Here is a 474,078-nt window from a genome sequence, read left to right as displayed (position 1 = left end):
TAATCATCCTGCTCTTCCCGTGACACCTCATACTTCTTTGCCGTCTGCTCCGCGCAGATCCCCATATGAATTTGGTTGTACACGTCCCACAGCCCGTCCTTGATTAGGCCATCTTCAAGCTTAATTTCCCCAAAAGGAGGCAGCTGACTAGACCGTGCCATGTAGTACGGCACACGCGACATGTTCTCCATACCACCGGCAACTTGTGCCTCCGCTAGTCCGAGCTGGATGTTCTGAGCCGCCAGAGCGACGGCCTTCAGGCCTGATGCGCATACTTTGTTCACGGTCAGGGCTTCAACGGTGGGGGCGAGGCCAGCGAAGATGGAGGCTTGGCGCGCGGGTGCTTGACCCACAGAGCCTTGAAGAACATTGCCCATGTATACGTCTGTGATCTTCTCGACAGGGAGGTTGGATTTGCTGACTGCGGATTTGATGGCCACGGCACCGAGTTGGGGAGCCGGGACAGAGACGAAGGAGCCGTTGAACTGTATTCCGATTAGTATGGCTGTAAACGTTGGGTGCAGAATATCATGCCTTGGCGGTTGGAGTGCGCGCCGCACTGAGAATGTAGGCATCTTGGATCTCCTTCAGAGCCGGTCGGGCGGCGCTGAAGTGTCGACGCCATTGGCGTGCGGGGATGGTTCGCGGGGTTAGACGGGAGGCAAGCATTGTGGGTATCAGTAGTAGGAGAGAAAGTGGGAAATAACTAGGCTTGAATAAGGTAGCGATGACAATGAGATAGTGGGAAGAAGCAAGCAGCAGGTAGATTTGAAGTAGTACAGGAGAGTGATGAGAGATGGGATGAGATGCACATGCATGCTTGTTGCTTCTCCTCTTCTCCGCCCGCCGGCCCGCCGCTAACCGCTGCCGAGGTCCCCTTAAGGTCACGTGGTGATAGTCATGTGGGGAACTGTCCCCAGCCTACATTTTACTTGCTCCTTGCTTCATCTCTCAGTTAAACGACATATAGCATTTTCTATCCTTATAGTGTTCTCAAACAATAAATAACGTTCTTCTTTTCTTATCAAGACAATAAACATGGTCAACATAAGGAATAGCCCGAAAAGTGTCCACTACTAACAACATCTTACAAACTTCCACCATGACCCTAATTCTTACAGCCACCTCCAGACACGCCCCGAACCGCCCACTTTCCTAACCACCCGTTCATCGCCCGAATCGAACCCCCCATACCGCTCAGTCTGGCGCATTCTGGGTCTCCATCGCCCTCTCGGCGGTGATAGTGATACGATCCTCGGCCTTACGCCTGTTCCCAGCACCTCCCTCCCCATCCCACGTCTGGGCCGACGTTCCACCCGCCAACCGCTCCCCTCTAAACCCACCCTAGCAGCCCGTCCAGACCATGAACTGCTTCCCCCGGGTTCAACTTCGTGAATGTCAACGGCTTCCCGGCTCACTGGTGGGGTGATTCCTTCTGGTCGATACCTGCGCGGAGTCACAATCAGCACCTCAACGCCCGGGGGATATGAACGACTCGCAGCAGGAGACGCATACACATATCGGGTTCTTTGGGAGCCTGTATCACCTCGTCCTTCTCTTACTCTGGGAGTAGGCCCAGGAGTTGGGGACCTACGACGACTTGCGTTGGCAAATTGTCTATAGAAGCGCGGAGGGCCGGTAGGAGACGAGGGAGCATTGCTCTCTCCGGATATAGAGAGATGATCCACTATGTCAGAAAACTGCACATGGCGGGGTCCACTCCCTGGGGATGTGGTGTTTGACGTTGTAACTGGTTTGGGGCCGCTGTCTGGAGCTGGGGGGTTGTGCACCTCCACCGGAACGGTTGGGGTGGAACGTGTTTTGCGAATTGGGACACGCTCGACAGATGGGGATCGCTCCCTGGGGCGTCGCTCTTTCTTTTTAGGAGGGGTGACAGGTGCTGCTGGAGCATTAGTACTTGGTGCACCTTCTGGAGATGGTTGCGGCTGTGGCTCCTGAGGTTTTGCTGGTCCTGGGGATACTGATGGACTTGGTCGTGGCTCCTTGCGACGCCAGTTGGAGGGTCCTGGAGATGGGGATCTACTGTGCCATGGATTCCTGAATCGATATCCAGATGAGCCTGAAGAAGGGACTGGGCTTGGTCGTGGCTTTGGCTCCTGATGAATGATGACTGGGCGACGGAAGGTACCTGGATCCCGGGGTGAAAGAGAAGGCGAAGCAGGTGACCTTCCGGGCCGTGGTCGCAGTGGTTCCTCCTTGTATAGAGGCTCTGGTGGTGGGGTGACCACCCTGACTTTTGAGCTTAGAGGCCGTCTTCTTGGAACGCTCCAGGGTTCACGTTTGATGGGCGGTACATCCCGTGCCATACTGACCGGCCGAGGCGACCGTCCCCGACCTCGCGGCCGATATTCGTCGTCCTTCCACACATCATCGCTGTCAGATGCTCGTCGAAGGAACGGAAAGAAAACTCGGAAAGGATCACTTCGTCGCGCGGGCATCCGTCGTGGATAGTTTGGGGACTGTCTCCGCCGTGTCGGCTCCCGTGGATCGACGATCAGATCGCGCAGTGACTGCATGGCCGGTCGATAAGTTGTACTTCTGGGTTTCCTGTACTGAAACTGATTGGCCGGGCGCTCAGGGATGCGCTCGCCAGGGCTGACCACCTGGGTGCGATAACAGTACCCTAACGATCTCCCCAGGAGGCACCGCTGAAGGACCCGCCTTCGTCGGACGTCAGGGTACGAGGCGGTATATTCTTCGACAATACACATGCCCTATCTTGCGCTGCGATGCTGGATCAGGCACGGAATCTGCGGTAGTAGGTGGTATGAGGCGTAGACGTAGACGTATGGCAACAGCCGCTTCCGCGCGGTAGGGTCCGTAGAGCTCACTACTATAGATGGACAGGGCACATTGTGGCAGCGCGCAAAAGCAGACGAAGGTACTGTTTTCATTTGAGAGATTTGTAGTAAACAGCGCGTTGCGACGATGTCATGGATCCAAGACATGTGGGTGAAGTCATGGGTTCACTGCGCCTGATAAGTGAAGGAGGGGGGAAGGATGGGAAAGGGAAGGGGAAGGTGAATACGAGTGAAGTGCGCGTGTGTCCACAGGTAAAGAGGACAGACGGAAAGGAGGAAATCACAAAACAAAGGAAGGGAAGGGCAGAATTAAAATAGCAAACGATCCCATCAAGAAGATGATCGTTCCTGATGATGAAGATTCAGGTCGGGTGGGAGCTGCGACTCGGTGGAACTCTTATAAAGTTAAATGATATTGCAAATCGCAGCAACAATGACCGCACGTCAGGATCAGCCGGGGCATAGCTGCTTTTCGCTACTCTCATCGAACCAACTGTGTGGCTCAGCTGCGAGGGGGGTGTCTGTTGCGGTTGGCGTGAGCAAGGTGTCACGGCTGGAGCTTTCTCCAGCCTTACCAACAGCCCAGGATGTTGTGTGCGTGGTGAATGTAGAGGCAGATGCAGAGGCAGTGTGGCGATGGAGTGTGGCTGCTCGGGTCGGTCACAGGGCAAGCAAAGAAATCAGTCAGCCGGGCACCAGGGACGAGGTCAAGAGGATTCCCCTGGGGGACAGATGACATCAGTTTGTCTACTACATGACCACCAACTCTACAGATTCAATAATGAGTAGTGAAAAAAAAAAAATAAAATAAAATAAATAAATAAATAAATAAATAGATGTTGAACGAGTGGACCACAGCAGAGCAGAGCCTCTATGGATCTTCAACGCAGGGAGGCTGTGGGATGCAGCAAGCAACGTGGGACGCGGTTGACATGCATGTCTGCCTAATGGGTCTGCAGTATTCACTGGTCTGGATGCGATCGCGCAGAGCCTAGACAACAACCCGGGAGTAACTTGAATGGCCAATGGTCCTCGACGAAACTAGCGGTCGGCGACAGGCAGAGATCCCTGGTCCGTTCTGCCTAGCGCCAGCCTGTTTTCCTTCCTAACTGGTGACGGGTTATCCATGTCCCGTTAGGGCTTGGGTTGCAAATCTTTGGATTTTTGGAGATCATATAGTGGCGCAAACATGACGGACCGACCCGACGCATATCATTCCATGATTCCATTCTCACTTAGCTCCGCTACAGCCTCATTGCGCGATAAACAATGGCATTCATTCACATGCACCAACATATAGTCGAAAGGGTATTCCCATTCCATTGGACTAATCGAACCTCTACTACCGCCTCACTCTATCCCACTCAATACATTCACAAATTGCCTCAACGGGGAATTAAGCCGCACTTGCTCATCGACCTCATACTCCTCCACCTTCAACTTTTCACTCCACACCTTTCAGCCTCATCATAACTCCACCTCTCTAGATCCGGAACACTCATCCTCCCCCCCTCCACTTCCAACCTCCCAAACTATAGAAAACCCACTCCTACCCATTTCTTTCCCAGCCTTGAGATCAAATTCTCGCCTGCCCGGCCTCGGAATTTCACGGCGACGGCGCACAGTCACTCACCACGAACGGAGTAAATGTAGTCCCTGAACGGGACGGTGGATCTAGATGCATATGGCGGTAGATAGTAATATGCTTGTGGCTTTGAAGGTACTCTTTGAAAGGCGATATGCCTTACATATTGTACCGGGTAAGCGGTGCTGAAGGCCCGGAAAAGTGCTTTCCCGCTTGATGTGTTTTGCCGGTGCAGCTCCCCGCAATCCAACTCTCATGCCTATACATAATCGAAACCGCGATATAAGGTGCTAGTTATGCTAGCTTGTCAGTTGGATATATAGACTAATATCATCCTGTTCTACGTAAGCCGTTACGCGAATTCCTCTAGAGGGTGCCTTGGTTAAATTAATACTTGGCGGCATAGCTGCGTATCCTGCTTTCCACTACTTCGCCCTATGAAACATGGAACTTATTGCAAACAGTTGAAATAAGCTAGATTCTCTATCTATGAGCATTCCAGTCCGGCCCTGTGTTATACTACCCACGTGTATCGTCACGCTGCTTCCCCCTAAGGAAGAACACCATCTTATCCTACACTCTCTTCCCCTTCTCCTGTTATTCTACATTTTTGTATCTAACATCCGAAAAGAATCAACTGCTACAACACAACACCGAGGTCGCTTGCTTTCATCTTGTATTTTGTGTCCTATTCATCTCCTTTCTATGCCGCGGATAGAGGTGGCGGCTACACCACTTGCCTTGGGAGTCTGCAACCTCATTTTCTTTCCACCTCTACGTGTGCAGTAGTCCTATGGATTATAAGACCAGAAGTTGCACCTTACAGAATTCTACACCTGCTATAGATGCCTATCCGGAAGGAGGACTGAGACCCTGCTACCCGGATTACAGACTGGCTGTCAGTAAACAGGTGGGCTCTGGTCATGGCTGCATCTTGGCAGAATGTCTCCTCCTGCAGGGGAACTGTAAGACCTCGGCCTCCCATGGTTTATTATGTGGTTACCACATGGACATAGGGAAAGAAATTGGAGCAGTAGAAGAAACTAATAATGCAAGTTGAAGGGAAGGGAAAGAGCTTACCGGGCATTTAATTGAACACCAAGATATGTAAGATAATCTGAATTCTCTGTTGTAGATCGTTCCTTTCTTCTGCAGATCTGGAAAGTTCTTTGCTAGATATAGAACCACGACTTTCTAGAATCCGATAATGACATCATTTTGCTTCACCCAATCCATACTATTCACTAACAGTCCGTCCCATAAATCCATCACTCATAGGAATAAGCGTATATCCACCAATCAGCAAGCACGCAAAAGCTGAATGCTGAATCAGCCACAGGGACAATGCGGGGAAACTTGCACTAGTCTTAAACGGGAAATTGCTGGCCCCAGGCCCCGCGGGGGAGACACACTCCGCATTGGCAACAAATCAATAGCCGACAAGCTGCCATTTCACCTCGCAGCCATACCCGTCCTCCTCTCCTCTGTCGTGTTCTCATCCCATCCCTCCCCCCATCAGGCCACACTCGCCGTCAATCTCGTCCTCCTGTCCAGTAGGCTGGATGAATCTTTTTAGCCCGCCGATGTCCCTGTCCGTTTGTTGTCCTTTCCCCGCAGCGCTGAACGCTAAGGGCCTCCTGCCCCACAGCCTGCCATGAGAATCGGACGAGGATGTGAACGTTGTCGGGTTCGTCATATTCGATGCACCACTCGCGCGGGCGCCTCGGCTTGTAATGCCTGTACTCGTTTGGGACGGGTCTGTCGCTTGGATCCGCCGTTTCGTTTCAAAGCCGTCCGACATGTATACCAGAAAAGTAATGGCATAGCCTCTAAATTTGAGTTAGCCTGGGATCCGTGTCAGACATGGGTTAATCTCCCTCAGTCATGTATGCTGGGATCAACCCTGTTGGTTGTTTGTGAATCTCTTGGCATGCTGATTGGTTGTATAGTAAAGTTTGTGCAGGAATCGTCCGATGAGTCGGACGAGGGCAACACCACCGATGCTCAACCTGATGCCCAGGATAACGGCGATCATCAGGATGCTTCTGATGAGTCTCAGAGAGATATATCCGACCAAATATCCGTTTTTAATCATTTGCCCTTTCCTGAAGTCCTTTATTCTCAGGATGAGAATATCCGCCATCCACATGTGGACTCAAGTCCCCCTGTGGGGTCTCCTGTCTTCAACGATGCCCCGATCGTTGCGTCCTCTGCAGGCTTATCTCCTTCTCTTTTGAATATTGCCTCGCCTTTGGCGTCTGCGAGTACATGGACGAGCTCGGCGTCACCGCTAAGCTCGGTGAGTCCCCGTCCGAGCGGCTCACCGCCGTTGAGCTCCCGTGAAGCCCATCTACTACGACTGTTCATTCAAAAGATTGCACCATGGGTAAGTCTCTTCAAAGAAGACATATCTATCAGTCTAATACTGTTTTTAGGCCGACATATGCGATCTTCGCTCCCATTTCAGTACTGAAGTCCCTCGTCGAGCCTTGCAAGTCCCGATGGTGTTGAAAGCTGTGCTGTGCCTCGCAGCCCGACATGATGCGATCATGTCCAACGCCAGCGACTGGGAGGCCTCTGAATATCACGGACAGTGTCTAGAGCTTCTCATTTCTGCTCTAGCGTTGCCAGAAGAGACATATGATGATAACCTGCTTATCACTGTGGTCACCCTGCGGATATATGAAGAGCTCGAGCGTGCAACAGATGAAAAGTGTCACTGGGTTGGGTCAAACAGGCTCTTAAATACTATGTCCAAGTCCGCTTCTTCTGGCGGTCTCGCCGAAGCAGTCAGTTGGCAATTCCTTCGCCAGGCAATCTATGCTTCCCTGGTGCAACATCAACCGATGCAACTGGATCTAGCCAACTACGAGCTCTCGTCCGTGTTCCAGTGCCGCGATGACGCTTCATATGCCAACGTTATTATCTTTTTGTGTGCGAAGATCATCCAGTCCTGCTGGGGATCACACTGCAGCTTTGTCGATGAGGGCGAGTGGCAGCACCTATCTGAAAGCGTGGAACAGTGGCATCGTGGGCGGCCAATCAGCTGGCAGCCGTTGCAATACAAGGATTCAGATCCAGCGGAAAATCGACCGTTCCCTGAGTTATGGATGATGTCACCACCAGCAGGTATGTATTAGCACCTGACGTGTAGCCGTCGCTGACCATATAGTCGTCGGTCTACAATACTACCATGCATCGTGTATCCTTCTTACCTCGTCCCACCGGCACTGGAATATATCAAGCGATTACGAGCTGGCGCGGCTGCGACGAACAGAAGAGGTATGATCAGTCAGAGGTGACAATATGTCCATTCTAACTGGCTACAGAGGACCATAGCATCCCATCTGGTTCAGACGATAGGACTTTCCATGTCAAACGAGACTGTGGAGAATGCAAACTTTATGGCGTGTCACTTGTTACATCGATGTGAGTTTACAGATGCCAGTCACACATGACGTGTGCTAATAAGAGTTAGATGGATACTGCCTCCGCCACCCCTCTGAGAAACAAGGGTCCTTGCAGTTTCTCCGCCGGGTAGAAAAGGCGGTTGGGTGGCGAACGAACTGGATGATCCGGGAGCTTGAGGCTCAATGGGGAGAATTAGCCGAGATGGATCGATGGGATTGATGTCCACATATATCATACATGGTATGGAGTGGAGTGTGGAGTATGGAGTATTAAGGTTGTCTAGGCAGGGGCCCAAACTGAAATCGCATGTCTGGTTAAGAATAAATATATCTTACAAATCATGGAGTCATGAAGTCAATATTCAGCCTTAATATCTCAGTTATCCACCGAATTCGTGTTTATAAGTGATTGGTCGGAGAACAGCCGCCGTCGGCAGGAGAGATGATCAACCGGCAAGTCACTAACTGAGTAGCCTGCAGGGCCTTCCAATGAGTTCTGCTTTAAATGTTACTACTGGCCCATTGTTTTTGCTTGGTGGCAAAGACTTTTGGGAAGCTGATATATAAACGGATGCTTCTTGAAGGTCTACAGTCAATTTTAGAGCAAAGGACAGGAATCATGCATACTGCGAGGCCATTTATCTATCTAATCATGCAACGCTCCCTTAATATGACCCGCAATCAAATCTATAAACTGCCGTGCCTGCCATAGATCTACCTCTCATCAGCACACACACACACACCCTGAACAGAAACAGGGGGGCGAGGAAGGGGAAGATAAACAAAACTCACCTTTATCCATATGCATAAACGGATGAGGAACGCCCTCAAACCGTCTCACGGTAACCTCACACCCACCCTCGACCAACTTCCTTGCATAGGCCTCACCCTCATCACGCAGCGGATCACACCCCGCCGTGTAGATAACCGTGCGCGCCAAGCCAGTAAAATCCGGCGCCTCCAGCGCATTAGCATACCACTTCACCTCAGCCAATTGCTTCTGACGTGTATCTTCATCCTCGCTGCTGAGACTGCGCCACTTCAGCTGATCAAACCACTTTAAGCGCGCCCAGTTCAGGGTCGGCGCGTGCTCCATCTCCTGCATTGAGGGGAAGGGCGAGTCGTGCGCTGTGGTATACCGGGAGATGTCGTCAATCACGGGTGTCCCTACCGCTACTAGACGGAGCGGGATTTGGTGGTCGCGGGCTAGGTGTGCGAGGATGAGGGCGATGTTGCCTCCTGCGGAGACGCCACCGAGGGATATCCGCGTGGTATCGAGGCTTGGGAATTGTGTGCGGCCGGCCGGAGAGGATAGGTGTTGGAGTGCTGCAAATGAATCTTGGATGCCGATGGGGAAGGCGTGCTCGGGTACTAGACGGTAGGCGATGTCGACTACGGCGACTTTGGCCTTCACGGCGATGTGCTGGCAGATGTGCGATTCGGTGTCTAGGTCGCCGAGGCCCCAGCCTACATCGCAGTTCTTGATTAGCTTTAGTTTACGAAAGATGTGGACGGGGAGGAGGGGGGGACGGACCACCACCGTGAAAGTCAATGTGGACGGGCCACGGTCCTGGGCTGTCGGGTTCGTAGACTCGGCAGGGGATTAAATCCCCATTGTGGCCTGGGATAGTGGCATCGTATACACGAGCGGGCTCCGGTGCTGGACCAGTGCCGTAGGAGTAAAGAACGGAATATTTGGATCGAAGGACGGCGAGATCAATTGGCCCGCTGGGGGTGTTGGCTACATGCTTATTATAGAGTTCGATGAAGGTAGGGTCGAGATGCGGCAGCACGGACGGGTGAATAGGGTTAAGGGCTTCGTGCGACATGGTGGTATATGATAATTGGTGTCCTTGTGCTCTTGTCGGTAGTTGGTTGGATTGGTTTTCGCGAGGCTTATCTTATTTATATACTAATAGATAGGCGACGCCCCGTCGCATGTCGCCTCCTCGGCTATTGATATGCATCTGCAGCCATCCCCGCAGTTGCAGCTTATCTATGCGACGGTCCGACGACGCTAGCATCAGCCACTGGTACGTACTATCCGATCAACCGACGGATAAGCCACTTGACCAGCAGGATATATTACAAGCCAGATAGACTAAATTATGCGAAAATTATTTTCAAGCGAGGAAATGCCGGTCAGATAGATCCTCAATTATATCCCAGAATCATCGCCGCCATGGAACCCGTTCTCATTGTAGGTGCCGGCATTGTCGGACTGACTCTCGGTCAAGCTCTTCAGAAGGTAATGAATATGATCCGTATAAGCTGTTCGCAATGTCAGCAGTAATATATGAATGCTAAATAGACACATCTAGGCCAACATCCCCTTCCGCATTTACGAGCGTGATGCGTCGCCGGATGCTCGCGGCCAAGGCTGGGCCATTACTTTGCATTGGGCCCTAGAGTATATTCAACAGATGTTGCCCGAGGACACATTACAAGCTATCCAGGAGGTACAGGTGGACCCCCAAGTGGCCAAGAACGACAATGGGAATTTCCTTTTCATTGACCTTGCGACTGGCGAGCCCAAGTTCAAGATCCCCCCTAGTACCCGCTGGCGGGTCAATCGGGAGAAGATGCGCCAAGCCTTGCTTCGGGGAATCGAAGACCATGTTACTTGGAATTCTCAAGTGGTTGACGTGGACGTGAAAAGTGACTCTACTGCTGCTCCATGTTTGGTCCTGGCAGATGGCACCCGCGTGTCAGGAAGATTCGTTATCGGCGTCGAAGGAAGTCGATCGTTGGTGAGACGAGTCCTGCGACCCGATGCATACAGCAACTCTGTACTCCCAATCAGATTCACCGGGGTAGCAGTAGATTTGTCCCCTCAGGAAATCAAGCCGCTGCGATCAATGGATCCCTTGCTATTCCAAGGTTGTCATCCCAGCACGGGCGTGTTCTTCTGGTTCTCGATGCTGGAGACTCCAGACAGAAATGGCACTCGGGGAACCCCCGACGAGCATTATCGGGCCCAGATATGTATGTCTTGGCCAGTGAAAAGTGAGGAAGATGAAGTGGCTGCCACCGATGCTGAGCGGTTGGATAATATGAAGCGACGCTCAGTGGGATTCGTCCCGTTTCTGCGATCGGTTGTGGAAGGCATCCCGAAAGGAACCCCGGTAGTGGAGATTAAACTCGCAGATTGGGAGTGTTTGGATTGGGACAACTGCGATGGTCGAGTCACCCTGGCTGGGGATGCAGCCCACGCTATGACAATGTGTAAGTTTTCTGTTGCGACTTTCGGGTGTATGTTGTTCTGACTCGAGCAGATCGGGGAGAAGCTGCGAATCATGGACTGTTAGACGCCTTTAATCTCTTTCAGGCGTTGAAGAAGGTGTACTCGGGCGAGGAAGGGGCCAAGGATGCGTTGGATGAGTATGAGGCAGAAATGCGGTCGCGCACTAGACGCGCTGTCCGGCTGAGTCGACAAGCTTGCCACGACGCCCACGCTTGGGAACAGCTGAATGAACACTCGGCCATCTTGACTAAAAGGGCTGTCACGGGCGAGGCTGAGCGTTTATAGTGCATTGAATGAGATGCTGTTTATCATGACTAGATGCAAGTGACAAAATTGGGTAAATGACACTTTATTATTCTCATAGTTCTCGTTACGTCGAACATATCAGCTAAGATTGGAAAAAGGCCTTCGTCCATGCCTTCGGATATATCTTCCCTACAGCTACACGCTGTGATATATCCCAAATAGTTCCATTAGTATTGTGCCATACGACTATAATACCATGAACCGTCAAGAACCCATCTACTGGATTAACATCCCCCAGTGGCACTTGACCCAACACACACCTCCCCAGTGCAATTCCACCCAACGGCACCATCCACATTTCCACACAAATACTCATCTGCAAGAGTCGTATTTCCCGCGATACGCAAACTCACGTTCTCAATAGCGATATCTTCGCATGGCGCAACAGCACTACACTGGAAACTTGCAACCTCCGCTGAATCGACCGTACCTGAAATATCGGTGAAGACAAGGTCGCGGATCTGAAACTTGGAATTGGTGCAGTTCCCTGAGGCGCCAGAGAAGGTTGTACACTGGGAGATTGTGAACGGAGCGCCTTTGAGGTTGTTGGTTTTCAAGTTGGTTGCGACGATGTCGGAGGCATCTGTTGTCATGTTAGGGTTTAGATCATCACAGGCGTTGAATATCGATAGGTGAGACGTACATCCTAACCCCCCGCCCCCTCCATTAGGCGGATATCCGACCTGGTCTCCTGTCCAAGTCTTGAAGTATACGGCATGAGTTGTCTTGTCGTATGTGATGTTCGAGATTCTGAGACCATTGACAGTCTCAAAGGCACCGTTGTATTGACCAATGCTTCCTATGGCAATGCCGAGACCGCTGGTGAATGTCGAATTGGCGATCGTGATGTCGGTGGAGTTGGCTTTCGTGCTGATACTGTCATCGCCGTTGACAACTTCCCAGTTGGTGAATGTGATGTTGTTGCTATAGATGGTGTTTGCGCCATCCGTGTTTTCTATTCAGATTAGGTTAGAGGTTTGGATTGTGTCCCGGTTCATTATAAGGTATGGTACTAACGCGCTGAATCACCGTCATCGTACAAATTGTTCACGTAGATGGAGTCGAACACTGAGTCCGAGGTATAGATGATAGACATTGTCCTGGCATCCTGTTTCAGCTTAAAGACTGGTAAAATGTCGGTTCACAATATCATCGATCAGTACGTACCACATCTGACTCTGCACGAATCGCAACCCCTTGAACACTGCTCCCGTTGCTCCCGAAACCGTCAACTGGTTGGGTCTCCTAGGGTAATTCGATGTCGATCCAACATACTTATACCAGGTGGGTCCACTTCCGTTGAAGGTTCCATATCCATGTCCTTCGAAGACGATGTCTTTCCCGCCCAGGATCCAGGCAGTGGATTGGTTTTGGTAACCGACAGGGAGGGAGTGGTTCAGCCAGTAGGATATGTTAGTGCTCCACTGTCCAGTGTCAGCAGGATGGAAGAGGCCGGGGTTACATAATTGATTCACTTACCAAGAGTGTACCTTGCAGGTCAATCTCAACATCATCTAGCCATGTTGTGTTCATGACAGAATTGATATAGTAGGTGTGATTGGTGAATGTCACCCGGCCACCGGAACCACACGTTGTCAGTGCATCGAGGATAGCAGGCACGTCATCTATTTCTGAGGAACCACCTGGTTTGACTTCACATTGGGTTCTTGCATTTCCATTCTTCGCTTGGTCCGATAGCGCGATGGACGGGATGATGAGAGAGGCGAGAAAGAGAACTTTCAATACTATAAGCGCCATGACGGGATTGCTCAGTGTAGAAGCTGTCTTCAAGAATTGACCTTGCATAAACCACAAATGTAACTGAATGACAAGCAGGTAAATATACAAGGCTGCAGGACTGGACCCTGACATGCAACCCCTCAATTCCCGGGGTAGGTTTACCCCGACGTGCACGAAGCCCAGATGTGATAGGTGCGAATCAAGGAGTAATTTTCCATGATCTACAGTTACCAGGGGTATGAGCCTATCATTATACTCGAATATATAATGCGCTTGCATCATGCAGGGCTTTTAATTGTCTTCGTTAGCTGTCATCCATACCAACAAGGTTCTTCAATGAAGCGACCGCGCGTACTAGTACTTATAATATCTCCACCTCGTGTCGAGGCTTGGAAAGGCACCCTTGGCTCTGTATACCACCCATCATTTCACCTGTACACTCTAGATATCATTATATTTCTTCATATACTCTCTACGAACAACGATATTGATGATGCAATATTCACCTATCAATCGCCATCGTCCACCATCCAGCTAGCGGCTAAATCATTAAGACCACTCCACTTCTCGCCCCGGTCGAGCCAATCTCGTTGCTTTGCTCGACGCTAACGTGCGTTTCCATGATACTGGCAGATTAAGGCCAACGACAATATAAAATCGACCCTCAGCCCCGCCTTTTATGCTAGGTTCTGTATCCCCTCGTTTTGCTTGGCCTTTCTGAGTGGATATGCGCGACGTCGGAAACATCAAAGCACCAGCGATGTCCACCATGTCGGAAGAGAAACTCCCCACATACTATATCGGCCACGGTGGGAGGCTCTCGTTGTAATAGCATAAAAGCAGTTTGCTGACTACCACCAGGCGGAGTTAGCATCCTCTTCAAACCCGGCTATGGGCCCGTTCAACAAAATCTCCGCGAGATCGGCAAGGAAATCAAGGCACTGAAACCGGAAGCAATCGTCGTCACTTGCGGCCATTTTCAAGGCGAAAGTGATGCTATTGAAGGTAAATGGGTTTGAAAGCAGGATTCACCACTTGAGCAAAAAAACCTAAAACCATTGTGCTGCAGTGAATCTCAAAGAGCCTACCAAGGTGTGGCATGACTTGGGTCCTTCCTGGCACACGACATTCCCACACGTTTTCGAGTATCAATACGAGCATAAGTCGTCTCGAGCCCTAGGAGAGAAGGTATTGCAGCATCTCCTCGATCAAGGGATTAAAGCGGCGGGAGTGGAACGCGATCTTGACCATGGAATGTGAGTTCCTTCACTGCTTGCCAGGACATTCTCTGGATCTACCTAGACAAGTGCCCTAATCATAATAACCAGATGGGTGCCCTTCAAACTCATGTTCCCTGAAGGAGAGGACGACCTGGATATCCCCGTCCTGCAGATTTCTACCTACGCAGGAAACGACCTGAATGCACACGTCCGGCTAGGCGAAGCACTTTCGTCATTGTATGTTTTCCACAGTCGTGCATCGACAATGGTTGGACTGGAAAGCCAGTAAATGGACACAAAGCTAATTCACTTACCAGACCCGGTCGCATTCTCCTCATTGGGTCAGGCATGATCGTTCACAACCTTCGAGCAACCCGCGAAGGAACAACCGACACAACAGTGGCTAGATCAATAGAACAAGCGGCTCTGAAAGCCTTGTCTGCCCCGACTCCCAGAGAGAGAAACGCGCAATTTCTAGCATTTCAAAAGCGTGAGGATTGGTTGGACGCTCACCCTACTGAGGAACATGTTTTACCGTTATATATGACTCTGGGCGTCGGGCGCGATTGGTCGGAATATAAGGTGTGGAATCAGGACCAGTATATTATAGGGCAGTCGTACCTGTCGTTTCGTCTTGGAAAGCTACCTTCAACGAGTGAGGGTTTGAGTGGGCGTCTGTGATGGCCAATAGTGTAAGAGATAGACATCGATTCACTAGCAAGTTGGCATAGCATATCCTGGCTTTATGAGACAATAACACATTACATATCATGCATGAGACAAAAGAATTGAATGCTCGGATTAGAGCTACATTATCTTCTACAACACCTGTAGGATCTCCACCATCAATCACAGCTTCAACAAACGCAATAAAGCCTTCAGCTTTTCATTCGGACCGAGGTTAGCCTCAACTCGCTCCAGCGTTTCCATCATTGCATCAAACAGCTGCATTGCACTATCTCGAGCATATGCGAGACTACCAGCCTTTCTCATCTCAGCGACAATATAGCTCTTCATTTCTGACGATAGCTCTTTGCCATTCTCTCGATGAAACAATAACCCTCGTATCATGTCCGCCACAGAGCTGTTTTGCAAGGCATGAATCAGCGGGAAGGAAAGCTTGCCCTCCGAGAGGTCTTCACAGTAGCCTTTGGTTTCGGTATACTACTCCATGTCAATATCCTCTTCAATCAATATCCGTTCCTAGGCACATACCTCATCTGACGTCAGATTCATGTAGTCATCTCGGATTTGGTAGTATCTCCCCATCAGTGTTATGAGATGCATAAGATCAGGGCACGGCTCCGTCTTCGACTCAATCTCCATAACGCGTAATGCCATTCTGAAGAGCCCGCCGGTTTTATTATCGACCATATTAAGGTAGTGGCTGGTTGTTGGGCATTTCTTCTGAAACTTCCAATGAAGATCGAGAGCTTGTCCGAGGGCTAGCGTCTCCAGTTCGTCTGTAGAGGTTAGAAACGGGTTGGAAGAGTGGCTGGGTGGTTACGGACCGAGAAAGGCTGTTTTGCACGCATCTTGTTGCAGCTGGTCCAGATCCCGGCTCGCTCTCGCGTATAGGTAGGTTGCGCTGTTGATAGTCTGGGACTTGCCAAATACGAGATGCGCAGCTGGTTTCCCGCGGCGGAGCATTGAGTCATCCTCGATGTCGTCGATCCTAGTTGGTCTGAGTGTATGCTATGGACGGTTATTGAGGGGAGTACAAACATGAGAGTGGATTGGAAGATCATATCTGTGACGTGTTCTATGATAGTGGCTGAAGTGTCTGGCAATTCGAACCAAGTCCGCAGACATTCGATGAACTTTGACATCATCTTCTTTCCGGGCGTTGCTCTCGTGTATTCGTACGGAGCCATGCAGAGCTACTGCTGTCAGTAGTTTGTCAGAGGCAGGCACAAAGACGTTCTTACCTGCTCTGCCGGTGCTTTCTTGAAGGGTGCTAGGATGTCCCTTTGATCACCCGCTAAGAGAATCGTAACATTCTTTCTGGGTGTATCGGAAGATTTCTGACTTGAAGCTGGTGGAGGATAGCCATGAAGTTTGTAGTGTATCTTATTGCGACCTGTAAGCTGTGCTCTGTCTTCTGCGGTTGTTTTCAGCTTCAGTCCATGATATCTTGGTGAGATGGCCTGTGCATAACACGCCCCTCCAACACTTGTGACCCAGAGAGCCATGTAGGCTCGCAGGTCAGTTGCCTTTGAGCCCGGAGAGGCTTTCCAATCATCGTAATCAATAAGAAACTGTCGCTCAAGAAATAGTATCACACTCTTTAGGATGTCGCTCGCTTCTTCTTCCGTGTAACCATAGTTGGCCATCAGGACAGCCATGGCATTGGATATAACCTCAAGGCTGTCACTTGTAGCATGCTTGTCAAAGTCTACATGAAAACTTTCATAATCACTAGCTAGCCCGGTAATCAAGCTACCAAGCTTAATGAGTGATGCCACTGAGGCCTGTTCATCCTCACTGATATGTAAGCGGTGAAAGATAGGAATAACCAAACTAGCGAACCTTTACCACGTCAGCGCTATGCTAATTTCCCACGCAGTATCGAGCACTTACTTTCCAGCACTATTTTGACTTCTCTGCTCTTTGTACGCATCAAATGACATTCGGTCTAGAGAGGGTTTCATCGGAGTCTCCAGCATTGCTGACAATTCTTTCAAAAAATCCCTCTGCTCGTGTTCAAGACGCCCACGCTGCGAAAGTATCCCTGTAAGTGCGTCATAATACAGATCGTTGATTTCGTACCCGCTTCCATTTCCAATTCCAGACGGGGTTCCTCCATAGGATCTAGTCAGAATTTGGTGGGCAAGATGAACAATTTTTTGGTGCTGACGCAGGTCAATAAACACATCGGTATAGACCCGGATTGTCGTAGACTAGAGAGTGGAGACAGACATAACACACCTCTGCAGCGTCAAATTTGTCTATTTCGTCTGTATTCTCCCCATCACGTTAACTCACTCACTTCTCAGATACCAGGCCACGTGAAGTGTGCTTACTGTTCCACAACGCGGCAATGGTAGCGAATTCAAACAGAGGACCCCGTTCGATTGGCGCACATTCCGGGTATACATGTAAGAAACTAGAGAGGGTTTTATTGTCCAGAATGGGAACAGTCGACTCCTTGCCTAAAGCTCGGCTCCAGTCATCCTTTATCCGGTCGATGACGCCGCTGTCAACAGGTGAAGATGATACGCGACTAGGGATGATATGGAAATAACCTTCCGGCAGCTCACTAGCCTCGATGGGCCGCGAGTGGTGGAAGGAATAATCATTAAAGACCGACATGATGATTTGTGGCTGGAGACGTTGCAGATTATGAAAACGAAGTGTCTGGAAGTTGGGGGTAGCCTTAATGCAGGTAAATAAGCGGTGACGCGTCCGAGCGTTTCCCCTCCCCATTGAAAAAGTGTGAAAGTGATGAGATCCCTGCATGCTGCATGCTTGATTCGATTCAGCCAATGGACACTCCAACTCCCACATACACAGTATATGACCAGCATGCATCTCAGGTCACGTATCTCATCGATAATTGCTCGCCTGTCTTTTTCTGCAGAGAAACTAAGATCATTTAGGCCAGCTTATCTGCAGACTCACTCCACGACAAACGGTATGCATTTGTAATTCAAGTAGGACTCTACTCTACGATTTCTCATCAGGATGTATTTGCTACGCTGTCTAGCTCTCCAAAGACAACTCTTATGGCGAATGTGCCCTGGGGGCCTTAAAATTGGGAGAACCCTAACTCCTGGGTGGGCTACACCAACTAAATATCAACGTAGTTATATATCGCTGCAACCATGTTAATCAAGATACAACAGGAAAGATCTGCAATTCGACCTAGATGATACTAACAGGTCATTCCATCCAATGCTTGTTATGTCTTGTGAGGCTCGCCTTTGTGGAACTGTACTTGCGATCGCCGCGACACCACGCCACTCCAGATCTAAAAACTATAGAATGGCTACACTTAAGGGCGCTCAGGTACTCCACATTGTCCCTATTGGCTACTATGCATTCTTCTCATGGGCGGACACAGAAAAGATGCGGACATCCTCGTCTCACTTGGGCCCGATGGGACCCGAAAACGCTAATCCCGAATTGTTCAGCCGGCAATGTAACTCGCCCGTGTTGGCAATTGAACAAGTCCCTTCCCTCATCTACGCCGAGCTGCTTATGCTTCTGCATCACTAGCCGCTATTATCCACGGAGATTTTAGGCACAGTACATACCATTGGCTCATATTATTCAATCACCGTCTCTGACTATAAATGATCCTTGGCTTGCAGAATTACGAAGAACTAGTTTGACTAGAGCGAGAAACTAATGCAGAAATCGTGTCCGCATTATGTTGCCCGTATGTTAGGGATACGTCTGCTGTATTAAAGAGTAGTGCTCACCCCTGCCAGATGAACAGTAAAGTCCATATTATTAGAAATCCTGCTACTCCGTAAACATGGTGCTAACCGCTATTACCCAGTCGTTCCAATCTTATGCTCTTCGCATGGTACAAGACACCCTGCGGCGAATTTCAGCCCCAGTGAAATTGACCGACCATGTTGGTGAAGAGGAGGAAGTTCTGTATGATGACCCGACGATCGCGGATTCTGACAAAGCAATTGTCCGCGTTAAAGATGTGAACTTTTGGAAGAGGGCATTTTTAGATTTCGATCTGGTAAGCATTTGGCGAATTTTCACCGAAATTGGTTATAAGCAACTAATACCTCGAAAGGGATTTGCAGAGTCCTACATGTTCCAAGAGATAGAATGTGATAACTTGTCCAAGATTTTCGACGTAAGCCGTCTCTTACTGACAGAAACAACACCGCAGAACATGTCATACTAAAACATCAGTCAACCAGCTATACATCAAAAACCGCGCCACGCTCGACTCGGGAGGCTCACCGTTTCACCTCATCATCCGCCTGGCCCAATGGTGGCGACCGAAAAACAACATCGAGAATGCGCGCAGCAACATCGTCTCCCACTACGACACCTCGAACGGACTATTCACGAACTTTCTATCTCCAGACTTGAACTACTCCTGCGCACATTTCACTAGCAATGCAGCAGAAACCCTTCAAACAGCCCAGCGGAGAAAAGTCCACTACATGATCAAAAAGGCGCGGCTTCAATCAACTCACCACTTACTGGACATTGGCTGCGGCTGGGGAGATCTGATCATCGAAGCAGCACGACTCACTGGCTGCAAAGCGACGGGAATAACTCTTTCTGAGGAACAGAAGAGTCTTGCCGATGAGCGCATCCGCGAGGCAGGCCTGCAGGACCGAATTCGCGTTTTACTGTGCGACTATCGCAATGCGCCCCGACCTGAGAGTAGATACTATGACCGTGTTATCTCGATCGGGATGTTCGAGCATGTAGGTGCTGAGTATATGGATCAGTATTTTGAAGTAATCTCGCAGTTGTTGCCGCCTGAGGATGGTGTGTTGGTTATTGATGGGATAACGAAGATACAACCAGTATGCTATTACCCCGTCTTGACTGCGTCACTCAGATTGAAATAAATATCTTATATCTGGCAGTTCCACGAAACCAACCCCCGAATGGGCGAATACATCGACCGCTACGTCTTCCCAGGCGGATACCTCCCCACCCCGAATATTCTTTTCGATTCTCTACACCGCGGTAGCAAAGGATCATTGGAAGTCACTTCGGTGCTCAGTTCGGGCCCTCATTATGGGAAGACTTTACAAGGATGGAGGGACAACTTCCTGGCAAACTGGGAAGATATCCGATCAGACTTTTGCAGTCGGCATCCTGAGGCTTCGGCAAAGGATGTTGAGGCTTATCGACGACGCTGGCTGGTGAGTTTCTCCGAATAATAGTTCGAAAATATCACGGGTTGCTGATGACTTAGTATTACTTCGAGTACTGCGAAGCCGGGTTTCGTAATCGCATCTTGGGAAATTATACCATCTGCGCAGTTCGAGCCCCTGAGCCGGTTGTCGGGTATGAGGATCTGAATATTGCAGATGCTTAGGGGTGTTCATACTATTTCGAGTCTAAGTTTGTGGCTGTGATTCCATGGTTCTATATTCCGTTGGATGTTGGTCGGATAAGTAGGCTTTATAGTGTGGTCGGGATCGGGAAACTTCGGCTAAGCTTTTGGCCCCTGCCATGGTAGCACCAGCAAATTACCCGACGTTATATACTTCCAGAATCTGCTAACTTGCGAAGCGTGTACCATTCCTCACTTCCTGACTCGACAGCCTGTAGTATACGGTTCCCAACGTCAATATCAAACCCCGAATCCCTACTTGTTCTTCTCTATGAAGGCTTCGAAGGTCTCTGCTGTTGACTACCGCCCTCGAGGTTGGTGCAGATGACTACAAACTTAGCGGGTTCTCGAATTTTATCCTTGAAGTTGCAGACACGGATCTGTCCGAGTATACTTTTTAGATATCTTTGTCATATGATATGTTCTAGGGGATCCGCTGTCGCATTGCCGGAGGGCTGAGGCGAGCTGGGGGCTGATGTGAGGAGAGTATCAGTTGCAACGAGGGAAGAAGGGAGCTGCATTTTTAATGACAAATAGGGAGAATACAATTAGATGAGGTTCGAGTTCGAATGAGTGCTTATTCTCGTTGTTGCTGCTGTTGGTAATAATTCCGGTCACGGGGACGATACGCCCTTTAAATCCCATTCATGAGGTAAGCTGATTATCGGATCATATCTTCAGGACGCCCCGTCTGAACAAAGTCTCGAAATCTTGTATACAATACAGATGAAGAAGCATGATCAAAGAGTATTACACCCCCAAAGCAATTGACCGGGGCAAAAACTGGGGGATTATGTCCGTTCCTGATTATCAGAGCACTTTCCGGGCGGTCGAACCTTCAATTAGAAACAAGATATAAAAGAAAAGACCACCTGCACAAAGCGTGGCAAAATCAAGCACGGTCTGTCATCGTTCAGACACCATACGTACAAAGTAGCAGTACAGAATAACGATCAAGATAGGAACTCCACATGGTTGCGCTAATCACAGCTAGCCCTTAGATTGTTATCTCTGTGGTCTAGACTTCTAAATCCTGTGACGACGAGATCGTCGATCATTTAATGCACACCAATGATGCGACCGGGAATGAGGGAACGCACGACAAAAGTAATTCAATAGGAAGTAGATCACCAAGTATCCAAAAATAGGGCGCAGTTCAAGAGGCAATCTTGACTGTCAGGTGGTCGTGGCAAGTCGCTTACCGATAAAACACCGAATCATATCATCGGGCTTATCTGATTATCGATCCTGAACCGTAGTCGCTACGATTCAAAAAGCCATTTCTGTAGTCGGTCGGAGACCACTGCATCGGAATGGACCCACGGAACAGAAATTCCTGGCTAGGAGACAATCAGGGGTGGAAGAGCTAGGTAGCTGTATGAACCTACCAAATAGAATTTCGGGCGGTGGTAAGCCCCGCAAAGAGCAGCTCAGACTACAAAGGTTCGAGTGGAGTTCTAGAATGTTTCTCCTTTGGGCAAGTACTGTGCGATCGATAGACTAGCTCTGATGGTGGCGGTATTCTCCGTGCATCCCGTCCCAATTTTGATAGCTCGCGGTGACGCAAGAGGCAACACCCGCAGCATGTAGTATAGGCGGATAGGCGGATGGTTTTTCAGTGGAATGTACCTTTTACGGGACTGCCCGACAAAGGAAATAGTGAGGAACCGGGTTAAACCAACAAGATGTCACAGACAGACGAAAGTGGACGATCATTGGTCTGGCAGTTCCTTCCGCAATGTTGTGGGCCTTGTGGGCCTGCGGGGGATTGGCTGGAAGTCGTTCCCAACTACTAGCGTCCCCGCCAGTGTGACCACTTGACCGTCAGAGGATTGAAGTATCAAGGCAGGCACACTCCCTTCTGCCGTCCTTTTATAAGCTTGAATGACTGTCCACCTTATTCTATCCATTATGTTTCACTTATCTTTTTTTTTTTTTCGAAAGTTGGGAGCTCCTAGGACGTCCATGATTACCCGGTAAATAAGGGCAGTAAAACATACAATCTATGACCTCGGAGAGAAAACAACGGATCTTGGCCCCTGCAGCCCCAGTTAAGGAACCCGTGCCACGAGCTTCGGCGAGAAAGGTTTCTACAGCTTGTTCAAATTGCCGCCTGAAAAAGGCGAGGGTTTGTTCTCACATTTTCTCATACTTTGCCTGTACTTGGACCGTTTACGAAGTTAACCCTGCATCTCTTCCAGTGCAGCGGAACAGCACCATGCGACTCCTGTGTCAAGCACGATCTCGAATGCAACATCGACGAGGCCACAGACTCCCGCCGCAAAATTAACCTTAAGCGGAAGATTGACAGCTTAGAAGGCGACCGCGATCTGTTCGTGCAGGTACTGGAGATATTACGAAATGGTGGCGTCACACGGGTGCATTCCCTATTGCAGTTGATTCGCAGCAATCCTTCGTTGGAAGAACTTCAACTCTATGTCGAGGACAAGATAAAAGATATCAGTGCCCTCGATTCGACAATAGATGAAAACTGCTTGTCAGATGAACCTGTCGTCAAAATCCCTCGGAGAGTGCTCAACATAAAGCGACTCGCCGATCAACCTGTCTTTCGTGTACCCGCAATACCCTGGACTAGAATAACCGATGATGATCACTTTGTCTCGCACCTTATATCCTTATATTTTACGTGGAGCTACCCTTGCTTTCCCTGCCTCGACCAAGACATATTCATACGCGACATGAAAAGAGCCAAGCTCAGTTCCCAGTTCTGCTCACCCTTCCTGGTTAACGCCATCCTGGCTGATGCCTGTGTAAGCTGCCGACCACTTCTCTCAGACGACTTCTTTTGATAGGTAATTCATTGACGTAATTATTCATTCAGGCATACTCAGACTTTGCAGAGGCGTACGAAGTCCCCAGCGATCCGTCTACGCGAGGATTACACTTTTACAACGAGGCGAAGAGATGTTTCGAACAAGAAGATGGGCATTCAACTTTAGCCACGGTACAAGGACTGGCAGTATTATCAACTTGGTACGACTTATTAATTCTTTCGTCTTCTATACGACTTCACAAAATGCTAATTATGAGGGTTAGTGCATGCTTGATGGGCAAAGACAGACGGGGATGGATATACCAGGGCCAGCTTGCTTTTGCTGCGAAGGAGCTTCAACGCACGCTTCGCACCGTATCCTCCAGTTCTTCTAAGGAGGCATCTGATATACGACGGGTTACCGATCTTACTCTTTGGGGTTTGTACAACTTGACAATGTATGTCAGACCAGTGATTCTGTGTAACCTAAAACTGACATTTACCAGCGCAACCGCCTTCACTTACCAAAAGCCGCCGTTGATCGAAAAGCCTAGCCGTCCATGTCCGTCTAGTTCTCATGACAATGACGGTCCGCTATGGCACCCTTATCCGCACGACGGCGATAGTCTCCCTGGGCATTACATGTGCTATTTCATTGGCTTATCTGAACTAACAGCAATCGTTGACGATTGGTGCACGTTCCTCTTCGACGGCTTTACGAATCCGACGCCTGATGAGGTTCAAGATATGGAATACAAAATCCGTAAACGTCTGGGGGTGTGGGAAAAGACCCTCAAGCCATGTCTCAGGATCGAAACTAGGCGTGTAACCCTCCCCCACGTATTATGTCTACAGTATGTCAAATCCATCTTTGACAGGATTATCGATTCCATTTAACGCTGAATCGCAGTATGTATTATCACGAAATCTGTATCACAATTACGGAGCTCGCCAAAACAGCAGCGCATGGCACACAAGATCAGCATTTGGGGCCGGAAGAAATGTCTCTTTCAGCTGCTCGCCAAATCGCCGGGTTGATGGAGATACACCGGTCTACCTGGGGCATAGATATATTTCCAGCAAGTCACATTCATTGGATTGCAGTGGCCATGTTCACTCTCTTGGGACAACTTGACATGCCAGCGAACCAAGAGGCGTTTATCAATCTTTGCGTGGCGGCAAAAGTAGCTTCTCGACGCTGGTCTCTTGCACGGGGCACATTACGGACTGTTCAAGTCACGGCGAAAAAGCTTGGGGTAAGGCTCCCGCCTGAGACAGATCCACTGTTCATAGATTTCGAAAAGCATATTTGGGGACCTAGGGGTCGCAATGGACTCAGCAGCCTGTATCCCAATTTTGCTGTTTTGACAGGAACATTACGAAACGAAGCCGTTGAAATGGACACGTTTTTAGAGAAAGAGGACGACTTGGAGACTTTCGGCCTTGCGGAAGATGATGAAATGGTATTGTAGGAGAGTAGCGAGACTTGATCAGGGCGAGCAGCATACCATCAGGGTTATGTATTATTTGCGAGATAAGAAAGTATTTAATATTAAAAAGACACCTTGAACAGAATGCTCTAAATGCAAAAATATCGATGGGCTTTCAAAATGCGTTAGCTGGGAGTCGAACCCAGGGCCCAACCTTTCGATCTTCGCTATCGCAGGAGATCATGGAAGGGTTGAATGTTACCGTTACACCACTAACGCATGGGGTGAACAATAAATAGCTCTCTTTGCTTCATAGACAACATGATGCCTTCCCGTCATATAGCACCTGTAGCCCATGTATGGTGAGGTGCAGCCGAGTAGGAGGAGGAGGGAGGTGAGGGAGAATGGTCAACGGTGGGTGGTTAGGGTTACGGAGTGGTTGGTGGGTTGAGGGGGATGATAGAAGAGGTTTAGATGGGAAGGGTGATGTGTTGATGATGTTGGGGTGGGATGGCCTGTGTTATAAGTTATTAGTAGTAATAGTAGTAGAAGTAGTAGTATTGTTCCCGGGGTGCTAAGTTAGTCGAATACTCCAATGTATACTAGTATCTTGAACGCTGGATGTCTTCTTGGGTGTCAATTACTGGCACATTCGGTCGCCATGCATTGATTTATTGACGTATCTTGATAGTGTTGGGCTCGTATGTCGCTGAGACTGAGTGGAAAGGTTGTTGTTTGTTTCTGGGGCGGAGCAAGCTGAACGACATGCTTGTAGTATAGCGTTTATCTATGAGAGAGTAAGATTTATTTACTAAGAGGTGGAGATAGGAGCAGAGGCGGGCAAAAGGACCAGAAGGGGGGGGGGGGGAATAATGACTTCCTGCAGTGAGGAAACAAAAACTATTACTGAAAAGTTATTTGGTAACAGGTATAAAAGTAGGTGGAAGAAAAAAGAAATGACAAGAGTGGGATTCGAACCCACGCCATCTTACGATGATCAGGAAGCTGTGAAGCTGGGTATTAAGGTGGACCTTAACCTGACGCCTTGGACCAACTCGGCCATCTTGCCGTGATTATATAAATCAGACTGTAAATTATGCATGATAAAGGAACTTTAGTTTTTAGCCGTCATGCAGATTAAATGTACACATAACTATCATCATGGCTTTCAGCTAGGAAAGATACTCGGATTAACTTACAATCTTTTGATATGTATATTCAGCAGCACAATTATGATGTTGTCTAGTAGTTGACTCAATCACAGCACTATGATCATGCCTGGTCTATTTGAAAATAACTGCTGGTTATAGTAGATATATATAACCGGTGTCAACTCTAGTTCGGTTTCATTATTATTCACACTCATCAAGCGTTCAAATTGAACACCATCAGATAGTAGCAATAGCATACAAAACAACAGGCGTATTACATATGAAAGTCAATAAATCCCCGACCACGGGTGAGGAATGTCAGTACTACAGCGTGGACTTCTTTGCTTCCCGGGATTCTAAACAACTACTAGCTGCAGAATTAGTAGAATAGTGTTTTGCAAAGCACATCCTCTATGATGCACCTGAGTAGCCTTGTCAAGGACACTTGTTGGTCTAGCGAACCCACTATATTTGTCTTGGACTCGGAAGTCTCCCTTATTGGGGGCTTTCCTCATGACATGGGCCACAGATGTGGACACACGAAGACGAATGAGAACTCTCCCTTCGAAACTACAGGCTCCAATCTGTGGATGAAGAACGATATTTGAAGGCGCCAAAAAGCGCACAGCTCTAGGAAGGTAGAATCATCCGCGGAAAGCGCTGACATGTTTGTGATCCGCCGGGTTAGCGTGGGAGATGCAGACATCGGTGGTTTCAGTACTACAGACTCCGAGCGAAGGAAGTCATGCACCAAGGCGATCAATGTAGTCACACTGTACTTCCAAGGGCTCACAACTTTAGGCTGGAAATACTGAAACCTTCTTGCCCCACATCCAGCAGGTACCGTTTGTCCGCACTCTACCGGGCAAGGTTGATATTGATGATGATACGAGCATTCTGTATGAATCATTGGAGTTGGCACCCAGAAAGGCTCCTGGCGAACAGATGATCAGGAAACAGAGGATGCACGCCGTCGGCGGGGATTATCCACTCGCTTGATCGAGCCATCTTGGACTGCGTGTTCCAGATGCCCAACTGCTACTAAAGATAGGTTTTGTCGACATACGATGCCGGAAAACCATCACTGAGTGTGAATGCGGTTATAAATAGGTGCTTGTGGCAAGTGAAATGGGAGGCCCTTACCAGAACAGTTGACTACAAGCTTCCGCAAAGGACGAAAGATCTACTTCTTCTTTTCATCTTCGACGAGATACGCCTACCATCGGCCAGGTTTTTTTTTAGCTTTCCGAGGTAAAGAAGTCACCTCAACGGTGGCGCTACGTACCGACATATAAGGTATGTCTTGTGCTTTTCTCCACGCATCTTCATCGAGGACTAGCTATCGATGCAGACAGCCATAATGATCGGATCACTGCCTTCTTTGCACCACAACTGGTTTATCACTACTGACCTTTGCAGTATTGTCAGTCAAAAGATCCGCAAGACCCAGTTGCAAGGCCATTGGCTTGAGCCGATCTGTTCCTCCATCCATACCCGACCTAGACCTACAATCCCCTTAGCCGAATTCTGAGTACCAATGACCCCATCCGCACCAGAGAGCTCCTCATGGCCGACTTTTCCTATGCCGTGCTGTCAACCTTGGCCGTTGGGAGTGGCGACGACCCCCTTTGCGGCAACTTGGGCTGCAGTCGTCGCGTTTCCCGGCATGCAGCAAGTAGCGCCACCTGCGAGACTGGTTGGTCTCTCGATGTCTGTCTCTGTAACGAGTCTTGCAAAGACGCAGGCCAAGCTCGTCACGACTTTGGAAGCGCTGGCTGAAGAATTACAGGCCCGCTCTTACCCAGGAAATTGGTGATCACGATTACCACATGCTCTGGATGGTCGTCCTGCTCCTTGCAGACCGGTACCTCGTACTTCAAGACAGCACGCTAGCCAACGTTCACCAGCAGTTCACATACCAATATAGCTTCGTTAGCGGCTGGGTTAGCATCCAGCTCCTCTGAAGCAACCGTGACTCACGGCCCCCATCCCAGCTTCAACACTGGTCAACTCTGGATGAAACGTATCTGCTACAAGCCTTCACCCTCCTGGTAACCCTCGATCATAATACCCTCTTCGACCTGATCTGCGCCCATGAAACAAGAGTTTCGAAAGAAAAAAAAAAAAAAGAAAAAAAAAAAAAAAAACAAAAAAGGGAAAAGAAAAAAGGAGAATTGTCTATAGTATGATGAGAAGGGCAGGTGGTTATCAATCATTCATTTACTGGGACTATATCTTCGCCTCGGCCCGCGTAGATCATCCCACACCAATCTCCGGGCGTCCAGCGCGGCAAGCAATACGGCCCAGCTGTGTTCTTGCGCATCACGTTTGCCAATCACTCTTGCGCGCCCAATGTAAGCACACATCCCACATCCCGCCCAACCTCGTGTCCCCGAATTGACCTGTCGCTCACTAATCCATCCTACCACGTAGGTGACGCACCAAGTCGACGACCGTGGCCGAATGGTGGTGACTGCGCTGGGGGATTTTGATACAGACAAAGAGTGCTGTACTCCTACTTTGACATGTCTGATTACGTTGATCCAAAGGCACGTCGAAATAAAACTCAGGCGTTGTTCATTTTCACGTGTACGTGCCCGAGGTGTTTGCAGGAGGGAAAGGTCCAGAATTGGTATGCGACCGATGCCATTGGGTAGAGAAATGCGCTCATGCAGGTGGGATGCGTTTTGTGAGACGTCGTTTTTGCGGGCTTAAATATGCCTTGCCTCTGATTTGTCCAGTGGCGGTACTCCGTGGAGGGGAATGTATGGCCCGTGCTTGTGCGGGATTTGAGACATCATGCTTCAGCTTAGCAGATTGCTCATTGTATCTTGTTGCCTCCAAGAGTATTGAACTAGTCGCAGCGAGAGATAAATCACGGAGAAGAGTTGTCAGCCAGTCCCTTGCGCAGTAATGTAAACTCGTGGGTGACACATGTTGTCAGGTGGAGTTCTGGAGGACATAAAATGGCTCGCTCCATCCCTCTTTCTGAGGTGTAGCCAGCTCATATCTAGTTTCTTGTGGTATACCTACCGCTGCAATGTCGTTCCCCCGCTGTGCCTTATCCTTCCTGGGGCAAACCACAGTTCGTAGATTCCTCAGCCAACAACAGCCCCTTTGTCAGCCAGTCCACCAAATACGACAGTATTCGCCCTCCATAGACTACCAGGTCTCCTCAACAAGATCGACCATTGCTCAAATCCTCAACCACATCGACTCCCAGCGAACTGCAGCACAGTACCTCTCCCACTTCACCACACCTCAGTCCCCTACACAGCAACCCTTCGCGGTCATCAAGGTCGGCGGCGCGATACTAGACACCCACCTTCATACCCTCGCATCAAGCCTCGCCTTCTTCAGTCGCATGGGCCTTTATCCCGTTATCGTGCATGGGGCCGGACCCCAACTCAACAAGATCCTCGAGGATGCAGGCGTGGAGCCACACTTCGAAGAGGGAATCCGCGTGACAGATGGCAAAACCCTAGCTCTTGCTCGGAGACTCTTCCTCGACGAGAACCTTAGATTGGTTCAAGCGCTCGAGGAAATCGGGGTTGAGGCGCGGCCGATCACAGCAGGTGTGTTCCAGGCTGAGCACCTCGATCAGAAGAGATATGGTCTTGTCGGACGGATAACGAAGGTGGAGATGGCGCCGATTGTTTCGGCGATGAAGGCGTCTTGCCTACCCATTCTTACGTCTATGGCCGAGACGAGGGATGGACAGGTGCTTAATGTGAATGCAGACCTTGCGGCTAGTGAGCTGGCAAGGACATTGAAGCCGAAGAAGGTGGTTTATCTTGCTGAGAAGGGGGGCTTAGTGCATGGGGTGACGGGGAAGAGGATTGAGAGGATTAATCTCAGCGAGGAGTTTGAGGACCTCATGGCACAGGAGTGGGTGAAGTATGGGACGAGGTTGAAGATTCGTGCTGTAGAGGAACTTTTGCGGGGGTTACCGGGTACGTCTAGTGTGTCGATTGTCCATCCCGTGGATTTGCAGCGGGAGGTTTTTGCGGCCTCTGGTGCAGGGACTTTGATTGAGCGCGGAACGAAGATTTATAGTACTACTTCTGCGGAGTATAGGGATGAGGAGAGGCTGGTACATGCTTTGGCACGGCAGGGAGCTGGGGCCGACGAGGTGAGGTTTTGTGTGAATGAGATGCGGAGGAATCGTCCGCTCAAGATGTATTTCAACGATCCGTCATCTCTGAGTCCGTTGGCCGTCGTCGCATTTGGCTCTGGTGGCGCACCGCATTTGATTACGTTCCCGAATGAGACTATGGGTGCGGGTGCTGTTGCTGATGATATGTTTGTTCGGATCACCAAAGACTTTCCCCAGCTGGTCTGGAATGTTCGTGATGATGATGACAGGCTTGAGTGGTTTTCGGCTCGCGCAACGGGGAGGTTTCAGCATGGAGGCTGGGTTATGCTTTGGTACGGGTTGAATCAACAGGAGGCCAGGCAGTTGATATTGGGGTTCCAGGATGGTTATGAGAGGGATGGGGTGGGGTTGGGAACGGCTGAAGTCCAGGGACTCGCTGCTCAGGCATGATGGTGTTCTCCATGACTGAGCATAGAACATAGGCTGATTTGCAGATACTTACTGCGGGTCATGTTAGTTGCTTCCTGCACTTGATAACAGCTTTGGAGGGGGTTTGATACCAAACTGGAAGATACCTGCATAGAAAGGTCCTCATAGTAGTCTGGGGCTACCATAAAATCTCTCAATACGAGCTAGCTAAACCAGCATCTTAACAGCCTTGACAATTCCTCCCTCAAGACCCAAAGCTGTGTGTGTGTAGGCGACAGCAAGATACCAAGCCAAGTGGAAGGCACGGAGCTGGTAAATTTCAAAATTTTGAAGAATGAAGGCTGGATTTCACCATCCATCGCTTGGGCGCCATGACCGGTTTTAAATCATATTGTTCTAAACATCTTTCGGTGTCCATCAGCCTTGCGTAGCCTTCAAATACAGACGATTTCCGGATGTTCCGTGTATCCATGATAGGCAAGGCTAGCTTCTTCTGTTCTCAATCTGACACGAAATGGTGGTTCCGAGTTAATAGTTGCTATCTATAGTGGTAAAAAGTCTCGGTAGCTATTATCCAGTCGATATTTGAAGATACCCGCTACGAAGTTCCCTCTATCATATGATTGAAAGGGAAGAAATTCTACGAGAAGCTTGATTCTGGTAAAGGCATTGCTGACGAAGGTACTTCTGAAGCGAAAATTTCTGCATAAGGGGATGCTAATGTACAAAAGTGTTGGCCAATATGTTGATACGCCTCCCCAGACATAAACACACCACACGCCTGCAAACAATCACTCTAAAGTGTCTGCCCCCGAGGCATACATCATCGTCCAATCCCTCGCAGCCATCTCGAACATTGCCCGATTATCCAAATACGTGCTCCCCGCGTCCTCATTCGCAAATCCATACACAACATTACCACCTTCTACCCCTATCCCGGGATCCCCCAACATAGCAGAAAGCGACAGCAGAACGGTCCGCACAGAAAGTGCCTGACTCCACTCATCTTGCAAAATATTCAAACAGACTTCTCCATATGGACCAATGTTCGGATGCCAGATCTTCGTCATGAACATGCATACCGGCGGTAGATCGGGATACAGTGGTGGGATGCGGATGTGGATATGGAAAATGCCTCCTTCGTAAAGGCTGCCGACTGGGCCGGCTATTGTGCCGATGATATCGAAGAGGTGGTCGGGGCTGACTGGGCGGAATGAGATGAAATCGCATTGTGGGGATGTTGGGCCGTCTTTGATTGCGGCGAGATATTCGGCCCGGATACGGCGGAGGGAGTAGCATGGGATGGGTGTAGTGAGGTAGCATAGGGCGGTGGTTATAGAAAGGTGGTTTTGGTGATGGATGATGTCCATTTTGGGGTGTTTTGTGGGCTTTCTGTTTGGTTGTATGGTTGGTTGATAGTTTGAGGTTTGATAGTCTGTGTGTCTTGAAGCTGCAGTTACTTTGGTTTATTGGGGTGATATTACTTAGGAGATATTTGATCATTTTGTGGTGATAATTGCCCACTTTTATAAAGATAGACTGAGGATGTAGCAGGGTATGCATGGCTGGTGTGAGTAATTTACTTCCACGTGGTAGGGAATTGTATTGCCACGGGCTTGCAGTGAATCATCTGTCGAGATCGAAGATTTCTTTGTTCTTTTATCCATTCACCTGCAGCATTCTCCCTTATTTATTCACTTCCAGTCTGTGAATTTAACTCACAGATACTGTAATCTCATGTTATTATATTATCTATATGAACACGCACCCATCAGTTATGCCAATTGCCTGTTTGATAATCTATCCCATCTGTGAAGGAAAGAGTTCCTTTCAAATATCAACATTGGAAAAGATTGAAGTCCCTTGAGAACTAGCCGCTCGACAATTCTCTTTAGGATGGGTAATTGCGCGTTGTGCTGATTACCATTCCTTGTGGCTACGGCGTAGGCCACCTGAAGAGGCAGGATTGTAGAAGCAGGACCGAAAAGTTTCATTTCCTCCTGGAGAAGATACTCCATGCTTTCGCAGATCTGCCTCATGAGTGTCTCTGAACTTATTTGGACACTTTCAATGTGTTGTTCCTTCAAGACCCTCAGGTATTCAAAGCTCGGCTGTGGGAGAGACGACGCAAGACGCTCCATCTCGCAGAGACAAATGATACGAAACGCCCAGATATAGGTGATTGCGTTGGCCATAGTGATACTAGGAAACCAGATACACGGGATTTTTTCTGGATCCTGATCCCGGTACCAGTAAAGGGGAGACGTCGCATTCTTAGATTCAGATGCCTCCCATTCGTTTAATCTGTCCAACAAGTCATCAAAGCAGTTCAATATGCGTGTACACTCGCATTGGTTTTGATTTGAAGCATCTGGACCAGACAAGTTATCCAATGTATGTAAAATCGTTGGAAGCGCAGCGGCCTGGCTGAGAAGGCTTTGCATTGGGGAGGGGCTAAGTATTGCAAACGGTGTCGTCTTCCAGTTATTCGACCCCAGAAAAGATGGAGTTCGGCATTGGATTGCGTTTATCATCTGAAGGACATTAGAAACACCCCGGACATTGGGATCTACTACTCACCAATAACGGGCGGAAGCCGATAAATAACCTGTGGGAAACTCCGGTTTGATAACGCTGGGGTCCATTTGCCTGAAGGATTTGTGCCACGGCATCTATATGCATTTTTAAACCTTCACTTGGCCCAGGAAACATAACCTAACTTTTCATAAGCAAAGCGCCCCCTAAAAGTAGATATCATGAAGCAGAACCGACCTCTGCCAAGCTGAGGCACATGATTGATGCCAGTAGCTCTCGATCTGATGACATGTTCGCCGTGCTGAGCTCTTTTCGCATCAATTTCAGTGCGTTCAGGTAGCTGTGCGTGCTGTCAACACCTGAGACACTGTCTGGGAAACCCCGGGACAAAATTGAGGTGGATAAAGCTTTTGAGGCAGCCAGAATGATATTAGAATCAGTGTTTTCGCTCAGACTGGGAAGAACTTCGACCCATGATCCACATATGCGAGGCCGTGGCTCATTAGAGATGATGCCAGGGAGATCTAACTCTTCGCTAGGCACATAGCTCCTTATGATGAAGTCAACCTGCTCGGCACGATGCAAGTTGTAGCCTGAACCTGAAGTTGGAAGCAAATGAGTTTCTTCCAATGGTCGACAAGCAATGTTCGATAAGGATGCTTCATGTTCTGCAGTGTCTCGGGGGCTGTGATCCTGATTCGATATGTTTGACGGTGATCTTCTACTCTGGGCAGGATTTGATTGGCTCTGTACGAAGGACCAGTTCACTGGGTACCCCGGACATTGGCGGCCTGTTAGTAGACACTGACTACACTCAGGTGACTTTCCGTCGCACTATGCATTGAATGAGCCTCTTTCTCCGGAGTAGAATGATGACCCACGTACACCAAGTTTCCTCGACCTGCAGTTTTGGCAAACGGACCTTTGCTTGACCCTCATGGCAATCTACGTCAGCAATAAACATTGATCCTAACTAAGCCATCCAAATCAATAGGGTGCAACTAGTCGGCTCAGCTTCCTCGTGAATGCAGGCTAGGCCGAAACTAATAGTGGGGACAGTATGCAGGTCGATGATGCTTGATGGAGGCGAATGCAACGCCTGAACACTCCATCCAACAATTGGGTGTCAAGGATGTGTCAGCTATTACATAAGTTGTGTTCAACATTCGGCACAAACGTTATGAAGGACAGTGGCTGGTAGATAGTATACAACGCATTTTCAATTGATCAAAAAATGGTAACTGAAATTTTGGCAAAATTTCTTATCGTTATGTGTGTATTTCTGATTATTATATAGACAAACAGGATCATAGGCTATTAAGTAGCCATGCAAACGTTTCTCAGATCTATCAACGGAATACTACGAGAGATTATTGCAGCAAGTAGCACTATTTAAGAGAATCCCGAGCTTTGAAAATTCAACAAGGTGGATCAGCAGGCTCTCAAAATTGATCTCATCCCATGATTTCCATCCATTTTTCTTACCGACAGCATCGACAGAAAACATCGAGGATGCATCTGCAGGAGCAATTTTACAAAACAAAATCCGCCGACCCTGTGCATTTGGTCTAACCTAAAACGGAAGCATATTCCGCCAAGGAACAGAGACGAAGAATAGCATGAGCTTATTCGCCACTGTCGGCTCGTGGGCTATTTGAGTCGGTCATGGCTCCAAAGGAGACATCATTCTTTTCAGAGAACCCCGCCTCTTGAAGTGCGGAATACTGAGTAATATAATAGGCGTCTTTGTCTATAAGTAGGTTTGCGTTGTCTGTTCAGATCCTCTTTCCGTCTCACACATCGGACACAATATCCTACTCATCACAAGACTAGCATTACTCGCCAGCCAATACTTTCTATCCACCACCCTGGTTACTATTTATCACAATGTCTTCATCCGCCCAAGCAAAATCTCTCCGCCAACTTCTTGGTGCTCCCCCTTCAACCGCTTCAACCCGAGACTCAACCCTGATCATCATTGATGCCCAGAATGAATATGCTTGTGGCCACCTCCAGATCGAGGGCGTCTCCGAAAGCCGCAAAGTAATTTCGGACCTTCTGACTAAGTATCGCACCAACGGTACTCACAAAGGCAGCAACATCGTCCATATTGTTCACCAGACCCCACCAGGCGCTCCCGTCTTCACTCCGGGCACGCACCTAGAAACTGGGTTCTACGAACTCACTCCTGTCTCTGGGGAGAAGGTTATCAGCAAGAACTTCCCTAGTTCTTTCGCCCAGACGGAATTGCACGAGTACTTGAGCAGTCTCGGAATTGTTGGGAAGAAGATCGTGCTGGTCGGCTATATGGCGCACGTATGTGTCTCTACGACTGCCAGGGCTGGCAATGAACTTGGTTATGAGGTTGTAGTTGTGCGTGATGCGGTGGGCGATCGGAATATTCCTGGAGTGGAGGCTGCAACTTTGAAGGATGTGGCGTTGAGTGAGCTGGAGGATGCTTTCGCGACGGTTGTCTCTGCTCGTGATATTACTGCCTAGAGCATTATGCTAGTTGCGTAAACTACATTCGACTATGTGCTCTGTCTCGTCCTGAAACTTCTCTTTTCTACATACATATCATGATTGTAATGTAGATACTGCTTGAATACGAAGGAAGACGTGGACGCAGAGATTGTTATTAATACATGTGAAGTAGAGAGGGGTATTGAACTGATAATATTCGGAGTGGTAAATGGATGAACAATAATATGGAGACCAGACTGAAGCAAATGAAAGCCAACAAACAGTCATGCATTTTACTTAGATCCCATTTCTTATGAATGACTGCCAATGTTGTTATTTGGGTGTAATATGCGCAAAGCATGCAGTGAGGCTCAAGCAGAATTCAAACCAGGGACAGCTTGGCGGAAGTAGTTGGCTTTATATGATGAAAACGTTTTATTATCTCAGATGTGTGTGATTGAAGATCGAGGAGCAGGTGTTGATTGAGTAAAAGTACGACTGGGTGTAAGGAATTTAATCTACTACAGATGTCTTCCCACCTTAGTATTGGTCGATCTCTGCTGGTCTTATGATTCATTGTCATAGCGTTTTGCCAAGTACTTACTTGTCATCGCATCTGTCGATTTGATTCTCACCAGTGCTCACGCGGGAGAGACAAATGCGTAAGCACTAGCACGCTACTATCGACGCTGACAATAAGCACTAAACATGTACACAAGGCTGTCATCCCATAACTAACAGGATAAATAGGCCAGTCTCTTCCCTCACATTTGTCTCGCTGCGACCACCGAGAAGTATCACCCCACAGCTTCGTCCGCATCTCCCTGTAGCCGTGAATATATTATATGTATCCCACCATCCCCAACGGATCCCAACGAAAAGCCAACATATATATATATATATCACAAAGTCACATCCACTCCAGCAATGCCCACCAATCGCTATTTCGCCCAAGCCCCCCCCTTCCCCGCTGACACGCCGACCATCGATCTTCCCGTTCTCTCATTTTCGGACCTACGATCCGGCAACCCAACCGAAGGAGAGAAGTTATTTGCCGCCAGCCGCGAATGGGGATTTTTCCTAATCGACTTACACGACTCCGCAGAAGGCAGGACCCTCCTCCATGATGCAGAAGCCATGTTCGATCTTGACATCGAGCTCTTTTCCCTCGACCAGACAACACTCGACCAATACGCTTACAACGCGCCCAAAGACCTTACAGGCTATAAGCGCATGGGAGCGCTCAAAACCGACGACGGCAAGCTCGACCACATGCACCTCTACAACATTAACCAGGACGATATCCTGGGTAATCGTCCTCCCCGCACCAACGCACCCCCGATCGAGGCACAGCGCCCCCAGATCCAGAATTTCATCCGCCACGCTTCATCAGCTTTAGACGTTATTCTTAAAACGCTGGATGACCATCTCGGTCTGGAACGCGGTACACTGAGCAAACTCAGTCCACTAGATCAGGAGTCCGAGACCTCTGTCCGCTTACTATGCAGTCCTCCCCACGCATCCGGTGAAGCGAATCGAGATCGCATCTCGTTAGGCGGACACACAGATATTGGGACAACGACGCTGCTATTCCACATTATTGGAGGCCTGCAGATCCTCCCTGCGGGGCTCGAGAATAAGATGGAGAATTGGCGTTTTGTCCGACCCGTGCCGGGCTGTGCGCTGGTCAATATTGGTGATGCTCTGGTAGAGTGGACCGGTCAGCTGCTACGGAGTTCCTTGCATAGGGTTCTAGCTGCACCCGGAGAACAGGCATTCGTGCCGAGACGGAGTGTGGCGTATTTGGTCAGGCCGGCGAAGTCAGCATCCATGCGGAGAATCCGTGGTGGGAAGATACCGGTGCTGACTGAGGGAGAAGAGGAGGAGACGAGGTCGGTGGACGAGTGGGCAGCTTGGAGGTCGAAACAGGTTATGTTGGGGCTGTTGAAGCCGCAGACGAGGGGAGGGGTAGTTCCTGTGTAGGGGTCCGTATACAGGTTTCGCCGGGTAGACAGCACAGCACAGCATACCCCCTCTCCCCAGAACCCTTCGAATGCACAAGTGAGACCTGGTGGCCACCAACCCGAATACTGACCTCCCAGCGTGTGGCTTGTGTGCGGTCAATAGGCGGGTGGGTGCCTCTAAACCGGCGACCCTAGCGCTGCAATTGTTTGGTATGAGTTATTTCATATCTCTTATGCGCCATTTTGCTGGACCAGATGGAATCTCTGCCGGGGACCGTTTATGCTGTTAGCACAAAGTTAGTACAATAGTTACAATCAATGTCACGTTCAACAGGATGACCCTGAAGGGGCTTTAATGCGGTGACCCTGATGGTTGTCAGTCATCCTAACCCACAGAGCTACTCTGAGGATATCAAAACCGAATGCACTCCATCCTCCCCTACAAGTTCCGAAATCGTACGGCTCGGTGGACACATGTCTTGGGTTGCCGTAGAAGACATCAGCAGTAACTGTGGTCTGAAGTTAATTATTGTGTATTGAACTCCCGCACGGAAAATAAGCATTCAACACTCACTATGCTTCGAAACCTCTTCGGAAATGAGCGGGGGTGTCGGGTCTCCCAGAGTAGCGTTGCTACCACCGCCGGCCATGGCATCACCGACAATCATGGCACCCTGCGAGTACGAAAGTAGCACGACTTGACTACCAGGGCAGGCTTCCGCATAGGCTGTGACCTGACGGCCAACAGCCGCCCGTCCAAGAAAGTAGCCGTCCGAGGTATCTTCGCTGACCGCGGGGTAGATAATGCTTTCGTAGTTGCTGCTCAGGTTAATCTTCTCGGCCACAACCTCAGCCAGGGTATACGGTGTCCCAGGGTACAACTCAGTCGTTCCGCGTGCAAACATGAAATGCACATCCACGCAAGCCGTGCTATTTAGCAAGGTAGCATTGGCCGCGGAGAGAAAAACACCAAGTGCGGCAACATCGCTGCTCGAGATATGCAATTTGAATTAACGTGGACAGGGAAAGAAAGAAAAGAAAGTGCACAAAAGGGAAGAGCATATAAGTCAACCGAGATATTGATTTTAGGCAGATGGCTAATCTTCCGCTTTTGACTTCTCATGTGACCATAGAGAACTGACAAAGTACCGGCTCAGTAATTCTATTTCATCAATCATCTCCTGTTCAACGCTGTTGTTGCACCATTACACAATGTTGCACAATTAGCAAGGGCTCGATACAATCAATACCTGATAATATTCATCTCTTCAACACCTCGCAGAGACAACTCTTTACTCTGAAGAACCGTCATATTAGCTTGAATACTCAAACTCAAAGATCGCGCCAAAGAAGACCGGTCTTAACTAGTGCTTACTCAACCCATATTGTATCTTTGAGCGAGCCTCGCTATATCGACAATCCTAAGAGCTCGGGTGATCTAAATGCTAGTATTCAGGAGTTCATTATTTAACAATTTTCAGATGTGATTCCTGTGCTAACTCACACAGGTTTCTCCATTCTTAAATTGTCTCAGATCTGACAATTGTAACTAAAAAGCAGGAGTATAAAATATACAGATTAATTATTTACAGACAGTCTGGGTATTTCTCGCACCTTTTTAAAGGCGAGTGGAGTATAAGTAAAAATATATTAGACTAAAGATAGTCAACACTGACTTATGGTATCAATAGAAGACAAGACAGTCTATAATGAAACTCATCAAAGATAATCCCACAGCTATCAAGACAATGATCTACTTCATGTATAGTTTCAACTATAACAATAATAACAGCGAGCGTAATCAAGCATCTCCAATACTTTCCAACATCAAGATCTATCAGATCAGAAACAAATACAATATATTAAAGCTGAAGAAACAAGCCAAAAAGAAATTCATAAAAATCATCAAAAAAAGGTGGGAAATAGATAACTTTGTTATTACTATCACAAACATATATATGACTACAGTATCAACAAATCAAGGTCTACGCGACCCTCATTCAGTCTTAAGTTACATTGATAATTTACTGAGGAATAAAGATATCAAGCAAGTCTTACAAGAGGTTATCTATCTTACTGCTAATCTTAGTCAGGGTCAAAAGAACCAGACAGAACTTAAGACCTACCATTACCCCTCTTGTTCTAAAGGATAGACTATAGAAAGAATTTAAAGCATTTAAAAAATAAAATCTAGTTCAATCTCAATCCTTAAGCAGATTCATGTCTCACAGTAATACGCACATGGGCGCACATTGGGGCAGTATTCTGCTAATTATACATATCATTCCTCCTCCACCCGCTATCTCTTCTTCTCGGCCAAAATTCTCTGTTCTTCCGCCTCCAGGTATGGCGCTTTGTAGTCCGGTGAGCTATTATTAGCCGTTCAAATCATGAGAGCTTTCATGAGTTGTCTAATAGCACGATCGGATAGCTGTTGGCTGACGTCGCCAGGGAGACAATCTAATGAAATCCACTGACAGTTGGAGCCGGAGGAAGAGATTTTCCGTCAGAGAGTCCTTCTAGGTCCCGACCCCGTCAATCCCAGCTATGCCCAAAGGCTCGGTGTCCGCATTCACATCCAGCAACGATGAGTATATTTTCATGAAGACACGAAGCTGAATGCCATAACGCACATACGTCCGAGCTTTGTTAATATCTCCAAAAGAACTATCAATGGCGAATTCCAGTTTTGAAGGTGTGGATTTCACTTTATTATCTAGAACGTTTACAATTACTATCAAGCGTACATTAGCACACAAATTTTTATATGAAAGCTCGACGGAAATTTCAAGGTCTCTGATTTCATATAGTACCGTAGCAATATATACCTAAAGTTTTGAAACAAATACCTGAGCGATACCAGTAACCACAGGAGAGATTTCTCTTTTGGTCTACTTGGTAAATGTCTCGACATAAAGCAGTCAGACTCGTGGGTGTGCAGAGCTTTCTTATATTACTCACCGCGTTGAGATGATATCGATACATCAAGCTGACTGATATGCCGGAGATTAACGCACAATAAACAGTCAGTTATACCTTTGAGCCAACATGTGCATTACGTGGTCTTCTGATTGAGAGCCACTTTGCTTCAAGCCAGCTCTCGATCTGCGAATCATTGATTAGCATCTACGTTCGGCTCTTCAGTTGTTCAACCTCTTACAGGCACAAACTTGAAAAGAGCCCACATAATGACAGTAAAAAGTAGCGATGCCCCTCCCAGTACCAGATACCATCGCCAGTCTGGGTTATCGTCTAATAAATTCACATTCATACCGAAAAGACTCTGAGTCAAAGGGTAAGCTAATGTGATTCGTGCGGTTGGGTTAAAATTCCATTTATCGGCAGAGTAGAAGAACTTACTGAGACAAACATCAATGGCAGAAAAATAAACTGTGGGAGGAATAGTCAGAACAGTACGTGAGGGACTCTTGAATACTGACTGTGATCCAGCTAAGTCGTTTGATACTCGCTGCATCGCTGATTGAGATCCAGGCAAATTCCTTTGGAAAAGTTAGAGGCAGTCAAACAGGTTGAAAATATGCGCACAATCTGTAAAAGCTCTCGAACCGCTCGTTCAATCTCAAGCACCTTGGCATTGACCGACTTGTCAAAATTATTGACCTGTGCCTGTAATTGTTTTTTTTGTTCAGAAAAAATAGTGGTGTCTTCGTCGATTGCTTGACGGAGACCCTCAACATGTTGGCGCAAAGCTCTTTGCAGCTCGGCACGTTTCACTCCATTCTGAGCAAGTATCTGCATTATCTTTTGACCTCGGCCCTGTCTCAAAAGTTGGTCACGCCGCTGGCAAAATCAGTAATAGAGTACAAAGGTGAGACAAAAAGATAAAATAGAAATGATTGTACTTACAGTCGTCTCGATATTTTCCATCGCACCAGTGCATACACCATTCCATTCCTGACCTAGGTGGTCTATTAAAGTGCTACAGAGATCCGCTGGTGTTTGAGGGATCCGACTGTCCGACAATGTACTCCTAAAAGTACAAATGTCCCCTTTCGCACTCGACTCCTTATTCCACTCAATACCTGAAAAAGTTGCATGGTGCGAGTCTGATTCGATGTCGGTTTTGTCGGCAGGAAAGCAGACCGAGATGTGAGATTCTGAAGGCTCAACTGACAAAGACTTTGGATTTGAATGACCTCGACAGAAGTAATCGTACCTGACCATTTGGGAAGCAAGCCTAGGCCCTTTTCGCGACCATGTAGGGTCCCCTCTCCGGAATAGACTTGAAACGTCAGTGAGAACATCAAGCAGTGGGAGCTTCTTACCAAAGATTGGTTTTGATTTTTTGCAATCGATCGACGCCATTCGCTCCCACATTCGGGTGCAGACACAAAGATATGGAACCACTATCTTGCCGTGTGAATTCGATCCATCGTATGGCCTCGTTACTGAGATAAAACCAAGCTTCGGCAGAGATATTGCTTGTATCGGCTCCTTTCTTGAGCAACATCCGAACAAATGCTTCATTCTTTTCTCTTAAAGCGTAATAGAGAGGTGTTTTTCCGGCATTGTCTTGTAAATTCAAAGAAAATCCCACATCCTTCGCATCCAATAGGGCTTTAGCAAATCTTGTATCCTGCACATTGCTCAGCAAATGAAGTGTACATCTGCCTTCTGAATCGAGCTTGTTAACCTCATATGCTCTTTCAAGAAGTTCACAAACCAGCTTCAAAGCTTCTTGATCACCTAGAAGCTCTCTTTCTTTGATGAGCAGGTGTAACGAAGAAGAGTCCTTTTCTTTCAGCATGTTCACCACAGCAAGATGACCATTAATCAATGCCCATATTAGTGGTGTTTTAGAAAAGATTGAGCCAGCGTCTATTTGTTTTGCTTCAGTAGAGTGTATTTGGGCATTTATTGGTGGTCCATCCCGAATATCAGGATTGGCACCGTGTTTGAGAAGCGCCTGAACCATCGCATAGTCACCATACTCCGCTGACCATGACAACAAGGTCCTATTGTTCTCTTGAAGGTCTAGATCTGAGTGGTAGGGAATGATTTCGAGCATCTGGAAAGGATTGAGTCGTCGACTAGGCATAAAACTTTCTGGTTTGTTCTCCATCTCGAATCTGGCCTTGACAAGCCACCAGAAACATGTATGACCATTGACTATTCGCATTGCATTCGCACCCGCTTTCATTAAAATATGCATCAAAACGCTGTTATTAGACTTTGCGGCAAGAAAGAGCGGTGAGTCATCATTCACGTCCTGATGTTCAAGATCAATTGTCTCGTTGCGAAGTAGTTCGACCACTGTGCTGTCCTCTGATTGCCTGATTGCCCACGCCAGCGGGGTCTGCCCTTCCCGATCTTTGGAGTTGATATCGGCTTGCTGTTGTATCAGATATTGCACGATCTGGTGCCGGCCAAACTCCGCTGCTAATGATAGAGGTGTTCGTTCGCTTATATCCTTGGTGTCTATATTTACGTATCTCTTGGCCAACAAACTTTTCACTATTGCATCAGACCCCTGCCTGGCTGCCCATGCTAGAGGTGTATAACCATGCACGTCTGCACAATTGACTTCAGCGTTTCGTTGGAGTAGCTCATCAACCACGGCGATCTGTTCATGTTTCGTAGCAAGTAGCAGTGCCGTGCAGCAGTCGTGTTTTTGATACTTGTATTCCAAGTCAGCGCCAAAGGAAATTAGTAAGCCCACTATTGCTTTTTGGCCTGTGATAACTGCCCATCCTAGAGGAGTATAGCCGTCCTCATCCTCGGCATTTACGTCAGCCTCGGATCTCAAAAGCAGCTCTGTGATCTGAGTGAGTCTGAGCTTCACTGCCAGCGTCAATGGTGAAACGCCACTCCGAATTCGATGATTTATACCCGCTTTAGGCACGGCCAAAATATTTCGAACTGTGTTAGTTTGCTGTGTGCGAATCGCTCGTGTCAAAGTGACCTCCATATAATTATCCCCAATACTTGGATTGGCTCCAACACGGAGAAGAAGATCCACGATTTGTTGATATTGAAATCCTGCGGCTAAGGAAAGTGGCGTACGACCTTGCGTATCTTGGTGGTCAACATTTCCTGGGTTGGAAGATAATAAGTCTGCAACGATAACGTCGGATCCCTTGGAGACTGCCCACATCAGTGGGATCCATCCTTGAAGGTCCTCTTTATTGGCATCTGCTCCATGCTTTAGGAGCAGTTTCAATATCTTAGAGAAATTGTTGTTTGTGGCGGTCGGCGTTGCCGCCCACGATAACGGAGTGCGACCCTCTTGATCCTGCAGATTTGGATGCGCTTTGTTGAGCAGCAAGACTTCGACATATCTGACCTCATGCAGCTCGCAGGCGTAAGAAAGAGCAGTCCGTCCTTTGTTATCACGTATGTCCATGTCGAGCCCTTCAATCTCGATCAGCATTTTCAGAATGTCGATATGCGAGGGATGTCGTGCTACAAGTGTCAAGGGTGTATCTTCGGATTTGAGAAAGTTCAGGTTAATGTTTCCATTTCCTAGAAAGGTCCAAGATATGCGTTTTTTTTTCGAGTGTTTTCGTCTTAGTCTCTTTTTGAGGACTTCTAGAAGTCTGTCTTGATCTTGAGAAGTGTGGTTTGATGTATCGTGCGTTCGGTCTCCTTCTGCCATGATTAGAATTCTGAAGCTTTGAAACCGATGACGGTTGAAAAGAGAAGCATTCTAAGGGGAGACACGTCATTTAAGATAATTAGTGGGGCTAGAAAGGATTAAATTATACAAGGCTGAGAGGGGCTATGTGCATAGCGGCTGTGATTAGAGTAAAAAATTCTAATGTACACTTCATGCAGCACGATTTTTTGCAATTCACCTGATATAGGATATGAATCAAATGTTCAAGTTTCAGAGTGATACTTGTGATATCTGGATTGAATTCTGGAACCGACATATTGCCGATCTCGATTTTGTCAAATGTTGCGTAAACAGCTGGTCAGGATGTAGAAAGATAGGAAGAGGGGACATCTTTTCTGACTCAGCAAGGCTAAAACCACTATTTGTATGAAGGATTGATACTATTCTCCTGATAAGCAAACATCCAAATATTATTGAATTCATTGTGTCCTCAAAACATATACTTAAATCATGTCTGGGTAAATGGCTTGGCTCCAATCTCTGATTCAAAACGTTTGGCCATCGATACATTATCTTGTTGAATCCAAATCTCTATAAAGGATCGAGGTAGGGCCATTTTTGCGTTTAAAAAAGTTATGGGGCTTCTGTTCTTTATTGCCGGGACGGGGAAATAGGATTGATTACATGGCAGCTAGACCTAAAGTAGATAATCTCGAGTCAGTTTCGTGGCTTAGCAATTCCAGCACACTATCACAAACCAACCATCATTGCTACACAGAAATGAAGTGGATAACAAAGTTTCAACGGGTGAGATTGCTGAACGTTGCGCGACTGGGGTGATTGCTCACCCATCCTTAAAAGATACTCACCCTAAGTCACCCCCGGTCTCGTGACCGTAAAGCGGCCTCACCCGCTAGCTCACCCGAGCGGCACCCACCCGCCTTCTGGCCGCGTTCAAGCCACACGCCGGGAGGTTAGTAGTTGGGTGGGTGACCATCAGCGAATCCCTTCTGTTGTATGTTTTTAGTCCTTTCTTTCTTTTTACATGGGCATGACCATTTTTTTGCGTGGTAGGGCTACTTGGGGCGAACGTGGTGAATATAATGCAAATAGTTCGCATCGGATGGCTACACTTGATGATGTCTGGCTATCTTAACTCTACCCGTCTGCCTCGTGTATTCCGTCGGCCAGCGATTTTAAGGACCTACCGTAGAGAACAAGACGGGACAACATTGGTGTAGTAGGGTCCATGGACGTCCGTCGAAGGATTACGGGAATGTAGCTAGAGGGATTGGTGCCTATGTTGACATAGAGTTTCAAAACAAAGACCCTTCCTAAGAGCGCCCGAAGTAGGACGTGGAAAGGGACTCGCAAGTTGAACAAGCCTGAAGTTTCTTTAACGTTGGACACATTATTCGTAGAGGTGCTGCTAATGCTGCCAAAGTTGGTGGTGAATTATATGTGGAGATTGATGCTTGATAGTAGCACTGCTAATAATAACACTCCATATACGTCTCTACGAAGTCAGGGCATCCTTACAGCCTTCGTCATTTTACCTTTTTTTCTATCCATAAGAGTACGGACACGTACCAAGGATGAAGCCAATAATAGCACACACACATTGTCGACAAAGGTCTGAGAAGTACAGTCATTGATTCAACGTAATGCAATGCCCGTGGGACATGAATAGCACCATCAATGCGTCTAAGAAGATATCATTACCGCTATATCTTCTATAGGGCTATTGTTATTGATCTGGGGGAGCATGAATCTTGACTGTTTTTCCTCTCTACTGTGGTGGACTATTACTGTAGCGGAGCGGATGTATCCCTTCCTCCAAGCCCAACTACTTAAGGGAATATAGTCAACGAGTGGAAACTAAACCTCGTCATATAGGCAGACCTGAAAGCTCTCTCTTCTTATATATTGGTAATGTAAACTTCTCCACGAATGGACAGCTAGGTACCAGACGTTGAGCTGGCTGGATAAAGGCACTATTTAGAAATGACATTCAATCTATCAGACTAGGGGCTATTGCCGTACATACTACGTAACCTATCATTTTCTCAATGCTCATCCCAGAAGGCTATGCTCAATGACATCTACTAACCCATGCGTATTCATATGCAGCCTCTGAATAGTCCTCCCATTTCTCACCACTTGGACATGGATCATCAGACACCTTCCGTGCAGTAAAAGTAATCCCAGAGCCAACACAAGGAAACACAGCCTCTGCAGTGAAGGCGGCGATTTTTCATCCCTAAACTTGATAGTGCCGTACTCTGGTTTGAAAAAGATCTGACCTTCGCCAGTTTCACGGCATCTGAGCTTTAACCGGTACGTGTAGGGTTCGCTCGTCTTCTCTGCCTTCGCTTTCTTCGGCGGCCTGCTATGTTTATGGGCAATTGTCTTTCTCTTAGTTCCTTTTCCAATGTTTTCATGATCGTCGCCAATCTCCTCTTCGTCGGTCTCAGTCATATGCTCCTCAGATATGACCATAACGCCTATCACTACACGAAAATTGAATCTAGCATGAATCTTCCCCTTTCGTTGTGTGTTCATCATTTCAAGTACTATGTCCTCCGCTAGACTTGACCATCCATCCCCGATCTCCTTACAGTCAACGATATAGCTTCCGACCGGCGATTTCCTTGCCGCAGCGCCCTTCATCCGTCCGAGAGCCGCAAGGTAGTCGGCATGCATTTTCGTGCGTTTGCTTTCTCTCCTCTGTTCCCGAGCCTCAATCTCAGTCCTTTCCTTATTCGCATGTTCCTTTGCTGCTTCCCCAACAGCAGACTTATCCCATCCCAAGAATACTGTCTGCGTCTCCGGAACCACACCAGTGTCGTGATGTAAGCTCGCCACCTGATCAGCAGCCTCTCGCATGCGCCCTGGACGACACACGCTATATCGAGGAAAGGAAACCCCGACGACAGTGCTTGTCCTCGTCTGGTATGGATCTGGTTCCCTAGCTCTTATGAAGAACTTCTTTATCACCCACTCGGGTTTGGAAGACAGCACCTCTATATTACTTGCAGCAATCCATTCCTGATATAGCTGCTCCTCCAGGGCCAGGATGTGTACAGGCACTTTGTCGCACTTTCCTTCTTGGAGGACTTTTTTCATCAGCTGCGTTCCGTTGCGTGATAGCTGACTCTCCTCGAAAGGCACTCCATAGTGTTGTAGTTGGCTGCGGACAAAATCAGTGCGGTCTCGTAGAATCTTTTGGCCTTCGCGGCTGAGCTTGGGTAGAAATATCCTTCGCAGAGAGGAACCATCTACTCGTTCATTGTCCCCGCGTGTAGTGCGGAACCGGGCGAATGAAGAGGTGAAACCATCGCGGGTGATGGCGTTATCATAGGACATGGCGGGCTGTGTGAGCTAATTTAGCGGGGGTTTGCGGGTCTGGAGGTGTTTTAAATTGAATTATCAGATATGGACTGCCTGAAAGGTGTGGAATTTCAACAAAAGAGAGAGAAAGCGGACGGAGGTTGCTTCCGCGACATACAGCGTAGCCCACGGGAATGATGCGTTCTGAAGTAATGCGATCATCAGCTAACATTTCTGTCGGTTCAATTATGTCACGTAGAGAATATCAGCGCAGGCAGGTCTCCAGTCGCGAATCAATGGCTCGACGCAAGTAGCACGTACAGACATCAAGTTCAGTTAAGCTACGTACTCATCCCTGCACCCCGGATACTGCCTTGATGAGGACGAATGACTGGGACAATGATATAACCGTCAGGCTTTATTACGCTAGTATTTGAATATATATAACTATTCACTGGAATCAAATCAATATATTGAGAGGTTGTATACAGTCCGGATTTATCAGCTGGTATCGAGTGCTATCTGGCCAAAGGTGGATGTCGAGGTCACATTCTTTCCGGTCGGTAGGTGAAAATTTGGGCCAGCTGACGAGATGCTCGATGTGATATGTCTTCAGAGTGCTGGGGCACCGTCAAGCATTCGAAATAGAATCCGCGCCGTAAGTCAATGAGGCACGCCTCAGCTACACACTGACAACTTTGGTTCTGTTTGTCTATCCGATGATCGAACCCCTTCTGGCCCTTGCGTTTTAACAATATCGCAATGTGTCGCATGACTCAGGATAACCCTGCTTTGTTCATTCTATGACAAGTTTCATTGTCGTTTCAAAGGATTGGAAAAAAGAGGCAGAGTCATTCCTAGAGGGGTAATTGCTACTTAGCGACTGCTAGAATTCTATTCTAGGTCTCGCGGCTTGTGTGAAATGAACAGGTGATGAACGCTAATAACAAACATACCAAATTAATCAAAAAAAAAAAACCGCCAGATCTCTGGACTTGCAGCAGGGGCCAATCCCAAAGGTCATCATTGCAACGAAAGTCGCCTCCCGCGACGGAGCAAGGCTATAGGCACTCTATAACGTGTGAAGTGACAGCCAGACCTTACGGGGCCTCGGCAACCGGGGTACCCATGCGTCCCTCCTCAGCCAGTTTCTCCTTGTTCATGGTGTCAGGGCGGGCATCGTTGGGCTCAGAGGAGCGTTTCTCTACAATGGTGGTCTCGTCCGAATTCCTCGTGTGAGCAGCCTCATCTAAAAGGTGTCAGCATGTATTCGTCACGAGAGTGACACATCACGTTGAAAAAACACGACTTACCGGGTTGAGGCTCCTTGGGCGGGGGGCAGTAAAAGCCGACAGCGAGGCAGATAATCATAAGGAAAATTTCTTCGAGGACGCCCATGCATAGATTGACCGTGGGGTTGGGCTCGAACAGGTTGAACTTCTCGATATTCGTGTAATCACCCAAGCAGCCGTAGATAGTGCGCACAATAAGCAGGGGCGCACAGGCGTATACTGAGTACAGGATGATCCTCTCGTTGCGCGGCATCTCGTTGCGGTAGATGGTCAGGTACCCCAGAATAGCCAGTAGGAGACCCAAGCAACCGACGAACATGCCCAGTGCGGCTTGGAGCATAGCGGGAATGGTGTAGGTGTCGAGGGCCTTGATAGCACCGGCAATACCAAGGGCCAGTCCGACCAAGCTGACGATGCTGACAAACATGAAGATCCATTTGGAGAGCTTGTTGATCGAGGTGTTGCTGAGAAAGATATGCCTACGTCAGTCTCAAGTCACGCATAAGTGGATATCAGGTTGCGACTTACACTCTTTGCAGCAAACCCACAGCAGCCAGGGTTAGCGGAGCGATTCCCAACAAGTCGCATGTGATTTTTGTGGTGATCACATCGATCGAATCGTCAGTGATGCTGATGAGCTGGCATACAGCGCCGGCGATTCGTAAACAGGCGAGGATAATGAGGAATCGCCAACATGATGCCACGGCCTTCATTCCTTGCTGATAACACAAAAGAAGGGCGAGGAAGAGGCAGGGCACGAAGGCGATGAGCTGCAACACTGCGATACCATCTTCATAGCGAAACGTCATCTTCGATGGAGAGTGGTCGGAGAGGCGATTACGGCGGGCAGGTAGCTATGTGGCTGATGGGGCAATCGCAATCTGGATTATAAGGTTGGGGCAGATATTGAAGGCCCTGGAAAACTGGTATGATCTGATGAAACGAGTCGGAAGGATAGGATATAACGATGCGAAGATAGTAAATAAATGAATCCAACGTCCCGGGGTAAAATAAGAGAGCGGTCTCCCGTGGTGGCGCAGGTGTATGATGAAATGATTGCAATGTGTTCGGGCTGTGCACTCGAATATAGATGATGGGTGAGGCATTCTATGACAATTTGAGGGTTTCGGGCATCTCCATGTGGAACAACTTAACATCGAGCATACCGTATTAGGAATAGGTTCAAGATTCCAGGCGGCCGTGGATAGCTGCCGGCTAGTCTATTTCCTATCGGGTTTAGTCCCCTGAGATCTCCTTTGGTGGGTCATCTTGTGCCGCTAACCCTTTTCCGTCACGCTTTCCTTCCTTTTACCGGAACTTCGAGCTGTCCATTCTGGGTAACATTTCCCCATCCCCCCCATAACTCTTGTCCGTTAATCCTCCATTTTCATACGTCCAAAGCACTCTCTTACCTCGCACTCGATGCTAAATTGAGTATACGGACTGCGTCGCTCGCAAAGCCACACGATCTACGTAGCTAGCCCACCCTTAAGGCTTGTTCGTCATGGCTGAACCATTGTCCCTAAAAAGTTGCGGTCACCTGATCTCACGAGCTGCCCACTAGCCCTCATTATTGAGATTAAGCCCACTAGAAACACGTGCAATTACCGTCTCCTTCCTTTGAACAAACAAGCCTAATATCTTACTGGGGGCCACTTCTAGAAACCTACGTTATCCACCCTACTTTGTCGTTTTCCAGCGGGACTAGCACTCTTCATGATCGTTACTACATCCAGACAATGTCAATCCGGAGGATCATGAACTAGAATTGGGTATCTTCGTGTAGCGATCCTCCAGGAACACTGCTGACACAATGATGGCATTTCCTCTATATATAAAGGACAACAAGGCAGGACGCCTGCTTTTTGGGGATGAACATGTTTTGAATATCCATCATCTCGGCGTTTCCTCACTTTGGCCTTCTCATTCTTTACACGTCTAGCCGGCTTTTTGTCTTATTTCACTCCTTTCTTCACCCAAAAAACATAAGAGATCAATTCATCATAATGACCGAGACAGAGCAGCGTCAGCTTGCATATTGGAAGGAGCAGCTTGAGGGAAGCCAGCCCGCGGAGCTCCTCTGCGACAAGCCCCGGTCGGCCATCTCCTCTGCCAAGGCGCAGGTCCACCACTTCACCCTCAATGACCAGCTTTACCGGGAGCTCCAGACCTTTTGCCAGACACACCAGTTCACCCCCTTTGCGGTGCTCCTCGCCGCTTTCAGGGCGACACACTACCGCCTCACCGGAGTCGACGATGCCACCATTGGCACCCCCATCCTCAGCAACACTAACATCCTATGCATTCGCACTACCGTTGAGCCAGAGGACTCCTTTTATGCGCTCGTCCAACAGGCCCAGCAGACCACCAGCATGGCATTCAGCCACCAGGATGTTGCCTTCCAGAAGATCGTCTCGGAGCTGCGTCCTGGCGCCGCCGACCGGTCTCGTAACCCGCTCGTTCAGACGATATTTGCAGTTCACTCGTCAGAAGATGCCAACAGCCCACAGCTCGACAGTATGAAGGCAGCCACGTCCAAGTATGACATTGAACTCCATCTCGTCCAAAAGGCTCAGCGTATGAGCGGTCACATCATCTTCTCGGATGATCTGTTTGAAGCTTCGTCCATCCGCCTCGTCGAGTCCGTCTTCACTGAGGTCCTCGGCCGTGGCGCCAAGACACCCGAGGCCCTCGTCTCAACAATGCCTCTTACCCAGGGCCTCTCCGCACTAGCCGATATGGGCCTCACAGATGTTGCGCGCACCAATTACCCGCGCGACTCCAGCGTCGTCGAACTCTTCCGAAGACAGGTCTCTCTCAGCTCTAACGCCGTTGCCGTCAAGAATGCATACTCATCTTCTCAGCTCACGTACGCGGAACTGGACCGACAATCAGACCGGCTCGCCCACTGGCTGGTCCAGCGTGGGCTCGCCCCAGAGACTATGGTCGCAGTGCTGGCACCGCGGTCGTGCGAGACAATTGTGGCTTTGTTGGCCATTCTTAAGGCTAATCTGGCCTACTTGCCTCTCGATGTCAACGTTCCCGTTGGCCGCCTCGAGAGCATCCTATCTGCGGTCGAAGGAGACAAGCTCGTCCTTCTCGGTGCCGGCGTCGCGCCTCCCGCTCTGCAGCTCAAGGACGTGAGCTTCCGCCACATTGCCCAGGCCCTAGACGAGCAAGGCCAGCACTTTGCTGGCGCTCTGCCGACTCCCACGGCTTCTAGCCTCGCATACGTCATGTTCACGTCCGGGTCAACGGGCAAGCCCAAGGGTGTCCAAGTGGAGCACCGCGGCATCGTGCGCCTGGTGCGCGAGACCAATGTGGCCTCCAAGACGCAGTCAAGTGGCAACATTGCGCACGTTGCCAACCTGGCCTTTGACGCCGCGACGTGGGAGATCTACGCCGCGCTGCTCAATGGCGGTACGATTGTCTGCATCGACTACATGACGGTCATCGACCCGGTGACCCTGGGACAGGTGCTGCAGCGGGAGGCAGTGCGGTCCTGCATGCTCACGCCTGCCCTCCTCAAGCAGTGCCTCGCCAATGCCCCATATGCTCTTTCCGGTCTGGAACTACTCTTCGCTGCCGGAGACCGTCTCGATCCTCGCGATGCTGCCCAAGCCAAGAGCATTATCAAGGGTGACCTCGTCAACGCTTACGGTCCCACCGAGAACACCACCTTCAGCACCATCTACAAAGTCCCGGCCAACGAGAAGTGTGTCAATGGCATGCCCATCGGCGTGGCCATCAGCAACTCGGGCGCTTTCATCATGGATCCCGAGCAGCGCCTCGTTCCTCCTGGGGTCATGGGTGAGCTCATCGTCACTGGTGACGGTCTTGCCCGTGGATACACCGATTCGAGGCTCAACAAGAACCGCTTCGTGCACGTGGTTATCAATGGTGAGACTGTCCGCGCCTACCGCACCGGTGACCGAGTGCGCCACCGTCCTTCGGACGGCATGATCGAATTTTTTGGCCGTATGGACTTCCAGGTCAAAATCCGTGGTCACCGCGTTGAGCTGCCCGAGATCGAGCATGCTCTCCTGCGTAACGAGTCTGTAAGCGATGCTGTGACTCTGGTACACCAACCCGAGGGCGAGCCGGCGGATCTTGTTAGCTTTGTCACTGTCCAAGGTAATATCTCGGATGCCGCCGCTCAGGAGGACTCCCAGAACCAGAAGGACGCCGGCGACAACAGCCGACTTGAGAACCAGGTCGAGACTTGGAGAGATCTCTTCGAGACTGGCACCTATGCGGACATCAACAGAATTGACACCACCAAGGTCGGCAGAGACTTCATGGGTTGGACGTCCATGTACGACGGCAAGCTCATCGACACCGCCGAGATGAACGAGTGGCTGGATGACACCATACACCACATGTACCGTAATGGCGGACACCCACGCAATGTCTTAGAGATCGGAACCGGAACGGGTATGATCTTGTTTAATCTCATCGATAACCTGAGCAGCTATGTCGGGCTTGACCCGTCTGCGTCTGCCGCTGCTTTCGTCAACAAGATAGCCCAAGCAAGGCCGTCCCTGGCTGGCAAGGTCGACGTGCGCGTCGGCACAGCCATCGACGTCGACTCCCTGGGCGAGCTTAACCATCCAGACATGGTGGTGATTAACTCGGTGGCCCAGTACTTCCCCACGCAAGAGTACATCTCCTCCGTAGTGGAAAAGTTGCTGGCTATTGATGGCGTGGAGCGCATCTACTTTGGCGATATGCGCTCCTGGGCCATCTACCGCGACTTCTGCACGACCAGGGCTCTGCATCAATTAGGCTCCTCTGCCACCAAGGAAGCAGTGCGACACGAGCTGACGAAGGCGGAGGCAGAGGAGGAAGAGCTCCTCGCCGACCCGGCCTTTTTCACCAACTTAATGAGCAGCCTCCCGGAGATTGTCGAGCACGTCGAGATCCTCCCCAAGCGCATGAAGGCCACCAACGAGCTAAGCTGCTACCGTTTCGCGGCCGTCATCCACAAGCGCCAGGACGGTAAGCCCAAGGCTATCCAGGAGATCAGCGAGGGCGCCTGGGTCGATTTCAAGGCCAAGCAGCTGGATCGTGCTGGCTTGTTGGCCCTCCTGCAGGAGTCCTCGACCGCCTCTACGGTTGCCGTGAGCAACGTTCCCTACAGCAAGACCATTCTCGAACGCCACATCGTCGACTCGCTTGACGACTCGACTGCGGGGGGAGCCGACTGGCTCACCTCACAGCGTGAGGCTGCCAACCGTTGTCCAGCCCTGTCAGCTTTGGACCTGGCTGAGCTGGCTGAACAGGCTGGCTTCAAAGTCGAGCTGAGCTGGGCGCGCCAGCGCTCTCTTCGCGGCGGCCTGGACGCCGTCTTCCATCGCGTCGAGGGTCTGCGCCCCTTGTTCCGCTTCCCGACTGAGCACGAGGGCCGGTCCAAAGAGTCTCTGACCAACAGCCCCCTGCGCCGTCAAGAGGCTGAGGTGGTTGAGGCTCTGCTCAAGAAGGCGCTACAGGCCTCACTGCCCAAGTACATGATTCCTGCACGCATCGCCGTGCTGGACAAAATGCCCATCAACGCCAACGGCAAGGTGGACCGCAAGGAGCTGGCTAGACTGGCGAGCGTGTTTGGCAAGGCGACCAAGAACTCTCGCCAGATCGTTGAGCCACGCACAGATCTGGAGCGTGCCGTGTGCGAAGAGCTTTCCAATGTACTGAACGTCGATGCCGTCGGCATTACCGACAATTTCTTCGACCTTGGCGGCCACTCGCTCATGGCCCCGCGTATAGCCGCACGCATCAACCAGCGCCTGAATGCAACTATCCTCCTTCGTGACGTCTTTGCCTATCCCGTGGTTGCTGACCTAGCCAAGAGAATTGGCGAGTTGGTGGGCGATTCGTCCCAGGATAAGCTGGACCAGGACTCCGGCGAAGACGAGGACATTGAGATCGAAGACGAAGAGGAGCTACTGACCATGTCGCTGGCCACCAAACTTCGACACTTCAACTCTATTGCCCGTCCGCAGTGCGTCAAGTCGCTAGGTATCGCCAGCGAGGACATCGAGGAGGTTCTGCCCGCCACCGGTGTCCAGACCCGCATGCTCGTCTTCGTCGAGGAGGCCGAGGAGATGAACATCACCAAGCCCTGCATCGAGCACTTTGTTTACCATGTGCCCGACGAGCTCGACCCCGCCCGCCTTGAGCAGGCCATCGTCGATGTCACCAAGCGCCATGACGCCTTCCGCACCGTCTGGGTCCAGGTCGACCACCCCCTGAGCCCCTACGCCCAGTGCATCCTCAACCCTGCGCACCCCCGTGCCCAGCTGCCCATGGTCCAAAGCGTCGTGCACGAGTACGACACCAGCCCGGACAGCCTCTGGGAGCAGACCATCGGCAACGCCCAGCGCAGCGCCGAGGAGTACATCCGTCTAGACCGCCCCGGTGCCGTTGTCCACGTCGTGCGCTCGGCGGACAACAAGCACCATGTCCTCATTTTCTCCCTTTTCCATCTTATCTACGACGGTATGTCTTTCGACTTCCTGCGCCGCTCGTTCGCCCAGGCGTACGAGGGCGTTCCTCCCAGCAACCTGCCTGCGGTCGGCATGCGCCTCCCCGTCGAGAAGCACTACAGCACCGACTGGCTCGCTACCAGCATGTACTGGATGCAGCGTCTCGCCGGTGTGGCCCCCTTCAAGGCTGGCCAGACAGTGCTCAAGGGTGTCGTTCCTGGACCATTCACCTCCCTCCGCACCACCCAGGACACCGCCTGTGAGATCCTCGAGTCCTCCATCAGCCTGAACGAGCTCTTCTCCCTTTGCAAGATTGCCAAGTTTCCCTCGCCCATGGCCATTGTTCAGGGTGCCTGGGCCATGACCCTCGCGCAGAGTCTCGTCAAGGCCAATAGCGCCGACCAGGAGCCGTCCGCCGCCAACCTCGACGTACAATTCGGCAGCGTCTTCCACGGCCGCCACAGCCCTGAGGCCCTCCGCTGCGTGGCCCTGATGCTAGACGTTCTCCCCACCCGCATCGTCTTCTCAGACGCATACAAGAGCGAGGCAAACGGCGGACCCAAGAAGCGCACGCACCGTCAGATCTGCCAGGAGCTGTTCACCCAATACGTCGACTCCCTGGAGTACTCGGAGATGCCCTGCCCCACCATCGACTTCGCCAAGTTGACGCGTCGCTTCGATAACACCATCATCCTGCAGGCCTACCCCAAGGAGGAAGTCGATGTCGATGCCAGCGGCCTCCCCAAGACCAACATGGCGACTTTGCCCGGCTTCACTCGCGAGGAGAACCTGCAGGCTCCCTGGAAGGAGACCAACCACGGCTACCCAATCTTGATGGAGCTCTGGCCCGGACGTGACAACGAGGACGAGAAGTTCCGCCTGCGCTGCACGTACAACAACCGCTGGCCGGGATACGAGTTCATGACCCAGGAGTGGGCGCAGGGCTTGCTGGTGACTCTGAACCACTCGCTTGATCAGATCTTGCATAATCCGGATGGTGTGTTTGACCCTGTGAGACTTGTAGAGGAGAGACAGCAGTAGATGTTTATAATGAGTGGTGTATTGGGATGATGCTATCCTTGAGATAGATTGTATATAATTTGGAGATTTGGTTTAGCAGCTTCGCTTTGTTTTGGGTCGGACTGTTTCATTGTCTTTTTTTTCGTTGGTCACGCTTCCTCCTCTTCTTCTTCTTCGCGTTTCTTCTTTGTCTTGTCGATCTGTCTTGATCTCGACTATTGTCTTACTTTACTTTCTAGTCCAATTAGATAGTCGCTGTTTAATTTTATATCTGAGAAGTTCAAACTGCTGTTGTGGTCCTTACAACCCTTTTGCTGCAATGATTGTGATCTGATCTTGATTCAAATTGACCACAGCATTTAACTAAGGGATATTTAGTACTTTCTGGCTTCAACATTCAACGTTTCAAAGATAGTACTAACCAACATGATTTATATATATATTTTTCTTATATATTGATTGGTCTCCTTAAATCCTAGACGTTTCAGAATCTAAAAAGTAAGTAGATAACAGTGCATTCTATAGATGTTAATACCGAGATTGTACTCATGATATCCCTATACTTTTTTTTAGGGCGACTACGGCTTATAAGACTTGACCATTTACAAACACTTGAAGAATCCCTCCAGATAGGGTGATTTCGTTGACTTTCCATTAGTGAATATATATATATATAACAATATATATATATACTTGCATAACCCCATATGTCCAGAATATGCTCTATATGCAGTGTATCACTGTATTAAATATTTACATTAGAATGATATGCTTCCCAGCACTCCTCAACTCAACGGTGGCCGTAGGTTGCTTGATTGAACAAAATTGGCGAAATCATCTGCCTGCGCAAGACCTGCTTCGCAGCTGATTCGGCGCAACTGGGTGGCCGTCCACGCACGGGTCTCGTGGCCGAGGTTGTGCATGCAGCCTACGGTGAGGAGAACCCAGCAGGCAAAGTAGCCGCCGACGGCCAATCCGGGAATGTTTTTGGAGCGTTCGTGCGGTTGTTGCTGCTTCTGCTGCTGATGGAGCTGCAGCTCCTGTGATGGGGAGGTGGCGTAGCCCATGAGCTGGGGCACGGAGGCGAGCACCTCGTCGCGCATGCGGACGATGGTCTGGGTGGCCTGGTGTAGGCGCTCGGCGTAGTTGTTGGTGAAGAACCAGTTGCTGTCGGTGTTGGCGCCTTTAAGTAGAAGGTGGCTGATAGCGTGGTTGGCGAGGATGCGGCAGATGCGCATGCTGTTCCAGACGTCGGCGATGCAGACATCGTGGTAGATGTGGGTGACGCCGCGCTGGATGCGATTCGGATCGTCGTTGTTGCTGGAGTTGGGTTGGATGGTGAACTGCCAGTCGGAAGGGCACTTGGAGAAGGTGCTCTCAAGGCGGTAGTCGATTTCGAGCGCCTGGGAGAGGTAGCGCTCAAGGTGCTCAATGGAGATGTTGGCACCTTTGAGAGGACCGGAGGACATGGAGGAGGTAGAGGCGGGGGAAGAACCGGAGGTAGTAGAGGGGGAGTTGGAGGAATCGGGAGGGACGGAGGAGGCGCCCGAAGCGGCGGCAAAGTATGAGTAGCCGCCCGGGGAAATCTGCTGGTAGAGGTCCAGAAGCTCGACCATGCCGCTGCAGGCAACCCAGTAGGGGTCCGAGACGCTAAGAGCGTTGGTGGCTTCAATGCGCAGCATACGTAGGCTTGAGGGCATGGGGGAGCCGGAGCGCAGGCAGTTGGTGAGGAGCTGGGAGAAGACATCCTTGAAGATCTGCAGACCGGTCGGGGTAGAGAACTGCGAGCGGCCGCGCAGGTTGAGGAGCGACGTGGCACCCTCAATGTGGTGCTTCCAGCCCTCAATAGAAGCCCTGCTAAATTCGTAGAGAGCGAGGACGAGAACCGAGACGATGGTGCTGTCGCGACGGGCGGCCTGGGGGTCGGCGAGGGCGAGATTCACGCGCTCCATGGTGCGGGTGTACATCATCATGGACCGAGTCAACAGGTCGGCCTGGCTCGTGGTGCGAGCGAGCCCACTGAGGCCGAGAGCCAGGATGGCACCCTCGAGCATGTCGCCGCCGCCGTCGTCTTGTGCCAGCATGGCCGGGGCGTAGTCGAAGAAGCCGGAGGAAGGACCGGACTGCCGGACAACGTAGTGAGAGAGGAAGAAATCGAGACCAATAACGACGAGAGGTAAGGAGAAGGGACGCGGTATGGCCTCGGATTGATTGCTGGTGAAGTTATTGTTGTTGTGTTCTAGCCGTTGGCGGTCGCCGTGGTTGGTGCCGTCATCGGCGAGTAACTGATCCAGAGCCAGATCGTCGCCGCCTACGCTAGAAGCGCCGACATGCGAACGTGGCCCAGATATGGAGACAGGAATAGACATAGCGGAGCCAGGACGGTCGCACGATAATACCGGCATGGAGCTGGGTGAGGCATCCTGGTTGAGGGAGAAGAGCGCATTCTCGTCCGGGTTGAAAGGGTCGGGGAAGCTCATCAATTCGGGCATGAAGCTGCCGCCGACGAACATGCCGACTCCGACATCGACGTCGCTCATGTCCAGCATGGCCTCGTCGACAACATCGGAGGGGCGGTTCGCCTGAATAGTGTAGCTTGGTGCGGAGGTGTTTTGTTGTTGTTGTAGTGGTTGCAGTTGTGGTGGTGTTTGTTGTTGTTGTTGTTGATTTTGTTGCTGTTGCTTCTGTGCTTGTGGTGGGGTTGGTGTGCGCTCAACTGAAAGACGGCTGGTTGGGGTGGCCGTTGAAGTCCTCTTGGAGACTTTTGAGCGGGCGCGGTTGATGACTTGTGTGCTCTCATCGCGAAAAATGAGACTGGAGGGATCTCTGTATCCAGGGCATTTCTGACCTGTACGCCAACATTGGCCACATTCTGGGACTGCTTTGTCACACTTTTCGGGGGAAGGGTAAATAAATGTGAGCCAAAATGTGGTTGGAATGGGACACAAACAGGAATGGCTTACTCTTCTCTTCTTGGCACGACAATTATTGCAACTTGTTGAAGGGCGACCGCAGTAGACCATGATGGGCGAGTCTACCAGGTAGTGGTAGTGGTGGGAATGGTGGTGATGATGAAGAAGAAGATTGTCGATGAATAGGCGGGGGAAATTGTGTCAAACATCAGATCCAACGCACTGACTTAGTAACGATGGATAAGAGAGAGAGAAAAGAGAGAGAGAAGGGGGAGGGGACAGTGTCCCGTTCCGCGTGGAGACACAAGCCAAGTCAGCCAAGGCTGGAAGAGGTGGAGGTCACGGTCGGGCAACGCTACGCTTAAATAAGCTTGGAAAAGAGAAAAGCAACAAGGAGAAGACGATCACACATATTTTGAAATGGGCGAAGAATGTTGTGCCTAAATACACGCAAACACCCCCCCTTCCCAATTGCTTAGCCCCCGGCGGCTAAGCCGGATGGGGCTGCAGCGATCGCTGATCTGCCATCCCATCCATGTCATAATACTGTAAACTGTTGATATAGTAATTAGTAACCATGGATATAGGGATGCTTCGACTTAGAAGGTATTGGATCACCCGTCTGAATGGATTTCATATACTCCATCCCTTCACACTTTAATACTGGAATGTTGCTAGGGTTTTAGTCCCGTTCTGAATGAGATTACATTATTTAGGAGAAGGTGGGTTGACATAGCTAATCATATAACAAAGCAACTAGTTGAACTATTGAAGAGCGTAAGTACAGCCGCGGTATAGTATAAGTCATAGTAAAATACACTAACATTTGTGACTTGGCCAACTGCTCAGTTTAGGCCGTTCTTTCCATATTTATCTAAATATAGGAAATTTGAGAATTACTGTATCCATTATACCAGTGGTTTACTATATCTACATGACTCTCTGTCTCCTTCATTGACCACGTGTGCCAGGATCCGCTTCTGGGGCGCTTCAAGAGTGAATCCCCCAGAATTCCGTACCGTTAGGCGATCCAGTCCACGACTAGATTCAGAATGCGCAATCCTTATAAGCTAATTGATGAATACGAGGCCGGATCTTCACAGTAGGTGGATATGCCCAGCTACTAGCCTGGTGCTTATAAACTAGCCCCCAACTTGGATTCGCGGGCTGATTGCATGTTTCACCACAGAAATTAGATTAAATCTCGATATTCTCAGCCACACATTCGATCCAGGAATCACCCGCGGGCCAGGTAGGCTCAGAATTTCGTCAAGGATTTAGCCTTGTGTGTTTCACGCAGTGGATCCTCCGGAAACACTGACCGGTTGGCTAACGGATGAAAGGCAAGGATTCAAGCCAACAGCTCAAATTGCGCCTCCTTTAAAGGCTTCCGGGCTAAAATACGAGGTTACATCCCCACAAATAAGGCCGTCTTGAAGAACGCTGACTGAAGAAGACAGCGTTGGCCACGAGTGCATATTGGGGATTTTTCCTGGAAGAGAAGCTATCCAAAGTCATTCCAGAGAGGGTCTCCTGTTATTGGGCAATGATTGTTTCCGGCGTGAAATCACTTCAAGTGTTAGCAACACGCTTCGACAGGGATTGCTATCAGTGATAACTGGTATCACATCACAAAGGGCATATCCACAGCAGGATAAGCACTAAGTGAACCACGTGACTCACCATGAATCAAGCGGGTGATGAGAGTTACGGTCACACTCGGTCGAGCGGCCCATCCGATAACGCCATACAAAGAGGCGCCCACCCGCTAGTCTGCTATATGGCCTCCACATAGTTACTCAAGACTCCGTATTGTCAAACAAACTCCACGGCTAAGCCTGAAAGCGGCGGTTCAGGCCGCCCTTGATAGGCGTTATCCAGAAATGCCAGTACATGCGAACTCCGAAAAATGAGGTTTTTGGCCCCCTTACCCAGCGCCCCTGGCCCCCATGCTCGCTACCGTCAACCCTATGGGAGGATCTGCCCACCTCGTATTCAGAAGCTTCTAAGGGAGACGCTTTCTGGGCGGTTGGCTTAGCATTCCTGTCTATTTACCCGCTAGCCGAACGGTCAGTAACTGGAGGATTCACGGCCTGAAACACACCAGGGCTGGACCCTGACACTACACCTCTGAGGATCCGGTCGATCTTAACATTCTCCTAAGCTTCTAGTCTCAGGGATGCGGCATTCTGAGCCAACAGCTCAGAATACTTGTCGTTTACCCGCTAGCCGAGCGGCCAATGTCGGAAGCGGGATCCTCACAACACTTTTCCCAACACCTACACTATTTGACTCGAAATGTATAACTTTAGTTTGACAATGTAGATTATAACTGTAATGATTCTACTTCAATAATTCATCCGGAATTTTTCACTATTTAGAATAATTGTTAATACAATACCCGTATTTTACTTGTGGCTTTAGCATAATATAAATTTTCCTATTTATTTCGATAAAGTCGGCTTCAAATTAGTAATATCTTTATACATTTCTAGCTTGATTATGAACGCGGATTATTGGATACGGTAACGCTAAGAAAGTACACCTTATATTGCATTACATGCCAAGATCGGCCGCTCGACCGTATGCGCCACGCGATCGTGATTTATATTGAAAGTGGAGTCACAGTCCTCCTGCATTTTCTGAATCAGGCATGATTCTATTCTCTTACTTACTACGATTGACCCCGGTAATTATGTTAGTACAGTGGGAAGGTGCAGGGATCTGAATCCTTTGTTTTCTGCTGTTCATATGATTATTAATACTTCATATAGCCATTCAGCGTTGCTATTCAAGGCTTCACCATGGCGATTTAAGAAGGCGGTGCCGTATGGGAGACTTACCGCTTCAAGGATTCAAATCCCTGCAACTCTCCACCGTACTAACAAAATCACCGGGGTCAACCAGAGTACTATTAGCTTTCATATCAAAAGCACACATGCCGAAGAATACGAAGAAAACCCGGTGACATCTTGCCCAGACCTGAGAATACGAATACTGATGACTATGTCAGATCCACGTGGCTTGTTGTATTCATAGGGCTTTCATAAAAGACTTCTTTGATGTTTCTTATCTGTCTCTTATTAACTTCTTGCGTGAGGCCGGGGACTTGAAATTCAATTCCGTTAATCTTGTATAAAGTTCCGCGAGTTACTGCATTTTATAAATTAGGCTTTTCTCAACTGTTTTCTCTGAGCACAGATAATTGCAACGTTTCTTTATATTTGGCCATTTAGGCCTAGATGGTCGAATGGGTTTATGACCCCCATGGAGGAATATTGATTATAGCCAATCCACGCGCGCAATGTCGTACCGACCACCCACAGTGTTCCATTCGTAGCCAGTCTGCCAGTCTTACAATCCGCCATTTATCTCCGACTAAGCGCCAAGCGCCCGATTGTATTCAGCCTGGATGGTGAAGGGGTCCGAGGCATCATACGACTGGGACCTCTACGAGCATTAGAGAAGCGCCTGAGGATCCGCATTGCGCAGAAAACCGATCTCTGCACAGGAGCCAGTGTTGGCACGTGGTATCGCTTTTAGTGATCGGACCGCTTATGCTACCTGGCTTGCTAACCTTTTTGATCACGGACACTTTCAGCGATGTATATGATTCGCTTACAATGGATCGCGTCCGCGGTCAAATTCTTGGCCTGTAGCTAGTATAACACCAGCATTCTGGAATATGTTCTGAGAAAAAGGGAATTCTTCTCGGTTGCTCTACATCTCCACCACAAAGCAGCGCGGCCTGTCGGCTTTTACAATCACTATTTGAATGCTGAATGTTGGATGGCAAGGCATGTGTGGGCAAACTATAGAGGCGCCGGCCACAGAAATGAAACTTCGCCATACGAGTTCTTGCTGTCGAGTTAGGAATTATTAAAATTGGATATATGGAAGCAGGAGTGTTTCAACCCATCTTTCCCTACAATCCGCAGAATATCCTTTACAGAACTAAGTGTAGCGTTGTAGCACAATTCCAAGTATCGAAATCAACACTAGCGCTCCAATTACAGTGAACAGCGGACAGAGCTGTTTAGACTCTAGAGATACAAACAAAATAATACATGTGCCCTGAGCGCCAGTGGCGCAGCTCAAAGCTTCGTAGAACCAAAGTCACTGCGTATTGAAGAACTGCTTTGATTCTTTGCACGATAGCGCAATGGCGAGATTCTGTGCAGCCCTGTGGACTCAGGGAGACTCGACTTTTTCTGGTTAATTCGGTTGTCAATAGTGCAGAGAGTGAGGTGGAACAGTCGAAGAATCCTTATGCTGGGCAATCAGATGATACCGGCAGCGATGGGATAGTGGGAGTGTTCCAGAGGGAGTTAGTAGTGAGGGTTGGATGGCCGCGGCACGATTGTATCGCTCGGCTTGTCACCTTCTGAAAGGACTGGACATATTCCAGCTTGCTCAGTCATGTTGCCAATGGGGGTCAATTGCTCGTTGTTGTTTAGTAGTTACGTGTAGGCTGGTAGGAGACAGGAGGTGATAACATTTGATGTTAGAAGTTATATATTTCCATGTCGAACAGCATATGAAGCACCTCCAAAAATGTGACAGAAATAATGATTAGTTATGTAGTACCAATGTTATGCAAATGACTAATCCAGATCATCCACGGTTTATGCATCTCGGAATATCCGCCAGAGCCCTTGGGCAGTGAAGAACTGGAAAACCTAACCCAAAGCGGCGGTTGGCGAAAGTCTCGAATGGATGATCAATTTAGGGTCAAAAGCACAAGGCGGAAAATGCACGTGTTTAGAAAGTCGTATAAGTAGCATCGTACGACGCGGTCAACCGTATCGGTGGCATGATTGATGTCAGGATGATGAAGGTATTTTCCAACTACTACAATGAGACTCATCAGGAACAAAACATGAAGAACGGGCAGGGCAGCCCTGTTTGTGTCGGGCTGTGCAAAGGGGCCAAATACGTGCGGGATCCCAGCGTCAGCTAGCAACGCTTTCCCGATTGGGTAGCATTTGCCGGAATCTACCCACTCACTCCGATCTGCCACGCCTCCGGAAGGATCTACCACAACTCCATAGATCCATCGAGTATAGCAATGCTGACAATAGAGTATCTACCGAGTGGAATACTGACTCCTGCGGGATTCACTAAGAATGGCCAGACTAACGGACCATGGAACACGAAAAGGAAAATGAAGATATATCTATGTACGGGCGCTGCTATCGAAAGGAACATGTCGCTGACATTGCATGCCACATAGGCATACGTTCATTCAGACCATAACCCCTAGCCTTCAATTCTCAAATATTTAGACCACCATGGGACTTAAGACCCTCTTCCTGGTCCTCGCCGGCCTTACTTTCATCGCGCGCATCGTGAGCGAGAAATGGAGGCACCATCAGAATGCCAAGCGCCTGGGCTGCCGGCCAGCGCCCATGGCTCCAGCCAAGGACCCCCTCGCTATCGGCGATATTCTAGAGCTCATCCAGGCGGACAAGAACAAGGTGGTGCCTGAGCTCCTCGAGAGCCGCACTAACATCATGCGCGACAATGCCGGACGCTACGTTTCGACCTTCCGTCTCAAGAGAGGTCTGGGCGAGAACATGCTCACCTTTGACCCCGAGAACCTCCAGGCCATGTTGGCCAAGCAGTTCAAAGACTTTTCCGTTGGTGGTGAGAGACTGGGATGCATGGGCCCGTTGTTGGGCAAAGGAATCGTATGTTCTCATTATTCCTCGTGCTGTTCCGTTGCATGTAGATCCGGCCCAAACTGACGATCAGTGTGCATGCAGTTCATTAACGACGGCGCCGAGTGGTCGCACTCGCGTACAATGCTCCGGCCCCAGTTCACCCGGGATCAAATCAGCGACCTGCGTCTCGAAGAGCGCCACGTCCAGAACGCCATGCGGGCCATACCCGCCGCCGGAAGCAACGGCTGGACCGAGGTCGACATGCAAAGCATCTACTTCCGCCTGACCCTCGACTCCGCAACCGAGCTGCTCTTCGGCGAGAGCTGCTACTCCCAGCTGGCTGCCATGGGTGACGCCGAGGACAACATGGCCAGTGGCGTCAAGGTGACCGACTTTGGCAAGAACTTTGACCGCGCCCAGTGGTACATGGCACAGCGCCTACGTCTACCTCGCATGAAGTTCCTGTACGACAGTAAAGAGTTTCGAACCTGCTGCCAGGAAGTCCACCGTTTTGTTGACGAATGCATCGCCAAGGCCCTGCACGACCACAAGAAGAAGCAGCAGCCCGAGGAGGGCGAGTCCGAGCATTACATCTTTGTCTACGCCATGGCCGCAACCACCAAGGACCCGATCGAGCTGCGCTCCCAGCTGCTCAACGTCCTGCTTGCCGGCCGTGATACCACCGCCGCGCTGCTGAGCTGGACCACCCTGCTGCTCTCCCGCCACCCAGAAGTCTTCCGCAAGCTGCGAGAGGCCATCATCGCCGACTTCGGCACCTACGAGAACCCCCAAAACATCACCTTTGCCACCCTCAAGGCCTGCACGTACCTGCAGCAGGTTATGAGCGAGACGCTCCGCCTGTTCCCGCCCTTGCCTACCAACGCCCGCTACGCCACCAAGGACACCAGCCTGCCCCGCGGCGGCGGCCCCGACGGCCAGAGCCCTGTGTACATCAAGAAGGGCCAGGCCGTCCTGTACAACGTGCACATGTTGCACCGCCGCGAGGATGTCTGGGGCAAGGACTCGGGCGAGTTCAAGCCCGAGCGCTGGGAGGCCCGCCGCTCGGGCTGGGAGTATCTTCCCTTCAACGGTGGGCCGCGCATCTGCATTGGCCAGCAGTTCGCTCTCACCGAGGCTGGCTACGTCCTTGTTCGTATGCTCCAACGCTTCGACGAAATTGAGGATGTCAACGCCGGCCAGAGAATTAGGTGGGGCTTGACCCTGGTCAGCGCTCCTGGCGACACAGTCACGGTGCGCCTCCACGAGGCTAGCCGGTAAGAAAAGAGCAGGACTCTCCTTCGACACTCCTTCGACTCTTCTTCGACAAGTATACGACATTTCATTTTCAGCTTGTACAAATTGGCATACTTTCTATTGATGTTATATATCTCTTCTTGGATCTGCTGTCATTTTTGTAATAGTTATTCAGTACAGTGTAGGGCGGGTACTCTGGAACGGATAGGTTATCTGAGCGTTTTGACCATCACCCTAAACACTGTTGTCTATCTTAATACTGTATTCTATGCTTTCTTCGCTTGTATATACTGGGGTGGAAAAAATGAAAACTTCGGGTGATAACAGAACCTCATAGTACAGATCCAGCATGGGCAATTAGCCTTGTCTTATATCATCAAGAGAAGATAGATTACTCCAGTAGAGAGCATGAGTTGGCATTAAAACTCCATTTTTGTCTGATTTGGGGTATTCAGTCTATAGCACAAAAATCATTCAACTTTGCTATCAATGCATAAAAATCATGAAATCCTCCGCATAAAAACCCGCTACTTTACTTAAAATGCCCGAAAAAAACACGTGAATGCATAATAAACAAAAAACAAAAACATTAATACGGTGGTGGTGGCATCGTCTCCGTAGTGACACTGTGACCATATTCTTGGTCCAGCTTCGACGAAGCAGCAGCAAGAGTAGCGTCCGAAGGAAGGTTGACAATCATCAGGTATAAAATGTTCTGGAAAAAAGCCATGGTCAGTCAGAAAAACGATCGTCACCAAGTCAGAGAGAAGGTTAAACTTACGCTCTTGATGGATCGTTTGCCACCTTCCAGCTCCCTTCTCTTCTTGCGGAACACCTCCAGACGAGGCTCATAGTCCTTGTCCAACCGCCTCAACTCGCGATCTGTCTCGGATTGACTACGTCGGTCGTTCAAGATGCGCTCCTTCCGGTCGTTGTATTCGTCAAGGACTCTCCTCTCCTCTTGATCAATCCTGGCGGCCTTCTTCTGCGCACGCTGCTCTGGGGTAGGACTCAACACGCCGCCGGAAAGCACGCCAATCAGACCTCCGTTGACGGCCGGATGATTGGGGTCCAGGTACCGATTGCTGAAGCCACGACCTGCCGGCCCGCTTAGCGCGTCGTTGCCGTTCTCGGCCATGTACTTTGCGCGAGCGCGACGGTCGAGGTAGTCGTTGAAGTTGTCAAAGGCCTTCTTGGCCTTTTCTTTTGTTGAAACCTTGCCTCCGGCGGGGGGAACGACATCCCTCTCGGGGGCCGGTGAATCCGACGAAGGAGAATCAGACAGGTAGTTCTTGTGTTGGCGGCGGTTGTCCATGTAGACAAGCGGTGCGACGGCCGTAGGAAGACCACCAGGGCCCTGCGTCGAACCGGAAATGTGGTTACGCATATATGCGCTGCCGCCACCATTGCTCGAGCCGTTGACAGCCATTGAGGCGAGTTGCTTCAGACGGCTGGAATTCTTGGGCTCCTTGAGTTCCGGATCATGTTTCATAATCATGCAGAACAGACCGTTAGGAGCGAAAAGCTCGCGGTTGTACTTGTCCATGACATTGTTGGTCCTAAGTTGGGGGCTGATTAGCATTCATGGCTTGAGGGGAGAGGAGTCGTGTTGTGCACTTACTTTCCTCTGACGTAGCCCTTGTTGGCTACCCAGGCGCCTGCTTGCACTGCCGCGGCCACGCCCATGACGATGACCTCGGGGGTGAAGCCCACACCAAGAGACACGACTTGTACACCGGCGAGGTACTTGTTGCCCTCCAAGGCCGTGTTGGTCTCGTCGATAAAGCGCAGGAACGACCTTTGGTCGATGCCGCACGACTCTAGAGATGGCGCATAGGCGGCCATGAAGCCTCGCTCCTGAGACCCGGGGCGCTGCTGTGGGATCACGACGGGAAGAGGTAGTGGCCCTCCCATGGTGGCCATCCCGGCTTGTGAGTCGTATCGGGGGTCTGGGGTGGGTTGCCCTCCAAACATGGGGTTGGGACCCGGCTGAAGCTGTCCGTAAGGTGTTTGTCCATACTGTGGCTGGCCATACTGAGGTTGGCCATATTGGGGCTGGGTATATTGTTGCTGTCCGTAACGTGGTTGACCATATTGGGGTTGACCATATTGAGGTTGACCATATTGAGGTTGACCGTATTGCGATTGACCGTAATGAGGTTGTCCTGTTGGGGGAGGTCCATACTGAGGCTGTCCGTACTGAGCTTGATCGTATTGAGGAGGCGGGTGGTTAGGTGGGTCGTATCGTGTTTGTGGATGCATGCGATCCTGCTTATGCATGGGCAACTTCTCGGACTGCGCGTACATAATGTTGGAAATGATCCCCCTTGCTGGAGAATCGCGAGACACCAGTCAGTACTCGGTTGATCCTTGTGTCACGTCTGTGAGTCTGTGCTTGGCTTGCAGTGGCCCCCAAATCCTAGTGGATACAGCTGTTGATAGCGATACGAGGTAGGGGAAGAAATAGGTTTAGTCTCGCGAGGGAGTTGCGACCGGGGGGAATTGTAGGAGTGCAAAGAAGAAATTGAGATAAAGAGAGAGAATTGTCGATGATGGCCAAGAGATGGAGAATAAAAAGATGTAAGAAAGCTGAGAAAAAGCAATGATCCCTTCGGATCTGGTTCCTACATGGACAAGACGCCGGATCGACCATTGGCAGTGCATCTGACAGTGCCTAACATCCTGCATACCCGTTTGGGATAGGATTGCGGGATGATCTCCCGCTGTGTCCTATTTAGGTTAGCAAGGTGCAAGTGGCTTTCCGTTTGAAAATGTGGCTCCGGAGCTTGTTGTGTCTTTCTTTGTCGCTTTACTAGCGCCAGTGTGACAGCCCCGGGCATTGCCCCTTATTGAGGCAACTCTTGGCGCTGCGGCTTTGACTCTTGTCACCAACACAAGCATTTCACATTCCCGCATACTCGGCAGCCGTGCCGCCCTCCCCGTCCACTTTTGATCCCTGTCGACCGCAACGAACATGTGGCCCCCAAAAGAGCCGGCTTTCTATGCCCGACGCGGCAAACTGGTAATTCACCACGCCGGTGATGTTTGGTATGCTACTCCATCTGCGGCTGAATATGACACTCTAAGTGGGCTGTGCTGTACCAGGCCCCGACCGAACAAGGCGTGTCATCTATATTCATCGAAGTATATATATGAGCGCCGTGTTGGAAGCTTCAGACTCATCAATCAAGCAATCAATCAATCAACAAACCAATTCACACTCACCAGCCCACAAAGCCTCAATTCTACTTTCACTACATTTCCATCATCCTATACCCCCAAAGCCACTCACACATCAACACAATGGCCGCTCCCGCTTCCAAGACCATCTACGACCTTAACGGTTCCTGGACTGCTGTAAGAAACACCCAATAAACTCACCGACATCTATGCCACAAAGTCCTGTCCATATACTAAACATACCTACAGAACAACACCCTCTCCGAGTCCTCAGCCGACATCCTCAAAGTCCAGGGCGTGAACTGGCTGACCCGCAAGGTCATTGCCATGGCCCACGTGACTCTGATCATCAGCCAGAGCACGGACGAGACCGGCAACATCCACCTCGACATCGAGAACAAGCCCAGCGGCGGCCTCCCCGCCACCCAGGAGAAGCGTGTCCTGAACTGGGAGCCCGTGGAGCTCACCCACGGCCTCTTCGGCAACATCCGCGGTCGCTCCCGCATCTGCAAGCTCGCCGATCTCGACGACGACTACCTCCGCCAGGGTTGGGAGGACGGAACCGAGGAGGTCATGCACTTCAAGACTGAGCACCTCGACTCCAAGGGCGTCATCACCCAGCAGGTCGCTGGCTTCATTGTCATTGGCGGCACTCGCTACCACGCTCGGCGGGTCCTCGTCACCAAGGATGATGGTGAGAGGCTCGAGGCTAAGCTTGTTTATGACTACCAGGGTTAGATCGAGATTTAGATAACCCGGTGTGTATATGTATTGATGATTGTTCGACTGTGGGGGAGGGCTACATCAAAGGAGGTATAGTATACCAGCCTTGGAGCGATGTATATAGATCTGGTTTTTGTTCGTTTTCTCATTTGTACCTGACGATACCGTTATTACTTTGAAGCGAGGAAGAAATCTTTTGCCTAAATGAAGTCCCTTGCCAAATTCAATTTGAATTGCATTGTTTCTGCGTAATATTTGTCTGTCAAAAGTAGCTTGTATGTTTCAGTGATCACAAGTTGCTACACTAGGACAACTAAGTCTATGATACCAGTCAAGCGTTTGTACATGCCCTGAAAGATGAATGAATAAATCATGGCTGGCACAAATTGACACATTTTCGATCACCAGAAACGTCATACAAATCCTGTGCAATGCAAACATCGCGAACTGTAGTAGCCAAAAAATCGTAACTTGACTTTGCCTGGAAAAAAACGAGATATATTTGCATCCACTCTTATCTAAACCAACTTTTTTCTATTCAATTATGATGATTATCATTATCTGGAATCATTCAAGGATCTACCGTATATGTTGTAGTTTTATAGCTTACTGAATTACTTGAGCAATAAAGTGTTATTCTTGCGGAAAACGCAGAATTGAGATGATGAATTATGCTCAGTGTGGCTAAGACGTTGTTGTAGTGAAACTCGGAGATACTTTCTTGGAAGAAATGTTCAAGTCTTTATCGTTACGTAACCAAAAGAATTGGACAAATGTGAAAATATAAATGATATGATGCGATATCTCTAGCTTCAAAAATATTATACAAATTGTACTTCAAAGCATCGTAGAACCCGAGAGAAAAGGAAAACCATACGAGATATTACACTATAAGGAACTAAGGCAGCACTACAGAAGGGAGAGAAAATATTGTACCAAGTCTTTATTAAGGAGAAAGTAAAAGCTAATATAAAACACGACAATTTTAGACAGAGAGAAACAGAGAGAGTGATGAATGAGGACACAAAGCGAGGAAATAGGGAGAGTGATGAGTCAAGCTATACAAAGAGAGGAAAACACAGAGAGTGATGAGTAAAGGTATATACAAGAACAAACAAGTCAGGTAGAATGGTCAACCCTCTACCGCGACAGCGTAGCGAGACCCTTGCCCTCGGCATCTTGCAGGATCATGTTCATGGTGCTGAATTGGTAGCGGAAGCCGGCAATCTTAGCCTTACCGACCCAGACGTGGGCCGGGATCTTGGGCCGGCCGCTCTGGGCGTACTCGGGCAGCGAGTCCAGCCTCTCTACAACCTTTGCAATGTCCATGCGGACGGAGCTCAGATGCGAGTACTGCTTGACGTTGTCGCTGGAGATCTGGTTGTCGGTTGAGGTCAGGGCAGTGAAGGCATGGCCGACAATGTCGCGAGACAGACGGTCAGCGGGGATCAGGTCGTAGTGACCGCCCCAGGTGGTCGAGTCGGGCAACTCGGTCATGTTGGCGGCGACGTCGACGAACTCCTGGAGGATCTGGTCGAGCTCCTCACCTTGGGCCTCACGGCCCTCGGGAACGGGCAATTGGCGGTGGATGTGGACGGGCAGGCGCAGCTGGTCAGCGTACTTCTCGAGGAAGCGCTCGCTGGCCCACTTGGAGGCGACGTAGCCCTGGGAGCCGTCCGAAGCAGGCTCGATGGTAGCAGCCTCGCTACCAGAGAGGAAGTGGAAGGGTACAATGCGACGGTGGTCACGCAGGGAGGCGGCAGACATGAGAGCGAGCTCCTTGGTGGACTGGACGTTGATGGCCTGGACTTGGTCGTAGGTGCTGAAGAAGGAACGGTTGGCACCGCTGTGAATGATCATGTCGGCCTGCTGGGCGAGATCGGCGAAGTCGGTTTCGGACAGACCGAGGCGAGGAGCACTCAGATCACCCCCGTGTACGGAGATCTTGGAAGAGGAGGCGACAACGGCATTGAACTTCTGGCGGTGAGGCAGCTCGTCAGACAGGGGACGGTGAGCAATGCAGTGGACGCGGCCAATCTTGGGGTCCTGGATAAGGCGTTCCAAGATGTGACGACCAATGAACCCAGAGGCACCGGTGAGGATGACAGTCAGCGGCTGAGCGTTCTTGCGGGTGGTGGAGGAGGTGTCAGCGGGAGAGATGTGGAGCATCTCATCGGTGAGGGCAGTCTCGAGGTCCCAGTTGATGCGAGAGTTGGCCAAGAACTCATCGAGAAGGGCGCCCAGAGCCGATAGCTTGCTGGACTCGATCACCTTGTGGAGAGGAACGACGATGCCAAAAGCCTCGCGAATCCGAGACTGGAGACGGACAGTAAGCAAGGAGTTACCTCCAAGCTGGAAGAAGTCTTGGTTCAAGTTAATGGCCACACCATCCATAACGGACTGGGGCAGGATCTCCTGCCACAGCTCCCAGATCGCCTTCTCGGTGTCGGTGACCTCAGTAGAGATCTCGGCAGCATCGACCTGGGGGTGGACTGGAATAGTGGCAATAGCCAGTCTGTTGACCTTTCCGTGGGAGTTCAGGGGAATGCGGTCAAGCGGGATGAGCATGTTGGGCTTCATGTACTGGGGCAGGGGCACCTTGTTGAGTAGCTGAGCGAGGTAAGTCTTCTGCTGGTCGGTCGGGTAGCCGTCAGCAAACTCGACGAAGCCGACCAGGTAGCTCTCGTGACCCTCGCCGCGCACGTTGGCAACGACGCGAGACAGGACGCCATTGGAGGCGCGGACAATGGTGGCTTCGATGTCCTCGAGCTCGATACGGAAACCGCGAAGCTTGATCTGGGTGTCACCAGTGATGCGGCCAAGGACAACGAGGGTGCCGTCATCCATGAGATAACCCTTGTCACCGGTGCGGTAGGCGCGGTTCCAGCCCTTGGAAATGTGAACAGAGGAGGCATTCTTGTCCTCGATGAACTTCTCGTTGGTCAGGTCGGTGCGCTTGTAGTAGCCAACGGCGGTACCGGCACCGCCAATGAGGATCTCGCCCTGGACGCCGGTGGGGACAACATCAAGCTGCTTGTCCACGATGTAGAAAGAGTAGTTGGGAAGAGCAGGACCGGCTGGGATGAGAGTAGACTCGGAAGGATAGTCAATGGGCTGACGAGTGCACCAGACGCTGTTCTCGGCCGGACCGTAGCAGTTCTGGATCTTGAGGTTGGGCAGGTTGAGCGTGGCAAAGGAGTCACGCAGGGTAGCGTTCCAGCCCTCACCACCAACGTTGGCACGGCGCCAGCTCGTGGCCTTCGACAGGGTGGGAGCGGCATAGTTGATCCAGTTGGAATACTCGGACGGGGTAGCCATGGTGTAGGTGATCTGGTTGTTGGCGATGAGCTCAGCCATGGCTTGGGGGTCGGAGCGCTGGGCCTGGGAAGCGACGTAGAGGTTGCCACCGTTCACGAGAGAGGTAAAGATCTGGTCAAGAGAGATGTCGAAACTGTAGGCACTCTGCTGAACGCAGTTGGGGCGGCCGAGGTTCCAGATCTGGCTGTCACCCTCGAAGAGGTTGAGCAAGCTCTGGTGGCGAACCTCGATACCCTTGGGGACTCCGGTAGAACCACTGCTAGAGACGATGATGGCAGACGAATCGCCCTTGGACAAGTTTGGACGGCGAGCGGGAGAGTCGTTGGCCTTGCGGACTTGGTCAACGTTGATGGTGCTGGCGCCAGCAGGGAGAGCGAGCCGGGCGACATCAAAGACAGTGGAGCTGTCACACAGCACGGAGCTGGGCTCGACAACACTGCAAGTGGCCGCCAGACGGGGCAGGCCATTGCGGGGGTCAAGAGGCACGTAGACGGCACCGCTGCGCCAGATGGCGAGCAAGGAGCAGATCCACATGGCCGAGGGCTGTTGGAACACACCGACCTTGTCACCGGGCTGAATGTTAGTCTGGACGAGCTCCTCGGAGACCTGGTCGATGATGCGGTCCATGGCTTTGTAGGTCATGGAGTCGCCGAGGCCGTCGCGCAGGGCAATATCGTTGGAAAACTGGGCAGAGACTTGGTCGACCTTGAGGGACAGGGTCTCGGGCCACTCGCTGTCAAACTGGGGGCCTACACAAAGAGTTAGACAAAACAGTTAATCGGGGCTCGGTAGCAGTAGTAGTAGGAATAGGGGTTGTTTCATCTGATACTTACCACGTCCAGCCTCAATGGCAGCCGTGACATGCTCCTCCCGGTAGAGGGGAGCGGAGGCGATGGGGCCGGCGGGACCATTGGCACAGTGGTGCAGCAGATGCATGTAGCTGTCCATCATGGCCTGAGTGTGGCGGCCATTGTACAGCGACTTCTGCGTCTGCCACTTGATGGTGATGTCGGAGGCGGCGTCGTCAGTGACGTCCAGAACGACGTCGTAGGCGGTGGCACCGAAGTTGCTCTCACCCTCGGTCTGGGACTCGAGCATGGGAGGCGTCTTCAGAGAGAGCTGACGGTAGTCGAGGAAGGCCTGGAACATAGGGCTGTGGGAGGAGGAGCGAGGCACCTCGAGCTCCTGCAGCAGCAGGTCAAAGGGCAGAGCGGAGTGGTTGAGAGCAGAGTATGAGGTCTGCTTGGCGGTGTTGAGGAGGGAGGAGAAGGTCTCCTTGCCTGTGAGGCCGCCGAAGCGGAGAGGGATCAGGTTTAGCAAGAAACCTACGGTAGCCAGGGTCTTAATGTCCTTGCGGTTGGCGTCGGCGATACCAATGCACAGGTCGTCAATCTCGAGCCAGCGGGTGAGGAAGAGTCGGAAGGTGGCGAGGAAGAAGTGGAAAGTGGTGCAGCGGTTTTGACGGCAGAGGGAGCGGATCTTCTGCGCAATCGCCGAGTCGAGCACCATCTCGACCTCCTCGTGCTCGTACTTGGTCTGTGGGAGACGAGCACCGACGCCAGGGAAGGGGAAGAGAGGGAGAGGGTCGGGCAGCGTGGTGTAGATCTTCTTCCAGAAGACAATGTCGTCCTGCAGGCGACCACTCTCAATGTCCTTGCGCTGCTGGATGGCCAGGTCGGTGAACTGCGAGGCAATCTGGGGCACGGGCTTGCCCTGGTAGAACATGTCCATGTCGCGGATCATGAGGTTAAAGGAGAAGCCATCAATGGCAATGTGATGAACGGCGAAGATGAGGTGATGCTCGCGGGGACCGACTGTCAGCAGCTGCATGCGAATGACCTCACCGTTCTCGATGTCGAAGTTGTACTTAGACACCTCCTTGTGGGCCTTCTCAGCCTCGCTCACGTCGGCAATCTTGCTGATCTCGAGCCGGAGCTTGGAGTCGGGCATGACGCCCATCATGGGCTCGCCCTCCTCATCAACGTAGTAGGCGGTACGCAGGGCCTCATGACGGGCACCTACCTTGCGGACGGCCTCTTGGACACGGGCCACGTCAACCTGACCGGTTAGGCGCGTGCGGACAATGATGTTGAAGCAGCTGGCATCCTCTAGATACTGGCGGAGGAACCAGAAGCGAGAGCAGCCGTGAGTCATCTTCTCGACGCGGACAAAGTCGGGGCGAACGACAGTCGGCGCAACAGGTGCAGCGGCAGCCTCGACCTTCTCGGCAGCGGTAGACTTGCCAGTGACAGAGCCCTCATCAATGTCTGTGGTGGCAGGGGTGTCGAGCTCAGAAAAGGAAGGCTCATCTTCAGAGGGGGTTGCCGTGCCAGGCTCAGTGGGTGACTCGACCTCGAGCTTGGGCACCTCTTCGGCAGCGGGGGTGCCGCCCAGGTTGGGGGCAATGGACGGTGACAGGTTGGCAACAGTGTCCTCGACCAGGTCAGCAAGAGTGGCACCACCCAAAATCTTGATAATGGGGATGTCGTGATCAAACTCGCTGCTGAACCAGGAGCGCATATCGACAGCGACGAGAGAGTCAACACCCATCTCGACAATGGCGACATCGGACAGGACGCTCTCTGAGGGTAGCAGTCCAAGCTTCTTGTGAAGCATGGCCTGTAGGGCCGTCAGGATGATGTTGAAGGCGTCCTTGTCAGTGGCAGCCTCCTGCAGCTGGGCCTTTGTGGACAGGGCACCCTCAGCGCCCTTGTCACCACCCTCGCGAGCGCTCTTGTCAATGACGTAGTGGCTGAACTTAGGGTCCTCCCACCACTTGGGCGGGTTCTTGTCGGTCTTGGGGTTGACGAACTTGAGACCAGCAGAGACCTCGGGGTCGCGGCCGGAGTCGGGAGGACCGGCCATGACCGCCTCGGCAAAGAAGTACTTGTAGTCGAGCTCGGACATGATACCGTAGCCCATGATGTCGAGACGGTTGAGGATGTTGTGGTCAGTACGAGTAATGTAGCCGATACCGTTGATACCACCCAGGTTCATGACACTGGCGCACTGGCCGCGCTGGCGACGCTGGTGGGCCAAGCTGACCATGAAACCATTACCGGCAGCGTAGGAAGTCTGGCCGATGTTGCCAGTGATGTACACCAAGGAAGAGAAGAGGATGAAGAAGTCGAGGTCGACGTTGGAAAACAGTTCGTCCAGGTAGATGGTACCGTCGATCTTAGGACCCAGAGCCTCGTTCATGGTGGCCGCATTAGACTCCATGAAGAGACCATCGCGCATGATGAGGGCGGCGTTGGCCACACCCGCAATCGGGGGCTGGGTGGCACAGATCTCCTCGTACACTCCTTGCAGGCTCTCCCGACTTGTGACATTAAGCGGGTACGCTTTGACCGAGGCGCCAAAGTTGGTCTCGACCTTGTTGAGCCAGCGCTGGTCGATGTTGGGGCGACGGGAGGACAGGGCAAAGTGCCTGGCGCCGCGCTCCATCATGAACTCGCAGGTGGACAAGCCCAAGCTGCCAGTCATACCGACAAGGAAGTAGGTCCGGTCAGAGCGGAAGCGCACCTCGTCCATGGCGAGGGTCAAGCTGGCGGGGAAAGGAGTAGGATCAGTCCAGTCCAAGGTGGTCAGGGGCTCACCGAGAGACTGGTCAGCGGCAAGCTGCTGCACAAAGGTATTGGCAACCTGGCCAAAGGCAACCGACGAGGCCTCGGATACAGCCTGGTCATGGGCGTCCTTGAGGGCCTTGGCGAGTTGAACCTCGGTCGAGTCCGAGTAGAGGACGGACTGCGAAGGGAGGTAGTCTGAGAGAGTGCGGTAGCGAGCGCGGAACGGCAGCTGGGCCTTAAGACGGTTGACAACTTCGCTACCCTCGCTAGCGGGAGAGAAGTTAACAAACAGGCTCGTGTTGGCCTGCACCAGCCTGCTCAGCTCGCGGCCGGGGCTGTAAGCGTGGACGTGTTGCCAGTAACCAGTGGCCTCCTTATCGGCAGTAGTGAAGACGAGCTGGGCGCCAGTCTTGCGGGCTTTCTCTCTGAGAAGCTCAGCCAAGACAGTGGGAGCCTCATGGAAGACGAGTCTGTCGCTGGCAGTGGACTTCTCGAGGAGAGCGGAGGCAAGGAGCGTGGCAGCGACAGAAACAAGCAGGGTGCGGTGCTCCCTGGCGGCGACATTGACGGCCAGGAGCCGGGACTCAGGAACGGTGAGAAGAGACTGGTGCTGATCAGTCAGCGCGAGAACAGTCTCGCGAGTCTCCTTATTGGTACCGATGCTCAGGTAGAAGTAGCCGAGGTCGCCAACCTTGATGGCGGTGGACAGGGACTTCTCGACGTTGACGAAGACCTTGGCCTTCTCGGTACCAATGGGGGCCTGGGGGTTGAGGCGGAACTGCTGAAGCCTCTTATCGGCGGTGAGGGCAACCACCCGGTCAGCAGTGGAGACATCAGCCACGACACGACGGCGCAAGACATTGTAGTGGTCATTGAGCTCGGCCTCGGAGTCGTAGCGGGTGATATGGAGCTTGTCGTCGGAAAGCATCAGCTCGCGCTCCGAGGTCCACAAAGGGCTGTACGCGGGGATCTTGTCCTTCCAACCGTCGGCAATGTGTAGACGGAGCAGCTGCTCGGCCAGAACGGTGGCGTGCTGGTCGATCTTAACCTTGCCCTCGATGTTGAACATCTGGCAATGAAGGTGAGGAATCTCGATCAGCAAGCAGCGGACGACACCCTTCATGACGTTGGCATAAGGGTTTTCACCGTTGGCACCATGAGTGGCCCAGACAACGTAACGCGAGCGGAAGAATAGAGTCTGCAGGGCCTTGTACTTCTGGTCGGTCAGGTCCTGGAAGAAGGGCTCGTCGAGCTCAGTAAGCGAAAGCACCAGAGGCCTAGACGCCAGCATGGACGACTTGAACTCGCGCATGCTCTGGATCGACGTGATGTTGTCACAGAACTGGGCGAGGGTGTTCTTGATGTTTGCAATGAGGCGAGATGTCTGGAAGCGGCGACCACCGATGAGGAGAATCTGGTCAATGGTGGTCTTGCTACCGGCACTCAGAGGAGCTCGGATGGCGTTGATTTGACCGTCGACGGCCTGAGACACGAAGACGCTGAAGGGACTGGCAGAGTCCGGAGTGACAGAGTCAATGCCGGAGAAGCCAGCTTCCTGAAGCAGAGCATCGTATTCAGACAGCTCCGGAACCTCAGTCTGCGATGTCAAACTAGCCACGGTCAGACCGACGTGGGCAGCACTGACATTGGTGATCTGCTGGACGAAGAGGAAACCACCAGGCCTGGTAAGCCAGCGCAGCTTCTGCATGGCTTGGGCACGGTCCTGCACATTATGGAGGCCGGTAGGGGCAATGATGAGATCGAAGCTCGCGGCAGAGAAGCCCTGCTCCTCGAGGTCCTGGTCCAAGTCAAAGGTCTGGGTGAAGAGGTCGTCACCGTGTTCCTCCTTTAGGGCCGCGAAGTGCTCGTCAGTTGAGTCAGTGACGGTGTAGGCGGAGCACAAGGTACCGAGAGTCTCTAGGAGAGGCTTGGTAGCAGCACCGTTGCCGGCGCCGAGCTCCATGATGCGCATGTGGGGGTAGCGGCGGGAGATCTGGTGAACCAGCGAGATCAGAGCGCTCCGAGCCTCAGCAGCACCAAATGCCAAGGCGTAGAACTTATTCAGCAAGCCGGACTGACCAGAGCCAAGGGCCTTAAGGACAGCAAGGTTGGCAGCGAAAGCCTCGTCCACAGTGACGCTAGAGCTGTCAATCTGCTCAGTGGCGCTGTCGGTGCCAACAACCTTGAGGACACCCTGAGCCCAGGTGCGCAGATGAGCATGCGCGGAGTTACCAGAGTCAACAATCTTCCGGAGCTCCTGGAGCGCAAGACGGTCAAGAAGCTGGTGCTCCTGTTCCTGCTCGGTGGTGATTGAGACAGGCTTAGCCACGGCCTCAGCGTCCGGTGTGCTGAGCCAGCGGCTGGTGTGGCCAAACATGTGGCGGTCGTCCTTAGCCGTAGGGGGAGACACGGGGCTGACCTCCAATCCCTCCACCTGGCACAGCGAGTGGTCGCTGTGGACAGGGAAGATGTCAACGCTGCCGGAGAAGGTACCGTCATCAGCGCGGTTGGAGGTAGCCGAGAAGCGAACCTTCTCGTCAAGACCGCCGTTCATCGGACAGATGACAGGGTTAATGACGACGCGGCGGATAGTGGTGGGGATGTGCAGAGCCCACAGCGCACCATCTCCGGGGTAGCTGATTGCGGCAAAGATGGCCTGGAAGGCAACGTCAAGAGTGGACGGGTGAAGCAGGAACTCTTCCATAGAGCCGCTCTGGCTGGCAGTAGAGGTGATGATCTCACCCTGAGCCAAGTCGCAGCATCGGCTCATGGAGGTGATACCCCTGAAGAGATCAGCGTAGTTGTAACCGATGGAGGCGAGGTAGGCGTAGAACTCGTCACAGTCGACATCCAGCATCCCGAGGCCAGCCTCCTTAGGGTACTCGACCAGGGCCGTGGAAGAAGGAGTGCCGAGGCTCATGACGAGCTTACCGCTGGCGATGGAGGTGAAGACATCGGAACCCTTCTGAAGGCAGGCATCGCAAGCGAAGCTGGCAGTGATAGTAGAGGACTCTGAGCCCGTTTGGACAGAAGTGACATTAGACAGGGTAAAGAGGGTCTCGATACCCTTGTCCTCGTTGACAGCCAGGGCACGGTGGATCTGGGAGTCCTGCAGCTCGATGGCGTGGATGGCCTGATCACGACCGACGATGCGAGCAGCCTCGACAGCCATCACGAGGAAACCAGCAGCAGGGAACAAGGTTTGACCCTGGATGCTGTGGCCGGAGAGCCAGGGGATTTCCTTGGAGCTGATGTAGTTACGCCAGCGGTACTCGCGCTCGTTGATGGAGTCGGTGCGTGTACCAAGCAGAACGTGAGCGGGGTCCTGACGCAGGCGGTTGACACGCGACTTGCGAGCCTCGTACCAGAACAGACGGTCGTGGTTCCAAGGGTAGCTGGGCAGTTCGTGGAGAATGGTAGGAATGGTCGAGGAGAAGGCCTGCGAGTAACCCTTCCAGTCGGCGGAGCTGCGGCCAAACTGGGCCCAGAGGTAACCGAGGGTAGAAGCCACAGCATTGACGTCGTTCTGGCCACGAGCCAGGGTTCCGGTGTAAGGCAGCGCAGCCTTGACCACGTCCTCAATAACGTTGGAGGCAGGACCCTTGAGGGCGGGGTGGGGACCAACTTCGATGACCTGGGTGGGCTGAGGTACGGCCTTGTTGAGGGCAGACTTGAGGGCCGTGGCAAACAGGACGATGTTAACCATGTTGTCGATCCAGTAAGTGTGCTTGAGCTCCTCGCAAGGCTCCATGAGCTTGCCGTCGTACACAGACGAGTACCACTTGGTCTCACCAGAGGGCTTGAGGATCTGGACGTTGCAGTTGTTAAGAGCCTCATAGTATTTGGCGGAGCAGGGGATCATGTGGTGCGAGTGGTACGCGGTGTCAACCTTGAGCTGACGATTGAAAACACGCTCGTCGTCCAAGACTTCCTTGACCTCCTCAATGGCGTCCAGGTCACCGGAGAGGGTAACGCTGGCGTCGGAGTTGTATGCGGCGACGGAAACGCGACCCTCAAAGGCGGGGAGCTCGACAAGCTCGAGAGCATCCTCAAGAGTGGTACCAGCAGCCAACATACCACCCTTCTGGCCCTCACGGCCCTTTGCCATGAAGGCGTAGCGACCACGATAGAAGGCAATGCGGATGGCATCAGTGGCGTTGAAGAATCCGGCGGCGTACGCAGCACCAATTTCACCACTGGAGTGGCCGACGACGACATCGAAAGTGATGCCGGCCAGCTTTAGCACCTCGACCAGGACGATTTGAACGGCAGTACACAGCGGCTGGGACAGCTCGCCCTCAGCAATGCGAGACTGGGCCGGATCAGCCATCAGCTGTTCCATGAGAGACCAAGACGGGCGGTCAGAGGCAGGGAGCTCGGCGAGGGACTGCTCAAGCTTGCCAATGATGTCCTGGGCCAACTTGGAGGCACGGATCAGCTCACGACCCATAGTCGCCCACTGAGCGCCCTGACCGGTGAAGACACCGAGCAGGTGCTTCTTGGCAGAAGTACCGCGGACGATGCTGGCCGAGTTGCCAGACTGCTGCTCTTCAACAGCCTTCTGTAGCTTGGGCAATATTTCATTGACTGACTGGCCCGCAATGTGACTGCGATACGCAAAGGTGGAACGGCGGTCGTGCAGGGTGAAGGCCAGATTGGTGAGGTCGGCATCGGGGTTCTCAGTCAGGTACTCTAGATACTTGGCCATGAGGTTGGTGAGAGACGTCTCCGTGGTGGCGGAAAAGGTAAGGGGCAAGGCGACAGCAGCCTTGGCCGCAGCCTCAGCCTGCACGGGAGAGGCCTCGGGCTCGTACGCCTCAATAATGGCGTGAGCGTTGGTACCACCGAAACCGAAGGAGTTGATGGAGGCACGGCGAACGGCACCGGCGGGCAGCGCAGGCCAGTCCTGCGCAGTCTTGGCGATTTGCAGCTTGCCGTAGTACGGGATAATCTCCGGGTTGAGAGTCTTGAGGTGCAAGTTGGGCGGGATGGTCTTGTTCTGGATGGCAAGGGAGGCCTTCATGACACCGGCGATACCGGCGGTACCCTCGGTGTGACCGACGATGGTTTTGATGGAGCCAACCCACAGACTCTCGTCAGTGGTCTGACCCTCGGGAAAGAAGGCGTGGTAGATGGCCTTGGACTCGACGCCGTCACCAGCCTTGGTACCCGTGCCGTGAGCCTCAAAGTACTGAGGGCGGTCCTCGGGCTTGCTCAGGTCCAAGCCGGCACGACGGTAGGTGTCGTGAATCAGCTTGGTCTGAGCCTCCTGGCTCGGCATGGTGATACCGGGAGTGTGACCATCCTGGTTGCAGCCCGTCTCGCGGATGACGCACTCAATGTGGTCACCGTCGCGGATCGCGTCGGACAGACGCTTCATGATGACAGCGGCGATACCCTCTCCACGGGCGTAACCGTTGGCGTTGGCGTCCCACATCTGGGACTTGCCCGTGGGGGAAAGCATGTTAAGGTTCGACTCGGCGATGAACATGTCTTTTGGTGAGGATTAGCGAGCTTTCGAGAGCATTTTCTGATGGGAGGGGATCTTTGGGAGGTACATACTCGGGCTGAAAATCAAGTTGGCACCGGCGGCCACGGCGATGTTAGAATTGCCGCTGCGCAGAACCTGAACAGACTGGTGAATAGCAACCAGGGACGACGAGCAGGCCGTATCAATGGTCATGGACGGACCCCGCCAGTCGAAGGTGAAAGAGACACGGTTGGACAGAATGCTACGGGCCGTGCCGGTGGCGGCATAGGTAGGGACCGCCTCCTGGTCGACGTAGCAAATGTTGCCGTAATCGTCACACATGACACCGACGTAGACAGCCGTGTCTGAGCCGCGCATGTCCTCGAGCACCAGGCCAGAGGATTCAACGGCTTCATACACAGTCTCGAGGACGGTGCGCTGCTGGGGGTCGATGGAGTCGGCCTCACCAGGGGGGATGTTGAAGAACTGGGCATCGAAGTAGCGGGGGTCGTCGGAAAGGAGGTACGCGTCGCGGACGTTGCTGGCACCGTGGTAGTGACCATTCTGGTGGTAGAAGCTTGAGGCCGCAAAACGATCGATAGGCCGGGCGACCTCACGGGGCTCCTTGAGCAGCTCCCATAGCTTGGAAGGAGATGTGGCATCTCCAGGGAAGCGACAGGCGCTGCCAACAATGGCAATGGGCTCGTTCTTGGAAGCAGACATTTTCACGGGGGTGATGGGACAATAATGGTACAGGTGGGGTGTGTATTTTGCTTGACTTGCCTGGTAATTGAGTCGAATAGAATCAAAGGTATTGGAATGTAGCTAGACTCGGATTAAAAGTATAAAAGTGACTTGGTAAGACTTGGTGTTCAAACAACTAGAAAGACCTGGTAAAGAACGGGTAGGACTTGGTAGATCTGGTGAGACTTGGTACAGATATCAGACCAGATGATGTTGAATGAAAGGGAAAGGACTGAAGCCCGTGAGGAGTGACAATCAAGATCGACGATCGAGCTGAGATGCCATGTGGGAAGGGTTTTATCTTTAAACCTGACAGCTTCCGATCAGGTCCTTATCCAGCAAACCATGCCATGCTCTCGACATGATGTGAAGAACTCTTGACACTCCGTCAGGATTCCTTTGATGGTGGAAGTGGTATCCCGATGAGGAAAGAACTGGCCCAGGAAGTATCATTGGACAGGATGTAGATGATACCTGTATCCACAAGATCTGTTATTCCCGTATCCGTGTCTCCACATCCCCACAGATCGTTGCTGAGCCACGGATACTCGTATCAGCAGATAGTTCTAGTACATGATGAATTTGCTTCCTTAACTCCGACCTCTTTCAGAGCTTCCCAATCCGGCTTAGTGATGTTGAGAGACCCACAGTAGTTACCATGTGCAGCTGACACATGGTCTCGGATTGGCTTGTGGAGTCCCTGCGGTTCGGCGATGGAGGCAGAGGAATCCACGAGGCAATCTTGCGTTAGGCTTGTCAGCTTCTTCAGTCACACCATTACCTCGCAGGACGCAGGGCACCGGGTCCACCCGAATTTCTCGTCTTGACTCAGCCCTCTCGCCTTAGTTGAGACATCTCGCGTTGGCCCTGACTTTTTGGCCCCATGGGACCGGCGAAAGTGGGGTCAGATAGTGAACACGAGGAAGAGCCAGCGAATAGGGTTGTCTGCAGAATACGACCTTCATAGATAAACGACCAGTAGGATTTTCGCTTGTTTTGCTTGGTGGCGGCGGTGGACAAGGCCCTATAGAATATTAATTAATATCGGAAGTTCTAGTCGCACGATAGAAGGTGTAATTGGGGGCCAATTATGATCCCTCACAATCATACACCTGCTAGTCTTACGAAGACACTACTACAGCGGCAGATGGGCGAGCGACGGTTGCTGTTGGAGTTTCAGATACACTGCATTTACTCTCAAGTTTCAAGGTGGGGAGCCTTATGCCGTAGCATCGTCCTGTAGCAGCACGGTCCTGAGAGATGAGATGTAATGTAGTCTCGGCGAGGAATTCCGGTCTGGCTGTATGTACGATTAAGCATCAAGGGTAGATCCGAACCGTGCCTCTGCCACGCCGCGAAATCGTTCACTGGCTGGCAGATGCTCGGCACACCACGCCAAGTGTCGAAAGAAACGCCACAAGAACACCAGCAATTCTGGAGATTGTGAGGATACACATACATACGGACGTAACGAATTTACGGGATTGGTGAGGCCAAATCCTACGGGATTTTTTGGGGCCAAATCCTACGGGATGGAGGTGGTCGCAAGCGCTGATTATAAAAGTAGACGGCGGAAATTAAGCCTTCACGCTAGCGGTCAATCCCTCACCCAACACCCCTTCGCCGCTCTTTAATGCTTGCCTCCCCGGATACCCGATATGGGTGATTTTCCCGCCCTAACCTCTGGTTTCTTCTTTGAGACAACCGCTTCATCCTTACCCTTGCCAATACGAGCGGCCATCTCTTTCCTTGCCGTAATGGGAAATGTGGACTTGTTTGCCCAGAGCAAAGTGCCCCGAATGCGACAGTTGAACGAGACGGTGATGGTGACCTCGCAAGCCAATTCCCAGAAGAGCGAAGATGTTGCTCTCTCATCCCCATCTCAGCCACCCTCGAGGCAGACTTGTGCGAGATCGCGCTCGTGTATATAGATCTTGATGTCGACAACCACCGCGTGAGAAAAAAAATATGTCGATATTGTTGTTATGAAGACATTGGGTACGAGTTTAATACTGTCGCGGGTTTACGACGACTACAAGCCATTCCTATACTTCTTTTCTCTCTTTCTTCCCATATTCTTGTCATTTCCGATCATCCTTATATTTCTCTCCCGGGTGTATCAACAACAACAACAACAAAAGCGAACAGCAGCAACGTCACCACTACCATCACCAAGATCGCCACCTGCCTTACCATCCTTCACAATGCACGCCCCCATCCCCAAGACGCAAACCGCCATCATCGCTGCTGATGAGGAGGGCACCCTTCGCATCTCGCACGATGTGCCCGTGATCGACCTGGAGCCGGATTCCGTGCTTGTCAAAACGGCCGCGCTGGCCCTCAACCCCGTCGATTCCAAGATGGCCAAGGGCTTCGCTGTGCCAGACGCCATTCTCGGCTTCGATTTTGCCGGTGTCGTCGTGGCCATTGGCACCGGTGTTACCAGGAAAGATCTCAAGGTGGGAGACCGGGTACTGGGCACCGCAGACAGCATGGATCGTAAGAGGCCCAGCGGTGGCGGCTTCTGCCAGTACGCCTCGACCGTGGCCACCCAGGCTCTGCGTCTTCCGGATGACATGTCCTTCACCGATGCCGCTTGCATAGGCACGTCTCTGTCGTCCGCAGGCATTGCCCTGTTTCGCTCCATGAAGCTGCCCGGGTCATTGACCGCGCCCAACACGGCCGCCAATCCGCCCTACGTGCTCGTGAACGGTGGTAGCACCTCGACAGGCACCATGGCCCTGCAGCTGCTCAAGCTGGCCGGCTTCCGGCCCATCGCGACCTGCTCGCCGTCGCACGAGGAGCTGGTCCTCTCCTACGGCGCCGAGAAGACTTTTGACTACCGGTCCGCCGACTGCGCCAAGGACATCAAGTCTTACACCAAGAACGCTCTGGCCTACGCCATTGACTGCATCACCGTCACTTCGTCCATGAAGCTGTGCTACGAGGCCATTGGCCGCGCAGGCGGTCGCTATACGGCGCTGGACCCCTACCCCGAGGCGCAGGCCACTCGCAGGGTTGTCAAGCCCGACTGGATCCTGGGCTCCACCGTCAAGGGTCGCGGCAGTACCTGGATGGCCCCTTACGGGCGGGACGCTGACCCCGATGCGCGTATCTTTGCTGACGAGCTCTACGCCGGCGCCCAGAAGCACCTGCTCGAGGGCAAGCTCAAGAACCACCCTGCCAAGGTCATGTCGGGCGGGTTTCCCGGCATTCTAGAAGGATTGGAGATGATTCGACGAAAGGAGGTCAGCGGTTTTAAGCTTGTATACGAGGTGGAGCAGTAGTATTGAGCTTCCGGGTATAAGGCGTTGATCATCCTTCTTTTTTCCTTCTCTTTTCTTTTTTTCCTTTCTTTTCTTTTCTTTTGTTTATTCCTCATTTGTTTTACGAGGCTTTTCTGTCAAGGACCTGGACCAAAAGCGGGCCATTTTGGGTGCTGAATAGCGATGATCTTGAGGCTATGTGCTGCAGCAAATTCATGGGATGAGTTGGCCGTTGGGCATAGGAGGCATCCCTGTTCGCTTGGACTTTTTCCCTTCTTTATCTGATTAATTAGCATTTCCTTTGGCTGTCTATTTCCTGTTCATGTTTAACTATTATTATGGTATATAGAAGCGGCCAAGAAAGTCGTGTGAAATAAGTGCTTGTATTTTATCCCTCTTAAATCTGTGTCTGTATCGTGACTAGATAAGTTAAAGTACTAGAAGCTAGCTCATATAATATTTGGTTTTCTATGCTGTCTGCCCTATTGCAGCTCCTGAAGACAGCGGTAGAATCTCTTGGACTGAATGAAATGTTGTCAAGCTTTAATTGATGCGGCTAAATTCTTTGAGAGCAGGGCGCAAACCTGGAGAGCTCCTTGGCGATGCGTGAAAAGTTGAACCCGTGCGATAAAGGTTGAACCCGACCGGGTGGGTTGGCCTTGGCAACGACAGAGCTTAATCTTGATGGTCTACCTGAGCCCCTGGCCTTGTCGCTTCTTTATCTGTAGTGTGCTACTGTCGCGCATGAGTCATTGGCACGTTATGCTCCATTGGAATTACTACTATCCACCTGGCTGGAGTTAGGAACTGGAACAACACACTAGCCCAACAATATATATATTTGATGTAGGGAGGAGTAGTAAGACCCACATTTGGATTGCACTCGATTGTCACCCTGTGTTTACGATGTCTTGCAGCCAAGTCAAATGAGATATATGCTGGTATCATAAAGAATTTCTAGAATTATCTCTCGAAGCCAGGAAGGTAGTATGGCCTGAAGATACAGCGTAGAAGCTATGCATTATTCTATGCACTTTATGTGCTTAATTATATAAGCGATACAAGAGCATAAGCTATTGCGGGTCAATCAAGCGAACCAATCATATAGTATGTAGTCATGCACTATTGCACTCGTACTCGTATTTGATTAACTCTAATGAGCCGAAGTAACTCCCTAGAGCAAAGCGACAAAGTACGCGCCCGTCGCAGTAGCCACGTCGTTGATTTCCAGTCAGGCCACAACATACCATGAAACAACCACACAGAATGACAACGAAAAGATAAAGGTACCATGACGCAGGATCGACAAGGGTTGCGCAAGACTATCAGGCTACATCAAAACATGGTCATCGACATATCCTGATGGGCATTCATTCTTACGGCGTGCGAGTCAGCTCCACTTTCAGCCCTACGCAGCATCAAGCGGTGACGTCACAACTCCTCGTTCCTTATGGTCTTTTTAAATCCCCTGATCGTCCACCATTTGTTTGTTCTTCATCGTCCAGATTCTGAAATTTTGGTCACTCTACTATCCTCGAGACAAGCTCAATTGCCATCTCCCCAAGAAACCTCTACCAACACACTACACAAACCGCCATCATGCCCGGAAAAGTGTATGCACTCCCTTGTTACACACTGTCTATGAGAATGATACTAATCAAATCTCACAACAGCGGCTGCTGCGAAATCATCATCGCCTTCTTCCTCCCCTTCGTGGGTGTCTTCATGCGCACCGGATGCAGCTGTGATCTCCTCATCAACATCTGTCTGTGTATCCTGGGTTGGGTACCAGGTGTCATCCACGCCTAGTATGTGTTGCTGCCCTTTCCTCCCGCCTTACATTCAACCGAAAACAACAAAAGCTGACGTGTGTCATAGCTACATCCTGGCCAACAAATAAGCACCTCAATTGACACCGACATCTGTCTCCTGATGTGTTGTTGGTCGGCTCGGTAAAATTCGCAACCCGGGCTATCTCCATTACGGGCGCTCTCGGCGTATCGACGGGGCCATTCATGAATTGCGACTATTGATTAATATTTACTTTTTCTTTTTTTTTGTTTGTGTATATGTAGATATCCCATGGCAACAATTATTATGACTGTTTGACTTTTTGTGTGAAATCTTAGCTGCCAGGTTGGTCTATGCGCCGGCCGAGACTTTTCGCTACGTAGGCAGCAATTTTTCCCGTATATTAAAAGGCGGTGACTGGGCGGTGAGCGGAGTTTGGCCTGTGTTGCTGTGGCTACGTCATACTTTGTGGCTGGGATCTGCGCATCATAGTTTGGGCGAGAACAAGATGGTTAATTGTATAGGACTATTTTTGGGGGTTGTTAAAGTTTGAAGTGAGTTTCTGGAAATCATGTGAAAAGCATCATGAACATACACAGTGGGTTAGGATTTTCGGGCCAAGTTCAATGGCCGGTGACCAGGACCGGTATCGGCGGCACAGTCCAAGCTATACCAGTTAGTTATGCACGCATACATGAGTCAGGTAGCTTGAAACTGTGGCATCTTTTCTTCATGTAGTCCAAAAGTACCTGCTTCTCGCTAACAATTTTTATGTATCAAGCTGGTGGGATCCCCATGTCGTATTCAGCTGCTAATTAGCCCTCCAGATGACCTACCCCTCCATGGGCAATTCCCACATACCATTCTCGGTCTTTCAGTCTTCCACATTCCAGATATCCCCCTCCACATCATCCGAATCACCGCTAATGATTCCTTTGTATTCGTCAATCGTCTTCGCATACCGCTTATCAACAAAATCTTCTAGGTACAGACAATATGACCCATCAGGCTCAGTGAGTATCTTCTTCACCAGTTCGGCAAGCTCCCGACTCTTCACCCGAAGAGCTTCTAGCGTCTTTATCATCTCGTCTTTGTATTTCGCCGCGGTTAGCTCCTCGCGCTGTTGATGATGATCATTAGCACTGGAATTCATACTATCTTCTCAACAAGAGCGTCAAGGAAAGAACCGTAACACCTTATCGTGAATAGATTTAATCATGTTTCCATAAACCACCTTCAGGGGTATACACAGCGCAGCAATGGCATGACTACTTGCAGGATCGAAGTGACCGATAGATTTTCCAGTCGCTATGGCTTCATCGAGGCTTTGGAGTGCTTCTGAGGAACGAGTCTTGACGTCGTCTAGACGTTCAGGTGTAAAGTAGCGCACGGTTTTGTCTAGCCTGAAGATTCTCATCCCGTTGTTGAAAATTGAGCTGAGGAATGTGAGGGTGCTTTGGCCGCGGGGCTGGAGATGTTCTGTGCTGAGAGCTGGGTGGGCGAGAGTTATGGAGGGGAGAGTTAGGAAAGCAGAGAGGAGTGCGAGAGTGAGGATTGGGAAGCGCATTGTGGATGTAGTGTTTCAACTCAATTGGCATAAGGACATAGGAGACTGCAGTGATGATATGGCTCTCATACGGACTATATAACCTGTCATGCCTGTGTTGATTTCACGGAGATGTGGTTCATGATGGTAGTGAAATGGAACACAGAATATGAAATTCGTGCAACACAAGTAACCATAAACCAACATACCCCATACTGCAGTGGAACTTGGGTGCAGGTCCTGCGTATACAATGACATACGTGCTACTACAATGTTGCTAATCAAACCCAGGTCCTGAACACCAATTACTGGACCATGCAGACTTCTCTGTACTATTTACCCCGGATTTACTAGGGTTAGGCTCACGTTTATCCTGACTAGTCTGCACATAGATAGGAATCCCCTTTTTTGAGTAACACACCACCGCCCGGGCTTTCGCAACGGTCCGTTCGGACTTTTTGTGCAGGACATGGGTAACACTAAGACGTGTCAATCATAAGTATGGCCCTTGTTTCCTGGTCCGGTGTGAGATTTGGTACTATTCACCTGCAATGCATTGGTTCATGAGAGCTTTCTCCCCACGATCAATCAATCATGACTGCCGCCTAAAGATGCCTCAGGCTACTCCATATAAGCAGTGCCAAGCTGACTTGGAGGATGGTCGGCGATGTGGAGTCCGTCAGATCCTTCTTCGCAAGTGCAGGGGAGAAACCCCACGCATAATGGGGGCCGTCTGCCATGTGTTATATGGTGGCAGGTATAAGCGAGCCCCCAATGTGACCTGCCCGGGAGAGCGAATACCTTGCCACTGCAGTGGACCCGGGTGTGAATATCCTCGGTTTTACAGTGAAGTTATTTGCTCGTAAATCTCCGACTTGATCTCCAAATCACTCCAACTACCAAGTTGTAAAACTTGTGAAACATGGTTTACCAGCACACGGGAGCAATTGGGATACAATGTGTGTGTGTGTGTGTTGTCCACCAACAAAAGACGCAGCTAAGAAAAGAACCATGTAAATCCGAGATTATGCGTTACCCCTCATTTTTCAAATTTTCATTAAAGTGCGCTGACTCCGGATAATCTCTCTCCGGGCAGGAATGGAACCAACTCCTGGTATTCAGATGGGATTGAATTCGGGAAACCGTATTAATAACCACCCGTCGCTGATGGGAACAAAGAAAGGGTCTTGAGACTTGGCACCAGCCCTACAGCCCTACAGCCCTATACAAGAGCTTGGCAAGCTTGGCAGTATGGAGAAAGTGGTTCGATGTCTTTGTTTTGAATATATGAGCTGTTCATAGACTGGAACTCTCGTTCAATTGATACAGGCGAAGCATAGATATTATATGTGCAGTGGAGGGATGAGACAATGTTGTCTGAGAAGGCAAGCCTGCAGGACGCAGTACGGTACCAGTACCGGAAGACCCGGAGAAAGATAAGAGATTAATCGGGGTACGCCGTAGGAAAACGCGGTTAAGGGGGAAAGCAGCATGGGGAAGGCATTAAGAAGATCAAAGCGTACTATGCATAGTGTTCGCCATGTTTCTGTGTCACTTGGAAGCAATCAGACATAATGGTTATAATGATTGGTCACTCACTACCATGATCAGCGTGGGATCTGTAAAAGGCCGATCCCTCACAGCCTCGTAAGCCCGAGATGATGGATAAACCCTCAAACACGGAACCATGCCACCGATACTAAATCGAGCGATGATAGCCGATGCAGGCTGCAAGTCTTACTGGACTAGCCCGTTCATTATCTCACCGGTCGGGGAGGGTCGGGGGAGAAAAGCCCTCCGCCATCCCGCCCACGTTGCAAACCTTGCGACATATAAAGCCAAGCCATCCGTTCGCCACCATTATCTGATGATCTGATTACACCATATCTGATTATCTCGGCCTTTGATTATCTGATTGATTGATTGATAGATGTTTCTGGAAGGGTAATCATTTCAACGTTAGATTGCCTCCAAATGGCATCTCAGAAACAATGGAGCCGGATGCTCATTTTCACGACCGTGCTGCTGGCAGTTTCGGCGTTTAATTATGGGTTTAGCGATCAGGCGTTCTCTTCGTGTCAGGCTATGGATTCGTTTGCTCGTCAGTTTGGGGTTTATCATCCCAGTACCGGGAAATATAAGGTGAAGCCGTTGTTTACTTCGCTTTATAATAGTTTAAAGGCGGGGACGCAGATTGTCGGTGAGAGTCGTACTTTCCAGGGCTATGGAGTGTTTTGCTAATTTGTTTGCGATAGGCGTGTTCCTAGGAGGCTATATTAGCAATACCTATGGTCGGAAATGGTGCATCTTCAGCATGAACCTCTACGCACTAGGCAGTGCAGCAGTCGTGGTAAGCTCCAAAACAGACGTACAAATATTAACCGGTCGCGCATTACACTGTCAGTATTTCCTTACATCTCCCAGAATACAAACCACCATCTAACCTCTACAGACATCTACCTAGGAATGCAACTAGCCGTAATCCCAACCACCCTCGCCGAACTCGCTCCCCGAAACGTCCGCGGCGCCATGGGCGTCCTATACTGGCTCAGCATCAAAATCGGAGGCCTAGTAGTAACCGGCATCGCACGAGGCACATCGGGCATTTCAACAAACGCCGCATGGCAAATCCCCTTCGGCTTGATTCTGGTTATCCCATTCATTTGTATCTGGCTCGTCTGGATAATACCAGAGTCTCCACGATGGCTGCTCCTCCGCGACCGACAGGAAGAGGCACTTCAAGCGTTGAAACGATACCGATCGAAAAACACCCCCGAGCATGAGATACAAGAGGACTTTGACGAAATGGCGCAGAAAGTCACGGCCCAGCTGCAGAAGAAAAGCTTCAAGGATCTCTTCATTAAGGGAAATCGAGAACGAACGTTCGTTGTCGCCGCTGCGAACTTCTTTCAGCAGGCTTCGGGGCAGGCGTTTGCGAGTCAGTATGGGACGCTTTTCGTGAAGCAGTTGAAATCGGTCAATGCGTTTAGTGTCACGCTTGGTACTAACGCGACTGATATTGGAGCGTTGATCATCTCGACGGCGTTGAGTGATCTGGTTGGACGAAGGTGAGAGCATATTTCATTCTCTTGGTATAGCATTCACTAACACCAAACTCCAACCGCAGAATGCTCTTCCACGTAAGCGGCCTTCTTGAAACCGCCTCCTTAATGACGATGGGCGGTCTCGGCACCGCAGACCCCAGTAACAAGGCTGCCAAAGAAGGCATCGTCGCCATGCTGCTTCTTTACAGCTTTGGTTGGTCTCTTGCCTGGGCGCCATTGGTGTATGTACTCGGTGCGGAGTTACCTTCGGCTGGGTTGAGAGAAATGACTTTGCGGATCGCGTATACTGTTAAGCTGGTTACTGAGTACGTTCCCATCCTTTTTCAATATACTATTGCACATATTCGTTCAAGATCATGAAAGCTGACAGACTGTGATTGTCAGGTTCGCCGTGACTTTCTCTTACCCCTATCTCGAAACCGCAGACGATCCCGGCCATGTGGATATTGGTGGTAAGCTGGGATTCATTTATGGGTCACTGTCTGCTGTTTCTGTCATCTTTGGGTACTTCTTCATTCCGGAAACGAGGAAATTAGAGTTGGAGGATATAAATAAAAAGTATGAGTCGTCGACGGAGAGTGAATTGGAGCAGAAGGTCGAGTATCAGGTTGGGTTGAGGGAGGTTGAACGCAGTGGTGGACAGAACTGATCAAAATTTCTTCCAAGAAAAGTATCCAGTGGTTAGAAACTCATATTCATCTGTTTTTTTGCCCAAGTTCGGATTTTGCCCAATTTCCTTCCTCGTTGATGGTTGAGAAACGCCCACGCGTTCGCATCAGTCCTTTTTGCCCTGTGTAATTGCTTTACATTAAGCACTTTAATAACCTAACATCACAACAAATGGGTAGCGCGTACGACTCCGTAAGGTTGTCCGATCGAGCCGGGCTGGGCTCATTATCTTTTTTCTCGTGTTTTTTTTTTTCTCGTCCCGCTGTATGAGCTTCAGGAAAACCATGTTTTTATCGAAGCACATCATGCAAAACAGGGAAGGGAGAATAATATTCATAAAAGTTAAAAGGGAAATAGTAGAATTAGAGGAAGGACTCAGAAAAGACAAGAACGAGAAAATCGAAAATCAAGTTGGACAAACTCTGAACTTTGAATGTACCTTCCATTCATGTATATATTCAGAGGTGGGTAGTTGTTACGGGTACAAGTTCTAAAGACACAGAAAAATACTATGTACGTTGTTGAGATCGATGTGACCAAGAAAAGTTGAATTTTTCTTTTTTCTCTTCTTTTACTTTTTTTTCTCTTATGGTAAAAGGGGATCTACCGACAAAATCATTGACGTAAGGTGTAGTCTTCTGCATCTAAGCAAACAGTAGTGTATATATCATACTAGCATATCATCCTAACCAGATAGAGACACTGCCGCCGTCGACATCAAGCTGTCTTCAATTACTTACGCACACAAATAACCATGATAATAACCTCAAAGAAGACCCTCAGCTGCCAGCGCTTCGGTCCTGGACTTGCTGTTCGGGTCAAGGTAAGGCCTCTCTCCAATACCGACCGCACGGTGCCCGAATCTCTCACCAAGGCCTTCATAATCAAAAGTAGCTGTGTGGAAAGCACTCCGGTTGTCCCAGATAGCTATCGAGCGTTAGACACAAAATAAACAACACAGCAAGTGCATAGAACATACCAATATCATGCTCATTCTTCCACTTGAACCTGACCTGCAGATCGTGACTCTCAATAATAATCGACTTGAACTTCTTCAACAACTCTTCCGACTCATTCTGGTTCAGCTCATTGATATACTTCGGGAACGGTCCCAACGCAAAGATACTCTTCCACCCCGTCACCGGATTCGTCCGCACGACCGGATGGACAGCCACCAGCTCCTCACCAACATTGAGCGGACTTCCCCGAGGCTGAGTGTAGACCTTGTACTCCTTGGGATTTCTCTCTGCTGCCTTGAGGAAGCCGTCGCCCACGAACGTCGCTGTCAAGCCTTCGAAGAACTTTTGGTATGTTTTCGAAAACCGGTCGTAGAGCTCGTACCCAGATGCCCAGAGCGTGTCCCCACCGGTTTTGGGAAGCTGGGTTAGTCGGAGAGAGGTGTAATCAGCTGGTGCGGGCTCGAATTGAATATCGGAGTGCCATTGGGCCGAATCATAGCGACGACGGTCGGGTTGGCGATCGTGGACGAACATCTTCTTGCGGGCGAGAGAGCTGATTGTGCTGATTTCGGCGTCTGCGGTGCCGAACTCGTTGGTGTTGTTCAGCAAAGGGTGGATGTGCAGGGTGGAGGTGGAGGGTTTGCCGGTTAGTTGGCCGAGTCGGTGGATGAGGACTTTCTGGAGGTCGTCGGTGAGGTTGGTTTGGGCGCGGAAGAAGACGACGCCGCGTTGGGAGACTGTCGGTCATGGTTAGTGATGGGGGGGAGATACAGTTGGGGTAGATTGGGAGAGGTACTCGTGATGGCAAGGTCGCGCACCAGCTCATCGGAGTTGGGAGCGTTCAGGAGATCATCGACGATGTTGACGGTGGGGTATTCACGGCCAATGACTGGGGTTGTCTCTTCGAATGCGAACTCATCCAAAGCACCACTGGGCTTCAGTGGAGCGGGATACCGTGGTTGGTCAGTCGGGCCATCCCCACTGGATGCGGGGTGCGAGTGAATGGGGAGATCTGCAGATAGTCCAGGAGCCATGATATTTACAGTGTAATAAGCCCGATACCAGTTGAATGGGAATGAATGCTTTGTGATTCTAATCTAGTTTGCAACTGGGGACATTGGCTGAGATATATGGAAACCGGGATGGGGCTGATAAGCATAACTCCCGGCCATCACGCAATTGCCGTCCCGACTTATGCAACAATTCTCCAACAGCAACCACTCTCGTATCAGCATCGATGGCGAGATGGGAACCCCGCATCTGTCAAATGTCTTGCGCAATCCTGGCCATGAATGATGGTTTCGTAATCGTCTCGACTATGGTGTTAGTGGCTAGAGACACGCGTAGCCACGGTCCGTGCGGAGAAGATCGGGTGGCTATAGTGCCGTCCGAGGTCTCGCATATTCGGCTTTATCGGGAGATCCCAGACCTGCGCCTGGCATTGAAAATCTGTTTATAAAATAATTGATTGAACTATAAGTAATATATCTGAGTAGATTGGCTTATCTTAATACAAACTACCTGTACCTCTTGGACTAAAAGAGCGCAAGAACCTTGGGATATGATGCCTGAGCTCTAGCGTTTTCTACACTGAGCTGTTACTAAAATATATATTGGTCAAATCAGTTAGCCTTCCAGCCAACTCTTTTAGTTGCGTTCACGGAGAAATTTAACCTAAGCCATTCTTATCCCATTCAGTTCTAGATAGGTAGGTGGAAGCCTAAAACATACTGTTGCTCTACTCCTCCGCTCTTCATTGTAACTAGCAGGAGCTGGCATTTTCTTTCTTTCTTTCTTTCTTTTTCTTCTTTTTTCTTTCTCGCTCTTGGTATTAGCATATCATACACAGTAAGCATATCTAAATATGTAGGTCAATCCAGGGGCTGCTTGTTGGCGCATTGAATAGTGAGATGGCTGCATGTTTGAGGCAGATTCCTCAAATACAGAAATTTATTGCTGTTCTTGTCGACCGTCGATAAAAGCTGAACATGGCTTCTAGGGACGCAATGTTCAGCTTTATTCTCTGGGTCAATCATAGGTCCATAATCGATGAACTAAGGCCATTGATAGACTTTGTCATTCCTTGGATAACAGTATGGAGGGAAGAAGACTGACAACCATGAGGGGAGGAGTCGGCTTTAAGTCTGTAATAAGAATCACGGGTGGCAGAGTACCATTCTGGTGATTTAAAAGTCTGTATCTTCCAAAAAATCCCAGCGTAACTTAGTCCTGAGAAAGGAGCCTCGGATTCTAGTGGAAGTAAAGCATTAGAATGCATATGCTTCGTTAGAGCCCCGAGCGTCATCGATCTGCACTCAAAGTCGCAACCTCGACTGCCGTCGAGAAGATCTTCACGCATCTTATGCAGACGGAGTAAGATCTGATTAATGGCTCCACTCCTATGTTCATTCATTACGTCTGTAATAATATTAGAAATAAAAGCCATTTAGCGTTTGTGTATCCTTACTGATGATGTTCTCAGAGATTGGAAGCCCACGGTTAGTAATTAAATGATCACAGTGTGTCATAACGTTCGATGTCGATGTTTGAAATTGTGAAGAAAGCTTGAAGAACGCAGAGATCCACAGCCACAGCATTAGATCCCGGGAATATGTTGCGGGAATCTTGTCTTCCAGACCATTGATCCACAGTTCCGTCAAAATAGACACGGCATCCTTGCAGTCATAGTAGTTGATCAGAACCGCAATTTTGGCAAGCATCTCCAGAGAGAGTTTTCGAGGTATTTGGCTCTGTTGGCTGTGAATCGCGCGAAGAAATATCAAGAAGGCTTCAACATCCCAGCTCTCGGCAGTAATCTCAACGGAGCCTTTTTGAAGATAACTGACACTTTCCTTCCAATTACCAGTGAGTATGTTTCTGAAAACTGGGGACGCAAGTATCAAGTGCTTCGCGGAGACTTGAATGCGGAAACATTCCTCATTTGGTGTCTCGCTGAGGTGTCCATCTTCGGTTGGCGTCTCGGAGGGCTGTTCTTCGACAAGTCGGGGTCGCTTTTCGCGGTGTTGGTCCTCCTCCTCATCAGAGGGTTTTGAGTCGCTGTCAGAGTTCTTTTTTGCAGTTGGGTCTTCATAATCATCTGGTGCGAAGGGAGAGTTGGCATTGCTTAGGACTATGATGACATCTCCTTCGGGGTCGATGGTATGAGTTGGTTGATCCATGTTGTGTGCCGGGTGCTGAAGGAGCCAGGAATCACTCGGTAAAACAAATGGGTAAAAGAACGGGAGAAAGATTGGGAGGGTAAGGTGTAAGTTTAAAGATAATCTCAAGGTAGATCGTCCAGAGTAGTGCGCATTGATTAATTGAGGGTATTTAGTAACGTGAAGCGCGGTAGTAGTCGTTGATTGAAAACTCTGTTGGCCGAGACTCATGCAGACATTCTTGGTTCAGGGACTTTCCCTTTAATATATCCACTTCAATCCATTAGAAGCGGTAGGTTGGCTTCGACAGATCAATAGGACTGACTGCCCTGTAGCTAAATACCATGCCTCCTAGGCTAGTGCCCCGGGACAGGAAGCAAGGAAACTGGCGATGTTTTGAGGCCCGCGGCTCAGATCATGACAACAGTGGACAATTTATCCAATCAAACCAGCGGATCATTGTGGGGCATTGTTGATTTACTCCACTACCAAAACAATAAACGGTACTTGCCTCTACTCTATACTATTGTCACCATCAGGCTACTGAGTAATTGTCAATAATAGCTAGAAACCTGTTTTGGAACGTTCCGGTCTTTATGAAGCGCTGTTTTGGTACAAGTTCAATTACTATACAATTCCTTGCAAAAATACAATAGACTCTATTACATGACGTGCGTATGTCGGAAAATATAATATATGAAGAATATTATCCACAGTCATCGCTTTGGGCTTCCCATCTATAGCATGCTTTTACCAGATCCTGCGGCGTGACATCTTATCACGAATCGACATCAAAGCCTTGAGGACACTCGCATCATCCCTCGACTCAACACTCCGCTGGAAGCTCTTCGGCCACACGTCCTGGTAGGTCAAGTTCGTGAAGAGAGGCACGTCCACCTGGCAGATGGTTCCATCAGCGGGCAACGTGCCATTGGTGAAGTAAGCCCGGACGGCCTTGGCAGTGCAAAGAGATGGCATGGACAGGGTAGTATGCTGTCATCAGTAGGTTAGCTCTTGCTCACATTAGACGGTATGAAATGGGAAAGTAAGAACATACACCGTATCCATTCTGCTCGAGCAAAACACTTCCCTGGAAAGTTTCTGTCAAGTTCTTCGCTGCGGGAAGAGGAGTTGCGGGATCATAGGTGTTGCTCAGAATCAACACCGGGTTAGCTGTCTTGACTTCAAAGTCACCGGAGTAGCGTTCCTTGGCGAACATCTTCGGGTTCCACTGCGCGCATCTCATGTCGCCGTCCGAGCCGTCACTCGCGATCTTGCTCAGGGCCTGTCTGGCCTTAATGTACGGGAGGACCTCTTTCATGGTGGCTGATCGATGCTTGTCGGAGCATGTAATGGCCGTGCCGACCTCATCGGAAGCCGAAGTCAAGGAAGCCGATTGGCCGTAAGATTTGATGGTCTCGTATACCTCAGAGTTTCCAAGGATTGTTGTGTTCCGGGTTTGCACGTAGTAAAGAAGCTCAGAGGTCAAGGGCCAGGAGCTGGGGAGGTACATGGCTTCAAAGATGGTAGATTTGACGTCGCTCCAAGTCACAATGCCACCAATTTCGGGAATGGCAATCGGGTTGTACTTGAGGTTTTCGAGCATCAGGTAGATGGCAGCTTCCAAGTTCGCGGCGCTGGTGTACTCCTTGGCGATCGGGCACAGGTCCGGTGCGGCCATGCAGCCCGCACAGAAGCCTTCGAAAACTTTGTCGACGTCCACAACAGCTTGTGCGTTGCTATTCGGAAGGAGTTAGCTGTCTGGAGAAATACCAGATTAGGAAAGTTGAAAGGACCACTCACTATCCATAGAGAGCCTCTCTGGGGTTATCCACTCCATCAAGCGCGACATAACCCATTCGTTCCGGGAACATAGCTGCCAGAACAGAGCCGATTGTAGTGCCGTATGAGAATCCTGACTATAGTGTCAGCAAAAGCGTAGTCTCAGCCCAGCCGTGATACTCACCCCAGAAATTCACCAAACTATCTTTTCCACTGAGGGCATCAGCGACCTGCACGATGTCCCTGGCAGCAAAGCTAGTTCCGATAAGGCTACCGGTCTGATTGTTCGTAGCATAGCATGCCTGTGCGATGTTTGCGTTCTGCGCCCAGATTTCTCCCAAAGCTGTACTGGATGCTCTGCCGTCGTTAGGGGCTTGGAGGGCGATGAGTTCACGGGTGGCGTCATCGCTATAGCACGAAAATGGGATGGTGTCTCCAACGCCACTAGATAAGGTAATAAGTTATTCTTTGTTCGCGAATTGAAAAATGACTGTCACAAACCGATTGTTAAACGCGATCAAATCGTTGTGGCCGCCGAGGATACTAGAGGACGGATGTCAGTCAGCATAAGATGCGATGAGGCTAGACAGCAACTTACGCCTGAAATTCCTCTCCATAAAGTCCGAGGCCCTCAAACGAATTCACACCAGGTCCTCCAAAGTTGAAAATGATAGGCTCCGAAACGGGTTTCTTGGTTGCTGGCCACTTGGCAATGTCGAGAGTCAGAGTCTTGCTGGAATTCGATTCGGTGTAGTCCAATGGGACGTCTAGTGTTCCGCAGACCAATGTCGGATAACTGGTTAAGTTGCAAGATCCTCTCCAATGGATCTTGCCCAACTCTGCTTGTGAGAGAGCTGCTAGCGAGGCTAGCGAAAGTAGCGTGGGAACGAGAGAAGACTGCCTCGTCATGATGTCTGATGAGAGGATTTCAAGGAATAAAGAAGATGATTGAGAGAAGCTTGCAGGTCCAGGACTTGTTGAGAGCAGGTACCCCAAAGTTCTTTATAAGTCCATCTCACGCAGACCGCAATCTCCCAATGCCAAATTAAAACAATCGGAGTTGATTTTTCATGTTGAGGCTGAGTTCGGCCCCCAAATAGTCAGCCTTGTTGAAGTTCCCGCAGTCGCAAATTTATTTCCCGTTCAGGCTTGAGGTGTTGTCATGAATCTCGACGCGTTCCACAGAGACTGGGGCTGAGGCATCCACCTTAGGCGACTGAACCTCTAACGGCTTAGTGCTGAGATGATCATCCCTGCAACAGGGATAGCCTCCCCGCATTTTCTGTTCCCGAACATCTCAATTGCCTGTTCGGGTTTAGTCTATCGCGAAGAGTCGAAGAACACAGCCTAATCAATATGGCAATTCAGATGAGACCTATACACGTGTTTCCAGTCTTGTCAGAATTACCTTTTCACTCCTTCTCCCCTTTATATTAGCAATTTAAATTGGTTTTGGAGTTGACCGGAGTGAGTGGGAATTGTTGAAAAAAAAGGTAGACTCCAACGGAAGAAATTTGAGTGACATACTCATAAAGGAGATTCAACTCTTTCAGTTCGAGCCTCTAGGTAAGCATTTCGGACATCGCATATTTTGTAGATTAGGGAATGTTGTGACCAAGGTTCTTTCATCCGATGCACAAGATATTCAAGGTGACGAAACAGGATTGTCTAATTGCTTAGCTTGCTAAGCCACAGATGGAAATTGAGCCATGCTGTGTTGAAGAGCATTGTAGATCTTCCTTGGTAGAGTATTCGGAACTCAAATTTCCACCCTATTATGTGTTGCTAAGAAGGGGCAGTAGGGATATTGTCATATAACGTCTCTGGCCTTGTACAACTCAAGCCGACTTTTTATACCTTCCTAATCGGCTAACATCTACACGACCTTTGCCATTATGTAATGGCACCGGTCAACGAACCCCATACACAACCTCTAGAAATGATGTAGTCACTATACCCAGCCTCTATATCCAAGTGCACCGACTTCCACCCCATAATCAATGATTTTGTGAGTAATGCATTAAACGGTCTGCCACACCACATCGGGGAAGTCATGGAAGACTTGACACTTGATCTCCTGGTGGAGCTCAGTAGATTTGGCATGATGCAGCCTTGTCATAAGATGGGCCCTGCATCCCTGCCATACATGGCTAGTAGGCACTTGTGTTCCCTCCCCTTGCTTCATCCGGAACGAAGTCTCATGCGCTATGCCCAGTGTGGCATTGGCTGTTAGCGTGGATTCTGCATGTGCTTCATGTGACGTTTATAGACCTTATTTCCATGTAGCCAAGCTTTCGCTAGCTCTGATAACAGAAAAAGACCAATAGAACTTAGCGTTTTATGAGGGTATAAAATATCTGGTTTCTCTCTATGTTGATGGTACAATATGATCACCGTTTCTTAATACCGTAGGAGACAGAGAATTTCCATACCTACGGGAATATCATGCTGCCATCACTGGAGATAAGCTTGGCTGATGCCTTCAAGCATACCGCATCTACCACCTGACTATATAGATTTGGAATCATCCTGCCATAGAAAAGGCTGGTTTCACTCATGTCACCTTATACAACATGAGGAATTATGCCGAATCTCGATCCTAATTCGCTTCGTATATCACACAACACCGATAGACCTTTCAGATTCAGCTTTTTTTTCCACTGAAACCAGTAAATGTGAAAGAGAACAATTCCTATGGAAGCGGCGTGTTACTCAGGAATGGAGGGCTGTTCTTACAGGGTGTACAGCCAAGTAGATCTGGTGATAGATTGAGATGATGTGGTCTAGTTGTTAGCAGGCAATCAATTCCTCTCTCAAGCTTTTCTTCCTTTAAACTTCTATTTCTCTCTCTTTACTTCTTCTTTTCTTCTTTATTTTGTCTTTTATTCCGTTTTCTTTTTCCTTCTGGTTTTTGATTTTTGATTTTTCTATGATTTTCCCCTCCACATTCTACTTTCCTTTTTCTTCTCTAAAGACGGTTCAACTAAAGCCCTAAGAAAAGAAAAGGTAAAAACAAATCACCATAGAAATCAATGTAAGAATTTTCTAGTACCACTTCCCATCACACCGATCTAAGTAGCGGAACATAGCCACCTGCTGATAATTCCAAATCCGCCTTCACCGATGATCCTCCCCACTAATTCCAGTATTGTACCCACACAGGAAGTGGAGCTCATAGCGACAGATGGCCGCTTTCATTCGCCCGCTCGCCTAACCTCGAGGCTTATTTTTCTACGTGATGGTGGGTATTGATGAATAACAACACCCACGTACTAGTTAGTACTTATTTTATTAGTTAACTGGTTAGCCTCTGAGGCTATGCTAAATCACGGGTAATTGAGACCTGGGCTGTGCGGGTCTTTGACTGTTTCTAAATTCACCCCTTCAGATAATTCATATTTGCGCGGATAAGTATAAAAGTAAGGGGGATGGAAATGACGATTAACCGATACGATAATGATTATTCGGTGGGTACTATCGCTTGTGAGAATCGGGAAGTAAGTGGTCTAGTAGTTTGAGTGGGTCAAGGATGCTTATTGAAGAACAGAGTGGGAAAGTCTAGTAGCCTGGTGCTGCCACTATCCTCTATTCTTGCCATCAGTTTCTTATTTCAAGTACATTGCTATCTAGTAGAGTTATTTTGCTTCCATTTGAGGAAGTTGTCTAAAATATACAAAAGATTCAGCAATGAGAGATCCAGCATAAAACGCTTGCAAGACATCGAGATGAAACGCCTGTGCCTATGATCCAGGGAAATACCAGCGTCAAAAATCGCAAGAATTCAACATGTTGAAGCGCCGCGCCCGTAGCTGGGATCCAGGTATACCAGCATTGAAAATTGCAAGACATCAAAATCAACGCCTGTGGCTGGGAACTAGGAATCCCAGCACTGAATCCAGATAATCACCTGCCCGCTTCACTCCAGGAAGATGCAATGGAAGAAACATAAACTGGGAATGACAACGCCGGCCGGATATCCGCTACCCGATGCCACCTATGCACTCGGCAAAAAATGCGACACAGTAAATAAGTGAATGGAGAATTTTCTGCACTCTGTGTTTTTATTTTAGCGAGGGGAAAAACACACTGATCTTTCAATGATTCATATTCCCCTTCAACTTACCCATCATATCACAACCTTGCTTATCATCCTCACTCTTCATCGTTCTTTCCCAGAAAGTCATTCCCGGGGACCTCAAAGCAGCCCTTTAGGGTGTGCATGAGGTCCCCTTCGCGAAGATCAACATAGATCGTGCTGATGAGCGTACCAATCGTCTGTTTCTCGCTAGGAATAGCATGAGGAGGTGAGAAAGTTGGATGATCGACGACTCCCTTGTGCATTGGGACCTCGAGAGTCTTGCGTACATAATTGTACAGTTTGATGGACGAGGTGCAGAGATAGTCGGCCGTCGATGGGTCGAGGAAGTATTTTTCACGCGTCATCTCATATTTTTCGCACAGCTTAGACTTGACATCTTCCTGCCAAAGCAGCATCTTGCCTGGAATATCTGCAGTCTTGCTTTCGTCACACTCAACCGTGATCAGATCCAGGACGGTGCCGAGTGTCAGGGTTGTCGAGGTTGCTGCGCGACTGGCGAGTCCGAGATTGGAATTCTTTCCCCAGTGTTGCATTAGGACCTTCCAGATCTCGTCTCTGATGTGCGGGATGCGCTCTTCAGGGACCATGTCTTTGCACATGGCTGTTGTTGTTTCGTCCACGGAAGGCTTTGCGGATTTTTCAAACTCGAGCTGGAGTGTGCGTAGGTCGAGAGCCTGGCACAGCACATAGATGTGTGTTGCCATCATGAGCGAGAGAATCTCGACGGTGTCACCTGCGTAGCGGGCCGTGAGGAGAGCCAGTGAGTTGAGAGATTGGTTGTGCATTTCTGCGGATTGGACGAAGTTGCTGACGGGGTGAGCCAGGTATCCCAGTTCGCTCATGTACGATGCCATGTTGATATCGATACCCTTGAACGCAAAAGACAAGTTGGGATCGTCGGAACAGAGGTTGGGAGGCAGGCCCTTGCTGAACATTGGGTTAAGCACTTCGGAGCATTGAGCGAAGATCATCTTCCCGAGCATTTGCATACAGGTCATGACTTTCTCCATTGCAGACGTGATTGAAACTGCCTGATAGTTGCCTCCGTGATGCACCTCGCCATTAGCAGTATCTATCAAAGGATTGTCTGTGGTCGAGTTCAATTCGCATTCCACTTGGCGTGCTGCGAGGATCAAGGATTCGATCTGTGGACCTATCCATTGCGGAATGGTGCGGATTGCGTAGCGATCCTGGGCAAGACCAACTTCTTCGGGGTTCGAATCAGTGGCTAGTTTGGAGTCCTTGAGGAGGCCGTACAGATTGCGTGCCACTTCTTTCTGTCCAGGGTGTGGGCGAGTGTTGCTGATGAACGGATGGAAGTTACGACGGCTCCCGATCAACGCCTCTGTGCACATGGCGGTTGCGACTTGAGCGAATAAGGCCAGTTGGTTGGCTTCGGAGAGAACAAGACTAGCAGCTCCAGCGCTGAAAGCAGTTCCATTGAGCAGTCCGAGACCTTCTTTAGGAAAGAAAGAAATCGGCTTCAGGCTAAGCTTTGCGAGGGCTTCGTCTGAAGGGAGGATCACATTTTTGTGCTTCGGTCCAAGGTCCACAAAGATGTCGGGATTTCCTTCAATTGCCCCAGCGATGTACGCGAGAGGGGTTAGGTCACCGGAAGCTGAAATGGAACCGCGCAACGGAACAACAGGCGTGAAGTCAGCAGCGACCAACTTGAGAATGTGACGAACGGCCACTGGTCGAACTGCCGAATGCCCATTGATTAGACTGTTGCATCGGACCAGCATGGCTGCCTTGACATATGGAGCGGGCATCGAGTGTTTCTTCATGCAATCTTGGATGGGGGTGCTTTCGAGCCCCTGCTCAGCAGGGAGAAGCACACCGGCATTGTGGTGCTGAACCAGTGCCTTTTGCAGAGCACGATAGTTGTCGGAACGCGTATCGGCACTTCCTCCGAAGCCAGTGTTGACGCCATAGACGGTATTACCCTCCTTGAGATGCTTCTGGAGGAATTCCACACTGGACTGCATCTTGGGGCGAACGGTGCCATTATCGCAAACGACAGGCGTCACCCCATGTCTGAGGTACGATAACAAGTTAGCTGAGTGCATCCCGGGAATTCCATCAAAGCTAACAACGTACTTAGCAACGGCCACCACTTCGGCCATATCCAGCCGGTGACCGTTGACACTGACGATCTTGTCGGCCATGATAATGTATCCCAGCTTTGAGGTTGCACCCAATACATATCTCGTGAAATCTTGATGTTTATTTTTACCTGCGCCAGCTTCATCGACTGCTTGCTCGACCTTCAGCAGTGCGGACAGCATGTCCTCAGCATGGGCTATGAGACTGCTGTTGTCAGGTGATAGGTTCGTTGGAGTGTCTGCCATCTTGACTAGATGAGTCTCTTGTAGCACCTGAAGCGTTGTTACTAGCACTGTTGATACGGAAGCGCAATTCGATGAACAGATGGTCGAACTCAGCGTATCCTTGTAAATGAAATACTCTGAGAGAGAAGCTTGTAGAAGAAGTGTTGATGATGGTGATGGAAAGGAGATGATGGCAACAGACGCGAGTTGGTTCGAATACTTAGCGAGCCAGTGGACATGCTAAGCGAGATACATGGGGGTTGATATAGTGAATGCGCGCTCCCCTACGCGTTCTCTACACGCGCTCTGGCAATACAGTATCATGGCCCAGTGTGAACCACTGGTGTTTGTGGCTCTGATGTCTGACGATGGCCAGAGTAACCTCTTAGTCTGCGTTAGTGGCATCTTTCCGTTTTCATGTTCACACTTTTTCTCTGTCTGCTCTTGTTGCCTTGTGAGTCCAATACCTCAAAATGACACCGTGAAATATTGCCTGTGATAATTGCCCGTTGTCTATATTAAGCAGCAGACTACAGCACGAGTGCTTCCGATAAGCTCTTCAGGGGCTGGTGGGATTTCCCGGAACCCTTTCTGGGGTAATCTAGACTGCTTAGAGGGTAACATCACGTTTTCACACTGATGATGCACTGATACCGTGAACCCCATGTATCCAGACTCACACCGAGTGAGTGGCTAGGGGATGGTGAAAAGAAATTAATAAACTTCCCTTGAAGCTCTCGGCTATCAGTGTGAGACTTTTGAAGACCTGGCAGCGAAAAGCAACCCGACTTAGAAAGAGAGTGGTGGGAAACTGAGCCCGCCAATGGTGTGACTGCCTGCCATAGTGACTTCCCGCTTCAACAGCCACACCATCTCTGATGTCATCCCTACACTCACCACTGCCATCTTATATCCTGGTTATTGCTGGTTCGAGGAATGGATGCTGCTAATAACAAGGAAGAATGGCCTTCTCCGCAATCTAGACCTGGGTGTTGGTCTGTTGTTCCACGTCTAGACTCTATTCTTCGCATCGGGGTCCTCCCTCATTTCAAAGGAATCGTTTTCCATCAATCAAATACCACATCTGGATCTCCCCGATAGAAACGTACGTGTTGACCCTGAGAGTGGTGGAGTCGAGATTGATACCGGTCGACAAGCTGGGGCTTGGGTCTACCGTCACAGTAAGACCCATGATTCAGGTAGCCTTTCCGAGCCGCTGATGTGTTTACCAAACACACAGAAAGTTTCCGTTGTCGGCAGTTCAATTTTCGTGTTCAACATAACTGCCAGTCGGTATTGTAACTGGAAGTGGGAGCGCAAAATATCTCCGTGGTCTCTTGCAATCTCACTCATGTGTGGCATGCTATTATGGACCTCAGAGCAGATCTAATTCGATTTTCAAGGGTACGCATATGGGACATCAGAACTTATCTGGAGATTACAACATATCAGATCAGCCTGCTGCAGGAAATAGATAATTTCATGCCAGTCGTTGTGATGGTGGGTTGGAGCCAGTTGGTTGCTCACTTACCATCGAATGCCTCCCCTATAGTCTGTGCTCTCCAGCATAAGCCATGATCAAAGATTAATCCTCGTTGCAGTCCAGTGTCGGGCTCCCAGGAAGATAGCATGCCTCAAGCTCATGCAACGGATCTGTATGGTGCTACAATCTGACTCTGTAGAGGAAATGGGAGCTGTGTCAAGTACGAAGTAGTCCTAGAGAAAATGATGCGGCTCCAAGGCAAGGCGAAGAAAGAGAAGGAAGAGACAAATTCTCTTGACTTCATCACAATTGAATATCACCCTAGCAATTGCCCATGCAGTAACGCGAGTCGAAAGGACCAGGAGATAGACGACTTCGTGCTGTTTGGTACGCTTTCAGGTACGAACACACAGAATGCAGGAACGGAAGGGCAAAAATTGCAAAACTACAAGCAATTAGACTTACGCGTCTGCAATGGACCTGGCTCCTTCCAGGGACATATTGCTTTCGGTTGGCGCACAATCTGGACCCTCTTGCCAAGCGACCCTCGTAGAATGGACGACGGAAAGCAATTCCCGGCCCTGATGATGAAATTCCCGTAGCGGTAGAAGTGGCCTATGAGGACCGAATCCCGGCACACCTGCATGTTGCGATACATATGCAGGGCTTATCACATACATGAATTGTTCCAGTCCTCTGTTCTCCTTTGCCTGCTTGGCGAAACAGGAGAAACGTACCCTCTTGTATATTATGTCAGTGACATACGCACGCTGAGCCTATACAGAGCGACTCCTAGATGTTTTTGATGGGTAATAAAAATATCCGTCGGTGTGTGTCATGGTCAAGTTGGGCTGCATACGGGATTTAGCCCCAGGGGCGGGCACTATGGTGGCCGCGTCATCTGGCAGACCAAGCCGTAATAGAGTCTGGTATGATTGATTGTTGCTGCTAAGGGACACCATTCCCCAGCCTTTTGGTGATGATGGCGCTTCCTATTGACAGATGCACGGACCAATTGACAGGAAAAGGAGAAGCCCGGAGAAGTCGGAACCGATACCAAACAGTTGAAGGGTGGAAAAGGGCCCGCACCTAGGGTCTCGAGGGTGACAGAAATAGAGACACTATGGGCGTTGATTGGTTTCTAAACCTAATGAATATAATATGAATTCCTGGGTTATACCCTTTGCGATCGTATCGCATCCTTCTCATTTTGGCCCCTTTGACTCGCAATCATGGGAAGTCCACGAGGCCGCTGCGGGACGCCGACTCGCTCCCAATCCTTTGCCCCGGAGGTCAAATGAGCAGCAGTCCACTGCAACAGTGGGAGCCATACTGGTAAGGCCCAATATTGAGAGTCAAGAGTCAGTTATCTGATTTCGTCAAGCCTGCCGATCGCGCGCAAACCGGTAGCGACGTAGGAGTAGGTGGACCGCCAGTGAGGAGGCGACTGCGAGGGTTGCGAAGATAAAGTGAAACATCCCGATCGGATAAATGGGCCGTGCAGGCAGGTGGCCAATCAGCTTACGCAGCCCATGGGATCTGCATAGGGCCACGCCAGCTGCTCCAACGCGCTATCAAATCCAAGCCTTGAAACGAACAGATACCACAACCAGACAGCCGTCCGTTTCATTCATAGTGGCTCGCTAGGGAGGGTGACGACTGGTCCAGACCCCATTTGTCGTCATTTTGGCCATTTTCATCACTTCCAACCCTGCCATGCAGGGAACCAGGGATAGCCTAACAGACTTCCGGTATGTACAGATGCCAGAGAAGACTTCCACCCTTCTCTAGAGACTCTAGGGTCCCTCAGGGTCCCATCGCTGTTACTTTCCCTAATCCATGGGTCCACATCGTGGGCTCCCTCAACTTCGAAGGGGAAAGCTCTGTTCTGAGTTCAAATACAAAGTTCCCAGAGAGGGGTATTATGTAAGAGCTCATAACAACGACTTTTTTTCTTGATGGATAGGAAGTGAGGGTATAGGTATGACTATCCCCCACAGTGATTATCACATCGTTGTGACCATAGTTAACTAACTAGCTTCCACGATGATATGTAAGCGGAAGATGATTTTGCTGCACATAGAGACACTGACCACAACTGATGTTCTTCGAGATGGACCCACCCAAATAATGTACTGTGTAGAGTCAAGGACCCGCAATCGTTGGGCCCCCAAGAACACACCAGAGCGGACTAGCTTTCCGCTTAGTTGGCACTACGACCTGTCGACTGTCAGTGTCGAGAGCCGAGACTGGACTGACCCACTAACTTGGAACAGCCACAGCGGCAGGGGACATCTTGATCGAGGACGTCAGCTCCGTTGCATGTTGGTTGTTATTGGACTGAGACTAACAACCAGTCGCATTCATCCACCGACGATCTGAGGCACTTTTTGAGGCTTTCCGTATGTGTGTACTGTGTATGGTGGTGTATGATGCGGAGAAAGGCAACCAAATAAAGCATTACCATGGAAATCAAAGGAACCGCAAATAGATCAATCGCCGCAGCCAGGATTAAGCCACCTCCAAGCGGCAGAGGGGCCAAGGAGGCGAGAGGAAGGACGATTCAACCATTCTGAATAGGCGATGAAGAGATGAAACGCTGGAGGGTCGGCTGGCCCGTGACGGCCTTCAGGGCGAGCCGCGCACGTGGGGCCGCCGCCACAGCGACAGCCAGCCAGAGTGACTTCCCTCTTGCCCTTTCTTCCTCTCCATCAATAGTATCGTCTACTACATCCTCACCTCTCGCGGATCCAACTACCGGCTTCATGCTTAACCGACCCACAGTAACCCAGCAGGTATGTCCAAACCCTATTTGACATCAGCCCTGCCCCTGAGCCACTCTCCCACCCCCACAAGCGCCAGGTCTGGCGATCTATGCGGTTCTTGCATCTCCAGCATAACCTGATCTATTGCTGACAGTCGACGTCTCAGATTCAACTGGGGCGAGCTCGGTAACAACAGTGCATGACGAATGCTTGGTTCCTCTCACGCATCGCAGCAGTTGGATGTAGGTGATCATCGCAAGGTCTTGGCCGACTCAGCGCTTCGAGACTGCCGTATAAAAGCGACCCTTTTCCCAGCCAGAATCATCCTTCATTCAGCTCAAATTCTCTTTCCTTTGATCTCAACTACCATTCCTTAAGAAGCTGTGCTTCGTACTTTCATTTCGCCTTCTTTTTTTTTTCTCACTTACTACTACAAGTCCATCACTCTCTATCCTTTCAAGATGAAGTTCACCGGAATCGCTTTTGCTGGTCTTATCGGTTACGCTGCCGCCCTGCCGGCCATGGGTGCCCAGCAAGACTCTGCTCCCAATGGTGTTCAGGCCAGCGGAGCTCCCTCCTTCCAGGGTGCCGCTCCCTCCGGTTCTCCCCTTCCCCTTCCCTCGGGTGCTCCTCAGGGCCAGGGCCAGGGCTTCGGTGGACAGGGCCAGGGTTTTGGAGGACAGGGCCAGGGTTTCGGAGGACAGGGCCAGGCTCCCACCGTGAGCTTGGGCGATGCTCCTCAACCTCCTCCCACTGGCTCCGCTGCCCCCGCTCCTTCCGGAGCTCCTCGCGGCCACAAGAGACGCCAGCTCGAAATCCCCGCTTCCGCCTCTACCGTCCCTGTCCCGACCGGCTCCGCTGCTGCTGGAGGTGACTTCGGTGGTGTCGCTCCCTCTGGTATTGCTGGCGGCAACGGCCCCTCTCCTTCCGGCTCTTTCGGTGGTGCCGCTCCCTCCGGTGTTGCTGGAGGCAACGGTCCTTCTCCTTCTGGCTCCTTCGGTGGCCAGCAGGGTCAGCAGGGTCAGCAGGGTCAGCAGGGCCAGCAGGGCCAGCAGGGCCAGAGCGGCTTCGGCGGCCAGGAATCCCAGTCCCAGGGCCAGTCCCAGGACTCTCAGTCTCAGGGCTCCCAGTCTGAGCGCACCCAGTCTCAGGGATCTGACTCCCAGGGATTCGACTCCGAGGGATCTCAGGGCTCTTCCGAGCAGGGCTCCCCCTCTGAGCAGGGCTCTGGCTCTAGCTCTTTCGGCGGCAACGGTGCTGCTCCCTCCGGCGTTGCTGGCGGTAACGGCCCCTCTCCTTCCGGCTCTTTCGGCGGTGCTGCTCCTTCTGGCGTCGCTGGTGGCAACGGTCCCTCCCCTTCCGGCTCTTTCGGTGGTAACGGTGCTGCTCCCTCTGGAATTGCTGGCGGCAACGGCCCCTCTCCTTCCGGTGCTGCTCCCTCCGGCGTCGCTGGTGATAACGGCCCCTCTCCTTCTGGCGCTGCTGGTGGTGCTCCCGCTGCCTCGGGTGCTCCCGCCGCCGCTCCTTCGGGTGCTTCCTACTAAGTCCATGCGTAAGCCTTGGGCTTTGATCGACAATCGACATCTTCGAATCATCTGACGCCGATGCAACAGTTCCACCGAGGACTTGGACAATGCCATTGTGATGGCGTGGATCGGACAATAACTATGGATTAAGGTGTGATGGATTGGACGTTTGTGTACATTAATCACTCGATAACCAGTCATTCGTTTGACCAGATCTGGTAGAAAGAACAGAATATGGCTGAAATATTATGTGATCCTGTAGTTCGTAATAATGTAGCGCTATAAATCCCGCTTTTTTTATATTATTTGCATTTAGTCGAATTCTCTTCCTAGACACAATATGAATACGTCCTTGCTTATAAGCCCTAGTTAGATATGTAGTTCTCAATCCTGGCGACACGGGCAATGAGGACACACTCATGTTACTACCAGATAGTACATAGCCAGGCATCGACACTACAAAATAAACTGTGTAGAGATGAAATACATCCTAACCATCAACAATAACTAGTGAAAAAAGGCTGTATATACTCGTCAATAAAAATCCAATTCAATTTTCTTTTTAACGTTCAGTAGTAGAAGAAGTAGTGCTGCAGTGTGTTGACTGCACCTCGCAACACACTAGAACACGTACCCTGCCTCTATCCCGAACTATATATAGTACTCCTTAGTAGTAGTAGTACTACTAGCAGTAACCCCAACTTCAAAATGTAAGTAACTGAAGTGAAATACTACTAAACCTTCCGCACCAGGCCCCCATCTACCCCTTCCACACGCCCATCATCACGACTAGTATCATCCCCGTCAGACCCAAGATCACTCTCAATTCTCCCACCACCATCCACCCCCTCAGCCTGGACAATTTTCGGCCTACAGAAACATCTCATTAGCAAACCATCCAACCACACACCACTATATAAAAGAACATGAAGATAAACGTACCTCTTCCCCTCCCAAACCTGCAACCTCCACGTCACCACCGTCGAAATAATCAAGATAACAGACATAATCGTCACCGTAATAAACCCCTTCCGGTACTGTGGGGCATCCACCTGCTGCCACACCACCAGCGGTAACCATGCTTGGAAAACGTATGCCATTTCGTTCATGCTGCCGACTACGAGCGCGCGCTCTTCGTTGTCATCGGTGCAGATTTCGTGGGCCCATCTTTATATTACATATCGTCGGGTTAGTGGGGGTTTATGTGGGCGATAGGGATGGATGTAGCGTACGCCATGCATAGTCCGCTCAGGCCGTAGCCTGCGCCGGAGAGAATGTAGCAGGTCCATCTCCAGCCTGTGGGGATGTTCCAGACTGCTAGGGAGACGTAGCAGATTATGTTTATGCACTGGGTTTTTTGGTGTTAGTGGTGAATGGGATGTGTGATAGGGGAGGTGGTGGGGGAGGGGGCGTACAGCTCCGATGATTATGCAGGGCCAGCGTCGGCCTTGGAGAATTGTGTCGGATGTCCCTGGTGATATTATTATTAGCGGTTTCTTGGGTGGGTTATCTGTGGAGGGTGCGTACATGCGTAGATGAGGGTCGTGATGACCTGCACAGCGTTTGTGGTGGTTGGGTAGGCGTTGATTTGGCTGACGGAGTATACGGGGTTGGTGGAGTCTTTGAGATATCTGCGAAGATAGCTTTAGTCATAGCCCAGGGAACTCAGGGGAGTGACGCACTGTTGAAAGACGGGCTGACTGCCTGCTGCTCCGTTGTTAAACGTTCTAGGCTACCATTAGCTTGTCAATCTCATCGAGACGAGGAATTGCCAACACACATGTATACGATTGTGAGCAAGTAGATATGCCACGATGAAAAGATCTTTTTCAGTTTGGATTTCGTGTACGGTTCTCTGTCCTTTCGTCCTTCGAGTTGCATCCGTTTCTGCGCTAGCTTGACTTCCTGCTCGCTCAGATAAAACGGACTTGAAATTTCGGGGACGTCCGGCAAGATGAAGAAGCCGCTGATGGCTACTGGAATTGAGATGATTCCGTCGATCAAGAAGAGCCTGTCTTGTTAATTGATTGAGACTAGTCGGAGCGAATTGAACATACCATTGCCAGCCCTTCATCCCTCCCCGTCCGCCGAGATGGAACACGGCGTCCATTAGGTACCCAGAGAACATACTCGCAATTCCACTGCTGGTGTGGAAGATACATGATCGCTTTGCGAGCTCGTCTTTGCGATACCACGATCCGATGATGTACTGCATTCCAGGGTAGAAACTGCTCTCGGCAAGGCCTGATTGCGTTAGTCAGAGATAAAAACAAAGAAGATGAAACTGTACCGATGAAGAAGCGCAAAACATAAAAATGCGTCGCATTGGTACTCCGCGACAGAACAAATGTAAGTACGGTCCATAGCAACTAGACATTGTCAGCATATTTCCCTTATGTCAATGGACAACCATACCTCCATCGCCGGAATCCAATATCTAGGCCGTATGCGTGTCAAAAGCATGTTACTTGGAATTTCACCAATTACATAGCCCACTGTCCAACATGCTTGCATGTAGTTGAGCTGGTTGCCGTATAGACCAAGGTCTTCCTTCCTGTAATTTTGTCAGTGGGGGTTGACCATGACCATTTGGTTGAGTTGTGTGATACGAACATTCCGGAAACGAAGGCATTGTTGATGTTGACTTGGTCGAGATACTTGATAAAGTAACCTTTTCCACAGTATTAGCGCATTTCTTACATATTGCAGACGTCAAGAGACTGCCACCTACCAAGCGACGCAAAAGTCAAGATAGCTGAATCCAGCTTAAAGAGCAGTCTACGCTCCTCAGGAGACTTGTCGAAAGTATCCCAGATGTAGCTAACCCATCTTCGTTTAGGCTTTGCTTGGACAATGCCACTGGATGTGTCAACAGCCCTTTCTTCAACCGTAGCTGGCGATGGAGCCATGATAATTACGGTCTTGATCTGGGTTCACGAAGACCGGCAGAGGAGACGGGGGGACACAGAGAGTACAGGGAATTTTTGACAGTCCGCTGCACGACATATTGTTTCACATGATAGTCGCACATATTTATCCCTGTTTTAAGCTTGATAGCAAGGCTTGATGAGATGGTCTGGATGCCATATCTGATGGGCGCAGGACGGCACAGACCAATGCATCATCATCCACCACATTCACGCAATATCTGCGGGGGTTTATCCTGTCAGATGTAATGATGAGAAAGAAAGATAACGAGCGTGTCTGCCGATGTGCGGGGATAGTAAAGCATGTCGAGTCCGCGAAGGATGAGTGGTTGCTCATCCATCCTCCGGAGCTCGTCATCCAGATCTCGGATGATGTGCCCTGTGCATAGGCGTGCGATGCCGGCCGGTTAAAATGACTACAGCCTTCATGGGAATGCCGATCTCGCCTGATAAGCTTGTATTTGGTGCTCTAAAGTAGTAGCAATGTCTGCGTCTAATTGTGTCATCTACACTAAAATGCGAACTCTGTTCTATAGCTTGTCTAGCTGCATACCTCCAACACCGGAAGCTCCCCGATGCCACTGTCTCGTCTCCGGCCAAGCCCCAGCAGCTTATTGGTTCTCTCCCTCTGCGCGGCTTTTGCCAGATGCCAATTGTCAGAATGGGCTTCGATCGCAGTGAGTCCATACTTGGCTCTGTATCCGTTAATCCACTCCAGCAGGTCAATCACGTAGAATTCTTCAATGTCCTTCAACGAGTGGAAGCGCTTGCCACTGCCCTTCTCCTTAATTCTACGGGCGTATTCGTCTTTCATTTCGCTCTCCGCTGGTAGCTCTGCAATTCCGGCGAAAGCATTCGCTACAGCTATCGCTTGGAATTCGAACAGCGTAAACGTCGCTGTGTAGTAAGGGACTCCCACAAATGCCAGGGTTGGATCTGGGATGTAGAAGATGTCTTTGTGCAGGTTATGCACCTGCGTCCCGTCAGTCACTAAGACCGTATCACTCGCTTGCTCCGCTGGTGTCGCATCGTCGTGATATTCCGACAGAAAAGGCAACGTGATATGATATCCGGTACAGATGATGATCGCATCGATTCCACAGAGCGTCTGTCCTGATTTCAGGTGTACCTTGATCGGCAAAGCCTCGTCATCTGCAGCAGTCTTTGCCTCGATTTCGAATCGTTCTATCTCGCTGATTCTTGTGCCATTTTCTGGAAGCACACTGGATGAGATATCGAATTCACCGTTCCGTGTGCTTTGGTAGACTTTTTTGGCCAATGGACCGATTTCTCGAGCAAGATCCGTAGAGGACACCCCGCCTCCAATAAGCAAGACATTCTTAACATAGTGATTAGTTGTTTATTGCCGAACACGGGGACGAAAGAAGTTGCGCACCTTGTCCGCGTAAGGTTTTGGGTTTCTGTACCCCTTCGAGTGATTTATACGCGACGGCCACTGTGCTTTCGCCTTGGACAACCCAGGGGTATCTGGAACGCGAGGCGCATGATAGTGGCCGGAAGCGACTATTACAGCATCGAATTTCTATTGAGGAGGATATTAGTAGTTTCTTCCTCCTGGAATGGTATAACTTACAGCAGTCTCCTCCTGTTCCTCTAACATTCCTGATTGCGTGGTTTCCTTCAATGTCGACCACGTAACGTCCCACTTGCGATCCACCTTGCGCAGCCTGGTCACTCGAGCGCCGTATAACGTAACGCTTTCAGCACCAGCCTTCTTCGATGTGTCCTGGATGTACTCCTTCATCACCGTATGGCTGACAAACTCTGGCGTTCCTTCTGGCCAGGCATTGAGTTTAACCCGCATCAGCGATGTGGCCACATTGTTCTTGAGTCCATCATAGCATGGCCTGATAGTGTAAGCGATCGTACGGGAAGCAGATCAAGATACGCACCCTGGTGGAGCGTGCTCTAATGACAATGCATCAGCATGTCTGCGGTCCTCGTCTCGATGCCTCTCTGAGATAGATGGCTTCATGGCGGGGTAATTCGGTTCCAGTGGTTTTCTTTCATCGTGAAGCCTGATGGAGTCGTTAGTTCCCGGATGCTCGACACACCACTGAACGAGGAGGGATTACCAAACGCCACCTGCTGCATGATTCCGTTCAAAGACAGTGACGTCGATCCCGTGCGCAAGAAGGTGGGCCGCGGAGACAACACCGCTAATGCCAGCACCGATCACGGCCACTTGCTGGATTTCACGAGTCATGGTGGTTGTTGGTTATACTGTCCCACTCACAACACAATGGTATGCCATAAGAGACATCTAGTGAGATCGAGCCGTCTGATATGTTCCTAATGAATTGCGAAGGAATATGGAGCCAGACGATATCGTTATGTTAGTCAAGTGTGGTGTAATAGCAACGCTACCAGTTGAGGACTAGCCACAGCCTGTCATATCTGAGACAGCTCGAACCGAGCTCCTAGCGATAACCTAGTTCCAAGCCAGGAGGAACCTGCAGCAGCGTGTGGTACGTCAGTTGCTTATCAATAATTATGAAGAGGGGATGAGGCCATCGAATCCCTGGATGATGCTCTCCGGGGGGACCCCGTTAATGGATGGCCACGCTTGTCCACTGGGATAAGCGGAGATAAGAAATCATCGACAAGAGCATACTCAGCAGAAAAGAGGGGTACAGGCGAGAGATGCCGCGACAGCCGTTCAATCTGCCAATATCTTTGTGGTGGGATGCAGAAGGCGCAATGATGGGTGGTGATGATGTGATCGGATCCCGTACCACGACAATGATGGTGAGGGGAAATAATCTTGGTATGCAATAAGCTCTGCATAGAAATACCACCATAGAGCGCTGTAGAACCGGATAAGACAAGACATTATAATCAGAGTTCATAGTTCAATTGGATCATCATGGCTCCTGCTCCTATTGACCCCAGAATAGTCGATGTTGCGGAACCTCTGAAGCAAACGCTTCCGCTTCCACCAGCATCACGAAAGCGCCTCGAGAAGGCGGGAATAAACCTCTCTGAGGGATATCCCTACAGGCCGTCTCGTCCCTTGTACCTAGACGACGTCTACAAGATCCGCGATCATGACCGGGCCCATGTGGACCCAGGCACCCGCGCGGACCCAGAAAAGAAGGCACTCTTGTCTGCAGCAAAAGAGGTCATTCATTTGACCCGACACATTGGCACGGAGATCGTTGGACTGCAGTTGAAAGACCTGACGGACCAGCAGAAGGATGAGCTGGGCTTGTTGATCGCTGAACGCAGCGTGGTCTTCTTCAGGGATCAGGATATCTCTCCCCAGCAGCAGAAAGAGCTTGGCGAATGGTTTGGCGAGATCGAGGTCCATGTAAGCCCACTATGTTTCTGCATGTCAGTATCCAGCGGACTGACAGAGTTTCGACCTTATCCAGCCACAAGTCCCCCAAGTACCTGGCGTCGCCGGAGTGACAGTCATCTGGCCAGCTCTGCAGGCAACGGAGATTCCTGCTAACTTCCGTCGCCCTGGAGGAGCCTCACGTTGGCACACTGATCTCGTACATGAACGTCAGCCTGCAGGTGTAACACATTTGCATAATGACACCATTCCCAGCATCGGCGGAGACACACTCTGGGCGAGTGGTTACGCGGCCTATGAGAAGCTGTCGCCTGCGTTTCGTAAGATGATCGATGGTAAAACAGCTATCTACCGATCCAGCCACCCGTATCTTGATCGCGCCCACCCAGAAGAAGGCCCGAAATACGTCGAGCGTGAGCATCCCCTTGTCCGCGTTCACCCTGCCACGGGTTGGAAAGCGCTATGGGTGAACCGAGCCATGACCGACCGCATTGTTGGTCTCGACAAGGCGGAAAGTGATGTTATCTTGGGGTATTTGTGCGATGTATATGAGAAGAACATTGACATCCAGGTTCGCTTCAAATGGAGCCCTGGGACAAGCGCACTATGGGACAACCGGTCAGTAACTTGCATCTTATGAGCTCTCGAGAGGTTCTGACATATAATAGTATTACCATCCACAATGCCAGCTGGGACTATGAAGGTTCCGAGCCTAGACACGGTACCAGAGTCACGGCGCTTGCGGAGAAGCCATTCTTTGATCCCAAGGCTCCGACTAGAAGGGAAGCTCTGGGACTGCTTGATCCTGCTGAGAAGGAAGAGTTGGCTCGAGCAAATTGAGATTTGGAACAGCAACTTTCGACGATGATCAAATGTATGGCTTTGGGCAATTGAACGCAAAATTGTTTGCTACGTTTGTCCCGGCTCACATGATAGCATTTACCAGTCGCAATAGTCTTTACCAAGTCAAAATCACCCTGCCACATCCCTTGTTTATAAAGCCTCGTTGTATTCTTCAAATCTACTTAGGCTCAAGCCATACTATTTTCTAGGAGTCCATAAGTTAGGCGCAATACATACTATAGGTTGCCGTCATCATGGGTTGCTCGAGAACTATGCAAAGTGCTACTATTAATTGGGCAACTGTTGCCCAAAAAAGCCCCGAGTTTCGGCTTTTACGGAATCTTGTCTACTACGAATCGCCTAAAGGTGACATAAAGGATCTCAGCGGTGAACGCCTGACTTACTGTGAATACCAGGACCCCTTCGCGTCCAGTATCATCCGGGCACGCACTGGCGTTATCGATGGCTCCGTGTGGTAGGTAACTGATTCCATTGTCGGTGGCTATTGTGCCACTATCCAGTAATCCGGGCTATTTATAGTCGCAAATCATATGGTGTGGGGAGGATCTCACTTCCGTTGGAGGATATACATCCAGTGGAAAACCTCAGGCGCGTAAGCAAATGATGAAGTCTCTCCTTGGGGTGCTTTGAAAGGCGTCCGGGAAACGACAGTCCAGTATTGGGCCATATGAGACAAATTATCGAAGCGCATGGTAGAGTAGGATAGAGTGACCCAGAGGGCCCCTTTCTGCACGAGGGGTGCGAGGTGTAGACCCAATAGCTCCACAGGAGACAACTCTAACGCTCCATGTTTATCCACAATCTCTTGTACCGTCGGGCATGTACTCAATGCGTCGGAGGGTAAAGGGAAGGTAACGGGCGTAGATGTTGCAATCGCATCGCTGGTGCTTTTGTCGAGAATGACGTCGAAGGGCGAGGAAAGAGCTAACCTAGAGACATCAGCCCAGGACCGCAAGTTAGCTTGCACCCAGCCCATCGCATGTGATGGATCCCTTTTGCTCTCGGTCTCTTGCCCAAGGCGAACGGCTTCGGCGGAAAAGTCCACGTTCTATCGCAAAGATGAGTAAGTCATGTTCCAATGGCTCAATGCGCCATCACGTCAAGCACGCACCACGATGCCATTTCCGGCCCAATTGCGCTTAATGAATTCATCGCAAAGTTTAACTCCCAGCTTCGAGATGCCTGGCCCCAGATGGAGCACTCTTGGGTTCGTTGCCGAGCGGCTCTCCAGGTGAGATACTACCGCATCGATGAGCATTTCTCCCGAATTCAGCCACTCCCCGACATCCCGACCAGTGGCAAACTTCGTATCCCAGAAGGTCGGATCATCATAGTCGGGGGTGCCTGTTATTTTGGTGTAAGTTCTCACATTTGGCGGGGCAGCCATGGTGTGCGAGAAGTGAGGACTGACGGTCGGCCAAACTTTGTTTGAAACAGATTGCGGTCACGTGAAGGCTATCTTATCGCGGCATTGGTGTATGATGGATTTGACATTCGGACATCAAGCATTGAAGTTGCCTGATAGGCGTTGGCTTGTCCTTTTCACAGAGAAAGCTGTACTCAATGCAGGAATTATCATGACATACCGAGAAAGCCTTTATTTTCAACCGAGAAGCGATGGCAGAGGTTGGAAAGATCACTGCATCTGGAACCAATCCAGGGTTCTGAGTCCTATCACTGGTATTCGAGCGCAAAGCTTTACTAACTATCAGTATGAGACTGTTCAGACTCTCCTTCAAGACCTGTCTCGTCGTTGCCAGTCATGCAGGTTTGCTCACTGTATCTCTTAGCAAAGTGTGGTTCAGTCTCCCTTTACGCTATGGATACTTCCATACGCTTCTGTCGCATACATCATGTGTATTACAGATGAGCAATATCTCATGAAAATGTGTGAGAGGAAAAGACTATGAGGATACACATGTGACAAATTAAAGTTGCCTACTAAGATTGCTAGAAACACACACTCCTGTCGAGTCGCAAGTTTCAAGGGCTCCCTAAATTTGCAGTACTTAGACATATCGACACATGGATAAGCCTTTTCTGTGGGAGCAAATTTCAGCCGTTCTCCCAATGAATCCAAGGAGACCTAGCTGAGAGCTCTCTACTAAGCATCATGCAGTCGAGTGGCGGCATTAATTACACCTGAGACTTTCATCCCACCCTTGCATAAGTGAAGACGTCAGCGTGCAATGGCTTTGCAGTTGCGGGGAAGGAGCTGGAATGAAGTAAATTCACCACTCGCATGCTGTCAATTTCGCCGGAGCAGTTTCGATACATGGCCCCATCCCAAGTGATCGTCGTGTGCTTGGTACATCTACATACGAGGAAGGAATCTACACTGGGAGCTTCTCGCATCAGGCCATTTGCACGCGCGGTGCTCGTCAATATGTCTGCATTTATCGCGGGGAAACACACCCTACCGTAGGCAAGATGCAAGCATTGCTGCCATGGCATGGTCAAACTTACGGCCTGACTCTGTTCATGGTACTCAACGCCTCTCATGAAACCGGCAAGTCTATCTACCGGTGTCTACGGATTCCATGTGGGTGTCATATATTGAACTCAATCAGACGATTATAGTTTCCTTTCTCAGTACAAGTCAGCAATCATCTAAGTCCCTACTTGGAATAGACGGATCTGTAGAGCTACAACACAGTTCTTCACGGTACTTCTGCTTGGGCTGCAGCGAGACCCTAATTACTGACAACGCCACTCTCATCCCAGCCCATGTGAAGAACATCCTATCACAACGAAAAGCGCCCAGTCAGCGGCAGATGTACCTGTGATGTACTCGATCGCTTGGTCGGTATTGCATACCGTACTTGGTGATAGCTCACGCCCGTTCCAGGGGCGAGAGAGCGCCAACACCGGATAGGCCCAACGATGACCTCCAATCACCACCCTCCAGAATGTAACCTACGAGACGCGGATCAACAAAGACAGGGATGACGAGAGGTCGAGCCAGCTGTTACTGTATTGCAGCTTCTCTCATCTGGTGACTACCCCGCATCCGGGTTACGAGGAAGAGCATATAAACCTTGTGTCACCCAGCCCGACAATAGAGGGCAATACCCTTCCAACTCGCCTGTTGTTCTCATCAATATCAGGATCAAGAAATCTCGTTCTCTCATCGTCTCTGCTGTAACTACTCTTCCATTATCAAGAAACTACTACAAGAATAGCGACTATTCACGATGTCGACCCCTGCTATCCAAGGTCTCTCGTCTATGGGCTCTACTGTCGGTGCATACTCTAGACAGCAACTGGCCACTTTGAGAAACAGATTCTTGACTACAGGCAGGTTTTCCCTCATAGCACCAACGTTATGGTAAGAAGGAAGGCATCCTAATAGCCCGTTTAGAGAAGCGCAGGAGGAGGGCACAGCTCATCTCGACCTCGTTTAGCGTCCACAAGCCGGTCTGGATTGCTGCAGGGGGCGCAGCCTACACAACGATGGGCGCGGTTTATCTGACGCTACGCTACATGCGTCGTTTGAAATAAATCCACCTCCTCCGCGAGCGAGTGAGCGAGCGTGTCTGGTTACCGCTATTGGTGCTTTGAAAGCCACGAAACTGGAATAGAGGAGGGGACTTTGTCCGAGACAGCGATCTACATCCTCATTATTACCGACCATTCATTTCACATCATTTTCCATTTTTTTATTCTTTTCTATCTTGTTTGGGTTACCCTCTAGGGTCAGGTACTTTGGACGGCACGGGATGGAATATGCAACAAGGAGGGAATGGAATCATGACATGACGGAGTTTTACGCGTTTTGGGTTGCATTTGGACCAATATTCATCATGTATTTAACCAAGACACTATTACAAACACACCAAGGAATGACCATAAATACAAGAAACAAATACAATAACTTGATGCATCATTAGTGAGGGGCAGACATTTTTTAAATCCCCGTTGTGTCTTTTCCTTAGTTTATTACCTGTTGACTAGGGTTGTCACTCGTGTGATCATCCCCTCTCTCCTTCTGTGGTGTGTCTCTGGCTGCCTGTCTGCCGTGTATTAATACCAGCTGCACAATAATGCAGCACACGCGACAGGGATAGTTAGGTAGTAGCACAGCACAGTAAAGTAAGAGTAATCTACATCAAACCCATTGGATCACACCACGCTGCGTCAGCGGCTGTCCTCATACCACAGTACTACCTCTGAAGTACATTCTGTGTGCGGTGGTGGTCTGATCACATTCATCTAACCATCCCCTACTTTGTGAAGTTGAGTCTCTTCATCGAAAAAAAAATTCATACTTAACTATCCCTTTATCAACCATAACATCTAGTATATCCCACAGACTTACTCCCCCCACAAGAGCTTAAGCACCCACTCTTCACCTCCATGGGTACCTAGTACGTAGTACCCGTCACCCGTCATGGCAAAAGTGGGCCACAACAAGTTACCCCAGATTCCCACCAATTTATTAAAGTTTCCCTTTCGTCGCCATCCTCCGACCCCATCCGGTTAACAAGTGACTAACTAGTAAACTTCAAAACTAGGGATGACATCCGTGAGGACAGAACAACAACCGTGCAGTCATGGAGGGAGGGGTTGGGTCACCCGATCATTGGATGGGAAAAGCAGCGGTGGCTTTGTTCTGGCTATGCAGTAGTACTAGACTTCGTCTTACCCCGCCCGACTTTGACCAGTCAGAAGTGGTGGGAATGAATGGGCTGTGAAAGGTTAGTTGTTGTTGTTGCATGATCATCCCCCGGATCCTTGGCACCCCCGCAACCCAACCGCCCATGGAATGCTGAAGTTGAGCTGAGCTGGACTGTTGCCTTGACTGGTCTGGTCTGATCTGGTCTGGTCTGGTCTGGTCCAAGTGGCTATGTCGGTACTGCAGAGGTACTTCGTGGGTACTTCAGGTGGAGTTCGGCTAGGGGGGGAGGGGCCGGTATCTACCTAATTTTGTTGCAGGTTGGCTGCCACTCTTTGGATATTGGGTGGTGGTGAATATGGGGGGGTGTTGCGGGTTGGCTTCACGGGGTATATATTGCTTGAGGTTGATCACTTGTGCTGAGGACTACCGTGATGGGATGAGTTTCTGGGGTAGTGATTGCTCACAAATGATAAAGGTAGCCTATGTCAAGCCGAGAAGAGGCAGTAGCAGACAAATAATCCGATAGTTGCAGTTCCGACCGATGAATCTTGTTGTGTTTCACAAGGATCATGAACACAAACATAACGCAGTCGCAGGATCACAAAGGGGTATATAATTAATTTGTACGGAGAAATACAACAACAAGGCCTGCTGGCCCAATGGTAAGGCGCTTGACTACGGATCAAGAGATTGCAGGTTCGAATCCTGCGTAGGTCATTCTTTTTTGTTTTTGCTTTTTTGTATCCTCGGTCTTCCCGCTTCCGGGTCCCCCAGTTGCTGAATACCAGCAGCCATAGCAGCGGTCGCACTTTTGTTTCATCCAGATTATTGCATCGCTCCGCTGGTTACTTGCTTCTTCATTCCCTAATACCTATCTGCTTCATGATCACAATGCCGATGAACGAGTAATGTGCTGTCCTCGAGAATGCTCGTCTAATCATAACCTCGCCCTAGTAATATAGCCCTGCCGCCCATGGAATTTGTACTTGACTCTGATACCTATTGTCATTGAAACTTCTGTCTACAGTCTGTGTGAATTGACTGATTACTGCGATGATACACCCCTACGGGTATCTCGGTCGAGCTGCTTGACTGATACACATGAGCCCCATGCTAACCTTCTCTATCTCACACAGTGGGAACCACGACATCAGTCTACCATGTAGCTGAAGAGGGAATCCTGCCAGCTGATACGAGCAATTATCATCGGTATCTACATTGCAAGTATGAAATGGCCACTGATGGCCCTTTGCAGAGACCAGAGGACCTTGTCGAGTTGGTTCTCTTCGACCATCGCTGTCTTGAATCATCGGCAGAACTAGCTACATTTGGCGGAACAAGAAGGTATTGAACGTCTTGCATGTCAATTGAGTTCCTTAGCATCAGAAGCATGGTGTTCCGTTCACTTCAGGAAGGTCTCAGTGGTAAGTAACAGAACCGGACAACCCACAGAGTCTCATCCAAAGGCGTCATTATCGCAATGATCCCAATAAACTGCGACCAACCCAGAGGTTGGGAGTTGTTGGTTACCAGAACAGGGTTCATGACTCTTCATTGCAATATATGTCCCATTAGTCGGCGAAGCTCGAGTTCACCCCTGAGAAGAAGAACGCCCTCTAATGGCCCTGGCTGTTATAAAGCTAGCAGCCTAGTATGTGATACTGCATTATCTTCATATGCCATCTTTTTCTTCCAAGCTAACTCAGAAAAAGCTCCTGCATCTAAAAGCTGTCCCACCAAATAGCAGACGGGCAAGCCCCATCACACTGCATTTAACTACACGGCGAGAACTGTGAGCAGAGTGCTATCGAGCAGCATAATATGCAGCCACAATCCAATTCATATGGCATCAGTAGTATCAATGTGTTAGTAATAAGGAGACCTGGGATATTGACAACCTTTTATACGAAAGTATAGGGAGAGTAGAAGAAAGAGCATAAAACCTATCCCAGCTAGCTGGGACAGACTTAAACCTGCCCATATAAAACCAGATGTACACAACTTAAGCCCGAGCACTGGACCTCCACTCTCCACTAAAAGAAACAAGAAACAAGTCGGGGTAAACACCCTCCTCAACGCTGATTGATCATCATCTAGGAAACAAGTCCGAGTCGAATCGGAGAATTATCCGCAGGACTATATCTTCACAACTACTATACATAATGTTGCAATTCCAAATCTCATCTTTTCAGTTCCTCTACCAATACATCATATCTCCACCATCATACACAACCACCACGAAATACAACATGCCCAAGCCAATAATTCTCCACCTCGGCGATCCCATCGCCTACAACCACGACCTCTACAACGGGCCCCTCTCCACCCGCTTCACCATCATCCGCGACACCTCCCCGACTCGAGAAGCTTTTATCGAGGCCTTGAAAACCAACAAGTATATAACCCCCCTCCCTTCTTCCCCCCGCCTACCAAAGACATACATTAATAAACAATCCAGATACGGCCCCATCACCGCCCTCCTCCGCCCGCATTTCTCCTCCGGCAAAACCATGTCCCCATGGGACACCGAACTAATCTCTCTCCTCCCACCGAGCGTAAAGATCTTCGCCTCCGCCGGCGCAGGCTACAACGACGTTCACATCCCATCCCTCACGGCGCGCGGAATCTACTATACGAACGGGGCCGGCGCGTCCGACGAAGCCGTCGCCGACACAACGCTGTACATGATCCTGAGCGTATTCCGGAACTTTACTGCGTCGCAGATTGCCGCGAGGTCCGGGGATGTGGAGAAGTTCATGGATTGTCATAAGAACTTGGCGGACATGTCGATGAACCCCAGGGGGAAGGTATTGGGACTTATTGGGCTGGGGAGGATAGGGAGTGAGGTGGTGAGGAAGGTGAGGGGGGCGTTGGGGATGGAGGTGGTTTATTATGATGCGGTGAGGGTGGACGAGAGGAGGGAGAGGGAGTTAGGGGTGAGATGGGGGGGTGGGGTGAGGGGGGTGTTGGAGGAGGCGGATTGTGTGTCGGTGCATTGTCCGTTGAATGAGGAGACGAGGGGGTTGATTGATAGGGAGAAGATTGGGTGGATGAAGCATGGGGTAAGGATTATTAATGTGGCGAGGGGGGGTGTGGTGGTTGAGGAGGATTTGGTGGAGGGGTTGAGGTCTGGGAAGGTGGCTGCTGCGGCGTTAGATGTTCATGAGTTTGAGCCCGTTGTTGATGCTAGGCTGAGGGGGATGCAGAATGTTACCCTTACGACGCATGTTGGGGGCGGGGCAGTGGAGACTAGGATTGGGTTTGAGAGGTTGGCCATGGAGAATATTTTGAAGGTGATTGGGGATGATGGGGAGGTCGTAGGGGAGCCGCTTACGGCTGTTAATGGGAGGGAGGTTAGGGAGGTGTGGGAGAGGACGGGGAGTGAGTGAGTAGTCTTGGATTTGTGTAAGTATGATATTTATGGTATGAGGTGTAGCTGCTAGTTCAGATAGCTTCCTCCGGTTTCCTCGTGGATCAAATCGAACATGGGCTTCGCGCTGAAATACCCTGCCTTTGGCGTGCCGACGGACTTGTATGTGAATGCTGCATCGGCTTCGTCTACCTTGACGGTCTGTCCGCCCCGGCCTGCAGCTGCGGCGTCGGCCATGAGCTGCACGTAGCAGCACTTCTCCAGACTGACGAACCAGAATACGGTTTCTTCGATGGACTGTCCTACTGTTAGAAGGCCGTGGTTCTGCAGCAGTGCGGCTTTCTTGGTGCCTAGGGCTTGAGCAATGCTCTTGCCCTCTTCTTCGGCCAGCACGATGCCGTTGAACTGATTGTACAAGACGATATCCTGCTCTAGTTAGTTGAAGGTTTCTGTAACTAGAGGGTACCACTGACATTGTAAAATGCACACGCATCCTGCGTGATGATATCCAGCGGCCGTCCGAGAGTACAAAAAGCCCGTCCATGAATGCTGTGGCTGTGCGCAGCGCAGAGCACGTCCGGACGAGCAGCATGAATGGCCGAGTGAATCATAAAAGCAGCAGCATTGAGCAGCCGAACGGGTCCGCCGCCAATGATTTCCCCAGCGTGGCTCACATGAATCAAGTCGGATGCCTTGATCTGTGAAAATGCTAGGCCAAAGGGGTTCACCCAGAAGGTGGTTGGGTCGACGGGATCACGGAGTGTAATGTGTCCTGCCACGCCTGGAATAAAAGTTAGTATGAACTGCCAATCCCCTCGAGCCGAGGTTATTCGGATGTAAGTAGTAGGGATGAGTGATGATGGCATACCTTCATCGTAGCCATTCTTGCCGAAAATGCGGAATGCTGCTGCCAGTCGACCTTTGAGGTACTCGCGCTCCTTATACTTGTCTTCGAAGACTGGGGGCTGTGGGAATTTCTGGGGGGTGTTCTTCACTTTGGCGGCTTTGGCAGCCGATTCTTGGGTGGAATGGGTTTGAGTGGGATTGGGAGAGAAGATGGTGGTTTCGGTGGCGGTGGGAGGGGCCATATTGATTTAGTAATGCGATTGAATTGAATTAACTTGATGGTGGGTGGATGGTAAGTAATGCAGGGTTCTGATGATGAAGAGGGAGGAAGGGATGAGGGGAAGAGAGGAGAGAAGAGAAGATATGCTTATCTGACCAGCGCGGGGTTGAACCAGAGCAAGTAATCAAGGTTACCCGACGGATCTCAACCGAGGTTGCACCGCATCGCTATGGATACTCGACCGAGTTTGGTTCATGACTATACCGGAAGTGCCTGGAGTTGGAAACACCTAGAACTATCATCGAATGTGATCGGTCATACAGCCCGTCGAAATATCTATTCACTTTCCTGCTACAGGATGTTCTACTGCTATATACACTCGAAACCTGTGTTGGATAGACTGAGTCATGAGTCATGCGAGAGAAGCAGAAACATTGAGAAAACACATTGACCCAGGCATCCCAAATCTACAGCGGTAGCCGTGGTATTGCCATTCTTCGCGTTTCGTCCAATAGTGCTTCATATAGCTGCCGGTCCTTTACCCTCATCCCCTTCTGTGTCGAGGGCGACGCTCCCAGTATGGGCTTCACGTCTGCTTTGCATATTACACCAGGAGGCGGAAGCTCGCCTGTCTGAAAATACTGACGGATCTTCTTGTGAACACATACGGACGGCGCCGCCAACGTTGAGTGCTAGAAGAGTCAGATCGTCCATCACCTTTGATATGTGAGGACACTTACGCCTTCGGAATCCTGCTGTAGAAGCACCGAGCCAGGAAAGCTCTCGGACATCTTGCGCGCACTGCAAACGATTAGCCTCGACGCCAAGTCTCCCAGAAAACCGGGAAATTACCTTCGCAAAGGAGTCACTGGGTCGAGCGTGTTGCTCACAAACAGCAGTGGATGGGAGGTGTTGGCTGCGAATGGCCCTATAAAGCTCAGCAATGAACGGTCCAAATTACAACGACACTACTACCTGTAAGCTTCCACTTCGGCTTTACCTTCCACCCTACGCAGCTCATCAAAAGACTGGCCCAGTAATCCCCAAGCATGGCACTATCTTCTTGCAACGACGTCCAGGAGCGCCGGAACTCTTCTTCATCAGCATCCTGCAAATACTCTGCATCGGCACAGAGGATGGCTGTGCTTGAATACGCTTCATTGTGCCCCGACACTTGACACTCAGCAGACCATGGTCCAGCTTGAAGGCATTGATCGGAAGGGCAAGAAGGGGAGCGGCCCCCTACTTTAAAGTCGGCAAGGGCGGCGCCACTTTGCTGCGATAGCTCGGTCGCTACCTCTGCCAGTTGAGGAAATCCATAAAGTGGCTGATACAGAGCAATTCGCAGGATGACCTTGAGATCACTCCACGTCACGACTTCCGGACCTCGTGTAGCTGATGCGGGAACTGGTAATGAGCGGTTGTAGAGAGCGTCTTCTAGTGCCATATATGTTTCCTTGATGGCGGCCGGTCCGCCTTGAGCATAGAAAGGACAGGCATCTGCTCCAGCCGCATTGCAATATCGCGTAAATTGATCGAAAATGGCGTCAGCGTCTTCGACAGCGTTGGGCCCCTCACCGAAATAGTACTTGTCGGCATCTACCACTGCATCAAGCACAGCTCGATGAATACGATCGGGAAACATAGTTGCAAACGTGGAGCCTAGAATGGTTCCGTACGACCGACCCCAGTAAAGGAGCTTCTCCTGTCCCCGCTGCCATCGCGTTCGCGCTACTATACTCTGTCCTGGATCATAGCCATAAAAATGGTCCTGTTGGCGCTGCTCCAGCAGGCCTTGTTCTGCACGCCATTCGCCGTGTCGCTCGACGATCTCAAGCATATCTCTAGCCACAGGGGGCGTGTTGAGGTGTTCGCCCAACGCTTCCTCTCCATCCTTCGGAGGAGTGGACAGGTTGGCAGAGCATCCAGTGTTGAGGGCAGTCGTGCGAGCCCAGCTATGCCAGAATGCATCCTGTGCGCTACCCAATGTGCCTTCGGCTGCCACTTGGAGTTCCCAATTTCGCTGCGCGAACAGATGAGGAAAGCAGCTGAACCCTGGAGTCGTGTTGTTGACCCCGCGAGGATCGAATCCAATGATGTCAAAATACTTGTCCCGCGAAGCGCTTTCTGAATCGACGATACTTGGGTCGTTCTCCGAGTCTACGGTCTTTTGCAGGGATTTGCCGCTAACAAGCACCTGGGCGACCCCTGAGCCACCTGGGCCACCTGAAACGGAATTAGTCAGGATCATGGCATAGACTCGCCCAACATACCTGGGTTTGTCAACACCGCGCCGCCATATCGGGAATCTGTCACCGGAACCTTGGCTGGAAGACGAGTGATGGCGATCGCGAAGCGCCGTCCTTGACCATCAGATCGGTTGTAGTCCATGGGCGCTTCGAGACGGGCGCATTGGAACCCATCGAAGCAGTCATGGTACATAAGTGATTGCGAAGGAGTTATCTTTACCGGTCAGACCCTTCCGGAGACAAATGTAAAGTCTCTCACCTGTTCCCAGCTAAATTGCGAATGGACGATAATTTCAGTGTGTGCTCCAGTAGAGAAACGCGTTGTCCACCACGCAAGACCCGCAAGAGTTACTACAGCGATTCCTATGCCATGGAGTACCTTTCGCCAGGCTCCATATTTTGCAGGATGTACATGGGCCCGAAACGGCCCGTATTCAGAGGCTTTTAAGCGATCCATGTGTTCTCAGACTAGACAATGCACGACATCCACTTTACCAGTGTACGCATCGAGGGATAGTAAAGGGCGCCCCACGAGTTAAATGTAGATTAAGCCATGGTTGACCCAAGATACCGGGCGGGCTGACAGGTCATTCAGCTGGAGCTGAATATGAAGGCCTGCAGTATCTGCATAGACACGACGACGAATTAAGAGTAAGAGATTTGCAATGAACCCGAAGTGGGGGTTGGATAGCCACGGGGTTCAACTCACCAGGAGAAGCCGCGCATGCCGAGATTGAGAGGGAAGATCGCGGTCGGAAAAACCAAACAGACGCCAGATGGCGGATCAGCGCTGGTGGCCTGTGATCCCTTGCATTTTTTTAGGCTGCGTTCGGCCTTCCTCTAATTGCCTAGTAGCAAACTCTTCGGAGACTAGCATGGATCAGCCCAGAGGTTATTGGCTGATGCCCTTATCACACTCCCCGTACCCAATGCAAGGTCAGCATCCATGATAGATGTGGCTATAAGCGTCTGGGAACAGTGGGTCTGTCATCTCAGCAAGAGATCACCCCTTTATAGAGCGATCAAATGTCCCCGGACAGTCGATGAATTTGATGTTGGTCTCTCTGCCTCTGACGCTAAACCGCACTCCCGCAGGTATCCTGAAACTTGGCTTTGCCCGAGTTGCCTGATTGACACAGCAACTATGGGTGGTGTAATTTGTACTACCGTTCGCATATATGGGATACCGTTCATTTAAGCTCTGGGGACACGTTTGTCCTTGTTGAAAATTGGTTGTTTCATCCCCATCTGGGCTCTTCGACGGAGGAAATATACAGATGCCGTGGTGTTCGTTATGTGAAGAACGGACTTGCAGAGTCGAACAACTCGTCGACGCCATACGTGTATCAAGAGCCAATAGTGGGCAGAAAGGCCATATTTACCCTGTCCTCTCGTCCATCTGCGAGGGACTATGATGGGTGCCATCTTCCGCTACAAGCTCCCAGCCAAGGGAGCCAGTGCAAGGGGTGCCATATCCCAAGATATGTATCCACTGTAGTTCTTCCTGTTCACTCATTCGATCGCTGGCAACTGGCGAATCATGTGGCCTGGTCATGACAAATGCCAAAGTGGGTTTGGGATGCCTGCTTCCTTCGGGATGAACAGCAGAGAGTACACTGAAGCTAAATTTTCAAGCTCGAACGTGAAGCTCACCAGCAGTGGAGCCAGTTTTCTTTCTAGCGTTTCCTCTTTTGCATCAGATACTCTCTGGTCCTAGCGATGGCGTTAATCATTTCAGAAGAGACAAGGTTATGCGATCATGTCCTGCTTGCCAAACAGGGCACAAACTCGAATAAGCTAGAGCCAAAGCTTCTAGGCTGATCTCTGCCTGATCTGCCCGGCGTATACTATGGTGTTGTCAAGGGACGAAGCAGAAGACGAGTACGGAGTAAATAATGCGGCTGCAGCAACATCCCCCATACTCCTTGGAGCCAAATGTTGAGACGCGTCCCGCATGCATCACGTGCGGGGAACAGTTTCCCCAACTCCAACTCAGTGTCCGAAAAGGGAAAGGTTCCAGCCTCGGTTCTCCGCAAGCCCTTCCTCACCTTCTCAACATTCAGGCCCCTCCCCATCTGCCTTGCCACCAAATGGAGAGACTTATTCACACTGACTCACAATTAAATACTCCGATAATCGCGAGTAAGTCAGTACTGGCCTGACAGCTGCCTCTTCGCCGATCGACCAAAATGGACGTGCGTGGCAGCCGGGCTTGTCCAGTTTGGGAGGATCATTGCCATCCCCCGCAGGATCCATTGTGACTAATGCAGCTTCTTATCAATAAGTGCCCACTGATGGTCACATTCCTCACCCACTGCCGTTGTCGGTGCTGAATCCGACTAAATGTTTGCCCGTTTTCGCGACCAGGTTTGGGGCATTTTAGGCCTATAGTCGTCGATCTTCACCCGGATCGGCACACTCGGGGGCGCAAAGGAGCCCTTGCTGGCCAAGGCAGGCAAATCGCACCCGCCGGGGTCATGGATTGGGATTGGCATTCCTCCTTCCCCCCACCAAGCCCATAGTCACGTTAGCTGATGTCTTCGTCACGGCGATCTCTTCGGCTGTCCACCAGGCCTGCCTCCCTCCATTTATCCATCCGCCCTCCCAGTATCGGCCACAGCCAGTCAAAGGTGTATCAATGCTTGTGCGTGGTCTTAGTGACGCCATTTTGATCGCAATCCCACCCTTTCTGCTGACCGCCTGCATTTGCGAACGCCAGGGATGGAGATAAGTGAGTCCGGTCTGTCGCACTAAATGAGCTTGATCACTCGACACTCTATTTGATTCCGCCATCTCGGTCTGTCGCCTGCGTCTCGGAAAAGCATACATACCTGATGTGGCCCGCCCAACTGAATTCTGTTCTTGAATACTCACATCCACACAATGGCTGGCTGGAGCGGAATTTTCCGTCCGTCTAGGAGAGCGGAAAACGTCCCCAGTTCCTTCACCACTGGGAATGAAAAGCACGATACAATCGATGTCACTGTTCACGAATCGAGTGCCGCATTTCCAGATGCCACTGGGGCATCAAAGATCCAAGCTGCCGAAGCCGTCAGCGGGCGCAAAGGCCGGTATTTGTTGTATGCGGGGTATGTATGTCATATCTCTATTCTAGCATAAGTGCTGATCACTTCCAGACTGGCGATGATGATGGTCATTTAGTAAGTTATCATCTCTCTACAGCGACAGCACCTTCTGATCGCTGGTTGGTATCAGTGAATTAGACAACTCGACTGTGGGGACCTATCGTAACTTTGCTACATCTGATTTTGACGCTCTCGCTGAGCTGGCCACCTTGAACACTGCTGCGAGCATTATCTCCGCCATCTCCAAGCCCCCAATCGCCAAGATTTCCGACGTCCTCGGACGCGGTGAAGCCTATGTGTTCGCCGTCACATGCTACGTGGTTTCCTACATTCTCTGCGCCTCTTCCAAGACCTTCAGCACTTACGCAGGCGGCTACGTCCTCTATTCGATCGGGCAGGCTGGCACATCCTTTTTGAATGCTACGATCGTTTCGGATCTGTCATCTATGCGATGGAGAGGTTTCGCCTATAATATTCTCTACCTCCCATTCCTCGTCATTCCTTGGGTGTCCGCGTTCATTGTGCAGAGCGTCGTTGATGGCATTGGCTGGCGTTGGGGGATTGGCATGTTCGCCATCTTGATGCCTTTCGGTGCCAGCTTCATCATAACCACCCTCCTTGTCTTCCAGCAGCGGGCCAAGCGGTCAGGTCTCGTACTCAATGAACAGCTTAATCTGTATGGTTTTTTCTCTCGCATCGACCTAGGTGGCCTGTTTATTCTCAGTGCCGGCTTCGCTTTAGTTCTGATTCCTATTACACTGGCTGCTACCTCTGCTGGCCGTTGGAAGACCCCCTGGGTCGATGCATTGATTGCCGTGGGAGTCGTGATTCTGGCTTGCCTTTACCCTTATGAGAAATACATTGCCCGGCATCCTGTGGTGCCTGTGCGCTACTTCCGCAACCTTTCAGTTCTGCTCCCAGTGATACTGGTCTGTATCGACAATATCAGTTTTGGCGCCACCCATACATATTTGTATGTTTGGTCCGAGGTGTCGCATAACTTTTCGCCACGCAATGCGCAATTCCTCTACTACACAAACGGGGTTATGCAAGCCCTCGTGGGCATGGGAACGGGCTTACTGATGTACCGCCTACGATCCTACAAATGGATTGGCGTCATCGGAGCGGTCGTTCGCATGGTTGGATATGGGGCCATGGTTCGCCTTCGCACCAATGAAAGCTCTGTGGCCGAGTTGTTTATTGTGCAACTGGTCCAAGGCATTGGTAGTGGAATCATCGAGACCGTCGGAATTGTTGCAGCACAGATCACGGTGTCGCACGCGGAACTCGCGCAGGTCACATCGTTGGTCCTACTGGCCGCATATTTGGGCAACGGGATAGGCTCTGCAATTGCAGGGGGAATATACTCAGGACAGCTGCGTCAGCAATTGCGGTTACACCTGGGGTCTGGTGTGAGTGAATCTACGGTTGATCGGCTGTACAACTCTATTACAGGTACTCTCCCAGCATGGGGGTCAACCGAGCGAACAGCGATTGACAGAGCTGTAAGTAATCTGCCTCGCATTGCCTGTCCCACACTAACTTGCCGTTCAGTATTCAGATGTGATGGGGTACGTGTGCTACACAATTCGAAGCCGATGTTAAACTGACATAACCAGGTCGATCACTATCGCGGCTCTGGCATTTTCCGCCCCTATAGTAATTCTGTCGCTATTTTTGCCCAACAAAAAGCTTGGGTATGGTGGCCCAGAACCTCTAGCTTCTCTTTCATCACTGACAAGCTGTTAGGGACGGACATAATCTCGTCCAAGGCCAGCAGCCTCCCGAGCGTTCTGAGTCCACACTGGTGGACGCGAGAAGAGCGCATGGAACGAATTTGGATATCTACGAGGCAAAAGCGTGAACACATATGGCGGTAATATTATTATACATTATGACACTAATGTCTGGTAACTTGGGTATCCAAATATAAATGCTTATATACAACGTCCAACAGATACCACCCTTCACCTGCCGGGAGATCCCAGCGAGCAGACAAACTCGCGCTTCGGAGTAGAGTCCAACGCGTGCCTTACCAAATTCCACACATTTAGATCGTAGGCCTCGCCGATATGGCCGACCGGGTCAAGAGGGCAAGTGTCTTGCACCCATTCATTGGTCACCCCATCTTCATGCACAAAGGAAGTGGAAGTTGGCGTGACCAGTTCGTCGGACCGCGACGCAATGACCGTTAAATTATTCCCCGGCTGCACGATAGGCTCGCCGTCGTTCAGGCGATCAATCGCAGCCCCGTCCGGGCCGAGGTCGTCACAGGCGGCGCAGCCCACGGTATCCAGGATGTCGCCGATCAGATCGCGCGATAAACCTCCCAAAACATAAGCAATGTCATAGATCCCCGCCAGGTTGGTGCCTCTTGTAGGAGGTGCAATGGCCACCAGCTTATCCAGCATCTCCGAGATGCCATCCTCGAATTTAGGGACGTAGAGGGTTTGGAAAGCGCCTTCGGAGTGACCGACAAGGTCGATCTTGTCGGCGCCCGTCTTTTCTTTCACCTCGCGTATGTACGCGGCGATTTCGGTGGCCGATTCGGCGATGGCCTTGAGGCCGCCGACCAAGGGGAACCCTTCATATGCACCGTAGGTTTTGGCGTAGGTGCAGTAGCCTTGCGCTTGTAGCCAACCCTGCAGGTAATTCAAGTCTTCGTAGTAGGTCGCGCCTAGCCCGTGTAGGAGCACAACAGGATTCGGGTGTTCGGTGCTATTGCAGGAGAAGTCGTTGATGCTGTAGCCCAAGGCTGGTAGGATGGCAGTGGATGCCAGGAGGAGCGATGATAGATGCATTTTGGCGGAAAATTGTTGATTTAGGGTTCGGAGAATTAACCAACAGCAGGGGTAGACTGACGGAGAATGCCATTTGGGTTGGCAGTCACCAGAAATTTATCGTGAATCCAGAGGTGGGCCTTCATTGTGCCCAGGGAGATAGGAATCGGATCTGTACCTGATCGAGAATGTGAATTCGTGAACCGCTGATCACTTTAATTAAAAGTGGACGGGATGCTTAGTCGCCATTGGCACCAATTTGTGACTATTGGCAGCGGCTGAGACCGAGTGGATCGCTGAGTCGGCGCTGACTCGTTTAGTGTTGCTTGGAATCTTCCCTGACCCGCTTGAGCTTCATTTCATCCCTTCCCGAACATTTGGTTCACTGCAATCAACGCAGTCACAGAGAGCAAGAGCAGGCACGGACGGCTAGATCAGTCACGGATGGCCCGTCACTGCTACACGTCACTGCATCTCTACAACTTCACGTGGATGCAAGATTTGGAGTGAAGATGCCTGGATTCAGTGACGGATGGGCTGCCCAGCAAAGGTATAAATATTTCTGTTCTCACCTGCCTCTCTGCTCTTTCTTCCTCATCCCAAACATCCCATCTCATCCTCATCTCGGGCCAAATCCATCGATACTATCTTCTATGCCTCAACTTAGCATCGATATAGGGCTATAGGCGCTATTCAGTGGTCATTATCACGACCCACCCCATTCATTCTCTTCCTATATACTTATAAGACGACTACAACTCACTGATACCTCATTTATACACTATATGTCAGCTCAGCGAACACCAACAGGCTCTATTAGCCCCCTACGCAAGTCTAGCTCTCCATGCTTTTAAGTATCCCTTAGAGTTCTCACCGGCTCATCAGGATTAAGCCTGTGTCTTATAGACATCGAGTTCCATAAAGCCATCGTAAGCATCCCCACCTCGCAGATCGAAGAAGAGAAGCCGCTTTTGATCACTCTACAAACTAACGCACGTCTTGGCGATTACCAGCGAACCCTACAAATTCCACGTGAACTCGAATGTCGAGTTGCGTGCCTGCATGTCTTCAAGCAGCAGTGGAGACTGCTTAAACTTGACAGTCCCCAGACAACTCGGGTGCCTCTAGGAAAAGATGAAATCGACGTCATCTTCGGTATAGCGTCAACCAGAATGACCTTTTGCAGTACTAGTTGCCATTACCAGAACAAACAACATTCGCAGCTTACTCAAGAGTACACTGTTTTCGAGAAAGCAATGAATATACGAAATACAAATCATGGTGACGTTTTTCGTCCTCACAATTACATTCAATATCTTCTTATTCAAGATTTCTCGAGCGGCGAATCACGTCATATATCAACTCAACCGACCTTGCTTGTATATCAGTACCCATGAACGGGTTGGGCGCAGCAAACGAAAGCCATACGAGTTTGTTGCAAAAGCCCACTGCGAACACCAATATTCGCAGACTGCTGCCATAACTATATCAAACCTGCCAGGTCAAGCATTGCCCTCGGCACACCTTGGGGATTTCAAGCACACTTCATTCGCATCGGCCATGCAATATATCCCCTTGGTTTCAGGACGATAAACCAAAAGTGAATGTCTTGTACAGCGAGGCATAATGGCAACAGATGTGGCCATCAATCATGCCAATCTCTATCAGGCATATTAACCTATATACAAGCAGCTAAGGCCTGGAGCCAGGGATTCATGAGCACGCTGACTTGATGAGGAAAACAGCCTCCTGAAAGTGAGACTATAGAAGTGACACTTATCGACTTTCTTTCCCGCATCAGTGCTGGGACACACTTATAAGGAGCTCCATCTCGCCGTCCTAGAACACGACACTGCGCAAGCCTTCACCCAAGACTAACCGGCGACTTATGGGAGATCCCAATAATCTATATACCTTCCAGCGACTCTTCACTGTGATTGAAAAGGATTTTGAGACCCAGTTATCGCAATACAAATGGGAACGCGACGTGCTGGAGTTTGCCCTATGAGGAATAATACTGGAACCGACCAATGGGTCAGCATTTTCACCGACGGAACCATGGGTTTCGTTCATTAATGATGGCAAAGCGATCCTTTCTCATGACCGTCCAGGTTGCGGAAAGCATGTATCCTTCCCTGAAAGACTTGACATGTCCTTGCCTATGGCACCCAGTTGCAAGCGAAAAACGCACGGGGTAGCCTTTAATCAAGCGTCAGTATCAGGAACCTATCGTTACTTCTGCATTCTCAGTCCAGATTTATACTCAAATCATATATTTACAACCTGGCCTATGGGCCGCTCATGGAGAAAATCGAGGCAGCACATGGATCACATCGTGGACTATGCTGCTGTGTTATGAAAAGCTGGGCAGCAAACTGCTGGGAAGAAAGATCTGGTCAGGTCTTGCTTCTCTTGTCCTAAGGGAAGAAATCGCAAAAGTCCTTATTTACGGCACTGATCAACAAACTTCCAAAATCAGGAAGAAAGCTTAAATTGCCCAAATGGCGGCGTGGATTCGCCCTGGTGGGCAATACTTCTATATTGCTCTCAGATACATCGTCGCTGCGGGCTTTCTTCTCAGGGCTGCTGCCGTCTTTGGCTTCGCACAAGCTTCTCCGTTTCAGCTATAACCACCTAGTCTCGGAGGAAAGCATTCAGGCATACCGCCGCTCAGACACGGCACTCTATGTCTGGTTCTAGCTCCAGAAATCGATGTGCTCTTCTCGACGCTCGATGGAAGGGACTTCGACGGGCAGCAAAGAGTCTCGATCTGCCAAAGTGACTGCATCACCCAGATTCGACTCCCCTTATGCTTGCAGAACTAAGCGGAAGTTCGAAGTCGCTGGGACGAATGAGAACACCATCCCTTACAAAAATGGTCTGTCGACACGTTTTGGACATGCCTCTCTACAAGCAGCCCTGGTTACTACATGCAGAGATATTCTAACGGAGATGGTCACTTGCAATCACATAAGTCAAGAAAAGTCGAATAATGGCACGCTATGTCTGTCCTGGACTTAGGCCTTCTCATATTACGAGAAGCTGCAGAGCCATGACGCGTGTGGAGCGGGCAACGTCAACTCTCTTTGCCTATGGCAGTAGTCATTTGCAGAGTTGTCTAAGAATAATGGGCACATTCTCTGACATCACCTACGTCTAGAATACCTTGCGGTACCTTTTCCCAGTAGGTGCCCAGGGGGTGCTTTTGCTTCTTGGCGAAGGATTTGAACGTGTTGTCTCAAGACAATCTTGTAATTATATCACTCCCAAACTGAACTTCAGGGAGGGACTATGATATACAGGAGACGCGAACGAACATATGAATTTCCACGAAACTATTAGTGGTGCGGTAGCACTGTCTCCGACCACACAAACGCTCTCCATCAGCCGGTTAACGTCAAATGAGACTCGTCACCTTTGTGCAGCTTGTCTCAGGGGTAAAAGTGAGCATATACGTCAACGAGAACTGCTTCGATGTCCCTGTATATTGTTTCAATGTCTCACACGACTATTCATGCTATTCAGCCGACTCTCGTTGATCCATAATACTTCGTTCTGCTCCTCTTGGCCTTACCCTACCGGCTAGGCTCCGGACGAAGATGACGGTCGCAACGGCTGGAATGACTACATGGTGGTCGTGCGCTATGAACTACCTGAAAGTCATTCGTGTATATTTGACATTGGAAACGATGACTCAGGATAAGACGCAAGTGGAGGCTCCATCATGGAAGACCGGCTCAGCGATGGCCCACTTTGCAGCGGTACCGACTAAGAAGTTGAAGAAAGCTTTAACAATCCGTTTGCTATAATATGGTGCACCCATTGAGCGAAGCCGGAAGGTACAGGCCACCATCTGATACTACAAACACAATTCTAACAGAATCATATACTCAGAGTTGGTTTTTGCCATTCGAGGCTTTTCGATGGGTCCATGCTGGGATGCCGCCCCTCCACAAGCAAGGCGCTCTTGAACTACCAACATTGCATGAAGTCTCTTGCCGAGCGCCTTTAGGTTTCTCATGCAGATTTCGATTACGCTCGTACGAGTTGGATATTTGATCACCGCGTACCTACACTACCTACACTCGAAGCTTCAGGCCACATTGCCCGCAAGCTCCGGAGTTACGTTGGCAGCTTCCACTCCCTGCCTACTGCCCGAGAAATGAACGACGCCGCCACGATTCCGAGTTCACTGAAGCTACCAGGGCTATGAATCTGTGAGCATCCGTCGAATTCGGAGCAGCTGATGCAGTAGCCGCTACTCTGTCATCAATAAGGGAAGGCTCAAAACCAACATCAAACGCGAAAGCTTCAAGCCCGCAGTATCTAGTCCCAGTTTACAAACACTATGACTGTTGTCAAATTACAACCATTCCCGTTTTACAAGGCTTTTGGGTGTCTTCAGATCTGGAATATACCTCTTACAGGATGCAATCTTTTCATAGGTAAAATGAAGGGTTTGGGAACCGAGCTCCCTTCCGGCCATGCTTCTAAGTTGAACCAAGGACTATGTCACAAACCCGGTACTGCCGCTGGTCAACCTACTCATGCAGATTGAGGAAACTCGAGCTCACTTCATGTTGCACAGCCTCGGGGCTCATAGGTTTATCTCATCAACCCGGCACTGCCGTTGATCGACCCCCAGACGAAGGTGACTTGAGCTCAATCGACAACACACAACCTTGGCTACCTATGGGCTATAACCTCGATACAGAGGTGTGCATTAAGTGCCGTCGCCATTCCGTCGCATGATGAGCGCGTGATGAAGATGCCCGTAACAAAACACTATATTTCCTCCAGCTGAGCTTGGTACGAACGATTATGCAAGCCCAGCATATATAAGGGGAATGCACGTACGTCGCTTCAGTCACTCCCTTATGGTGGTTGTTGCGGATATAAAAATCAGCTCATATATGAACCGTCATCGAAGGAGAGTCGCGGAGCTGGAGGCCTGCGAGGAACAGTCGACGTATTCCCACAGCTCATTTGCATCTTGCTTCTCCACAGAGCACGGTTCTAGATGGCCCAAATAGAAAGTGGTGTCGTTTTAATCTCGCAACGTCATATCTATAGCGCTATGCGCGGCGACAAATGGCCAGCTACAGGTTGTGCTCGAACAGCATCTTCTACCACCAGGGCACGTATTGTGGGTGTCTGATACCGCCTAAGAAAAGCTTTTGCTGTGTCTAAGAGACAGAACTACTCGGTCGAAGATAACGACTTACTGTCCTCTATATTGTATACTTTATCACCAGGGAATGTACTACAAATGGCTTTGATAGCCGCAGAGCCTGTGCGCTGTCCCGCGACACAGTCAAGGAATCTCTGTGCGGCTGCATATTTTACCACCAGGGAACATGGAGCTTAGCATGACCTTGCAACTGAAGACGATCTTGTGGTATCTCTCTGACGCACGATGAAGACATACCGCGGGAGTTTCCAATTTCCTATCTTCATGGATACCTACATATAACAGGACCGAACATGTTCTGTTCCATCAGCAGTTGACTAGTCCTGCATTCATACAAGAGTCTACATATATAGCTGGGTACAACTTATTACCCATGCGTTCAGCAACGCCATTGTGGGATCTCTCACTGCCAGCTACAGGTTACGGCTGTGTGCGAATTGTATATTTTATCATCAAGGCACATCCTCAGCAGCCCCATGGGCGGAGTCTCTCTCAACTCCTTTGATAGTCGCCTCTTCTTTCATCCATTCTATGGAGATGTTTGTCCGCTGCATGGGTGGTCAACTGCAGCACTGTCGAAACAATACAACCTCTATTTATCATTTCAATGGCTTGTCTTCGTTAGTGGTGCTTAACGAGAATGATATGGACATGCCGGTTGACCATCGTCCGCTCGAAGAAGATGCGGTGACAACGCCCATGGCTCGTCGCTGCAAGTTCAGATTTGAACACCAGCACTGGCCGAAGGGTTGCCAGATTCAGTAACTCATGGCTCATGACGAGGATGACGCACTACATCTAACATTCCCCAGGATGGCCATCCCAATCATAGACTATGGAAGCCGAGAGTGCGATCACTTAGAGTCTACCAACGGCAACGACAGGGCTAGCCCAGAGATTCAGGGCGCTTCCGGTATATATACCATCAAATGTCAGTCGAACAAAGTAGCCAGTCTTAAGTAACAGACTGAATGGCGGTACAGCATATCTGCAAACAGAGTTTACAGTCCGACAGAGCAAGGCATTGATCATAGGCAGAGTGGAATGGAGTTGTGGTTTATGAAACAACCGCAGCAATCTCGCTCACAATTCTTCCTCATTTCAGAAGTGTTGTACCTAATGCGATAGCTGGATGATCGTGATAACAAAACCACAATGACTCCAGTCCACTTTGGCCTGGTGTCCCTTGGGCTCGAAATATGAGTGCCCAATTCCTCTCAAAGAGAACATCGGGGCGGGATATTTATCTATCGTGGCATGGCTAGCTGCCATACATACCCGGTGAGCAAGACACGAATCATCATCCTTGGTTGGTGGGGAAGACTCATTACCCTTCTCCTTCACGTCTTCGTCACAAGCAAGATGAGATATCGAATGAGAGAAGCCACATACGAAGACTCCGAAATCTTTCCTCGGTCTTTACTGGAGGATGGTATTAAGGACTTTGCCGACCGGGAATTCGTTATTCAGTGGGGCATCTTATCGGTCGCCGAGTCAATCAGAATACTTGCGAGAGGTTGTTCGCTTTCAAAACCCTTGAGAAAAGGTTTATGAGGTTGCCGCTGCCGTTGTTCTACCCGGTACCGTTGCGGCGCTTGGATAGCTTTCACGTTGATCGGTTGTCCATGCTGGAAAAGGGTACAAGCCGATGCGAAGTCTCTCTCGCTATTCGGAGAAGACATTCGAGACTCTGCATTCAAGGCTATGTCTTTATTCAAGGATATATCGTTCAACGCCCGTTGGCTTTGAAAGACTTGTGCTCTGGAATCAGTACATCTCAGACACAGCATCGTTCTCATACTAAACGACCTTCCTAAGGTATGTGTCGTCGGTGACTACAAAGGTACATGGACAGGAAGACATAAGCCTCCGGGACTCAAAGCTGAGGCAGTGTATCGCTCAACGCCTCATCATCTTGAAAGCCTTGTTTGCAGCTGCATATTCAAAGGCAGGCAGTATACATCGGACACAGATTGTTCCCATCATCGACCACATTGCCAAATGGTATGAGTCGTCAACGACTATGATTATGCGTGAATCAGAAGGACATAATCCTCCGTTCACTTCATTACTACATATACGAAAAAATTCCAGTCACTCTACCAGAGCAACTGCATGATGCTATCATACCAGAAAAACGTCTCTGCCGTCAAATCGTGAGGTTCACGGGGTCCTCCAATCACAATCGATTTGGAGGAATGGCGTATGACCCAGTCAACAGACTTGGCCGTTTGCTGGATGTTTTACATCGACGAGATACTCATTGCATTTATCTACTATCTCCTCTGCTTCTGAACAGACAGTATTGCCCCCCACGATTGAATCTTTTCAGAGGCAGTCTGTTCACCGAGTACCGAGTTCCTCTGCATCATTTTCATCCACATTCGGGCGATAAGTACCCTGCTCACTACAAAGTATCACAAGAAAAGTCGCGGGCATCTCACGTACAACAATCAAATATGCCGGAGAAGTTAGTATCTTCTACTTCCCACAATTCTCTTACCATCGAGCAAGCCGAGAAGAAATATAAACTCAATAGGATTGGAACCCCTCTCCCTACGGTCTCCTTATCATCCTACCCAGAAATGCAAACAGACATATCTAAACCTCTTCCTTCAGTACACACCTTCTTACATACATCAAAGAAAATCCCTGCTCAAGCCGAGCCTCTGTACAACCCTGACATATACATATTCATGTGTGGATGATTTGACGAAGAAACGCTACGATCACTTACTTTCAATAGACAAGAGTACTTACGCTTGAGTGGGGCGGCCCAGACCCTCTCCAAGAGTTGAGGAATGCGCCGTGTGATTTGCGAGACACGTGAAACAAATTCATCGTATGCCTGCCTGCCTGCCTGCCTGCCTGCCTGCATGCATGCATGCATGGAGAATCGAGCGGCCTGGGGTTTTGCCATTCCTGTTGGCAGTGAACGTGACGTGACATGACTTGCTGGGTGTGAATAGTGGTAGATCATACTGACCAGTCTGACATTGGGGGGGTCTTGGAAGATTACATCCACCGAACGTTATATCGAGATGCAGCAGTGGTACGGTTATTGATGGACGAGGTGGACTGGTCCCATTGTCCGTCTCAAGATTTATTTATATTAATGGGTACTGCTGGCTGGCTGGATACATTACATTAAGGGTTTCTAAACAAATCTACCATATTTACTTACCACCATAGCACAAGCACAACCAAAGTCCAAATTGATACAGACCACTGGCCATTTTCTCAGCTTAGAGGGACTGAACTGTGTGATAACCTCATAGTCCATGCTAACTGGGCTTCAGTGTTTTAAGCGCTAGGAAGATGCCAGAGTTCATTTTATTGAAGTCGGTCTGGAGACACCTCGCACTATACTATAGGTTTACGACCATGTTTGTCTTTAGAAAGAATTCGGACACCATGTCATTATATCCTGAAGCTATTTTATCTATCCAGCAAACCAAGGTATCCAAGGCTAGACATTGCCCTGCAATGACCCGAAATAAGAGAAAAGTAGAGATAGAAAGTAGTAAATAAATAAATAAATGAATGAATCAATCAATCAATCAATCAATCATATCTATGCAAAGCCGGCTCAAATGCAACACAAGATCCCGAAATACATGATCTAACGCATCGTAACACAATATAAATCCAAATCCGCTCGGTGTGTATATGTAATTATCAAATGTCAAATTTTAGAAACTGAACAGACCACTGCGACGCTTGCCGAAGGGATAGACGATCAAGGCAGACACGAACAATCCCACCGTAATGCCAATGGCGACCTGGATCATACCGAAACCCAGACTGGCAATCGACGAGTCCGAGGTGCTGTCGGTCGCTGTCGTGTTTCCCGATTTCAGGTTGTCGCGCACCTCGTTGGCATACTCGATACCGGCCAGCAAGGAACCACTGGACGCCAAGCCGGACGGCACCAGCACGAAAATACCCGGGAGAATGGCTGTGGCGGCATGTCCGTGCCACAACCGACTGTACAAATTACCCAATAGGCCGATGGTGAATGCTCCGACCGTGTTGGCCACCTCGGAGTTAGAGCCCAGCTTGAGGGTGCTGAAGTAGTTGGTCACGTAGCCGCAGACGGCAATGACGATCATCACGGGCACCTGCTTCCACTTGCCCTGATTGATGATGGCTAAGAAGATCACGTAGATCGGAACGAAGATGAAATGCTGAATATACTTGCTCCCCCAGACGTCCTCGTTTTTACAGGTTGTAGACGAGGCCGCGTTGCCGTCGATCAGCCCATAGATGGTGGTGCCGACCGTGATGCCATAACCGAGGAACATGGAGTAGATAATGGAATAGACCATGCGGATTGAACCGGCAATCATCTGATGCGACTGCAGTTCCAGACTGCTGCACAGGACCATGAAACCCGGTAGGATCAAAGCGATCGAGGACTGAGCCAAGGCGGAGAAGCAGAACAGACGCTCGTGCGTCCCATCGATGGTGGCATAGATGGAACCAAAGGCTCGCGCAAGGAACGATGTCAAGATGGCTGCCGTGACTTCAAACACGTTGGAGTACAGCACCGACCGGGGCGCCAGCACGTGTTGCATGAAGCCGACCAAGCATCCGAGGAAAAAGATAATAGGCATATCGATGGGGCGAGCGTCAAAGGCAAAAGGGCCGACGGCAACACTCGCCAATCCGTAGGTGACCACCAGGATCCACTTATTGAACCGTGGGGGCCGCTTCATGATCAGATCAAGCTCCTGGATGGCCTCCTCCACCCCGATCATGTCGTGAACGACGTTCTTGTAGACATTGTGCGTTTCCGCCAAGCGACCCAGATCGACTCCCTGCACCACACGGACCAGCTTGACCTCGGCCGTACGTGTGGCCGGATCGTCAAAGGACATGATCATGCATCCGGGTAGGTACAAGAACTGCCCTTCGACCTCCAGAACACGAGCCGTCATCTGCATGTACTCCTCGAGACGGTGAGTGGGCGCACCATAGCGCATGAGCGCTCGGCAGAGCTGCATGATGTATCGTTGGCGGGCCAGAATCTCAGCAATGTGCACCGTCACGCGGATCTCGTCCTCGAGGCGGGTCTTGCGCTTCTTCTTGCCCTTCTTCTTGTTGGGAAGGTTCACCAGAGTGTCTGCCGAGGCAGGCAAACTCGCCCGGCTGAGGTTCATCGACGCCTCCACCAGGGAAGCGGTGGACTGATGACTCGACTTCTTGTACCACTTGACCTTCTCTTTCTTGGGGGTAGCCGTTCCGGAGGAGAAAGTGCCCGCGGAAAAGTCTCTCCGGGGCGTTGCGGTGCCGGAGGATGCCACGGACTCGTTGTCGGAGGAGTCGGTCATGGACATATTGTCCCGGTTGGCCTGCTGCTGGGCGTGTAATTTGAGCAGCTGCGAGAGGATACCACCACCGCCGCGACCACCGGGAGTGCCAGCTCCGTACCACGAGTCCGGACGACCCAGGCCATCGGGCGTCTCCTGTCCTGACTTGGCATAGGCCGATTTGGGCTTCCGGCGTTGATGCATGTTATGTTGGGTCATGCTGCGAACCAGGCGATGGGCTTCGGCACTCGGCGGGGGAGGCGGCTCGTCATTAGTACGGCCATGGGGATCAAGAGGTTCCTTCTCATCGGCCCTGCGGCGGGGAGGATAGCCGCCCTCCAGATCATCGGGCAACATGGCGGCTCCCAAGTCACCTACATCATCCAGCGGTCGACCGAGACGTTCACCCAAGAGCACGGTCTTCTGGCGAAGCAATTTGCTGGCGTTCCTCCAACGGTCCTTGGCGGAGACGGGTTGTTGCGGCTCATCTTTGTCGAGCGAGGTGTCTCGAGATTCATTGGCGGTGGGCGAGGAGCGTTTGTCTGCTTCGTTGCCTTCTCCCTCTTCCGGATCATGTTCCTGCGCGTAGTCGCGTTCGAAATAGTCGGCCAGATCGGTCGATTGAGCGGTCGTGGGGACGAAGGAATGCACTGAGCGCAGGGAGTATTCGGAATCCCCGCGCGGCATGGGCGGGCGTTCCGGCACAGTCTCATTGTTGTTACTAACGGAGCGAAATCGAACGCGCGCGGGTCTGGTGGTTTCATTGGGGCCAACCTCCTCAGTTGCAGCAGCCGGAGGTTCGCCTTCGGGATGGGAGGGGGCGGATGGCTGCTCGCCCGAATTGCGCGGGACGAGGGTTTCGTCGTTGCCGTCCCAGCTGTTCTGGCGGCCTAGGAGTTCATAGGAGGCATCGTCATGGCGAGGTGACTCCGACATTGGGAACAGTCCAAGCAGCCAGCTGCGCGGACAATCAGGATTATGTCAAACCAAGAAAGGTGTGGAGTGAAGTAAGTAAGGGGGCAGATGGTAAGTGAGGAGGAATGCGCGACAGATACTGATAGCTGGGGGAGCGGAAACAAAGAAAGAAAAAAAAAAGAAAAAGGGCAATAAATTCGGAGAGTGTCGGCAATATAAAGCACTTCAACGAATGAGAGAGGAAGACGGGAGAAAGCGATGAATAATAGTGCAAGTGTCAAAAAGGCGGGTAACCGTGATGGGGATTGGGAATGATAGATATGGAGAATTGTGAATTACGCTTCCTAGGAGGAGGAAACTGGAGAATTACTCGGAATGGCAGGAGGAAAAACCGCGACGGGAAGGAATAAAAAAAAAAAAAAAAAAAAAAAAGAAGAGAGAAAGAAAGAAAGAAAGAAAATAAAAAGGTGGATAATAGTCAAGCGTGGGAGTGGGTGGAGAGCAGCGTGGGAATTCCCAACGGCGTGTACAGGCAAGTCAAGTCCACCGGGGAGAAGGGGGGGGGGGGGGGGCGCTGCCGAACCAAAAATAAGTCTCAGTCTAGACCACCAACAGCACCAGCTGCAGAAATAGTTAGGGAAGAGAGAAAATGGATGTGCAGTCGGAGATAAACCAAATTAAGTCCACGGCAGACATCCACAGTCGGGATTGAAAGAAAGGAACAATACTGTTGTTGTGAGAGGAAAAGAAGGGGGACCCGTCGGGATGGTGGTTTTAAGCTAGAAAACCGGGACAAGGACGTGATGGATGTGGACGACTCGGCAGCATGACTTCATGGCACATGGGCGTGATTGGCGATCAGAGACGAGACAAGCCGGGGCTGGATGCCGGAGAAATTGAATGCAGGATCAGCGCTGCACGATGAAACCCAACTGACAGCTCACCGGCCAATGTTGCAGAACTATTCCTTATCCTTATCCCCCTTCTTCCAGACTTGATACAAGGATCCCTGATGGTCATCGTCATCTGTCTTTCTCTCCTTACAGAGAAGTCAAAGGCAAGTTGAATCAGTCACATTCACCTCACCTGTTCTTCTATGTGACAGCCATTGACCAACTGAGGGATTGTTTCAATTCAATGGGTCCAGACTGGATCCTACTTACTCAACTCACACGTTGTGGTGGTACCTGAGAGGAGAAAGAAAAAAACCTTGGCTGGCCACCCAATGCCCTTCTACAGAGTAGTCCCGCCGGGCCGACTAAAAGGAAAGTTTTCACCATTTGCAAACCATTTCACTTTTTCACTTTATCCGGTCCGCCATTGGTTTGGGCCCCATCCACTGCCAACCACTCAGCGTCTGTGGGGTGGAGCCATGGCGTGGTGGTGGTGGCAACTCGCCAATCATGGCGGCCCAAGGCGTGAAATGGTCGAGGTTTCCAGACTCTCGGTGGAGTCGGGTCAGGGGGAAGGAATAATCGGACGAAATGGATGTGTTGGATGGTCCCGATTGCAACATCATGGCTGCTCCAGACTGTTTTATCTCCCGGGTCACTGCTGCTACTATACTTGGATCCCGTGCTTCGTCCATCGCGCCCTGGTGTACGTACACCAGATGGCGCATGGCTCGCTTCTCGGCCTTGATTTCCTAACTGGTGGTCCATCTATCTCGATCATAGATACAAGATAGATAGATATAGATCGGACCCATTTGTACGACTATCTGCTGTGTATCCACCGGGATCGTTTGCACGGCCACTTCCAATGCACCGTCCGTGAGATCGGTGCATTGTCCACGACCGCATCGCTTATAGAAGGAATCCGAGCAGTGTCTAGGCCTCGGATCCGGTGACACCAAGAGAAACGGTCACTGCAGAGAATCTCCCGGACCAGGCTTGACCATTACCAATGCTTCAGATCGCCATGTTTGATAAAGTTTCAACAACCACGGCCGAGTCGAACTGCCTCGCCTCGATTGCAGCCTGCAGTCTCCTTGCCCCAGTCGTCTCAGACTCATGTTTCTGAAACTGCTCTGTCTCCATGGCTGAGGCACCAATGTCAAGGTGAGAGCTCTTCGTTCTGCAGGTGTCATTGGCGGCATTGACTGACAACCCTGCCGGTAGATCCTACAAGGCTCAATTGGCTATGTGGTATTGTTCCGGTTGCTCCCATTTCTAGCTGACTCCCAAGCTGGTCCGATAGCGCGACAACTTCGTAGAAGGCGACGTGGACTCTGCTCCTGGTCCTGGAATAGCGGGCTACTATGACGGCCCATATTATAACTTTTATCGCTCTCATCTTCTCTTTTCTGCACCAGAGTCTGGGAATCCGTCATTGCTGGACGCATATGACTGGTTGTACGATGTCATCAGCGAGGACGGCTCCTCCGATGGCATCCTACCCCAGGGGAGATCCAGGAAGATCCAGTGATTGATCGGAACCTGGAAGGGTATATCAACATCCCGACCATGAAGACTTAGGAAAGTGCAGGACTCCTTGCTCAAGTACTCCATCGCGATGTACCAATCATGCATAACCCCTCCCCCAGTCAGCGTCCGTAGTACATAGTAAGAGCCACAATGTCCCGGAGGACAAGAGAAACCTTGCCTCCATAGCAGCAGCAGCAGCAGCAATCAGAAACCTACCACCTTCCTAACATCCGCGATCGCATGATCCTTGTAGAATAAGCTCCCCGCAATGACGCAGTGCCTCCTTTGAGTTCATGCAAGCCACTCAACCATCCCATCCCCTGTACCGGCTCGGATGATTCTTACGTAGTAGTAGTACCCAAGCATGCAATCCAAGACGGCTCTATCGGCTCTTATTGCAACACCCGCGGATGTAATTTTTTTCTGCGCTGCGCAATGTTGATGCTGGTTCTGCTGCATAAAGTGCCGTTGACTTTCCTTTCCTTTCCTTTCCTTTCCTTCCACTCGGCCCCGCCCATGACTATGACTGCTGTCCCCGCCGCTGATGTGATGGATTCCTCCCCGACCGCCCGGAATCAAGTATCTGCCTCTGCCATTCATTATCCGCCGTCAACTATATACTAGTTACTTGCTTACTCTTCAGTTAGTACTAGTTGAATATATCAGAGTTGAAATGCTATATGCTCCTATATGCTCACCAGCGGCAGTTAGATTGGATGTAATAATACTTTTAAACACTGACTCGTTTTCAGACTTTTTAATGAAATAAAATTCCATGATCTAGCCTAGCTAACAGCCATTTCATCTATTATTAAACAATAACCATTCATCCACATGTAGCGTTACACATCGACACGTATTCGTCTATCGAGCAAAATCAAAGTCGAGATCAAGATCAAAGTCAATATTTTAGTGAAAAGAATAGAATCAGATCTCCTCCACAATGCGTGCAAGACAAATATGAGCGAGTCTGATTTTCAGAACGAAATGAAGTAGAAAGGAAAGGGTGCAAATGTGTAAATTCTTCACACAGACGCTGCCTAAAGTAACAGACAATAAGAACGATCTGTAGAAAGAAAAATAAAAATAAGTGGAGAAAAGAATAGAACAAACGGTGTATCGGTCTATATGCAAGACAGTTGGGCGGGGGGTTGTAAGTAAGCAAAGGGGTATGTATGCATATGTACGTCTATAATAGTCGGCCAGCCATCCTTTGACTGGCCGAATGCCAATAGGGAAAAGCGAGGTGAGAAAGAAACTCTCTACTCAGCCTGCTTCGACGCCTTGGTCCTCAACTTCATCAGGACATACACCAAGGCATATGAACTAATCGCGAACAAAGCGACGATCGCAGCATCTCTCCACCCGTAGTAATAATCCTTCAGGTTGAGGGTATACAGGTAATCGCTTCCGCGCGTGTACTCGCAGACGTGGCAGTCAGCCGTGGCATCCGGGTTGATGAGGTTCATGCGCGCGCCGGCGCCCATCATGTAATCCTGGAGGTACTGGGCGCAGGTCGAGCCGTTGGGAGGATCGAAGATGGCGAATTCGGATTCCTTGCAGCGGACAGGTGTGTCAAAGGTGGTAAAGACCAGGAGACTGCCCATGAGGTAGTTGAAGGGGTCGAGGTAGTAGATCCAGTAGCGCCAGAATTCTTGGATCTGGGTGTAGGGGACTAGGACACCGCAGAAGGAGGCGAGGGTTCCGATGATGACCGGGTTGATGAGCGAGGCGAAGATGGCGTTGGGGGCGTACGCGGAGACGAATTGACCGATACCCGTGTAGACGAACTCGTACATCAGCATGACGAAGAAGACAGCACCGGATTTGTTGCTATCCGAAGGGAAGCCGACGGTGTAGTACCAGCAGGCGAAGTAGAGGACAGCGCAGATGCAGAGGTAGGGGAGTTCGGAAACAATAAGGCCAGACACGAAGGCGACCCAGGAGTACATTTTCGATTTCTTTTCACGGGCGTCATAAATATCGCGGCGTTCCAGGAAAAGGGGCTGCAGTTGGTTGATAACACCAGGGGCGACGAAGATAAAGTTGAAGATGGTAAAGAGACGGAGTTGGAGAGCACCGACGTGGTTGCCAATCATCCAGAAGGAGAAGCCATTGAAGAGGGCCGAGCCGACGTGGAGGGCCAGCTTGTTGTTCACGTAGTCGGTGTTACGGTAAACGGCGACACAGGAGCGCTTGGTCACGATGAGGGTTTGCTGCCAGAGGGGCATGGCGAATTCGTTGCCGTCGTCGACGGTGCCAGGGGGCTTAGAGGCGGCGTCGTCAACGATGGAGTCGAGTTCCTTGAGGGAGTTGGTGTGCTCGGGGGAATCCTTCCAAACTTGATGCCAGTCGCGACCCTGGGAGAGCGCGCCAGAGACCACGTCAATCATGTGCTCGGCCGGGTTGGTTTCTGCGGGACAGGGGGCGCCGTAGCGAGCAAAGTAGTCCTTGACAGTTTGGCCGTTGTCACCAATGTCACCGAAGTAGACCATCTTTCCACCCTTGGCGAGGAGGAGTAGGGTGTCGAATTCAGCAAAGAGTTGCGCAGAGGGCTGGTGGATGGTGACGAGCACAGCTTGGCCCACGTCGGCGAGCTTGCGCAGGAAACGGACAGTGTTGTAAGCAGACTGGCCATCAAGACCGGAGGTGGGTTCGTCCAGGAAGATGAGAATACTGGGCTTCGAGACCAACTCGACACCGATGGTGACACGCTTGCGTTGTTCAACGCTCAGTCCGTTTCCGACGCGACCAATAAGGGTATCGGCGATATCATGCAATTCAAGAAGTTCAATGATGGTATCAACGTACTTGAGCTTCTCCTCAGCAGGCACATGGCGAGGCTGGCGGAGCAGGGCGGAGAATTCCAAGGCCTCACGGACAGTGGCAAAAGGCTCGTGGACATCAAGTTGTTCACAGTAACCGGCAGAGCGCTGGAAGGAAACGGGCAGAGGACGACCGTCAACGAGGACGGAGCCATGAATGGTACCCTCAGTCTTGCGCTGAGCCAACACATCCAGGAGAGTGGTTTTACCAGCACCGGAGGAACCCATCAGGGCACCCAGCATGCCAGGCTTCACCCATCCGTATACCTTGTCGAGGAGCACGCGGTCGCCACTAGGGGTCTTAACCGTGTAGGTGAGATCCTTCCAGGTGAAAACAGAGGTGTTTTTGACAAGCTGCTTGTCAAGGTCGCTTTCACTCTGGCAATTGTCACCATGGGGCTTCTTGGCTTTCTCGTCGACCTGGGATTCCTCGTCGGGGCGGGCAACCTGGCGATGGGCATCGACCCTTTCGCGTGGGATGAGAAGGGAGGAACCGCTCTCACCGGGAGACTTCCAGCGGGACGTCGCGATGATGGTGGCCGCAGCAAAGAGAGCCCACCAAGCCCAGAGGATACCAAAGTTGCGCCAGACATGGGTATGGCTGTAGGACAGGGAAGCCAGGTACTGATCACCAGTGACATAGGTGTTTCCGGGGATGGCACCACCAACACCAGCGCATGATTGATGTCCGTCTCCACTGTAGCCCTCTCCACTGGGAATGAGGTTGGTTCCCACACAAGGAATGATCTTTCCATGGAATTCGTTGGAGAGCAGCGCGTCGAAACCGTAGGCCATGGGGTTGATCCAGTAGATCCAGCCGAACCAAGGGTGCATCTGGGGCTTCTTAATCATATAACCGGTGTACATAATCAGAGCCGAGATGAGGAAACCCGAGACCTTGGAGGCGCCATCGAACGTGCTGAAAAGCGCGCCAACCGCGCGGAACAGCGCTGTCATGGCCTATGCGAGACGTCAGTACAAATCCGGGCAACAAGCGGATGTTCACGTTTACTCACCATAGTGGCAGTGAAGACAAGGATCCAGTAGGTAAAAAAAGCGCTGGCGGACATGGTGAGGCCAACCATGAAGTAAACCACGATAGAGAATATGCTGATTTGGAACAAGAGGACCGGGATATCGGCAGTAATCTGAGCGATACAAAAGGCGGCAGGGTGGAAGTATGCGAAGCCTTTGTGTTTGATCAGAACCGGGCGACCGCTGAAAGAGTCGGTGACTTCGGACATGGCCAGAAGACTGTTGTAGAGCAGGGAGAAGAACAGAGCACCGGACTTGACAAACAAACCACCCGAGTTATTAGGGGCATTGTAGAACAGTGAACCAGCAATCAACGCCTGAACCAGGGTAGAGATCTGCTTGATGAAGAAGGTGGCCTTGTCACCCCAGATGATTTGGTACTGGCGGATAATGCAGGTCTTGACCTGGTCAATGAAGTCAACTGTCAAGGGACTTGTCTTGGGAAGTTTCTTATTCTTCTCTTGGGCGACGGATTCCTTGAATTCGGCAGTGCGCTGGCGTGCCAGATCGGTGTCGGGATAATCGTATTCAGAGGTCATTTGCGTATAGATAGGCGACTTCTGGTATTCAGCGAGAATCATGTCCGCGTTACGAGGGAAGCGGTTTTCGTAGCCTGGTCTGATAATGCGTTCAGTGGGGACCGTGACACCGGTAAGGTAATCCGCGACGTTGGAACCCTCGCGACAAACAAAGCCCAGATCCTCCATGAAGGGACGCGCCTGAGTCATGGGGCCGTAGTAGATTTCCTTGCCTTCATCCAACACGAGCACCTTGTCGAACAGGTCGTAGATACCGTTTCCGGCCTGGTAAAGGGTGACAATAGAAGACAGACCCAACACATCTGTCATGGCACGAACAGCCTTGGCCCATTCGAGGGCCGTGCTGGCATCCAAACCACGCGTGCTGTTATCCCAGCAGAAAACGGAACCACGAGTCGCAAGACACTCGATAATGGAGACACGCTTACGCTCACCACCCGAGACACCACGCACATATTCATTGCCCACCTTGGTATCGTTCGTATGCGAGATGCCCATGGATTCGAGAAGGAAGTTCTTGGCTTCCTGGCGGTAGGCTTCGGAGGACTCGACACCGTTAGGCAGGTTGAAGGGAACCTTAAGACGAGTCGCAAAATCCATAGTCTGGCCCACGGTCAAGGTGGGGAAGAAAATCTCCTCCTCGGTGTTCATGACAATTTGGCCGCGGTACTGGGCTGCCTCGTCAGATGTCAAGGATCCATAGTGAACATCACCTTCAATCGACTTGTAACCGAGGCGTCGATTGGACAGCATCTTCAAGAGGGTGGTGCAACCGGAGCCGGGCCGACCCAAAACCAAAAGCATCTCTCCGGGCTTAACACAGCCATGGCTGTTGGAGAGAATGGAACGCAACGGCGGCTTGTTCTTGGACTCCTTGATGTGCTGAGGGATGTTGAACTGCGACAGGAAATTCTCGTTGACGGCGGCCTCGGCGCTGACGACTTCGACGGAGAGGTTCTTCCAGGTGACACCGAGTTCCTTGCGTTTGAAGCCGGATTGCATGTCCCGCTCATTTTGCTGCTTGACCTGGGACATCATAGCCCAGCCATCGGCACGACTGGCACCGGGGTTGCGAGGAGTGACGGTGGGATCGTCATCGAGGACGGTAGCGGTGCTGTCGGTATCGTCCTTGCCTTCGGGAACCCCGAGGGTGTAGGGGACTTTCTCCTGATCCTCAGCCATGGTGAGGTTCAAAAAAGGATGACTTGACGATACTGTGAAAGTCAAGGGTCACCCTGTCGATCGGGAGTAGGGATGGTCATGTCGACCGGGGGCATTCTGGGGGAGCGAGAAGCTCATATACTCCCACAGCCCCTACCATGCAGCTGGGGAGTCAGTGGGGGCCCTCCAAAAAACTTCCCTCAGGGAATCGGGATCCAGGCCATTTCCGAGATCCACCGGACAATTCGGGTGTGTGAAAAGCTCCGCTGAGTCAGGAGGATTCCGAGACATCAGGCCGTCCAGGTACAGAGGCACGTAAGAAAAGGCGATTATTTTGGACTAGTGGAATGTGAGAGATAGTTTGCAGCCTGCCACTATGGGGCCGGGGATGGATCGGTTCCGTGGCTTCTGCAAGCAGAATCTGTTTACTTTTTTTATTTTTCCCAATCTATCGTGGCGCGGGCCACTTCCGCTGATTTTTCCTCTTTCGTCAATCCTAGTGGGTCTTTTGGAATAATTCAGGGCCGTGAGTGGCTCTCTGTCAATCTCTGTGACCAATCAGGCTTGACAGTTGTCAGGACGGCGCTATCAAACAGCCGAATCTCCCCTCGACGGAATTCTGTCTCTCTTTTTCCTCTGAGTCAGCGGATTGAATGTTGGAAGAAGTGTGCCTATTGGTGCGATGCCTACAGTCACGCTTGCCCTTGGATCTCTCTGCTGACTCAGCGGAATTGTGCGGCTCTCCTAACCACGACCCCCTGCCGTTTCGGCCTTTGGAGCTCTCTCGTCTCACGGATCCTAGTGGCGCCTGCAATCCATTGTCGTGTTCCAGAACATTGGGCATGGAACGTGTCTCATCGTCTTGCAACTTGCAAGCTTGGAGCTTGGACCTTCAGGGTCGACGATGTGCTGTGGGACTAAAGATGACAATAGACAGCAAGTACATGCATTTTCAATATCCCCAAAACATTCATCCTTGAATCACCTCTTGAACAAGATTTACAATTCTACGTGTTGTCTTCTAACACAAACCCGGGTGATAGTTTTCGGAACATCGATCCCGGTCTGCCTGAAGTGCAGAGTGCGTGGGAGTGAGTGAGCTGTAAATCACCTCGCTCTAAAATCTCACCGGCCGTATTCACATGCAGCCTCCCAGCAGCCATACATGCTGTGTACTTCACCCTACCTAGCAATCACCAGATACCTTGTCTCGGCAATCAATTGATTACCATATCAGTAATCCCATCAGATAAACATACCGAATCCTTGCAATGACACAATCGCCCCATCCTCAAGATAGTATACCGAGCGGTCAATCATGGATCATCAAGTTGACACGAGGAACGCCACCAAAGGCAGCCACTAACTCATTGTTCGAGATTTGTGCATTTATAATATTAGTCCGAGCCTCGCTCATACAAGTTGCCGAAATGCCGATCTTCCTCGGGATTTTGCTTCAGTTTCTTATCTCCGGCCACAGTTTCTCTACCTCAGGGGTGGATCTATACCCGTTTGGGTGGTGGTTGCGCCCTGCAGCCTGCAGCAGAGAGGGTGGGTGTGATGTCCCTGTCCTGGCCTGTCCCTGCTGTCCCTCTCCTGTCCAGCCTACCGACCGGGCCGCTTCCGAGCCCGATCAGCCTTATGTGACTGTTTACTACGGTCGCAAACTGAACCTTAGACAGCTAGTCACTCGACAATCAGTAGTCATTCGTGCGCGGCGCAGGATAAAACCTATGAAAGGTATGATGAACATGGGTAAGCGGTGTTATCTCAATCGCGAAACAATGTTCTACTTGGTTGGTTGCCTTAGCTGCCTCAGCTTACTGGGATGAACGGTACGGAGTTTCTATAGTATCTTATTCCGAACGCACTAAAGTCCACACTTTGTAAGCGGGCAGATGGAAGTTGGCCTGAATCTGGTATCTTTGCTATATGTAGATCTTGTGAAGATACCTATGATTGTCACATGTTGGAGTTGTGCTTGGTACTCTGTACCTGCCATTCAATGAGTGGACCCCGACCGTGCTCATCAGTTCCCCTAGTAGTAAGTGAAATTTGTACGACGCCGACCGGCTTCAGATTTAAGGTGTAATAATTTCATTCAATATAGAAGGCTTATTCTGATTCATACAAACTACGTACTACTTACTCACTTAGATTGCTTTTTGTGTGTAGCTTTTGAATAAGGGATAATAATGACATGTCTCATTCACACCATAACCTTGGTCCGTTGACCACTAACCACATACTACCAGTAGTAATATTTATATACATGCAAATCCAGTTCCGTCTAGTTCAATCTCCTCCATATCGCAATCCCCCTACTGTCATTATCATAAGATCCTGCTTGACAATCCGGCAGGGGTTTTCGTATGGGGTGGTTCGATAGCAGTTGACTTCACTAGGAGACCAACTTATCGTGACCGTTGGGTGTTTGCGAAAGTAGGGAACGGGAACCATCAAGGTTCCATCAAAAGCGAAAATAAAAAAAAAAAAGGACGAAAGGCCGATGAAACAGTTTTCAAGTCATCTAGTAATAACTCGTGGGGCCTTGCTTTCTACCGAGAATTTGGCTGCAACAGAACCAGTCAGTGAAAAGCTCATTTGTGTTCCGACCAGCAGTATAACTCACAGATATTGGTCCAACTCGTCTAGATGACGACGGTGCTCAAGCATCTTCTGCCGCACCATCTGGTATGTCTCGGTTTGTTCAGGTTGCGTCTGCGTTGGCTGCTGGGTCTTGACAAAGTATCGCTCGCTGGTGGCTTCCCGGCGGGTGATTGGCTCTTTGCTGCACGTGAATGTGACGGTTAGCTTCGGGTGTTACTGGTGGTCGCAGTGATGTTTGAAGAGGGAGAAGTGGATCACAGTGCTCCGAAACAGTCCATGACGTCATTGCAACAGGGCCCGGCAGTGGTTGCCCCCCGGCGGCAGTCTCCGAAAGGGGAACACAACCAATACAGGAGGTACTTGGATAGCAGTCAGGTTCACACTTACTCGGCCAGATATCCACGAGGCTTGGGATTGATCACTTGTCCTTCGCGTCGAGCTGGGATGGCAATTGAGAATGATCGCACGTTGCTGGAACTGCGGACAAGTGGACGCGACATTTGGCTGAGAGGCGACATGATGACGGTATAGTATAGATTGATGGGTATCTCTTCGAACTGATGCAAAGCAGGGGTGTCGTTGAAATGAGTGACCGTTGCGGTAGAATCGAAATGCGAGATATAAGATGTCTATTTGAGCAGTATTGTTATACGATGAGATGAACGAGCCATGAACGATTGGGCGACTGGCTGGTTATATACAACGACTGGATTGTCCCGTGAATGTCATGTGACTCGGCTGCCCTCTCAATCCGGCGATGCTGAAACCAAAGTTCTCATCAATGCAGCAACTCAGCTTCCCATTTTCAGGCGAACCAAATTGTTTGCCCTGAGACCAATCTTCCATATTCCATACAACAACGGACCAGTGTCGTCCGCCACCGCCACGATCGACGAATCCCCGGATCGGCATCCTTCTCATCCCCCGGCCTTGACGGCCCCGCGCCAGACAAGTGATGGTCATTGCTTTGCATCATTGGACAGGAAGAGAAAGGCCCGGGCGACGCAAGGGATGGATGGACACTTCCTTCCTTTCCCATTTCCCTCCCACAGTTTATTACCGCCACGGGCGGGATTGGTGGTGCTCTGTTTACCAACCATGTGTTATGATATCATCTGCGGGGATGGACATGCCAATCTTTGCGAAGACGGACCTATGGTTGAGCTGTGTCACTCCTGCTCTGCTGCAACTCTGCCAGGACACCTCTGCTCCGGCCAATGACAGTCCACATTGCCACGACAAATGATTGCCGGTCGCTGGCAGGCATTTCCCGCTGCACCAGAACAGCCAGCTTGGGCCAATGTTCTGGCTGCTGGCACGGAACGTATACGAAGGTAGTATGCGAGTCTGCAACATCCCAGCTATCTGTCCTACCCTGCCAAAAAGGCCTCGGTGGTAATACTGCATACCACCAACGCAATGGTACTAAATACCTCACCCAGCTTCAGATTCCTAGTTACACGTCCAAAAACACCCGAAGAGCGCTCCTCCAGCTTCTTCTCATATCTCAAGCTTGGTTGATGGGAATGTGACAATCGACGTCATTTTGCTTTCGCGTCCGTCCACCAGACAGCCACATGGTTTTGGAAGAGCGGGTTCTAAACTCCTGCCCGCCAGTCCATGAGCAAGAAAAGTTCCAGAATTGCGATACCAAGGGAAGGTCATCCGAAGAGTGCTCGTGTTTTGCTTTCTCTGCTACAGCGTATCAGGAGAATACCCAAGTTACCTAGATTGGTTGCTGGCAAACTCAACTGCTAATCCACCATTGTATCGCTGGATACGTACATTGACAGCGTCACATTTTGCCTTCAACATTGCCTTGAAGGCGAGCTTTGAATTAAGATGACGGCGGGCGGCTACTACCGGGGGATCCTCGGGCGGGCCACTGCCGAGACTAGGCCGTACTGTAGCAGGCATAGTAGAGGGGTTTCCTCAGTTCTAAAATATACTACGTACGACTGCTTAGTACCTAGTAAAATGTAATATCAAGTACTATTATGCTGGGAAATTGTTTATTCTTGTCTTGAAACTACGATCATCATTACTACTATAGTCGTGCCCTCACACTGCCTTAGGTACTACTACAGTTTTGTACTAGTAACCTCGTAAATATATACCACTGCATTAACACCGGCAGTCACTGCGATCATCAATTTTTGAGTATTGACCACACTCCAGCAGACTAAGTAGTAGTACACTTGAACGATTGAGATTAGTAGCAGTAGTAGTAGTAGCCAGTATTTGTAGAAGAAAACAACTAATATTATATTATAGATCACATCCCTAGTACTAGTATAGTAAGCGTTGCTATAAATTATCGTCTACCATTAGCCAACAGCAGTATACTCTTCCAGTTTGGCAGCAGTTAAACCATTTGATTGTCCCAGGTCTGTTATTATGCGAAAATATAGTATCTTATAGACTTCATTATAGCTTGCCTATTTGCAATGAAGCAGCTTCAAATACATGCTGTCTGACTGGGGACACTGTATAATTCGTTATGAATGGTTGTGCGTATATATGTGTATGATTAGTCATGAGCCGCTCATAGTGCACAAATGACTAATATAGTATTATGCCTTGCATAAGTATGAATTAAGTAGGCAGTCCGTTCTGAGGACAGTAAGTAGCCTGCTATTTTCTGTAGAGAACTGCACTTGACTTTAGTGTCAGTAAATCGCTGGGAGCAGTTTATTCATATGATCATCCATCAACAGCTGGAATAAAACATGCTGTACATCGATCAACAAGTCCACTATGTACTGTAGTACACCCTGTCAGGCCGCCTGCCTAGCAAGGGATGAATAAAACTACCCATAAATATCCCTTATCTACCCTCACCTATATCCTCCCTCAAACAAAAACACAACTTCTCAACCAGCAACTTGACCATCCACAGAATCTCCTTGTTTCTTTCTGCCGTCGACTGATTCACAGACATCACCTCTCTGATTACCTGCTTACGATGACTCTCAGCCGCAAGCACTTCTTCTCCGTCACCTCCATCAACACGGAGCAGAGATACAATACGTGCCCATTCACGATGTAGATCGATGTCTCTGCTGTCTTCCTTCAGGATGTCCACAAGAATCTTGATCTCCTCGGTGAGGTGGAGTCTGTGTTCCGCAGAACTGAAGTAGTTATCTGGGCGTTGCCTCTCAAGTGGGAGACTCAGTGTGTCAAAAGCTGGGCAGTACTGTCTTTCTATATCGACAGCACCGGACACACTCACATCCATCCCTCCCCCAGCAGAAGCAGGCAAATTCAGCCTCCTCCCATCCAAAAACGCACCAATACGCCCTGCACAGAATCCCCACGACCACCCCCTCCCAACCCTTCTCACAAAATAAATCACCGTACGAAAACCCACCTGACCCACGATTCCAACCAACGTCGTCATAACTGGCACCGCCAGCAGGGCCCAAAACACAAAGAACGACTTTCCCAGATTACTCATTGGATAGAAATCCCCGTATCCGATAGTCGTCAGCGACACGAACGTGAAATATAAAGACTCGAAATACGTCCATCCCTGGCCTCGCTCGGAGGACTTGAAAATGCGGGCACTGACGAGCCAAAGGAGGAGCCATGCGCAGGAGGAGAAGATGAATACGATCCAGCGGTGGCGGCTCTGCCAGTGGGCCTTGATTTGCCTAAGTTTGACGATGTCGCAATCTGGTGATCTGTGGAGATGGATACCTTCTGCCTCGAGCTCGAACTTCAGTCGTAGCTCGCCCACCTTCCTTGAAAAGGAGGCGATTGAACTGACAAATAATCCTAGACAGGTGATGCCCCCCGTCGTGTAGGGGATTAGGAGACTTCGGCCGAGATGGGTCTTCGGGACGATGTTGCCGATCCCGATTGTGAGGATGGTGTATGTGGACCAGTAGAGTGCATCTGTCAGGGACCATCCTTCAATGGGGATGTAGATGGCTGCGCCGCCGAGGAGGAATGCGGCGAGGGTGAAGGCGCGCAGCACGATGCTTGTGTTTTCGATGATGCGGCGGTCTTGCATGCCTAGGTGGATGGTACGGACGCTGCATGCGTAGATTGCTAGGAGCGCTGCGATGAAGAGGTTGAGTGTGGCGGCGAAGATGCCGTAGTAGAAGTTCTGCGTATAATGCAGTGTTTGAGAAGCGATGGTATAGGGTGGTTGATGCACAGCCACACCAATGAGACTGAATAAGAGCATAGAGGATACGAAGTAGAGTAAAGCCGTCGCGAGGTATCCTCTCACTGCATCCCATTTGAGCATCATGATCAGAAGGAGGGCAAGGTCAGCTGTGGCGGAGAGTGCGAGCGATATAGCCGTGATCGGGACGGCCCTACTAAATCATTTAGATGCGATGATCGGCAAACCCCAAAGGCTGAAGTATATCGGAAATGGAGACTCACCAAGCACTCTGCACTACTACCACACTTCCTACATCAGAAGAAGAATCAATTTCCAGCCATCCATGGCTAACTGCACAAATACCGAATATAGTCGCCATGGCGCTAACAGTTCCCTGGACATGCTTAGCAACCATCATATCTGATCCATCTCATGGAAGAGAGAGAAATATACCGCCAGAACAGGGAAGCTGGTACACGCGAGCCACCAGCGAGACATTCCGACCGGTAGTTCTAGCCCTACCTGGGTAGAAAGTGTAGAACAATCTGTAGTCCGAAAATTAAGAAAAAAATGCAGTGGTCTGGTTCGTTCTGCATATGAAGTCGGAATACGAGGTTGACATCACGGAAACCAGCAGGTTCCCGGTCAACTCATATCTTGGCTTAGCTTCACCGGAGGGACTTGATCGAGGAGGTGAATGTTATTAGCACCGTATCCCCGTAATTGTACTTGTGACGATAAGTTCTGTACACTACTACTGCTATTTGTGATTGGTTGTGAAGCTCTGGCGTGACCCGAGTGGGCGTTAACATGTATTGTGAACGAATCAAGAAAAGAACTAAATAATAGCTTGCAGATCCTCAAGTTACATATCGGAACCCCTTCTGGAGCCGGCGGGCGGCAGCGATGTCGATGCCCTCTACATCTGCCGTCTTCTGTAATCGACGAAGTTCTTTCTCAGTCAAAATCGCATCTTCATCCTCCAAGCGTGCTAATCGCTTGTTTTGCGATCGTAGATGGAAGTACAAAAACGTCGCCATGATAGCGCCTAGAACCTGCATTCCGATGCACACCCCTAAGGCCGTGTAGTAATACGGAGCCTCCTTTTCCAGATAGGTATACGGAGTCCAGATACTGGCTGAGTTTCCCAGAGAGTTGATAAATGCATATGCGGCAGCTCGTTTGGCGGGGGGTCGGGGAATCGCATTCGCGATCCATGAGTATATCGTGCCGTTCTGGGCAAAGACGAAGACCATGAGGAAGAATGAGAAATACCGAGGCCCGAAGGAATGGGTGGTCATGAAGATAATAAACCCCACGATGGTGATGGGGATGGGGCCGACAAAGAACCAGTATCGATGGGCGAAACGATCCGAGAGATAGGAGTGGAAGAGACTGTATACCACCATGAAAATGTATGGTGGTGCTACCAAGAGCAGAGAGATGATATGGTTATACCCCAAAGTCTCTGTCAAAGTCGGAAAAAAGTTTTGGAAGCCACTTGCGGCCGTGAGAGACATGTACGCAATGGCCAGGGCATAAGTCTTGACGTCTGTAAAGGCTAGCTTCAGACCTTTGATTTGGGTCATCTTGTCGCCGTCGTCGACGTCCGCTTCGGCTGCCTCAATGGCCAAGCGACGATTGGCGACATGCTTCATCTCCGGCGACAACAATTTCCAGGTATCGGGAAAGTCAGGTAGCACAGCGCAGATGGCCAGACCGATTGCGACAGTGATGGTACCCTCGATAATGTATAACCATTGCCAGGCTGACATGCCTCTCTTTCCGGCAAGACCGTTAAGGATGCCCGCAGCGATCAGGTTTCCAAAGGCACCGCTTAGCAATGAACCAGAGTAGAAGATACTCATGCGAAGGGCCAACTCTTTCTTAGTGTACCATTTCGAGAGATAAAATAGAACACCTGCAAAAAATGGTGCCTCCACCAGGCCGAGAATGAATCGACATGCCACGATGCCACCGTAGCTTGAAACCTGGCTGGTCAAGGCTGAGACGAGGCCCCACGCTGTCGTGAAAAAGCCAAGGTAGAGTGAAGGACGGCCCATGTAGTTGAGGAGCAGGTTCGATGGGACCTGCATCAGGATATAGCCCACAAATAAAATGGACAGCCCTGTCTCGTATTTGGCTTGATCGAGGGATAGGTCCTGTTCTAGTCCTTGAAGCTTCGCAGCGGCGTAGTTATTCCTATCAAAGACGGAAAGACGTTAGCGCATCGATCGCAATTCATAGTCATCTAATGGCGAGAAAACCTGAGACATACCGGTCGATGTAATTCATCAGATAAACAAGAATTACCAACGGCATTATGAGGGTGTCGATCCGCCGACGCAATTGCCTCTCCAAAACCTTCTCCTCCGGCGTCAACTGTGCTAAATGAGCAACCTCCTCATGAGAGATCTCGGCTTTTTCGCCCATGGCGTCATGGTCGGTGATGACTCTGTCCGACATGATGAAACTTTTGGGAGGTGAGTCAAGACGCAGGGAGAAGCAGGGTGCAGGGACGATCCTGTTACGACTCCATAAACAGAGGGAAAGCTTCAGCTATATATGCCCCAACAGAAGGAAAGAAGTTTGTTGCTTCGTACGGTGTGATCAATTTCCTAGGAAACACATGAGAAGAGTGATGCCACCTGCAAATCCGGGGGAGGGGCTGGCGTGGGGGGGGAATTCCCATCCACCTTGGGCCATGCAGGGTCCTGGTTGGACGCACGCAGATGCCGGAGAGCATCACAAATGCGGGGAAGACAGTTAGAATTCGAACCAGAAGCTGTTCGGCTGATTCCCACCCCCACGCCGCTAGCTACCGCCCATGCTATTCTTCTTCATCCATCGTGCGACAGGAGCTTTGGTGTCGGACATCGTCCGGGGAAGTGGAGCTGATCAACTTATTGGTGTGTCTCGGGCCTCCCCTGACGCTTCGTATCTTTGATCCTATAACACGGGTATGATATGGGTCTGGGAAAGTTTGTTTAAAATCCCCGCCGCCAGCAACGAATCGACGTTTACTTGGCGGTTCCCCAAGTCCCTGGGATCCACTGTCCGTGGCTCCATCCTCGGGGGAGAATAGTCGTCTGTGTCGCAACCTGCAGTCTCGCTGTACACAAGTCCGCTCGGGGAGATATGCATTTTTGGTCATGCTGGCAAAAAGGTTAAGCTCCCGTGTTTGTTCCCCTCCAAGGACGGCGAAGATTGGCTCGCACGATTTCCGTGCAGCTCCACGTTCTGGGGTAATGGTTGGTGATGTCGTCACACCCTGCATGTCGGCATTTCTTTCCAGTCGGCGATTTGCCGGTTTCATGCAGTAAATCATGTGAGTCTCAGTCAGGTGATCCCTTATCACTTACACGCTCTCAGGCTGAAGCAGGTACTATGACCACGCCTGCTGCACTTTAGTTGCCATTCATGAACGCTGGTAATATCCTCTTCTTATCGGTTTACCAGGCCAAAGTCATATACAGACCTAACAGATAGTGACTCATTGCCATTTGAAAACATCGGTGTCTATTGCTGAATGGGGTTCATAATCATTCCCAGCGAGCAAAGTCGTGGCATTGCAGACCGAATCCAAGAGTGGTACAAAGTAAGTGAGTCTCACCGGATATCAGCGTACCTCGCAGCAGTATCTCATACCATGTCACTTTGGAGGCCTCAGGAGCAGGTGGTGTAATGGTCGAGTGATACCACTGGTAGCACTCACCTCAGGACATAGCTATAGAGGGTGTTATAACCAGTCATTTTAGAGTCAACTCCCGCTATCTCTATATCTATAGGTCAGAGATACCTCAATCCAGATCTCACGACAACAAATGAAGACAGGAGCGAAGCGCATGCAACAACTTATGAAGTTTTATCTACTCGGAATCTGGCCCTGCAATTTTCCAGATTATCTCTCAAATTTTGAACAAGAATGATCATTATGTTTGACATGCGCCTATCCCATGTAACAGCCTCAGAAAACGAGGATAGATAAGTTCCTGTACTTAATACTCGACAAAAACATGGCAAAGATGCCCAGTCCTACTCCCCTTCGCCACACGTTGATCAATACCACTATCAGTACTACTACAACTGAAGGTCACCCCACGAGATTGTCCGCGGTCACAAAACTAGGAGTTGCCACTGCTTGACCAGTGTCGAGCGATAACCAACTATTGATGATGACGAGACAAAGAAACACATTCATGGCCGTAAGGGGGGTGTCGAGATCCTAATTTTGCAAAGGAGATACCGGCGCGACCAGTCTACAATCCAGCTGAAAGCCGCATGAACATGAGATTACTGCCCAAATGCGGTAATGTGGCGCTCCGCGGTGAATTAGGATGATGGAGCTTCTTGTGTAACTTCCGCTTTGTTTTGAGAGGCACGGAGAACTACCTTGCCTCCTGAGTATGGACGCGTCTGGGGCCATGACTCGTGCACATCTGATAACTTTCTCTGATTTCTGGAGATGCAACCAGTAGAGAAACGCATAGATGGCATTGTCAGTTGGCGTTGGTCAACTCTGTGTACTACCAGATAAGCATAGTCGGCTTAGGGCCAAGCAATTTCCAAGGTTAAGATGTCGCCAAAATGTCTTTCCTTCTTGGGGGTTCTAAGAAGCTAACTGTAGCATCAAATCTTCTTGCACCAACTGTCTTCATGCATGCAGGGGAATGCAGCCCAGCCTGGAAGAGATAGGGAAAACTGCATCCAACCCAGCACTGTGTATATACTGTACTTAATCACTACTCAGGCTTACAGGTACTTCGGATAGCGTAAGGAGCGACCTTCGGAATTAAACTCCCCGTGAATCAATGTGGAAAGAATCTATTCTAGGATAACTAAAGTATCTGGCAGTCTGATATAAGCAACGATAACTGATCGCATCAATACCCTCCGCCCAGCGTTCTGCAGTCTCAGTTGTAGATACTTGACAAGCAAGCGAAAGGATGGTTTGCAAGGTTTCTGGCGCAGAAAGAATATCATGGTCTTGTACATCGAGGCCAAGTGTGCGAGAGTACTGAATCAGACTGAAGAATGCATTGAATCAATCTCTCTCGGCGTAGGGTTTCGCCACTCAACATTTGTAAGGTCTGGTACGTAGATGACCCATCAACGCGGGCCTTTTGATAGACAAATGTCTCCCGCTCCAAGCCCACCACAGACTCCTTATAGAACCAAAGAACAAAACATTGATCTCATCGGGGATGTTTAGCAATTCGGGCGCTGCCTGCAACAGGCGCTTGAGTCGTGACATACTGCTGATTTCGTGGGGTAGGAGAAAGTAGACATATGCCTCTGAACTGCCATTCATGTTCCGAAAATACTTGGGAAAGGTCGGTGAGGCGACTGACGAGAATATTGCCGACTCGTCATACTCCAGCTCGAGGCTGGACAGCGAATTTACCACGCTTGCAAACAGCTTGTGGGCACACGCAGTTGGGAACTCCCGGTCGAATTCCTCAAAAAGGCTGCTCAACAAAGATAACACAGTGGATGGCTCTTCAGACGCCCCTGCAACCGTGCTGCTGGCGGTACTGGGCGATAGAATCCACCATCGTGTGTCCCAGATCGTCCAGCACAAGGTATGCAGCCGTGTAATTCAAGGAATCATCAACTAAAAGTCAAGGCGCGGACCATGCCTATCACCATGAAGGTCAACATCTGCATGGTATCTTTGGCGCTGTGCACAATATCCATATAAATCAAAGATATATATAAACTACTACTTGACTCTACCAATACTCGTTCCTTTCCAAAAACAATCCTTTTTCATGATATCATGGCACCATTTTCACCTACAAAAATAATAGTTGAATCTTTAATTACCGGATCAATCATCAATATGTGTGCTGTCACTACTCTACTATTCAGGTGATCATGCTTCACTGGATGAGGGTAACCAGAACCCGCCGATCGGCCTGATTGGTGACTCAGGCCGGATACTGTTTCCCGTTGGCGACCATCCACTGGATCTCTCCTTTCCCCAACATCTATTAATTGGTTACCAATGAAAGCGATTGTGCTTGGTTCCATTCTTCTTCTTCCGCCCTTTAATGTTCCGTGGCAATTCTGGAAGCTGTCCATTCGCGCTATGCCCGATTCACCGAGGCACCCAACGGTGGTCCCAGGAAGAGCGCTCGAAAGCTGAAGGCGACACTAACGAGTCCTCCACCGAACCCACTTCTGCGGCCGCCGTCGCCTCAAGCGCAACTCGTTATTGGTCTCCTCAAGCCACAGCCAGTAACGGTTGTCGCGGGGCTCGACGTAAGCGAGGGTGGGAATTTCGGAGGAATTCGGTCATGTCTGCCTCAGATCTTGCTGGTCGTGATCTCGCCGTTCTGTTGGCCCCGTATCCGCTCAAGCTTGACGTTGACCTTCCCCTATCGTGACATCGTGGCCTGGTACGACTGGAGCTCATTGTCTAGGCTTGCCGCACATGGCCACCCACGATTCGCAACCAATCTTGGTCTCCGATCACCTCCGGAGTAAGCCCGCCCTTACGTCGGGTCAATTGACCCGTCAATTGCGATCTTGCAAGGCCTGCCGGTTCCGGAAAGTCAAGGTGCGTCCCGACCCGATATTAAGGTGTGGGCATGGGTCTCCGTTATGGGGGAAATAGAACAAGACAGTTGTGCAGACGAATAGGATGATGGAGGAAACAAGAATATGGAGCGAACTGCGCTGCTAGTTGGGTGGGAGGAGGCCCGTGCAACCCACTTTGCTGGCTTGCCTGCATATGTGTAATCCGACCTAATTGACGATCGTGAGAGACAGTGTGATCGAGTCAAGCCCTGTCATGCATGCTGTGCGCATGGTCACCCGTCCAAATGCCACTACGATACCAGTCCGGAAGATTTCCTGCAACCCATCAGTCAAGCCGATGAGATCCGTAACCTCCGGGAGGAAATCCGTGAGCTAACAGCCAGCCTTCATAACTCTGGTGCGTGCCCCAATCTGGATCTCGGATAGTCTCGGTGGGTTTGGAAGTGCTTCTGCAGCGTAAACAACTGACATTGGCGTTCTAGAACAACGGATCAAGTCTTCACGGCGACGAGCCCAGCTACAAGGCCTCGTCAACGCCATCCGCTTAGACCCGCCAAATGCCGTCAATCGGCTCGTCGCCCAAATCCGAAAGCATCGCGGGGAAACAAATGAAGTGGCAATCCCGGTGGGACCGTTGAATGGAACGGAAGGTGGGTGTCCGTCGCATCCTGGTGGGGTACAGGCTATTGTTTTGAGGGCTAAGTTGTCATGATCCGCAGCAGAACATGGCCCTGTCGTTCTTCGTCGGTCTCATTCATACGATAGCGACGACGATTCACTGGATTCGGAAGACGAGGTGTTCTCGCTCTCTGGCAGTCGGTCTTCATCAGAAGAGAGCGAGGACTCAAGCTATGGTTCGATAAGTCACATTGGATCCTGGAAGCCGATGCTGGATGTGTTTATTGAACGCTTCGTGGATGCTTTCAGTCCGGTAGTCCAATCTAAGACAGGACAGGCTGGTGCACTACGACGGGCTGCCGAGATACGCATGTTTTCGCCGATTCTCGTAGATGCGTTCGAATCCGTCTCCATAGCATACTTTGGACGGTCTATCCAGGATAAGAATCTTGAAGCAGCTGGCTTCCGCCTATACCCCCGTGTGCTGCGGAGTTTGCAGCAGGCGTTGCAAGATCCCCAGCGCAGCAAGGCTGAGTCGACACTAGTGACGGTGACCCTTTTGATGGCCTTTGAGGTATGATTTTCTTTTCTTTCCTTTTTTTTTTTTTTTTTTTTTTTTTTTCTAGGGACTGTCCTGACTGCTTGTAGAGCGTGGAACGAACTACACAAGTGTCGCTAATTGCGCACGTTCACGGTGCACTGCGCCTGATTGAGCATCGAGGACCGGAAAATCACATACATGGGGTGGAGCATTTGCTGTATACCGAGCTGCGTCCTTATTGGGTACGTATTCCTTTTAGTCTCTCTAGAATCTATTCGCTCAGATAAAAACAGGTCGCTGCGGCTATTGTCAGTCGAACTCCTTCCGCCCTCGCAAGCCCGGACTGGATCGATTTGCCTTGGTCAGCCAACCCTGACCGAAGAGACATCCTGCATTACTTGCTAGACTTGGCGGTTGAGATCCCTGGCCTGCTTTGGCAATTTGACGATATTGAGGCTGCTCTCAAATCGGGCATGTGCAGCCCACATGAGATTGGCGTGAAGCAAGCCTCACTATGGAACGGTGTCGCTGACCTGACCGACCGCTTCCGCCAGTGGAAAGTTCAATGGGTTGACAACAACCCGGATGGGCCACCGCAGGAAGTCGAAGTCTCACCGGACGACACATTTCCTCGATTCCATTGCCGGGACTTTCGCACCGGGGGTATAATCACACCCCCAATATTTGTTTATCGGGACCTCCGTCTCGCACAAACCATGTGTCTCTACTACTCCACCCGAGTGATTCTCTCGTCTGCCGACACGCGACCAACTGATCGCGTTGGACCTTTGGAACAATACTCCTTGGGTTGTGGCATCTGCCGGTCCTTGGAATGGTACATAGTCAATGCCCCAGGAAACATGATTAACCGACTTGCGTTCCCGGTCAGGGTGGCCTGGGAGGTGTTCCCGGATGGAGGGCCGGAACGGCAGTTCATGTATGAGGTGCTGAAACTGGTTGAGCGGCGGCATGCCCTAGGCCTTTGGGGGAGCAACATGTCCGAAATTTCTCCTCGGGCCGGACCCCCACGAAGCCAGTCTCCTGAGATGGCCACCGGAGCATGAGAGATGGGAAATATGATGGTCTGTGGGTCGCTGGACGAATACACAGCACACATCCAGTTTCGCCCGTCTCCGCATTGGCCGGTGGGTGTGCTCTTTTAGTGGCATCTGATAAATAGTACAGCTCCGTTCAGGCGGGTATGCCTTTCGGGGTTTCGCCATCTCCGTTAGAGATGCCTTCTTGACTGATCGAGGAATACCTACGGAAAAGGTTTTCCAAGCGGCATGCAAAACTCCCATCAGTAACTGCCGAGTCAGATACCTAAAGGTTATGACCCTCCATATGGGCATGGGTAGTCTAGACGAAGGAACACTGAGCTTGTGAGTGGCTCAGCATCTGCCTTGGCATATCCACGGAGTCTGGTCAGCATGTTCCATATTAATGGTAAATGGATCACGTCAATAATAACCGGACAGGATTGGGATCCTGTCCTGTAATCAGGCTTCTCAACCAAAAGGCTACTTGTATGTAGCCTAATTAGCACCAAAGCCAAGTTTATTTAGGATCACAGGGCTAGGCCGGCCGCGGAGATGCCTTTCGATTGGTCACGCCAATTATAGTGCGTATAGGCAGTGCCGGAGGGCGAATTGAGTAGTAAGCGGCATCGCCTTCTCCGAAATTCGACCGGCCCCATACATTAGGGGCTCATAAGTCGATTTTTTATAAGGCTACATACGGGTAGAATGGTGAACCGCATCACGGCTCGCAACCGGTGCAGGCCCGTTCTTTATGCCGCGAGATAGCGAAATGATCGTAGCTCAATGATCGCCAATCCATCACTACAGTATAAAACGAACACCGGAAGGTTAGTTTTTGAACTCTGACGTGTTCAGCTGTGTGGGTTCGAAAAGGAATTGTGGTGAGCACAATTCGAGGGCGGCATTATTTAACGTTTCAACTTAAAACAAGCTTGATTGCCGACTCCACTCCCTGGCGGATCCACCATTGCTCCTGAGACAATACTTGCGCCAGAAGGGATTTGAACCCTTCCTGATTTCAAGGTGGAGATAGCCTTCGTCTCGAGCAGCCTTCAAGACCTTTATAACTGCCCTCCGGCACCTTGGTGATCATGTCGGCTCATTGCTTCATCCTTCCTGCATTCGTCCATTTTCCTGCCTTGTCACTCTTTTCTTCGCGACCGGTTCGCTTCAACCCTTACGTTCTTTAACAAAGTCCTCCATATCAATCACCATGCGCTACTCCTCCGTCGCTATTCCTCTGGCCCTCGCTGCCCGCGCTGCTGCCGTCGAGAGTGATGTCTGGGCCTTCGGAAACGGCTTCTACACCGGTCCTCCCACCAACGCGCACATCACCAGAGCCACCTGGTCCTTGGTGCCCCCGGATGTTCCCTCGAACTACACCGTGAACAACACTGACGATGAGGTCTGGGTGTCCCTGTGGATTGGTCTCTCCTCCACCGCCGGTGACTACGACGCCGATCTCTACCAGCCCCTACTGAATTGGTCTCCCGACAACCAGTCCCAGTACGTTCATCACCTCAATGATTCTAGTAAGAGTATGCTAACGAATCAACTAAGGGGCTGCCCCGCCCCGGATGACGAGTGGTGTGTCGCCGCTAGCACGTACACTCCTGGTCAGTGATGCCAGTCTCCAACCTGGATCCGAACTGGTATACTAATGATCTATTTAGATGGTCAGAATGGCCAGGCCTACGTGACTGTCCCCGCGGACACCCAGGTCGACTTTGAGGGTAAGCTCAAACACCAGGTCAAATTATAGTATGGACCGCCGTCCTAACATAGAATCCAAACAGTCTACGTCGAAAACGACAAGGTCTACCAGGTCGTCACCATGAACGGCAAGACCGTCTCCAAGGAGAGCGACGGTATGTTCCCCCTAATACCACTTTCACATCGATGAACATCATACTAACTGAAAATAAAATAGCCCTCGACAATCCCCTCCTCTACCTCTACTCGGGAGACGAGTGCTACACTGGCTCCGGTGACTGCGGTACCCTCCAGTCCTACAGTACGCTCCTCTTCTCCCCCACTAATCTCTTAACAAATAAAACATCTAACATGGAATAATCAGGCTGGAACAACCTCACCATCCACCTGAGCGCCGCCGATGAGAACTTCGGTGACACCCTGTCCCTGTACAGCGGTTCCTCCTCCAACGGCCTCACCACCTCCGATAAGGGCAAGACCTGGCACACCGATGCTATCAAGATCTCCAAGGACACTTTCGCTACTGTTTCTGACTACTAGGCTGAGATGAAAATTGGAGCTGGTTGATGGTGTATGTATGTATGTGATTTGGGACATTGTGGCTGCTAGACAGCTGCAATTTTTGCCTCTTGTTCTTACCTCGTCGGAGGTATGTATAAAGTAGTATAAAATGTATATGTATGGAAGGCTCAAAGGGAATATTGATATCGTTGCAAGTAAGATAAGGTGGTAATCAACATTAGATATTGTGTAAGTTATTGGTAGAATATCTCCGTTGACTAGTTTAGGTTTCCAGGCTTGGGAGATTCGTGGGGGTACCGGAACACAGGCTTTTACGGCTGACCCCGGGAGCTTTAGTTCGGTGGGGTGCGCTCGCTGTTTGCCGGTCGGGTACTTATATAGTTTGGGAAACTTCCTGGACGTGCCACTGGGTGGGAGTAGTTGCCGATGGTGATGTGGATATTGTATGCATGTATGCATATGATCTATGACTGAGCTGCAATATGGGCACATGATAAGGAATAACGAGTGGGAGAATGGGAAAATGTATGTAGGTAAATTGACATTGTCTATCATAATGCCGCTCGGTAGTAGTCTTATAAGCAAGGACACTAAGGGGTTGGATCTCGGGTCCTAGTATGTACATCTTTCTCTGGCCAATATGTCTGTCCATCAATACTCAAGTGTCTGCTTGATCGCATCGTATATCCCTGGGTATCGTTAGCATGATTCAGAAATGCATGGGATAGATATACGTACGCGCAACATCCGGAATCACAAACTTCTCATACATCAGACCTGTATGCGTACTCCACCCCGCGACTCTCTTAACCGGTGCCTCGAGACGCAAGAACGCCCCGTCCTGAATGGTAGCAGCCACCTCAGCGCCAACTCCGTAGTTGATCATGCTCTCGTGGACGACGATCGCCCGTCCGGTCTTCCTTACGCTATCCAATACCGTTGGTCGATCCCACGGGTAGATTGTACGCAGATCGATCAGCTCGATACTCGCCCCGAATGCCCTCTCCGCTGCTTCGATGGCCGCGGAGCAGAGGTATAGAGGCTGTCCGTACGAGACTATCGTCAGGTCGTTCCCTGGCTTAACCACTTCGGCTGTGTTTAGTGGGATGGTGTAGTACTCGCTTGGGACGTGTTCTACTGCGGCACGATAGAGGATTTTCGGTTCCATGAAAATGACGGGATTCTTAGACTCGAAAATAGAGGATAGGAGTAGGCCTTTGGCTTGGGATGGGGAGCGAGGCATGACGACTTGTACACCTGGGACGTGTGCGAATAGTGCTTCCGGTGATTGGGAGTGGTATCTGTTTCGTGATAAATCACGTTAGCCATAGTTCCCCCGTACACAAGAAGCAATAGTAGGCGGGAGACGGTATGCCACGTACAAAGCACCATGTCCGACCGCACCACACGGCATCCGCACCACCATCCCTCCAATATCTACACCTGTTGCTCCCTCCCGGAACCGAAACTTCGCCGCCTCGTTCACGATCTGATCGAATGCCGGGAACACGTAGTCCGCGAATTGGATCTCCGCGACGGGCTTCATCCCCTGAGCTGCTGCGCCGATGGCAAAGCCGACGATCCCTTGCTCTGTTAGCGGTGTGTTAAAGACTCGTTCCGAGCCGAATTCAGTCTGTAGGTCCATCGAGCAGCGGAAGACGCCGCCAAAAGCGACGTCTTCGCCGAAGAGCATCACCTTGTTGGAGGTGGAGAGGGCGGTACGTAATGCGGAGTTAATGGCCTGATAGAGATTGATAAATTTTGAGGTAGGATTGCTGGGTAGGTCTGGGTGATTTGAAAGGCTGGAGGCCGTGTGGTGGAGGAGCGGTGTCGATCTGTAGTCGATGGGGAGGTTCAGTCGTGAAGAAGGGGATGGTGCGGAGGTGGAGTATCCCCGGTAGGAGGGTCGGGGTATTGGTATTTTGGGGAGACGGAGTGAAGGCATCATGGAGGACTGGCGAGATGTTAGAGGTTCAGACAGTAGAATGAAAACGTCTGGAGAACGAGGAAGGTACGGGAAAGACCTCCCTCCCCCTTGGTTTATCAATGAAGGCATCTTGCTTCATGCGGGGAATGCGCCCCGATCCCCGTGGATAACCGGGGTTGGCGGCCTGAGGGCCTTGGTGCCCGTGTGCCTGCCGGAGAGGCTGAGTCAGCACATCTGGTGGTGGCCGGATTGGGATAGTCAGGTGAATCTATACTCTCGTCTGCATAGGTCTCACTACCTTTACTCCTCTGCATCATTCTCCATTCTCATCTCAATGTAGCATTTTCCACTGAAGTCGTGATATCCTTATGGCGAATGGTTTACCATCCGAATGAATCGCTCTCAAAGCACCAGCAGTGCCCTGGCACGCTCTGGACGGCCATGACGATCCCATGCTGTGAGCGTCCTAGACATTGAGTTCTTCAACTTCACCGTCGTAGACACATAATGGACTAACTCCATGTCCTCTTCAGATAATTTTCTGTCCTACATCCATCGATCAAGACGTGAAAGTCTGCAATAAACCAGTAATGCTCCCAATGAAATTTTGGAATGAGGGTATCATATATACAGATGGAGACAGATATATACAAACGGAGCGGCTTGTCACGTCCGATCCGCACATCAAACAGAACCATCGCTGTCGCTGAAGGCAACCAATTGGTACTCACTGGACCGTGAGCGACACCGACGGAAATAACGGCCCCAGCCGCAGCACGTATAGAGACCAACAAACAAGCCGACTCCACTGATGACAAAGGCCATGACAATAAACCAGTACTGAGGGTTCATGACTTGCTCAAAGCTTCCACCCTGCTCTCGCTGGAGTAGTTCGGTGGCGCCTAGAACATTACCATCGGAATCTAATGCCGCTAGGCGGAACAAAGGAAGCTCGAGACCCTCTGGTATTTCGATCTCAGTCTCGAAGCCATCTTTCTGGAATTGGGACACAACACGGAACGTATTGTCATTCAGATCATCCGAGTCCCAAACTTCCAGTCGCCACGCAACAACCTCTGTTGCGCCATTCCAGCTCACATACACGTGGTTTCCTAGTACTTCGGCATCGGGGACCGTCTGCGGTCGGCCAACCCAGGTGCCCTTATAGGCACGGTAAGATACTACTCTGCCAAACCCGAAGAAGGCAGAGGCACCGAAATGGGTGTTACATAGCAACTGTCCGTCGGCACTGAACTCACTGAATGCAGCGCTATGGCCCCACTCGACTAGGACTCGGCCACTGTCGTCTAGAACTTGGACGTTTCCCTGCGACAAGGACCGCATTTGCTGAGGATGAAAGTACTCAGCGCGCAATGACGCTTGGCGACCGGCAACGTCAAGTTCGATGACGACACCACGACTTTGGTTATCCGGATCATTGCTCGAATGTGATGCATTGTCGAAAAGGGTCAAGGTACTGTTAGCGTGCCACCGTGCATCATGCTGCCAGGCGAAGTTGGTGGCCTGACCATCTGAAAGATCGTTGAACTCATTCAGCTTGCCGCCCAAGGTCCATAATACTTCACCAGTGTCCTTGTCTATGCAGCTCACGGTATGGGTATGGCGTGCGGAGACGATGTAATTCCCATTGTCATCCTTGTCCACGCTATTGATGTGGTAGAAGTCAAACGCAAACCCGCGCACTCTTCCCGACTTGCCCAAATGCTCGTATGTGGTGTTTATGGGATAATGCTTTGATGCGCGCCATTCGAAGATCAGCTCCCCCGTAGCGATATCTATTTCCTGGAAGACGCCGTCATATATCCACCCTAATTCGGGGCCACCAACAGGAGTCAGGTCGGCTGGTACTGGATCGTATATCGTAACGAGAGCCGTCCCTTCCGGGGTGATGTGGAATTCATGGAGATCGCCACCATAATTTCCTACCGGGGAAATCACATATCGTTGGGTATATGTCGAATCCAGCTGTCCAGATCAGCACGCTACTCTATGCGACAGGGTCGTGTGACACCTACCATATACCAGGCCCCATAGCCTCGGCCTTCGGTTTCACCACCTTCCCAATATGTCAGATAGTCTGTGTCTTGATATCGCTGGACCTTGAAGTCCTGAGTCACGTCCCAGTTGTATTTCATCCACACCAGCTCCCCCCTGGAATCAAGGATCATAGGTCCGGGCTGGGCCACCGAGTCACCCCTAGGGGCTAGAAAGGTATATCGCGAGTCGCAGCCCGACTCCCATTCTGAGATTTGTACCGCGGGAGATTCGTATTCGAAGGAGACATAGCTTTTCGAGGGACCAAAACCGTATAATCCCAGGTCGTACCAACTCAGATCCGCGCGAAGCCTCAGTCGATTCAGTTGGGGAACGGCGAAGGTGTAGAAGAGATAGGAGAGACTGATGATGGCGCCAATCGTAACGACATGGAGGGCTGAGAGCCTTGAACGTAGGCGATTGGCGCGAGAGAGGGCGGAAGTCCACGAGGACATTGGATCATCGCGGTAGGACAGAGCGACGAGAGCTGTCCAAGGGAAGGAGGAAAGGAGACAAACTTTCGGATCTGGGGTAAGGCGGAACAAAAGGAACTATCGGGGACGATAGTCTTCTCGGGAGCGACGGCAAGGCGCAGAGTCGGCACTCATCATATCATCGAATTTTGCCCCCAGGCAGGTGGAATCCCAGCCAGAATAAGAATGTCGCATACGGTCGGGTTGGTCGTTCAGGAGAGGGTGGCTCCAACAGCTTCAACACCCGAAACGGATGCCAAAGCGCCCCATCCACGCGGCGTCGAAGCGATCCATCGGAGCCGATATCCATTCGCGGCGGAGACCAACCACGACGCGAACGAGTCGCAATTGGTCGTGATTGGCTTTTACCCAGCATTCTCCAGCACCGCCAAGAAAGCCACCGTGGATCCGGACCTGAAGCTGGCTCCACTATCGAGGTTATCACTTATCCTGTCCGTGAAATCTTCTCCTTCGCGCCATTGGGGGCTTGGGACGGTCGCTGGCAATAATTCTTCCCCACTGAGTGGCGGTACCAGCCCCAGCGCTGCGAGATACTTTCAATCTGTTGTCCTTGGCACAACAGCGCAAGATGAATCTATTTCCGAAAATACAGTTGGCCACGGTGTCTGGACTTGGTACGGAGGTTGCCCGCGTGAGGCCAAGACAACGCTTCGGCTGTAACGATTGAAAAAGCAAGGAAACTCAAAGTGTCTTTATCCGGGGGAATTATCTGATCTGTGGCGGACGATATCCTGCGAATGGCCTGCCCGAGTTGTGACGACTGGAGAGTGACGAGCGATAAGTGCCGCCGCTGACAGCCACTCGGACCCGCTCGCTTCGTCATCTACCGCACTAAACTTGAAGTTTACCTTTTTCCAAGGCGGATTGGTTAGCGCCCAGTTGGCCAGGGTCAATGTCAATGACCACCGCGCGATTACAGAATGCATACATTATTCCATGCGTGACACTCGATGCTTGGCTCTCTTTTAGGACGCGCACTACGACCTCAGGTGAAACAGGAGAGTGCTGGAAGATCACTGGCGGACTATTGATTGAGACAACTCCTTGCCCTGCGCGTGAAACCGATTCGGCCTACCCGCTAATCTACACATGTTAATGATTGGCCCCTAGACTTACAGTGGGGCAGCACGCGTGATGAAGCCTCGGCAAGACGGCTTGCCCCCAGTTAGATAGGGTCAGCACTTTATCGCCAATGAACGCAGAGCACTCCCATTGACGCTGGTGAATCCTTCTGGAAAACCCTCCATTCCTAGTGGAAGCAGAGTGAGCTAACAGTCGGACAACTGAGCGTGATGATGTTTGTGGCTTCTCCAAAGTCCGGAGAAATACTTTCTTGACTTGAAAGCTGTAACGTGATACACACGCGATCTGATCCTTCGTTTATCATGGCCCCCAGTTAGCAACAGGCACACTGGCGAATGATATTGATCGAGTACTCAACAACAAGACACCGCTCACAGGCTAGCGGAAGCAGACATGGGGTACAGGCGGGGACAAAGCCAAAGACGAGACCCAAGCGCCAACAGTCAATTCCGCTTCGGCATTGATGCCATACAGACACCTGACCCAGCATCAACAGTTTGTTTAAGAGCCAACGAATCAGCATCAGGGGCTCGTTAGGCAGAAGTAATATTAAACCGGTATACCCCCCAATCAAGCACAATAGCCAGACTACTTACAATTCCAAGATGACGCCATCGCACGAAGTCAAAGAGCATTTCGTGTGCACTGCGTCGTCTCATTGCCTTTGAGCTTATTTTGGCTTTCGCAACAATCGCACTGTGCTATAACTAAGTATGATGTGTCAACTGCACCGTCAGGCCAAAATGGATCTAGCATCAATCTGGTAACCTGCCCCGAACCCGAGAATCCGAGGTTGGTTCGACCGGTGAAATGCGCACTACCTTATCTGGTTTTGTTTGCGATCTGTCGTTGGGGATTCCAGTACACTATTCTAGGTTAACTTACTAAGGATGCTCAAATTATCATACGGAGACCGCGGAATTTGTCTGTCCGTTGTCGGCCGGGCTTGGCGCTTATGTTCTTAGAGCGGGCCGAAGCGTGGAGGACAGAATTGCGCGCCCTGAGCGATCCGGGATGCTCCGGCATCAATCCTGGCCATACTGGAGGTCACTGAAAGTTCATCATTGTAAAGGAATGTCGATTGCTATCATAGTGTCTCCCGGGATGCTTCATTAATGGAGACCGAGCGTTAGTCAGGTGCTTTATCTTATGAGCCGGCTTCAGATCCATACTCACTTGATTCTATGTGGTATGCTCATGGCAGGCTTGACGGCATCGGGCTATCGAAGGATTCTGGATCTAATATGCAATGATCCTTCGAACAGTTCTCTGTCGTGAGCTCCGCTTATCCTGCGCATGACCATAGGTATTGATTGGCCCGCCATGAGCATTGTGAAGCTTTTGATATCATCAACCGGGTAGTACGTGTGGCAAAGAACACATTGAGAATTAATAGCTTTCTCATTTCTGCAATAGTTCCGACTTCGTGAGACTCGATGACAAAGAGCTTACATGGCCATGTAAACAGCAACTGCCAAGTCCAAAATTATCCCATGTTGTGCAGCTCTCCAAAATATGCAGCGTGCTCAGGTCCCGCTTGGTGCTAACCCCCAAATCGGATTTAACGTCTAGGCACCGACTTAAAGAATGGAGACTTTACTAAACTAGGGAATCGTACCCGGATAGTGTCTTGGTAGTTGGGATTGCGTGCTATGTTTTGCTGTCATGTCTCATCTGGTCACTTTGCACGCAGCACGCATGGAAATTATGCTTGCCAAGGTGCCAATGCGTGTCGTAAAAGCGTATTGTGCCAGTTGGTCGCGGGCCATACAGTAGGGAATGAGGTTATCGAAAGAAAAAAAAATAAAAATAAAAAAGCATCATTGTGGGGTGCATATGCAACGGTTGGTTAGTACGAGACAAACTATGAGGGTTGAGTAGAGAGAATCCATTAGGTAGAGATTTGCATTTGTATCTACGATATAACTCGTACCCGTGTTTCTTTCCTTCTTTGGCCCGGGTGGATTATAATCTCAATCTATTTCCAGGATACCTTGTGTGGACTCGACCCCGCTAATTATGAACGCTAGGAGTGCCTATCCCTCTTGGCAATCAAAGGCCTCAGTGGATCAATAATTGCTAAACTAGTCTATCTTGTTGCCCTAACTGAACACATGTATTTCGAGGAACAGAAGAAGATAATCTTCAATTATATCATCAAGGTGCGACTATTCCTACTTATAAGGGTTGTGTTTGCAGCACTTGCTGCTCTGTATAAGGGGTGCGCCCAGATCAGATACACGATGGTTTCAGACCACATGAATATTCCCAAAGATCTTTCTGGTGAAGAGTATTCTCACTCGAGTGATGAGGATGTTTTAAAAGGGAGATCTCATTCAACAACAACAACGGGGCTGCAGCTGCTCGCACCGACGATAAAGTGAGGAATGATGAGGACAGTATCATTCGGTATAGTGGAATGAAGAGTAGTGGCGACGTGAACGAAATATCTCAACACAAATCCCCATATTACCATCATATTGATTGGATGTCCAGGCTGCAATGAGAGAATGAACAAACGTTCCTAACCAGTGAATGGCGTTGATAACGCCCAATTATTCGCGTGTCGTACGGTCCATGACTGTCTGCCGGAGATCCAACGATATCATACTGTTCAACAAGGGTCGATAATATCCATTTGCTGACGATAGATAGTCGGTAGTCGGTAGTTAACATTTATATATCTCCGTCTACATCTGCGGGAGCGCAGAAAGGATGTCACAGCTTTACAGAGACAGAGACATAAGCTCCCCTTCCATAGATGCCGTGCCGTCTAAAGAGAGGGATTGAGAGCTTAAGACTAAGCCACGTAGGCGCGTCGAGGGTGAGATGCATTATTTATTAGTTCAGGCTTAGACATGGGGTAGATATAGAAAAGAGAGCTTCTTGTCTCATTTCATCTCAGTGCAGATGAAGGAGAAGATGCCGTCTGCGCTGAGCAGTCAGAGTCTCATGGGTTGACGCATGATTCAGATCTCTGAGCGGACACGTCCCATAATAGACCCTCTATCACCTTCCCAGCAATTGGTGTTCGCCGAATCCTCACAATTAACGTAACGGTGACATTCCATGTTGTACAGGCTGTCAGCAACGAATGTCCAGAGGAGACAGTACAGGGAAGGCAGTGTCTATATTTGGGGACGAGAGTAGTTTCATGACGGGTCTAAACCTCAGGGGTAATTGGGGGATTGGCTATCTATGCAGATCAAATACAACTGGCATTTAGCCCCCTAGTATGTATTTTCGGGGGGTGTTATGGGGATATGCTGTTGAATGACAATGGAAAGATGTTGTCACTAGAATGTGCCATAATCTCAGATCGTCACATTCGCTCCTTGAGTCTTTGCATTGATGCCATTCCTGACATTCTAGGCATAAGGAGAGCAGACCTTCTCCATGTATTTCTTTCCATCGATCTATTACGCCCCCGCATTTTTGGATTTGAAGGAATCAAGGAAAATGATTTCCATAATACCTATGAAGGTTTGTTACTTGACACAGCTTTGTTACGCTTTCTCCACGGGGTTCAATAAAGCAATTAAAAGATAAGTTGGACATCTGCAGTGACAGCACCAGCTGCGAGAATAACTAGCAAGTACACATAAACATCCGACACATCATAATAAACGAAACCCTCTCCGAATAAGGGTATAACGATTCAATAACCATCGAGAGCAGATGTTGCCAGCTTATCCGCCTCCTGGTTGTATTTTCTTGGAACATGCCAGAACTTGACAATGACCTGCTCATCTTCGAGAAGCTTCACATACCGCTCAATCGAACGAAAATGCTCTTCATTGGCAACAGGCAAGCCCTTTGCAGTAGTCCAACCATTGGCCTTCCATTTGAAGAACCATTCGGTTATTCCGCGCACCAAATACTCCGAGTCTGACTTGATCACCACGGTGTGAAGTGTTGTTTCTCCATCTCCTGCCATTTCGGTAAGTTTGTCCCAGTACTTTTGCATGACGTGCGCAGCAAGCAGAGCTCTCTGACAGGCTGCGAGCTCGGCAACCTGGCTTGTCTGTTTGAGTCCTGGCGAAAGAGTGACACTGTCATTCATTGGATGGTCACGGCCGTAATAAAGCCCAGTTGACGCCCGGGCTCCGTTTTTGCCATTATTGTGACACGCACCGTCAATTGCAATTACGATACAGTCAAGATGATAGATATGGCGATTACAATGGGGGCACTTTGTTTCCGAGCCTGGGCATGCGAGAAAGACCAGGTTGCCTACTGGAACCTCGATGTCGCTCAAAGTGAAGTGATCTGGGTATAGTTCGTCCGGGAGAAATCGGCGATTCGGGGCGGAGACTGCCTGGGGCGAGATCGGGAAAGATGAGTTAGAGGAAATATCTGTTTCGCGACTAGACGGAGAGCTGCGACAATCACTGTGCTTTTCCTCGGTGTGGAAGCTCTCTGGAGTACTCTGGTTGAACCGGTCAGTTACACTGCTAGCAGGTTACATATAAGGAGGCCGCTCTGAAGAGTGCTAAGTAGTTTCGACCGGTTCAATTGAGACGCTTGTGCTTACCTGGCGAGGCTTCGGCTTTCTCTTCTTCTGGTATCGTCTCTGCATCTTTCAAAGTGAGCTATATGAAGCTGCTTTCTCTGAGCGGGAATATTTCTGGAATGTGGTGAGAACTGAAGGGAAAATGCTCCTGATCTGTGGGGTAAAACGGTGGAGCGTCCCCAGTCAGCAGCATGAAGAAGAGTTGTCGACCCTCAGTCATTCAATTCACTTGGTTATATCACGTGTCAACGACCACCCTCACACAGTCGGTGATGCTAGCTCGATTGATTAGTCGTACTAGTAAGCCACCTTTATAGTTGTCAGCGCATCCTCCATTACTGGTGGTCCGTCTGGGATGCTCCAGATGATGGGTAGGCAAGATGCGGAATCAGCTTCGAAGCATCGGACTCTTCCAAGTATTCAGTCATTTTGTTCTGCTATTCGGTTCCTCGCCCTGATGAAGAGAGTACATACGCGTCAATTGTTGAGTATCGGTTTAGGGAGGAAGGTCAAAAGCTGCCTTGACTGGACGCCAGAGAAAGGAAAATATTGCTACTGCCAACAAATTACGCCAATATATCATCATTTATGTCTCCATGATAGTCAGCCATTGACGCCTATGGCGTATATGATGCTCGATTATAGCATAATGCGGGCTTTTCCGATAAGCATCAACTGCGGCAATCGGGTGCCGCGGAGCTTCGGCTTCATCCTTTCACACAACGACGATCAGGGGTCCCGTATTTCCCCGGATATCCTACCTTAAACAAAGCATGCGAACTGTGAGACGGTATAATTTCCAGACTGTCGATCAAGTTGGGATGGCAAAGGGATAATCAGGAAGCCGCATGGAAAGTGGATCGGTCCGAACGCGGAAAGTATCTCGCTGGCATGTTTAATCTAAACGCGAAACCAGGACCCTGATCGTCATGGACGTCATCAATCTGACATGTTAATCCTGATATGTGGAACTCGTCATGGCTCATCGACCCTTCCCACGCTTGAATGATGTATAATTTCGATAATCACTTGGTCAAAGGAGCCGCTAAGTTAACCCCAGGCTCGCAAGGTGACTTTATCGTCCGAGCGATCCAACGATCGGGTTCTCCCTTCTGATGAAATTCTCTTCGAGTTTTATAAACTGGGCAGCATTTGAGTAAGAAGCCACCTGCCTTCCATGGAGAATCGCTCAGATATGTGCATTGTCATCTAGATTCCGCTTGATGAAGAACTGAGGTCAATCGGGTTCCTAAAACTCGTCGTCAGCACGAAGGATAAATCAGTTCCTAAGCCACCCAGCAGTTATATGAAGTGAAGGCAAGGGAATATAACGCCATACTGTACGATCTTAAGAATGTCCTACATCGAGCCTCTCCTGCATAAACACACCAAGGGGTAACGAGTCCTCCCCAAAACTCGCTTGTGAAGATCGTCTGGTTTCGATTGCAATTATACCTTGGAGTCGGATGAAACTTCCGGATACTCGGTTTCGAGGGGTGCTATTGTATGCTGGGAATGGGCGCTGGTTTATCAGAGCATTGCCAGCGCTTCAAAAGAATACCCTTTTGTTCCACTAGTGGGTAAAATTTCTGCCCTCATACGATTAAGTTGACGCCGAAGAAACATAATCAGATATAGATCTCCTACATCTGAAGCAACGATGCCGGTGTCCATCATGGCACCAAAAGAGGGGAATAAGTGATTATTGGGCTGTCAACGTCTGATTATCCCAGCAACAGACTCAGATATATCAGGGAGCCGAAGTTTGAGAAGAGGCAGAGAAATGATATTGAACTTCATCGGGCCCAAATCCGGACAAGTCCGACGATGCGCAAACAGAGTAAGACAACAACAGGATAACGCAAATTAGTTATCGCAATGGTGCTTCTAAGGGCGTTCAAAAGAGGGCGACACGACTCATATCATGAGATCCGTCGAGAATAATTTCCCCCGGCACATTGCCCCGGAGAGATAAGCTTCGATTATTAGCCTTATGAGCCACGTCAGCCTGAACCGGGGTACCTGGTTTGGTCTGCTCTAGCTCCAAGGCTTATGCTCCTTTGATAGGCCACCCTAAGACCTGTTAGGTTACAGGCGCGAAAGGGTTATCACCATCGGTCCCTTAGGACTAGCAGCCTCACCGGGGTTCCAAATGCGCTACCATGATTCTACTTAAAAGAGCTGCCCCCGGTCTTGATGGCCTTGAATCGCTCAGCGTCAATTCTACTTTTTTTCCATCGCAATTCTTCCACTGGGGGCCAGCGGCAGCGAGCCAGGAGTGGATCAAATGGGTCATCCGAAAGCGACCGAGACCCCCGGTCAGTGCATTACTAATGCAAATGAGGGGTTTCTCCAACTCGATGAGAAGGAAGATCCCAGACAATGGCCAAAAACCAGAAAGTGTAAGATTTTCTCGTATCAGGCCTGTGGTGATAGAAGAGTGAAATTAATCAAATGCCAACGATGATTTAGGGGTGTGTACGGTGATCGTGGCGGTGATGACGGGAGTGATTGCCTTCTGTTCGAGTATTTACACCGCTGGAACCAGCCTCATCACTGCCACTTATGGCTGTTCACGAACCGTCGCCACTCTTGGGGTAACGACATTTCTGTTGGGATTTGCATCAGGGCCCCTAATCTTCGCTCCTCTGTCTGAAGTCTAGTCAGTCTGTCGAATCCCTCTTTCCTGTAGCTGCTGGCTCATGCGTCGAGGGTTGTTATAGTGGCCGCAACTACATTTTCCGGCTTACTCTAGGACTATTTGTTCTCTTCCAGATCGGCTGTGCATTGGCACCAAATATAGCATCACTAATTATCTTTCGATTCTTGGCCGGCTTTTTTGGGTCTCCGTCGGTCACAAACTCGGGCGGGTCTATCACAGACCTCTGGCCGCAAAGCGAACGGTCTGTGCCTTTGGCTTTGTTTTCCGCCGGTAGCTTTCTTGGACCCGTCTTCGCGCCTGTTGCGGGCGGGTTTATTTCCGAGTACCTTTCCTGGAGATGGAACTTCTGGGTGGTTCTCATCGTTAGTGGCGTAGTGTATGCGGCATGTGTGCTCTTCTTGCCAGAAACATATGCGCCTAAGCTTTTACGAGATAAGGCTTGTCGTCAGGGCGTCGTCCAGGACGGCCCGTCTCTCAACTCCCAACTTATGACCTCTCTAACCCGCCCTTGGCTGATGCTCTTCGCGGAGCCCATTCTCTTTCTACTATCCCTCTATATGGCTTTCATATACGGAATACTATACCTGGACTTTACGGCGTATCCGATCGTATATGAACAGTCCCGTGGTTGGACCTCCGGTATATCTGGTCTCTCATTCCTAGGCATGGGAACAGGCATGGCAATAGCGACAATCGCCTCGCCGTACGTGAACAAAATTCATGCCACATATGTCACCAAGCTTGGCCCGGAGCCAGAAGCCCGACTACCCCATATCATTGTCTTGTCCTGGCTGATCCCCGCCAGCTTATTCTGGTTTGGTTGGACTGCGATGCCCCCGACGCACTGGATTGTGGGCATTATATCAGGTGCACCTTTCGGCTTCAGTCTGATATTACTCTTTCTCGCCATCACCTCCTATCTCACTGACTGCTACGGGCCATATGGCGCAAGTGCGCTTGCAGCCAATGCAGTGTTCCGTTCTATCTTCGGCGCAGTGTTCCCACTGTTTGGCACGTATCTATATGACGGCTTGGGGGTGCCCTGGGGTTCGAGCCTGTTGGGGTTCTTTGCCTTGGCGTTCGCTCCGCTGCCGTGGGTGTTTTATCATTTCGGGCCGAGGATTCGGATGCGAAGCAAGTATCATATGATGATGAAGGCTGAGGGCTTTTAGAATTGGTACCGGCCAGACTTTGGGTAAATACTTAGGATTGGTCTGTTTCATCCTGTAAAGGAAATGCAATTTGGGGATGCATAGGACTCTGAAGCATTCCTCCTAGAAACCTGTCTTTTACTGTCATGAACATGAGGACACGACTATAGTTCCCTGCACCACATCGCATATTCAGTGCAAGAGACTCTAGCATCAACTAGGTCTTCTGGTAGATGAAGCAAGTACACGCGAAAACAGGGTGCGAAAATAGGGCTTCCCGGGCGCTAAGCACCCAAGCCGACCCTACGTCGTCTGGAGGCAGCCGGGGCTCGAGGCAGAGCTGGAGTCTCCGCACGCCTCTAGATATCTCAGTCCGGTAAAACCTTGATTATTAATGCATTTTTGATCATGCAGGTCAAAGATTTATGGTCAGGTTTATACGCGCCTGAGACTATCAATTTCTTGATGGACGGTCAACTTGTTTCATGCTTACAGACATGTGTCGACAATTGCCTCCATCCTTCGTCTGTCAGGAACGAGAATCTTCTCCCCTGCATCAGCGCTGTTCCAGACTTCTGGTTCATAATAAATACCATGCAGCTCCTCGAAGACCAGGTGGAGGTTGCTCGTAATAAATTCCGGGAACGTCGAATGGCCCCTACCAATATTCGAATTTGACACTGCGACTCCGACCTGCTGGATCCAGAAGTTTCGATGTGTCGCCCCAGCTACAATCGGGCCTGCTATCTCGCTAAAAAGCTCTCTGGCTCGGGACTTGAGCTTCTCCTGCGACGTTTCCCCGGTATCTTGTGTGATTCGTTTGTGAATGTAAAATAGAAGGTGAGCGTGACTGAGGACCGGGGGGCCTAAATTTCGCAGAGTCGGCGTCAACTCCTCACAGGCCATCCTGGCACGAAATGTAAGCTCTTCAGTGGATGGAAACTCCGGTATTGCTTCCGATATCTTTCGAGTTTCTTTGCTAGGGAGAGCTGCGATGATTTGCGGCAGCGGCTTGAGATCAGGCATCAAGAACTGCGATCGCGCAGCCACCCTATTCCACACTTTGTTCGAGTAATACTCCTTCCAGCGTGTTGGATTGAGATGGAACGTGTCCTGGAATGCTTCGTACGACATCTCTGGAGTATCAATCGACCGCTTCTCATCATCCAGCGATGGCAAAGCAGCATTGACTATCTGAATCCAAAAATTCGCCTGTGTTTGAGAGTACATCTCAACGGTCGAATCAGTCGTCCTCGCCCGCATAGTGGCTTGCTGAAGTGCTACCAGCGCCTGTGTAATCACTTGTTCGCGCACCGTCCCCGTGTTCCGCATATACTTCAATACAGCAAAGGCGATGGAGAGATACTTGCACGACTCATACAGCTGTCTTTCTAGTATGCGTCTGGAGTTTCCCCGCACAGGCACCCGAGCGCGCAGATGCCAGATGATACCAAGCAAAATTAGAAGCTCCACCTTCAATACATCAACAAGTTATGGCGTTCAACAACACGCATCATCGAACGAGAGTGAAATTCTAATACTATAAAGTTCCCTCCAGTAGCCTATGCCTTTGCTTACGGGTCTGGGGGGTACCCGCATAGTGCCAAGACCACATCAGGCCCTGCGGTCCATACGGACGCGCCACAAGCAATCATACGGATGTAAGGGGACAACCAGAAGATGATAGACTTCATTCCTAGTGTCTCTTGTGCTGAGGGATTGAGGAGTGGCACGGTCTCAATCTCCAACAAAAACCCGTATTACTATAGGGCTCTAGACAGGCTAGGGAAGCGCGTAGTCGCGCGTGTTTAAGAAGCTGGCGCGGGAGTCTGCTTCAACCAGTTTGTTATGGCCAATGGGACGCTTATTGGATATGGTGTCGTCAGCATGGATACTCTCAATCTGGCTGGGAGTCTCCAGAAATCAACAAGGACTATCTGCCATAATCTGCGCGTACAGCAGGCGAATCAAGTCAATATATCCTCTGCGACTAAGGTGGCACTGTTGTTTCTACCAGAGACGTTCGATCATCGAGACCTCTACGCACCGTATCTCGTATCTCGGGGATCTGAGGATGTCAGTTGGAGGTGACGACTATAGATCGCATACATTAGACAGGAATGAAATGCCGAAGCCAGAAATATACATAACAAGCAGAGTGTCAATAGTTGCATAACCAGCTGTGACTAGCAAAGCTGACATCAGCTATACCACATAGTTTAACACAACATCTTATCTCCAGTGATTGACCCACCGGTATTCACTCTGTCATCATGGCACAACCCTTTTCAAACCCCAGCAAAGGTGGGTACCCAATCGCCTCACCCAAATCTCCTAGATGTTGGAAAAATCCACGTGGAAAAACTACTTTCCCCAACGGACCAATAGATGGACGCGCCGGTGAAGCGTGGATGTCATGCATAGATTAGATGAGATGAGATCACATCGGATAAGATTAGATTACATTCCAACTATCTGAGGCTCAGTTGGGGACATAGAGAATTTCTTAAATGTCCTAGAACACCACACGACGACAGACTGCCAACTTAAGGCAGCCATCAGATGACTTCCAACTCTTAAATACAACTTAACGCAAGAGAATCCTCAAACGTATGAAGGCAAAGTACACAGCCAAGTACCTCCACACACTTCATGAACAACCATTATATCTCTTCCATTCGATCGCATATCATGACAGTGAAGGGATCCAGTGGTGAAGGTGTCATCAAGGACACGGTCTGACTCGTAAAAGTCGCTAGCTGGGTCTGAAAGTCAGCACTCATCCCGCCATCGATGCACAGTCGGTGCAGGACCTTCGTAGGTTCCGCTGGGCCGATGTGGTTTAAACATACCCTCCTGGCCTCCTGTCTCTCCGACAAAGTCGGAATGAGAGTCAAAAGAACCGTGTGAAGGCGCATCCACGAGGTATGCTGTTGTCTCTGGGGAATACTCCCTCTTGAATACTCTGGGCGCCCCGATATTCGCACGAATAGGAACGCTACCTCTCCCGCCATCGGAATCAGAGACAATAGACCATTCATCACATTCTGATTCGGACAGGGAAGGAGTCATTCCCTCGCTGCTATTGTCGCGAACTGCTGTTTCCTCGAAATCCCTTTTTATCCTTTCGAAAACGTAAGCCATAGGTGAATCCGCTGCAGCAATACTAGGCATCCCATCTGGGAACCTATCGAAGACAGACAAGGGATTGTCGCCAATCCTTCTGTAGGTTGCCAACGAGTCATCAGTCACAGTTGTTCCCCATGGATGGACTTCTTTACCCCCAGAATTGAGTATAGGCGCCTTGTTGGGCGTACCCGGTTAGCCAATAATCGAATATGTCGGTTCGGATTCTTTGGGTCTGTGTCGCCAAGGACTATTTTAAAGGTCACTGGGGAATAAGAATGTGAGACCGTCAAAATGTACATTGCTGTCTCGAAGGTGTCCATAAATTCTTCACTAATACTGAAACGTTCTTTGCGAGGGAACCACCATTTTAAACCTGATTTCCAGTGTCCAACAAGTGTTTCTGTGGCCATGGTGGGCTTTATTCTGAGCTAAGCTTTGGCTCGAGGCAGAAAGGAGGTATGGTTAGGGTGTTTCTGGGCGGTGAGATACTGGAATGGTGTCTAGGAAGGTGAATTAGTGCGAGATCTGAAAGCTTCATATACTATTACTGTAGGTGCTACTAGGAAGTGAAACTCTATGGAACTTCCATCAACATGGATATGCCTTGGTCGGTACTTCCCCGAATTTTCAAGAATAACAATATCCTTGGCACGAGCCGCGATATCCTCGACTTGAAAGTGGTTCTCTAAGATGGCAGCTGGGGAATTTGAGCCTCCCTTCCCCCATTTCGTAAAGGAACTTGCAACCATTCGAACAAGTTCCACAAGTTTCTGTCTTATTACTGCACATAATTGGCTATGGATGGCGAAGACATCGATTAACTGCTGAGACCTGTAATAGTAGATACTATGCTTAGGGCATGGGCTATATCCGACTTGTCATAGTAGACATATTGGTAAAGTTGAGACTGAGGGTACCTGTCTGAACTGCCTTGAAAGAAACTGCATCTTCCCTGACTTATTCTTCTTCAGAAGTTTCTACAGAATTCACGTAACGGTATCTACCGTTGGTTGGCCGGTAGTTGATTTCGACTAATGGTACTGTTTCAACAGATACCCCTGAATCAGCGCCACTTTCATCACTGTCCATGGCACCGTTAACTTGTGTGTCAAGTGGAGAGTCAGTTATACGATCTTCCCATATGATAAAGGGAGAGGTTGTGATCATCTCAAAGTCTGCCTTGATGTAACTCATTGGCTGATACGGGTCACTGAAGGGCTCGCATGTCAGATGGTCATCATTGTCATGTCTTTTGTAAAACGTTAATATATCGCCGATCAAAGTTGCTCCCCAGGGACAAAGTCTTTGGACGCCGCCGCGGGCAATGATTGGTGGTATAATTTCGCGTACTACATCTTCCAGTAAATCCAGATGAAGATTAGGGTGCTCAATATCCCGTTCGCCCGCAACTATATGGAAAGTTAAACGGGAATGCACATATGTCACGGTGACGATGTCAATAGGCACACTGTAGGTTTGGGAGACTCTCATGACTGAGATACTGTAGCCTTGTTCAGTTGGAAACCAGTTCTGAAGCCGATATTCCCACCATCCCTGTAGTAGCCTTTGTCTGTCGTCTGTGGACGTGTTATTTTCGGGTTCCATTTCTTGTGACGTTCAGTAGGACACTGGTTGGGCTCGGTAGTACGGTATCTTCAGTAATTCAGCCGGTGTACAAATGTCCAACAAATGGCGCTCGGAGTCTCTTTAAATGGTTTGATGTGATGCAAGTACAGACTAAGGTGCGGACCCTTCCGATGATATGGAAGGCATTGATCGGCACCTAACTAACTTATCTGGTCTTGAGCACTGCATCGGTAACTTCCATCCAGCTATGTCGAACGGTAGACGTCCAGATACAATGAACAACTCTGCAGAAATGTAAGGCAGAATCTAAACATCCTATTCGGACAAGGAAACACCTGAGATGCGATCTCTCACCGCTTATGATGCATCAGTCTATGCTCCTCCATTACAGGCATCTACAAAATTCTGACATTGTTTCTTATAAATATACATGGAAGAAAAGGTTTTTTGCGGTTATGATGCGATTAAAAGTCAGAGTGATTTCAGATAGAGAATAATAATCGTCCGAATTGACCCAACCACAGTCAAAGATGAAGCCATTCCCGACTTCCTACTGGCCAATCAGAACGCTCATAGCTAGTATCCCACGAGAGCATCCTCCCGTCGGACCCACTTTCCCTAGAAATCAACTGCAGACAGCCGAAATCAGTGTCAAGTCTGCCGGGTTCTCGCATCATACGCCGTAGCTCAGAGAAGTCATTATAAGCAGCACGGTTTTGTTTTCGGCTCGCAACAAGGGAAGAAGAAGGACACAGCTCCTTATGTTTCGTTCATATAGTACATACTTCAAAGTCGTCGAATCTCAGAATGCCGTCCGATTACTAATCTGAAAGCAAACCGAGGTCCTAGGCCAGTTATGATTAGAAAATGTAGAAGCCATCCCCAACGTCTGTGCTAGATGAGCAGACAATGGCGGGCATTTTGGAACTAGAAACCTTGACAACGATGTGGCGTTGATGTTCCAAAAAAGAAAACCGTCAAAAGATTTTTTTTTTTTTTTTTTTTTCGTTTCGACGCCAACACTTTCCCAACGGTTGAAGCTACTCCAACTCTTTATTTTATTCATTTCCAGAATCATGAACGTCCTTTCCGTGCGAGCTTGAAGTTACACACACACTCATTCATTTGTTCATTCATTCATTAATTCTATGGTTCTTTCTTTCTGGTCAACATCAATTGCACATAACCAACCACCACCGCCTGTTGTAGGGTTTAGCCAAATAATGCTGTCCGCAGAGTTTACTCCTTTGTCGGACCGAGTGTACCTACGCCATGGCAGAGAGAAATCCAAGTCATGCGGGAAGGACGAGCCAACCACAATCATCATTTTTGGCTGGGGTGACGGTATGCCGAAGCATGTCTCAAAATATGCCGATGGCTTCCACGATCTGTACCCGTCCGCTCGGATTCTTCTCGTACTGTCAAGCGCCTTACAGGCTCTGAACCAACCTCTTGAAGCTAGAATACAAGACATGATGCCTGTTATTGACACTGTTTTCCCTACTCCAAGGGGGGAGGGCAGCAATGAAGAGCGAATTCTCCTGCATTCGATGTCAAATACCGGCGGTATATTCTTGGCTGCTACCATAACGGCCTACCAAAAACGCCATGGCGCGGACAAAAGACTACCCCATGAGCTTCTTATTTGCGATTCAACACCCGGCGGACTTTCTATCTTCACTCAAGCCGGCCGCTGGTCGCGGGCTATGGCTGTGGGCACATCCAAATTCTTTCCATGGCCTTGTATGGTCACGCAGGCGTTGTGGTTTGCTATCCTCTGGATTCACTCCGGGCTGGGGTGGTTGCGTGGGCTGGAACCTTCTGGGGTTTGGGCTGATCGGGTAATGAATAATGAGTCGGTCACAACGCGAGAGTCCAGTCGGCTGTACCTGTATTCCAAGGAAGACGAGATTATAGGATTCGAGGACCTTGAAGAGAATGTTGCTCAAGTTAGGACCCTAGGCTATCGGGCGGTTGACCTCGAGGTCTTCGAGGGCTCACCACATGTTGGCCATATGAGGCTCCATCCACAGCAGTACTGGGGAAAACTCTCGGAGTGCTGGAAAGCGGCCATAGTTCGAAAATAATATTGCGATTCGCCACCATTAATGGGTCTTAGAAGAGGCAGCCTTTCATTCGTTTATAGACAAAGACGATTAATAGTGTTTTCGAGGGGGAGGAGGGCATCTGTGGAATAATAGAACTGTTGCTTGACCGAGATAGGTAGTATGTCGCCCAAGTCTTTCAAATTAAATAATGAGTTAAATAAATTCAGACAGGTTTTCACTGTACCGTTCTTCAATGATGGTTTGCTAGTTTGTTCACTATCTATTTTCTCGTAATGTTTCGTGTGCTGGAGTGAGATAAGCAAATAGAACATGTTGTTATGATTAACCCACTTCATGGATCGGAGTTATATTATTGTCAATTAGGTATCATCGATACTAGCTGAATTACCTAATGATCGCAAAATACATCGAGCCTTTGTAGACGTCAACATTAGCTGACAATATCAAGAGTATCGAGAAAGATACAAGCAACAAGGCCATCGGCGCGACGATGAATGGGAAACGCCAAGTGAACCGATCAGCCAGTCGGCTACTCAATTAACTAGAAACAGCTCCGCAGAAGTATGGTGGAATCGTCAGTAACTGCGCATCCTGCGATTCGAAGCTCAACTTTTTGATGATTGTAGGCATTGTGTAGGAAAATGCCGCATTAGGGGCGGCGTTGATCATACCCATTAGCGCCCCTAGGAGGATCTTCCAGTCTAGCATTGTATTGAGCAGCAATGACCAGGAGAATCTATCTTCTTCTCCGGTGCTGGGCCAATTGCCGCTCTGTCGGCAGCGAAGATCGAGATATTGCTTCTCTTCTGCTATGAGTCAGCGGACTTTTCCGGGACTATCTGGTAGCAGAAGCGTAAGGAACAGGCTGAATGCGGATGGGACAATACCCTCCAATATAAAGATCCATCGCCAGCTTGCAATCCCGCGAAGCCTTGAACAGCACCCATACATGTCATCACGATGCCCAAAGTGAGGACCTGAGCTGCAAGCCGAAAGCTTGGACGTGTTTTCTTGAGCATTACGTTCGATAGAATCTCTGGGCCGAATCAATACATATTAGCAATTGAGGTGGTCCGCAGTAATATCAAATCCAAACTTACCGAAGATAATATAAGGAACGAAGAATAGACTGCTCGCAATGTTGTACTGGTTCCCAACAAGGTTCAAGTCCCTACCCATCCCCTTAATTTTTGCATTACTCAGATTCGAACGGCCAACGTGCGAGAAAAGGTAAAGCAATCCGAGAACAGGGATAACATGTCGGTCAATCTTTGCATTTTGTCAAATAAATACTGGAGGTTAACTGGAAATTATATCATATTCACCTTTCTGATAACCTGCTTGCCTCGTTTTCCTTCATACGCACGTAGGATTGCGGCCTCTTCGTCCGAGAAGCCTGTATAGACAATAGATTCAAGATGCGCGACATCAGCACCTACTTTTCCTGCCTTTGCAAAGTCCTGTTCCATTGCCATCCAAAGTACTTATTCCACTTTGAAATCAACGATAGCGGTATACACTTTGAAGCTCGCAGCTAAATCACCGCGAATAATGAATATGTCCTCAAAAATGCACAAGAGGAGATAGTTCGCTCTGCATCTATCTCAGGCATATCGTCCAGCATGGCAAGAATATGGGTCTTGGATCTGGATACCCACGGGGTATGTCCGCTTCGGATAACATCCGACGAGGGCTTTCTGGAGAAGCCAGTTGCCTAACCCATCCGTAAGATACCGGGACACGGTCTGGGCATGAAGGAGACCAAATGTTACCCCTTTTGGTAGTCTTTGAATCACTAATTCGTCAACATATTATGTTCTTTCCTCGATAGGTCAGTCGCAGAGATATACTGTATGTGATGATCCTGTCGGAAGTGTACTTGTTTGGCCTTTGGCAGACGCAGGATCTAAATCCACTACCCCAACTCTTATGACATTGGTGAAGGCAATCTTGTTTATCATAGAAATGTATTGCGTGCCCCATATAACTTCTAAGCCCACCTCAAATATACGGGTCGAGGTATAAGTCGCGACCAACAACCGCTCGATTAGAGATGTCAAGGTCTATGTGCGCTTATCTGTCCACCAAATGCCATGGGGAAAGTGACAGAAAGCATGTCACTTCCCCGAACAGGAAAATCACTGTGTCCAATCCATCCGAGGCAGACTGCAGCTATTTAAATTCTTTCAATCATACCGGGTGGGTCTGGATTGGTAGTAATAAGTAGCCTGCCTGATCATTCGGAAGATCATTAGTTCAAGTAGTCATTGCCGATGTCTCGCATTACGGTCGAGAATCAAGATTTTATGGGAATATGATCACCAGAAACCACGTAGGAGATATATTGCCGAGCTTAGCCAAAGCTGAGCTACGGTCTTTCTGTGTTACTTTGAGAAACGCAAACAGCAATACTTCGTTGAATACCAGAATATACCAGGACTCAATATGCCAAGACCACATTTCCAGTCCTCCAACGGCGGCGTCAATTCATCTCCTACAAGTTTGGTGATTCCTGTTGCATTATCTGTAACATCTATATCTTGTTCGCCAACCCATATCCGCTTGTAGATCCTGAATACCTTGTTTCTTTGTCGATTTCACGGTCTGGCAGGGTTATAAAAGAAAGCATTTTTCTGAGGTTCTATATTTGCGTGAGAATCGTTCTTCTTAACTTTTATTCGACTCAACCCATGCTTCATTTAGAAATCGAGTAGCAATAGCCGGAAACACGCTATAAAAATTAAAGTAGTGCATTGCTGAACAAATATGCCAAGAGTAACCCCCGAACATATTCCGGGTTTATAACTAAGTAGTAGAAAGAGGATACACCAGTATCACAATCTCACCAAGTACTTCGCATTCCTCTAATAATAGAACATTGAGCCGGTATATGCTTCAGGCTCACGCCCCAACAAAAGCAAAATATGTATCCGGTCGCACTTGACCCCAAAATCAACCCGAATATGGAGAGATCAGTTCCCAAGCAGACACCCACTTCTCCTCGTCGTCAAGCTCCACCATAATCATAACCTCAATCTTCTTCTCCTCTTCCTCACCCATTGCAAAATTACAAATTAGTCGTGCAGCAAGCTTCTTGTTGTCGTAAGCGAAAAATAGCAAGGAACTATTGATTTTCCTGCAGTTTTGGCGGAAGAAAGTAATTTTCTCGACGGCGCGCTCAAAGTCCGTTCGGTCACTGCCAGCTTCCAAGCGCACATAGTTGGGGTTGAAAACTTCTTCACAGAATGAACGAGCTTCATTTGGGTTTCCGGTAAATATTCTATCCCAGATAGATTTGAATTGCTCGGGCGTCATTTCGACTATTGGCAGCTCGTAGGAGAGATGGATAAGGTGTTGATATTATGGTTTCATATTATCTGTTCTGGCGCCGAGTGGTTTGGTGTAGCTCTGGCGGAGCAAGAGCAAGAACAATTGCACTGTATGTTGGTTGGGCTCGCTGACCATCCCACGATTTATAAGCTGCTTCTAACAGGCTGAAGGATTATCAAATATGATAAATGGTGTATAGTAGGGTCTTTTGAAGGCCAATCAACTATCATCATAATTTTAAGGCGTCCCGTCACGCCTCGCGCGAAACGACCGCCGCGGGATTTCTCGGAATCTAACAAGCACAGTAGACACACAGCTTGCGCGTAGCCGTGTGAGCAATTAACCAATCTACAGATGTAGATACGCGGTCAGACCACCCTCAAATCTTATATTGAGTACGGTAGTAAATTTATCCTTTTACGCTTAGTTATCCAAGTTGCCCAAAATTTCTACAGAGTATCACAATGCCCCCACCAGAATATGTTTTCTCACGGGACTATCTTGACAACAATGGGTACGTGCAAACCTTCTCTATATAAGATGGCTATATTATAAGGGATGGGGACAGTATCAACCTAGGACACTAATTCGCGACGGAGCTATTCGGATACCTCCTGCACCCAGACATACCTCTCCAGAACGCGAATCTCAAAAATGCAGACATCGCTGCAGGAACCGGGTAGGTTTTTATTTTGCGACTATCAGTATTAGTTGGTGAGTATACTGAAGTCTGATTGTAGAATCGTTACCGATTCAAGTCGTCGTCTAGTGTTCGTGCTATCAGATGAGGAGATCGAGATCATTCTCAGCAAACTGTTTGAACTCGTAGGTATGATCATTTATGCGTGAAATCCTGCTCTTGACCAGAGAGACTGATATCCCATGGTTATAGAGCCTGGTGATGACCTTCAATGGGGAGAGGTGGATATCCACACCCTTCGCATCGATAAGATCAACGGTGAATGCAGCACCGCCGCTCTTGAGGGGATAGTGCGGATTACTTGCTCCGCAGACCCCAGGCTGGTGCCTCACTGGGTTCCTGAGCTTCCGCGGTTATTTGAGAGTGTTTGGCTCGAGAATGCCAAGAAAGATACTCGTGTAGGACCCAGGCTCATAACTTTCATGTTTCATGAGTGCATGTTAATGGTACACGATATGATTGCCCGGAAGACAAGGACTGAAGCAGTAGGACGGCTTTTGAAGGAGATTCTCCCGGAGGTTCCGAAGTAGACATACAATGGGGCATCTCATGTGTGGATCAGGCAGACTGTTATTGGCAGGAAGCCTGAATAATTGTGACAGTAAACTTGGTTTCTTTGGCGGCCAGAGTGACTATATAGTAGGTTAAACTAGTGGTTAGGTTAAGGAATCATTGGAGGACCTGGCGTATTACTGTGTCATGACAAATTAGGTAACAATATGACACCAATAGAACGATGAAGTCTAAGTAATGAAAGGAGTACTTCGCAATCAGGGATTACGATCTAGATGCGAAAGAATACTCTTTCGAAGCATACACCCTTCGGGCCAACTTCAACAGCATGATGTGCCGCCGTAAAAAGCGGGATTAATCTTGGCCGTGCGAAGAGCACGCTTCCATAGGTCCCATGCTGGTTCTAGAAGCTTCGTATTCATGTTTGTTGTGCGTGATCAATGTGACTTCAAAGACTTGACAAGATGTCATGCTGCGCCAGAGTGCGGTATCACCGACAGGCATACCAAATGCGGAATGCAGATCAGTGATTCTTCCAACCACGTCGCAGGAGACGGTCAGAGTGTTCAGGGCGTGCACGGACCGAATCGGGTTCTTGGGTGTGTGATATGAGCCGCTTAGCAGGGTCGCAAATTTCCTACCCTTTACTTAGCATATTTCGGCATATGATGCAGTTTAAACGAGGTGGAGCACGAACGAGGCAGACTTTAGGAATGAATCTCAGCGATGTGCTTTCTCGAATTGGAGAGTGGCTTTGGTTCACATCCAGAGGTTTCCAGCGGTACTGATTCCATGTCAAGGACATTACTTCCTGTTTGGGTTTGTTGACCGTTTACAAAACAAATGGAGGACTGCATGAAAAGGTAGCTATAAAATCTGCACCTTGCCATAATGCTCTCTGGGACTCTGGCTCATAGCAAATCACTCCGCAGTCTCCTCCCCAATACTATTTTGATATGGGTTCGTCGAAGCAGGGCATTGAGGCCCTTGGCTCTATTATCGCTAATCTATCGAAGTCTCTCGCCAATCAGCTAGAGGCATTGAACCAGCCAGAACCATCATTCGCGATCGATTCTCCAGCATCTTTGCCTCTTAAGTGTAGGGATCCAAGGCCCTAGGCTGAAGCTCTTGGAAACGCTGGAAACCCTTCACCACCTTATTGTCGGCCCGAGTGACTTCTGGTTTCAGCAAAGCATGTTTGTAAGTATACAGAACAGCAAGCACCTTTGTCCTTCAGGATACTCCAAACATACTAACGCAGATTAGCTTAACCATGCACTCCTCGCCTTCGATGTGTTCAACAACTTCAACTTCTGGGACTCCCTCTCAATGGCTCAGCCAGCTAGGCCGACATTGCAAAGTCAACCAACTTGCCCGAGCAAATTGTGCGACGATTCCTCAGATTAGCATTCAAAATCTTCGTTCTTGCAGAGGAAGCGCCTGGCTCTGATCGGGTGGTGCACACGGCGGCTTCAGCGCACATTGTACGTTCCCCGTTCGTTAAGTCATATCTCGAACATAATATGGAAGATGTCCGACCGGCTGCTACTGTTGGAGTAGATGCTTTAAAGAAGTGGTTTATTGGTCAATCCGAGCCTCCCGAGGATGTTGCAGCCTGCGCAATCGCACTGGCGACATATGATGGCCATCAGATAGGTAGAGATCTGTGGTATCTTCTCGATGACTCTGAGCGACCTGGTCAGCCACAAGGGTTCCGAGCGAAGCGCTTTGCAGAGGCGATGCAGGGGCTTCGAATGACGAGTGGAGTTATGACTGAGTCTGTCTTGAAGCAGTTCGACTGGGGTAGCTTGGACGAGGCAACCGTTGTTGATGTGAGTTTTCCCCGTCCCGCTATTATTACGTGGATAATGTCAGAAGCTTCATACTAAAGCAAACCAGCTTGGAGGATCAGCTGGGCATATCAGCGTTATTCTTGCTGAAGATTATCCGAAACTCAATATTGTTGTGCAGGACCTCGCCTCGGTGCAGTCTGCCTTCGACGAAAACATCAATTCCACTCCATATGCCTCGCGCATCAAGTTCCAAGCCCATGACTTCTTCGAACCGCAGGCTCTCCCTGCAGACGTGTTTCTGCTCAAGTCAGTCCTGCATGATTGTCCGACAAATATGTGTCGCAGGTTGTTCGTAATTTGCTAGGCGTCCTAAAGCCAGGAAACCATTTGGTGGTTTTTGACTTCGTCTTGCCGGAGGACTATGACGAGGAAACAGGCGCGAAGCCTCCATTCCCAGTAAGGAAGTTGGTTGCATCGATGGACATGCAGATGTTTGTTGGCTGCAACTCCGAGGAGCGGAAGGTGAAGGACTGGAGCGATGTTACTAAGCGAGCCGACAGCCGGTTTGAACTGAAAGAGGTTCATGTACCTCGAGGATCGCCTTTGGGACTCCTTGACTTTGTGTTTCAGGGGTAGTTTGTATTAGGGCGGTCAATATGAAACCGTTTGGTTGAAGAAGAGATTCGTTTGTCCGGTTTGTGGACTGTGCGAATAGAACCCAACGCTTTGTTCGTTGAACTTCAAGACCAAAGAGCAAGTCTCAAAACAAAGCCTAGTCAAGGTTTATTTATCCACCTGGGCTGGGGGCGTATAGTAATCACCAAAAGGGTCATACGCTCATCTTCTATTTTGGGATATACCAAGGAAACCAAGCTTCGACCAGATAGAGGTGTGATTGGCTCGTGGCCCGGATCTGACCGGCAAAATGGGACGCCTGAAATCAGCCCGAGGAGGCTTAAGCGCCAGCTCCTGCAGCTACGCCTTGATAACAAGATTACCACCTGACGTTGCGCATATATTCTATTCTGTATCCAGATATACAGTCTTTCCAGGAGGTAGATCGGGCGGACTGCGGGAAGTGGCTATGCGGAGAAGGCCCTGCCCCAGCTTCTTTCTTCAACCCGCACAGCACTTAAATAGGAGAACACCATTTGCAACCACAATGACCTCAAAAAGAAAATATACCTGGACCTTCGCCACGCCGTCCGCATCAAAAGCGGCACCCGAGAGTGCGAGCAAGAAGACCCATTGGGTGAGAGATGAAAGTCAATCTGGGCAAGTCAAGGGCTTTCGGAATCCATGGGAGAGTTCTCGCGACTTCACCTTCCCGGAAATATTCAAATCTATGATGCGGTATGCACTCGTCATTTGGTAACAGAATTGACCGTCTGATAAAGCTCTGCAGACACAAGTTTCTCTCGGGGAACAGCCAGAAGCCGGACACCACTCTATCGACCGTACCTGTAACAAAGCCAACATTTCTCCCAGCTGCCACATGCCCTGACTTGCTGCGTGCAACATGGCTAGGCCACGCCTGCTATTTCATCGAATTCCCTACTGGTTTACGCGTTCTCTTCGATCCCGTGTTTGAAGAACGTTGTTCGCCGTTTTCGTGGATGGGACACAAACGATTTACGCCTACACCGTGCGATATATCTGACATTCCGATCATCGATTGTGTAGGTCTTGACACCCACGTTCTGTTTGCAATAATGCCTGACATATAGGTCGTGAAGGTTGTGATTAGCCACTCCCACTACGACCATCTTTCGTACCCGACAGTTCTTGAAATTCAGAAACATCACCCATCAGTCAAATTCTGCGTACCTAAGGGCCTTAAAAGGTGGTTTGAGGACTGTGGCATAGATAATGTCATTGAGCTAGATTGGTGGGAGAATGTCAATCTCGAGTTGGCCGCCACGACCAAGGATAACACTTCAGACTCCACTTCAATCCCACCACCCAACTATATCTCAGCTACAGCAACAGTCTCCTGTCTCCCCTGCCAACATACATCCGCGCGTACTCCCTTCGACAAAGCAACAACATTATGGGCCGCCTGGTCCGTTTTCTCCGGCGGGAAGTCGGTCTACTTCGCAGGTGACACAGGCTATCGCGTTGTTCCACACCTCCCGAAGGACGTTGATGACTGGGGCCCGGAATACGCCGATCTACCAGTCTGTCCGGCATTCAAGGAGATCGGAGAGTTCGTTGGACCGTTTGATCTTGGACTCATTCCGATCGGAGCGTATAGACCACGACATGTCCTGAGTACTGTTCATTCAAACCCGTACGATTCTGTAGAAATATTTAAAGATACAAGGTGTAAGAAGGCTATTGCGATTCATTGGGGGACATGGGCTGTTGCGGAGGAGGATGTAATGGAACCGCCACGACTGTTGAAGGATGCGCTGGTTAAGAGCGGTCTACCAGAACAAGGAGTGTTTGATGTGTGTGGCATTGGTGAGAGTAGGGAGTTTTGAGATGAGATTATCCGGAGTGGCGTTGTACTTTTTGATTGCACCGTATGGGCCTTATACACATATGTTAGCTGCTTGATTATGAGATTAAGAAGAAATGGAAGACTGAGTCTAATTTTGTGGTCACACGATTTAGGCAAGTGCTACACGCAAATACTGGGATATATCATAATTAGCTTGTCGACCGTATAATATGGTACAATATAGGGTAATTCTTTGTATATAGGTTTTTTAATTGGCGTTTGTACCACTAATATTCATCCTTGAAGAGCATAGTATAAGGATGCGTCCAGTCTTCGGACCGGAGATCTGTAGTACAATTCATTTCCTTTAACTATTTTTGTATGCTATTTGGTTTATCCTCGTTCCCTTCGCAAGTAAATGTTGCCTGTTCTCGCACGTAAGAAACTTCAAGATGCCCTTACCAACTCATTACTGTAGCAAAGCTGAACAGCGGAAGCAGCGGCCCTACTTGCTGATGAATAAATTGAGTAAGTATACATTCCTAAACTTCCTATCCGAGGCTTAGGCCGCCCTTTCTAAGAGCCCGCCGTGCCACCCTGGCCGACGGAAGGGAACGACATTGCATTCCATCGCACTCGACGCAAATGCCTGGCAGGATCCTTGATGGCATCCCGCCCATGGAGCCACTTAGGTTGTCCAGTATGACAATTGACTGTTCGGGAAAGTCCGTCCCTGTCAGGTGTAGCATGGACTGAGGAATTTTTGCCAGCTGATTCAACGCAACCTTCAGCTCCTCATATGCTGCCGCAGCCCTGGGGTTCATGGGCTCTATCAGGTCTTCCCGGAACCTCACTACCAGCGAATTATCCATCTTGTCTAATCCAAGGATGTTCCCCATTATGTGCTGTTGGTCAGGCTGTTTAGAAAATTCTGGAGGAATCTTGATTTTGAACTCCGGTTCCAATAGAGCTTTCTGTACAGCCGGGGACAGGTGATGCGCAAGCTTGGCAATCGTCATGAGGGACAAGGTACCCCCACCGTAGCGATCGGGCTGCAGAACTTGAAGCGCAAAGTATTTCGGGGGTGCGCTCTCGTAGCTACAGTCAGTGTGCCATTGGAACTCTTGCATGGTTTCTGATCGTGCTAGGGGAACTCGTGTCTCCAGGCCAGCAGAGCTGGGGCGAACATCCCAGAACCAGCCTCGGGAAGCGCTGTGGCGTGTAGGATGCCCATGCCTGTAATGAGCGCATAGGTTAAGTATTATGCGCTCCAGATATTGGCTATCGTCATCGGGAAACTGGAGGCGTATCTTCAGAATGCCGCTAGTTCGGAGATGATGGTGGATATCCCCAACGTGGGAACGTCGCTGGGAGTCGAGCATCTCACGAGCCGTCACGGAAGGTATGCCTGGCGTGACTTTGGCCGCGAATTCACGACATAGCGGACGATGTTCGGGAAGATGTCGCGTGGTGCCACACCTTCTAGCTCTCAAACTATCCAGTGCAACTTCGATCCTTCTCATTGGGGCCAATTTCAGCTTCGTACGACACGAGAAGAGTCAGAGAATGGATAGAGGATAGATAGAGGATGGATAGAGGATGGATAGAGGATGGATAGAGGATGGATAGAGGATGGTTAAAGGATGGTTAGATGATGGTTAGATGATGGTTAGAGGATGGTTAGAGGATGATTAGAGGATGGTCAAAGAAGGGTCAGAGGAGAGTTGATTATAGCGGACAAGAACGTATCGTGATATAGCTCGCCTGGTATGAATCGATGTCAGTCGGTAGGAACTAAATCGCAAAGCCTGCTCAAGATAATGTCTGCGCTATGATATTGTACCTCGAAATGTGTGACTGTAAATAATGCTGAAAGGGAAGGCTCGCGTTACATTATAGAAGAAGCAACTTCGGGAGCCAGGGTCTGGCTGAGTGGCTCAAACACCTTGCAGCTGACATCTGAATACACTTCACACTCGTTATGTAAGTGATGTTGGGAAGCAATATGTAGAGCAATTATGTGTGTCCGATCGCAGTCAATAAGGAAAGGGTTGAGGCATCTGTCTGCCTCCGACCACGTCGCGAGACCCTAGCGTTATTTAGTAGCAAGTCAGATCACTGTACGTCTTAACACCCATTGCTTGATCCGGAGACTAAATGAGTGTTACCTTGCACAGGTGGTGGCAGAATGATCAGTGAATTGAGGGCCTGGTGCCTCTCCTAAATAATCCGCTTGCTTCTACTCCAGCGATCTTTCATCTTATTGTTCTTTACTTTTTGGATTAACATGGCCAGGAAGTAAAGTGTAAATAGATCATCTAAACCAGATGGTGATAGAACCACACGATGGTGACAGGGACTATGAGACCAGGCCAAAATGACGGAGAGGCTTGGCGCCAGGAAAGTACATGAACGACCCAGATACTCCGGGGACCTCTGTTACATAGGTCAGCACTCTGGAGGGGAATAGATGTAGGTATATGCTTTAGTAGGACATGATGCTGCATAATGGCATTTTAAGTAACAATGTGACCAATGGTAGTGCAACCACCCTATCAATATCAACCTCTCTCAGGGCAATGCCTGAGACGAGGTACAGACGATGGCAGCGAGATGAACCAGACACATGTGGCTTCCTATTGTGCAGTTGTCATGATTTTCGGTACAATCGAGCTTCTACCATGTACAATAGCTCCTAAGTTTACTTAGAGTAGCTTCGGTTGAACGCTGGGAAATTCCGTGTGCAGATATAGAACCAAATTGAACCTCTGTTTGTTAAACTCCTGTATTTATGTAATATTCATTGCAATGTCTGTCTTACTTCTATCTCGCGCTCCTATTTCCGACTGAACACGAGTCGTTCACTTCTTCCCCGGAGCACTGAAATGTAAGCTCATATGCATATTTTCTGCTACAAACTCTCTCAGATGCTCTGCTGTTGTGCCATTTGAACACGGTATGCAATATCTAAGAATATATGGCTATCACAGTTGCGCCTCTGTAAAGACTCCCTCGTTGCTATGGTGAACTATTACTATGGAATTAGCAGCAATGGGGCTACGAGAGATTATGATTTTGTTGATGGAAATATGGTACTTACGCGAACAGCTTAACATGGTGTTATTTAGCTTTACCCTTGAGACCGAACAAGAAGGGCCAGATCAAAGTATTTTATTCATTAGAACCCATTTTCCCTTGCATCATCTGCAGCCGGACTTTTAGCAGCGGTAACGCTTAGTATCTTCGCCATCCGACTTCTAATGAGGCGCGAGAATTGGGTCATAGCAAAAGTCCCTCGGCCGCAACTACGACCGGATTATTATAAGGATCAAGATGGATAGGTTACACAGGGTTCACTACATCCGTCTCACCAGTAACCAACCAGACTCAACCTCATCGGCGCGGTATTCTCGGCTCTTTCCGCTGCGATAATCGTCTATGCACCTGGAATCAGCCTATCCCTGGCTGGATTTACAATCAGCTTCATGATGGAGGTCACAATAACAATAGTGGCACTGAGAATTCAGTCTTATGTCAGTCTTGAACAGGGCAGAAACAGCATGCAGCGTATTTTCTTATTCACAACGACTACTCCAACAGAGCGAGAAGACCAGGCGAACATGACCTTACCTGAGGCATGGCCATAAGAGGGACGACTAGAAGTCTCCGATCTGGTTGTTTACCATGCCACACATCTGCCCCCTGTTTTAAAGGGAGTAAGCTTTTCTATTGCCCCTGGTACTCGTGTTGAAGTAATCGGTCGCACAGGAACAGGCAGATCATCTCTTGCACTAGCACTCTTTCGCTTCCTTGAAGCAACCGACGGTCAGATATCAATCGACGGCGTGGATATCTCACGCATACCACTCAATCAGCTCCGTAAGCGACTGGCTATCATTCCGCAACATCCAGTCCTCTTCCGAGGGACCGTTCGACCCAACCTCGATCGACTGAACGAGTACGATGACCCCATCCTCCTAGAAGCCCTCCAAGCAGCCGGTTGGCGACAAAACCATATTTTCACTCCTGATCCCATTTCCCCAAGAGACACATCACCCCCAGACGAAGCCACCTCTCTTCTCCAATCCCCAACTTGCCCCCAACACCACTATCCCAACCCATCGCCTACCGCGGCGAAAACCTCTCCCACGGCCAAAAGCAACTCCTCCTTTTGCCCGGATCATCATGCGAAGACCTACTATCCTAGTTATGGATGAAGTCAACTCCGCTGTGGACAAGGCTACAGATGACATGGTGCAGCAGAATCTGCGGGCTGCGCTGGCGGAGTGTCAAACTACGTTCTTGGTTATTGCGCATCGTTTGAAGACTATTACCGATTCTGATCAGATCCTTGTCATAGATGATGGGAGGATTGTGGAGGCTGGCGCCCCGAGGCGGTTGTTATTGAGGAAGGGGGGTTGATTTGCCAGGATGGGGGAGAAGGATCCGGATCGGAAGGCCATAAGGGATGTTGTTTGGGGGGCTTAGGGGGTGGTTGAGGACATTGACATATGATAGTAGCTGGTTTTTTGCTAGTAGCTACAGGAAGAGGCTTTATTGGCGTTAAATGTGTCGAGTTTGGGTGCCTTGTGGCTGTCGACATATATTTTATGCATCAGGAGGCAATGATGCCCCGTTCCACTCGGTTGCTTTATTAAACAAATCTTTTTTCAAGGTTCCAGCCACACTTTAATCTTCATTGCCTAAATTCCACAAGGTATAATCAATTACTACATGCATGAAAATAAAGGGGGTTCGCCGAGGGGGATGGCTGACAGATAACAAACGATGAGGCGTCTGGCTCAGCCTTACCCGCTCAGTCCGCCCGAGGCCTTAAGAAGATGATTTCCCACTGCGACTGCAAAGCTCCGAGATATGACAGGTTTAATTAACTGGTATGGCTCATAGTCTCGAATGATGTGAGTAACTCTATTCTCTAAGTATGTCACAAGTATATTTCCATATCCAATCTAAATTTAACCAGAATTTCCTTGAAACTCCTAACTCGAATACCGCGCTAAGCAAGCCCGGATCAATTCCGACCGTCAGCTTGTGCTCTATGGAGACTCGTCTGAGACTCCGACTTTCCCGAATTTCTCAGAACATCATGGCCATGGTCTTCGTCTCCTATCTTAGACCAAATTGTATCTGTGCCCTTCAGCCACGGCCCCATAGGATGTAAGCGCAATGCATCAGACTGCCCCGAGCGATGTGGTTGCTCCGAGCCCTCGTATGATGGTTCGCTGGGCTTTGAGCCAAAGCCGAGAGCTTGCTTCACACTACGCGGCAGTCCTGATTCGATGATGAGTTTTGACAGGCAGGGTACACTGAGGATAAAGAAACCGCAGGTCATTTCTCCACAGGCCCAAAATAATAGTGGTCCGATGAGATACATGGTATCTGTTGTGTTGGCGAAGGCGACGGTGTGGGAGAGGCGGAAGCATGCGGCGACGGAGGCGCTGGTAGAGGATGATGTTAGTTGGATTTCATTGTCAGGTAATGAATCTGGAAAACGCACAGTATACCGACGCCAAAAATGATTGAGACTCCGATTCTTTTTTGCCAATTCATTCGGAGACGCCAGATGATTCGCTGTGGGAGAAAGAACATGGTGATATCTGAGGCGACCTGGACGCTGGCAGAGGTGAGCATCACGTCCGGAAGAGAGTAGCATTTACTTGGAAGATAGAACTTCCAGATAGCTTCGTGGGGCCTGCATTGCATGTTTAATAATAGGATGCACAGCACACCCCATACACATTGCAGTGTTATCACGGAGACACATCCCCACCAGAAGGCGTTCCTTGTGCGGTTGAGAGGGACGAAAATTCTGCACCAATCTAGTAGGATTGCAGTCTTGATGAGAGGCAGGACGGTCGAGTAACAGCATCCGTAAATGAGAATAAGCTGGCAAATCAATGGTCAATTGCAATACTGTTTGCCTGCAGGCGGGTCAACGTACATAAAGAGGCCTTATGAGGTCTTTGTTGTGTAGATTCCACATATGAACGTAATACCCTGGGGTGTAGATCAAGGCATACCCTGCGTAAGCTGTACCCCAATAGGCGCCCTAGATGGGACATTGTGTTAAGTACAAGCAAGTAAGGGAACCAGTGTCAAGCAATACATATGCACCAATCATCAGCACTATTCGAAAAGGGAATTTAGGTTAGTGTCGCTCCTTCAGTGAGCAATGGAAGATGAAGGGTGTTAGAGCATCACTCACCTTCCTCGATACCAACCCTTCTATCCAACCATAATTGAGCAAAGATTCGCAAGAGAAAGCATATTGTGAGTACCACGGTACAGAAAGTCGTTACCACCCAAGCCAGCGTATTGCTATTCGGTGGGTTATCAAAATTTGCGGTAACACCGGACGGAGCTGCCAGAGCTGGCTCATCGAGGAGACTCGCCAGTGCTTCTGGTGACATCTCGTGCGAGACAGGTTGTCAACAATGGCACAACTCCAGAGATGTTCGAAAACAGAAATAAAACTTAATGGTTGTGGGGTGTCGAGGCTTCAAATGTCACTGCGCATATATCCACGTGTGAACTGTTTGATCGTCACCGTGATAGGCCCAATTTTTGCGATTATGGACCGCTCAGGGGGTGCCGCAACTTGGTGCCTGCTACTAATGCGAGGCTCACATACACCATTCGCATGGGCCGTGGACTGATTTTGACGATGCCCTAGGTCGGGATGGTCGCGCTTAGCGCACTTGGTAACTACATCATTTTAGGGCGATATAGGATGCATGCTGTATACTGTATGAAGGCTGGAGGATTCGGAGTACGTTACATTTTCATAAACGAGTAGTCTAGCCCAGATGCATTGCTCAGAGCTTGAATAAGATACTCAATGTTGCGTACCAGCTGGTCGTGTGAATGACCTGGTCTGTTGATCACGGCCTCTCAGTTTGCGGCACACGACGTCCTGTGGAGATGAAAGGATCACAGCATGTCGCTTTCTGGAATAGTGACAGGAACGGCGTGACACTGAACCTAATAGAGTAGGTGCTTTGGGACATCAGGATAAGCGATGGGCTCGCCTTGCACCGGAACCCTGCCGCTGTGGAGCCGACTAAACTGCGACTAAAGCATAGGCAACTACGATAAACAGTCCGCTGTCGTTGGCAAGACGCTAGCATACCGGAAACGGGCCGTCGAGACCACAGACTCGCAGTAATAGTTTGACAGGTCCCGGTCCCAGGTGGCTTGGATCGTTTGTGACAGCCTCGTTATTGACTGCGCAAGCCGTCCGAAACGACCCTGCTGAACCCCGACCTTCGCTGACTGGAAGGAGTGATGGCTGCATTGGCCCCTTGCTCCTGTCATATCTGTTCTGTTTTTCTATTACGTGTAGATTAGCTTGACCAAGACATTACCGATACCGATATTCCTCCGCCAGTCTGTGGCTTCGTCGAAAGTCTCCTTGTTCTATCCTAGTTAAACTCCCACGCCGTTGGGCCGTCTCCACTTTCCTTGCAGCATGTCATTCCATAAATGCCCTCGGTCCCCGCCGGGTTCCCAGTCTTGTGCTACAGTTTATTCCTACCACCCCAACGAAGTCATGACCCTTAGTGAGTCTTGAGATATCACACCCCAACTCCATGGCTAACAGCATGATTGGCTCAGACACCACAGCACAGCCTCCCGTTCGGGATGAGTACCCACCGCGTGCGGACTTGCGCCGCATGATGAACCAAAGCCCTCTCCCGACTCTGCCCCTTGATCTGATCGATCCGTCGTCCATGGTTGGTGACGAGGCAACAATCCGAGCATGCGGCGTGTTAAAAACTTTGAATAATGCATTGGCCACTGGCAATATCGAAGCCTTGGAAGGTTGCTTCTATGCAGACCAAGCATACTGGAAGGATCAACTGGCTCTGACATGGCACTTGCGCACATTCAGCGCCCCTCGTACTATTGCTGCAAGTTTGTTGGAGACAGCAAATCTAAGGAATGTTTTCGGTGGTGTTAAGGTTGACGGAGCTGCCGTGTTTCTTCCGGCTACACCGGTTCTGGTAGGAGCCTATCTGATTCACTTATTTGCGACAAGCACTGACCATGTACTTCCTCGTTCAGCAATTCATCGATTGTCCGCTCGTCTTTAAAACACAATCGCCTTCGGGTCTCTGTCGTGGTAAGATGTTGCTACTGCCCGTTGTAAATGATGAGCAAAGGATCGCCTGGAAGATCTGGATCTTGAGCACTAGACTCGAGAGCTTGGATGTGCAACCGGAGAATGAAAACCTACTACAGATCCCCAGGAGTAAACTGGATGCATCAATGGATTTCGAAACGGATGTTTTTATCATCGGCGCAGGAAATGCGTAAGACTCGGTTCCTGGCAGCTTTCTGATTATTGGCTAAACATATTTAGCGGCGTCGCTCTCTCCGCACGTCTCAAGGCTCTGGGAGTTGAGAGTGTTATAGTCGACCGCAACCCTTGCCCTGGTGACAATTGGGCCCTTCGATATGACTGCATGCAGTTCCACATCCCCACAGCATTCTGTGAGCTTCCGTATATGTGTCAGTCATCTCTGATCTCTTCGCCTTACTTGATCTATATACAAGAGCAATGCGTTAACCCAAGCAGGCTATGACAAAGAGCTTCAGACTCCTCACCTGCTTACGCGCCAGGACTTGGCTTCACAAGTCCGTCGTTATGTGGAGACATTTCAATTGAATACTATCCACTCCGTCAAAGTCCTGTCGACGGCGTATGATGAGGTGGCTCAAACGTGGCATGTTACTTTCGCGTCACCTGCAGGCCAGCGCAAGGCCACTTCGAAGCACCTCGTCATGGCAACGGGATTTGGCTCTCAAAAGCCTAACATGCCACAAATCGCAGAGCCTCAACTGTACAAGGGCATCAGTGTTCACTCGGCCGACTACAAGAATGCCAAGCTACTGCGAGAGCAGGGAGCAAAGGTATGTCTGTTTCCGAAATCTTCAAAAGAATCCCGAGCGACGCTAACCGTACAAGTCTGTAATGGTCATTGGCTCTGCAAATACAGCATTCGATGTCCTTGTCGACTGCCACAAAGCGGGCCTTGATGCGACAATGGTCGTTAGGTCCCCTACTTATATTGTGCCGCTCGAGTATGTCTGTGATAAGAACAGTCTCGGTGCGTATGATGGTGGCGTTGATGCGGCCGATAAACTTATACTATCGCTGCCTGCAGTCGTGGATGGACAGCTAGCCCGTGGTTTGTTTGCCATGCTCGCTGCGAACGAACCGCAGCGATACGCTGCACTTGAAGCAGCTGGCTTCCCCGTCCTAGATAGTCGAAACCCAGACTGCGCATTGATGCATAATCTGCTCGAGCGTGCCGGCGGACATTATGTCGATGTTGGCGGCACAAAACTGATCGAGGAGAGAAGGGTTAACGTAAAAGCGGGGGTCGAACCTGTGGCTTATACGAAATCAGGTCTTCGGTTCTCCGACGGTAGCTGTGTGGATGCGGAAGCTATTGTTTGGTGTACTGGTTTCTCCGATTCCAACATTGTAACAACAGCCACGGAGATTCTTGGTGGGGAACCGAGCACCAATGAGTCGGCAGGTGAAGGTGAGCGTAATGGGAGCGGGAAACGAATCCTCGGACCTCGAGACATTGCCTCGCGCTTGGATGCGACCTGGGGTCTTGATGATGAGGGAGAAATCCGTGGCATGTGGAAGCGACACTTGAATATTGACAACATCTGGACTATGGGAGGTTACACGCAGCAGCACCGATGGCATTCGCGCACTCTCGCGCTGCAGATCAAAGCAGCCTTGGAAGGACTTCTTCCACCAGCTTATCGGCATACCGCTGCAGCGAGAAGTGCCATTGCCAAAGCCTCGCTATGATTTCAGTCTATGTTCGGCTTTACGGTATACTAGGTGCCTGACGCAAAGGTCTTCAGTAACCATCACAAGATAGTTTATACGATGATGATTCCTATTTCCTCTATTCACACTGTGCCTAATCCACGCCTGAGCTTCTGGTATTCATTGGCTAGATGTCCCACATGATCCAGTATTCCGATATCATAACTCGCCACTAACGCGGTAATGTCAAATTAAAGTGTATGCAAGCACTTACAGTAACGCACCGCTTGATCCACCCAGCTAATCTTCACTGGTAGCTGTTGGTACATTCTCTTCTCCGACCAATCACGGACGAAGCTGGGCCCCGAATTGCTCGAGCATACTTAGTAGCGCGATCCACCTTTTGCTCCCCCCTTGCAGGACAATATTCATGACCATCAGCGACATGGCGAGAACCAACGCCGTCCAACGCCTCCAGGATCATACATAGCCTGAATGCACTTCTTCCTTCGTATTCTTCATTGTTGTGAACCCCCTCTTCTTCTTTATCCACATAATCCTTTCCTTCCCTCTCATCCTCATTCTGCTTTCATCTCCTTTCCATCTGCTCCAGAAAATTCGCCCAAAATCTGGGCTTCACCTTTCTCTGCGATCACTCCTGATCCTGCGGGTGCTCTGCCATGTAATCCAGCTCACGCCTTGACAAGAACTGCGCTTTCCGCAGCCTTCTCCGGACAATATCCCGCATCGGTGATATCTTCACGGGATGTCCTTCAGTACGGTTTGTAAATCTTCGCTTTCGAGGATATCTGGCTTGGGGATGCCGGGGAGGAGTAGATTAACTTCCTGTTCATAGTAGTTCCTCAAGATATTGGGAAGAAACATACAACTTCTCTCCATCCCACGTCAAGCACTGAATCGGAACTTCCTCGTCCTTCCCATCCGGGGCGTCGCCATAGTCCAATAAGAAGAAACACACCCGGTTGTTGTACCCAAAGTCATCACCGTAGGATTACCAGCGTTGCAAGCCTGGCTCGAAGGGATAGTCCCAGACATGGTTGTAGGTTCGGTCCAGCATGGAGAAAACGCTATCGCCATAGGGCTCGCTGTTTGCTATCAGGTTGTCTGAGGGAACGAGGTGGGTGAGGGTTTGCACGAGGACGCGCATCGGAGAGGGGGTGAGGAACATCTTGAGGAATACTGTACCAGTATAGGATGCTTTAATCTCATCGGTAAAACTGGTCGGACCGTAGTAGTACTGAAAGATGAAACCGAAGGATGAAAGCATGGAACATATAAATGCTTTCGTTCTAGTTCATGATCGACCGTTCAAGGCTCGAGAGCATCTGCAGCTGGTACTGTCATGAAAGAAATTTTGAGGATGCTGCTCCGCGCTTACAAGATTAATAGGGACTCGGAGGGAGTACTATTTTGATAGGAGGATGATGAGTGGCGTAACTACCAGGCAGGTGTTGGATGGAACTATCTGGATAGTGCTGCTAAGCGAGGCTTAGGACAGGCAGAGCGAGACGCCTTAGAAATTACTCCAGATGCCAATAACTTTCAGCTATTTATGCTGATTGCAAATCCTGCCATTATAGCCCAAGGCCTGTGTTCAAGCGTGCCGGGGATGGGTGCTTAGAACAAGGCTGATCATGAATCCTGGGTCACAGTACCTCATGTCCGACTCTGGGGGTAGCGATAAACGTCGTTAGCTTTGCTCGCTACCGGCTATTGAGCCACTCATCTGAGCTAGTAACCTTGAGTGGCGTCACAGAACGCCGGTGTCCTTTACATGTTCCAGCACTGTTGGATGTATTTCCTGGTATCTGAAGTCAGTGATTTGAATTCCGCTGTTCAGGTGATCTGCCAACTTACTTCAGCTTCGAGATAAGAGCTCCCGTTGCGTCAGCACCAGAGTGATGCTTGGTCATGCTTTCCATGGTGGCACCAGGTAGTAGACTAGGCCGTGTCCGATGGCGACAGCAAGAGGCCCAACCTGCATTGATAACTTATTATTATCACCATAGTCCCTCTCGAATTACGAACTTGCCCAGTTAATCCAATGGTACCCGGGAAAGGATGATCCCACGTATACACCGAAGCATCTCGCCGGATTGAGTGCTATATATCCGAATTGGCTTCATTATACTTCAACGCTTGCTGTACGGCACAGTCAATATGAGAAAACCATACATGCACCCTCCTAGCCTTCCCGCGTATACGAGGATTCTAAAAGCTTCTCGGACTGGCACTAGGGCGGTATCAACTACACACCCACCGACACTATACTGTCCGGATCCGAACGACCCGGCCAGAGCTCCGCCGAGGATTTGGCCGGCCAGGTAGAGAACCATACATGGCTAGGAGATAAACCGCGCAAAGAATGTGGCTAGCGTTATGGTCGGATTGAGGTTACTTCCACTGACTGCCGAGAAGGAGAAAATGAAGAGGGTCAGTAGTGCTCAATTGGTAAAGGCGCCGACAAGAGGGCCGAGACAGGCTGTTGTAGCAAAGATCCCAGCTGGTGTGGTGGGAGTAGGGGGGGCAACATTAGCGGGAGTACCTGCCGACCAGGCAGTAATAAACGCCAACATTATGGTTCCTGAGTCCATCACGGAGGGTTATTAGTTTCCTTATAGATAGCAGATATATCCGGGAGGGTGATACCAACGCATTCCACCACCGCAGATCGCCAGAGGTTAAGGTCGGTGAACCCGCGCACATTAAAGGCATCTCGTGCACTCATTAATGGAGCAGCATCTGGAACTTTACGCAGATGTTCGGCATTATCCGGATCGGGCACGATCGAGGACAATGCCCTGGTTGCCGCCTATGCGACCGACGAATGGCGGCACATGGGGCTTGCTTGATAGCTGTTGGACGTTGACGCTGAAAGCTGAATCTTGACAAGGTCACCTGGTCGGCAGGAACCGACGGCTTCATCTGGTTAGCCTGATTGTCATGAGTGTTGACCTCAAGCTCCATCCTGGGTTGTCCTTCTCCCCGGACTTCTAATGCTGAAGAATGATGAGCTAATCGGACGCACCGATATGACATCTGGTCCAGGCATCGCCTAGACAAGGTCTGTCTGTTACACCAAATTTCGATGATGGGTGGTAACGTCGAAGAGGCGATTAGCTTTCCCACCAGCTTTCCCGATTCAACATTTATAGGCCGACATTGTCCGTCGCAAAATGCAGCGCAAACTTTCTAAACTCGATCATAAATACTTCAGTGATATAACCGAAGAAGTGCAATTGACAGCAAACATGCCAGCCAAGTATACCCGACTTGACATTGACAAATGCATCTTCCTCTTCGTGAACCACGAGGTATTTTGCCCTTTCAAAGTTTTCTTGTATCCGTTCGAAAACATTTTCCAGCCAGGTCTGATCAATCTCGTCCGCGACTTCCAACAACATGAATTCCAGAGGAATGTAATGGCCCTTGCCAAAGTTGCTCAGTACTACAAATCTCCCAGTGTGTTGACGACCTTGTTCGACACTGGTCCAAATGGACCCATTGTCAAGGAGATCACCGACTACCTCCCGGATGCGCCCCTGATCCGCCGTCCTGGACAGATTAATGCAATGGATATTGAGGACTTTGTGAATGAGATCAAGAAGACTAGCCGGAAGCAGATTGTGATCAGGTGAGCCCAGCATTTACTTCACCACCCACAGATCTACCCACAGATGTATATCATCAAATCTCACACAAAACCGCTAACTTTCACAATGGCGTCTTGACTGAAATCTGCGTGGCCTTCCCCGCCCTCAGCCTCATTGGGCAAGGCTACGATGTGTTCGTTGTGACCGATGCCACAGGCACTTTTGCAGAATATACGCGCGAGGCAGCGCACAAACACATGGTAGCAGCCGGTTGTCAACTGCTCAACTGGGCGGCTGTTGCGGGCGGGCTTCACAGCGATTGGCGGCGGGATATTGAGGGCTTTGGAGCTATCTGGACTGAACATATTCCTGGATATTGGTGCGTGATGCAGAGTTACCAAGCAGCTCAGAAGGGCACGGAGTAATTCTGAAGTTCTCTATTCTACTTATGCAATGTTCTTATGAAACTGGATGTATCTACTACTGCCTGATAGCCTCACCTAATTCCATGCTGGTATTTAGTTTATGCACCCAGCTGCATACAACCTTGCGAAGCACGAGTTGCCCTTCGGCTCACCTAAATTCATGCGCACGGCCCTCATCGCAATCTTGGCCCCTCACGCCATTCATGTAGCTTAAACGGTTAGCAACATCCACTAGACCATGGAGACTATGTATATGCGATGCCATCTCCACCGCAACGCAGCCCAGCAACTAGTTACCCTGCTAGTTGGCTAGTTCTTGCTTCATGCTTTATGAGCGGCTCATTACCCTCCATTGTTATTTTGCGATTGACATTATGCTAACCTTCAAAGTCCCCCGCTCCACCGCCACCATGCAGATATTCAAACGCATCTGGCCCCAACTATTCCCTGCCAAGCCCACCATCACTGCAGAAAATCTGCCTCCCCAAACCGGTCGCGTCGTAATCATCACCGGTGTCTCCTCCACTATCTAGGACTAGCTCGCATTTTACATCGTGCCGGACAATTCGACAACTCCACCAGGCAAACTTATACACACTCCCTACGCCCACCCTTTTCGACCTCGCCGAGCTTTCCACCATCCCTACCTGTTTAAAAACACCGCTGTAGCATGGCTCACCCCAACTAAAGCCACCGCCCAGGGCTACGAACCTCATCTAGGCATCAACTGCGCTGCACCCTACCTCCTCAGCTCTCTAGTCTCTCCAATTCTCACCTCTGCAGCTTAATCTCCATCTACATCGCCCAACACCGTCCGCGCCATCTTCACCTCCAGCACGGTCGTCGATATCCTCGCTCGGACTGGCGGTGTTCCACCTTCGGCCCTAGCTTCCTCCCCGGATCCCAAATCAGACGCGGACATGAACTACGCCATCAGCAAAACAGGCATCTGGTTCCTGGCGGCGCATTTTGCATCGACCCTTGGGTCGAAGGGTGTGGGTCAGCATTACTCAGAATCCAGGGATTATTGATGCCCTGTTCTATGATAATGCTCCGAAGCTTAGTGTGGGTTAGAGAAGCCCGTGTTTTACACGCCCGAGGTCGCTCCTTTGGGCCGGATTTGAGGAGGACATTAAGGTGGATGATGAGGGCATGTATGTCATTCCATTTGGGAGATGGCATCCTGGCCCGAGTGAGAATTTATTGGAGGCGTTGAAAGATGGAGGGAGATGTTTGTGGAGTGAGGGGGTTTCGTTAGGTGGCTTTGTAATAGGGATCAGTATTATCATGTACATAGCTTCATACAATGTTATCCAATGTATAGTGTAACGGAAATATGTTAGGTGATATTGATCTTTAGTCTCCAATTCTGATAGTAATCACTAGCTGTATTCTTTTTATTTGATATATTCTCTCTTTAGCCCAACCCGCGCATGTGAATGTAAATATAACTTTGGTCCCGCGATTCACCCGACGATGGATACCGTGGTTATGCTTTGAATGTGAGCTTGTTGTTGGGATTCTGTAGATGGCGTTTGTACACTTCGCGCTCATGTCGAGCTAGATGAGTTAACAATACTTAGTAATATATTGACGATCATGAAACTATGTACACTTCCTGGGAGATTCGTTTTGACAGCCAGCACGTCTCAATTGGGAACATCTTCAAGAACAGGTGGCATATCGATATAGGCTTGATGATACTTCTCTAGCCACCCAGGGCTAACTGAGAAGTGCGTAAGCAAGATCCTGGATGTGACACATCTTATCCCAGCCATACTCAAACTTTATTCCTGACAAATATTCACCAAGATTAAATAATTACATATCGAAACTATAAACACCAATAAGTATATACGTCTTCTCCCAATCCAACAAACTTTATACAACCCCTGATCACCACACTCACCTCCCCAAGCATCACCTCGGCTCTCAATCATTACATCGCATTCAATCATTTCCAAGGCAACCCCTCCCCCTTACACGCATCAACCTTCCACTTCTCAAAATACCAAAGATGGGCCTCGATATCCAACAGATTGGGAAACCCAAAATCCCCCCTCTTATCATCACCATCCTGAAACACCACCACATCCTGCGTACTCACACGCTGATTATTCCCCGAACTAATCCAATACTCAGGACTAATATGCTTATACCCCATAATTTCTAACGGCACCCTGGGCACCGGATCATCCGTATGCGCGAACCGGTAGTTCGCCCCCTTATTCTGATTCGTAATGAACTCCGCTAGCTTCGGGTTCGCTACGCGCGGCGATGCGTACGCGTACAGCGTTGCGTTGAGCCCGTCGGTCTCGCGGATATCTGCTGCTGCGAGGGTCGCGATGGCGGCGCCCAGGGAGTGGCCCACGATGACGAGTTCGTAGTCGGGGTATTGGGATACGGTGTTGTTGATCGTGGGGGTTAGGGTCTTGCGGACGTTTGTCCATGAACTCCAGAAGCCGAGCTCGGCTTCGCACCCGCTGCAGAGGTTGGGGTCCGTGTAGATGAAGGTGAAGTCCGCTAGCCAGCTGCGGATCGTGTAGCTGCCGCGGAAAGCGAGGATGATGGCGCGGTGCGTGTGGTCGACGGCTAGGAAGCCGGATGTGTCGGTGGGGGTTGTGCTGCAGTTTGTTAGGGCTGATGTGGTGGAAGGCAAGGAGGGGAATGTACTTGGAGAAGTCGGTGATGATGGTTGTGTTGGAGGCTTCGACTGCGGGGCAGTTCTGTGCCCAGCAGGTTATTTTGTGGCCTGCCTTGCCGGCATAGTTGGGCTCGCAGTAGGAGGCTGCGGCGTATTGGACCCAGAAGGTGAAGGTGTCGAGTTGTTGAGTGGTGATTTCTGGCGTATCGAGGACATGGTCAGTGGGGGCGAGGATTCGAGATTTATGGAATGTGCATTGGTACCTCTCTTGTGAAGAGCCCTGCCTGGGAGGGCATTGCAGCCGGCTATGGCGGATGCAGCCACGAGTAGGGACCTGAGGAGGCGCATTGTGATGATGATACTGGGCAGATGATTGACATCGTTACACAGGGCAAGTCGATCATACTTATGTTTCTGATGTGGAAAGTTTTTGTTCTGCCCAACGCTTTTCCATCACATGAACCAAAGGTAAAATCGGCGATCACATCCATCAGCTTCAGCTGTACGGATCGAGCTGTGGGGGGGGACTACTACATTCCTTTCAGCTGGACTAGATTGTGAGACTACTAGCAAACCCCGAATCGCCGAGTCTAGGGGAGAATTGGAATTAGAATGCAACTATCGAATGTTTGCTTTTTTTTTCTGGATTTCCGATCGACGATCGTCGACTATCGACAAATCATGGATCGGATTGGCAGTGGGTGAACGGGGCACACGGGAGCGGCCCCAAATTTAGTGGGGACGATGGGTTTTTGCAGGCAGCCACTCACGAACTCCTCCATCCACGGTTCATTCAGGTACACGGCGACAATTGTCCGCTGCTAGCCACGTGTAAATGTCAGTTTGCTGCTTGACGGTACTGACTTTATCCCAAGTGGTGTAGATCTAGCGAATATTCCCCGAAAAAGGCACACGGACATCTCCGTTGGTGACCCACTAGGAGATTCGGTTTTCATCGGAACCCTGCTAGGTCCAAGGTTCTTAAGAGACATTTCGGGATGTGTGTGCTTAGCCAAGACAACTAGTCTTCCTGCAGTGCCGTCGCTACCTCGGCTGCTCCTCGTTGCCCTGCTCGAATGGCCCCCTCCATGTACCCACGCCACACTGTGGACGTTTCTGTTCCGATGAAATGCACTTTACCATGCGGTGCTGCGAGATCAGTCCCGACGGTAGTCAGCAAGCCTGGTGTCATCGCTGGACAAGGTGCGCCGAAGAAGTAAGGCTCTTTACTCCATTCCATTTCTAGAGTATTGTATGGCTTGGGAATGTCTTTCACGAACTTGCCAAAACATCGGCAGAATTGCTCCCACGCTTGATTGAACCGATCACCCTTGGACAACTCGGACCATGCTCGTCCCCGACTCCCCACCATGAAACATGTGATAGACCATTGGTTATCGGTGGGTACACTCGTGTCCCGCGTGAAGGTTATGGGGCCACCCGCAGAGTCGATAAGCCCCGTAAGTCGAGCGTTGCGCCATCATGGCTCTTGGAAGACGAAGATCATCTTACTGTTATTTCCCATGATCGTATGGTTGCTTAAAACACGCTTAGCTTGTGGAAGTGGGGGATAGGAGGAGATGCTTTGGTACAAGTTCGTAGGAATAGACACGATAACGCGTCGACAACTAAACGAAATGCCATCAAGTGTCTGGACCACGCAGGGACTGTCGTCATGAGACTGACTGATTGACGTGACAGGCACGCCCAAGAAGATGTCGGATTTATCGAGCTCATCTGCCATCTTCCGAGCGATAGTTTGGGTTCCTGCGCCGTTAGCACGTCAATGACAAGTAGGCTTGACGATCGTTGCTTTACCTTGCCTGGTACGTAGGTAATGCGCTCCATCCTTCTCATCCGACAAGAGATTGTCGATCCCCCTTCCACTATTGAAATAATACAGCATATACAACGCACTAACTTCCACACTATCCACCCCAAGCAGCCCCGATGAAATAGCATCTGCCATGTGAACTGCATTCTGCGACCCAGACCTATCAACGCAAAATTCGTCCAACGTCATATTATCCACTTCCTTGGCCTCTGGAAACCCTTTTGGGTCGTCCAAGTCCATCCGTGAGGACTCATCTCGCAGGATAATCATCAATTTCCGCGCAAGCCCAGTCTAAACCTGATCAGTAGCCGACAGCACCTGCTTGATCTATGTTTAACTTACCAAAGGCCATCCATACGGTATCTTGCGAATCACCCCCTCACCTGATTCGAGAATATCATCTCCACGCGTATACTGTACCACCCCATCCAGTCCGTACCTCTGATGGAGTTTGAAAATCCCACTCTGGTTCGTATCATTCACCCAAGCCGCTCCTAGATCGTTGTATCCCTTTTTGCTGGACTTCACGGTCAACGTCTTCCCGACCACTCGGTCCGTAACTTCCAGGATACACACGCTGAATCCTGCTGCCTGGATGTAATGCGCTGCTTGGAGTCCACTGAGTCCGGCTCCCACGATTACCACATCGTAAAGTTTAGTAATAGGATCTTGGGTGCAGTCAGTTTAAGCTCAAGGGTTACAGTAGTGCGGATCGGAGATTTGTGTGACAACATTTGTCGGAGGTATTTCATGCTAGGACGGTAAACTGAGGGGGGGTTGGAACACAAAGAGGGTGGCTGGTTGTTGCTTATCCTCGGCCGCGGTTTATCAATCCGCCAATCGGGATGTCCATAGGAACTGACTCGTTAATATAAAGAAGATCTGAGTTTTCCATTATATATCGCATTCTAGTATAATACATACATACAAATACATACATAGCAAAGAGGTCTAATGAAACTCGAACTGATGACAATAAGAGTATGTTGTGGACAGGAAATGTGCGCTCCAATTGGTAGTGACGAAAGTCGAGAGAACACCGCCACCGTTCACATAATATATATATATCCTGACGCAGAAGAGCGACAGGATTTGAAAATCATACCGCACGATGAATTTCCAGAGGAATATACCACTCTCGCGATAGATACCAGAAGATAATTCAAGTCCTTGGCGAGGACCGAGAGAATATCTTGGCGAACCGGCGAAGAATTGACGTGGTTGAACCGCCTCGGACCCGCACAAACCAATACAAGAAGAGCGCAGCAAACACGTTGAACGCGATGTATGCCCACATAAGTCCAAAATTGCGCCAACGATCGGCATAAGAAGTGGATAGTGATGCGAGATAAACATTCGAGTCAGTCATCTCGCAGTATTCACAGTTGGCGGTTGCCTGGGGATTATAAACAGAACCTCCAGCGATTTTCAAGTAATTGGCGAGGTAACTGACACAAGTCTCGTTGGCTGGAGGTTGAACGACTACCAATTCCAGATCAGAGCAGTGAACTGCAGTATTCGCTAACCCGGCCGAAAGCATGCCGCCAACGAGATAGGTCATCGGGGATACTCGATACATGAAGATCCAGAATCCTGGAAGACTGGCCGGACTGGCCATGACACTGTGATGGTGTATTAGACGAACCGAAAGTTAAATCCTAAGATGTAGACAGTGAAACGTACCCGCAAAATATTAAACTCATAGAAAACAGTAGCAGAGCTAGTGTTGCCCCGACCTCAGCAGTTGCGACGCTAGCAACCACCATGATCGTGAATGTACCACAGTGCATCATGAAAGACCACACCAGAAGAAACATGAGTCCGCTCCTTTCATTCAACGCATGAGTTTCCTCGGCATTACGATACATCCCAATGATGTAGTAGAATGGAAGATAGATCAGCACTGCCGCAAGAGAGTTCCAGGGGATGTCAACTATGATGTTGGCCAACATGAACGCAGACCAAGCATATGTCTTGGCTGGCCTTTCACGGACCTCGTACAAGTCGCGTTGCTTGATAAAATTAGGCATGGTCTGGTAAGCAAGGAATGCGAAAATGACAAGGAGCATGAAAATCGCAAAAGTCTGGTGCTGAAGACCTAGGACCGTAACTTCCGTGTTCAGAAATGAAAGTCCAATAAACAGGGCCTGCATAGTGTGTCAGATATTTGAAGTCGACAGCTGGGTCACTCGTATGGAACATACCGCTCCGAAGCAGAGTATCAGCTTAGCATAGATGTATGACGGAGAGCGCCAGTACTGTTCGAAAACCCTCTTTGTACAAAGACCCAGCTGAATGTGAAACGGGGCCGCATATTGCTGGACTTGCGCGGCCCCTTCTTTCAGGCCAGGAGAGCCAGACTGCTCAAGCCGTTCAAGCTCCTTTCGCGTTTCTTGGAACTCACGACTCTCTTTCCATGTGACCGGCCAGTCACGCACCGAAGTACACCCGGGGGCAGCACCAATGACTTCCAACATCCATTCCGCCGGATTCTCCTCTTCCGCACAGGCCCTTGCCCCATATCGCTCAAAGTAGCCAATAAGTTCCTGTGAGTTAGACCCAATTGGCCCAAAGTATACTGTACGGCCACCTTTAGCTAGTAGAAGAAGCCGATCAAATTGCTGGAAAAGAATAGCCGAGGGCTGGTGGATGGTGCACAAGATGGCCTGCCCATGGTTCGACAACTTCCGGAGTAGCAGAGAGATAGACCATGCCGTCTGGCTGTCCAGCCCCGAAGTTGGCTCATCGAGAAAGAGTAGTAAATCAGGCTTTGCAGCTAGTTCAACGCCAATTGTCAATCTTTTCCTCTGTTCTACATTCAGACCTTCTCCAGGAACACCAACGACAGCGTCAGCGTACGGTCTCATTTCGAGCAAATCAATCACCTCTTCGACATATTGCAGCTTATCAGCTTTACTAATAGAGGCGGGCTGGCGGAGGAGAGCACTAAACTGAAGTGCTTCCCGAATAGTGCTGGTTTCCAGATGGACATCTTGCTGCTGAACGTAGCCTACCCTGCGCTGAAAGGATGCATCTCGCGGGGTTCCGTTGACGCAAATGTTGCCGGATACAACGCCTGTTTTTACCCTGCTTGCTAGAAGATCCAGGAGTGTTGTTTTTCCAGCCCCTGAGGCGCCCTTTTTCGAGGAGTTAGTTAGATTGAAGGTTTGACTAAGGTTATATTATACTCACCATCAACGCAGTCAGAGTGCCTGGGGTTACCCAGCCATCAATGTGATCTGCAATTCGTCTCATTTCGCCCTTGATCGGAACATCGTAGCAAACATCTCTCCAGTGCAAGGTATTGGATTCAAAGCGGAACTTGAGAGATTGGTCTTCTTGGCGCCCTTCATGGCTGTCAACGCAAGAATGGCTTGCCGGCGCTGCTTTTTCGGCACTGCTCTCTTCGTCATGGGCGTGTTCCTCGTTAACACGGGCTATCCTATGCTTGCGCTGGAATACCAACACTTCGCCTTTGGAGTAGCTGAACTTCACAAATTCGGCAATGAAGAGGTATGTAGTCATGAAGAACAGAATGAAAGCGATAAGAATGCCGAGATTTCTAACTTTCTGTCAGCCAGCGAGCTATTTCGTTTGGGCATCGGTGGTCACTAACCTCCAGGTATGAGAATAATAGTACCCATAGTTTGCCTTTATATATGCGTCTCCGCTGACCACGCTCGAGGCAGAAGTAGCGCCTGCCACAGAGCAGGTTCGATCTGTAGCTGGAATATTCTCATAACCTGAACCAGAAGGAACAAAGCTTGCACATTCGAATTCGCGATCATGAAACTCGTTCGCCACAAGAGTTTCGTAGGAGTATGCGATCGGGTTGATGTAGTTGAGCCAGCGCAGCCAGACTTGCATGTTCCGGGTAGGCAGCACAAATCCGGTGTATACAATTAGCCCAATAACACCAAGCGCAATGGGAGTGAGAGCCTGTGCAATTGTACGGGTCAGTTGAGCAATGGTACGGAAAATCATGGACATAGTCAAGGTCGACATGAATGCGAATAGTAGATATATGACCACATGACCCGACTCCCGCCGCAAGTTCGACATGTAGTATAACGGCAGATTGAAGGATAGCGTAGAGAGGATCTTGCACGGTAGATCGCATATCATGGAGGCCATCGCTTCTGACATCGGATGGTAAAAGGCGTAAGACGCATGCTTCTCGACGATCGGTCGCTGGGCATACAATGCCAATATCTGCTCTGTCAGCATCACGATGCTATTGAATGACCATAACGCTCACCTCTAAAGCACTGTTGAGTGCGTTAAAGAGCAAAGCAAAAAACAGGAGAATGCATCGATCTGTGAAGCTGGCGGAAGTGTCCGAAAGATGGTAGAAAACACTACCAAGTATAAGAGAGAGAAAAAGGTTGCCAAAAACCGTTACGATAAAGAAAGAAGGATCCCCAAGAATTCTGTGGTAGCCCCGTCGTATACACAAAGCTATCTGTTGCAACACAGAAATCGTGTAGGGAGATGTTTTCGTCCTGGAATTTGGGTCAATGACAGCTCAAAACAGTACCCACATTGCCCGCTTACATCAAAGGAGACCTTTCGGCATTCCGGGAGTTTTCAAATTTCTGCAACATGGATCCCCCAATGGGATGGTCTTTCTCGAAGCTCGAAATCTCTCCTAAAAGTTTAGCTCTCAGGGCACTCTGTTCCCAACACTTTGCAAATTCACCGGGGGTCCGGGGGACTCGGGCTTCGAAGCCAGGCCGGACTACTCTCTCGACAGGATTTGTGAGCGACGTGAGAAAGTCTGCCGTGGTTTGTCGTTCAGGACACTGGTAGCCAAGCTCTGTGAAGTACGACTTCGCTTGGTCAACTGGACCAAAATATATTTGCCGGCCCTCGTATAACAATGCAACTTTATCAAAGACCTAGCAGGATATGTTAGTAAGACGATATGAAGAGGAAAGGGAATATTGCATACGTCATATGCTTGTTGCGATGCCTGATATAATGCCACAACAGCCGCGGTACCCGCCACATCGACTGAGAGTCTCACGGTCCGTACAAATTCGAGAGCCGTAGCACTATCCAAGCCACGAGTACTGTTGTCCCAGCACTGTATACAACTTCGTGTGAGAGCCAATTCTGCAATGCTGACTCGCTTTCTCTCTCCGCCACTGACGCCGCGAATAAAGTCGTCGCCAACCTTAGTATTAACCGTATGGGAAATTCCAAAGACAGCCATAACCACATCACGCAGATGAGTTGCATAGGTTTCGCGAGAGACTCCGGGCGGCCTATTATGAGGTGTTCTCGCCAGAGCCGCATACTGGAGGGTCTGCCCAACTGTCAAATGTGGGAAATGGACGTCTGTTTCTGCCTGATACGTCACGTCTCCTCGGAACTTTTGGTGCATCAAATCCCATTCAATCCCTATATTTGTTTAAGATTGAAGGTATATTGTCAGTTCTCTGTCTGTATGTGCCTTTCCCGGACAGACTCCCACCTTGATAGTTGAATTCCGTTGAATCGTCCAAGAACAGTCCTTTAGTCTGACCGGCGATGGTCTTTAAGAGAGTTGATACACCACTGACGAATCATGTTACATTGAAGAAACGTAGACCAGGGGATTAAGAACTCACCTGCCAGGCCTACCCAGGACAAGGAGCATTTCTCCGCTGCGCAAGAGTCCGTCATGATTTTTCAATATCTGCAGCTTACGGTCTCTGCGGTTAATCAAGCCGCCAACCAGATCACCCACCTGCAAGATAGCGTTCAAAAAATCCTTCTGATAGGCCGTTGAGCGGCCATAGCCATGGACACTGAGGTTCCGGAATGACACACCCGCCGTACGCTGTGGGAACCGATCAGGATCTTGCGAGGACAAGTGAAGTACAGTCCTCGCCCAGTGACTCGCATTGAACTTCGGAGAATTGGGGTCCAAACTCGGATCACAGTGTGTCGTGAAAGGGTTGGGCGGCATACCATTTTGCCGAAACCGTGTCGAGTCTTCCGTGAGCCGTCTCGCAAGATTCATAATCTTGCGCTGATCTTCAGTCGATATGTCTCCTTGGTACACCTCTGCACTAGCAATATCCGTATTGCTACCGGAGTTGACTGACGCAGTCATACTGGTGTCTTCCTGGTCATTCATTTTCGGGCTATATGGAAATCAAAGTTCCTGTCTGTCGCTTGCAGGCCGATCGATGGCGAGAGAGTATGCAAACCGAGTCAAGTGGAAACGTGGAAGACGAATTTGAGGCACTCTGTTAGTGATGGGATCACCGGTGAATCACGAATAATGGTTGAACACATATGACAGAGAGCGCCATAGAATGAATCAACTTTCAACTGAAGGATCAACCAAGTTCTATGAGACGCAGTCTTGTTCGCTATATATATGTTATGAAAATCAATGCGAAACGGACAGCTATAGCAAGCAAGCCCTTTTTGATAGTAATATTCGCTAGCCATGATGTAATATGACAAAATAAATCGTCAATAAATCGTCTCAATTCTCTAATTTGCGATGCTTCGTGGGCGCCGAAGAAGCGACATAATAGCTGCTATTGTTAGTTCGGCGCCGAAGTTAGTGGGGACTCGGAGGACATCGGCGTTGATACTGCCTGCATTCCATGTCGGAGCTTTCGGCGGCGAATGACTCCGTGGCTTTTCCTCAAGCTCCTCTTCCATCCTCTTCCCAGCTCTTTTCTTCACGGAATTTCCGCAAAACACCAAGTGAAGAGATCATGTCGGTAGTAACACCAGGCTCCGAGCCCCTGCATAAGGCATGCGATACGTGCAGAGCCAGGAAAACGCGATGTAGTGAGTCGAGGTTCCAGTCGGTCGGAAGAGAACTGCTTCCAGGTCGGTGTCTGACTAATCTCGATTTCACGCCAGAAATCTCGGGCAACACTGATGCCTGCGACTTCTGCCTGGTATATCAGGCCGCCATGTCTCCGCCTTTCGGAATGCTGATTGTTCCATTATTTATTGTTCATAGTCGCAGCACCGTCCCTGCTCCTTTACTCCAGTCAAGCGACCAAGGAAGCGCAAATATGATGCATCAGGTACGAAGAGAACACTAGTTCCGGACTACCACGGAAGCTAATCTACTACACCAGTTTTCATACCACTGTCCTCCACATACCAACAGTCCGTTCGTGACCTTCCTGGTCCGCAGTTAGGCTCCGAAAATGTGGGCTATCAGCAGCCGGGACTGTATATCGACTCTTTGCTTGCAAATCGCCAAGCCTCTCGCATACACGGAGGTGCCAGTCATCCAGATCAGGTATTGTCTGGCCCTTTTGCTCACCGTGCTCCTATCTGACCATGGCCTCGCAGCTGACCACTATCTTTGGCCCAAACCCCAACATTTCTTTCTTCCCTGAGCGACGGGTTCGCGCCATCAGTCAGCGATTGGGCCACAACCGGCTCGATCAGCTACTAGATGAAATACGCGCGGTGGTTGCAACCAAGGTCAAAAATAGTTGTGCCATCCCTCAGTCATATATACAACGACACCTGAGCACCGGAAAGATCCAAGTCCCGAGTCGTGACATTATTAACGGACACATTTCTGGTACCTGCGCCTTGACTGACCTCTTCTATTCTCTTGCTGGCAATAATAACCCTCTTGCAGCCTACTTTGACTCGGTACATCCGATCTATCCATTTCTTTGTCCAGATACCTTCCGTGCGCGTGTAGCGTCGCAGGATCTGGTTCAATCACTAGGAACAGATAAGGTTTGGGCAGCACTATTTTACGCAATAGTGGCGATTGGGTGTCAGAACAATGAAGGAGGAAGCTTTGATACTGGTGTGGGGGAAGCCTGGTCATACTTCGAACGGTCGTTGTCATGTTTCCAGGATCTCCTCTTCGGTAGAGGCTCGTTGGCTGCAGTCCAAGTGCGTTGCTCCCATTAATATCACAGTTCATGACTAATGCGGTTTCATTACGCCAGGCACTCCTCGCCATGGTATCTAGCCCGTCATCAAGCACCATAATACAAGACTGATATCTTTCACAGGCTATATTCTCATCGACGGTGTCTGCCTTCAACTTCGAACCCTTAATGCTAACAGAGGCTGCCGTTATGGCACAAGGTCTAGGGTATCATCGTTCGAATAGTGCACAAGAAGGTCCGTGTCGTCGCACGTTCTGGGTGCTCTACTATATGGAGAAGACGTCCTGCTTTGCGACTGGTAAAACTTCGGTGAGTTGAGTATGGCCGTTATCATCAAACTACTTTTCTAAGTTAGGGTTCAATGGGTCTAGGTATTGGATGATGCCAACATTAGCTGTGCAATTCCCGATATGATGGAGTCCACTTTCCACGACTATGACTGGTTCTTTAGCTTCGTCAAATATGCTCGTCTAGTCTCCAAGATTCACCAATCTCTCTTCACAATCAGCTCGGTTAGTCAGCCGTTATCCAATTATAACTCTGTGGTTGAGAGCCTACGTATAGAATTGGAAGCCTGGCGCGCAACCATTCCGACCCGGTTTCGGCCAGGCGAAAAATTCAAAACTCGTTGTTTGCACGAGCCCCTGGCGGTCCAAGTTGCTTTGAGTACCCACTTCCTTTATCTGAACGCTCTCCTTACACTGTCGTGGACCGTCCTTCATTACGGAGCCGTCCGTTTGGGGTCTGCACAACAAGAACTTATGAAGCGCGACTTGATGCGGACTGCTCGAAGTGTCCTCGAGCTCACCGTGCACATCGAGGTAGCACCTTCCACACCGGTCTGGTAAGCCTGTACTATATCTCTGAGCTATATAACGACTACTAAGTAATGAACTACGCGGTCTTGCTGTGCCACAGGATACTCGCTGTCTTGCCACTATCAGCGCTGATGATCTTATTCGACCTGGTGGTCCACAACGCCAACCACCCGGAAACTGGTCTCAGCCTCGCTCTTCTCGACATTGCCGGCGGGCACTTTAGTAGGCTAGAATATGCCAGCAATGGTGCCCTTCCGGGATCTCTAATAGCAGAGTTTGCCCATCTTGCTCGTCAATACGTTTCCGAGACCCGCAAGCCCAAGTCTATGTCCAGAGACTCGAATGAGAGGAGCATTTCATTCCAGGCTCAGGACCGGGTAGGAACCTCTCCGTCCGCGCCAGAACCCACAACCAGTGTCGCCCCCGCAGATCCAACGGGGCTGGTTGCGCCGGCGGTGCTCCCGCAGGGGCCGGAACCTGTCGCTTCAGATGCTCCCGGGGTCATGCAACCTTGGAGTCCTGCTTCTCTTGATCGAAGTGAAGCGCTTTTCCTGCCTTATATTGACGATCCAACTTACTATTTCGGGGATTTGCAGTTGCTCGGTATCGATTTAAAAGATCTGTTTGACCATTCGTATCAGTTACCAGGAGTGAGCGATAGTGGGGTGTAGTCCCAACTCAGCGCTACATGTACCATCTTCGCCTCCCACATCATAGGCCATTCATAGCTATCATTGCCAGGTACGTCTCACTTTCTTAGCTCATCATCGTTCCTGGCCAAACACTACCCTGAAAGTGAATCAAGGTTCGGGCTTCCTTGCTGTCCAAACGCAGCATCGAACCAATCGATCCAATTGTCACCCTATGGCCGACTGACAAAGAACTTCAGCAACCACAGGAATGCAAGTACAATATGCGATGCATCATGACCTTATCGAAAAAAAATAGGCCCTAAAGGGCTGATTGTGCGAGTGGCCTAGTTTTGCCGGAAACGGAAACGCGGCCTACTAATGACATCCATCAGTCACGTGCAGTGTATCCTCATCTGCAATATATTTGCGAGCACGTCTTGTCAACTTTCTCCAATTCTCACGAACCCACTGTAGTCGAAGAGAACTTTTTATCTATTTCTGCCTGCGGGCTTCCTCCATATAGAGCCCGTACGATGTCGTACGGTCGCTCCCCTCCTATAGCAATGGAGCAAGAACTTCGTCATAACACCAGCTGGATAATGTCTCCTACCCCAGAATTGAAGGTCGATCGTCCGCACGGGTTCAATCTGGCCAGCAAGGGCGCTGGCGTTTGTGGAAACGTTCCATATCCCTACCGACTATGTGAGATACATACTCTAGTTCACCTTCTCTGTTGAACCGATACCATGCTACCGCGGCGGCCAGACTTATCCACTCAAGCGCGATAAACCTTCAAGGGAAGGGAGGTGTGACACGACAAAAGTATGCCTTCATACCGCCGTATCTCGTGATTGCCGCAAGTGATTATCCTCTTGAGAAGCGATTGTCATAGCCTGAACCCGACATACACTTATTACCGATGCCAACATTACCATATTGGCCACATTCCTGACATCACCAAGGGAAATAATCTGACGATGGGTCGGGAGTTGATTCCCCATTCAGTGGTGCAATTTGTCGGTGTCTAATCGTGAGGGGCCCGTTACTGTCCGCATCGTGCCTATGACGTTATCGTTCGGACTGCTCGGTCGGAGAATGGATTAGCAACCGTGATGAAAACAGTCGTCTGGGACCCGGATATACCTGATGCAACCTGGAAGGTAGCTGGTAGTACATCTCCAGGGCGTGAAGCCTAGGATGGCACCTGGATCAGTCGCAAGGTGACCGCAGCTGTTGCACATCCAGGCCGTGTGGCTGGATGTGCTTGGCCATGGGTGCAGGACACTCCGGGAAAACGGAAGTACTCGGTGGTACTTCGAGTATCTTTCTGTCACAGGGACGGTGGGAGTGAGTACTAGCAGTCTGAAGAGTGGAGGGAGTATCTCATAACACAGTAGATACTATCCAGCGATGGTCACAAGTCCAACCCCGCACATGCACTCCGGCTTGCCGAGAAGCGCGCGGGTCCTCCCAGATTGGCTAGTCCTGCGGGACTGGACCGTGTTACGCTCCGCGACAGCCAATGGATCGCGTTGTTGCCGGCATGAGATCAAGACATTGGCCGCCAATCGGCCCTGCTGGGCCCCGCCTGGATATCCCCCGACCTTTCAAGGTCTTCCCTTCTCCATCTGCAAGCCTCGAGCTTGTCTCTCCATCCCTCCGCCACAGTGGTACGATCGTACGACTTCATCCCCTGTACTGTCACTATGGATGTCAAATCGCTGCAACAAGCACGTGGGACGCCGCCTCCCGAAGAGCGTCGTCCCCTTCTCGGTCCCGATGGTGAGGTTGTACAATATGAAGTGGACGATGACATAAAGGGTAGGTCCCGACAAGCAGCATCACGATGGATATCAGTTTGGGCCAAGTCAATCTTTATCACGGCCATCCTTTTGATTATGTGTGTCCTGCTGGTCCTGTCCTTGCTCTTTCTGGGCCTAGGTATTTCTGGCCTCCCCCATGGCCCGTCCGAGAAACCACCGGCTCCACACGCTCCTATCAAGAATGTGGTGGTACTCGTTCAAGAAAATCTCTCATTCGACACCTATGCGGGAGGCCTGACATACAACTCTACAATTGACGGCCTTGTGAACAGAAAGTATTGCAACCCTTCCGATATAGAAGATCATAAATCGCACCAAGTCTGTGCCAAACCTACCGCCAAGAATGTCGCCCCCGATGATCCCGACCATTCCATCGCGGGTGGATCAATGCAAGTCTACAGCACTTATCATCCGGATAACATCAGTAGTGCTTCCATGCAAGGATTTGTGACAGAACAGGTCCGCTCATACGGCATCGACGGCGACCTCTCCCGCGCGGCCGAGGTCATCAACTACTACACCCCGGACCATGTCCCTGTCCTCAATGCTATGGCTGAAAACTTTGTGCTCTTTGATGCCTGGTTTGCTGCAGTTCCGGGTCCTACTAATCCTAACCGCGCCTACTTGACGTCTGGAACTAGCTATGGGCATGGAATGAACGACATTGGCTTTTTGACCTCGGCTCTTCCTCAGGTGTCAATATTCGAACAGTTGTCCAACGCTAACATCAGCTGGATCAATTATTCCAACACAACTGGCTTCCTCCCCGATGCACTGTTCTATAAGTGGACTCTGAGGACCGGAAAGTCCGAGACACACATCAAGCCCATCGACGAGTTCTACCGCGACGCCAAGGCAGGCAACCTTCCACAATTTACCTGGATCAATCCTGAATGCTGCAAGTACATGTCATTCCATCCTCCGTCCCCCATTAATATGGGCGAAGGATTCATCAAGAGCATCTACGAGGCGCTTCGATCCTCACCGCAGTGGAATGAGACCCTCTTCATCTTGACCTTTGACGAGCACGGGGGTTTCGCGGACCACGTCTCCCCGCCCGAGAATGTGCCCCCTGGTGACCATCGTATTCATAAAGAGTGGGCTCTAGACGGAAGCAGAATTGAGTTCAAGTTCGATCGGCTGGGAATACGCGTCCCCACGCTGCTCATGTCTCCCTGGGTCGGGAAGGGTGTTGTGCAGAATCGTCCCACAAATCAGCCGAACGATTTCACCCATACTTCCATTTTGAAGTATCTCTCCGAACTGTGGGATTTGCCTGTATTGACGCCGAGAGTTGCCTGGTCGCCAAGTTTCCGGGGCTTGATCACCAACAGCTATCGGGATGATACCCCTGAGAAACTTCCTGAGCCTGCTGACTTCTAGATGGTGTATAAGGGATGTGATATGATAAATGTAATGACTAGAATGGACCACAGGTTGCACACTTTCTGCATATGATATTGGCTGAGGACCGGATCTGCGTCGAGAACAGTGTCAATTACTTGATTAATTATTCTATTATCGTTCATAGTTATAAAGAATGGCAAGCTATCACAATTGAACAAACAAATTGGTATCTCAAAAGCAAATGATTACTTCTCCACACGACTAACATACTGCCTGGGTGGACGAGCCTCCATCCCTTCTCCCCTGCACTGCAGCACTCACCTGACGCCTTAGATTCCAAGGAACTTCTTCCGCTTCGACTTGACCGACCGCGACCTCGATCGCTGCGTGATCGCCGAGTTTCTCGTGTTGACCCGATCGATATCGTACGGGTTCGCCTCATACTTCCGACCTTCACGCTCATCACTCGACACCGATGCCGTAGCCACCGACTCGGCCCGCTCAAGGTCCAACTCCCGATCGACCCTAGTCTCATCTACTCCATCAGCAACCGCCTCGGCCTCTTCCTCAACAACCTCCTGGCCCTTCTCAGGGTTCAGCGACTTTTCAGCGAGTTTCCTCATGAATGCATCCGCTTCTCCAGCATATTTGCATTTGCGTCGAATAGCGGCACCATACTTGTAGAAGATGAACGGGAAGGGCAAGCAAGCGACCGACAGAAAAGCCGGAATGGACGATGCCCAATGGATACCGAGGTTCTGGTACATGTATGTCGTAAAGAGAGGGAATCCCGCGCCGAAGCAGCTTCGAATAATGGAATTGGCGGCCAAAACCGAGGCAGCATAGATCGTGTACGCGTCAATCAGGTATGACATGATATTTAGGAAGACGAGGACCATGCCGAATCCGAACGGAGCAGACGCAATGATACTGACGATCCAGTGAACATTGAGACCGTTTGTCCAGGCGAACCAAAACAACCCAATCGGGATGGTGATACTGCCGATCATGGAGGGTGGAAGACGTGCCTCGGGAGGTGCGAATCCACGGTGTTTCTCGTGCACACGCTTATACCGCTTGTTGTCCCACATGTTGTATCCTACAGCTGACATCATTCCGACCATGACTCCCAAGAAGGGCAGACTGCCCACTCCTTCGTTCCAGCCGCGCAGTTGTTGGTATACGATCGGGAAGGCGTCGAAGAGCATGTACAGCGTGCCGTAGATGATGGCCATGTATAGCGAGAGAAGGAGGACAATGGGCTCGGCGAAGAGGAGGATCCATGGGCGCAAGAGAGCCGCTCCGAAGGCGCTGGTCACGGAGACACGGCCACGCTCGACGTCAAGTTTGCTGATGTACGTCTTGCCGGTGAGCTTGCTGAGACGGTCGGCGCGCTTGCGGAGGAGGACTGGGGCGTAGGTTTCGGGAACAATCAGGAACTGAACGACCCAGATAAAGCCAGTGAATGCGGCCAGGAAGCCTTCAACCCACCTCCAACCTGCGCTTTGGCCCAAAAAACCGCCGATGACGGGCCCAAGGGTCGGTCCGAGGAAGGGACTACCCGCAAAGACACTCATTGCCAATCCTCGCTGTTCAGCGGGAAAGACGTCTGCAATTAGTCCACCGGCGTTGGTTAGAGGACTGGATCCGAATGAGCCAGCGAAGAATCGCAGGATGATGATTGTCCATGGGTTTTTCGAGCCTGTTGCACCAGCACTGAATACGGCCAGGCCCATATACGAGACAAAGAACACAAGTTGGCGGCCGATGAGTTCACTCAGCGGTGCCCAGACGAGAGGGCCAATAGCAAACCCAAGCACGAACAGTGACACACCCAGAGTGGCTACCTCAGTACCGATGTTGAAGTGCTCGATCACTTGGTCAATACTGCCCGCATAGGCGGACGAGGCCATAGAAACGCCAAAGGTCGCGAAAGCAGCAATGACGGTGTAGACCCATTTCAAGTTCTTGTTGAAGAGCATGGGGTTACGTGGGTCATTGGGGATCCATTCTACGACGAATGGGTCGGATTCGGTCCCTGAGCCGACATAGGGATAGTCGATGATCTCCTGAGTGACGACACTCTGGTCGACAATCAGACGCCAGTGAGGGATCTTAGCCATGATTTGGATGGGATCCTCGTGGAAGAGCTGGCTGGGGTTGGAGCATGATGAACTGAGACAGATCAAAGCAGGTGGAGTAGCGTGGTTATAAGAATGATTGGCTTGATGGGGCTGTAATGGCGTGTTATGAGGAATTTTCTTAGGCCTGGTACCCGACGGCGCTATGACACGATCACACTATGCAGGGCTACCCTGATTCATTTGCTGCAGGCATCCAAGGGACTGGCCGGGTGAAGATTGATTTGACCTGAGCCATGGGCAAATCCCAATGCTTGTCCAGGATCCACTGGTACGGCATGGCTCCACTCGGTGGAGGCTTCGGCTGTGAGTTCGGCAACCCGATCACTGACCGGACCGAGGCTGCGTGCGGCTCTCGTATTGTTATCTGGTCAGAATCGGTCACATTACAGCTTCAGATTACTTTTGGAACTTCTTGCGATCATTGTGGTTGTTCGATGGGCTGATTGAGAGGGAATCAATACCAGGTGAAGATTGAGCCTGATAACCGAGCCCTTCCCACCCTCGGCTTGCAGATCCCTATGCCTGTTCCAGTTGTGCTCCCGGTCGTCTGCATAACATCTGCACTAAGCAAATCCCGAAAGACGATACAGCACCGTCACGAGCACAAGCACCCAATGGGGCCGGGTGTACCTTGGCGAACCATTGCTGATTTCAGATAAGCTTTGTTGTCATTGTCGCGTCCTTTGACGTGGGACAGCGCCATCTGGTTGGACATCCGGCTCGGTCGGAATCCTCGACAGTTTCTTTAATGTTAATCTTCTTGAGCATAAGTCTTCAGTGAGCACTACTTCCTCCTTATGCTGGGTCGTGTGGAAAATAATTCCGCCCGCTGGTGGGGTCTGTTGAAGCACTGGCAGCTGCCTTCTTTTACATGTAGCCGTCTGCTGCGATAACCAGAGCAAGTCTCAATACGTGGTGCGATATTGGGAATGCCTCCGGGACTGCAACGCATTTGGCATTCATTCACACTAACTACAGCTTTGACTTGCCTCTTACCAACCCTAGTCCCAATAATGGCATAACACTAATCATCTGGGCCACCTGAGTGTCCGTTCATCAGCACAACGGCGCTTGGCGAAGAGACACTTAACTCACCCAATGCCACTTCATTCCCAGGCGCTGGAAATATGTAAAAAGCGCACCACGAGGCACATAGCCAGAATATGTCGTTTGCCATCTCGCCGCAAAAGACCCGGCAATTGGTCCCAATTCTCCGAATCCCAAGATTTTGAGCACCCACGGTGCTAAGATTGCCAGCACCCCCAAGGCAAGAAGGGTTGCAAATACTGGGTGGTCCTTGGCAAATTCAACTGCGGCTTCCTTGGCCTTCATCAGAGCGTCGGCGGCAGGGCCGGCCATTTCCGCTCCGGCTTTGATAGCGTCGTTGAGGCCATGGAGGATAGCTTGGGCGATGGACTCGCTCCATCCGTTGGTATCGACTTGTTCTCTGATTTTTTTCTGAATGGTCTCGTGAGTTTCACCAGTCAGGAGGGTGTTGACAATGTCGGATGCAACAGCGGAAGTGTGCGCATCGACTTGATGGACGTTGGCCAATGGTCCCCAAATGCATTCCACGATCGACTTTATGATGGTCATCTTCGGTGCAGAAGTAAACGGTTAAGGTGGGCTTTTGGTCACTGTTGGTGGAGTCCGAATATTCTGGAAGCAATGGTGGATGTGCAAGTGCAGTCTTCTAGAGGTAGGGGAGTTGGCGCTGTGGGTGAGAGACGGAAGTGCCAAAGATGACGGAATCATGATGTCCATTCACTGTTATATATCATGCGCTGCGAGCATTTGCCGCAGCCAAGGCACACTCCATGAACGCCCATGCAACAGATAAATTTGATCGCGTCCAATGATGCCAATGTTGACCGCAGCCTTGCAGCTTAGCTTCAGTTTCCATGCATACACGCCCAAGGTTGGTTGGTCGCTCTGGTATGGCCGATGTCGCTAGCCGCCGCACTGCTCTCCTCCAGGCATTCATTCCACGCCAACGATTTGGCGCTGAACGATAACGCCATGTAGTTGAGCAGCTAATAATAGCTTGGCTCAGCCACAGGCATGCCCCTCTGCTACCAACCTGACCTCCCTCTATGGCTCCGGTTTGCTCGGGTCTGGTGGAAATGTTGTTCCGAATAGCAGTAGGCCAGGTGCTCATGGCCTCAGGACCTGGCGTCCACGTGAGACGCTCTCCTTGCCTGTAGCATGCTCTAAGCAGTGTATTTTGCATGGTCGCTACTGCGCCGCATCAGCTCTGGCTTTCTCACACCCATTGTTCGTGCTCTTTGCAACCATATGTAAGTCCTCACGCATAACGGTACAGCCAGATTCCCCGGACGTGATCGTCAACACTAACGACGTTAGGGCGTCAATGGCTGTTGGCTGTTCCTAACCGGGGAACACTCCCTTTAAGGATACACTAAGCAGTCAAATAGCATGTTTTGCTTACGACAAGGGAACCAGAATGGAGTGCTCGTTCTCAACGGTCGGCGATAATGACGGTGACCCAACAGCTACCGGTCCAATGCCAACACCATGGGTTCCCCTACCATGATGGGAACTGCGGGGAACGAATATCAAGAAAATCTTCAGCTATGCGCGGATCGACAGCTGTTGCGTGGAATACACAACCCCCTCACGAGTCTGACGCTGCAAGTTGCGCGTATTTTTGTGGGCTCGTTATCCTATAGCCAATTGCGTGCTCGTTAAGGTGCTACATTCCAGAATGTGGGAAGTGATATCATGCCACCATATACCAAGAGTCGCTAGCCTTATGAGCAGAAACAGGTCCAGAGCCCCCTTCGGCGAAGTTTGTATGCCGACTACCCGTCAACATACCCATATGAAGATAACCTCCCAACGAACCGAGCCTCTTGACACGGCCTGTAGATGATAAGCCTGTGGATGATCCGTGTCCATTCTGTGATAAAGATGCTCCGTGACACGTCACGCAAAGATACTCCCGCAGCATACAACCCCAGTGTGTACTACGTGCTCGGGTCATTTCCTGGCTCTTAACAACGGCTAGGCACATTAGCAGGCACGCCCCGTTGCTTGGTCGTGGTTGAGTATCCTTTCCCATCCATCGCACTGACCCGACCCAGCTTTTCTAGTCCAACTAAGGGGCAAACGAGTGGGGAGGTGATCCGCGTGTTCTACTGATCATCTCCACAACCACAACTCGAGGTATGCATCCCTTGATTGATCCACAACCACCTGGTCTTTAAAACCAACCGATGGACTGAGACATCCATCGTGAGCGGTTGATATTCTCACAATGGGCGAATTCGGCATTGAAGAGCTTTCTGATCTCAACGTCCTTGCTGCCGAGCATGGACTAGAACTGACCCCAGACGGGTGTCACTTGCGCTGGGCTCGAACAAATCCCAAACACCCGCGGAATTGGCACCCAGTGCGCAAATCCTACGATATTGTTGTGATCTCGCTTTTGGAATTTTTTACGTGAGGTTATCTTGGGACTTCTGCGATATGTTGCTGACATCAACTGTCCAGGACATGTCTCAGTACCTCAGGAGTGAGTAGTGCTTTCCGCACATATGCACAATGTCTCACATTTGACAGGCCACAACAGCCACGGCCGCACAGGCCGAGTTCGGGACGTCAAAGACATTGACATTGTTTCTATACGTTTCAACGTGCGCTACCAACACTCTACTATCGTCGGACAATAGACACTAATTGCTATAGTTATCTTCTAGGACAAGGTCTGGGGGGAATTGTATTTCCCCCTTACTCGGAATCCTTCGGTCGAAAGAAGCTCTATATTTTTAGCGCGTCTTTATACAGCGTATTCTGCCTCATCATTGCGGCGGTCCCGTCAATTCCCTCCCTAGTCGTCGGCCGTTTCATCACCGGCTTTTTGTCAGCCATCCCTACTGTTGTGATTACCGGAAGTATCGAAGACATGTTCAATACGCATGATAGGATCTTTGTCATGTTAGTCTACGTCTCGATGGCATGTATGGGTGTCAGCGCCGGGCCTATTATAAGCTCGTATATTTCTGTTCGCTTTGGATGGTGGGAGACTTCTAAGCCTTTTGCCTTGCGATTGCTAATACTGGCGCAGGAGATGGGTGTTTTACGTTGGCGCTATTGTCTCCGCCTTCCTCGCCGCGCTTCTTTTATGCATCAAAGAATCTCGGCCATCCCTCATCCTTATGCGGGAAGTGCAAACTCTGCGTAAGCTCACTGGAAACGATACGTTCAAGGCGCAAAACCCGGATTACATGCCGGACCTGCGCACCTTCCTCCATCTCGGCCTGTTGCGGCCTCTCCGTCTCTTCCTAACCGAGCCTATCGTCTTTATCGTGACAATGATATTCGGAGTTTGCGTGGCCTTGGTCTATCTCTTCACGGAAGCCCTACCCCCGGTCTACGAGCAATTCGGCTTCAGCACGGAACAAGCATCCCTCCCGTTCCTCGCCCTCGGACTCGGTGTTATCCCGAACGCTTTGACCCGCATCATGGACTATCACATAATCCGAAGACGCCAGAAGAAGTGCGGAGTCCTCAAGCCAGAACACAAGCTGACGGGGATCTATATCGGAGCACCCGTACTCGCAATCGCGCTCTGGTGGTTTGCCTGGACGATCCCTCCCCAAGTGACCAATGTCAACTGGTTTGTTTCTGTGGTGGCGCTCTTCTTTATCGGATACGCACTCAATGAGCTGGAGATCGTGGTGACGGCATATATGGCGGACAGCTACCTGAGCTACGCTGCTAGCGGCTTCGCTGCTCTCTCCATTATCCGATCCTTGCTTTCGGCTGCGTTCCCACTGTTTGGGAGTAAGATGTTCGACGCACTGGGTGCCAACGTGGCCGTGTCGATTCTGGCTGTGCTAGCAACGATATTCTGTATTGTGCCGCCACTACTCAGTCGCTACGGAGAGCAGATGCGGATGCGGAGTGCGTTTGCCAAGTACAGTCTGCAAGTGTATGCGGAGAACGGGGTGGATCAAGACTTTCAGTAACTCTGTGCAGAGGCATGACAGTCATTGCGAGTGTCTTTTTTGGATTCTGCACACTGGTTACTACAGTCAGTGCCAGATGGCACTGACAAAGAGATGGGGATATATATCTCAGTACTATTTATTGACACGGAAAGACTAAGACTCATGATTACGACCATTTATGGGGATACTATGCTTTGGGAGGCTGGGAAACGCACAGTTAGAGTATATTTGTATCATGAAGGTGCTTTCAATCAAATGACTTGTTGATTATGATGATTTCTGTAGTCTTGTGTTTAGTATGGTGTAGGTAGCAGGAGTTGGTAAAAGCGGTGAGTACCACCATAACCACCGAATATGTCCAACAACGCGAAGAGACTTCAATGGTAACTTACACTTGATTAGGCTGATCAATCATTGATTTTGATCAACCTAGATGCTAAGGTCTGACTCCATCTTCACTGCTCAGTGTTGTCTTTGACTAGTTTTTGCAGATGTTGCCCCGGGGGCGTGGTAGATAGCGAGGTTGGGATCAGGGTTTCTTCGCGATGAGTGCCACTATATCTACTATATAGTGGCAAAAAGTAGTAACTACCATTACATATACTGAAATGGCTGGTATTCCCTGCGGAGAGAGATTGCAAGAATTGCTAACTACACTGAACGTGAAATGCATCTAAACATGATTTGGTAGCTGGCTATCAGCTACCAGAGAAATATATAACTATACCTATATTACACGAATGCACGCCAAACTCCGCTATATGCGACAAAACCACTCTCCAATTCTTCTAATATATATTCATCATCACTATATCCACATCTATCCCATGATGCTATCCCAGATTCTCCGTACCCATCCCTCCTTGGGGTTGCTCGATTCCCAAGTGGTGTAGGGCGGACGTCCGGTGTCCAGATCCGCCTCGATGGGCCGCACAAACTTGGTACGGTACCACGCCTTGTGGCCAATGTAGAGGATGACAAACAAAACGGGGCAAATGTAGGCTACCCAGAAGTCCGACACGTTGAAGGTCGGGATCCAAGCGGTGAAACCCTGAGTGAAGATGATCAAGATGTTGAAGAACAGTCCGTACCAGGCCAACCAGGGCTGCCAGATAGCCTTGTAGGGAAGGGTATCGCGGGAGAGACCGCGCGCCTTCATTGCCTTCATGAAGGCAATGTGACTGGCGTTGATGGACGTCCAACAGATGAATCCGGCCACACTGGAGATGTTGACCAGCCAGTTGAAGACAGTCGTACCCGACTCCGAGACATTCATGAAGCCCAGGAGGCCGAAGAGAGCGGTGAAAGCCACACTAACGTAGGGGACACCACGGCGAGTGACCCATCCGAAGATGGAGGGCGCGAAACCCTCCTGGGCCAGACCAAGCAGAACACGACTGCCACTGTAGACGTTGGAGTTGGCGGCAGACAAGACGACAGTGAGAAGAACAGCGTTGATCAAGCTGGGAAGGACCTTGACACCGGCCAAGTTGGCGGCAATAACCATAGGGGAGGCGGAGGCGTTTTCAGCTCCGCTGGCCAGGTCGGGGTTGGTGTAGGGCACGAGCAAGCCGATGAAGAAGATGGTCAGGACAAAGAAGACCAGGATACGGATGAAAGTCTTGCGGATGGCCGAGGGGACAGTCTTCTGAGGATTCTCAGTTTCACCGGCGGCAACACCGACCAGCTCGGTGCCCTGGTAGGAGAAACCAGCTTGAATGAGCACAGCCCAGAAGCCGACAAACTTGCCAACGGACTCATTGGAGGTGACCAGGTAGGGAGCGAAAGCACCGGGGTCGTGCCAGTACTTAAATCCAATATAGCCCTGCTTGCCGACACCAGCATCAATGCAGATGGCGAAGATCATGAATCCCAGAACTGTCAAGACCTTGGTGATAGAGAACCAGAACTCCAACTCGCCGTAGAAGCCGACGGGAAGGAAGTTGACGGCAGAGATGACGACCCAGAAGACACCGATGAAGATAGCAATAGACAGCTGATCGTTCCAGTACTGGATGATCATACCGGACGCGGTCAATTCGACAGCGTAGGTGGAGGCCCAGTTGAACCAGTAGACCCAACCCATGGCGAAACCCAAGCTGGGATCGACGAGACGTGCGGCGTAGGAGGTGAAGGCACCGGGAATGGGAATATATGTAGCCATCTCTCCCAACGAACACATGACCGAGTAGACGATAGAACCGACAAAGGCGTATGCGATGAGGGAACCCGCCGGGCCAGCTTCCGCAAGGGCCGTTCCACTGCTGATGAAGAGACCTGTACCAATAGTACCACCTTCAAAGGGTTAGTGACGAGTGCACGGCAATGCCAATTGTTGAATCCAATTGTCGGATCCAAGTGTTTCCAACTCACCAATGGCGATCATCTGCAGGTGACGGTTCTTCAGGTTGCGCTTCAGCTTAGTTTCTTCCTCCTCATTGTCGCTTTCGACATCCTTGGTGAGGCCATTGCGCCGGCGCTCGCGCAGGCCGGAGGGGGTGAGGGAGCGATCGGAAGGGGATTGGGAGCCATTCTCCTCGGTGACGGCACTGTCGATATGCAGCTTCCCTTGGGAAGCGACCTTGTTGTCCTCCATGACCGACAGGTGTTCAGGTGAGGTGGGGAAAGGTGTGAGAGGAGATCAGGAAGGCAGGAAGAGAGCGCGAGGCAGCGGAGAAGACAGCCTCAGCGCACGACAGCTGGGGAGGGAGTCGATGTGTCAGTCAACGTCAATGATGACCGGATTGAGTTTTGGGGAGGAGGAAAAACAGAAACAGAGACAGACATGACAAACCTTTTTCCATGTGGCCATCTTGGGGGGGCGGCAAGATTTTCTCGTCTGGTTGTCTGGACCGAGTTTTTCCCAGATCGGGGGAGTTCGTTCCATAACGTCAGTCGCCGCGGACGAAAACTCTCCACTGTTTTGCCATGGCGTTACCTAATCACGGGCCAATCACGGGGGTGTCACGGGTTGCAAGCGGCCAGTAAGTGGATTCTAGCGGCCTTCTAGCCGGCGGGGTTACACTGGAGTGGATTAGCCCGGTTAGCGACGGACAGGTACAGTATAGTACACTTTAATGGATGTTCATCATTAAACATTAGACATACAACATATTACAATAAACATATTCCACTTCCTGGAGAATATCCAGACAGTAGCAGTTTGAGTACTCAAGGAAGGAAAGAAGATGAGAGGCAAAAGTGAAGACGGAAAAAGAAAGCGGAGAAACTGAAGAAAAAAATCAACTTCCGGCACTAGACTGTTTCGGGCACGGCAACCGCCTTCCCGTCTGGGATGAGCATCACGTGCCCAGTGATAACTGACTCGAATATTACTCAATTCTCCCTTCATCCTCGATCCTTGACTCCATACTGATCATGTTTCACCTCATACACAGTCGTCACTTTAATCCCATCGATGCCTCGCCCGGCCTCCTCGCCCACTCGGTCTGACCCTCCCCGAACATCACTGACAAACTGAGATTGGCTGTCCTCCAAGATAGACTCGGGTCCGGCTGGTCTCCGGTTCGCTGTACCAGTCCCCGCTAACGGTCCCAACTTGTACCGCCCGGTTCCACTGGCCCCAGTCGATACTTCTCGCGACGAGGATGGCCTCCGGAGCAGCGGCCAGATGCTTGGAATGTTGACTGATGATGGCAATAACCTATACGGTGGTCAGAACAATTGTGGGAGAAACCTGTGGAGGGAACATACGCTCTCGCGCGTTGCCCAAAGGTTGCTGGTATTGACGGATTCAATGTGCCATAGCGAAAGGACGCAGCGGAACAGCGCGGCAATCATCACAAACACGCCCCCAAAAAGCAGCAGCCCGATCACCAATTTCCTAATAATGTGAGTGACTTGGGCTCTCACAACTGTGTCTGAGGTGGACATACCGGCGCCAAGGGAGTTGCACTTGGATCAGTAACGGCAGAGGGATCGAGAGCAGCACGACGTCCGTCCTAGATGACGACACCATCCTTCGTTAGCAGCGGTTGAGTTGCACCCTGTGTTGCGACTCACATGATGTTAGTTACAAGAACGGCAATGTAGTTCGCCGAGCCTTGCGTACACGCCTCTCAAGACCCGTTAGTCGACCTCAAGACCACCCGCGCTATTAACTTACTGCCAGGATTTGGGTAAATCTGCCATAACTGGCTGACGGGGTTACAGTGTAGATAGATAGTCAGGGTGGCAGCGACGTAGGTGCATAAACACAAGCCTGCCGCGACCTTGACGAACCTTTGCTGAACAAGGCCAATCCTACCCAGATTCAGTGCGATGCAATAACTTGATGTATATGAACAGGTCAACGTACGTCAGACGCTTATAGAAAAACAGCATGCAAGCCTTTAACACCCAAATAAGGGTAATGTAGGCAAACCAGCTGACAAGAAGGCATTTTGATCCAAACTGTCGCTCACGTATCTCCCACTCTTCCATGGATGCTCTCTGCTCGTCGCTGAGTCCGGCATTAGCGCCGAAACGGACTATAAAGCAACAACCTGTCAGTCGGTGGTCAATCTTCGGGGAGAGACGAGCTTACACACGAATTTGAACATGAAGACCTCTGTCTAGATAACACGGTATGTCAACATCTACACCCTCGCCCTCACTAGCGAACTGTATACTTACTGCCCAAAGAACGAGAGCCACGATGATAAGGTAATCATCTCCTTGCCATTTCCTGAAACCTACTGCTCTGGTTCGAGCGTAGAGTCGGAGCAGGATGACAAACATGCCAATGGCCATCTCCACCCATTCTTCGATTTCGAAGGGAAGTCTGCTCTCCTTGGTGGAGGAGCCATTTTCGATGGAGATCATGGTGTCAAGGCAATGAAACTGCTTTCGTAGGAAATGGGAAGCAAGCTCTCATGCGCCAGGTGTCAGGATCGCTTTGGTGATAGTATCAGCAAGATGCGTGATAGGAGTCATGTTGTGGTGATACTGCTCCTGCTAGAGGCTCGGGTCGCTTCACTTGATGGGCACCAAGTGAAGTCTCACGGAATTCCAAGTCGTGGTAATGCCCAGCTTCACTATACAATACGGAAGTTGACGATGATTCATTTGAGTCCTGAACTACATGCACTTTTCACATAGGATCACCTCAGAGCACTGTGATGCGGTGCAATCCCGTAGACACTTTACCTAACCAACCGGTCTACAATAGACTTACAATGTGTTTGCGACTCAATGACCATGCATATTCTGGTACATTCTTTCCAAGTAAGATGCATGGAACAGCCCACCAGTGTAACTGGCTGCAGCTTATTCAAACTTGAAATGGCCAAACCACTAAATATTGAACACAGCGATAGGTCAACAAGAACAAGAACATGGATGTGAATCTGATCCAAGACATTGAATGCCACATTCCATCATCATGCAACTCAAAGTTCTAAACCAAGTAAGGCTGTATCGTATAGCAGCACCCTTGCACCATTGGCTGCTGGCTGGTGAGACATGCATCGGAACTAAAGTTCGGTTCCCCGGAAGATCCAGTTGTTCGCTTAGATGTTGGCTTAGTTTGCTACCCGGCCAACCCGATCAGCCCGGACCAGGGATCGATTGTTCCCAAGATTGAGTCCATCGATAATCTTTTCCCTGAACTATGCTGTTTGTCCTACTACTATGTAGTTTAAAATATACCCTCCTTTCTCTCCAAACCTAACAATTATTTGGTAAATGGATACAGCCAATGCCATTACTTATTACCCTCACTACACATACATTGCAATCAACTCAAATCATCTGCAAGTGAATCAATGCAGTCCCTCCTGCATCAACCACATCCATCCATACATCCCAGAACCAAATCAAATCAAATCAACTCGCCACTGATGATCAGCGGGGCCCCAAATGATCTTAAAATAGCTCCCCCCTCTAGATGCACCTGCACTTAAATATCTTGCTCCCTCCCTTCCCCTCAATCTTCAACATATTCCTACGTACCCGACCATCATCCTACACATTGTCCTATATATCCTACTCCCAATAATTTCCCTCAAAATGAAACTCTTGTCCCTCGCCACCACTCTCACCTCTCTCATCGCAACCGTCTCCGCCTCCTTACCATCCACATACACACTCGTCGCAGATGGAGGCTGGACTGTCGTTACTGATGGAAGTATGCATCCCACCACTACAATCACCAACAAAACTACACCCTAAACCCTACAAACTGTATACTAAATCAATGAACAGCACATTTATACATCGGAACCGGCGACATTAAACAATACCCCATTCTCATCCGTACACCTCTCCCATCCCCCATCCCCTTCCCCCAAGCACACACTAACCCTACCCCTATCTACAATATAGTAAAAGGCGGCTCCAACAACACCTTGATCACCGGCCACAAGCAATACGACACCACTACAGGCATCCAACACCTCTACGTCAACGAGGACGAAACAGCACCAATCGCCCTGACGGAACCGAATGGCGCTGCTCCCGCCGGGGCAAGCGTGACTGGGTTCGATGTGGACGAGGGGAATTATCTGCTTCTTGATGGGGTGGAAGCGTGGGGTGTGGAGCCGAGTGAGGGGCAGATTAGGAGGATTTATTGGCTTGGTGGGGAGGAGGATAATCTTAGTGATGAGTATAAGGAGATTGGGTTGTGGGTTAAGGAGTGTAGGGGGTGTTAAGATTATTGATCTGGTGTGTGGGATGGATGGTAATGTATGTATGTTTGTAATTTAGAATTTGGATCAAATGAATGGTCATGACTCGTGAACATCGTTTAGTAGACGTAAACAAAATCCTCATTCTTCCCATCCGTCAAGTCCAATAGTCCATTTGCCCCTACGTGTCCCTCCTCGCCGTTTGCTTCCAGCGTCTGCTCGATCGCCATCATCCGATCGCTTTGCATCGATACATCCACTACCTTGGCTGGCTTGCCGTTCCGTACGCGCCGCTTCTCTTGCATCTTGTTCAGTACCCATAGATCGACCCACTGGAGGAGCAATACTGCGATCAAGGCGACGAATATCCCCACGCATGCCCGTAACCCGGGCTTGTATGCTGGTGCGTCTTTCTCGTTGAAGAGAAGAGGACCGATGATGTTCCCGGCCGATACGGCAGCATTGTATAATGACATGTTAGCGGATTTCTTCGTCGTGCCAGCAGTGTTTGCGACGATCCAGCTGACGATCAGCGGGTTCCCGCCGAATATGAAGGCAATGAGGTAGTATCCTGCCATGAGGGCACCGTTGTTGGAGCTGTTCCGTGGCACGGCATATAGGATGGCTAGGCCCGCCACGACGGGGAGCATTAGCGCCGCCAGGATGATGCCCTTTAGACGCGCCTTTTGGGCGAGGTAGCTAGCCAGTAGGATGACGATGACTTGCACGGCGCCGAAGGGCATGTTCAGCAGCGTGGTGGTGTATGTGTCGTAGCCGAGACCTTGGAGGATTAACGGCCCGAAGACGTTCGACACGGAGGCACCGATGTTCAGGAGAAGGGCCATGCTGATCCAGAGGTAGGTTTTGGGCTCGAGGACAGCTTCGTAGACGTGGCCGAGTTTGAATTCGCGTGATCCCGCGCCCGTCTGGTTTGCTCGTAGACGTTCCATCGCTTGGAGCTTCTCTTCTTCGGTAAGGAAGCGCGCCGACGGGATGTCGTTGTCAAGGCGCCAGTAGACGAATGGGCTAGAAATGACGGTGATGAGGCCGACGACGAGGAAAATGCTAGTGATGTTAATTTGCGGATAGTTATCTAGTGGGTGGAAGGGGGCCTTACATTTGCCACTCTTTCATTACTCCCGACTTGATGTGTCCGAGGCCGAATGATAGCACCGCTGCGATGATGGTCGCCACGCCGTTCGTGCCATACCATGCCGCTACGCGGATTGGTTGCTCAGCACGACGATACCACTGGCTGGTGAGGAGACTAAATAGTGGGAGGCAGCCAGCCTCGAACAGGCCGAGGAAGAAGCGGGTGGCCATTAGCCCGCCAAAGTTGCTGCATGCTGCCATGCAGGTCTGCGCAATGCCCCATCCAAGCACTAATGTAGGCATCAGGATGCGAGGCGGAACGGTCACGATCAGCCAGGAGGAGAAGGGCTGCCATGCGAGCTGCGCGATCGGGGCGATTGAACCGACCAGCGAGTACTGGTTCCCGGTGAGATGAGTGTCCTCTTCCAGGCCATATGTCGCACCAAAGCCTAACACTGACTTGTCAAGAATCTGCAGGAAGTACACCCAGATCAATATCACTAGGATCGTTCGATCTGTTTTGCGAGCGATCCGCTTGCTATCCTCCTCTGTCACCAGGACTGGAGTATGCGGAAGCCCATCGATAGTAGTTGGTTTGGCCACGTCCACACCTTCATCGTGGATCACGGCTGGCTTGTCAGGCTCCATTTCAGGAAGATGTTCGATTGTTGGCTAGAAAGTGTTCAAAACAGGTTGAGCAAGGCAGCTCCCCAATATAATAACCCGTTGTCAGCCAACACCCCCACGTTTTCCGCTCGGCCAACCCGCATGTGTTTTAAGCTTCAAGCTCGAGACTAACGGGGCGACACTAAAACACGGGGTAGCGGCCATCCCCCGCAATTGATCCCCGCCAAGTGACCCCCACGTTTGATGGGGATGGCACATGCCGAGGGCTGCATTCAATCCTGGGCCGGGGAGGATAACATGCCATCACCGCAAAGCCGTGCCGGTCTAGGTTTAGAGGTTAGCCATGACTGGCGGTCATCTGTCCATGGCGTAACTCAAAAGTGAGGCGACGCGCCGGCTGCGAGTGTAACTGGCCAGTCAATACCCGATCCCTGCACGCAAATTAGCCGGATTGCCTTGATGTGTTGACATCATCCCGCTATCGCGCCGTGGAAGTTGTCTATCGGAAACGAATCGGGTTGGACTGCTCCCAGAAGCTGAGGAGCCAGAGCGGGGCAGCTCAGCTTTGCCTACAGCTCTCGTGGGGGTTAGATACGACCAGATACTAAGCTAGGAGAGTCGCCACACATGATATACTGCTCATGACGTCGCAGCATTTCCCGTATCTCATACAAGCCCCCTTCTCCAACTGCGTTGATAAGGTCCTCATTGGCATACTCTAGTCGATATTCTGCAGCTTCCTGTCCACCCATTCGCCATTCAGGCAGCTTGCTGGAAATTCGGATGCCATGCACCACCGCTTCCACCGTCCGTGCGTCCCAGATCCCATCGCGGTGTGGAAGCATCTCGTGTCGCAGTAGTGAGAGTGCCATGTCTACTATACTGGGATGATTGCTTTTCATACAGATGTAGTAAAGCGCTGCGACAAGCTGGGTACTCAATGTGAATGATCTCTGCGCAGTGGTGCCCTGTGTGGAGGAATAACCCGACATACTTTCCAAAATGGCCGATATAGCTTGTAAGCATTTCCGCAGTGAGTCACTGTTTGTGAACTGCAGGGACGGAACATCCTCGGCCACGATGGTGCGGAACATCTGAGCTTGCAGTCGAAGGAGCAGACAATTTGCCGTGCTCGGGCCAGAAAGGTGGGTCGAATACGCGCTCACAGTCTTTATATATCTCGTCAATTGGTCATATAAGTGATGTCGCTCTACAAGGATGTCGGCTGGTAGAAGCTGCAGGCCTTTCTTCTTATATGGGTAGGAAGACGCAAGATGGTGCAACATCCAATTTTGCAACTTGGTGAGTGCCATTTGTGCATCCGCCAGGGTGGAACTGTCTAGGATGAGCGGGGCAAGCCCGGACTGTTCTAATGGCGAGATCAGAGACAATATGGGCCGCCGGCTTGGATTGTATGTGCTTGCCTGAATGTCCAGGCTGGCGAACAAGACTGTTAAACGTGGAAGAATGGCATCTGTGGCATTCTGCACGGGCGCGGTAGCCTGACTCCGTTTCAGCAGAATTAGCCCTTGATCGAGGTGTCGAATCGCCTGTACCGCATTGCCTAGAAGAGCCTCAAAGGTGTAAAACACCACGCTGCAAATCAGAGCAACTTCAATTGATGCGTCCGGCGAGCAGAGATGCATCCTTAGCTGTTTGTGGGATCTGGCGATTAGTTGCAGATGCTGCAGCGCTGAACGGTCGGACTCTGGCCCGGCATCATATTTGAACTTATAGTCCCGGTATATAGCAGTCAGTGTGACAAGTGCGTTGCGAATAACAGGTTGATGGTGACATCTTTGCAACACGAGTCGACTCCAGAAGTCCGCGTCGGAGAAGCTCGAAAGACTCAAAGCGGCCTCGACGCAGTAGAAATGGAGGAGCTGGCGATCCAATCTACTGCCTGGAACTTTGAACGGAATATTGTATGCTTTAATTGTATCCACAACATTGGTGGATTCAAGCGATGTGTATCCCCCACATGTGCGATTTGATCGCACGCACCGTATACAACGAGGTTTGGTTTCATCGCATTTGACGCGACGGGTTCTGATGGATTAGATACATGTCTGATGCAGATTCTGTCTACTTACTTGCAGGTAATACATCCCGTGCGGGACTTTGGGGTGCTTTTCCTGGTCACTTTCATGGTGGTCGAGGATTCGTGTTCTGTTCAGGCTTGGTGGAGTGCGAAGATGGCATCCCGATCGGAGTCAGCACTAACCAGACTAGGAAGGTGAAATTGCTGCCTGTAGGCAATATATCATTCACAGCTAGCCTCTTCACTTGTTTTCATATACTATAACTATAAGATAAATCTGATATTCACATCCTTCATTTGGTCCGGAATTTTAGTGGTGAACAAAGTATTCACCATCCCCAAATATGGAAGTGCATCATATAACGATACCCTATCCAGTTTGCACCTTCCATTGTAGCAGACTGACAGATCCTCCCCGTCGAGAAAAAATCGTTCGAATATCACGTCAAAAAAAAACATATCGTTCACAACAGTTCACAACACAGCACCGATTGATTTATTCTTCCTCGTACTTACGGCACGACTGTCAACATGCCTCCCTTCCCATTATTATTCCATTCTCCTAACGATTGGACATCGAACCAACTTGAGGATTTGAGACTAGTACGGCATTTTAATGCCTCTCTCGACGAAATACTTGGAGATGATCATCTTCCCAAGGATGGAGATGAAGGTTGGACTTGTACATTTTCGTTCATAGTTGTCTTGGAGATGCTCACATATGGCAGAATTCGAATTGCTCGCCATGGAATTTGCCGAACCGACAGAGAACGAGTTAAAGAATCTTTGGCGAACAGCAACACGTGCCCGATACAGGCGCAACATTTTCCTGCCGGTTTTTCGGCCTCTATGCGAGATGCTCAACTCCGATGTTTTCTTCGACGCGTCCAAACAAGCCGTATTTAGCTTCATGGAGATCATCTTGCGCCGCGTGCACCTGGACGAACCTCTGTAAGTAGCTGGTTACCCTCGCCTCCACCTGGTGAAACTAAGATGATCAAGGCAATCTTCACGTATCCATACCATGAGCTTTGAAGTCACGGGCATCCGAGGTGAAGTCGAGTGTGAAGGGGTGCTACTCAATTGTTCTATGCCACATTCTCCATTGGTAGCGTTTTCGGTCAGTCTCGCTCCGTCCTAAGCGTGCGACATGCACTGACACGTCTTGATAGGTTGCCAAGGATGGTGACTACAATTTTAAAGGCCAAGTAGCACAATTGTTACTGCAAAAGGCGGTGGCATACCAAAGGAACCTGTCTCGTAGAGCCTTTGTTATCTTTATGGATAGCACAAATCTTCAGCTTACTATGGCAGACCCACCCCGCGAATACTTAGACGCTCTCTTGCATGGAGAGCGCCCAGACAAGCGCCTCCATCTATATCACTCGGAGTTTTACAATCTTTGCAATCGCCGTCGACGGAAGGAGGCATTGAGGGTTATGCTCGGTCTTGTCAGGCTACTTGATGCAGATGGACTGACAAGAAGGTTGCCTTGAGGTTTTCCTTCCTTAGTCTCGATGCCGAAGGTAATAATTGTTATTCTAGTCTGAATTAGTGTGTTTAGGAATTCACCTCTCGCTTGATCATATAAACCACACGTTCTGGCGTATTTCCCTGACAGGAGACTAACCCGACCGCTATCAGCTACCTATGCCCACCCAGTGGCGGAAATTCAAGTAGTTTTTTGGGAAATATTTTGTGGAGAAGTGCAAAGTACAAATGCATTCAACTCTCTTTGGTATGCGGTAAAGTCGGCAATGATTGTCCAGGCATCATGCGCCAACTTTGCCCGATGGCGCTAAGCCCTGCCATTGACAGCACTCTGACTCGTATGGTAAGGTCCTTCTGATGTGACATAATATGGCCGACGGACGAGATAAATACGTTTCCCTGACCCCGCTACCATGGATTTCTTCCAAACTTTCTGGTCTCCTTCAGACTTACCCAGCGTTCCCCTGAGCAAGATTCCCAATTTCTCTTTCAACCAAACTTTTATGCGTACCATGTGTTCCAAATCTAATTACTCAACCCCAAAATGGTGGAAAGAGGCGGTGGTGTATCAAGTGATTCCCGCAAGCTTCAACTGTGGTAAACCTACAATCAAAACCAATGGATGGGGTGACGTGACCGGTATTATTGATAAGTTCCTTATCTGAAGAGCTTGGGTGCTGATATTGTATGGCTTAGTACGAGTGAGTTGGATCAGTTCTGTCTTGAGCGCAGCTATAGTATGAAGAACAAATGCCTGACACCTTCTCACGCAGTCTAGATGTCCCCACAAGTCGACATGGGCTACGATATCGCAGACTACAAACCATCCCCACGCATTCATTTCATAATTCTCCAATATGAACATAGACTACACTCCGCTGTCCGTCCTGTTGCTATGTCTACATGAGGTATGCGAATTGTAATGCAGCTCGTCATTTCCGAGCAAGTACACTGACAGATTTCGACTCGAAATTTCACCAGCCGCGAGCGAATACTTCCGCATTTCAATCAATGCAGCGGCTTTTCTGCTAAAAAATCGCATTAACTGCGACAGCATGAACACTGAGTTAAGAGGATATCTGTTTGAGATGTTTTACTACTCTTTTGCCTTAGCTCGTTTCTCTTTGGGTTCCAAACTATTGATCGCACAAGCGGATGCTATCTTCGCCTCCCCATCAATCATCCAATGTAAACCTCAGTCTTTATTAATCGCCGTTTATCGTATATACCGTCTGTCTCATAACTTGCAGTCAAGCAAATCTGCCGACGTGTTTTCCGTACGACAGGAACTTTTGCTGTTGGACCAAGAATTAATGGCCTGTCATAGCCATCTCACTCATGATACTACTATGGACCAGGAGCATCTCAATGATGTCATTACATCGAACCTGTACAGTTTGGCATGCCGCATCCACATCAGGGCACTTTTTCCACCACATGGATCTGACGACAACGACACAGTTCACTCTCTGGTGGATGAGTTCATAAACAACTTACAGCATTTGCCTCCGCACTCGCCTTCGCACAACATACTGTGCTGGCCACTAGTTGTTGCGGGCCTGTCCGCAAGAAATTCTGCACAACAACGTATCATCGTTGCAAAGCTAAACAATATACACGAAGAGTGGAAGTCAGCCGTCTTCTCAAAAAGTGCCGATTTCCTGCGAGAACAGTGGCGAAGGGATAGGGATATGAGACGCAAATTGCCCATTACCAGTGGCTACGAGGATTCATTTACGTTAGATGGGTTGACATGGTATCAATGTCCTGTCATTCTGGCGTGACTCGTCTGGTGAAGTGGGTTATTTTATGACGGTATTAAGCTTCATTTCACGCGTAGTTATCTTTGCGAAGGACATGTATCGTGGACATACCGGGAAACCACCCCGAGATTGCAGTGTAGATAGTTGTGTACTGTTTGGGAGAATAAATGCACCAATGTATATAATTTCAATATCCAGTATGCCGGCTGTCAGAATATACATGACTACGCTGTGAAAGTTTTGCGGTAGTGACTATACGAGAAGACAGATAGTAGCAAACTTCATCCAAAGAAAATGAAAACAATAGAAGCCTCATCATTAGTGTAATCACTGCAGTGGTACTAAGCGTACCCAAGTAGACTCATGCCCGCATCATTATGTTTGTATTTCGAGTGGTTGCCATTCTGCAGGAACCATCACGCCGGTATGCCGTCTTTTCCTATTGGAGATTATGGCACAGATTCTGCAGGTTCCGACCGGCTGAACTGACCAAGTAACTCATCACCAATACCATGCACTTGTCGAGGTCTTGAGTAAACGACTTCACAATGTTTGATCTCTCTCTGGCGGTCAACCCGGCATTAATGACAGCATGATCAATACCGGCCTCTGTCAGAACGGCGGAAACGTAGACCTCCTCATCGGGAAAATAAGTCCAGACGAGTGATTTCTCCTGCTCCAGAAACACCTGGTCTCCAATAATCGGCAAAATTGCTCGCATCTTGGGGGCGCCCCGCATCAGCCATTCAAGGCCGCCTGTGTCGAGTTCTATTGCATCCCCATCGCCATAGTTGAGTGAGACCTTGGTATAATGATGCTCTTTGATTCCTGTGTAAAAAGCCTTTTACGGAATTCTGGCTATGATTGATGTCATCTATTTTTGACACATGAGTGGGTGAGTAATATACCAGATGAAAAGCATTCAATCATCGAGTTGGACCTGTAGTATAGTGGCAGTCCAGAAGGCCGACAGCGGCATACATTTTTGTTTTGTAAAGACGTTCTGCAACAGCCCCGTCCGTTGTGCTTTTCCGTTCATGCAATATTTCTAGATTCGGATGCAGGGTTGTATATCCAATGCCCTGATCTGTTGAGTCATCACGTCATCTGGTTGAGAACGCTTAGCCAATGAGTTTCACATCCCGACGTTGTCTGGCTCTTCACATGACGATGGCATATCGCAGTGATATATGTAGGTGTCAGCTTGAGTTGTGTTCCTTGCATGCTGAGCACAAACGCCTCCTCTTCAAGCCAAGGTATGAATCCGATCTCTTGCTGCTTTTCATCGAAATGTGCGGTGCCAGAAGTGGGCCGCCTGACGGAGTCCGTATAGGGCCATCTTTAGTAGGTAGATTAGCGCTGGTGGTCGTTCATGATACCCAGTAGGTTACTTCATATAGGCGCTTCTGCCTTCAAAATTGAGCTCCCAGGTAGGTATAAATGATACCTCACTGCTCCCAGAGGTGATTCTTTATCGCTACGTTCGTCCTGATCATCTTGGGTGCGATTTCGCTGGCCACGGGCGTGAAATATCCGTCGTAATCGATGTCTAGCATCTGGCGGTTCCCATAAACAACCCCAAGGTCTGTGCACTTCTCACCCTGTCCAAAGTGAGCCCTGTACTTGATCGCTTGGTGGATGTATGTTTTGCCAGTTGAAATGGAGAATAATCCATACACCGCGACGCATGGCCTTCGTCTATCGACTATCAGCCAAGAAAAGTATGACCATCTCTGCGTGTCTCGCATACTTTCATCAGCTTTTGTTCGCACACTTTGTAGCCAACGCTCAATGATAATATAGTCTGAGGCATCAATCATAAAATATAATACTGCCCTGAGTTCAAAGTCGGCATGTGGGAAGGTCTCTCATCTGAAGAGTAAGTCTTGGCTCTTGGGTATGTTTTCTCCTTATCTTCATCGCTAGAAGCTGATAGTTCGGGTAACATGTTCTTCGTGATCATGGGGTTTGGTGTATCAGCCAGGAAAGTTGGTAATATTTGTCGCAGTTTCCAACATTCTACAGAATTTTGTCTGTTAGCGTGATATAGACATAGGAGTGTGTGATCGCATACTGATTAAAGACTCGAAGTCGATACACCATGATGAAGCTTCAGAAATGTATCTCAAAGCTCGATCTAGGAAGTCAGAGTATAACCATCTTCCTGATCTATGGAAGCTGGATGGTATGGCTTCAGATGAATATGGAAGACGAAACAGTGGGACGGAAGCTCCCTTTTATATAGGGGTTGCAAAGACAATGGGCCAGATGAATTCAGCGCCGTCTGTCTACAGTGACGCCTCATATGTTAATGTCACATTCATGGTTCCTATCACTTCGGCTTTCAGTGTGCAAAGGTGAAGTACTGTATTCCAAATTCACTCATTGAGTTTATCATCAACATTATCTTTAATGTTGAAGATCAAGTTGAGCGAAGTTGCAAATCACGAGTGATTACTTATCCAATTAATAGAGATATATATATACAGTATATTAAGTAGTAAAATGAGCCAAGCACTCAACGCTAGTAGAATTTTCATAAAATAAATTAATCACTAATGAACCAAGCGATAAGAAGATCAGACTCATGCATAGACGTATACACGTACTACCTAGATAGTCATGTGGTTGTTTCTAGGGGTTTCCCGATGTTGAGTAGGCAGGATCCGTGGGCATCTTAGGAAGACAGGAATCTTCCGACGGGCAGTACATTTACATCAATGTGCAAATTTCAAAGATCTATGTAATCTAAATAGTCTTGACTAGAAGAAAATCATCAGATTAAGAAGTTGCAATTCCGTTAGTAATTTCGTTAGTAATACGACATCGGGGCATTGTTCACTGGGCTTCATCGAGCTGGTGGCCATGAAAATAAGCGCGGGGAGTTAATTACCTAAGAAAATAAGGATAACGTGAGTGAGTCATATGGCATAGTCTAAGGCATCTCATCATCAAGTTGGGCTTGTGGTTTAGGGGTATGACGCTCCATTCGCATTGGAGAGGTCCCGGGTTCGATTCCCGGCGAGTCCATTTTTTGTTTTTCGGTCTCTCTGCGACGTCGCTCGAACGGATAGGCTGGGTATTGTTACCCGCGTGGAGACCCACTTAATTGACACACTATCTGACTTACTGAGCTACACACTACGTCGGAGTTCTTATGCTGCAATTTGGATCTCAACCTTCCTCGGCATTCTGTTATGATGGTTTGATGGGAACTTCGTTATGCCTCAAATACCCTTCCATCCAATCAATGGACCTACACTTGTTGAAGTACGTCCAATATGATATCTTTGGGTGCATTTCATTTCAAAGCCGCGAATGAATCTGCAAGTAATAATTATCATCATTTTCTTCAAGAACTAAATCTCAAATGTGACTCCTCATGTTTTAATATTGCTTGGTTCTAGCGAGTAAACAATCATGACTTATGAGTAGATGTTACTTCTGTCCAAATAGGCAGTCATAGAAGCGAGAATATCCAGCAGTCATTCAACGCCAAGTATCCAAGTTGTAACGCAAGATTAAGGTCGTCTCTCCAATCGAGGTATCAGTACCGGTAGGTATATAACGTCCAAACCAGAAGTTGCAACTCTAGAGTAGTCTCTCGACGCTTGAATTGTTTTTTGTCCGGGTGTGGTCTCTTTTCGCCCACGAGCGAAATCCTTTAGTCAAACAAAGCTGATTCTCCGCTACTCTACCCTCGTGTCCTTCAATTTCGTAATGTTTTGTTATCCTTATCCAGTTCTTTTCCTCTACTTCCACTATAACTAGAATTTTTCAAGCCTGCCATGTCCTCTCGGTCGGGATCCTCTTCTCTGACATCCGCTGCTCGGGCCAACGCAACTAGTCTAGTCAAGGTCCATTGCATCTCTAAGTGCTCGACAGAAGGGAGACGCCCCTTCTCCAGATCGTCTGTTGTCCAGGTCAGGATATCCCGGGACTAATCAGTTCCAGCTTTTCGCAGTTGATAGGACATGTTTCTTTCGTCGACGTGATAGTATCATTTCGTTGGTAAACTAATGACTGGTCTGCACCTGCTGTCAGGGTGTCACCATATGGTGATAAATACCAGTATGTTGTCCCTTCCTCAAGGACACAACATCGCTCGAGCGAAATAATTCATGGCAATGATATGGTGGTGGCTCGACATCCCAATCAGATAAACATGGTTCATCTAGTGTACTCCATAGCGGTCTCTTCTCAATATGCGTCTCATAAGATTTCACAATCTCAACTGGTAACGTGGCTTCCAATGATCGACGACGTCCATTCGAATCGGGCGTAGAATACGACAAAAGCATGTCGACAAGATAGGCTCGCGAGAGAAGACACGTAGAGAATGGTATGAGATATCCGTTGCGAGGCATGTGTATAGGGAGGCGTATGGATGTTGTGTAGTATAGCCTGTTGCCGCTCCGATGCTCAGTGACACAGTCCTCAGGGGCTGGCTCATGCCTGAACCATTGCGTATATGAGATATCCTCTGATCGCATCGCGATAGTTTCGACATATGCTTGTCGGTATTGCGCCTCATGACGCTTGAGCCGTTTGGCACTCGGCCTTGTCGCTAAGAATGTTGAAGCCTTGAGCGTGCAATGTAGGTTTCGTAGTTGAGGAGGCTTCGCTTCTCCCGCTGCTTCGAAGCGAAGCGGTATGGTAAGATATGCGTCGAAGGAGCCATTCGAAGAAATCCCAAGACAGTGCCCCTGCGTCAGCTGTGCGGAAGGCCCTTCCACATATAATCTGCACGGAGAAAGCGATGCTTTGCTCTTCACGTCCTGCTTTGGGTTGTGTTGCAATGATACAAAGGTCTGCAGGCTTCGTGGGAGGTGGTTCGACTGATGCGCCGGGACGAATCGTATATCTTCAATAGAAGTAGTTGTTCTCTCGTTCTTGCCATAGTTCGCTCTATGGTAGGAAACCGTTGCACGGATAGAGTACGCAATCCGACATAATTCCTGAGACAAGTTGGCGAACCGCAGTGTTGGCGGAAGCTTAGCATGCCGGTGATCGGCCCAACCATTGCTCTTTTCTTGTATGCAAGACCCGAGGGGCACTTCCTCCGGAATAACGAAACAGAATGGATAACTGTCAGGTCTTCCTGGGACATGAATAGGCGAGTCAGGAGTTTCAATGGGTTGTTGAAGCTTCAGAAATGTGTGGCAGGCTGTAGGTTCACGGAGCTCGGTAATTGGCCGCGGTAGAGCTACTCGGGATGAACCTAGCACACATTTAGATTAGATAATTTGGGCAAATAGCAGAGGATTAGATGAGCTGCTTACCTTCGAATGTAATTTGAATATTGTTAACATTCGTTTCATTGGGCGCAGTCACCGTCACTGTGCCTTCGATGAGGTCCCATGTTGTGTAACTTGGTCTAGGATCTTTTATTGTGATTTTAATTATGGGAGCATGAGATCTTGCTGGAAGCCACTTCATGATTGAATGCAATGACAAGTCCCAAGAATATGCAAAATTATCAATTGAAAGTTTAGCAGATTTCTGTTTCCCCGTACTGCTTGCACTTATACTATTTAACGACGACTCTCAATGATTCGGGACCTAGTGCCGGGCTCGCTGGGTCCCGGAGTCGGGGTCTTTCCCGGGCAGGTGTGTTCGGTTGCCAATCCCGAAGATGGGAGCTTCTTTTGCCCCATGTCCCTAGTTACCGAAGGAATTTATTCCACTTCAAAATTAAGCTAGGGCCTGGCTAATTTTCTAATGCAAGAATTTCAGGGGTCCTTTTCCGGTCTTCTCTCGTGGCCACTTACAATACGAGCAATGCAGATGTTGACTAGGGTTGGTCAATTACTAGGAATCTCAAGACGGTATATTCGGGTACCGGTACCCGGGACAGGATTGGATTCCCAATACTGCATTCGAAGAACCGGGTAGACAGGTCCACCACCTCTCTATAGGCCGAACATTTCGCTGGGACAGGATATCCAACGAGTAACGTGTTTTTTCAAACCATTGTGGGTCCAGAACAACTGACGGCTACTGAAAGAAGGTGCTACTTTCTGACGTCCCCGGTGACATCATCTAAACCATCGAGAAGTTTGTCTTTTGTAATAGTAACATCGTAATATACAGCTTGGAACTAGACCCACCTTCATTGAGGCCTATCAAACTCCAATTCGGCGTCCACATTTCCAGGAAACAAGAGAAATGCATCCGGCACAGGCCATATGCTAGGCGGCGCTGCAGTATCCTCGGAGCCTGGAATCGCGGCAAAGGCATCCAGTTCTTGCGGAAACGAAGAGAAAAACCCGTCAAATGAAGGAATACTGCCTGGATTGTTGGGCGACTCAACTCCTGCAGGAGGTGAAAAAGCTTCCGAGTTCAAAGGACCTAGGCGCCAGAGCTTGGCCCATTTCTGGAATTGGTCATAGCCTGTCTCAGACGAATCTCCTAGGGGAGATCGCTCGCCGAGACCAAGCTGCTGCCGAGCACGCTCAAGCGCTTCGATTACTGCAATCTCCGACCGAGCCGACTCCAACCCTACACAGATCTGGCGGATCAGGCCCAATCCTCGCGTTAGGGCGCCACCTATCGGTTCTGATGACCCGCTGAGGAGTTGCGCAATCAAGGCCAGCAAAGCTGTGCGGCACGAACTGAACTCTGTGTATGACACGCGTGCGAGTCCGACCGAGTCATGCAGCAGCTGACAAAGGTCAATGATTCTTATGGCTGCTCGTGTGCAGTTTCGCGAGAACGCCTCGATTAACTCTGCACGACCACCCTCTTTTTGTGATCCATATCCACCGCTATCCGCGATCTCATTTTGTAGAAAGATAAAAGGCCGGCCCATGTAAATTAGTGCGGTAGCGTAGTTTAGCTCAAGGTGCACATTGGACCGAAATAAGGGCCCGGCTGGATCAAGGTCGCGGCAGTGCAATGTTTTCGGGAGCGAGTCCCACCACCTGCTCTAGTCCATCCTCAGGTTGCATAGTTGGTGCAGATAGGCATCTTGACTACGCGGGCATCGTCGCAGTCGTAAAATAATCTGGGCCACTTTCCCAAGCTTCTTTGTCAAGTGGATGGCTGCCGTGACATTCGGTAAATTCGAGATACCGCTGGGTTGGCGCAGCTCAACCAGGTCAGCAGGCATGTCGGCGTCTGTTTCAAAGGGAGATACGGATACAGGACGCCCATGGAGGATGCTGATACGGCTGTGCGACTGTGAGCCCGGTTCACACGACGTAGACTAGTGCCTCACCTTTCAAGGGAATACGCTGTCCACCACAAACGGTTCCGCCATTCCACTATCACTGGCGAAACCGACGGCGCAATATGCTTTCGGTGCATTCCATTCTGGATGGCCATTTTGATAGCCAGGCCGTAGTACGTGTAGGCCAATCCTGCGGTATCAATCGGCAACGTATACACACCCAGTAATAGAAAGGCCTGCACAGTCTCAAGCGAGGCGGTGGTGATGAGATCAGGGATCAAACGACACGAGAACCGATATAGATCCATCCCGATGCGATCGTCAGGGATGTCTTCCGAAAAAGGAGGCTTCTCCGTCGAGGAAGTCTGCATGTATGCAAATTGAGTGCCAATCGCAAACGTCATTAACAGTGTACAAATCCAACCCGCATCGTCGATAACAAGCGGCCTGTCGACAGAATAATAGTAGTTCATCTTCTCCCGAAAGACTGTCTCGGGGAAATAGAAATAGTTCGTCTGTGCATGCTCGAGAAATGTATTGGTGAGGAATTCGGCAACAGGACGAGGTGGGAAGTACCCTATAGCCAAGGCGACACACGAACTGGCCGATTGCAGACCAGTAGCGCGAAAGAATCCATCCGAGGGATTCAAGCCCTGAACGATTCGTTAGCGGTGCGATGGCTGGATGCGATTTAAGGAGTGCATGCATCATTCTGTCCTTTAGGAGTGCCCAAGCTCTGTAGACGTCGACGGATCATTTTGGAGAAATTCCAATGCGATAATTCCCCTGAATAGTCTAATGCGAGGCCAGTTAACGGCAATCCTTATGCACAGTATCTTGGACATACGCATGGTGTTCGTGGACAATGGCTCCAACGAATAGCTCTCGGGTGTCTGGTCTTCATCCTCCACCCCTCGCGTCTCTAGAGGAGTTCCACGGTACCGTCCGCTTTCCAACAAGTCCGCAGTCTCCTCCAGCCGAGCGGGATTGAGCGAGATGTCCTCGCCTAGGAAGTGACGTATAATGCGCTCCATTTGGAACTCACGCTGCAACGGTACTGCGGACATACCTGTCGGCTTGGGTCGAGTATCTTCGAAGTGGCAGGTGCGCTTGTATTGTTGGCAGCGTGCGCAGGGTGGACCGCCACCATGGCCTAGAGCTCCGAGGCCTGATCAGTCGACGGACGAGGAATGGCAAGTGCACGAGGTTATAACGGTGAAAGTACATTTTTCCTTGTGTTGGCGACAAGGCAGGCATCTGATAGTTCAATCAAGAGTCAATGACTGTTTTCGTGACTAGATTGCGACGAGGAAGCATACGCGCGCGCGGCTCTCTTGCGGAGCGCATCAGGAACTCGCGGTCGTCTCTGGCGACCAGGCCGACGGGAGGGTGGGGAATTCATTGTAGGGGCAGTATGGGAAACTGCCCATAATGCCTGAGCTAAAAATTGTGAGTCATTCAATTAATGGAGACAAAAGAAGCTCCGTGAAGGAAGGTAAGAAAGCGATGACGGAGAGATAATTAGCGGAATGTGGGGGGTGGATGGATCCCTGGCAGAAGGCGTGCGGCGGTCAAGTCACATGGCCGAAGCTTCCAGGAACAATCAGGGAAGTTATCTACTGTAGCTAGAATTTTTACCATCATTTTCATGCTAGAATGAATTGGGCTGAAATTCACATGTTATTTCTGCGAGATTACATTCCTTGATAGGCGAAATCGTGTTAATCGGTCATTGATCGGATTCGAGAACCGAGCATAATGTGGAGCAGTTTACGGGCGCGCAATTAAACTGCCCAGCTCAGCATGAGATCTACACTATTCTCACTGATAATGTACTGCATATATACCCTGCTTCCTTGATAGCAAGCACATACGACCACAGGGTGTGGAAAATAGGGCTTCCCGTCCGCTCAGCCGTACTCAAGCCACACGCCGGGAGGTTAGTAGTTGGGTGGGTGACCACCAGCGAATCCCTTCTGTTGTATGTATTTTTCTCTTTTTGCTTTTCCTTTTTTTTACCCAATTTTCTTCTCTATCTGGTCTAATAAATGAAGTTTTCATACTCAAAGACTCAGTCAGGTAAATGGTGAAACAGCGGCGATTGTTCTGGTCCCATCCTTGGCACAGCGATGATGATGTTACCGCTTCTTGCATCGTCCAGGATGATGTGCATTAACAGAGCGCTTCTCTTTCGGGCGGTCTCGCCTCTTTAACTCGATGTCCTTGAATTGCTTCTTGAAATCCACCACAAACACATCCACAACACCAGGGCCACACCCGAGAGCCCAAGAATGAAAGGCTGCAGAATCTGGACCCCTCTGGCTTCTGCGACTGCACCAATCGCCGATGGCATCAATGCTGCTCCAGCCCCTCCGATCGCCGAGGCAAATCCGATCGAGCTCACGTGCAGTGATTGGGGAAGCAGCTTGGTGGCCACTGCAATGAGAACCGGGAATAGAGGGCCAAGGAAGAAGCCTTGCAGGGAGACTGCCACTGCCGAGACGTTGAAATTTGGCACGAGCCAGAAGATGAAGCCGAAGATTATCGCCAACACGGAATATAGCTGCAGAAAGTGAGCATGAGCTAAGACCAAACTCACTGATCAGGGTGGAAAGGGTGAGAGGTGACATACTGTAACTGCCGGTTCTTCGCCTATCATCGGCGTAACAAATCCGAGGAAAATGCGGCCACAGGTGATGCCCAGCCAAAATCCCGTAACAGCCATGCCGCTGGCAAATGGGCTACCGTGGCGTACCTGCATCATGAAGACGACCGTCCATCCGCCCAAAGCGACTTCAATGCCAACGTAAATGAGCAGGAAGAGCGCGCAGATCCAAGTCACCCGAGCATAGGGCTGTTGGAAAAGAGCACGTTTCAGGCTACCATGTTCACTATCATCGGGGTCATCGCCGGCTCCTCTAGTGATCGGTCGATCATCCCAGAAGGCGATGGTGCAGACAACAGCTTCCAGAGTAGCGCACACAGCCTATATCCATATGAGCAAGTTGCGGAGGTAGTAGACATCGGAAAGCGGTACCATTATAGTGTAAAAGTAGAACCACGGAACATTGGCCTTAGTTACCAGTCCGGACACGATCAATGGGCTTAGTACAGCTCCCAGTCCATACAAACCATGAAGCATCCCCAGTAATTCATTCGAGCGAGACAGGCTGCTTATCCAAGCGTTCCATCCCGAGTCTGCTAACCCGTTCCCGAACCCAGACAGCACAAAAGATACCACAACGATAGGGAATCGAGGATGCAAGGAGACGATGCTAAACGTTAGCAAGTGGCAGGCTGCTGAAATGTAAGCGATACCGCGACGGCCCACTTGGACGTGAATTTCGCTGTTCAGGAGTGCCGCAAGCGTGTAGCCACAAATGGGAGATAGGAATAGAAGCGAAACGGTGCCGTGTGAGATGTCGTAGTATTTTTCAAGCTTTCTACTCAACAGCTTATCTACAACAGGATGGCGAGATTGCACTTACGTAGGGAATCAAAGGCTGGACGATTGTTAGCTTCAATAACGGCAAGTCTGTTCTTCTCTACAGTCCTTACCCCATATGCTGCATCACCCGCCCCCATGATCAGAAATGTCCAGAAGACAGCTAAAACTTTGAGGACATTGGAGCCGGGTCCCTGCCGCCGTTTACTGTGGCCCAGTGGATGCTCAACATCATCTGGGTGAGGGTGTTGAGGTCTGTGTCCTAGCAAGGGGCTGTCGACTGTGGACATTGCGTTGCCCTCCAAGGAGAATAGATTTTAAAATTGGATATTGAGACTGCGTTAATGGAGCTAGTAAATCCTGGTTGTGGTTTAGGATACACTGATGCTGGAGAGTTGGAAATGTTGAGGTGATTTGTTAGTCTAGCTGGTTGGCAAACTGATAACCAACCCCGCAGACCCTCTAATAAGCGCCCGTGCTACGTTACCACGCATTAATAATTGAGTGGTTGGTTGATTGATTGGCGTGTCATGCAGCATGGATCCACTACTAGTACTGATGGGATGCCGAGATAATTAGCGCGAGTAGGGCCAGTTGGGGTCTCTTACGAGCTGCTTTCTTTGCCGTGATCAGATCTACATCAAAACAAGGTTATCCCGCTGATCAAAAGTCTTTTTGACAATGTATGAAGGTATGAAAACATGGCCCAGCCGGTTCCGAGAGAGTTGAAGCAAATATTTCACGGAAAAGGGATAATCACGAAGGACATGACTTGCCATCTTGCGCGGAAGAGAGCGGTGTATCGGTCAATGAGACTAAGAGTCGGTGTAACAGAGACACTTTTTGCCCACCTACAGATCACTGATATTGTGATACCACGAAGCATGAATGTATTTGAATAATGAAGCGGCATTTGTAGTAATTTGTAATTTGGCCGAAGACAGATCCTCTTCACCACGCTTATACATAATCTGTGTTGTAGTGATGCTTTTCTGCGAGCAAGTCCCGATGGCTGCACCACATGCAAAACCAATTTATGACAGGATGGCTTCAATGACTCTCTTGCAGTAGACAGTCATTCAGGTAACTGCGTGGACACACAATCATAGCGCAGTGTGCATTCGACTCTTTGGATGTCATAAACATAGAAGCAATCATGCCATTTATCCACATACCCCAAACCAGTTTAGGCTTCTAATTTTGCACTCGGTACTGCAGGGACTGTATAACTGTGGGGACAGCAATTATAGATTTATCCACCGGCATTCCTGGACCCATATTCTCCCGCTCTTACGAGAGCATCGAGTAAGCATCACTAAATCATTATGCGATAGATTGGCAGCAGCAGAAAGAGTCCGCGTCTCCACTTGCAGGCACCCGCGTCTGACATGCCGGGATTTGGCTGGATGCCAGACTCTCGTCGGAATAACCCTCTTTGGGTCTAATGTGGTGGTCTCATGTAATTTATGCAATGTGAGAGACTACAGTGCAGCAGATAAGGGTCTAAACAGCATGATGAACACCGGTATCAGAAAATTAACAACCAATAAGAAAATGCACATGGTACTGTTTCATATCCCTATCTGCCATCTCATCTCATTGGCATGTACAATGCTTATGTGAAGTTCTCACTGTTAGTATTCGAAGAATAATCTTGAATGGTCCTATTATGGATATTGGGAGCTTCAGAACTGCCTTGTGATTTAGTATGGTTTTGAGGATGACCCTAAATATATAATACTAATATATGTCATATTGACAGGGCTTGGTGCTACAACGTGAAGTAGCCACAAGTCTATCCCGACCTGTACGAAAACCAGTCTACACTATTCTCAATTCATATTTTCTAGTGACCTAGCACCTAGTAGCTTTAGTAGCACTAAATACGGTCATCATATGGCAATGATCTAAAAAATCAATTAAGGTCTGCCAATTGAGGCGGTGGTGGGGCTCCACCGAACTAAGTGGACGCTCATCATAGTGACGTATCCAACGATCGATCTACGTATAGTGTACAACACCAACATTAATTTTTATTTATTGTTCTCTTGTTTCATTACCGCTAGCCTGTCTGGCTATTGTGTAGCTAGTGTGTCGGGTAGAAGCTCGCAACTGCTAGAAGAGTCAATTTGTCGGATCTTTTTTATGTGGGAAGTCAAACTGTCAAAGGAGGTACTGCCGGCATCAAATAGGTCGAAAGGAGAGATATTTAAAAGATATTCCAGAGGCGTTTGTAGAGGAATTGAGAGATTGTACGTACTACTATCAGGCAGGACATTATATGCAGCAACTGGTAATCACCGCACACTTGGAAAGATGAGCCTCAATCCAGCCCCAGAACAACTGCCCCGCCCACTTTACATATCTATCCATCTTTTTAAAATAGGATCTACTCTCAGAATCGTCCTCAAGGGAAAGTTCTGATACCCCCACCCCGCTACATTCATAGCGCTCGACAAAGCGGCTAGAGCGTTGATTGATACTATCGATGTATAGTAGCATCAGTATGACATACTATCTTAAAGAATATCATCAGTTTACACAGTATGCGGATATAGATCATCTCGTAATTTGCGCTAGGTACGTATGAAGTCTCCACCTACCTTGGAGATGGCTTCACGGATTACTATTTTCGGAAGTGATCGGGTCGCCACCACGAACTCTACCAGATCAGGCCCACAGACAGTTCATCTCATTCATTGCAGATGAACACATGTTCATAGTCATGATGATATCAATTCAGTCGACGATCAAGTACATAGAAACCTCTGGCTAAGCATATAAGCCACGTCTTCCTCTAACTTCGACGGTCCAGTGATTCTACCAGACAACATCTAGCAACATACCACCACTGAAACCAGTATACTATTATATATCCGCACATTCACATTCACAATCACAATGGGCCGCACTTATCGTACTCACCACCCCAAATTCGCCCCCGGCGACACCGTCAACTTGCGCAGTTTTCGCCGCAGCCTGCCCTTCCAGCGCGATGACGAGGGTAACATCACCGGCTACGACAAGCTCCTGAACGATTCTCGGAAGAATGTCGAACACTACGATTCTTCCGGCACCCTATACGCGAATGCCACGGAAGCACTACAGGGTGACCGGTTCTACGTTGAGCAAGGTGACAATGGATACCGGTTCAAGGAGACCGAGACGGGAAAATATCTAGCGCTGAAGGGACAGTATGTAGTGCCCTCATTCCTACCTTGGCATGACACAAGCTGACTGGTATTTCTATTAGTTGGATTGGACTCGATGATGAGGGAACAGATCTCTGGTTCGAGGAGTGGCCAAAGGAGGAGGGCAGGTATATCATCACGCCGAGAGGGGACAATATCTATCCTGGTGATGGACCAGGATATCATTTGTGGTTGGAAGGGGCGCCCGATGCGGTGTTTCGGAATGGTGATGATGATCTGAATGTCAAGGGGGAGGGGCAGCATGCGATCTTTTGGATTGATACTTTGGTGGGGCTGTAAGCGTTTGAGCTTCCTTCTACTGTAATAGAGAGGTACTCCATATCATATCATACATGAGAGATGAAACATGAGCTCTGCAAAGAGACTATGAGGAATGATTACTACAGTTCCATATGTGATCGAACATGTACCCGTGTGATTAAATGACCACTAGAGATACTCCCGAGCATCCAGATTGTAGGCACAGTAGCAAGATTAGTTACTCAGATATAGATTAGGTTGATAATCATATCACGAGGGCTATAGACATCTGGCCAATCAATCCATATATTTGTCTACAAAAATCTGATACAATACTATCAATGTATTGCAATGGATGTTATCAGCCTCCTCTGGCTACCATGAGCCTAGAAATAAAATCTGCACTGAAAACTCTATCTTACCGGTGTCATGTTTAGAGAACAGTGATGTGGACTCAACAGGCTATAGTGAATGACCACAAAGTGATAGGACGAACGTGGAATTCGTTCCCCCTTGCAGAAAATAAGTACATAAATAAATCATGGACATGCATACTAACCAGCCTCACATGCGTTCACACCAGCCACGATGATGGCGTAGGCAACAGCGTTCTTCCAGAGCCGAGGAGAGCGTGAGACCCTAGGGGATGGTGATGGTCCGGGGTGATTGGATGACGCGGGGGAGCTTAGGTCGGTCCCGCCAGCCTTAAGGGGCGCTTCCAGGCCTTGGCGCTTCTACGCGAGGAACAGCTTTGGGGAGAGCGCAATTTCATCCTGGAGGAGTGACCAGTAAGCGTGTCCCCAGTATCCCTGCCGGAACTCTTGGCGGCTTGGCTCAGTTCTCCTGAATGAGGAAAAATGAGAGAAATGGCAGGTAATCTGACCCAAGTGATGCTCCACTTTCCCGCCCGACGGGGCAGGGTGTGCTTGGCGCCACCATCACTATAAGCGTACCTAGTTGTTCATTGCGGTAGGTTGCGGATGCGCCCGCCCGAACTGGCAGGCCCATGGAGTACAGAGGTGTGTTGTGTTACCTGATCTGGGTTCAATATGTATCTATTCTTAGCGCCAATGTTGTCTTCCTCACAAGCCAATACTTTGGGCTCGGCACGGGGATCTTCCATGCTCTTTCTCGATGGCTGATTCACTTTCATCTGAGCGCATATCCAATCGCACCCTCGGCGGTGGATCGCACCCCAGCAAAATTTGCAGGGCCAAGATCCGCCAGCTCGCCTGGTGTCTGTCCGCAGGGCTGACGGACTTTGGCCAGCAATGCGTCTGCCTGCCTGGCGCCCTGAGCGGATTCCGTGGATTCCGGCTATATAACTCCTGAGCTCCCCCGCTGGTCTACTGGCCACCTTTCGAGTGACCCCATACAATACCTTCTTTTGTCAAGATCATAGAACAAACAGAAATACAGCCATGTCCTACCAGCAGCAACCGCCTCCCCAGGGATAGTATGTACCTTCCGAACACTATGAATGTTTGTCCGAGCTCAACAACTAACGCTGTCTGTTTCATAGCTACCCTCCTCCTGGTGGCCAGTACCCTCCTCCCCAGCCCATGCAATATGCGCCTCCCCAACAAGAACCCTCCAAAGACCGTGGCTGCTTGACCACCTGTCTTATCACAATGTGCTGCTGCTTCCTTTGCGAGGAATGGTGCGAGTGCTGTCTCGAAGCCGCCGAATGTTGTTGTTGTGGTTGTTAGTATCGTGATGATGGCTTTCGTTTAAATTTCTTATGTGCAAGGCGCTGTGATTGGGATTATACCTGGATCGACCGCACTTGGGTGATTGCATTATACTACTGTCTATACTATTTTATATGTTACCATGTCAATGATCATTGTTTTCTGTGACTCATGTTGGTTTCATGCTTTGTCCCCATTACTACTAACTAGAGTACGGATTGAACTCATTGACAAACACATTCCGTGGCTTGCTCAATGAGCTGGGTCCTCTCTTCAGGAAAGCTCCGTCTCCTTTGCTGCCGACAATGCCACTTGTGTCGCGGTTCCACACCATCTGTCCGCGGAGGATGGTGTATCGAGGCCAGTTGGTGAACCCCATGCCCTCAAACGGCGTGTAGTCGATATCGTGGTGCAGCATGTCGTTGGACAGTTGGAATGGTGTCATGACCGACGTGCCGTTGGAGGCAGCCTGTTCTGGCGTGGGATACCAAATCGTGAGATCCGCGTCAAAACCGGGCTGAATTGTTCCCTTCGTGCTCCCAAGTCCATACAACTTGGCTGGGTTCGAGCTGGTCAGCTCGACAAACTTCTGGATGGATATGCGCCCGGTGAGAACACCGCCGCAGAACATCGTCGGCAGTCGTGTTTCCAACCCGGGCAGTCCATTGGGGATCTGGGTGAAGCTAGACGTGCCCTTCTTCTTGCCGAGGGGGTGATCAAATCTTCCTGGTCAGCAATCATCAACATAATCAGATGTGGTACTCACTTAGATGGTGCGTGGTCGCTGGAGACTGTCGTGAATGTTGAATTGGCCAGACCCGCCCACATCGCCTCCAGGTCCATGGGATCTTCTCGCAATGCTGGCGAGCATACACATTTGGCCCCTTCGAAGTTCTCACCCTTTAGCCGCTCACTCGTGAAGAACAGATAGTGAGGGCAGGTTTCCGCGTGGACTGGCAGCAGCCGCGTCTGAGCCGCTCGCACATGTGCCGCAGCCAGCTTGGAGGACATATGCACAATGAGGATGGGGACATCAGCCAGCTCAGACAGAGAAATGACGCGGTATGTCGCCTCGTCTTCTGCAATATTGGGACGCGCCAGAGCGTGACCATATGGTTCGGTACGGCGGCGTGCTTCCAACTTCTCCGTCATCCACTGGATCATCTCATGATTCTCGGCGTGAACCATGGTCGTCATCCCCAGCCGGCGGGTGGACTCCATGACATCCAGAATCTCGCCATCCCCAAGTCGCATTGGTTGATAAGTCATGTATAGCTTTACAGAACTGATACCACTGCTGACTAGCACTGGCAACTCTTCATCGAGGATGTTGGGGGTGGGGTTTGTCAGGATGAGATGGAAGCCGTAGTCGCAGTACGCCTGGCCGGTAGCCCTTCGATGATATTCCTCGACCACGGGAAATAAACTCTCGTCAGTTCGTTTTTGACTCGCAAAGGCTAAAACCGTCGTTGTACCTCCTGCGATAGCTGAGCGAGTCCCTGACTCCCAGGTATCGCCAGTTGGAGAGTTATCCTGTTGCAGGTGCACATGGCTGTCGACACCACCAGGCGTCACGTATGCGCCCTCTGCATCGAGTGTTGCTGCACTAGGAAAAAGTGCAGGGAGATTCCGTCCAAGAAGGACAATCTTGCCGCCGGAGATGGCGATATCCTGGTTGGGGACTACATCGGAGGCAGTCGCCTGCTGGTGTGAGCTATTTGTGTGTATGGTAGCTAGAATTGCACTCACAACTGTAGCATTGATGATAATCAAGTCGATTCCTGGAGTAGCTTTCATTGCGACGACTGTTTTCCTGCTTTTCCAGAGTCGCTCACCTCATAGAGAGACTCACGATAATAAATCACTATCGTTTTCACCTCCACCTTACTAATACTACTGGAGGTCATCGGATCGGCCGACGATAAGATTGACTCCCAGATAGCGATAGGGTCTACCCCGACCTTCCTATTCAGGCCGGCTCAACAACGATCACGCGGAAATATATCCGGACAAACCAAGAAGTATATCTGCACCTAGTATTAGCCCAATACCGAGGGATACGGTATCAACCTCAATTTACCCCTCAACACCTCCCCATCACAGGTATACCACACAATCATTGACCATCATGCCTCGCACCGTCCGCCTCGCCGCCGCCCAAATGGGCACGACCAACAAATGGTCCTCTCGCGAAGAAACCTTGAATCGCATGATCCTCCTCCTCAAGGATGCCGCCACCCAAGGAGCAAAACTCGTCCTCTTCCCCGAAATCGCCTTCACGACATTCTTCCCTCGATATCTGATCCTTGACGAAGCCGAGATAGAAGATTGGTTCGAACACGGCGACATCCTCACTGCGCCGCGCACCAAGGCACTCTTCGATACCGCTCACGACCTAGCGGTAGATATCATCGTCGGCTTCGCGGAAGCTACCGACACAGGCGAGCACTTCAACAGCTGTGTGTACTACCACGCCGCGACAGGGTCAATTCTCTCCAGATACCGCAAGGTCCATCTCCCCGGTGATGTGGAGCCACTTCCCGATCCGAAAGCCGTGAATCAGCTTGAAAAGAGGTATTTCAAGCCGGGAAACCTGGGATTCCAGGCATTTCGCGTACCCGGACTACTATCCCCATCACTCTCACATCATCAGGAAGGCGAAAAGGACGCAGACCCCATCCTCGGAATGATGATCTGCAATGACCGCCGCTGGGCAGAATCCTGGCGCGAATATGGCCTGCAAGGTGTTGAAATCGTCGCCTGTGGATATAATACCAATGGCTATGCGCCGCAGTTCTGGGGCCAGTCGACCGATATGACTCCCAAGGAAGCGGAGGAGTTGTCCCTGTTTCATCATAAACTGGTCATGCAGTGCCATAGCTACACGAATGCGTGTTTCAGCGTTAGTGCTGCACGCTGTGGGCTTGACGATGGGGAGTATCCCCTCATCGCGGGGTCGAGTATTGTTGATCCCGAGGGGAGGATTATTGCCGAGGCGAACACGAAGGGGGATGAGGTTATCATTGCGGACTGTGATTTGGGGCTTTGTCGCGCGGGGAAGACCCGTACGTTTGATTTTGCGAGACATCGCAGGGTTGAGCATTATGGGAGGATCACGGGGCAGACGGGGGTGGTGGAGCCCCCGTCCACTACCAGCTCGAATATTATCGTCCCAAAGACGGAGGAGAAAGGGAAGATAAGGGTCCTCCTGATTAACCCCAACTCCACGCCCTCCATGACAGATACTTGCATCTCAATGGTGAAACCGACCCTCCCACCGGACGTGGAAGTTGTCCCTTTCACTGCTCCCATCCCTGCCCCATCGGCAATTGAGGGATCCCTCGATGCTGTTCTGTCCGCTGCCGCTGCCGTCAGGGCTATTCTGCCTATCGCAGATCAATACGATGCATTCCTAGTTGCGTGCTTTAGCGATCATCCGCTTGTTTATGCCCTGAGGGAAGAGCTATCCGTCCCCGTGATAGGGATCATGGAGGCTGGGTTGATGGCTGCTAGGACAGTTGGAGGGAGGTTCGGGGTTGTGGTGACTTCTCAGAGGTCAAAGGTTATTCATGCCGATGCGGTGAGAAAGTTCGGAATGGATAGGGTGTGTGCCGGTGTGGAAGCATGTGGGATGGGGGTTTTGGAGCTGGATAAGGGTGGTGCTGATGGCCGGAAGGATGTGGTTGGGGCAATGTGTGGTGCGGCAAAGAGGTTGGTGGATGGTGCTGGTGCGGATGTCATTGTCCTGGGGTGTGCGGGGATGATGAAGTTGAAGAAGGCGGTGGAGGAGGCTGTTGGAGGTGATGGGGATGTGCAGGTTGTGGATGGGGTTGTGGCTGGGGTGCAACATCTTGTTGGGTTGGTGCGGATGGGAGTGAAGACTGCGAAGAAAGGAGTGTATGCGAGTTCTAAGGTGGGGAGGTTGGCGAGGGGACAGGAATATCTGTGATAGCAATTTGTTCCTTTGTAGTTTAGAGTTGAAGTAGCTGTATTGGAATGATAAACTATCTAGTGCGATATCCAATCTATTGTGCAGCACTCTCGACTTCCTTGGTAGTCACCTCTACTCCCTCCCAGATACCTCCCTCGTCGTCATCCACCGCTACCGGCCAAACTTTGCAAAGGCCCCAGTACACCCCTCCTGATACGAGAATACTGACCAACCAACTCAGCGAATACAGATACACTGCGCCGACCGGCACGCCACTCTGCCCACAGGCATTCGCCAGACCAGGCAGATTCGGTGCAATCCCGCAGAGGAAGGCCGCAAAAGCGCGGAGGTTGAATCCCCGCGTAAAAAAGTGCGTACCTCGCGGATCATAGAGAGAGTGAACGCGCAGCTGTCGTCTCCGGATGATCCAGTAGTCCACTATAATGATACCGGCTAAGGACCCGAGGAAGAGAGAATAGCCGCCTAGGAAGGATGAGAAGGATGCCGCGCTGGATAAAGGTTAGACTTGACCGTTTAAGGGGAAGGATGTCATACTCTTCCTGGATGTACCACGGGCAGCTCAGAATGCTGAGCACCGCGCAAACATATGCACCTCGTCGTGCGTTGATGTACCGGGGAAACCAAAGGGATAGGTCATTCGAGAAAGACACACTATTCGCAGACAGATTCGTCCCTACGGCCGCCAGAGACCAGCACAACGCGGCGAAGAACTGCGCGGCACGGTTGTTCCACAGTGCAGCCACTTGTAGCGGGTTCCAGGTCTGCACGCCATAGATAATCTCGCTGGCAGAGGTGACTGTCGCACCCAGAACGCCGCAGAGCGAAACTAGAACTATCAAACCTAAAGCTTGCGTCCAGATAATTTGGCGAGGTGAGTGCGCGTACCGCGTAAAGTCGGGCATATTCAACGCAAGGGTGGCTTTAGGGCCAATAGCGCTGGTTACGCATTGTAGAAAAACCACTGCCACAGGTGTCCCGTCGGTAATTTGGCTAGGTTTAGAGAAGACGGGACCGAATCCGTGGGCAGTGGCGACGGCCCAGATAAATAAGGCCAGGCCGAAGATGGGCATGATGACCATCTTCACTAAGAAGAGATAGCGGAGCTGAGGAATGTTGAGATATAAGAGTGGGAGTTGGACGATAATGGCTAAAAAGAAGCAAAGCAGCTGAGCGGAAGTTATAGGCCCCGAACTTGGGAGATGGTTGGGTAGATGTTCGAAAGATGGCCAGATGGCACTTATCATCGACGAGATGCATTCTCCGGTTTGGTAGGTCTGAGTGCCGAACCAGATAATGGCGACGAGCCCGCGGACTGAGTTGGTCAGACAGATTTGGTCGATAAATTGAGGATGGCTTACTGAGGACAGCAAAATAACTCCCTCGCATGCCGTAGCTGGCACGGGTGAGGATAGGAAAGTTGATGCCATATATAGAACCCACGTATCTGTTTCTGTTAGATGGCTCTCTGTGATTGTCTGGACACCAACCCATCGAGCACCACTGGGATGTACACGAGCATGTGGCCGATAACCACTGCCGCGATCGCCAGACCCGCGTTCAACCCTTTCGACACCGATGTGGACGTGACTGGTCGATTAGTGAAATTCGTTTTTGCGCAGAGGAAACCTACCCTGGTACATGCTGATCGAAAATGCTTCCGAAATCCAAAAACCTGTCAAACTGACCCATCCCCAAGTCCGCCGGGCTGAATTCCGTGGAATAGGATCCAGATCGGCATTGGAGTCGACTCCCGACACCACCTCCCCATGTTTGACTTGTAGCTGCTGCTTCAGACCCATTGTGCGCGTTGAATGGGCTGTTGAGGTTTCGGCAAGGGGCCGTTATTTGAGGCCGCTTCCATTCTTGGTGCAGATAAGAAGTCGGATCGGCCGATGATAAGTGACAGGTGTGACGAGTCAGGGAAGCTGCGTGGCCACCATTGGGACGCGGGATTGCAGTTACCGGCGCTATCGGGAGTTAATCTGGCAATGATATCAAATGCCGCTCAGACTGCCAGCCACAGCACTGGCAGTGGCATTTGCCTTTGCAAAACAGCTCAGTGGAGTCTCGTGTAACCTGCTCAGCAAATCAGGATTAGAAGATAACGTTTGATAACATCCTGCAGCAAATGGAACAATGGCAATTTCCAAGGCTTCAAGGAAGATAAGTTGGCAGCCAAAATTGCTATTCAATATGACATGTCACTGACACTAGTACTGTATACACCTTATTTACCACAATGTTATCCAACCGGACTATATCTTCGACTGCTTCAAGTTCCGCTCCCCCGTCTGATAGACCTTCACCAATTGTCGAACGGCCAGGTCAAGCAAAACATCTTCACTACCGCCTGGAATCCGGGCAGCTGGCACCTCTCGGAGAATCGACTCGACCAGCTCGCCCTGTCCGCTTTGCGTCAATCCGGCTCCTCCAAACAAGAGAACCGCGCACTGCGCACACTCGTTCAACACCATCCCCGCCTTGGCCTTGGCGAGGGCTGTGATTCCACCCAGCTTGCGATCTCCTTCTTCCTTGGGAAGATGGCACAATTGGTAAAGGAGCTGCTCGACAAAGGCCCCCAACGTTTCCAGCTCGGCGCCCGCCCTAGCCAGACGGTTTCGGACAACTGGCTGGTCCATCAGCGTTTTGCCGAAGGCCTCTCGCTTCAGACAGTACTGGAAGGCGGTGGACAGGGCCACGCGAGCCTGGCGAGTGACGCCGACAGCGATCGAAAGGCGTTCGTGGTTGAAATTCGTCATGATCATTCGCATGCCGTCCCCTTCTCGGCCGACCAGATTCTCCACAGGTACCTTGACGTCGTCCAATTCAATGTAGGTGGTTCCACTGGTAATCGGGCCGGTAACCCTGAGCGGGCGCATCGTGACGCCGGGGTGTCCCTTCAATGGGACGAGCAGGACGGAGAGACCAGACGCTCCTGGACCACCAGTGCGAACAGCCATGGTCGCAAAGTCGGACCAGATCCCGTTGGTGATCCACTTCTTCGCGCCATTGACCAGGTAATACTTTCCATCGGGCGTCTTGGTGGCTGCCGTGATGATGTTGGCAACATCGCTGCCTGCCTCCGGCTCTGTAATCGCGATACAGCAGCGTTTGCGACCAGTCAAAAGATCTGGGAGAAAGCGTTCCTGCAACTGCTGGCTGCCATACTTCAGAATAGGTGGAATTGCAAAGTTGAATCCGGCGTTCAGGGATGAACCCGGCCCAGCCATACCGGCTCGCGCCATCTGAAGTTGTCAGTCAAGTCATGCCCTATGGCGTGCCCAGGATACCTACCTCGTCGAAATAAATCCCCGTGTACATGTAGTCCCAGTCCTCCACCTTGACTCCCAAGATGTCGGCGATTCCCAAGCGCTTCAGCCAGTCCACGGGCAAGGGTGCGCCGATATTCGGGAGTAGCATATTATGCTTGCAGAACGTGTGGAAGACATGCTCGGGAACCTTTCCGGCCTTCTCATACTCGGCAGCATGGCTGTGGAGATGTTCCCAGAAGAAATCGCGACAGGCTTTTTGAAAGCGACGATGGCCCGGCGAGTAGTAGGGGGAAGGGAGACCGCAGAGATATGGCGGCTCCGAGAATGGAATTGGGTTAGAAGACAGCTGCGACATATTGCTGTTGTCGTGGTGATTATTTGGGAACACTTCCGTGGATACGTATAGAACCAATGGAGTGAAATATCTAGAAGAGGCTGTTGAGCAAGGAGGCATATGCGGTATATCCGAGCCGGGTTAGCCATCCCCGCATTGGCACCCAGCCTCGGTCAAGGCTCATCCCGAGGTCAGTCACGTGTCATCCAGGCCGTAAGAGGAGAAAGATCAACATCATGAGTTTCTCAGAAGTTGTTGCTTGTGAATAGAAGAGGAGGGATGGTAAATGTGACGCGGACCGATCTGAAGGTGTCCTTCATTGTAGAACACTACTAAGTAGGCAACTCGCACTGCAACTCCAGCCCTTGCACCGACCGGGATAGGGTTCGGCCGGATCGCGGACAAGCTTGGGGAGCCAATTGGTCCTTGCTCAGGAACCGAATCACCACCGGAAATAATAAAAGATCCCCGACTGAGCTATATCTCTCGCATCGAGTGAGCCAGGGGCAGATGCGATAAGAGCGAAGGACAGCCAATCCAGCCGGTGCCGTTGGGCTGCCATCGGGGATAGATGCATTAGTATAGTCGGTGGTGGTTATCAGTCCTGCGCCCAATGAGTCCGGGATATCCCTGACTGAAAAGGATGTCTCATCCGGTGCATTAGTCCATGTCTTCTATGCCTTAGGACGGTTAGATGGAATACCAGGGTGCCTGTCAGCGCCCCGCCTGTAAATTGGCTGGGGGGGATAGACCATCTGCTCCCCGAGGGACCTGCATGAGAGGTGCCAAACCTGAATCTCCCACGTCGAATCGCGTTGGGTACACCGATCTGATTATATATCCTCCTCCACCGGCATTCCACTGCCGACTGGTAGCTGAATCATGAATTGCTTGTCTGCTCGATTCCTTGTTTCACAACGGATATGCGGTGTCAAATGAACTTGTGGAAAAGCGAGTCTCAGCTGGAGATCCTAAACGGACTCTGCTGATTGGCGAATAGCCGAGATCCGCAGTGGAGCGATTAGTCATGTGCTGTTGGTCGGTCACGCCGAGGCCTGTCCCAGTTGGGATAAGTGCGATCACGGGGCCCACGAGATCCCAAATGTAACGAGACCCAAAAGGGCAACGCAACAAAGGTGGCATGATTCACATTCAGTGAGGAAAGTGTGAGGGACATCTCAGCCCATCCCTGCTGCTATAACATACCCAAACTACTACTGTTACTAAACCCTGCTTGCGACTGTTCTAGACACGTTGCGATCGACATAGTACATACTATTTATTGTCAGGAGTGTAGTACACAAGCGAGCTGACACTGCCGGCCACAGGAGCAACACCTTCGCATCAGCTGAAATGCCCCGGTGGTCGCCATCCTGCCTGCATCATAGAGCCGATTCTGATGCCAAGAAGCTGACGGACAGTTCGTTCCTTCGAGGGGACCAGCACAGACCGGCACGATCACAATTGGATGCGAGCGGCGAATCATGACTGGGACGGGACTTCCGACATCTCCGACGTATTGGATCCTACGCGATGGGATCGTTAGCGGGTCCACTCCGGGCCAAACGGGCCCTCTGATGCCCTTGGACGTCCAGGGATCGCGACGGCGCAGCTGAACACTGGAGTCTGGGCCACCGTCGCGGAATTACCTTGGTGGGGACGCAATTCGTTGACTTAATATACGTGAACTTATTGTCTCCATACACAGCCCACCATTGGTTCCCCCCTTCCCCCCCAATCAATCGCTTCCACAATGGACGCTGGCAGTCAGCCTTCAGCATCCTTGCCTAGTCGGATTACACCTTGCAAAACTCTGCCGCGGAGTTCCACGTATGCGGGTAAAGTAGTGGACCACCCTGTCAACAGCCCTCAAGCGTTGGATGACGGCACAGTTTCGGAATGACAAGCAGCTGTGCCAATCGTATGGCACGTCAGCCGCAGTCGGCTTCTCCATCGGTTTGGCGCAATCGGAGGCGCATGCTGGCCCAAAATCCTGCCAGGGGTCATTGGGCCGGCTAAATATAAGGACTCTGGGGGGAGGGCTGGTCAGCAACACACTTTGCTTCTTTATTACCATCCAGACCAAGAGCGTGCAAGCCAATTCTACCCTTGCTGACGCTCCGTGTACCATTCCATACCCATTGCAGTCTATACATTCCTTAGATTATCCACCGCTAGTCTGATCCACCATGGGTTCACTGTCTCCTGTACAGGATGGCATCAAGCAGGTGACGCGGAAGGAATTGTACACCGATTTCAGTAAACGAATGGATTTTCTACGGTTGTTCCTGGACTTCACAGACGGTATGATCTAGTCTGGTGATGGACCGGAGGAGGATGCTGATTGCGACTCCAGATGATATTATCGTCTTTAACAAAGGCGCCAAATTCCTCAAGGCAGCCTTACCAGTACTTACCCACCGTCTATACGCTAAGATGCTCGACTTCGACATAACAGCACGCGCGTTGCGGGTTCGAAGCACTGAATCAGACGCCCAAGTAGATGAATACTTCACTCTGGACGGTCCACATGTGCAGCGCAGGAAAATCTTCTGGAAGTGGTATTTGACCCGATTATTTTCCGACCCCAGCCGACTCGAATATTGGGAGTACCTGGATAAGGTTGGGTAAGTCCACTGAGCTGATCTCCTCGTTCAGACCCTCGTGAAAAGAAGCCGGGCAGACGTACTGATTGCATATCGGGGATTCAGAAAGATGCACACAGGTAAAATCTTGATGCACCCACTGAAGATCGAGTACATGCATATGAACACGTGCCTGGGGTACGTCAAGGAGCTCGCATACGAAACAATATCCGGACATCCAGAGATGTCGTATCCGTTCAAATTTGCTCTGATCAGAGCGTTTAACAAAATTATGACCATCCAAAACGACCTCATCTCGAGGTGTTATATCCGCGAAGGTCAGGAGTTTGACCATCATTCTCCAAGCCCAGGTGAAGCGCCAACCACAGGAGGAGCGCCGCCACACACCGACACTGGCTCGAATACCGACTCCTGTGTTTCAGACACAAGATCCACCGCAGATACCCGATCGAGCACCGATTCCCGATCTATCCCCGACCCCCATTCTTATGCGGACATTCAACCCAACCCGGATGCGCGGTCATTACCCGAGACCAGGCCCAACACTGGTGGTGGGTCAACCGCGGAGACGGGGTCCATTGCAGAGTCTCGATCCAATGCCGACACGTGTTCCATACCGGATTCTGCCACAAACAGTGAAACATCATCCATGGCGAATGAGAGGCAGCTGCATCCCCGGTGCTTAGTCCCTGGTCTGAGTCAATCGAGACCCACTTCCTCCAAAGGGTCTGTTCCCAGTCTACGTGATCGCAGCGCCAGTTTCGATCTATCGCGGGTACGAACTGCAAGTGACTCAATAAGCTCCTACGATCCGCCGTCCACGGCGGGTAGTAGCCAGCGGCTCGGTCCTAGTTATGCGGGCACGGCAACCGGGTTCACCTCGCCGTTTACCGTGGACCAGCTGGGGCAATCGTTCGAGACGAAGATCTGGTCGGCAAAACCTAAACAAAAGTGGTTCAAAGCGTCCGAATAGTTGGTATTGGCTTTCCTTTGATTTCCCCTGCTTTTATTTTGAATTGTCTTCACAGCCGGGTGGCGTTCCATGCTTGGCGGATCATATCTATACCTTTGCGGCTGGTGTGTATATATATTTGAGTCTCATCTGGATGAGACATTACGAATCTTACTGAAGAACCCCATATAATCAATGTCCAAATCAATGTACATGGTTGTAGAGTCCTTTCCCCTAGCGCTTCGAGGCAGGAGGGAAAGACCCTCTGTTTGCCCCTCGCGTAGATTTGTCCGATACCCCGGTATCTCCGATGAACACCCCCTTATAGACTCTTTCTCCAAGCTAAGGAATGAGCATTACGCACATCGCCTTCCGACTATTTGCGGGGCCCCCTAGTGCACGTAGCCGACGATGATCTGAAAATCCCCACCCTCGCCTACTCCGGATTCCGCCACCCCGTGTCGAGGTATGACTGTTAGTGCCAAGTGCTGGTGTTTTCGGTGGCAGTCTAGCCTTATACGAGAAGGATAAGTGCAGCCTGGGGATTGGTGTTCCACAGTGTTCCAGATGTGAGTACCAAGTAAGTTCGTTGTATACTAACTGTTGATATAAGTGAAAGTAACTTCAACGCCGATGGAAATTTAAAGTATTTCTTCAACCCAGGGTTACCAGCAAGTGTAGTAAAGCCGACCATCTCCAGACAGACACCGAGCGCTGCATGAGTAAAGAAGCAATATCTGTAGTATTAACACTAGGGACCTCAGCCTCTTATAAGTTTTTGAAGTATTCAGACACGCTCGATAATTCTCTGATCTACAAGATGTTCTCGTCATCCCGCCTCATCCCTGTCAACCGAGGCTCGGGGATGCCAAAAGCGGGGAGTGGCACCACCCTCACAACATCACCACTTCATCTTCAACGTTGCACATCTTGCAATTCTCACTCCATTACTCATAGCTACAACTATATCGATAGCCATGCAGGCCGTTGTTTTCAAAGGTCCTCTCGAGGTTGCTCTCGAGGAGCGTCCCATTCCTCAGATCCAGGATCCCACCGACGTGATCGTCAAAGTACGCTACACTGCACTATGTGGGAGGTGAGTGTCCCAAACATCCCAAACGAAAAGGATTTCTCCTAATAAACTATATTCTACAGTGAACTACACGTCTTCCGCGGCCACCAGCCCTCCACAACCGGCTTCATCATGGGCCATGAGTTCACCGGAGAAATCGTCGAAACCGGCTCAGACGTCCACAATTTCCATACTGGTGACCTAGTTGTCTCACCATTCACTGTGAGCTGTGGGGAATGTTTCTACTGCGTGCGAGGTTGTTCCTCTCGCTGCGCTAAGTGCCAACTCTACGGCTCTGCGGTCCTGGATGGCGGGCAGGCAGATTATGTCCGTGTCCCGCTGGCGGACTCGACGCTGGCTGCTGCGCCGAAGGAGATTGACGAGAAAAAGCTTGTGCTTATGGCGGATATTTTCCCCACGGGTTATTTTGCCGCCAATAATGCATTCAAGGGGATGGATGAAGCTACGGTGCAGGAGAGTACGGTAATTCTGTTTGGATGTGGACCGGTAGGGATCTGTGCGTTGATCAGTGCACTGGAGTATCGACCGAGGCATCTTATTGCCATTGATAGTGTTCCCGATCGGTTGGAGTTGGCGGGACGGCTAGGGGCCGAGCCGTGGAATTTCCAGACGCAGGCAGATGGTTTAAGAGACAGGGTGAAGGAATTGACGGAGGGCAGAGGTGCCGATGTGGCGATTGAGGTAGTGGGACATAGTAGTGCGCTGGCTATGGCGTTTGAGATGTTACGGCCCTGGGGTCGGATCTCGAGTGTGGGAGTGCATAATGGCGAGATCCCGTGGACGGGCAATCAGGCGTACGGGAAAAATCTGCAAATTCAGATGGGACGATGCCCAGTTCGGAGTAGGTTGATCGTTCTATTGGTAGGTTATTATGATGCTGACAACTGTATGATAGGCACTTTTGAGGATGCGTTGAAGCTGCTGGTTCAGAAGCAGGATACTCTTGAGTAAGTTCGATGGATGGATGCGGGATGTATATATCATTGTACTGACAACGTATCTAGTTTCATGGTAACTGATGTGCGACCACTCTCGGAGGCTGTCCGAGCGTAAGTATGTGTTCCACATCTATGAAATGAGACTAATCATTAGCAGATATGACGATTTTAATCATATGCGATCGCAGAAGATCATTTTCGAGGGTGGAAAGTGAGCATTTTCGGCGGTGAGGAGTTGGTGGTGAGGATCGTTCAATTATGCGGTAGAGTGGTTTGCATCGGATGAAAACAACTCATGTCTTTCCAATTAGCAGTCAAATCCATTTACAAACGTTCCTGATTGCAGCTAGATCCAATATGACGATACTGCTGGTGTGTTGTCCGTCCAAACTCTTTCATGGCTATTAATCAAAGGGATTGGTATGTGTTTGATACCTGCCAAGGGTGCCTAGGCTGTAAGTAGACGAAACACCAGGAAGTACTATCAATGAAACTCCCATGAAAGGAAGATTTTGTGCTGAATGGACCCAAGTCACATGTCGGAGTCAGGTCAGCAAATACAGGCGTAGTCCCCCAGGCTACGCATCTTTTCACCCTCCTCCCACGTCTCTTCTCGAACAATGATGTGCCACAACAAGCATAGACATTGTTTTGATTGTTATATTTACACTTACAAAGGTGCATATAAACTTGTCTTGCATGAAATATCTATTGAAGGTCATTCTTTCGTGAAGACATGGTCACAGCTGCTACAGGGAAGCCAAAGGCAAAGTGAAAAACCCGGAAAAAAAAAAAGGGTAATAACTACAGCGATCTAGCCTCCTGAAGGGGGCAGATTAGTGATGTTTCCCAGTTACAAGAACTAACATGTGCTAACCCTCGATTCTCAAGCAGTAGCCAGCTTTCCTTGAGCAAGAGCCAGTCGATCGCGGTGCCACTACTCGTGTTAGCCAAATATTCCGGGCAATATTCAGACCAGATCTGCCTACCTTTCCACATGAAATTGGCTCGAAAAGTACGGGATGTTGTTCATCAATACAAGACGGCACCACCTGACACACTGTGTCGGGATTGAACCCGAAGAAGAACGGCATCGAATATCGTGATGTGCTTTGCCGGTTATATACTCTGTGCACCGTAGATCTAAACCGATTGTTGGATAAACGCTGCAGAAAATCCCCAATATTGACGACAAGTGTCCCCGGGATGGGTCGAGCGTCTAGCCATTCGTCAGATGACGACAAAACTTGCAGACCTCCCGACATGTCCTGCCAGAGTAGTGTGAAGCATTGGATGTCGGTATGTGAGCCGATGCCGACGTCGATTCTATCTTCTTTGAGTTCGGCCTCGGGTGTACCGGGGTAGTGGATGTATAGGCCATCGGCGCCGGGGTGGGTGACGACGCTATCGAAATAGTCCTCGGGGAGATCCAAGGCAAGCGCAAAGATACGGACCAATTTTCTCGCCAAGGCTAAACGTGCTTGCCAGAACGAAATGGTGGTTTCGCGAAAGTTTTGGAGATGAGCGGTCCCAGCCCAAAGGGCCGAGTCATCCCACATCCGATCATCGGGGGTGTCTGGTGCCGTGGCTGGGTCATTGCGGCCGTTGTAGCGAAGGGAAAAGGTTTCTTTCCGGTCTGTCACGTAGTTAGTGACCCGTCGCACACTATTAATTGTGAGGCTGACCCTTTGTCTCAGATTTGTTGACCTGGGTAGTTCCTACCGCGTGGTATCCATCCATATGCATCAGCTTGAAGTTGGATACCTTTTCTTTTTCCTCCTGCGGCTGATGGAAAAAGGCTTTGGCTTGTGTAAGAGCGCCCGCGATCATCTCTTCGGCAATCCCATGATTCTTGATGTAGAAGAATCCTGTATTCTGAGCAGCAGCGCAGATCTTCCCCGCGAGTACAGTACGTGCGTCCAGGTCGCCATCAATACCGACCAGATCGATAACAGGAATCTCATCGTCGCTGGGGAGGCGGGGAGGGGCAATTGACACCCTGCGGTATTCCGGTCCGTTCAGCGTCAATAGCTCGACATGGGTATATTCGGGCGTAGCCATAGCAGTCATCGTACAGGTCATCCCACGGTCGCTTCCTTTTGCTTTGGTCTGGCCCTGTAAGGCTATTTGTCCATTTGGCCTCCCTGGCGCTTCTGGATTGTGATGATATATCTTCGATGGTGTGCTGCCACGGCAATCCCCGCAATCTCTTTGGTGGGGAAGACGGTCGAGGCCGAATGAGTTGATAAGCATGGCGACACAATGCCAACGCCTCATTGGCCCGAGCTTAAATGACACTGGCACAAGGAGGAACCAGGTCTGCCCAGATGATAAAGGAGTCATTCCAAGCCGCTTTAGGTCGCAGCCAAGAGATAAGGTGTGTCTGACCGCTATAGAATCATGGCATTCCTTATCGGCCTGTGTCGTCAGTTGAATAAATGCGGCCGAGGGCCTGCATCAATCTGTGTCAAACTGCAGATCTTAGAACCGACAACATGAGTTCCATATGGGAAGGGATCCACGAGTGGTTGCTTGTCAAGAGTGTGGATCAAAATGGTAACACCAGACCAGTGGGGGTTCTGGACAATGACTCGATCCGACCAACTCCAACCAAGGACCGAAAATGGACACGCCTCACATACCTCTTCTTCTGGTTCTCGGCTACGGCCAATGTGAGCAACTTGTACGCATCAAGCACCGGCGTATCCATGGGATTGACCATGTGGGAGGCCATCGCCTGCTCCTTTACCGGCCAGTTCCTCGCAGGGTGCCTAATGGCTCTCAATGGGCGGGCTGGTGCGATGTATCGAATCCCCTTTCCAGTCTTGTGTCGTTCTAGCTTTGGTCCTTGGGGTGCCCTCTGGCCAACGTTCAACCGGGCAGTAATGAGTATAGTGTGGAACGGCGTCAATGTCACCCAAGGAGCCCAGTGTTTATAGTAAGTGTCGCGTCCCTTTCCGACGCACATGGCTGAGACCGATCCAGTGTTTTCCTGCATGCAATCTTCCCATCAATCGCTCGTATTCCTGATAAAATGGGACCAAAATCTGCCTTGTCGTCTGCGCAGATGATCTGTTTTCTCGTTTACTGGTAAGTACGAGACCACCCGATAGCCGCGAGACGCTAATAGGCGACAGGCTTATCAATTGCGCATTCCTCGTGGTTCCTGTGCCTAAGATGAAGAAGCTTATCTACATCAAAGTAGTAGTCTACTATGGCGGCGCTTTCGCCATGTTAGCTTGGGTAGTACGCCTGGCTGGGGGTAACCCTCCTGCTATTCATGAGGCATCGACAGTTCATGGGAGAGCCAAGAGCTGGCTTATTTGCAAGTTCCTGTTTTTGGGACTGGCCAGCTGCGGGACCTTCATCTCCAATGCCGCGGACCTCCAGCGGTACGCAAGGAAGCCTAGCGACGTGATCCTAGCACAGGTCATCAGCTTTCCGCTCTCTGGACTATTAGTGGCTGTCATCGGCAACATCATTGCTGGATGTAGCAGAAGTATATTTGGAGAGGTACGTCTATTATTCCGAACGAATCTCCATATAGGCCATATACTAACGAAGTCAGCTGATATGGAATCCCCTGACATTTTTGGACAAGTTGATGGATGGAGAAAGATACACGCCGGGCAACCGCGCTGCTTGTGCGTTCATTTCATTGGCATTCGTGTACTCGACCGTCTTTTCCGCCATTTTCGAGAACTCTATTCCGTGAGTATCCTATATTTTCGATGGCATATTTTTGACTAATCGCTCATACTATGCAGCGCCGGAAATGACATTGCAGCTTTACTTCCTCGGTACATTACCGTTAAACGAGGCTTCTTTATCTGTGCTAGTCAGTATTGGCTAACGAGTCTAGTCTTGCAGTTACTGATATGATGTAGTTCTGTCCTTCGCTATCTGCCCATGGTACCTCCTCGCCACAGCAGCCGTATTCATCACCTTCCTCTCCTCCTATCAAATATTTCTCTCTGCTATCGCTGGTGTTCTGATATGCGACTACTATCTCATCCGACGGGGACGGCTTGACATTCCGGCATTATACACAGCACGTACCGATGGGGTCTATTATTTCTTCCACGGATTTAATCTCCGCGGCTTCGGTGCTTATCTTGTAGCAGTTGCGCCGAACTTCTACGGCTTCCTAAACCAGATGGGTGTCAAGGCACCCTTGGGTATACAACGGTTCTACTTTGTCGCGTACCCTGTCGGCCTGCTTATCGCATTCGGAGTGTATTACCTCGGATGTTTCGTGTGGCCTCCTGCTGGAACTGAGAAGACGGAGGGGTGGAAAGAGCCCAAGGAATACTGGGATGAATTCGATCCCGATCGGGTAGACGGAGTTGAGGCGGTGACGGTGCTGCCGGTGGTCGTCACAGATGAGAAAGGTGCCAAGACTGGCTTGGATATCTCAGGCAAAGTCTAAATGGACTATGAATCAGATTACTGTCGTCATGGTGTTGGAACGTCCGAGACTGATCAGAGCCCCTCCGTACAGTATCTACAAAATGGAGAACTGGCTACCAGGAACGGACAAGACTTTGGGTTAAAGGCAACGAGAACTATCTCATTTAGAACTGCTAATAATATATCATTTGTCTTTGGACGGACGTTCTTCGTGATCATACTACAATATTTCAGCTGGCCACTAGCACAGTAGCTTCATGAACAAGCAACACCTGCCTAACTGAGAAGGCGCTACTGCACTGACAAGTAGTCTCATGCGGACTCAAGCTACGCTAAGCTCGCGGATGTGACGACTTTTATAATTGCTTTTCTTGCTATCTGGACCTGAAATCATTTCCAACCGAACTTATTGGCTTGCTTGGATCAGCGACATGAAAGACGGAGTTTCTATCGTAATTCATCTGATATCTTGCCTCATTTTACGGGAAGACCTGAACAAATAGTAAGTCCTAGCTTTCCCCTCGACTTTGGTGACCGGCTGACTGGATCGGTAGTTAACACTCTTACCAACCGGAGGTTAATGTAACCCCATTAAGCCTAAATACGCGCCTGATTAGCAGCGATAAGGTCTGTATCTAGGTCTCCTTCAGCTGCTACCTTGACTTTCTGTCACGTTTGTGGCGCAGAGACTACAACCGAAGAAAGGCATATTGACCCTCCGGTCATATCCTTCTGTTTTAGAGGCAGCGTCTTGGAATGTCCTGGCAATTGATCCTACCTGCTACCCTCAATCTTACGTCCTGATACACCTATATGTGATCTGATGCGTAGCCGGCAATATGCGCTCATATTGGAAGTATCACGACCGGTCTTGGTGGTATATTCCATAGGACATATTATATGATCTCAGATATCATCCCATGGCTTCAATGAACGTTCATATACCCTTCAGCATGCGCACTGCCTTCACCAATATATAAACAACTTACCCACAGCTGCTTCATATTCACCTCCAAATCTACCGGTCACATCACTTCCAGACTTACTAAGCTGTATCTGAACCTAGCGCTGTTTATATCCTATCTTACCAGGCTCTTCAATATGACAGTAACTAACGGATGCAACCACGAAGAGTGGGATACCTATTACAAATGGGAGCTTGGGCTTGCATCTTTCCACCAGAAGGCCCAAGAAGACCAGAACCACATGTTCCTCCAGATCGATCAAAATGATATTTACGCCTCACAATGCCTTGGGAAGCTTGTCAAGATTGACTCACTGGACAGGGTATATGACATCCAAAGCAGACTTACTGTTTATGATGAATCAATGAACTTTCTCAAACAGATTAACTTCTACCAAGTCGTGGCTGAGCCGAGTGTCTGGCGTCACCAGACCGCAATTTATCAACTTCTGGTTGACCTGTGTGGGCAACTTGAAGAGTTGGTGTATATTGGTGAGTTGAGTCCTCATTCCTCTCATCTAGCGATGAGATTCTTTTCCGTCTTACTAACTATGTGATAGTCGAAAGTGCATTTGAGTTCAGTCCCGAACACGCTGAGCAGATGGTCCTGAACGGCTATGTCAAGTGGCGCTGGCATCTCTGCAGGGTAGTGATTGAGGATATCCAAAAGCGTATCGATGATCTCAGTAAAGATTTCGAAAGTTGGGTCAGACAGACTCCAGGAGATTATGGGGACATCTTTCCTCCGAACCCCCTCGACCAGGAAAATGAAAGTGATGCATCGGAAGTGTCGGAAATTCGGGGATTGACTCGGTTTGGGGCAGTAGCAATGAATTAAGTCCGTCATAACGGGAAATACATTATGTAGTACATTATAAATACATCACAAGACGTCAGTCTGTTATCTATGAGTACAATAGAGAGAGACCTGCAGTAGCCTAATTACGCATATCTGAGTGTAGAAATGTATGCTGCTAGATAAAGTCAAGACAGTAAATATCAGGCACACAGTTCACACGCATAGGATAGAACAGACGGGACAGAGTGTAAATTTAGCATTGTTCAGCTGGACAGATCCGTCCCATCATCCTCCATCTTCTTGACAAGTAATTAAGACGAGTGACCAATAGACCTTCCTTCCACATTCATCCCTTCATATTTCCTCCTTCATCAGGGCAGACTTAAAGACTGGCTTGAGAAGGACATGACCATGTATACATGGTGGCCATCGTTGGATGGTAAAGATCCTGTCCCACAGGGATATGCCGGGTTGGGGACCATAATGTTGACTATCTGTTAGTTGTCTTCACAGTGGAGTTTCACGTAATGATAATATGCAAGTCTGACGGAACATTCCGGCTAAATATATTGTGACACGTAATAAGAATATCAGTGGAAGGAGTTTCAAGTGTGGATTTGGTTTAAGGCCTCGGAAGTCCCAGTGTTTCTTACATTCATTGAGACGGTAGTATCAAGGAATTGTGTGTCTTCAGAAGTGGAATGGTTTTAGAAGATATGACTCCCACTTAAGTTGCTCTATCTTAGCTGTCTTCCAAATCCTATTAGGCCGGACTGGCTAGTCATAGTCTATGTGACATCTTAAGCGGCAACTCCCTATTCTGTCTTATGGTTCCACTGATATTAAGAATATCAGACAGGGAGACTCAATTAGGTGCAATACCAATATTCCAAGTCCCAGATGATCGAGTGGGAACTCCCTTTTTTCATGGAATTATATTTACGCCTACCATATGAGAGTTACCGACAATGGTGAAGTTGCAGTGCATAGGGTCTGCCTATAATAACACGGAAATTTCATCAAAACTTCAGGAACTCCCCGTTAACACCATTGCTTCAGGCACCTGCCAGTCATGGATTTGCTACCTGTCCCAAGCATAAATAGGACCTGCTGTTCCCTCCTCGTCCACACTCTTTCATCACACTGCTCAACAGTGCTTGGCTGACCATGATGCACCTACACAGAAAGTTGTGCACTTCTAACCCCTCAACAGCTAGTCAATAAATCCATCATTTTGAGTGGTATGACTCTGACGATGGAGGTTTCTAATGGTGCATCTGAATAGTGTAGTGAGCCGCATGGAATACGCTCTGGCACTGTTCTGCAGCTCTTAGCAGTATGCACTGCTAGATTTCTCTTACGTTGTTTTCTTTTTGTTTTAAGGAGGCGCTACGGCTACACCAGCCAGGATCCCTCCACATCGACCTTCGCCCATGCTCTCCCTACCGTCTGCCTACCCTTAAAGGTTGATCAAGCCCTTAAGGGTAAGGCTATGTTTTCAAGCGGACGGAGAGTCTGCCACCGTCATTTTTTGGGGTCATTCTTGATGGAGTTATAGCTCTTATAGCTCAGGGTGTGACTGAAAAAGATGGAAGGCGGTGGGGATCTCTGTCTGCAGTGAAAATGCAAGCTTTTACGTTTCGGGGGAACAAGTCTTACCTTCCAGGGTAGACAGTGGGCGTGACATTAGTGAAGAATGTGAACGAACGCCTGGCTGTGTGGCAGTATCGTCCCGTTCTTCTTTGCCAACATCATCTATATCCATGTTTCTTTACTGCCGGTCATGTGGAATATATTGTCTCCTATTGCTGTTGTGACTAGACGATGGGTGTCTCTGTTCAATGGGGGTTTATTGTCGTGTCTATAAGCTTTGTCTACATAAGACCTGAATAGAATCACCCGTTTGAATCGACCGAGGCTCACTGTCTACATCTAACCTAGAATCCAGTGGACCATCTGGAAAGTCTAGCCTAGGCTTCGATGGTTAAGTCAAACGCCATACCTTACACCACACGAGCCGTGAGAGACGGTCATAAACTGACCGTAGCATGTCATCTTCAAAATGACACCGTCTTGACATTTCCTTCTCCGTAGCCACATTTGTCTACTCCAATTCTGACTACTAAATTGATATACCTTGTGTCAGAGGAAGCTTGTGACTGGGAGATGTGGGCAATGCGGGTTGGGATCATTGAGGAGGTGACTTCATCAGTGTTTCTGTGGGGTTGTCGGCCGGTCCGGTATAGTCTAACACTATACCTGGCACAGCCATATCCTGACTACCATGCCACTCCACTGATAACTCTTTTTTGACAATCTTATTTTCTCTATAGCCACATTTGTCTACTCCAAGTCTGACCACTTAACTCATATATCTGGCGTCAGAGGAAGCTTGTGGCGAGGGAAATCGGGATTTGCCAAACAGAATTATCAATGGGGCCGATTTATGGTTTGTTTGCGATTTTACCAGCTGCTGGAGGCAGATTTCCCAGGAATTCCTTAGTTTCTATATCCCCGTCGCCAGTTGACCCCCCCCTTCCTTTGCGTCAATATTTTCTTGCCGACCGTCTATGGCTTTTTCCATCCTTCATACAGCTTTTCCTCTCATCACCTCACCGTTCGTACTTTTCTAATGTTCTCCCATTGCATTCTGTACTACCATTTTCACATACCATTCATTGACTTTCCACCTCCCTTTCGTCTGTTATCTCCTTATGCCCCCGCTCCCATTTTCGATATCTCTTCGCCCTGTTTCACTATCATGCCCTTCTCCTGTCTGCTGTCTTTCATTACCTTTTCTGTACCACCCAAAGGCCTCATGTATAAACCTCCTGCAGCATACTGTCTGTCTGCCTAGTCTTTCATTGTCTTGACTTTTGAAGTGTCTTGTCCTTTGTTCCCTGTTAATTCTATTTTGCCTGCACTGTTTCCTTTCGCTTCCCCTTTGGGTAGTTTTTTTTTTTTTTTTTTTTTTGTTTTATTAATGAATCACCACTTTTGAGTGGAGCTTTCTTCCCGCAATCAAGCTGATCCCTCAACTGTATAACATACCATGTAGTCGTAGCAGGCCTATCAAGCCTTTTTCAACCTTTCTGTGGTTCTGAATAGTCAGATGCATACGTAGTCTAATGTAAGTGAACACACACAACACAGCGTATCCCGGATAAGGTTCCCATAAGTCAAACGATAAACATATACTTTTATCCACTATCTAACAAATTCTAAACAAGCTATACCCCAGTCAGATACATCTCATTTTCACCCATTTCACATCCACCCCCCCTACTGACTTCTAGCTGCCCGTTCCTGCTCCTTCCTCAATCTTCTCTGCCTCCATTTAATGCCCTTCTGCATAACTACCCACAAACTTGGCGACACAATTACAGAAATTAACCCCAGCGTTGTATACGCCCACCCCTGTCCCATCGCCTCACTCATTGGCGTAATCGCCGCTGAAGCTGCAGCTCCCAACTCACAGCGAAATAAATTACACGCTGCCGTTGCAGCTGCAGATCGACTAGGCCACAGATCAACAAGAATGGCGTTCAAGACCTGCGATGTGCCATTCAGACTCCACCCCGAGATGAAGAGCAGGATGATCGGCGCAGCTAAATTGACTTTGTGACCGAGGACCCAGCCGTAGGCGATCATGGACACGATGCACGTGTAGTACATCGGCAGCCCGACTTCCAGCCTTGCCTTTTCAATATTAAAAGTAGTGAGATCTTGTCGCACGTTCCTGATAACGGGGAGTCCCGCCTTGGCGGCATGTCGACGATAATTCCAGTCCATTAGACGGCCCGTGGTGAATGCTGATACGATGCCGCCGGCCCCGATAGGGAGGTACATCAGTCCTGTTTCGATGTCATTGAGATGGTAGGTATCGTGGAATGAGGTCGTAGCTCCAGTCATTACTGCGTAGAAGCATGCGAAGGTTAGCCCCGTGGCGAGTAGGATAACGCCCGTTTCGAGGTCGGCGGTGACTTTCAGTGTGGACATGGGTGATGGGCACCGGAAGGAGTAGTTCTTGCGTACTTCGGCGAGTTTGCTTTCCTCTACGACGAGACCTTTGGCCTTTCGGTTGCGGTGCCGGATTGTGTCACTGAGGTTTTTGTTTAGCGTTGGGGGTGGAACGGAGCCGTCAGCGACCACTTTGCGGCAGGTCTCGGGGAGGAAGAGTAAGAGTGGAAGGAAGAAGGCGGCCGAGTAGATGAGAAGAAACCAGAATATCCAGTGCCAGTTGAGGTACTGACTGAGGAGTCCACCAATGATCGGGGATAGAGAAGGCCCGAGCATGCTCCCCAACGAAGCAAATGCGATGTATGTTCCTCGTTCTGCAGATGTCACCAGGTCTCCGACCAGGCCGTTGGCCAGCGCCACGGTGCCGCTGCTCCCTGCGCTTTGAAGGCATCGTAGACCTAGTAGTGAGCTGTAGTCGTTCTGTAGGCCGAGGCCGAGGTTGGCGGCGATGTAGAGGGTGAAGCAGATAATGTAGGCGGGACGTCTGCCGGCGGTGTCTGAGAATCCAGCGATCAACATGGGAGCAACGCCTTGCATTATCTGCAGTATAGAATATACCGTTAGTAATTAAATTGCTTTTAAGGGGATTTCAGACTCACCAGGTAGGTCGTGACAGTCAAGTCAATCTTGGATGTGGAGACATTCAGCGCTGCTGCTATCGTGTCCATGGCAGGGAAGTAGATGCTTGAGGAGAGTGGTGAGAAGAAGCTTGCCATAGAGCCAGTCGCTACCATGGCTCGCTTTTGGTTAACTGTGAAGACTGAAAATACATCCAGCCTTGGTGGTGCATTCTGGTCCGGCTCTTTTTCTATATCGGGGGCGTTGGCCTCTGTAGCCGATGAAGAGGATGGGTTGTTGGTCATAATGGACACTTGATTTCTTTGCGGAAGCTCTTCTCAGATATGAACAAACGATAAGTCCACTCATTCCTCAAGAAAAAGCAGGGTTGAAGGAGTAAAAAGAAATGATGCCCACAGTCCATTATTGTGACAGCTCGAGGCTATCCCGGTGCCGGCTTCCCATCCCGGAACCGGGCTTCTCCACCAATCAAAAAAACAGATCCTCATCCATACATCCCGTTACCGGGTTTCCAGCAGCAAGCATAAAATGATCCAATATACCCAGCAACTGGTCATTTCCAAAGTCAAACAATCATAAAATCACTCTTCTACTACAAATATACTAAGCAGGTCAACGACCATGGCAACCGAGAAAACCGCCCTCCTTCTCCTCGACGTACAGAACGGCATCGTCAACCGCCTCGAAAACACCTCCCAATACCTCCAAACCCTGTCAACAGTGACACAGGTGGCCCGCAACGCCCAACTCAACATCATTCATGTGGTAACAGCCTTCCGTGCTGGTCATCCAGAATGTAACCCTCGTAACCTCAGTGTGGCCAGAGCCAAGGAAATGGGGGCTTTCCGTAACGACGATGAGTCTACCCAGGTTCACCCTGCCGTGGCACCCCGCGGCGAAGAGCCTATCGTGACCAAGTATCGTGTCTCGGCTTTTACTTCCACGGAGTTGGATCTTATCCTCCGGTCGATGGGTATTACAGAGGTGGTAATGGCAGGGCTCATTACCAGTGGAGCTGTGCTGTCGACCGTTCGTGCGGCTGCGGATCTCGATTACAGTGTGAGTGTCTTGGAGGATGGGTGTATGGATCTGGATCCGGAGGTGCATCGGGTTTTGATGGAGAAGGTTTTCACGCGCCAGGGACGCGTTGTGAGTTCGAAGGAGTGGGTGGATGAGATTGCGAAGTGATTTGCTGTTAGTTGTAATGAGTGTGATTGTCTGTGCTACTGCATAAGTGACTTGAGAGTGAGGGTCTACCTACATGTTCATTTGGAACCGGGCTACGAGTGATTAGAGACTTGTCAATTAGACATTACTTTATTTGCTGTTATTCAGAAACCTGTTTGACACCTGGTCAACATCGTGTCACATCATTAGATATACATAAATACAGGTCCGATTCCACTGCTTCACGAAGCTCCCATCTTGTGTGCGAATGAAGCAAGTTCAAACAAAGTGAACAACGCAACGCCACAACGCCCCAACCATATGCTAAAATATACAAGCGCACCACTAAATTTCACTTCACCACCACAAGAAATCACAAAGTTCAGGTCTTATGTTGCGAATAAACAAGTTCAGAAACGAGCGACGCAATCACAGATTAATCAACAGTTATCTGCTGACGAAGTAGTTGGCTCCGACAACAGGGCCAAGGCCAATCTCTCTAGCCCAGCCGTCGAGGTCAAAACGGAGGCGCGACCAGACTCCCATCTTCTTGCCGCCGGTGGGAGAAGATCGAGTGAGTTCAAATCCAGCAGGCTGTTCGTAGAGAATGAACAGGTAGCGGTGCGGAGAACTTCCGGGAAGAGGATTAGGTCCAACGTAGTTGGCGATGAAAGGTGCAGCCACTCTGAGGAAGAAGTGACCATTTTCGCTCATGATTGGCTCCAGACCAGACTGGATCCAGTGGCACTTAGGGCCGAGCACCCGACAGGAAGGAAATGGCGCATCCAGGTCGAGACAAACAATCATATAGGTTCCGTTGCCCTTCAGGCGAGGGAACGACATACGTGGTGGATGGGCAGCATCTGGTCGGTTAGTTCGGGTATGATCAGGAATCTAGATACGGGAATGATGACTTACCACGCTTGGAGACGAACTGACCTGGATAGATAAAATGACTGCTGAAGGTCAAGGTCAGGAGCTTTCTATGCTCGTTGCGAATCACCGCCATCGCTCTATCAACGTTGAAGTTGGTAGGCATCTCGCTGAAAGACGACTGATGTAACTTGACGCTTGAACTCTGACGCTGGAACGCTGACTCTTGAAGGATAACGCTCAAAGGATGACGGAATACAGAGAACGGGTGTGATGAAGAGAATAGATGTGAAGAAACGATCTATGACAGAGGCGCGTCAACAAAGGCATGAGGATATACTAGACGCGCTAAGGTCAACACTCAGGGTTAAGCGAGGGCGCGTGAATGTGAACTTCCTCTTCGGTGCTCGCCTCACGTGCTTCATTGCCCTGGACTGCACAACGCACAATGATTTAGAGATTCATGGAATTGTAAATCTGCACATGGTTTATCCTGTATGTTTGCTGTATGCTGTTGTGGTAGATGATTGTGCTCTATCATTGACTGGTGTGAAGTATCTGAATGTGTGACCAGCAGTGATCCAACTCAAAAGCGCCAGTTTGCCAACGATAATGCGACCAGTATATGGCCTCGTGCTCTGATAGCCATCAACTTTCTGATACACGGAATCACGGCATGCTTAACCAGGGGTCGGCCTACGCAATAGCTGTTATTGACAGTGCTAGACACAATGCTAAGGAGCCCGTCTGTTCATCCATGACAGGCTGCATCAGGCTGCATCAGACTAATCAGAACTCTAAATATGTTCACTGCTTATATAACATGCTAATCGACAAACAGTCCACCAGATGCAATAATATGTGCCCCATTTATCCACCTTGACCTTTCCTCGCACAGAAATCCCACAACATACGCAATTTCATCCGGCTCAGCCATCCGTGGCGCAACTGGGGTCTGATCAATAATGGGCTGCAGGATCTTCATCTGTTCTTCACCTGCTGCTGCAAAACCTTCCGTCTTGGTTGGGCCCGGACTGACCGCGTTGACAGTGCAGCCATACTTGGGTGGAAGCTCCTTGGCCCTGAATGAATCAGAAACAATGCCTAGTGTATTCAAGAGGAGTAAGGCATACCAGCATTTCGTAAAAGAATCGACCATTCCCTTGGTACCGGCATAGATGGTCTGATTTGGCGGAGGTCCTCGTGCCGAAACACTCACGATGTTGACAATTCTCCCAGTATTCTTGGTGAGGTGCTTCAAGCTGGCTTGAGTCAACAAGAACGTCCCGCGTCCATTAACATTGACCAGCCTGTCCCAGTCATCAAGCGTCTGCTCTTCAAACGGCTTGTTCACTGCTAGTGCAACACAATTGACCACGATATCGACCCGACCCCAATTCGATACCGCAGCATCGACCAGCGCCTGTGGAGCAGACACTGAGCCCATATCCGCTTCAACAGCGACCGACGGAGATGGCAAAGACGCCACCAGGGCGACTGCTTCAGCTTTGAGAGCCGGAAAAGGATAATTGACAACTGTGCTCGCTCCGCGGGCAGAGAGTTCCCGCACAATGGCGGCGCCAATCCCTGAGGACGAGCCGCTGACGATAGCGACCTTGTGGAGGAGAGTTTGTTCAACCATTTTGGGCGAGACGTGACTGCTGATTAGATCCAGTCGAGTAGTAGGAGACATGGTGAGTGGGATATAACCTTGTGTAGTTGTGTTCCTGCCGAGTGCCATATATGATCGGTTCGGTTCAACGTCCCGGCGCTTGGAGATCAATTGCTCCCCCGCTATCCGAGTGTCTCCCGCCGCCCGCAGTTCCTCGTGCTCTCGCTCTCCACAACCCGACTTCAGGTAACCCGCTTGTCCCGGCACACCGAGAGACATTGAGTTTCTCTTGTGTGTCGGATAGTATTAACGTAGGGGTGGCGGAAGCTCCCAATAGTTGCGTCCTAGAGTATTCCGCGCTTAAACTATTCTACATCGGCGACTGGACACCGTAGAAAGAAGAAAAGCATATTCTAGCTGCTTAGCTGTTCCAATATTACACTTGGACAATACCAAGAGGAGTGGTAGTAGTCCTAATATGTCTTCTGTGAGCTGTCAAATAGGTGACATCTGATGATCCGCCAAGCCAGGGCTACATGTCTCGACAGCCCGATCTGTTGTAGCATAGTTGTTTTAGATTACTTGTTTCCACAGTGAGTGGTCTATTGCTGGTATAGTATATCTACCTCTAGCACTCTCCAACTTATGTACACCATGACATTAATTCTCAAGCACCCATCTGAGACTAGTAGTTCCAGACTAACCAAGAAGCCTCGAAAATATTTACCCGGTAAGCAAGCAGCCACGTAACACAGTAATCAATCACAACTTTGATTCTTTGGCATTGTCCAGCCCTCTCGTTCCAGACCGATCATCCTTGTCCAAATACCCACAGATGCGCCCTTGAGGATCCCATTTGCGACGGATGTCCATCAACCGTCGTGCATTATCATCCGCCCAGTACTTTGTCTTTCGCACCTGAAAGTCCGCATCCCCCAGATAAGACCCGACTCCATGTCGCTGAACTCCCTTCATCACATCAGCCACCCACGCTTGACATCTCGCATCGTCCTTCTCCTTCTCCCACACAGTGTAGAGTGCAAAGTAATGGTCCGACTGCATGCTAAATGCCATATCGGGTAGTTTCCGACGGCTGCAGGGATACATGGCGTACCAGAGTGCAAACGCTTTCTTGTGGGGCAGTGTCGTAAACGCCTCCTCCAGCACGGCAGGGACATCGGCATCATTTCGAATGTAGGCGTTCTCGGCGCAGTATCGGTGTCGCTCTGGGTTAGCCTTGGCTTGGTTAATATATTGATTCTCCAAGCTATCCACCTGGCAGAACCACTCCTGGATCGCCCCCGTTGGCCGGGTGATCTGCGCTGGGCGTAAAGCCTTCTCAGCCTCTTCAGGGGTTGACTTCATGGCGACGAATAGGACAAAGAAGCAGTGCTCGTCAATCCCCTCTGGGTACGCGGCCACAGCGGCGATTTCAGTGTCCTCGTCAAAACTAGGAGTGATGGAGAGCAGCCAGTCAAAGACTTGTCGGTACTGTCGAATGGGATAGACATAGCCAGACGAGCGGAAACCATCCTTAGGATATGGAATTAGTTCCAGATGATACTGCGTCACCACACCTGGGAAGCCAGGACCAGCTCCCCTGGCTGCCCAATAGAGATCGCGGTTTTGGGTGGCGTTGCAGTGAAGCAGCTCGCCTGTGGCTGTCACTACATCCACTGCCTGAACTCGTTCACAGGCCCAGCCCCAATTCTGTCAAACACTTATTAGCTGGTCGAGATGCAATAGTGGAAGCGCATTAACTGACACGACAATTCCATCCCATACCGCCTTGTAGCAGAAAGCCACCCAGCCCCACGTCGGGACAGTGTCCGCCCGGGAACATCAAACCATAATCCTTGATCAGAAGTCCATTGAGCTCCTTTCCTGTCATACTGGGAGTGGCTATCGCAATGCGGTTCTCTGCATCCACTTCCAAGTGCGTGTAGTTCCCCAGATCAATGAGGATGGATTCATCGCGGACACTCCATGCTGCCCATGAATGTCCTCCCGATCGTATAGCAACGCGACAGTTCTTTTCGGCGGCTAGCTTCACTGCAGCGATGATATCCTTTGTGCTGGTAGCTTTGACAACTGCCAAGGGAAAGCGTTGGGGACGACGGTGATTGAATACGCGACCTACACGAGCCTCTTCGTAGACGGCTGGTTCAGCCGAATCCCGCCAGACAATGTGCATGGTGTGCTGAAAGTGGGTAAATGAGGTTAAGAGGGTGAGATTGTGGTTGACCCAGGCACAGTGAGCGAGCGGCAAGCATTTAAGGTTATAGCGTGACAGGGATGGTATACGCGCCGTGACTCCCTCAAACTTCTCGGAACCCGCAGCGGGCCACATCTTACCCCGCACATCGCGGATCTGGACCGGTTTACATTTTCGGCTGAGTGGAGGTCATTTGCAGCTTAATTGGAAATGGTGGTTTGATCGATGAGTGAAGGGCCTGTTGGCTAATGCCCTGTCACGGCTCCGCTTCCGAAGCATGACCTGCTCCTCATATATTCTTCATTAGCGTTGACGGTTCGGAATAGACTTAGAATATTCGGGTTCCATTTTACTTCCGATATCAATGTAGGGTAATTGTTCATACTCTGGTGCCAGCAATCTCTGGTTCCACTCAACCCGTTGCGATAGTATTCTGAGGCCGGTGTCTTTAAAAAAGCATTCTGCTTTATCGTAACAGTACAATGAGCTGTATGTTTATCAAATAATTGATAGGAAAAGATGTAGGTACGCGGCCATCAATATATAAGCGGCGGGCAGTGGAGGTAGTGTAGAATAATACATCTCTGTTGGTTCATGCAATATGGCGGCCAATCGAGATCCCCCTTCGAACAGTGGCCGCATATTTGAGACTCAGAGATACGAGGACAATCAAGCAGTGCCGAATGAGAATCTCCGATTGAGTTTCAGATAAGGGGCAGATTCTTACTGAACGGTAAAGTTACTGCCAATAAGATGGCAGCAAATTCAGCAACCTGAGAGGAGCTTCTAATGTCCCATGGGCCAAACTGGTTCATCGTCATGAAAGATTCGCCTTCCGCTTTGCGTCGTGGATTCGTCAAATAGTCGACGTAGTCCCCAATATACTCGGCAATGATTATATAGAGCTCATGTCGATTCATCGACCAGAGCAAGCGACGGAACCTATGGTGTCAGATGCTTAGCTGCTTCCTCCACATTCTCTCTCACTTGGCGTAAGAGACTTCTAAACATAGACAATGGGTGCAGTGGTGACTAACCATTGTTCCGCCAGGTTTTCATCCTGTATAACGTCCTTTTCGGCGTGGATCCATGCCGCCAGTTGAGCAACTTCCTGCATCATGACCCGGGGTAACTCGGCTCGCACCACGGGTTTGACTTCAAGAATGGCTTTGGTCTTTCCATTACTATTTAGGTACATATGGCCATCCGTCCGTGCTTCATACAGCTTGATGCCTTTCTCAGCACAGACTTTGTACCCCTTCCGTTCTGGGGTCCAATGGGCTTCGACGCCTTCGATAGAGAAGGTTGCTACACTTGCCAGACCCAGCAAGTATGCATTCACCATGATCTCATCAGAGACTTGTGGAGAGTCTTCCAATCGATGTAGGCAGTTTCGGACGACTGGTAGATTTGACTCTCACTGCTTGATGGTAGTTCATGTGTTCCTTTCCTTTGCTCTTCCGGATCTCCATATGATCTTCAGGTATTCTGCCAGATGAGTCGCATAAGGATGTGTTTGAGTTTGTTCGGAGAAGCTTTTGCTGCTTGGCTCTGTTTTGCTCTTCCTCAATCGCTCGGACCATGGAGTGAAATTGGCGTTCGTTGGATATCCCCCACTGCATTGTTCAGGTGTAAAACTACGCTGATCCCGAAGAACCCCTTCGCCGGAATGAAGTCTTGCCTATTGTCGGATTCATGCGATGGCGGCTGAATCAATTTGATTATATCAAGCATCGCACTTTTCCGGTGAGTGTCGTGTATTTGATTGGGTTCCAAGTCACCTCACACCATTCAAGTAGCCCTGAATCGTTAGAAGCTACAAATACCTGCTCTAACGCAATTATTGTATCACAGGTCCTAGTAATCTCCATCTTCCGCTCTCAGGCCCGACTCTTGCAGACGAATCACGACGGAGAGCATCTTCACATTTTGAAAAGCAAATTTGTTGATTTCACTGAGAACTGTCGTGAAAATTATGAAGTAGTTGCGCGGTGGATCTATAGTATTCCCTGCGGAGACACTCAGACCCCTCTGGCAATCAAGGGCGAGGAGTTGCCCAAGCGGAGCTACGAGCAGATCGAGAAGGGATTCGGTCATCTTACACGACAGGCAGAGGACTACCATAAACGCAAGAAGATGAAGGAATAGTTCTCGCGCGGGGATGCAAGGGATTATCGGGCTCTATAAGTGCTAGTCTGACGTTGGTGAAGGGGGCGGTAATCGTGTATCTCAGAAAGGTGGCGATATGTGCTATAGTACAAGAAGATGGGGAATTGACCATTGCTTGCTGTTCACTATATATATTGAAGTTGTAGGTTTTTGAACGAGACTTAGATTATTTTTCCCGATTCGATTCATTGCCAAGCTGTATCACATGCTCGTCAGGCTAACCCCAAAGCAGGCAACAATGTCAGGCCCACATGTAGCATATCGTCCAATTGAATGGTAACAGTTTCGGCAGGTGACAGCGGAAACAATCCGAACCAACTAGGAAAGGAAAGTACTAAGGGCAGCCTGCAGCAAGTCCAGCTCTCTCACAACCGAGGATTCCGTCTCTTATATTTCCTGACACTCCCGAGACCCCCCGAATTGCTTGCCCTTTTCAGCCAACAATCTGAATACTCGTTCGTCCCATTCGTTTAGCCTCGTCCAGGCACCTGTCCTTGGACCATCCTCGTGAGATCTATCCCACCGGTCTGGGACGTGCGCCGGACGCCCTCTGTCCCTGGACTGGGGCTCGATCGCCGCCATGTCGCCCTCCAAGCAGTCTGGTATGTGCGCCGTCTCCAATACCAAGTTTTCCTTGCTTTTGTTGTAGCCCACTCAATGCCTATCTTACCTCTTTCGCACAATAGTTGCCATGGCGGACATGCCATTTATCGTCTCCACCGGCACCAAGAAAGTCGATCCTCGTACCCGCAAACTCATTCGCAGCCATGTCATGATTGGCAAGAACCGTGGCAAATCCCGCTATCGCCAAGCAGAGGCCGATCCATCGACTCCGGCGGACGCGTGCACAGACGACACTTCGGCTCCTCCTGCCGATGGGGTGGATTTATCATTATTGCCATCTACACAAGTGCCAGCCACCCGCGTGGCCTCAGATCTTCCCCGCAGAGTTGGCAACGACATGTCCTTCGTCCAGCTGGCTGATGACACCACCAGCCCTGCTGCCCTAGCCACTATCCTTCGCTGTAGGTGCCGCGTCCCCGATTCGACCTGCTGGTGATTCAATCGGGCCCACTAAATGTAAACCCACATAGTCACTGAACGGGCAAAGACAGAGTTCTACCCGCTTGCCGTATGCATAGTGTTCAACGCCTCTAGTCGATCATGGGTTCTCGACATGCTGTCACTAGACGCAGCCTACCTCAACGCCATGGTCATCACCACCCAATCATACTTTGGTATCTACAAGGGGCCGGAAGCGGCCCAGTCCCCTCATCTGGGGAAAGCTATCCGCCTGCTACGGAATCGGCTCGGAGGAGAGCAGGTCCACGTGTCCAATGCAACCGTAATGGTCGTCATTATCTTGATTCTGCACGCGCATATCGTGGGTGATTACGCTGCCGTACTACACCACACCCAGGGTTTACGCAAGATGGTCCGGCTGCGCGGGGGACTAGGAGCATTTACATCCAATAACAAACTAGTCATTGACCTTATCCGGTGGGTCTTCCCTCCATTTCATCTCTCTATTGTCCTTGCCAATTATTATATTCCCTTTTCGTATTAGACTATCTCGATGGTTGCAACCTAACCTGTGATCAGATGCGATGTGGGACTAGCGATCCACAGTGGAGAAAAACCCGCCTTTTTCGAAAATCGCGATCTCGACATCTTTGTCCCATCCGACCTTTGCTTCACGCCGCGATCTCGCCCCGTTCCGTCGTTCGTCCGGGAGCTTGACCCCAGTCTCGCGCGGATGTGGCACATTATGCAGGGATTCTGTACCCAGGTCAACTTGACCACCAAGACGAATGACATGATTCCAGAGACGGAATTCATGAAAACAATGGCCTCCGTCATGTACCCTCTGTTACACATGAGTTTCGAGCCCGGGTCCCTCGACGAGGCGATCCGCCTAGCTTTACTCAGCTATGGATTTGACATCTTCCTCCAGTTCCGCAGCGACCCGACCCAGTACGTCCACCTGGCTGCCTCGTACCAGCGCTGCTTAAATGGCTTAGCCAAGCGAAACGATGTCTCTCCTCAACTCTGGATCTGGTTGTTAACTGTCGGTGGTCTTGTGGTGTTTTTACCCGCCGTCAGGCGGAATTTCCGGCACTGGCTGCTGTATTACCTAGGAAGCTGTCGTGTCCGCTCGTGGGAGGAGATGCGGGCCATCCTCTCCTCATTCATTTGGATTGGACTCGTGCATGATCAAGGAGGCAAGGATATTTTTGACAAGTTGTTTGCCAATCTAGAGCCTGGGGCGGAGACATTTGTTCATCAGACGTCTTGGAAATTAATCACATGTTAGCGTTGTTATGATTCATGTTGTTAGTATTTGTTCATGGTTGGGAAGATAGATTAGAGAATGACTATATATTGGCAAGTACAGCCACTAGTACAGTATGTTGGACTCTTCTTGACACGCAGCACTAGTTCTGTAGTAATTTGATGGAGGGAATTGGTAGTGCTGATCATGTGATATTCAGCCCATTTACAGTGACGTCACGTCAAGCTGGCGAATAATAAAACACGCGACTATAGTTTTGATTATTTGTTCTTCGTTGCGGTTATTTTTGTACAATTCGACAACTGTAGTAGTAAGACATATATAACTAGAAGAGCTATACACACTGTTGAGGGAAAGCTTGGTCAGTAGTTTCACTTCAAATAAATATATATATATGTACATTATGACCAAATGTCATCCGCTTCCTAAGTAATTACATGGGTTCACCATGAGCGTGAGTTCCTGTAACCAGCTAAGTCAGTACTTACTATCATCTCCATACTAGGTCCGTCAGCATCGAAGTCATAAGGGAGGAAAACCATTAAGTGAGTCAAGAAAAGTCTGCATAGATTGACCTCAAAGAAGTGAAGAATAACCTATCCCTCCCGAGCCCACCCAGTACTAACAACAAACAGAAACAAAACCCAATATATACAAGTTCCGCCAAGATCAAGAATAAACAATCCCTTTACTCAATTTTCACCCTCAATAACCGCCACAAGGGACCCATAACAAATCCCATGTCCGCAAACAATCGCTCGACGAGGCTATCCGGGACGAAACGCACTACTACCCCGACAAGAAGAGATAAGACACCCAGAACAACAGAGTAGGCCCATTGCACGCCGGTGAGGCGAGTGATGGAGAATGCGCGCCCGCCCACGAACATGATGATCATTTGTCCGCCGATCATGATAGCGTTGACACCGATGAAGAGCCAGTTACGGTGGATGCCTTCGAAGACATTGATGTTATTGCCGAGGGCGCGGGTGCTGCGAATAGTTAGCACTGCGTCAACTAGCGCATGTGGAGGAATGGATCTTACTTGTATAGATTGAATATTTGCATCCAAACGTATGTGTTGAATACGGCTGTTTGTAGCTGGGAGTGTTCGTGCGCGGTGGTGTATGAGAATATGCTGTTGCCGGCAAAGTGGAGCACTAATGTCACGGCGAGCTGGTATATCGACTGCCCGATTATCATCTTCCACATTGGCACTGTTATCAAGGGAGTTGTTCTCTTGTCGGGCGTTCGGTCCAACACTCTGGGGGACGGCGGATCGGTGGCGAGCGCGAGTGCTGCCAGGGTATCTTGGATTAGATTTACCCACATCAGTTGCACTGCTGTCAGCACTGATGTTTCGCTGGAGCTGGCCACGGATGTGACGAAGGCCAGTCCGACAGAGGTAAAGGTGATAGTAATTTGGAACTAAACCAGGCGGTCAGCTGGCGCACCGAGAATTGGAGTATCTTCAATCGGACGACTTACCTGCAAGAACTTTTGAACCGCATCGCTGACTGCCCTACCCCACATGATCGCCTTCACAATCGAGCCAAAGTTATCATCCATTAACACAATCGCGGAAGCCTCGCGAGCAATCTCTGTCCCCGAGATGCCCATGGAAAATCCGACGTCAGCTGCTTTGAGTGCAGGAGCGTCATTTGTTCCATCTCCAGTAACAGCAACTGTTGCCCCAATTTGTTTCAGCCGCCGCACAAGCGTACGTTTATCCTCTGGTTGAGATCGCGCCAGAACTTTGAGACGGGGTGCAATCTTTAGTTGCTCCTCCTCTGTCAGGCGCCTAAATACCTCTCCCTCCATAACAATGTCTTCGTTGTTGGTAACAATCGCGCATTCCTGGGCGACAGATTGCGCTGTTAACAGATTATCTCCAGTGACCATACGCACCGTCACTCCCGCCCGACGGCAAGTCTCCACAGCATCATGAGCACCCTCTCGCAAAGGATCACGGATACCGGCAATTCCAATCAAAGTCAGGTTGTTAAGTATATCTTCGAGGTCAAGTGTGTCGGACTGAATCTCTCCAGCTCGGTTCGGGGGCCACACCTCGAAATCTCGGTAGCATAACGCGATTGCCCTTAGCGACCACTTTGAGTAGGCTTCTACCTTCTGGCGTATGGCTTCCTTGGTACTTGCAGTCAATGCGGTAACGGAATCGCCTTTTGTCGGTTCCACCAGAGTCCTGCTACAGAACCCCATCAATACCTCGGGCGCTCCTTTTATGTACGCCCTGTACAGCTTATATCCATAAACATCATCCAAGCATACCACAGTGATCATGCACTTGCGCGTAGCATCAAAGGGTATGAGTTCCACAACCTCATAACCAGATCGTGTCAATTCCAATGGGCCCAAGCCCATGTTGTCTCGGACGAAATACAGCAAAGCAGCTTCGGTCTTGGATCCAACAAACGTGACATTTCCATCCGCTATCGACTCGAACGCCGTGGTGTTGTAAGCAACCGCATTAACAATTAATGATTTCACATAATTGTGCAGGCGAGATTTCAACACAGCAGTAGTCGGAATATCACGCGAAGGGGCGTCCGTCTGTGGTTCCAGGTCCGAGAACTCTTCCGTGCCAATAATACCTGCGACCACGGTCATCTTATTTTGGGTCAGGGTTCCGGTCTTATCCGAGCAAATGTCGGTAGCATTGCCCATGATCTCACAGGCGCGCAACTGTCGCACTAAATTGTTGTCCTTCAGCATCCTCGTAGTTGCAAAGGCAAGAGAAAGCGTCACGGTTAATGGAAGTCCTTCAGGCACAGCAATGACAACTACTGTCAGAGCAATGATGAAAACTTCCAAGAAGTCTTGGCCTTTTTCGGTCGCGGATGATGTCGAGTGGCGCAGACCAACCAAGAACTTGATGAACAGGATGACGAACAACACCAGACCGGCAATGCCGCCAAATTTGGCGATGTATTTCGCTAATACGTTGAGTCGCGACTGCAGTGGTGTGAAGCCAGGGTCTTCTTCGAGACTTAGGAGGATCTTGCCATAACTCGAATGATTGCCGGTTGCTATGACCAGGAACGAGCCCAGGCCTTCTGCGACCTTGGACCCCGAGATCACGAACGGGTCAAGGTATTTAGTATCACGGCAATCCGCGATCGCATCTGCGACCTCATCACCGGACTGCTTCAACAGCAAGTCTGACTCACCGGTCGCAGCTGATTCATCGCATCGAATGTGGTGGCCGCGAAGCAAAATTCCATCGGCCGGTATGACATCTCCTGGCTCCATGTGTACGACATCCCCAACCACCAGATCGTTGATAGGTACCTCCTGCGGCCGACCGGAGCGGATCACCCTTACGAGGCGATCTTGTTTCTTCTTGTTTAACTTTTGGAATTGCAGCTCTTTCTGGAAATCATTGCCTGCGCCCACCAGGACGATAACGATGATGGCAACGATGATGGCTACCCCTTCTACCCATTCGACTGGCGGGTTTGAGCTCGAATGCTTGGTTCCGAATGTTTGATATAGGCCTAGGGCCAGCGAAATGATTGCCGCTCCTGTCAGGAGGAAGAGTACGTGGTCATTGTATGCCGCCCATATCAACTGCAGGACCGTGGGTGACTTGGGGACGGGAAGGCGGTTGTTGCCAAAGACAGCGCGTCGGTCTGCGAATTGCTCGGTGCCATGGTGATGGTGGAGGTGAAGATGGCGATGATGGGGTTGGTGGGAAGGTTTGTCGACGGACGAGGCTGTGGCGGATGGTTCATGGTTCCTGACGCTCGACTCGTCCACGCTTAATCCGGTATTTCGATCGGTTCGCAGACCCCTTTCTAATCCGCGGAGGCCACCAAAGGTGTAGAAGGTATCCAGGCTGCGTGATTCGATGAGCCCGCTCAACTGCTCAGCCGAGAACTCGAATGCGCTGGGCTCGCCCCGAACCAGTGGTCCATGGGCGATGACAGGCTTCTCGCTCAGGCTCTGCGATCATGTTAGTCACCGATTGGCTCTATGATTATAGCTGGCTAGGGGCTGGGGTGGGTCACTAGTGGACATGGGATTTGTGATCGGGATTTACCTGCCTCCTTCATGACCGTGACAGGGAGTTCATGCTACCGTGGGTGTATGGCGTTTGAATTAGACCAAGCAGATGGTCGTTACTGTCATTGCGGACAGGTCCGACCGGCGGAAAATGGAAATATTAGACGAGAGAGGCAAGTGCTAGATTCGAGATAGTCAGGAATGTGGAGTTAAATCGCCTTCTCTGGGCAAAGTGAGGATGAATGAGATGGAATTAGGGGAGACCAAGGAGTTAGGAGATAGAGAGAGTGAGATCCCTCCAACTAAAACTAGTAAATGCTGCTTGATTTTCATGTTTGGGGCGGAGCAAAGACACTCCCAAATCCCTCGTATTGGTCGGTATTGATGATACGGGCCAAAAAGGCAGCCGCGTAACCCCCGCCGGTAATCTTCGGCCTCCCCGCCTTGGCCGACCTGTAATTTTTGCCTAATTTACTCGGCAGCATCTTTTGCCCGTCGGATGTCCGTCCTTAAGGCATTAGAAGTATCCAAAGCGTCGAACATTATGATCGCATTGAGACGGCGTATTGGTATAAGAACTCTATAGCAAAATATTGATGGATCGTCCCCTGACAAGTCATATCCCTGCACAGACGGGCTACCGGATACCATACCTGATGTCAGGGTATTTTACTCTCCAGGAACGACAATATCTGGGTGGACGTAAAAGGCGATCGCAATGATCAGATAACTAGACTTAGAGATTAGAGAAAAAAAAAAAAAAAAAAAAAAAAAAAAAAAAGGGCTGCTTTGGAAAGAGAGGGACAGGAAAACTCACGTTCCACACAACAAGACACCCGCAAAGTAATTCGACCGACCCTCACGAATCAGACAATTCATCACCACCACCGCCAGCGAGAAACAGGCAGTCTCGAACGAGTTAAAGCGCAACGACATGGGTTGACCCAAAGCCCATCCATACAGTACCAAGAATGGCGTGACGAAAAGTGCGATTTGAAGCGTACTGCCAACAATCACACCAATGGCCAGATCGACCTTTCCCTCCTTGGCTGCTTTCACGGTGGTTGCAAACTCGCCAGCGTTGCCCACAATCGGCACGACGATCAGCCCCAAGAAGGCCCGGCTTACCCCATAGGCTTCAACAAAGCCATCGACCCCTTCTACGAGATAGTCGGAACAGACAGTCACTCCCAGCGTAGCGGCAATAAGAATGATGCTAGCTGCCATGGGTCCCAGCTGGCGCTCCTCCTCCTCCTCTTCGTCGTCTTCGGTGCTAGTGAAGAGATGAGAGTGGCTGCTGAGCTGGAAGTATAGATAGACAAAATAGAAGAGCAATAGCAAGACAGCGGTAATATGTGACAGGTGGAGGATATACTCGTTTCCACCGGGAGAGGCATACAGAGACGTGGAATACAAGGTTGATGGGATGATTAGCGCGGAGGAGGATACAATCATCAAGGACGACATGATTCCCGTCACATCGACATTGAAGTGGACTGTCTCCTTATCATAGCCGCTGGCAAAGAAGCAGCATCCCAGTACCTAGGCAATGACGGTCAAAACTTCTACTAGGAGCATAGGAATAATGTGTAACATACCAGCAGCGTGCCAGACAGGATCGAGCCAACCATCGAAGACTGCACCATATGGATCTCACCCTGGCTCACAGCCGTGATTCCAACCTGAATACTATATTTAGCCTGTACCACTTGCGATGAATGGGGGAATTGTCATACGATCATTTCGATGGCATTGCCAAAAGACGCATTGATCAGGCCTCCTACCGTCTGGCCGACGCTTTTAGCCAATTCCTCGGTCGCAAAGGACAACAATGAAGCCAGCGGGAAGATGGCCAGGAAATTCAAGATAAACACGGCGGAGGGGTTCCATTCTTGGGAGCCGGAGAGTATTCCCAGGAATACAAAGATTAATAGCACATTGGTGTAGCTGGAAAGAAAAGTCACCTCGACCGTATGCCGGACGCTTGCGAGGAGAGAGGGTGTGCCCGACTCCTGGGCATTCTTGAAGGGGGTCATCATGAAATGGTGAACGAGAAAAGTTCCATCAAGAAGCTGAGCATCTCTCAGAAGGTAGGTTGACTCGGACTTATCTCCTTCCAGCGTCTCCCCGAAGTCGTAAAGCCGCGCGCGGGGCTGTTTGGCGAATACCGTCAGGTACGGTTCGAACAGTGTCAGGTGTGACCGATACGGTTGTTTACACAAAAAGAGCGCACTGGGCGGGCAGGTGGGTGGGGCCAGACGGAAGTCCCCAGCGTCCATTGGGCCAGAATGGAGGTGCCTAGGCGCCAAACCCCCTCGGCCAGACGGGGAGGTGGGGGTGGCAGCCAATGGGAAAATGCCACCCAGCCCTGTAAGGCTGAGGGGGGCCGCTTGCCCAGGAAAGCGCTTGGTTCGGGCTCGGGGAGCACGGTACCGTAACTCCTTACCGCGGATACAGCCAGGTCCCGTAAGCTGGTTAGACTGGTTAAGCTACTAACTTTCAGATCCATCCGATCAGCTGAACCAAAAAGAGCCTCTAATGCGCCGCCTCTTCCTCAGAAGAAGCAAAAGCCTATTGATCTATCTCAATCCGTGGGGAACATCTTTGTCTCTCTTTTGAAATGCCTACTGTGAGGCACCGCCACCACTATTCTTCAACCATGGAGGGCCCTTCTGGCATATCGGCAGAATCGGATCCTCCGACGCCGCCTCCCTCTGAGCGCGCATCTTCGCCGACCGCGCCCCTCCACGGGCGCACCAGTCCCTTCCACCTGGCCATTATGAGGATCGGTAGTCACCCCGTATTGAAAGCACTTGCTGGCTTTGTCCTCCTGGGACTTCTCTCCGGCCTATTGGGATGGCCAAGGCAGCTGGTATTCTGGTTGAACCTGGTCGCCTTGGTTCCGCTGATGGCCATCATCACGATTGCTATCACCGAGCTGTCCCATACCCTTGGACCCTTTCTTCACGAGATCCTGAAATCTACCCTAGGTAACTCGGTTGAACTGATGGTTGGCTTTGTGTCAGCGCAAATGGGTCAAGGCCGTATCTTCCACTCAGTGGTGGTTGGCAGTATCCTGTGCTATTCTCTGCTGGTAGGCGATTAAGCCGTCTATGTTTGGCAAGTTGGATCAGGTTAGTTAACTTTTGACGCAGGTGCTTGGTAGCTGTTTCTTGATCTCTGGCTACGACAAGGAACATCTACACTTCGATCGCAACTTGACTAGCATCATGTCATCATTGATGATGATGGTATGCATCTCCTTGGTGCTTCCCGGCGTGATGGTCACGTTTCCCTCGTTGGATACCCTCTCCATCAATGCCGTGGTGACTAGTCATGAGGTACAAATGGTTTCGTATGGGATCGCCCTCATCCTGCTGGGTCTATTTGGTGTCTTCCTTCTTTTCCAACTCAAGTCCCATGCGGCCTTGTTTCGCATTGCCGAGGGGGCGGTCGAGTCGCACTTGAGCGATGCCAGCAGCGAAAACCGCGCAGACGATAATAGAACGCCAATGGACCACGAACCGGTCATGTTCACACCGCAATCGGCTGGCGTTGCTCTTCTCATCGCAGTGGCCTGCTTGACGGGGTGTGTTGTACACATTGTGAACAGTGTCAATGCTGCGTTAGAGCGGGGAACTGGCACCAGCTTCCCCATTTTGGTTTGGGTGCCGCTGGTGGGGAACGTGTCCAAATATCTGACCATTGTGGTCATCTCGCGCCAGGGCCATGTGGAGGTCGCCGTCCGAAATATCTTGAACAGCATTCTACGCCTCACCCTGTTGGTCACACCAACTCTGGTCCTCATGGGCTGGTCCCTGGGCCAATCAGTGACTCTGCAGATGGACAATTTCGAGGCGACTATGCTGTTCCTCGCCGCCATGGTCATGAGCCACGTGATTCACGAAGGCCGGGCCAACTACTTTGACGGCCTCATGCTGTGTGGAACGTGAGTATACCCTAGATGTCCAACCATCAATTCTACACCATTTTTAACGAAACCATAGGTACATCATCACGGGAGTGGCCTTTTATGTGTGTCCCAGCGTGAGCACTATCAAGGACGTCGCGGTCGTAAACACATGATCCATATTTAGTCTTATGTATGCATTATCAATGTGGCATATGTATATGTGTGTATATAAATCCGGCTCATATGCCCGAAAGCCCATTATCTAAGATAAAACAGCAATTCCAACTGCGCAGATGATAAGATTATGACGTTAAGGCAGTCGTCTATCGAACGTAGAAAGCAAGCGTTAAAATCGCATACCTGTCATAACTGTTAGTATATGTAGAACAACACAGATTTTCACCTGAATTAACGTACATAGCGACCAACATGCTCCCGTGAATGTAGGTATACTTCCCATCCTGCAGAATGCAGTTCACCAGCAGCACGGAGAAGAATAGAACCACGGTGTGGAAGGTTTCAAAATAGAGCGTCATTGGTGTACCAATGACCCAACCCAGCATGACCAGGAAGGGAATGGCAAACAATCCAATCTGTAGGATACTGCTCACGATCATACTGATGGCGAAGTTGACATCACCACCACCACCACAGGCAGTAATGACCACTGCCCCTTCACAGCTGTTGCTAATTATGGGAATGAGAATAGTCGCAATGAATGTCTTCGAGATATCTAGGGTTGCCGCAGTTGCGGGAATGCTGTCCATGATGTTCTTCGTGCAGAGAAGTATGGCTAGCGAAGACAGAACCAAACTTGTCGTGAGCCAGTTCATGCTGCGCTGTGACTCGCGCGACGAGTTGCTCTCGGTCTCCCCTTGGAGGAAGAGGTGGCTATGGGTACCCAGCTGAAAATATAGATACCCACCATAGAGCGTCAATAGAACGGCAGATGTGCCACGTGAAAACGCTACGATCTGTTCCCCAAGGTCGAATGGGAAAGTGGAATACAAGACTGAAGGCAGAATCAGTCCAACCGAGGTGACCACCATCAATGAGGCGAGCGCGCCGGTGACAGGTTTGTTGAAATGGAGGATGAAGGTATTGTATGAGGCGGCGACGAGACAGCAACCAAGGATGAGAAGGAGATCGGACAAAATGCTCCCAATCATGACAGATTGCGCAAAGTATATTTCGCCACGAATAAGGGCCAAGATGCCGGTCTAGGAAAGTTACAGTCCTGAGATTAGATCCCATCGCTAGCGTCCAGCAGAGGTTTTGAGACTCACCGACAGCTCGACACAGTTACCAAAGGTCGCATTGATCAAGCCCCCCATGAGCTGGCCTAGCGAGTCGGACAGCTCATCGGAGCAATCTGAAACTATGACGGAGAGGGGAATGATGGCGAGGAAGTTATAGATGGACACCAGGACGGGGTTCCAGTGTAGCGCGTCCGCCACAAGGCCTAGAGGCAGAAAGCATAGCAACGGTTTGGAGCCAGACTTGGCGACGGCGGCAGAGATTCTCTGCCGGAGGGTACGATGGCGGATGGGAGAGGAGGAAACGACGGGCGAGTCCGGCTCGGGCTCCGATTGCATGACTGGATCGTACTGGTGGGAGTCTTTCGGCAAGGGGGAATCATTGCCCAACTCTAGCCGAGACATGGTGACAGGTGGGACGAAGGAGAGGAAAGAGGGTGACAGCTGACGGCGCAAAGTGGCAGGCGGGCTTCCGTCGACGAGAGTTAACCAATTTTAAAACCCGACGATCATGGCTCCAGTCCGACGGTGACGGAGAAGATGACGTGGGTTAAGGGGTGGGTTGGGGAGGTGGGGGGGGAGGATGTCGCAGAGCAGGGAAGAGATGGCGAGGCCCCGTGAGAGCGGTGGACAGTGGAACGGAAGAGGAAGAGGGAAAGAGAGAGAGAAAAGGACAAGAGACGCAGAGAGAGGAGAGAAGGGGAGAGGCTGAGATGAGTGGAAATCGGATCAGCATCAGACAGAACCTGAAGCTGAACAAACGGGAACAATACCGTATGAAACAGTATGGGGGGTTTTGTTCGAAACGGTATGGTAATCGCGGCTGTCATTTTCCGTGACTTTTCTATTTCTGGCCCGACAGGGCTGAAAAGGGAAAAGAAGCCCTTCCCAGTTCCCATCCATCGCGTCCAACTGGTGCAATCTCCACTGATTTTGATTGCCAGTCCACTGCTTCAACGGGGCCCCTTTAGAAGCCTACCAATCAAGGAATGAGCCTGACTGATAACCGGAAACCTCGGGGCAAGTGATGGGAACGCAACAACTTAACACCCCCCTCACCCCCCGACACGCACGAAAGAACTGACTCGGAGAAAGAGGATGGGATCCTCTCCAGCCTTTCCAGCGCCCTAGCGGCTTGGCGGCAGCAAATGAATCTGGTCATGCTCTGACTTGAGACTCTCCATCCTGCATCTGCTTGTCCGCTCATCGTCATCCCGTCATCTCCCTGAACTTGTCCGCAAAGTCTCTCCCTATCTGTCAGTTCCCGTGAGCGGCTCTTGATGCGCTTCAGCTTGTCACCGCTTCCCTTCCTCCATCCGCGTCTGTCGTCCGAGCGTCTTCGCGACTGCTAACTCCGCTTTTCTCTTTCCCTCTCCTCTTTGAACACGATCGTTGGTCGTTATCTCCTCACACCTCGGATTATTAATTAATCGCAGCCCGTCGGTTTGAAGTTCCTCCTTACAACATTTCCACACCCATCCACCCGGCGATCGAAGAACTATTCCCCAGCATCCCCACGCATTGTTATTGAAAATCCTGTCAAGGTTTTGGGGGATCCGCGGGAAGTCCGCTCTCCGTACATCGATGGATGTTTCGCTTTCCCCTTCGTATTTGAAGGCGTTCAGGGCGCTGTCGAAACGGTATCGAAAGCAAGGACATGCTGATGTAGCTGCCGAGCTAGAGACGGTGGTGGAGCAGGTCACCAGGGAGAATAGGGGTGACTCCGGTATCGCGCTGAAGCGGTTCGGGGCGCTAGTCCTGGCCTTCCTTGAACGGGGTCAGTGGAACTCTGCTGTAGATGTCGCAACGATTGTGGTCGACGCCCGACGGGCGCAGCTAGGTCCCAACGACCCCATCACCATGGCCGCCGTCCACAACCTGGTTTCTGGGTATTGTGGTCAGGGCCGTTGGGCGGAAGCGATCGATCTGGGTCTCCAGGTCACAGAGGCGCGCCGCAAAGTCTTGGGGGAGGACCACCCCCACACGATGGCCTCCATGTCCAACTTGGCTACCGCATATCGCAAGGAGGGGCATTGGCGACAATCTGAGGCACTGGAAGTTCGTCTGCTGCAGATCAAGACCCGACGATTTGGCCAGGATGACCAGTCCACCCTCACGTCCATGGGCAATCTGGCCAACACGTACACTCACATGGGGCGATATGATGATGCGGAACGACTGGAGAAGAGGGTGGTGGAACAATGTACACGTGCGATGGGTGAGCACCATGGCTCGACCTTGATGTGGAAGTCCAACCTAGCAGCCACGTTTCGCGAGCAGGGTAAATTGGAGGAGGCGTTGAAGTTGGAGTCGGAAGTGTTGGACATCCGTATCAAGCGGCTCGGGACCCAGCACCCCTTGACGCTGACATCCATGGCAAACCTTGCAACGATGTACCGGGACCAGGGGCGGTTGGAGGAGGCAGAAAATCTGGAGACGCAGGTCGTAGAGATAAGCAAGATCAATCTAGGCGAGCAGCATCCGCAGACTCTGATGTCGATGATCAACTTGGCGTCCACCTACCGGGGCCAGGAACGGATGGAGGAGGCCGCCAGTCTTGGGGCACGAGCGGTGGCTGTGATGAAGTCACGCCTGGGTGAGCAGAATCCATTAACCCTGACTGCCATGGCAGATCTCGCCTTGACGTACCAGGGTCAAGGGAAGACAGGTAGCGCCGAAGCGTTGACCGCGCAGACGCTGCGTCTGATGCAGAAGAATCTTGGAGCACTCCATCCCCACACGCTGACGACCATGGCCAACCTGGGGGCCATCTACCAGTCGCAAGGCCGATGGGAGGAGGCTGAGGGGCTCGCAGAGCAAGCCGTGCGTGGCCGGGAGAAGGTGTTAGGGAAAACACACCCAGACACACGAGCGTCGATGGAAGATCTGCTGCGCGTGTACCGAGTGTTGGCGGCGGATCGCACGACGGGGATACATATGCGGCATTCCCAGTAAAGATGGGGCGATCAGTCAGGCGTTGGGAGTCTCATGACAGTGTTATTTTTTTCTTCTTCACGGTTTGCTATCTTGGTCAATGAGTACATGATGATAATGATAATCATTGGGAAGGAGTTTGGGACTGGATCCGTGAATCTCCAGAGACACAAATCAGCATTCTGAGTATTTACTTGCTACTTACTGACTACATGAAATGATCACGTTGACGTGCATTGGACCACCCAAAGTCTTTCTGAGTATGATTCTCATATGTCAGAGATGAAGGGAAATCTACTTCCAGATACAAAATGAGGATGGCTCCCTCGCTTTAAGAAGGGGGTGAAAAGGGCATGACTGGGGAGTGGTGGCTGAGTCTCTTTTTAAGCAACAGCACTGCCCCCTTGCCAAGACTCAAACTGCTTCACATATCCTCTTTGTCTCTCCAATGCAATCCCAAACATCTACTCAGCCATAACATGCCATTCCCCTGATCCAGACCTCATAATGGCCGATCGTCTGCATTCTAAAGCCATCAAGCTTCTCACCCGGCTGTCATGAGATCACTGTTCTGACAGATTGGTGGATCGCGACCGGTCGGATTGTTCTGCATACCAGCCGGCCGCACCCATCCATGGTTCCTTGAACTGGTCCACCCAATGGGTCCCTATCTGCTTGTTCCTCACGACTTGCTCACAGCGACTCAACGACTTGAATTAACCGCGGAAACTGGTCCGAGATGGTTCGGATCAAGTCCGATCTTCTCCAGTATGTTATGATTTGCTCGTTCCCCGCACGCTGGCAGACTGGTCTCGCATCACATACAGCACCCCCTCCCCGCTCCCATGGGCACTCGGAGGAAAACAGCTATTTAGTCCCGAGCTTCCACTGGAACTGAGGGGGGTGAAAGCAACTCCGGGGAATTCTGCGCTGTTACAGCTGTAGTCACAACAATGACAGCCTCTGCGGAAGATATCACCCCTTTCTCGGTGGAAGGGAAGACGGCCATTGTCACGGGCGCTGGCTCGGGTTAGTTTCCCCTTCTTCCTTTTGCTGGAACGCTCTGCTGAAGGTGATAGGGATCAATCTATCATTCGCATCCCTTCTGCTATTCAGGAATTGCAATGTCGTGGTAGCCGACATCGCCCTGCGACCGGAAGCAGAGCAACTCATCGCTAAGTATGAGGCCGCCGACTCCTCCCCGCGAGCAGTTTTTATTCGCACAGACGTCACCTCTTGGGCCGACTTGAAACGCATGTTTGATTTGACCTTGTCCTTGTTTGAGGAATTTCATATCCTCTGTCCTGGTGCCGGTGTCTACGAGCCCCCGTGGTCGAATTTTTGGCAGCCACCCGGCTCCGCCATAAGCAAAGACAAAGAGGACAGCGACCGATACGCTCTACTGGACATCAACGTCACGCATCCCATCCGAACTACCCAACTGGCCTTGTCGCACTGGCTGCATCCCACAAGCCCCAACGTAGCTCCCGTCTCCCCGCAGAATCCCCGCCGCGTTATTCACATTTCCTCCGTGGCAGGCCAACTGCCGAACGTCGTGTGTCCCATGTATGGCGCTTCAAAGGCCGCCATTACCGGCTTCGTGCGGTGTTTGGCCCCCCTCGAGCAGGCAATCGGCGTTCGCGTCAATGCAGTGGCCCCCGGTCTTATACGTACCCCATTGTGGGTCGAGAATCAGGAAAAAATGATGCTTATCGACGAGGAGAAGGACGGATGGGCAACGCCCGAAGAAGTCGCATCCGCCATGCTAAGATGCGTGGAAGATAAGGATATTGGCGGAGGAACGATTTTGGAAGTTGTTCGCAACTCAACGCGATGTGTTGAGATTCTGAATGACCCAGGTCCCGCTAGGGTGGCTGGGGATGCCTCCATTCCGAGCAAGAACCAACAGGGAGTGGACCAACTCCTCGAATCCCTGAAGCAGAAGGATATATGGGGCCCGCAACAGCGGTCGACATAGCGTGCATACTGCTATTTTTGCCTTCATTGAGTAAACATACGTAGGGAAGGCATAAGAAGTCGTTAAGCCATCATTGAAGCCGCCCCCCGTTAGATAACGTCATGGGCTGTTATGGCGATATGATAAGCAGATCTAATACTAAGTCTCTGTCTTCGACCTTATGCTCTTCGTGATGTACCTGTTTAACATGCTCTCCCATATTACCCAATCCGTTGCTATTGTCATGATCTACGGTGTCATTGTCCAGTACCTCTCTCAACAGTACAATACTAATACCTTTCGGATCCTTGGGGAACCCGATGTAGAATCTCAATAGGTATAGTAGGGATTCCAGCGTCGGTATCGCGATACTGTTGGTGTTGCTGGACTGTCCACGGTGTGGATGGATTTGGCTGAAGTAAATGGGTTGCCCTGTCTATGAAGAACGCGTAGCACTTTGAGGAGGATGCAAGGCATGTCATAATATATTATAAGAGATCTAATACATGATCGATCATAGTGCACTAGTAACGAAGCTTCTTCCTCTTATCACCGAAATACAACTTACAATGTGATGCGTACACTAGTGCAATTGTGTTGGTGGAGTATCTGATACTCTGCTCCCACGCAAATCATTGATCTATCGACCCCCATCGCCTGATCAGGTACTCAGCAAAACATGTCATTATGATCACTAAACATGCTCTTTACAGCCACGTATACTGAGAATTTCAATCATCAATCATATACCCACCGCCCTATTCTACCATCAAGATAGATCCCATCGCTAAAAAGCTTGCTCCCTGCTATCAAATCGCCAGCGACCGGCCCATGGAACAATTTTCCCATGTTAGACGTTCGAATAGCGGGAGCTTGTTGTCTCGGTGCAAACGATGCCACTTCTACATTATCATTCGAAGGCTTCTTCAGAGGAGGGATTAGAGATAGCAACTCCTTCGCATACCCAGCAGCCGTAGCGGCAGCATAAGGCTGCCAGGCCTTGTTTTTGTGTGAATCCGCATAGTCACAAATGCCACGAATAACCAAACAAGGGAAACTGTTCATCAAGCCTGCCGCTTCCATCTCGACACAGAGGATGTCCAGGTCAGCCTTCAATATCTCCCTCTTGACGCTGTCCCGTAACACCAGATTCGATGAAACGATAGTTCCGTAATGTATCATGGGAGTTGTGATATCGCGGACTTCACGTTCGACGGTTTGGCTTGAATCACGATCTCCACAGTCAGTGCCCCCAATATGTTCGTACTCCATCCGGAACAGTTGGTCCTTCGTGGCTCCCTGATAAACATAGTTTCGCTTCCTCATCTTCGGGAATCTCGCAAACATTTCTCCCAAGAAGACAGGAATTCGACTGTCTACCCGGGAATGGAGGGCTTCCAGCCTCTGCACGGTAGGCAGCAGAATATCTGGGGTTTTCTGTAGCATTCCTGTGCGCTCGAACTGGTTATAAGAATGGTCCTTCCCGCGATCGAATTGTACCACGCCTCCGAACCTATTTGATAGCCTGCTGACCACCACATCCCCGAGTCGGATGTCAATGTCTCTCGCAAGGTCCGGGATGCCACCACCAATTCCAATTAAGAGGCAGAATCTAATTGATCGGAACTCGTTTGATAGTTGTGTTGCCACCGCTGCGGCACGATCATTTCCTGCTTCTGGCATTACTGCCACTACTATATCATGTGCTCCCATGCGTCCGAATGTATAGGTGTTCTTATCTATGCTGGATGGAATATCCGGGTGCAATTCATTAATCATCCCTTCGACAGCTGCAAGCTCAACGCACATGGGGCAGATGCAGGCGATGGTATAGTCATCATGGGTCAGGTCGGGAAGTGGTGGACCCATGGCGTGGCAGAAAGATATAACCCCGAATAAGGAATGTATCAAAATAAGGATTGTGGCATTCCATGCTGTTGAGCGTTATTCAGAGGTTGACACGCCTGCTGGCATGTTTCTTCAGCCTCGCCCAAGTCCCTCAGTCGCTTGCCCCTTACGAGGCCAGATGAGCTGGCAGAAGCAAAACAACGATCGGGGTCATGGCATACTGTCGCACAGCCCCGCTCGCTTGATGCATGATGCTATCATAGCAACGAGTAAATATAACCTTGATGTGGTGAGGCTTATGAGCCAGGCAAAAGTGAAATATCGAAGTCCAAGCTGCCTGTACCTACAGGCAGGAGAAAAACATCGCATGATAGAATAGGTATCTGAAGTTCAGGAAGAGTTTGTCTAGCTCATTACACCTCCCGCTGATGACGTTAAGCAAGGCTTTCAAAGGGGGTAATGATAGGTAGAGTAGCGGAAGGGAAAAGAAGAAGAAATATCATCACCTTAATCATTCCCAACTACTATGATACATCTATAGCATCCACCCGCGATGTGAACCTCTAATTACTCATTTCAGTGTACCCGATGGGACCAAAATAGTGGTGTCTCGCCCATGATACTGTCCGAGATTCACACCTACAGTACTCGATTCTCTTCATTCTGTTCGTTAGTCCTTACAACTATCATGTATGCCTTGGGCAGCAACACATTGTCTTCAGGCACTATTGCTTCGCCCTGAGACTTTCAGGCCTTAGGCATCTAATAACCAAGAGCAGCCATGATACTAGGCTAAAAGTGGAATTCTGCATCGAGAACTACGGAATCACAGTTGATAGGGCATTACTATGGATCAGGTCCATCTTAGGATTATTGATTAGGCTAAGATAGAATCTAAGCTAACACACATTTCCGCTGTACAACAGCAGGAACAACTCGTCTAGTATGAATCATCAAACTCGACAACATCACCGAAGCAATCTGCAGTAATAGTCCGACGGAGCGAGACCGCTTACAGGTTACCCTGACCAGCGCTGGTAGCGGGGCTGGTGCTGGCAGCATCAGCAGTGGGGAGGGTGTCGCTGCTGAGGTCGGAGAGGACGGTGGTGGAGGTGCCGGTGAGGTCACCGCCGTTGACGTTGGCAACACAGGAGCGGCCAATGTAGGACTCGCAGGTGGAGGAGTCGCTGTCAGAGGAGAAGAGAGCACCCTCGAAGGAGTCGGTCTCGAGGACGGTGTCGACGTCGGAGAAGTAGTTACCCTCAGCGAGGACGTAGCCACCGGAGCCGATCTCGAAAGCGTGGCCCGAGTTGTTCTCCCAGTAGTTGTTGAGGATGTGGAGGTAGGTGTTGTCCTGGACCTTGGGGGCACGGCCGGAGGTCTTGTACAGGTAGTTGCCCTTGAAGGTGACCTTGTCGCTAGCGCCGTCGAGGTACACGTTCCAGTAGTGGTGGCCGTCGCAAGTAGCAGAGTAGTTAGAAGCGCCGTCGATGTAGTTGTTGGTGATGGAGACACGGTTGTCGGCCTCGGTACCGAGGACGTAGTGCTGGCGACCGATGCGGGCAGTCTGAAGCATTCGTTAGTTTGCAAAAGGAGGAAGTTCTGGAAGGGATAAGACATACGGTAACGTGGTCAATCCAGACCAAGTCAGCGTCGTCGAGAGTGATGGCGTCACCACCCCAGACGTACTCGGGGTTGATGTCGGTGACAGCAATGTTTCTGTGGGGATCCCATGATTAGTTTGCGATGCGACAAGTGGATAAAAGTCCTGGACGATGCGTACTGGATGATGATGTTGGAAACACCGCTGACCATGCGGAGACCACGGCCCTTGATGACACCGCTGGTACCCTCACCGATCAGGGACTTGTTGGAGTTGACGGTGATACCGAGTTCACCAGCAGTGTAGCTATCCTTTTGTTAACATCTTCTCTTCCCTCATAGTCGAATAGACCTCAGAGTGCAACTTACTAGGTAACAGTGGTGGTGGGAGCATCGGGCTCGTAGTTGGTGCACCAGTCGTCCTTGTTGATGGCCAGCTGGCAGCCGGAGGCAGTACCCCAGGGAGCACAGCCGGAGGTGGTGGTGGTACCCTCGGTGTCAGTGAAGTCGAAACTAGCAAATGCGTACACTGGTCAGCCGCGGATCGACTCGTTCTCTGCTTTGGACTTGGAACTCACGTCTTGGTCAGAACAATGACACGAGCCTCGTCGTCACCGAGGTAAGAGACCAGCTCATCGGTGGTGGTAGGGTAGACGGCAGTGGCATCACCACCACCAGTGGCGGAGGAAGCGAAACCCTCAGGAGTGCCGGAGACACCGACAGCAGCGGCGCGGGCAACGAGGGCGGCAACAGCCGTAAGAGCAGCAGCGTACTTCATCCTGGAAGTTTTGCAAGTATAAAGAGTGACAAAGAGTAAGTACAATTAAGAACAAAAGAGAGAACAAGAGAAAGAATGACAAAGCTGTGTGTGTTGAGCCAGAGAGGAAAGGATCTGAGACGGTCGACGGGCTCGTCCCTTATATAGAGCGCTGTAGGTCCTTCGATGCCATGGCTCATGGAAGTTTGGAACACTTCTCCTGATGGAGGTTTACGGAGCCAGTGGGTATGCTGGAGACTCCCTCTGCGACTCCAACGCAATCTCGACCAATATCGGCGTTATGACGGTGGATGTGATGTGGGTCATTGGGTCGACAGGGAAGGAGAATAAACATCTGGGTCCCGGCGACGGCAATGTTGTGAGGCCACCGCCGATCACCTCACTGCCCTGGTCTGCTCGAGAGAGCTGGTGGATGAGTTGGGAATGCGATCGTCAGCGTTGAGGGGATCCTGTGAAACGACTCCACTGGGAGCGTCCAGTGAGCTGTCCGAGCGGCACGGAGGAAGCCCAGAGAAGAAGTGGAGCCGCGAGTGCTTAATTAGATACGGTTTCGAGTAGATAGCGGAGTGTCCATCAGTTTCACGCCCAGCTCGATGTGGAGACTAATTAAGTCCGATTGCATCGAGCTTTGTTCCCAATGGCTGAGTCCACTGATGCACTTTGTAGGAATTAGACTACTAGTTCATCGTGGCGGGGGAGTGACAGGAGACGGACCTCACCTTTGGGACTTGACCGGGACAGTATGACGCGGCTCAACCAGCAATCTACTGACTAGCGGGTTGTCTCTTTAAGCCTCGTATATTGTTTCGTCGCGACTTTGGAGAAGGTCCAACCTGATACGGATGCGGTCTGAGAGACACATGGGGACCCGTTCGCCCGGACGTTGCAGAAACGGTAGAGTGTCGAGTGGGTGTTCGATCTCTGAACCGGCCGGTGTAATGGTGCTATGCTCAGTGTAGCTATGTTCGGGATGATCGCGATGTTCTACGGTCCTCTCCTGTTGTTTCCCACCTTGGTATCCCCTCCACTGCTGAGACGGGCTCCTCCGGATAGCCCTAAGCCCTTGCACTAACACGCGGCATTCAGGGCAGGTGCGGTGGTGATTGGTCCGCCGAGAGGGATATGGGGTGCCAAGGCTGCCAAGACGGCAGATCATTCCTTTTCCCGCATCCAACTTTCCCTTTTATTTTTTTTCCCCCAATCAGACATTTCCCCGCCCGTGACTTTTTTGTTGCTTTTGCTCGGTTTGCTCGGATATCCCACCGGCTCTTGTCCGACAACCGGTTAATTTTGGTTGTAATTCTTGTTTGATTAACGATTGATTAATTCCAATCCACGAAGATGATGTCGATATTGACTTGTTGCTGAGAAATCACTGATGATGAATTTCCTCTGCTGACCGGGCCGAGTCGCCAGCCAAACAAGCAGGAACAACAAAACATTCGGCATGGCAAGTCGACATCGGGATTGCCTCTCTGCCTAAACTCCCGGATCCGACGGCCACACCCGGAATTTTACCTCCTTAATCTATCATATAATTTATGCTTATCCCTAATTCAGTTTAACATCCACCAGCCTGGTTGATTAATGTCTCCTCCACTAACATCCTCCGCCTTCCAACAAACGTGGACATCGTCTTGCGTAATTATCCCGAGACCGAATGAATCATGGGATCGCACTGAGGTAATATCTCCATGCTCCATCTGATGGGTCATGAATCACTCCCAACAATTTCTTATCTGCCTCCTTCCTTTTCAGTAGTTCATCGTATCTTTGCGCAAATATCTCCCTCCTGCTATCTTTAATTGTTCTATGTCAGCATCCTCCACCCCCTGGGGGCTTGCTGTCTTGAGACTGCTGTTGGGAATATGACATTTTGTATGGTGCAATCTAAAATATTTCCCAAGTGCAACTTATTCCTCAGCTGACCTTCCGGTTACTGTTGATCATACGAGTTTCTCTGGACATCACAACTTGCATCGAAGACAAACACAAATTTCAGAGGTGCTCTTAGAAGATGGTTCCATTGTATGGATATGTTTTACATTACCTGTAGGAGAAGTAGTTGCATTCTAGCCTTATTCATTCGTCGCAGGTCGTTATGGGTTTCTAAGATAGGCGTTCTTCCATTCAGTAAGTGTACCTAAAGTATAGGGTTTCTACCTTTTATGACACTTCTTGCTATGAGACAACTCATTACGCCATAGATCCTTCTCATGATAGCTCCCACCAAGAGGCTTTGGTTTGTCGGGTCATAATGTGCCGTCCTACATTGGATAGACTCATAAGTGCACATGTCCACATAGTAGTACAGAGAATGAGTAAACTATGTTAACAGTGGGTCATATGCATTGAACGTCTGTTGTTTTCTAGCTGACCAGTACTTCAATTTCTTACGTCGCTAGCAATGATCTCGCAGGGCATAGAGAGTCTATGCCCGACTCTCCCAGTATCATCTAATGTAAATATATCTTCACCATATCATCAAGAGTGCTAAAATTCTATACTTTTCCTTCAATATTCTCATCACGGTCAGATAAGGTTTTGCTTGGAGGAAAACTGGTGGTAAAATGATGAGTAGTAGCGGAGGCGAGAAGATATATATATCGGTGCGGCTACTTCGAACTACCATGAACGTCAATCAAAATTAATTGAATGCAGCAGACCACCAAATAACTTATACGTAGTAAAAGTACTAATAGTATCGTAGGACTAATACTCATCATACCTTGATATAATGTAGATATTGCCTGCACTCGATACTGCAAGTGGAAGTAATCTGCCTCATATCAGACGATGGCTTTCCGACAACCTTCTACAACCGACACGGCAGATCACTCGGGACAGGTGCAGATCGCGTCTCAGAGCGGGAGATCATCCCGTATAAACCGTGAAAATAGACGATCATGCTTTGTTCATGTGTTCTTCCGTTCGTCTGAATCGTGTCCTACAAGCAGATATTCTTTGCCAGCGGGAGCATGACCAAACCCGTTTGGTGGATGAGGTCCTATTGTGTAGATCTTCTCGCCGATCCGCGCCACTCCAGATACCCACACGGGCGGAAACATTAAAGCCACAACATCTTCACGGGAAACGCTTTCATACAAATTTCCCTATACTCGACGCATTCAGGCTTCCAAAAAAGCATTGGCTCAATAGTTAAGATGTGCAATCACCTCTCACAGACTACACCCCCATATGAAAGGAATACAGTCCATACTAAGTGAAGGACGCTGAAACTCTATACCTCCTGAGATCAATGCCAGTGACCACTGACAGTCACTCTTCCTCGACAGTCCGATCCTTATGAGTCTTTAGGTCACTGATACAAGAACAACACATCAACCCTCTTCGTTCACCCTTCGTCTTAGAACCCCCCGAGGACCGTTATGCCAGCTGGTCGTCACACAACACCCCCGAGAGATTTGAGATCCAGGATATGGAGAATAACACGGACTGGGTTGGTGATACTATCTAGGTGACAAGGCTGGTGACCATCGCATATCATTTCAAGGACAGCTTTGAACGGCTGGCCGGTCGGCCGAATCTGGTGATTGCGCACAAGAAGGATTCTACTGAGGCTTCTGACCAGCTGCTGCATAATATGTGATGATTGGTAAAATCCTCACATACACACACAACAGACAAGAAAGACGAGGAATGCTTCTATGCTCTTGACCCATGATGCCGCGTGAATGCGAAGCTGTTCGCAGCGTGCCTGCATTATGCCACGGTTTCCAATGCCACTGCATCTGATGAATAGTTCCTCCGTTTCGACCTCCTGCAGGGCAGAGCTGATAATGCTTGCATTCTGGAATAGTTCCTCGAGTGGCCGGTGGCGTATATTAGATAGTTCAACGTATCCCACAGACGCGTCCAAAACAGTCCCATGCTGCGGGTGCCATTGTGAGCGAAAGCACAGATTACGAGAGAAGCTAAACCGTGTTTGGAATCGACTCACGACCGGGACATGTGCACGTAACGGGAGACGGAATAAGCATATGTCCGGAGTGGATAGCCTCCTTTGCCGTGCCTAATGCTTGCATCGCGCGCTTAATCTTCCCCCACATCAACGGTGACGACTGTAACCTGGCCTTTTGATTTGGGACCCAGATCCACTGGGTCTAGCCCGACATGATTCCACTCTGCCAGATTACCAGCCGTGTTGCGGTAGCATCTCGCGACAAACGGACCACATGCCCGGTGGTAAAGCCACCGCTGTTTTATCTTCCCACCCCGCCGACGTTGTTGTGGCCTGGCCCGCAGTGCTGCTGTCCGGGAGACCTGCGGGCGTCGTAAGCACAGGAATTTGCCCTCCTTGACCTGGGGAATGTTCGGATGGCATATGCCCGCTATGGCATGATGAGGATGCCAACGTAACGCGGCTGTCACAACCATTGATGGAGCCTTTATCCTTTTGGCAGCCCATATTGGACGGGATACCCATTAGTGATGACTGTCGCTCCCCTGACCGACTTCAGAGCCTTCCTACGGGGACGTATTGACCCCGGTTTGGTAGGAAAAGACTTCCGCTAAGAGGACCTTTCTGTGATTTATTGTGCCCCCGACAAAGTCCCGCGGTCTAGAGATCGCTTGTCAATCATAAACTGTGCCATTATGTAACAGTTGAATCGAGGAGAAGAAGAATATTTTGAGACAGCCGATGTTTTCTGTTTACCAGCAGGTGGGAGCAGAACTGGCTGGGTCTGATGGTCTATACTGAGGTGGTATGGTAGGCCGACTGTTTGGTAGTGAAATAAGTGGAACATACTGCGTTTGGCCTGTCTGGTGATTACGTCTGCGTCTCTAGAAGTCGGGCACAGATCGAAACGATGCGTCATACGATCAGCAAGCGCCCTGAGCATTGCCCAGTGTTCTACAGGTAGAGCAGCCATGGCCATCACAGTCTCTCCTAGCTGTACGCCATCCCTGAACGTTATCCAAGCCAAGACTCACCCCAGACTTGGTGGAATTGTGTTTAATGGGCTGTCTCGATGACTTATCTTGGGCGGTCAGGTCGTTTTCCAGGCGATCAGTGTCGTTCCGAAAGCTGTGGGAAGAGAAAAGGAATCCCGTTTCCACGTACTTCTTGACCGTCCATTCATTCATGCTCTTATTTGATATTTCTGTGATAGGTCGCTTTCTCCTCACCGTATGTACGACGGGGTCGTAAATCATTGTCTTTGGATTCTTGTACCCACCTGCCTGTATAAATGCTGTTCAATGATGTGGTGGCGAGCGATAGTAGGATCATCCATGTGCTATGCGTACCATCAACAAATTCATGCTGTACAATTTGGCGTTGTGTATAGATATTGTCGGAGTAAGGGCTCAGTGGGTAATGATTGAATGATTTGAAGGTCGCTCAAGAATCTACGATGCAACGAATCAAGGTGTTGGAGGGTATTTCGTAAAAGAAACTGTACGGGACATTATATAGAACCGCTCTGGTGATGCACTAGGCTAAGGTTAGTGCTCAAATAAATGTTGCCGAGGAATGCGGATCTAGGGGAGGTACGAGAACAAGTCTGACCAAGGGAAGGACGAGTATAGTTTGTGTATCCGCAGAATCAGGCCGGTCAAGCTGTTTCTCCAAAGTCTACCTATGAACAATCCACTCCGCTACGGGTAAGAACCTTATCACAACGGGATATTCCGGGATTGTGCTCATGACACCCATGGATAGGTGTCTAATGCCTTGAATCGAAGGGGCAGATGGGTGGAACGGCAATCCAAGGATGCTTATTAGGTTCGTCAATGCAAATGTAATGTTAGGTCCTATGTTTGGATGTTCCACGACGCTCTTCACGCATAAAAGCCGACCGGATACAGCAGTATCCCGACGTGACTCTTGAACAGCCAGTTGTGCTACCAGTATGCGCCCGTAACGTGAGGCGTTGTCAGATAAGAGGATCTGAAAGGCTGGTGTGACAAGTTAAGAAGTTTAGAGTTACAGCACATGACCCGAACAATTGTCTACTATGTCGAGAGCAGCTTGATCCATGGAGTTGGAAGAGTGGAGCGTGACAGCGATCGGTGATCCACCAGTTCGTCTGGTTCTCCAGACGGCTAGACCAGAAAAGCCGATCGCTGGTTGAATAAGTTGATTCGTCCCTAAAAAAAGCAGAGATTGATAAGAGAGTATGTGAGCGAAGTTGATCAGAATTGTCGCTGGCCAGACGAGCTGGACCGTAGTTGTTTGTCTAGTGCTCAAATAGTAGCCAGTGCCACCGATTCCTGCTCCGATTCCGACTCGGTCGCACCGATGCCGCATCTCTAGGGGGAGAGGTTCTAGTGCAGCCTCCCGCTTAGAGCAGCCTCTGGATTGGTGGCCCTTGGCGGGGATCTTGCAACGCAAAGAGGTACTAATGTCGTGGAATCGGTAAGGGGTGAGATGCAGTTGGAAATAAGAAAGTGACAGAAGATACCCAGAACAATGGCAATGGGGGAGAGACAGAGAGGAAGATTTGAATGTATGGAGATGGAGAAGAAGAAGGGGAAAAAGTTAAAGTAGTAGAGTAGGAAAGGGGAAGCGCGGGCCCGTCTCATGTGACTTTCCCTCTTTCCTCTTTCTTGTTTTCCTTATGGGAATAATCCCGTCAGCACTAATTGGTACTAAGTACTTACTACTCGACGCGAGCAAGCCAGACACCACAATTCTCCCCCCCTGCATCTTCCCACTTTCTCCTCCCCCATTCTTGCCACGTCCAACCCCTCCCTCCCTTTTCCCCTAACGTGGTTTGAATCGTGCCTGGCTCTGACGGTGACGAACCCACAATTTGTGGCGGGAGCAAATGAATCGCAAGCAGCCACCGCGACGCCATGCCTGCGTCCGATGTGTCCGATTGAAAGTCCGCTGCGTGCCTGTTCCCCCCACGGGCACGTGCGTCCGCTGCACCCGTTTGGGCCAGCCATGTTCGCTGCCTGAGTCCCCCCATATCACTCGTCCCAGGTGAGTACTAGTAAGAAAGTGTATAACGGTAGTAGTTTAAGTGTGCATTTGGCTGCTCTGCGTTTTCGCCTTTCATTCTACATTTTTGCTTTTTTTTGTTTCTTTTGTTTCTTTTCCTTTTCTTTTCGTTTATTTATTTATTTATATTTTTTTTTGAATTTTTTTTTTCTTATGTTGATTGCACAAACTGCCCGATTAGCCGGCATCCAGCGTGATCTACAACCCCAGCCTTCTGATCACTATCACAATCCATCCATACTACTTACTACTACTGCATATATTCGCGGCCACCAACCATTGGCTGATTGATCTTTCCTCCGCCACCACAGGAAGACCCGCATTGATGCCCTTCAGGAGCAAATTGATAATCTGGCAGCGCAACTGGGCCAGAAGGTATGCAATCTCTCTCCCCCTCCCATCATCTTGCTACTGTGGTTCCAACAAGGCGTGCTCTAACCGTACCTAGCAAGGTGAATCGTCCCACCACGGCAGTCTCTCCAGTGCAACTCCGTCCACGCACCCACCAGACTCGCCGCGACTCTACCACCGCGGGGAAAGCTCTCGACCTAGCGATGAGGCATCGGGGGATCCCGTTCTCGGCGGGTTGGTCACCCTACGCGAGGCTGATGAGCTTATGGACAAGTTCCGGACCCAGAAAATGGCCCAGTTCCCCTTCGTCATGGTGTCCTCCGATATGGAGATCGAGGTCCTCCGCCAGCGCTCGCCTTTCCTCCTGCTGTGCATCGTCACCGTGTGTATGGAACACAAACCCCTCCTGCAACACAAACTGGAGGCCCTCGTTCGCGAAACGGCGGCCGCTCGTCTAATCGCTAAGGGCGAGCGCAATCTCGACCTCCTCTTGGGGCTCCTCGTTCATTGCGCATGGTTTCATTATCACTGGCGGACCCCGCATATCCATAAGTACATGCTACTTGAAATGGCTCACATGGTGGTCGTCGATTTGGGCATCGACAAGGACGAGAACATCCGGATGCAGCCTATCCCTCCAGAGCCCGCGGACAACCAGCGCCATCATTCGAATCCCACGGAGCAGAGGGCCCTGTTAGGCTGCTACCACCTATGTTGCACGTAAGTGTTGCCAGTGACATTAGTTGTTTTCTTCAACGCTGGGCATTCGGACTAACAACCACCTCGAAGATCGACTCTATTTCGCCGACAGGTGACGATGAGACACACTAGATGGATTGCCCAGTGTGTGGAGGATCTTGCTCGGAAACCCGAATACCCCAGCGATGTCCTCCTGGGGGACTATATTCTCTCCAACAATTTCCTGCGACGTACGCAATGTGTTTTCGATGAAGACGTATGCCTCTGCTCCTACCACCCTCGGGATGCGTCATGGGAGCAGATCGTAGAATCCATCGAACGACAAGAGAGACAGACCGAGGACCAGCTATCACGACTCGCCTCGTGTGACAATTGTGAGTTGCTGTCGCTCCCAAAAACATGTCCACATCTCGAAAACCTAACCATCTCATCACAAGGGGCCCTTCGTCTGGAGCTCACCGCACTCACTACCTTGACCTTGGGTCAAGCAGTGCAGCGCCGCAGAGACGTATTTCGACTTCGGGAGATTAATCGGCTACAGCATCTTACGGCCTCCGCTCACCGGGTTCTTGCCACGTATCTCCAGGTGCCAGCGGACGTGGCGGTGCACCTGCCGGCTTCCTCATATTATACCCTTTGGTATGTGATGCTGGTTCTTGCCAAGGTAAGCCTGCTACTTGGAAACTACAACCATCCCACACCAGAGATAGACAGCCGGCGCGTCCACGAGGACGTTCTGGCCACAATGCGGAAGATTGCTTCTCTCTCCCTTGGTGATGATATCTGGTCGAACTGCCGTGTGATAAGCATGGTGGCATGGCTAGAGAAAAGCAAAAGTGAGGCGCAGCGCCAGTGTAGTATCAGTCATGTGGTGCAACCTCCGAGCGAGGCTTATGGTCCGCCTCGACCCCCTGTCTCATGGCAGGGCCCGCCCCCTTCGATCATTTTCGACTCACAGCCCCACTGGACACCAAGTCAATTACCCATGCAGCCAGAACCTGCTGTATATCTTGAAACTCTGATGCACAACGACTGGGACACGGGCATTTGGCGTCAGACTCTGGAAGCTTTCACTATGTTCGGACCTCCCACTCCACAGAGCCAAATGAGCTTACAATCGCCAGTGGTGATTTGATGACATGCTATTGCAGGGAGACTGGGAAGTTTGAACGGCTGAAAATTGGATGTTATCCAATGAATTGCGAATACATAGACCGACTGAGACCTATGCACTGGTCGCTCTTCGTACGCCTGGAAGGGTCAAGCATAGGTGTGGCTGGAGTATTCAGGCTCAGTAGGCGATGTGTGTGTGCTGTACCCAGCAGGGCATACATCTCAGTGCGTTGCTTATAAGCGCCTTAAACTTTGGCCGAAACAGGCCTCGTTCTGAACCTTGGCTAGTTTCACTCGCAAATTGAAGCCACCAGCCCAACCATGATGGACAATATAATATGCATGTCGACATGCTCCATGTTGGAAGACTCTGGCTGGGGACTCGCTCATACAATGCTTGCCATAGTCCACACGCGTCGTCGGGCAGTGTTCAAAGACCCTTGACTCTGATTCGTCTGTACTACGGATATTGTTGTAAAGGCATGCGGCATGAGGAGCTGCATCACCTTGGGATCTCGCTGCGCCTTGGTCTGAAGTCTGACTGGTCTCTTTGCATAGTCGGATGTGTTTGCCATTGACAAGGCTGGCAGAATCCCATCCTAGACATAACTGCATGGCATGCTGCCCTCACGTAGTTGGATGACCGGAGTGCATTCCCTTTGTACCAGGGGTTGCGAGCTCGACGCAGACTGCACGATCGATCGCGGGCAGCTCGCTCCTGCTGTTCTTTGGAAAAGGAGCGACATGAAGATATGATGAAGGAGAGCCAGAACACGGCGAATCGAGAGTCAAATAATTGTTTGGAGAAGAGACCTTGGGATGAACGCCTTTCTTGATGTGCCCATTTCGCTGTCGACGACACTGGCTTGCATGGGTTCGCTAGTGTTGATAACCAGCCTTCGCAAATGAGAGATGGCAGGGATGTAGGGCGGAATGTTCAGCCACATATTTTGCGATGGCGCGGGAATGAAGACTCAAAGCTTATCGAGTGGGAATTGCATGTTGTTGACTGCCAGAGGGCGCGTTAGCGTAGTTCGCCGACGGCTCCGTATAGGCGAAAGCTTGCTAGTATCCACCCCCAGGTGCGACAGTAGTAGCCGAACGTATTTAGACCTTTGCAATTTGGCAAAGTGAGAACAATCGAGTTTACATGCCCGCCGTGGCTGGGCGATCTGTCACTGGAATGCACCTCGCATACCAAACAGGAAAACCAAACATGTCGCCAAACCAGCACAGCTCCACCAAGGCCGAGACGCGGACCTGCTGGTCAATCGGTTGGTAGACGCTTGGAATATCTTTATCGCATTCTTGGAAGCTGGACATGGCTGTCTGAACAGAGGGTTATCCGGGTATTTCGGGACGTCGGTCAGGAGAGGTGGCCGAAATCAGCATGAGCTAAAGAATGAAGATCGATCGAACTATCTGCGATGGGACAGACATAAGCTGCCGCGTCTCCTCCTCGCCGATTTCGTTTTGGGGCGGAAGCCAAGTGGATCGTGGTTGAGAGAGAAGTCGTCGCGTCTCCTTCACCTGTTGTTTATTATATCGATCGCCGGCGGGCTAGAATCCTACCCGATACGTAAAGCATGATGCTTTCCGCCTTTTGGGTTTTGGCTGCCATCGGGCTGGCCTCCACCAGCGAAACACCAGCTTCTGATGCTGTGACCAGCCTTGATCCAGGGTTGTTCTCAGGCGGATGTACGCCAGAGAAGATGAGCATTCGAAAGGAGTGGCGGAATATGACCAAGGTTGAACAGAAAAGCTATCTCAAGGGAGTCAATTGTTTGATGGATCTTCCTGCGCAAACGGGGCTAGAGGCCACCACGAACCGCTTCAGCGATCTGCAGGCTTTGCATCGTGCCCTTACTGACACCCCGGTGGGTGACATTATCCATAGTGTGGTGAGTTCGTTCGCGATACACAGTGGCAGAGCCGAATCTGACAAAATAGGGCCAATTCCTGCCCTGGCACCGTTACTTCCTGCATGTATATGAAACATTGCTGAAGGAGCAGTGTGGCTATACCGGCCCGATGGCGTAAATTTTGCCCCCCCCCTCATTGGCACAAGAAGAAAGGAAGCTGACTAGATTGGAGATGGTGGAATGAGGCATACGATACGGACTCCGGGAATTTGTTCCGATCGGAGATGTGGGATGCAGATGCGTTTGGTGGCAATGGCACGGAACCTGATGGATGTGTGACCGATGGGGCCTTTGCGTACTACACGGAACATATTGGTCCCCAGGAAGAAAACACGGTGTTCTGTATGAATCGCAGCTGGGGAAATTACGAGGCGATATTGAATACCACCGGTGCGGCAGTCGCCCACTGCAATACATTCGACAGCTACGACGAATACTTCGCTTGCATTGCCGCCACGCCTCACCGAGGAGGTCACTGGGCGGTTGGTGGAGTGGTGAGTGCCTGGTTTTCCTTGACGCGAAAGGGGGTGGATTCAATGAGCTGACGCGAAAGTAAAAATACTAGATGTCGGATGTAAAGACCTCTCCTGGTGACCCGCTCTTCTATCTGCACCATGGCTACATCGACCGTCTTTGGTATCGGTGGCAGATGAATGATCCTGCCAAGCATCTGTGGGACATGGGCGGCCCTGCCATCAATGAATCGGCTAATGTCGAGCCCGCATCAGGCTGGCCACAGACAACCCTCAATTATACCTTGACCACATTCGATGTAATGCCGGACGTCACGGTAGCCGACGTGATGAACCCCGTTGGAGGATACCTCTGCTATAACTATGAAGCCTGAAAGGCTCACATTTTTGACTGGTCATGGCATTTCCCCCTAAAAATCGGGGGCCCGCGGTCTTTGTATTAGGTGATGGCAAAGCGGCGATACGAAGAATTCTCCGCTCCATTATAGAGTAGAGGGTCTGTGGCAGGCACTTGTGTTAGTTGCACGCATGTATAGTATCATCCTCGAAGCTTCTTGACAGGCACTGTGTATCATTACACTTCCACAACCGGACTTGCCCTCCCGGGCTTTGTAAACCGTAATTCCTTACACACTGCAGATGCGATATGTCACCTCGATCATTCGGTTCGATCATACATCGTTTGATTATGCCAAGACACGAATGTTGTCCATGATCGAAGAGCTTTTGACTCGCTGGTGGTTGCAGAGACTGACCGGGTTTCAGATGCAATTTGGCCTTTTCGAGCGGGGTGGGCATGGTGTCACTGTCACCTCTTTCATCCATGGCGGCCCATATAGAACCAGTGAGTATCGAGCAATTGGGCGGATGAAACTAAGTACTAGCCATCCCCGCCTCTGCCTTGCATCTGAACCGCAACAAGCCGCTCCCGCGTGACATGGGAGCAGCCGTGCCATCCACGCAGAATTTGCTTTCCAGTTCCGAATGTTCCTGGACCAACTCGGACGGGCAAGCTGGGGTAGGTTACTATCCTTCTCTGGGCTGATGCCTGGGATGATACTTGTCACTGTCTAGGAGACCATATGGGCACGTGACCTCTTTTCGACGCTGTTTCGAGAGCCCTTATCTACTGCATCGGGTGGGCAGATTGGCATCTAGAAGTTCACACTGTTCTGGATAGCCGTTTATCGTCGGTTTCTGTCTCGTAAGTCTGCAATATTACCAGCTGACGTCGCCTGCATGAGTCGTTGGCCTGCGCGACCGTCCCGAGCAGTATGCTGCTCATTCGTGCTGTAGACGGCCGGACGTCGTTTCTGTTGCGCGGGGGTTTGACCTTGACGATCTACCCTTCATCTGGTTAGATGAGTCTTCCGATCCCTAACATGGTTGCTACTTACTTAGTACTGCTCTGAATGAGGGGGAAGGATCATCAGTGGCCGGACAAAGGCAGGCAAGTGGTCACGTTGGGTCGGGCGGATCTTCATCCGATCGGGTGAGACAGACATTTGCTGCAAGAAGACTGTAAGTGCATGGAGTGTCGTAGATGATCATGCCCCGATCCGGTGATGGTCTGTTAAGTAACTTATGTGTAGGTGTATCCCTAGCTTTCGGCGAATTCCTACCTGCATTGGTGTGCTTGTCTCAGATGGCAGGCAACCTACGAGTTCACTCTCCACTACGACTTTGCTGTGCATTGACTTCTAAGGGCATGCAAGTGAAAGGTATACACACCCTGGCGATGTGCAAAGAGAGGCGCCGTTCTCTACATCATGTACAACTCCTTCCGATCAACGCAGTCTTGTTATTTGTGAGTTATAACCAAGCAGAATCTAGCCCTCGACGTTTGAGTCTGGCCCTCCTATCAGTACCCGCCACGACTCCTGCATGTCCAAGGGAGAGATGCAGGCATCACATCCTAAAGAAGTAATAAGAAGATACCAGTGGTTCAGAAGCCAGGTACTTTGAAGACCCAAGCCAATAGATGAAACCGAGCTGGTTGGTCCCATTATTACGAGGGGCGGAGAAACAACTTTGTAGTCAGTTGAAGATTTGCCAACTTGAAACATTTCTGGCCAGGTCTCTTTGGCCAATTTTCCAGACCAGGTGTCTCGCCACCAAAGGGAAAAAGGCGAGATGACATCCAATTAAGAGGATGGACCGGCATCGACAGCTCTGCCGATCCCTGGAACCGCAACTGGTGATCATTGGCCCAGTGGTGCGGGGAAGACAAGCCGGGGGTAACAGGCGAAGCAAACCTAAGCAGCAGCTGCTGCACAAGAAAAGTGGTGATGCCATCGGTGCCAGTGACAAAGATACCACGGGCCATGACGCCACCAAGTAACACCACAATAGACTCGCAGAAGAAGCAGTGAGCAGCAGCCCGTCACTTGCCGGCCCACCCCCACAATCCCAGCATCTGCAGCTCTCCATCCGTGGATCAGCCCACCGTCGAGCCAACCACATCAACCCACCCTGCCGTCATCTGATGCTCTTTCTCTGCTTTGCCCTCTGTCTCTGGTCTCCTCTCCATTCATTCATCCAACAAATGGAAAACTGATCGGCCCTTGCCAATACCCGTTCTTGAATCATCCCACAGCCGGGCCTCAAGCAATAAATAGCCCCTTCGGTAGCTGCTCGACTCGCTCTTCTCTCTCCCATCATCCTCAAAGCATCGCAGCATACATAGATCTACATAACCCTTTTTTTACTCACCTTTTGCCCTGCTTCATTCAAGATGCCTGCAGCCGGCCCCATGGACGACCAATGGGTCTCCTTCCACATCCGGGACCACCTGGACAAAGGCGAGATCTCCGTCCGTCACACCGTCATCGAAGGGTACGTCGTCTCCTTGACTGTTTGATGAAGTCTGCTCAATTGGTTCCATTGTCTGGTATACTAACTGATAACCTCATCGAATAGTGGTGAATTCCACGACCCCAATAACCGCAGACAGTCCCTCACCGAGGACGAGATTGATGAAATCACCATCCCCTCGTACGGCATCGGTGAGATCTGTGCTCGCGGTCGCCGCGGCAGTGAGGGCCGGCTGGACCTCTTCCACGACGAGGAAAAGATCTGTGAATTGCACTGGGATAATCGCCAGGGCAATGGCATGAACATTGTCGAGATGCTGGACAGCAATAACAAGTATCGCGTCGAACATGGGGGATGGAGCCCAGAGGCTGGACCTCTGGGCCACGTCTACATTGACATCTTGGAGCGGCAGAAGAAGAAGAATAGCAAATAACGGCGTTTGGGATTTCGGAGTTCTCCGGCGAGGTCCGGATGCAGCAGTGCTGCAAGGGAGGGCGTTAGCATATTTTGTTGGTCTTTCAATCGATTGATCGTGTCGAATGTTGTATAGGAGCTGGAAATCACATCATATTCAATAGTCAATGCGAAGTGAATACTCTTATTTCAAACATTGGGGCATGGCTAGATTAAGTAGTGCTTGAAATAAAATTTGTAGTTCTGGGCGAATCATATTACCAATCCTATGGTGCATGTGTGTTGTGGCACGGTGATTGCAATTCCTCGTGGTGATTGCGGATAGCCAGCAGGTGACCCAACGGGTTCAACCCCACTGCTAGTGTTTATAGACACTAGAAATCGTCCCGGTTAAATCGATGCAGCAACACTTTATTGACACGCAGATAGGGAAATATCATTCATTCCTGGGTAATTTGGATAACCACTAGTCGTCAATTCTGCAGCATGTCGAAAGCCACGCTGGCTGTTTGTTCCTCGTACCAATGAATGAGTGATATCCATTATTGGATATTGTGATTCGTTATGATATCATATTCACAGGATTCCAGAGTTCTTCGACGTAGTATGAGGCTAATCAGAGGATGGCAACACCATTAGGTGGACTAGCAACTCCACCAGGCACCTAGACTAGTTTAGCATCGAACCACCAACAAAATAACAATAATTTCGTACCTTCAACGGAACACTACTGAAGAAGAAGCTCCATCGGTTCCTCTTCCGACACTCTTGGCTTAATCGATCCAGATCAAACAACTCTCCAATGGGGAGGCCCCAGCCTGCTAGCAACCACTCATGCAACCAGAATTCAGTATTCTGACACGGCCATGCTTCAAAACTGGGCATGTCTCCCGCAACAGCTGCGAAGCCTTCATCCCAGATCCAGCGCAGGGTGTCTTCGGATGATTCAACACCAATAGCTGGTGGGATCTTGTGATCGGCGAGCTCTTGGCACTGTTCTGCGGACAGCTTTTCAAAGGCACGGGTCCAGCCTGTGCGGATAAATAGGATGTCTCCTCTTTTGAATGATGTTCCTTGATAAGCGGCGATGGCCTTTAGAGTCGAGACAGGGATGGATGTGGTAGCGAAGCAGTTGATTGATATCCCCTGTGCTTCCGCCCAGGAGGAGTGATCGAGGAGAACGCCGCGTCCTACAATCCCCCCATTTTCAACCCACACTGAGATGATCAGAACTGCATGCAGTTGTCGGAAAAGGATATGAAACAAACCATGAATCCCGTTTCTATCCTCAGTTTGGATCTCCTCCAGAGTACACCCGTTTAAGTAGATCTTCTCATTCTGGTAGCCGTAGTGCCGGAATCCGTCCCACTGAGAGCTAATTTGCGTGTTGAAAGAAAGGCTATCATCGTTCACAGCTCGCGGGGCTTTGTTCTTCACGACGTGTTCGAGTTTTGGACGGCCAAAACACGGTTTTTGCATACTGTTCAGTGACCAGTCGGTGGATATGCGGACCCCATCGATGATTTCTTTTGCTGCTTCTCTCGTTGTCTCGGGTGTGAGGCGATTCAGCATACGTAGCTGGTCCGTTGGACCAAAAAGGCCCCAGGCATTGCCGTGTGGACCGTCCTTCTGGAGAGGGAGAGAGTCAAAAGAGACAGAAGGCTCCATTGCAGGTGCTGTGGTGATGAGGCAAATTGGGCTCGTTAAAAGGAGGAAACCCCGGGATTATAGGAGACATCTCGGAGTTTATTATTCTGGGGATAATGCTTCATGTGTGGGGGTCGTAGGAATTCCAAAATATGGGGGAAGACCGTATTCGCAATGATGGTAGTAAGGGTTGATAGATCCGACCATGGCGAGGGGCGGATTTGGGTGCTTTTTCCGCACGTTATGATCAGGTATCACAAAGCTTGTTTGATATGCAAGATTTGTGCTTGATGGGCCCATTGATGAAATTTCTTCGAATGAAATAGATACTGAACTTCTTCGACCATGAATGTCTGAAGCCTAATGTTTCACACATTGTCACATAAACCAAGCGTCGCTGCGGCTTCGCCGGAAAACACCAGATAACACCAGAAACACCTTCGAACGCAACTCGCATGCATTTTACGAAAAGTAAATAAATCACTGCCTCATTCTGTCATTTCACTAATGCCTGCCAATTCTATATTCTTTCCAACCAGTCCCGTGCTATACCTCTTCCTTAACCCAGGCTGACCAACCAAGACTTTTGTAAGTGGGTATCGGGGCGGAAAAGCCTCCGACCTACCACTTTTCCGACGCGGATATCCCTTATTCAATTTAATGCACAGCCAAGGCTTGGAGTGAGCGTATAATTAGAAAGAATCCTTGCGATCGCAATCCATTGCTAACTCCTAGAAAGCAGCCATCTTTCCTGTGGTCCGGTTCCCTAGCAAATAACAAACATACCCGCCCAGACTAGCTTTGGCTAGTCCCCACAATTGATATTCCGGGGCCCCGGGCTACTGGACTAGGAATTGGCAGAGCAATTGGCTAGCGGTGAGTAGAAGATGGTCGCTGATGCAGGGTGTTTCTCAACTGCATTTCTTCTCTCTGACCTGTTAACTGGAAGGAATGTTTAATCGGAATGCTTATATAAAACAACCCATGTAACTATACGGAGACCATAATCTCAGAGCATCCGCTCAGCCGTTCTCTGGTATCTAGCCATAAGTGACACCAAATATGAATGATCCCAAAACAACTACAGACCATCTTGAGTCAGTGGAGCAAATTCAAAAGTTAGTCGAAACACAATGGCCAGCACAGTTCGACCCAATTCTCCTACGTCGGGTAATCAGGAAAGTCGACTGGATGGTGATTCCATTCATCTGCAGCACATATCTCATTACCTACATCGATAAAGCAATGATGGGCTACGCCGCTGTTTTTGGGCTGAAGGAAGATCTACATCTAAAAGGGACTGAGTATAGTTGGTTGGGTATGGGCAGCCGACCTCCATACGATAACACACTAACTCTGACAGGGAGCATGTTCTACTTTGGGTATCTTGCCGTATAGCTATCGGCCCAACCTGTAGACGTTATACTTTACTGACATGGGCAGTTTGAATACCCTTCGGTTTTTAAATGAAGCTGCAGCACGAAGGCAGCTGACACAGAAGAGGGGAATGAATCAGACAAGTCTATACTATATATAACGCTTTCCATCTCAATTGTATGATACTCTATTCCCCAACATACGCCACTCCAGTGATCGCACCCCCAATATCAGCCACAATGGTGTTCTTGCACGACCCATCCAAATTGGCACTGTACAACGAGCCGCCCAAGTCTCCAAAGAACATACGCTTGTTCTTCGTATCCAGAGCGATTCCAATTCCCTCATGAAGCTTGCGCACCAGAATCTTTGGTTCCAGCTTACTCACAGGCGCACTGGAAAGATCCACCGAGTTCACCGTATTTCCACGAGGTGGATCTCCACGATCCGTCCAGTACAGTGTCCTCGAAGCGTGATCTAATTCCAAGTCAATGGGTTCGGGAAGACCACTAATAAGACATTCAACATCTGTCCGCGACTCCGCTGACTCTCCCTGTCTCATCTCAAGCCCCATCCGATAAATCCGGCCAAGGTTGCCCTTTGACGGACCCTTCTGTGTCCAATACACCAATTGTGCCTCCTCGTCAACTGCAATGCCCACACACCAGTCGAGCACAGCCGGTGTGTCCGTGCCTTCGCTTGATGTGGCCTTGTATAGTACCTCAACCTCGCTTCCATCAAGGTTCGCTCGCATCACTCTCCGGCCCTCGCGATCAGACCAGTACAGCTTCTGGGATCGTGGAGCAATGATCAATTGCTTCGGGGTGTGGGTGTATCCCTTTGGGATGATGGTGACTATGTTGTTCCCTGAAAGATCACAGCGCTGAATAGACCCGTCATCGGCGGAAGGAATTCCCATATTTGTCCAATAGATATGTTGGCGGTCAGAGTCGATGGCAATACCGTCGGGCATGGTGTTGAGTTGTGTGATCAGCTCGCGGAAATTTGAGCCATCGGGCTTGCAGGTTAGAAGACGTCCATTGGGCTCAGAGTTCGAGATTCCAACGTCGAGGAAGTAAACACGTCCCATTGAGGGTGGGTCTGGTCGAGGTGCCATTATGATTGTATATATTTTATGTTTGAGTAGTAATAGTTGTGGTAATGGTGTTAAAGTTCGAATTGAATAATGATGAGAGCGAAGTGGAGATGCTGTGAGGATATATAAATGTTAAGCTGTAGCCGGAAAGCTTGGGACCAGCGTTGTTCAACGGCCACTTCAACTTCCGTACCATTACATCTTGAGCGATTAAGTATCTCCCATTCAACCAGAAACGTGCTCCACCGGCATACCGATTCTTCCAAGTTTTAATTCCTCGGGCTTCTGGTAACCGGTTCATAATCGATGCCGAATATCCGCTAGACCTCGGATTACCAAATCGGGAACGGAAGCGAATGACATAATCGCACGGGATGGATATGAAAACTTCGGATGGAAATTCGGAATCTCGTCAATTTCCAAGAATGTTGTATTCCTCTTCGCATGATGATGTTCTCATTCCATGCCGGCCACTCATCTCCACATGGCGAGGCCATAAAAGAACCCAAGCCGAAACGGGCCAAGATCAGAATTGCCTGCAATGTATGCAAGGCCAGGAAAACCAGGTGCGACGGAGCTAGACCAAGTAAGAGAGGCCAATAACATTGCTTGTCACACGTGGTGGAGAATTAAATTAGGCTCATCGTGCATTAGTCTGCGGTCCCTGCTTGAGACGGAAACGAACCTCGTATACCACAGCCTGTGAATACCGTGAGGGTGATATCAGTGAGCAGTCAAGCCGCACAACTGAGCAACTACCGGAAGACTCCTCACAAGCACAAGCCAATGATAATGACGATTCTGCCAGCAGCTTCAGTGAAGCTGTCCCGACCGGCGGCTTATTTGGTGCATCCAGTGGTGCGCACTTTCTTCAAGATGTCGGAAGTCAGCCAGGCGCAGCAAGTACCCCTACCAACCAAAGACAAATCCGGACCCCAGTTCTACCAAAGGCACTGAGATGTCTGCCGAAATTGCAAAAGCGCACCCAGAAAGCAAACGCCGATGTGCAATTTGCGGTTCCTCCAAGGAAGCAGGCAGACAAGCTTCTGAGCCTCTATTGGGACTATGTGGACAGCGCCTACCCTTGGCTAGACCGACCTTCAATTGAGAACGCATACGAGACCCTATGGGTTCATGACGGTAAACTGATAATGGATGAGACCGTCCTACATTGCCTTCTGAATCTCATGTTCGCCACATCTTGTGTCGCATCTCAAGGGGCAACCCCGCTCGACCGCTATCAGTCCTCGGTTGTGTTCTTCGACCGAGCTCAGGCGCTGATGTCGTACAACCTGATGGACATGTACAACATCGAAATTATCCAGATACTGTTACTCACGGCTGTTTATCTTCAGCATGAGAAAGAGCCCCAGAAGTGCTTCCGGATTATTGGCACTGCGATTCATGTCGCCCAGGAACTCGGATTACATATCCCCGAAACAACGGAGGGGATGGACAACCCAAAAGACCGAGACCTAGCGTGCCAAGTCTGGAATGGATGCGTTATCATGGACAGGTATGACACCGGAGCTGGAATCTTGAGTGTATACGCTGAAGCGATTTTAGAATCTGTGCCATGACTTTCGGCTGCCCCCTTAAGGTTCCTCGATCTGTCGCACAAGAAGGGCTGAACGCGCTAGTGCTCAGTTCCCAGGAATCTGGGAGTGATACTGTAACCGCCAGTCTACCATCGAAACTAAACTTTTACATGTCATTTTGCCGACTACATCACATCATAGCAGAAGTACTGGAGACATTTTACTCCATCCATGATAGCACGGTGCGAAACCATGTTTCCGAAAATCGCAACGACCGTGAGGGGAGCTGCGCAGTGCTTTTCGATAAAATCGCGAGCCTATTTCGCATCGATTCTGCTCTGAAACACTGGGCTCATGGCCTGCACCCCTTCTTCCAGATGCCGTCGGAACTGGAAGATCCAACGCCAACCAAGCACATCACTCGTGAAGCAAATATTCTACGAGCCAGGTCTGTTACTACGACCTTGACAAACATGTCATAAACATGACCACTGACGTCTCTTGTACACGAAGGTATCTTTCAGTCCGGCTTCTGCTATTCAGGATATTGCTGCTACAGATCCATCAACAGAAGGTAGAAAGTGCCCCCAGTACCGGTCTCTATGCAGACGATGACCAGATCATGCCCCACGTGGTTTTCCAATGCCAGGTGAACTGCACAAAGGCGGCCGTCGACATGATTGAATTCATCCTCCGGAACTCCCCCGGGCAGAAACAAGCGTATATCTTACCATCCAATTGGTATACTGTCTCATGTACGTTGCACTTTCCCCTAAGGAAGCAAAATTTACCAGCTAACCCAGGAAGATGTCTATATGGCTGTAACAAACTTGCTTGCCGCCCAGTCATCCCCGCAGCTTGTCGAGTACTTTTCTGCGGCTAGCTTGCAGAACATTCTGCAACATGCTCGAAACATTCTCAAGGATTACGAGAAACACACCACGCTGGCATCGAGATGCCGTTCTGTACTGGATCTGATTGAGAAGAGCATTGGTAGGCGGGAATCGATAGCGAATATTGGGCCCTCTGAAGCGTTACCAGTTGACAGAGCTCAGGAGAACACATCCATGCAGGACTTCGTCATGTGTACTCAAGAGTCTCCACCAATCATAGGAGATGATTTGGGAATAGTGGAGAACTATACCTTCGATTGGAACAATTGGCCCATGTTCTTCGCGCAGCTCGGCGACGACACATCGCTCACTCAAAGTTGGAGCCTGTAGGCCTAAGCATTGATCCTTAAGGACGTGTCATCTCCTTTGTGCATCAACAGTGTACGGTACCGATCGGCTACCTACTGGCAACAGTTTACAAATGTCGGAAAAGCCCACGCGGAGTGGCGAAGAAGAGGTTCGTTGTACATTTTTTGGATAAAGACAAAATCTAGATGGTCTGTGATACAGAAAGGAAATACTCGCTAGTATATTGCAAAGAGAATGGATGCAAAGCGCCGCGATTACTCTGCGATTACATGCGTCAATGATGGGTTTGCGGCTCCAATTTATGGGTGCATCAGGATCTAAGATTCACAGCCAATTGATGTTACGATCATGGTAGCAATTAGGCACAGCCGGAGTCAGCCAACGAGGCGTTACACTGGGGTCACTCAACTGAATCACAGGCTTCAAGAGTTCCATCTTACCCCAGGGGCCTTCCCCAAAGCTGGAGAGGAGCGATTGAGGACCAGCCTTGAAGTATTGAGGGAAGACACTCTTCCACCCATCCATGACAACCAGCAAGATTTCTGTGACAAACTGCGACGGCCCGATGTGTCCCCACTTGAACAACTGGCTGCACCTTTCAACAACCTCGGGCGAGTAGAGCCCGATCTCGGGCTCGAGATTAATTGTATCAGCCTTGACCAACGAGCTCGTCACGCGGTACGAACCACCGTGTCGGGAGCGATCCCGGAGAGCCATCAATGCACCCAACGCTCCCACAAGCCCGGTTGTCATATCAGAAATGGGCAGTGGAGGTAGGACGCTTGTTCCATCCTTGAAGCCCAGTGAACGACCCATCACGTACGACGAACCAGACGCCGCATCTCCGATTTGCTGCCAGCCGGGTCTCTCGTGGTAGGGGCCATCGGGGCCGTAGCAGTTCTCCTCGACATAGACGATGCCCTTGCCACGGTTACCGGCCATTTCGAGAAGATCATTGACACCAAATCCCTTTCGTGCAATTGCGTTGGGGCGGAAACCCTGGACAAAGACATCTGCGCCCTCGATGAGTTCCCGGAGGCGTAACTTGTCCTCCTCCTTGGTCAGATCGAGATCTATGGTGCGTTTGCCAGCATTGAGAGTAAGTTGCAAGACCTTGAGTTCAAATCAATACATCGTGTTCCGAACGAACCCAAGTAAAAGTTGGGGACGTACATTGAGATCCACCAAACGACTGCAGTTGACACGAATGACATCGGCACCAAGTGCGGCCAAAGTACTGCCAATCACTGGACCAGCAATAATACGCACCAGTTCTACCACCTTGATGCCTGCGAGTGGCCGCTTATCGTTCGCGACCGTGGCAAAAGGAACGGGAGGAGTCGGGATCGCATGCGACTGACGCGAGTAGCCGACCAGCGGGTGCTCTGCAAGTCTTTTTCCCATCAGTGTATCCGCCCACCCTTGCGGCGTAAAGCAAATACTACCACAAAATCCGTTCTTGACATTGAGCATCTCGAGCTCATTTGCAGTCCATTGCTCAATATGCTTACTGATGTACTCGTAAGCTTCGTCCGATGTCTTGGCCGGGTACTCGGGATCCATCCCTAGAGCACGCAGAACAGGCGCGGCATCGAGGGAGCCATGGATTTGATACCAAACGCCCGGCGTCTTGGTCTTGTAGATTGCAGTCGACCGTTGTCTCAAAGGTGTTGCTTGCCAGCCCTTCTCGAAATCGCGCTTGAAAAGGGACGGTAGCTTGCGCGACCGGACCAGTTCAGACATGTCTTTTCCTTCGACAGACGCCGCAAAGATCGTCCCCAGCCAGATGGCCGCGTGATCGGTGTTCACCTTTACCGTCTGATCCCGGGCTGCAGTACCATCGCGATATTCGACAATCTCGTGGGCAACAACACCACACATGGCATGTAAGGCAGAAGCGACAAGAGGAGCCTTGGTCGGGCCAGGGATAACAGGCAACTCGCAGCCAGTGAAGCTGACTGTCTTCCACAGCTCTTGGTTTTGAGTGAACCCAGGCGTGCGCTTGGCAATATACTCGAAGATGCGACTAGCATCTTGGGGCGCGGGAAGGAAATCCTTATCGACAAAGGTCCCAGGACCATAAATGTCTGCACTTGGCTTCGTTTCGTGGGAAGCCATCGTGAAGTGTGGTAGAAGGGTGGAGGGAAGCGAATGATACAAGAGAATTAGCGAGTACTAAAGCGTTTGTAAAGCAGGGAAGAATCTAAAGACTTAAGGATACAGTGACTATTAGTATACGCTATCATTCACTTTCTTTCTCCACACTAGATCCATCAAACCGTTGAACATCGTTGGTCCCCCATCTAAATTCATTCCGATGTTTTAGAATTGGCATCCCGAACTCGCGGAAAGTGTAAATATCGGCAAGCCGAAACCACGGAATCCGCTGGATCTGGGCCAAAGTGGCAACCCGCCCCTAATAAATCATGTCATTCCGATAAATTACCGGCCAAATGCCGAGTGAATCCCGATCACTGGGACTGCTGGAACGCCTGTTATGAAGATCGTCGTCATCAACATCGAACCCTTTCCGAGGCGCATATTACCCGATTAGGTAAGTAATTAGAGATTCCGTGATCTGAACACCACCAAAGTAGGATGGAGGCTGGTGGACTGCCACTTGACGATGGCGAATATATTAAAGGTCCGATACTAAACACTCTTCAGACTCAATGTGTAGAGCGCAGACTCACAAAATTTTGCAATGTCCTCCTCGATTCAAACCGTGGGTGTGATCGGCGCAGGCGTCATCGGAGCCAGCTGGACAGCACTCTTCCTGGCCAAGGGCCTCAAAGTGATTGTAACGGATCCAGCGCCAGGAGCCGAGGCAAAACTGCGCGACTATTTGCAGGAGTATTGCTCCGAGGTACCGAATGCTACGGTTGCTCCTGGCGCTTGTCTGAAGAATTACACATTTGTCGAGGACATTGAGCCTTACCTCGGAAGCCTAGACTTGATTCAAGAAGTGAGAGACCGTTACACAGACCTCATCTTGCACCTCATCATCCATACTGACAATCATGCCAGAATGGACCAGAGAGACTGGACTTTAAAAGCCGTCTATTTGCACAGTTGGACGCAAAGACACCTCCTCATATCCTCATCGCATCTTCGTCCTCCGGCCTTCCTTCGTCAGAATTCGTAACTGGATGCTCCAACAATCCATCTCGAATCCTCATCGGCCACCCCTTCAACCCCCCTCACTTGGTGCCTCTCGTCGAAGTTGTCCCTCATCCAGGAACAAGTCGAGACTATGTGACGGGTGCATACAAATTCTACAAAAGCCTGGACAAAGAGCCGGTGGTCGTGAATCAGGAAACGCCTGGTTTCATCGCCAATCGGCTACAGGCCGCCATCTGTGCCGAAGCGTACAGTCTCGTATCACGAGGAATTGTCTCCGCCGAAGATCTTGGTGAGTACTGAATTTCCTCCCCACTGGGATGTGCGGGAGATGCTAATGCATATAGACAAAACCGTCACGTCCGGTCTCGGTCTGCGCTGGGCACTGACAGGGCCGATAATGACAAATACTCTTGGGGGAGGGGGAGACTTTACCTATTTCATGGATCATCTGGGCCCGGCGTTGAAATCGTGGCTCGACGATATGGCGATGAACCAATTTGACTTGGGATCCGAGGAACAAGTGAACGGCTTAAAAAAGAATGTCAATGGGTGGATATCGCAAGTCGACCTGAAGAAGGTTGAGGGAAATCGTGATTTGCTATTGGCTAATCTGGTCAAGAGCAAGCTAGACCAGACAGCGAATCAATAGGATAACCGGGTTATCGACGCTTTTTATGTGACAGGACAGTCATGTTGTGCAACTGCAGATTTTTTGATAGGAATAATAATAGACTTACACGAAGCGGTGGTATCCCTTGACACGAGGTTCTTCTGAGTAAAGCCCTAGCATTGACTGCGGCGATCTGCCAGTCACTCTTTATGGTCATCGTGAGCAATTCATCTCGGCAACTAGGAGGCAGCCTGAGTCTTAACCCTCAAGTTGCAGTCCGCGTTACGCCCCTCGTTTTCTTACTTCTCGCCAATGCCCAATTTTGAAGGAGACTGAGGTGAATCTCAGGCAGGTACAAAATGAAGCTCTACATTGAAAATTGTTGAGTTAGCGTTGGTACATTTATAGTCATGTCTAGTGCAAGCTGTGTACCGACTGACATACCTTGTTTCCTGAAAGCCCGCCGTTCACTTGAGCAAATGCGTCAAATACATGGGAACTGGGAAACGTCATGGTAGTGTCGCATATTTATCTTCCAATTGGCATCCTCGCCTTCATCAGCACACAAGGATCCGTCCGTCATTACGCGTGAGCGTCCTATCTAGCGCTTGTCGGAAAAGCAGCGGACTTTGACAGACCAGCGCGGAAAAAGGCCCGGATCCACAGTGAAATCATCCAAAACAGTCAAGCTTCAACAGATGATGTGGACCGCACTCGATCCCAGGCTTCCATCTCGCTGAAGGATGTTATGTTCCGTATAACTCGGCTTCAAGCTCCCCGTGCCCCTCCCACAACTCCTCCGGGTTTCCTCCACAATACAGAAGACGGGCCCCCGATTCCCCGGACGAGAATATATGGGTCTGGCAAGGTGGTGAAATGGCATTGATGTCCACATCAGACTCTAGGGAAAAACGAGGCCCCCTTAATGCCTTCGCTTATAGCTATTCTGTTTTGCCGGTGATCTTCCTTTCTGCCTCCTGCCCCTTCCCAGCACTGATCCATATACACATAAACACGTTATTCCAACAATTCATTTCTCATACGCCAAAATGAAGCCCGCTTTAGGACTCCGCGGTGCCAAGCTCAACATCGGGCACATCTGTACGGTCATTCTCCCGGCCTACATCTGCTTCGGTTATCTCATGGCTGTGACATCGGGCATCGAAACTCGGCAGTCATGGGTACACACATTTCCTCAGATGGACACTGTCAATACTACAGGCTCCAAAGAAGCAGAGAACTCTCGAATCAAAGGCACAGTGACGGCAATCTTCAACCTGGGCTGTCTTTTCAGTGCCCTTAGTTGTATAGTCGTGGGTGATATCCTTGGCCGTAAGAGAACGTTCATGCTGGGTTTGGTGATTACAATCGTCGGCTCAATCCTCCAGTCAAGTGCATTCTCCTTGCCACAGTTAACCATCGGAAGGTTTGTTGCGGAATTCGGGTTTGGTGGCGTGACTGCTACTGGGCCGAATTGGTATGAGGACCACTCCCTTTGTACAAGTTGGATTTTCTCACGCTGATTCCGATCTATGCAGGCAGAGTGAGACCGTTCAGCCCAGGTTAAGAGGATTTATTGTCATGCTACAGAGTATCTTTCTGTGTACTGGGCTGGCACTTGCCGGGTGGCTAGAATACGGACTCGCGTTCACAGAAGGATCGGTGACCTGGAGGCTTCCTCTTGCATTTCCTTGTTTTCTCTGTCTAGTATCTCTATGCTGGGCTCCCGTGTGGCCGGATTCAGTACGTTAAAACTCCCACTATTACGTTATACGTGAATGCTAATAGGGCAGCCACGTTGGTTGATCAAAAAAGGTCGCATTGATGACGCTCGCAATGTCCTTGCTATGCTCCGCGATGAATCCGTCGACAGCCCCGGTATCGTTCACCAAATCGAAGAAATCGAAACATCGCTTCAGGAAACTGGACAGGGCTCCTTTAAGGATATCTTTCGGAACGGACCGGCACGATTCGCCAACCGGGCGTTCATCGCTGTCTCATTACAGATGGGGCAACAGATCTGCGGGGCCAATGCGATAACTTTCTACCAATCGACTATATTTGAGACTTATCTTGGTATGAACAGGACTCTATCGTTGCTTATGTCTGCGGTCCTTTTCACATGGTATGCCCCTCCATTATGGCTTGTCATGGTGTATTTAAAGCTAAGATAACAGGAAAATGCTGATTGCCCCCATCGGCACCCTGACTATCGACAAGGCCGGGCGACGCAAATTGCTACTTATCGCCTTTGGTGGAATGGGCATATGCATGGCTGTGATGGCAGGGTGCATCTCTCAGCCATCCAATACAGCTGCCGTTCATACCGCGGTTGCATTCATTTTCCTTTACGTGTTCTTTTACGTCAACGGGTGCATTGGTTTAACGTATCTCTACTGCTCCGAGATCGCACCACTGGCTGTTCGGACACAGATTACCGGCATGTCGACGGCGTCGTCGTGGACATTTAACTTCCTGGTTGTTGAGGTCACACCTAGTGGGTTCAGCTCCTTGGGCTGGAAGTATTTTATCGTTTATGCGGCCATCAATTTGATCTTGCTTGTGCCGAGTATGTTCTTGTCTTCGTCTTTCATTTGCCTTGGTCATGTGATGCTGATGTCAATAGTGGTGTACTTTTTCTTTCCTGAGACGAAGAGTCTGCACCTAGAGGCCATTGACAATATCTTCCTTGATAGTAAAAACATATTCCAGCCCGTTTCTGCGGCTAGAGATATGAGGAAGCATGGTCGACTGCAGGGTGCGCATGGGGGCTTGCAGGTTGAGGAGAAGGCGACGGAGGAGCATATGGAGGTTGTCTAGGAATACTAGAGATGGCTGTCAGATATGGAGTCACGTACGACGGCTCAGAGTTGGTAGCCAGGCCGAAAGAGAACAGGATTTAGGAAACCCAGGAATAGAGGAGTATAAGGTGTAAATAGGATAGAAAGCGGTACCAGACAATGGATAAGGAGAGCTAGATGGGAAGGTTCAGGGTTCCTGCTTAACGACGATCAATTAGATGTTCCTATTTGGCCACTATCAGCGCTAGCAGATGCAAGGTGTGGGTGGGAAGTACCACCTTTGTCCCCCAAATTCTTCATATTGCCTCTCTGGCTTTTCCGTGATGACTCCATCAAACTCTGCGTTACTCCTCTAGAACGATAGAATTATTTGCACCGGAAATAATTCGTTGACATTCAGTCAGATCATCCATTGTAGCCCTACTTCCTCGGGCACCTGTGCTGCCCCCGTGATCATATTGCCACTGGCTTCCAAACATGGGCTTATTGAGAATATAGATAGATGCTAGAGTACTAAGCATACAATCGAGCACTTCCTTGTCCTGATCCTCGATCACTTGACACATAAAACTACAAGGCATCTCACATCGCCTGCCATCCATATTTTGTCCCCCTTTTCACGAGCTAATATGTACTAAGCCTTTAGCTACGAGCCCAAGCAGATCTACTTTGGAGGCGACCGATGTTTATCCGCACGCGGATTCTTGTGTTGGCGGAAAACGGCGGATTTGTAAACGAACAGAGGAGTTTCACATAGATTACCAACGAGGGATACGATGATATGCCTGACTGAGCAATGTATTATTGTAAATAAGAAGCTGTCCGTAGAGATGGTCTAACTACTGAATTTGTTGGTATGACTGGTTACGCGCCTGACTAAAAATCACAGCATGGGGCATGCTAAGTCGGGAAAAGAAAAGGTCGAGAATATATAGATTCTCAGTGAATCAACTGTGCTCGGAGAATAGCGTACCGCAGTTGTAGCTATGTCGGTAAGTCAAGAATTCGAAAGCTAGTACGGATCATTTATGTTCATGATCAATTCTGTGTTTCAGTTTCCACGGCGCTATGTCTGCCTGCCGGTGGAAACAGGGAAGTCTGCCAGAGCTCTTTGCGGGAACCAGAATGGATTCAGGCTGGAAAGGCCCGAGAAAGCAAGTCCCTTCGATGTCAGTGGGATGCTGCTTGTCAAGCAGGAATTGGTACCGGACCTTGTAGGATCTGAAGACTGCTTCGCATAGGAAAGGATCGGCCAACTGAGGCTGGAACTGCATTGGTTAGCAATCAAGCTGACTGCCTCATCCAGTCGGGTGATGTAGTGACTGGAATGTATCAGCAAAGCCTTATTCATACAGCTCGACGCAGTCCTATTTTCTCCTATGAATCTTAATCTGACTTATTTTCGTGTTACTAACGAGAATCCCAATCATCAGAGCACGTGCGATAAGCATCTTCGCAGAAACTACCAACAATGTCATGTTCCGGTTGGATATTTGACCGTGTTATTCCTGGTGAGCACATCCAAGACTATCCACAAGATACCTCGGACAGACGAGAAATCCCTTATCATCTTGCCATCAGATACTACATCCCTCTCGACCGCCCTGATCCACTTCGTAGAATGCTATGGTTATTATTGGCCTCCATGGCACTCTGGGACGACATCTACACCAAGGTGAAGCAAGGAGGAATCCCTGTCGGACACATCCAACCAGGGCGCAGGCGGGTTTCTTAATGAACAATGATCGAAGTAGGTCAACAGCAAACGAAATTAATTTAGACAATTTATGAAATGGGATACAGTGGAGTTACTTTATGACTCGTGACACGTCTAAATAGGTACGATCATTCCCGGGATCTCCATATGATGGTCCACAATTTCCGTGACCCGATCGCTCGGCCAATCATTGATATTGCACATAACATGGGTGCGCATAACGGTATAATCAAAGCCCCAGGATTCATGGGGCATTTCTACGCCGAACCTTAGACCCTAGAATCTGGAAAGACTTGTATCTGAAGCTCCATGCTCTTTCAGATAGACGTGCGTTCGAGGAAACCCTGGGCGTACTCCAATCTCCATGCAAGCTATCAGAGCGCCCTTCAGCGTGTAGATGTTCTCAGCACCTAGGAAAGCCTATCCTTCCTTTTATAGGACCACCTCTCTCTCATCTCCGGAGTGATGCTAGGAACTGTGTGTGCAAACTCTACCTCCAACCAACAATCCCAATCCCAATCGACCCAATTTGGAAATGCGTATAATTTTGCTTTGGCATCCTTCCAACGGAGAAGGGGTGAAATATAATGCCCCAAAAAATTGTTCAGCTGCATTGCATAATAATTGTCTCGTCGACGGTTGAACAGAGCATCCCCAAAATCAATGAACACTATCTGAGGCTGGCTATCCACTGCAGATCTGATGAGAATGTTTCGTGGCTCCAGGTCAATAAGCCAGATATTCTTTTCATAGATACGGCTTTCGAGGTCGACAATTGTTTTCATAATATATTGACGGGCAGACTGAGAGAACAATGTTGGTTTAGCATCTGCCATGGTGGTTCCCCGAATATGTTCGATGAGAATCATTCTAACTGCCCGTTTACGTGTTGAATCAACGGGTAAATATAAGGAGTATGACCCAAAATATTTCGGGATACCGCGACCTTGGAACTCGGCAAGGGCTTCATACGCATTGGCCTCGTGGGTATAGTATTGATCCATGCAGAGAAATGGGTTGAGATAACCTTCATCATCGTCAAAATAAAGCGGGTCATATATCTTTGCAACAAGTTCTGTGCCATTCTTTGGGAGCGATTGAGAGGTTGACGCGATTAGGCGGACAGTGAATACTTGCGAGTTATGGCCATCGCCCCCTTTTAGAAGCTTAAGTACTTCCAGGCTAACGGCATCATTCCCTTTACTCCCGGGTAACGGGGGTCGCTGAATACATCGTTCGACTGGACTCATTCGCTTTCTTTCTACCCTGTCGCTTTTGCTAGTCGTGCAACAGCGTCCGGTAACTAGCGTTGGAGCTGAGACGTTATGAGACTCTGCAGTGAACCTCCATCCAGTAGTGTATGGCACCGGAGGCTTGGGGAGCTCTGTAGATGGGGTGTCAAACAAACACATTTTGCTGGAAATAGATCATGGTCTAATTCACTTGCTACTGCGGTTTATCTTGATCCAGTCTGAAGCCCCTGATCGAAGACAATTTGCAAGGCACACTGTAGCCTTTGGAGAGGAAGGGGAACCCGGCGGTTCGCCCCTTGGCTCGCCCGCCGGCTTAATGATTTTCCAAGCGCCGTTCCAAGGTTCCCTGTTAATTGTGTCACAAAGGCGCCGTCAACGAGCAGAACTTGAACTTCCAAGCTAACAGCGAGGGCTATGGATGCAGAAAGCCTGACGCTGCTTCAGCGTAATGCTGTTTGGCTCTCAAAGCAAGCTCAGAAGTACTCAGATCATTGTTTGTATACGGCGATCTTTGACTACAGTGCAATATTTTTATTCAGTTTTCTGTGGCAAACAATGAAACCCGTACATGGGTTCTACTTCGACGAATGCGGGTGCACATCAGGCATGACTTTCTGTTGTCTCCTTTTTGCCTTTGTGGTTCGTGCATGGAAGGGTTACGAAGCATGAATGTCACAGAAGCCATAGATCTTCCAATGGTCACCGTTACAGCCCTCATAATATCACTTGTTGATCTCTTGTACTGCTAGTTTACATGCCTGCTTGCTTCTGAGAGCTTACCGAAGAGCATCACTTTGAAAAGAGTGTAAAAATATATGTTTTGCAGGAGGACCTACCACTTGCTCTGTAATCCACAGGTCCCGCTTTCATATACAGCGACAGCTACTGAAAGCCCTTGGCCGTCCACAAAGACACATGACGCAATGAGAAAAGGTCGCATAAGGGTCTCCCACGAACAAGAGATTCAATGAATGACATGGTTTACTGATAATGTGTACACCCCTACACGCACCATAGGAGAGAACCCCTGGCCAACAATGGGAGCTAATTCTACTTCATATCAACTGCCCAATCGCTTAATCCTGACCCTGGCCGTAGTAAATATAAATAGGTAGGCACTTACCCGCGGGGCGGGAGATGGCCGACTTTCTGCCAGACCACATGCACGCTGTGCTTTCCATCGCGATGTATTGAAGGAAATGTTAGTGCCTCACACTGCGCTTTCGTTCCAGAAAAACATTTAAGCGCTGAAGCAATACTGGCCAAACAGCTTGTGCGCTACAATCTCCTACTCCAAGAATAGCATATTGATAGGAAGGGTGGACCGACCGGACTCGGACGTCGTGAGAAAACTTCATACAGATAGAAGAAGAGGGAAATGAAGAAAGGTATGTTCATGAGACACCCTTATACAGGCTCTCAGATCTTAGCGTCCTCGCAATCGACCTGCAACACTTCAACGACTGCTTCCTGGTTCAATTCAGGAGTGGCTCCATAATTGCGAAAATTGGCTATAATTAGTTAACGAGACATAAGGGAGCGCCCGTGTCTCTCATGCCACTGCAACAATAAAGGTGTTGATAGCGAGAGGAGGGGAAACTGACGGCTGACTCCTAACCATGTTCTGCGCCCCCCATCCCTATCCTCTGTAACTCTGGGCTTTACCCTCCCAATTTAGAATTGTGGACATGGTATGCTTGTAATCTACTTGCGATAGACAGATGAACGTAATAAGTGTTTTAGAATATATACTTAATTACCATCTCAAGAAATCTGTTACCGGATATATATTCTTCTGTTCATCTCTTTGAAGGTTTATGCGGGCAACCAACTTGCACTGGTAGTATTTTTCATTTCTAGTTGGTAGCCCCCACCATTATACTATATCTGAATTGCATTTCAAGTTCGGCACATGAAAGTATGGATTCCCGTGAATGGAAAGTAAAAGAAGTGACAATAAAGACCATTTCATGCTTTAAGCAGTCTCACAATGATGCTAGTATAAATAAAAACCTGATGCGGGGAACCACAAGGAGGCCTACACTATCAACAGTATAAAGCCATCCCTGCCCGTTCCTTTGTTCAGATTTCTCCCTTACACACTCTCTAGGGGGAAGCTTCTGACCAGCAACGGAAACTCCTTCCATTTCTTACTCCGATTGCTATATGACTGCAGTGGCCAGTACTCCAAAATAACCTTTTTTTTTTCTTTAGGTATATGGATGGACCCGATATACCCAATACCGTCCTCGCGCCATAACTGCCATGCGACTCGTCCAACCTCCGTAACATCCACTAGCACATCCTTATTGATGTAGAAGTCCTTCCGTGTGACGAGAAATGATCGACCGAGTTGCCGAACTACATGTTCTAGTTCCCGTACGAAGAAGTCTCCTATGGCGAGTTTCACGCGCATGTTTTTGATCCTACATGTCCGCTGGTTAAAGAAGGCAAAATTGAAGATCTCTGTCACGAGACGTTCGTCGATGGCGGAGTTGATGAGAATTTCCCGGACGCACGCGGAACTAGGCAGTTCATCCCTCAGTGATGTATGTCTAGGATCGCAGTCAAGATCAAGAAAAACGGTATGGAGGCGCGAAAGTTGCCCAAGGGCTTTGTAAATTTCACACTCCTGGGCATTACTCTGTGAACGCTGTAGTGGCATACGGAGTTCCTCGAGCCGAGGGCACAAGTTTGCTAGTAACCAAACGTGTTCGCTGTTGGAGATGGGATATTTAAGCCCTTCCTGTGGTGTTTGTCGCTGCCTATCAGAGGGCTCAAGACTTAGGCCCCCAATGTGTTATGGTGGGAGACAATGCGACTTAAAGAGGCGAAGCTCCGCAATCCCCGCAGACACAGAAACCGCAGGGGCCTGAATGCCCGCACAGCAGATATCATGTCTTCAATATCCCATGTGACATCCTCAATATCCACGTCCCAGAGCATCTTCATTTGCTTTTTCCTGGGAATCATACTGATGTAAAGACGTTCCAAATGGATCATAATCGAGGCGGCTTTGATCAACATGGCCGGCTCGGAATGGACTCCCATGTCAAGAGATCTGAGGTTAGAGAGGTTGGCCATGGTCGAGATATTGAGAAGGATGCGCTCATGCGGGTTGTGAGGGTCATAACTGACAGATAAAAGTCAAGGTTTATATGCTGGCTGTGAACGAGGATGGCTTTGTATTGAGATTAAACTCCTGCCACTTTCTCTTAACCTTGGTGATGGGGTTCTCATCTCGGCCGTACATATCATGGAGGATCGGAAAATGTTTAAGATTCGGAGCCATACAGACAAAGCGGAAGGCTTCGTCGTTGTAAGTCCAGCCCTGCTCAGCATCCCTGTACAGTGTATAGACTGCGTTGATGGTATGTAGTGCGGGGGAACGCAGGATGTTGAGGTCAAAAGGCTGTTTGAACTCGTTACCAACGCAAGGGTGCGAGCGTCCTAGACCCGGTGAAACATATTCCGCATGGCGTAGCTGAGTAGCCGAAGACACTTCATTCTCGAAAGGAGACTAATGATCGGCTCCCAGTTCTGCTGCTGGTAGTAGGAGACAGCCAAGTTGTAAAAAGGAGATGGGAAGCTTCAGTTTTTCTGCACGAAATATGGATTTGGTCTCCACCACGGTGAATTTTCCGGAGCCGGTAGGGGTTGTACCCCTGAAGATTTGTTTGAAGGTCGCCATAATGATCTTAAAATAAGATTAGAGCATAGTCGTTGGATTAGTATGCATATCTGACTTCTCACCAATCCAAGACGTTTCCTAGTTTCATGTTCAGATACTATTGGTGAAGTGTAAACTGTCTCGCTGTGCCCTTTCGTCATCAATAGCAATACATGCTGCCTAGAGAAACAAGGAGTATAGCAGCTTCAGAAAAGTGACTTTATTCACACTTTCAGCCATGATGTACTCGATCGGTTACTGAACGGGTGGCTGTCAATTAGTCAGGATTAAAACAATTTGCGATGTGTAATAAGGATTATGATAGGGAATAGCAAAATCGATTACATTGATCTAAGGAGTACAATTAGGGGTGGTGAACGGGGTTTTCGCCGCTTTCACGCCTCTGCAGCACCTCAACCACTGCTTGCTGATTCAATCTAGCAGCCAGCTCAATAGCTGTAAGTCCTCTACTGTCTCTCACATCCTGGTCGGCTCCTTTGCTAAGAAGGTAGCGTACCACATCCACTCTTCCGAGCTCAGATGCCCGGTGCAGAGGTGTTCCTAGTGACATAAAACACAAAACCGAGAAGGTTGGGAGGTCCTCGTGCACAGGAGTGTTCAAAGGCGCTCCCTTTTGAATTAACATTTCCAACACTTCAATCGTGTCAGCATCGCGTTGAACAGCATGATGAAGCAGCTGGCCTGGCTGGATATTCTGGCAATAATCCAACATCAGGCGAATAGTGGAAATGGGGGCTCTTTCAACAGCCCACGAAAGCGGGGAAACGTCTATGAATGTACGTTTATTGGGATCGGCACCATGATCCAAAAGCCAAGATACCATCTCTTCGTTTTCTATGGCAATTCTAGGAGGGATTAATAGGACGTTAAATCGCGGAAGATTGGAGTTTGGACTCACCCTAGGATGGGGGGTTGGGTCTCGCACATTGGCTCGTTGATATCCAATCCTTTTTCAATAAGGAAAGCGAGCGCATTCTTGGACCTGCACCTAGTTGCGCTCCGTGCGTAGATTGAATGTGTGGGAAAACCATGATCCATGAGCGCCCGCATGAAATCCACGTTGTCTTGTTCCACAGCCTGCCCCATGATAATACCAAAGTCATCTATATGGAAGTTCTCCGACGACGATTGCGCCGAGTCGAGGAGATCGCAAAATTGTTGGAAATCCCCATTGAGGCATAATTCCCTGGCTCTCAGAAGGATGTCCCGAGAGGTCCGACCCGGAATCTGATAAATCTCGCCCCAGATGGAAGGCGAGGCCGAACTTGAAGCAGGTTGTACGTTCATAACTGTTCGAGGTTGTCAAAGACTCTGTGAAGAATATATTTTTGGAGCAGTCGTGAGTAGTTGGAGCTTAGCTCGGATGGCTGGCGCGCACGGTGCATTTAAACTAATGGTGAGTCACTATACCGAAAGGTGACACAATAGACGCTAATGTACATCTGCTCAGGTGGCCGGCGCTGTATATATATATAGATCATTCGCGATTTTCCTAGCGCGCAGGGGACATGCGATCCAACTTGCAATCCGCGTCGGAGTATGCCTGGCTACGAATGTAGAAGTTCCACATTGATTGGTTCTACTTCACCAAGAACACAAGGCATATCCCGGTGATATAGCGTTCTCAGCACTGCGAGAGAGTATAAGTAGCTGGGTTCATAGGTGCTTTTTGGGGAGGGAGTGGTTGTATACTAAGATACCAAAAAGTCTCAATTGGTCCCTTAAGCAGATTATGATTGTTGTGCCGATGAATGCTGTCAGAGTGGTATCACTACATGAAATGTTTGCCATCGGCACACAAGGGCTTGGAGCATGCTCTGCCATTGTGATAGCATCGTCCCGTGGTGCTATTCTTGCTCATATTCCGCCTCGCCCGACAGCATCAGCATCTGACCCATATGCCGGGGACAACAATGTTCGTCGGTTGATGACAGAAGTGACCGCCTTATACATGCGTTACCGCGATGAATACTTTTCCAGCCATACAGACACACTTATTGTATGTGCTCTGTATCAGGGTGCGATAGCCCTACCTGACCAAGTGCAAATTATGCATTCAGCACTTAGTCGCTTAGGGCCGAGTGTGTGTACTTATGATGTACCCGGAAACTACACCAACCCGGGACAAGGAACTGTGCTCGCTATCGGTAACCGCGGGCTCACCTCCCTTGGACTCCCCAATGATGGTCGCGCTCGTATCTACGTTGAGGACCAGCAATATGTTCCGCGGCCGCCGTCATGATATGGTATGCTGGAACTGTCTTCCTATGGTGATATATTACCCCGGCCTTTGCAATCCGACCATGATGGCAGTTTGTGACATCATAAGGATATTCCTATCTCTCTCACTATAGTTTCATGCACATACCGCGAAAATAAACACATAGCATTCAAAAGTATTGTATAGCCTAATTTTGTTAGAAGTTATATTAAAGTGGCGTGAAGAGAGGTAGAGCGTATGCTCCCCTCGTCCTGAAGTGTTTACTGTAATAGTACGGCAAACAGCCAGTAAATCTATAGTTGCTCATCACCCAATGCCAAAGTGATACATGCCCTACTCTTTCATTGCGAGAATGAGGAGTACCGGGAACAGAAAACACAGTAGCTAGTATCTTTATTTCCCCTGTATAAGAGGAAGAGGGGATGTGAGATTGGATACGATGACAAAGAATGTCTATCGGAATCACAACCCTGGCCGATTCACTCATGACATCTCCAATGTTACTCCCGATCAGCGGCCCAAACAAATGTTATTCAATAACAGACAGGCCCTAGTTCTGCACATAAGTATCTATAGTGCATGCATAGTATAGATCAATTAAGAGGTAGAGCGTTCCACGAAATAGAGGCACAGCTCCAATTGAGACTGTGTTATCACTAACAGTCGCAACGATGGTACGGCTTCACCCATGTTCCAGTCTGTCACCATTATACCACTTAGCTACCATGAAACCAGACATAAACGTCTCCCAACGACACGTAGATTCCGATGGGTATCTGTATACGATGAGAGAGATGATGATCAATAATTGATGGCGACATTAGCGAATATCTCCTAAAAAGTGCTAGTATTATATATGTAGGATGTGGGTATTGTCATAACTTATAGGGAGGGGTCGTGTATTTTATAGTATCGTGACGGGAGATACCCCTTTAAGGACTAAGCGGAGATATTCAGTTTTCTCGGAAATGCCAGTAGAGGGTACCTTTACTATGGTGCGCACCGAGCTTAGAGTACCAGAGTGGTGCATACCAAGGCATTAAATATATGCCTTGCATGACCTTTCTCCCCATAGCCTCACCACATATCCGACGCCAACATGTAACCGAACAACTCCAAGACACCCCCAGTTGTAAATGCATAGCTATAAAGCTCTCCATGAGTAAGACGGCTTGGTGTTCTAAATTCTATGCAAAGGGAGCAAGGAATACTCGTATTCCGAAGTCACTACGGAAGTCTAGGCTTCGGAGAGTTTGTGGCGTATTTGTCATCTCGGGTAACGTTAGTTACAATGACGCGATCAAATTAACACTGACAGCAGGAATTAAATGATCCATTGAGTTCCGCCCGCACATATTTGTCCTCTCATGGTGATCCTAAGGAAACGAACTTATAGTAACCTGAAATCAGTACGAGGCAATCAGATTCAACTCAGAGATAAAGGGGATGGCTATCCCCGCCCTTCAAGGCTGGCACCCTGGCGAAGTCGCCATCCAACGCCAACTGGGCTACGCGACCGCCGTATCGTCTCATTGGACTGCGGTCGAAAGCCAACTTCGTGAACAACATCAAATATTCCATACCTCGAATTTGCCGTTCATTCCACTCACGACTACCGATGCTGATGGACGGCCCTGGGGTGGAATAGTTGCAGGATCGACGGGCACTGTCGGATTCGTAGACAGTCCAAGTTCAAAGTCGTTAGTTTTCCGAGCACGATTATGGGAGGGCGATCCAATATTACCGACTCTTCAGCGGTGGGGATTACTGAAGGATATCACCAATCACCAAATGGAAGGCCAAAGATCAGAAGAGAGGTCACTGACAGCTGGGTTGGGGATAGAATTCCCGACGCGGAGAAGGAATAAGTTTGCGGGGAAAATTCACATGGTAAAGGCTATGTCGCACCACGATTATATATTTGAAGTTGAGATTACTGAGGCGTTGGGGTAAGAGTCTCATTTCAGCTTGGTCAAGGCCAGAACTACCGGTACTAAGGGTAATCACAGCAATTGTCCAAAGTATATAAATGTGCGTCAACTTGACCCGTTCCCGTGGGCGAAACCACACCTCGTTTACCAATCACTGCATATGGCACCAACGGAGACGCTACCCCCTGAAGTGATTGATATGATAAAATCCGCCGACACGGTCTTTGTGGCAACAATGCACAGACCTGACGCTACCTCCGCAGCCATGTTTCCCTCACACGCGGGCATGAACTCTCGTGGCGGCTTACCCGGGTTTCTACGGGTGAAGCCATCGGACCGACGCAGCGTTGTCCTGCCTGATTACTCTGGAAACAGATTCATGAACAGTCTTGGCAATATTGAATCAAGCGGATTAGCAGGGTTTACGATCATCTCGTTCACAACAGGCGACATCCTGTACTTGACCGGTACAGCAAGGAATGTTGTTGGGCAATCTGCTCTCAAAATAATGTCTAGACACGCAACAGTTACTGTTCTAGAAACCACGGGATTTACGCTTGTTCGGAACGCACTACCCGTGAGGCAGCGCATTGGAACGGAAGTTGGGCGCAGTCCTTACACCCCCAAAGTCAAGTATTTGGTCGAAGAACGACATGAAGACGCGACTGGTACACAGGGACAAAAGGCAACACTAGAAACGGGGAAGCAACTCTCAGATGACCTGGCCGTTTTCAGGTTTAAGGTAGTCTCTAAATACGGCATTCAGCCGTTAAGGGTCCGACCAGGTCAGGCTATAGTGCTAGATTTCATGGACTGGATAGGTCCACCGCAGTATCAGCATATGGCGGATTCAGCACCTGGGTCGATAAATGATGACCGTGTGCGAACATGGACAGTATCTAGCGCACACGAAGATACCGATGTCACATGGTTTGAATTAACAATGCGGGAGATGATGGGTGGTGTTGTGACAAAAGCTCTGTTTGATGTCTTGAGGAATTCGCCGCCAGATAGATGGGATTATGCTATTCCTCTCGAGGGAGATGTTGTCACGGATATTGTGGGTGTAACAGGGGATTTTGCATTGAACAAAAAGAAGGTCAACCTGCTGCTAATTGCTGGAGGAATCGGGATCACGCCCTTTCTAGCCATACTCAAAGCACTGGGTGCGCGCGAGAACACCCCACAAGGTGACATTGTGCTTGTGTTATCAACAAGAGAGCCGGATGTCATGCTTACACTCATCGAAATGGCTTTGGATAAGGTTTCACCGGCTGTCAAGGTAAAAATAGATCTATTCACCAGCCACTCTGTTAACCTAAATACGCGAACGCCAAGCAAACGATGTACGAGCGTCGCTATATATGAAGGTCGAGTTGGGCCAGAGTATTGGAAAACAAGCGCCACAGACAAAGACGTCTTCATATGTGGACCCAAGGCCTTCGCAGACGCTGCTGTGGATGGATTGCGGTCCATCGGTGTGCCAAACGAGCGAATTCAGCGGGAGGGATTCTATTAAGTTCCATAAATCGTATCGTCAGAATATGTGCATTCAGACCTGCTGGTACAGCATGTAGTCAATAGGATGGGTGGTCTCGAACGAGACCGAATACAATATATCGCATCTGGTCTGATTACATATAGACAGCAATGGCTATTACTACTTATGAAGGCCAGTCACTCAAGAAATGATGCCAGTGCAAGGCTCCTGGCACGATAAATAGGCGGTACCACTGTCTCGTGACTGGCACTGTACCCGAGAGTAGGACACATTGTCCTACGTACAGATTCATAGTAAGGCACTGAGGAAGCTGTCGGGATACTTCCATCATATTCACTATGATAATGAAGCACTTTGCCACCCGCTTCATAGAACGGTGTCAGATCTGGCCACGTAGTGTCGAGGGAATCCTCATACATTTGCCAGCCCCACTCTACCCAGTCCTTCAGTGTATCGGAGGTGATATTCTCGAGTATGGGGAGAGGATCAAGTTCCAAAAGCTGCAGAAACTTGGTGATATATTCTCCGCCCATGGAGTTGATATCCAAACCCCAAAGTTTTGTCGCTGTGTCCGAGTACATTGTTTCTGCATCCCAGAAAAGCGCCCAGGCTGGTGTGACTGATACACCTGGTCGCCATCACTGTCTTTCATACCGCCGAGGAATTTCTCACACACCTCCACCGCCTCGGCGGAGATGGTGGGATTTTGTACTGTGACAGTTGTTGCGGTGAGGTTGGGTCGAACCTTGCAGAGATCGGAGCGCGAGACCACTCGTCGCATGCGTGATCGTTTCGTCAACGAATGACTCCAATCTCACATTGAGAGGGGTAGTATCTGAGCATTTTCTCTATAACATTGGCCCAGAGATGCATCGTCATCTGGAGAGAGTACCGGATGGCTGGGCACCAATTACTACGGCATCAAGCTGGTCATCGTACCGTTGGCGCTGGCTCCACCCTTCACCGGCTTTCCTCAGAGCAGCTTTGGTAGTAACTTGTACAGCCTTTGGGCCGCTTCGTCGTTTGTCATGTTAAGCAAATTACATTCGAAGTGCTTCCTGATTGTAGCGAGCTCGTGGTGAGCTCCATAGCCGAACATGTACAAGTTTTGCCAGTCCAACATGCCGTTGACCGGGAGCAGAATGTCATCAACCCCCATATCAAAGTTCCCAAACCCTTCATCTGTTGAGCCGGAAACAGCTCCGTACATCACACCCCCGGGGAGCTGCTGCATGTCTTGGTTGATATAGTAGTCTGTACCGCCGGTGTACAGCTATCGATTGGCAAATCTATCTGGGGAGGGCATCCAAAGCGCGTCTGAACGGTGTCGTCCCGGCTATCATGGGACTAGCTCAGAGTATGTTGCCATGTTGAAATATTGCAATAATCGATTGTCATGGCTGGATATGTCGCCGAACCGCCAGTAGAGACGTTTTAGACAGGGTGAGTAGAGAAATGAGTGTGGCTAATCATAATTCCAGGGTAAACATTATCGACAGGCGACTTAGATCGAGCACATGCAGGAGTGCACACATCACCGAGATTAGTGGCAGCGGTGACGCCCTCAGCCAGAATTACCCCAAGAGCGATGACTAGCGGCAGACAAACCCTCTCAGATAATAGAACGAAAATGCGTGGAATGGACTGATGGTAGGCCACCGACGCATGCAGACTGTGATTGTGGTGATTTAGGCATGTGCTGATCTTATCATGTTGAAAAGGGATGGACTAGTAGCTCCAGCTTGCTTCATACAGTTACATGTCTCCCACACCCTCTATTGCAGGTGAAAGATATGTATATTTTATACATGCTTTGCTTGTTACGTTTGCATGTGTAATCAAACATAAAGCCGACCTGACTGATGTCTCTTCTAGACTCTCGATGACGCTTTTTGAGGACGCGTTGCTACTTCCGAAACCGCTCCCTGCGCAGAATCATGGTTCATCCAGGTGCACAGGGGGCCTTGTCTCGTGGAGAACGCTTTCCCGCATTTCCTCATGCCGGGGGGTCTTTGCGAGAAGCCGGCTCGGCCCGAAGGTCGATACAGTTTGATCAAAGGAGGTAACACCTTCCCAACTGCTTAATGACCCCCTGTGTAATAAGTATAACAGACACCAGCCTTTGGGAACCGTTGGAACGTGTCATATCTTCTACGTGTAAAATATAAATGGGATCATTAGTAACGTCCAAAGGGGTGTCGTACTAGGCATATCCTGTGGACAACTGTTTCAAATGCCTCTGAAGTGGCGTAAACGGCTTGAACGTAGAGCATCCTGAAGTAGATATTTGAACAATACGATGATGTGTCATCCAACAAACAGAAAAGAATCTCAAAAGCCGAGCCGAGAGTACTAGGTTCATTGGCATGCCCAGATACTATTTGCGTTACTATACCATGCATGGAGCACATAGCTCGCATATCGCTTTGTTCTCTGATGAGCCTCCACTCAATGCGCTCAATTGGTGTAGTCAGAGCGCGTATTGAACCTGAGCAAGGCGCAGAAGTGAAAGATACGCCCCCGAGGATTATCTTGTCCATGCAAAGTATAGGAAAGGTAAGAGAATCCACTAAGGGGGAGTAATTTGGACAAAGTTGAAGATATTGAGGAAGTTAGAGAGAATCATGAAACTTCAGTGGCGGAGTCATCGCCCAGTCGGGTAATGCAGTGCCGCCTGAGGCAGACACTTCTGATCACGTCCCACGTGCTGCGTCCTCAGGCATCATTCTTCCATCACTGAATGTGTGTTTGGCTTCATTTTCCACTACTGTCTGCTACTAATTCATGATCTTCAAGCGGGAGGAAAAGAAGTACAAGAAGTAGACCGCATGAGCGAAGCATGGGCCATGGAGTAGCGGGCGTAGTGATCCATGAGCTTCTTGATGAATTGCTGCAAGACCGCCATAGAGTGTTTGTTAGCTGAACTACGGAATCAGATTGAATCACTTGATGCCACTTCTACGACCGAAAAGTGCTTCGTTTCGAACATGTATGTTACTCTTGACTCGCGCATGTGACATCACTTCACGTTCGGCAAGTGACCCTTACCGTCTCCGCCATAGGCCTGTTCAGACCAAGCCGGAATCTGTCCACCCGTGACATCTTGTCCAAGACGAGCGTGTCCACCCGCAGGACATTCTCGCGATAGAGGGTCTGGGATTTCCAATCATAAGAACAGAGCAGCGCTCGCTGCATACCACCCTCGCTGCCGCAAAGTAGCATTGCCACCGGCGGGCGGCGAGCCCGGAATAAGGTGACGGTCAAGGTGTTCGTATCAACCAAGGTGAAGAGCTTGAGCTCTCCATACCGCGAGTTTTGGGCAGCGGACACAAACTGTGCGGTGGATTCTCTGCAAGTGGGATCTTTCCCCACGCACTCACCGTTCTGGGATACATGAAGCGAGAGATCGCTGGAATAGGGACTCCACTTCAAACGGCCGAGGTTAATACCGAAGACCAGCTGTTCGATCTCACCAATCTCCATGTAGCCCTCAAATCCGAACAGCCATGGCTGTGACGCCCATGTCTTCCCAACATAAAGAATGGATATTAGGTACGGAGACACCAACATGACCAAAATATACAGGCCTATGAATATCCACCCGATCACAGTGAATGCAAGGTAGGCGTCTGTTCCTGTTCTGGACCGGGTAATTGCTAGCGACATAACGCCTATAACAATCCAGCCAGGAGTGCTGCGAAGAACAAATCTGGCTACCGAACGTTTTGCCGTCTTACGCATCAACATGTTAACCGGCTCCAAGGATGTCCAACGAATCGGAGCACCAAAAGCACCACTCATAATCACAGTGTCTTTGCCACCGAAGCCGACAACTTGGCAAAGAGGTTCAATGTCCCAAAGATGACTGCCCCAGAAGTCGTTGATCTCATACCAAGGCTGGTCGATGTTTTGGGTAGCATGCATACCAGCCTCTCAAGCACCCGATCGCTGTCGTTGGCCCAAGACAATCGACAAAAGGCTTCAAAGGCCGAGTCATTCGGGTTAACACTTGGACGACGTCGTAACAAGCCCATCAGGGCGTACGAAAGGTCTCCTTTATAGTACCTCGTGGTTTCACGGTTCGGAAAGCATTGTAAGGCGATGGAGACCAGCTCGAGAGGGCTGAGTATAATTGAACCTTCATAATGATCAATAAGCTCCCTTGAGACAGTGGTGTCTCCCCAGGCTTCAATTGCGAAGTTCCGCTTCGATAGAACCCGGAAGGAATCTGGGGGACAATCACGCTTGTATATGGAGATTGGTTGGCCCGATGGGCTTAGGAGGACCTCAGGAAAGGTCCACAGTCGACTTCCCAAATGACGGAGCATTTCACCTTCCTCTGACTTGAGACCTGGAGAGGGACCAATAATCACCACCAAGGCTTGGGCACCCCGCACGACGTCGCTGATCCGGTAGATGTCTTCAAATTGGTCGTCATCATCAGGCATGCAACTGCACGCGATCCAGTAAGCCGCAACCCCTGCCGTCCGGATAGCAGCTTTAGCAATGCGATGAAGTTCATCCATGTCTTCGTTCGACTCATGACTGTACTGCTCAGTGGTATAGCATATGAACAGATACTCGAGGCTGCCATACGCTGCCTCCCATTCTTCGACGTTAACGATGACAATTACCCCGTTGTCTTGAAGCAAGCACAGCCGTCTCGGACGTAGAGGCCGCTTTGATATCCCGTTTGCCAACTGGCGAGAACCCGGCAGACTGTTAGTGCTCGATGGTTCGACCTCGTGAAGATTGGTTGAAGCCGTTGAATAGCCCCAGTAGTGATACTTGAACTGTTCGTAATGGCCATTGTTTCTTAACTCTCCACCAAGATCTGTTGGAAGAAATAACTACATGATGTCAGCCATGTTCACGCACATGGAGCTAAAAGCTGTTTTACCAGACCAGCGATGGTCACACAGGACGGAAGCCACTCCAAGCACATGCTAACCCTTGACCATGCGTCCTGATCATTCTGAAGCTGTCGTCCCAAAAGCGAGTACACAACTCGAAGTATCGTCGGGGTAGTCTCCTCAATTCTCTTCCGAGCCCAGGTCGAGTTGGCGGGGCCATGGCATATATCCCCGGACGCTTGAACTACCAGTTCTACTAGTCGCCCATCCGTAGCACTCAAGTAACGGTCATCTTCACGGCCTATCCACACGCGCCCTAAGCTGTCTTTGTGACGGTACTCCTCAACGGATCTGTATTTTCTTCCTGGCCGATATGTCGCATAGTGTGTATCCGAATAAGATCTGGGGTTCAGGTATATCTCATAATACCTAGGACTCTTTTGTATCAAGATCAGTATAATGCCTACAATGGGCAGCGAGTCAACCGACCTTTGCGAGCCAGTCCGGCCTTTCGAAATCGGTAGCCATGCTTCCGCTCTGTGTGTTGGATAGTTAGTTCCCTTCTATCTATTTATCAGAATGTCCGAAGTGAACCTTACTACCAAGGAAACTGTGCTGCTTCTACCTGGGCCGTGGTCATGGATATGCCCAAGTTCAAGATCAGACTGCATTTCTCTAGGAAGACTTGTTAATTACGATGAGGGGACATGAGATAGGAGCCATTCAAAAAGTCGTGTCAAAGCTTTCGAGAGGGAGAGTCTTATGATCAACAGCCGTTTGCCCGCGGTTCAGCTGAACCATGCAGGCGGCTTAGTCAGCCAGGACGCAAGGCTGAGAATCACCTCGTGACGAGTTCTCATTTGCGAGGTGGTCAGAGATTAGTGCGTTCAATGGGATCAGAGAAATCAGGCTCACACTGAATGATCTTCTCAATCATGAGTTATACTTCTTAGTGTCAGACAACTTAGGCCCAATCCTTGATGTGCGTTATTTAAGCTGAGCCAATTAGAGTTTAAGTACTTTATAGGGTTGAATTTCATGTACATATATGTATATTGGTAAATAGAGGACTTTACATCACATGCAGAGCTGATTCACTAGTACTACTAGTACCAGAAATAGTAACCCATCATGTGTATTGTAAGACACTACAGTGCCAGTTTGCTTACTCTGACTCTGACTAAACTATCATCTTTTTTTTTTTTTCAGCCCCGGTCGGGGATGACCCCGTTCGATTACTTCCTGACCCCGCCACGCGTGGGTGCCCCCTCGTTACTGTCTCTTGACCCCGGGCAGGATTCAACATCAAGCAGTCAATATGTCGTCTATTTTTCAAGATCGGTCGCTTTTGGATCCTTTCAAGCGCGAAGCCTTCGGCAAACCCATGCTTCTGACCCCCCACACGTTCACTGTGGACGTACTAGATTCGGTTCAGGCGCCTGATGGTAACAGGGATCGTCCCAGATTTGCATTCAGCATATCGTAGCTAACACGACGTTCAGGTTGTTACCAATTAATTCCGCGAAAGGTCACCATGCCTGAACTAGGGAAATTGCCTGTACCTGTACTTCGAATCATGTTGGTACATCCACTAAGTGGGATCGCTTGCGACTAATATGCTATAAAGCTTCTCGCCCCTGGATATGCCAAGTAGCACCACTGCTGAAGGACTTCTCTGGCTCTTTGATCACTATGCTGCGCCGTCTGCATTCCTTGCGGGCAGATTGCGGTCGGTAACGCACTCATTTGGAGCTTTGAACTCCATAAATGGCTATAATTGTATGTAAAGTACTATCTTCCATGTTTATTCCGATCAATAACTTGCACATCATGTTAAGGCTCCTGGTTCCACTATTTGTGTAAGAACATCACGGTGGTTCATGATGCTCCTGGCAACGCGCGGATATCCGATCCCAGGCCGGGAGCACCACAGATGCAGCACGGCGACTCGACGTGGATACGGTCAGGGTATTTTTTGCGATGGGCAGTGGGTTCGAATTGTGGTCCAGAAGTGACGCTTCTCTGTTTCGAAGCGTCAAAATCTCTCAAAGAACGTCTCAAAGATATTTCACCATCGTCAATACCAACCAACGTCGTCCGTGACCCGTACAGCCTCTTTGCTATCATCTTCGAGGAGCTGTCTCTGCAAATGGACAATACGGTTTGGGATGTGATGGATGTGTTTCGCCAGATCGAACTGGTATTCCGTGTCTCTAGCCAAGTGTACCTGGGTAGTTACTGACCTTCCTAGAACACCCTGACCACGATGAAGGACAGGGAGTCTTTCACTGGGCTACATAATGTTTCAAAGCATATCCTGTTTCTCCAGGAGAGCGCCGAAGCCACAATGCTCACTTTGAAAAAGCTATCCTGGCATCATCAACGGATCCTAGAGAACATCCCTGACGGGGATCGCCATGCCACTGAAATGGCACAGGGAATGCTCACGCACGTTGAGACCCAGTTCCAGTCCATTAGTCTGCGTTTGAAGGGTCTTGAAAAACGGATGAACAATATCATTGCATTAGTATCATCTATGCTTTTCCTTGAATACCGACAAGGCGCATGGAGACACTAATACGCACTACGTACTTTAGTCCTTCCACCTCGTCACGCAAGACGGCAATCGAATTATGCAGGCGGATAGCAGTTCCATGGCCACCATTGCATTCGTCACACTCGTATTTCTACCAGTGTCGACAGTATCAGTGAGATCTATCTATCCAATCTGTGGCTATGAAAACTTCTTGCTAACCCTCTAGACGATATTTGGAAATCAATTCTTCAATTTCGACCCTGTGATGATCCGTATATCCCAAAGCTTCTGGATCTTCTGGGTGGTTTCCACCCTGCTGACCCTCCTCGTTCTTCTCGTGTGGCGTGTTATCACTAAGGGCTTGCCGCTCGGATTGTACGATGCTTTTAATATGAGAAGTGGGTGGTGGAGTCGGTAATAGCCATATTTGAACTGAAGGCTCTCTTAATCAAACTACCAAAGTATAGGAACGCAGTAAATGTATGGATCAGAACACCAAGTTCATGATATCATTCTCTTCAATTACTGCAATGTTATAAACCCAACTGCCACACCTTCACATTATTGCTACATGAAATCCAAAAGAAAACAGACCAGATCGACTAGATAGCTTCTGCCTTAAAGCATTTCCTCGTTAGAGCCCGTAAGTATGTGAGCCCGCTCATCGTTCGCAGAGGTTGGCCTGGATAGGCCATAGATGCCTAATTTATGCACCTGCATACAACAATGGACAATGCCTATGGATTGCCCCGTTATGCAGATAGCCGGCACCACTATTCGAGGCACTATTGTCTGAAAATCTATGATTCCGCCCTCCATGTCTGTTCTCTGATTCATGCTATCACCAACGAGAAGAGATAGACTGTGGGAAAAGAAGAAGAACCCCCCGACAGCGAGAGAGGGAGCTCCATTCTATTTGTCCGTCAGCACCTCAACTATGCAATCAGCAGGCCATGGGGAGCAGCGCACCATAGAAGAGCGTCGGGCACTGTTTAGCTTCCGGATGATTGTGTATATCTTGAAGATAACATGTAGGGAAGCGATCATAACGAGACCGTCGAACGCAAGTTGAAGCCCGTAAGTCGAATGCTGATAGTCTGGGCCGTTTGCAGAATATGACAATAACGAGGTAATGAAATGTGCGATAGAAATAATAATGAGGCTCACCAAAGTACTGCCGTGCATTTTTGACGGAAGAATCGTCTTCCTAATATCGTTACGATTCTGCGTCTTGTAGGTATGTATGAGCCGGTATAGTACATTCAGAATAAGGATACTCTGCAGATATGTGCAGATCTGAGCGATGACTGTCGTGGCTTCATCGTTTTCTGGTTGTACGTCCCCCAGATTTCGAAATAGCGAATAAACAGCAAATGCTATATGTCTAAAGTGAATTATCAGCCAAGGACATTCCTGACCGGTATACGAAATTCACCACGTAGGCCGATACATTGATTGACTTAGAAGGAGGATGAAGAGAGATTTGAACGGTATTGTTTTTGGATCATGCCTCGGCCGTCTTATCAGACATGAACCAAAGACAGATCCCAGAGAAACAATTCCAGCTATTATAGATAATACTAAAGAGACAATGATTCGCGTTTCATAGCTTTGTGCGACCATATTGTGTGGAAGGCTAAGGGGACGGAGAAGTGCACGCTGTTTTATGGAGGTTTATGGAGAAGCAAACCGTCTAAGCTCTCCATTGAATTAATTTGGAACGGAGGAATTCGACTGGATTTATTCTATTCCCTTGTCGCGGGGAAGAAAGACCCAAGGCTGGAAGTGCTCCATCATGAATGGCTGGCCCGGCGTTAGCGTGGGGCTGATCTGACCAAGGTTGCCACTTTCAACAAGGCAGCCTCCATCCTCTGCCTCCCGATGCCTTAAGTTCTTGCCTCCCTGCTCCCTTTCTTTCTCTGCCTGTTCTCAGTTACGTTATCATCCTTCGGATCTTGGATTATTGACACCGATCCCGACAACAAACTATCTGCTTAAATATGATGGCTCCAAACCAGGTAAGCCGGTCTTCCGCCTAATTTCACACAACTCCCTATCTTAAAAGACATCATGAAGGGTCATCAGCCCAAGCGACACGGAGGGGGATACGTCCCAGCGGGCGCCACATATCAACCTCGATATCAGTCCCGTACAGGTGAAAACACCGGCAATTCGAATGAACCATCTCAGAATTCCGCCGTTTCTGAGCGACCTAGGACCTTTCCCATCCAGCGTGGTAGTCATGGAGGAAGCTATATGCCTGGAAAGGGTAAAGAGACCCCGTGAACTAGGTCATAGAGCTACGAGAATCCCGCGGGGCAAAACACAAGTCAAGTATCGTTAGCTCTGCGAGACTACCCCGAAATGCAAGTGGACATGGTTCAGATGGGACAGATTCCAGACAGAATTTTCTTTTGCTTATTTTGAGTACAACCCAATCTGCGCATTGCTCGGCTATTCCGAACAGTCTCGGGCAATGCATGATGGTCAACTCATCGCTTGCCCTCCTTAATGCATGTCACTTAAATCTAGACCATAGCTTCCCTATTCCGCATTCCTGTGTTTGGACAGCTAGCCCAGCCTAACCTTGGGTTACCGGCTCTTACCCCTAGGCTGCACCAACTTGGGTTCATGGTGAGATTCCCAGTTTTCCTATTTCCGCTCGCAACATAAGCGCGTTGGCCCTCACATGGAGCCGGATAAGAATCTGGACTCGGAGTGGTAGATTTATACTCGTGTCATTTGGGACACCCAAAACCGCGCCGTAGTATCCTTTCTGTAACTTTGCTTAATTCATTCTGTATCTACACGCGATAATAGAGATGAGTAGAGAGCTGGGACGTTCAGGCCGTTCACTCCGACATTATAGTAATGAAAATCCCAAAGAGTAAGCACTGATTCTTGTGGCGTAAAACTTGATTAATGCACTAACACTACAGTGTATCCGAAGAAAGCCGGATACCTTGCTTTTTTGCAGGCGAGGCTGCAGATTCGCTCCGAAGGTGGGCCAAACTCCAGAGACTGATTTGACAGCGACGCCGTGCTGTTCACCCTTTACAAGTCAGGCGCACCCGGACGCGGCATTTGGTGCATATTAGCGGTGCTCTGATTCGCAACACCCTACCAATCATTGCATATCCCCGTGTTTGCTTTTTATCTCGGGAGTTGTAATTGGGTAGCTTCCATAAGTTCATTTTGACCGTAATACAGGCAAGGGTTTTGGTCTCCTCAGTCACATGGACGCCTAAGCCTCGACCTCGCCCCTCAATGACTCATTAGGAGAAAAATACTTGTGATTGAGTGGCTGACCACGAGCAGATCCATCCTGTTGTATGTCCGTGTTCACCCACTTTTGTTTTCTGTTGGGTTCAGTGCCATCGCCGCTTTAACTTCACTTCTTCGCCCTGTAATCTGTTGAGGCATCACTCCAGCCAGGGTCAGCTGAGCCTTTGCCTCCTCTTCTTCCTGCGTGGTCTCTGACCCACCACCTCCTCCCGCCAACCAACCAACAATCCTCTTAAGATCTAGATGGATCGAATACATTCTTTCCTCGCTATATCATGACAAAATTTGCCAGAAGCCAGATAATCTTCCCCCAGTACCCCGCCGTTCCAATTCATATTGCTAACGCGTCGTTATGAGAGCATCCTTCAACCCTATTAGGCCCAGTCTTGCCAAATGCTACAGTACCTGCCCTTGTTTCTGTATCCTGTTAACCATAATCATAATTGATTTTCCCATTATATACCGAGTGATACCGATGTTCGTTTTCACCGTTCAAATAAAAACATAAAAAAAAAAATACCATACAAGAAGAAAAACATAAATATCTCTCAAAATATTTAAATGTAGAGCATAGTTTTGCTGAAAGCTAATGTGTCGTGGTGAACTGCTTCAACCAGTCGATTGGATTCACATCAATGGTAGTATCGCCGGCGGCAAGGTCCCTGGGTTCTCGGGAGGATCACATATCTTGAATCATAATATTACTCTCGAAGTGGTTTAGAATGATTGGTAGAATTGTTATCAGATACATCCTCACACCATACGACCATATATACGATTGAGATACAAGATTTAGGGCCCCAATAATGGTACCTGTGTCCACGGGGGATGCTTCGGGTTTTCTCGAGACATGGCCGAGGCGTTGGCAGCAGCTAGAACCGTTGATGCCGTCTATATCAAGAATAGAAATCCTAGTACCCTTATGTAGGGCAAATATTTTCGGAATTTCGTTATAAGTTCTAAGTTCTCCAGATTTCAATAGTGGAAGAAAATAAGATACCCTTCTATATCCCAGTATTCTACTGTAAACCCAACACCGCTTTGTCGTGGAACCTTATAGATTCGTCCCAATAGCCTACTGAAAGAGAAAAACGTGCCATCAAAAGCCCCACTGATTCAACCAGTTAGACATTTGACTCAGCGATACCGGTCCAAGAGAGGCCATGGTCGGACTGACTTCCTTAGACCGTTCGACACTCAATATCGGGCCCTGATGACTGCCACCAGCGATGGCGCGGTAGAAGTCCAAGAGCTTGAGAGCTGGTTTGTCAACGAGATCATCCGACGAGGAATCCTGGACAGATCCTAGTGCGTTTATCCAGTCCACAAACGACACCACTTCTACTGGATACCGTTTCTGGATGGCCGGAATGAGATCGGCCCAGGGTGCCTGGAATGGATTCGTGAGATGAAAAACCGCATGTTCAGAAGCCGACCTTGCTGCTTCGAGACGACGGTGGTGCAGGATCTCGATAGTGATTTTTGCAAGGGTGTCCTGTTTATCCTGTTAGTGCATACGTGAAAGAGAAGAAGAGAAGAAAGAAGGGAAGATATTCCCATTCGGGGCTCAAGTTACTCACCACGGCAACCCAATCCACCACAAAACTTCCCAGTTCCCCAGGGACTTGGCGCATGGAAATAGATGTCTTCACAATAGTAGGGAGCCATTCATGTGGGTTCCATAACCCTAATTGACTATCCGGGCCCGCAATCTGTCCAACCCGCAGGACACTAGTGGGCACCTTCGATCTCCGGGATGCCTCCACACAAATCCTCTCGCCTATATACTTGGATTCACCATAGCCTTGCTCCAGAGTCGAATCCACGGTCTCCATGGGCACTTCCGGAACCGAAGATTCTCCTGCGGAAGAGGGCTTCCAGGCGGATACTGTACTGATGGAGGAGACAAAGGCAATGTGTGTGTTGTAGCGGCTTTCAAGACTAAAGTTGATGAACTCGCGAACGCTTTGAATGTGGGGATCTTCGAAAGTTGAGACTGGGTGATTGAAATTGACCTTCCATGCGTTGTGGATGACCATGTCCACCGAGTCCAGCAGTCTGCGGTACACAGCCTCGTTCAGACCGAAATGTCTCTCCCCGAAGGATGTATGGAGGAACTCTACCCTACTTTTATCAGCTAGTAGAGCAGTGTCCAGGCCCTTTTGTGCGAAACCGGCCGATTGGCGATCGACGGCATCTTCTGTCCGGTTCAGACAGTAGACCTTTGCGACCTGCGCATCGCAGAGCAAGCCATACAAAAGGTAGGTCCCAAGGGAACCGGTTGAGCCGGTTACGATGACTGTCGAGCGTTCAGGAAGATCTCTGGCTCCCAGGATACGGACCGGGAGGTCATCCGTGTACTTGTGAACCAACTCGGCGATTTTCTCAGCACGGGACATGACTGGGATGGAGGCCGTCTTTTCTTGGAGCACTTCCTGCAGCAGATAGGTGAGCTTTCCTAGTGTGGGATGGGCATAAAGCTCCTGAACATTGAGTCTTTTGATATCCAACTCTCCGTTACGTGCTTTGACTGAGCTTCCTAAAGTCTTGCTGAGCTGTATCACACGCATTGAATCGAGGCCCAGTGTGTAGAGATCGTCGCTGTCCTTGAGGTCCTGCGAGCGACCAGTGAGCGATGAGATAATGCTTTGCAAGTAGTTACGCAAGCTTTCGTAGTCTGTTGCCGCTGGTAACTTCACTTCGACTTGCTGTTCATCCTGTGCGGCATAGATCGCGTCAATCTCTCTTGTGTAGGCCAAGTTGACTGCGTGTCTCTGAGTCGTTCCCTTTGGAGTCAGTTGAAATGGTTTAGTGGGAGAAGCGAGTAGAATCATATGTTTCATAATTTGTCCGTACTCCGGAAGTATCTGGTTGGCGGCCTGGACCAGGGGCCAGATGGTCGCGATGAAGCTCGGCTCGTCGATGGCGTCTGTGGCCAGATCTGAGGAAGGCTCAATGAGCAAACAGGTCTGAAACCGGCGTTGGCCGATGACCAGCGCGCGATGCACAGACGGATGGCCCTCTATGACTTTCTCTGCCGAGATGGGATTCAGCTTCTCTCCATTGCTGAGCACTATCACATCGTCGAATCGTCCATGATACCGCCACAGGTTCGGGTTGTGGGGGTGTCGCACATACAGATCCTTGGACCGGTATTCCTTGAGGTCGGGATACGTGTGGAAGACCCCATGCATGAGGCGGGAGTTCTCGACTCGGGGAATGACCAGTTCGTACAGCTCATCCCCAATGTCTTGCATCTCGACACGATAGGCCGGGTTCCATTCAAAGTATCCCCAATCGTCGTGGTGCTGTGGCACCAGCGAGCTGATAACACCCATTTCAGTGGAACCGATAGGGGTTCTAAGTTGGGTATACTGGTTCAGTTTGGCCCCGACTTCTGGGGCTAGAGGTGCTCCGCCATAACAAATAAATTTAAGCTTGCTGAAGCATGCTAGGGCTTCATCCGACTCACTCATGTCTTCCAGGATGGAGGGGGGTAGAATAGTAACGGTCGGGCGCGTGTGATGAAGAATGTCGATCAAGAAATTGACCGACAATGGCTGGTCAGGACTGGCCACGAAGGGAAGGTTGTGGAATATGGATTCGAAGAATGAGACGAGACCCATGAGATGGAAATATGGCGTGACGGAGAGAACTAGGTCCTTGGAATCAGGATCGGTTGAGGCTAGATCGTTGAAAAACGACAAGGAGCGGCCTTCGGGACGCGGTATAAACGCGCCGTAGTCCATAGTGCCTAGGAATCCATGGGTTAGGTATACCGGTTTGGGCATACCTGCAGAATTGACGGGGGATCATCAGCCGTACATTCAGGGGCAATGGGTTCGATGTTTAGTGGCTTCCTCTCGCCTCCCTCATACCTGTTGTTCCCGAGCTGTGGATGGCAAAAGCAACCCTATTTTCCATTTCCTCAAAAGAAGGGGTCCAATCATAGTGAAGGTGACCTGTGTGGTCACGGTCACTAAACAATTCAGCGACACTGGGTATTTCCAGGGAGGGAATGGCCTTGCTGAGACCGGTCAACCGCGAGACCAGCTGTTTCTTCTCCTGACTAAAAAGCAACCGTGTGGTCTGGGTTGCGTGAAGGACATGGTTGTATGCATCGTTTGCCAAACGAGTCGAAGGGAGAAAGAGCTACACCACAATCAGTTGTTGTCAGACTCCAGTACAGATATTTGCCACACGCACAGTGTAATTAGTTTTGTGGCAAGCCAGCATGAGAACAATGTAGCGGATATCGTTGCACCCTAGGTATGCAATGGTTTCATTGTTCGATTTACCAAGATGCTTGTTTAACCACCATGCCATGGTGTTCACCGCACGGCACAAGGCCTCAAAATTCACTTCTCGAAAGCCGGCCGCAGCGTGCGTGCCATTGGGGGTCAAGCCAAACAGTTGAGTTGGACTTGTGACTGCAATCGCATCGACATGAGCGGCAAGGAGTCTCCGAGGAGCGCGCCCTGTGACTAGGACAGCTTCCTTTGCAATGGTCATGTTTCTTATGGGATGGCAGGCAAGTAAACTAAGTGTGATTTCACAGATCTCGACCTACGGATGTCAGTCGTCCAATATATAGTTTCCAGTCGGTAAGTACTCTATAACCAGGAAGATCTGAAGAAGTAAACAACGCGCGACTGGGGCATGTCCGTGTTTGCTTGTCTCTGCTTTCCTCGATAGCACATCTCGTTGTCTCCATCCCCTTGCATCCACAATGTGCCGATTCCATACCAATGCGGATTGGTGGCTAGTAGAGTTGGTATTTATGCTCCACAACTGGTGCATAAGAGAGGCAGACACAATACTGCGGGAGTGCCGTTATTCCGGCCTTTTTTATGCCGCAAAAATACTGTATAGTAGTGCCGTAACATATATCCGGGCTGTTCATACGTAAAAGTGTTACATCGTCCCCACATTGCAGCACGGTGGTAACATATTCGATATGATAGAAGGTGGAGTGTTTACGGCTACTAAAATACTAGTAGCGATCCACGGTCGCGCGGCCCACCCCCTCCAAAACACCACCTCCGATCTCCTGGAGGAGGCAATTCAACCACCACAGATGCCACCGAAATCAGAAGCAAGAAGATAAGGTCCTTCGAGCCATAAGCTATTCAAGAAGACCAGATCGCTAGTATTCTTCAGGTTGCGCAGCTCTATAATATCCCTCTAACTACTCTTCGGGCTCGTGGAGCTGGACGATACAACTACCAAAGAACTCAAACAGAGAGGTTTTGCCTCCAATTTGATCTTTATGGGCGGAACGCATCTCCACGCATGCTATGAAGATAATTTCGTTCCCTGTACCTGGAGGATTGAGGTCAGCGATAATGGCGGGACTACCGATCTATTTGGGCTTCGATAGCTTCAAAAGCACTTCATCCCGTTGGTTAGAGGCGGAGCAGTAGGAAATACAGCCTCCTAGTCCTCGACGGCCATGGCTGTCATCTGACCCCCCAATCCGACCAAAAGTGTGGTGAAAATGAAGAATCCATCCTATTGATAGACCTGCTTATTCGTTCCACCCGCTTCAGCCTCTTGGTTTTGGTTGTTCTAGCGCACTTGAACCGTTTAGATAGCGGCGATCTCTCCCGGGAAATGGCTTTTCCACGTTGGTTTGTCTGGTAATTATTCGGAACCTTATGTTACTGAGCGGCGTGAGAAGGTAAATACCCCGGGTCGCAGCTCATCATGGTCTGAAAAAAGGTGAGCGTGGTCTAATATTCTGCCAGTCATCTTACTGCCCTCTTCAGACCACGCTGAGCTGTTCTTGGCAAAAGCTCATCATGGTCAAGAATCTTAGTTTTAAACCACGATGAGTCTATAATAAGCTATATATCAGAATTTTTAAGGTAATTAGAGATTTTAGAATACTTAAAATATTTATTAGAATATTTTATTAGAGAATCTTTTTTTATAATATTCTTAAGCTTAGTTTTGAGATGTGCATTATCTTAGTATACTGAAAATATATAATTTTTATGAAAATCAAAATCCTCATCATGGTTAAGATGGAAAAGGGTTATTCCATATTTAGTGTTAGACCACGCGGGGTTTATTTCAGACCACGCCGAGCTGTAAGAGCTCCTATCGCTCAATATTTGGCATTGTATGTTATTATTCCACAGCTCTTGCTGCATAGTTTCGGGGGTGTCCTTGATGCAATTACCATAGGATTTGTCAAAGACGCCAAGCCGCGTAAGCAGGTCGTGGGTGAGCGGATGACCCTTGTCCTCAAGCCTCAAGGGACCACCGGGCAGCCCACAGCTATGCGGCGGTAGAACTCCCGCCAACCATACACCAGCCACTTTTGTTCCTGCTCCAGACTTTCAACGTATCTTCCAGACATGAGTTAAATTATCAACTTATATCTTCCGATTATACATCAATTGTTTTAGGGCTAGCTCACCCCTTAGGGTATACTTTATCTTGCACCTTCTTTTGTCTCCCATAGACGCAGATTATTTTGTCTGTTTGACAGCGACGACATGGGCTTTGTCCATTACACTTTTGTATTTAGTCAACTATACAAATAATACTAATGGCTTATGTGGGATATTCTTCTAATAATATACCTTTGTATTCTTAAGACGGCAATGATCGCATGCTTTGCAGACACGCTTACGGACCTTATCGGACTGTGAATGATCGGAAGAAGGCATTGCTCGGGGGCGCATGTTCTGAGTGAAAATGTGCGTAAATTCGAGAAAAGGATACGTTACGGAAGTGCAAAATGGAAGTAGAAGGGAGGGGGCCCTGAAGATATTAAGATAAGTTAGGGATGGCAAAAAGTATAACTCAATGGATGGAACACACTTTGCGCCAAGACAGCTAGATTTCCGAGTTTCAATAATACTTAGATGAGATCACGTACAAGCTAAGATGGGGCTAGGAGTTGTATTGCCGTGGCACAAATCATGTGATCTTAAGTCAGAACCAGTAGTAGTCGTGACTTTTCTAGAATATCTCCACTCCGGGTGGTAAACAAGCTCAATTAGGTTTATTCTCAATTATAGATACTTATATCAGGTTCTCGAATTTCGGCCGGCCCTTTTTATTAGTAGGCCATGTGGAGGTTCGTTCGCCACCTAGTATTCGGAAGAAGATTATAGCATGGATAACTATTGCATTCAGAAATGCATGCATAATATCTTGTGCTCCCAGCCATCCACATCCACTGAAAGAGATTATAGGGCTACTTAAGAGTAACCTGTATGAGGTCAGTCTTATGACAAACAGGGGATTGGAATTGAATGCTTCTCATGTAACAATCTCGATTCTTCACGATTGTAACTAGTAAGAGATACGTTGGATCGTTTCAGTGTCGTATGCTGACCGAGGGTCTTTCATAGAAGTGTCGTGTTATCGAAATGTAGACATGCATACAGAGTAATGCAAACTTCAGCACGCATAATAAAATCCGTCGGCATATGTGCCGATTAGCTCAGAAGGGCCCCCACTTAACCATCCGCAACTCCAAACTCTCATCTGGTGTCAGATTGGCCGCGATGTCTGAAGGAATTGAGCAATCATAAATAGATCTATTATGATGTTCAACTATTGCCCATCTATCTCACTAGTCTAAACTCTCTTCACAGAGTGACTGTAATAATACAAAATACCATTCACCCACTGTGCCAGAAATTCACCATGAACTTCCAGTGGGATATCCCTCCATCACCAACCGATACTAGACAGCAATAAACTGCCTGAACCTTAAGTATGTCACTGTATACGGAATGCGGAGCACAGTAAATGCATATAGAACTGCGGATAAGGATAGAAGACCCTATGGGACTTCTTGTATGTCAATTGCCGGTCCTGGTCTACCCGAGGTGGAAGGCTGCCGTTTAGCCGAAGTTCTTGTCCCCAATACTTCGCGCTTTTGGTGCCGTCTTGATCTATTGATTATCGAACTCCCCCCCCAAAATTGCTGACCCACTCAGACTATGTATCTTATACAAATTTTATGAATAAATCGCTCATTTAATGCGTAATCGGCATCGTTGTGTATTGATCGGAATCGATATCCAGTTACTCTTTCTTATCGCACAATGAAACCTATCCCAGATGAACATTTCATAGTTGGCCCCATAACGGAACATTACTCATTCGCTCCGTTGGGTGTTTATAAGGGCGATGGGGCCTGCACGGCATAACCAAGTTGTTCCTCAAGTTTCCTTCTCCAGAACCTTGTCTCTCTCTTTTCAGTCAATCTCCTTTACTGCATTAACTCATTATCTTCGATTATTCCACTTCATTTTCTTGTCAATTATCTTCTATCGTATCGCATGCCCCGACTACAAAGTCCTTAAGCTGCTTGATTCTTTCGAAGTCTTATTCCTCCACTTCAAGGGAATCATAACTTCAATTATAGAAATGGAAAAGGGAGTGGCACCCGTGATTACGGAAAAAACTTCCCATATTCGTGAGGAGCAGAGCCATGAGACCCTCACAGATCCCCATGACGGGGGAGAGCATCTTCCAAAAGCACCAGCCACTTCCGAGTTGTCTGGCAAGGTTTTGGCGATGCAGGAACGAGATCTGGCTGCAGGCTATAGCAAGCGGGAGCTAGGCGTTACCTGGCAAAATTTGACGGTCGAAGTCCTTTCAGCAGAGGCGGCAGTGAACGAAAACTTTTTCTCCCAATTCAACCTTGTCCAACTTGCGCGTGATATGCGAAAGAAGCCTCCCATGCGACACATCTTACAGAACAGTCATGGTTGCGTGAAGCCGGGAGAAATGCTTCTTGTACTAGGACGTCCGGGTTCCGGTTGCACTACCTTGTTGAACATCCTCTCAAACCGGAGAGCCGGCTATCGATCAGTTACAGGGGATATCAAATTTGGCACTATGACACCCGAACAGGCCATGCCGTATCAGAGCCAGATCGTAATGAATAGCGAGGAGGAGATCTTCTTCCCGACTCTGACAGTTGGTCAGACCATGGACTTTGCTACCCGTCTGAAGGTCCCTTTTCATCGTCCTGAAGGGGCCTCTCAAGCAGATTGGGCGGGTGAATTCAAGCAATTCCTTCTGGAGTCGATGAAGATCTCACATACCCAGGACACCAAAGTTGGAAACGAGTTCGTGCGTGGCGTTTCAGGCGGAGAGAGGAAGCGCGTTTCAATCATCGAGTGCATGGCAACAAGGGGCTCGGTGTTTTGCTGGGATAACAGCACCCGTGGCCTGGACGCATCCACTGCACTTGAATGGGCGAAAGCGTTGCGTGCAATGACTGATATTCTGGGGCTGACCACTATTGTTACGTTATACCAAGCGGGTAACGGGATCTATGATTTATTTGATAAGGTCTTAGTGCTGGATGAAGGCAGGCAAATTTTCTATGGTCCAGCATCCTCAGCAAAGCCCTTCATGGAGGACTTGGGCTTTGGCTATACTGATGGTGCCAATGTGGCTGATTTTCTGAGTGGTGTCACTGTACCAACTGAGCGGAAGATTATCCCCGGGTATGAGGGTTTATTTCCCAGAACACATGATGAACTCCTTGCAGTCTATCAGAAGTCGCAGATCTGCCAAGATATGATGAGTGGGTATGACTATCCAGCGACACCGCTGGCCCAGGAGCGGACGATTGCATTTCAAGAATCTGTGGCATTCGAAAAAGACACTTCACTCCCGAAAAACAGCCCCCTAACGACTGCATTCCTGCAACAGCTCAAAATTTGTGTCATCCGCCAATATCAAATTATCTGGGGCGAAAAGTCCACTTTCTTCATTCGACAATTTGTCTCCCTTGCCATGGCTTTGATCGTGGGATCTTGTTTCTATAATTCGCCGGATACTTCGGCTGGTTTATTTACAAAGGGCGGAGCAGTCTTTTTCTCTCAGGTCTACCAAGTGACCCTGGCAATGGCTGAAGTTACCGGCTCTTTCAAAGGGCGACCAATTGTACTCAAACACAAAGCATTTGGCTACCATCATCCAGCTGCCTATGCTTTATCGATCCTGGCTGCAGAGCTTCCTGTGGTTATTTTTCAATGCACCATTCTCACTGTTGTGTTGTATTGGATGGTTGGTCTCAAAGCAACGGCTGCTGCATTTTTCACTTTCTGGATCATTCTCATTGCTATCACTTTTGTAAGTTGCATCTATCTTATTTGTTGCTTGCACAGTTGGTACTGAGAAAGGATAACAGTACTTACAAGGAGTGATTTTGAGTCTTGCGCTAATTTAACATTAGTGTATCAACGCAATGTTCAGGTCGATTGGCGCTGCATCCCCGAACCTAGAAGTGGCTTCTAACTTATCTGGTATCATCATGAAGTTTCTCGTGATGTACACCGGCTACATGATTCCCAAACCACACATTAAGAATTGGTTTGTGGAGCTCTATTACGCGAATCCAATGGCCTACTCCTTCCAAGCAGCTCTGACCAATGAATTCCATGATACAACAATGCCTTGTGTTGGCTCGTCTCTAATTCCTCATGGAGATGGCTATGGTGACTCCGAATACCAATCCTGCGCTGGCGTGCAAGGTGCGGAAAGAGGTGCTACCTATGTCACTGGTGACAATTATCTTGCTGCTCTTCACTGGAAGCATTCTCAACTCTGGCGCAATTTCGGAGTTATTTGCGGATGGTGGGTCTTCTTTGTGATTATTGCTATTGTATCAACATGCATGTGGAAAGCCAGAGGAGCAGGCAGTAGCTCGCTTCTAATCCCTCGAGAAAAGATGAAGCACTTCCAACACCATACAGACGAAGAAACCCAACCTCCAGGCAGCAAAGAATCACAAACTACTCGAGCTATTGCTGCAGCTGATGATTCTAATGGTGCCACACTTATGCGGAACACTTCGGTTTTCACGTGGAAAAACCTGGTTTATACAGTAAAGACCCCTTCGGGAGATCGGGTGCTTCTGGACAATATCTACGGATGGGTCAAACCAGGAATGCTTGGTGCTTTGATGGGATCATCTGGCGCAGGAAAAACGACTTTGCTTGATGTACTCGCACAACGAAAAACCGACGGCACAATTCGAGGAACTGTTTTGGTTGACGGCCGTGAACTTCCTGTGTCCTTCCAGAGAATGGCTGGATATTGCGAACAACTTGACGTCCATGAACCCTTTGCAACTGTGAGAGAGGCACTCGAATTTTCTGCTCTTCTTCGACAACCCGAAAATGTCCCAAAGGAGGAGAAACTAGCCTACGTTGAGACTATTATTGATCTTTTGGAACTACATGATCTCGCAGACACACTTATTGGAAGTGTCGGTGAGGGACTAAGCGTTGAACAACGTAAACGTGTTACTATTGGTGTTGAGCTTGTTTCCAAGCCTAGCATCCTTATATTCTTGGATGAGCCTACATCTGGACTTGATGGCCAATCTGCTTATAACACAGTCAGATTTTTGCGCCGACTAGCTGATGCTGGTCAGGCAATCCTAGTAACGATTCATCAGCCCTCTGCTCAGCTATTTGCTCAATTTGATACGCTTCTTCTACTAGCTCGAGGGGGCAAGATGGTCTACTTCGGTGATATTGGTGACAATGCTTGTACAGTCAAGAACTACTTTGCACGATACGGAGCACCCTGTCCGACAAACAGCAATCCCGCTGAGCATATGATTGATGTGGTCACTGGCGGTATTGAAGCTGTGAAAGATAAGGATTGGCACCAAGTTTGGCTGGATTCCAATGAAAATGCCGCTGCATTAGCAGAGCTTGATCACATTGTTGCTGATGCTGCTGCTAAACCACCAGCAACGGTAGATGACGGTAGGGAGTTTGCTACCAGTCTCTGGACCCAAATAAAGCTCGTTACGCAACGAATGAATGTGGCCTTGCTGAGGAATACAAAATATGTGAATAACAAGCTGGAGTTACACATTATTTCTGCCTTACTCAATGGTTTTTCATTTTGGCATCTTGGACACACTGTGCAAGGTCTACAGTTAAAAATGTTTACCATTTTTAATTTCACATTTGTTGCACCAGGCGTTATCAACCAGCTCCAGCCTCTGTTTATTCAACGCCGTGACATTTATGATGCCCGGGAAAAGAAGTCGAGGATGTACTCCTGGATTGCTTTTGTTACAGGTCTTATTGTTTCTGAGTTTCCCTATCTTTGCCTTTGTGCTGTCTCTTATTTTGTCTGTTGGTACTATCAGACAAACTTGCCTCATGCATCCAATGAAGTTGGAGCAATCTTCTTTATCATGCTGATATATGAATTTATCTACACTGGCATTGGGCAATTCGTGGCGGCCTATGCTCCAAACGCGACGTTTGCAGCTCTGGTCAATCCTCTGATTGTGAACAGTTTAGTACTATTCTGTGGTGCTTTCGTTCCTCAGCCAGAGTTGAATGTATTCTGGAAGTACTGGTTCTACTACCTAAACCCTTTCAACTATGTTGTGGGAGGCATGCTCACCTTCGGAATTTGGAACGCCGAGGTGGTCTGCAGTTCAGATGAGTTCGCTTACTTTGACCCGCCTAATGGAACGTGCAAAGAGTATCTGTCAGAATATATGGCCGGTGCGGGCTCTGCCATCAATCTGATCAACCCAGAGGCGACTTCCCAGTGCCAAGTCTGTGAATATACCCGTGGGAGTGACTATTTGAAGACACTCAACATCAACGACTACTACTACGGCTGGCGAGATGCTGGAATCTGCGTGATCTTCGCGATCAGTGGATACATGTTGGTGTTTGTCATGATGAAGCTTCGAACCAAGGCTTCCAAGAAGGCAGAGTAGAAGTCAGGTTTTCCATGACGTTTTTTTTCATGTATTTCCATTTTCCGTTGTCCTTCCATCCTTTCTTCTTTCTGCCCCTTTTGGGGGGGGGAAAGGCCTTTCCTTTCTTGGCATCTTCCTAGACTCTGTGCCTGGTTCTCAGATAAGCCCTAGATTAGATTATCGTATATATAGACAATTAGGAGCACAATATTAAACCATTGGGACCCATGTGTCCAAGTAGGTCAACTATCTTGACAATTCCTTATGTGAAATGACTTAAGCCGCGCTCGAAGTTCGGGCGTCTGAGGGGACTGCTTGAGCAAAAGTAAGGCCAGTTGATGTGCAAGACGTTTGTTGTAAGTGCCCTTGATTATACTTGAATCGCGATCAACCAATTGTAACCAGATTAGACAAATGTCCCACGAACGTATGGCATATGTTCGTGAGCCAAACTTAGGCGTGCTTAGAGACAAAGGATCGAAAAGGAAAGCCAAATCAATTCGCTGGCTGAATGAGAGTCCTTATATATTAAGTGAATGTATACTTTGTCGTTGGCTCCCTGAGAGTATACACAGGGCTGATTCAATTATATCCCGTATACTCCGTTCTCTACTTTCTGAGAGTGTATAGCCCAAGTAGGTGTCCGTGTCTATTTGCCACAATTGGAAACTAGTGGCTCATTTACTTCGACCACGCGACTAGCGACAAATAAGTATCTGAGCTAGCCAATGTGGGCCACTTGAGCTGGCTAAGAAACCTGAATACGAATACAATGAAGAGAGCATATCATCTAACTTAGGTACAACGAACTCGACGCCTGAGAGGCCTGTCAGTACGATTTATCATCCGATGGCGAATAATGCCTCGTTCAAGCATCACATGGCCTGCTCATACTCATGAAACACGATGGAAAAAGCTAATGATTCTGAGGATGTGGATAAGGCGGCCACACACATGACTCCCTGTTTAGTATCGCGTATTTATTATAGTTTCAAGGACGCTACAGTCCCTAATACAGAGAGACATACCTGCAGATTAAGCTTCTCCTCACCCTTTGAGAAAGAAGAGGCTGGGATAGCTGAGGGCTGCGAAGAAAACTTATATTCTACTGTGTATGCGCTCTGTTTGTTTTGACTTCATAGAAGACAATGCAGTGGTGCAAGCATGAAGTTAATCCCTAAGCAGAGCTCATGGCACAACAATCAAACAAGCTCTAGAGGCGGGCATAGTACTCCGGCAAGAAAATTGGTTTCAAGTGCAATAACCTGCTGGGCTTAATTCACCCTGCCCTGTTATCGCGACAGCGCTAAGCCGGGGGCGGCGGGAATAATAGGGGAACGTTTTTAAGTCGAAACCAGCAACCATGCATGTAGCATGGTCCATCGAAAGTATGAGCAATGTCATTGACTGTCATGTGCGACTAGCTCCAATGACAACCTCTTGCTTGGGGTATTGCTGCTACTTCCAGCTTGGAAAGTAATAGAAGGAAACCGATTGACCGAGCTATCGACGCATCGCAAAATAAGGCAAAGCACGGATGACAGCCAGCAACGACGAGCGGATCAGCTGGGATTTGCTATTTCCGGCTTCATTTACCTAGGCGCCGGCAACAGATGTGGCATGACAGGATCGAAACCAATCTGGTCTGCCGTTATCTCTTTGAAAGAGTAACGCCAAGGCTAGTAATCAAAAGATCTTGTACTGCCATGTAGGAGCTAGGAGAATAGCTGTGATCAAAAGTATCAGACGAGGAGAGGACTCAGTCTTTCAACGTCGAATCCGGATTGTAACCGTTAAAGGGACTGATTCGACAGGAATGAGTTGACCCTGTCAGGCAATGATCACAATCATTCCTGATGGAACGGCGTTTCCAGGACAATCACTCAATGAGTCATACACTGTACCACTAGAACGGTGGATAGTTTTGAAAATTCCCTGTTCGGTATGAGTACGGCGAGTTGGGTCAGCTCTGTAGTATATCTTCTGGGAGGAAGACGTGGATACCCTGGTGCCGTAATACCGGGCTATGCAGGCTTAGGATGTCATCTCGAGGTGTGGTAGTTCTGCAATTTGGTGCAAACAAACCAGCGACTAGAAATTACGGATGTACCGGAACATTTATAAAGGTATGATTGCTTAAAGTTAATCCTCTTAACATCAACCACGCTGTGAACTTCGACTGCTAAGTACTATAGCTATATTATCACCCATTGGGTCCTTCTTTGTTATTGACCACAGTTATTCGCCCCCTAACACCCCACCACAAGCCATTTGGATTTTTCCTTTAAAAGTCTTCTCCGTGTCCTTGACCACATTCTCAACAGTAGCACCTGCTTAGGTTGGCCTCTTTATCTGAGGCAGTTACCTACAGTAGACGAAGATTAATACTTGTAGGCAAGGTACTACCTGTACGCAGTCCTGATTGTACATACGGCTTGAGGTGGGCTATTGCAGTTTTTGTATGCTTGAAGGGGCCACGGTAAGGGGGAAGAAAAAAAGAAATTGTTCGAGTGGATTGAGAGTACTGCAGACAATGTAATAGAGCTCAAAGAGAAAATTTCTCCGAAGCCCAGAAAGGGAGTCGGGCGGTCCGAGTCAAACAGTGTCCCATGCCTGATTTAGGTAGTTAACACGTCCGTCTGGCCAGCATCAGTTCCCCTCAGGACTGGTATCTTCTGTTTTTCAAAACATGAAGCTGTCCCCTGTGGCTTAGCTCCTTGCTTATACATCATTAGGTAATTTTTCTTTTCTGGTTTTTTCCCCGCTACCATCCAATTAACAAGCATCCATTGCTTCAAACTATTATCCGCATTGCCCCCCGTATCAGGTGATACCTTATATATACAGAGGATTCATGCAGATGTCGGTTTGACATATGTTACATAGTATGAAAAGCTACCTCAGCCAGGTAAAGAAGAACCCTTCCAGAACAGCACTGAGATGGCAGAAAGCGGCACGCTGTGGCTGCAAGAAGGTAAAGCTATGGAGCACTAAATTAAATCTAAAGTTATCCCGTATGACTTAGACTTTAACCGGCCCATGTAGGAAATTATCCGGCCGTTTCCCCAATAATATGGGCGACGCCGACGATGGTCAGGTAGAAAACAGTAGTACTTGGAAAATATATAGAAAATACATTGCAGGTCTGAATAGAATAGTCAATACTGAATTAATATCTTACCACAGAATACACGCTCCAATCTAGAGGATGAGACCCACTGCATAAACCCCTTTTGCAGCCGGCCAATGATTAGCCAGCACTATAAGACCTGATTTATTCTGGTTCCTTTGGACTATGTCAATAATCCCAAGGTAAGACGGCGATTATCCTACATGTAATAACCGCCAACCTTACTATTTATTTTTTAATTTTGTGAAGATTATCAGGTGCCACAAGACCAGACTAATTTAAATAGATAATCATCCAGGCTTAACTATAGTAACAAGAATAATATTATTATCTTTCTTTTTACTCAGACCTCTTAAGTTGTTATTATTCTTGTCTTAGTCTTCCCTTTTATCTATTTAATAGATCTTTAATCTTCTAGTCTAGTGAAGCCTGGTCTTTTCTTTTTCCAGAAAAACTTCCTTGTTATATCTACTACGCACCTTGCCTTCCCAATGCACCCGGTGGACTGTTGTAATGCTGTCGTGTTATTGGATTGATTCCAGCTTGACTATAGATTATCATATATACCTATTGTATTAGCTTAATCCTTTGAACTTTCTCTGTTTTATTATACCTTTACCCCTTTTACCTCTCCGGCCTCGTTATATAAGAGACCAAGTATATATATTATCAATAACTGATCATTGCAACATCACACCGCAATAAAAGATATAGACGAGGACAATATACAAAAAAAACTAGTATTATAAAGAAAAGAATATAAAAACCCGAAATAAAAAAAAGAATATAGAAAAGCAGATCTAATTATTTAATATATATAACTTATCTTTGAAAATGGAAGTTATATAACTATGACTCTTTATTTCTTATCTCTGTTGGAAGAGAGTCTTCTTGATTTGTCTAGCCATCTGCTCTGAATACTCATGACTAACCATCCCTCGAATTTATATAGTATATATATTACATAAGAACAGGATGCTAATTTTCTCCTACATCAGACTACTTACAACCGGACGGTAATGTTCGCAAGAGAGTATGTAAAATGTTGAAGCAGTAATACTAGTAGGCGTGGCCACCTGACTAGCAAGTATTATACCAGGAACCTCTTCTTTATACCTCTCGCTACGCGACTCCTAGATAGTAATAAGTAGAGTGGCTAACAGCCAGATCAGGTTAATGGTAACGCTTAAAAGTAACAGTTAACAGTTGAAGTATTTTAATATAATAATAATATTTCAGTTACTTATCAATAGAATGATTAGTGTAATCTGAACTAAAAGTTCAATTTCAAATGAGTCAACAAATTGGCAGCTATAACACTATGATGATGGATAAGCCCATAAACCGAGATACAAAGAGCTCTATGTACAGAATTAGATGTATAAAGTATCTACACTTATATAAAGCCGAAAATTTATCTATTTTAATATATCATAAAGTTATTATTCATAATACTAGTAATACAAACTACTTTGAAATATAATGTAATGTAACATACTTCTATATTAATGTATGCCCGACATAACCTGTAGATTTAAGATTAGATATACATTAATATGCTGATTTAACAGTATAAATCCGATGAAAAGTCTGGCGAAGGTATTGGAGCTCAAGGATTACTGGATTAGTATGAAATACAGAGGTGGCCGATCTGCATGGCCAATTTGCTTACTACTTATATTATTTAACGGCAACGTGCTTCATGAAGTATAATAAATACTATGGTAGCTGTCTTTTGCATACTGAGCATGTCCATTTAGAAGTTGCAGTCCTAGTGGCTGTTTTAATAGCGAGTGTTAACCGAGCGAGGCCATGAAATGGGGGCTAGGTAGACTGAGCTTTATTAATGTGCTGATACTGTTTTTATATGACCTTCCTCTTCCACTAGAACCATGAACAAAACTCCATGTAAAGTAATCCACGGTATTGACTTTGAATTAATGTCATATGCTGATAGATTGGAAGGTCTTCCTGAAGGTTATCCGTGCTAGCTTGTGCTTGAAGCTTCCCGTCAGTTACCAGAAGAAACAGTACCTCACACTAGGAATACCATGTAGCAGGACTCCCGCGCTTGAGCATATAATATAATACTATAAGGATTATAGTAGAATAGCAAGATATCATTACTTAAATATAATTAGTGTTCCAAAAGCAAAAATATATATTGTAACTAAAAATACAGTGCTGGGCTACGTCTAATCTTGATATATACGACCTGGAACAGTCAACTAACACTCTAGGATCTGAGCAACTTCTTCCACTTCAATTTGACTAACCCCAACCTTGACCACTACAAAATTGCTGATCTTCTTGTGTTCACCAGATCAATATCTTATGATTTATCCTCATATTGTTGATCTCCACTGTCATCACTTATTTTATTACAGTAATGGTGGCCACTGACACAGCACACTCGAATTTCAAATCACAGTCAATCCACGTTCTATCAAAAATCATATAGCGTGAGGGATCTTAGCCATGGCGATCATATAAGAGAGCTAGCTGAGGTTGAGTATATAATATATAATATATACAGACAACTACCACATAAGCAGTATGGTATTATTATAAATGTAAATATCTTCTTAATGTATGTAATAGTATGTTTGAAAAAATAATCTTTCTATTTTTGAATCTGGTATACAACATCGTTATAAAATGGTTCGACTATCCAAGAATATCCTGATTCGGCTGTTGCAGATATCCAAGAAATGAGATAGATATAAAAATGATAAACATTATTTTATGAGTAAATCCTGATGCTTACCCAGGCTCTATCACTATGGAAGGACACTTTTGAGTGGACTTTGACTGAGTTGAACGTGATTGGTGGCTGGACCGAGGCTGTGTGTAGTTTTCTTATTCTCATGTTGTCCGTCCGCATGTGAATTAAGCCCCGAAATAAACTACGTGTTCAAGTGAAGGTGCAGAAGCATGGTACTATGATTAACACAAGTACTATACGGGGCCGGATATATCTGCCAAGTTATTGGTGGTTTCGAATAACAAGCTTCGTTGACATCGCCGCGCTTTTCTGACTTTCACAAGTACCACCTGGTTATACAGCCGACTCGATAGTAATGCTCGATGACACTTTACGTCAAGCTTCTACTGCATAAGGTCTTTCGTGAGCCAAATTTTCAGAGAAAGCTGCCTTATGTCTACTGTTCTGCTGCTACAACAAACTGCAACAACACATGTGGTGCGACTAATGGAGATTCTCATGACCAGCAGAGGGTTACTTTGCCATTAGTGCTTAATGAGGTTTTGACTGAACTTTTCCCTAACTTCTACTGAAACAATCCATCGTACCTCTTACCTATAAGACCTGTCAGTCTTTCTCTTAGCATGAATATGCCTAGAAGATGAATATATCAACCCATTTTATGCCCATTTATTCCTAGCTGCTGGATATTCGTAAAGCGTGCCACCAGACACAGCCGTTATATGTGGTCTGCTATCCTGCTGTAAAAGACATGGTAACCGACATTAACCTGTGAACCTTTGATACTTTAAGCAGCCATTGTAGTATTATTGACAAAGTATCAAAGCAAGGAGCGAATGAGGAGCTGTTAGACATGAGCAATGAAAAGGAAATATTCTGAGATTGGGCGTCTTTATCTAGCTTTGATCATATTAGTGGTTACTTGATGGCACGTCTATGAAGGCTGTTGGCTAGTATTCCAGACTCAGTACCTCTCTGTACTATATTGTTTGCTTGTACTATTACTAGAGATCTGAGTTGAATAGCTTAGACCCGACCTCGGAGTATATTGCTTAGACGTCCGTGTTTTCAATCAGTCCGCAACTCCTTCCAAGGTTCGTTGCTAGGCTCTATGTCTGATATGGTAAATATAGAAAAACAGCAAATTGCCGGCATACGCTGTCTTCTATTTTGGGCCAGAGTCTATTATACATTTCGAATTGTTCGTCTCACGTACGTCGTCAGCCCCCAGTCTCGATGCCTCACTTCAGTACTGCGCCTGGAAAACATGGGTGATTTTCTGTTATTCAGTTAGGTTTTTCCACTAGGCTTCATGTTATTGTCCCACAGTAAAAGTCTGCGTGGGTGGCTTTGATCTCTTAAATGCACTATTGAATGTATGTACGGCTGATGGTAGCGTTGATGATAATGGCTTATATGCTGACCCCTTGCTTTAGGTAATATTAAACCTAAATATCTCCACAACCTGCCACAGACTGGTCTTGTTATTGGGGATGTATAGACAAATACCCGATCTCGCTCGACTTGGTAAGGTGCTAGTTGAACTTGAAGGCATTGGTATTACATGAATATTTACTGCGTATCTTGGTTGAGTATGCTCGGGGCTGTCGCCGGTTGGTTGCCTCTTTTGCTATATTGTCCGCTTGCGCATTTATCTTTATCACTTCGTATAAGCGAAGGCAGACGTCTAGCCTACTTCCCGCGATGTCTGGTAACTCGGACATATTGCTACTAACTCTACCTCGCAATTGATCCTGCCCCCATCTGTGTATATGGCTGCCTATGTTTGTGTCATATGCCGTGGTGCTATACATGATGTTTCAATCCCAGGCTACTGTGAGTGACATTTACTGCTTCTCTGGAAGTTACTCTCATGGCTGCTGGGAATTATCCCCCTGATTGATTCTTTCATTTTGCGGTTCTGCCTTTTGATTACAATTAGATTCTCTCTTGATTTGCTTGTTATCTTTCATGTTCTGTTCGAAAGACCTATTGTTCCAAAGTCACAATTAAGATTTTCGAAAGTCTCGACGAGGCTGCAAGTCAGAAAAAAACATTTTATGTAAACAGAAGATAATATATTTATTATCTTGTGGGTGCCCGCACGTTGCCTAAGAAGTTTGATCCTTAATCACAACACACTAAGCTAGGTGCAGATTCGTATTCTATTTCAAATAGCAATCAACACGGAAAACATTTAAAGCGACATGCATGGTACGAACAGTACTGCTCTCTATGCACATCCACTTGCTTTAGCCCTATTGCTTTTCTGACGGATTTAAAGCCACTTCAAGGCCTGTATTAGCCGGTGCCTGGGGTTATGTACTGTGCCTCTCATCGCGAGCGACTTGGAATTCTCTTCAATTAAAGCAATACAGGAGATAAATTCGTGTGCATAGATTATGAGATTTCAAAATTCCACCTTTAGCTCTCTGAACCGAGGTACACGTCTTATGATCTATTTGACTATCGTGTAAGTGTAAGTACACTTATTATTAGCATAGTGGTCGTCAATTATAGCGTCCCATATTTCCCGACCAGGCTAACCTTTAACAGCCTGTCCTTTAGATGAAGGGCACACATCACAACCACATATCATATCATATCATTTTAACCCGGGATTCAACTATAAGCGAGAGGCCAGAGGACCAATACTACTACCATCACCCAACCCAACCCAATTCGCGTTTTAGTAACGTTGAGGCAAATCAGCAGTTTTCTTGGTAAATTTCCAAAGATCTTTCTGCGGCAATGTCAGCCTTGAACATTTCCAAATATTCGATACGAAAGAACGAATTTTCTCGGACTTCTGTGTATAGAAAATCTTTCACATGCACTTGCTACAGCGGGCGAAGTGATCTAATTTCCTAATCCGTTGGAGCATCTACCGACGTGGTGGTAGGTGAGGTCACATAATTATATTAGCATGGCCAACACCTTATTCACCCTTACGCGCCTCCAGTCATGGAGCCTATATAGCAATGATAAATGCAACATTTTAGCCTGCCGAATACCCTGTGCAATATTCTGATATTATATACTAGGGATGCACTACTCCTGATATCACTACCCGATCGACAGGTCATTTTACTCTGTCCAAGTAAAATGTTTATACACTTGTAATTACAGAGTTTTCAGGTTTAGAACCCCACATGCAAAGTAGGATACCCTCTTAGTTTGAATAGATATTGGGTGCACTATAACAAAATATCTACTCACTTTTACCCCCCTTGCAATCACACCCGGACTGAGGATATGGACCCCACTTCTCCCTCATATCTTGTAAAACACCCAAGTATATCCAACTTGAACCCAGTAGCTACCATGACAGATACTCCCATTCGTCACAAAAATACTCGTTGATCCCGAACTTCCAACTTCACATCCAGCCCTTCCTGTAGTACTAGCCAACCAGGTCGCAAAGTATACTTACTAGGGTCAACCAGAGTGACCTCAAACCGTCGCAGAAATTCGGGGACGAGCTTTGATATCTCAAGCAAGGCGATGTTTTTCCCAAGGCAAACGCGCGAGCCCGCGCCAAAGGTAAAAATAGCATTCTCCATAACCCGAGACTTCTCCTGATCACACTCTAGCCAACGTTCAGGCACGAAATCGTCCGCATTGTGGCCGAAAATGCTTCGATCACGATGTACTGTCCATGCATTGCAGCCAACTACAGTCCCTCCCGGCAGATACTGTCCACAAACCACCATGCCCCCTTGAGGCACATCACGTGGAATGAGTTGTCCTAGACCGGGGTGAATTCGGAGAGATTCCTTGACCACAGCTTGAAAGTATGACATGGACTGGCTTTCTGACCAAGTTATTGGGTTCATCAGTTCCTCTTCATTTGCGCCAGTTGAGCTGCGTTTCTGAATAAGGATACGAATCTCAGTCAGGATCTTCTCCAAGCATCCCTGATGTGTTAAAATCCTGAATATGACTTCCCTGAGAGAAATCGCGGTAGTATCAGATCCCGCACTGACATTAGTATTTGCGTATGTTGCAAGCCGTTGGTCTGTCATAAGTTGAGGGTCTTTGGCACGGACTTTGAGAAATTTCGTCAAGAAGTCGGGTCTTGTGGAGTTATGAGTGGCAATATGGCTGTCTATTTGCTTTGACGTGAATTTCATAAGAGGTCCCGTTGGACGGATCTTTCGGAGGATGTGGCCGAATCCCTTCAGTCTTACATATTCATCCAGGAATGGCAACTGTCCCATCTGAAGAATTTGTTGGTCAGTTAGACACAATGCCAATCGGCACGCGATTTAGTCTTACGATTCCGATGTAATCCATGGCTTTCCCAGTATGGTATATCATATTATCAATATCCTTACCGCCCTCAAGAAATCCAAACCGTTTGCTGAATGTAAGCTCGCCGCTGTGGAAAGTAAGTTTAGGACGTCTTCACCGAGTATACCCTCTTTATGGATTGGATAGAGACTTACATTATATCAAAAGCGTACATCTGGACCCACCGGGAGAGAGGGCACACTTCCCCAGTCTTCACGAAACGAGATTCGAGCTGCTCAAAGAAGCAGCGTGTCGTAGAGTCCACAAGTGATTCATATTCAACCAGCGTCCCAAGGGAATAGGCATTTGCGACTGCCCTTCGGAGGACGCTGTGTTTCTTTTCGTCGCGGGTCGAAGAAACATTGTCAAGTACTGTTCCATCTTTTGCTGTTACGTATTGAGAGATATACAGACGACTCTATCTCATCATTTTCTAGTCAGTAATTCAGTGATCTCTGGGTTATGTAGGCAATGGCACCTTCCGTAGGATCGGTTTCCATCCGTATACGACTTTAAGTGCTACGGGATCCCCCACGGAAACGGTGTTTGGCCCTAACCGAATTAGAGGCGAACCGTATTTGTTGTGCAGGTCCCTTTCTGTGAGTCCTTGCCGCCGGTAATAATGGATGAATAACCAAAGGTCGCTGAATGAGGCTAAGAAAGGACCGGGAATATGAGATATGCCTTTGCCGAATCTGTTGTGTAAAAGCTTTGCGACAGCCAGTGACACAAGTACATGTGTCCAATAGGTTTGAAGGGTGGTTATGACAAGGAGTGAAAATGACATCTTTTATAATCAACCTCTTATTGAAATTTGCTCGCTTAGACGTTTTGCTGTGAATGTTGGGATGTCTCTATTTAACCTTCATCTGAAGCGGGGTCATAACATGATAACTTGTGCTATGCATGATCATCGTTTCATAACTTCCAAACGATGTCATCATTGTAATGTTCTATTAGTCTAAAGGTATCTTGGAGATATGGGAGGTGCGACCGTAGTCTAGAAACCGGTTATTACACTCACATATTCAATTGTATACTTGGAAACACGGTTACTAAGACGCTCTTTTCTTTCATCATCATAACATACCGGATATGTCAGGTTAATATTTGATCGTAGCCCAAAATTTAATTCAGCGTTCCCTATCTTTCTCAGGGGATACTATCTTGAAATACGCGGAACCTCGGAAGTTGAATGTATCAGAGAATATTCCGGGTAATGCTGAACTGTATGTATCGTTGATTATATACACTAACTTTTCTGTTTCAGGGATGATCGTCGGGCACACGACTCCTGATTTGGCATATGGTCTCTCTGTATGGAACCCGCGGCCTTCTTTTTCACTGGTCTTGAGGTTGACTGTGACTCAATCCCCTTTCCAGTGTTTGCTTAAGCTACTTTTCGGCGAATTACTTATTTCATGCCCTCTTCAAAAGATCCTGCCCACTGTGTTAAGCAGAGTAAGTTTCCGCAACTTCCATGAGGTATTAATCAAGAATTCCGCAATTTGGTTGATTGCCTCTTTTTTTGCGGGATTGCATGTTCACTCTTCTATATTTAATATGACATATTTTCTGCTTACATTGTGTCATGCAGCTTTCAACTGCCTTGTGAACACTAGCTGACAAATCTAGCATATTCAGGATATTCTCATCCTGTACTATACTATATACATAGCATTGATTTCAATTTTAGTATCAATAATTATCAATATTACATCTTATGAAGACCGTACAACCGTAGCTAAAAGCGAGCTCCGACCACCTGAATCCGGTCTAAAAGGTCTGCAATCTCGTTCATCTCAGCATCGCTAAGGCAAGGGACACATTCCAGGTTCTGAGTAACCTTGTCAACCGTCGTACCACCGGGAATGGGTATAATGGTGGGCATCCCCGGCTTTCCACTGAGAGTAAGGATCCAGGCCAGTGCAATCTGTACCGGAGCCACGCCCTTACGCGCCGCCAATTTTTTAACTTCATTAACCAGCTTCATGTTTTCCTTCATAGCATTCTCCTGGAACTTCGGCATTATTTTGCGGAAATCGCCCTCAGGAATCTCAGACGGGCTGGTGAAGGCACCCGCCAATACACCAAAGCCCAAAGGCGAGTAAGCTATAACAGGGATATTGAGCTCAGCGCAAACCTTAGCAACACCATTGTTGAGAATCGTAGTATCAAAGAGAGACAATTCAACCTCTACTGCCGCAATCGGGTGGACCTTATGACTGTATAATCTCGTCAGCTGCCGTTCCTTTTCAAGTAACCAGCTTCCGCAGGAGACTGTGTGTGTAGATAGCAACTTACGCCCTGCGAATAGTATCTGCATCAACCTCACTCAAACCTATGCTTCTAATCTTGCCCTCCTTGACAAATTGTGCTAGAACAGTCACTTGCTGCTCCACTGGTACGTTGGGATCCTGTCTAGCACATTGAAAGATATCAATTACTTTCTTTCCATCCAGTACACGCAGACACTCCTCCACACTACGGCGGATGTTGGCTTCAGAGCTATCAGGGATAAGCTCTCCACGCTTCGTGCCACCCTTGATACTCAAGACTACCTTGTCGGCATTCTCAGGATATTTGATGAAGTACTTGTTCAGAAGATGACACGAGTTATAATCAGGGGTACCGTAAAGCTCGCCAGCGTTCCAGAAGTTGGCACCTAGCTTGAGAGCGGTGTTCAGGGTTTCGAAGCATTGCTCGTGCGAGGGAGGTTGAGGGACCCAGGTCATTCCTTAGGGAATATCTAATCAACAGCTGCTGCAAATAATGACTGTATGGTTGATCACGTCCACGTACTCATGGTTCCGTAGCCGATGTGGCCGACTTCACGACCACTGAGGGAAGGCATGTCGTTGGCGGTATTGTAGAAATTGGAGAATTTTTGGAAAATTGATGTAAGGCTTAGGTGTAGCTCTTGAGAGTCAAAGATAATGGCTTTTGAGAGCTGAACTGAGCTCGAGAGTCTTGAGGGTTGATGAGTGATTTATATCACATGCTTCCCCACATCAACGTCCGCTTTCGGAATACCTCGACCAGTCTTGTGGGTCTGCTGCAGTATTAAGTGATGCAAGCCGAGGGGTTGTTTCGGACTTAGCCGGAGTTAAGGAGTTGAATTCGTGGACTGACATGCGGGAGCAAGATATGGGAGTTATGGGAGTGTGCTCATATTTGTCCATGTCTGATTAGTCCGTCTCTCGCCCCAGCAGCACACAAAGTTCTGGAAGTTCCGGTGCCCCACACTTGTGCCACTCACTGTACGGGGCTCGGCGGACTTCCACAGGCGGTTGTCCCGCTCATACCAGGTTTCAAAGTTAACAAGACTTTCCAATCTTCAACAGCTGGTATGTTTCATCAAGCCACAAGTTACGAATACTACGACTTACAATAATGGACAACTATATTACGCAGTTCCTGAATGACTCAAAAATCAAGTCCCTTCTCGTTCGCGAACACTTTCACAAGAACCCAGCTCGATGGCAGAAATTATATGACATTTAATATCCGCCACAATCCATCGCAAACGTGCATCAAGACTAGTTAGTGAATAATATCTGTTAGAAAAGCTGTTTTCCTGCGTGAGTATATAAACCAGACTCAAGAAGCTCTAAATTTGTCTATGGATTCCAGCTACTCTGAACAATATCTGATTAAAACTCTGTGTCAGATATTTTAGTACGGAATATATTAATTGGACGTTACGTTTACAGTCAAAAAATAGCATACAGGTAATTGGTATAACCAGCTTATTTACGTGGGTAGAAGACTTGAGAAAGACTATTCAAAGTATAATCAATATTCGTACAGACTATGTATAGTAACTTTAGCCTTTCAGTCTCCTGATGATTAAATATCTTCAATTTAACAAAAGCATCATTTGTATGGATGGCATTTGCGGATGCGCCGCGCGACAGTGGATTACGTTACCTTAAGAATTTGACTAATTGAGTGATTTGGCCTATGGCAAGGCACAAGGTCTCGGCATGTTCCAACACCGACGGTTCCGACTTTTTCTAGTGGATGTCGGCATATCGGTGCTCCGTTTACCCGTCCTCCACGAGGCCATGACCTATTTTTCGAAAGATAGCATACTTGAAAGTTCGGTTGCCCTAATGTTCCGTGTTGGGCTGACTTCACGAACTCCTTTATATATATGCACTCCTCCTATTTTCGGCTTGGAAAATTTTCCAGATTTCCCGCGTCATCCTCAAATCCAGTATGGATGACCATCCCGTGGAGTTCGCTCCTATCATAGAGCGAAGCCCAACCGCCATTGAGGAGCGTGAGTTGGACTCCCTAAATCGCATCGCATCCAGCAAGCTCGGACAAGCGTTATCCGCCTCGGCTAGCAAGAGAGACCCCAAAGATCCCCGACTGGATCCCTCAAGCCCTGAGTTCGACCACTATCGATGGGCGCAGACAGTACTAGAACATGTCAATGAAGCTGGCATCGAAATTCCCCACCAGGGCATCGTCTTCTCGAATCTCTCGATCAGCGGTTCTGGCTCTGCGTTACAATTCCAAGAGACATTGACATCGGCCCTGACCCTTCCCTTTCGCTATGCCATACGATCTTTGACCGGCCACGTGACCCCCCCACGACGCATTCTCCAAAACTTTGATGGTCTACTACAGGGCGGCGAGCTTTTGCTCGTTTTGGGTCGTCCAGGAAGTGGATGTACCACTTTCCTGAAAACCATCACCGGTCACCTGGGAGGCTTGAGGATGGACCCGGAAAGCTCGATCCACTTCGAAGGGATCTCTTTCGAGGAGATGATCAAACACCATCGCGGCGAAGTATCCTATAACAAAGAGGTACGGCCGATCATAGTGGAAACCCCCACCTCTGAATACAGTGCTAATAATGTGTCAATGATAATCAGGTGGACCTACATTTTCCGCACTTGACAGTGGGCCAGACCTTGTCGTTTGCCGCTCATGCTCGCGCTCCGCACCTGCGGATCCAAGGGTTGACTCGTAATGAGTATGTCCAGGCACTCGTTGAGGTAGTCATGTCAATCTTCGGCTTATCGCATACCTACAATACGAAGGTGGGCAACGAATTTATACGGGGTGTGAGTGGTGGCGAGCGAAAGCGAGTCAGCATTGCCGAAATGTTTTTGAGTCGGTGCCGTGTGGGAGCGTGGGACAACAGTACGCGCGGTTTGGATGCAGCTTCGGCTCTGAAATTCGTTCGCAGTCTGCGAACTGCAGCGGATATTGGAAGTTCTTGCCACGCAATCGCTGCATACCAAGCGTCTCAGTCGATGTATGACCTTTTCGACAAAGTAGTGCTTCTCTATGAGGGCTATGAGATCTATTATGGACCCCGAGACCGAGCTGTTTCCTACTTTGAGGATATGGGCTGGGAAAAACAGGAACGCCAGGTTAGCGGCGACTATCTAACCGCTATCACAAACCCTAACGAGCGCCAAGTCCGACCGGGTATGGAGGAGAAGGTGCCACGAACCGCCAAGGAGTTTGCTGAGTTCTGGAAAAACAGCCCTGAGTACCAGGATTTGCAGAAAGAAATTACGACCTATAAGCAAGAGCACCCTCCGAATGGTGACAGCTTTAACCAACTCCAGGTCAGCCACAGACAACAACAGGCTAGTCATACCCGCGCCCGCAGCCCTTACTTGCTTTCTATTCCCATGCAGCTTCGGCTCTGTATCCGCAGAGCGTATCAGCGAATGCTCAATGATCTGCCTACTGCAATTTCACCTCTAATTGTTCAGCTAATCCTGGCTCTGATCATTGGATCAGTCTTTTACAACACCCCGGACACCTCAGCTTACTTCTTCCAGAAGGGCGCTGTGTGCTACTTTGCCGTACTCATGAATGCTTTACTCACCATTAATGAAATTCTTCAGCTATACACTCAACGTCCTATTGTGGAGAAGCAAGCTGGCTATGCCTTTGTTCACCCATTTACAGAGGCGCTCGCCAGCATTGTGGTGGATCTTCCGATTAAGCTTGCGCGAATCTCCATTTTCAGTATTGTCCTATATTTTATGGCCAACCTACGTCGAGAAGCCGGCAATTTTTTCATCTTCTACCTGTTCTTGATCTTCGCTGTTTTGACCATGTCTGGTCTCTTCCGCAGCTTGGGAGCCCTGACTAAGTCTTCTGGTCAAGCCATGGCCTTCGCAGGTATTCTCGTTCTCTGCATTGTCGTCTATACAGGGTTTACCCTGCCACAGCCATATATGCACCCGTGGTTCGCTTGGATTCGATGGCTCAACCCAATCTACTATACCTTTGAATCTTTGATTGCCAATGAATTCCACGGTAAGAATTTTGAGTGCACATCTGTCATTCCAACGTATGCCACAGGAACATCCTTCGTGTGTTCTGCTGTAGGCTCAGTGGCTGGCCAGCGGTATGTCTCCGGTGATGCCTTCATTGAACAGAACTATCAATATTCCTACTCGCATATGTGGCGCAATTTCGGCATTCTCATTGCGTTCATGGTCTTCTTCAATATTCTATATTTGGTGGCAACTGAGTTCAATTCAAGTGACAAGTCCAAGGCTGAAGCCCTCGTGTTCCGGCCGGGTCATGCTCCGAAATACTTATATGCTGGACAGGATGCTGAGACTGTGGCCAACGATCTTACCAAGCTTGAGGTTCAACCTACCAATGATACAATCCACCTTCCGGAGCAGACCGACGTCTTCTCCTGGAAAGGCCTGAACTACGACATTCCTGTCAAGGAAGGTACTCGGCGACTGCTGGACAACGTGAATGGCTGGATCAAGCCGGGAACTCTGACAGCATTGATGGGTGTCTCGGGAGCCGGAAAGACTACTTTGTTGGATGTTCTTGCGCAGAGAGTATCAATTGGCGTGGTTACTGGTGATGTATTGGTCAATGGACAGCCGCTAATGCCCGACTTTCCACGTCGGACTGGGTACGTGCAACAACAGGATCTACACATGGATACAACAACCGTGCGAGAGGCTCTTCGATTCAGTGCAGTTCTACGTCAGCCATACAGTGTGCCCAAGAAGGAAAAGTACGAATACGTGGAACAAGTGATCAAGGTCCTTGGCATGGAGGAATTCGCTGAAGCGGTAGTGGGATCTTTGGGAGAGGGCCTTAATGTTGAGCAACGGAAACTGCTCAGCATCGGTGTCGAACTCGCTGCAAAGCCTACTCTCTTAATCTTCCTCGATGAACCCACGAGTGGCTTAGACTCCCAAAGTTCGTGGACAATCTGTCAATTCCTCAGAAAACTGGCAGACCACGGTCAGGCTGTGCTCGCGACAATCCACCAGCCTAGTGCAACTTTGTTCCAAACCTTCGACCATCTCCTCTTCCTGGCCAAAGGTGGCAAGACCGTATACTTTGGCGAGATTGGAAAACAATCCTCCACTCTTCTGGAATACTTCGAGCGCAATGGTGCCCGGGCCTGCGGAACACTAGAGAATCCCGCCGAGTATATCCTGGATATGGTCGCCGGAGACGGTTGTCCCAACGTTGATTGGCCTCAGGCCTGGAACAACAGCGCAGAATATCAAGAGGTCCTCGCAGAAGTCGATCGTCTTCATTCAGCCAAGGGCTCCAGTGGTGAGCTTTTGACTGACCGCAACAATAATAGCGACGCCGATAGCACTTCTGAGTTCGCTGCGCCTCTGTGGGTTCAGCTGTGGGTGGTGCTCGAGCGTTGCTTTCAAGGCTATTTCCGCCAACCAGAATACATATATGCCAAGTTTATTCTCGGTATTATTTCTGGTCTCTTCATCGGCTTCTCATTCTTTCAGGCAGACAACTCCGAGCAAGGTTTCCAAAATGTGATCTTCAGCATCTTCCTACTGTGTACAATTTTCAACACTCTTTGCAATCAGATCATGCCAAAAGTTGTCGCCCAACGTTCCCTTTACGAAGTACGCGAGCGGCCATCTCGGACCTACTCATGGAAAGTATTCATCCTTTCACAAATACTAGTGGAGGTCCCTTGGCAGGTCTGCCTTGGTATATGCTCCTGGGCATCATTCTACTGGGCTGTCATAGGTACAAGTCAGACAGGCGAGCAACGAGCTCTTATTATGCTATTCATTATCCAGTTTTATATTTACGCTGCCAGCATGGCCCAATTCGTCGTGTGCTCCGTCCCTGAGCCAACTCTTGCCGCTATGCTCGCAACCCTCATGTTCGGTCTATCATTTATCTTCAACGGAGTGATGCAGCCGCCCAGTGACCTCCCACATTTTTGGATTTTCATGTACCGCGTCTCCCCATTCACCTACTATGTCGGTGGTCTCAGTGCCACTGCACTCCATGGTCGCTCGGTTGAATGTAGTTCTGCTGAACTCGATGTTTTCGACCCACCGTCGGGCCAGACTTGCTATGAGTACATGGCAAAGTACCTTGAAACGTCATCAGGTGCAATCTATAACCCCAACGCCACCGCAAACTGCGAGTATTGCAGCATGACCTCTTCAGATGAATACCTGGCGACCCGCGAAATCTACTGGGGAGAAAGATGGCGTAACTACGGTATATTTTGGTGCTATTTTGTCTTCAACATCTTCGGGGCAATCGTGTTGTATTATGTCTTCCGGGTAAGGACCTCGAGGGCCAAGGTCGCGAAGAAATAAGTTGCCTCTGCATAACATTCTCTACAGAAGTTTTCTTAGTGTATATACTTCACTCTCTTGTGAACAGCATCTTCGGTGTTTTAATTAAATATTCTTTGGATCTTATTTTGCTCTTTTGTGTTCATTTTAACCGCTAGCCTCGATCCTCGTGTAGAAGTGACGATACGGCACCGAAGGGTAAGCTAATACATTCTCCTCCGACCATGGATTTAGAAATATCATTAAGCGACAGTGTAAAATAAGAAGACAAAGAGGACAAATGAGAAGATAGCAAGACAATAGCATGAATCAGCATAGCATCGAAGGGTGTTAATAGGATTTGAAGACCCTGTGCTGTCATAAAGTGACGAATAGCATCTTCGATCAATTTTCCGTCTCCTTGTATTGAACACGATTTTAGAATCTGACGAAGATGCATCATTAACTTTCATGGCGAGCAGGATAAGTCAATCCTCACTGAATCATCTTTCGGGTACCTGAAGCTGCTCATTGTGCCCTCAATGATGCCCACCCTCACGGACAGTTCCCCTAGATTAACTTGAGGTAATGTCTCTTGGGTTCGAAACGGGCATCTCCCCCGTGGGGCTCGCTTGCATTACATATCAGTTGATCTGTCCCCTAGCCTCCCTAGAGATGGGTTAATATTATAATTCCTTGAATTTCTAGACCAGAGACCCATCAGCTATAGACTGAATAGTAATATTGATAGATATACCGGATAGTCTCAATAACTTCCAGATTTCTTTTGATAATATATATTATTCTTAATTTATATATATTTTATTTATAAAATTTGTTAACCATTGGCTTCTCGTTAACGAGTTGGTGCTCAGTTTAATGACATGCAGTTAAGGTGGTAAGTAATATTGCCTGAACTCTTTAATGGCTATGACATGCTGTGTCCAATACTAAAGGATGAGATATAATGAGAATATTATACTAATTTAAGTAATGTTCACATCAACTGCCTTGAGACAGTCATGACCACGAGTCCAATCATTACGAAGAAACATGCCTTGTAGTGAGCATTCACGTAACTAGTATCTACCATTCACGTTACTAGTATCTACTAGCATGTGATGGTATAGTATATTTGATTCAAATAATGAAGTGAGGTGCGTGCTGTAGAAGTCAGTAGAGAGTATTTACTTCTCTGCAGTAAGCTGATTGTAGATAAGAATGACTAGTACATGTATCAATCGTGTGTCCTAATGATTGTGTAGGTTGTACGTCAGTATGTTACTGTGAACTAGGAATATTATCGGATATTGATATTAGCATACTATATATCTAAGCTCTTCGGCTTTATATTATTACCTGTGAATATGCACTTTGAAAGCTTGATCTTGTCTTTCGTTATTATATATGAGCCCCTGGACACGTAAGCTATCAAAGAAACCTTCGATTTGTTCATGATCCTAGCCTATAGAATGGGATATACTATCATACAAGTAGTTCATGATAATACCTATACAATATGACTAGCAGATTCTGGAAGACGTTGGGCTCAGACATCTACCAGATAATACAAATAAATGAAAGTAGAAAATTAAACTGTATTTGTTAATTCAAATAAAGCTAATCAGAATGGGAATTTCAGGTAAGAACGACAAAAGATAGGACTTTATTACTTCATAAATCGTTTGTGGACAAGGAGAAGTACGTATCCAAGTGTAACAGAATATGAATATCAGTAAGCACGGAGAGTAAATGAAGAAGCATTTAGTAGATAGTATTTAGAAGAGAAAAAGGCTAGGAGAATTATAGAACTTCATAACTGCATTTTAAGAAGATGAAGTATGAGCAAAGAGGCACTATTAATGGGGTTACGTAAGTAAATATTGACTTGAAAGAAAAGCCGTGAGTAATATATCTTCATTAAATTGTAGATTTATAATCTTTCTAACAAGAGAGAGTTGTGAAACGAACCGCTTCTATACTTTGGTTGTCCATTTTCAGGTCATTGAACAAACTCTATTGCTCCTGCCAGATGTTGGTGTAGACTATATAGCCATATAAGGGAAGTAAATCAATGTACAATGGTAGCTAAATAGAGATTCAAAGGAGTGTAACGTCGGAGGATACGTCACAGCAATTTGGCACCCAAACTATTTACCATATATGATCTGATTTGGCATCACGGTGTCTCTTTGGCGCAGTAATAACAACAATATTCTATAAGACATTGGTAAGAGGCTAAAACCTTTGTTTGCTACTTCTTTGCCAGCAAGTTCCTGGTATACAAGTTCGTAAAGAGAGAGGGCCCATTCTAGTGCTGAAGCGTGAGTATCTACGGTAGGGTCGTCATATATAGGTCAAACCCGAGTCTACCTAACAGATGAAGTCCGTTGGAGACATTCCACTATTGCGTAGTACGTGATAATCCGCCTGTCCACGGCTGCGCTTTATTGGACCGCATCCGTAGATCCCATTGGCGCTGTAGACCGACTAGAAGGTCCTTCGCTGTTTGAGCACTTTTCCAGGAGAGAGTGAACTCATCTAAGGCTCTGAAACATGTCGTTAGATGCAGTGAAATATTTCCAAGATGAGAGGAGCAGTTCGAGAAAGCGGCGAAGAGGAGGAATAGTGTGGCGGAGGACGTTATGAATACAGCTTGTACATTGATTCGCCGCAACGTATAGCGATTTTCATACATACTAAGAATCTTTGAGATCGCAATGGCAGATTGAATGCACATTTCGCGGGCGTGGGAGTATCCGGGTCCTCTGGGTGGATACGGTTGTAGATGACTTTTTGATATCCATGGTCTATGGGCGTAGATTATGCTCTGATGGTATTGCATGCTTTCATGGTGTTTAATTAGCATGTATCTAAGGCGTGGTGGAGCAAAAAAGCGTACGTACTGTAGGAGCAGCACATGTGGAAGGTAATGCGAATTGTCGTCATCGAGATCCATGTGTAACATAGGTGGGAGGGACGCTTTCCACTTAAGGAGCTCGGCAACAATTTTAGCATTGAGCTTTTGAAGAATCTCCTTTGAAATAGCGGATGTACCGTATCTGTTTGAGTTGTCAACCGGCGTCGGAGCCAATATCAATTGTGCGGGCCTTACAGTATATACCCACACGGGGACATCAACTCGCAGAGGGAAACTAGCTGTTGGCTGATGGCGTCTTTGCCCTCTATCAAGGCGGAACCATGGCTGGCAGACGATGGCTCGCCTGATGGCAATCCGCAATTGTCGACGTAGGCTTCATCTTGACGGGGTTTCCCAACCGTCACGATTTCCATGCTGGTGCGAAACAGTTTACCAAGATGGAACCCTAGCTGGCTACACATACTTAGAAAAGCGATATATCCAGGTTTGAGGGTAGAAGGGATGGCAAACTGGTCAATTATGTATGCGGCCCAGAAGACAGTTCTACGGAGGTTTGCGTGGGCAGCTGAGATCATTCCGGTGGACACGTAGCTAGACATGTCAAGATGCAAACCAAGATCGAATGCAAGCCTCAATGCCGATCCTTATGTAGCATGTAAGATATCTTTGAATAACATCATCGAGATGGGAAAAGTTGTCTTACCGCTATATAAAAGTCCTCTTGTGTCCTTCCCGTTTCCAATTTCGTGGCTGCTCAAGATAACCATTGCTTGAATGGTTGCGACAGAAGGAGAATCCAGCTCCGTTTCAAGTCTTGACTTCGCGCGATCGCCAAAAAAATCAACGAGAGTCTTCGGAAACGTGACGATAGTCGGATGGTATCGAGGTTCAAACGCACTACCGAGCGCACACCTTTCTGGGGTATTAAGGGGTGCTTCCGAAAGCATTGGCAATAGAGATAACTTACATTGCATACCTCAATGCCTCAGAATAGTATGGGGTCTCCTCCATGTTGTTCCACTTTTCTTTCCCTTCTTGATAAATAGATTGGTCAACGACATGCAATGACGGGTCCTGCCATCTGAAATAATGGCCAAGAAGCTGATCTTCTAGAGCCGCAGGAATCTCTTCCTCTGACCCAGAATCACAGTTCAAGATTGTCTGTCCTATATCATAGTCGGATGAGGATGGCATATCCCTTAGATTGAACGTGGACGTTGGGCCATAATAACGGGTCTTCCCTCCAGGGCCAATTTTCAAGGTGCCAACGCGGTCGGAGATTTCATCAACCAGGCCTTCAATGTCAAATGTGCTGGCCGATTCTCTAAAGATAGCCGAGCCGCTCTCAGAATAGACATGTCCGAAACAATCGGCTGGCAGCTTTAGTGGTACATTAAGTTCATCATTGGACGAAGCGCCCACGATAGGCTGTCGTTGTATCTCAGATGCAAAAGACGTAATGTGTGTACCGAATTCTAAGTCAAACAGCCAGGTATTGAATATACTGCTTGGGCTTTCCCCGGTCAAGTCTGATGGATGACATTCAGGTACCATGAGGCCCATGCCATTGTTCTGTGGAATTGGTGACAAACCCGAATCAGACCAACAGTCATCTTGCTCGATGACAGGCAGGTTGGTAGCACGCTGCCGATTCAAATTGTTCTTTCCTAAGCCCTCGGAAGAAGCTTCATTTGCGGCTATTGTAGGATTATGGGAGCACCACTCATCGTGTTGGACCATGCTAGGAGGCATAGGTGGCGGTATGGGGCTGACAGCTTTCCCTGTCATTCCAAGAGTATCGAGGATTCTCTGTAGGGTAGCATCCTTATCGGCAGGCATTTTTGGGGTTTGGAGACCATGTTCATGGAGAAATTGACACAACTGATCGACTCTGTACACCAGCAGCTCTATTGCAACACGAAGAGGTAACCTATTGCCATGAAGATTTAGTCCGTAAGATGGCACTTATGTTTATCGGGACTAGTACGATTATCTCACCTTCTTTTATCAGAAGTTTGATAGCGACATTCTTTCTTTTTGCTCGCGCAATGAGAGCAACAGGGTACTTTGCTATCGCACTATATTTATGAGATTTGATTGGCTGTAAGTGTCGAAAGGATTGCGGCAGGAAATACCTTCACTTTGCTCTGCCGACACGATATGCAAGCCATGGTGGCATGTCGTCGCTTCACGTTCCGTTTCATCGAGCCCACAATTGTTCCGTACCCTGCCGAGGTTGAATGATGGTAGAGCAAAGGTGCAAAAAGAGATGTCAGCATCTGGGGTATGGAGACTCCCCCACGGTGGGTGTCGTAAATTGCGGGGTTTGCGGGGTTTGCTGATCAATCGGTCTTAATCCCGACTCGGCCCAAGTGTAGCTTAGTCTTTCGGTGAATGGATTCCGGGAAGCTTCGTCATCAGGGCGATTTGCTCTTATACGATTATTACATGTCGCCTCTCTAGTATAATTTGAAGTTTTAATCTTCCAGGTAAATTGCCTGGATAGATTCTGGGTTGAATCTGGTTCTTTCACACTTTCTCATAGATCGACCTTCACAATGCTCCTACAGAACACTCAGGGAAACGCACTTCAGTATGGAATCACTGCTGCTTGCGGCGCCGGGTTCCTTCTCTTCGGTTATGATCAGGGTGTGTTTGGTGGCCTCCTGGATAATGAGGCCTTTCTCAGAACCTTCGGTTTTCCAGGAGCTACGATTCAAGGCCAGATCGTGGCAACATACGATATCGGCTGTATTATTGGAACACTCCTGTCTATGTATGCTGGAGACAGGCTGGGACGCCGAAGATGTATTTTGATTGGCTGCATCATCCTAATTGTCGGTGCAATCCTTCAAACTGCTTCCTATTCTCTCGCGCAGATGATCACCGGCCGCGTGGTTGCGGGAATCGGAAACGGAATGAATACCATCGCTATCCCAATCTGGCAGACAGAAACTGCGCGACCGAAAGATAGAGGTAAACTTATTGTTTTCCAGCTAGTGACCAATATTTTTGGAATCGTGATCACGAATGTCAGTACATTAACCTTCCCCGCCAAACCAGGTTGCTGACCAGGACGTAGTGGATGAATTACGGCTTCACTTTTGTTCCACACTCATCTGTGAGCTGGAGATTTCCTCTCGCATTCCAATGTTTCTTTTCTATCATTACGATTGCCTTGGTACTTGTCACACCTGAGTCACCTCGCTGGCTCATTATGAAGAATCGCATTAGCGAGGCGCAGAAAATTCACGCGAGGCTCTTATCGAAGCCAGATGACCATCCGTCGGTTGTCAACGAGATTCACAACTTAGTTGCCGCTGTTCACCATGATGCTGAAGTGCAGAAGTCTGTGGCCTTGAAAGAAATCTTCACTCGGAATAGCAAGCAGCAAACACTTCGCCGTATGCTTCTGGGAGCTGGCACTGCGTTCTTCCAACAGGTGGGAGGTACCAATGTTATTGCATATTATCTCCCAGTGGTTCTTACACGGTCAGTCGGTTTGAGCACTCGCATGGCTCTAATTTTGTCCGCTGTTGACTCGATGTCCCTCATGTTCTGGGGCTCAATCGCAGCTCTCTTGATCGACCGTGTTGGGCGAAAGAAGCTGATGCTCATGGGCGTATCAGCCAGTTGCGTCTGCTTTGCCCTTGTTGCGGTGGGTCTGCGATATGGCGGGCCAGGTAACAAGGGTATGTCAATCATGGCTGTAGTCTTCATTTTTGTCTACTACGTCTTTTACGGAATGTCGCTGCTCTCTATTCCTTACATATACCCTGCCGAAATCAATTCTCAGAAAATGCGCAACATCGGCACGTCTTTTGCCACAACAATCAATTGGCTTTTCGTCTATGTTGTGGTTGTGGCCACCCCTACCGCCATCCAAAATATCCAGTGGCGGTATTATATGCTCTATGCCATTTTCAACTTTACCTTTATCCCACTGATCTACTACTTTTATGTTGAGACTGCTACCTTATCACTTGAACAAGTCGACCGGTTGTTTGAAATCAAGCACAATGCAGGAAAAGATATGAGTTGGACAGACGCAGCACGGATCGCACGCACGGAGGGTGGGGATCCGCGGATGTCTGGAGGGAAAGATGACATTGATGCAGAGCACTGTGAAGATGTTTCCTAGATACTGTATAATGGGCTGTAGACTTAGGCGATGGCAAGATCCAAATACTGGGGAGAGTCACTGAAGTGGCTTCCTCTGAACCTCAATGTAATTACGTCAGGTTACGTCGTAAGCATTATATAGCTCTTCAGATTGGTTATACATTATGATTCCTACTTGTCTCAAATTAAGTTGCCTGCTCTACCGGGTATCATTCAATACTATAGCAGTCAAATACCGTTAACCAAGCCACATGGAGCATTTTGTATTTTCGCATCGGACATTGAAATCCGAAAGCGTTCCGGCAAAATCCCACACTAAAGCGCCTACATGAAGTGTACAAACTCTTGACCCCTTGTACTCGCCGTTGCCGTGGTTGGTCAAGTGCTTGCGAGATTATAACTGGTATTTTATGATTTTAATCATGGTCATCCAAAGGTCTCCTGTTTGTATCGCAGGCCTTGGCCAGATCGGTACGCATTCTCGTTCTCGAGAAATCGAACACATGACTAAATATAAAGAGGCAAAAGCCATGCATGCGATCAACTTTTACAAGCTCACTTCTATCGCAGAGTTGGCGGCTTCGAGTCCTCCCAATCATAACGAACAGAAATGGGCGGTGAAAGAACTTGAAGGATGCAAATCTTCCAGAAGTACGATAATAATGAATGAACAAGCGGATCTGAAGACGGTTGTTTTGCCAGTATCACAACAGCGGACCACAAAACTGAAGCAGCAGCAGCGCTAGTTACAAAGGCATTGAAATCATCTATTCTTAATTGGAAGCATTCCCTCAAGCTCAAAACTTCTCTGTTACCGAGGACGATGAGAAGATCCGCGTGTTATGCTACAATCTTAACTTACATATTCTGTCTTTGACACCTGCCGAAATTTACGAAGGTGACAGATCGCCACTGAGTGGCAGGTTAAGAAGGGCCAGGTATTCGAATTGTTATTGCTGGAGTCCTCGACGCATCATACCTGCAGATTCTGTCGATCTACAAAAGGACGCTATCGGCGACAGGCACGTGGTCATCAGCAAACTAAAGCAATTTGCTGATACTAGAAGTGCAGAGATGCCGGTACTCGTATTAATTATCCATATGTAATCGTCTTAAGGATCATACCGCCCTACATGGAAAGTCACATTGCAATAGTGTCAGTCAAGTCAATCGACCAAACTTCGGGCTATGTCTAGATGCGTTTCAAGAAGCCACAAAGCTATGGAGTGACCATTTTGCGGTCTCAGGTCACTGACTTCCCTCACTCTGAAAATTTTCTGCGGGGTCACTGGAATGCTTTATTGCTAATTGCGCGACCGTGAAGATGTTTCTTTCTCCAGCTATCTTTTGGGCCCATTCTCCAGAGATCACCCGTGGTTTGTTGAAGGGGAAGCGCCGCAATTTACTTGGTCCAAGCATGCACGCCCATTTCGCTTGGAGTATGGACATGGGGCTACCTCCCTATACCGGTAATTATCGAAGCTTGGATCCTTCCGATTGGGTTTAAAGGCTGGATATCGATGGAAATATTTGATCATGGTACGCGTAATAGCTGTAGTCAACCGGAGGTTGCTGGAACAAGGGGTATGCAATCATGGAAAGCTCTATAGAAGGAGCTCAAGGATCTCAACTGTATACTCAGGGGTAAAAATGGTTACGTACAATGCCTAAACCTCGAGGACAAAGGTTGCTCAAAGAGACCCACATTTGGTCGTCTGCTTATATGTTCAGTATAACATTTGACGCAAACGGGTTCGGATTCCATCCATTCACAGACCACGGCCTTGATAAAGTATATTAGCGCCTAGGGATAGGGAAACACTAGGCGTATGAGAAACAGCATCATGGTTAGCAGGTGAGTATGGGCTGAAGGGCTTGGTATGCGTGAGCTTTAAATAAGCAGGGCAGACCGACCGAAAAAATGCGAGCAATCGAATGAGGGCAAAACACAAGGTTTACCTGAACAGTCACAAGTGTGAATGAATAGTTAGACGGATCGGAGGACAGAAGCATATTAGGAGGATGGGAATAATCCCCAAATTCAACAGTCGGGATCCATTATCCGAGATGACTAACGCCTCATAACGTAATCGGCAAGCGAGTCGGCCAGGTAAGCCAGTCGGCCACCTGTAGATCCCATACTAAACTAACATTTATCAACCTAAGCTATACATATACTTTAAGAAACCAAATATCAAAGATAAGTAATATAATAGGATTTATATCGTATATAATACTAGTTTGAAATAAATTACCAAAATTACAGTATAATATATTTTACTTAAACATATATTAATATTCATTATATAAGATTTTTAAAATAAGTTTAGATATATTCTAATATACCAGTTCTATCAGAAAAACCAGAAATAATGAAGTTTGGCTGTAGTATCACAGCTCAAAAATTGCTGAATTTGTATGGGATACACAGGTAGCTGATTGGCTTACCTGGCCGACTCGCTTGCCGGTTACGTTAGAGATGACACACGGGCTAAAATCCGTGCGCAGAGCCACAATGATACCGCCAATAACAATTCCGTATGAATTTGGGTGTGCAACCGGTAATAAATCTTGCGGCAATGTTGCCGCCCGTACATTTGCTCGAGTAACCCAAGTGTACGATATGTCCTCCACCCAGTTAATACTAACGAGCAGAGACTGGTATACTGCTCCGTCAGGAGCAATCAGAAGGAAGGCGCACGTTGTAGATACATTGAAAAAGGCCGATGTTTGGTTACCGGATCTGGGAGACTCTGGTCTTAAAACATGATGTCATGCATGCGTAGTACTGCATATCACGAATGTCAGCGCAACAGGTAATGATCCTCCTGCTTTTTGTCCCAAGAGGAACATTCATGAGCACAGGCACTACAGGAACGTAAAAATACCTGGTCTCCAGTAATAGCTAAGTATGAACCCGTACTATTTTTCTCCAGACGGGCATATTAGTCTGATCAACTGGATATGGCCCAAAAATAATTCGAACTTTACTTTCGCTGGGATATTAAAAGACCGTATGTCAAGGCGTGGGCTGGCGAGGGTGGTAGGACAAATACCTCAGGCGGGCAGGTAAGCAGATTGCAACAGGCCTTCTTAGTTCTCAACCTGGTTACTAATCAGGCTATATTCAGAATGATACATGAAACATACCTTAGAGCTATAAAGAAATTCTAACTCTAGAAGGCATTTATGGTTTTATGACGTCTAGTTAATAACAAATAAGGTGTCATGTCAAATCTTGGTACTAAGGATAGTTATAATAACCTACTGATCAGTGAATGATTGTTAATATTATGCTGGTCAAAGGTTCAGAACCTGACCATAACTGTGCTGTGACCTGGCCATTTGTCACTTTACATATGAATTCCCTACGAGACAACTAAACGCTATGTTTTGTTCGGCAGCAGGCGGCCCAGAGTCTGGAAGTGTGTTGTAAGTCTTTTCTGGATAATCCCTGATTGCTTCTGGACTGACCTCCAGGGAAAGCAGTGACTGTCATCCTGAGTGTTTGTCTGAGCCAACGCGTGCCGCTCATGTGATTCAAATAGTTAACCGGCGTGTGACATATATACATATATATATATAATATATATATATATGTATTACTATCTTCAGAGTGATCTAGATTATCAATTCAATGTAATCGGCTTCGGCTACTCGCCACTCTCCTCAAGTCTCTAAAGCTGCCCAGTGATTCGGCATGGTCTTGGTTGTGGTCTTTCAGGGCCCCTTCCCCGCCTTGATGCTCAACCGCCTCTCCACTTTTTGGCCCGCCCACTTTGCCCATCTAAACCGATGTGGACCGACCCCGCATTCTTGACTTATCTCTATAGCCATTTCTAATAAAGTACTTTACTTATATAAATACTAAAACACGGGGAAAAACTGTCAATTTAACCAATTTACCCACCCGCAATGGCCTTCCAGCTTTACATCCCTAAGAACCTTGAGTTCCGCGATTATATCGCCATTGTCCAGACAGCACGCGCTTTCGCTGACGGCTATGATAAAAAGGTATGACAGTGACGACCGAAAATATTACCCCGAACCCTATCAAGACTGCAAATTGTGACAGATTGTAGGATGCATTGCGTCTATGCGCCGTCATTGGGCCCCAAATCGAAGTCGACTACCGACTTGTCTCAGATACAATATTGAGCAAGACTTATAACCAGGAGGATTTCATCGCCGAATTTCTCTCACCCGAGTTACTGGGAAATCGAAGATTGCTTACACAGCATCTGCTGGGTCAATGTTATTTCAAGTCAGTTTCGCCAAGCGAGATCGTGGTCCAATGGCAGCAAATTGCCGGTCACGGGAGATGGATGGAAAGTTCTCACCCTTTGAAAAAGCAAGTAGATAAAACAAGTGATGGGAGAACTTATATGGAGCAGAGATATACTAAGATCGATGAATGTTGGAAAATTGCCGGGTTGAAGCCTTCGATGTTGTATGAGTCTGGGGAGTTTGAGGATGTGGTTGGTGAGCAGTGAAATCGAACACAAATTATAGATGCAGACAGTTCTGTTAGCAATCTAGACGTTATATTACTCGATATTTCCGTTGAAAGCACAAGTTTTGTAGCTATACAATATATCTCTATTGCAGTGCGTAGCGGCGTCTAGCCGAGGCACTAGGTTACAGATCTAGCTTTACGGCCGGGGTATTCGTTGTTCGGCATTGCCCAAATCCAAAATAGCATCCGGTCGCCTTGTTGGTGCAGAATCCTTCCATGATCACCTCATCGCCATCTTCGAACCACAAAATGCCGTCTTCCTTCAGACACGAGAGGGAGGTGTGAGGGAGCGAGCGCTCTACCAGACATGCTAGACCTACCTTTTCTCCATCTGCATTTACACGCTGAGGCCAATCACGTCAGAAAAATTCGTCATGCAGGTCTCGGTATCATAGAGGACAGAGTGACTTACAGCACTGGAGATGGTTCCCGTTCCAAAGATGTCTCCAGTCGTTAGACCCTCACCTGCACTGTCAAGATGAGTGAGTTGTTGAAATGGAGTCCAATAGAGCTCATTGAGGTTGGTCTCGGTAAAGTCATACAACTTCTCGTTTCCTTTTCATCATTAGCCAGGATTCACGTTGCCAAACGAATATAATCAACTCACTCAAAGAATGGGCAGGGAGGTGAATATCGAGTGTCGCATCTCCATCATTTCCTTTCCATGTCAAATGAGGTAACGGACCAGGGTCCTGCTTAATCATAACCGCACTCTTAACCGCGGCAAGGGCATCCATAGTCACGATCCATGGGGAAATCGAAGTCCCGAACCCTTTACTGTGGAACGACCAAGAGGTGCCATTTCAAATCCTTGAATATCCCGAGCTGACCTGTGAGAATGACAAAGCCAAATATGTGGTCTGCGACATTCTTGATATCCAAAACCTGCCCAGGTATCAAAGGCTTGGAAATGAATACTCCCATTTCTAGTTCCATGTCCGATTTTTTGGTCGGAGTGAAAGTGTACTCCCCGACATCATCTTTAAAAACACCATGGGGGCGGGTCAATGTAGTTTCAACGTTCAGACTGGATGTACGGCCATTGTAAACGGTTGGAATGATGCGCCAGTTGGGTGACTCTAGAAGACCGAAAATAGCAGAACACTATACCCGGTCAGTCACCTTTCGTCCTTGCAGTGATGAAGCTTAGGAGATGAATGTAAATTTTGAGCATGCTCTTGCGAACAGTAGAAATCCGAAAAGTTGTTCGTCTGCATAGGATAGTAACCCTTAACACGAGATAGCGCGATGAAATATCGATGCGCCTGCGTTTCATCTTCTCGCAGTTGAAGCAGGCTGCCACGCAGAAGATGCCGAGCTTGCCGACGGCTTTCAATGAAAAAACCCGCAAAATCGTTCAGATAAGGCTGCGATTTCCAAAGTTAGTAGGGTGGCCATGCCACGATTTAAGCCAATTCTCAAAGTACAATCGAACAGCAATGGCTCATTGGAGCAATCGGCCACAAAGTACCGACTTACCTTCGAGAAGATGGATTTGTCGCAGAATTCAGGAATGGCATCAAAGAAGCCATCGCTCTCCAGAGCGCTGAGGTCAATTGCGTCATGACCTAGCGCTGTGGCACATCTTGGGTTGGGGTTATCGTTGGTTGAAATCACCCCAAACGGGATGTTGTCAACAGTAAATGGGGTCGAGGAGGAATGCGACATCCTTGGAATGGTTGCCCTTTGATGTCCAGATTCTTCCTACCCAAAATCATCTAGTCTGGGATGCCCACTTTCCCCCCACAATTTAGCTCGGTAATCGCGGACACTTATGGGGGGAGAACAGGCTCGACGGCTATTCGCCAGGGAATCGGAAGATGCAGACCTGGTCCCACCTCCACATATTTAGAGCGATCCTTTTTGCGGGGAATCTGGGGAGGACAGCTCGCATGTGGCCCAAGATCTCGCGATATGAAGACATCCAACCGATCCTCCATAAGAGAAGTTCTGCAATGTCCTTCGGCTCCCCGGACTCCGCATAGTTAATCCACAGGGATCCCCCGTGGTCTCGATCACTGCAACGCTCGCTCGAGGAAACACACATGCCTCAGCAGAATTCGAACCCGATCATGTCTCTGTCCGACACCGAGAAGGGATGTGTTGATATGGTGGAGGATGTCGTCCCCTTGGGCAAATCTCCTGGTGATGAAGTACTGATCTCTGCTGATGGAGAAATTCGACTCCTGCCGATCCCTAGCAGGGACCCGAACGATCCGTTGAACTTTTCCTATTATGCGAAAATGGGGATCATTCTCAGCTGCTGCTGGTTTTGTGAGTCCGCTTAATTTACCCAAACCGCTTGCGGCAGAAAGGGTGGGCCTGACAAGGGAACAATTAGCTGTCATGTCCTTGTCGGTGGTTGGAGGTCTGGGATCCATTTTGACAATCTTCATCGACCTCTACGCTAAAGAAGGGGTGGATTCCACCAGGGTGGGCTGGCTCACCACTTTTCCCTCCCTTTTCATCGGTATCGGTAATAACCCAGACTTTTCAGCTCATGGTGACCACGAATTCAAGCTAATGGCAATCATCAAGGAAACTATTTCATCTTACCGCTGGGACTGGCTTTCGGTAGACGCCCCATCACTCTTATCTCAATTACTGTGCTCCTAGCCGTTACCATTGGCTGTGGACTTTCACAAAACTATACGCAGCACTTTGCCTTAAGAATCATTCAAGGTCTGGCTACGGGTGCCGCAGAGTCAGTAAGTGACTGTCTTTAATACCTGATGCGGGTGAAACCTCTGACAAGCGTTTTCTGTAAAGCTACTCCCACTTATTCTTGCTGAGGTGACATTTCTGCACCAACGAGGCAAGATCTATGGCTTGTACTGGTCGGCTCAAAATATTCTCAACAGCTGTTTCAACATCGCCAGCTCTTATGAAGCGGCTGCTCTGGGCTGGCGCTGGTATTATTGGGTCTTCGTGATTACCATTGCCGTCGGTGGGCTGATCACGTTCTTTACTTGCTTTGAGACCGCCTACTCTCGCTCTCTCCAAATAGTTGACGGACGCGTCGTCATCACGGACGAGTATGGTGTTACTCGTGTTCTGAGAGGCGAAGAGGCAGAAGCATATATCACCACCAATAATATCGCTGAGGGTGATCAGAACCATCAGGCTGAAGAGTTGATCCCTAAGAAGTCCTATCTGCAGCTGATTATGCCTTGGTCAGGGGTGAAGAATCCCCCCGTGAAGACTGTACTGAACTCTTGGTGGCGAATGTTGCTGTGTCTGACGTCCCCGGGAATCATTTACGCCACCCTTCTTTCGTCCGCTGTCCTTGCTGCTTCGATTGGCATGGGTCTGACATACGACAATGTCCTGCAGAGTTACGGGTGGAAAGCGAAGAATGTTGGTCTCATCAACCTTGGTGGCGTGTTTGGCAGCTTTGGCGGTCTCCTTTACGCTGGACTTTTTGGGGACTGGTTCATCATTAAAATGGCCAAGAGGTCCGGTGGCGTTCATACTCCGGAGCACCGTCTTCTGCTACTGATTGCCCCCGGGGTTGTCACGGTCTTCACCCTCCTACTTTATGGTTTTACTGCTGGTGGTGGATCTACCTGGGGTGGTCCGTACATGGCCTGGGCTATCTTCGAGGTAGCTTTCGTTGCCGTACTTATTATCTCAACGACATTTGCGGCCGAAGCATGGGATCAAAATACAGGTCCCGCCTTGGTCATCGTTGTGGGGACGAAAAACCTGATCTCATTTGGCATTGCGTATGCTCTCACCCCGATGGTCGAGAAGTATAGCTACGCAGCAGGCATGGGAATGCTGGCTGGAGTTTCCGGCTTTATCTTCTTGCTTGGTATTCCAGTCTACTATCTCAATCCCGTGGTATGTTATCATGATGCTCTCATATTGATCGAGAAATGACACTGACCATTAGACAGTGGCGGCGTTATATGGAGGAAAAAGCCAAGCAATCTTAAGCGGACCACCAGCACTCGAGACCAATCTTCTTGCCTTGGCTCACACAGATACTGCTTTGCCCCTTCGAGCCCTCCTCGGATGGTAGCTTTACTTTATACATGCCTCTTGTATTCAACTGAAGAAGAGAGACGAGGGTGCCATCTCCATTCAGACCAGCATGCTTTCTCACTATCTAGTATATAAGTATATAAGTCAATGAAGTCGGTCTCTCTTATGGGTTCATAGCGATGTGTCACGGTTCTCTATAGTATGAATTACCTTCCTTTTGCTTGTCTCTCTATTGATTCCACGTAGCTAGTCAGCAATGAATCAAGATTCACCACCCATTCGTTCCTCCACAGCACCCATCACATCCTCACGATGTATGCAATCTTGTCTTGCCGTGAGTGGCTCATAGATTATGCTATAAGCCTACTCCGAACATAAGGATCCCTTCAGAGAAATTAATATAATCACACCAATCGTCGAGAAGTCTCAGACATATAATGACCATTCAATTTGCTACCAAGGCAGAACAGGAGAATGAGTTAATCATCTCTGAGAATCTACCGAGTCATTCTTAATGTATGGGAATATATAAAAGACCCCATGTGATGATTATAAGAAAAGCCACGCAGGCGGCTAGCATTATCATAGGGGTCGATGGCACCATAAAGCGCTTCCAATAACACAGTTTCAACAATTACCAACTATCTCATGAGCTTTCTCTTACGCCAATACCACGAGCCGACTCTCCTAGAATTCCTCTGATCACCTGCAAAGGCTCGCAAGGAGCCAGAACATAAAGCATCCTCGCCCAGCTTCCCACCATCTGACCATCCACCTCCCTATTTGGCGTTACATTCTTCCACGCATGATTTGTTCCTCATTGCACAGCAATATCACCTCTGCGCAACAAACGTGTCTCCCCACTATCCAGAATCAATTCAACTTCGCCTTCAAGAACAACTCCGTAGTCCAGAGACACTGTTCGGTGCATCGCACATTGACAATATGGTTCGAAATCGACTACGCGGCATACCGTTCCAGACATGCTGACCAAGCCTGGGGGATTGGCAAGGTATTCCGAGTAGACTTTCACGTCTTCGTCCTCTTGCATTAGGACAGGGAAGCGGTTGGTCGCGTATGCGAGACCGAAGGTATATTGTCCAGTTCCGATAACTTGAGCAGGCAATTCTTCCGATTGGCCTTTGTGGAAGACTGCTATGCCGCGTCATCGTGGGTGGTGATGAATCTGGATAATTTCGGGAGATGGTTCTCTGGACGGGTTGACGAAGCCATTGTGGGGTTTTCGGCGTGGGTAATGGTTAATTCGATTGATTGAAAAGCATGTGTGTCAGACTAGGGAAGTTTCTTGATTGCTTTGCATCTATATCAGTGGTTGGACATTCTTTAATAGTATGGAAGATAATCCCCACTCAGCAAGTGGATCTGGGCAAACTGTCACTAAGGAAAGTGGGAATCTCCGCCATCCCCGCAAATGTCCGGCCCACTTTCTTCTCCACAAAATAGTAAATCCACTTGATAACTGGAAGTTGGAAAACACCGCTGTGATATTGAGTAGCTTGGCTTGGTTATACCTAGGAGAGCATAGGTGAACCGTATCTAGCGGCGTTGTCCTCCTTATGTGGATGCACTGAATGCCCACATATTGCTGTTGATCAGGCCATGCAGTCGTACATCAGGGAGAACCGTACGATACGAATTGTCATCACGTATTCAGGGACTGTTCTAGGCCGCCGTAAGGTGCAGCTTGCGCTCGCCTATATGCACATAGGCGGTGGTTGGAATAAATACCATCTCATAACGCCTAAAAGCTCATCGGTTCTCGAGAAGCCAAATCATTGCCAGGTAGCATAAAGGGCCATAGTGGGTATGAATGAAATGGAAACTGTTGTCGTACCTTGATTAGGTATGTTTGCGTTTTCTTCTTTCTGAGATATATTATCCGACAAATCTCGCACCTTGGCAAAGACACTACTTGAAAGCGGACTCCGTGCCCGAGGTGAATATAGATGCAAATTTTCTATTTCTCGATGTCAAGTCACTGACATAAAGACATTCTATATATATAGAAACATTAACCCAGAGATTGACGATACACTCATGGTAGGTTCGCCAGCTCGTGAAGAAGACCTCGAAGATTCATGACCAGGGGTGGAATAGGATTGTTTGCAGGGCCGAGCGATGATAATTTTGAGAAGTTGCTGTTCAGAACTTGTAAAGCGACACGCATAACTAGGCGAGGCTGTTGGAGACTACAGAAAGTTCTATCTGCTTCAGCATCGGGACCTGCTATGTATGTCAACACCGGTTGACCCCGATTGTGCGCAACGAAAGATTCCGTCGCTCGGCTACTGGGACCATCGAGAAAGACAAGGGCAGATTTTTCTGTCTTCCAGGTCTCGACAGCCTCTGTTGACTTTTTTTGGGCGCAAACGAGCAGTCCATATACATAGAGGGTGAGGGATGCGTAGTAAATAGCGAAGATATCAAAGCCCCGTAGTTGGTAAGGGCCAACACGGTGCACAGCACGAAAGACTTGTCCAGCATGCCACACGGCAATACGAGCATCTTGAGTCATGCTCCAATCACGTAGGTCCGGATAGCTTTGCCTTGCCATATCTTCGCCCAGTTTGCCGGCAAAACGTTGTAAAGCATCTATGTCAATGTGCAGATACATTATGCTGAACTCGGCCATAAGGGTAGTCAGAGGAGGCGAGTCCACAAGAGCATCCCGGATTTGCTGAAGATCTGTGTAGCTAAGGGACCATTAGCTTCGAGGATTAGTTCTCAATGGAAAGTGACTCACAGATCCTCCTGTCTGCTCTGCAGCAATAGCAGTTTACGGGCCGGCTGTCTAGATGCGCTACGACGACCAAGCAACATCTGCTGCCTTAGATCCCAGGCCTTGCCTAATAGCCCATGCAGCAGGGCCGAACTTGCAACCCTGTTATCCAAATGCATGGGAAGATCCCTTAAAAGAGTAGGATCTGATAGCAGGTCTCTCAGACTTATTTCTGGTCTTGGTGGTTGATATCTGGCCGTCCATATATCTTTCCAAGTGCTTGCCGTTGGAGCCAGCCATAAGTCTCGTGCTGCTGGTAAAGAAAGAGTAAGTTCCGCAAATGATGTTGTCGGCGGCTGATTCATCGCTGCTGCCACCTCTATATCATGGCAGAAAAAGTAATACACCAATCTGGAAGATATTAGTCGAGCGCCGTTAGGGTGAAATGGAAGGATCAAAATATCAGGAACAATCATACTCACCTCTTGAATGATTCTTGTTTAATCCACTGCTTCCATATATAATCCAGGGTACTTGCATCGTCATCAGATATCTCACACGGATTGATGGGTTTATACGAGGATGAGTCAAAGGCCCCTAATCGACGCAAGGCCTAAAATGCGATTAGCCTAGGAATCATCGAACCCAGCATTATGAACTTACTATACCCAGAGCTTGAAGGGCACCTTCGGTCATACGCATATTTCTCCTGTAACCACACGAGAAGCCAATTTCCAGCCACATCATGGATGCTTGCAAATATTGAAGATCTCGTGTGACTTCAATATCTGCTTCGGACTAAGTATCGGTTCGAGACATCAGAATTCGACCTTCATGTATCCCTGACTGCATAAGATAGGAACATACCAAATTCCGCAATGCCACTCGGACAACTTCCTGCATAATTATACCCGTCTTATTCATTGTGGGGGTCAAGCATGAGATGCACCCTGTTGACACCAGAGCCGCGATGAGTTCCGGTCTTGGGCTATTGCTATAGAAGGTATAAAGATGAATCCATGGATTGATGTCGACCTTCTTTGCTAGGCCGATCTTGATGAGGATATCGAGGTGATCAACAGTAGGAAGCTCTGGTATTGATAAAGTATCATCCCCAGTTTTAACGATGAGTCGGAAGAGCTCATCCCTTAATCGCGATGAGAGTTTCTCGTGAAAAGTGAGATTACTCGGGATGGAGTGAGGTGATAAAACCGAGGGTTCAAGCTCTGAACTTCCTACCAACCTAGTATCCCCATTGCCAGTATTTTGCGAACCTTCCTGGAAAAGATTCCTGTTAAAGCATTATGAGAATTTTGGGTTAAGCCAAATTCGGGCCTGGAGTTGTAGACCCACCAAAAGGAACGCTGGAAAGCATATACCCTTCTCTTAGTAGAGTTGAGGTACTCACGCTCTAAGTGATGTTCATTCTCTTGCACAGGAAGCAAAAAGTCATTTTGTACAATCTGTTCCAAGTCTGGAATAAAGTTCTCTCCAAACAGGCTATTTCCCACAATTCCGGAATCAAAGTCTGGAAGTAGATCAAACATATCAGGGCACGTTTGGTGAGAGTCATGTCCAGTCCCAGCTCCTTCGAGGTCAAGAAGCATGGCATTCTCGAAAAATGCGGGGCAGCCATTAGGGCTGGTTTGTAAAGGTATCTCCATCAGTTGGCCTTGTTGGGTGAAGATGTTAGGATCAACAGTCGGTGACTGAACTGGTACATTTGCACTAGCAAGATCTGTCGTTGAACGCACAGAGTTCGCTGGTGCCATAGAGAGGCCTTCGCGTTCTGGACCAACCGGCAACTGCAATGATACGTCATTTATGATACGCTGTCTCTCGCTCGATATTTGTGGTCGCGGGCAAGCATACGTCGTAGTCTCTGGCGACAACCCCGACACTTCGGCGAGACGAACATGGGGCGTAGATCGCTGTTGACGCTTCGAGCTTCGCTCTGGTTCAGCAGCCTAGCTCGATATCAGTATTCGCGGAGTGAGCATGCATGTTAGTCTTTTTAGGGGTACGTTGATTTCACCTTCGACCCACAGTCAGTTAAAATTCCAGGAAGACGGTCCTTCCGTCGCTTGATGGACATTTCATCGTCTGCCGAGATATTGCCATGGAGCGTTTGGTGGCGTTGCAAAACATCCCTCCAGACCTGGAGTCAGACCAAACTGGACTGACTATAACAGACAGACATACCGGCGATTAAACCCACGATTACAGATCTGGCACCGGAAGTTACGCTTGTTGCTATGCGAGTCGAGATGCCGAGCTAAGTAATCCTGACGCTCGTAGCACCTGTCGCAATGAATGCAACGGTACGGACCGGAGGTCGATGACGAGTTCTTGTGGTTATTTGCCATGCTTTGAACTGCGTACGATGGTGAACTATCGCCCAAGGTTGAGATACGAAACCCATCATCGGCCCGCAATGCGCGTCCCGTGATCTTTCGAAAGGCCACGTGCGCCAGCGTCCCCGCACTTCGGCAGTTCGAAGAAGTGCGAGGAAAAGCCGGAATCCAACAGCCTCAAGCAATCACCGGATATTCCGACTTCTAAGCTGGCTTAAGCTAATAGGCCACATCATGATTATGGTTATACGTACTAATGTGGACGCCTCAACCAGTGCGTCGATGATTTCGGCCGGGTGGGGGGAATATGTGGGCGCCCACTCTCTCCACCTCCACACCATGGCGCCCACAATATAGTGCATGCTCAACTGCAGTAGGCAGATGCGTGCATAATTGGTGCTGTTTTGGTCATCGGATCCTTGAGACTCAGAATATTACACACCTGATGCGATCGATTTTAAGCTCGTGTCGTGGCACATTAGGTGCGATTGAACAAGATTAAATCAGACAGGTCAACCGCCGACGTTTCCAGTGACTTACCATCAAGATCATCATGTCTACCACTACAACCATCACTCAGGCACCAGAGCTTACTACTAAGCTGGACCGACCTAGTCTTGGTGGCCCCAATGCCATGCGTCTGGATGGCTTGGACCCCAAGTGGGGAGACTTCAGAGATGACCTTGCCCGAGATGGGTATGCCGTTGTGAAGGGCGCTGTGCCACGTGAGAGAGCTCTCAAATATACAGAGGATATGTATTCCTATCTGGAAGGATTGTATGTTCAATTGTCTTGTATATAGCCTGGCCGCTATCGAGCTAATCATTTGCCTAGCGAGCTTGGCTACAAGCGTGACGACCCTTCAACTGTCTCCAAGGCCACCCTTCCCGTTATTAACGAGAAGGGTATGTGTATGCACTACTGCATTGGACATGAAGATTTCGTCTGGAATATTAGAAGCGAGCCCGGGGTAATTGAAGCGTTTGAGAAGGTCTACGATGATAAGGATCTGATTGTCTCTTTCGACGCGGTGAATTTCGCACTTCCAAAGTAAGGCTCTAAACTCACTGTGGCTTTGAAGCCCTTCTGTTCGGCGCTAACAACACCCAAGCCGGAAGGATATGCCCCCCAACAAGCCGTGGCCTCACCAAGATCAGGATCCCAAGAAGTCGGGATTCCGTTGTCTGCAAGGCCTTGTCAACATCCTCCCAAATGGACCCAAAGATGGCGGATTGATCGTCTGCAAGGGTGCTCATCTTCTTTCGGATGACTTTCATCGAGAATTTGCGGATGAGCCTCGTATTCCAGCATGGACGACTGAATGGTTTGGGTACACCGAAGCTGGCCTGAAATGGCTTGCTGATCATGGCTGCGAGTGGGTCAAGATTGATGCCCAACCTGGTGACTTGCTCCTGTGGGACTCTCGTACCCCCCATTATAACCTGAGTCCCTCGAGTGATCAGGCTCGATTCTGCATTTACACCTGCTATATGCCCGTCTCATCTGCCACACAGGAAGATCTCTTGAGAAAGAAGAATGCCTTTCTCACTTGGCGTATGACCAGTCACTGGCCCAATGCTAAGGAATTTGCACCTATAGTTGCCAAGCGTGATGGGAAAGATTGTCCAGTCAACCGTCTGGAACCTGTTCACAAGCCTGTTCTTGGTGAGCGTGCCTTTAAGTTGACCGGTATTCCTTACATCAGGGCTTAAGAGCTTGAGATGGACATGCTGTGGCCCTTTTGTTGGAGACACGAGTTGAATTCCGAGACGTTTCCTGTATGTTTCCAGATTTCATGAGTCGATGATGTTCAAGCCTGTATAGTCCTTGGTCAAATGATCTGAACAATAAACGTCCTTTCATTCTACACCTCATATACTCTCGTAAGGTCATCGTAAGATGGAGTAGCAGACTGGAAATTAGTGAAATGTGGAGTACGACGTGATACTTTAACCAGCATGAATATCAACAACTTCCTAGATCTTGCAAAACATTCTACAGACTACCACAATGGGGGGGGTGATAATCTCTACTTTATCATGTTCTCAGTATTCTGGAATAGCACTGACTCCAAATAGTCTAGGAAATCGGGTATTGAAAGTCCGAATATACAAATTACTAGTCTTTATAACTGAGCATAAGTCTAGTTGCCGCTGGTACATTCTTAGAGGCCAAAGCCTTTCTTCAGTATATGATATCTTAGAAGCCATTCAGTCGCTATGGACATCCTCCCTCTGACCGGTGGAATGATTGGCAGTCACACAATTCTCAATACCATCACCAAAGTGCAAACTGTTCTGACCTGCAGCTTTCTCAGACCATATAAAGAGGAACAAAAGTCAATAAGTCGTGACAGGTCTCCAGGTGAGATTTCCAAGCATAGTGGTCAGAAGGTTGGTTGTGCTTGAACAAGCCGCAGCCTTGGGTGTCACCTGAGGAAACCTCGAGGACAATCTTGCTTCCCTATTTGACAATAATGTTCGTGGTCCAAATATCCACATCAACTAGTCAGATTTTACTTGGGGTTATAGATTGCACAACGGTGAAGTTTTTTCAATGGGGTAGCCAAGGACGATTGCGAGGATGTTCACGTAAATGTAGAGGGGTTCCCCCCTAGTTTAAAACAGATAGAAGCAGAACCTAAATATTACTCTACGTATATCCTTGCTGGAAGAATTAAGATCACCACGGAAAAAGTATTTAGCATTATAAATTGTTCGATTATTCCTGTACCTTTCCGGTTCCTCTTCAGACAGGTCGCCCTTGATCGTGCCGGGCCCCCAGTTATTTGCGGCGCGTTCTGGACGCCCATACTGGTTTATAGCTACTGAGTGATTCCACCAATTATTGAAGGTGTTCGATAGAATCGCTCCGTAGCGGCAGCGGTCACAATGGTAGTCAGATATTCCCTTCCATGGGATCATAATTATCGGATCGTTTTGTCGTCTTGCAGCTACCCTCCAATGGGTCCCAGCTTAATAACTGATTCTGAAAAGTCTAATATTTTCTCTAGATTAACATTGTTTGGCACACCACTCGATGACTTCTAAGTATGCATGATCAGTACCACGAGACATTACATTTGATATACCGGGTGATTGGCCGGTACCGCGCTCATCAGCTCGAACAACAACGTTTCCAGTTACAGTCCAAAAAACAGAATCCGGGGTTCCCCAGGCCGAATCTCCGAGTGATGCGCTGGGTTGATTTCATTATTTGATTATTCGTGGAAGCTATCACCGCGTTGACCATATGTATACTAAAGTGTATGGCTCGCGGCTTCCGTTATGTGTCGTCTTAGAGACTTACACTTTATAATGAATGTCATTACTATATAGTCTGTACATCACAATCACCAGTGCTTTTTTCTAAGGTTCTCAAGGTAAATATTAGCTTTGTTTATCCCAGGCCCATCTTTCAATGGTATTGACGCGATTTAATAAAAGACGCAGGGGGAAAGACTGCCGGTCAATTTAAGATATGTTGTCGCTGATTACGTTTTGGCATGATTTGGGACTTGGGATCGTCAAATCGCTGGGGAATGTAGTTCGAAAAGCAAAGAAAAAAGCAAAGTGCGGAGTCGTTAGTATCCAAAACAATCATTTCAATCTGAATTGGCGCTCGGCTAAATTCTGACGCTGGGACCTCGCCCACTTTTCAGGTGGGCGGATACGCCATACGGCTGCGAGCGGACCAAGAAAAACAGGCAAATGTGACATCTGGGAATTCTAAGTGGCTACAACCACTTCGATGGTTACGAGAGCGACTCTTCTTGGAAGGCAGCGGTGTTTTTCAATGCCGAATCCGAAGTGGGCGAGTTGTTGGCGGAAATGTGGAGGTGCCATCATTGTAGTCTCAGAAGCTTACAATACAAAATGGAAGACCTTTGGTTACTTGGATCTTAGTCAAAGAACTAAATCTCAGCACTTATTTTGCCCCAAGATGCCAGCGAGTGATCAACTGCGAATCATCATTGTTGGTGGCGGCATTGCAGGCTTTGCAGCCGCGATCGCCTTGCGCGCTCCAAATCGAAGAATCACAGTTCTAGAACAGTCCCGCCTGAATCATGAAATCGGTGCATTGATATCACTGCAGCCCAATGCTTCCCAAATTTTGCAAAAGACTTGGGGCCTTGACAAAGAGTTGGAACAAGCGCGTGGCTTAGTTGATGAGGGCTTCCGAATCTACGATGTGGACGGGAAGCTGGTTAACGAGGTTCCGCTGCTCTCCAAGACCGAATACGGCGGTGATCGGATCGTTTGGCATCGTAATGATCTACATAATGCTCTCAAGGCAGCCGCGAGATGTCCCAATAGAAGGGGAGACCCGGCGACTATTCGCGTGGCTTCGAGAGTTGTTAATTGCGACCCGCATGAGGGTAATGTGACTCTTGAGACTGGCGAGATTTTAACGGCCGATGTGATTATCGGCGCAGATGGGATGTAAGTTGGCAGATATTTTTGGTGTCCCAGATCATGTAATTCTAAGAAAGGACTGTGATATTAGCCATAGTGTGTTGCGAGAATGTGTGCTCATCGACGAGCCTGCGCCTATGCCGACTGGAACCTCCGGTATGCTCGGACCCGCCCCTTTGTCATTTTATGCGGAGCTTTGCTGACAGCCCAGAACAGCTTATCGTCTCATGGTAAGCCCTTCTATTGGGTTCATCGCATGATATAACAGTGCTCAAAAAAGGCAATTTTAGATACCTTCGGCAGTCCTCGAGGAAGAGGAACCCCAGTTCTGTAGTAGAATCAATCCCCGGCACTCATATACATCCATGATAGTAGCACATAACTGTCGACTCGTCATGGGTCCAGGCAGACAAGGTGACGTGTATGCTGTCACAGCACTGGTTCCAGATGGTAAGTAGTTGTTCCTATTACACCAAGCTGCTCACTGATAGAACCGTACAGAGAGGATGAACGAGGACTCCGGGCAATCATGGGTCTCAGAAGGAAGTCTGGTCAAGATGTTGGAGACATTTGCGGAGTTCCCAGATTGGGTGACCAGCATATTCAAGTAAGAATGTTTCGTCTTGTTGGCTGAAATGATATTAATCATTATTATTTAGACACTCACCAGATATCGGACTATGGCAGTTACGTGATATGGTGAGTATGATTGACACACTATCCTTCGTGGTCGAGTTCTGACAGCATATAGGATCCTTTGAAGACATGGATTCGGGGGCGCGTTATTCTCATTGGGGATGCTGCGCATCCCATGCTACCAACTCAAGGACAGGGCGCGAGCCAGGCAATTGAGGATGCAGAAGCTCTGGGTGCTTTCTTCGAGGATGTTGGAGAAGCACTATCCGTGAGACAATTGGACCATATATTCAATGTAATTCAAACCTACCCCGTGTGTGTTGCTTTACTAATTATGGATACGATAGGCGATATTTTGCTGCCGCTATGGGAGAGTCAGTCTCATCCAGCAAGGCAGTCGACAGGCAGCTAAGCCCGGTACAGTCAAAGATGAAAAGACAGTTACTATGTATGTATTTCCGGGTCCTAGTTCTCTTATTTTTGTGCTAACTGGTATGTTTATCAGGAGTCCTGCTGAGTATATGGATTACAATTGCACATATCGTGGGGCGAAGCAATGGGTAAATAGACAATCTGCATTTACCTTGTAGGGCGACACAATATGGTAATGTGATAGAATATGTCGGTAATGGTTCACAACGGCTGCTGACATCATGGCTGGACGCACCAAGCCATGCCAACCTAAGAGCACTTCTAAGTGAGAGTCGTGGCTGTTATAGTAGTTACGGGGGTAGCTCCTCGGCTAGCTACTGATCCCAGTCAGTCTATTGTTGGATATAACTAGACTACATTGTCCTCCATCATTAATCTACTGGGTTCCATTAGTGCATCATTTTCCACCTAATTGACAGGCTGTCAACTCTGACACGTAATTCCTACCACGGGTAGTACCTCTTGTATTTTTATTGCAGGCTATCAGATCTTGTGAGCCTGTAAGAAATGCGAATGAATAAGAGCATATTGATAATAATTTGACTTAAGAGAGTATATTCGAGACAATAAGTACTCATTTATTTGTGGGAGACCACGAGTTAAAGCACAAATTGGTATCTTGAGACGGATAACCATTTTAGTACCACTGCAGCTTTCAGATCACCGCCTGGTGTGCGGACTGGGAACTCACCTCGGCTACTCCTCTGGTCGTAACTTAGCTATTTCTTCAAGAGGGGGGGGAACCACCGGAAATTCGGGGGTGTCTACTCTTAAATCCGCGCCCCACAGTGTTAGAACAGCTAACTACCGAATTGGCCCAGGATTTCCGGATTGTCGGGACGAATCCGGAATAGCCAAATGGTAACCGGATTGTTCTGCAGATCATGTTGCAACGTAATGCCAGTACATTACTAGTATCCATGGTCACGTGATCTTCAACATCAACCTTAACCGCTCCTTCCGAGCGCGCCTAAATAGCAAGATCTCAAGCGTGTTGCGACTTCAACAACTACCCGAAACGTTGATTCAACAGATCATATCTCACTCTTCTTAGCTCGGGGTCATTGCGCATACGAGGTAGTATAAAAGTTAGGGATGCAGCACATTCTTCCCGGTACCCTGATACAATACTCTTGCACACACACCGCAAATAATAGTACTGCTGCAGCAATTACAAAGAGGTCCAGATGTTCAACGACGGTGTGAATATTGTCAAGATAAGGGTCAAAGATATATGGATTTGATCTATCTAGATCTCAAGAAGATGGTTGGTGATTGGAAGAGGTGGTGGTCAGAGGCCACGCAGGAAGAAGAGGCGAAGGATCAGCTGACAGCTGCCTGGCTGCAGTGAATGTCTCAACAAATATTATATTTAAGTACGTTTCAGGACGAGCTGTAAAGGGAAAGAGTCCTTAACATTATAAACTGGTTACAAAGTCAATTTATACTTACATCTTGACTATAGTATAATTACCCTTACTATGACCTTCCTAGACGCTGCAGACAGTCGCAGTATCGTGCTACTCAAGTTATTATGGTTGCAAATTAATTGTCAAAAATCCCAGGTATCTGTAGTTATTTTTGTAAAAAGTAACGAATCTGTGCGCTATTTTTAGTCAGTTTTAAGATGAAAATGTTTTGCTCCTTGCAGTAGAGCTTGGTATTCGTTTTCTTATGAACATGAATAAATAGTCTGTAGGAAAATACCAGTATTGAACGTCGAAGAAATTTCCTGATTTAAGTTAGGCATACTCTATTAGATCAGGAAGAAGACTTGGTTGAAGCTCAATAGCTGGACACTAGTGACGAAGTACTATAATCAAGATACAATAAACATGCTCAAGAGAATGCTTCGACTATTTATATTATAGAACTATTCCCAATATCAGGATGGTATAGAATGATACTGGCATCTTTATATAATATTAATCGGGTATAAAGCTATGGGAAATACACCTCATAATTTCGCGATTGTTGTCAAACTTGAACGTACTTATTTGGATGCCCAAAATTCCGAGACACGCTGATGGAGAAAATCCTTGATAGTGGTGGGTTCTCGTTTAATCAACCACGCTAGCACATTCGGATTGCCTTTGATTCCATAAAAATTGTAGTAGAGCAGCAGTCGATGGATTGCATCACGGGTAGCTGGTGGCACGTCACCGTTCTTCGCACGAAACATGTTTTGAAACCAGTTTGCGGCTGTGAAGTAGTCCTCCTGCTTGATCTCTATAGACTTGCCGATTTGCTCGCCCAGCATCCTTGCAATGTCGGCATAGGAGGTTGGTCTAGTGGAGCAAGCAGTATACTGTGCCAGGTAATGCCTCCCTCTCTCCTCGAGGATGCACGCGAATGCTTCCGCAAGATCCTGCAGGGCCGTAAATGAGAATGTGACCTGCGGATCGAAGTTGACAGGGAGGACAGGTTCTCGTGATTGCAGTACTTTGTCAACTGAAAACTGATCTAGGATATGACTTGGTTGGATAATAGTGTAGTTGAGTCCGGATTCAATCAGGTACTCTTCAACATAACGCTTGCAATCATGATTGGGCAACTTGCGAAGTTGCGGATGCAGCACAGACGAGTAAACAAAGTGCTTAAGATTACCATGTTCAAATTCATTGCGTGCAGCGTCGATCATGTTATATCCAATTTCAGTTTCATGACTGTGAATAGACGGTCCTATGTAAAGAATACTGGTTACCCCCGACAGTAGACGCCGCGCATCGTCAATACGAGCCATGTCCGCTCGCACAACGGTCGCATTAGGATACATTGCCTTCAGGCACTCTTCCGACGCAGCACTATTCACAGCGAGCCGCAGTTGTTTCCACTTGTTGTAGAGAAGAGGAATCAGCTTGGAACATTGCTTGCCACTTGCACAAGTAAGAAGAATAACATCGTCGTCATAATTAACAAGCATGATGACGAATGGCTTCTCCAATGCCTGAGGGGAAGAAGGAAAATATCTTGAACAAAAATGTTAATGATTATTTGGTTCAAGGTAGAATTCCGAAAAACGGCGAGGATGGGAGGTATTGTGTTCAAGTAGAATCGATTTTCTAACCGGAGCTGACCAAAGTAAATGGCAGATCAATACGGAGTAAGTTACCCTGTTACGCGCGGATGTTGTCATTGGGCACGAAAATCCATGATGGTTGTCATATGGTCTTATCCCTGAAGCGATCAGCATTAGAATTCATGTAACCAGGCCCCATCCCATGAACCTTCATTATCTCCGCTAAATGCGTTAACTCCGGGCTCCGATATCAATTTCACCAAGTGAGATCTCGCTAAAGCTTGACCGCAACCAAGGTATAACCAATTACGTAATATCCCGCGACGAAAGCATAAAATCTTGGGTTCTTAAAAATTAGAGCCGTATGCATTTTAAAACTTAAATATAAATTAGCAACGCCTAGCTCCGAGGTGTCCCTCAAGCTCTTAACATCTCCCACAATCAGATATACCCACAAGGAAGTTTGGAACTCTACAAGCTTGAGATGATGACTTTCCCCTACAAACATGTCCTGCTCATCGGAGCTACCTCTGGCATTGGACTTGCTATGGCCAACAAGATGCTAGAACATGGTATCAGAGTAACAGCCGTGGGCCGACGCAAGGAACGTCTGGACGCATGGGTACAAGAAAACGGTCCTGAAAAAGCATATAGCGTGGTCTTTGACATCAGCAAACTCGATGCCATCCCTCAATTTGTGGCTGAGTAAGTCAACCTTGTGGAGCGCAGTTCGTATACGTGCCCAGCCTAACCGCAAATTTATCGATTAGCGTAACGCGCCAACACCCCGATATTGACTGTGTCTTCATAAATGCTGGCTTCCAACGCATGACCGATTTTACATCTCCCGAAACCGTGGATTTAGTCACGTACCATCAGATTATGCATGTGAACTACACCGCTGCTGTGACTCTGGCTACCGCTTTTCTCCCTTTCCTGTCGGGGAGGTCAACTGCAACAGGTCTGATCTTGTAAGAGGCTCCCTGATCATCTGGCTGTGAAATAGAGCTAACAGCGTGAAACAGTACTCAATCTAATCTTGCGATCGTTCCCGCAGTCTCCTTGCCTGGATATTGCGCATCAAAGGCGGCTTTAAATACCTTCGCCATGTGTCTTCGTACTCAATTGAAGGACGCTAAGTCTAATGTTAATGTGATTGAAGTCTTTCCTCCAGCCGTTCAGAGTAAGTCAATAATTCTTACTCCCTTTCCCTTCTCTCAAATCTGTCGTGCCCAAGTCGAGGCAATATGCTAAGAGACATACAAAGCCGAACTACACGATTACCTTGGGAAAGGAGGAAACACTCTCCAAATGAGAATGCCCTTGCAAGAATTTACAGATAAAGCCTGGGCTGGTCTAGCCAAGGGTGATGATGAGGTCTATGTCGGGTTTATTCCGCCGGAGGAACGCTTTTTCAGCATCGCTGGGCAACGTCGTGCTGCCTGTGAGGAATGGTCGGCTCGTGCGAAAGCTTTATTAGCCGGGGCCCGTTCCTAAATTAATTTCCGGCTCCAGAACTGGCGTGTTCTGATGCTGGCGCTGGGATTTTGACCGGCGAACATAGCAATACCATTACAGGTCTTTCCGCTTTTATTCTGTTTTCCAAGCTTCTGGTTCACTTTGGCCAACGGCGATCCATGCGTTCTAGGCTTGAAAACGAAATCTGGAGGAAACCATGATTACTTAGCATGGGAAATAGTTTGCTCGCTCGATCTGCAAATGTTAACGACCTATAATCTTCAAGCAGAAATGGAAAAGCAAAGTCGACTGACTACCAGGCAGGATGAGTGAGATAGAAAAAGCAGGGAGCTTTCCTAAAGCTCAAGCTCGCGAAGTTCAAAAAACCGATTTAGGTGACTCTACTGTCCGCGTAGATTACCGGGATCGCAAGTAGCCAAAGTCCATAGGAGCTTCCTTAAGACGGTATCATTTGTGTTGATTAAGATTATAGTTCAAACTGGCCCCAGTTTTTCCGAGCTATATATATATATATATATAAGAGCTTCTCAGTTACAACCGAATATGGCCTGGAACTAGCTTTATGCTCATCATGTAAAGGAATACTTATTTCTGGAGGTATTGAAGGATTGCAGTTACCTACTGAAGATGAAGCTAATTTACATCTAGTAAGTACTCAACGCCAGTCTAACTGGTTTTATCTATCATGCTATATTCAACGTATTTTCCTAGAAATTGCGGCCATGTTTGACCCAGTACCCAGGATAAAGTTGACATTCAGACGTGTCAGGCGTAAGGATCATATACAGAGCTCTCCCACCCCGCTTTCATTTCTGGGATACAGTGAAGCCCGGATATAATAACTCATGCAGCATGCACTCTCTGTTCGTTCTATACTGGCTCGAAAAGTCCCGTATCTAGAGGCTTTTATCCGTGACCGTTACATTAGGCTTTTATGCAGAAGTTTAGTTGTATTAGTGCATCCCGGTTTATAACCGTCAAGACCCACAACGCTAATAGTTCGTCTAGCCCAAAAGGGGGAAAGAGGCCGAGCTTTGCCGGCGTCGGGCCTTATGAGCACCGATCTTCCGATCCATAAAAGTTATGTACTGTGCAGCAAGATCATCCTGGGAAGGAGGATTCATTTGGATAGCGCTAATGGAATGGATCCCCTAGTGCTGAGGACGGCAAGCACAGAACTATCGTGGTAAGATCCACGTGTACAGTGATATAACTAGGATTCCGGAATAGCCCATTGTCACCACCTACTATCTAAAGGACTATCTGTGCTATTTCACAGCCACATCTCTTTGCGGTGGTATGTATAATGGTAAGCTTTCAAGATATTTCTTCCTGCTGTTATATATATTCCGATTGACCCCAGTTAGAATTATAGTATGATAGTATCTTCAAGGATTCGAATCCCTGGAGGCGGTGAGATTAATTTAAACACCGCTTTCCTTACTTAGTCTAGTTCTGAAGCTAGTAAGGCCTCTTAGATGACCATTCTCCTGAGACTCATGGTGGTGAGAAACTGCTAATATGACTGCTAATACACCTAGTACCACTCCGGAGGTGCCTCCGAAGTCTACATAGCTTAGCAGCGAGGATAGGATTCGTGTGTTTACTTAACAAGATGCAGGATTTACTTACCAACAAATTTCTGTACAATTTTGATTTACCTATCCTTAAATACAATATACGTGTCAGGATAAGCAATCAACACCTCAAAAGCCCCCTGGCCAGCGTGCTAAGAACCCGAAGAAGATATACATATCATCTTTAGATTCATAACTTCGTCGAAACGTACACTCCGTCTACCTTATAAACAAGTTGTCAAAGAACTCAATCTTCCCTGTGCAGAGACTGCACTTGATCTAGCACTTTAAAAATCGAAGTTATTCTCCATACGAAGCTCCTAGAAAGCCATCCCCAACAAACGCAAATAAACGTGTACGTCTTGCCTGGGCCTTAGATCATATGAATTGGACAACATGAACAATGGTATCAAATTCTCTGGTCTGATGGGAGTTAGGTTAGTTCAGGCTTTCGTGCCCGAATCTGGGTTACTAGAAAGGCAGTAGAAGAATTGCAAGAGACCCATCCCATCTTCGTACTTATTCTCCAAGGAAGCGTGTTTGGATGTTTTGGGGATCGTTTCATGGAGATTCAGAAGGTCCTTGTCTTTTCCGGGAGAAGGAATGGGGTTCTATCAATGCAGAAAGCTACTGTGAACGCATTGTACTTTTATTGATGGCTATATACGTTTGAATCGGCAGCAAGATAACTATCTTTATCTTATACATGATGGAGCTCCTGGCCATTCTGTTAAAGATATTATAAAAGACTCTCATGAGCGTGGTATCTATCCTATTACTTTGCCTGCTTTCTCACCTGATCTGAATCCTATGACGATGGTATGAAACTGGATGAAAGATTATATTCAAAAGAGATACCAAGATAATCGATACTTATCTAATGATACTCTCCGAGAGGTTGTACGGGCTTCCTGGGATGCAGTACCTGTAGACTTTCAAAAAGACCTAACTAAGTCTATGCGATTTAGATGTTAGGCAGTGATTGAGGCAGAAGGAAGTCATACAAGGTAATATATTAATCATCTAAATATAAGCAGAAGAATCAAGAAATTCGGATTGTCCAAGGTCCCATCATACTAACATTCTTACCGGGTTCAACTGGAGTATATTTATGCGCTTTTCTCAATCGGCGATTGCCAAAATTACGCCATTGATCTATCACCCAAGGCTAAAGAGCCTATCTGATCGGTAAAGTCCAAAAGAGGAGCAAGACACAATTCCTCGGGTACAGAAGCCCTCCCCTTCCTCTCACTAATATGTCAGGAGCCGGAAATATGGTGGGAAGGAATCAAATAAGCCTAGTGCTCAGAGAGAGGATGTTTGGGCAGTGGATCGCCATGATGGTAAGATCCACTTAATAACTAAGTACTAGAGCTCTGTCAAACTCTGAAACGGGCTCAGTCAAATATACTCTGCACAAAAATAGTCCTCACATAACTTCGGAGTGCCGAATTCCCGATCGCCGACTTTCAATCTCTCCAACCTCCTCTTTGACTTTTGTTAGTTTCCCCACCAACTGCTTCGGGTTACTTCAAAACTAAAATATGGGGCTAACTATGACATTCTTCTGTCAATTTACCTATTGTCTTCTACCCGTACTCGCTACAGTAACGCGGCAAGTTTGGCTAGCATTAAAAGGGCCAAACTGGCAGTCCCACAAATGTAGTGCTTTAGAAATTGACTGGTTGTCCGGTCTGATTACTGAGACCAGACAGCTGTCTACAATGGCCACTGCCGCATGAAAGACCATATTGTTGTCTACTTTGAATTAGTAGTATTCGGAATCCGATCCTTTATGCAGTCACTAAACTTACGTATCAACCGAGATTTCATGTCCATAAATAGTACGATTAGGAAAATCTAGTTCATTTCTTTACTACTTTACTTTTTCTACGGTCCATTTATTTTCCCTTTCCTTCGAATTATATCGATCGCGCAGTTTCTATATTTCAACAAGCTTCATAATGTATTCAATATGGATGCTTTTTTTTTTTATACACTTAGCTTTTGTCTCTCAGGTTGCCCTTGCTGAAGATTATATCTCAAGTACTGCACTTGCCGAATGTAGCTCTAGCACGGCTATTAGTGTGAATTACTTTGATGCCAAAATGTCACGATCCGGGATGCTCGACCTTGCTTTCACTGGCTATCTTGGTATATCAGGCAATGTCGCAGCTGATATCGTCATATTGGTCTATGGATATGAGATTCTAAACGAGACAATTAGTCTGTGTGATTTGGGCCTGGATAGTCTTTGTCCAATGGCATCTGGTGCAATTGACTTACCCCAGGCGAGCTTGAATGTGTCATCAATCGCATCAGCAATTCCTGGTTAGTAGTATGGCCTTCATCCTTTGTAAGATTCTTATAGGCTCATCGTGCTTCTTATAAGGCATTGGTTACACTGTGCCAGACCTGGACGCTACGGTCCTTGTGTACGTCAACGATCAATCGACAGGAACAAGTCTATCTTGTCTGTCGGCTGATCTTTCCAATGGTCACACGGTGTATCAAGCCGCAGTTTCATGGGTTCTTGCCGTCGTTATCGGTGCTGGTTTGATCGGATCCATCGTTGCCTCGATCAAAGGTCTTGTTAATACCGCCACCCACCTATCTTTCTCATCACTGGCTTTATTGGATTTTATGCAGTTGCAGGCAATGATTGGCCTCTGCTCAGTCAATCTACCACCTATAGCGCAGTCATGGACACAGACTTTCCAATGGACTTTGGGTATCGTGTATCTTGGTTTTCAACAGACTTTCAGTACGTGGTACTTACGTGCAACAGGAGGCACTCCATCTACCATCGTGGAAGATTCAAATATGATCTCGGTGGTTGTGGAGAAGCGGGACTTTTCTGCCAATGATCGCACTCCCAGCAGAAGTCTACTCAGAAGAGCATCCTCGGACGGGTCAGACAGGAGTGAGATCATCGTGAAAGGAATCAATCGAATGGCTTACCGAGCCGGGATTGAGCCTAGCAATATTTTCATGACCTCTTATTCCTCATTCATATTCGTCGGGCTCACGCTCTTCGCGGTATTGGCAGCATTCCAACTCGGGTGCCGTATTCTTAAAAAGTTCAATAAGCTCCCCCAATGCCTGGAGGACGCTTCAATGTGCCTGCGGCGTGCTGACCGGGCCCTGGTTTTCCGATTCCTGGCTATTGCTCTCCCTTCAATAACGTCTTTTGGCTTCTGGGAGCTCTCGCAGATTGATTCTAGTGGGATAGTCGTCCTGGCTGTAACCTGGTGGACCGGGCTCATATTATCTCTGGCGTGGACTACAGGTACTACTATCTTCCGTGTTCAAAGGGCTCGGAAATTGGACATAACGCCAGCATACGTCCTGTATTCGGGAATGATCGGATCCAAGTCGATACTCCTGCACATACATTATAGAGCAAACGCCTACTACTTCTCCGCCATACAACAATTATACATCGTAACGGAAGGTCTTACTATCGCAGCCAGCCAGTCTGTTCCCAAAAAACAAGCCATTATTCTCGTGGTCATCAATGCTATTATGATGGGTGTCACAATTTGGATTCGCCCTTGCATAGATGGAAGCACGAATCGCCGCGCTATTACGACAGCTGTCCTCCAATTCTTGAACTCCATCTGCGTCCTTATTTTCTCGGATATCTTTGGCGGACTCAAAAGTGTTGCCAGTGTCGTCGGTGTGATATATTGCATATATAATGCAATATACATGCTTGTGCTTGTGATGTATATCATTATCCCCTTGGTCCGCGCCGTCAGCATGAAAAACCTCGAAGCTCGATACGAAATCGTCAAGGACAATCGCGAATCATTTATCAATCTACATAAACAAATTCCATTGGAGCTTCAAGATATAAGTATTACCGCTTGAGGAGGAGCAGAGCCTTCTGTGCGTTTATTGCATTCATAACAGTTTTCCGCCACATTTTGAGGATGGAGACACCGGTCCCTGAGAATATCAAATGCATTTCCTGTGAAAATACATGTACTATATATGACGCTACCGTTTCTAGTATACCCTCCCCAACAAAGAGTATGAATGACTGGTGCAATTAGTAACGGTAGAAACCATTGAGAGAGGTTTATCGAAATGACAAATACTATTTCTTTCTTTCTTTCTTTCTTTTTTTTTTTTTTTTTTTCAAAAGCGCTTTAGCTGCTTTGGACACCCTCCAAAATTTGATTGGCGCGCATACTCTTGATTTGTCTCTAGTAGTCGTTAAACGAAGCTACCATATAATTTCTGAAGAGAACCGAGAGTCTCCTCAGTGTCTATCGTGATCTGTTGCCGTCTTTGCTGTTAGGTTGCCTCGTGGTGTGCGCGGCTTCGGAACCGTCTGTGATATTGTACTCACCCCTTGCCAAGAAGTATCCGGCCCCACAACTTCCCTTGAAAATTTGGAGGGTGCAGTCCCGTGACAGGCGATCTCCCCACGCCGTGCCGATCCCGGCATTATGAGGTATGCAGTAGCCAGCGTGCACAAATCCATTCTGCATATATCATGTGCCGCATCGGTAGACCTTTGCTCACCTCATGGGTTTGGGTGTGCAGTTGGGCCGGCAAGTCAGTCTGCACTGCAAAGAGTGCGCTGCAAAGATTCTTCACAGAAACATCGTTCTTTCTATGAGACTGTAGACTGGACCAGAGGTACGTATTCTGAATTCCCGGTGGGGCCGACAGGTTAGCTATGCTTCCCCACCCGTACCGCGTCTCTCCGCCGGATGCGTGTTTTTGTGTCTCCTGTTAAGAGTTGGCTAGATCAGAGGTGCCGCTTAGCAGGGGTGAACAAGATTGTGTGACAGACTTGGAAACTGTCGCTAGAAGATCGGAATCTGTATAAACACGTTGCTGACTCTGGTCAGCCGACGTTTTGGGCTCCCTCTCCTCTTTTACCAACATGGGCGATTTCAAGGTCATCATCATTGGTGGCGGATTGGCCGGCCTGTTGCTAGCAAATGGCCTTCTCAACAACGGTGTGGATTTTCGTATCTATGAACGTGATACGAGGGAGCTAAGACGTGAAGGCTACCAAATCCGTCTTGGAGATCCGGCGATCAAGGGATTCAGCGCATGTCTTGACGATGGGCTCTTCCGTGAAATTTTGCGCAGGTTTGGGCAGTCCTCTTCGGCATCTTCCACAGCTCCAAGCCTTTACACTTCCCAATTTCTAGAGATCTTGGATCTTACTAGCCTACCAACTTATTCGAAGTCTTCTGCAATCAACCGGGAGGTTCTCAGATCTTCTTTGGCCAAACCCATTGACGCTGCAGGTCATGTCCAATTCGGTGCAAAATTTACTCATTACGAGATCATCAAGGTAGGGGGATACGAACGAGTCAGGGTGCACTTCACCGATGGATCATCGGATGATGGCGATATCTTAATAGGGGCTGATGGCAGTGGTTCGACGGTCAACGAATGCGTTGGCTTGAGGAACCTTGTTCCGCTGGATACCCATTGGTGTTTCCTTGATAAAGGAAGCTTGCCCTACGACCGACTTCGAAAATTGCCTGCCCAACTTCTAAAAGGTCCGATAATTGTCTTCTCCAAGGGCGCCTCTTTTTTTTTCGCTTGTGAGTGTCATGGTTCAATGCCGTATCTCGGAGTCTGATAATACTAAGCCTGGCTCAAAGTATATATTCCAGCAAAGCATGATTCAGAAACAAATGGTATTTCTGACATTGAATACGACGAAAATGAAGCATCTTTCTATTGGGGACTGAACATCCCGAAAGCTTCGGTGAGCGAATATGAGCACTACTCTGAGATCAAAAACCGTCGCCGGTTCTGCCTAGACTACATAAAAGGCTGGGCACCAGAATTGTGAGCAATGCCATCCATTTCCGGTATTGCCGCTGCAGTGGCACTAGCTATGTTTGAGTGTTGAACCTCGAAAAGTATATTGACTTTCTATGAAATGCAGCCACAGAATGATATCTATTGGGTTTGAGGACGTGAATTCCCCTGACGTCTATGTAGCCCCGCTGCGGGCTAGCAAAAGACCATCCAGGACCTGGCGGGCCAAAGCGCAACGAGATCAGTGCGGCAACCAGGGAAGCGGTCATCCACGCGTCTGGCTTCTCGGTGACGCCATTCATGCAATGCAGCCTAATAGGTAAGATCATCTCTATATCAGTTCGCGAGGCGAAAAGCTGACAACGAATAAAGGGGCATGGGTGGTAATCAGGCGTTGAATGACTGTGCCGAGATATTGCCGTATATACTGGAGCTGGACAACATCGCCAAGTCTGGAGAACCACCGTCGACCCAACAAGTGGAATCGGCCTGTCGCTGCTATGAGAATGGTATGATTGAGCGGGCCTTTGCCTGGGTGAGGAAGAGTGGCGGCCACTCAGTCTTGGTAAAAGCAAACACATTTTATTTGTTTAACGTACTGGAGTCCATATAGCTGACCTTTTCACAGACAATCAATTTAGATGGTACTCTTGGGATAATAATTTGGATTCTTGGGAGAATCCTGATTCCGCTTGTGTCATTTATGTACAAGAGACAGAACTTATGATGTGTAAAGTTCACTAGGGCAAGTAGTGTCTCTGAGGCTGGCCTGTTGATTGGTCTTATAACCTAGACAGGTGTTTAGATGGCCTCGTTATGGTAACATATTCGATCTACTCCAGAATAATTCAGGCAATAGTTTGGCTTCCCTCTGAATAACTTGTGTTTATAGGAGTTCATTCCTGCTACATAAGCAGTGCAGCTAGATACAGTAGTGCCAACGACTCCAGTCGCATCCATGATATTCGGCCCTAGTCCTTCGGCTGCATCGTAAGTCTGCAGGCGCACCCATCGATGTCCTAGAGGGATTCACGCGGTAGGCGATCTTCCCAATCATCAGATAACCTCTTTGTTACTGTTACGACGTTTCATAAGTCCTCCAATCTGCAGGCCCCACACAGGCACTATATGTACCTTTAGTACATTGAGTCGGCCATAGCGATCTACAAAGTTCGGTATGGGGCCGATGGGGTATAGATCTGAAAGTCGACTTCTAATCCCAAGTGGTGACTGGTTCTGGGGAGGTTGGTGGACCTGAAATTCGCATGATTTATTTGCTTTCTCGTCGTGCAAAGCATTACAATGGAATCAAGATAGCCTTTCCCCAGCACCACTGGCAATTACAGTTCGTCTATAAGAGTCCTATGGTAACCTGGTCGACTCTTACTCTCTGGTCGGGTGATTTGCAAGGGACAACTGGGACGACATAGTCACTCATACGATCATCATGCAACATTTTGGACCTATGGGTGCTCTTTGCACTCAAGCATTACAGGACCTCATTGCCTCTCTTGCTCTAGGCCTAAGCACCCTTGTCATTGGTACATTCATACTTAAACGAGTAATCGCTTTCTACCGTGTAAATCTGCAGTCAGGACTTGTAGTGTAAAGGGTGGCTCTTTATACCAGGATAACATACGTGACTATAAAAAACCAGTCAATCGCACAAGTATATACATAGCCTACAGTATTTCGTGGCTGATTCTTTACCTAGTCAATAGGCTTTCTACCCTGACAAGTAAATCTTATCACATCCTTGAACCCAGAGAAAAGGTTATCAAGGTCTCCTCCATACTTAAATGTGTATCGATTGGCCTATAATTATGCAGGAATACAGCTTCTGTAACAGAAATATTCTTTACAAAATAGTCTTGATGCATGTTTGCGATTAACCGCGGTGGATGTCATAAAAGTCATAATTTCTGCCATTGGGCTGTTTTTTTGCAATAAGTTTCGCGAACAAGACGGGACTTGATTCCCAATTCATTCAGGAACCGTGTAATCAAATTCTCCATGAACTAATTTCAGTCGTAGTATTCCGAATGTTGGGGCTTGATGAGACATACTATCTGTTGAAGATTGTCTAGATGTTTTGATTTTGAAACCTGTTTTGGGCGGGAGCGGGAGAACAGCTTGTGGGAATCCGCCGAGCCCCGCGCAGTGAATGGCACGAGTGTGGGGCACCTACAACATCCGGAACTTTTGTTGGTGTGGCTGGAGCCAGAGAAGGTCCAATATGAGCACACTTCCCGATTTCCATGCCTTGCTCCCGCATCTTGCCCCATTTTCCCCAGTGCAATCGCGTTCTAAACGAACGGAACCCCGCCGACCGGTGAGATCGACATTTAATGAAGCCAGACATTAGTGGAACGTCAAGAGCCAGTTCTGCTGGATGGTACACACAATACTCAGTCGGCGGAGATTCTCGGAGAATATGTGGATTACAAACTTCGTCCGCAAGGTACGAATGTCAGGCCTATGAGTTTGACAGCTGGAACATACCTCATGAACAGAATTAAGAAGTACCTGGGACATGCCTAATATGAGAATGCATACCTGACTTGGTCGACTCTAATTAGCCATCTAAAAAATGCAGGCAGACCTTAAACCCATGGCAGGCCGCAAACTGATGCGTTCTTCCCATTATCATTCGCATTCATATTCATAATATCAATAACTGGTGTCCGGTTTATAACTTTGGGCGTCAATCAAGTCTTGCAGTAATAACTTTTAAGACAGGCCCTTATATCATTTGCAACTTGGCCAAGCTGGGCTTGATCTGGCACCGAGTTGATGACCTGTTGCGGTGACAAATGCTTATATCACTCCCCGGGGATCCACAACCTGCTCGGCGACCGATGAGACCGATACCCCGCTGCTAACTGTATTGAGAGTCAAACTTGCAAGAACATCGGAAGTCGGTGACCGATGAAGCTAATATTTCCTGATATTTGTTATTTAGAAAGGCTTCTTGTCACTTCCACGGCTCTTAGACATCTAAGACCCTTGCCCGAAGTTTTCTTGAATACAATCTCACGATATTCAAAAGTGCTTGTACTAAACTCGATAACTAGAAGCCATTATGACCAATAACAGTCTTCCTGTTATTCCTCTGCTCATAGGCGGCAAGGAGACGACCTCAGTCCCGTCTATTCAGTTTCCAGTTTATTCCAACTTGCAACAAAAGAATATCTATATTAGCGAGTCAGCAAATATGGAAACGGCAAGGCTCGCAGCCGATGCTGCTCTCGCGAGTTTCAAGACCTGGAAGAAAGTTCCTGCAGTTGAACGCCGCGAACTTCTTCAAAATTACTCAAGGATCCTTCGTGCTAATGCAGAAGAGCTGATTGCTGTTCAGAAGGAGGAGACAAGCGCACCGGAACTTTTATGTCGCAAAAATATTGAACTTGCTACTGGCTTGATTGAAGAAACTGCCGCTTGTGTCACTTCGTTGAAGGGAGCTATTCCACCAACAACGTCCTCCTCTGTGCTATCCCTGGCGTTCACAGTCCCTATCGGGCCTGTGTTGGTAATTGCGCCGTAGGTGGTTGCCATTATGCTCTTTATGCCTTCTAGGTGATGCTGACTCAAATAATCTTCAGATGGAACTCGCCTATCGTCCTCGGGGCAAGGAATATTGCGACTGCGGTCGCCGCTGGATGCACAGTCGTCTTTAAAGCATCTGAAAACTGTCCTAAACTCCATCATCTTTTGGTTCGTTTCTTTGAGGAAGCAGGACTCCCGCGGGGAGTTATCAATGTCATCCAGGCGACTCGAGAGATGGCCAGTGAAGTGACAGAGGCAGTGATTGCCCATCCCGCTATTCGTAAGGTCGAATTTGTTGGAAGTGCCGCTGTTGGACGTATTATTGGGCAGCTGTGTTCGAAGTACCTCAAGCCCGTATTTATGGAGTTGGGAGGGAAGGGTCCTGCTATTATTCTCGAGGATGCTGATTTACCCGCTGCTGCGAAGCGGTGTGTTTTTGGAGGTATGTAACTTACCCTACCGCTCCCTCCAGGTCGAGTAGAAGGACAGTCAGGTTGATTTTATTACTTTCTTTAGCCTTCCTCCACCACGGCCAAATTTGTTTCTCAACAGAGAGAATTGTTGTTGTTGAGAAGGTTGCTATGGAGTTCCAAAAGCTACTCATCGCCGAAGCCGAGTCATTTCCCGTCACTGACGGAGTTAGTCCTAGGATCGTGAATGCTTCCCAAGAAAAGCTTCTTGACGCCCAGAAGAAAGGCGCTATTTTTCTTTGCGGTGGGCCAGAGAAAATTTCTCCATCAAAACTACGTCCAACAATTATCCAAGGCGTGACAAAAGAAATGCACATATACAATGAAGAAGCGTTTGGGCCATCGGCAGCTTTATTCATTGCCCGTGACCCAGAACATGCTATAGAGATAGCCAACGATAGTCCCTACGGACTCAGTGCCGCTATTCACACCAGTGATTTTCATAAGGCATGGCTTATGACGCAGGAGCTCGATTTCGGACAGGTCCATATCAATGGTATGACTGTTCATGATGAACGTAAGTTACCTGATACTAATACTTCCACTTCCCCGCGCGGCTCCAATCTCCCCCTTCCGTCGTAGAACTGGATTGACGGGCTAATTCCGTACTCACAGCAACGTTCCCGGTCGGTGGCGTGAAAGGAAGTGGGTGGGGTCGAAACAATGCCCTTTGGGGACTACAAGAATTTTGTGAGACGAAGTTGATGACATGGAGTGTTGAAGGGAACAAATTCATCTGATCTCTATTACAATGGTCTATGGAAATGTTATCTTTCCGGATTTCCACGAACCTTTTGTATGGTCAGCTTTACCTTATCGCCATAACCAGTTTTACATTGATCACCCACCCACTCTATCGGATTTCAGTGATTTCATAGATCAATGATGTTACTGCCGAATTATCATATCCGTGCAAGGCTACCTGTAGAAAGTCCTGTGCGGGATTTTATACAAGATCCTTCGGGCTTAACAGCCAAAAACCTGTGTAAAGTACACCCCCGTAGCTGCGGTAGCGCAAACAACGAAAGACAGTCGTGCTACTCGTCCTCATCAAACTTATTAGATGACAAGTGTCGCCCAATGTGTATTCAATCAACAGTGGCTAATAAAGCACATATTAGGACCGGCCAATGAAGTGATAGTAATATTACTCTACACTGGCCCAATTTGGTGTCAAGGGAGGTTTCATACCTGCTCACGGAATCTATCATCACAAAAAGAGGACTGATCTTATTAGGACTTTCTGCTTGGCGTGTCCACCCAGCGAGTAGATCAGCTGACAATAGTCTTCAAATCATATATAACTAGAAAAAAAAAGATAAGGTGCCGGCAGCCATATTTTACTGCGAGCAAAACAAAATTCAATGAGACTGACTTTTATGATAAAAAATAAAGCATCTTGATATCTAGTTTATTGGACTTAAGAGAGAGCTGTAATAATAAATATCAGGTTCAATATTCTTTCTGCTTTGGAACGGCTTTGATTTGTAAACAACACCGATCCGAGACTTTTAGCTTAGTAGTGTAATCTGCGCTGTTAAAAGACTATATAGGACTGTACTGGTTGATAGACTTATCATCCTGTTCAAAAAGCTTGTTCAATATAGTTCCAGGAAATGCAAGGTATGCCCAGGGTCGACTGCTGTCGCCATCCACACTTATACAAAGAACCTTGTTTCAGGCCCCAATTACAGATATTTAGTGCAATACCTCAATTTTCGTTTTAAGGGATGGATTGTATGGGCGGACACAACTGAACGTCTTATTAACGTATAAATCCCCAGTTACTACCCACCCCACAGGCTTCTCATCAGTCATTCTACGACTTTATGTGGAATAAAGTGATTCCTTACCATATCTTTAAAACCTTTCCGGTTATACTACCCATTGCTGACCCAGAGCCTCAATAGTAGAGGCAGCGTTGGACAAGACCTGCCCATCTTGCTACGAGTCATGAAGGTGAATTTTATTACTAGGCTACTGATCCTTCAAGGATCAGTCTGTTCAGTGGATATTTACGATTTTTAACATTATCTTATGAATTTCTAGTATTTCTCCTATCGCACTCTGATTACCTCTATAGTACCTCATCCTCACGATACTGACCACCTAGCCAACTTACTCTATCACATCTAGATTCATGAGTAACTGGGACGGTGCATGAGTATATTATAATCGTAATCCAAATCCACATGTTAGGGCAAAATTGGGAGCTATATGCCACTTGAGATCGCAGGCTTCAATTAGGTACGTTGACGACGTGCAACATCAAGGTGTCGAGTAACTGGATAACGCAAGCTGTGATCTCGCTGATGTAACCCTTGTCGATCCAAATGTAGGGAAGAACCCAGAGCAGGTGACCGACGACTCCAAGAACAAATGATCGAGCGATTCCAGCTGCTGTGAGCTTCTTGTCTGCCAACATTGCAGAGTAGAAAAAATAAGAGGCAGGCATGAAATTGACTAGAGTGCTGAGAAGGCCTGCGTTGTATTCACCGTCCAGAATGGCTCGCATAACGTGCGTGAGACTGTTGAACGTAACCATTCCGTAGTAGTTGGTGCCTCCGACAGAAGGGCTGGCATATCGTAGAGACCAGGCACCGATCCACATCATGATGCCGTTGACGCCCCAGACCGGCAGGGGAGTAGCTGGACAGTTGTTGAGGTCTGGGTAGCCCTACAGCAGGACATGTTCAGCACGACAGGCCAAGTACTACAAACAATCACTCTATCATACATACCAGGTTCTCACACAGTGATCGGTGGAAGGAGTAAGGAACGCCCTTGATGTCGTATCCCCATTCTTCGAATTGGTGAATCATGTACATCGGTCCACAAACGTAGCACCACCAGCGAGGATCATGTACCCTCAATGACCACGAGTCGAAAGAGCGGAGATCACTAGGTCCTCGTGCAGTCTTCCATTCGCCGAAAAGTAGCGGTGCAGCAAGAGCCAGGCCGACGGTGAGACTGATCCATGGCCATTGCTTGATCACAGCATCTACTTCGGGGCTCATCTTGTAATCCCAGTGTGCAATGTCAGATGGACTTAAATTTTTGATTCCAATGGTGTGTTCTTTTTCGCAATCCGATCTCTAGAGGGCCATTGAGAGTTTTACATATACCGCATCTGAGTGGAACTTGGCCATGGTAGATTACGTCACGAACGTCGCGGAGTCGGGGTGGAGAGTATCCGACCTCCGAGACCAAGGGCTGAAGTTCCGGTTCGGTCAGCTTATTGACCCTCCGCGGTCGCCCCGCAGATAGGAATCACGTCCGCGCGTTAGAAAGTAAGACTGAGCCTGGGTGTGATCTTCGTCGTAAATTTCCGCAACGGGAAGCGGTATTGCTCTTCGGAAATACTTAACTATGCATGTTTATTCACATGGTACACTGCATAACATAAACAACGGTCGCGCGGGCCACATGGTCAGGCGGGCCACCCTGGTATCCCATATAAAAGATGACTTTTTAATTCTATTATATATCTACTAATACGATTTTTAAGATGTTCTGACGTTGTAGATAGATTATATATAGAATAATAGATGTCCCATTCTTTTTCTGAAATTCTTAAATTATTAATATGTATAGTTAAATCGATTCCTTATATAATACAAATAAAATACCGATATTGTAATATAATAACTTACTAAACATATTTATACTGATTTTTGAGAGGAATATAAATATCTTTTATGAAATTTAATTTCTATACAGAATAAACTTAATCCTTTTAGATTTTGATGGTTGAGATATATTGTGTTTAAAAAAAGTATCTTTTGTCTAGTGTTACCAGGTGGCCCGCTTGACCGTGTGGCCCGCGCGACCGTTGTTCACTGTTAATGGTTTCAGAACTCAATTTCCGATGTCCTTACCCTCTTCGCTACCATTTATTTAATGGGCACTCAATTGAACAATCACGATCTGATTGTATAGCCCTTAACATGAAGGTGGGGAACGAATTGGAAAGGTAGGTTGAAGAACTGGAGCGCAAACCACATAACATATGAGCTTCCCTCATCTCGCGTTATCAAATCTAGGAGTGATGACCATAGTGAAGACTTTCAGATCCAGAGTGAAAAACCTGGATGGTGACAGGTTAGGCCAATCTTAGGGTCCATGCAGATTCCGATTACCTTCCAAATCGCGTCACACTTTATCCTGAATCCTTGTTGAGACCAAAATCGAAGATTTGGGTTGACTGGCACCCCTTCAAGCTAAATTAGGTAATTATCCAGCTGTCTTTGATGTAATAAACCTCCTTAAATCCAGTTCATGTCGCATTGTCCACTCTGATGCTAATCAGGCACTGATTTATTTATGATTACAGTAGGAAATTCAGAAAAAACGGTGGCATATCTATCATAGAGCTTTTAGTACTTATATCAGATTTATCAAGTGCATAAGCAGCTTCTACGGAGTACTAAAGACTTGAATTTATGAATGAAATAATATTTATTCTTATATGCTGACCATAATAATTTATTTTACATAATGTTTATATCATCCTGAAATAACCGAAATATATTTAAGAATTATATATTATCATATACCGTACACAAAGTAGCTGCAGTGAGTGGATTACCCCTAAAAATGGAGAAGGTTTACGTATGTATTTACACTGTGGGGCTAATGTAATCGGACACCGAAACCGCCGCGACAATGAACAACTGAACCGGCGCTTGGCCGCTCTACCTACCGAAATAAATGATCCATTTAAAGCAATTCAACTACGTACTTATTAATACCTCAAGGTAAAAAAAAAACAAAAGAACTGCCGCATGCGGGTCAGGCCCTAGCTTAGCGGGATTAGACCATGACAACTTCATAACTCATATTCAATCATTATTCCAACAGAATTGTAGACTTGTACAAAAGTAAAATAGCAACTGTATAAACTTATATCAATAATCGTCTACTTTAATACAAAGTTTATAGTGCTATACTTACGCCTTGCTATGTATCTCAAAACCACCACAAAATAAGGCGTCTTTAAAACAGTCTTCTCATATATTCGTTCGAATAACTGAATATCTGTAATTCTGTATAAAGTATCTTGGCATAAAAATCATGGTACGACGACTTCTCCAATCCTTCTTCCGACCACATCCCGGCGGGGTGCACATTGTGGGGACAGGTGGGGGTATTTTTATAAGAACCTTACCCCCCCCTCTCCCCGGGAACTTTGACAGCATAATCATCTTAACAACGAAGTGGATATCTACATCATGTACTTAAAACTCAAACCCCGAAGTTATCCTTACTTTTCATGCTGACCAGTCCAGTACAAGCCCCTCTTAGCCTTCCTTTTGACACGTTGTCTCAATATTGAACAGTGTAAAAAGCCTGCCAGCATGGTTACGTCTACTACATCCCCATCAACGACCGAGAGGCTGAAGGCCAAGCACCTGGACCTGCCTTTCTTCAAGCCTAAGTCCCTATCGACTCACCCGCTCTATAAGGATTTCGGAATCGAATTCCTTCCCGGTGAGTGTAAGCTCCTGCCTGCCGGGCATCTCAAAGCCCCTGGCCGTAAGATGATGCAGGTAGATACAATGTTGGAATATGATGTGGCTGTTCCAATGCGAGACAACATCAAGGTGTATGTCGATATTTTCCGACCCGCAAATTCAGAACAAGAGCCTGTTCCAGCTATCATGGCCTGGAGCCCTTACGGGAAACGTGGCTCTCCATGGAACCTGGATATGCTTCCCTTCCGATTGGGTGTTCATCTTGATGAGACCTCCGGCTATGAGGCTTGGGAAGCTCCCGATCCCGCGGATTGGTGCAAACGTGGCTACGCCGTGGTAAATTGCGATTCACGTGGAGCTGGGAATTCCGAAGGCACGCAGTTCTGGTGGGGCACTCAGGACGCGGAGGATATTTACGACACTATTGACTTCCTCTCCAAGCAGCCGTGGTGCAATGGTGCGGTTACCATGGCCGGCAACTCCTACCTGGCTAAGTGTCAACTTACTTATGCATCTCGATTCACCCACCCGGCTTGCAAATGCATTGCACCTTGGGAAAGTCTGACAGATGTTTACCGGGAGCTTTTTCATAGAGGAGGTATGCTGACAAACATGGATTTTTATCCTGGACTTATAGAGGCCGCTTGTGGTAATCAAGAAACCGAGAATATGTATGAATATTCCCGGAATCACGAGTTTTTTGACGATTACTGGAATGATAAGGCCGAGCGAGTCGAGGATATTGACACGCCGATGTATATTGTGGCATCATACAGCAATCCCTTCCACGTGAATGGCTCTTTTGATACTTTTCGCCGAGCTGGAACGAAGCAAAAGTGGCTGAGAGTCCACAATTCTTTTGAATGGTGGGATCTTTACCAGAAGCGAACAAACGATGATCTACAGAGATTTTATGACCGCTTTTGTAAAGGAATCATGAATGGCTGGGAGCATGATACGCCTCCGCTACGCCTTACACTACTTGGAATGAATACTCTGCCTGATATAGTCGACAGGCCCGAGAAAGAATATCCCTTGGCTAGACAGCAGTTAAAAAAACTTTATCTCGATGCTTCCAAGAAGACCCTGGTCCCTTTGCAGCCGCCAGTAACAGCCAAGACAGCTCATGAGAGTCATAGTTTAGATGCTTCATCAGTAAGCCATATACCCCCTTCGGAATCTGAGCGAGTATCTAAAACACCACAGGACTTCATCTTCAAATTTACTGAGTACACTGAGATTGCAGGGTACTCAAAGGTTCGCCTATGGGTATCTTGCAATGAGAAGGATGATTTGGATGTTGTTGTACAGATTTGCAAAATCGATAAAGCCGGAAATCTACTGATGCAGCGTACATTTCCTGCCCCGGTCGTGGATAGTGAAATCCCTTTCACCAATCACCTGAAAGTGACAGGTTCCCAAGGATTTCTCCGAGCATCCCATCAGGTCTCCCGGGATGAGAAGAGAACTAGTCCGGACGGACAACAAATTTTCTATACGCATGACCGTGCAGAGAAGATTACGCCGGGGAGCATCGTGCCATTGGATATTACGATATGGCCTATGGGCATGGTATTTCAAGGTGGTGAAGGCATTAAGTTGAGGATCTCTGGCCATAGCATGAATGGGCTCGCCTTCAAGGTCGCCCAGGTGCCAGATGATGTCAATGTTGGACAACATGTCGTTCACACTGGGGGCCCGTATGATTCTCATCTGATAGTGCCCATCATTTCAGGTCCTCGGCCTTGAAGTCCTATCCTATGGGACTCCGCCTACTCTACAATAACGTAATCGGACACCGAACTGGCCGCCGCCGCCTCCTTTTCCCTACCAAAACAACGCGTACACCAACCATTAGATCACCATTTAAATCATCATTTGAAGCTATATAACGCGGGTTTTGTTTTTATAGATATGGAGGCCTTATCTCGCGATAAAAGCCTTGCTCTTGCAGTTGAAGCTTTTAATCAAGTCAAATTTGAGTTAACACTGCATGCGCAGCTGTATTTAATATCAGAATAAGCATTTTTAAAGATTATCTGAATGGCACGAATTCCTGTTGGAATGGCTCTCCTAGCAGGAAGTAAGAATATGGAGAGATATGAGTGTTTTTATTTGCTATCTGGGGATCGCGCAGCGAGAGGCGCGAAGAAGGGGTTCCTGGTATGGTGCTAGCTAGTCACGTGACCACACCTACTTGCTACTTAGTATCACTGCTACAACAATTCCTGTACAGGAATACTTGCTAATTCAAGGAAACACTCTTTTTTAAAGAAATTGACGTTTAAAGAATAGATGTGAGAGCCGGTCAATTATTTCTTATTTGGTGCATCTAGACTAGAATATCGAACATGAGGAGGAAAAGGAAGAAGTGTAGAGGGACGCGTGCGAACAACAAAGGTAAGCGACCGAAGATGTCTAGATAGGCATCGATATCGGTAGACCATCGGTTGGAGTAGGCATCATCATGGCGTAGACTTGATATTATCGACACAACGCAGCTTGTGGATATCATTACTGGAGAGGAAGAAGATTTCGGAGTAGCACCAAGTCACCATGGTCACGTGCAAAGGGGTATAGCGCTGCTGCTGGAGAGAGTTCCTGCCAGAGAAAGATTTATCATGCTTGAACTGGTCCTGAAAGGGGAACGGCATATTGCCTTACGAGAAGAGGTGCATGGGGATAGAGGAAGGAATGAATGCGGATGGAGGTACGGGGTACCTATGCACCGGCAAAAGGGGAGTGGCGTGGAGAGTACCTAAGGATCCGAGTGACGTCATTCAAGTTTCCCGCGCTGCCGCCCGCCAATCAGACGCCATTCATCCCGCGGCTGACGACGGCAGTCGATCACGATCTGGACCGTCTGCCTCCTGATTCTCCCCATTCCTCAGGCTAAAGCGAAATAACGGACGGACGATTGCTCAACTGTCTACTACCTTATAATTAGTGACGGCCTTTTCATCGCTGCATCCAAGGGGAATGCAGATCCTCGTGCTGCGGATCCATCGGCACACCTGACACCACACAACCAGCCGAAATTGCTGTGGGACCATGGGACCATTCCACATGAATAAACCAGTCAGGCACCAACAGTGATCAGGTGGCAACTACATCGATCTAGATAATAGATATTATGTAAACTGGACAATCTTGCAAGAAGCACCCCACTGGATCCCCCTGCGCCCATACAAGAAGGGCTTGACTACTTCGGAGTGTTATCACCTGGTGCTCTTTTCATGGGACCCTCATGGGGACTGAAAAGCAAATGAGATGATTAGAATCAGGTCACTGAAATATGAGTATAGGCCTGTAATACCATGGCTTTCACCGAGTAAATGCCTGACTACCCATCCATATCTTCTCCAATTGTTCCTATTGGACATGCAGGAATCTTCATTACTGAGAGGCAGCGCGAGGGTAGTTGATGACAGGAAATTTAGCTCAGTCTCACGCTGGCAGCACCACACTGGACCTCTTGCCGCCTTACTCCTCCCCAAAACTAAGCTTTAACGTCAAATCCTCCTGTTACTTCCTTCCTTCGCTGCAGAATCAGTCCACGGAGCCGGCCTGTCCTGCACCTCTCAGTAACAGTACAGGCGGTCCTTTCAGCCCATAATTGAACAACTAACTATTTCGTGGACTCTTCAATTAAAAAGTGTCCTGAATTACATACGAACGCTAGTGAAGAATGCTTTAGTCGCAGGTCTCTCGCGTGGTTTTGGTACGGTCTTTCTTCTATCACCTGGCAGTAATACCAAACTCACACACCTACAGCTCCTTTACGTATACCTTATAAATTGACCCGAGCTCGAAATGAATTACGAATATGATCTGCTGAGTTTCGGGGGTCCGTGCGCTCGACTTCTAGTAGACTATGACGGCAATGCACCCTCGTGCAGGCTTGGTTTGATGACAGCGAGGCTTTATCATATGAAGCCTTGTCTTATACGTGGGGTTACCCATATAAGCAATGTCGTATGTATCAATCAGAACAACACAGCGGAACGCGGCCACCAGGCTCAGATGAAAAAGATCTACTCCTGTGCGGAACGAGTTATTTTATGGTTCGGTTCGGGAACCAATGAAACGAATATTATCCTGGACTCTCTATTTGAACTAGAAAAGAAAATTCGCCAGTATCCATCGTCTAGGAACTGGAAGCTCACAGATCAGCGCTGGGGGGATCTATGGGTATCTGTTAAGGATGCTCGGCGTCCTCGGTACCCGGGACTTGTGGAGAAGCAGAAGATAGGAATAAAAGTCCTATATGATCAGCCTGGGTTTCAATGAATGTGGATTGTAAAGGAGGTTGCCAAGGCTCGAAATGCTCTGGTCTGCAGCGGCAGCCGATCGGTATCAGCGCATTTATTTACTCTGGGACCATTGCTTACAGAAGTCGAACCCACGCCGCAGTGTCAGGCCATTCTGGATATAATGCCCGGCCCTGCAAGAAGTTATTCATGGTGGAGTAAAAACTAAGATCTTTGTACTTTACTGTGCAAATTCAAGCAGAGCGAAGCAAGCGATGCCCGTGACATAATATATGGCTTGCTTGGAATTGCCTCAGATATGCACGGCAGCAATGGTATGCAAGTGGACTATAACAGGACTGAAAAGCAAGTTGTCGCTGATGCATTTTCCTTTTCATATGGTGATCTACTTCCGAACAAATTTCATGAATTTTGGGAGTTCGTCGCTGGGCTAAATAACTCAATACTTATTACCATATAACGGTCATTGAAGGCTACAATTCCAATAGCAGACCAGACTTCCTAGACAATAGGAAAGCCGGTGTCATAGTCTCAAATGATACTCTCTTAGCGCAGCAAGAAACAGTCGTCCAGAAGAAGCGTTCGCCCGCCTTTAGGAGGGGCACACAAACGGTGCAAGCATGACAGAAGATCTGGCTCAGGCACTGGCTCGATATACCCATGACAGCTCAAGCAGACATATCTTACATGAGTGCTCTGGCAGAGCCACATTATCCAGCGGGACACTCTCGTCAAGAGATGAATATTCGAGACGTCATAGAGAATTGGTGGTCAATTACATAATCCAGCGTCGTCCCGATTGTCTTGACCTCACTGGTTTTCCTTTTCACTGCCGAGGCGTATAAATTCAACAGAATAATGGGGGATAATACCTCTAAAAGTATTGTTGTTCAACTGGATGCTATCTAGTAGATGAAAGCGCGGAGGAGGAACTGGAATACACCTTGAAAGACTACTTACAGCGGACTAACTTCCCCAACCAAGATGTCCTTTTGGGCCTGGCCTACAGTTTCAGGGCTGGCCTGAAGTCCACATACTTGGACCTCAGATAGACCGCTGCATCCTTGACAATGCAGTAAAAGACAAGAGAGACGGAGGAAGGATTATGCAACTCCTTCTCCAGCGCCAAAGCAATAATATCCTAATTGATGCGGGCCTGCTTACCGAGGCGGCGCGGAACTTACGTCACGGAAGGGCTCTTATGGAGGTTCTGTTGAAGCAGCGAGGAGAAGAGGTATTATTAATCTGGTCCATATAGAATATGCCTTCTACAACAGTAAAAAGGGGTTGAGCATCGCTGAGCTTCTTGTTGAAAAGCGACGGCCAGAGATGTGATGCTTCGATCGCCGTATACGGATATGGGCTCATGGACCCGGTAGTCCGACTGGGGGCCCTGTCATTGACTTATTGGATCATCACCTAAGCACCGATTTGGATACAGAGCCAAGAGAGCCCAAAGACATATGGTAGTGAAAGCATGAGAATAGTCTGGATGTACTGAGACGTTATGGGATTCAACAGCATTTAAAGTGGTTATACCTAACTGTTATACCTTAACCTAACCTTAACCGTACGGTTGTGGTTAGATTACAATCAAGAGATTACTTTAATCAATCTTAACCACAGGTTACAAAGATCATGTATAGTCGAAAGATTAAAAATCACAGATTAGATAGTGATTTATACAGGCTTTCTACAGAGATAATATACCAAAAGTAATATATTTTTCATTACTATATTCATACAATAAGATATTGATTAAAGTAGTTAATAATATTTATTTCTTTTATTTCTAGCTCTAAGCTAGCAGCCAGCAGCCAGCAGCCTAGCTATCTAGTAGGTCTTTATTAAACTTATATAGATAATACTAGACATCTGTATATCATAAAATTAGACTACTAGAGAGATATATATAGATTATTATCTATAATATTCTTCATATTATTCTGGTCGGTGGTCATGATAATACAGAAAATATATAATATAAATATCCACTAAAATCTCGATACATATAACATTATTAAAGTGAGAAAAGTGCATATCCCTTTTTATTTCTTCAAATTTAGTATAACTGTGAAGATGTGTTGCTGTGGGCGATTTTTCCTATCATTGGTTGAGGTGTATTACTCTGACAACCCGGCCAGAACAACAGCAGATTAGTGAGGATACACGAGCCAGTAGAATCTGCCGTATATATTACTTTTATAGGAGCTGTAGGACGTAGCGGTGATACAGTCAGTCTGGCGTGGTCCGCTAGTCCAGGACCTGATACTCCAGGACCCGGTCCATGATTAGCAGACCACACCAAACTGACTATATCACTGCTAGGTCCTACAGCTTCTACAGGTAGATGTATACTGCAGGTATTACTGACTGTAGAGTAGTCTATAACTTATCTACCTGGGCTGTCAGTTACTCACTCTCTTAGTTTAAAGAATAGTCTACTAATACAGTGGTCCGCTAATCATGAATCCCGTCTTGAATCACTGGATCCTGAATTATTAGGTCATCCCCCAACCAAATTCGAAGGCCGATATAAAACTAATAAAATCAATAAGAATATATCAAAACCAGTACTAAAATTCCCAGAGCTGATTCTATATTATATCAAAAAAATCAAAGTCTAGAAGCAGTTTTTGTGGTGTAACCATTACCCGTATCTTCCTTAATAGAATGTTGCATGATATTGAAAGGACTGCTACCTTACCTTATCTTACCTTGTCGGCCACGATTGCAGAATGGATATCTCTTCTGCCGTACATGGTAATTTCAACACAAGATCAATGTCCATAATATAACATGGGGTACGCGGCTGCGGCAATTAATGCCTCGATCCTGTGAGGGTACCGCAGCCCCGGATTTACTGACCTGCCCTTCCCGTCCTATTAGCCAAGATGTCATCGCAAAGATAGGACATTAATTTTCCATCACATGGGTCCATCAGAAAAGTGAAACGCTGCTCTGTCTTGAAATTTAGGCAGCAACCAAGCTAGCGTCGCCTACAATTTTGTGGCAGTTTCAACAAGAAATGTTGTCGTCAGCTCTATGGAGGTCTATACTGCGATGCGAGTTAGTGCATAAGATTTTGATCGATATTGCATAGTAGGTAATTGGGATCTTTCCCTTGGCATGAAGCTTGTGTGCTATTGATTGGCATGCCAGTCCCATATGGGCCGTAACCTTTATTCATGCGATCAGGCAAGAAGGGTACTGTCCGATCGTTCTCGAAATTGCAATAAATCCCATTCGAATCTACATATCAGATAGAGTGAGGATAAAATGCAACACTGAGGTCACTTCTCAGTATTGGAGCTCATGCGAAGGCCTTAGAGAGTAATTAGATTCAAGATCACAATTATATAACACTAGGCAGCCGAGAATGTAATGTAATCAACAGATCTTCCGTATCGTCTAGTCTAGGATAATTTTTATGCTCATCTACAAAACTACCGGAATCATAACTGTGACCGTACACGCTGCATTTGTAGGGAAAGGATGGGATTTACTTTGTGAGATGAGAAGAGTGGTCCTGAACTGTTGCGTTTGGGGCGGGGTGCAGTCTGGCGACTGAAAATTGTGTCGGATCGTATTTTATCATCCGATTCCCGGTGCTAATCACGTTGGCACCCAACTAGGCAATTAATTACATCATTCCCGGATACTGCCAAAGGCCCGCCGAAAATCGAGGCAACCCATGTGGCTGGACGTGACAGAAGTACTTCGTGCAAGTCACTGTCGCGGAGATCCTAGGCATTGTTGAGAATCATATCGCGTGCAAAATCATTCCAGTGACCAGGGTTAGTGGGCCATATACGATACAGAAGGAGCTGGTGAACAGATCTGTAATAATACGGCTCAATGATGGTTTAAAAGAATGATTGAGATTCCAATTTTGATATTCTGCTTCAGTCACAATACCGAGCACCTGAGATACGGCGGAAACGATATTATCACTATTAGTCTTCAACAGATTACGAAAATCTTATCTTTGCTACCCTTTCACAGATCCACAACGACTGGGTGGGGACTTTATGATGAACGTCATCAGTGTTTCGAATGTATAATAACGGGATTGTAACTATGTACATCCAGGCGGGCGAAGAAAGATTTTAGTGCACAGACAGTCAGAATGTATGAATTAATTTTTTGCTCGGTATGAACTATTTATCCTATGATATTAAATTGAAAACGGAGCCAAGCCTTTTGAACCGTGATCATAGCAGTTATGACATCACTTTAATTATCAACTTCCCTATGCAAAAAGTCTGAAAAGCAAGGCTCGAAATACCGGCAAAGTATTTATGCGAAATCCAACAATGAAGCCATACTGAACAAGTATAGAGTGAAATGAAATGCTATTGACCTGTATCACGGAATAAATCTGTGGGGTGGGGACGGTGACATTACGCATAACCATTTCATTTTTCTCCACTAATGATCTTCATCATGGCCCTGGACTCTGCTCGGACGGAATATCACATCATGGCTAGACCGCGTCAGCGTGTAGGAGAAATTTTGATTAAGGAGCGTGCACCTTAGGGGCATGGATTTATAATGGATCTCGCTGTGAACTTCTTTTTCCGAAATACAGTTCAAGAGGAAACTGGTCCATGACAGGTTCGAACCAGCACAAAACTCTTTCTTGCCAAATTTTAAGACCATGCCGCTCCTCAAGACTCTGATCGGCTGGACAACTCTGGTCTCAGCTACTCAGGCTGCGTTCCCTGTCATTGAGACTGCACAGGGTCAAGTGAGAGGTGTTGCATCTCCCTACCGGGAAAATGTTACAGTGTACAGGGGCATTCCATTTGCCGCACCTCCAATCGGCAACTTGCGCTTCACGCCCCCTCAGCCACCAGCAAACCACAGCGGTATCCTTGAAGCAAAAAAGTTTGGACCCCAATGCATTCAAACAAAAGAGTCATCTGCAGGCATTTTCTATACCGGCAGTGATCAGATGAGCGAAGATTGCCTGTACCTGAACATCTGGACTCCTACCTACGGCGATGACGAAGACATCAAATCTAAGAATCTCCCTGTCTACTATTGGATTTATGGAGGTCGTTATGAAATGGGCTCTGGCGACGTTAAGACATACGATGGATCCGGACTAGCGATCAAGGACGTCATTGTCGTCACCGTGAATTATCGAGTCGGTGCTTTTGGATATTTCGCTCACCCTGAGCTCTCGGCCGAATCGCCTCATAACAGCTCCGGCAACTACGGTACTCTTGATCAGATTGCCGGTCTCAAGGTAACAACTCTGGCCCCATTTTCCTGCCTGGAATATCAGCATTGACAGTCTCTAGTGGGTCCATGAAAATATTGCCAACTTTGGAGGTAATCCAAACCAGATTGTCACTGGTGGGCAATCCGCTGGCTCGGCTAGTTCTCTGATTATGGCGTACAGTCCTCTCTCACGCGATTACATTGCTGGAGCTATCTCTGAGAGTGGCGCGCTTTCTCCTCATGATCCCAACACTGCTAGTCTTGCTGTCAGCTACCGCAACAAAAATGAGGCTGAGCTTTTCGGAGTCAAACTGTTCCGCGAGCTCAACATCACTTCCCCAGCCCAGCTGCGCAACTTATCCGTTGATGCTCTTAACAACTTGGATACCGAGAATGAGGACCTACTGGTTGGAACTCAGTTCGTCAATCTCGATATGGAGCCACCAGAGTGGCGTCCGGTTATTGATGGCTGGGTCCTAACGGAGAAATACGGCCAACTACTCCGGGATAACAATCATGCCGATGTTCCCATTATGACCGGCTTTAACAAGGACGAAGGCATAGAGGATATCAATGCTACCTACTACAAGTCTCTCTACGGGGAGGTGTTTCAGAACTTCTCTACGGACTTCTTCGAGTTATATCCTGCTGAGAACGATACACAGGCAACAGACAGCTCTAACACCTGGAAACGCGACATGTCCCGTGTCACATCCTGGAAGTATGCTGCCGACTGGGTTGCCGGTGGTGCCAACACAAATGTGTACACCTACTTCTTCACTCGCGCTCCTCAAGAGGATCACTCGGGAGGTGCCTACCACGGCGCGGAGCTATGGTACACCTTCAATAACATTCCTTACGCTGACTACACTGCCAACTTGACCTGGCCGGCGAAGGATTACGCTATTGCAGACCGCATGTCTGATTACTGGGTCAACTTTATCAAGTCCGGTAATCCAAATGGACCTGGGCTCCCGAAATGGGAACCATCTACCCAAGAAGCCAAGAAGATCATGTACCTTGGTAACACTTGGGGCATGCAAAGCATTGCTCCTGATGCTGTGGTCAGTTTCTTGATGGATTGGTTCAGCACTCTCTACGAATGGTGATTTACTGCTGAGCGGAGTGGTATGGGAGGGGGAAAGGCCCCTCATCCCTTGATTAGCTTTTCGACATAGGAACCGGTGTCTAGCGGCATACGGCAGTCGATGTCATTACAGTTTTTGTATTTCGAGGATGTGTAGGATTGCCTCATGTCATCTGTATCATCTGAACCACGCTTGGTCCGCTGTTTTCTATACTACTCTAATCCAGGTTTACGCGAATCAGTTGATTGGAATCCGTCTTTTGCGCCGAATAATATTAAACTTTCTATATATGGTTTACAGTAAGCTAACAGATCTAGTAGATTTTATAGTCCTGTTTGGTGGTAAGTCGAATAACGTCTATTAATTTGGATTATCTAGTCAATCTGCCCTTGTTTCGCCGTCCACAACACCCAGTAACTAGAGTTTAACCCCTTTGGATGCCCCGATTTGGCAGTCAGAAATGTAGAAATGCCCAAGTGAAAAGGCGAAATATGTGAGTAGATGCTGTATGTAATTGAACCCGGTGCTTTATGGTGCAATTAATGCAATTAGGCTTCCAGGATCTTTTGGTGAAATTGGGACTAATGTGGATCAGAAACCCGCACAAGGACCGAAGGCTCGGAGATTACTTTGTTAGTCATATGCTGATCCACCAAAATAGTCATAGTTTTTGTCGATCACCGCTCGGATGTGACGAAGCTTAATCAATTTCTGTAGTCTTGATGGCGCCAGTTCAGTGCCTCGGCCGCGTACTACTATCATACTGAAACGCCCGCACGTTTTCTGATACGATGACGAAAATTTAATGCGCGTCTCACTGAAGCTACTATATGACGAATGAGTAAGTTTCTCCCGAGCTGCCTGGATTTAAAAGACCTAGCCGTCCATTTGTTACTTGTTTCTCACACTCAAACCATCGCGTGTTTCCTGTCTTCTCAAAGATATGAATCAGCTCCTGACACTTCTTGCGGTGGCCGGCACGGCCTACGCTACATCTCTGAGCAGTGCCTGCACAACCTCGCGCATCCGCGAGTCGCTGCCCGATGATGGCTATCTTCTGGGTGTCACCTTTGACAGAGACTCGGTCACAGCCAACGCGGTTTACAATTCCTCTCACTCAGGCGAGGTGTTCTTCCCTGACGCTACTATCAATTTCTGCAACGTCACTTTCTCTTACACCCACACCGGCTCAGGCCAGAACGTCATTGTCGGCTACTATATGCCCGCGCCCGACGATTTCAAGAGCCGCTTCCTTGCAACTGGAGGTGGTGCTTATGCCATTCAATCTGGCTCAATGTCTGCCCCTGGTGGTGTGATGTACGGTGCCGTGTCTGGTTTCACCGATGGAGGATTCGGTAGTATGGACAACGATTTCGACGACGTTTTCCTGCTCAGCAACGGTACGATCAACTGGCCTTCGGTGTACATGTTTGGTTACCAAGCTATCAAGGAGATGACTATCATTGGTAAGCAGTTTACCAAGAACTTCTACGATGTCTCCAACAGCAGCAAGATCTATACCTACTACCAGGGTTGCTCTGAGGGTGGTCGTGAGGGATGGTCTCAGGCCCAGCGCGCTGGTACGGAGTACGATGGCTTGATTATCGGTGCACCAGCCATTCGCTACGGTCAGCAACAGGCCAACCATCTGTACTCGAACATTGTGGAACAGACTCTGGGTTACTACCCCCCACCCTGTGAGCTTGAGAAGATCGTGAACGAGACTATCGCCGCCTGCGATCCCCTGGATGGCCGCAAGGATGGCGTGGTATCGCGATCTGACCTTTGTCAACTCCATTTCAACATGACTTCGATCATTGGTAAGCACTACTACTGCGCCGCATCTACCTCTAGCAGCCTCGGTCTCGGGTTTGGTAAGCGCGCCTCCGACACTGAGCCCGCCCAGAATGGCACTGTCAGTGCTGAGGCCGTTGCCGTTGCCCAGAAAATTGTGGATGGACTCTACGATTCTCAAGGCCGTCGCGCCTATATCTCTTACCAAATGGGTGCCGCCTTTGATGATGCGGCGACCTCTTATGACTCAGCCACTGGCGAATGGGGTCTGGTATGTCTTGAATATTGTCCAATCAATATGTTTTGCTAGTTGCTAACTTTGATAGGACATTGCTGGCGCTGGTGGCGAATGGGTTGCCCGTTTCCTAGAGCTAAAAGATGAAGATAATCTGTCGTCCTTGGAGGGCGTGACATACGACACCCTCGTTGGTTGGATGAAGCAAGGCATGACTCGCTACATGGACTCTCTTCAAACTACCATCCCCGATCTGACAGAATTCTACGAAAACGGTGGCAAGATCATCCACTTCCACGGCGAGCAGGATGAGTCAATCCCAACTGGATCTTCTGTGCACTACTATAATTCGGTTCGCCAGACTATGTACTCCGGACAGTCATACAATGCTAGCACCAAGGCATTGCAGGACTGGTATCGACTCTTCCTGGTCCCTGGAGCTGCTCACTGTGCCCTCAATGATGCCCAGCCTAACGGACCCTTTCCCCAGACCAACTTCGAGGTCATGTCTCTTTGGGTCGAAAAGGGCATTGTCCCTGAAACATTGAACGCCACCATTCTCCAAGGAGAATATGAGGGCAACAACGAGCAGCTCTGTGCCTGGCCTCTTCGCCCTTACTGGACCAACAATGGCAAGAACTTCACCTGCCAGTATGACCAGGCCTCCATTGACACCTTTGACTACGACTTCGATGCCTACAAGCTTCCTCTCTATTAAGATTGGTCGGTTGCAAGGCACATTTTCCCCTTGTTGATTCCCCTAATTTTGCGAAAATGCCACGGACTCTTGGGGATCTTAGCGTTCTTCATTGGAATGTATCATCCATATACTACATGCCGTTAGACTACTACTATATCTCGATATAGATCGGTCGCATGCCAGGCTATTTACTTCTAACACCTATATTATGATTTTACATTTGCACTTTAAACTGGTCACTATATATAACTCAACAATATAACATGGCATGAAGGGTTCTTTATAAAGTAGTTTTGAAAGGAATCCAGTCAATATTTACTAGACATTATTTTAGGCTAAGGTCACGGTGCGGCCTTGATCTTCCTGCCTGCCTGATCCCGTTGCCGAAAAGAACATTTTTAACTATCCGTGCGCAGTTTGCAGCCATCGGCTGTACACCCGAGTCCATTTGCCTATAGTACAGCGGTAAGGACCTGGAATGCACACCCTGGTGCGCCCCATGTCATCCAAAAGTATATTTTATGCTCATCTACAGTACTACCTAGGCCCTGACGGAGCTGTAACGTGCTGTGTTGGTCGGAAAAAGGTTGAGAATTACGTTGTGGAAGAAGATGTATGGGGCTGAGATGGCGGCTGAAGACTTTGCCTTGTTCCTGCCCTTGACTTCCGAAGGGAGTGTTCGGATTGTAATTCATCATCCGATGTCCGGTGGCTTACGAGGCAGGTAACGTAATCCACGCGCAGCTCGGCCACCTTGTATTCCACCCCCAAAAGAATATCTTTCTAGGTACTATTAGTGAATAGTCAGATTCTACTTGTATAGTCCTTTTTAGAAACCCGGATATTTCACGATGTGATCTTGCTAAGCCTGAGTAGCCTAGAAGCTGACTTGCCTCTTGACTGCTAGAATCACTACATCTTCTGATTACGTGATAATGTTATATGCGGCTTGGATATGACAGTCCGTGATTTGTTTTATTTTTTTGAAGAATTCTACTAGATCTCCAGGAAACGAAAGTATTTGCCCGAGCGCTGTCCTTATCGGCGCTTTTCTGCTTGGCGAGTCCGCCTTACTAGTAAGTTAACTAGAGGGGCTCTGTAACAGTAATTTTTTCTTTTTGGGTCGCTTTCAGTATAGAGATATATGGAATGAGTCTGCCGACTCAAGAAAGCAAGCCTTACCTGATAGGGATCGCGCCTTGCTTCTTAAAGTAGGCCGAAGACGGGGCAGAAGGTGTGGCATGAGCGGAGGCCGGTGTGGCGGTAGCGCCTCCTTTTCTAACTTTTCAGCGGAAAGTGTGGACCGGTGGGCCTTTGGCATTGACCTTTTCGGTGCCGTGTGGGCTGTCCGACCGGTGATTACGGTGGAAGTCGGGAATCCAATCTGATTTACGGGAGTACTTTGGCACAATTATGTCAAACAGGCTTCTTCTCAACTTGACTTTGCGCTCTCGCAATGATTTGATTCCAGTTGCGAAGGCCTTGAGTATTCTTTTGTAGTAATCGTCTCCGAGTTCCAACTACGTATCAAGTTTCCATAGTGTCGGACATAACCTCTCAGACTGGCCGAATTCTTGCAGATCATCAAAAGGACGCGGCAGGTGGCGTAATACTATTACGCCATCCCATGATCCACAAATCTCATATTCATCCTGAATACTAAATAATAACAATGTTGATAAGAATATTGATGATGGCAACCGAACCAATGGGAAGGGTGTCACAGTCTAAAACAGAGACTGTTACGGGGCACGCCAGGCGATTGGATACTCATTCATCTAATTTGGCTAGTTTCGTTCCTTGTGCTCAATGTCACTGTCCTTAACCATAACTACGTTTGAAAGCTTAGCTCCATGCAACACTGATCAGCCAATAATCCGCTTGATGGTTTTTAAATGAATGGGGAACCGTTTCAAGTAGAAGGCCCAGCCTTGTCCAACGACCTATGCTAGTCAACATTCTAGAATTGGGTAGCATATATTAAGGTTATCTTAGGCCTCCTGGTGAGCCAAACTTTTGCTTTGCATATTCCAATCCGACCTACTTCATCTTATTCTTATTCCTTATCTTTACATCACGATGAGATTCGACTTGGGACTTTCTGTCAACTTGGCTCTGACTTTGGCTACTACGGCCGCTGCCAATAGAGTTCGCACTGTTTACCAATTCAGGTCAAATGATACCTGGCTAGAGAATGTGGCTACGCGCTCAAACGGAATAGTCTTGGCTACAGAAATTGGGCCTCCCGCCAATCTGCTGGCCTTTGACCCGAGCGAGAAACACCCTCACAAAGTGGTCATTAGGGACTTCACCAGTGTCTTGGGACTGTCTGGTATTGCCGAAGGCGCGCACGACGTGTTCTACGTTGCTGGCGCTAACACCACCTCCGATAACATTAGCGACCCACCTACCAACGCTACCCATGTTTGGAGAGTTGACTTCAACCACAACGAACAACACCCCAAGATTGATCTCCTATGTCGTCCACAAGCACCGACGGGTTTCAATGGGTTGACTGCCATGAACGAGACGATCCTACTTGCTAGTGCAAGTTACCAAGACTCCATCTTCGCCATCAACGCGGAAACAGGTTACACCTGGGAGGCTATCAAGCAGGAAAGCAAAATGTCCATGATCAATGGCATCAAGGTCTCTGACGGCTTCGTCTACTGGTCTGCGGGTGGTGCGCTCTATCGTGCAGAGTTGCATGATAACGTCACTGCTAGTACAGGTCAAATGATTTACCAAGCTACCGCTATTGACGACTTTGCTATCTCTCCAAATGGATTTTCTCTCAACAGCACTTATGGTTCAGAATACAAATTCGCCTATCTTGCTACCGCTTCCGAGAACTCTGTTGAACAGGTGATTTTCACCAAGAATGGAACTTTTGTGGGCGCCCAGATCATCGCCGGCGCTGTTGATTCTACTGAAGTCGCAGAGCCCACTGGTGTCTTCTTCGGACGTGGAGAGGATGAAATCAATAAAATATTCGTGGTCACTGGAGGTGGTAGTGCTGTCAACGTTGATGTGAATGGGACTGACGTGGCAGTCGGTGCTCAACTCTTGGAAATCCGATTGAAATGAAGCAAAGGAAGTCACTTGTACGTATAAGCCAGAAGAATCCACTGTGTCTGGACTATCATACAAAACTGACACCTTTCCAGCCATCCAGACCTATCTCAAATTTATAACTGAGGTACTACCGTGGTAGACCTTAGGATTTCTCACATCAAGAAATTTTTACATTATAATACTTTTCCTCAGCGGTTGTTGTTATTAATGTTAATTCATACGGCCGAACCCTTGCCTGAGGGACACATTATGGTCGTCATGTACTATTACTTCTCTGAGCAACTTGGAGCCTTGCCAATACATGTAGTAGCCTGTTTCGGGGGTTATATCATACTCCTCTCCTGGAATATGACTTCAGAAATTTTGCAACACCTCTACAAACCCATAAATACTCCGAAGACATTACAGATTTTGCAGACTATCCTTTAAAAGTCAATCTCTGTTCAATTCTGCTCCCTCCAACGCAATTAAACACTTTTGTAATCTTCCGTTGGAGGATTTCGCACAGCCCACTGAGCTGTAGATACCTATTCAATATGTTATCCATGATATCAGTTGCTCTATATTCACGATTTTTATTAATTAAAACCCCAAGCTGTTTTCAGTGTCTCCAGCCATGAATAGCCAATTCGGACTTAGATGGATAGGCTTGATTCCAGGGCCCCTGGCAATTTGTAAGGCTAGTTAGTCCCGATTAATACAGGAAACTTCTTCTTAAGTACTTCTCTCTTGTCGTTACTATTCATTACTTATATCCTTACAAATTCATTCTCTATTTTGTATTACAAGCTATCAGAAAAAAACCTCCTTCCCAATCTTACTGCTTTCTTGGCTAGGCAGACTGTTGATTCAAATACAGAATTACTGCAGTCGTCAAGGACCTATACTAGTTATAGTAAATTTCAAGCTCTCTAGCCGACTGGTAGATGCTTTGGATGCACTATTTAGATTTAGTTATAAATTCTCGATACCTGCATTACCAACATGTGGTCGCTAAGGATGATTACTATATTCTAGATATTTATCATAATAGCCAAATTCTTTCACATGAAATAGAATCTTTGTCTAACTACGAAGTAGTAAACTACAAGTCTTACTTTATATCAGGAGCCAGTATTTCATTATGATTATGATTAAATGAATTTAATTACCTGGGATTTTTTAAACAAGTTAGTACTATATGAAAGTTTTGTAAGACTGAAGAAAAGCCTTTAAAAAACTATGATTATAAAAACAAATTCTTGAATTACTACACTGGCATAAATATATCAGAAGCCCATTAATAACCTTACAATTATTTTGGAAAGTCTCATACTTCATCCTGATGACTGCAGTCATTGGAGAATTAATGAATTATCAGTTCAGTCACAAAAACAGATTGAACAGCCATTCCCACTTGCTGTTATTAACACATTTTTCAAGCGTAATATTAGAGTAGTTAACGGCCAGGGTAGGGTAGGTTAATAGAAAAATTTATACCTGCTGTCAGGTTAACAGTTAGATAAAAGATTTCCTTATATCTAACCGCGTGTAATAGATCTACTCTCTCCCGTGTATACATGTCTATATAAGCAGGATTCTAGGGGTCCGCAGGTAGCTGCGGGTAATGATGGTCTTTTTGGCCTTGCGTGTACAACTCCCCTAGGTTGTTCTATGACACCAAGTACGCTCTTTAGATTTGATTTGCGCAGACACTGACCGCGGAGGTTCCCACGCCTCTATAACAGCTGCTGTAGTCCATGTACAGGATAACTGCCTCAGTTATCTTAGCCTCATAATTCTATCTGATGCATCTGTCAGCTATGGTTAGCAGCCCCAATACCCGGTTGGAACTAAAAAATACCTGTCAATGCCATGTCAACTAAAAATGTGGAGATTATACATATCATGCTAGAACAGGTAATTAGTTGTTAGAACTCAGCCATGTCAGCCCAGATATATATACATAAATCAACTCCTGCCTCCTCTCATTCCTCGGCGCCTTTCTCCAGTCCTGTAAATGTACAAAATTATTATCCCCTCTTTTCTTTTCTTTTTTTATAAGCAAGATACAATACAGACCACACCTTCAAACCAAAACTACTTTAAATTCAGACAAAGCATAGTGCAAGGTACATAACTAAGCCTTCATCGTACAGAATGCACCAAAGTGGCTAACAGTTAAGAAAAAGGTCAAAAACCCTGGCTTTTGAAAATTGTATTTAGAACTTCCTAAAGAATGATTACTTGTTTTCATTATGTATCTAGAAAGGGGAACTATATATCTTGATTATCTACAGTTATATTACTGTCCAGTATAGACATGGCAAGGCTCGCCTAAAAAGCTCGAGAGCTTTAGTTCACTATCCCAGGCCTACCCGTCGAGCTGCCAAGGCATTCCACTTAGTTCTTGGTATTTATAAGTCCCACCTGAATCCAGTTGAATCCTACACATAAAAACACGTGATTATAAGCCATGTGTTAAACCAGAGGAGACTATTTTATTGAATTATTTTTTTTAGAAGGTAGTAACAATAGTGAATCAGCTCATTCACTAGATACTTCTAATATTTTCTACTAAGTTTTCAGTGTGTGAAATACCCTAGTTCTACGGAGGTGTGTTTCAATAGCCATTAGCAGCGCTAGTAATTTTGCCGAAATACAGAATACCTTATGGACCACGTGACTATACACAGGTATCTTATACAATTACACGTGATGCACAAATGTTGTATAACGTAGCACGTGAGTGGTATTGTGCATCACGTGCTTTGTTGTGCGTGTATTGGTTACTATGCATTACTGCCAAGACACAGTAATGTGACAGGTGATGTTAATGACTTTTGAAACACACCTCCGTAGCATACTTTAGATTAATTTCACATATATATATATATTATCAATGGAATACCCATATACAGGGTCGTTGTAATTAAAAAATTCATCTATTCTGAAGAGCTTGATAGGGCTCAAGGGTGCCTCTGATGAATTAGGAAAATTATCCAGCCCCGAGCTGAGCCAGGCCAATCAGAGCTCGAAGCTTGAACGCACGAATTATCAAAACCGTTCCCCCCCCAACCCCCTCCCTCCCAATCCCATCTTTCTCCTAAAGCTGGCCCATTTGCCATGTCTAGTCCAGTACATCTCCTAACCCCTACAGCAAGTCAAAGTGACTGTATGTTGAGAGCCAGTCCAGAAAAAGGAGATCAGTACGCCACGAGGGTAGCAAACCACTCCTTGAACAGCTCGACCTTCTTGCTCCAAGCAATGGGGATCTGGCCCCACCCGTCACCGACATGCTGGACAAGCTTGGAGGTGCCCACAGCAGGCCACTCAACCGCCCCTTCAGACTGAGTGTTGGGGTTACCGGTCTTGATAAAGCTGGCCCAGTAGTCATTCATCTTCTTGGCAATCGCGTAGTCCTCTGCGGTCCAGGGCTTGTCGGTGGCATAGAGGTTGTTTAGCACGTAGTTGATCTCAGACTCGTGATAGGCACCCGAAGTCTGTCCTGGGGGCGCATGGTCCCAGAAATAGTTCCAGACCCGGCTGCTCTTGCGCTCATACCACAGCTGAGTCCACAACCAGGTGCCAACCTTAGAGCGGTCGGTGAACATGGAGTTGTAGGCCCCGGACGCGGTGGTGGAGTCGTTAGCCGGATACAGCTCCAGGAATCGGTCGACCCATTCCCCGCTGTACGTCTCGTTGAGGTCCTCCAGATACTCCGCAAGCGAGATGTCAAGGCCATAGGTAGCGCCGTTCTCGTCTTTGTTGTTACCGGTGATAACTGGGACATCGTGGGCTAGGCCCTTCTTCAAGATGTTGAGGTAGGTGTCCGGCATGGCGTAGTAATCCAAGACGGCCTCGAACATAATTGTATCCTCGCGGGTCGTGCCAGTTGCACCGTTGATGAGTGCCTCCATACTGAGCTCGCGGGCTTCAGCAATGCTGGACACGCCTAGGTTCGACAGATAGGTGTTACCGTCCTCGAGAGCATCCTCCAGCGTAGCATAGGCCTCGGCGAGACTAGTACAGAGGGGGTCGTGCGGGTCACGGACACCGCTCTCAATGATAGCACCGACAATCAAGCCCTTGGTAAGGTTGCTGTACAGGATATGCTGAGTCGCCGCAGAACCCGCCGACTGACCCTGGACAGTGATATGATTGGGATCACCGCCAAAGGCCTCGATATTAGCGTGGATCCATTTCAAGGCAGCAAACTGATCCAGCATGCCCCAGTTACCTGAACTGTTGGATCCGGTCACCTTCTCGAACTCTTCTGAGAGTTCTGAGTGGGCCAGCCAGCCAAAGGGACCAGTCCGGTAGTTATAATTGACGAAGACAATCCCCTTATCGGCCATGCCACCGCCGTCAAAGAGAGGATCCGCCGCCGTTGACTCGGCTGGATAACTCCACATCACCACGGGGAGCTTCGCGTCGGGAGAGCTGGCCGGACTCCAGATGTTGAGGTTCAGGCAGTCCTCATCGATGGTGTAGTCATTATCCCCGGTGGTGGCAGAGGGGCACACATTGCCCCAGTTGCGCGCGTCTAGGGTTCCGTTCCATGGGCTGGCGGGCTGCGGTGCCTTCCACCGGTTGGAACCCCCGGTAGTTGCAGCAAAGGGAATACCCTTCCATACCGTGATGTCCTTCCAGTGGGTCAGGTTACCGGTGTTTGTACTGTTGAAGGCCGGATATCCCTGGACTGAGCCATATTTAGTCTCAATCACTGTATCATAGAGTGCGGCGGAGGAAAGAGATGCCAGGCCGCACAAGACGGGAAGAGTGTTCCGAAGCATTTTGCAGAATTTGCGCAATGTAGGAACCAAACGCAGAGACTGAAGAGGAATGCTTTTGCTATAATGAGTTGGGTCTTGCTCTTATATATTTGTCTTCGGCCCTCGTGAGGTTGATTTGTAGCTCTGAAAATCTAGACCACCCATGACTCTTCTTTACAACCTTCTACCTGAAACCTCTATTGACGTATGCAGACCACTCGAAAGAAAGGGGTATCCACGGAGCAGGCTGATAAGCTGCACAACCTTGACTGCACTTGTCAGGTCTAGTCACGCAGCTCCGTCGGTCCTGCAGGACCCGAAATTAGCCTTAGATGATGCAAGGGTGCAAGTGTATGCCAATATATTGAGCTTACGTGGTACATAAACAGATTGAGGGTTTTGGAAGTGGAGACATTCGGGATATCCGCCGCAGAAATCATCTCTGTAGTCTGTACGGATGGAGTACGTTCTGACGAACATTTCTCAAACCGAGTGGGGCCGATATGCTCCGACCTCCGACCTCCGGTCTTCGATCTACACGTATAGTGGGTCCATTAAGTCCGTAACTCCGTGCGGAAGTACGTATCCTTGAATTCTTCAGGATTGCAATGGGGTTATACTCCATGCCGCCGTGGTTGAGATCCTGCGCCAACTCCAGGTCGGCACTTACGTGCAGCTGCAGTCGCTGGTGGCATTCTATCAACCCGAGATCGGAAACGCGGCCGGCATGGTGACGGGGCACACCTCGCACCAGTTTCAGATCAGCTCGGTATAATGAGAGGGAAATAGCATATCGTGGCATCATTTAGGGTACAGACCTTGACCACTCACGCAGAGCTGGGGCGTGAGTATTGTACCTACTTTTGGGAATGAGGGGGGAGGGTGTAGATCCGAGTTAGTTGCACTAAGTCTCAAGTCTGTCGCACTAACCCCGAATCAGTTGGACTCCCGAAGTACGCAAAGTGTGGTTTATTATGGTTGCACGTTC

General features: G+C 49.0%; 169 protein-coding genes and 4 non-coding genes across 173 annotated transcripts; 83 read left to right on the top strand and 90 right to left on the bottom strand.

Annotated features, from left to right (window-relative positions):
- Positions 1 to 33: 33 nt before the first annotated feature.
- Positions 34 to 669, bottom strand: BO83DRAFT_430555 (uncharacterized protein; the record flags this gene model as incomplete). Its single annotated transcript, XM_025535528.1, has 2 exons — positions 34 to 505; positions 561 to 669. Coding segments are annotated over 2 exons (581 nt in total), but the record flags the coding sequence as incomplete, so codon positions are not given.
- A 528-nt stretch (positions 670 to 1,197) lies between these two features.
- On the bottom strand, positions 1,198 to 2,732 carry BO83DRAFT_320851 (uncharacterized protein; the record flags this gene model as incomplete). Its single annotated transcript, XM_025527828.1, has 2 exons — positions 1,198 to 1,299; positions 1,344 to 2,732. 2 exons carry the CDS (start codon positions 2,730 to 2,732, stop codon positions 1,198 to 1,200), a joined length of 1,491 nt encoding a protein of 496 aa, XP_025384618.1.
- Positions 2,733 to 6,291: 3,559 nt separating this feature from the next.
- On the top strand, positions 6,292 to 8,037 carry BO83DRAFT_321177 (Zn(II)2Cys6 transcription factor; the record flags this gene model as incomplete). Its single annotated transcript, XM_025527842.1, has 6 exons — positions 6,292 to 6,319; positions 6,357 to 6,793; positions 6,843 to 7,536; positions 7,580 to 7,689; positions 7,737 to 7,836; positions 7,886 to 8,037. The coding sequence occupies 6 exons, from the start codon at positions 6,292 to 6,294 to the stop codon at positions 8,035 to 8,037; spliced, it is 1,521 nt and encodes a 506-aa protein (XP_025384617.1).
- A 424-nt stretch (positions 8,038 to 8,461) lies between these two features.
- On the bottom strand, positions 8,462 to 9,675 carry BO83DRAFT_440356 (alpha/beta hydrolase; the record flags this gene model as incomplete). The annotated part of the gene is made up of 3 exons (XM_025536252.1): positions 9,352 to 9,675; positions 8,610 to 9,284; positions 8,462 to 8,531 (listed from the first exon to the last, which is right to left on the bottom strand). Exons 1-3 carry the CDS (start codon positions 9,644 to 9,646, stop codon positions 8,464 to 8,466), a joined length of 1,038 nt encoding a protein of 345 aa, XP_025384616.1. The 5' UTR covers positions 9,647 to 9,675.
- Positions 9,676 to 9,999: 324 nt separating this feature from the next.
- On the top strand, positions 10,000 to 11,359 carry BO83DRAFT_410938 (FAD-dependent oxidoreductase; the record flags this gene model as incomplete). The annotated part of the gene is made up of 3 exons (XM_025534266.1): positions 10,000 to 10,065; positions 10,139 to 11,042; positions 11,093 to 11,359. 3 exons carry the CDS (start codon positions 10,000 to 10,002, stop codon positions 11,344 to 11,346), a joined length of 1,224 nt encoding a protein of 407 aa, XP_025384615.1. The 3' UTR covers positions 11,347 to 11,359.
- A 232-nt stretch (positions 11,360 to 11,591) lies between these two features.
- Positions 11,592 to 13,125, bottom strand: BO83DRAFT_402007 (putative exo-polygalacturonase; the record flags this gene model as incomplete). Its single annotated transcript, XM_025533503.1, has 5 exons — positions 11,592 to 11,950; positions 12,011 to 12,322; positions 12,385 to 12,467; positions 12,535 to 12,791; positions 12,847 to 13,125. 5 exons carry the CDS (start codon positions 13,123 to 13,125, stop codon positions 11,592 to 11,594), a joined length of 1,290 nt encoding a protein of 429 aa, XP_025384614.1.
- A 711-nt stretch (positions 13,126 to 13,836) lies between these two features.
- Positions 13,837 to 15,008, top strand: BO83DRAFT_440354 (DODA-type extradiol aromatic ring-opening family dioxygenase; the record flags this gene model as incomplete). The annotated part of the gene is made up of 5 exons (XM_025536251.1): positions 13,837 to 13,916; positions 13,969 to 14,112; positions 14,177 to 14,363; positions 14,436 to 14,564; positions 14,645 to 15,008. Exons 1-5 carry the CDS (start codon positions 13,868 to 13,870, stop codon positions 15,006 to 15,008), a joined length of 873 nt encoding a protein of 290 aa, XP_025384613.1. The 5' UTR covers positions 13,837 to 13,867.
- A 168-nt stretch (positions 15,009 to 15,176) lies between these two features.
- On the bottom strand, positions 15,177 to 17,639 carry BO83DRAFT_320920 (bifunctional terpene synthase/polyprenyl synthetase family protein; the record flags this gene model as incomplete). Its single annotated transcript, XM_025527830.1, has 7 exons — positions 15,177 to 15,491; positions 15,543 to 15,790; positions 15,839 to 16,002; positions 16,053 to 16,207; positions 16,256 to 16,856; positions 16,908 to 17,179; positions 17,328 to 17,639. 7 exons carry the CDS (start codon positions 17,637 to 17,639, stop codon positions 15,177 to 15,179), a joined length of 2,067 nt encoding a protein of 688 aa, XP_025384612.1.
- A 1,046-nt stretch (positions 17,640 to 18,685) lies between these two features.
- On the top strand, positions 18,686 to 20,356 carry BO83DRAFT_381473 (2-heptaprenyl-1,4-naphthoquinone methyltransferase; the record flags this gene model as incomplete). Its single annotated transcript, XM_025531999.1, has 5 exons — positions 18,686 to 19,026; positions 19,084 to 19,146; positions 19,214 to 19,834; positions 19,898 to 20,179; positions 20,233 to 20,356. Exons 1-5 carry the CDS (start codon positions 18,808 to 18,810, stop codon positions 20,353 to 20,355), a joined length of 1,308 nt encoding a protein of 435 aa, XP_025384611.1. The 5' UTR covers positions 18,686 to 18,807.
- A 2,022-nt stretch (positions 20,357 to 22,378) lies between these two features.
- On the top strand, positions 22,379 to 24,708 carry BO83DRAFT_420032 (C6 transcription factor; the record flags this gene model as incomplete). Its single annotated transcript, XM_025534911.1, has 5 exons — positions 22,379 to 22,501; positions 22,554 to 23,144; positions 23,216 to 23,604; positions 23,653 to 24,000; positions 24,057 to 24,708. 5 exons carry the CDS (start codon positions 22,379 to 22,381, stop codon positions 24,616 to 24,618), a joined length of 2,013 nt encoding a protein of 670 aa, XP_025384610.1. The 3' UTR covers positions 24,619 to 24,708.
- Positions 24,709 to 24,757: 49 nt separating this feature from the next.
- On the bottom strand, positions 24,758 to 24,855 carry BO83DRAFT_t221. Its single transcript has one exon. It is a non-coding gene; the product is annotated as a tRNA-Gly (tRNA).
- Positions 24,856 to 25,533: 678 nt separating this feature from the next.
- BO83DRAFT_t220 lies at positions 25,534 to 25,645 on the bottom strand. The gene has a single exon. It is a non-coding gene; the product is annotated as a tRNA-Leu (tRNA).
- A 1,395-nt stretch (positions 25,646 to 27,040) lies between these two features.
- Positions 27,041 to 30,273, top strand: BO83DRAFT_410933 (acetylglutamate kinase; the record flags this gene model as incomplete). Its single annotated transcript, XM_025534265.1, has 8 exons — positions 27,041 to 27,150; positions 27,231 to 27,437; positions 27,497 to 27,670; positions 27,722 to 27,832; positions 27,983 to 28,081; positions 28,161 to 28,182; positions 28,233 to 28,316; positions 28,889 to 30,273. Exons 1-8 carry the CDS (start codon positions 27,073 to 27,075, stop codon positions 30,271 to 30,273), a joined length of 2,160 nt encoding a protein of 719 aa, XP_025384609.1. The 5' UTR covers positions 27,041 to 27,072.
- Positions 30,274 to 31,043: 770 nt separating this feature from the next.
- On the bottom strand, positions 31,044 to 31,622 carry BO83DRAFT_453334 (UBC-like protein; the record flags this gene model as incomplete). Its single annotated transcript, XM_025536904.1, has 1 exon — positions 31,044 to 31,622. One exon carries the CDS (start codon positions 31,620 to 31,622, stop codon positions 31,044 to 31,046), a length of 579 nt encoding a protein of 192 aa, XP_025384608.1.
- A 336-nt stretch (positions 31,623 to 31,958) lies between these two features.
- BO83DRAFT_453331 (uncharacterized protein) lies at positions 31,959 to 33,857 on the bottom strand. The gene is made up of 4 exons (XM_025536903.1): positions 33,673 to 33,857; positions 33,025 to 33,621; positions 32,833 to 32,967; positions 31,959 to 32,786 (listed from the first exon to the last, which is right to left on the bottom strand). The coding sequence occupies exons 1-4, from the start codon at positions 33,724 to 33,726 to the stop codon at positions 32,028 to 32,030; spliced, it is 1,545 nt and encodes a 514-aa protein (XP_025384607.1). The 5' UTR covers positions 33,727 to 33,857; the 3' UTR covers positions 31,959 to 32,027.
- Positions 33,858 to 34,520: 663 nt separating this feature from the next.
- On the top strand, positions 34,521 to 35,404 carry BO83DRAFT_381470 (putative isochorismatase family hydrolase). Its single transcript, XM_025531998.1, has one exon. It carries the CDS (start codon positions 34,675 to 34,677, stop codon positions 35,284 to 35,286), a length of 612 nt encoding a protein of 203 aa, XP_025384606.1. The 5' UTR covers positions 34,521 to 34,674; the 3' UTR covers positions 35,287 to 35,404.
- A 633-nt stretch (positions 35,405 to 36,037) lies between these two features.
- BO83DRAFT_381469 (oxidoreductase) lies at positions 36,038 to 37,565 on the top strand. Its single transcript, XM_025531997.1, has one exon. It carries the CDS (start codon positions 36,178 to 36,180, stop codon positions 37,231 to 37,233), a length of 1,056 nt encoding a protein of 351 aa, XP_025384605.1. The 5' UTR covers positions 36,038 to 36,177; the 3' UTR covers positions 37,234 to 37,565.
- BO83DRAFT_121215 (alpha/beta-hydrolase) lies at positions 37,388 to 38,266 on the bottom strand. The gene is made up of 2 exons (XM_025526027.1): positions 37,789 to 38,266; positions 37,388 to 37,723 (listed from the first exon to the last, which is right to left on the bottom strand). Exons 1-2 carry the CDS (start codon positions 38,117 to 38,119, stop codon positions 37,542 to 37,544), a joined length of 513 nt encoding a protein of 170 aa, XP_025384604.1. The 5' UTR covers positions 38,120 to 38,266; the 3' UTR covers positions 37,388 to 37,541.
- Positions 38,267 to 38,923: 657 nt separating this feature from the next.
- Positions 38,924 to 39,367, top strand: BO83DRAFT_392173 (uncharacterized protein; the record flags this gene model as incomplete). The annotated part of the gene is made up of 1 exon (XM_025532927.1): positions 38,924 to 39,367. The coding sequence occupies one exon, from the start codon at positions 38,924 to 38,926 to the stop codon at positions 39,365 to 39,367; it is 444 nt and encodes a 147-aa protein (XP_025384603.1).
- A 699-nt stretch (positions 39,368 to 40,066) lies between these two features.
- Positions 40,067 to 40,696, bottom strand: BO83DRAFT_121211 (uncharacterized protein). The gene is made up of 5 exons (XM_025526026.1): positions 40,655 to 40,696; positions 40,575 to 40,604; positions 40,375 to 40,497; positions 40,176 to 40,319; positions 40,067 to 40,120 (listed from the first exon to the last, which is right to left on the bottom strand). Exons 2-4 carry the CDS (start codon positions 40,584 to 40,586, stop codon positions 40,245 to 40,247), a joined length of 210 nt encoding a protein of 69 aa, XP_025384602.1. The 5' UTR covers positions 40,587 to 40,604; positions 40,655 to 40,696; the 3' UTR covers positions 40,067 to 40,120; positions 40,176 to 40,244.
- A 5,187-nt stretch (positions 40,697 to 45,883) lies between these two features.
- BO83DRAFT_401997 (uncharacterized protein) lies at positions 45,884 to 47,157 on the bottom strand (the record flags this gene model as incomplete). The annotated part of the gene is made up of 2 exons (XM_025533502.1): positions 45,884 to 46,023; positions 46,095 to 47,157. 2 exons carry the CDS (start codon positions 47,155 to 47,157, stop codon positions 45,884 to 45,886), a joined length of 1,203 nt encoding a protein of 400 aa, XP_025384601.1.
- Positions 47,158 to 48,015: 858 nt separating this feature from the next.
- On the bottom strand, positions 48,016 to 49,222 carry BO83DRAFT_420026 (uncharacterized protein; the record flags this gene model as incomplete). The annotated part of the gene is made up of 4 exons (XM_025534910.1): positions 48,016 to 48,061; positions 48,226 to 48,370; positions 48,435 to 48,892; positions 48,942 to 49,222. The coding sequence occupies 4 exons, from the start codon at positions 49,220 to 49,222 to the stop codon at positions 48,016 to 48,018; spliced, it is 930 nt and encodes a 309-aa protein (XP_025384600.1).
- A 1,197-nt stretch (positions 49,223 to 50,419) lies between these two features.
- On the top strand, positions 50,420 to 55,936 carry BO83DRAFT_420025 (aureobasidin A1 biosynthesis complex; the record flags this gene model as incomplete). Its single annotated transcript, XM_025534909.1, has 1 exon — positions 50,420 to 55,936. One exon carries the CDS (start codon positions 50,420 to 50,422, stop codon positions 55,934 to 55,936), a length of 5,517 nt encoding a protein of 1,838 aa, XP_025384599.1.
- Positions 55,937 to 56,559: 623 nt separating this feature from the next.
- Positions 56,560 to 59,165, bottom strand: BO83DRAFT_381468 (Zn(II)2Cys6 transcription factor). The gene is made up of 2 exons (XM_025531996.1): positions 58,879 to 59,165; positions 56,560 to 58,806 (listed from the first exon to the last, which is right to left on the bottom strand). Exons 1-2 carry the CDS (start codon positions 58,936 to 58,938, stop codon positions 56,701 to 56,703), a joined length of 2,166 nt encoding a protein of 721 aa, XP_025384598.1. The 5' UTR covers positions 58,939 to 59,165; the 3' UTR covers positions 56,560 to 56,700.
- A 4,731-nt stretch (positions 59,166 to 63,896) lies between these two features.
- Positions 63,897 to 65,911, top strand: BO83DRAFT_440342 (cytochrome P450). Its single transcript, XM_025536250.1, has 2 exons — positions 63,897 to 64,517; positions 64,593 to 65,911. Exons 1-2 carry the CDS (start codon positions 64,119 to 64,121, stop codon positions 65,766 to 65,768), a joined length of 1,575 nt encoding a protein of 524 aa, XP_025384597.1. The 5' UTR covers positions 63,897 to 64,118; the 3' UTR covers positions 65,769 to 65,911.
- A 357-nt stretch (positions 65,912 to 66,268) lies between these two features.
- Positions 66,269 to 68,051, bottom strand: BO83DRAFT_345170 (uncharacterized protein; the record flags this gene model as incomplete). Its single annotated transcript, XM_025528741.1, has 3 exons — positions 66,269 to 66,459; positions 66,526 to 67,303; positions 67,366 to 68,051. The coding sequence occupies 3 exons, from the start codon at positions 68,049 to 68,051 to the stop codon at positions 66,334 to 66,336; spliced, it is 1,590 nt and encodes a 529-aa protein (XP_025384596.1). The 3' UTR covers positions 66,269 to 66,333.
- Positions 68,052 to 68,947: 896 nt separating this feature from the next.
- Positions 68,948 to 69,662, top strand: BO83DRAFT_420021 (uncharacterized protein; the record flags this gene model as incomplete). The annotated part of the gene is made up of 2 exons (XM_025534908.1): positions 68,948 to 69,101; positions 69,174 to 69,662. The coding sequence occupies exons 1-2, from the start codon at positions 69,048 to 69,050 to the stop codon at positions 69,660 to 69,662; spliced, it is 543 nt and encodes a 180-aa protein (XP_025384595.1). The 5' UTR covers positions 68,948 to 69,047.
- A 1,018-nt stretch (positions 69,663 to 70,680) lies between these two features.
- BO83DRAFT_453307 (hybrid NRPS/PKS enzyme) lies at positions 70,681 to 82,727 on the bottom strand (the record flags this gene model as incomplete). The annotated part of the gene is made up of 3 exons (XM_025536902.1): positions 70,681 to 73,714; positions 73,799 to 82,027; positions 82,097 to 82,727. 3 exons carry the CDS (start codon positions 82,725 to 82,727, stop codon positions 70,788 to 70,790), a joined length of 11,787 nt encoding a protein of 3,928 aa, XP_025384594.1. The 3' UTR covers positions 70,681 to 70,787.
- A 2,225-nt stretch (positions 82,728 to 84,952) lies between these two features.
- BO83DRAFT_453304 (zinc-binding alcohol dehydrogenase family protein) lies at positions 84,953 to 86,291 on the top strand (the record flags this gene model as incomplete). The annotated part of the gene is made up of 1 exon (XM_025536901.1): positions 84,953 to 86,291. The coding sequence occupies one exon, from the start codon at positions 84,953 to 84,955 to the stop codon at positions 86,033 to 86,035; it is 1,083 nt and encodes a 360-aa protein (XP_025384593.1). The 3' UTR covers positions 86,036 to 86,291.
- A 1,241-nt stretch (positions 86,292 to 87,532) lies between these two features.
- BO83DRAFT_381467 (YqaE/Pmp3 family membrane protein) lies at positions 87,533 to 88,020 on the top strand. The gene has a single exon (XM_025531995.1). The coding sequence runs from the start codon at positions 87,614 to 87,616 to the stop codon at positions 87,821 to 87,823; it is 210 nt and encodes a 69-aa protein (XP_025384592.1). The 5' UTR covers positions 87,533 to 87,613; the 3' UTR covers positions 87,824 to 88,020.
- A 659-nt stretch (positions 88,021 to 88,679) lies between these two features.
- Positions 88,680 to 89,394, bottom strand: BO83DRAFT_420020 (cell wall mannoprotein 1 family protein; the record flags this gene model as incomplete). Its single annotated transcript, XM_025534907.1, has 2 exons — positions 89,001 to 89,394; positions 88,680 to 88,925 (listed from the first exon to the last, which is right to left on the bottom strand). Exons 1-2 carry the CDS (start codon positions 89,370 to 89,372, stop codon positions 88,680 to 88,682), a joined length of 618 nt encoding a protein of 205 aa, XP_025384591.1. The 5' UTR covers positions 89,373 to 89,394.
- A 1,847-nt stretch (positions 89,395 to 91,241) lies between these two features.
- Positions 91,242 to 93,088, top strand: BO83DRAFT_345161 (sugar transport protein). The gene is made up of 5 exons (XM_025528740.1): positions 91,242 to 91,551; positions 91,607 to 91,750; positions 91,804 to 92,419; positions 92,479 to 92,721; positions 92,801 to 93,088. Exons 1-5 carry the CDS (start codon positions 91,326 to 91,328, stop codon positions 93,063 to 93,065), a joined length of 1,494 nt encoding a protein of 497 aa, XP_025384590.1. The 5' UTR covers positions 91,242 to 91,325; the 3' UTR covers positions 93,066 to 93,088.
- A 659-nt stretch (positions 93,089 to 93,747) lies between these two features.
- BO83DRAFT_368094 (TauD/TfdA dioxygenase family protein) lies at positions 93,748 to 95,120 on the bottom strand. The gene is made up of 3 exons (XM_025529804.1): positions 94,841 to 95,120; positions 94,065 to 94,781; positions 93,748 to 94,012 (listed from the first exon to the last, which is right to left on the bottom strand). Exons 1-3 carry the CDS (start codon positions 95,076 to 95,078, stop codon positions 93,852 to 93,854), a joined length of 1,116 nt encoding a protein of 371 aa, XP_025384589.1. The 5' UTR covers positions 95,079 to 95,120; the 3' UTR covers positions 93,748 to 93,851.
- Positions 95,121 to 96,008: 888 nt separating this feature from the next.
- BO83DRAFT_368092 (BTB/POZ domain-containing protein) lies at positions 96,009 to 97,223 on the bottom strand (the record flags this gene model as incomplete). Its single annotated transcript, XM_025529803.1, has 2 exons — positions 96,009 to 96,462; positions 96,512 to 97,223. 2 exons carry the CDS (start codon positions 97,221 to 97,223, stop codon positions 96,077 to 96,079), a joined length of 1,098 nt encoding a protein of 365 aa, XP_025384588.1. The 3' UTR covers positions 96,009 to 96,076.
- Positions 97,224 to 97,873: 650 nt separating this feature from the next.
- BO83DRAFT_453298 (alpha/beta hydrolase) lies at positions 97,874 to 100,126 on the bottom strand. Its single transcript, XM_025536900.1, has 6 exons — positions 99,583 to 100,126; positions 99,486 to 99,527; positions 99,169 to 99,428; positions 99,006 to 99,117; positions 98,260 to 98,941; positions 97,874 to 98,195 (listed from the first exon to the last, which is right to left on the bottom strand). The coding sequence occupies exons 1-6, from the start codon at positions 99,891 to 99,893 to the stop codon at positions 97,953 to 97,955; spliced, it is 1,650 nt and encodes a 549-aa protein (XP_025384587.1). The 5' UTR covers positions 99,894 to 100,126; the 3' UTR covers positions 97,874 to 97,952.
- A 2,598-nt stretch (positions 100,127 to 102,724) lies between these two features.
- BO83DRAFT_440333 (aromatic amino acid ammonia-lyase) lies at positions 102,725 to 105,512 on the bottom strand. The gene is made up of 2 exons (XM_025536249.1): positions 105,184 to 105,512; positions 102,725 to 105,120 (listed from the first exon to the last, which is right to left on the bottom strand). The coding sequence occupies exons 1-2, from the start codon at positions 105,432 to 105,434 to the stop codon at positions 103,137 to 103,139; spliced, it is 2,235 nt and encodes a 744-aa protein (XP_025384586.1). The 5' UTR covers positions 105,435 to 105,512; the 3' UTR covers positions 102,725 to 103,136.
- Positions 105,513 to 107,900: 2,388 nt separating this feature from the next.
- BO83DRAFT_381460 (uncharacterized protein) lies at positions 107,901 to 108,303 on the top strand. Its single transcript, XM_025531994.1, has one exon. The coding sequence runs from the start codon at positions 108,058 to 108,060 to the stop codon at positions 108,268 to 108,270; it is 213 nt and encodes a 70-aa protein (XP_025384585.1). The 5' UTR covers positions 107,901 to 108,057; the 3' UTR covers positions 108,271 to 108,303.
- Positions 108,304 to 108,787: 484 nt separating this feature from the next.
- Positions 108,788 to 109,383, top strand: BO83DRAFT_121078 (uncharacterized protein). The gene has a single exon (XM_025526024.1). The coding sequence runs from the start codon at positions 108,943 to 108,945 to the stop codon at positions 109,276 to 109,278; it is 336 nt and encodes a 111-aa protein (XP_025384584.1). The 5' UTR covers positions 108,788 to 108,942; the 3' UTR covers positions 109,279 to 109,383.
- BO83DRAFT_121079 (uncharacterized protein) lies at positions 109,384 to 109,936 on the top strand. The gene is made up of 2 exons (XM_025526025.1): positions 109,384 to 109,691; positions 109,828 to 109,936. The coding sequence occupies exons 1-2, from the start codon at positions 109,488 to 109,490 to the stop codon at positions 109,849 to 109,851; spliced, it is 228 nt and encodes a 75-aa protein (XP_025384583.1). The 5' UTR covers positions 109,384 to 109,487; the 3' UTR covers positions 109,852 to 109,936.
- Positions 109,764 to 111,426, bottom strand: BO83DRAFT_121075 (uncharacterized protein). Its single transcript, XM_025526023.1, has one exon. It carries the CDS (start codon positions 111,386 to 111,388, stop codon positions 110,021 to 110,023), a length of 1,368 nt encoding a protein of 455 aa, XP_025384582.1. The 5' UTR covers positions 111,389 to 111,426; the 3' UTR covers positions 109,764 to 110,020.
- Positions 111,427 to 111,921: 495 nt separating this feature from the next.
- BO83DRAFT_321027 (putative FAD dependent oxidoreductase) lies at positions 111,922 to 116,341 on the bottom strand (the record flags this gene model as incomplete). Its single annotated transcript, XM_025527834.1, has 17 exons — positions 111,922 to 112,057; positions 112,130 to 112,354; positions 112,420 to 112,535; positions 112,603 to 112,658; positions 112,715 to 112,818; positions 112,870 to 112,914; positions 112,968 to 113,198; positions 113,245 to 113,431; positions 113,478 to 113,556; positions 113,603 to 113,741; positions 113,801 to 113,858; positions 113,919 to 114,114; positions 114,668 to 115,453; positions 115,511 to 115,657; positions 115,709 to 115,982; positions 116,028 to 116,153; positions 116,211 to 116,341. 17 exons carry the CDS (start codon positions 116,339 to 116,341, stop codon positions 111,922 to 111,924), a joined length of 3,036 nt encoding a protein of 1,011 aa, XP_025384581.1.
- Positions 116,342 to 116,607: 266 nt separating this feature from the next.
- BO83DRAFT_453286 (TauD/TfdA dioxygenase family protein) lies at positions 116,608 to 118,273 on the top strand (the record flags this gene model as incomplete). Its single annotated transcript, XM_025536899.1, has 3 exons — positions 116,608 to 117,445; positions 117,510 to 118,051; positions 118,102 to 118,273. The coding sequence occupies exons 1-3, from the start codon at positions 117,002 to 117,004 to the stop codon at positions 118,271 to 118,273; spliced, it is 1,158 nt and encodes a 385-aa protein (XP_025384580.1). The 5' UTR covers positions 116,608 to 117,001.
- Positions 118,274 to 118,799: 526 nt separating this feature from the next.
- Positions 118,800 to 119,847, bottom strand: BO83DRAFT_121050 (uncharacterized protein). Its single transcript, XM_025526022.1, has 2 exons — positions 119,409 to 119,847; positions 118,800 to 119,345 (listed from the first exon to the last, which is right to left on the bottom strand). The coding sequence occupies exons 1-2, from the start codon at positions 119,682 to 119,684 to the stop codon at positions 118,845 to 118,847; spliced, it is 777 nt and encodes a 258-aa protein (XP_025384579.1). The 5' UTR covers positions 119,685 to 119,847; the 3' UTR covers positions 118,800 to 118,844.
- Positions 119,848 to 121,147: 1,300 nt separating this feature from the next.
- BO83DRAFT_381457 (uncharacterized protein) lies at positions 121,148 to 122,144 on the top strand (the record flags this gene model as incomplete). The annotated part of the gene is made up of 2 exons (XM_025531993.1): positions 121,148 to 121,594; positions 121,659 to 122,144. Coding segments are annotated over exons 1-2 (238 nt in total), but the record flags the coding sequence as incomplete, so codon positions are not given.
- Positions 121,975 to 122,198, top strand: BO83DRAFT_381456 (uncharacterized protein). Its single transcript, XM_025531992.1, has one exon. The coding sequence runs from the start codon at positions 122,017 to 122,019 to the stop codon at positions 122,185 to 122,187; it is 171 nt and encodes a 56-aa protein (XP_025384577.1). The 5' UTR covers positions 121,975 to 122,016; the 3' UTR covers positions 122,188 to 122,198.
- A 1,362-nt stretch (positions 122,199 to 123,560) lies between these two features.
- Positions 123,561 to 123,632, top strand: BO83DRAFT_t222. The gene has a single exon. It is a non-coding gene; the product is annotated as a tRNA-Arg (tRNA).
- A 1,492-nt stretch (positions 123,633 to 125,124) lies between these two features.
- Positions 125,125 to 126,304, top strand: BO83DRAFT_368078 (D-mandelate dehydrogenase-like dehydrogenase; the record flags this gene model as incomplete). Its single annotated transcript, XM_025529802.1, has 2 exons — positions 125,125 to 125,310; positions 125,374 to 126,304. The coding sequence occupies exons 1-2, from the start codon at positions 125,165 to 125,167 to the stop codon at positions 126,302 to 126,304; spliced, it is 1,077 nt and encodes a 358-aa protein (XP_025384576.1). The 5' UTR covers positions 125,125 to 125,164.
- Positions 126,305 to 126,313: 9 nt separating this feature from the next.
- BO83DRAFT_368075 (class II aldolase/adducin family protein) lies at positions 126,314 to 127,452 on the bottom strand. The gene is made up of 3 exons (XM_025529801.1): positions 127,154 to 127,452; positions 126,759 to 127,066; positions 126,314 to 126,711 (listed from the first exon to the last, which is right to left on the bottom strand). Exons 1-3 carry the CDS (start codon positions 127,371 to 127,373, stop codon positions 126,355 to 126,357), a joined length of 885 nt encoding a protein of 294 aa, XP_025384575.1. The 5' UTR covers positions 127,374 to 127,452; the 3' UTR covers positions 126,314 to 126,354.
- Positions 127,453 to 127,818: 366 nt separating this feature from the next.
- BO83DRAFT_321122 (putative proteinase) lies at positions 127,819 to 129,742 on the bottom strand (the record flags this gene model as incomplete). Its single annotated transcript, XM_025527839.1, has 5 exons — positions 127,819 to 128,043; positions 128,092 to 128,152; positions 128,204 to 128,279; positions 128,324 to 129,577; positions 129,625 to 129,742. 5 exons carry the CDS (start codon positions 129,740 to 129,742, stop codon positions 127,819 to 127,821), a joined length of 1,734 nt encoding a protein of 577 aa, XP_025384574.1.
- Positions 129,743 to 132,169: 2,427 nt separating this feature from the next.
- On the top strand, positions 132,170 to 134,634 carry BO83DRAFT_381453 (putative siderochrome-iron transporter). Its single transcript, XM_025531991.1, has 6 exons — positions 132,170 to 132,689; positions 132,738 to 132,761; positions 132,817 to 134,191; positions 134,241 to 134,257; positions 134,306 to 134,383; positions 134,436 to 134,634. Exons 1-6 carry the CDS (start codon positions 132,484 to 132,486, stop codon positions 134,548 to 134,550), a joined length of 1,815 nt encoding a protein of 604 aa, XP_025384573.1. The 5' UTR covers positions 132,170 to 132,483; the 3' UTR covers positions 134,551 to 134,634.
- Positions 134,635 to 134,653: 19 nt separating this feature from the next.
- Positions 134,654 to 135,487, bottom strand: BO83DRAFT_321072 (esterase/lipase family protein; the record flags this gene model as incomplete). Its single annotated transcript, XM_025527836.1, has 1 exon — positions 134,654 to 135,487. One exon carries the CDS (start codon positions 135,485 to 135,487, stop codon positions 134,654 to 134,656), a length of 834 nt encoding a protein of 277 aa, XP_025384572.1.
- Positions 135,488 to 144,083: 8,596 nt separating this feature from the next.
- BO83DRAFT_381452 (threonine/serine exporter family protein) lies at positions 144,084 to 147,350 on the bottom strand. The gene has a single exon (XM_025531990.1). It carries the CDS (start codon positions 146,903 to 146,905, stop codon positions 144,350 to 144,352), a length of 2,556 nt encoding a protein of 851 aa, XP_025384571.1. The 5' UTR covers positions 146,906 to 147,350; the 3' UTR covers positions 144,084 to 144,349.
- Positions 147,351 to 148,010: 660 nt separating this feature from the next.
- Positions 148,011 to 148,843, top strand: BO83DRAFT_120735 (uncharacterized protein). Its single transcript, XM_025526020.1, has one exon. The coding sequence runs from the start codon at positions 148,110 to 148,112 to the stop codon at positions 148,569 to 148,571; it is 462 nt and encodes a 153-aa protein (XP_025384570.1). The 5' UTR covers positions 148,011 to 148,109; the 3' UTR covers positions 148,572 to 148,843.
- Positions 148,844 to 150,097: 1,254 nt separating this feature from the next.
- BO83DRAFT_440324 (ABC multidrug transporter) lies at positions 150,098 to 154,982 on the bottom strand. The gene is made up of 2 exons (XM_025536248.1): positions 153,152 to 154,982; positions 150,098 to 153,095 (listed from the first exon to the last, which is right to left on the bottom strand). Exons 1-2 carry the CDS (start codon positions 154,889 to 154,891, stop codon positions 150,573 to 150,575), a joined length of 4,263 nt encoding a protein of 1,420 aa, XP_025384569.1. The 5' UTR covers positions 154,892 to 154,982; the 3' UTR covers positions 150,098 to 150,572.
- Positions 154,983 to 157,060: 2,078 nt separating this feature from the next.
- Positions 157,061 to 158,473, bottom strand: BO83DRAFT_381446 (uncharacterized protein). Its single transcript, XM_025531989.1, has 3 exons — positions 157,868 to 158,473; positions 157,503 to 157,661; positions 157,061 to 157,443 (listed from the first exon to the last, which is right to left on the bottom strand). The coding sequence occupies exons 1-3, from the start codon at positions 157,996 to 157,998 to the stop codon at positions 157,401 to 157,403; spliced, it is 333 nt and encodes a 110-aa protein (XP_025384568.1). The 5' UTR covers positions 157,999 to 158,473; the 3' UTR covers positions 157,061 to 157,400.
- On the top strand, positions 157,959 to 158,952 carry BO83DRAFT_120696 (uncharacterized protein). The gene has a single exon (XM_025526019.1). It carries the CDS (start codon positions 158,150 to 158,152, stop codon positions 158,699 to 158,701), a length of 552 nt encoding a protein of 183 aa, XP_025384567.1. The 5' UTR covers positions 157,959 to 158,149; the 3' UTR covers positions 158,702 to 158,952.
- A 1,355-nt stretch (positions 158,953 to 160,307) lies between these two features.
- On the bottom strand, positions 160,308 to 162,092 carry BO83DRAFT_453268 (potassium channel family protein; the record flags this gene model as incomplete). Its single annotated transcript, XM_025536898.1, has 3 exons — positions 160,308 to 161,805; positions 161,876 to 161,988; positions 162,048 to 162,092. The coding sequence occupies 3 exons, from the start codon at positions 162,090 to 162,092 to the stop codon at positions 160,308 to 160,310; spliced, it is 1,656 nt and encodes a 551-aa protein (XP_025384566.1).
- A 351-nt stretch (positions 162,093 to 162,443) lies between these two features.
- On the bottom strand, positions 162,444 to 164,060 carry BO83DRAFT_368062 (putative MFS transporter; the record flags this gene model as incomplete). Its single annotated transcript, XM_025529800.1, has 2 exons — positions 162,444 to 163,796; positions 163,873 to 164,060. 2 exons carry the CDS (start codon positions 164,058 to 164,060, stop codon positions 162,455 to 162,457), a joined length of 1,530 nt encoding a protein of 509 aa, XP_025384565.1. The 3' UTR covers positions 162,444 to 162,454.
- Positions 164,061 to 168,030: 3,970 nt separating this feature from the next.
- On the top strand, positions 168,031 to 170,360 carry BO83DRAFT_321078 (C6 finger domain-containing protein; the record flags this gene model as incomplete). The annotated part of the gene is made up of 6 exons (XM_025527837.1): positions 168,031 to 168,156; positions 168,369 to 168,534; positions 168,620 to 168,787; positions 168,857 to 169,329; positions 169,404 to 169,538; positions 169,590 to 170,360. 6 exons carry the CDS (start codon positions 168,031 to 168,033, stop codon positions 170,358 to 170,360), a joined length of 1,839 nt encoding a protein of 612 aa, XP_025384564.1.
- Positions 170,361 to 171,549: 1,189 nt separating this feature from the next.
- Positions 171,550 to 172,589, top strand: BO83DRAFT_401967 (uncharacterized protein; the record flags this gene model as incomplete). The annotated part of the gene is made up of 6 exons (XM_025533501.1): positions 171,550 to 171,842; positions 171,897 to 171,952; positions 172,010 to 172,069; positions 172,133 to 172,204; positions 172,267 to 172,350; positions 172,414 to 172,589. The coding sequence occupies 6 exons, from the start codon at positions 171,550 to 171,552 to the stop codon at positions 172,587 to 172,589; spliced, it is 741 nt and encodes a 246-aa protein (XP_025384563.1).
- Positions 172,590 to 173,087: 498 nt separating this feature from the next.
- BO83DRAFT_381439 (alpha-ketoacid dehydrogenase subunit beta) lies at positions 173,088 to 174,599 on the bottom strand. The gene is made up of 3 exons (XM_025531988.1): positions 173,954 to 174,599; positions 173,310 to 173,872; positions 173,088 to 173,260 (listed from the first exon to the last, which is right to left on the bottom strand). Exons 1-3 carry the CDS (start codon positions 174,514 to 174,516, stop codon positions 173,223 to 173,225), a joined length of 1,164 nt encoding a protein of 387 aa, XP_025384562.1. The 5' UTR covers positions 174,517 to 174,599; the 3' UTR covers positions 173,088 to 173,222.
- Positions 174,600 to 175,107: 508 nt separating this feature from the next.
- BO83DRAFT_420001 (arylsulfotransferase family protein) lies at positions 175,108 to 177,190 on the bottom strand. The gene is made up of 2 exons (XM_025534906.1): positions 176,535 to 177,190; positions 175,108 to 176,484 (listed from the first exon to the last, which is right to left on the bottom strand). The coding sequence occupies exons 1-2, from the start codon at positions 177,006 to 177,008 to the stop codon at positions 175,183 to 175,185; spliced, it is 1,776 nt and encodes a 591-aa protein (XP_025384561.1). The 5' UTR covers positions 177,009 to 177,190; the 3' UTR covers positions 175,108 to 175,182.
- Positions 177,191 to 177,212: 22 nt separating this feature from the next.
- Positions 177,213 to 177,707, top strand: BO83DRAFT_430503 (uncharacterized protein; the record flags this gene model as incomplete). The annotated part of the gene is made up of 1 exon (XM_025535527.1): positions 177,213 to 177,707. The coding sequence occupies one exon, from the start codon at positions 177,213 to 177,215 to the stop codon at positions 177,705 to 177,707; it is 495 nt and encodes a 164-aa protein (XP_025384560.1).
- Positions 177,708 to 181,788: 4,081 nt separating this feature from the next.
- On the bottom strand, positions 181,789 to 182,709 carry BO83DRAFT_392137 (ribonuclease H-like protein; the record flags this gene model as incomplete). The annotated part of the gene is made up of 2 exons (XM_025532926.1): positions 181,789 to 182,559; positions 182,665 to 182,709. 2 exons carry the CDS (start codon positions 182,707 to 182,709, stop codon positions 181,789 to 181,791), a joined length of 816 nt encoding a protein of 271 aa, XP_025384559.1.
- A 2,214-nt stretch (positions 182,710 to 184,923) lies between these two features.
- On the top strand, positions 184,924 to 186,660 carry BO83DRAFT_368044 (MFS transporter). Its single transcript, XM_025529799.1, has 3 exons — positions 184,924 to 185,045; positions 185,116 to 185,305; positions 185,367 to 186,660. The coding sequence occupies exons 1-3, from the start codon at positions 184,931 to 184,933 to the stop codon at positions 186,475 to 186,477; spliced, it is 1,416 nt and encodes a 471-aa protein (XP_025384558.1). The 5' UTR covers positions 184,924 to 184,930; the 3' UTR covers positions 186,478 to 186,660.
- A 285-nt stretch (positions 186,661 to 186,945) lies between these two features.
- On the bottom strand, positions 186,946 to 189,600 carry BO83DRAFT_430500 (uncharacterized protein; the record flags this gene model as incomplete). The annotated part of the gene is made up of 3 exons (XM_025535526.1): positions 186,946 to 187,929; positions 189,106 to 189,215; positions 189,309 to 189,600. The coding sequence occupies 3 exons, from the start codon at positions 189,598 to 189,600 to the stop codon at positions 186,946 to 186,948; spliced, it is 1,386 nt and encodes a 461-aa protein (XP_025384557.1).
- A 942-nt stretch (positions 189,601 to 190,542) lies between these two features.
- On the bottom strand, positions 190,543 to 191,076 carry BO83DRAFT_320878 (uncharacterized protein; the record flags this gene model as incomplete). Its single annotated transcript, XM_025527829.1, has 1 exon — positions 190,543 to 191,076. The coding sequence occupies one exon, from the start codon at positions 191,074 to 191,076 to the stop codon at positions 190,543 to 190,545; it is 534 nt and encodes a 177-aa protein (XP_025384556.1).
- A 1,319-nt stretch (positions 191,077 to 192,395) lies between these two features.
- Positions 192,396 to 193,259, top strand: BO83DRAFT_453250 (TMEM53 family protein; the record flags this gene model as incomplete). Its single annotated transcript, XM_025536897.1, has 1 exon — positions 192,396 to 193,259. The coding sequence occupies one exon, from the start codon at positions 192,396 to 192,398 to the stop codon at positions 193,257 to 193,259; it is 864 nt and encodes a 287-aa protein (XP_025384555.1).
- A 519-nt stretch (positions 193,260 to 193,778) lies between these two features.
- On the bottom strand, positions 193,779 to 194,710 carry BO83DRAFT_430498 (uncharacterized protein; the record flags this gene model as incomplete). The annotated part of the gene is made up of 3 exons (XM_025535525.1): positions 193,779 to 194,047; positions 194,342 to 194,510; positions 194,567 to 194,710. The coding sequence occupies 3 exons, from the start codon at positions 194,708 to 194,710 to the stop codon at positions 193,779 to 193,781; spliced, it is 582 nt and encodes a 193-aa protein (XP_025384554.1).
- Positions 194,711 to 195,937: 1,227 nt separating this feature from the next.
- Positions 195,938 to 196,626, bottom strand: BO83DRAFT_381435 (uncharacterized protein). Its single transcript, XM_025531987.1, has one exon. It carries the CDS (start codon positions 196,554 to 196,556, stop codon positions 196,194 to 196,196), a length of 363 nt encoding a protein of 120 aa, XP_025384553.1. The 5' UTR covers positions 196,557 to 196,626; the 3' UTR covers positions 195,938 to 196,193.
- Positions 196,627 to 197,035: 409 nt separating this feature from the next.
- Positions 197,036 to 197,964, top strand: BO83DRAFT_440313 (uncharacterized protein; the record flags this gene model as incomplete). The annotated part of the gene is made up of 3 exons (XM_025536247.1): positions 197,036 to 197,085; positions 197,312 to 197,400; positions 197,464 to 197,964. The coding sequence occupies 3 exons, from the start codon at positions 197,036 to 197,038 to the stop codon at positions 197,799 to 197,801; spliced, it is 477 nt and encodes a 158-aa protein (XP_025384552.1). The 3' UTR covers positions 197,802 to 197,964.
- Positions 197,965 to 198,740: 776 nt separating this feature from the next.
- On the top strand, positions 198,741 to 200,213 carry BO83DRAFT_401959 (S-adenosyl-L-methionine-dependent methyltransferase; the record flags this gene model as incomplete). Its single annotated transcript, XM_025533500.1, has 5 exons — positions 198,741 to 198,799; positions 198,882 to 198,984; positions 199,131 to 199,616; positions 199,684 to 199,887; positions 199,923 to 200,213. 5 exons carry the CDS (start codon positions 198,741 to 198,743, stop codon positions 200,211 to 200,213), a joined length of 1,143 nt encoding a protein of 380 aa, XP_025384551.1.
- A 526-nt stretch (positions 200,214 to 200,739) lies between these two features.
- BO83DRAFT_430494 (dioxygenase) lies at positions 200,740 to 202,060 on the top strand (the record flags this gene model as incomplete). The annotated part of the gene is made up of 3 exons (XM_025535524.1): positions 200,740 to 200,930; positions 200,983 to 201,256; positions 201,305 to 202,060. 3 exons carry the CDS (start codon positions 200,740 to 200,742, stop codon positions 202,058 to 202,060), a joined length of 1,221 nt encoding a protein of 406 aa, XP_025384550.1.
- Positions 202,061 to 202,418: 358 nt separating this feature from the next.
- Positions 202,419 to 203,543, bottom strand: BO83DRAFT_453244 (uncharacterized protein; the record flags this gene model as incomplete). Its single annotated transcript, XM_025536896.1, has 2 exons — positions 202,419 to 202,707; positions 202,806 to 203,543. The coding sequence occupies 2 exons, from the start codon at positions 203,541 to 203,543 to the stop codon at positions 202,597 to 202,599; spliced, it is 849 nt and encodes a 282-aa protein (XP_025384549.1). The 3' UTR covers positions 202,419 to 202,596.
- A 3,386-nt stretch (positions 203,544 to 206,929) lies between these two features.
- Positions 206,930 to 208,889, bottom strand: BO83DRAFT_368040 (uncharacterized protein). The gene is made up of 5 exons (XM_025529798.1): positions 208,247 to 208,889; positions 208,148 to 208,167; positions 207,983 to 208,090; positions 207,539 to 207,927; positions 206,930 to 207,479 (listed from the first exon to the last, which is right to left on the bottom strand). Exons 1-5 carry the CDS (start codon positions 208,449 to 208,451, stop codon positions 207,053 to 207,055), a joined length of 1,149 nt encoding a protein of 382 aa, XP_025384548.1. The 5' UTR covers positions 208,452 to 208,889; the 3' UTR covers positions 206,930 to 207,052.
- Positions 208,890 to 209,642: 753 nt separating this feature from the next.
- On the top strand, positions 209,643 to 211,873 carry BO83DRAFT_320984 (monooxygenase; the record flags this gene model as incomplete). Its single annotated transcript, XM_025527833.1, has 5 exons — positions 209,643 to 210,044; positions 210,106 to 210,353; positions 210,404 to 210,552; positions 210,620 to 210,954; positions 211,010 to 211,873. The coding sequence occupies 5 exons, from the start codon at positions 209,643 to 209,645 to the stop codon at positions 211,871 to 211,873; spliced, it is 1,998 nt and encodes a 665-aa protein (XP_025384547.1).
- Positions 211,874 to 212,659: 786 nt separating this feature from the next.
- On the bottom strand, positions 212,660 to 213,006 carry BO83DRAFT_381430 (uncharacterized protein). Its single transcript, XM_025531986.1, has one exon. The coding sequence runs from the start codon at positions 213,000 to 213,002 to the stop codon at positions 212,847 to 212,849; it is 156 nt and encodes a 51-aa protein (XP_025384546.1). The 5' UTR covers positions 213,003 to 213,006; the 3' UTR covers positions 212,660 to 212,846.
- Positions 213,007 to 213,889: 883 nt separating this feature from the next.
- On the bottom strand, positions 213,890 to 214,263 carry BO83DRAFT_381429 (uncharacterized protein). Its single transcript, XM_025531985.1, has one exon. The coding sequence runs from the start codon at positions 214,189 to 214,191 to the stop codon at positions 213,988 to 213,990; it is 204 nt and encodes a 67-aa protein (XP_025384545.1). The 5' UTR covers positions 214,192 to 214,263; the 3' UTR covers positions 213,890 to 213,987.
- An 843-nt stretch (positions 214,264 to 215,106) lies between these two features.
- On the top strand, positions 215,107 to 215,873 carry BO83DRAFT_410899 (putative isochorismatase family hydrolase; the record flags this gene model as incomplete). The annotated part of the gene is made up of 3 exons (XM_025534264.1): positions 215,107 to 215,169; positions 215,221 to 215,489; positions 215,618 to 215,873. 3 exons carry the CDS (start codon positions 215,107 to 215,109, stop codon positions 215,871 to 215,873), a joined length of 588 nt encoding a protein of 195 aa, XP_025384544.1.
- Positions 215,874 to 217,739: 1,866 nt separating this feature from the next.
- BO83DRAFT_120400 (lipase family protein) lies at positions 217,740 to 219,201 on the bottom strand. The gene is made up of 3 exons (XM_025526018.1): positions 218,781 to 219,201; positions 218,547 to 218,715; positions 217,740 to 218,497 (listed from the first exon to the last, which is right to left on the bottom strand). The coding sequence occupies exons 1-3, from the start codon at positions 218,863 to 218,865 to the stop codon at positions 217,828 to 217,830; spliced, it is 924 nt and encodes a 307-aa protein (XP_025384543.1). The 5' UTR covers positions 218,866 to 219,201; the 3' UTR covers positions 217,740 to 217,827.
- A 337-nt stretch (positions 219,202 to 219,538) lies between these two features.
- On the bottom strand, positions 219,539 to 221,291 carry BO83DRAFT_401952 (flavin monoamine oxidase family protein; the record flags this gene model as incomplete). The annotated part of the gene is made up of 5 exons (XM_025533499.1): positions 219,539 to 219,867; positions 220,030 to 220,284; positions 220,336 to 220,642; positions 220,694 to 221,019; positions 221,276 to 221,291. 5 exons carry the CDS (start codon positions 221,289 to 221,291, stop codon positions 219,539 to 219,541), a joined length of 1,233 nt encoding a protein of 410 aa, XP_025384542.1.
- Positions 221,292 to 221,513: 222 nt separating this feature from the next.
- On the bottom strand, positions 221,514 to 226,475 carry BO83DRAFT_368030 (ATP-binding cassette transporter; the record flags this gene model as incomplete). Its single annotated transcript, XM_025529797.1, has 10 exons — positions 221,514 to 221,973; positions 222,035 to 222,498; positions 222,556 to 223,488; positions 223,544 to 223,913; positions 223,968 to 224,563; positions 224,610 to 224,853; positions 224,906 to 225,249; positions 225,303 to 225,754; positions 225,828 to 225,910; positions 225,964 to 226,475. The coding sequence occupies 10 exons, from the start codon at positions 226,473 to 226,475 to the stop codon at positions 221,514 to 221,516; spliced, it is 4,458 nt and encodes a 1,485-aa protein (XP_025384541.1).
- A 346-nt stretch (positions 226,476 to 226,821) lies between these two features.
- Positions 226,822 to 227,871, top strand: BO83DRAFT_120276 (Zn(II)2Cys6 transcription factor domain-containing protein). The gene is made up of 3 exons (XM_025526015.1): positions 226,822 to 227,391; positions 227,446 to 227,612; positions 227,666 to 227,871. Exons 1-2 carry the CDS (start codon positions 226,957 to 226,959, stop codon positions 227,506 to 227,508), a joined length of 498 nt encoding a protein of 165 aa, XP_025384540.1. The 5' UTR covers positions 226,822 to 226,956; the 3' UTR covers positions 227,509 to 227,612; positions 227,666 to 227,871.
- BO83DRAFT_321094 (fungal specific transcription factor domain-containing protein) lies at positions 227,654 to 229,717 on the top strand (the record flags this gene model as incomplete). Its single annotated transcript, XM_025527838.1, has 5 exons — positions 227,654 to 228,229; positions 228,286 to 228,300; positions 228,352 to 228,537; positions 228,600 to 229,072; positions 229,147 to 229,717. 5 exons carry the CDS (start codon positions 227,654 to 227,656, stop codon positions 229,715 to 229,717), a joined length of 1,821 nt encoding a protein of 606 aa, XP_025384539.1.
- A 1,315-nt stretch (positions 229,718 to 231,032) lies between these two features.
- Positions 231,033 to 233,074, top strand: BO83DRAFT_120371 (putative phosphatidylglycerol specific phospholipase). Its single transcript, XM_025526016.1, has one exon. It carries the CDS (start codon positions 231,385 to 231,387, stop codon positions 232,882 to 232,884), a length of 1,500 nt encoding a protein of 499 aa, XP_025384538.1. The 5' UTR covers positions 231,033 to 231,384; the 3' UTR covers positions 232,885 to 233,074.
- A 1-nt stretch (position 233,075) lies between these two features.
- On the bottom strand, positions 233,076 to 235,065 carry BO83DRAFT_120372 (MFS transporter). Its single transcript, XM_025526017.1, has one exon. It carries the CDS (start codon positions 234,969 to 234,971, stop codon positions 233,178 to 233,180), a length of 1,794 nt encoding a protein of 597 aa, XP_025384537.1. The 5' UTR covers positions 234,972 to 235,065; the 3' UTR covers positions 233,076 to 233,177.
- Positions 235,066 to 235,964: 899 nt separating this feature from the next.
- BO83DRAFT_440303 (uncharacterized protein) lies at positions 235,965 to 236,800 on the bottom strand (the record flags this gene model as incomplete). The annotated part of the gene is made up of 2 exons (XM_025536246.1): positions 236,088 to 236,800; positions 235,965 to 236,033 (listed from the first exon to the last, which is right to left on the bottom strand). The coding sequence occupies exons 1-2, from the start codon at positions 236,586 to 236,588 to the stop codon at positions 235,965 to 235,967; spliced, it is 570 nt and encodes a 189-aa protein (XP_025384536.1). The 5' UTR covers positions 236,589 to 236,800.
- An 840-nt stretch (positions 236,801 to 237,640) lies between these two features.
- BO83DRAFT_120256 (uncharacterized protein) lies at positions 237,641 to 238,172 on the bottom strand. The gene has a single exon (XM_025526014.1). The coding sequence runs from the start codon at positions 238,072 to 238,074 to the stop codon at positions 237,733 to 237,735; it is 342 nt and encodes a 113-aa protein (XP_025384535.1). The 5' UTR covers positions 238,075 to 238,172; the 3' UTR covers positions 237,641 to 237,732.
- On the top strand, positions 237,933 to 240,164 carry BO83DRAFT_410892 (MFS multidrug transporter). Its single transcript, XM_025534263.1, has 5 exons — positions 237,933 to 238,454; positions 238,506 to 238,527; positions 238,575 to 238,648; positions 238,701 to 239,030; positions 239,080 to 240,164. Exons 1-5 carry the CDS (start codon positions 238,270 to 238,272, stop codon positions 239,981 to 239,983), a joined length of 1,515 nt encoding a protein of 504 aa, XP_025384534.1. The 5' UTR covers positions 237,933 to 238,269; the 3' UTR covers positions 239,984 to 240,164.
- Positions 240,165 to 240,634: 470 nt separating this feature from the next.
- Positions 240,635 to 242,829, bottom strand: BO83DRAFT_345085 (amino acid permease). The gene is made up of 3 exons (XM_025528739.1): positions 242,762 to 242,829; positions 242,339 to 242,667; positions 240,635 to 242,260 (listed from the first exon to the last, which is right to left on the bottom strand). Exons 2-3 carry the CDS (start codon positions 242,559 to 242,561, stop codon positions 240,786 to 240,788), a joined length of 1,698 nt encoding a protein of 565 aa, XP_025384533.1. The 5' UTR covers positions 242,562 to 242,667; positions 242,762 to 242,829; the 3' UTR covers positions 240,635 to 240,785.
- A 484-nt stretch (positions 242,830 to 243,313) lies between these two features.
- Positions 243,314 to 244,789, bottom strand: BO83DRAFT_401943 (uncharacterized protein; the record flags this gene model as incomplete). Its single annotated transcript, XM_025533498.1, has 8 exons — positions 243,314 to 243,629; positions 243,663 to 243,809; positions 243,862 to 243,927; positions 243,989 to 244,043; positions 244,092 to 244,228; positions 244,284 to 244,455; positions 244,512 to 244,539; positions 244,601 to 244,789. The coding sequence occupies 8 exons, from the start codon at positions 244,787 to 244,789 to the stop codon at positions 243,314 to 243,316; spliced, it is 1,110 nt and encodes a 369-aa protein (XP_025384532.1).
- Positions 244,790 to 245,890: 1,101 nt separating this feature from the next.
- On the top strand, positions 245,891 to 246,663 carry BO83DRAFT_120204 (uncharacterized protein). Its single transcript, XM_025526012.1, has 2 exons — positions 245,891 to 246,092; positions 246,170 to 246,663. The coding sequence occupies exons 1-2, from the start codon at positions 245,975 to 245,977 to the stop codon at positions 246,613 to 246,615; spliced, it is 564 nt and encodes a 187-aa protein (XP_025384531.1). The 5' UTR covers positions 245,891 to 245,974; the 3' UTR covers positions 246,616 to 246,663.
- Positions 246,664 to 246,690: 27 nt separating this feature from the next.
- Positions 246,691 to 248,614, bottom strand: BO83DRAFT_120209 (putative MFS transporter). The gene is made up of 2 exons (XM_025526013.1): positions 247,709 to 248,614; positions 246,691 to 247,656 (listed from the first exon to the last, which is right to left on the bottom strand). The coding sequence occupies exons 1-2, from the start codon at positions 248,329 to 248,331 to the stop codon at positions 246,711 to 246,713; spliced, it is 1,569 nt and encodes a 522-aa protein (XP_025384530.1). The 5' UTR covers positions 248,332 to 248,614; the 3' UTR covers positions 246,691 to 246,710.
- BO83DRAFT_381421 (uncharacterized protein) lies at positions 248,407 to 250,449 on the bottom strand. Its single transcript, XM_025531984.1, has one exon. It carries the CDS (start codon positions 249,954 to 249,956, stop codon positions 248,898 to 248,900), a length of 1,059 nt encoding a protein of 352 aa, XP_025384529.1. The 5' UTR covers positions 249,957 to 250,449; the 3' UTR covers positions 248,407 to 248,897.
- Positions 250,450 to 250,882: 433 nt separating this feature from the next.
- On the top strand, positions 250,883 to 251,847 carry BO83DRAFT_401939 (uncharacterized protein; the record flags this gene model as incomplete). The annotated part of the gene is given in 4 exon segments (XM_025533497.1): positions 250,883 to 251,043; positions 251,063 to 251,302; positions 251,354 to 251,471; positions 251,524 to 251,847. The coding sequence occupies 4 exon segments, from the start codon at positions 250,883 to 250,885 to the stop codon at positions 251,845 to 251,847; spliced, it is 843 nt and encodes a 280-aa protein (XP_025384528.1).
- A 287-nt stretch (positions 251,848 to 252,134) lies between these two features.
- Positions 252,135 to 252,910, top strand: BO83DRAFT_120148 (uncharacterized protein). Its single transcript, XM_025526011.1, has 4 exons — positions 252,135 to 252,481; positions 252,539 to 252,543; positions 252,621 to 252,750; positions 252,824 to 252,910. Exons 1-3 carry the CDS (start codon positions 252,256 to 252,258, stop codon positions 252,747 to 252,749), a joined length of 360 nt encoding a protein of 119 aa, XP_025384527.1. The 5' UTR covers positions 252,135 to 252,255; the 3' UTR covers position 252,750; positions 252,824 to 252,910.
- BO83DRAFT_419983 (uncharacterized protein) lies at positions 252,616 to 253,811 on the top strand. Its single transcript, XM_025534905.1, has 2 exons — positions 252,616 to 252,750; positions 252,824 to 253,811. Exon 2 carries the CDS (start codon positions 252,898 to 252,900, stop codon positions 253,624 to 253,626), a length of 729 nt encoding a protein of 242 aa, XP_025384526.1. The 5' UTR covers positions 252,616 to 252,750; positions 252,824 to 252,897; the 3' UTR covers positions 253,627 to 253,811.
- A 233-nt stretch (positions 253,812 to 254,044) lies between these two features.
- Positions 254,045 to 254,588, bottom strand: BO83DRAFT_392111 (uncharacterized protein; the record flags this gene model as incomplete). Its single annotated transcript, XM_025532925.1, has 2 exons — positions 254,045 to 254,433; positions 254,546 to 254,588. The coding sequence occupies 2 exons, from the start codon at positions 254,586 to 254,588 to the stop codon at positions 254,045 to 254,047; spliced, it is 432 nt and encodes a 143-aa protein (XP_025384525.1).
- Positions 254,589 to 256,563: 1,975 nt separating this feature from the next.
- BO83DRAFT_t223 lies at positions 256,564 to 256,635 on the top strand. The gene has a single exon. It is a non-coding gene; the product is annotated as a tRNA-Ala (tRNA).
- A 510-nt stretch (positions 256,636 to 257,145) lies between these two features.
- BO83DRAFT_368012 (uncharacterized protein) lies at positions 257,146 to 259,044 on the bottom strand (the record flags this gene model as incomplete). The annotated part of the gene is made up of 2 exons (XM_025529796.1): positions 257,146 to 258,826; positions 258,888 to 259,044. 2 exons carry the CDS (start codon positions 259,042 to 259,044, stop codon positions 257,646 to 257,648), a joined length of 1,338 nt encoding a protein of 445 aa, XP_025384524.1. The 3' UTR covers positions 257,146 to 257,645.
- Positions 259,045 to 259,717: 673 nt separating this feature from the next.
- Positions 259,718 to 262,267, bottom strand: BO83DRAFT_410885 (Zn(II)2Cys6 transcription factor; the record flags this gene model as incomplete). Its single annotated transcript, XM_025534262.1, has 7 exons — positions 262,096 to 262,267; positions 262,002 to 262,033; positions 261,624 to 261,929; positions 261,483 to 261,571; positions 260,825 to 261,429; positions 260,621 to 260,777; positions 259,718 to 260,533 (listed from the first exon to the last, which is right to left on the bottom strand). Exons 1-7 carry the CDS (start codon positions 262,176 to 262,178, stop codon positions 259,718 to 259,720), a joined length of 2,088 nt encoding a protein of 695 aa, XP_025384523.1. The 5' UTR covers positions 262,179 to 262,267.
- Positions 262,268 to 262,796: 529 nt separating this feature from the next.
- Positions 262,797 to 264,627, bottom strand: BO83DRAFT_368008 (MFS transporter). Its single transcript, XM_025529795.1, has 5 exons — positions 264,335 to 264,627; positions 264,265 to 264,279; positions 263,814 to 264,215; positions 263,409 to 263,762; positions 262,797 to 263,339 (listed from the first exon to the last, which is right to left on the bottom strand). Exons 1-5 carry the CDS (start codon positions 264,509 to 264,511, stop codon positions 262,986 to 262,988), a joined length of 1,302 nt encoding a protein of 433 aa, XP_025384522.1. The 5' UTR covers positions 264,512 to 264,627; the 3' UTR covers positions 262,797 to 262,985.
- Positions 264,628 to 267,122: 2,495 nt separating this feature from the next.
- Positions 267,123 to 267,712, top strand: BO83DRAFT_368005 (uncharacterized protein; the record flags this gene model as incomplete). The annotated part of the gene is made up of 2 exons (XM_025529794.1): positions 267,123 to 267,415; positions 267,475 to 267,712. 2 exons carry the CDS (start codon positions 267,123 to 267,125, stop codon positions 267,710 to 267,712), a joined length of 531 nt encoding a protein of 176 aa, XP_025384521.1.
- Positions 267,713 to 269,566: 1,854 nt separating this feature from the next.
- Positions 269,567 to 271,161, bottom strand: BO83DRAFT_320923 (hydantoinase/dihydropyrimidinase family protein; the record flags this gene model as incomplete). Its single annotated transcript, XM_025527831.1, has 3 exons — positions 269,567 to 270,086; positions 270,131 to 271,065; positions 271,114 to 271,161. The coding sequence occupies 3 exons, from the start codon at positions 271,159 to 271,161 to the stop codon at positions 269,567 to 269,569; spliced, it is 1,503 nt and encodes a 500-aa protein (XP_025384520.1).
- A 285-nt stretch (positions 271,162 to 271,446) lies between these two features.
- Positions 271,447 to 273,326, top strand: BO83DRAFT_381416 (carbon-nitrogen hydrolase). The gene has a single exon (XM_025531983.1). The coding sequence runs from the start codon at positions 271,493 to 271,495 to the stop codon at positions 273,311 to 273,313; it is 1,821 nt and encodes a 606-aa protein (XP_025384519.1). The 5' UTR covers positions 271,447 to 271,492; the 3' UTR covers positions 273,314 to 273,326.
- Positions 273,327 to 273,389: 63 nt separating this feature from the next.
- BO83DRAFT_368000 (nucleobase cation symporter-1 family protein) lies at positions 273,390 to 275,115 on the bottom strand (the record flags this gene model as incomplete). The annotated part of the gene is made up of 5 exons (XM_025529793.1): positions 273,390 to 273,804; positions 273,851 to 274,628; positions 274,675 to 274,760; positions 274,804 to 274,903; positions 274,947 to 275,115. 5 exons carry the CDS (start codon positions 275,113 to 275,115, stop codon positions 273,390 to 273,392), a joined length of 1,548 nt encoding a protein of 515 aa, XP_025384518.1.
- A 267-nt stretch (positions 275,116 to 275,382) lies between these two features.
- On the bottom strand, positions 275,383 to 277,335 carry BO83DRAFT_381415 (acyl-CoA dehydrogenase family protein). The gene is made up of 2 exons (XM_025531982.1): positions 276,611 to 277,335; positions 275,383 to 276,561 (listed from the first exon to the last, which is right to left on the bottom strand). Exons 1-2 carry the CDS (start codon positions 276,941 to 276,943, stop codon positions 275,572 to 275,574), a joined length of 1,323 nt encoding a protein of 440 aa, XP_025384517.1. The 5' UTR covers positions 276,944 to 277,335; the 3' UTR covers positions 275,383 to 275,571.
- Positions 277,336 to 278,552: 1,217 nt separating this feature from the next.
- On the bottom strand, positions 278,553 to 279,249 carry BO83DRAFT_120038 (uncharacterized protein). Its single transcript, XM_025526010.1, has one exon. It carries the CDS (start codon positions 279,051 to 279,053, stop codon positions 278,697 to 278,699), a length of 357 nt encoding a protein of 118 aa, XP_025384516.1. The 5' UTR covers positions 279,054 to 279,249; the 3' UTR covers positions 278,553 to 278,696.
- On the top strand, positions 278,908 to 280,526 carry BO83DRAFT_120034 (uncharacterized protein). Its single transcript, XM_025526009.1, has 3 exons — positions 278,908 to 279,226; positions 279,279 to 279,549; positions 279,634 to 280,526. The coding sequence occupies exons 1-3, from the start codon at positions 279,112 to 279,114 to the stop codon at positions 280,499 to 280,501; spliced, it is 1,254 nt and encodes a 417-aa protein (XP_025384515.1). The 5' UTR covers positions 278,908 to 279,111; the 3' UTR covers positions 280,502 to 280,526.
- An 856-nt stretch (positions 280,527 to 281,382) lies between these two features.
- On the top strand, positions 281,383 to 282,978 carry BO83DRAFT_119968 (alcohol dehydrogenase family protein). Its single transcript, XM_025526008.1, has 4 exons — positions 281,383 to 281,576; positions 281,636 to 282,520; positions 282,578 to 282,622; positions 282,669 to 282,978. The coding sequence occupies exons 1-4, from the start codon at positions 281,458 to 281,460 to the stop codon at positions 282,724 to 282,726; spliced, it is 1,107 nt and encodes a 368-aa protein (XP_025384514.1). The 5' UTR covers positions 281,383 to 281,457; the 3' UTR covers positions 282,727 to 282,978.
- A 405-nt stretch (positions 282,979 to 283,383) lies between these two features.
- Positions 283,384 to 284,581, bottom strand: BO83DRAFT_367990 (isopenicillin N synthase family dioxygenase; the record flags this gene model as incomplete). Its single annotated transcript, XM_025529792.1, has 2 exons — positions 283,384 to 284,147; positions 284,197 to 284,581. The coding sequence occupies 2 exons, from the start codon at positions 284,579 to 284,581 to the stop codon at positions 283,384 to 283,386; spliced, it is 1,149 nt and encodes a 382-aa protein (XP_025384513.1).
- A 425-nt stretch (positions 284,582 to 285,006) lies between these two features.
- On the top strand, positions 285,007 to 286,940 carry BO83DRAFT_321033 (nucleobase cation symporter-1 family protein; the record flags this gene model as incomplete). Its single annotated transcript, XM_025527835.1, has 6 exons — positions 285,007 to 285,449; positions 285,497 to 285,601; positions 285,649 to 286,024; positions 286,080 to 286,222; positions 286,279 to 286,349; positions 286,399 to 286,940. The coding sequence occupies 6 exons, from the start codon at positions 285,007 to 285,009 to the stop codon at positions 286,938 to 286,940; spliced, it is 1,680 nt and encodes a 559-aa protein (XP_025384512.1).
- A 1,082-nt stretch (positions 286,941 to 288,022) lies between these two features.
- BO83DRAFT_453149 (uncharacterized protein) lies at positions 288,023 to 288,723 on the top strand (the record flags this gene model as incomplete). The annotated part of the gene is made up of 2 exons (XM_025536895.1): positions 288,023 to 288,424; positions 288,463 to 288,723. The coding sequence occupies 2 exons, from the start codon at positions 288,023 to 288,025 to the stop codon at positions 288,721 to 288,723; spliced, it is 663 nt and encodes a 220-aa protein (XP_025384511.1).
- A 3,243-nt stretch (positions 288,724 to 291,966) lies between these two features.
- On the bottom strand, positions 291,967 to 293,567 carry BO83DRAFT_367986 (MFS transporter; the record flags this gene model as incomplete). Its single annotated transcript, XM_025529791.1, has 2 exons — positions 291,967 to 293,244; positions 293,304 to 293,567. 2 exons carry the CDS (start codon positions 293,565 to 293,567, stop codon positions 291,967 to 291,969), a joined length of 1,542 nt encoding a protein of 513 aa, XP_025384510.1.
- A 337-nt stretch (positions 293,568 to 293,904) lies between these two features.
- Positions 293,905 to 294,503, top strand: BO83DRAFT_367983 (cysteine hydrolase family protein; the record flags this gene model as incomplete). The annotated part of the gene is made up of 1 exon (XM_025529790.1): positions 293,905 to 294,503. One exon carries the CDS (start codon positions 293,905 to 293,907, stop codon positions 294,469 to 294,471), a length of 567 nt encoding a protein of 188 aa, XP_025384509.1. The 3' UTR covers positions 294,472 to 294,503.
- A 394-nt stretch (positions 294,504 to 294,897) lies between these two features.
- On the bottom strand, positions 294,898 to 295,489 carry BO83DRAFT_430461 (YbhB/YbcL family Raf kinase inhibitor-like protein; the record flags this gene model as incomplete). The annotated part of the gene is made up of 2 exons (XM_025535523.1): positions 294,898 to 295,313; positions 295,369 to 295,489. 2 exons carry the CDS (start codon positions 295,487 to 295,489, stop codon positions 294,898 to 294,900), a joined length of 537 nt encoding a protein of 178 aa, XP_025384508.1.
- Positions 295,490 to 296,149: 660 nt separating this feature from the next.
- BO83DRAFT_367980 (SDR family NAD(P)-dependent oxidoreductase) lies at positions 296,150 to 297,045 on the bottom strand (the record flags this gene model as incomplete). Its single annotated transcript, XM_025529789.1, has 2 exons — positions 296,457 to 297,045; positions 296,150 to 296,405 (listed from the first exon to the last, which is right to left on the bottom strand). The coding sequence occupies exons 1-2, from the start codon at positions 297,014 to 297,016 to the stop codon at positions 296,150 to 296,152; spliced, it is 816 nt and encodes a 271-aa protein (XP_025384507.1). The 5' UTR covers positions 297,017 to 297,045.
- Positions 297,046 to 297,543: 498 nt separating this feature from the next.
- Positions 297,544 to 299,166, bottom strand: BO83DRAFT_367976 (FAD-binding oxidoreductase). Its single transcript, XM_025529788.1, has 2 exons — positions 298,701 to 299,166; positions 297,544 to 298,645 (listed from the first exon to the last, which is right to left on the bottom strand). The coding sequence occupies exons 1-2, from the start codon at positions 299,127 to 299,129 to the stop codon at positions 297,698 to 297,700; spliced, it is 1,377 nt and encodes a 458-aa protein (XP_025384506.1). The 5' UTR covers positions 299,130 to 299,166; the 3' UTR covers positions 297,544 to 297,697.
- Positions 299,167 to 299,854: 688 nt separating this feature from the next.
- Positions 299,855 to 300,495, bottom strand: BO83DRAFT_440284 (uncharacterized protein; the record flags this gene model as incomplete). The annotated part of the gene is made up of 2 exons (XM_025536245.1): positions 299,855 to 300,092; positions 300,188 to 300,495. 2 exons carry the CDS (start codon positions 300,493 to 300,495, stop codon positions 299,855 to 299,857), a joined length of 546 nt encoding a protein of 181 aa, XP_025384505.1.
- Positions 300,496 to 301,705: 1,210 nt separating this feature from the next.
- Positions 301,706 to 303,712, top strand: BO83DRAFT_345039 (uncharacterized protein). The gene is made up of 4 exons (XM_025528737.1): positions 301,706 to 301,921; positions 302,006 to 302,344; positions 302,414 to 302,819; positions 302,922 to 303,712. The coding sequence occupies exons 1-4, from the start codon at positions 301,900 to 301,902 to the stop codon at positions 303,631 to 303,633; spliced, it is 1,479 nt and encodes a 492-aa protein (XP_025384504.1). The 5' UTR covers positions 301,706 to 301,899; the 3' UTR covers positions 303,634 to 303,712.
- Positions 303,713 to 304,300: 588 nt separating this feature from the next.
- On the bottom strand, positions 304,301 to 309,671 carry BO83DRAFT_401918 (plasma membrane calcium-transporting ATPase; the record flags this gene model as incomplete). The annotated part of the gene is made up of 6 exons (XM_025533496.1): positions 304,301 to 304,604; positions 304,658 to 305,040; positions 305,101 to 307,573; positions 308,309 to 308,365; positions 308,453 to 309,177; positions 309,372 to 309,671. The coding sequence occupies 6 exons, from the start codon at positions 309,669 to 309,671 to the stop codon at positions 304,301 to 304,303; spliced, it is 4,242 nt and encodes a 1,413-aa protein (XP_025384503.1).
- A 481-nt stretch (positions 309,672 to 310,152) lies between these two features.
- BO83DRAFT_381406 (vacuolar calcium ion transporter) lies at positions 310,153 to 311,841 on the top strand. Its single transcript, XM_025531981.1, has 3 exons — positions 310,153 to 310,729; positions 310,791 to 311,584; positions 311,643 to 311,841. Exons 1-3 carry the CDS (start codon positions 310,295 to 310,297, stop codon positions 311,719 to 311,721), a joined length of 1,308 nt encoding a protein of 435 aa, XP_025384502.1. The 5' UTR covers positions 310,153 to 310,294; the 3' UTR covers positions 311,722 to 311,841.
- BO83DRAFT_119766 (vacuolar calcium ion transporter) lies at positions 311,698 to 313,497 on the bottom strand. Its single transcript, XM_025526005.1, has 3 exons — positions 312,835 to 313,497; positions 311,966 to 312,768; positions 311,698 to 311,908 (listed from the first exon to the last, which is right to left on the bottom strand). The coding sequence occupies exons 1-3, from the start codon at positions 313,207 to 313,209 to the stop codon at positions 311,872 to 311,874; spliced, it is 1,215 nt and encodes a 404-aa protein (XP_025384501.1). The 5' UTR covers positions 313,210 to 313,497; the 3' UTR covers positions 311,698 to 311,871.
- Positions 313,498 to 314,046: 549 nt separating this feature from the next.
- BO83DRAFT_119774 (kinesin light chain 3) lies at positions 314,047 to 316,225 on the top strand. Its single transcript, XM_025526006.1, has one exon. The coding sequence runs from the start codon at positions 314,389 to 314,391 to the stop codon at positions 315,757 to 315,759; it is 1,371 nt and encodes a 456-aa protein (XP_025384500.1). The 5' UTR covers positions 314,047 to 314,388; the 3' UTR covers positions 315,760 to 316,225.
- Positions 316,226 to 317,771, top strand: BO83DRAFT_119775 (short chain dehydrogenase). Its single transcript, XM_025526007.1, has 2 exons — positions 316,226 to 316,767; positions 316,818 to 317,771. The coding sequence occupies exons 1-2, from the start codon at positions 316,692 to 316,694 to the stop codon at positions 317,714 to 317,716; spliced, it is 975 nt and encodes a 324-aa protein (XP_025384499.1). The 5' UTR covers positions 316,226 to 316,691; the 3' UTR covers positions 317,717 to 317,771.
- An 851-nt stretch (positions 317,772 to 318,622) lies between these two features.
- Positions 318,623 to 319,653, bottom strand: BO83DRAFT_345019 (pfs domain-containing protein; the record flags this gene model as incomplete). Its single annotated transcript, XM_025528736.1, has 1 exon — positions 318,623 to 319,653. A coding segment is annotated over exon 1 (942 nt), but the record flags the coding sequence as incomplete, so codon positions are not given.
- A 902-nt stretch (positions 319,654 to 320,555) lies between these two features.
- BO83DRAFT_453123 (polysaccharide lyase family 1 protein) lies at positions 320,556 to 321,993 on the bottom strand (the record flags this gene model as incomplete). Its single annotated transcript, XM_025536894.1, has 5 exons — positions 321,724 to 321,993; positions 321,515 to 321,658; positions 321,327 to 321,452; positions 321,166 to 321,262; positions 320,556 to 321,110 (listed from the first exon to the last, which is right to left on the bottom strand). Exons 1-5 carry the CDS (start codon positions 321,921 to 321,923, stop codon positions 320,556 to 320,558), a joined length of 1,122 nt encoding a protein of 373 aa, XP_025384497.1. The 5' UTR covers positions 321,924 to 321,993.
- A 6,752-nt stretch (positions 321,994 to 328,745) lies between these two features.
- Positions 328,746 to 331,078, top strand: BO83DRAFT_401911 (uncharacterized protein; the record flags this gene model as incomplete). Its single annotated transcript, XM_025533495.1, has 5 exons — positions 328,746 to 328,762; positions 329,205 to 329,268; positions 329,342 to 329,964; positions 330,034 to 330,317; positions 330,381 to 331,078. The coding sequence occupies 5 exons, from the start codon at positions 328,746 to 328,748 to the stop codon at positions 331,076 to 331,078; spliced, it is 1,686 nt and encodes a 561-aa protein (XP_025384496.1).
- Positions 331,079 to 332,524: 1,446 nt separating this feature from the next.
- Positions 332,525 to 334,015, top strand: BO83DRAFT_381399 (tyrosinase family protein). Its single transcript, XM_025531980.1, has 4 exons — positions 332,525 to 332,957; positions 333,007 to 333,092; positions 333,151 to 333,472; positions 333,544 to 334,015. The coding sequence occupies exons 1-4, from the start codon at positions 332,643 to 332,645 to the stop codon at positions 333,823 to 333,825; spliced, it is 1,005 nt and encodes a 334-aa protein (XP_025384495.1). The 5' UTR covers positions 332,525 to 332,642; the 3' UTR covers positions 333,826 to 334,015.
- Positions 334,016 to 336,153: 2,138 nt separating this feature from the next.
- Positions 336,154 to 336,854, top strand: BO83DRAFT_381397 (aegerolysin family protein). Its single transcript, XM_025531979.1, has 2 exons — positions 336,154 to 336,286; positions 336,371 to 336,854. The coding sequence occupies exons 1-2, from the start codon at positions 336,186 to 336,188 to the stop codon at positions 336,696 to 336,698; spliced, it is 429 nt and encodes a 142-aa protein (XP_025384494.1). The 5' UTR covers positions 336,154 to 336,185; the 3' UTR covers positions 336,699 to 336,854.
- A 441-nt stretch (positions 336,855 to 337,295) lies between these two features.
- BO83DRAFT_453113 (uncharacterized protein) lies at positions 337,296 to 338,347 on the bottom strand (the record flags this gene model as incomplete). Its single annotated transcript, XM_025536893.1, has 3 exons — positions 337,296 to 337,343; positions 337,394 to 337,896; positions 337,948 to 338,347. The coding sequence occupies 3 exons, from the start codon at positions 338,345 to 338,347 to the stop codon at positions 337,296 to 337,298; spliced, it is 951 nt and encodes a 316-aa protein (XP_025384493.1).
- Positions 338,348 to 339,833: 1,486 nt separating this feature from the next.
- Positions 339,834 to 341,014, bottom strand: BO83DRAFT_381396 (YncE family protein). The gene has a single exon (XM_025531978.1). The coding sequence runs from the start codon at positions 340,818 to 340,820 to the stop codon at positions 339,891 to 339,893; it is 930 nt and encodes a 309-aa protein (XP_025384492.1). The 5' UTR covers positions 340,821 to 341,014; the 3' UTR covers positions 339,834 to 339,890.
- A 226-nt stretch (positions 341,015 to 341,240) lies between these two features.
- BO83DRAFT_419956 (Zn(II)2Cys6 transcription factor) lies at positions 341,241 to 343,679 on the top strand (the record flags this gene model as incomplete). Its single annotated transcript, XM_025534904.1, has 5 exons — positions 341,241 to 341,385; positions 341,454 to 342,315; positions 342,366 to 342,785; positions 342,851 to 343,092; positions 343,145 to 343,679. 5 exons carry the CDS (start codon positions 341,244 to 341,246, stop codon positions 343,558 to 343,560), a joined length of 2,082 nt encoding a protein of 693 aa, XP_025384491.1. The 3' UTR covers positions 343,561 to 343,679.
- An 8-nt stretch (positions 343,680 to 343,687) lies between these two features.
- Positions 343,688 to 345,904, bottom strand: BO83DRAFT_381392 (alpha methylacyl-CoA racemase). The gene is made up of 2 exons (XM_025531977.1): positions 344,713 to 345,904; positions 343,688 to 344,652 (listed from the first exon to the last, which is right to left on the bottom strand). Exons 1-2 carry the CDS (start codon positions 345,655 to 345,657, stop codon positions 343,864 to 343,866), a joined length of 1,734 nt encoding a protein of 577 aa, XP_025384490.1. The 5' UTR covers positions 345,658 to 345,904; the 3' UTR covers positions 343,688 to 343,863.
- A 199-nt stretch (positions 345,905 to 346,103) lies between these two features.
- On the top strand, positions 346,104 to 347,377 carry BO83DRAFT_367938 (3-hydroxyacyl-CoA dehyrogenase). The gene is made up of 3 exons (XM_025529787.1): positions 346,104 to 346,504; positions 346,567 to 346,951; positions 347,007 to 347,377. The coding sequence occupies exons 1-3, from the start codon at positions 346,244 to 346,246 to the stop codon at positions 347,309 to 347,311; spliced, it is 951 nt and encodes a 316-aa protein (XP_025384489.1). The 5' UTR covers positions 346,104 to 346,243; the 3' UTR covers positions 347,312 to 347,377.
- A 944-nt stretch (positions 347,378 to 348,321) lies between these two features.
- On the top strand, positions 348,322 to 350,307 carry BO83DRAFT_440269 (sugar porter family MFS transporter; the record flags this gene model as incomplete). Its single annotated transcript, XM_025536244.1, has 5 exons — positions 348,322 to 348,749; positions 348,811 to 349,015; positions 349,066 to 349,397; positions 349,450 to 349,841; positions 349,899 to 350,307. 5 exons carry the CDS (start codon positions 348,322 to 348,324, stop codon positions 350,090 to 350,092), a joined length of 1,551 nt encoding a protein of 516 aa, XP_025384488.1. The 3' UTR covers positions 350,093 to 350,307.
- Positions 350,308 to 351,880: 1,573 nt separating this feature from the next.
- On the bottom strand, positions 351,881 to 353,290 carry BO83DRAFT_367933 (uncharacterized protein). The gene has a single exon (XM_025529786.1). The coding sequence runs from the start codon at positions 353,200 to 353,202 to the stop codon at positions 352,201 to 352,203; it is 1,002 nt and encodes a 333-aa protein (XP_025384487.1). The 5' UTR covers positions 353,203 to 353,290; the 3' UTR covers positions 351,881 to 352,200.
- Positions 353,291 to 353,422: 132 nt separating this feature from the next.
- Positions 353,423 to 353,828, top strand: BO83DRAFT_119327 (uncharacterized protein). Its single transcript, XM_025526002.1, has one exon. The coding sequence runs from the start codon at positions 353,458 to 353,460 to the stop codon at positions 353,710 to 353,712; it is 255 nt and encodes an 84-aa protein (XP_025384486.1). The 5' UTR covers positions 353,423 to 353,457; the 3' UTR covers positions 353,713 to 353,828.
- A 1,310-nt stretch (positions 353,829 to 355,138) lies between these two features.
- Positions 355,139 to 356,822, bottom strand: BO83DRAFT_401901 (uncharacterized protein; the record flags this gene model as incomplete). The annotated part of the gene is made up of 5 exons (XM_025533494.1): positions 355,139 to 355,819; positions 355,858 to 356,176; positions 356,244 to 356,464; positions 356,500 to 356,632; positions 356,797 to 356,822. The coding sequence occupies 5 exons, from the start codon at positions 356,820 to 356,822 to the stop codon at positions 355,139 to 355,141; spliced, it is 1,380 nt and encodes a 459-aa protein (XP_025384485.1).
- Positions 356,823 to 357,077: 255 nt separating this feature from the next.
- Positions 357,078 to 358,071, bottom strand: BO83DRAFT_453099 (ankyrin repeat domain-containing protein; the record flags this gene model as incomplete). The annotated part of the gene is made up of 2 exons (XM_025536892.1): positions 357,660 to 358,071; positions 357,078 to 357,579 (listed from the first exon to the last, which is right to left on the bottom strand). The coding sequence occupies exons 1-2, from the start codon at positions 358,019 to 358,021 to the stop codon at positions 357,078 to 357,080; spliced, it is 864 nt and encodes a 287-aa protein (XP_025384484.1). The 5' UTR covers positions 358,022 to 358,071.
- A 395-nt stretch (positions 358,072 to 358,466) lies between these two features.
- Positions 358,467 to 358,976, top strand: BO83DRAFT_392071 (uncharacterized protein; the record flags this gene model as incomplete). The annotated part of the gene is made up of 1 exon (XM_025532924.1): positions 358,467 to 358,976. The coding sequence occupies one exon, from the start codon at positions 358,467 to 358,469 to the stop codon at positions 358,974 to 358,976; it is 510 nt and encodes a 169-aa protein (XP_025384483.1).
- Positions 358,977 to 360,330: 1,354 nt separating this feature from the next.
- Positions 360,331 to 362,457, top strand: BO83DRAFT_367929 (putative oxidoreductase, FAD-binding). The gene is made up of 2 exons (XM_025529785.1): positions 360,331 to 360,904; positions 360,965 to 362,457. Exons 1-2 carry the CDS (start codon positions 360,402 to 360,404, stop codon positions 362,403 to 362,405), a joined length of 1,944 nt encoding a protein of 647 aa, XP_025384482.1. The 5' UTR covers positions 360,331 to 360,401; the 3' UTR covers positions 362,406 to 362,457.
- Positions 362,458 to 362,567: 110 nt separating this feature from the next.
- Positions 362,568 to 362,968, bottom strand: BO83DRAFT_392069 (tannase-domain-containing protein; the record flags this gene model as incomplete). The annotated part of the gene is made up of 2 exons (XM_025532923.1): positions 362,568 to 362,636; positions 362,672 to 362,968. The coding sequence occupies 2 exons, from the start codon at positions 362,966 to 362,968 to the stop codon at positions 362,568 to 362,570; spliced, it is 366 nt and encodes a 121-aa protein (XP_025384481.1).
- Positions 362,969 to 364,064: 1,096 nt separating this feature from the next.
- BO83DRAFT_119268 (uncharacterized protein) lies at positions 364,065 to 364,502 on the top strand. Its single transcript, XM_025526001.1, has one exon. It carries the CDS (start codon positions 364,147 to 364,149, stop codon positions 364,438 to 364,440), a length of 294 nt encoding a protein of 97 aa, XP_025384480.1. The 5' UTR covers positions 364,065 to 364,146; the 3' UTR covers positions 364,441 to 364,502.
- Positions 364,503 to 365,411: 909 nt separating this feature from the next.
- BO83DRAFT_401898 (uncharacterized protein) lies at positions 365,412 to 367,768 on the bottom strand (the record flags this gene model as incomplete). Its single annotated transcript, XM_025533493.1, has 5 exons — positions 365,412 to 366,284; positions 366,314 to 367,087; positions 367,130 to 367,221; positions 367,266 to 367,604; positions 367,726 to 367,768. The coding sequence occupies 5 exons, from the start codon at positions 367,766 to 367,768 to the stop codon at positions 365,412 to 365,414; spliced, it is 2,121 nt and encodes a 706-aa protein (XP_025384479.1).
- Positions 367,769 to 368,355: 587 nt separating this feature from the next.
- Positions 368,356 to 370,244, top strand: BO83DRAFT_344991 (uncharacterized protein). Its single transcript, XM_025528735.1, has 8 exons — positions 368,356 to 368,380; positions 368,450 to 368,685; positions 368,743 to 368,818; positions 368,868 to 369,019; positions 369,079 to 369,440; positions 369,492 to 369,767; positions 369,838 to 369,948; positions 370,003 to 370,244. The coding sequence occupies exons 2-8, from the start codon at positions 368,559 to 368,561 to the stop codon at positions 370,192 to 370,194; spliced, it is 1,296 nt and encodes a 431-aa protein (XP_025384478.1). The 5' UTR covers positions 368,356 to 368,380; positions 368,450 to 368,558; the 3' UTR covers positions 370,195 to 370,244.
- Positions 370,245 to 371,123: 879 nt separating this feature from the next.
- Positions 371,124 to 371,502, bottom strand: BO83DRAFT_119181 (uncharacterized protein). The gene has a single exon (XM_025526000.1). It carries the CDS (start codon positions 371,397 to 371,399, stop codon positions 371,208 to 371,210), a length of 192 nt encoding a protein of 63 aa, XP_025384477.1. The 5' UTR covers positions 371,400 to 371,502; the 3' UTR covers positions 371,124 to 371,207.
- Positions 371,503 to 374,160: 2,658 nt separating this feature from the next.
- Positions 374,161 to 377,573, bottom strand: BO83DRAFT_453074 (putative NRPS-like enzyme; the record flags this gene model as incomplete). Its single annotated transcript, XM_025536890.1, has 4 exons — positions 374,161 to 374,556; positions 374,642 to 376,854; positions 376,940 to 377,213; positions 377,268 to 377,573. 4 exons carry the CDS (start codon positions 377,571 to 377,573, stop codon positions 374,161 to 374,163), a joined length of 3,189 nt encoding a protein of 1,062 aa, XP_025384476.1.
- A 3,882-nt stretch (positions 377,574 to 381,455) lies between these two features.
- BO83DRAFT_419948 (uncharacterized protein) lies at positions 381,456 to 385,803 on the top strand (the record flags this gene model as incomplete). The annotated part of the gene is made up of 2 exons (XM_025534903.1): positions 381,456 to 383,177; positions 383,281 to 385,803. The coding sequence occupies 2 exons, from the start codon at positions 381,456 to 381,458 to the stop codon at positions 385,801 to 385,803; spliced, it is 4,245 nt and encodes a 1,414-aa protein (XP_025384475.1).
- Positions 385,804 to 394,984: 9,181 nt separating this feature from the next.
- BO83DRAFT_410852 (cytochrome P450) lies at positions 394,985 to 396,720 on the bottom strand (the record flags this gene model as incomplete). The annotated part of the gene is made up of 4 exons (XM_025534261.1): positions 394,985 to 395,860; positions 395,919 to 396,021; positions 396,089 to 396,351; positions 396,412 to 396,720. 4 exons carry the CDS (start codon positions 396,718 to 396,720, stop codon positions 394,985 to 394,987), a joined length of 1,551 nt encoding a protein of 516 aa, XP_025384474.1.
- Positions 396,721 to 397,669: 949 nt separating this feature from the next.
- On the bottom strand, positions 397,670 to 398,866 carry BO83DRAFT_367917 (aldo/keto reductase family protein). The gene is made up of 3 exons (XM_025529784.1): positions 398,736 to 398,866; positions 398,238 to 398,670; positions 397,670 to 398,158 (listed from the first exon to the last, which is right to left on the bottom strand). The coding sequence occupies exons 1-3, from the start codon at positions 398,785 to 398,787 to the stop codon at positions 397,678 to 397,680; spliced, it is 966 nt and encodes a 321-aa protein (XP_025384473.1). The 5' UTR covers positions 398,788 to 398,866; the 3' UTR covers positions 397,670 to 397,677.
- A 1,288-nt stretch (positions 398,867 to 400,154) lies between these two features.
- BO83DRAFT_410850 (uncharacterized protein) lies at positions 400,155 to 404,606 on the top strand (the record flags this gene model as incomplete). Its single annotated transcript, XM_025534260.1, has 3 exons — positions 400,155 to 400,218; positions 400,303 to 400,751; positions 400,820 to 404,606. The coding sequence occupies 3 exons, from the start codon at positions 400,155 to 400,157 to the stop codon at positions 404,537 to 404,539; spliced, it is 4,233 nt and encodes a 1,410-aa protein (XP_025384472.1). The 3' UTR covers positions 404,540 to 404,606.
- Positions 404,607 to 406,901: 2,295 nt separating this feature from the next.
- On the bottom strand, positions 406,902 to 409,549 carry BO83DRAFT_367912 (Zn(II)2Cys6 transcription factor; the record flags this gene model as incomplete). The annotated part of the gene is made up of 8 exons (XM_025529783.1): positions 406,902 to 407,343; positions 407,404 to 407,559; positions 407,613 to 407,831; positions 407,889 to 408,021; positions 408,082 to 408,290; positions 408,346 to 409,308; positions 409,377 to 409,456; positions 409,514 to 409,549. 8 exons carry the CDS (start codon positions 409,547 to 409,549, stop codon positions 406,902 to 406,904), a joined length of 2,238 nt encoding a protein of 745 aa, XP_025384471.1.
- Positions 409,550 to 409,779: 230 nt separating this feature from the next.
- Positions 409,780 to 411,519, top strand: BO83DRAFT_453060 (general substrate transporter; the record flags this gene model as incomplete). Its single annotated transcript, XM_025536889.1, has 2 exons — positions 409,780 to 410,410; positions 410,461 to 411,519. The coding sequence occupies exons 1-2, from the start codon at positions 409,937 to 409,939 to the stop codon at positions 411,517 to 411,519; spliced, it is 1,533 nt and encodes a 510-aa protein (XP_025384470.1). The 5' UTR covers positions 409,780 to 409,936.
- A 3,831-nt stretch (positions 411,520 to 415,350) lies between these two features.
- Positions 415,351 to 416,008, top strand: BO83DRAFT_419943 (NTF2-like protein). Its single transcript, XM_025534902.1, has 2 exons — positions 415,351 to 415,514; positions 415,583 to 416,008. The coding sequence occupies exons 1-2, from the start codon at positions 415,416 to 415,418 to the stop codon at positions 415,991 to 415,993; spliced, it is 510 nt and encodes a 169-aa protein (XP_025384469.1). The 5' UTR covers positions 415,351 to 415,415; the 3' UTR covers positions 415,994 to 416,008.
- Positions 416,009 to 416,138: 130 nt separating this feature from the next.
- On the bottom strand, positions 416,139 to 417,684 carry BO83DRAFT_419942 (uncharacterized protein; the record flags this gene model as incomplete). The annotated part of the gene is made up of 6 exons (XM_025534901.1): positions 416,139 to 416,360; positions 416,429 to 416,571; positions 416,624 to 416,788; positions 416,847 to 417,043; positions 417,139 to 417,383; positions 417,496 to 417,684. The coding sequence occupies 6 exons, from the start codon at positions 417,682 to 417,684 to the stop codon at positions 416,139 to 416,141; spliced, it is 1,161 nt and encodes a 386-aa protein (XP_025384468.1).
- Positions 417,685 to 418,088: 404 nt separating this feature from the next.
- Positions 418,089 to 419,954, top strand: BO83DRAFT_367910 (MFS general substrate transporter; the record flags this gene model as incomplete). The annotated part of the gene is made up of 5 exons (XM_025529782.1): positions 418,089 to 418,290; positions 418,358 to 418,492; positions 418,555 to 418,724; positions 418,786 to 419,859; positions 419,916 to 419,954. 5 exons carry the CDS (start codon positions 418,089 to 418,091, stop codon positions 419,952 to 419,954), a joined length of 1,620 nt encoding a protein of 539 aa, XP_025384467.1.
- A 695-nt stretch (positions 419,955 to 420,649) lies between these two features.
- BO83DRAFT_401886 (cupin domain-containing protein) lies at positions 420,650 to 421,236 on the bottom strand (the record flags this gene model as incomplete). Its single annotated transcript, XM_025533492.1, has 3 exons — positions 420,650 to 420,819; positions 420,841 to 421,155; positions 421,221 to 421,236. The coding sequence occupies 3 exons, from the start codon at positions 421,234 to 421,236 to the stop codon at positions 420,650 to 420,652; spliced, it is 501 nt and encodes a 166-aa protein (XP_025384466.1).
- An 823-nt stretch (positions 421,237 to 422,059) lies between these two features.
- BO83DRAFT_321137 (uncharacterized protein) lies at positions 422,060 to 424,407 on the bottom strand (the record flags this gene model as incomplete). Its single annotated transcript, XM_025527840.1, has 6 exons — positions 422,060 to 422,717; positions 422,768 to 423,154; positions 423,226 to 423,356; positions 423,407 to 423,541; positions 423,611 to 424,021; positions 424,093 to 424,407. The coding sequence occupies 6 exons, from the start codon at positions 424,405 to 424,407 to the stop codon at positions 422,060 to 422,062; spliced, it is 2,037 nt and encodes a 678-aa protein (XP_025384465.1).
- A 954-nt stretch (positions 424,408 to 425,361) lies between these two features.
- Positions 425,362 to 426,912, top strand: BO83DRAFT_440256 (uncharacterized protein). The gene is made up of 3 exons (XM_025536243.1): positions 425,362 to 425,874; positions 425,932 to 426,147; positions 426,209 to 426,912. The coding sequence occupies exons 1-3, from the start codon at positions 425,651 to 425,653 to the stop codon at positions 426,807 to 426,809; spliced, it is 1,041 nt and encodes a 346-aa protein (XP_025384464.1). The 5' UTR covers positions 425,362 to 425,650; the 3' UTR covers positions 426,810 to 426,912.
- Positions 426,913 to 429,039: 2,127 nt separating this feature from the next.
- BO83DRAFT_392054 (FAD/NAD(P)-binding domain-containing protein) lies at positions 429,040 to 430,901 on the top strand (the record flags this gene model as incomplete). Its single annotated transcript, XM_025532922.1, has 9 exons — positions 429,040 to 429,539; positions 429,610 to 429,668; positions 429,729 to 429,742; positions 429,803 to 429,962; positions 430,014 to 430,119; positions 430,172 to 430,211; positions 430,264 to 430,461; positions 430,496 to 430,596; positions 430,739 to 430,901. 9 exons carry the CDS (start codon positions 429,040 to 429,042, stop codon positions 430,899 to 430,901), a joined length of 1,341 nt encoding a protein of 446 aa, XP_025384463.1.
- Positions 430,902 to 432,573: 1,672 nt separating this feature from the next.
- BO83DRAFT_453035 (NAD(P)-binding protein) lies at positions 432,574 to 433,601 on the bottom strand (the record flags this gene model as incomplete). The annotated part of the gene is made up of 1 exon (XM_025536888.1): positions 432,574 to 433,601. Exon 1 carries the CDS (start codon positions 433,501 to 433,503, stop codon positions 432,574 to 432,576), a length of 930 nt encoding a protein of 309 aa, XP_025384462.1. The 5' UTR covers positions 433,504 to 433,601.
- A 432-nt stretch (positions 433,602 to 434,033) lies between these two features.
- On the top strand, positions 434,034 to 435,096 carry BO83DRAFT_410844 (oxidoreductase; the record flags this gene model as incomplete). The annotated part of the gene is made up of 4 exons (XM_025534259.1): positions 434,034 to 434,304; positions 434,370 to 434,570; positions 434,625 to 434,782; positions 434,867 to 435,096. Exons 1-4 carry the CDS (start codon positions 434,084 to 434,086, stop codon positions 435,094 to 435,096), a joined length of 810 nt encoding a protein of 269 aa, XP_025384461.1. The 5' UTR covers positions 434,034 to 434,083.
- Positions 435,097 to 438,634: 3,538 nt separating this feature from the next.
- On the top strand, positions 438,635 to 440,528 carry BO83DRAFT_321149 (transient receptor potential ion channel family protein; the record flags this gene model as incomplete). The annotated part of the gene is made up of 2 exons (XM_025527841.1): positions 438,635 to 438,986; positions 439,048 to 440,528. 2 exons carry the CDS (start codon positions 438,635 to 438,637, stop codon positions 440,526 to 440,528), a joined length of 1,833 nt encoding a protein of 610 aa, XP_025384460.1.
- A 1,027-nt stretch (positions 440,529 to 441,555) lies between these two features.
- Positions 441,556 to 443,198, top strand: BO83DRAFT_392050 (FAD-dependent oxidoreductase; the record flags this gene model as incomplete). Its single annotated transcript, XM_025532921.1, has 5 exons — positions 441,556 to 442,231; positions 442,304 to 442,481; positions 442,582 to 442,773; positions 442,827 to 442,963; positions 443,083 to 443,198. The coding sequence occupies 5 exons, from the start codon at positions 441,556 to 441,558 to the stop codon at positions 443,196 to 443,198; spliced, it is 1,299 nt and encodes a 432-aa protein (XP_025384459.1).
- Positions 443,199 to 445,528: 2,330 nt separating this feature from the next.
- BO83DRAFT_440254 (ALDH-like protein) lies at positions 445,529 to 447,210 on the top strand (the record flags this gene model as incomplete). Its single annotated transcript, XM_025536242.1, has 4 exons — positions 445,529 to 445,994; positions 446,057 to 446,442; positions 446,517 to 446,987; positions 447,086 to 447,210. The coding sequence occupies exons 1-4, from the start codon at positions 445,537 to 445,539 to the stop codon at positions 447,208 to 447,210; spliced, it is 1,440 nt and encodes a 479-aa protein (XP_025384458.1). The 5' UTR covers positions 445,529 to 445,536.
- A 1,314-nt stretch (positions 447,211 to 448,524) lies between these two features.
- Positions 448,525 to 449,563, bottom strand: BO83DRAFT_381378 (uncharacterized protein). Its single transcript, XM_025531976.1, has 2 exons — positions 449,212 to 449,563; positions 448,525 to 449,147 (listed from the first exon to the last, which is right to left on the bottom strand). Exons 1-2 carry the CDS (start codon positions 449,485 to 449,487, stop codon positions 448,710 to 448,712), a joined length of 714 nt encoding a protein of 237 aa, XP_025384457.1. The 5' UTR covers positions 449,488 to 449,563; the 3' UTR covers positions 448,525 to 448,709.
- Positions 449,564 to 451,680: 2,117 nt separating this feature from the next.
- BO83DRAFT_410842 (alpha/beta-hydrolase) lies at positions 451,681 to 453,854 on the top strand. The gene is made up of 3 exons (XM_025534258.1): positions 451,681 to 451,703; positions 451,759 to 453,099; positions 453,151 to 453,854. Exons 2-3 carry the CDS (start codon positions 451,828 to 451,830, stop codon positions 453,691 to 453,693), a joined length of 1,815 nt encoding a protein of 604 aa, XP_025384456.1. The 5' UTR covers positions 451,681 to 451,703; positions 451,759 to 451,827; the 3' UTR covers positions 453,694 to 453,854.
- Positions 453,855 to 455,579: 1,725 nt separating this feature from the next.
- On the top strand, positions 455,580 to 456,361 carry BO83DRAFT_118952 (uncharacterized protein). Its single transcript, XM_025525999.1, has 2 exons — positions 455,580 to 455,665; positions 455,719 to 456,361. The coding sequence occupies exon 2, from the start codon at positions 455,758 to 455,760 to the stop codon at positions 456,232 to 456,234; it is 477 nt and encodes a 158-aa protein (XP_025384455.1). The 5' UTR covers positions 455,580 to 455,665; positions 455,719 to 455,757; the 3' UTR covers positions 456,235 to 456,361.
- Positions 456,362 to 461,152: 4,791 nt separating this feature from the next.
- Positions 461,153 to 462,797, top strand: BO83DRAFT_381373 (carboxylesterase/lipase family protein). The gene is made up of 2 exons (XM_025531975.1): positions 461,153 to 461,469; positions 461,525 to 462,797. The coding sequence occupies exons 1-2, from the start codon at positions 461,173 to 461,175 to the stop codon at positions 462,551 to 462,553; spliced, it is 1,326 nt and encodes a 441-aa protein (XP_025384454.1). The 5' UTR covers positions 461,153 to 461,172; the 3' UTR covers positions 462,554 to 462,797.
- A 678-nt stretch (positions 462,798 to 463,475) lies between these two features.
- BO83DRAFT_453029 (putative tannase) lies at positions 463,476 to 465,461 on the top strand (the record flags this gene model as incomplete). Its single annotated transcript, XM_025536887.1, has 2 exons — positions 463,476 to 464,597; positions 464,653 to 465,461. The coding sequence occupies 2 exons, from the start codon at positions 463,476 to 463,478 to the stop codon at positions 465,277 to 465,279; spliced, it is 1,749 nt and encodes a 582-aa protein (XP_025384453.1). The 3' UTR covers positions 465,280 to 465,461.
- A 1,879-nt stretch (positions 465,462 to 467,340) lies between these two features.
- BO83DRAFT_367890 (uncharacterized protein) lies at positions 467,341 to 468,498 on the top strand (the record flags this gene model as incomplete). Its single annotated transcript, XM_025529781.1, has 2 exons — positions 467,341 to 468,365; positions 468,429 to 468,498. The coding sequence occupies one exon, from the start codon at positions 467,341 to 467,343 to the stop codon at positions 468,346 to 468,348; it is 1,008 nt and encodes a 335-aa protein (XP_025384452.1). The 3' UTR covers positions 468,349 to 468,365; positions 468,429 to 468,498.
- Positions 468,499 to 471,430: 2,932 nt separating this feature from the next.
- On the bottom strand, positions 471,431 to 473,111 carry BO83DRAFT_410839 (carboxylesterase/lipase family protein; the record flags this gene model as incomplete). The annotated part of the gene is made up of 1 exon (XM_025534257.1): positions 471,431 to 473,111. The coding sequence occupies one exon, from the start codon at positions 473,109 to 473,111 to the stop codon at positions 471,522 to 471,524; it is 1,590 nt and encodes a 529-aa protein (XP_025384451.1). The 3' UTR covers positions 471,431 to 471,521.
- Positions 473,112 to 474,078: the final 967 nt, after the last annotated feature.

The sequence above is a fragment of the Aspergillus eucalypticola genome (assembly GCF_003184535.1).
Source record: "Aspergillus eucalypticola CBS 122712 chromosome Unknown BO83scaffold_27, whole genome shotgun sequence".
NCBI lineage: Eukaryota > Fungi > Ascomycota > Eurotiomycetes > Eurotiales > Aspergillaceae > Aspergillus > Aspergillus eucalypticola.
The sequence above is the reverse complement of the archived record's forward strand: the minus strand, read 5'-3'. Positions and strand labels throughout refer to the sequence as shown.

What these genes read in the sequence shown, in the direction of transcription:
- BO83DRAFT_453331 (XM_025536903.1), bottom strand. Translation starts at nt 33,726, where the DNA reads ATGAGGGTCAAGCAAAGGTCCGTTTGCCAAAACTGCAGGTCGAGGAAA. An exon ending in GCAGGTCGAGGAAACTTGGT is followed by an intron (nt 33,622 to 33,672) that starts GTACGTGGGTCA and finishes TTCAATGCATAG; the next exon opens with TGCGACGGAAAGTCACCTGA. An exon ending in TGTGCCTCAGCTTGGCAGAG is followed by an intron (nt 32,968 to 33,024) that starts GTCGGTTCTGCT and finishes ATGAAAAGTTAG; the next exon opens with GTTATGTTTCCTGGGCCAAG.
- BO83DRAFT_381470 (XM_025531998.1), top strand. Translation starts at nt 34,675, where the DNA reads ATGTCTTCATCCGCCCAAGCAAAATCTCTCCGCCAACTTCTTGGTGCT.
- BO83DRAFT_381469 (XM_025531997.1), top strand. Translation starts at nt 36,178, where the DNA reads ATGCCCACCAATCGCTATTTCGCCCAAGCCCCCCCCTTCCCCGCTGAC.
- BO83DRAFT_121215 (XM_025526027.1), bottom strand. Translation starts at nt 38,119, where the DNA reads ATGTTTGCACGCGGAACGACTGAGTTGTACCCTGGGACACCGTATACC. An exon ending in CGAAGAGGTTTCGAAGCATA is followed by an intron (nt 37,724 to 37,788) that starts GTGAGTGTTGAA and finishes TTCAGACCACAG; the next exon opens with TTACTGCTGATGTCTTCTAC.
- BO83DRAFT_121211 (XM_025526026.1), bottom strand. An exon ending in CTCTTTTCAAGTTTGTGCCT is followed by an intron (nt 40,320 to 40,374) that starts GTAAGAGGTTGA and finishes AATGATTCGCAG; the next exon opens with ATCGAGAGCTGGCTTGAAGC.
- BO83DRAFT_381468 (XM_025531996.1), bottom strand. Translation starts at nt 58,938, where the DNA reads ATGGTCTACTGCGGTCGCCCTTCAACAAGTTGCAATAATTGTCGTGCC. An exon ending in GTCGTGCCAAGAAGAGAAGA is followed by an intron (nt 58,807 to 58,878) that starts GTAAGCCATTCC and finishes TCCCCCGAAAAG; the next exon opens with TGTGACAAAGCAGTCCCAGA.
- BO83DRAFT_440342 (XM_025536250.1), top strand. Translation starts at nt 64,119, where the DNA reads ATGGGACTTAAGACCCTCTTCCTGGTCCTCGCCGGCCTTACTTTCATC. An exon ending in CGTTGTTGGGCAAAGGAATC is followed by an intron (nt 64,518 to 64,592) that starts GTATGTTCTCAT and finishes GTGTGCATGCAG; the next exon opens with TTCATTAACGACGGCGCCGA.
- BO83DRAFT_381467 (XM_025531995.1), top strand. Translation starts at nt 87,614, where the DNA reads ATGCCCGGAAAAGTGTATGCACTCCCTTGTTACACACTGTCTATGAGA.
- BO83DRAFT_345161 (XM_025528740.1), top strand. Translation starts at nt 91,326, where the DNA reads ATGGCATCTCAGAAACAATGGAGCCGGATGCTCATTTTCACGACCGTG. An exon ending in GGCGGGGACGCAGATTGTCG is followed by an intron (nt 91,552 to 91,606) that starts GTGAGAGTCGTA and finishes TGTTTGCGATAG; the next exon opens with GCGTGTTCCTAGGAGGCTAT. An exon ending in ACTGTTAAGCTGGTTACTGA is followed by an intron (nt 92,722 to 92,800) that starts GTACGTTCCCAT and finishes TGTGATTGTCAG; the next exon opens with GTTCGCCGTGACTTTCTCTT.
- BO83DRAFT_368094 (XM_025529804.1), bottom strand. Translation starts at nt 95,078, where the DNA reads ATGGCTCCTGGACTATCTGCAGATCTCCCCATTCACTCGCACCCCGCA. An exon ending in GCGCGACCTTGCCATCACGA is followed by an intron (nt 94,782 to 94,840) that starts GTACCTCTCCCA and finishes CATGACCGACAG; the next exon opens with TCTCCCAACGCGGCGTCGTC. An exon ending in GAAGAATGAGCATGATATTG is followed by an intron (nt 94,013 to 94,064) that starts GTATGTTCTATG and finishes AACGCTCGATAG; the next exon opens with CTATCTGGGACAACCGGAGT.
- BO83DRAFT_453298 (XM_025536900.1), bottom strand. Translation starts at nt 99,893, where the DNA reads ATGACGAGGCAGTCTTCTCTCGTTCCCACGCTACTTTCGCTAGCCTCG. An exon ending in TAGTTTGGTGAATTTCTGGG is followed by an intron (nt 99,118 to 99,168) that starts GTGAGTATCACG and finishes CACTATAGTCAG; the next exon opens with GATTCTCATACGGCACTACA. An exon ending in AGAGAGGCTCTCTATGGATA is followed by an intron (nt 98,942 to 99,005) that starts GTGAGTGGTCCT and finishes CCTTCCGAATAG; the next exon opens with CAACGCACAAGCTGTTGTGG.
- BO83DRAFT_440333 (XM_025536249.1), bottom strand. Translation starts at nt 105,434, where the DNA reads ATGGCAGACACTCCAACGAACCTATCACCTGACAACAGCAGTCTCATA. An exon ending in GAAGTGGTGGCCGTTGCTAA is followed by an intron (nt 105,121 to 105,183) that starts GTACGTTGTTAG and finishes ATCGTACCTCAG; the next exon opens with ACATGGGGTGACGCCTGTCG.
- BO83DRAFT_381460 (XM_025531994.1), top strand. Translation starts at nt 108,058, where the DNA reads ATGAATTCCTGGGTTATACCCTTTGCGATCGTATCGCATCCTTCTCAT.
- BO83DRAFT_121078 (XM_025526024.1), top strand. Translation starts at nt 108,943, where the DNA reads ATGATATGTAAGCGGAAGATGATTTTGCTGCACATAGAGACACTGACC.
- BO83DRAFT_121079 (XM_025526025.1), top strand. Translation starts at nt 109,488, where the DNA reads ATGAAACGCTGGAGGGTCGGCTGGCCCGTGACGGCCTTCAGGGCGAGC. An exon ending in GACCCACAGTAACCCAGCAG is followed by an intron (nt 109,692 to 109,827) that starts GTATGTCCAAAC and finishes TCGACGTCTCAG; the next exon opens with ATTCAACTGGGGCGAGCTCG.
- BO83DRAFT_121075 (XM_025526023.1), bottom strand. Translation starts at nt 111,388, where the DNA reads ATGACTGGTTATCGAGTGATTAATGTACACAAACGTCCAATCCATCAC.
- BO83DRAFT_121050 (XM_025526022.1), bottom strand. Translation starts at nt 119,684, where the DNA reads ATGGCTGCCCCGCCAAATGTGAGAACTTACACCAAAATAACAGGCACC. An exon ending in GGGCCGGAAATGGCATCGTG is followed by an intron (nt 119,346 to 119,408) that starts GTGCGTGCTTGA and finishes TCTTTGCGATAG; the next exon opens with AACGTGGACTTTTCCGCCGA.
- BO83DRAFT_381456 (XM_025531992.1), top strand. Translation starts at nt 122,017, where the DNA reads ATGGAATATGCAACAAGGAGGGAATGGAATCATGACATGACGGAGTTT.
- BO83DRAFT_368075 (XM_025529801.1), bottom strand. Translation starts at nt 127,373, where the DNA reads ATGGCCCCTCCCACCGCCACCGAAACCACCATCTTCTCTCCCAATCCC. An exon ending in CAAGAATGGCTACGATGAAG is followed by an intron (nt 127,067 to 127,153) that starts GTATGCCATCAT and finishes CTTTTATTCCAG; the next exon opens with GCGTGGCAGGACACATTACA. An exon ending in ATGCGTGTGCATTTTACAAT is followed by an intron (nt 126,712 to 126,758) that starts GTCAGTGGTACC and finishes TAACTAGAGCAG; the next exon opens with GATATCGTCTTGTACAATCA.
- BO83DRAFT_381453 (XM_025531991.1), top strand. Translation starts at nt 132,484, where the DNA reads ATGGCTGGCTGGAGCGGAATTTTCCGTCCGTCTAGGAGAGCGGAAAAC. An exon ending in GCGATGATGATGGTCATTTA is followed by an intron (nt 132,762 to 132,816) that starts GTAAGTTATCAT and finishes GGTTGGTATCAG; the next exon opens with TGAATTAGACAACTCGACTG. An exon ending in TTGCCCAACAAAAAGCTTGG is followed by an intron (nt 134,384 to 134,435) that starts GTATGGTGGCCC and finishes ACAAGCTGTTAG; the next exon opens with GGACGGACATAATCTCGTCC.
- BO83DRAFT_381452 (XM_025531990.1), bottom strand. Translation starts at nt 146,905, where the DNA reads ATGTCGGAGTCACCTCGCCATGACGATGCCTCCTATGAACTCCTAGGC.
- BO83DRAFT_120735 (XM_025526020.1), top strand. Translation starts at nt 148,110, where the DNA reads ATGCCCTTCTACAGAGTAGTCCCGCCGGGCCGACTAAAAGGAAAGTTT.
- BO83DRAFT_440324 (XM_025536248.1), bottom strand. Translation starts at nt 154,891, where the DNA reads ATGGCTGAGGATCAGGAGAAAGTCCCCTACACCCTCGGGGTTCCCGAA. An exon ending in TTGTCTTCACTGCCACTATG is followed by an intron (nt 153,096 to 153,151) that starts GTGAGTAAACGT and finishes CGTCTCGCATAG; the next exon opens with GCCATGACAGCGCTGTTCCG.
- BO83DRAFT_381446 (XM_025531989.1), bottom strand. Translation starts at nt 157,998, where the DNA reads ATGTCGCCTCTCAGCCAAATGTCGCGTCCACTTGTCCGCAGTTCCAGC. An exon ending in CCTCGTGGATATCTGGCCGA is followed by an intron (nt 157,662 to 157,867) that starts GTAAGTGTGAAC and finishes ATTCACGTGCAG; the next exon opens with CAAAGAGCCAATCACCCGCC. An exon ending in GACGAGTTGGACCAATATCT is followed by an intron (nt 157,444 to 157,502) that starts GTGAGTTATACT and finishes GTTCTGTTGCAG; the next exon opens with CCAAATTCTCGGTAGAAAGC.
- BO83DRAFT_120696 (XM_025526019.1), top strand. Translation starts at nt 158,150, where the DNA reads ATGAACGATTGGGCGACTGGCTGGTTATATACAACGACTGGATTGTCC.
- BO83DRAFT_381439 (XM_025531988.1), bottom strand. Translation starts at nt 174,516, where the DNA reads ATGCCTTCACTCCGTCTCCCCAAAATACCAATACCCCGACCCTCCTAC. An exon ending in GCGGTCGGACATGGTGCTTT is followed by an intron (nt 173,873 to 173,953) that starts GTACGTGGCATA and finishes ATCACGAAACAG; the next exon opens with ATACCACTCCCAATCACCGG. An exon ending in TGTGATTCCGGATGTTGCGC is followed by an intron (nt 173,261 to 173,309) that starts GTACGTATATCT and finishes AACGATACCCAG; the next exon opens with GGATATACGATGCGATCAAG.
- BO83DRAFT_420001 (XM_025534906.1), bottom strand. Translation starts at nt 177,008, where the DNA reads ATGTCCTCGTGGACTTCCGCCCTCTCTCGCGCCAATCGCCTACGTTCA. An exon ending in GCTATGGGGCCTGGTATATG is followed by an intron (nt 176,485 to 176,534) that starts GTAGGTGTCACA and finishes TGATCTGGACAG; the next exon opens with CTGGATTCGACATATACCCA.
- BO83DRAFT_368044 (XM_025529799.1), top strand. Translation starts at nt 184,931, where the DNA reads ATGGGTCATCCGAAAGCGACCGAGACCCCCGGTCAGTGCATTACTAAT. An exon ending in ATGGCCAAAAACCAGAAAGT is followed by an intron (nt 185,046 to 185,115) that starts GTAAGATTTTCT and finishes ACGATGATTTAG; the next exon opens with GGGTGTGTACGGTGATCGTG. An exon ending in GCTCCTCTGTCTGAAGTCTA is followed by an intron (nt 185,306 to 185,366) that starts GTCAGTCTGTCG and finishes GGGTTGTTATAG; the next exon opens with TGGCCGCAACTACATTTTCC.
- BO83DRAFT_381435 (XM_025531987.1), bottom strand. Translation starts at nt 196,556, where the DNA reads ATGACGCCCGAGCAATTCAAATCTATCTGGGATAGAATATTTACCGGA.
- BO83DRAFT_368040 (XM_025529798.1), bottom strand. Translation starts at nt 208,451, where the DNA reads ATGTCACCAGAAGCACTGGCGAGTCTCCTCGATGAGCCAGCTCTGGCA. An exon ending in TGCTGATGATTGGTGCATAT is followed by an intron (nt 208,091 to 208,147) that starts GTATTGCTTGAC and finishes TGTCCCATCTAG; the next exon opens with GGCGCCTATTGGGGTACAGC. An exon ending in ATTTTTGGCGTCGGTATACT is followed by an intron (nt 207,480 to 207,538) that starts GTGCGTTTTCCA and finishes ATCCTCTACCAG; the next exon opens with CGCCTCCGTCGCCGCATGCT.
- BO83DRAFT_381430 (XM_025531986.1), bottom strand. Translation starts at nt 213,002, where the DNA reads ATGCGCGTCCTCGTGCAAACCCTCACCCACCTCGTTCCCTCAGACAAC.
- BO83DRAFT_381429 (XM_025531985.1), bottom strand. Translation starts at nt 214,191, where the DNA reads ATGGTTCTCTACCTGGCCGGCCAAATCCTCGGCGGAGCTCTGGCCGGG.
- BO83DRAFT_120400 (XM_025526018.1), bottom strand. Translation starts at nt 218,865, where the DNA reads ATGCGCCTCCTCAGGTCCCTACTCGTGGCTGCATCCGCCATAGCCGGC. An exon ending in CAGGGCTCTTCACAAGAGAG is followed by an intron (nt 218,716 to 218,780) that starts GTACCAATGCAC and finishes TCGATACGCCAG; the next exon opens with AAATCACCACTCAACAACTC. An exon ending in ATCATCACCGACTTCTCCAA is followed by an intron (nt 218,498 to 218,546) that starts GTACATTCCCCT and finishes AACAAACTGCAG; the next exon opens with CACAACCCCCACCGACACAT.
- BO83DRAFT_120276 (XM_025526015.1), top strand. Translation starts at nt 226,957, where the DNA reads ATGTCGGAGCTTTCGGCGGCGAATGACTCCGTGGCTTTTCCTCAAGCT. An exon ending in GCGCAAATATGATGCATCAG is followed by an intron (nt 227,392 to 227,445) that starts GTACGAAGAGAA and finishes CTACTACACCAG; the next exon opens with TTTTCATACCACTGTCCTCC.
- BO83DRAFT_120371 (XM_025526016.1), top strand. Translation starts at nt 231,385, where the DNA reads ATGGATGTCAAATCGCTGCAACAAGCACGTGGGACGCCGCCTCCCGAA.
- BO83DRAFT_120372 (XM_025526017.1), bottom strand. Translation starts at nt 234,971, where the DNA reads ATGGCTAAGATCCCTCACTGGCGTCTGATTGTCGACCAGAGTGTCGTC.
- BO83DRAFT_120256 (XM_025526014.1), bottom strand. Translation starts at nt 238,074, where the DNA reads ATGGGAAAGGATACTCAACCACGACCAAGCAACGGGGCGTGCCTGCTA.
- BO83DRAFT_410892 (XM_025534263.1), top strand. Translation starts at nt 238,270, where the DNA reads ATGGGCGAATTCGGCATTGAAGAGCTTTCTGATCTCAACGTCCTTGCT. An exon ending in TCGCTTTTGGAATTTTTTAC is followed by an intron (nt 238,455 to 238,505) that starts GTGAGGTTATCT and finishes TCAACTGTCCAG; the next exon opens with GACATGTCTCAGTACCTCAG. An exon ending in ATTTCTGTTCGCTTTGGATG is followed by an intron (nt 239,031 to 239,079) that starts GTGGGAGACTTC and finishes ATACTGGCGCAG; the next exon opens with GAGATGGGTGTTTTACGTTG.
- BO83DRAFT_345085 (XM_025528739.1), bottom strand. Translation starts at nt 242,561, where the DNA reads ATGGAGGACAACAAGGTCGCTTCCCAAGGGAAGCTGCATATCGACAGT. An exon ending in CCTGCAGATGATCGCCATTG is followed by an intron (nt 242,261 to 242,338) that starts GTGAGTTGGAAA and finishes AACCCTTTGAAG; the next exon opens with GTGGTACTATTGGTACAGGT.
- BO83DRAFT_120204 (XM_025526012.1), top strand. Translation starts at nt 245,975, where the DNA reads ATGAAACTCTTGTCCCTCGCCACCACTCTCACCTCTCTCATCGCAACC. An exon ending in GACTGTCGTTACTGATGGAA is followed by an intron (nt 246,093 to 246,169) that starts GTATGCATCCCA and finishes ATCAATGAACAG; the next exon opens with CACATTTATACATCGGAACC.
- BO83DRAFT_120209 (XM_025526013.1), bottom strand. Translation starts at nt 248,331, where the DNA reads ATGGAGCCTGACAAGCCAGCCGTGATCCACGATGAAGGTGTGGACGTG. An exon ending in GTAATGAAAGAGTGGCAAAT is followed by an intron (nt 247,657 to 247,708) that starts GTAAGGCCCCCT and finishes TAACATCACTAG; the next exon opens with CATTTTCCTCGTCGTCGGCC.
- BO83DRAFT_381421 (XM_025531984.1), bottom strand. Translation starts at nt 249,956, where the DNA reads ATGCATCTCTGCTCGCCGGACGCATCAATTGAAGTTGCTCTGATTTGC.
- BO83DRAFT_120148 (XM_025526011.1), top strand. Translation starts at nt 252,256, where the DNA reads ATGGATTTCTTCCAAACTTTCTGGTCTCCTTCAGACTTACCCAGCGTT.
- BO83DRAFT_419983 (XM_025534905.1), top strand. Translation starts at nt 252,898, where the DNA reads ATGAACACTGAGTTAAGAGGATATCTGTTTGAGATGTTTTACTACTCT.
- BO83DRAFT_368008 (XM_025529795.1), bottom strand. Translation starts at nt 264,511, where the DNA reads ATGTCCACAGTCGACAGCCCCTTGCTAGGACACAGACCTCAACACCCT. An exon ending in TCTACTTTTACACTATAATG is followed by an intron (nt 263,763 to 263,813) that starts GTACCGCTTTCC and finishes ATATGGATATAG; the next exon opens with GCTGTGTGCGCTACTCTGGA. An exon ending in GCGAAGAACCGGCAGTTACA is followed by an intron (nt 263,340 to 263,408) that starts GTATGTCACCTC and finishes CACTTTCTGCAG; the next exon opens with CTATATTCCGTGTTGGCGAT.
- BO83DRAFT_381416 (XM_025531983.1), top strand. Translation starts at nt 271,493, where the DNA reads ATGCCTCGCACCGTCCGCCTCGCCGCCGCCCAAATGGGCACGACCAAC.
- BO83DRAFT_381415 (XM_025531982.1), bottom strand. Translation starts at nt 276,943, where the DNA reads ATGTCGCAGCTGTCTTCTAACCCAATTCCATTCTCGGAGCCGCCATAT. An exon ending in CGGGGATTTATTTCGACGAG is followed by an intron (nt 276,562 to 276,610) that starts GTAGGTATCCTG and finishes TGACAACTTCAG; the next exon opens with ATGGCGCGAGCCGGTATGGC.
- BO83DRAFT_120038 (XM_025526010.1), bottom strand. Translation starts at nt 279,053, where the DNA reads ATGGTACACGGAGCGTCAGCAAGGGTAGAATTGGCTTGCACGCTCTTG.
- BO83DRAFT_120034 (XM_025526009.1), top strand. Translation starts at nt 279,112, where the DNA reads ATGGGTTCACTGTCTCCTGTACAGGATGGCATCAAGCAGGTGACGCGG. An exon ending in GTTCCTGGACTTCACAGACG is followed by an intron (nt 279,227 to 279,278) that starts GTATGATCTAGT and finishes TTGCGACTCCAG; the next exon opens with ATGATATTATCGTCTTTAAC. An exon ending in GAGTACCTGGATAAGGTTGG is followed by an intron (nt 279,550 to 279,633) that starts GTAAGTCCACTG and finishes TCGGGGATTCAG; the next exon opens with AAAGATGCACACAGGTAAAA.
- BO83DRAFT_119968 (XM_025526008.1), top strand. Translation starts at nt 281,458, where the DNA reads ATGCAGGCCGTTGTTTTCAAAGGTCCTCTCGAGGTTGCTCTCGAGGAG. An exon ending in TACACTGCACTATGTGGGAG is followed by an intron (nt 281,577 to 281,635) that starts GTGAGTGTCCCA and finishes TATATTCTACAG; the next exon opens with TGAACTACACGTCTTCCGCG. An exon ending in CAGAAGCAGGATACTCTTGA is followed by an intron (nt 282,521 to 282,577) that starts GTAAGTTCGATG and finishes CAACGTATCTAG; the next exon opens with TTTCATGGTAACTGATGTGC.
- BO83DRAFT_367976 (XM_025529788.1), bottom strand. Translation starts at nt 299,129, where the DNA reads ATGCACATTGTCTGGCGGGATTCGGCTGAACCAGCCGTCTACGAAGAG. An exon ending in GTATGGGATGGAATTGTCGT is followed by an intron (nt 298,646 to 298,700) that starts GTCAGTTAATGC and finishes AGTGTTTGACAG; the next exon opens with AATTGGGGCTGGGCCTGTGA.
- BO83DRAFT_345039 (XM_025528737.1), top strand. Translation starts at nt 301,900, where the DNA reads ATGTCGCCCTCCAAGCAGTCTG. An exon ending in GTCGCCCTCCAAGCAGTCTG is followed by an intron (nt 301,922 to 302,005) that starts GTATGTGCGCCG and finishes TTCGCACAATAG; the next exon opens with TTGCCATGGCGGACATGCCA. An exon ending in CTAGTCATTGACCTTATCCG is followed by an intron (nt 302,820 to 302,921) that starts GTGGGTCTTCCC and finishes ACCTGTGATCAG; the next exon opens with ATGCGATGTGGGACTAGCGA.
- BO83DRAFT_381406 (XM_025531981.1), top strand. Translation starts at nt 310,295, where the DNA reads ATGGAGGGCCCTTCTGGCATATCGGCAGAATCGGATCCTCCGACGCCG. An exon ending in TCCTGTGCTATTCTCTGCTG is followed by an intron (nt 310,730 to 310,790) that starts GTAGGCGATTAA and finishes CTTTTGACGCAG; the next exon opens with GTGCTTGGTAGCTGTTTCTT. An exon ending in GGCCTCATGCTGTGTGGAAC is followed by an intron (nt 311,585 to 311,642) that starts GTGAGTATACCC and finishes ACGAAACCATAG; the next exon opens with GTACATCATCACGGGAGTGG.
- BO83DRAFT_119766 (XM_025526005.1), bottom strand. Translation starts at nt 313,209, where the DNA reads ATGTCTCGGCTAGAGTTGGGCAATGATTCCCCCTTGCCGAAAGACTCC. An exon ending in GTAACTGTGTCGAGCTGTCG is followed by an intron (nt 312,769 to 312,834) that starts GTGAGTCTCAAA and finishes TAACTTTCCTAG; the next exon opens with ACCGGCATCTTGGCCCTTAT. An exon ending in GGGAGCATGTTGGTCGCTAT is followed by an intron (nt 311,909 to 311,965) that starts GTACGTTAATTC and finishes CAGTTATGACAG; the next exon opens with GTATGCGATTTTAACGCTTG.
- BO83DRAFT_119774 (XM_025526006.1), top strand. Translation starts at nt 314,389, where the DNA reads ATGGATGTTTCGCTTTCCCCTTCGTATTTGAAGGCGTTCAGGGCGCTG.
- BO83DRAFT_119775 (XM_025526007.1), top strand. Translation starts at nt 316,692, where the DNA reads ATGACAGCCTCTGCGGAAGATATCACCCCTTTCTCGGTGGAAGGGAAG. An exon ending in TGTCACGGGCGCTGGCTCGG is followed by an intron (nt 316,768 to 316,817) that starts GTTAGTTTCCCC and finishes TGAAGGTGATAG; the next exon opens with GGATCAATCTATCATTCGCA.
- BO83DRAFT_381399 (XM_025531980.1), top strand. Translation starts at nt 332,643, where the DNA reads ATGATGCTTTCCGCCTTTTGGGTTTTGGCTGCCATCGGGCTGGCCTCC. An exon ending in GGCTATACCGGCCCGATGGC is followed by an intron (nt 333,093 to 333,150) that starts GTAAATTTTGCC and finishes ACTAGATTGGAG; the next exon opens with ATGGTGGAATGAGGCATACG. An exon ending in ACTGGGCGGTTGGTGGAGTG is followed by an intron (nt 333,473 to 333,543) that starts GTGAGTGCCTGG and finishes TAAAAATACTAG; the next exon opens with ATGTCGGATGTAAAGACCTC.
- BO83DRAFT_381397 (XM_025531979.1), top strand. Translation starts at nt 336,186, where the DNA reads ATGCCTGCAGCCGGCCCCATGGACGACCAATGGGTCTCCTTCCACATC. An exon ending in CGTCACACCGTCATCGAAGG is followed by an intron (nt 336,287 to 336,370) that starts GTACGTCGTCTC and finishes CTCATCGAATAG; the next exon opens with TGGTGAATTCCACGACCCCA.
- BO83DRAFT_381396 (XM_025531978.1), bottom strand. Translation starts at nt 340,820, where the DNA reads ATGGCACCTCGACCAGACCCACCCTCAATGGGACGTGTTTACTTCCTC.
- BO83DRAFT_381392 (XM_025531977.1), bottom strand. Translation starts at nt 345,657, where the DNA reads ATGGCTTCCCACGAAACGAAGCCAAGTGCAGACATTTATGGTCCTGGG. An exon ending in GTCGTTTGGTGGATCTCAAT is followed by an intron (nt 344,653 to 344,712) that starts GTACGTCCCCAA and finishes TTTGAACTCAAG; the next exon opens with GTCTTGCAACTTACTCTCAA.
- BO83DRAFT_367938 (XM_025529787.1), top strand. Translation starts at nt 346,244, where the DNA reads ATGTCCTCCTCGATTCAAACCGTGGGTGTGATCGGCGCAGGCGTCATC. An exon ending in GCCTAGACTTGATTCAAGAA is followed by an intron (nt 346,505 to 346,566) that starts GTGAGAGACCGT and finishes CAATCATGCCAG; the next exon opens with AATGGACCAGAGAGACTGGA. An exon ending in TGTCTCCGCCGAAGATCTTG is followed by an intron (nt 346,952 to 347,006) that starts GTGAGTACTGAA and finishes TAATGCATATAG; the next exon opens with ACAAAACCGTCACGTCCGGT.
- BO83DRAFT_367933 (XM_025529786.1), bottom strand. Translation starts at nt 353,202, where the DNA reads ATGTGTTTGTTTGACACCCCATCTACAGAGCTCCCCAAGCCTCCGGTG.
- BO83DRAFT_119327 (XM_025526002.1), top strand. Translation starts at nt 353,458, where the DNA reads ATGGATGCAGAAAGCCTGACGCTGCTTCAGCGTAATGCTGTTTGGCTC.
- BO83DRAFT_367929 (XM_025529785.1), top strand. Translation starts at nt 360,402, where the DNA reads ATGGCTATCCCCGCCCTTCAAGGCTGGCACCCTGGCGAAGTCGCCATC. An exon ending in GAGATTACTGAGGCGTTGGG is followed by an intron (nt 360,905 to 360,964) that starts GTAAGAGTCTCA and finishes GGGTAATCACAG; the next exon opens with CAATTGTCCAAAGTATATAA.
- BO83DRAFT_119268 (XM_025526001.1), top strand. Translation starts at nt 364,147, where the DNA reads ATGTCTCCCACACCCTCTATTGCAGGTGAAAGATATGTATATTTTATA.
- BO83DRAFT_344991 (XM_025528735.1), top strand. Translation starts at nt 368,559, where the DNA reads ATGTCGTCTATTTTTCAAGATCGGTCGCTTTTGGATCCTTTCAAGCGC. An exon ending in CTCCATAAATGGCTATAATT is followed by an intron (nt 369,020 to 369,078) that starts GTATGTAAAGTA and finishes CATCATGTTAAG; the next exon opens with GCTCCTGGTTCCACTATTTG. An exon ending in TGTTTCGCCAGATCGAACTG is followed by an intron (nt 369,441 to 369,491) that starts GTATTCCGTGTC and finishes TGACCTTCCTAG; the next exon opens with AACACCCTGACCACGATGAA.
- BO83DRAFT_119181 (XM_025526000.1), bottom strand. Translation starts at nt 371,399, where the DNA reads ATGGTCGCACAAAGCTATGAAACGCGAATCATTGTCTCTTTAGTATTA.
- BO83DRAFT_367917 (XM_025529784.1), bottom strand. Translation starts at nt 398,787, where the DNA reads ATGCCTTCCCTCAGTGGTCGTGAAGTCGGCCACATCGGCTACGGAACC. An exon ending in CATCGGCTACGGAACCATGA is followed by an intron (nt 398,671 to 398,735) that starts GTACGTGGACGT and finishes ATATTCCCTAAG; the next exon opens with GAATGACCTGGGTCCCTCAA. An exon ending in GCAGATACTATTCGCAGGGC is followed by an intron (nt 398,159 to 398,237) that starts GTAAGTTGCTAT and finishes GAGATTATACAG; the next exon opens with TCATAAGGTCCACCCGATTG.
- BO83DRAFT_419943 (XM_025534902.1), top strand. Translation starts at nt 415,416, where the DNA reads ATGGCCTTCCAGCTTTACATCCCTAAGAACCTTGAGTTCCGCGATTAT. An exon ending in CTGACGGCTATGATAAAAAG is followed by an intron (nt 415,515 to 415,582) that starts GTATGACAGTGA and finishes GACAGATTGTAG; the next exon opens with GATGCATTGCGTCTATGCGC.
- BO83DRAFT_440256 (XM_025536243.1), top strand. Translation starts at nt 425,651, where the DNA reads ATGTCTACCACTACAACCATCACTCAGGCACCAGAGCTTACTACTAAG. An exon ending in TATTCCTATCTGGAAGGATT is followed by an intron (nt 425,875 to 425,931) that starts GTATGTTCAATT and finishes TCATTTGCCTAG; the next exon opens with CGAGCTTGGCTACAAGCGTG. An exon ending in GTGAATTTCGCACTTCCAAA is followed by an intron (nt 426,148 to 426,208) that starts GTAAGGCTCTAA and finishes ACAACACCCAAG; the next exon opens with CCGGAAGGATATGCCCCCCA.
- BO83DRAFT_381378 (XM_025531976.1), bottom strand. Translation starts at nt 449,487, where the DNA reads ATGAGCCCCGAAGTAGATGCTGTGATCAAGCAATGGCCATGGATCAGT. An exon ending in GATCACTGTGTGAGAACCTG is followed by an intron (nt 449,148 to 449,211) that starts GTATGTATGATA and finishes GTCCTGCTGTAG; the next exon opens with GGCTACCCAGACCTCAACAA.
- BO83DRAFT_410842 (XM_025534258.1), top strand. Translation starts at nt 451,828, where the DNA reads ATGGTTACGTCTACTACATCCCCATCAACGACCGAGAGGCTGAAGGCC. An exon ending in ATAGTTTAGATGCTTCATCA is followed by an intron (nt 453,100 to 453,150) that starts GTAAGCCATATA and finishes AAAACACCACAG; the next exon opens with GACTTCATCTTCAAATTTAC.
- BO83DRAFT_118952 (XM_025525999.1), top strand. Translation starts at nt 455,758, where the DNA reads ATGAATTACGAATATGATCTGCTGAGTTTCGGGGGTCCGTGCGCTCGA.
- BO83DRAFT_381373 (XM_025531975.1), top strand. Translation starts at nt 461,173, where the DNA reads ATGAGCGAAGATTGCCTGTACCTGAACATCTGGACTCCTACCTACGGC. An exon ending in ATCAGATTGCCGGTCTCAAG is followed by an intron (nt 461,470 to 461,524) that starts GTAACAACTCTG and finishes GACAGTCTCTAG; the next exon opens with TGGGTCCATGAAAATATTGC.